This window comes from Scyliorhinus torazame, chromosome 5, assembly GCF_047496885.1.
Source record: "Scyliorhinus torazame isolate Kashiwa2021f chromosome 5, sScyTor2.1, whole genome shotgun sequence".
Taxonomy (NCBI): Eukaryota; Metazoa; Chordata; class Chondrichthyes; order Carcharhiniformes; family Scyliorhinidae; genus Scyliorhinus; species Scyliorhinus torazame.
The window spans coordinates 210,014,136-210,458,804 of record NC_092711.1 but is presented as its reverse complement, the minus strand read 5'-3'; the positions used below and the strand labels follow the sequence as shown (position 1 = coordinate 210,458,804).

Sequence of the window (444,669 nt, the reverse complement as noted above, 5' to 3'; positions counted from 1 at the left end):
CCCAATGCACCCGTAGCCTTTGGGGCTCCTCCAATCGCTATGCACTCCCTGGTATGTTGCTGACATCCCCTCCTGAAGCTCACTGCCATGTCTTAGCATTTGCACCAGCTCTGGGAGAACCTTCTCCGGAGGCTTGGCATCTGACTGGGCGCCAGCTGAGGCCCTGGAATCCAGTAGATCTCTGACTGCTGACTCCCTTCGTGTTCCTCCCTCCACTGATGTCACCAGCAACAGCATGATGGGGGTGGAGGTTGGGGGGGGGGGGGGGGGGGGGGGGGGGGTGGGGCGGGGGGAGGGGGTGATGACTCCAGATGGTCCTAGCCCCAATAGATGTAGATCCTGCGAGAGAATGGATAGATATGTGGTCATTGAGCGGGAAGGATCGCTTTGACTGACATGAAAGACACACTTGAGACAGATCAACTGGGTGAAGTGGCAGTGGATCCACACCTCCGAGGCGTAGGTCAACCTTGATGTCAGTGACTGCTCTCTCCTCCACCAACGCTGCGATCTCCAGGGCCCGTTCCTCATAAGAGAGTGAGGAATCAGATATCTGGTACTCTGCGCTCCCCCCCCCCCCCCCCCCCCCCCCCCCACCCCACCCCCGGCTTTTTCTCACTTATTATGGGCTATCTTATCCTGCAGGGTCAGAGAAAGGGATTTGTAAGCCATGCGCTTGATGGGTCAGAGGGTCATAGAAGGTGGCATGTGTGCTGCCAGAGGGTTCTGAGGAACAAGCACAAAGATTGGATGTAGGGAGAGTGTGATGTCTCAGCCGGTGATTTTGAGTGGGGGATTTTGAGGGGTGGCAGCGGTACTGATGCTAAAAGAGTGATGGGCAATTACTCTTCCAGCAGTGGAGATCATTGGTCTTCTTCTGACATTGGGCACTGGTCCTCCTGGTCATGTTGCCCGGACAGACAGACACTGCCAATGTGGCATTGGTGACCCTACTGCTGGTCCTCCAACCCCCCCCGGGGGAACACGATGTTGCACCTCGCATCCACAGAGTCGATAAACCTTTGGCAGATCGACATCCACAAAGCGAAGAGCAGGTCTGCGCACTGCCATGCTTGTGTGTTGACTGGAGTGGGCGGTGAGAGAGCATTTAAAAGCAACTCCTCCTTGTTAGCGGCGAGATGCTGAGGTGCAAGTCTGGCGAATAAGACGGCGAGACAGCCAGTAATGGTGAGATACTCCAAAAGGGCATAGGTTTAAGGTGAGAGTGGAGAGATACAAAAGAGACCAGAGGGGATATTTCTCCACACAGAGGGTGGTGAGCACCTGGAACGGGCTGCCAGTGGCAGTGGTAGAGGCGGGTACGGTTTTAAAAAGCAGTTGGACAGTTACATGGGCAGTGTGGATAGAAAGGGATATGGGCCAAATGAAGGCAAGTGGGACTAGTTTAGTGATAGAAACTGGGCGACATGGAGAAGCTGGGCCGAAGGGCCTGATTCCATGCTATAAACATCTATGACTCGTGGGAAATCACTTTTGGCACTAAGTGCCGTTAAATACGGGCCGCGATCTCGCCAACCCGGCCTTCGAGAAACACCCCTGTCAATCGCGCCCAAAACGGCACTTAGAAATATGTCCGCTAAATCGTGCCCAATGTTTCCACTTGTTTGGTGTTGATGATCAATAAGAATCAGTCAGAAATCATTAAATGTTTCATTTTGATCTTATTTTCGCAGAAAATTTCTGTCGCTTGCACATCAGCTCCTGATTGGGGTCCATACTTGGAAGAACACAGAGGGGAAAGATATGAAAATAAGCCTGATTCTACAGAAGGCCCTAGCTGTATGAAACTTCTGGTCGCTCATGAGATGTGAAAATTTGAAATTAAATTTTTTGTTCAATTGGTAACCAATGGCTTGAAAATCCAGTGCAATTCTAGTCATGCATCGCTAATTGCTGTCGGAATTCTCCAGAACAGTCAGTAACTCGGCCAGGACCCAGATAGAATAATGTTGTCTGAAGTTTCCTCTGTCCTCGGCAAACATGGGCATCAATTTGGGGTAGGGTGGGGCGAGTTAGAATTACTGAGTATCAGCGTTCCTGCATTGTGAACCTTCAGTCATTCTCCTGCTTGAGTCCTGGTGTTAATACAGAGGATTCCAGTCATTGTATGTTGTGGACAAGTTTTCCTGCACTCACAATAACTCCCACCTACGGTTTGCACTGGCTGGTTTCCCCTCCCGTTAACTACAGGATTGGCACAGAGGGCTTGATCCTGACTGCACTTTGACACCAACTGTTGGCCAATTGGGACGGATTTTCATGACAGAGACGGGAATTGGGAGATGGGCCTAATGCAGCTGGGGCCATCCTGCCACTTTCTGGAGACTGCTGGCAGGCGAGATCGGCTGGGCATTCAAAGGGCTGTTATGGGCCAGAGTTTATCATGGAGTTCACCTGACCCACAACTTTTAATAGATTGTGATATGGGGAGCACACAGCCCACTCTACAGGTGTGCTACAGCAGAAATGGAAAAGTGTTTTTTAAAGCAAAACAAAGTTGATTCTATTAACTCAAGTTAACCTTTTTAAAACAAACAAGAACAAAGGACAAAAGAACAAAGAAATGTACGGCACAGGAACAGGCCCTTCGGCCCTCCAAGCCCGTGCTGACCATGCTGCCACACTAAACTACAATCTCCGACACTTCCTGGGTCCGTATCCCTCTATTCCCATCCTATTCATGTATTTGTCAAGATGCCCCTTAAATGTCCCTATCGTCCCTGCTTCCACCACCTCGTCCGGCAGTGAGTTCCAGGCACCCACTACCCTCTGTGTAAAAAACTTGCCTCGTACATCTACTCTAAACCTTGCCCCTCTCACCTTAAACCTATGCCCCCTAGTAATTGACCCCTCTATCCCGGGGAAGAGCCTCTGACTATCCACTCTGTCTATGCCCCTCATAATTTTGTAGACCTCTATCAGGTCGTCCCTCAACCTCCTTCGTTCCAGTGAGAACAAATGAAGTTTATTCAACCGTTCCTCATAGCTGATGCCCCCCATACCAGACAACATCCTGGTAAATCTCTTTTGCACCCTCTCTAAAGCCTTCACATCCTTCTGGTAGTGTGGTTACCAGAATTGAACATACACCCTGCAGCAAACAGCCTAAAATGAAAGTAAAAAGCTGACAGATAGCCCAGCTCCACCCACTCTCTGACATCACTGCAGCAATATGAGCAGCCAAACATTTATTAAAATGACATTCTCATGACAGGGCTAACCCTGCCTCAATGAGAAGAGTAGTAGAAGATGTACCTCAAAATGAGGAGGCAACCTGGTGAAGCTACAATATAGGACTGTGAACAGCAGCATGTGATATTCAGAGCTAAGTGATCCCAACACTAATGGATAAGATTTAAGCTCTTGCAGTCCTGTCACTTCCTGCCATGAATGGTAGTCGGCAGATTAAACAACAAACTAGAGGAAGAGGCTCCCCAAATATCTCCATCCTCAATGATGGGCAACAAGGACTCATACGTCAGTCTCCTATTCATTGACTACAGCTCCGCCTACAACACCATCATTCCAGCCAAGCTTATATCACAGCTCCAAAACCTAGGACTTGACTCCTCCCTCTGCAACTGGATCCTCGACTTCTTAACACAAAGACCAGAATCAGTAAGGAGAGACAACAACACCTCCTCCACAATAGAACTCAATACCAGGGCGCCGCAAGGCTGCATACTTAGCCCCCTATTTTACTCCCTGTACACACACGCTGTGTGGCAAAATTTGGCTCCAACAGCATCTCCACGTTTGCTGATGACACGACCATAGTGGGTCGGATCTCAAAGAAGGATGAGTCAGAGTACAGGAGAGAGATAGAGAACCTAGTGGAGTGGTGTAACAACAACAATCTCTCCCTCAATGTCAGCAAAACTAAAGGGCTGGTCATTGACTTCAGGAAGCAAAGTATTGTACACACCCCTATCTGCATCAATGTTGCCGAGGTGGTGATGGTTGAGAGCTTCAAATTCCTAGGTGTGCACATCACCAGCAATCTGTCCTGGTCCACCCACGTCGATGCTACCACCAAGAAAGCACAACAGCGTCTATACTTTCTCAGGAAACTAAGGAAATTCGGCATGTCCACATTGAATCTTGCTAACGTTTACAGATACACCATAGAAATCATCATTTCTGGCTGTATCACAGCCTGGTATGGCAACTGCTCAGCCCAAGATCAGAAGAAACTACAGAGAGTCGTGAACACAGTCCACTCCATCACGCAACCCTGCCTCCCATCCATTGACTCTGTCTACACCTCCCGCTGCCTGGGGAAAGTGGGCAGCATAATCAAAAACCCCTCCCACGTAGGGTGATTCACTCTTCCAATGTCTTCTATCCGGCAGGAGACACAAATGTCTGAGAACACCCTCTGACAGGTTCAAAAACAGCTTCTTACCCGCTGTAACCACACTCCTGAATGACCCTCTTATGGACTGATCAGGGGCGGGATTCTCCGAACCGCCGCCGGACCGGAGAATCGCCGGGGGGGGGGCCCAAATCTCGCCCCGACGCAGCTGCTGGATTCTCCGGCGCCGGTTTTTCGGTGGGGACGGGAATCGTGTTGCGCTGGTCGGGGGCCGTCACCACTGGCCCCCCCCGGCAATCCTCTGCCCCATGATTGAAAGTGATCACAGATTATATTGAAACATATTATAGGCTATCTGCTCACAGCGATAATGTCATAAGAACGTCTTCAACAATTAAATAATGGTCTGGATTTTCTGTTTGGGAGAGTATGCTGTCCTGCCAGGGATGAATTGACTCTGATTTGCGTTCACGCTGGCAGTGGTAATCCAGAGGCGATTCAGCGTCACCAACCATGCAAATTTATACATAGCGGTAATTGCAAATGATTCCCTCACGAGTCCCGGTCTCAGGCCACCATTCCGAGCGGGCAGCCCAATAGCGATCTCCGGCTTCTGGCCCCCTTCTCCCCCACAACACAATTCGGCTTCCCCCGACAAATTATTTGCTGGGTCACCCCCTCCCCCACAGTATAAGGATGACCCGAACCAACTCACGGACCCCCCTATTCCAGAACCCCATCAAAGACCCTCCCATTAGAGAATCGCCCCCAAAGATGCCCCTTGAAAGAGACCCCTCCCCCAGAGTTCCCCCGTGATAGCGACCCCCCTCCCATGAATGCTCCCTGCCTGGAAGCTAGACAGCAGTCAGACAGTGATAGTGAAAAAAGCCACTGCTCTGGAACTCACCTCTGCCCTGCCCTACACCTGCTGGCTCGGCAGTGAATGCAGCTCCTTTAAATTACGGGAAAGGGAAAACCACATCAGCTAGGTTTAACCCCCCCCTTCAGATATTTGATCAACAAGCTTTTCCTTCATATCAATGGGAAATTGACTTTACTAAGATATGAGTGACAGCTCCTTGACCACATCAAAGGCAGGTAAGTGCTCTCACTTCCTCTTTTTCTCTCCCGATAGCACCTAATAATAATAATAACCTTTTATTATCACAAGTACGAAGTTACTGTGACTAGTCCCTAGTCGCCACATTCCGCCCCCTGTTCGGGTAAGCTGGCACAGGAATTGAATCCGCGCTGCTGGCCTTTTTCTGCATCACAAACCAGCTGTCCAGCCCACTGAGCTAAACCAGTCCTTTAAACTGCCTATCATGTGGTCCAGGATCTGTCTCAGAGAACAGTCAAGAGTTTCTCCTTCTCATGGAATCCCTACAATGCAGAAGGAGGCCATTTAATAACCATAATAATCACTTATTACCACAAGTAGGCTGAAATGAAGTTACTGTGAAAAGTCCCTAGTCGTCACATTCCGGCGCCTGTTCAGGGGGGCCGGTACGAGAATTGAACCCGCGCTGCTGCCTTGTTCTGCATTACAAGCTAGCTGTTTAGCCCACTGTGCTAAACCAGCCCAGCGAGTCTGCACAAACCGTTTGAAAAGCCATCTAAACTAGGCCCAGTCGAGTAAGTTACCTTATCCCTGTAACCCGACCCTACGTTTGGACATTTAGGGACAATTTTGCATGACCAATCCGCCTAACATGCACATCTTTTGACTGTGAGAGGAAAGCCCGGAGGAAACCCATGCAGACATGGGGAGAATGTGCAAACCCCACGCAGACAGTAACCTGAGATGGGAATCAAACCCGTGTCCCTGGCGCTGTGAGGCAGCAGTGCTAACCACGGTACCGCCCATGATTTAAGATTTGTATTGGCCATGAAATGGGCTTCCACCACTTAATATCAAGACTCTCTCATAAATGACCACCGAGTCAACGTAACTTTTAAGTGGTAAGGTCAGTGGTGAGCATCTCAATTTGCATTCCACAATCTACTTAATCTCTATCATTATAAATATTGTGATCTATATTCTGAATACACGTACAGTAATATTATTATTGCATATTATTAGGGGGCCCAACCCTGTATTCTCCTGGGCCTCGCGATTCTCCTCCTCCGATGGGCCGAGTTCCCAATGGCGTAGTTCACTTGTGCTTTTAAAAATCGTGAAACCGGCGTCGTGGTGGCTGAGGGAGAGAGATGGGGTACGGAATGTTTCCAACATCACCATATATATATATATCACTATATACTTCACCAACATCATTAGCTGACAGTTGTGCCGCTGACCGGGGGCTTCTGCCAGGGCCGGGGGGAGTAGCGGGGGTGGCCAGGAGATAGGCAGTGGAGTGGGAGTGGAAGGTCACGGAACACCATTGCTGCAGCCGGCAAGGCAGCGGTGCAGCTGCGCATACTGCTAACAGCCCACTATGAACTTAGTGCCATGGGTCGTATAGGTGTCCCCCCAGGGACCCCCCCCTCTAAGTGCCCTCTAGCCCCAGCCGACCCATCATGCGAGTGCCACCTTTTTTTCAATATAAATTTAGAATACCCATCCAATTATGGGGAAATTCAGCGTGGCTAATCCACCTAACCTACACATTTTTGGGTAGTGGGGGTGAAACCCACGCAGACACGGGAAGAATGTGCAAAATCCACACAGGCAGTGACCTGGGGCCGGGATTGAACCCAGGTCCTCAGCGCCAGAGGCAACAGTGCTAACCATTGTGCCACCAGGCCACCCACAATGAGTGTCATCTTGTTCGCTGGGATGGTATGTGTGGGGATCGTAATGTGTATATGCGGCTACAGCTTGTCAGCCTCCCGAGTGACCATCACGAACCTGGTGAATCCCGCACTGTTTTTCATTGGAATCAATTGTGTTCCACCGGTGTCAGTGCCAGCCCCTCCACAGTGCCGGAATCGGTCCAGGTGTAGTGCCAGTTTTGCTGTTGTGAAAGTTGACGAACTCTGCGTTGGCATCAATGCATAGTCTCAGGAACGGAGTATCCCGCCCAACGCGATGTGGACATGCAACGGTAATTACTAGCTGAGGCCCATTTAGACCTGAACCGTGCGGTGCAGATAGCCATCTTCAGAGAAAGTGCCGAACAAGGGGTACAGGAACTCTAGGGACTGGTGGCGCTCAGTCTGGGAAGCAAAAGTGAGTGCCAGTCATACTCGATTAGAACTGAGGAAGCCAGTCACCGGCAGTGGTACAGCTACTCCGGGTAGTTGGGCACTGGGTATGCTGGTGCCCTGCACTCCCGCTGGGGTCTGGGTACCTTGGCACTGCCATCCTGATACCATGGCACTGCTGCCTGGGCACCCAGACAGTGCTGCTCTGGCACTGCAAGTGTGCTCTGGTGATACTGCCAGGCTGGCAGGGGCACTGGCAAGGTGATAGGCTGGCAGTGCTAAGGTGCCAGGTTGACACTGTCAGGAATCAAGCACGGAGATGTCCTGCTGTTATATGGTGGTGTGGATTAATTGGGAAGGGGGGTGCTCGGGGACCCCCAGCAGGTAAGTTGGAGTGCTGGAGGTGCCTTGTAGAAGCTAGCTATTTTCTATAGGTAGAAGATAGCTATTTAACATCTAGCCCCTAATCTATTAAATACCATTTTAAAACTCACTCATAACCTCAGGTCATTTCAAAACACACATTCAGCATTTCAAAACAACGCTTCAACAGAACACGGAAACAGATAGATTAAAACAGCATTCTTATTCAGCTAACAAATTCATTTGCAAGATAAAGTGACCAAGGACAGGGCAGTCTCCGTGACAACAGGGCAGGAACATAAAGGCGCTATTGTCCTCAGAAGAATCCAGTTCAAGCAGCTTGCGATAAGGAAGCCGAATTGCATTCCATAAGCTCATACAAGAATACATTTTAGGTTAATATTGCCTATTATTGAGTGACAACTAACCCTCAAATCAAACTCATTTGATGTTAATCCAAACCAATTAGAATTACATTGGGGTGTAGATAGATGGCTAAAGTCTGTTATGATTTGGGATAACCGTGATGGATTTTCGGCCGTCTCTCTCTCTCTTTCATGAATCATCTATACTTTGACTTCTATTCCCTATCTTCCTGTCTTTCATATTTCATTTTCAGACTTTGACTTTTAACATTATTGCGAGATGTTTGCCTCAGCAAGAAAATCATTTCTGTGATTGTTTGAAAGTTCAATTGTCTACAAATTGCCTCTCTGTGAGTCCAACTTATTAGAGAGTAAGACTTTTCAATGACTCTCAATTGTATTCAATAGAGGCAAATAAAACAGATTCTTATTTGCACCTGAGAGTTTTAACTTAAATTTCTCCTGAGTTTTAGTAATCGCAAAGTGCTGCTAAAACCGCATGGTAGATCTAACAACTGGCGTAGTCTTGGCAGGAGGGGAGGAGCTCTAAGACGGCATCGGAGAGGTTCGGGAACCTTCGGGAATAATTGGAGGAGGCCCAGGTGGACAGAAGATTCAAGGACAATCGGCTAGGCTCGGGTAAGAAATATCTTTTTCACCCATTAATGGTCTTAAAAACCGCATCAATCAGTGCTTCGAGCCCTGGAAAAGACATTTTTATAGACTGTGTTAAATAAAACTAGTGCTGGTCGTTGAGACTAACATAAAACGTGACTGAATGAATAGTCACGGCAGTGTACAGAGATTACACACAGTTAGCGACCAAGAAAGGTTGAATTTATGGCTGAAACAGATACTAAGATAAATTCAGAGCCTTTAGATGGCAGAAAACTACTCCCCACGACGTCCAAGGGAGGTAGTGGTTTACCAGGTGTCTCTATTGATGATATATTGGGTGATTTTGGGTCTTTCATTTGTAGACAATTTGATCTATGTGAAATCTCAAGAAAAATCGAAACAAAATATGATATCCCCAGAGTCCCTCGATAATATCAAGAGGGCATGGGGAAAATACACACGATTACACGGTGCAGAACATGCAAAATGGTCCCTGGTAATTATGGGACAAATGCGCAGACAGCAAGAAATAACTATTAAAAATAAGTCTACTAAAGATCAACTAATTGCAGTTGTTGAGGAATTACAAGATGCAAAATCCAAACTTGGGGGAATTATGATGAAATTAGAACAGGATTGGAAAACGAAACCTTTAAAGTCCAGCAGCTATCTTTTCAAATTGAGGAATTGCAACATAAAGTGCTTGAAATGGAGTCAAAATACCAATAGTTGCAGTCAAAAACTGAGTGAATTGAAATTGAAAATTGCAGGTTAATCAAAGAAAGATGTTTTAGAAGGCGAAATGAACAAAATCCTGACAGATAGTCTTGCAACTCATAATTTAAACCAAAGTTCAGCTCAGATTCGACAAGCAGCTGAACAAACAGCTCAAATTCAGCAAACAGCCCCAGTGGCACAATCGGCGATTGCACAGCCGAGATCGAGTGTAAGGACTAAATTAAAATCTAAAGTTCCTTTGCCAGTTGAATCAGATGAAGATAGTGATGCAACAAGCTTTCCTACAATGCAAAATACTAAATTAATTAGACTAACCCCTTTAAAATGCAAACAGATTAGAGTTGAAAGCAAGAAAGTAGAAGAGGAAGGTGAAACTGTCACTAAAAACATATTTGACCACCATTGGATTCATGAACCAGCAGACCCTGAAAAATTGACAGTTAGTCCAAAGATCTTCAACACCCTAAAGAGGGTGGTATGACCACATGGAGTCAACTTCACAGATTACAATCCGTTTATCATCTCCACCCATTTGATGGGGTATAAATTCTGACGATTGTAGTAGGCATTCGTGCCAGTGCAACTCTTGGAATAGAGGTAGAAATTGCCCTCAGAGAGGATTTGCAAAATTTAGAAGCTGGTTGGCTGGCGATCAAAAATTGGCTTGTAAAATTTCGCCCCTCCAGAATTAATTGGTCCAAGATCACATCTTGCATTCAAAAATATAATGAAGATATTCAGGATTTCGAAGAAAGATTTTTACATACTTGGATAGAACACTCAGGAATGACACTTGCACGTGAAACTGACACATGGCACACAAGCACTTTAAGTCCATTTCAAACGGCTTTTATAGCCGGTGTTAAACCTGAAGTTTCTGCTGCCTTGAATTTGGTTTTACCGGCTTGGGCCACAGCTGGTAGATATCGGGACATAGTTGACCGATGCATTCAGATAGACCGTGGTTTGCACAACCAGGCAATCTTTAACACTGCAGCTGCTCAAATGCAGCCCATGGTACCTTTTGCTCAAATTCAGCCTATGTTACCCTTTGCTCAATTTCAGCCAATGTTACCTGCTGCTCCAGAAGCAGATGTTGCTCTACCCGCTGCACCAGTGGCGGCTGTTGCAGCGCCTGCAGGAATATCAGCCGTAACTACAATTTCACCACAAGCATCAGGGCAAACATGTACCCTTGCTCCATTAAAATCTCGTAAGAAAATACCACAATGTCTTTTCTGAGATAGAGTAGGACAGTGGATGGCAACATGCAATCATAAACAATGGATGGATTGGAGAGATGATAATGAAGTAGACAATGTTCATTACAATACGTTTCCACTTTGTGGTCAATCACGTAATGCGCACAAACAAGACGCACCTAGGGTTACATCCCAACAAGACACCCAGACTTGTGTCCAGGGATTCTAGACCCTCCCAGCCATTTCAACGTAGGGAGGAGCCTTTCCCACATAGGGACGAGCCGTACCCACGTAGGGACGTACACGGTGACGATAGTGCTATGAATGAACTGTTGAAAAGCTGTCCTCCAGCTCAAAGACGTTCTCTGTATGATAATTCAAAAAACTACTAGACCCCATTCTTGATTATTCTCTCCATTTTTCTCTACATGCACTTTTGGAACAGAAAAATGATGGACTATATATTTCACTAAGAGTGGGAGGTATTCATATTGATTTCTTAGTTGACGTTGGAGCTGAACTTACCTGTGTTACTGAACAGAATGCTGCTTTCTTTCCCCTAACTGCAGGAAAAATTAACGCTTTTGCTGCAGGAGGAGGTTCTATTACTCTTCGGCAGACTAAACCACTGCTTTTAGAATTTGGACCACATAAACTGATGGCATCAATATGGGTAGGTCTGGTAACACAAGCACTTCTAGGTATGGACATCTTATCACAACTAAATTCTTCGCTCAATTTCAATAATGGAAAAATCACCTGGTCCATTAGACACAGGGGCTGTTTAGCACAGGGCTAAATCGCTGGCTTTGAAAGCTGACCAAGGCAGGCTAGCAGCACCGTTCGATTCCGAACAGGTGCCGGAATGTGGCGACTAGGGGCTTTCCACAGTAACTTCATTTGAAGCCGACTTGTGACAGTAAGCATTTCACATCAAAAAAGATGAAATACATAATCATCCAATTTGTGCAAAAGATAAAAATGATTGTGGTCTTTTTAAATGGAACCAGTCACTTTCACGGGATCCGCTCCACCTTGTACCAAACAATACCCTATTAATTGAACTTCAATTCAAGGCATTCTACCTATAATAGAACAACTTGAAGAAAGGGGTATTTTGGTGCGCATTCACAGTTCATCAAACAGCCCTGTATGGCCTGTAAAAAAGGCTAATGGCACATGGTGCCTTACTGTTGACTACAGGAAAGCAAATTAATTCATTGTCAGAAAAGCCCCTTTAGTGGCAGATCCGTCTACAATCTTTAACTCTTTAACTCCTGACCTTCAACGGTTTTCAGTCATTGATATGACAAATGGCTTCTGGTCAGTACCACTAGCTAAGCACGTACAACCATGGTTTGCTCTTACTGTTAATCAACAACAGTACACATGGACTAGACTACCGCAAGGTTTTCACAATAGCCCAACTGTTTACCACATGGCTCTGCAGAATCATTTCAGGCAACTGCCTGATCTGCCTTCCACCATTATCCAGTATGTAGATGATGTTCTGATAGCCTCCATCAATAAAGATGATCATGAGAAAGATCTGCAGGTGGTTTTGGACCACCTCAGTAGTAATGGCCACAAAACTAGCTTTGCCAAAGCACAAATTGCCCAGGAAGAAGTTGTTTACTTGGGTCAGAAAATTTCCAAAGGCAAAAGGGAACTTACTCAGGACAGAACAGCTGCCATCATTAGGCAAGAATTAGGGAGCATAAGATGGGAACAGAAACTGTCAGGGAAAGGCACAAATGAAAAGTGGAGCTTATTCAAGGAACAAATACCGCGTGTCCTTGATAGGTGTGTCCCTGTCAGGCAGGGAGGCAATGACCGTGTGAGGGAACCATGGTTCACAAAAGAGGTTGAATGTCTTGTCAAGAGGAAAAAGGAAGCGTATGTAAGGATGAGAAAACAAGGTTCAGTTGGGTCGCTTGAGGATTACAAGGTAGCAAGGAATAAGCTAAAATAAAGGGCTTAAGAGAGCTAGGAGGGGGCATGAGAAGTCCTTGGCGGGTCGGATCAAGGAAAACCCCAAGGCTTTTTACTCTTATGTGAGAAATAAAAGAATGACCAGGGTGAGGTTAGGGCCAGTCAAGGACAGTAGTGGGAACTTGTGCATGGAGTCAGAAGAGATAGGAGAGGCGTTGAATGAATGCTTCAGTGTTCACCAAGGGGAGGGGCCATGTTTTTGAGGATGAGAGTGTGATACAGGCGGGTAGGCTGGAGGAGGCAGATGTTCTGAGGGAGGATGTATGAGCAATTTTGAAAAACCTTAGGGTCGACAAGTCCCCTGGGGCAGATGGGATATATCCTAGGATTCTTTGGGAGGCAAGGGATGAGATTTCAGAGCCTTTGGCTTTGATCTTTGGGCCCTCACTGTCCATGGGGATAGTGCCAGAGGACTTGAGAGTGGCGAATGTTGTTCCTCTGTTTAAGAAAGGGAAAAGGAATGACCCTGGTAATTATAGGCCGGTTAGTCTTACTTCGGTGGTCGGTAAGTTAATGGAAAAGGTTCTGAAGGTTAGGATTTATGACCATTTGGAAAGATGCAGCTTAATCCGGGATAGTCAACACGAATTCGTGAAGGGGAAGTCTTGCCTCACAAATTTGATTGAAGTCTTTGAGGAGGTAACTAAGTGTGTAGATGAAGGTAGAGCAGTTGATGTCATATACATGGATTTCCGTAAGACGTTTGATAAGGTTCCCATGGTCGGCTCATGAAGAAAGTAAGGTGTGGGATAGAGGGAAATTTGGCCAATTGGATAAGTAACTGGCTATCACATAGAAGACAGAGGGTGGTGGTGGACTGGAAAATTTTCAGACTGGAGACCAGTTGCCAACTGTGTATCACAGGGAGCAGTGCTGGGTTCTCTGCTATTTGTGATTTTTATCAATGACTTGGAGGAGGGGGCTGAAGGGTGGGTCAGTAAATTTGCTGATGACACCAAGATTGGTGGAGTAGTGGATGGAGTGGAGGAGGGCTGTTGTAGGCTGCAAAGAGACATTGATAGGATGCACAGCTGGGCCTAAAAATGGCAGATGGAGTTTAACCCTGATAAGTGCGAGGTGATTCATTTTGATAGGATAAATTTGAATGCGGATTACAGGGTCGACGGCAGGGTTCTGAGGAATGTGGAGGAACAGAGAGATCTTGAGGTTCATGTCCACAGATCTCTGAAGGTTGTCACTCAAGTGGATAGAGCCGTGAAGAAGGCTTATAGTGTGTTAGCGTTTATTAACAGGGGGCTTGAGTTTAAGAGCCATGGGGTTATGCTGCAACTGTATATGACCCTGGTGAGACCACATTTGGAATATTGTGTGCAGTTCTGGTCACCACACTATAGGAAGGATGTGGAAGCATCGGGAAGCGTGCAAAGGAGATTTACCAGGATGCTGCCTGGTTTGGAGGGTAGGTTTATGAGGAAAGGTTGAGGGAGCTAGGGCTTTTCTCTTTGGAGCAGAGGAGGATGAGAGGCAATTTAATAGAGGTTTATAAGATGATGCGGGGGAGAGATAGAGTGGACATTCAGAGACTACTTCCTCGGGTTGATGTAGCTGTTACAAGGGGGCATAACTATAAGGTTCATGTGGGAGATATAGGAGGGATGTCCGAGGTAGGTTCTTTACTCAGAGAGTGGTTAGGGTGTGGAATGGACTGCCTGCTGTGATAGTGGAGTCGGACACTTTAGGAACTTTCAAGCGGTTATTGGATAGGTACATGGAGCACACCAGAATGACAGGGAGTGGGATAGCTTGATCTTGGTTTCGGACAAAGCTCGGCACAACATCGAGGGCCGAAGGACCTGTTCTGTGCTGTACTGTTCTATGTTTTATCAAAGCAGCTAAAGAACCCTCAACTGTACAGGAAGTAAATCCTTTTGGGGACTCTGTAATTTTAACAGAAATTGGATTGATTCTTACACTCAGTTATCCCAACCATTGAATGATCTTTTAAAAGGAAACAGAAAATCAAAGTATCTCAATTTAGAACAGAAGCAATCATTTCTAAATTGGAAAAAGGTCCTGTGTTCAGCACCAGCCTTAGGTATTCCAAACAACGGAAAACCTTTTGCCATGTTTGTTCATGAAAAAGATGGTTACATGACTGCAGTATTAGCTCAGGAACATGGTGATCTGTTAAGACCGGTTGGATACTATTCCCTGAAACTTGACAATGTGGCACTAGCATTTGGCAGATGTTTACGAGCCTTGGAAGCCACATGTTGAGCTGTAATGGCAACATCAGGGCTTGTCCTAGACCAAAAGTTAACCATTAAATGTCCACACTCAGTCCATTCTCTACTATCCATGAACAGAGTGTCACAAGTTACATCAGCTAGATGGACTAAGATGGACAGCAGTTTTGGAAGCTCTCAACCTATATTTTCACAGAGCCAGTCCTGTAAACCCGTCATCTTTGCTCTCGCTTCCCAAGGAACAAAGGCAGGGGTGGGAGAAGGGCATGACTGAGTGTAAATAATAGAGGAAATGGAAGAAGTACGCTTAGTCGAAGAAAAGCCACTACAGAACCCAGATTTCATCCTATTCACTGATGGTTCCTCTTTTATTGACAAGGATATTAGAAAAGCTGGGGCAGTCACAAGCCCATACCAAGTATTAGCTGAAGGAAGTTTGCCCCCAGATACATCAGCTCAGCAGGCCGAATTAAAGGCACTAACAGAAGCATGTCATATGACAAGAGATAAAACTGCTAACATCTATACTGACTCCAGATATGGTTTTGGAGTAGCACATTGTGGTAGTATGCATTAGGGGTCATGTGGGACTGTGAAGCCGTGATGCCATTGGCTGACAGATCCCGGGTCCTGGTTGGCTGTTGATCTCTAGCTCCGCCCTGAAGGCGGAGTATAAGAACCAGGAGTTCTCCCCGCAGCTCCAGTCTGTTGCTGAACTGCGGGGAACAAGTCACGCTTAATAAAGCCTCATCGACTTCATCTCTATTCGTCTCTCGTAAGTCATTGTGCGCTACAATTTATTAAGCATGCTTAAAGGACTATGGAGCTCAGGATCGCCCCAGAATGCCTGCGGATCAGCCCCCACGCAGTGAACTCAGCAGCAGTTTTTAAACACTGGCAGACTTGTTTCGAAGGCTACCTCCGAACGGCCCCCGGCCGGATCACAGAAGACCAGAAACTGCAGGTCCTGCATTCGAGGGTAAGCCCGGAAATTTACCCTCTCATAGAAGACGCAGAGGATTTCCAGACGGCGTTCGCAGCACTAAAGAGCGTCTACGTTCGCCCAGTAAACCAGGTCTACGCACGCTACCAACTCGCAACGAGACAGCAAAGTCCCGGAGAATCGCTAGACGAATTCTACGCCGCGCTGCTAATTTTGGGACGGGCCTGCAGCTGCCCGCCGGTAAACACGGCTGAACACACGGACATGTTAATTCGCGATGCGTTTGTGGCAGGTATGAACTCTCCCCAAATCCGCCAAAGACTGTTAGAAAAAGAGTCGCTAGGACTCTCAGAGGCACGGGCCCTTGCAGCTTCCCTAGATGTGGCCGCGCAAAACGCCCGCGCATACGGCCCCGATCGCGCGGCAGCCCCTTGGGCTCCGTGGACCCCCGTCGCGACAAACCCCCCCCTCACAGGCTTGCGCGGTTCAGACGCCAGGTCATCCCGGGGGGGCCCGCTGCTATTTCTGCGGGCAGGCGAAACACCCCCGGCAGCACTGCCCGGCCCGCGCACCGATTTGCAAGAGCTGCGGCAAAAAGGGCCATTTCGCGGCTGTATGCCGGTCCCGGGGGGTCGCCGCTGTCCCCGGAGAAGAAAGAGTCCAGCGCATCCCAAACGCTCCCCAACCCCCCCAGCGCCCCATGTGCGACCCGCAGGCGCCGCCATTTTGGGTCCCGGCCACCACGAGGGGAGGATGGGCGCTGCAATCTTGTGACCCCCCAGCCATGTACGATGCATGGGGCGGCCATTTTGTCCACCGGTGCCGCCATCTTGGGACCCCCCCAGCCATGTGCGATGCATGGGGGCGGCCATTTTGTCCACCCCGCCGCCATCTTGGACGGACCCCAGCATCGACGGCTCCACGGGGTTCGAAGAAGACGCTGAGACACTGCGACCACATCTGGCCTCGGTGACGCTGGACCAAGCACGGCCCCGGACGCTCCAGACGACGACAACAACGGTGCTGATCAACGGACACGAGACACCGTGCCTGACCGACTCCGGGAGCACCGAAAGTTTCATCCACCCCGACACGGTAAGACGCTGTTTCTTGACCATCCGCCCAAGTCTGCAAAAGATTTCCCAAGCTGCAGGATCCCACTCCGTACAGATCAAAGGGTTCTGCATAGTGACCCTAACGGTGCAAGGGAGGGAGTTTAAAAACTACAGGCTCTACGTCCTTCCCCAACTCTGCGCGCCCACATTACTGGGATTAGACTTCCAGTGCAACCTGCAGAGCCTAACATTCCAATTCGGTGGCCCAATACCCCCACTCACTATCTGCGGCCTCGCAACCCTCAAAGTTGAACCCCCATCCTTGTTTGCAAACGTCACCCCGGATTGCAAACCCGTCGCCACTAGGAGCAGACGGTACAGCGCCCAGGACCGGACATTTATTCGGTCCGAAGTCCAGCGGTTGCTGAAGGAAGGCATAAGCCAGGCCAGCAATAGTCCCTGGAGAGCACAGGTGGTAGTAGTAAAGACAGGGGAGAAGCAAAGGATGGTCATAGACTATAGCCAGACCATCAACAGGTACACACAGCTAGATGCGTACCCTCTCCCCCGCATATCCGACATGGTCAATCGGATTGCCCAATATAAGGTCTTCTCCACCGTGGACCTCAAGTCCGCCTACCACCAGCTCCCTATCCGCCCAAGTGACCGCAAGTACACAGCCTTCGAGGCAGATGGGCGACTATACCACTTCCTAAGGGTCCCATTTGGTGTCACAAACGGGGTCTCGGTCTTCCAACGGGAGATGGACCGAATGGTTCATCAACACGGGTTGCAGGCCACGTTCCCGTATCTCGACAACGTAACCATCTGCGGCCACGATCAGCAGGACCACGATGCCAACCTCCAAAAATTCCTCCAGACCGCTAAAGCCTTGAACCTCACATACAACGAGGACAAGTGAGTGTTTAGCACAAACCGGCTAGCCATCTTGGGATGTGAAGTGCGCAATGGGATAATAGGCCCCGACCCCGAACGCATGCGCCCCCTCATGGAATTTCCGCTCCCCCACTGCTCCAAAGCCCTGAAACGCTGCCTGGGGTTCTTTTCATATTATGCCCAGTGGGTCCCCCAGTACGCAGACAAGGCCCGCCCCCTAATACAGACCACTACCTTCCCCCTGTCGACAGAGGCTCGCCAGGCCTTCAGCCGCATCAAAGCGGATATCGCAAAGGCCACGATGCGCGCCATCGACGAGTCCCTCCCCTTCCAAGTCGAGAGCGACGCCTCCGACGTAGCTCTGGCGGCCACCCTTAACCAAGCGGGCAGACCCGTGGCCTTTTTCTCCCAAACCCTCCACGCCTCAGAAATCCGCCACTCCTCAGTGGAAAAGGAAGCCCAAGCCATAGTGGAAGCTGTGCGACATTGGAGGCATTACCTGGCCGGCAGGAGATTCACTCTCCTCACTGACCAACGGTTGGTAGCTTTCATGTTCGATAATGCACAGCGGGGCAAAATTAAAAATGACAAGATCTTAAGGTGGAGGATCGAGCTCTCCACCTTCAACTACGAGATCTTGTACCGTCCCGGAAAACTGAACGAGCCGTCCGATGCCCTATCCCGCGGCACATGTGCCAACGCACAAACAGACCGTCTCCAAACCCTCCACGAGGACCTCTGCCACCCGGGGGTCACTTGGTTCTACCATTTTATAAAGTCCCGCAACCTCCCCTACTCCGTGGAGGAGGTCCGTACAGTCACCAGGTACTGCCACATCTGCGCAGAGTGCAAACCGCACTTTTTTAGGCCGGATAGAGCGCACCTGATCAAGGCTTCCCGTCCCTTTGAACGCCTCGGTCTGGATTTCAAAGGGCCCCTCCCCTCCACCGACCGCAACACATACTTCCTGAACGTGGTGGACGAGTACTCTCGTTTCCCTTTCGCCATCCCCTGCCCCGACATGACAGCGGCCACAGTTATTAAAGCCCTTAGCACCATATTCACACTGTTCGGTTGCCCCGCATATATCCATAGCGACAGGGGGTCCTCCTTCATGAGTGACGAGCTGCGCCAGTTCCTGCTCAGCAAGGGTATAGCCTCGAGCAGGACGACCAGCTACAACCCCCGGGGGAACGGGCAAGTAGAGAGGGAGAACGGCACGGTCTGGAAGACCGTCCTACTGGCCCTACGGTACAGGGACCTCCCAGTTTCACGGTGGCAGGAGGTCCTCCCGGACGCTCTCCACTCCATCCGGTCGCTGCTGTGTACCACCACTAATCAAACGCCTCATGAGCGCCTCCTTGTCTTCCCCAGGAAGTCCTCCGGAACGTCGCTGCCGACCTGGCTGGCGGTCCCAGGACCCGTTGGTCGAGAGGGTTCACCTCCTCCACGCGAACCCGCAGTACGCCTACGTGGCGTACCCCGACGGCCGACAGGACACGGTCTCCCTGCGAGACCTGGCGCCCGCCGGCAACACACACACCCCCCCGACACCGATCACCCCCTCCCTGCCACCGGCGCACCCCGCGACCGCCCCCTTCCCGGGAGGATCGGTCCTCCTCCCATGTCCGACCAGGAGGGAAGCAGAAGCAGACACCGTAAAGCTCCCGGAGACGACAACGCTGGAACAAGCACCTGCACCACCACCGGGGCTGAGGCGATCGACAAGGAAGACCAGACCGACCGCTCGACTCGTGGCATCGGTGTAACACAAGAATGTTGTGGGACTATAACGAGAAGGTTCTGTTCCTCTTACGAATATTGTAAATAGTTCACAAACCCTGTACATAGCCCAGTGTAGGGCAAAGTGTAGGGCACTGTTATGACATGCAAAAAGTTTTTTTCCTCCCAGGACCAGCCTTGTAAACCCCTACCACCATGCGAAGCACCACCCCGCCGGGTTCATTTTTAACAAGGGGTGAATGTGGTAGTATGCATTAGGGGTCATGTGGGACTGTGAAGCTGTGATGCCATTGGCTGACAGATCCCGGGTCCTGGTTGGCTGTTGATCTCTAGCTCCGCCCTGAAGGCGGAGTATAAGAACCAGGAGTTCTCCCCGCAGCTCCAGTCTGTTGCTGAACTGCGGGGAACAAGTCACGCTTAATAAAGCCTCATCGACTTCATCTCTATTCGTCTCTCGTAAGTCATTGTGCGCTACACACATGATTTTGGCCATCTGTGTGGAAAAAGAAGATTTTTCACAATAGCAGGTACACCTATCCGAAATGGAAAGGAAGTACGGGATCTTCTAGAAGCTATGGCCTTACTAAAAGAAGTATCAGTTCTAAAATGTAAAGCCCATACTCATGAGGACACTATGGAAGCAAGAGGAAATGCTCTTGCGGACCAAGCAGCAAGGGAAGCTGCCTCCCTTTGTGCCTCTCAATGGCATCAGGAATCGAGTAACATTTACAAATTGGGAATAACCACCTTATTACATGATTTACGTGAAATGCAGGATGTTTGTACAATGGAAGAAAAATGGACATGGTTAAAATCAGGTATTCAACCGTATGAGTTCTCCCAGTGAGACAGAGAAGACAGCCAGAGTGAGACAGCAAAGAGTGAGTTTGGGAATTTGAATCGAGGTGGGAATTGAATTGAATTAAATTGAATCAGTAAGGCAGCTCCTTTTAAATTTCAGGAGTTTAAATTAATTTATATTAAGCTAGTATTGGGCATTGGTCAGTGTAGGTTAACAAGGGCTGCCCCACCCACTCACATAACTGGTTGGCAGTTAAGTGTCAGTCACTTTAATCTACTTTGATCTGAAAGCAGGTGGGGGAGGGGAGTCAATTCAGGACAGTTTAAAAAGAGCCACTTGCAAACTCACTCCCAGTGAGTTCTCCCAGTGAGACAGAGAAGACACAGCCAGAGTGAGACAGCAAAGAGTGAGTTTGGGAATTTGAATCGAGGTGGGAATTCGAAGCTGGGTGGGGAGGAAGTGTTTTTTTTATCCCTGGTAAGTGACTGGTAAGTAGTGTTTCTGTTTTTCTGTTTCTTTTCATTGGTATATATGTATTTTTTTTTTCTTCATTGTTTATTTATTTAGTTAAATTTTGGGGGGGGAAATTGAAATTGTTCAAGTTAACCGAAGGTTTAAGACATGGCAGGAGATCTCAGACCCGTGTCATGCTCCTCGTGTGCGATGTGGGAGCTCAGGGACACGTCCACTGTCCCTGACTCCTTCACGTGCAAGAAGTGTGTCCAGTTGCAGCTCCTGTTAGACCGCTTGACGGCTCTGGAGCTGCGGATGGACTCACTTTGGAGCGTCCGCGATGCTGAGGACGTCGTGGATAGCACGTTTAGCGAGTTGGTCACATCGCAGGTGAAATGTACTGAGGGAGATAGTAAATGGGTGACCAAAAGACAGAGCAAGAGTAGGAAGGCAGTGCAGGTGTCCTCTGCGGTCATCTCCCTGCAAAACAGATATACCGCTTTGGATACTGTTGAGGGAGATGGCTCACCAGGGGAAGGCGGCAGCAGCCAGGTTCATGGCACCGTGGCTGGCTCTGCTGCGCAGCTGGGCAGGAAGAAGAATGGCAGGGCTATAGTGATAGGGGACTCAATTGTAAGGGGAATAGACAGGCGGTTCCGCGGACGAAATCGAGACTCCAGGATGGTATGTTGCCTCCCTGGTGCAAGGGTCAAGGATGTCTCGGAGCGGCTGCAGGACATTCTGGGGGGGGAGGGTGAACAGCCAGCTGTCGTGGTGCAAGTAGGCACCAACGATATAGGTAAAAAACGGGACGAAGTCCTACAAGCTGAATTTAGGGAGCTAGGAGTTAAACTAAAAAGTAGGACCTCAAAGGTAGTAATCTCAGGATTGCTACCAGTGCCACGAGCTAGTCAGAGTAGGAATGTCAGGATAGAGAGGATGAATACATGGCTCGCGAGATGGTGCAAGAGGGAGGGATTTAAATTCCTGGGACATTGGAACCGGTTCTGGGGGAGGTGGGACAAGTACAAACCGGACGGTCTGCACCTGGGCAGGACTGGAACCGATGTCCTAGGGGGGGTGTTTGCTAGAGCTGTTGGGGAGAGTTTAAACTAATGTGGCAGGGGGATGGGAACCGATGCAGGAAGTTGGAAGGGAGTAAAACAGGGACAAAAATAAAAGGCAGTAAGGGGGAAAGTGTAAGGCAGAGAAGCCATAGTCAAAAATCAAAAAGGGCGACAGTACAAGGTACAGTGACTGAGGGGAGCTCAGTGAATAGGACCAGGAATACTAAAAGAAATAAAACGGGAAGTGAAAACATTAATGGTAAGCGATGCGGCAGGTTGTTACAGGAAGATGTGGGTTCGACGACAAGGAAAATTAGGAGAAAGGTTAAGATGAAATACAACTTAGGAGAGGTTACTGATCGAGTTGTTAAGATTAAGAACAGAGGTAAAAAAGCCAACATAAGTGTACTTTACCTGAATGCTCGTAGTATTCGGAATAAGGTAAATGAGTTGATGGCGCAAATCATCGTGAATGACTATGATTTAGTGGCCATTACTGAAACAAGGTTAAAGGATGGTCACGACTGGGAGTTAAATATCCGAGGGTATCAAACTTTTCGGAAGGACAGAGTGGATGGTAAGGGAGGTGGTGTAGCTCTGTTATTTAAGGATGACATCCGGGCAACAGTAAGGGATGACATCGGTGCTATGGAGGATAAGGTTGAATCCATTTGGGTGGAAATCAGGAATAGTAAGGCGAAAAAGTCACTGATAGGAGTAATCTATAGGCCACCAAATAGTAACATTATGGTGGGGCAGGCTATAAACAAAGAAATAACAGATGCATGTAGAAATGGTACAGCAGTTATCATGGGGGATTTTAATCTACATGTTGATTGGTTTAACCAGGTCGGTCAAGGCAGCCTTGAGGAGGAGTTTATAGAATGTATCCGCGATAGTTTCTTCGAACAGTATGTAATGGAACCTACGAGGGAACAAGCGGTCCTAGATCTGGTCCTGTGTAATGAGACAGGATTGATTCAGGATCTCATAGTTAGGGATCCTCTCGGAAGGAGCAATCACAATATGGTGGAATTTAAAATACAGATGGAGGGTGAGAAGGTAAAATCAAGCACTAGTGTTTTGTGCTTAAACAAAGGAGATTACAATGGGATGAGAGAAGAACTAGCTAAGGTAGACTGGGAGCAAAGACTTTATGGTGAAACAGTTGAGGAACAGTGGAGAATCTTCGAAGTGATTTTTCACAGTGCCCAGCAAAGGTTTATACCAACAAAAAGGAAGGACGGTAAAAAGAGGGAAAATCGACCGTGGATATCTAAGGAAATAAGGGAGAGTATCAAATTGAAGGAAAAAACATACAAAGTAGCAAAGATCAGTGGGAGACTAGAGGACTGGGAAATCTTTAGGGGGCAACAGAAAGCTACTAAAAAAGCTATAAAGAAGAGTAAGATAGATTATGAGAGTAAACTTGCTCAGAATATAAAAACAGATAGTAAAAGTTTCTACAAATACATAAAACAAAAAAGAGTGGCTAAGGTAAATATTGGTCCTTTAGAGGATGAGAAGGGAGATTTAATAATGGGAGATGAGGAAATGGCTGAGGAACTGAACAGGTTTTTTGGGTCGGTCTTCACAGTGGAAGACACAAATAACATGCCAGTGACTGATGGAAATGAGGCTATGACAGGTGAGGACCTTGAGAGGATTGTTATCACCAAGGAGGTAGTGATGGGCAAGCTAATGGGGCTAAAGGTAGACAAGCCTCCTGGCCCTGATGGAATGCATCCCAGTGTGCTAAAAGAGATGGCTAGGGAAATTGCAAATGCACTAGTGATAATTTACCAAAATTCACTAGACTCTGGGGTGGTCCTGGCGGATTGGAAATTAGCAAACGTGACACCACTGTTTAAAAAAGGAGGTAGACAGAAAGTGGGTAATTATAGGCCAGTGAGCTTAACTTCGGTAGTAGGGAAGATGCTGGAATCTATCATCAAGGAAGAAATAGCGAGGCATCTGGATGGAAATTGTCCCATTGGACAGACGCAGCATGGGTTCATAAAGGGCAGGTCGTGCCTAACTAATTTAGTGGAATTTTTTGAGGACATTACCAGTGCGGTAGATAACGGGGAGCCAATGGATGTGGTATATCTGGATTTCCAGAAAGCCTTTGACAAGGTGCCACACAAAAGGTTGTTGCATAAGATAAAGATGCATGGCATTAAGGGGAAAGTAGGAGCATGGATAGAGGATTGGTTAATTAATAGAAAGCAAAGAGTGGGGATTAATGGGTGTTTCTCTAGTTGGCAATCAGTAGCTAGTGGTGTCCCTCAGGGATCAGTGTTGGGCCCACAACTGTTCACAATTTATATAGATGATTTGGAGTTGGGGACCAAGGGCAATGTGTCCAAGTTTGCAGACGACACTAAGATAAGTGGTAAAGCAAAAAGTGCAGAGGATACTGGAAGTCTGCAGAGGGATTTGGACAGGCTAAGTGAATGGGCTAGGGTCTGGCAGATGGAATACAATGTTGACAAATGTGAGGTTATCCATTTTGGTAAGAATAACGGCAAAAGGGATTATTATTTAAATGATAAAATATTAAAACATGCTGCTGTGCAGAGAGACCTGGGTGTGCTCGTGCATGAGTCGCAGAAAGTTGGTTTTCAGGTGCAACAGGTGATTAAGAAGGCAAATGGAATTTTGTCCTTCATTGCTAGAGGGATGGAGTTTAAGACTAGGGAGGTTATGCTGCAATTGTGTAAGGTGTTAGTGAGGCCACACCTGGAGTATTGTGTTCAGTTTTGGTCTCCTTACTTGAGAAAGGACGTACTGGCACTGGAGGGTGTGCAGAGGAGATTCACTAGGTTAATCCCAGAGCTGAAGGGGTTGGATTACGAGGAGAGGTTGAGTAGACTGGGACTGTACTCGTTGGAATTTAGAAGGATGAGGGGGGTCTTATAGAAACATATAAATTTATGAAGGAAATCGATAGGATCGATGCGGGCAGGTTGTTTCCACTGCCGGGTGAAAGCAGAACTAGGGGGCACAGCCTCAAAATAAGGGGAAGTAGATTTAGGACTGAGTTTAGGAGGAACTTCTTCACCCAAAGGGTTGTGAATCTATGGAATTCCTTGCCCAGTGAAGCAGTAGAGGCTCCTTCATTAAATGTTTTTAAGATAAAGATAGATAGTTTTTTGAAGAATAAAGGGATTAAGGGTTATGGTGTTCGGGCCGGAAAGTGGAGCTGAGTCCACAAAAGATCAGCCATGATCTCATTGAATGGCGGAGCAGGCTCGAGGGGCCAGATGGCCTACTCCTGCTCCTAGTTCTTATGTTCTTATGTTCTTATGATGATGGAATTTGGAGAGAAGTTCAAACTTGTAAACCCCAGAACAAACCGTTATCTTACCCTGAGACCGACCACGAAATGCTGCTGTCCCTGATCCAAAAGCTTCTCATGGCAGTTTTAATAGTCTGCGAGATTTCTAAACAAGAAAAGTCTGTTCAGTTAAGCGACGAGCCTATTGGCAAACAAAGTGTAATACAACTTAACCCATTAAGCACCAAACAGCTTGGAGTTGCTTTTGTCACTGTTTTAAAAACAGAACTGTCTGCAGCTTTAAACTTGATCCTACCCACACCTCAGTCCGAAACCTCAACTGCTAACAAAGGCACGTTAATCGTTGCCTCTCCTCCTCCGGTAACGACAAATCCAACCCTTGCACTCACTTAAAAAAAAAAAATTCCAGAAGATTCCTTTCTCGTGTTGAGGGTGGCCATTTTGCGAGTTTCAGATTTCATGGTTGCAGACTGGTCTACGATGAAGGCCAGCTTCCTGGCTACAGGGAGAAGCCCTAAGTCACGTATTGCTAAAAAGGTGCCAAGAACTGTTAGCTTGAGAAAACTGTCATTATTTTGAATGTTGCTTTATTAATTTTAAGTAATTAACATATCTTGTTAGCTGTGCTTCCTTTAGCAGCCGGCGAATTTATTTACAGAAAACCACGATTCAGCGCAAGATTAGTTCAGTCATATATTCAAAAAGTTATTGTGTTTGATATTTTAAAATAAATGTTTAAAGTTAGCCTGGTAATTAAAACTTCAGACAATGTGGAAGCTATTTAAAAAAAAACACACAACTCTGATTAAAAGCAAATCTATATTCCAAGAGAACACATCGTTCTAAGACATTTGATAATGGGAATTTGGCAGCAATCCAACTTTTACTCCCAGTCCATTTGAGTAACATATATGAAAAACGCTTAGAGATGCAAATGGCATCATTCCAAGTTATCCACCCACCATACGCCTTTTTTGTCTCTGCAGTAAAATTAACCCTTTCAACAAGCTTTTGTGTATAATCCAGAAGATGTCAAAGACTTAGCAATTCACATCCAATACAAAGTTTAAAAAAAACTTGACCAACCCTTTGATTACACTTATTGGGGTTGACTTTCCAATTGGTTAGGTGGCACAGGAATTAACATCATTAAGGGACTTTTCCTCTTTTGCATATTTGGACTTATCATTTACGTACTAATGCTGCTGATCCGATACTTTCGCTAATGCATGCCTACCCATAGTGCCCCATCAATCCACATGGTTCATATTTATTCATGTGCACCACTGGCCAATAACATCAAAATGGAAAGGTTTTGTTGAACTATTATTTACTGCATTATTATTCAATTATTAGTGAATTATTGTTAATAATTTATTACTAAATCACATAATCAACTTTGATAATCACTTTAACATTTATTACCAAATCATATACTCAATGTTTTACTGTCTAATCATTTTATTTGTATACTTGAAATTATTATTTGACTGTATTATTAACATATTGTATAATGTATTAATACTGAATCAATAGTATCACATTTGATTAATTTATTAATTGTTATTCTTTGAGAATTATAATAATTGTTGCTGAAATGCTTGTAATGCAATGCTTATCCATTCTATTGTTTAAAACTGCAATGACAATATGAATGAGTTATTCTTTGCGCGTTTACCTATCCTATTGCATGAATAATGTCTTTTATCTTATTGTGATAATATCTCACTTATTCTTTCGATTTATCAAAAGGGCCGACTGTAGAAGCCAGCTATTTTCTATTGGTAAAAGATAGCTATTTAGCATTAAGCCCCTAATCTATTTAAATACCATTTTAAAACTCACTCATAACCTCAGGTAATTTCAAAACACACATTCAGCATTTCAAAACATAGCTTCAACAGAACACGGAAACAGATAGATTAAAAGAGCATTCTTATTCAGCTAACAAATACATTTGCAAGATAAAGGGACCAAGGACAGGGCAGACTCCGTGACAACAGGGCAGGAACCTAAAGGCACTATTGTCCTCAGCAAGAATCCAGTTCAGGCAGCTTGCGATAAGGAGGCTGAATTGCATTCCATAAGCTCATACAAGAATACATTTTAGGTTAATGGTGCCTATTATTGAGTGACAACTAACCCTCAAATCAAACTCATTTGATGTTAATCCAAACCAATTAGAATTACATTGGGGTGTAGATAGATGGCTAAAGTCTGATATGATTTGGGATAACCGTGCTGGATTTTCGACCATCTCTCTCTCTCTTTCATGAATCATCTATACTTTGACTTCTATTCGCTATCTTCCTGTCTTTCATATTTCATTTTCAGATTTTGACTTTTAACATTATTGCGAGATGTTTGCCTAAGCAAGAAAATCATTTCTGTGATTGTTTGAAAGTTCAATTGCCTACAAATTGCCTTTCTGTGAGTCCTATGCTGGCTGGACATATTAGAGAATAAGACTTTTCAATGACTCTCAATTGTATTCAACAGAGGCAAATAAAATAGATTTTATTTGCACCTGAGAAGTTTTAACTTGAATTTTTACTGAGTTTTAGTGATCGCAAAGTGTTGCTAAGACCGGATGGTAGATCTAACAGGTTTGGAGGCCCTACAAGTTTGTGCACATCAGAATAACAATAGGATTTTGTTCCATTATTTACAAAAAACATCAACTAATGCTTTCACATCCCAGGAGGGGCCAGAAGTTGCAAACGGTTAGGAGCATCTGTACAATCAGGTTTCTTTCTGTATCTTTCCCCTTTGTGTTGTTCCAAGTATGGGCCCCAATCCGGAGCTGACGTACAAGCGGCAGAAATTTTCTGTTGGAAGAAAAATGAAATATTTAAAATTACTGTTAGATTTTTACTTGCTTTTAAATTCCAAATAGACACTTCCGGTGGTGGCCATGAGCTGAGCAGTCGTACAAAATGTGGCTCTCGTATGAAATCCTCAATTGTGACCTTTTAACTCCAGCAGACGGACACCAAACATATCCACAACCCCCCCCCAGCCTATTACCCACCAACCACATTGACAAGACATAGGAAAGAAAGAGCCAACCGCCCAGCAGGAAAGCCAGCAAGGATGAGGGGAGTGAAGCCTCAGCCTCCGAGGCAGCAGCCACGCGAGGCAGCATGAAACCGGGAAGGGCCGGCCCCACAGAGTTCTTGGCGCAAACCTAAGGGCTGATGGACAAACACATGGTTTCATCACCTCTGAGTGAGCTCCAAAGGCACAGGGAGGAGCTGAAGGAAGACTTTGTGGCAGCAGAACACAGAACATACAGTGCAGAAGGAGGCCATTCGGCCCATCGAGTCTGCACTGACCCACTTAAGCCCTCACTTCCACCCTATCCCCGTAACCCAATAACCCCTCCTAACTTTTTTGGACACTAAGGGCAATTTATCATGGCCAATGAACCTAACCTGCACGTATTTGGACTGCGGGAGGAAACCGGAGCACCCGGAGGAAACCCACGCAGGCACGAGGAAAACGTGCAGACTCCGCACAGACAGTGACCCAGCGGGGAATCGAACCTGGGACCCTGGCACTGTGAAGCCACAGTGCTATCCACTTGTGCTACTATGCTGCCCGTAATGGTGTTCGCTCATTATCACACATTGAGCAATGGGAAAAGACTCACAGCCAACAATTTGTCACCACTGAGGTGTCACAACTGTGACAGCCACGTCATCCAAACACATTGCAACACTCATGGACACTCTTCTCATTCACTCTCAGGACAGAGGAGTGAAGAACTGAGGCAGAAGGAACTAATCAGCAAGGAACAGGCATTTCTCAACACCTAACCATAATGGAGGAGACAATGCGGCCATCTTGAGGACAGCCTTTGCTGAGCCAATAAATGAGGGTGGGAATGACAACATTGATAGTGACGGTGTCCTCATACCTAATCCCCCTTCTCACATCCCACTTCGTCCTCATCTCACAGTCTCTTCTGATTTACAAGCTGCAGATGGTGTAAGCATGCATCTCCTGCTTCCCCACACCCCTCAACACAACCTTATCCTGTGGTTTCCCTCCTTTAAATAGCCAAAAGCTGCCTCCTGGCCAGGCCGTGATAGAACAGCATGAAGGGAATGAAGTCAGAGCCACCATGTTCTCAATTTCACACTCAGCCACCAGCTGTAATCCTGATGTTTGTGTGTAGATTAGAGGAGGCAACTCCACCTGGTGAGTCACTGGGCACAAGTGTACTGCACAGGCAGGGTGCAGGGATAACATAGAAACAGACTCACTGGGAAGTGAGGTCACACATGGGTTCTGCTCCATAGAATGAGCACTTAAATGGGACACTCGATAAAATAACCCTGATGACTATACACAAGGAAATACTTTGTGCATTGGGAAGCCCAGCAAAATCTCCGTGGTCAAAGTAAAGGAGTACAGAGGAGTCCAGCACCAGTTTAACACAGAACTTTGCACAGATTTGGAGCCCATTCTTTCCACATGGAACTGATGGCCAAATCTGTTTTCACACTTGTGGACACAACGCTGATGCAGAATCCCATTACAGCCCATACAGTTTCCCCCAAAATTAGATTGCAGTCATGTTCGGTTAGCCTGCTGTGACACCAGTTCAGATTGCTGCCGTCATGGCTACAGGGACCAGTGGTCAAAGTAGTTTCCAGGTCTCACAGCAGTCCGGTAATCTATCCTCCAGCAGAATACAAGGATTGCTGAGGGGCCTCCCTGTTTCAGTGGCAGTAGCTTCATGAAGCACAAGCCTCTCTCAGGATGAGAGTATTTGTGTTCCCATCTCTGCCACTTTGCCAGTGCTCCTGCTGTCACCTGTCACCAGACAATTCAGACTGCTGCTACACATGTCAATGTGGGTCTGTCCAAATATGGACCCTCAATGTCTAGAACTGCTTGTGGTCACCATCCAAGACCATCTGCAATCTTCCCTAGTGAATGTCAGCAGCCATGTTGCAGATACTGGGCGAACACTGTGTAGGAGACAAAGTCAGGTAAAGACACCCTCAAGCCAGGCACTGAGGGAATGTACAAAGGTGATTATTTCATTTCTGTTTGCATAATTTGATTAGCTATCGGAGAGAGATTTTCATGAAATTGTTTGATGGATGGCTTTAATTGTAATAAGGGGCAAAATTCTCCGGTATCGGCACGATGTCCACCGACCGGCGCCAAAAACGGCGCAAATCAGTCCGGCATCACGCCGCCCCAAAGGTGCGGAATCCTCCGCCCCTTGACCGGCCGAGTCCTAACCTTGAGGGGCTAGGCCCGCGCCGGACTGATTTTCGCCCCGCCAGCTGGCGGAAGTGCCCTGCCAGCTGGCGAGGAAATGACATTGCCGGGCGGTGCATGCGCGGGAGCGTTAGCGGCCGCTCACGGCATCACCACGCATGCGCTGTGGAGGGAGTCTCTTCCGCCTCTGCCATGGTGGAGACCGTGGCGAAGGCAGAAGGAAAAGAGTGCCCCCACGGCACAGGCCCGCCCGCGGATCGGTGGGCCCCGATCGTGGGCCAGGCCACCGTGGGGGCAACCCCCGGGGCCAGATTGCCCCGCGCCCCCCCCAGGACCCCGGAGCCCGCCCGCGCCGCTTTGTCCTGCCGGTAAGGGAGGTGGTTTAATCCACGCCGGTGGGACAGGCATTCTAGCAGCAGGACTTCGGCCCATCTGGGCCGGAGAATCGCGGGGGGGGAGCCCGCCAACCAGCGCGGTGCCATTCCCGCCCCCGCCGAATCTCCGGTGCCGGAGAATTCGGCAACCGGCGGGGGCGGGATTCACGCCAGCCCCCGGCGATTCTCCGACCCGGCGGGGGCTCGGAGAATCTCGCCCCATGTCACCAAGTGATACTGGGATACTGAGATTGAGGGGAGGGGGCAGTGGGGGGGGGGGGGGGCGGTCTCAGTAACAGTGGATCCATGGTGGTAAAGCAAAGTAAAGCAAAGCAAAAAAAATGCAGAGTGCTTTGAGGAAGGAACAAGGAGGGTAGACAAAGGAGAGCCAGTGGACGTGATTTATTTAGATTTACAGAAGGCCTTTGACAAGGTGTCACAAAGGAGATTGTTAAATAAGTTAAGAGCCCATGGTGTTAAGGGTAAGATCCTGGCATGGATAGAGGATTAGCTGACTGGTAGAAGGCAGAGTGGGGATAAAGGGGTCTTTTTCAGAATGGCAGCCGGTGACTAGTGGTGTGCCTCAGGGGTCAGTGCTGGGACAACAACATTTCACAGTATACATTAACGACCTAGAAGAAGGAACTGAAGGCACTGTTGCTACGTTTGCAGATGATACAAAGATATGTAGAGGGACAGGTAGTATTGAGAAAGCAGGGGGATGCAGAAGGACTTGGGCAGACTAGGAGAGTGGGCAAAGAAGTGGCAGATGGAATACAATGTGGAAAAATGTGAGATGATGCACTTTGGAGGGAGGAATGGAGGCACAGACTATTTTCTAAATGGGGAAATGCTTAGGAAATCAGAAGCACAAAGGGATTTGAGAGTCCTTGTTCAAGATTGTCTTAAGGTTAACGTGCAGGTTCAGTCGGCAGTTAGGATGGCAATGTTAGCATTCATGTCGAGAGGGCTAAAATACAAGAGCAGGGATGTACTTCTGAGACTATATAAAGCTCTGGTCAGACCTTATTTGGAATATTGTGAGCAGTTTTGGGACTGTATCGAAGGAAGGATGTGCTGGGCTTGGAAAGAGTCCAGAGGAGGTTCACAAGAATGATCCCTGGAATGAAGAGCTTGTCATATGAGGAACGGTTGAGGACTCTGCGTCTGAACTCGTTGGTGTTTAGAAGGATGAAGGGGATCTTATTGAAATTTACAGAATACCGCGCGGCCTGGATAGAGTGGACGTGGAGAGGACTTTTCCCCTTGTAGGAAAAACTAGAACCATAGGACACAATCTCAGACTAAAGGGATGATTCTTTAAAACAGAGATGAGGAGGAATTTCTTCAGCCAGAGGCTGGTGAATCTGTGGAACTCTTTGCCGCAGAAAGCTGCGGAGGCCAAATCACTGAGTGTCTTAAAAACAGACATACATAGGTTCTTCATAAATAAGGGGATCACGGGTTATGGGGAGAAGGTAGGAGAATGGGGATGAAGAAAATATCAGCCATGATTGAATGGCGGAGCAGATTCGATGGGCCGAGTGCCCTAATTCTGATCTTATCTCCTACTCCTCCTCAGGAAGCTTCTGCATTCTTGTTAGTAATGACTGTTCCCTCATGATAATGATATGGATGGTCCAGCAGATCACTTTGAGCTTGGACAATTGCTCCAATGTATATTTTTGAATTTCACCCAGAGAGTTCCAGGCATCAAAAGTGTTACTTAATAACATGTGGACACTTCCACGGTGTTTCTGGGGGTTCCACAGCTCACAGTATAAACACAACATCCTGGTATTGTTGCCCTCAGCAGTGTGCTGGGAGAGTGTTCATGATCCATATGTACGTGGGTTAACCTTTGTCTCCGAGGGTTGTCCTCTGTGCCCAAAGACAGTGTAAACAACTGACTGACTCAGAATGAAGGCATCATGGCTGCTGCCAGGGTAATGGGCATTCACCATGAGGATTCTGTGTGCCTGGTTACGTGATGGTAGCCTATGTGGTTTCTGTCCCTCTTCTCCTTGACATAGGTAGGCTTGTATTTGATGGTGCCGTGCGCCATCTCGACTCCTAGTGCCCTGGCAAAGCCAGATGTGCTCTAACCCTGCCTCTCTGCTGAGGAAGGGAACAAGGCATGACATGGCCTCCAACACCTTCCAGAGCATTGATGGATATGCACTGGGACATTTGGAAATGTTGACCACTTCTGCGGGGAAAGATCCAAACCCATAAAACTCTAATGTGACCTGTATGGACAGTGGCAGTGTCATCCTCACCCTAGTCTCAGATTCTGGGCTGGATTGTCGGAGGTGGCACAGCTCTGTAATATACTCGTTGTTGAACCAGTGTCACCTCAGATAATATTCTTGTGTCGTGTGGATGTAGAAATGGATTTGAAAAATTGGTATTGGGTCTTCTGTGTAGAACCCAACTTCTTCTCCTCCTCCCTCTTTGGATAGTTTCCCGTCTCTGTAACCTTCACTCCATTTGCTGGTCATGTTTCAGACCCAGAAACACCACAGCCAGAACCCCAAACCTCTTGCAGAATTGCGTCACTAAATTGTGTTGCTTCCCTGAAAATATCCAGCACACTCACTAAGACACCTCCAACCATGATCCTCAGGATGTCCAGCACCTTCACCTGAACAGAAGTGAGTCAAAAGCATCTCAGTGCAAGTTGGTACCTAAATAATACTAATGGAGGTGCCTTGTTCAGTGATGACTAATTATTGCAGTATAATATTGTGGCATGTAAAGGATTAACATGGGACTGAGTACAGTACTGGCCACACAGTGCTGTCAGAGAACACATGACCCACAGCTATGTGTCAATTTAGTGTTGGACAGAAACAAGCATGGAGACAGTTCCAAGTCTCGACTTTTACTGTACCTATGTATCTTGTTTCGAATCATTAATAAATACTACTGAATTATCTGAGACTGTGAATATCTTAAAAAGACCTACAAATTAAACTCAACATCTAGCACTGGGGTTCAGTTCACATGAGCCGAGAAAGTTAGTGAAATGAGGGTTGAATCATTCAGACTGACTGCTTAACATCATAAGAGGTCCTCTTTTAATACTGTGGCACACACATGGCACACACTTCACAGCAAGGGGTACCCTGCATCCACATTGGAAATAACCAACACACAACAGCATAATTTTAGGCCTTTGAGGTTTCTGTAACACTTGGGTGGAATTCTCCCCAAATCTTCTAACTTTGGTCTCCGGTGGGAAACGAGGTGCAATTTCCGCCTGGTGGATCAGTGCAATTCTGATCGCAATGCACCGGCGCTTAGAATTTTTTTTTTGAACGCGGAGTGATTCAAGCCTCAGAGGTCAGGTTGGCATTTTTAAAGGATGTCCAAAGCTCAGAATAACCCATCGGACACCTGCCCCCCCCTTCTCACTGGCATGATTCCCACCTTAATAGCTGGTAAGTGCCCTCCAATCGCTGGCAAGGCCTCCCCCCAAATTGAGCAACACCCCACTATGGGTGTGCCAAAGGCTTCCCTGCTTCAAGGCCCCCATTCAGGCCCCTCCCTCCTTCAGATCCCCATTCCCCCTTCAGGCCCAACCCCTTGGCACTGCTAGGTTGACACTGCCAGAGTGCCAAGAGAAGTGCCACCGGATGTCAGGGAGAAGCACTCAGACAAAGCACCTGACCTTTCTAGGAAGGACATCAGAACAGAGGAAACACCAGCTGAAAAAAAGCGGTCAGATGGAACACTTGCTCTTTCTCGGAAGCAATTTAGAGCAAATAAACAGCCTCTTCAAAATTTGTGGTTAGAAACAACACCTGCACAAAAGAAGAAGCACTTCAGAGTTAATGCACCATGAAGAGCGATAAAATAAATTATGCTTTCCCCCCTTTACAATAGCCTGCACCTATCAATTTGCAATTTGGCAGCTTGCAAAACGAAATTGACCTTGAAATTGAATGTAAGCAATGTAGTTCAAAGCTTTTAGGCTTCTCAGCAAGCCCAGTGGCTTTAAATAGTTAAAAGGTAATGACATTGTTATGTGGGGTGTTCTTTCAAAGGGCAGCTGCAGACTCGATGGGCCATATGGCCTCCTTCTGCACTGTAAATTCTATGATTCTACCTCCTAGGATTTCTGATTGACATTATTTTAATAACATTATTAAATTCAGATTCAATTAACAGCAGCATGAAAGGTTTATTCAAAAATCAGCATGAAGTCCAATATGTAATGTTTCCAATATTCTGAGAACTGGAAGATATTGACCGGAATTCTCTGACCGGGCCCCCGGTTGGGATTTGTCGGTCTCGCTGCAGTGAATGGAGTTTTGACTGAGTGCCAACTTCTCTGTTCTCACTGGCAGCAGTGGCGAGCGAGCGAGGTTGGAGAATCTCGACCATAGTGAAAATTGTGAGATCTTCAGGTATTCTGCTCCATATCTTTAAAAAATTTCCGTACCTGACACAAGGTGGAGCCCTCAGCTTGGACAACTCTCGCCATGGCGACAATGGGGATCCACATAATACAGAAAATGATCATGCACCAGCCAAGTGCTATTGCCCAGCCTGGGTACTCAACAGATCCATATGTTGGTGGAGTGAATGCTGTTATTGACCATGCCCAAATTGCCTGTTTAAAATGATTTCACAAAAGAAGACAAGAAACAGAATGAGATCGATTTTCTCCAACTTGATTATTTCCCGTTTCAGTCACTAAAAGGTTACAATTACATAGAATGACCGACACAAAAACTGACCATTCAATCCAACAACTCTTTGCTGATCTTTAAGCTCCAATTGCTCTTAATCTACCCTCTCAGCAATCGGAAATCGGAAGTCTTAGTTCATTTTGACCCTAATTTTAAAATACAACTTGCAGCCATCTCTCATATAATGCCAAATGGAGATGAAAGACCAGTAGCTTTCGCTTCGAGAACATTGACACGCGCTGAACAGAATTATGCTCATTTGGAAAAGGAAACATTGAGTATAGATTTTGAAATCAAACAATTTCATTGTCGTGATATGCATCACTGTATATACACAAGGGGTGAATGTAAATACACTACAACTAAGTAACCACTAGAGGGAGCACCAGAGGTGTCATGACATGCAGACACGCAACCAATGGGTCATTAGACCAGAACACAACCAATGGGTAATCAGGACACCCAGAGGTGGTATTACCACAAGAGGGCACTACATGACCCATATAAAAAGGACAGGGCACAAAGGCTCTGCCTCTTCCACTGGCAGAAACCAAGAGAGCAAGACAGGGTTGATTATCAGCAACATCACACCCTAGCACAGGGTCAAGAGCAAGCTTGTATAGTTAGCAGAATAGACTGAGTTACTGGAGGCAGATTAGTGGCATGTCAAACTCATTTAAGTGCATTGTTAATCGTTCAATAAATACGTTAAACTTATCTCCGAGTCTGGAGCATCTTTCAGCAGAGCCTACATCAAGTGGCAGCTTATGTTACTAGCAATTTCAGTTCTTCTAATTTTCTTATCAAGCTTCTCCTTAAACATATTGTGGGAAACCATTGTAGTATATAATATGTGTATTGTGGTAAACGGCTACTGTATTACATGTAATGTGGTAAACCACTGCCCAATGGCTCCGCCTCCCCTCGGTATAAAGGTGGCTGGTCTCCGTTCTCCTTCTCATCAGGGACGCCCCCTCGTATACGGAGGCGATAATGCTGCTGAAGGGACAATATGTAAAGTCTGTAAACGAGGTGTATGTTAGGCACCTTCTTGCCACGAGGCGACAACGCCCTGGGGAATCACTCGCCGAATTCCTGCGTGCCTTGCGGATACTCGGCCGGAACTGTGCTTGCCAGGCGGTATCGGCTACCCAACACGGAGCTGTTGATCAGAGATGCCTATGTCGCAGGCATGAAATCGAACAACATCGGCCAGCGCTTGCTAGAAGGGGGTACGCTCGCCCTCCCAGGGACAGTGCAGATCTCAAATTCGCTGGAGATGGCCTTCCAGAACATGGAGGCCTACACCTCCGACCACGCGGCACCCTCGTGAACCTCGTGGGTGCCGCCATCAACCGACTCGGGTGCGGCACAAGCCTGTGCCGCGCAGCAGCCCACCAACGCCGGAAGCCCGAAGTGCTACTTTTGCGGCCAGGGTAAGCATCCCAGACAACGCTGCCCTGCACGGAACGCGACTTGCAACAGGTGTGGGAGGAAGGGCCACTATGCGAAAGCCTGCCAGGCCCGATCTCTCCCTAAAAGCCCTAGGCCCAGCAGCGCTGCCTGCTACCTGTCGGGGCCGCCCCCAGCTGCCGCGCCACCCGACATGTGCGACCCGTGGATGCCACCATCTTCGTCGCCATCTTCGATTTCGCCCGCCATGCGCAACCCATGGGGGCCGCCATCTTTGACGCCATCATGTACTCCACCCACCACGCGCGACCCATGGGGACCCCATCTCCGATGCCACCTGCCACGCACGACCCATGGGGTCCGCCATCTTGGGGCCACTCCGCAGCCTCCCGGGAGCCCTGCTCACCCGGTAGTACGCTGGCCGCCGCCACCTCCGACCAGCCTACCCATCACCTTCCGAAGCTCGCCTCCATCACGCCCGGCCTCATCACCTCACAAAACCTACGATGACCGTCCGGATCAATTGGCACGAGACGGCCTGGCTTTTAGACTCCCGGAGCACAGACAGCTTCATACACCCAGATACGGTAAGGCGCTGCTCCTTCCCAATTTTACCCTCGACCCAAAAAATCTCCCTGGCTTCCGGATCACATTCAGTAGAAATCCGGGGGTACTGTGTCACGACCCTTACTGTACAAGGCATAGAGTACACTAACTTTAATCTCTACGTCCTGCCCCATCTCTGCGCTGCCCTATTACTGGGGCTCGACTTCCAGTGCCAGCTCCAAAGCCTCACTTTTAAGTTCGGTGGACCCCTGCCCCCCCCTCACCATCTGTAGCCTCACGACCCTGAAGGTCGCCCCACTCTCGCTTTTCGCTAACCTCACCCCGGACTGTAAGCCCGTCGCTACTAGGAGCAGATGATATAGTGGCCGGGACAGGGCCTTTATCAGGTCGGAGGTCCAGCGACTCCTACGAGAGGGGGTCATTGAGGCTAGTACCAGCCCCTGGAGAGCTCAAGTGGTGGTCGACAAGACTGGGGAGAAGCACCGGATGGTCATCGACTACAGTCAGACCATCAACCGGTGCATGCAGCTCGATGAGTACCCCCTCCCCTGCATATCTGACATGGTCAACCAGATTGTGCAGTATCGACTCTTCTCCACAGTTGACTTGAAGTCCGCGTACCACCAGCTCCCGGAGGTCCACCAATACACTGCCTTCGGGGCAGATGGCCGCCTCTACCACTTCCTCAGGGTTCCCTTCGGTGTCACCAATGGGGTCTCGGTCTTCCAATGAGAAATGGACCGAATTACTTCCGGTTGCGGCTATGCGGAGCTAAGTCGCACATTTGGCGGCTCCCGCAAAAACGGACTTTTGGGCTCTTTTCAGGGCCCCCAACGGCACTTTTTCGACGTTTCCCGGTGTGGGAAGGAGTCTACAACAACTCCCTGTCAGTATATGGCTTCAACTAGGGGCGAGGCGACAAAAATGGTGGTGGTGGACCCGAAAAAGGTGCGAGGGAAGAAGCTCAAAATGGCGGCGGGAGGATGCAGTGGGCGGAAGAGCAGCAGGAGGGTATCCAGCGCTGCTTCAGAGAGATTAAAACAGACCTGCTAGAGCCGATGAAGGCGTCTATTGTTAAGCTGCTGGAGACACAGACGGCCCAGGGAGTGGCGATCCGCGAGGCTCGACAAAAGAGCTCTGACAATGAGGACGAGATCTTAGGCCTGGCGGTAAAGGTGGAGGCGCACAAGGCGCTCCACAAGAAATGGCAGGAGCGGTTCGAGGAGATAGCGATTCGGTCGAGGCGGAAGAATCTGCGGAGGGTTTGGAGAGGCCGGACGCGGGGGCCTATGTGGTCACCATGTTGAACTCGCTGATGGGAGCGGGGTCCTTCCAGGGGCCCCTGGAGCTGGAAGGGGCCTATAGAGTGCTGGCGAGGAGGCCCAAGGCTAACGAGCCTCCGCGGGCGGTGCTGGTGAGGTTCCATCGGTTCATCAATCGGGAGTGTGTGCTCAGGTGGGCCAAGAAGGAGAGGAGCAGCAGGTGGGAGAACGTGGAGGTTCGGATATAACAGGACTGGAGTGCGGAGGTGGCGAAGAGGAGGGCCGGGTACAATCGAGCGAAGGCGGTGCTGCACAGGAAGGGGGTGAATTTTGGCATGGTGCAGCCGGCGCGACTGTGGGTTACCTACAAGGACCGGCACCATTATTTTGAGTCTCCGGTGGAGCTGTGGGCCTTTATTCAGGCCGAGAAGTTGGACACAGACTGAGGGTCGGGATGGGCGATTGGGGACTGCGGTTGATACGCTGTGTTTATTTTCGTTTCGAGGGGGGGGGGCCTTTGTATTGCTCCGGGTTTCTTTTTCTTTGTGTTTTTTCTCTTTTGGGTCGGTGAGGGTGGCTGGGGCGGGTTGGGCACTGTTTTGGTTGGGTTGGTCGGGGGGTGGCTGTTGGAGGTGAGATGGGGCCCCACGCGGGAGGGGGAGGCCTGAGTCAGGGGTGAGGGGACCGGGTCTGTAAAAGGAGCTGCGTCAGAGGTGGTGGGGCCTGGTCGGTGGAAAGCGCGGGCTTTTTCCCACGCTGAAGACTGGAGGGGGTGGGGCCGGGGCGGGGAAGCGAGGGTTGTTTCCCGTGCTTAGAACAGAAGGGGGAGGGGGAGAGCCTATGGATGGGGATGGGAGAGGAGGGTGTGCCACACAATGGGAGGAGTCGAAGGAGAGGAGGGCGTGGCCGGGGTCAGCAGGAGTCAGCTGACTTGCGGAAGTGCAATGGGGGGAGTAAATCAGCTAGGTTGGGTCCTAGCCGAGGGGGGGGAATCGAGTTGCTGCTGCTATGGTCAAGGAGGAGCTGGAGCGAGTGGGGGGGGGGGGGGGGTCGTGACGGGGGTATGCCGCTGTGGAGAACGGGCCGGGTGTGGGCCGAGGAGGGGTAAAGGCCAGTCGGCAGGGGAGGGGGGCGGGTAGCCCCCAGTTCCGGCTGATAACCTGGAATGTAAGGGGACTGAATGGGCCGGTTAAGCGGGCCCACGTGTTCGCGCACCTGAAGGGGCTCAATGCGGATGTGGTTATGCTTCAGGAGACACACCTGAAGGTGGCAGACCAGGTAAGACTGAGGAAAGGGTGGGTACGTCAGGTGTTTCACTCGGGGCTGGATGCCAAAGATCGAGGGGTGGCGATCTTGGTGGGAAAGAAGGTGTCGTTTGAGGCGTCGAGCATTGTGGCAGATAATGGTGGCAGGTACATAATGGTAAGTGGTAAGTTGCAGGAAGAGAGGGTGGTACTGGTCAATGTGTATGCTCCGAACTGGGACGATGTGGGTTTCATGCGGCGGATGTTGGGTCGGATCCCAGACTTGGAAGTGGGGGCCTGATTAATGGGGGGAGACTTTAACAAGGTGCTGGATCCGGCACTGGATTGCTCCAGGTCTAGGACAGGTCGGAAGCCGGCGGCGGCTAGAGTGCTGAGGGGGTTTATGAACCAGATAGGAGGGGTAGACCCTTGGAGATTTGCAAGGCCAGGGGCTAGGGAATTTTCATTCTTCTCACATGTCCATAAGGCTTATTACCAAATCGACTTTTTCATCTTGAGTAGGGCGTTGATAGCGAGAGTAGAGGATACTGAGTATTCGGAAATAGCCATTTCGGACCACGCCCCGCATTGGGTGGACTTGGAGATGGGGGAGGAGAGGGACCAGCGCCCGCTGTGGCGCTTGGAGGTGGGGCTGTTGGCGGACGAGGATGTGAGTGAGCGGGTCCGAGGAAGTATAGAGAGGTACATGGAGACCAAAGACAACGGGGAGGTCCGAGTGGGGATGATATGGGAGGCACTGAAGGCGGTGGTGAGGGGAGAGCTGATCTCCATTAGTGCCCACAAGGAGCGGAGGGAGCGGGGGGGGGGAGAGGGAGAGGCTGGTGGGGGAGATGGTGAGGGTAGTCAGGAGGTTTGCGGAGGAGCCCGAGGAAGGATTGTTGAGGAAGAGGCGTAGCCTCCAGGCCGAATTTGGCCTGGTGACCACCAGGAAGGCGGAGGTGCAGTGGAGCATGGCCCAGGGGGCGATTTACGACTATGGAGAAAAGGCAAGCCGGATGCTGGCGCATCAGCTTCGGAAGCGGGACACAGCTAGGGAGATCGGGGAGTTAAGGACAGGGGAGGGAGTGTGGTGCGGAGTGGAGCTGGCATCAATGGGGTCTTCCGGGACTTCTATGAGGAATTGTACCGATTCAAGCCCCCACGGGAGGAGGGAGGGATGGGCCGCTTCCTGGACCAGTTGAGGTATCCAAAGATGGAAGGGGGACTGGTGGTGGGATTGGGGGCCCCGATTGGGCTGGAGGAGCTGATCAAAGGGATAGGAAGCATGCAGGCGGGGAAGGCACCGGGGCCGGACAGTTTCCCGGTCGAATTCTATAAAAAATATATGGGCCAGTTGGGCCCGCTGTTAGTTAGGACCTTCAATGAGGCAAGGGAGGGGGGGCCTTGCCCCCGACGATGTCCCGGGCACTGATCTCCTTGATCCTGAAGCGGGACAAGGATCCCCTGCAGTGTGGGTCTTACAGGCCGATTTCCTTGCTAAATGTAGATGCCGAGGTGTTGGCGAAGGTCTTAGCCACGAGGATTGAGGATTGTGTGCCGCAGATCCTTTCCTCCATAGTCGTAAACAGGAGGAGGTCCGAGTATGTTCGGTTGCACCGAGGGACGAGGCAGGGGTGTCCCTTATCCCCCCTGCTCTTCGCACTGGCGATTGAACCCCTGGCTATGGCACTGAGGGAGTCAAGGAACTGGAGGGGGTTGGTGCGGGGTGGGGAGGAGCATAGGGTGTCACCTTATGCGGACGACCTCCTGCTGTATGTGGCGGACCCGGTGGGAGAAATGCCGGAGGTAATGAGGATTCTTAGGGAATTCGGGGACTTTTCGGGGTCCAAGCTCAACATGGGGAAGAGCGAGCTGTTCGTAGTTCATCCAGGGGACCAGGAGAGGCGGATTGGCGATCTCCCACTCAAAAAGGCGGAGAGGAGCTTCAGGTATCTGGGAGTCCAGGTGGCCAGGAACTGGGGGGCCCTGCATAGGCTTAATTTTACAAGGCTGGTGGAGCAAATGGAGGAGGAGTTCAAGAGGTGGAACTTGTTGCCGCTGTCCTTGGCGGGTAGGGTGCAGTCAATCAAAATGACGGTGCTCCCAAGGTTTTTGTTCCTGTTCCAGTGCCTCCCCGAAGGCTTTTTTCAGGCGGGGTAACAGGAGTATAATGGGGTTTGTGTGGGCGCGAGGGACTCCGAGGGTGAGATGGGTGTTACTGGAGTGGAGTAGAGATAGGGGGGGACTGGCGCTGCCCAACCTCTGTGGATACTACTGGGCTGCCAATGCGACGATGGTGGGCAAGTGGGTGATGGAGGGGGAGGGGCTGCATGGAAGAGGCTGGAGATGGCGTCTTGTGTGGGTACGAGTCTGGGGGCGCTGGCAACGGCGCCGCTGCCACTCCCTCCAAGGAGGTATACCACGAGCTGCCCTCAAACTTTGGGGGCAGTGGAGGCTGCACAGGGGGGAAGTGGGGGCCTCGGCAGGAACCCCATTAGGGGGAACCACCGGTTCGTCCCAGGAAGAACAGGTGGAGGGTTTGCGGGGTGGCACAGGGCAGGGATACGAAAGTTGGGGGACCTGTTTGTGGACGGGAAGTTTGCGAGCCTAGGTGAGCTGGAGGAGAAGTACGGGCTCCCCCCCGGGAACACCTTCAGGTACTTACAGGTAAGGGCATTCGCCAGACGGCAGGTGGTGGAATTCCTGCGGCTACGGCCACACACAGTACAGGACAGGGTGCTCTAGGGGGTGTGGGTGGGAGTGGGGAAGATCTCGGAAACTTACCAGGTGATGCAGGAGGAGGAGGAGGCCTCGGTGGTGGAGGTAAAAGGTAAGTGGGAGGAGGAGTTGGGAGAGGAAATTGACCAGTACGGGCTGCGGGCCACGTTCCCGTACTTAGATAATGTCACCATCTGCGCCCATGACCAGCAGGACCATGACGAAAACCTCCGGCACTTCCTCCACACTGCTAAACTGCTGAACCTCAGCTACAATAAGGAGAAATGCGTTTTCCGCACAACCCGCCTAGCCATCCTTGGCTACGTTGTGGAAAACAAAGTCCTAGGGCCCGACCCTGATCGTATGCGCCCCCCCTCCTGGAACCCCCCCCCCCCCCTCCCCCACTGCCCCAAGGCCCTGAAGAGATGTGTGGGGTTCTTCACTTACTATGCCCAGTGGATCCCCAATTATGCGGACAAGGCCCATCCACTTCTTAAATCCACAATTTTTCCCCTGACGGCTGAGGCCTGCCTGGCCTTCAACCGCATCTAGGCAGATATTGCCAAAGCCGCGGTGCATGCTGTGGACGAGCCCATTCTGTTCCAGGTGGTGAGCAATGCGGGGACTTTGCTCTGCGACATTGGACACCTGGCGGGCAGGCGATTCACTCTCCTCACTGACCAACGGTCGGTTGCCTTCATGTTTAACAATACACAGCGGGGCAAAATCAAGAACGAAAAGGGTCTGAGGTGGAGGATCGAGCTCTCCACCTACAATTACGATATCTTGTATCGACCTGGGAAGCTCAATGAGCCCCCAGATGCCCTATCCCACGGTACATGTGCCAGCGCACAAGTAGACCGACCAGGCCCTCCACAATGACCTCTGTCACCCGGGAGTTACCCATTTTTTTCACTTTATCAAGGCTCGCAACCTGCCTTACTCCATGACCAGGGACTGCCAGGTCTGCGCGGAGTGCAAACCACACTTCTATCGGCCAGACAGAGCGCACCTGGTAAAGGCCTCTCGCCCCTCTGAGCGCCTCAGCATCGACTTCAAAAGGCCCCCTCCACTGACCGTAACGTGCACTTCCTCAACATTGTTGACGAATACTCAAGATTCCCCTTTGCTATCCATGCCCTGACATGACATATCACCGTCATCAAGGCCCTGCACAGTCTTTTCACCTTGTTCAGGTTCCCCACCTACATCCATAGCGATCGGGGCTCCTCCTTCATGAGCGACGAGTTGCGTCAGTTCCTGCTTCGCAAGGGAATTGCCTCCAGCAGGACGACCAGCTACAACCCCCGGGGCAACGGACAGGTGGAGAGGGAGAACGCGGTGGTCTGCAAGGCCGTCCTCCTGGCCCTATGGTTTAGACGTTTCCCAGTCTCCCGCAGGAAGGAGGTCCTCTCCGATGCGCTCCACTCTATCTGGTCGCTCCTGCGCACTGCCACCAATGAGACCCCTCAGGAACGTATGTTTGCCTTCCCCAGGAGGTCCACCTTCGGGGTATCGCTCCTGTCCTGGCTGACAGTCCCAGGGCCCGTCCTCCTCCGGAAGCATGCGAGGAGTCATTAATCAGATCCCCTCGTCAAGAAGGTCCTGCTTCTCCATGCCAATCCACAATATGTCTATGTGGCACATCATCACGGGCGACAGAACTCAGTCTCCCTCCGGGATTTGGCACCTGCAGGTTCCCCAGCGACCATCACCACCACCCCCAACCCTACACCGTGTCCCAGCACCACTACCCAGCTACCTCAAGAACTGGCACCCGCAAGCCCACCAGCAACCATCACCACCACCCCCGCCCATACACCGCCGCTCCCTCCACCGACTCAACTACTGGGTGAAGAGGAGTACAACACATTCCCGGACGCGCAGGTCTCGACACCGGTGCCCACACCACAGTCGGAACTGAGGTGATCACGGCGGAAGGTCAAGGCCCGCCGACAGACTTGATCTTTAAGTCCACTTCACCCCCGCTGGATTCTTTTTGTAACAGGGGGTGAATGTGGTAAACCACTGTAGTATATAATATGTGTATTGTGGTAAACGGCTACTGTATTACATGTAATATGGTAAACCACTGCCCGATGGGTCCGCCTCCCCTCGGTATAAAGGTGGCTGGTCTCCACCTCTGACCCAGTTCGGGATCAGAGGCCAGGGGGCTTTCTGTTTAGTCTATTAAAGCCTCAGTTACGTTCACTACTCGTTTTGTGTTCATTGATGGTACATCACATACATTTCTAGTTTCTTTGCCTCAACTTCCCTCTGTAGCAGTTCCATGCTCTACTCATGCTCTGAGTGAAAAGGTTTTGCCTGAATTAATACTGAATTGATCGCAAAGCCCACACTCCATGACAGAATAAAAAAAGGACATACTGACTCTTCCAGAAATGCAATTGCAGAACAGAGGCAAAGAACTAAAAAGTTATAAGCAAATGTGTCCTCAGCTAAACTTGTCCCCTATGTATTCATTAGGTCCCAGTGACACTGGGATCGTAGCATAAGAACAGACTGTATTTCCTTAAAAGAATAGCCTCCTCTGGGGAATCACAGCGCCATGTGGGAAACCTGGGGACTGGTGATGGTTACTCCAGAATTTGGGAATACGATATGTTGGTCTCTTAGGTTGGAGCGGGTTCTCAAGGTATTCGGAGCCTGGGAATCAGGATACTCTACTGTCTGGCCCCATTAAGGGCGTTCAGCTGATGGGGGAACCAGGGTGGGGAGTTCACCCTCGCAAGCACGGCCTTTTGCCTCAGATTGATTCGGGACGTTGACTGGTAGCCACAAAGCTGCAAGATAATGGGCGGCATTCTCTGTTTCTGAAACCAAGTGTTGACGTCAATGCAGAATTCGTGGACTTTCACGACAGCAAAACTGGCGCCTCACCTGGACCGATTTTGCAACTGTTACGGGGCTAGCACCGGAGCCACGTGGAACAGTTTTGATTCTAATGAGAAACGGTGGCGGATTTGCCGGTTCCGCGATTGACACTCAGAAGGCTGACAAGTTGCAGCCGCATATTCACACTACACTCCCCACACACACCATGCCAACCAACAAAATGGCAACGAGGAGAGCAGCCTCGAAGTTTCCTGATGCTGAGCTGGAGACCCTTTTGGATCCAGTGGAGGAGAGAACAAAGAACAATGAACAAAGAAATGTATAGCACAGGAACAGGCCCTTCGGCCCTCCAAGCCTGTGCCGACCATGCTGTCCGTCTAACCTAAATTCTTCTACACTTCCTGGGTCCGTATCCCTCTTTCCCATCCTATTCATGTATTTGTCAAGATGCCCCTTAAATGTCACTATTGTCCCTGCTTCCACCACCTCCTCCGGCAGCGAGTTCCAGGCACCCACTACCCTCTGTGTAAAAAACCTGCCTCGTACATCTCCTCTAAACCTTGCCCCTCGCACCTTAAACCCATGCCCCCCCAGTAATTGACCCCTCTACCCTGGGAAAAAGCCTCTGACTATCCACTCTGTCTATGCCCCTCATAATTTTGTAGACCTCTATCAGGTCTCCCCTCACCCTCCGTCGTTCCAGTGAGACCAAACCGAGTTTATTCAACCGCTCCTCATAGCTAATGCCGTCCATACCAGGCAACATCCTGGTAAATCCCTTTCGCACCCTCTCTAAAGCCTCCACATCCTTCTGGTAGTGTGGCGACCAGAATTGAATACGAGACTCCAAGTGTTCTAACTAAGGTTCTATACAGCTGCAACATGACTTGCCAATTCTTATACTCAATGCCCCGACCAATGAAGGCAAGCATGCCGTATGCCTTCTTGACTACCTTCACTACCTGTGTTGCTCCTTTCAGTGACCTGTGGACATGTGCACCTAGATCTCTCTGACTGTCAACACTCTTGAGGGTTCTACCATTCACTGTCTATGAGAGGTGGATGACCCTGTACTCCGGCACGGGAAGGAGGCTGCCAGCTGCCGCCGTTCGTCATGCCTGGGCGCAGGTGGCAGAGGCCGTCAGCACCGTGGCCAACACTGTCCGGACCGGCCAGCAGTGCCGTAAAAAACGGCACAACCTCATCAGGTTGGCCGGTGTGAGTAGGCAGCACTGTGCCACTGGCAGTAACACGCATCCCACACGCCCATAACCCAACCCCCCCATCCACCCGGAGGGCAGCCATACAGAAACCCTGCACTATATGCCAGCACCCATACAGGCCGCCATGGCTGGGTGCCCTGGGTTGCATGCATCAGGCTGTCTAATGCTGTTGTTTTCTGTTTGCCCCACCGACTCCAGGAGAAGGCCCCGCACAACCACCGGGAGTGGGAGGAGACACCAGGGACACCGCCCCGGACCTGCGGCCCCTCACCATGACAGAGCAGAGGGCCATGGACGTGGTCGGTGGATCGGAGAAAGAAAGGTCCATGAGAGGAAGCTCGGCCGCGGACGAGGAAGTGAGACCCCCTACTTAGTTGTGGTTGCCCCCTCCCCCGCAACACCACCCTCACCCCCACTCTCACGCCGCTATCATTGTCACTCTCACATCACCATCACTCCCACCCCGCCCCCCCACCCCACCACCCCCGGCCTGCGGTCTAATCATCCTTCTTGCCTTGTGGCTTACAGGGTCCCTCTGGCGTCCCCCTCCGCCAGCCAGTTCTACGGGCGGAGCCCCCCCCATGACTCAAGCAGTGACGGGGATAGCAGCCTGGACACCACCCCTCCGCCCAAGACCCAGGAGACCCCGGAGCTCAAGTTGGAAGATGACACGGATTTCCCATCACAGCTATCTCCAACACCCTCCACCAATCAAAAGACACTCATCACGGTTGGTCACTTTAGTGAGGAGGCTCCTGTGACAATGTCTGGTGCGCACCACTCAGCTGATCCGGTAGAGCAGGCGGCGGTAGGTACGTCCGAGGAGGCGGACAGTCGGAGGGCAGACGGACCCGAGGAACTACCTGCCAGCCAGGTCTCGGGCTTCTGGAACAGACAGTCCCATCTATAGTGGAGATGCTGTCGCAGAGCCAGGGATTACAAGACGGGGTGTCAGTGAGCATCCAGTACCTGTAGGTGCAGGTGGAGGAGTCCAACCGCGTGCAACAGGAGGAGGTGGTGCCGACAATGCGTGCCACCCAGGCCAACTCTTCTGGGTGGCGTCCGCGGTGGAGACATTGGTTATGGCTGTGGATCAGCATGTCGAAGGGCTGGGGCATTCTGTGCAAGCGCTGGCAGAGGCCCAGGACAGGGTTGCCGATTCACACGCGACCACGTGCCAGAGCCACTTGGACATTGCGATGCCTCTTCTGACCGAGTCCCGGTCTCAGCATGCCATGGCTGGGAACTTTGGCAGCATTGCCCAGGGGCTGGCTGACGTGGCGCAGAAGCAGAGGGAGGTGACCCAGTCATTGGTTGATGTGACATAAACTCAAAAGAATGTGGCACAGTCGCAGAGTGATGTGGCGCAATCCCAGACGGAGACGGTCCATTCCATGTGCTCCATGGCCGCGAGCGTGCGGACCCTGGTCGAGACTAGAGAGGGCCTCCAGGACTGGCAGTGCCAGGTGGCGTGGGAGCCTTTGGGGATAGCTCCGTTCGCATCCACGGCACCATCGGGCATCAAGAGAGAGGAGGAGGTGATAGTGCCGTGCCGGTGACTCCCGCAGGGGGAGTCACCGGAATACCACAGCACCTCGGACTGTCCCCTTCCTGTCCCCGGTGCATCCGGAGGGGAGAGGGCAGAATGGGGCAGCACCACGACACCCAGGACACCCTGAGTAGTGTCATGTTATGAAAACATGCAGCTAATGAACACATAGAATAGGACAAGACCAATGAACAGTCAGGACACCAGGGGTGGTATCTCACTATAAAAGGAATGAGGCACTCACACCCTGCCTCTGTCCACAGACCAACATCTACAGAGTGAGACAGGGTGTATCCTCAGCATCACACCCCAGCACGTGGCCTAGAGCAAGGCTGGTTCCGTCAGACTGAGTTACTATATTTAGATTAGCAGAGAGTCAAACTCATTGAGAACTGTGCTAATAGTTCAATAAAACACATTGAACTCACTTCAAAGTCTGGAGCATCTTTTACTCAAAACTGCATCAAGTGGCAGCTTGTGTTATTCCAAATTACATAACACAACAAGTAGCAGCCAGGCCCATCAGTCCCAATCACTCCAGAAGATGCCTGCCAATGGGGACCCAGATCGCAGGGCGAGAATCACAGCAGGCCACCTCCACTCCTGCTGTACCGTCTGGGAACCACCGAGACGTAGCGATAGGGCTCATACGGCCAGAAAGTTAGGTTGGCATGGGTGCAGGTTAGTTATAGGGTTAGGGCACAAATCTGGAAATATTTGTTCACATTAAATACCTGTTACTACTGTTACAACCTGCCTCGGTGCTCTGTTTGATGGGTGTGAGGGGTGGGCTGGTCTGTGCTAGCCAGAGAGCGGGTGCGGGGGGAAGGGCGTAATGGGCATACATTGTGGGTGGACTGGACTCCCCACCTTTCCCCTGCCCCTGACAGTCCCCACCACTGCCACCCCGGGGACCGATGGGACCATTGATGGAATGGCCAGCACGCATGCAGGGATCACCCAGCTGGACGGTGGGCAGGAGTCAGACTTTGGCATATGATGCAGAGCACCAGAGCTCGCCGCAGAGCGGGTTGCCATCATCCTCCATCCCATGGACCAGACCGGTGTTACTGCCAATCCACGGGCCATACCCCATGATGCGGCAGAGGAAGTTGCAGGTTGGGGGGGGGGAAATGAGGGTCTGTGGGGTTCGGATGCGGTGTCCATGCCCCTAGCCACCGCCCCCCCCTCCACTCACCACCATCCCCCCTTCCCCCCAGGGGGTGAGCCTGCAGGCGAACAGAGTGTCCCATGCACGTTGGCCTTGGTGCATGCGCTGTACGACCTCTCGTGCATGCCTGGGCCGCATGTTCTGCCCTACTCACCTCCCCCCGCATCTTCCTCATCGGACGAGGCCTGGTGTTCATCCTCCTCCTCCAGCACGTCACCCCTCTGCTGCCCGATTTTGTGGAGGACGCAGCAGGCCACCACGATATGGGCGACCCTCCCAGCATCATGCTCCAGAGCGGTGTAGGCACTTGAACCACATCTTCAGAAGGCCGAACCACCGCTCGATCATGGTCCTGGTCATTGTATGGGTGTCGTTGGAATCGGTCTGTTGCCTCCAGATAGGTGTCATCTGCCACGACCGCAGTGGATAATCCCCCAGCCGGGGAGGGGGGGTCTTGAACATGCCTGTAATCGTCCAATGTGCCAGGATCAAGTCATTGTGCACACTGCCTGGGTATAGAGCACAGAGATGAATGATGCGTAGCTGATGATCACATATCAGCTGTACGGTCATCAAGTGGTACCCCTTTTGGTTTGTGTCGCCTATCACCTGCAGGTTCCCGGAGGGGGGCATGCATCCCATCGATCACCCCCTGGACCCGAGGCCTCTTGTCGATGGTGGTGAACCCCACCGCCCAGCATCCTGGTAGGCTCGGTCCACATTGAAATGGATGTATTGAGCCACCTGGGCATATAGGGCCTCCATGAATGCACGGCTGCACCTATGCACCGGGGTCTGTGAGATCCCGGACAGGCCCCCACTTAGCACCTGGAAGGAGCTTGTCGCATAAAAGTTCAAGGCAACCATCACCTCGGCGGCCACTGGGAGTGGGTGTCCTCCACCATACCCCCATGCTGCCATGTCTGCCATCATCTGGCAGATAGGTCGCACTGTCTCTCTGTTTAGCCAGAGTCTTCGACGGCATGCTCATTCGGGCAGGTCCTCTATAGCGTGTGTAGGTGGTGGCGGTACACACAAGGCCTCATGCGGCACCTCCTTGGTACCTCCTGCTCCTCGGCCTGTTGGGCGACTCGCTCTCCATCCTAGGCGACTGCCTTCTGTTCCTCAGCGGCATACTCTGCTGCTGCAGCTTCCTCCTCCTCAAGCAAGTCCAGTTGATAGAGCCGCAGGACATCCCGCAGGGCGACTAGCAGGACGGCCAGCATTGCTGGTTGAAACTCAATATCCATTGTCTGCAGATGGTCAAAGGCTGACATGTTAGCATGGTGCGTACCCCCCTGCCTAACCAGGTCCACTGAGATACAAGGTGGCCCTGGTAGGCACTGCGGGCTCTGCTTCTGTGTCCCCCCCCCCCCCCCCATCTCTGCACCCCTGGTCCCATCGGAGATCGGCACTGTGGGGGGCTCCAGCCTTTGCGCCCAACCCTGATGCCAGGGGCACTGTTGGCTGGCACTCCCCTCACCGCAGCCTCCATAGGGGCTACCGTGGGCATTGTTCTGGGTGGGCCGCTGGCGGGTGGCGGCCGATGGGGGGGGTGGTGTGTGGTGGAGGGTGGGGTGCGGGGTTGGGAGCGCCCATACGACTGGTGTTACTCTGCAGAACCAGGGATCAGTGTGGGTGGTCAGTGGCACACAGCAATCTGGCCACAGTAATGGCGGTCTGTTCCTGGACATCACCCCAGTCCCGCGGGTCACCCCAGCTGCTCGGCCTGTTCCACCCGTTACTCCTCCCTCCTCTCCCCTGGCAGGGACCCTCCCCATCCCAGCCAGCCGACCCAGTGTCCGGACCAGCAGGCCACGGTCGCTCCTCTCTGGGTCTTACCTCCTCTCTCTCCTTCATCAGCCACGACACCGGTTTCACGATGTTTAAAATCACAAATGAACCATTGGAAGAAGAGAATCACGGAGGCTCCGGAGAATACCGGGTCGGGCCCACTAATGATATGCAAATGGTGTTTACTGTACATGCATTCCAGTATGCATTGTCGCCGCTGTTGAGGTAACGAAGAATTGCGATTTTTATTTTTATTTATTTATTTATTTTTAAGAGTACTCAACTCTTTTTTCCAATTAAGGGACAATTTAGCGTGGCCAATCCACCTACCCTGCACATCTTTGGGTTGTGGGGGGGCGAAACCTACGCAAACACGGGGAGAATGTGCAAACTCCACATGGGACAGTGACCCAGAGCCGGGACCAAACCTGGGACTTTGACATTGTGGGCAATGCTACCCACTGTGTCACCGTGCTGCACTGAGAATTGTGATTTGGCATCAAATCGGTGCCCGCTACGATTTTGGTGTCAGAGCCAATTCTTCACCCAATCGCGTTTTGCGATTTCGGCATCGGCCAACAGAGAATCCTGCCCATTATGCTGGAAGTAAACATGAGTTGTTTCATAGCTAGCTGGTGAGCCAAGATTTTTACATTGGCGAAGAAGATAAAGCAGAGGGCATATGGTCCTAAAACTGTGAGCACAGAACTCATTGAGGTTGAAGTCAGATTGCAAAACTGAAGTGTGCTGCGTGAAAATCACCTCTATTCGGTCCATTAGATCACTTTGAGCCTCGATTGAGGATTGGACACAGTACATAAAATGTGAAGGTTATTATTTTATGGCCAATGGAATAGTGGTGGAGTGGAAGAGAAGGCAATTCTTTTAATCGCGTGTGGAACCCAGGCCTCCAGTCTAATCCACGGCTTTATAACCCCGAATGCAACCGAATTCTAGTTCATTCATGGAAATAGTGAATTTGGTGAAGGCACACTATCATCCAAAGCCCTCAGACATCCTGCAGTATTTTAAGTTGAAGCAAAGGCAAGTCACAGAGCACTGTGACTTTGGGGCCATCCTGAACGGTATGCTGAGAGATTGTCTAGTTTTTGTCATTGTGATGAACCACTGTAATCGGAGAACCATGCACTACAGGTTCGCCGGTAGCTCCTGCCGGCTGGCTCCGTCCACGGAGAACTGTATAAATATGCATGACCTCCAGTGCCCTGCCATTTCACCAGCTGCAGCAGGAGGCCACGCATCTGACTGTAATAAAGCCACAGTTGTACCCAACTTTAGTCTTTGTGCAATTGGTCATGCATCAATCATCCAAAGTAAGGCCATCCAGAGAAGGCTGTTAGTGGACGAAGACAGATATCAATTTTAAAAAGGTATTGGAGATAGCGGTGATGATGGTGAGTGCTGAGAAGGGCGCACAGGAGCTTCTGAATGAACAAAATGGTGGCACAGTTCATCAGTTAGGCGGGAAGCTGCAGTCAGTAATGGCTCCAAAAGTGAAGACATCAGCTTTAAATGGGAAGCCAAATGTAGCAGCTGAGGAGACTGAATGCAACACCAAGGATCAAAGCTGCGTGTTACCGGTGCGAGGGTAATCCCTCCCCAGAAGCTTGCAAATTTAAGGAAGTAGAATGCACTTCATGCCACAGGAAGGGGCACTTGCAGCACTGGCGTAAGAGTATGTCAAGCCTGCTCATCGATGAAGGCAGTAGCATATCGCGAGAACACGGTGTACTAGATTTCCCTACAAATTATTGCAATGTAGCCCTCATTACTGTGGTGGGAGCATCCATCACCGTGAAAGGGGAACAATAATTAATTGGTTCAGCTTTTGGGTTAAGGAGCACATCAACAAAACTGGCAGTCTGCATGGTAGAGCCATCAAGTTCATGGGTACTACCACCATACCAATGAGATATCAGCAGTCATCAGGCCAACTCACACTGATAGTTGCATTAGGTTGAGGACCAGGTTTACTGGGACATAACCAACTCAAATAAATTCAATTCAATTGGACATCAATTTTTCAAATAAAAGAAGAAGGCCTGTTTGAATGAAGAAGTACAGTGATCTAGTTTGTGATGAACCAGGGAAAATTAAGGGCCTGCAGGCGAAGATGCACATCGGCCCAAAGGCAGCCCTATGTGTTTTCAGGGCCAGATCCTTGCCCAAAGCCTGTTGGAAAAGATGGAGATAGAATTGAAAAGGTTAGAAGAACTAGGAATAATCTGGTCACTCCAGTTTGCAGAATAAGCAACTCCCATAGTCCCTGTGGCAAAACCAGACAAGGCCATCTGCATCGTTGAAAGTGATTCGGGTTGCTAAGCTAAACAAGACTTGTACACAAGCTGGCTGGAGGTCAGTCTGATACAAAGTTAGACATGATTCATGCCTATCAGCAGCTTGAGTTGGGCGATGCTTCCTGAAGTTATGTTACAATTGACACACACATACGAGTTTGTTTCAGTATATGCATCTGCCTTTTGATGTGTCGTCAGCTTGTGCCATATTCCCGAGAACGATGGAAAGTTTAATACAAGGATTGCCCCATATAATAGCATACCTGGATGATGTATTGATAACAGGATCGGTGGAAAACGCGCACCTAGCTAACTTGGAAGAGGTGAGAAGATATCAAGAGACTGGCGTTCACATAAAGAAGGAGAAGTGTACTTTTTAGGACACCAAAGTGGCTTACCTGGGTTACTGAATAGTTACTGGGTTGCACCCCATGGAAGACAAGGTTAGATCAATAAAAGAGGCACCGACCCCCAGAAACATATCTGAGCTTAAGTCCTTCGTTGGAATGGTGATTATTATGGCCGTTTTCAAGTCAACGTTGTTGGCCCCCAGACAATCTTGCCGCTTGTCAGAGGTGTGGTGATCCTCAGGTTAAATCACCACCAGTCAGCTCTCCCCCTCATAGGGGAAAGCAACCTATGGTCACCTGGGACAATGTGTGGTCCGAGTCTGAGGGATCTCCTTCAATGTTTCCTGTAGGTTGTCCCATCCTGTTGACCGACAGTCACACTCTCCACTTTCTGACTCAGTGCTTACCGATAAGATGTGACTGATTCTGGAGAAAACTATCTCAATATACTTGTTTTGCTGTTATATGTAAGGTTGTCTCCAACGTTCATAGCAGCTCAATAATTCTGAGCTGGAGCATCCCAAAGTGGAGACACATCCTGTCGATAATAATAAGCCTCACAGTTCCCAAACCCCACATATTGCAGCCCCAACACTGCCCTGGCTGTACTGATATTTCTAATATTTATCATTGAAAAAAAAGTTAGCAATAATCTATCGAGCAATTATGTAATATCTCCTTACTGCCAGCAAACATGGAGAGATATAAATCCAACAGGCTCTCCACCACAGCCAGAAGAGCCAACTCCTTTTGCCAATCATCATCTCAATGTCCTTGATGAATCTGTTTGCCCCTGTGAACAACAAGGAAGCAGAGAGACACAATCACTTGGTTTGTCCAGTCTTCAGGGCAGCTTGTTTACTGTAGAAGTTCATCTTGTGCTAAGTGTCACTAATGAACAGGTTAAATCAGAGAAGAGATTGCTCAGAATTTCAAACAGGGTGGGAAAATTAACAAAATTGTAAAACATCAGCATTTGTTGTCCAAACCTAATTGCCTCTGAAAAGGTAGTGGTGTGTCACCTCCTTTAACCGCTGCAATCCATGTGGTGCAGGTGCACCCACAGTGTGGTTAGGATTGTAGTTCTAGGAACAGTGATATAATTCTAAGTCAAGATGGTGTGTGGCATGGAGAGGAACTTATATGTGGTTGTGTTCCCATGTATCTGCTGCCCTTGTCCTCCCAGCTGGAGGACCAAATGTTTGCGAGCTGTTGTTGAACATGATTTGGTGATATGCAACAGGACATCTTACAGATGGCACACACACTGTATGCTGGTGGTGGTGGAATTGAATATTTAAACTGATAGATGGATGGATTGCTTTGTCTTGGATGGTGTTTAATATCTAGAATATTGTTGGAGCTGCACTGATTTACAAAATTGACCACATCAAAGAAAGCTAAGTGCATTCCAAGCGCTAAGTGCATTCCAATCACTCAAGTATGGGCTTTCACTGCACTTACCTTCCTTTTCTGCAGGGGGAGTGGTCTGTTGGGGGGGGGTCCCTTAGTCAGTGGGTCCAGGGAGGTCCTTTTAGTGGGGGGGGTCCACGGTGGGGGATCTGCTAGTCAGAGGGTCCCTGGGGGTCCCTTTTAGTCAGGGGGTGCCTGTGGGGAGACCCCCCAATCACAGGAGTCCCTGTGGGGATCCCCTATTACAGAGGTCCCTGTGAAGGGGTGGGTCGGTCACCCCCATACTTGTGGGTGGGGGGGGGCACTCAGACAATCCAGGGGTTTGGGGCTGATGTGCAGCATAGGGTGAGAGGGGGAAATACGGGCCCGATTTGTGGTGCGGGTGGGGGTTGAGCCACGGATGGGCTCGGATGGTCTCTATCATTGTGGCCCTGGCGTGGTGGCCCTCACAGGGACTGGAGAACCATGGGAGGGTGGAGCATAGGGTGCTGGGTTCACTGTATTAAAGGCAATGGGCCATTACACCCATTTACATTTATTTACATAATCCTGCTGGCCTGTGGCCTTGGGCTCATTCACACCGTCAGTCTGGGTTTGGAGCATGGCATTTGAGTCAGTGCCAGGCACTGATCCCAATTTTGTCCCAATGCCCTAATCACCGTCTCATCGTGGAATGAAATCCAGGCGGCCGGGGTCAGAGAATCCCACCCTTAGTCATTTCTTTGGGCCTTGGGGAGTTTCTCACTTGTCAATCCCTCACTTTGAAATCCACACTGCAATGGGGAATTAAACTCACCAGTCAGACCGGTACGCAGTTTTGAAAGTTTGCCCGGATCTCAAAGTGAGCTTGGTTCCTCCACTCCCTCCACCCATGGACAAGGCAAACTCCCCCGCAGACAAGGGCAACATCCCAAGGACCAACCCCTCTATCAATAAAATTTAGCATGAGCCCCACCCCACTACACAGGCATGAGGTTGACCTTGCCCCACACCCATCCATCCTTGTGGGCATCAGGACATCGCACAACCCCCAAAAGTGAGCATACCGCTATGGGGTGGCTGATGGCCCTCCCCTTTCAGGAGCACCCTTTTACGTCCCCCCCTCCCCCCCAACCTCCAACCTTCATTCTGTCCCTGCCTACCCGCACTCCAGGGCTTGGCCCCTTCAGGCGCGTACCATGGCAGTGCCAGCCTGGCACCTGGGCATTGCCCATGTTACCTTGTCAGTGCCAACCTGGTAACCTGGCAATGACAGGTTGGCATTGCCAGGGTTCCCCATTGCCAGGGACAGTGCCAGTGCACTGCTCTGCCCTGTCCCTGACCACCCGGGGGGCTCCAAGGCCTCCAAGACCACTGAGTGGCCATCATGTCAGATCTGCACTTGTGGAGACAAGTACTAATTATCGCCCAGTGAGGCCTCGCCGGTATGACCAATGACTCTTGGGGGCTGGGAGAATGCAGCCACAACTCAGCCGTGCATATTTAGTTGAGCCTAATAGCTCATTTAAAGATCTTTACCTGGATCATGCTAGTGATGGTCAGGTGACTCGCGCAGTTGTACGCCCCACATGAAGCCTGGTTTGGGCCTCTCCTGCAATGCTCTTGCCACAATGGTATCGACATTGGGCACTACATTATGGAAAAATCGCGTCCAGCGATTGTGGCAGAGTGAGACGTAGACACTATTGTTTGGAATTTGAATCAGGTGGAATTCGGTGCAATTCGGGGAGAAGGGGTGTGTCTTTTTCTACTTTTTTTCAGCCTCCAGTAGTTGGTAAGTTTTCTTCATTGACTCTAAACTGGGCAACTTTCTGTTATCTTAGCTGTGCAAATGTTAAACTCGTTGACTAATTAAATAAATGAGGTTGGACAGAAATGACAGGGCTGGTGGTGTGTCATGATATGGTCTGTGGGAATCTGTGGAATGCACTGCAATCAGGGACAACCATTTCTGAAATAGTGTCTGTGGCTGAGACAACTTCAACTCCACGATACTGAGCTGGAGTCTGAGTTTGTGGACACTGGGGGAAACAGTGAGGGGAAGATTTACCTGGCACTCACACCCCTTAGATAGACTGAATCTTAGAGCTGGTCAATGAGCAGGGACAGGAGGGTGTGAGTGTGAGTTCGTCAAGTATGGGAACCCAGCATGTAGTGATGGAGGAGCCCCATGTCGGACAGGTACGAGCTGCTTACTCCCTATGTGTGTCGATGAGGAGAAGATTGCAGTGTGGATGAGGGGACTGGTCATTACACCATGGTGAAGGATGCTATTCAATGGAGGTAGTGAATAGGAATGTGGTAGTGATTGGAGACAGGGAAATGGATACTGTTCTCTGCAGTCATGACTGGGATCTCCGAAGGTTGTGTTTTCTGCCTGGTGCCAGGGTTAAGGACATCGCCTCATGGCTGGAGAGGAATTTAGAGTGAAGGGAGGGATCCAGTTGCTGTGGTCCACTTGGGAACCAAAATGCATAGAACCAGGAATGATGTTGAGCGAAGCGAATTTGAGGGAGTTAGGGACCAAATTAAAACGCAGAATTTCTGGATTGTTACTTGATCCATGCATCAATTGGCAGGGGGCCAAGAAGATTAGAGAATAAAATAGATGTCTCAAAGAGTGAAGTGTGAAGAAAGGGTTTTGATTGATGGGGCACTGGCATCAGTACTAAAGAAAGAGTGAGCTATTCCATTGGGATGGACTCCACTTGAACTGGACGGGACCAGTATCCTGGCCAATCTTAACTTGGGCTGTGGATGGGCTTTAAACTAACAAAGAGCGGAGATTGCTCTGGTGAGGGCGATTCAGAAATCCAAAGATAAAATGTCACTGTATCAGGATAATATAGCAATGTGGCAAAGACAAGCAGAGTGGGTCAGGAACGGACAAATGAGCTCAACAGAAATTGGACATTGGTGAATAAGGATATTGCAAGGAATAGAAGTAAACATTTGAAATGCACAAAGTATCTGCAATAAGATAGATGAATTAGTGCCACAAATAGAGGCAAACAATTTAGATTTAATCATCTTCACAGGGACTTGGTTACAAAACGATCAAGGTTATGAAATAAATATTCCAGGATATATAATATTTTGGAAAGGTGAATGAACAAGGAGGAAAGCTAGCCCTGATAGTGCAAGATAACAGAAGGATATTATGAAGGGATCTGGCCTGAGAAGATCATGAAGTTGAATAAGTATGGGTAAAAATTAGGAACAGCAAGAGTTAGAAATCATTGATGGGAATAGATAAAAGGCCCCCTAGCAGTAGTTACACCATTGCACAACGCATTAAAAAAATAAATGTAAAATTGTTGGAGAATTTAATCTTCATATAGACTGTGATAATCAAATTGGCAAGATTGTTCTTAGAGATGAGTGAGTAGAATGTTTTTGTGACAGTTTCTTGAAGCAATACATTGTGGAACCAACTAGGAATAAAACTATTTTATTGTATTGCATAATGAAGTAGGGTAAATTAGTGACATTGCGGTAAAAAGATCCACTGGGCAATAGTGATCATAATGTAATTGAATTCCATGTCAAGTTTAAAAGTCATGATGTGGAGATGCCAGCATTGGACTGGGGTGAGCACAGTACGAAGCCTTACAACAGCAGGTTAAAGTCCAACAGGTTTGTTTCGATGTCACTAGCTTTCGGAGCGCTGCTCCTTCCTCAGGTGAATGAAGAGGTCTGTTCCAGAAACACATATATAGACAAATTCAAAGATGCCAAATAATGCTTGGAATGCGAGCATTAGCAGGTGATTAAATCTTTACAGATCCAGAGATGGGGTAACCCCAGGTTAAAGAGGTGTGAATTGAGGCTTGGTACAATTCACACCTCTTTAACCTGGGGTTACCCCATCTCTGGATCTGTAAAGATTTAATCACCTGCTAATGCTCGCATTCCAAGCATTGTTTGGCATCTTTGAATTTGTCTATATATGTGTTTCTGGAACAGACCTCTTTAGTCACCTGAGGAAGGAGCAGCGCTCCGAAAGCTAGTGACATCGAAACAAACCTGTTGGACTTTAACCTGGTGTTGTAAGTTCAAAAGTGACATTGTCCCATTGCAAACAAGAATCTTGAACTTCACAAAGCCAATTGCATCTGTGTGAGTGGAAAGTGGCTATGGTTCATTGTGTATAAAGACTAAAAAGGTATGGAACAGTGGAAAAGAGTGAAAGGAACAACTCAAAATCTTCAACCAAAATTTATCCCACTGAAAAGCAAAAACACAGCCAGAAAGACCCATCTGCGACTCATTCAGAAAATTCAGGATAGTGTGAGATTAAAAGAAGATGCTGCACAAAATTGTAGAAAGTCTGAGGATTGGAAATATTTTAGAAACCAGGCGAAACGTTTGTTAGAAATGGTAAAAATAGAATGTTAAACCAATCAGAAATATAAAATCAGATTATAAGAGCTTTTATAAATATACCAAGAGAAATTAATATCAGCAGAGAAAAGTACTGCTGAAACTCGAGAAAGTAAAATCCAACTACTCTCTGTGACCTGATGGCCTACACTTAGGTTTCTATAAGAGGTAGCCTGCGCGCGAGGTAACTCTATAGCTAAGATTTTCAAAATTCTTTAGATCTTGGAATAGTTCCATTAGATTGGAAACTGGAAAATGTCACACAATTTTCAAGAAAGGAGGGAGAAAGAAAAAAGGTTGCACAACCTAACATCAGTTGGTAGGGAAACACCTGAACCTGTTATTAAGGAAGACTTAACAACACACTTACAAAAACAGATTATGATTTTTTAAAATGTCAACGTGGTTTTAATCAAGGCAAATCCTGCTTGACAAACGTATTAATTTTTTTTGAAGCTGCAGCTATCAGGAGAGATAAAGGGGAACCACGAGATGTGTAATTCCCAAAAGGCATTCAATAAGATGCCATACAAAAGGTTAATGAGCAAGATCAGGGCTTACAGACTTTGGGGTAATACTTTGGCATGGATGCAGGATTGGCTCATAGATAGGAAGCAAAGAGTGAGGATAAATAGGTATTTTTGCCAAGTTAGCAGGCAGTGAATAGTGGAATGATGCAAGGATCAGTGCCTGGGGCCTCAGCTATTTACATTCTGTCCTCACTACTTAAGAGACAGAGTAATATTTCGATGTTTGCTGATGATACCATTGGATTGGATAGGATTGGATTTGTTTATTGTCACATGTACCGAGGTACAGTGAAAAGTACTTTTCTGCTACCATCTATTTTATTTAACTAAGAGCTGTTAAACATACTTGCACTGTGGGTCGACACTCTGTTAGATTGACTGAAGACCTATGCCTTACCTGACCAGCCTATACTGCGAGCACATGGTGGATGTTTGTGCTACTGACTGTGGGCTCTGTCTGTCTCAGAGGCTGCATCCCGAATGAGCGGGAAAACTAGTGCCCTCTGTCTTTATAGTGACCGTGCCCTAACTGGTGATTGGCTGCTGTGTTGTGTGTGTTGATTGGTCTTGCAGTGTGTCAGTCAGTGTGTGTCTCTGCACCATCATATACTGATGTGTATAATATGACAGTGGTCACTTTGGTTGGAGGAACAGAAAAGTAGAATATATTTCAAAATGTAGGAAACTTGTAAGCATTGATGTACAAAGAGATTTGGGTCTGCTTGTACAAGGAACACAAAGTTAGCATGCAGGTGGAGGAAGCAATCAAGAAGGCAAATGGCACATTGGCCTTTAATGCAAAGGGGATTGGAGTACAAGAGTAAAGAAATCTTGCTGCAAATTGTGCAGGGTTTTGCTGAGATCACATCTGGTATCTTGTTTCCAGTTTTGGTCTCCACATAGATGGGATGTAATGAGGCAGTACAGCCAAGGTTCAATTAATTGGTTCCTGTGATGACAGGGTTGTCCAATGATGGGAGGCAAAGTTAATTGGGCTGATATTATCTTGTGTTTTGAAGAACCAGAGGCATTCTCTTAAAATTGCTCACATTCTGAAGAGGCTTGAGAGTGTGGATGTTCTGCCCTCTGGTCAGGGACTCCCAGCGAAGCGACCCAGTCTCAGGACCAATCATTTAGAACTTAAATTAGGAGTAATTACTTCACTCAAAGTGTTGTCAATCCTTGAAATTCTCTACCCTAGAAGTTGTGGAGGCTCCATTGTTAAATACAGTTCAGGTTGGGATAGGCAGAGTTTTGCTCCCTGAGAGAATTGAGGGATATGGGGAGCGGGCGGGAAAATGGAGCTGATGGTCAAGATCAAGTCATGTTAAATTGCGGAACAGGCTCAAATGGGCCGAATGGTCTGCACCTGCTGCTATTTATTGTGTTTGTAGTTTCACTCTTGTTGGAGATGGTCTTTGCTTGGCACTTTTGTGAGGCAAATGTTGCTTGCAACTAATCAGCTCAAAGATGAATGTTGTCGTGGTTTGCTGCGTGCCGGGATGAATTGCTTCAGTATGTGAGGAGTGGTGAATGGTACTGAGCACTGAGCGGCAATCAGGGATCCGCCCCATTTCTTTTTTTTTTAAATTCAGTGTACCCAATTCATTGTTTTTTTCCAATTAAGGGGCAATTTAGCATGTTCAATCCACCCACCTTGCACATCTTTGGGTTGTGGGGGCGAAACCCACGCAAACACGGGGAGAATGTGCCAACTCCACACGGACAGTCACCCAGAGCCGGGATTGAACCTGGGACCTCGGCGCCGTGGCAGCAGTGCTAACCACTGAGCCACCGTGCTGCCCATCCTCCCCATTTCTGTTCTTATGATGGACAGATGCTCATTTATCAAACAGCTGAGGAAGTTAATGAGCTGAACTTTCCGACTGGTTCCAAGACCACATAGGAACAAATGAGGAGCTAAGCCTGCACTTATCAAGGAGAGGGCTGGCAGCTCTGAAGCCTTGACAACCCTAACTGGGAAGGTAGGTGGTGCTGAGGGAGGTTGGGGTCCATGGCATCAACTTTGCCAGAGTGGGGGGGCCTACTTCAGCTGATTCTACGACTCCTGCAGCAGGTTCTATTTGCCTGATGGCCAATTTGTGCCTTCAGAGCTCCTGTCTACTAAAAAGAAGAGGGACTGTCTCTAACTGGGAGCGATGGCCATTCCTGGGACTGTACCAGCAGAGAGATTGCCATCGGAGCAGGCCTCCCTCACTATTGGAAATAGAAATCTGGGTTTGCCAGAAATGATCAGGCAGTTCCTGGTTAGGGGTGGGGGGTTGGTGAGTGTGGGGATTTTACTCTGGGCTCTGACATTGCAGTTGTAGGTGGGGGTTGGGGTAGGGCGGGGTGGAAAACCTAAAGGATCATAGAGTACCCATTCAGGAGGAACGCCCAACAAAGTTACGGGGAGGGCACTAGCGTTTACCAGGGAGTCTTCCCAGGTGGTGGAGAGCTCATCCATTACTGAAAAAATGCCAGGGGCAGTGTTATTTGGCCCCTCATTCACTACTTAATTGACTTAATTGGCCTCTGGGTGAGAAGGCGTTTCTCCATTTTCCCTGCTTCTCGCAAATTGCCAAGGCAGCAGGGTGACAACCGGAATTTCACCCCCCCCATCCCCCACCATTTTACTGTCACACACACTTCTCAGCCTGTTCTGAAGGCACCTCAGCATGGTGCCACCCTTGGAGGTGGGGACGTAACATTAACGTTAATTAGACGGGATCAGGGGTGAGCTGGCAAGGTGGATACAGAACTGGCTAGGCCATAGAAGGCAGAGAGTAGCAATGGAAGGATGCTTTTCTAATTGGAGGGCTGTGACCAGTGGTGTTCCACAGGGATCAGTGCTGGGACCTTTGCTCTTTGTAGTATATATAAATGATTTGGAGGAAAATGTAACTGGTCTGATTAGTAAGTTTGCAGACGACACAAAGGTTGGTGGAATTGCGGATGGCGATGAGGACTGTCGGAGGATACAGCAGGATTTAGATTGTTTGGAGACTTGGGCGGAGAGATGGCAGATGGAGTTTAATCCGGACAAATGTGAGGTAATGCATTTTGGGAGGTCTAATGCAGGTAGGGAATATACGGTGAATGGTAGAACCCTCAAGAGTATTGAAAGTCAAAGAGATCTAGGAGTACAGGTCCACAGGTCATTGAAAGGGGCAACACAGGTGGAGAAGGTGGTCAAGAAGGCATACGGCATGCTTGCCTTCATTGGCCGGGGCATTGAGTATAAGAATTGGCAAGTCATGTTGCAGCTGTATAGAACCTTAGTTAGGCCACACTTGGAGTATAGTGTTCAATTCTGGTTGCCACACTACCAGAAGGATGTGGAGGCTTTAGAGAGGGTGCAGAAGAGATTTACCAGAATGTTGCCTGGTATGGAGGGCATTAGCTATGAGGAGCGGTTGAATAAACTCGGTTTGTTCTCACTGGAACGAAGGAGGTTGAGGGGAGACCTGATAGAGGTATACAAAATTATGAGGGGCATAGACAGAGTGGATAGTCAGAGGCTTTTCCCCAGGGTAGAGGGGTCAATTACTAGGGGGCATAGGTTTAAGGTGAGAGGGGCAAGGTTTAGAGTAGATGTACGAGGCAAGTTTTTTACGCAGAGGGTAGTGGGTGCCTGGAACTCGCTACCGGAGGAGGTGGTGGAAGCAGGGACGATAGTGACAGTTAAGGGGCATCTTGACAAATACATGAATAGGATGGGAATAGAGGGATACGGACCCAGGAAGTGTAGAAGATTGTAGTTTAGTCGGGCAGCATGGTCGGCACGGGCTTGGAGGGCCGAAGGGCCTGTTCCTGTGCTGTACATTTCTTTGTTCTTTGTTCTTTGTAGAGAAAACCCATCTTTCCCTCAAAGTATTAACGAAAACCCTCCAATCACATGTGTGGTCTATCCTATTGAGAGACCCCTCTTTTTGGCAGTATGGACATCAAGCCCCAATGGGCACACCAGTCGCACCCTGCTCCGGGCCTGCTTCTGGCAGACAGCCTCTGTGGAGATGACAGTCACAGCACATGTTCAGGGTCCATTCTGCCAGCAGCAATGTCCCAGCATCTGCAATATTCGGACCTAATTGGGTTCATAATCAGATTAATTAAATTCTCACCTCCGTGCGCTGGACAGGCAATCCTGGACCTCGCTCCCCTTCTGACAATAGAAAATCAGCCCTTTTGTTACTTTTCCCACCAATTTCACATTTCATTTGCTGAACACCTTACACCTCAAACCATTCCGAATTCTGCTGAAATGACATGTCAAGCTGAAATGTTAACCCTGTTTCTCTCTCTATGAACACTGCCAGGGGGTACCGCATATTTCTGGCAGTTTCTGTTTTTCCAAACAAGTATTTTAATTGAATTACTTCATTTGATTTCCGTTTTTTCCTGTAACACTCACCATAGATCCAGCTTAGACCAATCAGTTCCAACAGAGCAGCTGTAAGGATGCCCCATCCAGTACAGAAATAATCAATTAACATTAGCCAGTAAATCCCAGCCTAAAATTAAAACGGAAAATTAGAATGTGCATTGTTTAGGAATAGACCAGGACTCTGATCTCAAAATAAGGAATGCTGTGAGATGACAGATCTACAAATTTACATAAATACTATCATAACCAGATTGTATCCTCAGCATCTGTATTTAGGACCAGCAAAGGTCATAAAATCATAGAATCCCATAGTGCTGAAGGAGGCCATTTGGCCCATCAAGTCTGCACCATCTCTTTGAAAGCACACCCTAGCCTAGGCCCACTCTCCCCATTCTATCCCCATATTTCCACCTAACCTTTGGACAATAAGGGGCAATTTAGCGTGGCCAATCCACCTAAACTGTACCTCTTTGGACTGTGGGAGGAAACCGGAGCGCCCGGAGAAAACCAACGCAGACTCGGGGAGAACATGCAGACTCCACACAGACAGTCACCCCAGGCCAGAATTGAACCCGAGTCCCTGGTGCCATGAGGCAGCTTACTTAGTTCCGCATCATCACTGCATACCACTCAATAAAATGGAAAAGTAAAAGGACTAAAAATGTACTTAATCCTGTGAAAGTTCTGACTGTTAATTTGTAACCCACACGACTTGTCAAAATTATAGTAAATTATTAAAGCACAACATACCTGTGTCACATATACAAGGCCGAGGAAATAAAATAACAAGCAAGCAGCAGTTGTCATATAAAGACGCTTTGATCGGAGAACCTTGGGGAACTGGTCCAGCAGGGATGTTATAATTTTTTCTGATGATATAAAAATCAGTAATCAATGAATAGTTTGCACAGTCCCGGAGACACTCACCACAGGAGCGACCAAACCCCTGAAAATCAGAGGAGCAACAAGGACAGATTCCTCTATCCACGGGTCCACTCTCTGAGGAAACACAAAGGTTGGCTTGAATGTTCTGTTTGAGTGTTGGAAACCCTTTCCGACCCTGATCAGGCAAAAAAAACCTACCCACTCACCTTCCTCCGAGTTTCCAGGGCAGTCTTCCGATGGAGGAGCCTGCAGAACTCAGTCAGTGCAGGAAGCTTCGGAGCGAGCAGTGGAGAGAATCTGTACAGAAGCCTCTCCCCCTTATTATAGAATGATAGAAGGAGGCCATTCGGGCCTGGAAGTTTTGGGTAAGTAATGAGACGTCTTCCAGGAGGGCCTGGGCAGGATTGAGGGGACCTTGGCCAAGATATATGTGAATCCTGAGACCCAGCCAAAGTACGTCCATGCCCACCTGGTGGCCGATGCGCTGCTGGCGGAAGTCGAGGACGAACTCAACCAATTGGAAGGCCTTTATATTATCTACCCAAGTACACACCTCCTCCCTGTTCCCACACCTCCACCCTATCCCCAAACCTCAACCTAACCTTTTTTTGACACTATGGACAATATAGCATAGCCAATCCATCTAACCTGCACATCTTTGGACTGCGGGAGGAAACCGGAGCACCCGGAGGAAACACACGCAGACACGAGGAGAATGTGAATACTCCGCACAGACTGTGAGCCAAGCCGGGAATTGAACCTGGGACCCTAGCGCTGTAAAGCAACTGTGCTAACCACTGTGCTACCATGCTGCCCACAAATGAGCTGCCGTATTCTGGTAAGTAAAGAGTTTAAAAACCCCAAAGCTTCATTGAAAAGCTACAAGGAAAAGGTAAGTGGGTAAGGAGCAAGAGAGATAGGTGGGCAGGGTGGTGAGGTTGGTTCAGGTTGAGGGGGAGTCAGACGTTCAGGGAGTAGTGGGGTGGTGGGGCTACACAGATCAGGTCACCAGGGAGTAAAGAATTTGGGGTGGGGGGGAGGTTGGAAGGTCGAGGTGTAGCCGGGGTGTGTGGGGGGAGTCGTTCCGTGGGAGCTAGTCAGGTCAGTTGACAGGGAGCCAGGGGAATTGTGTGTGTGTGTGTATATATGTGTAGGGGGGGGGGGGGGAGGGGGTCATTTGGGGGGGGGGGGGGGGGGCGGGCATTGTAGTGGAGTCAGTTGGCAAGGGAATAAGGTCGGGGGTCAAGGAGGGAAGGTAGGGATGGGGGGGCAGGCAGATGTGGCTGGGAGAGGAAACAGTGTAAGCGCTTCCCAGTCAGTCTGTAGTTACCCAGGAGTTTGATTGGGTTTTTCCTTTGGCTAACATTTCCTGGGGTAGTAGTCATGGAGGAGCCCAGAAGGGAGAGTAAAACAATGGTTTATTTCCTAGAACAACATATTTACAAGTAATAGTCCCAGTCTGGACTACTCTGCAGCTCGGCTCCTAATCCTGCTTTCTCCCCAGAACCTTTGATCCCATTCACCCCAAGTGCTATATCTAGCCGTCTCTTGAATATATTCAATGTTTTAGCATCAACTACTTCCTGTGGTAATGAATTCCACAGGCTCAACACTCTTTGGATGAAGAAATGTCTCCTCATCTCTGTCCAAAATGGTTTAGCCTGAATCCTCAGGCTGTGATTCCCAGTTCTGGACACACGCACCATAGGGAACATCTTCCCTGCATCTGCCCTGTCTAGTTCTGTTAGAATTGTATAAGTCTCTATGAGATCCCCCCTCATTCTTCTGAATGCCAGCGAGAACAATCCCAACCTAGTCAATCTCTCCTCATATGTCAGTCCTACCATCCCTGGAATCAGTCTTGTAAACCTTCGCTGCACTCCCTCGAAAGCAAGAACATCCTTCCTCAGAGAGGGAGACCAAAACTGCACACAATATTCTAGGTGTGGCCTCACTAAGGCCCTGTATAATTGCAACAACACATCCCTGATCCTGTACTCGAAACCTCTTGCAATGAAGGCCAACATACCATTAGCCTTCTTTACCTCCTTCTGCATCTGCATGCTTACCTTCAGCTACTGGTGCATAATGATTCCCAGGTCCCGCTGCACACTCCCTCTTCCAATTTACAACTGTTCAGGTAGTCACCTGACTTCCTGTTTTTGCTTCCAAAGTAAATAACCTCACAGCAAATTATACTTCATCTACCAATGATTTGCCCACTCGCCCAACCTGTCCAGATCATGCTGTAGGATCTCTGCATCCTCGTCACAGTTCACCCTCCCACCAATTTGGTATCATCTGCAAACTTTGAGATATTACATTTTGTTCCCTCATCCAAATTATTAATACATATTGTGAATACCTGGGGTACCAGCACCGATCCCTGTGGCACCCCACTAGTTACTGCCTGCCAAATTGATTCCTACTCTTGGTTTCTTCTCTGCCAACCAGTTTTCTATCCACCTCAATACACTTCTCCCAACCCCAGTAGGTGTGGCTCGTGTCGATCTTGGAAAAGGAATGACCCTCAGCTAACATCTCATATAGGTTTTCTATCCGCAGCATTGGGTACCTGTCCAGATAAGAGACCTTGTTTACGGTCAACTTATCTTGCACAGGCGTACGGTTTTGTCAGGTTTTAGCAGCCAGGCTACCGGAGCTGCCCAATCAGCAAACCGCGTTGGTCAGATAATATAAAGGCCTTCCAATTGGTTGAGTTCATCCTCGACTTCCGCTAGCAGCGCATCGGGCACCAGGTGGGCATGGACGTACTTTAGCTGGGTCTCAGGATTCACATATATCTTGGCCAAGGTCCCCTCAATCCTGCCCAGGCCCTCCTGGAAGACGTCTCAGAACTTACCCAAAATTCATAGTCTTCTGGAGCCCATCTGGAAGAGCCGTTGCCTGTCCTGCCAGAGGCATTGTAGCCAGTCACGGCCCGGCAGACTCGGTCCAGGGCTGCGCACTATTATCAACAGCAGCCTTTGGATGGCTGGGACTTCCCGCATATAGGTCAATAGCCTTGCCTCAGCATCCCACAAACCCAACTGTGAACTCGAGCCCTGAGTGTGCTGCCAAGGTGTACCTCCCAACTACTGAGTTTGTGGCCCGGTGTCCAATTCCATCTTTAACCGGTGGCCATTCACCTGGACGGTAATCCTTATGGGAGCAACTCGTGGCACAGCAATACAATGCAATTGTATACACTCCTTATCACAGGTTGTTATAATCCCATTTCTGCTGTGTCGGGCTATTACTTATTCCGCACATAAGGCGATCCCATCGCATCTCAGGTAGTGATGGCCCACAGTTGCAAAACTCCGCCAATTGGTGCAACCATGGCAAAATATCGGTAATGGACTCCCCTGGGGTAATCTTGGCCATATTAAATTGATAGCTCTCCACGATAACAGTCGGCTTGGTGTCATAATGATTTGCCATGAGCGCCACTAACTCTTCGAGCGTCTTGGAGCCTGGGGCCATGGGATATATCAAGCTCTTTATGGCACTGAAAGTGGGGGCCCCACAGGCGGTCATAAGAATCATCATCCCCAGCGATAGTGTTCACCTTAAAAAAAATAGGGGATATGCTCTGCATGCTGAGTCCAGTCCTCTACACCCAATCAAATGCATCGAGTCTGCTAAAGAGTCGCATTTTCAAAATGGTGCAAACCTTATTCCTTTGTGAAGAGGCGAATGTCCATCAAGTGGTTAGCAGCATCGGCTATTTTATATTCATCGCCTATTTAGTAGTCATGGGGGAATCCGGAAAGGAGTCAAAAATGGTTTATTCCCAAAAGGAAAGGGTCGTCCCAGTCGGGACTACTCTGCAGCTTGACTCCGACCTGGGCCGGCTTTTATGGTACTGAGTTAACCTATTGCGCTGACGGGCCTGCACCCCTCAACAGATGAGCTCATAATCAGTGAGGCTCATGGGAAGAATAATCGGGTCGTCCCTGTGGGAGTTATAACATTGGTTAACTATCCACGTGAATATGTCGGAACTGTCCGATGTTTTGAATCCGACTCAGAGTCCACAAGGTAATGGAAGCAGGAGTGCAGGAGAACTGTTCGTCAGAAACCCAAGCTTCCTGGGAAATTCCGATGGAGTGATTGCTTTAGGCTTGTGGAAGGTCCTATCGCTTATCTTGGGGGATAGGGCCGGTCTCCGACCATTTGGGAACTGGTAGATCTGGGGCTGGATTCTCCGCCGGCGGGGTGCTCCGTTTTGACAGCATTCCAGGGGTTTCCCGACTGTGTGGGGCTGCCCCACAGTGGGAAACCGCATTGACCAGCCGGCGTATTGCAGCATCCCGCCGGCGGGGTGAAACAGAAATGTGGCTTGGCGGGGCCAGCTCCAGTCTATTGTGTTTTGAGGCAAACGATGGGGCAGTGTGAAATCACATCAGTGATTTATTTAACTAAGAAGAGCTATATACAGAACACAACAACGACTACACAGGTCAGATCCCCTCAACTTCCAAGCTAACTCTACCCATACCTCAACAGCCAGATCCACACCTAAACACCTGACAGGCTAACGTTGACGTGCTCTGTCCCCATAGGCTTTGTGAGGGGCCCGTGGCCCGTGAAGCGTCGCCCCTTAAAGGTGCCACACTGCCACATTATTCTCCCCCTTAAGTTCCCTGAAATACAAAAACAGAAAAACTCTTATTTACACTTACTTACAATCAAAGAGAGTTACAAAATGGGTGCTTAAAGCAAAGTTCATAAAGGTAAGTCTATCAGGTGACTTCCTAATTCTTGACGAACATCTCAATTTGGCCACTGGCTTTACCAGATTGGGGGCATCCACGTCTACAGCAAGGGAATGCAAATCTGTAGAGTCTGAAATAAGGGCAGTACTGACTATCTCTTCAACCCTTTCTGTGACCCCTGTCGATTTCCCTTGAGAGGATCTCAGTTCTAACACCACCAACTCAGCAAGTAGTAAACTGTAGCTGGGACGACAGTTTCTCTCCTTCTCAAATGAATGTTCAACATGATTTTTAGCCTCACGGCCCTCTAGATCTGTGACATAGGACACTGGCCCAGACCTGCCAACAACTCTCCCAGGTAACCATTCTGGTCCTCCACCAAAATTCTGCTAAATCTTCTGTTTGAAAAGACCTGTCCTTCTTGGCTGGCCTTCCTGTCAGGCTTACTTGACTCCACTTTTCCCGAAGAAGTTAGAAAAATAAGGTCAAGCGGTGTCCTTAGGCACCTACTGTTACTGATATTGTTGGGGGAGATGGCTCACCTGGGAAAGGCAGCAGTAGCCAAGTTCACGGCACATTGGCTGGCTCTGCTGTGCAGGAGGGCAGGAAAAAGACTGGTAGAGCTATATGATAGGGGATTTGATGGTAAGGGGAATAGACAGGCATTACTGCGGACGTAAGCAATACTCCAGGAAGGTATGTTGCCTCCCGGTGCAAGGGTCTTAGATGTCTCAGAGTGGCTGCAGGACATTCTAAAGGGGGAAGGTGAACAGCCAGCTGTCGTGGTGCATATAGGCACCAACAATATTAGTAAAAAACAGGATGAGGTCCTACATACTGAATTTAGGGAGTTAGATGATAAACTAAAAAATAGGACTTCAAAAGTAGTAATCTCGGGATTCCTACCAGTGCCACATGCTAGTCAGAGTAGGAATGGTAGGATAGACAGGATGAATGAGCGTCTTGAGAGATGGTGCGGGAGGGAAAGATTCAGATTTTTGGGATATTGGAATCGGTTCTGGGAGAGAAGGAACCATTACAAATCGGACAGTCTACACCTGGGCAGGACTGGAACCAATGTCCGAGGGAGGTTGTTTGCTAGTGCTGTTTTGGAGGGTTTAAACTAATGTGGCAGGGGGATGAGAACCAATACAGGAAGTCAGAGGGTAGTAAAAAGGGGACAGAAACAAAAGCTAGTAAGGAGGAAAGTGGAAAGCAGAGAAACAGATTGAACTGCCTAGTATGGCAGGGGGGAGGGAACCAGAACAGAAGGTCAGCGGGAGAAATAACTGAGGGAGAGCTATAGACTAAGGCCAGTAAGGTTAAGAGGAAGAACAGGCAGGGAATGGTTGGTCAATGCACCGGGGCTGGTGGGCTGAAGTGCATTAGTTTCAATGTGAGGAGTATTTCAGGTAAGACAGATGAACTTAGAGCTTGGATTAGTATGTGGAATTATGATGTTGCTATTACAGAAACTTGGTTGAAAGTGGGACAGGATTGTCAACTAAACATTCCAGGATTCAGATGCTTCAAGCAGGACAGAGGGGGATGCAAAAGGGAGAGTTGCATTATTAGTTAAGGAGAATATCACAGCTGTGCTGAGAGATAATACCTTGGAGGGTTCAGACTGCAAGGCAATATGGGTAAAGCTCAGGAATAGGAAGGGTGCTGTCACAATGCTGGGGGTTTACTGCAGACCTCCTAACGCCCAGTGGGAGATAGAGGAGCAGCTATGCAGACAGATCTTGGAAAGATGCATAAACAATTGGATTGTTGTGGTGGGTGATTTTAACTTTCCCTATATTGAGTGGGACAATATGACTCAGAGGCATGGATTGAGAAGAATTTATAAGGAGCATCCAGGAGGGTTTCTTGAAACAATATGTCAATAATGCAACTCAGGAAGGGACCATATTAGACCTGGTGCTGGGAATGAGCTCAGCCAGGTAATCGAAGTTTCAGTAGGAGATCATTTCGGGAACGGTGATCATAATTCTGTAAGTTTTAAGCTGCATATGGATAACAACAAGTTAAGGTCCTCAGATGAAGTTGTTAGACTGGGGGAAGGCTAATTACAACAGCATTAGGCAGGATCTCAAAAGTGTTGACTGGGCATGGCTGTTTGAGGGAAAATCAACATCCGGCATGAGGGAGACTTTCAAATGTCAGTTGATTAGAAATCAGAATCAGCATTTACCTGTGACGACGAAAGATAAGGGTGGTAAGTTTAGGGAATCCTCAGGCAGCATGGTGGCACAGTGGCTAGCACTGCAGTCTCACGGCATCGGGGTCCCAGGTTCGATCCCGGCTCCGGGTCACTGTCCGTGTGGAGTTTGCACATTCTCCCCGTGTTTCCGTGGGTTTCGCCCCCACAACACAAAAGTGTGCAAGGTAGGTGGATTGGAGTCTTGGGCGGAGAAATGGCAGGTGGAGTTTAATCCAGACAAGTGTGAGGTAATGCAATTTGGAAGGTCCAATGTATGTTGGAATTACACAATAAATGGTAGAACTCTTGCGAATATTGAGCTGGGTGTGCATGTCCACCGATCACTGGAAGTGGCAACGCATGTGGATAAGGTCGTCAAGAAGTCATATGGCTTGCTGGCCTTCATCGGTTGGGATATTGAATATAAAAATTGACAAGTCATGTTGCAGCTGTACAGGGCCGTAGTTAGGCCTCATTTGGAATATTGTGTACAATTCTGATCGCCACACTGCCATGGGCAGCACGGTAGCATTGTGGGCAGCACGGTAGCATTGTGGATAGCACAATTGCTTCACAGCTCCAGGGTCCCAGGTTCGATTCCGGCTTGGGTCACTGTCTGTGCGGAGTCTGCACATCCTCCCCGTGTGTGCGTGGGTTTCCTCCGGGTGCTCCGGTTTCCTCCCACAGTCCAAGGATGTGCGGGTTAGGTGGATTGGCCATGATAAATTGCCCTTAGTGTCCAAAATTGCCCTTAGTGTTAGGTGGGGTTACTGGGTTATGGGGATAGGGTGGAGGTATGGACCTTGGTAGGGTGTTCTTTCCAAGAGCCGGTGCAGACTCGATGGGCCGAATGGCCTCCTTCTGCACTGTAAATTCTATGATTCTATGATAAGAATGTGGAGGCTTTGGAGAGGGGACAGAAGCGGTTTACTAGGATGTTGCTTGGCATGGAAGTCATTAGCTATGAGGAGGGGTTAGATAAACTCGGTCTGTTCTCACTGGAACAACGGAGGTTGAGAGGCCACCTGATAGAGGTCTACCAGATTCTGAGTGGCATGACAGAGTGGATAGTCAGATGCTCTTTCCTACCGTAGGAGAGTCATGTACTAGGTGACATAGGTTTAAAGTGTGTGGCGTAAAGTTTAGAACAGATGTGCGAGGCAATCTTTTTACACAGAGGGTGGTAAATATATGGAACGCGTTGCCTGAGGAGGTGGTGCGAGAGGTACGATCGTGGCATTTAAGGGGTATCTAGAAAAATGTATGAATAGGGTGGGAATGCAAGGGTACGGACTCCGTAAGTGCATACGGTTTTAGTTTAGGCAGGTACCATGGTCAGTGCAGGCTTGGAGGGCCGAAGGACCGGTTCTTGTGCTGTATTGTTCTTTGTTTTTTGTTCTTTGTACTCGTTAACAACTCAACCGGCATGAGCCCAGTGGTGATATCTGGGGTTGTATTGTATGAGAGGAAGAAGTCTGCCGAATGAAGCGGTAGTGGCCGATTAACTTGTTTTTTCAATGAAGCTTTGAAAGTTTGGACAGCTCTTTTGGTCAGCCCGTTTGATGGGGGGCAGTAGAAAGCTGTCCTTACATGCTGGATCCGATTGGGTGTAATGTAGAATTGAGACTGTTTGGCTGTGAAGGCAGCACCATTGTCTGAGACAACCAGCTCAGGTAGGTTGCGAATTGCAAACACTTGGCACAGCTTGTCCACAATGGCGCTGCAGTGGTCGAATGCATAAGCTGAACATCCAGATACTTGAAGTGGGCGTCCGGTACAATCAAAAACATCATACCCAAAAAGGGACTTGCAAAGTCGATGTGGAGCCTTGTCCATGGACACCCCGGCCACTCTCAAGGTTGCAAACCTGCTGCAGACGGAAGGTTGTGTTGAGTCCGCTCGCATTGATTAACCATACTTCTGACCTCCTTGTCGATCCCTTGCCACCAAATGTAGCTCCTGGCCAGCACCTTGTTCTTGGACTGACCAGGATGACCGTGCTGTAATTCTTGGAGAAGAGGCAGCTGCCCTGGGGGTGGCAATATTACTCTGTAGTCCCACAGGAGAATTTCATCCTCACAAATGATTTTTTTCCCCCTATGTTGTACCTAGGGCCCAATCTGTTCCATCTTCTCAAAATGCCAGTCCCTGAGAACCACCCTTTTAACTCTTGACAATACATGGGACTGGATTCTCCGCAGCCCCGCGCCAAAATCGCGTTCGGTGCAGGGACGCAGAATCCAATTTCACGCCGAATTCGGGCCCTACTCCAGTCCGCCAATTCTCCGGGACCCGAGAATCGGCTTGATCGCGGAGTACTCTGCATGGCTGGGTGTCCATTGACAGAGGCCAACCCAGCGATCCTCCGCTCTCGGCCGACCAAGTTCCTGACAGCGTGGAACTAACCTGGTATTGCCAGACAGGATGCCGCCCTGGTGGGGGGCGGGGGGATTGGACACTAAGGGGGGGGGGAGCGAGGGGGGGCTTATAGACAGCCGGGGTTAAGATCCACGTGGTCAGATCCTCGGGCGCGTGGTCGATCGGGTGGTCTAATTTTTCAGTCTGCCTCCGCGGACCGAGTCAAACAGCTCGGATCGGCTACTGGAGGCCGTCGCTGTGCGCATGCGCGGTCTCAAAACCGGTAGTGCGGGGGCCCGTATCCGCAACTACTCCGGGTCCCTACTAGCCCCCTGCAGGGCATTGAATTAGCTGTACTCTTTTGCAGGAATCTCCAGAGTGAAACTCCAACATTTTCTTGTCGGCGTTGGGACATAGTCCTATTTTGGAAAAATCCAGCCCATGGTCTTTTTGCTCTATGTCTTAATGTGGCCAGATGAAATAGGTAGACTGTCAGCAAAAGTTAGAGGCAGAACAATCACATATGGAGTCGGAGATTCGGATATTGTTTATGGCAGTGGAAGCTCAAAACACCCACATTTGATATCTGGGCTCCCAGTCTGTGCTGAAAGATTTACGAACGTGAGGCCAAAAGCAGTGACCATCTTTGCACACGGGTCGATGCTATTGGCGGGATGGATTTATCTTCATGAAAAATGCCAAGTAATGATTTATGGTTCAAGACAATGGAGAAGTGATGGCCATAAACATACTGATGACATTTTGTAATGGCATAAGTGACCACCGGACTTTCTTTGTCAATCTGGGAATATTTCCTATCCACATCCGACAATGTTCTGGATGTGAAGGTGACAAGCCTTTCCACTCCATCTTCCATTTTGTGTGGGAGTAGCACACCAATGCCATAAGGTGATGCATTACACGTGACAAGGTCGATAATGGCAGGGCCTGTTTGACCTGATCAAACAATTTCTTCTTGGAATATTCCCACTTCTAACATTGGCGGGTTTTTTGCAGTTGATGTAGGGGTGCCAAAATGGTCGACAGGTTGGCCTGTAAAAGCGGCCGTAATAATTGACCATCACTAGAAAGGACTTCAATTCCAACGTACTCCTTGGTCTTGGACCCCTTTTATTGCTTTTATCTTATCGTCAAGTGGTGCAATCCCGTCACATCAACTCTGAAACCTAAATACGTGAACTCATCAGCCTGAAACGTAAACTTCTCGCTTTAACCGAATACCAGCTTCTTTAAGCCCCTTCAGGACATCTTGATCGTGCGCTCGAATATGGCACAGGCCGAAGGGCAACCTCGCATATTGGAACAAACCTTTGTGGATATTTATGGTAACAAACTTTCTTGACTCAGCTTCCAGATCCAGCTGCTGGAATGCATGGCTTAAATATAATTTAGTGCACTTGAGTCTTCCTGTCAACTGAGAACATAAATCTTATATCTTAGGGATAGGATATTTATCTACTTTAGCACCCTGTTCACCATCATCTTGTAATCACTACAGATTTGGACTGTGCAGTCCGGCTTCAACACGGGTACGATGGGTGCTGCCCATTCTGAAAACTGTACTGGAATAATTACCCCCAGGTCTCCCAGGATCTTCAACTCCACCTCCATATTTTGATGTAGAGCAGAAGGCACCAGTCTGGTGTGGTGACACTTTGGTGTTGCTTTTGGGTCTACATAAATCTTTGCTTTCACTCCTTTGATGCATCCTAACTCTCTCTGGAAGACCTCTGTAAAATCTCCATTGGTGATGCTGAATAGTTTTAGCCACCTTAACTTTATGTTTTTCAGCCAATCCCATCTTATGAGGCTTGGCCTTTGTCTCATTACTACAATTAGTCGCAGCTAGGCTGACTGCGGTTGGCACGATACTGGCATGGATGCCGCCCCCCATATATGTGCAGTGCCTCCCCAGTATAGGTGGCTAAGGTGACCGATGTACCTCTGAGATTCACAGGCTGCAGCCCTCCCTGCAGAGACTTAAGTATTTGCTCACCCACTAACGTGGCAGCCGCCATTGTATTGACCTCCATTTTAAGCAGACGGCCATTGATGACATGGGCAATCTGAATTGGGTGGTGGGGGGGAGGTTATTTTACTTAATCTCACCATGTTCAGAGTGTACACCAATTGTTCACTGGAATTTCAGAAATCTGGAGGGGGGGGGAAACTTGGAGTCGACTTTCTAATTCTGCATCTAGCTTGTCTTTCTTATTACATTGGAAACAGATGAATTCCTTACACTTGCATCTGTCTTGGAAATGCCCTTCCCCACAATTGTAATAAGCTTCAGACTCTTGTGTCTGCCGTCACTTTTCTTCTTTTCTGGCTCTACTGCTCACTTCGGGAATGTCAAGTGGCCACCAATTCCCACCATAACTATTCCACCTCGTTCTGCACACTTGTAATCAAAAGCACTTTGTTCAGCGCTTTCAGTCGCTTGGCCAACTCAACCACTTTGTCCGAGGATATCTTGGTTTCTACCGGCAACATCTTCTGAATATTCAAGTTGTTGATCCCACAGGCCAGCCTGTCACTCAGCATATCACTGAGAGAAGTACCAAATTCACATTGTTCTGGCATTTGTGGAAGTCTGGCTACACTAGCGGATACCGTTTCTCCAGGACCCTGGGATAGGAGCTATCTTCCACTAGGAGGATTATTCAAGAATAGAGAGACCAATCTGGTGCTTCTCCAAAAAAACTGAACAAACATCAGAAGCATTTTTCTGCAGTTGAAAAAGAAACGATTGGCTAATTACTAACTCAAACACTTGGAGATATACGTCGGAAATGGATACAGATATATGGATCACAAACCTTTAAACCCCTGATTCTATGCTGTACTTTTCTTTGTTCTTTAAGGTTTTGGGTTAGATGGGCAGCATAGTCGGTGCAGGCCTGGAGGGCCGAAGGGCCTGTTCTCTGCTGTTCCTTTCTTTTTTCTTTGTGGAGTAATGCAAAACTCAGAGCTATGCTCCGAAAGCTAGTGATTCCAAACAGACCTATTGGACTTTAACATGGTGTTGTAAGATTTCTTACTGTGCCCGCCCCAGTCCAACGCCGGCATCTCCACATTAAGGTTATTCCATTAAAATTTATATCTCCAACCATATTATCTAAAAATCACCCACATTGTAGGGAAGTCACATTTGATTGCGAATGCTTCATCCAGAATTTAAAGTGGCCCAGTTAGAACTGATGGATAATCCAGACCAAGGTTGAGAGAGTAAATGCAAGTGATTGTGTTTTCATGCCTTGTAATGAGGGAATAATGAATCTCTTTTTTTAGGGAGAGGGAAGTGGCATAAGACGATGCTCATTTATATTTGGAAATATGGACCCATAACCTCCGTACTCACCAGTGTCACATTTAGGGGGCATTTTGGAAGATTTTGATTGACAAGGGAGTGAATGGATGTGTGGGACGAGATGCAGGAAAGCAGAGATCAGCCATGATCTTATTGAATAGTGGAGCATGCTCGAAGGGCCTGGTGTAGTCCTGCTCCATTTCTTATGATGTTGTGTTCTTCCCGATTACGGTGTCAAACTGGATTCTCCGCCCCTGCAGGCCAGCCTGTCACTCAGGATGTCACTGAGAGAAGTACCAAATTCTTTGAACACAGTAAATTGCGCAAACTGGAGCAGAAAGTTGCAAGGAAATGTCAATAGATTAATTAAGTTAAGAAGCCACAGATGGATTCAAATGGAATAGCACAGTGACATAGTGGTGAGCACTGCTGCCTCACAGCGCCGGGTTCCCAGGTTCAATTCCGGCCTTGGGTGACTGTCTGTGTGGAGCTTGTACTTTCTCACCCTGTCTGCATGGGTTTCCTCTGGATACTCCGGTTTCCACCCACAGTTCAAAGATGCGCAGGTTAGGTGGATTGGCTGTACTAAATTGCATTATTATCTCATTACGAGGCATGAAAACACAATCACTTCCATTTACTCTCTCAACCTTGGTCTGGATTATCCATCAGTTCTAACTGGGCCTCTTTAAATTCTGGACGAAGCATTCACAATCAAATTGCCCTTTAGTGTCCAGGGACGTACAAGTTAGATGGGGTTGCGGGGATCGGGTGAGGGAATGGACCGAGGTAGGGTGCTCTTTGAGAGGGTCAATGCAGACTCGATGGGCTGCATGGTCTCCTTCAGCACTGTCGGGATTATGGGAAATCCACTTTAGATTTAAAATAGAGAAAGCAGAGCATTTTCTAAATTATGAGAAATCAGAGCAGCAGCAGCAGAAATCAGTTCAAGTTAATGGACAGGAGCAAAATACAATGAAAAATGCTAATGGATTATTAGTCTTCATTTAGGTGTGGTTGGAATTTAAGGGAAAGTTGAAGTTTTGCTCCAGTTGGATAAAGACCAGGGGCTTTGTTTCACTGCAGTCCGACGCCGTACTCGCGGCCGGCGCAGGGGCGGAGAATCCAGTTTGACACCGTAATCGGGACGGACACCGGTCCGGCTATTCTCCGGGCACTGAAAATCGGCGTTACCGGGGAGTATGCTGCACCTCTGGGGGCCGATTGCCAGAGGCCCGCTCAGTAATCCTCCGCTCCCAACCGGCCGAGTTACCAACGGCGTGGAAGTAACGACCTATTGCCTTTCGCGATGCCCGCATGGCGGCTGCTGCCCTGGTCTGGGGCGGGCGGATCGGAGACCAGGGGAGGCCTTATAGGCGGCCGTTAATTAAATGTGCGGGGATTGAAGCTCGAGCCCGTGGCCGATCGGGGGGTCTCTTTCTTCGGTATAGCTCCACCGTCGAGCATGACGTGGCCGCTGGAGGTTGCCGGCATGCGCATGCATGGGCGGCCTCTGACCGGGACCTGCGGGGGCCGGTATCTGCAGCAAAAGCTGCAAGATTTACTCCGGGTCCCTGCTAGCCCCTTGCAGGCTAAGAATTCGTTTAACTTTGTTCAAGGAATTTCGGGAGTAAAACCTCACCGTTTTTCCGCCAGCATGGGGACATAGTCTCATTGGGAGAATCCAGTCCTAGGTTATTCCAGCTCCAGAGTCATGGACACTGCTCATCAGGAAGGATGTTTAGGTCTTGATCAGAAAATACTGGACAATCTCAGCAGGTCTGTGGAGAGGAAAGGGAGCAAATTATTTGAGTCTGAATAATTCTTTGTCAAGGCTAGAGAGAACTGGAAATGGGGTCAGATTTATACTGTAGTGTGGGTGGGGCGGGGGGGGGGGCGGGCGGGGGCTGGAGCAGTTGGATGGACAGGGGGCCAGTGATAGGTGGAGCTTGTCAAAGATGACGAGGACAGAGACAAAAGGGATGTAAATGGGGGTGATTAAAGCTAGAGAAGATGCAGATAAACACACAGAAAGAGATTAGAATGTGTGATTGGCAGAACAAAGGTGAGCAGTGTGTCAAAGGGCAGCAAGGAACAGATGGCCCAAGTAGAGGTGGGGTGGGGAGGAACACAATGGCGAGTTAAAACAGATCAATGGAAGAAATTAAAATAAAAATAAATTGATAGAAATAAAAATGGAGTGAAGTTGGTGGAGAGAGTTCACAGTCCGGAAGGCTGTTATGTCCCTAATTGGCTGTTCCTCCAGTTTGCACTGGGCTTAGTTGTCAATCTCCACCTGTCGCTGGCCCCTTATCCAGCCCCACCATTCCACCCCCCCCCCCCAACTACAGTATAAATCTGACCCCATTTCCAGTTCTCTCGAGCTTTGACAAAGAGTCATCCAGTCATTGATACGTTAGCCCCCTTTTCTCTCCACAGATGCGGTCAGACCTGCTGAGATTGTCCAGTATTTTCTCTTTTTGTTTCAGATTCCAGCATCAGCAGTGATTTGCTTTTACGTTGATGTGGAAATGCCGGCGTTGGACTGGGGTGAGCACAGTAAGAAGTCTCACAACACCAGGTTAAGGTCCAACAGGTTTGTTTCAAAACACTAGCTTTCGGAGCACTGCTCCTTCCTCACCAGACTTTAACCTGGTGTTGTAAGTCTTCTTACTATGCTTTTATATTGATCTTGAAGTTGGTGCAGCGCTCACCACAATGATACTAGGGCAAAAACGATTCAGACACGAGGAAATGTTGTGTAAACTATGGCCAGGGTTTTCTGGACTCTCCCCCACAGTGAATCTTCCAATCCTGCGGAAGTCTATGAGAATCGACCGCTGTGGATTGGCTATGCTAAATCAGAGTCCCTGTGGCCTCACCTGAATACAATCTACCCAGACGAAGGGGCGGGTCTATCTCCCCTTTTACTAGGACTGCTGGGATATAAATACCCGGCCCTGGTATTGGCTGGGTACGGGAGCCTTTCAGGGTGTAGGAGGAGTGTAAAATAACCTGAATAAAGCCAATTCTTTCTACAGACATTGCTTCTGAATGGTCCCTTGCCTGAGACTATACATTTTGCAGGGACTTTCCAGGGGACAATGTACCGACTGATAGTAGATGCTCACTCCAAATGGATGGATGTACACCGGACGATGACACCTACATCATGTGCCACCACTGAATGGCTCCAACAGACTTTTAGCTTTCATGGACTCCCGGAGGTCCTTCTGTTGGACATTGGCAGTAGATCGGAGTGTGCAGATTTTTTAAAGCAAAATAGTGTCAGCATGTCCACATCGCGCCTTATCACCAGTCCAGAAATGGGTTGACAGAACATGCCGTGCAGCCATTCAAACTTGGGATCAGCAAAGAGACCATGGGCTCGCCAGAAACCCGACTCGCCTATTTTCTGTTCTACCACAGGACCACGCTGCACGCTACCACCGGGATGACGCCCACGGAGCTTTTGATGGATCATTTCTTGCACATGCAGTTGAGCTTAGTTTCCCCGAACATAGGGGATCGGACCGTGACCAGCAGGAACGGACCGAGGTGAAGCGAGCCAGGCCCATGAGAGAATTAGCTACTGGTGATTGCCTTTACATCCAGAATTTAACTGACGGGGATTATGGATTCCGGGAAGGGTCATAAAACACACCCGGCCGGTCTCATATATGGTGCAGGTGCAAGGGAAGGACTTGATTAGGCACGTGGACCATCCCCGGAGCCGAGTGGAACAGGTATCTGAAAACCGACCATGGATCGTGAGCCCGGTCATGCCCCTCCCTCCAGAGCAGTTGCAAATGCACCCAGCTAGGCAGCTGGACCCTGTAGTGATGTGCATCACTGTATGTACACAAGGGGTCAATGTAAATACACTACAACTAAGTAACCACTAGAGGGAACACCAGAGATGTCATGACATGCAGACATACAACCAATGGGCCATTAGAACAGGACACAATCAATGGGTAATCAGGACACCCAGAGGTGGCATTACCACAAGGGGGCACTTCACAACTCATATAAAAGGACAGGGCACACAGGCTCTGCCTCTTTCCACAGACAGACATCTAGAGAGTTAGACAGGGTTAATCAGCAGCATCACACCCCAGCATGTGGCTTAGAGCAAGCTGGTACAGTTAGACTGAGTTACTAGAGAGGTAGATTAGCAGAGTGTCAAACTCATTTAAGAACTGTGTTAATAGTTCAACAAACACGTTGAACTCATTTCATAGTTTGGAGCTTCCTTTAGTAGAGACTACAACAAGGAAGCAGCTTGTGTTATCCGAAGCAGCATAACACAACAGACCCAGTGACTCAGAAATGTGGGATATCGACCAGTCCGACGACGGGGTGGACATGGAGTTTTTGCCAATGGACATTGACGCAGATCCAGGACTGACCCCCAAACGTAAGGCAGCGAAACCTCCCAGATTTCAACCAGGAAGCGCTTCTCCCCAGTCCATTGCACCCTTCCGGGCCGGAAGCAGTGGGTGCTGGATAATCAGCCTTTGGCAAAGAGGGAAAAAGGTTTCCACTCTTCCATCGACATGGATGATGTATCGGACTTTGAGGGGAGGGGTGTTATAACCCTACACGGGGCCCAGGGACATGCAAAATCAGAGTACCTATGACCTTCCCTGAATACGATCTACCCAGATGAGGGGGTGGGGCTAACCCCATTTCCTAGAATTCTGGGATATACATTCCCCAGGCCAGGTGTGGGCCAGATCCAGAAGAATTTTTGGGAATAGGAGGAGTGTATAGTAACCTGAATAAAACCAAACTTTTCTGCAGACATCACTTCCGAGTGGTTGATTGCCTCATGCTTTACAATTTGCTGGTGACCCTACACTGTAAATGATCCTGAGGCCTGTGATCTAAAATGGACTTCACTCATTGAGCCTCCTTTCCTGGCAATGCCACATCCAGGCCTGCCAGCTCAATGATTATCATCGAATTTACAGTGCAGAAGGAGGCCATTCGGCCCATCGAGTCTGCACCGGCTCTTGGGAAGAGCACCCGACCCAAGGTCAACACCTCCACCCTCTCCCCATAACCCAGTAACCCCACCCAACACTAAGGGCAATTTTGGACACGAAGGGCAATTTATCATGGCCAATCCACCTAACCTGCCCATCTTTGGACTGTGGGAGGAAACCGGAGCACCCGGAGGAAACCCACGCACACACGGGGAGGATGTGCAGACTCCACACAGATAGCGACCCAAGCCGGAATCGAACCTAGGATCCTGGAGCTGTGAAGCAATTGTGCTATCCACAATGCTACCGTGCTGCCCAGTTGAACATGATGATCCAGTTGAATGTGTTGATACGGCCTCTGTGTTCCTGCTCACAATAATGGGGCTTTCTGCTGGTGTTTCCAGCATCTGTGACCAGCTACTAATTGGCTTTGACAACATGGCTAGTTTGGTGACTTTACTGGAGGTGTTTAGGCCTCATTTCCATTTTGTCTGCTGTTTAATTGTGAACATTGCTGATGTTTGATTGGATTAATACAGATCTGAAATTGAGCTACAGAGTAGTGAATCTGAACATAAGAATGTGTTGAGGTAGTGAGCAGATATACAAACACATTAAAAATTCATCCATCTTATAACCTTCTATAAAACTGGAAAAAGATAGGTTCAATTAAATAATGATGCTCTTACCAAAATCTGCAAACAGACTGTCTAGTCCCAGAGTGAGCAGCATGAGGAAAAATAAGGTGGACCATAAAGGTGCCCATGGCAACTGGGTAAGAGCCTCTGGGTAGGCAATGAAAACCAAATTGAAACCTAAATAATGAATAGAATTGAAAAGATATCAATCACCATGTTTAAGAGAGAACAACGATCAACTCAACAATGTCCTGGAGTCCCACCCTTAAAAGAGTTTGTACCGGTGCGACATTTTCCATTGGCCACACCACTCATTCTGAGCGACAGTGGCAATCCAGTGCCAGGTGGGCGCGATTTAATGGAAAAGATTCTAAGTGTGGTAGCGAGCTGGAATTGCCGCGGATTTCCCACATTCGACCTGGCATGGCCGTCACTGGTATAAAACTTTAATTGGTCCACTTAATGAGGCACCACGGGCTTTACGCCACAAATGATGATCCCACTGACTGATTCGCAGGGACTGCGCCCGCCATCTCCCTGCTAACAAGGGGAGCAGCACTTAAACTGATCCTGCAGAGTGAACCCCACACAGCTCGCAGCCATGTCACTGAGGAGACCAGCCCCACAATTCAAGGATGGGGCTGGTTTAGCACAGCAGGCTAAACAGCTGGCTTGTAATGCAGAACAAGGCCAGCAGTGCAGGTTCAATTCCCGTACCGGCCTCCCCGAACAGGCACCGGAATGTCGTGACTAGGGGCTTTTCACAGTAACTTCATTGAAGCCTACTTGTGACAATAAGCGATTATTATTATTATTATCATCTGGCCAGATTATTAGCTGCGATCAAGACCAGACGGGGTGTCCTATTCCCCCGAGGGGCACGGAATGGCAGACATATGGCAACCAGTGTCGCCTGCGATGAAAAATACTTTTCACTGTACCTCGGTACACGTGACAATAAACAAATCAAATCCAATCCAAGAGGCAGTGACCATCAGCTCGGGGAGCATCACCAGAAGGACCAGCACCCTGTGCCGTAAGAAGATCGACGACCTTCACCGGCATGGGTGGGCTGGCACTGGAACCCTGGCACTGCCCCACCTCCACTCCTGGCCTGTCCCCACGCGCATGCATCTGGTACCACCCCTGTCCAGCACCCTACTGTGCCCCGGCCCACCCATGTCCAGCAGTGCCACCCACACTGCCATACTCCCCATTCATCCATTCCCCGGGATACTCCTCCTCCCCTCCCACCCCGCACGATGAACAAAGTGTGTGGCTAACGAGGGGGGAAGAGGGGAGGGACAAGGGGAGGAGGTGTGAAGACGGACAGCGCCACATCGTAGTGAACTCCGGCCTTGCCAGAATTTGCCGTTGCCACCTGTCCTCCATCCTCTGACTGATCCTGCGTGTCCGACCCGGGCTTGTCCACCAAGCCCTCCTGGTCTGGCACCTCCTCCTCCTCCGAGGAGGAGGTGCCCACATCTTCCTCCCCCGCGCCCTCCAATACATTGCCCCGCTGCTGTGCCAAGTTGTGAAGGGCATAGCAGAACACCACAAAGTGGGCAACCCTCTGGGAGGGATACTGCAGTGCACCAACAAAGTGGTCAAGCCATCGGAACCGCAGATTGAGCAGTCCGATGCACCGCTCGCTGAGAGCCCGGGTGGCTGCATGGGCCTCATTGTACCCGGTCTCCACATCAGTCTGGTCATTCATGGAGTGAAATCCCTTCCCATTGATGTAAGTCACTACCTGACAACCCGGTGTGCGCAAGGAGATATACGTGTCATCTATTGCTCCCTGGACCTGAATCCTGCTTCCTGGGTATCCTGTTGGGCCTGGACCATGTCAAGGTTTATATAGTTCGCTGTCTATCAAACTGGGCATCCGTGACCTCGCGGATGTGGGCTGTAGATGGGAAATGCCACACATGTTCCCGCTGGAGCCCTGGACTGATCCTGAGACGTAAACGTTCAGGGCTGCGGTAGCCTTGACAGCCATCGGGAGCAGGTATGCTCCTCCTCCATGGGGTGTCAAGCCCACGAAGACATGGCACAGGTGCCACACCATCCACATGTTGAGGAGGAGCCTCCTGCGGCACACGGTGTCCGTCATCAGTTCGAAAGGACAGCGACGCGTGTACACCTTGGGCCTTCGCGGGCCTACCCCTCTGGGTCCCTCTCTGGCCTGATGGGCTGCCGGGCCCTCAGGATGTGGTGCGGACCACTGCACACAGGCCACCCTCTTAAGTCTCTTAACTCGCTTCTGCCGCTGCCTCAGGGGTCTAGCCACCTGGCCTGCCAGTAACACCTCGAGGGCAGCTTCTGCGGGGTCCAAGATATCATCCATCTCAAGTAATATTTGTAAAGAATTGGAGATTGTGAGACTGACAACCAGTGGTGTCCTCCACCCTGGGGCTCTCCATTGCCCCATTGCTTCCCCATCACTGCCCCCCCCCCAACATTCCCTTCCATCCAATATGCCAGCCACCCCTGCCCCACACGCTGTATCCCAGACATCCGCACATAACACTGGTCCCCTCCGCAGTGCACCCACAGACAGCCACTGGTGGTGGAGATGTCCCCTTTGCTGGGGCCCACTCCCTAGGTGTTTGGATGTTGGCAGCTGCGTCCGTGGTGTTGCTTCCTGCAGTGTTCAGGAATATGGCCTGATTGGAATGCTAGGCAATAACTCCCACACACAACATGATGCGTCCAGCCATGGGAATCCACTTGGGATTAGTGAAGTGCTCACGTAACTATGATTGCCAATTCACTATTAGCAATAGCCTTCAGCTATGTGGCCAGCGGCCTTCACAGTCAGTGGAACTGACAGGCAGGGACCCGTAATGGGTACACACGATCCAGGGTGTGGCATGGCAGACCCGTGGGCACTGAGCCACCCACCCTCCACCGATGGCGGCCCACCCTGACTGAGCTTGCCCCACTCGGGGCTCCCTCCACCCCCCACCGACCAAGGCTGGCCCATGGGGCTCCCTCCAGCCCCAAGCACTGGGACAGCAACCCCAATGTCCCTGAGCTCATTGCCTGGGAACAAAGATGGCTACCCACCTCTTTGGATCTCCACACCAGCCATTCTGCTTCACGTTTTTAAAAAGGTGTGCTAATCGATGCCTGTGTGACCGCTTGCTGGGGAGGCGGTTCGACCACAGAAAGCTGTTAGATAGCGAGCCTTTCCCATTGGATGGAGATTGGCCATAAGTGGTGATTATTGGTTACTCACTATAGCACGGCGGCTCCTGATTTCACCACCGGGAGTGGGCTGGTTTGATAGCAAACTGATCGGCGCCCGGCGCAGTTCTCGATTTTGGCTTCCCCTGTGATCTAACCGTCATGTCATGCTCTCACTCAAGCGTGCCATGGCCATTAAATGCACCCATAGTTTTAGAGAAGTCAACTGTTGATTAAATGGATTGTTTGGAAGGGTTACCATTAATTCTTTTCAGGACGAAAGCTAACACTTCGGGTGAACTCTGTGAAAAACAGATGTGGGAGCCACAGGACACGATTAACTCTCACCTATTGGCCAGCAGACAATGGGTTAAATTGGTGTAACATGCTCCTTTGTATCACATCCAGCCAGCGCTGCCTCTGATGTTAATTAACTGCACATAACAGGCAGGATTTTCTATTGGCCCATGCCGGAATCGCGAATCGTGAAACGCGACTGTGCGGAGAATCGATTCTGACGCCGAAATCGCGGAGGTTGTTGATTTCACGGCAAATCGCAATTCTCCATCGCTGCTGCAGCGGCATCAATACAGTCCATTCATGACCGTCTCGTGAGTGTAGGTGGACAGGGAATATGCGAGGGTGCCCACCGTGGAGGGATTGGCGAGCAGGAAAAAGTTGCAGGGGCAGTTTGACAGGCTGACAATGGGGAGGGCGGTAGGGCAACTACGTCGGACAAGGGTGGTGCAATATGAGTATGGGGGAAGGCGAGCTGCATGCTGGCGCACCAGCTGTGGAGGCAGGTTGCGTCCAGGGAAATATTGAAGATACGGACTGGGGCTGGCGATGTGGTGTCGGAGCCATGGAAGATAAAGAATGTATTTGGGGAGTACCACAGGGCCTTTATGAGGCGGAACCGGGGGGAGAGGAGGGGCAACATACAGTGGTTTCTGAATGAGCTGGAATTTCCCCAGGTGGAGGAAGCAAAGAGGCAGGTGTTGGAGGAGCCCCTGGGGCTGAGGGAGGTGCTGGATTGTATCAGGGGGATGAAGTTGGGGAAGGCCCCAGGGCCAGATGGATGCCCAGTGGAAGTTTATAAGGTATTTGCGACTGACCTGGCACCACTACTGTGGGCGTTTAATGAAGCACTGGAGAAGAGGGAGTTGCCAGAGACGATAACGCAGACAGTAATCACACTAATCCCGAGAAAGGGAAAGGACCCGGTGGAATGTGGTTCGTATCGGCCCATATCACTATTGAACACGGATGTGAATGTATTGGCTACGTTGTTGGCGGAGACGATGGAGGTTTGTGTCCCGGGGGTGGTTGTAAAAGCTCAAACAGGCTTTGTGAAAGGCAGACAGCTCACGAGTAACATAAGACGGCTGTTGAATGTGGTGATGAATCTGTCGGGGGCTCTGGTACCGATGGTGGTGGTGTTCATGGATGCGGAGAAGGCTTTTGATCGGGTGGAGTGGCGGTACTTGTTTGAGGTTTTGGGAAGGTTTGGGTCTGGGCCTAGATTTGTGGCATGGGTGCAATTGCTAGATATGGCACCAAGGGCGACGGTGAGAACGAATGATATGAGCTCACGAAGCTTTGACTTACACAGGGGTACGAGGCAGGGGTGCCTGCTGTCGCTGTTGCTGTTTGCGCTGGCCATGGAGCTGTTGGCGATGACTCTCAGGGGGTCGGCAGAGTGGCGGGGATTATGAGGGGACAGAGGGAGCATCGGGTGTCGCTCTATGCCGATGACCTCTTGCTGTATGTTTCGGATCGTTGAGAGTATGGAAAGGATTATGGGCCTACTGGGGAGGTTTGGAGGGTTCCCGGGGTACATGCTGAATGTAGAGAAAAGCGAGGTATTCCCGGTGAATGAGCTGGCACAGTGGGCTAATTTAGGGGGGATGCCATTTATGGTAGCGAGGGATAGGTTTAGGTATTTGGAGATTCAGAAAACGGGGCTCCTTAAGCGGAACTCAACAAAGATGGTGGAGGAAGCCAGGGAGGATCTTAAGAGGTGGGATGCGCTGCACTTAACGTTGGCAGGGAGGGTCCAAGTGGTGAAAATGAACATTTTGCCGAGGTTTTTGTTTATCTTTCAAGCTCTCCCGATCTTTATTCCGAAGGCTTTTTTTCAGATCATGGACACGATCATTTCTGACTTTGTATGGGCGGGGAAGGTGCCGAGGGTGGGGAGGACCCTGCGACAGTGGCAGAGACTGCAGGGGGGGGGCGTTGGCGTTGCCGAACTTGCTTCATTACTATTTGGCGACGAATGTGGACAAGGTGCGGCGGTGGTGGGAAGGAGAAGGAGTCGAGTGGATTAGGATGGAGGAGAAATCTTGTAAGGGGTCTAGTTTGAGGGCTATGGTGATGGCAGCAATGCCAATGGCTCCGAGTAGGTATTCAGGGAGCCTGGTGGTGCAGTCATGGTGAAGATATGGAATCAATTGACGAGGCATTTTAGGGTGCAAGGGAAGTCGGTGCTCACGCTGCTGTGCAAGAATCATGGGTTTGAGCCAGGGGGATGGATACAAGAAGTGGAGGGAAGTGGGACTGGTCAAAGTGAGGGATCTGTATTTGGAGGAAGGGTTCGCCAGTCTGAAGGAGCAAAGGGAGAGGGTAGAGCTTTCGAGGAGGAGTGAATTCAGATATCTGCAAGTTAGGGACTGCGCGAAAGGTCTGGAGGGGGTTCCCTAGGTTGCCGGGATACATCGTACTGCAGTGACTGCTGCTTCTGAATGTGGAAGGGGAGGGAAGAATTGCGGATACATACACAAGTGGCTGGGGAAGCAGGGAGCCATGCGGGTGGTGAAGATCAAGGAGAAATGGGAAGCGGAGTTGGAAGAGGAGATCAATTGGGGAGTATGGAGTGAGGCACTGCATGTGGTAAACGGGACCTCCTCAAGGATGAGTTTGATACAGTTTAAGGTGGTGCACAGGGTGCATATGACTCGGGCGAGAATGAGTGGGTTCTTTCAGGGGGGAGCAGATGAGTGTGAGAGGTGTGGGCAGGGGCCAGCGAATCACGCACACATGTTTTGGGGTTTCAAAAAATTGGGAAGATTCTGGACGAGAGGAAGGGGATAGTAGATTGTTGGGAAGTATGTTTCCCAGGGTGTTTATTCGCTGTAACCTGTTTTGGTACATGTTTGTAATGAAATATATATATTTTTTAAATCAATGTGGTCCGGAATGCAGGCACAGTAAACACTCTTCCCATGTCATTAGCGGGCCCGACCCGAGATTCTCCGAATTCCTGAAGGCGAGATTCACTTGTGCTTTTAAAAATCATGAAACCGACGTTGTGGCTGATAAGAGAGAGAGAGTGGGGAGGGAAAGTATCCAACATAGCCATAGTTTGTCGACAGTTGTGCCGCGGGCTTTTGCCAGGGCTGGGGAAGGAGTGGGGGGGGTGGCCAGGAGGTGGGCTGTGGGGTCAGGGTGGATGGGCATGGAGCAGCATTGCCGTGGCCTGAAAGGCAGCCATGCAGTTGCGTACACCGCTGACTGTCCATTGTGAACTTAGGGCCACAGGTCATATGGGTTTCCCCCCAGGGCACTTCCCAGGTGCCCTCTGATTTCAGCCGACCCATCAATGGGATGGGTGTGCTCCAGCACAACCAGTGCCATCTTGCTGGCTGGGATGAGTGTGTGTGGGGAGTAAAGGGTGTATATGCGGCTGCAGCTTGTTAGCCTCCCGAGTGTCAATCATGGACCCAGTGAAATAGCACGAGGAGAGCGGCGGAGACTCAGTGAAAGAGCGCGAGGAGAGCGGCGGAGACTCAGTGAAAGAGCGCGAGGAGAGCGGCGGAGACTCAGTGAAAAAGCACGAGGAGAGCGGCGGAGACTCAGTGAAAGAGCGCGAGGAGAGCGGCGGAGACTCAGTGAAAGAGCGCGAGGAGAGCGGCGGAGACTCAGTGAAAGAGCGCGAGGAGAGCGGCGGAGACTCAGTGAAAGAGCGCGAGGAGAGCGGCGGAGACTCAGTGAAAGAGCGCGAGGAGAGCGGCAGAGACTCAGTGAAAGAGCGCGAGGAGAGCGGCGGGGACTCAGGATAAAAGAGCGTGATGAGAGCAGTGGGGCCACAGTGAAAGAGCGCGCGGAGAGCGGCGGAGATTCAGTGAAAGAGCGCGAGGTGAGCGGCGGGGACTCAGGATAAAAAAGCGCGAGGAGAGCAGCGGGGACACAGTGAAAGAGCACGAGGAGAGCGGCGGGGACACAGTATAAATGAGCGCGAGGATAGCTGCAGGGACACAGGATAAAAGAGCGCGAGGAGAGCTGTGTGGACACAGGATAAAAGAGCATGAGGAGAACGGCGGGGACACAGCTGCCGGAGAAGCGGCCTTCAGATTTTCGGCGGGAGCAGTGGCCAGGGGTCTGTCGGGAAAGTAGGTTTTCCTCTTTAAAAACTTACCTTGAAGAGTGACATCACAGCAAAGCAGTGACCTGATTGGCTGGTAAGGAATGTGCTCCAATTAGCAGTAGCTGGGAGAAATTTTACTCTTCGTGTGTTGGTAAGTATTGTGATTGGTAAGTATAATCTTTGTTCCTTTCACATATTCATTATTTGATATTATATTTGTAATCAGTTATGGTAAAGTGTAAAAATGGCAGGAGATCCCAGATCCGTGTTATGCTCCTCGTGCTCAATGTGGGAGTTCAGGGACGCGGTCGATGCCCCTGACTCCTTCATGTGCGGGACGTGTGTCCAGCTGCAGCTCCTGTTAGACCGCATGACGGCTCTGGAGCTGCGGATGGACTCACTTTGGAGTATCCGCGATGCTGAGGAGGCCGTGGATAGCACGTTCAGTGAGCTAGTCACACCGCAGATTAGGATTGGTGAGGGAGACAGGGAATGGTTGACCAAAAGGCAGAGAAAGAGCAGGAAGGCAGTGCAGGTGTCCCCTGCGGTCATCTCCCTCCAAAACATGTATACCATTTTGGAAACTGTTGGGGGAGATGACTCACCAGGAGAAGGCAGTAGTAGCCAGGCTCATGGCACCATGGCTGGCTCTGCTGTATAGAAGGGTGGGACAAAGACTGGCAGGGCTATAGTCATAGGGGATTCAATCGTAAGGGGAGACATACTTTTCTGTGGTCGAAAACGAGACACCCGAATGGTATGTTGCCTCCTGGGTGCACGGGTCAGGGATGTCTCAGATTGGCTGCAGGACATACTGAAGAGGGAGGGTGAACAGCCAGTTGTCGTGGTGCATATAGGCACCAACGATATAGGTAAAAAACGGGATGAGGTCCTACAATCAGAATTTAGGGAGTTAGGAGATAAGTTAAAAAGTAGGACCTCAAAGGTAGTATCTCAGGATTGCTACCAGTGCCACGAGACAGTCAGAGTAGAAATTCAAGAATAGTCAAAATGAATTTGTGGCTTGAGAGATGGAGCAGGAGGGAGGGGGACATGACGGATGTTGAGGCTAGGGATGGATGTTTAAATACTCCAGGTCAAGTCGACAGAAGGAAGGGGGAAGTTTTGGGTATTCTAAAAGGCATTAAGGTGGACAAGTCCCCAGGTCCGGATGGGATCTATCCCAGATTACTGAGGGAAGCGAGGGACGAAATAGCTGGGGCCTTAACAGATATCTTTGCAGAATCCTTGAGCATGGGTGAGATCCCGGAGGACTAGAGAATTGCTAATGTTGTCCCTTTGTTTAAGAAGGGTAGCAGGGATAATCCAGGGAATTATAATCCTGTGAGCTTGACGTCAGTGGTAGGCAAACTGTTGGAGAAGATACTGAGGGATAGGATCTATTCACATTTGAATGAAAATGGACTTTTCAGTGATAGGCAGCATGGTTTTATGCAGGGAAGGTCATGTCTTACAAACATAATAGAATTCTTTGAGGAAGTGACAAAGTTAATTGATGAGGGAAGGACTGTAGATGTCATACACATGGACTTCAGTAAGGCATTTGATAAAGTTTCCCATGGCAGGTTAATGGAAAAAGTGAAGTTGTATGGGGTTCAGGGTGTACTAGCTAGATGGATAAAGAACAGGTTGGGCAACAGGAGACTGAGAGTAGTGGTGGAAGGGAGTGTCTCAAAATGGAATAAGTTGACTAGTGGTGTTCCACAGGGATCTGTGCTCGAATGTATATCACTGTTGTTTGTGATATACAGAAATGATCTGGACGATAGTTTTGGTGGTCTGATTAGCAAGTTTGCAGATGATACTAAGATTGGTGGAGTTGAAGATAGCGAGAAGGACTGTCAGAGAATACAGCAAAATATAGATAGATTGTAGAGTTGGGCAGAGAAATGACAGATGGAGTTCAATCCAGGCAAATGCGAGGTGATGCATTTTGGAAGATCTAATTCAAGAGCGGACTATACGGTCAATGGAAGAGTCCTGGGGAAAATTGATGTACAGAGAGATCGGGGAGTTCAGGTCCATTGTACCCTGAAGGTGGCAACGCAGGTCGATAGAGTGGTCAAGAAGGCATACAGCATGCTTGCCTTCATCGGACGGGGTATTGAGTACAAGAGTCGGCAGGTAATGTTACAGTTGTCTAGGACTTTGGTTAGGCCACATTTGGAATACTGCGTGCAGTTCTGATCGCCACATTACCAGAAGGGTATGGATGCTTTAGAGAGGGTGCAGAGGAGGTTCACCAGGATGTTGCCTGGTATGGAGGGTGCTAGCTATGAAGAAAGATTGAGTAGATTAGGATTGTTTTCGTTGGAAAGACGGAGGTTGAGGGGGGACCTGATTGAGGTCTACAAAATTATGAGAGGTATGGACAGGGTGGATAGCAACAAGCTTTTTCCAAGCGTGGGGGTGTCAATTACAAGGGGTCGCGATTTCAAGGTGTGAGGGGGAAAGTTTAAGGGAGATGTGCGTGGAAGGTTTTTTACGCAGAGGGTGATGGGTGCCTGGAACGCTTTGCCAGCGGAGGTGGTAGAGGCGGGCACGATAGCATTATTTAAGATGCATCTAGACAGGTATATGAACGGGGTGGGGGGGGGGGCAGAGGGAAGTAGATCCTTGGAAAATAGAAGACAGGTTTAGATAAATGATCTGGATCGGCGCAGGCTGGGAGGGCCGAAGGGCCTGTTCCTGTGCTGTAATTTTCTTTGTTCTTTGGTCTTTGTTCAGTGAATTCCACAGTGTTTTCCATTGGAATCGATTGTGTTCCACGTGGCGCCAGTGCTCGCCCTTCCACAGTTACTGAATCGGTCCAGGTTCGGAGCCAGATTTGCTGTCGTGAAAGTCCACGAATCCTGTGCCAGCGTCAACACTTAGCCTTCGGAACGGAAAATCCAGCCCAACTGGTGGAGACCTGTTAATATGAATGGTGAGTGTTACTTAAAGGTAGCCTCTAAAAAGAGGTGCAAGGGGATGTGAATGTAGGTGCTGATATCTTGAGCAATGGCTGAAGGTCAGAAAGCGAGCACCAAGATTTCACACCATGCACTGCCAGGAATCACAGAAGAGCTGTGCAGCTCCAGTTCAGGATATCTGGTGTCCAATGGCTCATTAATGAGCCAGATTGACATCCCACTACAGGATTCCAACATCATGTCCTTCCCAGACCCCAACCTTATTGGATGAATTTTGTTTACCAGGGGGGCATTTTTCCCAATACCAGGAATCCACTGAAGTTCCTTCCAACCAATTTTCCTTGATCACATGCCTCCTACCTGAATCCTGGCTACTACAATCAGCTTAATTAAACTGCACCCCTTAACTCTGTTTCTCACTCTGCAGACCTTCTGAACTTTTCCAGCATTCCCTGTGTGGCCTACATCATGATGGTGCCTGAAGAGGTAGGTTTAGATATATAACCTATATACCAGGTTCAAATAAAACCTAAGGGCTCACATGAGCTCCTGCTTGCAGAAACTAGTAACTTTCCACAGACAGATAGTAGCAAGTGATTGCTATGGCAACAGATGAAACTTCCATGGAAGTTGCAGTATGGATGCCGACACACAGAAAATTAATTGAACATGCAGCTACTGCTCACATGATCACCATAGAACACAGGACAATGAGGTGGGAGTCTGGGGGCTATAGCTCAGGCGTATACTTAATCTAATCAATGTCTAAAAACTTGTAAATAAGTAGAGGCACCTATGTGCCTGCCGATATAATAATACTATGTGATGCACGATCGATGTTTCCCCCAGCAGCTCAGGTACAGAATGAAGGCTGCTGAGGCGGCACATGTTCTTATACCCCGCCTAGCAGGGCGGAGCTATCATACATTCTAACCAATAGAAAGCATACAGTTTCCACCAATGGTGCTTTAGCCTATCAGGTACCGTAATACCTATAATACCAGATTCACCCCATTAAAAAAGAGTCTGGCGGGGGTAGTGGCCTGAAACTACAAAACATGGCAACGTGGTTGTAGCGCACAAAGACTCCATGAGACGAATAGAGTGAAGTCGATGAGACTTTATTAAGCGTGTCTGTTCCCCCGCAGCTCGATAGTAAACTGGCCTGCGGGGGAAGACTCCGGCTTCTTATACTTCGCCTTCAGGGCGGAGCTTGAGGTCAACGGCCAACCAGGACCCGGGATCTGTCAGCCAATGACATTAGGGCTTCCAGTCCCACATGACCCCCAATACATACTACCACATTCACCCCTTGTCAAAAATGAACCCGGCGGGGTGATGCTTCGTATGGTGGTAAGGGTTTACAGGGCTGGTCCTGGGAGGACAAAACATTCACATGGCAATACAGTATTGGGCAATTTCGTCCTGTTGCAACTATATACAGAGGGTATAGGAAGAAAAGCAAAATGTTCTTGTGAACAGTCCATATTTGTTTTACATCGACGCCACGAGTCGGTCGGGCGGTCTGGTCGTCCGTGTCGATCGCCTCGGCCCCGGCGGTGGTGGTTGTGCTTGTACCAGTGTTGTCGCCTCCAGGAGCCGTAGGGTTTCAGCTCGGGCTTGACTCTTGGTCGGTGCTGAGGGGAGGGGGACCGATCCTCCTGGGAAGGGGGCGGTTGCGGGGTGCGGCGGTGGCAGGAAGGGGGGGGGTTGGGTTGATGGTGTCGGGGGGGTGTGCGTGTTGCCGGCAGGCGCCAGATCCCGTAGGGAGACCGTGTCCTGTCGGCCGTCGGGGTACTCCACGTAGGCGTACTGGGGGTTCGCGTGGAGGAGGTGAACCCTTTCGACCAACGGGTCCGCCTTATGTGCCCGCACATGCTTTCGGAGCAGGATGGGACTTTGGGCCGCTAGCCAGGTCGGCAGCGACGTTCCAGAGGAGGACCTCCTAGGGAAGACAAGGAGACGCTCATGTGGCGTTTGATTAGTGCTCGTACATAATAACGACCGGATGGAATGGAGAGCGTCCGGGAGGACCTCCTGCCACCGTGAAACTGGGAGGTCCCTGGACCGTAGGGCCAGTAGGACGGCCTTCCAGACCGTGCCGTTCTCCCTTTCTACTTGCCCGTTCCCCCGGGGGGTGTAGCTGGTCGTCCTGCTTGAGGCTATGCCCTTGCTGAGCAGGAACTGGCGCAGCTCGTCACTCATGAAAGAGGACCCCCTGTCGCTGTGGATGTATGCGGGGTAACCGAACAGTGTGAATATGCTGTTCAGGGCTCTAATGACTGTGGCCGCGGTCATGTCAGAACAGGGAATGGCAAAAGGGAAGCCGGAGTATTCGTCCACTACATTAAGAAAATATGCGTTGCGGTCGGTGGAGGGGAGGAGCCCTTTGAAATCGAGACTGAGGCGTTCAAAGGGGCGGGAAGCCTTAATCAGGTGCGCTCCACCTGGCTTGAAAAAATGCGGCTTGCATTCCGCGCAGATGTGGCAGTCCCTTGTGACTGTACGGACCTCCTCTAAAGAGTATGGGAGATTGCGGGACTTGATGAAGTGGTAAAACCGAGTGACCCCTGGGTGGCAGAGGTCCTCGTGGAGGGTTTGGAGGCGGTTAATTTGTGCGTTGGCACATGTGCCGCGGGATAGGGCATTGGACGGCTCGTTCAGCTTTCCGGGACGATACAAAATCTCATAGTTGAAGGTGGAGAGCTCGATCCTCCACCTTAAGATCTTGTCGTTTTTGATTTTGCCCCGCTGTGCATTATCGAACATGAAGGCTACCGACCGTTGGTCCGTGAGGAGAGTGAATCTCCTGCCGGCCAGGTAATGCCTCCAATGTCGCACAGCTTCCACTATGGCTTGGGCTTCCTTTTCTACTGAAGAGTGGCGGATTTCTGAGGCGTGGAGGGTCCGGGAGAAAAAGGCCATGGGTCTGCCCGCTTGGTTAAGGGTGGCCGCTAGAGCTACATCGGAGGCGTCGCTCTCGACCTGGAAGGGGAGGCACTCGTCGATGGCGCGCATCGTGGCCTTTGCGATATCCGCTTTGTTGCGGCTGAAGGCCTGGCAAGCCTCTGTCGACAGAGGGAAGGTCGTGGTCTGTATTAGGGGGCGGGCCTTGTCTGCGTACTGGGGCACCCACTGGGCGTAGTATGAAAAGAACCCCAAGCAGCGTTTCAGGGCTTTTGGGCAGTGTGGGAGGGGAAATTCCATGAGTGCGCGCATACGTTCGGGGTCGGGGCCTATTATCCCATTGCGCACTACGTGGCCCAGAATGGCTAGCCGGTCGGTGCTAAAAGCGCACTTGTCCTCGTTGTACGTGAGGTTCAAGGCTTTGGCGGTCTGGAGGAATTTTTGGAGGTTGGCGTCGTGGTCCTGCTGATCGTGGCCGCAGATGGTTACATTGTCGAGATACGGGAATGTGGCCCGCAACCCATGTTGATCAACCATTCGGTCCATCTCCCGTTGGAAGACCGAGACCCCGTTTGTGACGCCAAAAGGGACCCGTAGGAAATGGTATAATCGCCCGTCTGCCTCGAAGGCTGTGTACTTGCGGTCACTTGGGCGGATGGGGAGCTGATGGTAGTCAGACTTGAGGTCCACGGTGGAGAAGACTTTATACTGGGCAATCCGATTGACCATGTCGGATATGCGGGAGAGAGGGTACGCGTCTAGTTGTGTGTACCTGTTGATGGTCTGGCTATAGTCAATGACCATCCTTTGTTTCTCCCCTGTCTTCACTACTACCACCTGCGCTCTCCAGGGACTATTGCTGGTCTGGATTATGCCCTCCTTTAGTAGCCGCTGGACTTCGGACCGAATGAAGGTCCGGTCCTGGGCGCTGTACCGTCTGCTCCTAGTGGCGACGGGTTTGCAATCCGGGGTGAGGTTCGCAAACAAGGACGGGGGTTGCACCTTGAGGATAGCGAGGCCGCAGATAGTTAGTGGGGGTATGGGGCCGCCGAATTTGAACGTAAGGCTCTGTAGATTGCATTGGAAATCTAATCCCAGCAAGGTGGGGGCACAGAGTTGGGGAAGGACGTTTAGTTTGTAGTTTTTGAACTCCCTCCCCTGCACCATTAGGTTAACTATGCAGAATCCCTGGATCTGTACGGAGTGGGATCCTGCAGCTAGGCAAATCTTTTGTGCGCTGGGATAGGTGGTTAAGGAACAGCGTCTTACCGTGTCGGGGTGTATAAAGCTTTCCGTGCTCCCGGAGTCGACTAGGCATGGCGTCTCGAGGCCGTTTATTAGTACCGTTGTCGTCGTCGTCTGGAGGTCCGGGGCCGAGCTTGGTCGAGCGTAATCGAAGCGAGCCGTGGTTGTAGTAGTGGAGTGGGGTCCGTTGTTGCCGCCCAAGATGGCCGCCCCCATATATCGCACATGGCTGGGGGGTCACAAGATGGCGGCGGGGGTGGACAAAATGGCCGCCCCCACGTGTCGTACAGGTCTGGGGCGGTCCAAGATGGTGGCGCCCCTCCTCCCCTCGTGGTGGCCGGGACCCAAAATGGCGGCGTCTGCGGGTCGCACATCGGCGCCCCTCCTCCCCTCGTGGTGGCCGGGACACAAAATGGCGGCGTCTGCGGGTCGCACATGGTGTGCTGGGGGGGCTGGGGAGCGCTAGGACCGCGAGCACTAGGACCGCGCGGAGCTCCCTCACCGCGAGCGCTAGGACCGCGAGCGCTAGGACCGCTCGGAGCTCCCTCACCGGGGACAGCGGTGGTCGGGGCCCAAGTCGGCGGCGCCGGCGGGTCAGGCGTGGGGCCGCGAGCGCTGGGACCGCGCGGAGCTCCCTCACCGGGGACAGCGGTGGTCGGGGCCCAAGTCGGCGGCGCCGGCGGGTCAGTCGTGGGGCCGCGAGCGCTGGGACCGCGCGGAGCTCCCTCACCGGGGACAGCGGTGGTCGGGGCCCAAGTAGGTGGCGCCGGCGGGTCAGTCGTGGGGCCGCGAGCGCTGGGACCGCGCGGAGCTCCCTCACCGGGGACAGCGGTGGTCGGGGCCCAAGTAGGTGGCGCCGGCGGGTCAGGCGTGGGGCGCGCGATGGGGGTTAGGGTGGCGTTAGGGACGCGGAAAACTCCCTCCTCTCCGTGGAGAGTGTTGGCCGGGACCCAAAGTGGTAGCGCTGGCGGCGGGTCATACATGGGCTGCGGGGAGGGGGGTTGGGGGGCGTAGGCGGCGTGCAGAGCCCCCAGTTCTCCCGGGACCGCGGTGGTCGGGACCCAGAGCGGCTGCGCCTGCGGATCGCACATGGCGTGCTGGGGGGGTTGGGGCGCGTAGACTGCTTGCAGGGCTCCCTGTTCTCCCGGGACAGCGGCGACCTCGCGGGACCGGCACACAACCGCATAATGGCCCTTTTTCCCGCAGCTTTTGCAGATTGCTGCGCGGGCCGGGCAGCGCTGCTGGGGGTGTTTTGCCTGGCCGCAGAAATAACAGCGGGCGCCCCCGGTGCGACTCGGCGTTTGGACCGCGCAAGCCTGTGGGAGGGGGGTAGGGGTTTGGCGCGACGGGTATTACGCGCGGCCACGTCTAGGGAGGCTGCTAGGGCCCGTGCCTCTGAGAGTCCTAGCGACTCTTTTTCTAGAAGTCTTTGGCGGATTTGGGAGGATTGCATACCTGCCACAAAAGCGTCGCGCATTAACATGTCCGTGTGTTCGTTTGCGTTTACAGACGGGCAGCTGCAGGCTCGTCCCAAAATCAGCAGCGCGGCGTAAAACTCGTCCATCGATTCTCCGGGAGCTTGCCGTCTCGTCGCGAGCTGGTAGCGAGCGTAGATTTGGTTAACTGGGCGAACGTAGAGACTTTTCAGTGATGCGAAGGCCGTCTGGAAATCGTCCGAGTCTTCGATGAGGGAGAAAATCTCCGTGCTCACCCTCGAGTGCAGGACCTGCAGTTTTTGGTCTTCTGAGACTCGGCCGGTGGTCGTTCTGAGGTAGGCCTCGAAGCAAGTCTGCCAGTGCTTGAAGGCTGCTGCCGCGTTCACTGCGTGGGGGCTGATCCTCAGGCATTCCGGAATGATCCTGAGCTCCATAGTCCTTTTTTTTAGGCACGCTTAATAAATTGTAGCGCACAAAGACTCCATGAGACGAATAGAGTGAAGTCGATGAGGCTTTATTAAGCGTGTCTGTTCCCCCGCAGCTCGATAGTAAACTGACCTGCGGGGGAAGACTCCGGCTTCTTATACTTCGCCTTCAGGGCGGAGCTTGAGGTCAACGGCCAACCAGGACCCGGGATCTGTCAGCCAATGACATGAGGGCTTCCAGTCCCACATGACCCCCAATACATACTACCACAGTGGTATAATTAGTTATGGAGGTACCGTAATACCTCCGTACAGTGTTTAGTAACTATTTGCATTCTGATAGCGATGTACATTTGATGGATTTTCTTTACAGTTTACAATTAAAATGGAGCAATTAGATTACAGTTTACAGTCTACCATTTAAAATGAAGCAATCAGTCGATCGGGGGCCCTGGTCGTCCTCTCTGATCGTCGGAGCTTTGGCGGTGACTCCGGTGGAGGCTCGGCCATCTGTGACTCCGGGAGCGTGGCTTCGATTTCCATGGCAGCTTCGGCACCCCTAGACGGCGCTGGTGGGGAAAATGGTTGACCTGGAAAGGGAGCGCCTGCGGGGGGCATCGGTGGGTGGAGGGACCTAGACGGGGCCGGTGGAAGGACCGATCCTCCTGTAAGGTGCTGCGGTGGAGGGGAGGGTGGGACTGGTGGCTGGGATGTGCGTGGAGTTCCGGCGGGCGCCAGGTCCGGTAGGGAGACCGTATCTTGTCAGCCATCGGGGTATGCCACATAGGCATACTGGGGGTTAGTATGGAGCAGATGGATCCTCTCGACCAATGGGTCCGTCTTGTGCGCCCGCACGTGTTTTCGGAGCAGGATGGGTCCGGGTGCTGCTAGCCAGGTCGGGAGCGAGGTCCCAGAGGAGGACTTCCTAGGGAAGACAAGGAGATGTTCGTGGGGTGTCTGATTGGTGGTCGTACAAAGCAGTGGCCGGATGGAGTGGAGGGCATCCGGGAGGACTTCTTGCCAGCGGGACACTGGGAGGTTCCTGGACCGTAGGGCCAGTAGGATGGTCTTCCAGACCGTTCCATTCTCCCTCTCTACCTGTCCGTTACCCCGGGGGTTGTAACTGGTCGTCCTGCTCAGGCGATGCCCTTGATGAGCAGGAATTGATGCAGTTCGTTGCTCATAAAGGAGGACCCCTATCACTGTGTATGTAAGTGGGGAACCCAAACAGTGCAAAGATGCTATGGAGGGCCTTGATGACGGTGGTTGCGGTCATGTCGGGGCAGGGGATGCCGAATGGGAACCGGGAGTACTCGTCAATCACGTTCAGGAAGTACGTGTTGCGGTCAGTGGAGGGGAGGGGCCTTTGAAGTCCATGCTGAGGCGTTCAAAGGGACGGGAAGCCTTTATCAGGTGCGCTTTCTTGGGTCGGTAGAAGTGCGGTTTGCACTCCGCGCAGATTTGGCAGTCTCTGGTGGCTGTCCTGACCTCCTCCATGGAGTAGGGCAGGTTGCGGGTCTTGACAAAATGGAAAAAGCGAGTGACCCCCGGGTGGCAGAGGTCCTCGTGGAGGGCTCGGAGGTGGTCCACTTGTGCTGTGTCACATGTGCCATGGAACAGGGCGTCAGGAGGCTCGTTTAGCTTCCCGGGACGATACAAGATAGTTGTAGGTGGAGAGTTCGATCCTCCACCGCAAGATCTTGTCGTTTTTTATCTTGCCCCGCTGTGCATTATCAAACATGAAAGTAACGGACCGTTGGTCCGTGAGGAGAGTGTATCTCCTGCCGGCCAGGTAATGCCTCCAACACCGCACAGCTTCCACTGTGGCTCGGGCCTCCTTTTCGACTGAGGAGTAGCGGATTTCGGAAGCATGGAGGGTACGAGAGAAGAAAGCCACGGGCCTGCCCACTTGGTTGAGGGTGGCTGCCAGAGCTACGCCGGACACGTCGCTCTTGACCTGGAAGGGGAGGGATTCATCGATGGCGTGCATCGTGGCTTTTGCAATGTCTGCTTTGATGCGGCTGAAGGCCTGGCGGGCCTCTATCGACAGGAGAAAAACTGTGGCTTGGATCAGGGGACGGGCCTTGTCCGCGTAGTTGGGGATCCACTGGGCGTAGTAGCCAAAATACCCTAGGATGCGCGGGCCGGGCAGCACTGGCGGGGGTGCTTGGCCTGCCCACAAAAGTAGCAGCGGGGCCCCCCGGGGTTGCCAGGCCGCTTTGCAGCGCAGGCCTGTGGGGGAGTGGGGGAAGTCTCGGGCTCGGCCGCGGCAGGGTTCCACGCTGCCCAGGGGGCTGCCGCACGGTCGGGAATGTAAGCGCGAGCGTTCCTGGAGGCCATGTCCAGGGAGCCTGCAAGGGCCCGTGCCTCCCTGAGACCCAGAGTGTCCTTTTCTAACAGACGCTGGCGGATTTGTGAAGATAGCATACCTGCCACGAAAGCGTACCGGACTAAGAGTTCCATGTGCTCGCTCGCCGAAACTTGCGGGCAGCTGCAGCTTCTTCCCAATACTTGGAGTGCACAGTAGAATTCCTCCAAACCAGGGGTTTGTCGCCTTGTTGCAAGCAGTTGCCGGGCGTAGACCTGGTTTACCGGGCGAATATAGTGTCCTTTTAGCAGCTCTATTGCTGCATCGAAGTCTTCCGCTTCCTCGATGAGGGTGTAAATCTCCGGGCTCACCCTTGAGTGCAGGACTTGCAGTTTCTGCTCTCCTGTGGGTGCGTTTTTGGCCGTCCCGAGATACCTTTTGAAGCACGGCAGCCAGTGCTTGAAGATTGCCGCTGAGTTCGCCGCGTGGGGGTTAAGTTGCAGACACTCCGGCTTGATTCGGAGCTCCATCCTTTCTTCTTAAAAAACTAGCTTATTAAATTTATGCACAATCAATGACCACTAAAGCAAGGTTGTAGTCCAACTGAAGGTTTTAATAAGCTAGATGTTTCCCCCAGCATCTCAGGTACAGAATGAAGGCTGCTGAGGCGGCACGGGTTCTTATACCCCGCCTAGCAGAGTGAAGCTATCATACGTTCTAACCAATAGAAAGCATACAGTTTCCACCAATGGTGCTTTAGCCTATCAGATACCGTAATACCTATAATACCACACTATGTAAGTGCTTAGCTTATGATTTGGTAACTATCCTCATATGTAATGCATTACGCAATACTAATTATCAGTTGTGAATAGACATAGATAGCGTTTGAATAAATGTATTCTTTTGATTGCTGTATGTTAATTACTTGTTATAACACACAAAGTATAATTTCTCAATTATCTCTGTGATTGGGAGCAGGCAAGCCATCTCCTGGTAACGTAGCTCCCCTGTCAGCATGTAATAAAATTCTGAACTAAAACTCAACTCTAAGTATTGTCCGATCAATTGGGGAGTGAAGTACGCCGTAGTTGAATAACTACGGTGAAGCTCCTGCAACAGTGCCCATCAGAATGTGTGGCCATGGAGAGCATGGCCAAGCGTAAATTCAGCAGGACCTGCTGGACCAGGTCCAACCTGGTGGTCGCCAACCTTCCTATGGTGGCCTCAAGGCCCTCGCAGGTTGGAGCCATGACACCAGACCGAATGTGGAGGGAGTTCCTCCATTGTGTGATCTACCCCGACGAGTGACTGTTGAATCTCTGCCTGACATTCTGCTGCCTCTCTTTGCATCTCCTTCATTGAGCTGGCAGCCACTGCCAGAGGCTCATCACCTGGGACTGAGTGGGTGGCTAGTCTCCCTCAGCCCTCTTGAGTGTCGGATGACTGGGCTTTCCTTGCCTCGGACCTCTGCGGGGATGTGGCTGTGAGGTACTTCCCAGAAAGTGACCCCGAGTCTAACCTTGAACTATGCCCCACCGATGTGTCTCTGCGCTGGTGGAGGGTGCAGGTGAGCGCTGTCTCTGTTCTTCCTGAGCTCCCTTGTCCTCAGATGTACTTTGGATACTCAGGAAGCTACTGGACTGACAAGCTGGAACCTACAAAAGACAAAAGGACTGTTTTAGTGCATGTGCTGAAGCTAATTCAGAGTATACTGCAATCAGTGAGTTACGGGATTGATTGAAGTGAGGGGATTGAAATCAATACTAAGTTGTTGCGAGAGGCCAAGCTCTGTGTTTCCAGAGGAGCGATCCCACTCCTCGTCAATGAGCTCTGCATCAGGTGAGGGTGAGTATCTCTGCCATCCCTCCCCCTGGCCTGGGCTCACTCTCGCTTGCTGTGATCAAGTTTGACCTGTATGGAGACAAAGGAAAAGAGATGTAATCAGATGGGTTGGAGCAGAGTTTGGGTGAAATGCCTGTCCCCTGTGTGTGATTTTCCCTGCTCAGAAAGGACAGAGGTTGTAGTGTGAGCAACAAGACAGATGGGATGGTGGTGATGTGAAAGTATTGTTTAATGTGCCCTCCATGCCTGAATGTGTGTGATCTGTGAAGCCAGTAGGGTTTGAATACATGATGCCATGCTGAGAGTTGCATAGTGGAGGGAGCTGTGAGAGGACTTACTGTGGCGGAGTGGATGAGATCATTCATCCGCTTCCCTCAATGGATGGCTCTTTGTGGATGGATGGCAACCGTGCTGACCTTCTGGGCAACAGCCTCCCAGGCTGGAGAGATGGAGTTGGTGTGATTCTTTGAAACCCCCAGGTGAGGGCTTTGAGAGCCCTGGCGTTGATAACTGGTTCGGCCTTCTTCTCGAGGCCATTTGCCTTTTGCTTCTAGTTTGCTCTCATCCTGCACGGCCTGGTGAAGACGGGTGGCCTGGAGAGAGGGCTCCTATGGACTGGTGTTTAAATATGACACTGGAAACCCACCAGCTTACACTGGATGAATGAATCGCTGCCGGTTGCCAGGTGATTCAGAGGGGACACAGCTGTGCATATTTAATGAGGTTCCAAATGCAGAATCTGGAGCGGAATCTCGCCATTACCGAGAAAGGTACCGTCGGATCCGCCCGTTACCACACTTAGTCTCAACAAGGGAGAACTCCACCATCTAAGTCTGTCCAAATCATCTTCCTCACAACACACATTTCCACTTTGCCTTGTGCCATTGACAAATGTTTGGGCTCCACATCCAAATTATTGACATATATTATGAACAGATAAGGCCTGTGGTAGTCACCACTAGCTGTATTATGCGTAGTACGGTGAGACACATATATTAGAGGTACATGGGTAAATCCCTGCCTGCTGGCTCCGCCCAGTAGGTGGTGTATACATGTGTGTGCTCGCCAGTGCTGCAGCCATTCTGGTCCAGCTACAGGAGGCACGGCATCTTTGCTCAATAAAGCCTCGATTATTCCACTACTCTTGTCTGTGTGGAAACTGATAGTGCATCAGTTTATTGAGCAAAGATTTTTAAAACGATGGATCTCCGCATCAAGCCTGATCGCCTGCAGCTGAGCTCTCAAGCAGCCAATGCTACATCCGCTTTTGACAACTGGCTAGCCTGCTTCGAAAGCTACCTCCGAACATCCGCTGAGGAATCCTCGGAAGCGCAGAAGCTCCAAGTCCTTTATTCACGGGTGAGCCCTGATATTTTTCCTCTCATCCGGGATGCGCCCACTTACTCCGAAGCAATGGAGCTCCTGAAGAGACATTACGTTCGGCCAGTCAATCAACTATCATAGAATTCACAGTGCAGAAGGAGGCCATTCGGCCCATCGAGTCCGCACCGGCTCTTGGAAAGAGCACCCTACCCAAGGTCAACATCTCCACCCTATCCCCATAACCCAGCAACCCCACCCAACACGAAGGGCAATTTTGGACACTAAGGGCAATTTATCATGGCCAATCCACCTAACCTGCACATCTTTGGACTGTGGGAGGAAACCGGAGCAACCGGAGGAAACCCACGCACACACGGGGAGGATGTGCAGACTCCGCACAGACAATGACCCAAGCCGGAATCGAACCTGGGAACCTGGAGCTGCGAAGCAATTGTGCTATCCACAATGCTACCGTGCTGCCCCTATACGCCAACTATACGGCAGGCACCTCCTGTCCATGAGACAGCAACTCCCCGGTGAGTCCCTAGACGATTTCTGGCGTGCCCTGCACATCCTGGGGAGGAACTGTTACTTCCAGACAGTTTCGACAGTCCAGCACACAGAACTTTTAATCCGAGACGCCTTCGTTACTGGCATGAGGTCTGCGTATGTCCGCCAGCGCCTATTGGAAAGGGGTACGCTTGATCTTGCGGGAACCAGGCAGCTCGCGAACTCGTTACCAGTGGCCTCCTGTAACGTCCAGTCGTACGTCCCCGAAAGCACGGTACCCTCATGGGCATCGTGGGCCCCACCAGCTACCGACTCTAGCTCACCACATGCCTGTGCCGCGCGGCAGCCAGCCAACCCTGGGGGGGTCCAAATGCTATATTTGCGGGCAGAATAAACACCCCAGGCAGCGCTACCCGGCGCAGAGCATAACCTGCAACGGATGCGGAAAGAAGGGACACTTTGTTTCTGTGTGCCAGGCCCGGTCGGTCGCCACAGTTTCTCGGCCCAGCATTCCTACACCCCCCACGTGCGACCCAGGAGCGCCGCCATTTTCCTCCTTGCAAGCCACGTGCGGCCCGTGGGTGCGGCCCGTGGGTGCCGCCATCTTTAATGCTGCCCGCCATGTGTGCCCCGTGGGCGCCGCCATCTTCGGCACCATTTTGGTCAGCGCCTCAGGACCCCTGCTTGTCTGGAAGCTCACCTGGCCGTTCATCGCCTGCCGCTACCTCCACCACTGCTGACCAGCCCGGGGCCTCCCAGCATCTGCTGCAGATCGCCTCGATCACCCTGGATCAGTCCCGGCCCCGCAACCTCGCGACCGCAACGACAACGGTGAAAATCGGTGGGCACAAGCCGTCCTGCCCTTTTGACTCCGGGAGCACAGAGAGCTTCATCCACCTCACTACGGTAAGGTGCTGCTCCCTCGCGGTACACCCCGTTACCCAGAAAATCTCCCTGGCTTCCGGATCCCATTCCGTGGAAATCTGGGGGTACTGAGTCACGACCCTCACTGTCCAAGGCGTAGAGTTTAGCAACTTCCGGCTCCACGTCCTCCCCCACCTCTGCGCTGCCCTGTTACTCGGCCTGGACTTCCAGTGCAACGTCCAAAGCTTAATCTTAAAATTCAGCGGACACCTACCCCCCCTCACCGTATGCGACTTCACGACCCTTAAGGTCGATCCACCTTTCCTGTTTGCGAACCTCACCACGGATTGCAAAGCCGTTGCCACCAGGAGCAGACGGTACAGTGGCCAGGCCAGGACCTTCATCAGGTCAGAAGTCCAACGGCTCCTGCGGGAAGGCATCATTGAGGACGGCAACAGCCCCTGGAGAGCCCAAGTGGTAGTAGTAAACACTGGGAGAAGCACAGGGGCAGCACGGTAGCCTTGTGGATAGCACAATTGCTTCACAGCTCCAGGGTCCCAGGTTCGATTCTGGCTTGGGTCACTGTCTGTGCGGAGTCTGCACATCCTCCCGGTGTGTGCGTGGGTTTCCTCCGGGTGCTCTGGTTTCCTCCCACAGTCCAAAGATGTGCAGGTTAGGTGGATTGGCCATGATAAATTGCCCTTAGTGTCCAGAATTGCCCTTAGTGTTGGGTGGGGTTACTGGGTTATGGGGATAGGGTGGCGGTGTTGACCTTGGGTAGGGTGCTCTTTCCAAGAGCCGGTGCAGACTCGATGGGCCGAATGGCCTCCTTCTGCACTGTAAATTCTATGAAGGATGGTCATTGACTACAGTCAGACCATCAATCGGTACATGCAGCTCGACGCGTACCCCCTCCCACGCATATCTGACATGGTCAATCAGATTGCGCAGTATTGGGTCTTTTCCACAGTGGACCTGAAGTCCGCCTACCACCAGCTCCCCATCCGCCCGGAGGACCGCCAATACACTGCGTTCGAAGCAGATGGCCGCCTCTATCATATCCTTAGGGTTCCCTTCGGTGTCACGAATGTGGTTTCGGTCTTCCAACGTGAGATGGACCGAATGGTTGACCGGTATGGATTGCATGCCACCTTCCCGTACCTAGACAACGTCACCATCTGCGGCCACGATCAGTAGGACCATGACGCTAGCCTCCTAAAATTTCTCCAGACCGCCAAGCTCCTTAATCTCACGTACAATAAGGAGAAATGCGTGTTCCGCACCAACCGCTTAGCCATCCTTGGCTATGTTGTGGAAAATGGAGTTCTAGGACTCGACCCCGACCGTTTGCAGGGAACTCCCCCTCCCCCACTGACCCAAGGTTCCGAAACGATGCCTGGGGTTTTTCTCCTACTGTGCCCAGTGGGTCCCTAACTATGCGGACAAGGCCCGCCCACTCATTTAGTCCACAGTTTTTCCAATGATGGCTGAGGCCCACCAGGCCTTCAACCGCATCAAGGCAGACATCGTCAAGGTCACGATGCACGCGGTCGATGAGTACCCACCCTTCCAGGTCGAGAGCGATGCATTGGACGTAGCTCTGGCCACCACCCTCAACTCGGCAGGCAGACCCGTGGCATTCTTTTCCCGCACCCTCCATGCCTCCGAAATTCGGCACTCCTCTGTTGAAAAGGAGGCCCAAGCCATTGTGGAAGTTGTGTGGCATTGGAGGCATTACCTGGCCGGCAGGAGATTCACTCTCCTCAATGACCAACGGTCGGTTGCCTTCATGTTCAATAATACACAGTGGGGCAAGATCGAAAACGATAAGATCTTGAGGTGGAGGATTGAGCTCTCCACCTATAATTATGAAATTTTGTATCACCCCAGGAAGCTCAATGAGCCCCCTGACGCCCTCTCCCGCGGTACATGTGCCAGCACACAAGTGGGCCGACTCCGGGCTCTCCACGATGGACTCTGCCACCCGGGGGTCACCCGGTTCTTCCACTTCATCAAGGCCCGCAACCTGCCCGACTCCATTGAGGAGGTCAGGACTGTCACCAGAGACTGCCAGGTCTGCGCAGAGTGCAAGCCGCACTTCTACCGGCCAGATCGAGTGCACCTGGTGAAGGCCTCCCACCCCTTTGGGCGTCTCAGCATGGACTTCAAAGGGCCCCTCCCCTCCACCGAACGCAACACGTACTTTCTGAATGTGGTCGATGAGTACTCCCGGTTCCCATTCGCCATCCCATGCCCCAATATGACTTCTGCCACGGTCATTAAAGCCCGCCACAGTATCTTCACTCTGTTCGGTTTCCCCACCTACATCCACAGCGATCGGGGATCCTCCTTTATGATAGATGAGCTGTGTCAGTTCCTGCTCAGCAAGGGCATTGCCTCGAGCAGAACGACCAGCTACAACCCCGGGGAAACGGGCAGGTGGAGAGGGAGAACGGAATGGTCTGGAAGGCCGTCCTGCTGGCCCTGCGCTCTAAAAATCTCCCGGTCTCCTGCTGGCAGGAGGTCCTCCCCGACGCGCTCCACTCCATCCGATCGCTCTTCTGCACCGCGACGAACGAAACCCCCCATGAACGTCTTTTTGCCTTCCCCCGGAAGTCCACCTCCGGGGTCTCGCTCCCAACATGGCTGACAGCTCCTGGACCCGTCCTCCTTCGGAAGCATGTGCGGACCCATAAGTCGGACCCTTTGGTTGAAAGGGTCCACCTCCGACACGCAAACCTGCAGTACGCCTACGTGGCGCACTCCGACGGGCGCCAGGACACAGTCTCCCTCTTGGACCTGGCACCTGCTGGATCCCCACCTACGGCCCCTGACCCGACACCCCCCTCAACCCCCATCTCCGGTTGCCTCAATCACCCCTGCGCCACTCAGCCTCCCCCCAGCGAACCTCACCGCAGCCTCCACCCCAGAAGGATCCGTCCTCCCATTGGTTCCACTCGGGGTGACGAAGACGAGGACAACATGCTCCCGGAGTCGCCGGTGACCAAGATGGCACCCATATCACCACTAGGACTGAGGCGATCACAGAGGCGGACCAAGGCCCCCAACTGACTGAACTTGTAAAAAAAAATTTTACATCACCCCTGCCGGACTCTTTTTTAACAGGGGGTGAATGTGGTAGTCACCACTAGCTGTATTATATGTATTACGGTAAGACACATATAGTAGAGGTACATGGGTAAATCCCTGCCTGGTGGCTCCGCCCAGTAGGCGGTGTTTTAATGTGTGTGCTCGCCTGTACTGCAGCCATTCTGGTTCCAGCTACAGGAGGCACAACATCTTTGATCAATAAAGCCTCGATTTTTCCACTACTCTCGTCTTTGTGGTAATTGATAGTGCATCAAGGCCCATGTACTGATTTCCCTGTGTTGCCCCACTAGTACCCCACAGTCTGCCGACACATGAATGACCTCCTGAATATCCAAGTATACCACTTCCACCAACTCCCCTTTATCAATTTTGTCAGTAACACGCTCAAAATACTCCCAACATGATTTCCCATTCATGTTGACTTTTTCCCATCAGATTATTCAAATCAACGTGTCCATTTAACGCACTTTATAACAGATTCTACCTTCCAATCTGCAGGAACCATTCCAGAATCTACAGATGGAGATCCACTATCACCATGGTTACCTCTTTCAACACATCTGGGTTGCAGAACATCAGGTCCCAGGGACTTGTCAAACTTCAGATTAATTAATTTCCCCTCACAAACCTCTTACCAATACAAATATCCTTAATTTTCTTCTTGTCCCGAGCTCCTCGGATGTATGGTTCTGGGAGATTTGTTGCAACTTCCTCAGTGAAGACAGACACAAAGTAATCATTTATCTTTTCTGCCAGTTCTCTTTCCCATTATAAATTCTCCTGTAAAGGAACTGCATTTGTCTTAGCCAAAAGCTTCGTTTTAATTACCTGTAGAAGCTTATACATCCTGTTTTTATGATTTTTGCTCATTTATGTTCATATTCCATACTCCTTTTCTTGATCAGCTTCTTGGCCTTCTTTTGCTGTATTCGAAAATCTTCCCAATTCTCAGGTTTACGACTAGTTCAGGCAACGATATAAGCCTTTTCTTTTGATCAACACAATCCTGAACTTCCTTTGTTAGTCATGCTTGTCTGATGTTCTTTTTGGGGGAAGGAATGTACAGTTGCTGTGAACTATGCAATAATTTTTTTAAGACTGTTCATTGCTTATGTACGATCACACCTTTTAATAGATTTCCTCAGTCCATCTCAGGGGTGTCTCGGTAACAGTTGTTGTGGATTTGTTGTCTGTAGCGCACAAAGACTCCGAGAGACGAATAGAGTGAAGTCGATGAGGCTTTATTAAGCGTGACTGTTCCCCCGCAGTTCAGTAGTAGACTGCCTGCGGGGGAGGACTCCTGGTTCTTATACTCCACCTTCAGGGCGGAGCTAGAGGTCAACGGCCAACCAGGACCCGGGATCTGTCAGCCAATGACATCACGGCTTCACAGTCCCACATGACCCCTAATGCATACTACCACATTCACCCCTTGTTAAAAATGAACCCGGCGGGGTGATGCTTCGCATGGTGGTAAAGGTTTACAAGGCTGGTCCTGGGAGGAAAACGTTTGCATGTTATTACAGTATGTACAAGGTTTTTTTTCGTTTCGAACTATTTACAGTAATCGTCAGGAGAAAAAGACAAAATGTTCTCGTTAAAAGTCCACATATTGTAGTGTTAGATCGACGCCACGAGTCGGTTGGGCGGTCTGGTCATCCGTGTCGATCACCTCGGCCCCGGTGGTGGTGGTGGTGCTTGTTCCGGTGTTGTCGTCTCCGCAGAGCCTTACGGTTTCAGCTTGGGCTTCACTCCTGGTCGGGCCTGGGAGGAGGACCGATCCTCCTGGGAAGGGGGCGGTCGCGGGGTGCGGCGGTGGCAGGAAGGGGGTGATTGGTGTCGGGGGGGTGTGTGTGTTACCGGCGGGCGCCAGATCTCGCAGGGAGACAGTGTCCTGTCGGACGTCGGGGTACTCCACGTAAGCGTACTGCGGGTTCGCGTGAAGGAAGTGAACCCTTTCGACCAACGGGTCCGACTTGTGCGCCCGCACATGTTTTCTGAGCAAGATGGGTCCTGGGGCCGCCAGCCAGGTCGGCAGCGACGTTCCAGAGGAGGACATCCTGGGGAAGACAAGGAGGCGCTCATGAGGCGTTTGGTTAGTGCGAGTACACAGTAGTGACCGGATGGAGTGGAGGGCGTCCGGGAGGACCTCCTGCCACCGTGAAACCGGGAGGTCCCTGGACCGTAGGGCCAGTAGGACGGTCTTCCAGACCGTGCCGTTCTCCCTCTCTACTTGCCCGTTCCCCCGGGGGTTGTAGCTGGTCGTCCTGCTCGAGGCTATACCGTTGCTGAGCAGGAACTGGCGCAGCTCGTCACTCATGAAGGAGGACCCCCTGTCGCTGTGGACGTATGCGGGGCAACCGAACAGTGTGAATATGGTGTTCAGGGCTTTAATGACTGTGGCCGCGGTCATGTCAGGGCAGGGGATGGCGAATGGGAAGCGGGAGTACTCGTCCACCACATTAAGGAAGTATGTGTTGCGGTCGGTGAAGGGGAGGGGTCCTTTGAAATCCAGACTAAGGCATTCAAAGGGGGGTGAAGCCTTAATCAGGTGCGCACCATCCGGCCTGAAAAAATGCGGTTTGCACTCTGCGCAGATGTGGCAGTTCCTTGTGACTGTACGGATCTCCTCCAAAGAGTATGGGAGGTTGCGGGACTTAATAAAGTGGTAAAACCGAGTGACCCCCGGGTGGCAGAGGTCCTCGTGGAGGGTTTGGAGACGGTTAATTTGTGCGTTGGCACATGTGCCGCGGGATAGGGCATCGGACGGCTCGTTCAGCTTTCCGGGACGATACAAGATCTCGTAGTTGAAGGTGGAGAGCTCGATCCTCCACCTTAAGATCTTGTCGTTTTTGATTTTGCCCCGCTGTGCATTATCGAACATGAAGGCTACCGACCGTTGGTCCGTGAGGAGAGTGAATCTCCTGCCGGCCAGGTAATGCCTCCAATGTCGCACCGCTTCCACTATGGCTTGGGCTTCCTTTTCCACTGAGGAGTGGCGGATTTCTGAAGCGTGGAGGGTTCGGGAGAAAAAGGCCACGGGTCTGCCCGCTTGGTTAAGGGTGGCCGCTAGAGCTACGTCGGAGGCGTCGCTCTCGACCTGGAAGGGGAGGGACTCGTCGATAGCGCGCATCGTGGCCTTTGCGATATCCGCTTTGATGCGGCTGAAGGCCTGGCAAGCCTCTGTCGACAGAGGGAAGGTCGTGGTCTGTATTAGAGGGCGGGCCTTGTCTGCATACTGGGGGACCCACTGGGCGTAGTATGAAAAGAACCCCAGGCAGCGTTTTAGGGCTTTTGAGCAGTGCGGGAGGGGAAATTCCATGAGGGAGCGCATACGTTCGGGGTCGGGGCCTATTATCCCATTGCGCACTACGTAGCCCAGGATGGCTAGCCGGTTGGTGCTAAAAACGCACTTGTCCTCGTTGTACGTGAGGTTCAAGGCTTTAGCGGTCTGGAGGAATTTTTGGAGGTTGGCGACCTGCTGATCATGGCCGCAGACGGTTACATTGTCGAGATACGGGAACGTGGCCCGCAACCTGTGTTGATCAACCATTCGGTCCATCTCTCGTTGGAAGACCGAGACCCCGTTTGTGACGCCAAATGGGACCCTTAGGAAATGGTATAATCGCCCGTCTGCCTCAAAGGCTGTGTACTTGCGGTCACTTGGGCGGATGGGGAGCTGATGGTAGGCGGACTTGAGGTCCACGGTGGAGAAGACCTTATATTGGGCAATCCGAATGACCATGTCGGATATGCGGGGGAGAGGGTACGCGTCTAGTTGTGTGTACCTGTTGATGGTCTGGCTATAGTCTATGACCATCCTTTGCTTCTCCCCTGTCTTTACTACTACCACCTGTGCTCTCCAGGGACTATTGCTGGCCTGGATTATGCCTTCCTTCAGTATCCGCTGGACTTCGGACCGAATGAAGGTCCGGTCCTGGGCGCTGTACCGTCTGCTCCTAGTGGCGACGGGTTTGCAATCCGGGGTGAGGTTTGCAAACAAGGATGGGGGCTGAACCTTGAGGGTTGCGAGGCTGCAGATAGTGAGTGGGGGTATTGGGCCACCGAATTTGAAGGTTAGGCTCTGTAGATTGCACTGGAAGTCTAATCCCAGTAATGTGGGGGCGCAGAGTTGGGGAAGGACGTAGAGCCTGTAGTTTTTGAACTCCCTCCCTTGCACCGTTAGGGTAACTATGCAGAAGCCTTTGATCTGTACGGAGTGGGATCCTGCATCTAGGGAAATCTTTTGTGCACTGGGACGGATGGTCAAAGAACAGTGTCTTACCGTGTCGGGGTGGATAAAGCTCTCCGTGCTCCCGGAGTCGACCAGGCATGGTGTCTCGTGCCCGTTTATCAGCACCGTTGTCGTCGTCGCCTGGAGCGTCCGGGGCCGTGCTTGGTCCAGCGTCATTGAAGCCAGCCGTGGTTGTAATGGTTGAGCGTCTTCTTCGAACCCCGTGGAGCCGTCGACGCTGGGGTCCGTTGTTGCTGTCCAAGATGGCGTCGGGGTGAACAAGATGGCTGCCCCCATGCATCGCACATGGCTGGGGGGTCACAAGATGGCGGCGGGGTTGGACAAAATGGCCGCCCCCATGCGTCATACAGGTCTGGGGTGGTCCAAGATGGCGGCGCCCCTCCTCCCCTCGTGGTGGCCGGGACCCAAAATGGCGGCGCCTGCGGGTCGCACATGGGGCGCTGGGGGGGTTGGGGAGCGTTAGGAACACGCAGGACTCCCTCTTCTCTGGGGACAGCGGTGGCCGGGACCCAAAGTGGTAGCGCCGGCGGGTCATACATGGGGCGCGGGGGGGTGGGTTGAGGAGCGTAAAAGGCGTGCAGGGCTCCCTGTTCTCCGGGGAGAGCGGTGGTCGGGACCCAAGGTGGTTGCGCCTGCGGGTCGTACATGGGGCGCTGGGGGGATTGGGGAGCGTAAAAGGCGTGCAGGGCTCCCTGTTCTCCTGGGACCGCGGCGACCTCCCGGGACCGGCACACAGCCGTGAAATGGCCCTTTTTCCCGCAGCTCTTACAGATTGCTGTGCGGGCCGGGCAGCGCTGCTGGGGGTGTTTCGCCTGGCCGCAGAAATAGCAGTGGGCTCGCCCGGTGCGACTTGGCGTTTGAACCGCGCAAGCCTGTGGAGTGTCTGGGGGGGGTGGGTTTGTCGCGACGGGTGCATACGGAGCCCAATGGGCTGCCGCGCGGTCGGGGCCGTAGGCGCGGGTGTTTCGAGCGGCCACGTCTAGGGAGGCTGCTAGGGCCCGTGCCTCTGAGTGTCCTAGCGACTCTTTTTCTAAAAGTCTTTGGCGGATTTGGGAGGAGTTCATACCTGCCACAAAAGCATCGCGCATTAACATGTCCGTGTGTTCATTTGCGTTCACCGGCGGACAGCTGCAGGCCCGTCCCAAAATTAGTAGCGCGTCGTAGAATTCATCTATCGATTCTCCGGGACTTTGCCGTCTCGTTGCGAGTTGATAGCGAGCGTAGATCTGGTTTACTGGGCGAACATAGAGACTTTTTAGTGCTGCGAACGCCGTCTGGAACTCCTCTGCGTCTTCGATGAGAGAGAAAATCTCCGTGCTTAACCTCGAGTGCAGGACCTGTAGTTTTTGGTCTTCTGTGACCCGGCCGGGGGCCGTTCTGAGGTAGGCCTCGAAACAAGTCTGCCAGTGCTTGAAAGCTGCTGCTGCGTTCACTGCGTGGGGGCTGATCCTCAGGCATTCCGGGATGATCCTGAGCTCCATAGTCCTTTAGTCACGCTTAATAAATTGTAGCGCACAAAGACTCCGAGAGACGAATAGAGTGAAGTCGATGAGGCTTTATTAAGCGTGACTGTACCCCCGCAGTTCAGTAGTAGACTGCCTGCGGGGGAGGACTCCTGGTTCTTATACTCCGCCTTCAGGGCGGAGCTAGAGGTCAACGGCCAACCAGGACCCGGGATCTGTCAGCCAATGACATCACGGCTTCACAGTCCCACATGACCCCTAATGCATACTACCACATTGTCGGATGACAATATTTAAAGAAGCCTAATGAATCATTTAAATATTATTATCTGGATCACACACAGTTCGGGTGTGATCCTGGTCGCACAGGGTGCCAGGCGCTGCGAGTCAAGTAATTTGTGTAAAGTTTTGTGCCCAGCAGGGAGCTCGAACTGGGCCTCTCCCGATTCACCCAGAGCTGGGCGTGACACGCTGGGAAAATCACGCTCAATGCAAAATTTGATCACATTATGGACTGTACATCTCTTCATTTAATTTACCTAACTAATTTAAGACTGTCCTTTTATTCACTGCAATATTGTCCATCTCACACTGAATGACGTTAGGATCCACCTTCTCTATTTAGTAAAGAGAGTTATTTCCGGCTCCAAATGATTGGATCCAGATTTTACCAACAGAATGGAAAGCCTGAGATTGTGATACCCGAAAGATTTTCTCGCAGCTTCAGAAACATTTTAACAGAAGACAGTGAATTTATCTCTGCATTTACCTGACTGTGCAACCTCTGAAACGGTCTTGTGTTGTACATGAGCCATGTGTCCAAGGACGGAGAAGATAACAAATCCGGCAAACACACTCGTAGCACAGTTAACAACGCAGACAATGATGGTGTCTTGGTAACAGTTGTTGTGGAATTTGTTGTAGGATGACAATGTGATGATGTTGCCCCAACCCACTGAGAGAGAAAAGAAAACTTGTACTGCCGCATCTCTCCAGACCTGGTGAATAAAATGGAGAATCCATCAGCACGGGTAGATTTCACTTCAACTCATTCTATTGATAGAAAGAGAGGGGATCTCATAGAAACATATAAAATCCTGTTGGGACTGGACAGGCTCGGTGTGGGAAGAATGTTCCCGATGTTGGGGATGTCCAGAACTCAGGGTCACAGCCTAAAAATAAGGGGTAAGCCATTCAGGACTGAGGGGAAGAAGCATTTCTTCTCTCAGAGTGTTGTGAACTTGTGCAATTGTCCACAACAGAAAGCCAATGGGACCAGTTCATTGGATATATTCAAGAGGGAGCTGGACATGGCCCCCTTGTAGCTAAAGAGATTAAGGGGTTATGGAGAGAAAGCGTGAGTGGGATACTGAATGTGCACGATCAGCCATGATCACATTGAATGGTGGTGGAGGCTCGATGGGCCGAATGGCCTACTCCTGCACCTATTTTTTACGTTTCTATGTTAAAACTACCGGGGTGACTCTGAGCCCATTCTAGCCATGCGCATAATCGGTGGCATGGGTGCAAAATCGTGAGACAATCGGAAAGCATGAATCTCCCCGGTGAGAATATGATTCCCGATTCTCAACCCTGCATGGGGGTGGAGAGACATGAAACACACCGCAGGATACTGGGAAACTCATTTTAATATATTAGCACGCGCACTCACTCCGGGACAACCTTCCTCATTGAATATTCAGCAGGTCCTGGTGTGATGTCGTGTCTGCACCATTTGATTCTTTTTCGAAATTTAGCGTACCCAATTCATTTCTTCCAATTAAGGGGCTAATCCACGTCTTTTGGGTTGTGGGGGTAAAACCCACACAAGCACGGGGAGAATGTGCAAACTCCAAACAAACAGTGACCCAGAGCCAGGACCGAACCTGGGACTTCAGCGCCGTGAGGCAGCAGTGCTAACCACTGTGCCACCATGCTGCCCTGTGTCAGCGGCATTTCGAACAGCATTCTATAAACGTGAACCTGGCAGCCCCATCTCCGAAAGAGATTTCGGAAGTGAGCAGATTTCGGAAGGGAGCGCTCAGTCAGCCATCATCCTCCAGGGCGTTGAAAGCTCTGGGGGTATCAGAGAGACACTGATAAATTCAACTCGAGGCCGGGTTCGGGTTTCAGTATCGCAAACCCGGGGTCAGGGGTCACTCGCAGGTCTTAACTACCTTCATGTTGGGATGTCCCTTGCTTTAAGGGGGTCTGAAGACTGGCATGTCGGCAATGCTTCCGGTGTGCTCCTTGCTGGGCCTGTGACCAAATTGTCACTGAAGGAGTGTCTTTCCATGGTGGGAGCTGGAAAGTGGGTGAAGGAGGTGAATACAAAGGGTCAGCAGTGGGGTGCGACAGTGTAGTTCCATGAGCGGCCAGGTTGGAAGGAAAAAGTGGGGGACTCTGGAACGAGCTGCATCTCCGCTTCAGAAGGCATGAAGTCCCTCTCACTGGAGGGAGGATGACTGCAGTGTGAGTTGAACCCTACACTCAGGCAGCACTGTGAGGACAAAGGGGTTTCGCTGCATGAAGTTCAAAATCGCTTGTCAGGGAAGTTTGACTGTCAGGAATTAGTGTTGGTGTTTGAGATACCCTCAATTACAACTCGAGAGAAATGGTTGGTAATATAAAGGCTTTAATTAGCAGAGAACCAGTCAGCTACCGAGAAGTGTGCTCACTGCACACTGCCCACTGGACATTACCTTATATATGGCTCCCTGGGGGGTGGAGCCGGAGGCGGAGTCCCCCTGGGTTCCAAATCCGGTCTTAAAGGGATCATTATATTAAAGGTGCAGTAACCATTCCTCACAGGGTTAATGATTGTGGCTGATGGAAGGCTTGTAAACTCTGCAGCCTTTGTGACTTGGGAGAATGAGGGTATCTTCTAGGAATGTTCTTGTCATGCTATTTTCAGGTTTCACTGGAATCAGCCTTGCCTGCCACAAAAGGCAGACATTTGCCTGAAATGCGACTGATCCTTCCTTAACTTGTTCCAATGAAATTAAAAGTCAGTGCCACTGATTGAAAGCAGGTTCTGAGCCCCGTTTTAGTTGTTTGAAAGACACTTTGTTACAGTTTTGTTTGCACTTAAGCCCCACTTTCCTGATCAACGGGCATCCGGTCCAGAGAGGGGCAGGGGAGAAGGAGGATGACCTTGTTAATCTAATAATAATAATAATAATCTTTATTGTCACAAATAGGCTGACATGAACACTGCAATGAAGTTACTATGAAAAGACCCGGGTCGCCACATTCCGTGCCTGTTCAGGTACACAGAGGGAGAATTCAGAATGCTCAAATTACTAAATCACATGTCTTTCGGGACTTGTGGGATGAAACCAGAGCACTCGGAGGAAACCCACGCAGATACGGGAGAATGTGCAGACTCCGCACAGACAGCGTCCCAAGCCGGGAATCGAACCTGGGACCCTGGAGCTGTGAAGCAACAGTGTTACCAACTGTGCTACCGTACCGTCCATATCTGCTCCTGGGCTTATGCAAACTTTCAATCAACAGGTCCAGGCAGCGGGCGACTGAGGGTTGGTCCAACCCGAATGCTTGACCCTCTACTATAGCTACATTCACAGCCGGGTGTTCCCGGAGTGGGGAGCATGCAGTGTCCACGGTACCATTGAGGCTTTCTGTGCATTGTGGCCTGTGGGGTCTGGGATCCTTTATTGGCCTTTTTAATCAGAATTCAATTTGATGTTCAGTTTTATTTGCGATTTGTTTTTGTTTCAGGCAGTGTCCCTTTAAGGGGCTGCCCCTTTAATTTGCCCCTCAGTTATTTTAGTGTGGTTTACTTGGTTTTCACACAAAATAGTTGGAGTCAAGTTCTGAATCCTTTAATGGTTCGAGTGTGGAGCTAATAATGCCAAGTTGTGGGTTTGATCCCCATACACGCCAAAGAGAGCCACCTTTTCTAATGTGCTACGTTCAGCTGCAGTATCTTTGCCATCAGTAAGGTACCTCAGGGTCGCAGAATCCATTTAAACTGAAATATTTGGAAACATTGAGCCATGGAGCTGCTGCTGTTAAACTGTCTTTTTGTCAAGGTTTGGAAGATGGAAGCTCTCGGAGTTTCTTCTGGATTTTCTTTTGTTACAAAGGTTATGAAAAGAGTAATCTTTATTTTTTTCTTTGGAAAGTGGGAAAATAAAAACCAATTGTTGGAGAGAGATTGTTCCAGACGGTCTGCGAGCAGCCTGCGCGACAGGGCCCAGTAATGTGATTGTATCCACTTGGAGCAGGAGACCAGTGCTGCCTCTGCTGCTGGACAAACTTCTTGGGTGGTGTTCAAAACCTGGGGCCTGATGCTTCAAGAGGCTTGCAAGCAATGCTTGATCCCCAGCCCAGAAGGAGGAACAACAGACTTCGGAAGGTTGGTGCTGAAGTTTAAGGCGGCAGTTTCTTTTTCCCGCCTGTTATTTACCTGTGCCGAGTCAAGGGGGAGAGAAGATAACCTCCCCTGTTCCCGCAATATCAGAAGAACCCAGCCAATCAGCACCATCTCCACCCTCCTCTCCACCTGACCTGGGACACATGTTCATCTTGCACCCCAGCGTCATCTTCCCTCCTGTGCTTCCCTCTCTCCCTTTCCTCTTGTTATGGGAGAGGTGTTTTCAGAACCCCAAAATGTATCATGAAGTTCAACGAACCCCCACCCTTTAATGGATTGTTGCTTTTGAAGCACACGGCTTATTCCCCTGGTGTAGTATTTACAATTATGGACACGTGGTTTTTAAAACAAAACAATGTTTCTTCCATTAACTCAACTTAACCTTTTAAATAAATATTGGATCTCTTAACACCCCTTACTTCAAAGATAACCCCGAAAATAATACAACACTACCCAATCCTGCAAACTGATCCTTGAAACGTCCAAAAGACTTCAACCCTTCAAAGATAGGAGCACAACAGGTTACATTCAATATATTTATATTCTTTGGATTTGCAGAAATCACCAGACGAGCTCTTTTCCTTCCTGCAGCTCTCAGCAAAACACACAGACACTCCCAGCTGCTCTCTCAAACTGAAACTAAAAACTCAGAACTAACCTCAAAATGGCCGAACTGAGCTCAGCTCCACCCACTCTCTGACATCACTATTTTCTTAAAGGTACATTGCTTAAACATCCATTTCTTAAAGGTACTCTCACATGACCCCTCCCCCCCAAAAAAAACCCATCAACTTCAAGATGGTTTCATTTTTCACTTTTGCACCATCCACTAAGAAATGCACACAGTAAATATACATTTTCGTTTTAAAAAAACACACACGCAAACAGGCCTAAGAATAAAGTCCATCTTTCCCGGTTTACTTCCTCCAACCAAAAACCTTCTCGATTGACAGTCTCTTTGAACAAGAAAGTCTCTGCACGATCCATTCATTCCTCTACTCCTCAGCATTTCTCTTCAAATTAGATACTTTTGTTCAATCTGACCACAGAGTCCCTTGCAATTCTCCAATACTGGAGCATTGGTGATCACAGCTTTCAGGCAGTCAAATGCCTGTTGGAAGTCCACTATCCATTGACATTTTTGACGTTTCATCAGCAAGTCCAGCAGTGGAGCAATCACGCCACAAAACATTTGCACAAATGTTTGATCAAATCCACTCATGCTAAGAAATCGCATTATTTCCCTTCGTCTTCAGTTTATCGGAAACTCCGCAAGGAAAGTGATTCGGGATTCTCCAAATTCACTTTCGGCTAGGTTCATCAACAAACCCGCCACCTGAAGTCGATCGAAGAACTCCATACGATGTTTTAAATGTTCTGTCCATGTCTGGAAGTTGGAAATAAAAGCAGATTGTGCTACTTTCTCAATGCAATCCTTCAAAAGGATAAGAGTCCGTTCTTGTAACTGCATTCACCTTTCGATAGTCCACACACAACCATTGGGTACTGTTATAACCTGCCTACTTACCATTGGCTGGGGACTAATGACTATCCCACAATCGTGTGGGAGTATGAGCTTCCCCAATGAGGGGGGTGGAGAAACCACTAGTAAACTCCTAGTATAAATAAAGCTGGCCAGTTCAGGAACCAACAGGAAGGAGTATGTAGCAAGGGAAGTTACTGCTACTGTTATGTATATATGTTATAGTAAATAAATGTTATTACTTTGTATCCTTAAAACTCGTGCTGGATTCTTCGTGGCCCTTACAAAACTGGCGACGAATGTTAAAGTGAATAGCTGTCTACACTGCTGAAGCCACCTCCCTGGATTTTTGTTGGATACAGGTTGGAAATTGTTTTCTATTATACCATGCCTCTGTACGGACGTTTGGATGTTTTTGATGCTGCGCTGGAAAGCTGGAACCAGTACACACAACGGATGCGTTACTATTTCCGGGCAAACAATATCACCGAAAACAAGCGCCAGGTGGTCATATTGCTCACTGCCTGCGGCCCGCATACGTTTGGGGTGATTAGGAGCCTTACGTACCCAGCTGCGCCGGACACCAAAACGTTTGATGAACTTGTGAATATAGTGGGGCAACATTTTAATCCAACCCCGTCCACGATAGTCCAGCGTTGCCGGTTTAATACCGCTGAGAGGACCCCTGGAAAATCCCTTGCTGACTTTCTACCCAGGCTACGCAGGATTACGGAGTACTGTGACTATGGTGAGACCTTGTCAGAAATGTTACGTGACCGTTTGGTTTGCGGTATTAGCAATGCGGCCACCCAGAGAAAGTTGTTAGCGGAGCCAACATTGACTTTTCAACAGGCCATTCAAATAGTATTGTCCCGAGAGAGTGCAGAGCGAGGAGTACAGGAGCTACAGGGAATGGAAGTGCATGCCTTGGGGCGCAACCCCTTCCGTCCGAAAACGTCCCCCCGCACTCCTGCGGTACCTTGGGCGAGCCAGCGTCTGGACTGACGCCAGTGGCTGTCGGACATTCCTCCCCGAAGGGAGCCTTCTCCAGAGCCAATGGATGAGGAGCCATGTCCGTGTCAGACTTGTCGGCGCCGACCCCGTCGCGGACGGCGGTCCTGGGGCGCCAGAGGGCCGTCGTTCCGACCGAAACCGGGACCAGCCCAGGGGCCGTAACTGGGACCAGCCCAGATGCCGTACCTTCCATGTGGATGAACCTGCGGCGACTACTCCTGACGACGTGGAGACGGAGGACGACTGCCTGCAGCTGCATTGTGTGGCAGCTCCCCGTGTGGCCCCCATTAAGGTGACAGTACGGGTCAATGGCCACCTGCTTGAGATGGAGTTGGATACTGGCGCAGCGGTCTCCGTGATTGCCCAGAGGACATTCGACCGCATCAAGCAGGGTATACAGACCCTTACATTAACCGACTCACAGGCCAGGTTGGCCACCTACACGGGGAACCACTGGACATTGCAGGAACTACAATGACCCCTGTTGTCTATGGACGCCAGGAGGGGCGTTTCCCACTTGTCGTGGTGCGCGGCCATGGGCCCAGCCTGTTGGGTCGGGACTGGTTGCGCCATTTGCGGTTGCAATGGCAGAACATCCTCCAAACAGTTTCTGAAGGGTTGTCTGAGGTGCTAGGACGATACCCAGATGTATTCCAGCCTAGTTTGGGGAAAATAAAAGGGCCGTAGCCCGTATCCAAGTTGAACCAGGAGCCACGCCGCACTATTTCCGGGCGCGTCCAGTGCCTTACACCTTGCTCGAGAAGGTAGAAGGGGAGCTCACTCGTTTGGAGAGTTTGGGTATTATCAGGCCCGTCCGTTTTGCTGACTGGGCAGCACCAATTGTACCTGTAATGAAGCCAGATGCCACAGTTCGCTTGTGTGGTGACTATAAACTTACAGTGAATACGGTTTCCCGACTCGACCGATATCTAATGCCTTGCATAGAGGATCTCTACGCGAAACTTGCAGGTGGACTCTTGATCACAAAATTAGATATGAGTCACGCCTACCTGCAGTTGGATCTGGACCCTGCCTCCCGACCATATGTAACGATTAATACACACCGGGGCCTGTATGAATATACATGGTTGCCCTTTGGAGTATCCTCTGCCTGCACGTGTGGCTGTCTACCCAGATGACGTTTTGATTACAGGGACGTCGGAGCAGGAACATTTGGAAAATCTGGAGGCTGTCCTTAGTCGCCTTTCGGAGGCTGGAGTCCGTTTACGTCGCACAAAGTGCGTATTTCAGGCAAAGGAAGTAGTCTACCTAGGTTATCGGGTGGACCGCGAAGGTCTGAACCCCGTCGCAGAGAGGGTGCGTGCAATTCAACAGGCCCCCGCCCCGACTGACACTTCGCATCTTCGTTCTTTTCTCGGTCTCGTAAACTATTACGGGAAGTTCCTCCCCAATCTGGCAACTACGCTGGCCCCTTTGCACCTTCTGCTAAAGAAAAATCACACCTGGGTTTGGGGTCAGCCGCAAGAAACCGCTTTCCGGCGGGTAAAGCAACAATTGTCGTCGTCTGGGTTACTAACCCACTCTGATCCTGGAAAGCCTTTGCTCGTCACATTTGATGCATCCCCGTATGGTATTGGGGCCGTCCTGTCCCACAAGATGGAGAACGGGGCCAAACGACCGATAGCTTTCGCCTCCCGCACATTGACTGCAGCGGAGAAAAAGTACGCGCAGATCGAGAAGGAGGGCCTGGCAGTGGTTTTTGCGGTGAAACGCTTCGACCAGTACGTGTACGGCCGCCATTTCACTATCGTGACTGATCATAAGCCCCTGCTGGGACTTTTCAGAGAGGTTAAGCCAATACCGCCCATTGCTTCTGCACGGATCCAGCGCTGGGCTTTGTTGCTTGCTGCATATGAGTATTCTCTGGAGCACAAACCAGGTACGCAGATAGCAAATGCCGACGCACTGAGCCGATTGCCTTTATCGACCGGCCCCATGTCGACCCCCACGACCGGTGAGGTGGTTGCAACCCTAAATTTTATGGACACCTTGCCTGTCACGGCATCACAGATCCGTGAGTGGACCCAGACGGAGCCAGTCCTGTCAAAGGTTCGGCACATAGTCCTGTATGGTGGGCAGCATAGACAGCTCCCAGGCGAATTGTGGGCATTTTCCTCCAAGCTGTCAGAATTCAGTGTAGAAGACGGCATCCTCTTGTGGGGGACGCGTGTGATTGTCCCGGAAAAAGGCCAGGAGCTGGTACTAACAGACTTGCACAATGGGCATCCAGGCGTGACCAAAATGAAAATGTTGGCCCGGAGTTATGTCTGGTGGCCAGGCCTCGACACCGACAATGAGAAGGTGGCCCAAAACTGCTCCTTTTGCCAGGAGCATCAGAAGCTTCCGCCGGCCGCGTCCCTACATCACCGGGAATGGCCAGGGCGGCCTTGGGCACGCTTGCATGCAGATTTCGCAGGCCCTTTTCAGGGATCAATGTTCCTTCTACTAATTGACGCCCAGTCCAAATGGCTAGAGGTGCATCAGATGCAGGGGACAACGTCCTGCGCAACAATTGAAAAGATGCGTTTATCGTTTAGTACGCATGGCCTCCCCGAGGTGCTGGTCACGGATAACGGCACTCCATTCACGAGTGAGGAGTTTGCGAGGTTCACGAAGATTAACGGCATCCGCCATATCCGCACTGCCCCTTACCACCCGGCTTCAAATGGGTTGGCAGAGCGCGCAGTGCAGACATTCAAAAGAGGCCTAAAGAAGCAGTCTTCCGGATCAATGGACACGAGACTGGCTCGCTTTTTGTTTACGTACAGGACCACCCCCCATGCAGTGACTGGGGTAGCTCCCGCAGAACTCCTAATGGGCCGGAGACTTCGTACTCGCCTTAGTATGGTTTTCCCAGACATTGGCGCAAAAGTACGCCGCACACAAGAACGGCAGGGACAGGGATTTTCTCGGCATCGGCCGATTCGGCAGTTTGCGCCCGGTGACCCAGTGTTAGTTCGGAATTTTGCCGGTGGTGCCCAATGGGTTCCTGGTGTAATCTTTCGCCAAACAGGCCCGATATCTTACCAAGTGCAAGCCCAGGGTCGTCTCCAGCGAAAACATGTAGACCACGTTCGGTCCAGAAGACCATCCCCTCAAAAGATTCCCCGCCCCCGGAGCTCATTTCAACAGCCGCAGAGACCAGAGACAAGGGAAGGTAGTCCTCACAATCTTCCACTGGTGCCTCACTCGAAGCCTGCGCAGGTCGTTACGGGACCGAATGGAGACAGAGACACTGACATGACGGAGGCAGCAGACTCTGACTCCGAGATGGAGACACAGGATGCATCAGAGGGGGAATCCTCGGGTCCACGGGCCGTGGATGTACAACCGTTGCGCCGTCCATCATGGAAGCGCCGGTCTCCGTCTCGTTACACGCCGCCTGATCCAGCGCCGCGTGCAAATGGTGACCGGCCTGCGGCCAAACGAGTCCGACGCCCTCCTTCGCCAGGGTCTTCGGTGGATTCCTTGGACTTTGGGGGGAAGGGATGTTATAACCTGCCTACTTACCATTGGCTGTCCCACAATCCTGTGGGGGTATGAGCTTCCCCAATGAGGGGGGCGGAGAAACCACTCGTAATCTCCGAGTATAAATAAAGCTGGCCAGTTCAGGAACCAGCAGGAAGGAGTATGTAGCAAGGGAAGTTACTGCTACTGTTATGTATATATGTTGTAGTAAATAAATGTTATTACTTTGTATCCTTTAAACTCGTGCTGGATTCTTCATTGCCCTTTCAAAAGGTACCGTCTGGTTTAGGTACCATCATTATGGGTGAGCTCCATTGGCTGCAACCCACTTCAATTATGACATTTTTAAGCATACTCTCAATCTCTTTGTTAACCTGTGCCAATTTTAAAGGGTTAAGTCTATATGGATGTTGTTTGATCGGAACAGCATTTCCCACATCTACATCATGTATAGCCATTTTAGTACTTCCCAATTTATCTCTACAAACTTGCCCATGTGATATCAATAACTCTTTCAGGTCAGTTAATTTTCCCTCTGGAAGGTAACTTAACAATTCATTCCAATTTTTAAGAACATCCTCATTTTCCAGTTTAATTTGTGGTTTGTCAAATTCACAGTCATCTGGATTTGGTTCATCACTTTGAGTTAGAATCATTAAAACCTCCTTTTTCTCTCCTTCCCTTTCAAAGTACCTTTTAAGCATATTCACATGATACACTCGATGAGTCTTCCTTCTATCTGGTGTTTTTACCACATAATTCATCTCACTTAATTTCCTTTTAATCTGATACGGTCCACAAAACCTAGCTTTTATTCCTAAGCTATCCATAACTTCTTTGAATAACTTTGAAGTAAAATTCGATCCTTGATCCGATTGAATTTCTGTGGGTAGTCCATATCTAGTAAAGAATTTAAGTAACTCCTCCACAATCCTTTTAGCTGTAATATTACATACTGGAATGGCCTCTGGAAACCTAGTAGACACATCCATTATAGTAAAAAGATATTGATTCCCACTTTTGGTTTTTGGAAGCAGTCCTACACAGTCAATTAGGACCCTCGTAAAAGGTTCCTCAAATGCTGGAATGGGTATTAAGGGTGCTGGTTTTATCACTGCTTGAGGTATCCCTATCAGTTGATATGTGTGACATGATTGACAAAATTTAACTACATTTTTATAGTCCAGGCCAAGAAAAATGTTTCTGGATTTTAGCTTGAGTTGTCCTTATTTCCAAATGACCTCCCACTGGTACCTCATGTGCAACTTGCAACACCTCCTTTCTACACCCTAACGGCAATACCACTTGATGAACTTCTACCCACTTTTCATCCGCCTGCATGTGTACAGGTCTCCATTTTCTCATCAAGACATCACTTTTATGGTAATAACACTCTGGTATACTCTCAGATTCCTCTTCCGTATATGCTTTCTGATATATCCGTTTTATTTCTCCACATTTCTGTTGTAACTCCGCCAATTTTCCTGAACTAAAAATATCTGCCTCATCCTCCACCTATTCTTGTTCTTTTTCAACCATCTGATCAAAAATTGTTTCTGATAATTGCACTTCAACTTCATCTTCACTCTTTGATTTCTCCTCTTGTCTTAACCTGTGACTTTGCGACCTTGTTACGACACAATCTGGAAAAGTCCCAGGATATTCGTCCTTCAACGCTTCAGTTGTCTGATTTTCCACTGACTTATCAACCACATTAGGCATTACTCCCACCTGCGATCCAGCTATATCATTACCCAAGATAAACTGTATTCCTGGACAAGATAGTTTATCTATTACTCCTACTGCCACTTCACCACTCTTCACTGGACTTTCCAACCTTACCTTATATAATGGAATGCTACTCCTCTTATCCTGAATTCCACATATCACCACCTTTTCTGGCAACATTCTTCCCAAACTACATAATTCCTCATCTCTTACCATTAAAGATTGACGAGCCCCGTATCTCTTAAAATTGTGACTTCTTTACCTGCTCCTCCTGATACACGAGTAAACCTTACCCACACAAGTAAATTCTTTAAAGACATCTGGCATCTTCCTAACAATTACTTCTTGAACAGGCTGTACAATTGTTTGCACCTCCTTCGCTTCCCTTGGGCTTTCCTTCACCACTCTAACAAATCCAACTGTCTTGTCCTGTTTTACCACATCAGCTTTTCCAGTGCTTTTCTTCAACCACCAGCACTGTGACTTTACAGGGCCTAGTTTATTACAGTGAACCCATTTGAAACTTTCTTTTCCAGCCTCCTGGATTTCTTTTTTAATCTGAGGTACACTCTCTTTATTGTCTTCCATCAGATCACCTTTATCTTTACCACTTGAGTATTTCTCATGTCCCCAGTTTCTGTCCCTCACCGGCTGTATCTGATTTCGGAAACCAATCTTTGAATTATGAACTAATTCATAATCATCTGCAATTTCTGCTGCTAATCGCGCAGTTTTAACCCTCTGTTCTTCCACATGAGTTCTCACTACTTCAGGAATTGAATTTTTAAACTCCTCCAAAAGCATAATTTCTCTGAGAGCTTCATACGTTTGGTCTATTTTCAAAGCCCTTATCCATCTATCAAAATTACTCTGTTTGAGCCTTTCAAACTCCATGTATGTTTGACCAAATTCTTTCCTTAAATTTCTAAACCTTTGTCTGTAAGCTTCAGGCACTAGTTCATATGGTCGTGATGCAAACACTTCACAAGCTCTACCTACCAGCTTTGTCTGAATCAGTAATACCCACATGTCCTGTGGCAATTTCATTTGTTTAGCTACCTTCTCAAATGAAATGAAAAAAGCTTCCACTTCCTTCTCGTCAAACCTTGGCAATGCTTGGACATATTTAAATAGATTCCCACCAAGCCTTCGACTATGACGCTCGTTCTCACTATCCTCATCACTATCAGCCAACTGTACGTTTCCCTTTACGTCTGCCAATTTTAACAGACTGTCATGTTTCATGGCCATTTTCTGAAGTTCAAACTCCCTCTCTTTATCTTTTTCCCTGATCTGTATCTCCCTTTCTTTTTCTTTTTGTTCTGCTTGGGCTATTCTTTCTTTTCTCCTTTCTTCTCTCTCCTTTTCTTTTTTCTCTCTCTCTCTTTCTCTTTCTTTGTCCTCTCTCTCTCTTTTGTATTCAAGCTGCTTTAATTCTTTCTCATGTTCCATTTGTTTAATTTGCAACTGAATTTTTGCCATTTCCAATGAGTCAAACGGTATCTCAGGCAACTTTAAATGCTTAACCACCGCCATAATTACCTCACCTTTTCGCATTTTGTCAGGTAATGTTAACTGCAATATTTTTGCCAAATCTAACAGTCTGCTTTTAGTCTCTGACGGTAAGGTACTGCGTGTGACAGTCTCCACCCGCAAAAACTTCTGAGTCTCTGAAAGAGCCATTGTCCACAACACACTCCCCACTTAAACTAAAATACCGCACCGGATAAGTTCACAAAAGTCAATCCAATAGATAGACTTTTATCCCCCTCGAGCTCCCAATTGTTGTGGGAGAGGTGTTTTCAGAACCCCAAAATGTATCATGAAGTTCAACCAACCCCCACCCTTTAATGTATTGTTGCTTTTGAAGCACACGGCTTGTTCCCCAGGTGTAGTATTTACAATTATGGACACGTGGTTTTTAAAACAAAACAATGTTTCTTCCATGAACTCAACTTAACCTTTTAAATAAACATTGGATCGCTTAACACCCCTTACTTCAAAGATAACACCAAAAATAATACAACATTACCTAATCCTGCAAACTGTTCCTTGAAACATCCAAAAGAATTCAGCCCTTCAAAGATAGGAGCACAACAGGTTACATTCAATATATTTATATTCTTTGGATTTGCAGAAATCACCAGACCAGCTCTTTTCCTTCCTGCAGCTCTCAGCAAAACACACAGACACTCCCAGCTGCTCTCTCAAACTGAAACTAAAAACTCAGGACTAACCTCAAAATGACCGAACTGAGCTCAGCTCCACCCTCTCTGACATCACTATTTTCTTAAAGGTATATTGCTTAAACATCCATTTCTTAAAGGTACTTTCACATGACACTCTCTTCCTCCCCTTTTTCTCAAAACGTTCCAAAGTTCCAACACTTGGGGAAGAGTGCCTTCAACAACTTTATCTCCACACTCCCCACCTCTCCCTCTGTTCCTTCACCATAAGGACAATATTAATCATTTGGGTTGAGTGCAGCGTGTAGCACCACCTACATGGCGTCCATATGATCGACTGTGGCAGGGCCCTCCAGGGCCACCCATGTGGGAATGGTGGCTTCCCTGGTCCCATGGCACCTTCACAATTCAAATTACTGACAAAACAACTAGGGGGGGAAAGCTACACCCACCTCAACCACCGTGACCATCGAGGCGTCTGTCCGGGCAATGACCGAGGAGCCAACAATCCCAGTCGTTCCTCGAACGGATGTTTCGATGATCATGGCCTGATTTGTAGCCCCCTCAGCCGTAAGTTGTAGCCCCTAAAATATGCAGGAAGGTTGTATTCTTCCTCACGACTGAGCGGGCGGTCCATCTTACCCTGGAAAAGAGACTCATGGTGGGTGGGACCTTCTTGGCAGTGGACCCAGTGGAGGCCACCACTCAGAGATTAATACTATCCAATATGCTCCCCTTCATCATTATTGAGCTCCACTCCCACCCATCCATTGGGGATGGTCCGTACCAAGGGGACGCTGTTCCTGCTCGGAGTCAAATCTCCAATATATCTATTCCTCCTGACCTCAGGTCTTTGTGCGCCTGTCCCGGGAGCAGTTTTAGAGGGGGGTGGCTTTTATTTCCCCTATGAGGGGACCACCTCTGGGTTTTCTGGTCCTCAGATGGCGTGCAGTGGCCTGCCTGTCCACAAGAACTGCCCCATCTCCAAAGCCACAGACTTTCCTCGTCCAACACTCCAACTGCAGCCCACACTGGCAGCAACCATCAACTTGGCTACCGGCGAGGAAGGGGGGAGAAGAGCATCCATGCAGCCGGAAGCACAAAGACGTTAAAGCAGGGGGTGGTCCCATAACCCCAAATCCCTGAAAACCAGATACCCCAACCACTGGTCAGGGTGAAACAAAACCTCCGGGCTTGGCATCACTTCACTGTGTAAAACCCGGCCTGTTGCCACCTCAGCATCATGTGCTGGGCTGAGCACCTTCCCTGCCTCGATGCCCGGGTTTAGCAATAGTGAGGCGCGCATTCTTGAAGCAGTGGTTATCTTAGAAGGGGTTGCGAAGTGTTGAATGGCTTCCTCGTCAGGCTCCTGCGTGAGTTGAAGGGTAGATCTGCCTCCCCTCCCTCCGTGAGTTAAAGTGGTGATGCAAGCACAATACTTTTGACATGACGGTGTCCATAGCCAACCTGAAAATCAACGGCAGCAGAGAGGAACTCTACAGTTTACAGAAATTCTTGGTCCTCCGTAATGGGAAGTGTGCAGCGTCCTTCCTGCACGAAATCCACACCACTCTGGGAGACAAAGCCACATCTGTTGAGTTGGAGAAGGAGGTGCTCGACCTGGAATCACATCTTGGTCAGCCCGATGAGGATCCGGCCCTGCAGCTGGTGTACAGAGAGAGGAACGGTGCACTGCGGGACCTGCAACTCGTCCCGCAACGAGATCTGGATTGGGCTCCCCCTTCTTCAACTCGCTGGAAAAAAAACATGGTCCGTCAGCAGCTCCTTACGCTGCTGGCTGACTATGGATCCCTTGTCTCGGATCCAGAGGGCATCAGGTCCCACGCCTGGAACTTCAACACTGCCCTCTTCTGTCCGGATTCATCCAGCGAGGATGTTTACAGAGATTTGTAGGAGGACCTGACACAGGTGGTCCGGAGGGTGCCGTGAATCTTGATGACCCTATCAGCCAGGGGAGTTGACCAATACCCTCAACAGACTCTCCAGGGGCAAGTCCCAGAGCTGACTGGGCTAATTGTGGAGTTCTTCAGGACATTCTGGGACATCCTATGGAGCGACTAGCATGGTCCACGGGAAAGTATAATAACTGGGGAGATGCCTCTTTCTTGGCATAGGCTGTAATCACCTTGCTGCCCAAGAAAGAAGATCTCGGCTTGCTAAAGAACTGGCGCCCGGTCTCCCTCCTCGGAACTGACTACAAAATCTTCACCAAGGCAATGTCTTCTCGCCTCGGCACCGCCTGGACCACATAATGCACCCTGACCAGTCCTACACGGTCCCGGGTCGAATAATACACGATAATATCCACCTCGTTCGGGATCTGATCCATCATTCCCAGAGGGCTGGTCTGTCAAGCACCTTCCTGTCTCTTGAACATGAAAAAGTGTTCAACAGGGTGGATCACGTATAATGCGGAACTCAGCAGTCATTCGGGTTTGGGACACTCTTTGTCGCCTGGATCTAACATCTGTATGCTACCGCAGATTGTCTCATTGAGGTTAATGGGCCTGGCAGTGCCCCTTCGCTTTGGAAAAGCATGTGTCGGGACTGCCGCTTGTATGGCCAACTATATTCTATCTTTGTGAAGCCTTTTCTGTAACTCTTGCGAAGAAGGTTGTCAGGACTCTGCGTAGGCCCAGGATTGAGGTAGTCCTTTCAACCTATGCTGATGTCGCGTTCATCATCTTCACGGACTGTGCTACCTGCAGAAGATGGGCGAATGCAAGGCTATGTACTCCGCCACATCCTCTGCTAGGATCAACTCGGCCAAGTGTACCGGACGTCTGTACCATCTTTGCCTGGCTAATGAATCTTGGTCAGCGAACTGGTAGGGGCTGGAGGCCAAGGTCACCACTCGCTTGAGGTGCTGGCCAGGACTGCTCTGAGTTCTGGTCATCAACTAGGTGATTGCCTCCATGTTGTGGTACCAGCTGGTCACTTTGACCCATCTCTCTGATTTTGTCACAAACATCCAGAGAAGAATTATACAGTTCTTCTGGAACAATAGATTGTGTGGTGAATGTATAGTGCTAATAATTCACCAGTGCATTTGTATCATGTTCTGCTGTTGTGTTATGTTGTTAACCCTGTGGGTTCCACCTATGGGCCATTGTGTGGCTTCACCCACAGGGGGATATGTTGGGGCATGTATAGGCTCCGCCTATGGCTCCTCCCCTTAAGAGGAAGTATAAAGAGCAGCTGACCTGCAGGCAGTTCCCAGTATTGTACCAGTCGCAGGCAGGCACTGTTCTAAGCTGATTAAAACCACGGTTTACTTCTCCTCATGTCTTTGAGTGAATTGATGGTCGCATCAATTTAATCAGCTTAAATACAACTATGGAATCTGCCCTCAAACCCGACAGACTGGAACTCGATCCGCAGGCCGCAGAGGCGAAATAAATCTTTTCGCACTGGCTTCGATGCTTCAAGGCCTACCTCACCGCGTCGTCCACGCCATCCGTCACAGATGAACAGAAACTGAGCCTCCTCCACGCATGGGTGAGCCATCGCATTTCTGTCCAGTTCGACGAGGCCGCCTCCTATACAGATGCCCTCGCGCTGCTCGAATGCCTCTATGTGCGGCCTGTGAACGAGGTCTACGCGCGACACGTCTTCAACACTCACCGCCAGCGCCCCGGGGAGTCGCTAGATGATTACCTACGTGACCTCAAAGCCCTCGCACGCAACTGTAATTACCAGGCCGGTACGGCCACTCAGCACATGGAGCTCGCCATCAGAGACGTCTACGTGGCGGGAGTCCGGTCGAATTATGTGAGACAGCGCCTGCTCGCAATAGGGGCCCAGGACCTGGACGACACGGTAAAGTTAGCCACCTCTCTGGAGGTTGCTATTTAGAGCCTTACTGCGTTCCCGGCTGACCACGCAACCCCCTCATGGACCCCCGAACACAGACTACCCCAGGCCTGTGCCGTGCGGCCGCCCGCCCATCATGGGGGGGCTACCCTGCTATTTCTGCGGCCAGTCTCAACACCCCCGGCAGCACTGCTTGGCCCGCAACGTAAACTGCAGCAGCTGGGGGCGAAAAGGACACTTCGCCAAAGTCTGCCTGGCCAGGTCTAAGAACTGTAACTCACAGACCCGATTCCTCAGACTCACAGGCCCGCAGACCCCGCAATGTGGCAGCGTGTCTGCCGACTCCGCCCCCTCACAACACGTGCGATTCATGGGAGCCGCCATCTTGGCCATCCTCCCCCACATGACCAGCCACGTGCGATCCATGGGGGCCGCCATCTTGGATGCCATCTTCCCCACCGCCCACCACGCTCGACCAACAGGGGCCGCCAACTTGGCCGCCATCTGCTAAGCCGCTCGACGCGTATGATCTACATGGACAGTCATCGCGGGGCCGCCCCAGCACCCCCGATAACGCCGCCAGCCACCCGCAACTCAGCGTGGTCACCCTGGACCAGTCGCGACCCAAGCACCTCCGGAGCTCCATGATGGCCGTCCGGGTTAACGGGCACGTGACGCCCTGCCTTTTCGACTCCGGGAGCACAGAGAGCTTCATTCGCCCGGACATGGTAAGACGCTGCTCGCTCCCAATTTTTCTGACGCAACAAACCATCTCCCTCACCTATGGGTCGCACTCGGTGCAAATCCAAGGGTGCACTACTGCAACCCTAGCGGTACAGGGCACTGAGTATGCTAATTTTAAACTATATGTGCTCCCAGACCTCTGCGCTCCTCTCCTATTGGGGCGCGACTTCCAATGTAACCTCAGGAGCCTTACTCTTAAGTTCGGGGGGCCCCTACCCCCACTCACCATATGCAGCCTCGCGACCCTAAAAGTCGACCCTCCCCCTCTCTTCGCAAACCTCACCACCGATTGCAAGCCAGTCGCCACCAGAAGCAGGCGGTATAACATGCAGGACAGGACGTTCATTAGGTCCGAGGTCCAGCGTCTCTTGCGGGAGGGGGTCATAGAGGCCAGTAATAGCCCCTGGATAGATCAGGTGGTGGTCGTCAAGACTGGGGAAAAGATCCGGCTGGTAATTGATTACAGCCAGACCATTAACCGGTACACGCAACTCGATGTGTACCCCCTTCCCCGGATTGCAGACATGGTAAACCAGATCGCACACTACCACGTGTTCTCCACGGTGGATCTGAAATCTGCATACCACCAGCTCCCAAACCGCCCGGAGGACCAGCACTATGTGGCTTTTGAGGCAGACGGCCGCCTTTTCCATTTTCTCCGGGTCCCCTTTGGCGTCACGAATGGGGTTTCGGTGTTCCAAAGAGCAATGGACCGAATGGTGGACCAGTACGGGCTGCGGGCCACATTTCCGTACTCGGACAGGACAATGTCACCATCTGCAGCCATGATCAGCAGGACCACGACGCCAATCTCCACCGATTTCTCCAAACCGCCCAAAAACTCAACCTCAACTACAACAAGGAGAAATGCGTTTTCCGCACAACCAGACTAGCCATCCTCGGTTACGTCGTGGAGAACGGGGTCCTAGGGCCCGACCCTGATCGTATGCGCCCCCTCCTGCAACTCCCTCTCCCTCACTGTCCAAAGGCCCTGAAGAGGTGCCTTGGATTCTTCTCCTATTACGCCCAGTGGGTCGCCCAGTGTGCGGACAAAGCCCGCCCACTAATTAAGGCCACCATTTTTCCACTGGCAATTGAGGCCCGCCAAGCCTTCAGCTGCATCAAGGTGAACATCGCCAAAGCCGCGATGCGGCTTCCAGGTGGAGAGAGGCGCATCGGAGGTCGCTCTCGTCGCCACCCTCAACCAAGCAGGCAGACCTGTAGCGTTCTTTTCACGCACCCTCACCACCTCTGAAATTCAACACTCCTCGTTCGAAAAAGAAGCCCAAGCCATCGTGGAAGACGTGCGGCACTGGAGGCACTACCTCGCTGGTAGGAGGTTTACCCTCGTCACTGACCAACGATCGGTAGCCTTCATGTTCGACAATACGCAGCGGGGCAAAATCAAGAACGATAAGATCTTGAGGTGGAGGATTGAACTCTCCACCTATTACTACGATATAGTATATTGCCCTGGGAAGCTCAACGAGCTCCCAGATGCCCTGTCCCGCGGCACATGTGCCAGCGCGCAAGATGACCGACTACGGGCTATCCACGATGACCTCTGCCACCCAGGGGTCACCCGGCTCGCCCATTATATCAAGGACCGCAACCTGCCCTACTCCACCAAGGAGGTCAGAGCCATGACCAGGGACTGCCAAACCTGTGCCGAGTGTAAACCGCACTTCCATCGACCGGATAAGGCCCACCTGGTAAAGGCTTCCCGGCCCTTTGAACGCCTCAGTATCGATTTCAAAGGGCCCCTCCCCTCCAATAACCGCAATACATGCTTTCTCAACATCATAGATGAGTTCTCCCACTTCCCATTTGCCACCCCCTGCCCTGATATGACCACCCCCACTGTCATTAAAGCCCTGCATAGTGTCTTCACCCTGTTTGGTTTCCCCAGTTATGTCCACAGTGACCGGGGCTCGTCGTTCATGAGCGACGAACTGCGTCAGTACCTGCTCAGTGAGGGCATTGCCTCGAGCAGGAGGACCAGTTATAACCCCAGGGAAAACGAACAGGTGGAGAGGGAGAACGCGACGGTCTGGAAGACCGTCCTACTGACCCTGCGGTCCAGGAATCTTCCAGCTTCTCACTGGCAGGAGGTCCTCCCCGACGCGCTCCACTCTATCACGTCCCTCCTTTGCACGGCCACAAACCAGACTCCTCATGACCGCTTGGTTGTTTTCCCTAGGGGAGCTACCCCAGGGGCCTCGCTTCCGTCCTGGCTGAAGGCACTGGGTCCAGTCCTCCTCCGAAAACACATTCGGAGCCATAAGACCGACCCCCTGGTAGAGAGGGTCCAGCTCCTACACTCCAACCCACAATATGCTTATGTCGAACACCCCGATGGCCGACAAGATACCGTCTCTCTCCGGGACCTGGCGCCCGCAGACTCCACCACCACCACCATCACGACCACCGCAGCCCCCACACTATATCCCGTCCAACCTACCATGTCCAGCGGCCCCGCCCCATATGGGTCCCGCGCTCCCTCCCACCCGCCGCACCGGTCCACAGGAATGAAGCTCCAGAGGAGCCGCTCCCGGAGTCCACGCCTGTGCCCGCACCGGACCCACTTCCACAGCCACCCGGACCAGCTGCAACACCAGTGCTTCGGCACCGTCACCCCCTCCGGACTTCATTTTTTAACAGGGGGTGAATGTGGTGAATGTATAGTGCTAATAATTCACCAGTGCATTTGTATCTTGTTCTGCTGTTGTGTTAATTTGTTAACCCTGTGGGATCCACCTGTGGACCATTGTGTGGCTTCACCCACAGGCGGATATGTTGGGACATGTATAGGCTCCGCCCATGGCTCCTCCCCTTAAGGGGAAATATAAAGAGCAGCTGACCTGCAGGCAGTCCCCAGTATTGCCCCAGTATTGCAGGCACTGTTCTAAGCTGATTAAAACCACGGTTTACTTCTCCTCGTGTCTTTGAGTGAATTGATGGTCGCATCAGATTGCACTGAGTCACTGAGTTCTGAATTCTCACGCTTAAGGGGGGCAGTCAGACGCTGGTGCATCTTGACACCCTGGTGCCAACCTTTCGCCTTCAGATCCTGCAGTGATATCTCTACATCGAACCCCTGTGTCCCCTGACGACATATTTCTTCTGCCAGGTGCACGGCCTAAACAATGACATGCAGCTCCTGTTCATAGACCTGCTCCTTACAAGTGTTGCCTGTCTTTTACCAGGACATACTCAAAGTCTGGAACATGGTCACCTCGCACTGCAGCTCCCCCCTGTCTGGCGTTGCGGCTATCCTCAGGAAGCCGCTGCTCAGGAACCCACACCTCCACCAATACCATTTTCGAGTGGCTGGTGGAGGGATGGGTTGTGGCTGCTGGGGTGACCAGGATCGAGAACTTGCACATTGTACAGAGGGGTTTCCTGTATGCCCTGCTGCTGCACAGCCTCCGCTCCCTTGTCCTCACCTATCGCCCGGACATGCTTTGGCGAGCCTAGTTTCCGTCCGGTGGCAGAAGTTCTCCACGAGAGGTCCTTCTACAAAGGAGTCCTCCCCTTATCATCAGATCTTGCATTTAGCAGTCCCATACAGCCATAGATTGTATTGGTTTATGGACTCCCAATATGTCTGCCCTTTTGGAATCTGTGGATCATGTGTATATAATTTGTTTAAGGCTGCTCTCCCTCTTCAGTTATTTAAAACAAAAAACTTGTTGAGTTTTGTTTATACTTCAGCCCCAAGCTCCTGACCTATGGGCACCCGATGCGGACAGGAGCAAGAAAGGAGGAAGACCCCCTCGTGAATCTGTTCCTGGGTCTGGCCAAATCCGCTATCAACATGTTCAGGTAGTAGGTGACAAATGGGGTCATCGTCTTGACTGTCTGCCCCTTTTCGGTGGCTACATTCATGGCCAGATGTCCTCGGCGAGGGAGAACACTGCACGCGGCCAGGACCAGCGCCATGCAGAGGTGGAGGAGAGAGAGGCTGGGCCCACAGCTGTTCTGGGAGCAGTATCACAAATGCTGAGCCCTGTAGAAGGTATTACTGGCAAACTGTCTTCCGACATTGAACATCGTACCTGCAGATGTCGGAGCTTCAGTGCGGGGAAGACTGTCAGTCCCGAGGGATAGTGGACCACATGTGTCAGGTTCTGCAAGAGCTGGCACCACATGAAAAGGAGGACACCCACTCCCTGTAGCCCCTAAAGTTACCGCCGCTGTGAAATTATATGTAAGTGACTCATTCCACTCCCTCGTGTCCAACCCGTTTGTGACCACACAATGCGAATAATGTAGTTTTGTGCCCATTTCCGGTGAGCATCCATAGTAGTTACTAAAGTGTTGGGTGCTCTGAGATACAGACGAACCAACACGGTTGCGATTGGTACAACGCAGTTTTATTCCTTTAAACTATTTATATAACAAACTTGGTACTCAGCACGTGATGACTGTGTGAGTGTCTGGCTTTGAGGTCCTTGCCCTGTGCCGTCTCCTGGTGGACTGCCCAGGAAGTGTCGTGTTTCTTGTTTTGTACTGTGTATGCTCTTGTTTGTGATTGGCTGTCGTCTTAACATAGAACCTAGAACATAGAACATACAGTGCAGAAGGAGGCCATTCGGCCCATCAAGTCTGCACCGACCCACTTAAACCCTCACTTCCACCCTATCCCCAGAACCCAATAGCCCCTCCTAACCTTTTTGGACACTAAGGGCAATTTACCATGGCCAATCCACGCTTCAGTGCATGTGCTGGTCGAGCAGGCGATTGGACTCCTGAAGATGCGGTTCGGGTGACTGGACCGGTGTGAGGGTGCCCTCCAATATAGCCCCCAGTGGGTGTTCCACATTATTGGTGGTCTGCTGCGCTCTCAAGAACTTGGCGCTGCAGATGAGCCCAGCTTGACCCTGCTGGAACAGGAGGAGGTGCGGTGGCAGCATCGCGTCTCCTCGGGTGAGAAGGAGGGTGACGAGAGCCAACCCAGGAAGGGAGAGGAGGAAGGACCTTGGGCCATGGTCAAGGTCCACTTGAGCCAAAGAAATAGAGACGCAGTGAGTGAGCAACTCTCACACTGTGGCGTGTGCCATCTCATCATAACTGTGGTGCCAGCGGTAGGATTTCCTGATGGTGCCCAGGTTCATGGTTAGGCCACAAAACTTAATTGCCTGACTCTGCAGGAGAATGATGCTGAATTGTTTTGACTTGTTTAAAGGACAGACTGTTTCTCTTCCCATCCTCAGCAATATGTCACAGTCCTGCCTAACAGAGACCGGAACGGATTCTCTCAAATGAATGAGCTTATCATGGAGTCAATTTATTTTCATTTACGGGATGTGGGCGTCGCTTGTTAGGCCAGCAATTATTGCACATCCCTCGTTGCCTTTATGAAAGTTGGTGGTGAGTTGCCATTTTGAATTGCTGCAGTCCTTGAGGTGTAGGTACACCCAATGTGCTGTTAGGGAGGGTGTTGCAGGATGTTGCCCCAATGACGTGAATGAACACTGATATCTTTCCAATTCAGGGTGGTGAGTGAATTGGAGGGGAACCTCCAGGTGGTGGGGTTCCCAAGTATCTGCTGCTCTTGTCCTTCGAAATGGTAGTGGTTGTGGGTTTGGAAGGTGCTGTCTGAGGAACATTGGTTAGTTGCTGCAGTGCACCTTGTAGATGGCACACACGGCTGCCACTGTTCTTCGGTGGAGGAGGGTTTGAATGTTTGTGGAATGAGGAGCAATCAAGCGGGCTGCTTTGTTCTGGGCGGAATCGAGCTTCTTGAGTGTTGTTGGAGCGGCATTCATCCAGCCAAGTGAGGAGTATTCCATCACACTCCTGACTTGTGCCTTGTACATGGAGAACAGGCTTTGGGGAAGGTAAGGAGGTGAGTTACTCGCCGTAGGATTCCTCATCTTTCACCTGCCCTGGTAGCCACAGTATTAATATGGCTAGTACAGTTCAGTTTCTGATCAATGGTAACCCCCTGGATGTTGATTGTTGTGGTATTCAACAATGGTAATGCCATTGAATGTCAAGGTGGTTAGATCCTCTCTTATAGGAGATGGTCATTGCCTGGCATTTGCGTGGCGCGAATGTAACTTGCCACTTGTCGGCCCAAGCCTGGATATTCTCCAGGTCTTGCTGCATTTGGACAATGACTGCTTCATTATCTGAGGAGTCACTAATGGTGCTGAATATTGTGCAATTACCCGCAAACATCCCTACTTCTGACCTTATGATGGAAGGGAGGTCATTGATGAAGCAGCTGATGATGGTTGCACCTCAGACACTACCCTGAGCAACTCCTGCAGTGATATCCTGGAGTTGAGATGATTGACCTCCATCCACCAGAACCATCTTCCTTTGTGTCAGGTATGACTCCAATCAGCAGAATGTTTTCTCCCTAATTCCCATTGACTCCAGTTTAGCTAGGGCTCCTTGATCCTGCACTCGGTCAAATACTGCCTTGATGTCAAGCGCAATCTCTCTCACCTCACTTCTGGCATTCAGCTCTTTTGTCCATGTTTAAACCAAGGCTGTAATGAAGTCAGGAGCTGAGTGACCCTGGCGGAACGCAAACTGAGCACCCGTGAGCAGGTTGTTGCTGTATGTGCTGCTTGATAGCACTGTTGATGACTCCTTCCATCACTTTGTTGATGATGGAGAATAGACTGATAGAACAGTTATTGGCTGGGTTGGACGTGTCCACTTTCTTGTGTACAGGACACACCTGGGCAATTTTCCAAATTGCCGGGTAGATGCCAGTGTTGTAGCTGTACTGGAACAACTTGGCTAGGGGTGCGGCAAATTCTGGAGCACAAGATTTAGTACTATTGCCGGAATATTATCAGGACCCATCGCCTTTGCAGAATCCAGTGCCTTCAACCGATTCTTGATATCCCGTGGAGTGAATCATATTGGCTGAAGACTGACATCCGTGATGCTGGGGTCTTCTGGAGGAGACCAACATGGATCAGCACTTCTGGCTGAAGATTGGTGCGAATGCCTCAGCCTTGTCTTTTGCACATATGAGCTGGGCTCCTCCATCATTGTGGATGGAGATATTTGTGGAGCCTCCTCCTCCAGTGAGTTTTTTAATAGTTCATCACCATTCACAGCTGGATGTGGCAGGACTGCAGAGCTTAGATCTGATGCGTTGGCTGTGGAATCGCTTAGTCTGGCTATTACTTGCTGCTTATACTGTTTGGCACACAAGTAGCCCCGTGTTGTAGCTTCACCAGGTTGGCATCACATTTTTTGGTATGCCTGGTGTTGCTCCTGGCATGCTCTCCTGCACGCTTCACTGAACCAGGGTTGATCCCCTGGTAGAGTGGGGGATATGCCTGGCCATGAGGTTGCAGATTGTGGTTGAATACAATTCTGCTGCTGCTAATAGGCCACAGCGCCTCATGGATGCCCAGTCTTGAATTGCTCGATCTGTTCGAAGTCTATCCCGCTTAGCACGGTGGTAGTGCCACACAACATGATGGAAGGTATCCTCAATGTGAAGACAGGACTTTGTCTCCACCAGGACTGCTGCGTGTGTGGTGTTGCCTCCCGCAGTATTCAGGCACAGTGTCCAGGCACCGTGGTCTGATTGGGATGCTAGGCCATGACTCCCACATGCTACATGGCCTGCCCACTTGGCAGGTGGGAAGTGCTCACTTAACCACGATTGCCAATGCCCCAGAGGTATAGCCTTCAGCTCAATGGCGAGAGGCCTCGGCAGTCAGTGGGGTTATAGGTGGTCGTGGGGCAGACAGGCAGGGAAACGGGTTGCCCCCAGAACGGGTACACATGATCCAAGAGTTGGTTTGGTGGTGCAGCGAGCAGTTGCCCCCCTGGTGGCCTACTCCTGCAGCGGATCCCCCCTGCCACGCCGAGGATCCTCCACCCTGCATCGAGCACAGGATCAGCAAGCCCAGCTTTGTCTATGAGCAAAGATGGCTACTCGCCTCCTCAGCTCCCCACAGAAGCCCTTCCGCCAGGTTCATGTTTTTAAAAAGGAGTACTAATCGGCGCCAGCGTGAGCACTTGCTGGGGAGGCCACTGAATGACAGGAGGCCATTGGACAAGGGGTGGCTCTCGTTAACTGTCTGGAAATAGGACCCAAGTGATGATAATTGGTTTCTCGCCACGCTACGGTGAGATCCCGATTTCACCTAGGGGAGCGGGCCAGTTGCATTGCAAATTGTTTGGCGCCTGGAGTGGATCTAGTTATTGGCCTCTCCCGATATTCACAGGCCTCGTTTCGCTTGAGTGCGAGTGTAACGAGGACGGAAAATCGCCCTAAATGTAATAGCTCCAAATTTGCAGATGACACAAAGTTGTGTGGGGAAGCTGCAGAAATCCTGCAGGGTGATTTGGACAAGTTGAGGGAGTGGGCAAATGAATGACTGATACAGTGTAATTGGGTAAATGGGAGGTTATCCTTTTTGGGAGCAAAAGCGGGAAGGCAAATTTTTAACTGAACACCATAAATTAGGAGATATGAATGTGCAGCGAGGGAGGTGGCGGCGTAATTGTATTGTCACTGGATTAGTAAACCAGAGACCCAGAGTAATGCTCTGGGGATCCAGGTTCAAATCCCACCACTGCAGATGGTGAAGTTTTAATTCAATAGAAATTTGAATTAAATGTCTAACGATGACCATAACCGTGAAACCCATTGTCGATTGTCATAAAAACCCATCTGGTTCACTAATGTCCTTTAGGGAAGGAAATCTTCCGTCCTTACCCGGTCTGGCCAACATCTTAACTGCCCTCTCAAGGGCAATTAGGGATGGACAACAAATGCTGGCACAGCCTGAAACTCCCACGTACCATGAACGAATAAAAAAAAAACCCAAAAAGCATGGGTGTCTTTGTTCACCAGTCACTGAAGGTAAGCAGGTAGATGCAACAGGCAGTAAAGAAGGCAAATGGTATGTTGGCTTTGATAGCGAGAGGATTTGAGTGCAGGAGCAAGGATACCTTGCTGCAATTATACAGGGTCTTGGTGAGACCACACCTGGAATGTTATGTGCAGATTTGATCTCCTTATCTGAGGAAGGATGTTCTTACTCTAGAGGGAGTGTAGAGAAGGTTTAGCAGACGGATTCCTGGGATGGCAGGAGAGATTGAGTTGGTTAGGATTGTATTCACAGGAGTTCAAAAGAATAAAGGGGGATGTCATGAAAACCTAAGAATTTCTAACAGGACTTGACAGGGAAGCTGCAGGAAGGATGTTCCCCATGATCCAGAACCAGGCATCACAGTCTGAGGATACAGTGTAGACCATTTAGGAAAGAGACGAGGAGAAACCTCTTCACCCAAAGAATGGTCGGCCTGAGGAATTTGCTAACACCGAAAGTAGCTAAAGTCAAAATATTGTAGGTGGGCCACATAAATTAATGGCTGGGAGGTGTTCGCGAACGGAGCGGCTGCAACAAAGAGGCTCCCGCAGATCCACGTAATCGTGGATTTTTTCAGGGTTTTCCCGGTGGGTTTTTAAAAAAAATTAAAGCCTGACGAAATCGGCCCCGCCTCCCTCGCCCTGCCCAGGCGCCAAAGGGAAGCTCCATGGAGCTGAAGGGGAAAAAAAGAGGAGAGACTGGTCATGCTGAGCTGCACGTGGAGGAGGAGTGGGGAATCGCAACAAAAAACTGCCTGAAAGTCGGATCACGGAGAGGATAAGACAAAGGAAAAAAAAAAATTTTTTTTGATTCAACATTTTTTTCCCCCTCTTGAAAATTTAAAAAACTTTTTTCCCAAAAAAAACTTTCTAAAAAAAAATCGTTTTTAAAAGGAGAAAAAACCCTTGGGGTTTTTTTCTTTGGGGGGGAAAAATAAGAATTTCTTTTTCGCACCAAAACCCAGGGAAAAAAAAAGAGAAAGGCACATAACAGAAATATGCCTGCAAATAATAATAAATCGAGGGGACAGCGAAATGTAAGACGGAGCAGCAGCGAAGGTGAAGGAAAAAAGCAGGAGCTGCGGCCGCGCAGGCAGACGGCCCCACGGGGCGAGGCGGAGGTTCAGGCGAACCAAGAAGCGGAAAAGCTGGCGAGCCAAGCAGCGGAGCAGGAACAGGACGCGGCGAACATCCCCCCCCCCCCCCCCGCCCCCCCCCCCCCCCCCCCCCCACCTCCCGCACGGGGAGGAATGGAGAAGCGTGCTGAAAACGGAAATAAAAGCCATTACGGAGGAGCCGTAAACGCCATGAGGGAGGCACTCAGGACGGAGCTCCACACAATGATGAAGGAGATGCTGGCGGAGACAACGGACAAAATATTGCAAACCATCGATGGCCTGGAAAGGAAGGTGGAGGCGCAGGAGAAAACGATTCAGGTGTTGGAGAGAACCACCTCGGACCAGAGCGACAGGATGGTAACTCAGGAAAGCGAGGTGAAAAGGCTGGTAACGACCCAGGGGAGTCTAAGAGGGAAAGTGGAGGACCAGGAAAATATGTCCAGATGGCAGAATGTTAAAATAGTCGGTCTGCCAGAGGAGATGGAGGGCAGAGACCCAACAGGCTAGGTCACCCAAATGCTGGGCAAGCTCGTGGGAAGGGAGAAATTTCCAAACCCCCCAGAAATCGACAGGGCGCACAGGTCGCTCCGACCCAGGCCCAAAGCCGGGGAGCAGCCCAGAGCGATTATCGTGCAGCTGCACAGGTTCCAAGACAGGGAAAAAATCCTAAAGTGGGCCCGGCAGACAAAATCGAGCACGTGGGAAGGGAAGACCATAAGGGTGGACCAGGACATTCGGGCGAACCTGGCCAAAAGAAGGACTGAACTCAACAGGGCCAAATCAGCACTCTACAAAAGTAATGTGAAATTTGGGATGTTGCTCCCGGCCAAACTCTGGGTAACATTTGAGGGGAAGGAGCTGTTTTTTAACACTCCAGCGGCAGCGGAGGAGTCCGTTAGAGCAAACAAACTGGGGGAGGGACAACCGCAACGGCCATCATGAAAGCGACGGGGATGGAAAAGAAAGGAAGAATCGGAACAAAGAGCAGCGGACAGACAGCAAACAGAGACAATACGATCACAAACTGTACACACGTGTTTGGTGCACTGCGCGGGACTGTGGCCCTGGGGCCTGACCTCGTGGCGAGAGCGGCGACTGTGGCCATTTTGGACGGCCTCCTCATGAAGGGAAACCCCGGAGTGCAGGGGCGCATCCACTAGGTAAGTATGGGTGATTCCGCAGGACCAGGGGATTCGAAAACCTCCCACAAGGATTGTTACCTTGAACGTAAGGGGACTCAACGGCCCGGTGAAAAGATCCAGAGTCTTCACCCACCTAAAAAGCCTAGAAGCAGACATAATCTACCTACAAGAGACGCACCTGAGGGAGAAGGACCGACTGCTGGTAAGAAAGGGCTGGGTGGGACAGACATACCACTCATGCTACAGGACGAGGGCTAGTGGAGTAGCAATATTAATTCGCAAGAGGACGAGGTTTACGGAAACCAAGACAGTTACGGACTCAGGGGGACGGTATGTCATGGTCAGCGATGTCCTGGAAGGGGCACCGGTCGTACTGGTAAATGTGTACGCTCCCAACTGGGTCGACACAGAATTCATAAAGAAGACCATGGCAGAAATCCCCGACCTTGACACACACCGACTGATCATGGGGGGCGACTTCAACTGTGTACAGGACCCACTGACCGACTGATCAAACTCCAGAGCAGTGAAAAAGACTGGCATGGCTAGGGAACGAGGAGCATTTATGGAACAGATGGGGGCGGTGGACCCATGGAGGTTCCTGCACCCGGGAGAGAAGGAATTTTTATCCTTCTCACAAGTACGCAAGGTAAACACCCGTATCGACTTCTTTGCAGTGGGGAAATCGGAGCTTCCAGGGATCACGGGAACTGAGTACTTTGCGATTGTTATCTCTGACCACGCTCCACACCATATGGATGTGAGGTTGGAGACAGGCCGGGCCCAGCGCCTCACATGGAGGCTGAACTCGGACCTCCTGGCCAACAAGGCCTTCTGTCAGAAAACATCGCGGGCCATAGGCGACTACATTAGTAACAACCAAAACGGGGAGGTCCACGTTCTGGGAGGCACTGAAGGTCGTGATTAGAGGAGAGATCATAGCCTACAAGACAAGCAGAGATAGGGAAGAGAGGGTGGCCAGGCAACTCTGGAGGACTCCATCCTGGAAGTCGACAGAAAATACTCCGAGACCCCAACCGTAAAACTGCTGGCGGAGAGAAAAAAGTTGCAAATAGACTTTAACCTGCTATCCACCGGGAAAGCAGTGTAACAACTCCGTCAGACACGGGGGACCTTCTACAAACACGGAGACAAGGCTGGCCGCCTATTGGCTCACCAGCTGAGAAAGCAGGCAGCCACAAGGGAAATAGCGCAGGTAAAGGATAGCAGAGGCAGACTGGTAACAGAACCAAAGGAGGTCAATCGGGCATTTGAGACCTTCGACTGGGGACTGTACACCTCTTAGCCTCCCAACGGGGGCACGGGGATGAAACAGTTCCTAGACGGACTGGAACTACCAGTTGTGGGGGGGGGGGGGGAGTCAGACGGGGTGAGCTGGAAGCACCAATCGACCTGGGAGAAATCATGGATAGCATCAGCTCCATGCAGGCGGGGAAGGCACTGGGACCCGACTTGTTCCCGGCGGACTTCTACAAAACATTCGCACCAGTCCTGGCCCCACACTTAAGGGACATGATCGCGGACTCACTGGCAAAGGGCACCCTGCCCCCCACGCTAGCGCAGGCCACAATTTCACCGATACCCAAAAAAGATAAAGACCTGACGGAATGCGGATCACACAGACCCATTTCACTGCTGAACGTGGATGCGAAAATACTCGCAAAGGTCCTGGCCAAAAAGCTGTAGGGCTGCGTACCAGAGGTGGTCACAGAGGACCAAACCGGCTTTGTCAAGGGTAGGCAGCTCACAGCGAACATCGGGCGGCTGCTGAACGTAATAATGACCCCCTCTGGGGAGAGAACACCAGAGGTGACCATCTCCCTGGACACCGAAAAGGCCTCCGACAGAGTCGAATGGAAATACCTCCTCGAGGTACTGGAACGGTTTGGACTAGGAGTGGGGTTCACCACGTGGGTGAGGCTTCTGTACAACACTCCCAAAGCGAGCGTCCAAATTAACACCACCAGCTCTGAATACTTCCAGCTGCATAAAGGAACAAAACAGGGCTGCCCCCTGTCTCCACTCTTGTTCGCGCTAGCGATCGAACCCCTGACGATAGCCCTGCGGGACATGAAAAGCTAGAAGGGAATCCGGAGCGGAGACAGAGAGCACAGAGTCTCACTCTATGCAGATGACCTGCTCCTCTATGTCTGGAAATCACAGGAGGGACTGAAAGCAATACTACAAATACTGAAAGAGTTTGGAACCTTCTTGGGCTACAAACTTAACTTGGGCAAAATTGAGGCATTCCCAGTGAACCATACGGGGGAGGGAGAGAGCTGGAGGGGCTCCCGTTCAAAACAGCCCAGAACAGATTGCGCGACCTGGGGATCCAGATAGCCAGAGACTGGACACAGATCCACAAGTGGAACCTGACCAGCCTGGTGAACGAAGTAAGAAGAGACCTTCAATGGTGGGGCTCACTCCCACTCTCCCTGGTGGGGAGAGTGCAGACAATCAATATGAACGTACTGCCAAGGTTCCTCTTCCTGTTTAGATCCATTCCGATCTTCATCCCCAAGGCCTTTTTCCAAAAGGTAGACAGTCTAATCATGGCGTTTGTGTGGGGGGATAAGAACCCGAGAATTCCCAAACAGACACTGCAAAGAAGGAAAATTAAAGGGGGTTTGGCCTTACCAAACCTACAATACTACCACTGGGCAGCAACGGCAGAAAGAGTGAGGGAATGGGTACAAGAACCCGACACAGATTGGGTACAAATAGCGGAGGCATCCTGTAAAGGAATGACCCTCTGGGCCCTGGCTACAGCAGCACTCCCGTCCCCCTCAACAAGATACACAACAAGCCCAGTGGTAGTGGCCACGCTGAGAACATGGATCCAGCCCAGACAACACTTCGGGATAGCCAAAATGTCCCCCATGGCGCCCATATGCGGTAATCACAGATTCCCACCAGTCATGCTGGATACCACCTTCAAAAGATGGAGGCGGGACAGGGGCACATTGACAGTCGGGGACTATGTAGGGTACATACTGGCGACACTGGACGAACTGACGAGGAAGTGGAGGCTAGCAAAAGGACAGGAAATGAGACACCTCCAAATAAAACACTTCCTCCACAAGGAGACAGTAGGGCCCCAGAAACCACACTAGTAGAGGACCCGATAGGCACAAGCAACGAGAAGGGGGGGCTATGTGGGAAAATGTACGGACAGCTACTGGACAGAGCCCAGACTCCACTTGACGAAACCAGACAAAAATGGGAGGAAGAACTGGGGACAGAGGTAGGATGGGGACTCTGGAGCGAAACACTGAACAGGGTGAACTCCACCTCCTCCTGCACAAGGCTAAGCCTAATGCAGCTCAAAGTGGCGCACGGAGCGCACCTGACCAGAACCCGAATGAGCAGGTTCTTCCCAGAGGTGGAGGACAAATGTGAACGGTGCCAGAGGGGCCTGGCCAACCATACCCACATATTTTGAGCTCGCCCCAAGCTTGCTGGGTTCTGGACAGCCTTCCTCGAGGCAATGTCCAGGGTTGTGAGGGTGAAGCCATGTCCAAGTGTGGCAATCTTTGGGGTATTGGAGCAGTCAGAGTTACACATGGGGAAGGGGGCCAACGCCCTCGCTTTTGCTTCCCTAATCGCACGCCAGAGAATCCTGCTCGGCTGGCGATCGGCAGCACCACCTACAGCTGCAGACTGGCTCGCTGACCTCTCGGAATTTCTCCACCTGGAGAAGATTAGGCACGCCACCCGAGGGACAGAGGAAGGCTTCCTGGACACTTGAGGGCAGTTTGTCGGTCTGTTCCAAAACCTGTTCGGGGTAAGCAACGAGGAGTAACCTAATAAGAATTTTTTTTAAACCACCAAGATAGGTGAGGTACCAAAAGACTGCGCAACCCGGGGTGGGGGCGGGGGGGGGGGGTGGCTGGCAGAAGGAAGGTGGGAAAACCACGAGAGATGAGGGGGGGGCTACTCCCCCCTTTTTCTTTTCTCCACTCTGTCCGGAAAAGAAAAGAAAAGCACAGCCGATGCCGGGGGGGGGGGGGGGGGGGGGGGGGTGGAGGGAGGGACAACAACGGGGAAGGGGGAGGAACCATAGACCGATCCAGAAGGCAACAAAGTGCACATAGGGTCAGTTAAACGAAGGACAAACTAAGCCTCTCTGTATAATAAAGGAAATTAGCGCGGGCGAGAAAAATATGATGTGTATGTATACAACTGCTTATAAATATGGGAAACGCCAATAAAAAGATTTTTAAAAATAAATAAATAAAATATTGGAGGTGAGATTCTCGGTCCCGGGAGGCCGGAATGCGTTGTGCACCGGGGGCAAATCCCGCTAATACGCCGAGCCCCCCTGGTGGCGTGAATGAGCTCCATGATGCATATCAATGGGGAGATGTAAATAAATGCAATAAGTCTTAATGGCCTATTTGCATCTATCTAGAGGGCCCGTGCACTGTGCTCCTGCCATCCATGATTCTCCGGTTCCTGCGGCCAGGAATCGCTGTGGGTGCGGATCACTTGTAGTCTCTAACAGCATGGCCATCTCAGCCCTTTCCAGGGTCACCAATTACCCCCACCCCTTCCCCAACAATGCACTTCCTTCCCATGTCTCCTCTACCAGACCAGCCGCTCCAAAACTCCCTCCCCCCCCCCCCCCCCCCCCCCCAGGGAACCCTGTAACGGGGATCCCCCCAGTGACCATTGTATTAGGAAGACCTCCACAGGGGCCCGTGTAATATGAGGATCTCCCCAAGGGAACCCTGTATTACGGTTTTAGGGTATTGGGGTCTCCCCCCCCCCCCACCCACCAGGGGTGCCTGTAATAGGGGTACCTCCACAGGGATCCCTATAAAGACCCCCACAGGGACCCCTATAATAGGAGGCCCCTCCGCAGGGACCTACAATAGCACCCCCCCCCCCACCCAAGGATGCCTGTAATAGGGGGATGCCCCTCAGGGATCCCTGTCAAAAGAGAGGTAAGTGGGTTCCAAATACTCAGTGGATTCCAATGACTCAAGCATGAGGTTTCACTGCACTTATTTGTCTTTGATGTAGGCAATGTTTACAAACAATGGGGCTTCAGCACTTAGGCCACTGAACCGTGAAGGGAGATGAATGAATCAAAGCTGCCGATAGTTTGTACAAGCTGTCAATCGCAGGCCACTGCTAGAAAGCTAGGAATGGCTTGCAGCTAATGGTTCTGTGGTAACCAGATGCAGGCCACAGTTGTTCTTCCAGGAATGAACACGTGGATCTCCAAGCTAAGTGTTACAACTGTAAATCCTCTCACAGCCCGGTCTGGACTGCACTCGAGCTTCCAGACAAGGGGATGGGGGGGGGGCGGGGCAGGTTCTGTGTGGAAGATTCTGTGGGGGAGGACCCTTTAAGCAGGGGGTCCCTTTGGGGTGTCCCCCTTTTATAGTGATCCCTATGCGGGGTCCCTCCATTACAGGGGTCTCTGGAGGGGAGTCTCCTTTTTTGGGGGTCCCTGGGGGTCTCCCTATTCCAGGGTTCGCTGTGGAGAGTCCCCTATTACAGGGGTCACTGTGGGGGATCTACCTATTAGGGATCCCTGGCGGGGGCAGGTCGAGTGAGCTGCATATTTGGGGGTGGGGAGGGGCACACATGCAATCCTGGGGTGGGGGGGAGGCTGCTGTGCAGTGCAGTGCAGTGCAGGTGGGGGTGCAATTTTGGGGCTGATTTTCAGAGTGGGGGCAGTTCGTGACTGATATGTGGTGCAGGGGATGGCCAGCTGCGGGACTTCGCTATTGGGCCGTCCACTCAAGATGGCAGTCCAATAGCGGGATTCCCTGGGAACCCCTCTTATTCCACGCCATGTATACATTTGCATGGCAAGGAATGCTGAATTGCTATTTGGTTTGTGCTCCCAGGGTGATCATAAATCAGTTGCAATTCAGCTCCAGAGGGAGGACATAGTCTCCGAAATGACAAATCCCATCCTGCATGTTTAGAAGAAGCAGTTAGATGAAGCACTTGAGGCGTAGGGGATCAAAGGATATGGGGTGAAGTCAAGATCAGGTTGTTGAGTGGGTTGATCTGCCATGATCATAATGAATCGCGGAGCAGGCCCGGTTTGCTAAATGGCTTCCTACTGCTCTTATCTTCTATGTTTCTCGGAAGGTGAGGGAGTATGATACAGGTTTAGAGATGACAATACATTAACATCCTCCAAACAGGTGGTCCTCCCTTATAAGATCACAGCATCAACCTGTTATCAGTGCTGGTGTGGTTTCCAGCGAGATCCTGTTATTAGTATGACGCTGGATATGAAACATGTTTGAGCTACAGTGCTTTGAAAATGTGTGGATCTGCATTTTACTCTCTCATGACTGTTTGCCACAAAGAAAGCCAGAGGTTTCTCATTAGCAAATTCATGACATTTGGTAACCACTGGGAATAAGAATAAGATAATTTTGAAATTACAGTTTGCCACAGAAACTGAAGACTCTACTTTGAGATGCAGGAATGCAAGAGAAAAGATATAAAGAGGTTACTGAATAAATCACTGCTGAATGCAAAACGTGCATTAAATATCGCAAGGTGCTGCCATGTCCTATTGTGAGCTTACCATTAGCCAGGGGGCTTAACAATAGGCGGGATTCTCAGGCCGCATTCTCCCGGCAACCAGAGAATCCCGGCGGAGGTCAATGGATGTTTCCATTCTACGCGTCTCGTCTGTGGCGTTCTTGCGGCGGGCGGGCCCTTCCAGAGCCTGGATGCCTTCCCATCCGACCACACGGCATCCTCGGGGACGTCGGAGGCGCAGACATCACCCGGCCCAGGCGTGCCTCATTCCTGCGCCACGTGGCAGCCGTCCAGCTCCGGAGGACCATGCTGTTACTTCTGCGGTCAGGGCCAGCACCCCAGGCAGCGTTGTCCGGCTCGCAACTCCACGTGTAACGGGTGTGGCAAGAAGGAGCACTACGTTAAAGTATGCCTAGCTAAGCCTGAAAATCAAAATCAAAAAACAGGAGCCTGTCAAGCCCAGTCTGAGACTCACAGACTCCGCAGCATGGCATCGTGCCTGCCCGGAGCGCCCTCTGCTGACGCGTCACTCGCCGTGTGCAATCCATGGGGGCAGCCATCTTGTCTGACGTCATCGATGTCGAACGCCGCGTGCAATCCATGGGGGCAGCCATTTTGGCCGACTTCGTTGATGCCGCCATTTTGCGACCAGAACGACACTCACCAACTCAGCTCCATTCAACTTGACCAGTCCCGGCCTTGCCATCTTCAAAGCTCGATGATTGCCATCAGCCGCAACGGGCAGGAGACATCCTGCCTCTTCGACTCCGGGAGCATGGAGAGCTTTGTCCACCCGGACATGGTAAGGCGCTGTTCCCTCCGGGTCCTCCCCGTCACACAAGTCATATCCTTAGCTTCCGGATCACACTCCGTGCAGATCCGGGGGTACTGCACCGCTAAGCTGGCAATACAGGGCGTCGAATACGCCAATTTCAAACTCTATGTCTGCCCCCATCTCTGCGCCCCTCTCCTACTGGGTTTAAACTTTCAGTGCAACCTCCGTAGTCTAACCCTGAAGTTCGGGGGACCCCTGCCCCCTTTCACTATCTGTAGCCTCGCGGCCCTGAAGATCGCCCCTCCCTTGACTGGAAGCCCGTCGCCACCCGGAGCAGACGGTACAGGGCTCATGACAAGGCCTTCGTCAGGTCAGAGGTCCAGCGACTCCTGAGGGAAGGGATCATTGAGGCCAGTAATAGCCCCTGGAGAGCACAAGTGGTGGTCATCAGGACCGGGGAGAAACACCTGATGGTCATCGACTTCAGTCAGACAATCAACTGGTACATGCAGCTCGATGCGTACCCACTCCCGCGCATATCTGGCATGGTCAATCAGATTGCGCAGTATCGAGTCTTCTCTACGGTAGACTTGAAGTCTGCGTACCACCAGCTCCCTATCCGGCGGGAGGACCGCCAATACACTGCCTTGGCTGTCTCTTCCATTTCTTCAGGGTCCCCTTCGGCGTCTTCCAATGAACGATGGACCGAATGGTCGACCAGTACGGGCTGCGGGCCACATTCCCGTACTTGGATAACGTTCCCATCTGCAGCCACGACCTGGAGGATCACGATGCCAATGTTCACAAATTCCTCCACACAGCCTGACTCCTTAATTTGCCATATAATAAGGAGAAATGCGTTTTCCGCACAACCCGGCTCGCCATCCTCGGCTATGTCGTGGAAAACGGAGTCCTAGGGCCTGACCTCAAATGCATGCGCCCCCTCCTGTAACTCCCCCTCCCCCACTGCCCCAAGACCCTGAAAAGGTGCTTGGGGTTCTTCTCCTACTATGCCCAGTGGGTCCCCAACTACACAAACAAAGCCCGCCCACTCATTAAGTCCACCACTTTTCCCCTGACGACTGAGGCCCGACTGGCCTTCAACCGCATCAGATCCGAAATTGCCAAAGCCACGATGCACGCCGTGGACAAATCCATCACGTTCCAGGTGGAAAGCGATGCATCTGACTTTGCCCTGGCAGCCACTCTTAACCAGGCAGGGAGGCCTGTCGCCTTTTTTTCCCGTACCCTGCAAGCTTCCGAAATTCAACACTTCTCTGTTGAAAAGGAGGAGCAAGCCATTGTGGAAGCTGTGTGGCACTGAACAAAGAACAAAGAACAAAGAAAAGTACAGCACATAGAACATAGAACATAGAAAATACAGCACAGAACAGGCCCTTCGGCCCACGATGTTGTGCCGAACCTTTGTCCTAGATTAATCATAGATTATCATTGAATCTACAGTGCAGAAGGAGGCCATTCGGCCCCCTGAGTCTGCACCAGCTCTTGGAAAGAGCACCCTACCCAAACTCAACACCTCCACCCAACACCAAGGGCAATTTGGACATTAAGGGCAATTTATCATTGGCCAATTCACCTAACCCGCACATCTTTGGACTGTGGGAGGAAACCGGAGCACCCGGAGGAAACCCACGCAGACACGGGGAGGACGTGCAGACTCCGCACAGACAATGACCCAAGCCGAAATCGAACCTGGGACCATGGATCTGTGAAGCAATTGTGCTATCCACAATGCTACCGTGCTGCCCTTAAGAACAAATAAATCTACACTATATCATTTTCCCGTAATCCATGTACCTATCCAACAGCTGCTTGAAGGTCACTAATGTTTCCGACTCAACTACTTCCACAGGCAGTGCATTCCATGCCCCCACTACTCTCTGGGTAAAGAACCTACCTCTGATATCCCTCCTATATCTTCCACCTTTCACCTTAAATTTATGTCCCCTTGTAATGGTGTGTTCCACCTGGGGAAAAAGTCTCTGACTGTCTACTCTATCTATTCCCCTGATCATCTTATAAACCTCTATCAAGTCGCCCCTCATCCTTCTCCGCTCTAATGAGAAAAGGCCTAGCACCCTCAACCTTTCCTCGTAAGACCTACTCTCCATTCCAGGCAACATCCTGGTAAATCTTCTTTGCACCTTTTCCAGAGCTTCCACATCCTTCCTAAAATGAGGCGACCAGAACTGTACACAGTACTCCAAATGTGGCCTTACCAAAGTTTTGTACAGCTGCATCATCACCTCACGGCTCTTAAATTCAATCCCTCTGTTAATGAACGCGAGCACACCATAGGCCTTCTTCACAGCTCTATCCACTTGAGTGGCAACTTTCAAAGATGTATGAACATAGACCCCAAGGTCTCTCTGCTCCTCCACAATGCCAAGAACTCTACCGTAAACCCTGTATTCCGCATTCAGATTTGTCCTTCCAAAATGGACAACCTCACACTTTTCAGGGTTAAACTCCATCTGCCACTTCTCAGCCCAGCTCTGCATCCTATCTATGTCTCTTTGCAGCCGACAACAGCCCTCCTTACTATCCACAACTCCACCAATCTTCGTATCGTCTGCAAATTTACTGACCCACCCTTCAACTCCCTCATCCAAGTCATTAATGAAAATCACAAACAGCAGAGGACCCAGAACTGATCCCTGCGGTACACCACTGGTAACTGGGATCCAGGCTGAATATTTGCCATCCACCACCACTCTCTGACTTCTATCGGTTAGCCAGTTCGTTATCCAACTGGCCAAATTTCCCACTATCCCATGCCTCCTTACTTTGTGCAGAAGCCTACCATGGGGAACTTTATCAAATGCCTTACTAAAATCCATGTACACTACATCCACTGCTTTACCTTCATCCACATGCTTGGTCACCTCCTCAAAGAATTCAATAAGATTTGTAAGGCAAGACCTACCCCTCACAAATCCGTGCTGACTATCCCTAATCAAGCAGTGTCTTTCCAGATGCTCAGAAATCCTATCCTTCAGTACCCTTTCCATTACTTTGCCTACCACCGAAGTAAGACTAACTGGCCTGTAATTCCCAGGGTTATCTCTAGTTCCTTTTTTGAACAGGGGCACGACATTCGCCACTCTCCAATCCCCTGGTACCACCCCTGTTGACAGTGAGGACGAAAAGATAATTGCCAACGGCTCTGCAATTTCATCTCTTGCTTCCCATAGAATCCTTGGATATATCCCGTCAGGCCCGGGGGACTTGTCTATCCTCAGGTTTTTCAAAATGCCCAACACATCTTCCTTCCTAACAAGTATTTCCTCGAGCTTACCAATCTGTTTCACACTGTCCTCTCCAACAATATCGCCCCTCTCATTTGTAAATACAGAAGAAAAGTACTCATTCAAGACCTCGCCTATCTCTTCACAGGAACAGGCCCTTCGGCCCTCCAAGCCCGTGCCGACCATGCTGAACGACTAAACTACAATCTTCTTCACTTCCTGGGTCCGTATCCCTCTATTCCCATCCTATTCATGTATTTGTCAAGATGCCCCTTAAATGTCACGATCGTCCCTGCTTCCACCACCTCCTCCGGTAGCGCGTTGCAGGCACCCACTACCGTCTGTGTAAAAAACTTGCCTTGTACATCTACTCTAAACCTTGCCCACTGGAGGCATTACCTGGCCGGCAGGAGATTTACTCTCCTCACAGACCAATGGTCGGTTGCCTTTATGTTCAATAACATGCAGCAGGGCAAAATTCAGAACGACAAGGTTTTGCGGTGGAGGATCGAGCTCTCCACCTATAACTATGACATCTTGTATCATCCTGGGAAGCTCAATGAGCCCACAGATGCCCTGTCCCATGGCACCAGCGCCAACGCGCAGGCTGACCAGTTATGGGCTATCCACAACGACCTCTGTCACCCGGGGGTCACCCAGCTTCTCCACTTTGTCAAGGCCCGCAACCTGCCCTACTCGACAGAGGTGTCAAGGCCATGACCAGGGCCTGCCAAGTCTGTGCGGAGTGCAAGACGCATTTCTATCGGCCAGACAAGGCCCACCTGGTGAAGGCCTCCCGCCCTTTTGAATGCCTCAGTATGGATTTCAAAGAGTCACTCCCCTCCACTGATCGTAACGTGTACTTTCTCAACGTTGTTGATGAGTACTCACGTTTTCCTTTCGCCTTCCCATGCCCTGACAAAAGAACATAAGAACTAGAAGCAGGAGTAGGCCATCTGGCCCCTCGAGCCTGCATTCAATGAGATCATGGCAGATCTTTTGTGGACTCAGCTCCAATTTCCGGCCCGAACACCATAACCCTTAATCCCTTTATTCTTCAAAAAACTATCTATCTTTATCTTAAAAACATTTAATGAAGGAGCCTCTACTGCTTCACTGGGCAGGGAATTCCATAGATTCACAACCCTAAACTCAGTCCTAAATCTACTTCCCCTTATTTTGAGGCTATGCCCCTTAGTTCTGCTTTCACCCACCAGTGGAAACAACCTGCCCGCATCTATCCTATCTATTCCATTCATAATTTTATATGTTTCTATAAGATCCCCCCTCATCCTTCTAAATTCCAACGAGTACAGTCCCACTCTACTCAACCTCTCCTCATACTCCAACCCCTTCAGCTCTGGGATTAACCTCGTGAATCTCCTCTGCACACCCTCCAGTGCCAGTACGTCCTTTCCCAAGTAAGGAGACCAAAACTGAACACAATACTCCAGGTGTGGCCTCACTAACACCTTATACAATTGCAGCATAACCTCCCTGGTCTTAAACTCCATCCCTCTAGCAATGAAGGACAACATTCCATTTGCCTTCTTAATCGCCTGTTGCACCTGTAAACCAACTTTCTGCGACTCATGCACTAGCACACCTAGGTCTCTCTGCACAGCAGCATGTTTTAATATTTTATCATTTAAATAATAATCCCTTTTGCTGTGATTCCTACCAAAATGGATAACCTCACATTTCTCAACATTGTATTCCATCTGCCAGACCCTAGCCTAGACTGTACTCGTTGGAATTTAGAAGGATGAGGGGGGATCTTATAGAAACATATAAGATTATGAAGGGAATAGATAGGATAGATGCGGGCAGGTTGCTCCACTGGCGGGTGAAAGCAGAACTAGGGGGCATAGCCTCAAAATAAGGGGAAGTAGATTTAGGACTGAGTTTAGGAGGAACTTCTTCACCCAAAGGGTTGTGAATCTATGGAATTCCCTGCCCAGTGAAGCAGTAGAGGCTCCTTCATTAAATGTTTTTCAGATAAAGATAGATTCACTTCGCCTATCCAAATCCCTTTGCAGACTTCCAGTATCCTCTGCACTTTTTGCTTTACCACTTATTTTAGTGTCGTCTACAAACCTGGACACATTGCCCTTGGTCCCCAACTCCAAATCATCTCTGTAAATTGTGAACAGTTGTGGGCCCAACACTGATCCCTGAGGGACACGACTAGCTACTGATTGCCAACCAGAGAAACATCCATAAATCCCCACTCTTTGCTTTCTATTAATTAACCAATCCTCTATCCATGCTACTACTTTCCCCTTAATGCCATGCATCTTTATCTTATGAAGCAACCTTTTGTGTGGCTACCTTGTCAAAGGTTTTCTGGAAACCCAGATATACCACATCCATTGGTTCCCCGTTATCTACCGCACTGGTAATGTCCTCAAAAAATTCCACTAAATTAGTTAGGCACGACCTGCCCTTTATGAACCCATGCTGCGTCTGCCCAATGGGACAATTTCCATCCAGATGCCTCGCTATTTCTTCCTTGATGTTAGATTCCAGCATCTTCCCTACTACCGAAGTTAAGCTCACTGGCCTGTAATTATCCGCTTTCTGCCTACCTCCTTTTTTAAACAGTGGTGTCACGTTTGCTCATTTCCAATCCGCCGGGACCACCCCAGAGTTTAGTGAATTTTGGTAAATTATCACTAGTCCAGTTACAATTTCCCTAGCCATCTCTTTTAGTACTCTGGGATGCATTCCATCAGGGCCAGGAGACTTGTCTACCTTTAGCCCCATTAGCTTGCCCATCACTACCTCCTTGGTGATACCAATCCTCTCAAGGTCCTCACCTGTCATAGCCTCATTTCCATCAGTCACTGGAATGTTATTTGTGTCTTCCACTGTGAAGACCGACCCAAAAAACCTGTTCAGTTCCTCAGCCATTTCCTCATCTCCCATTATTAAATCTCCCTTCTCATCCTCTAAAGGACTAATATTTACCTTAGCCACTCTTTTTTGTTTTATGTATTTGTAGAAACTTTTACTATCTGTTTTTATATTCTGAGCAAGTTTCCTCTCATAATCTATCTTACTCACCTTTATAGCTTTTTTAGTCGCTTTCTGTTGCCCCCTAAAGATTTCCCAGTCCTCTAGTCTCCCACTAATCTTTGCAACTTTGTATGCTTTTTCCTTCAATTTGATACTCTCGCTTATTTCCTTAGATATCCACGGTCGATTTTCCCTCTTTCTACCGTCCTTCCTTTTTGTTGGTAGAGACCTTTGCTGAGCACTGTGAAAAATCGCTTTGAAGGTTCTCCACTGTTCCTCAACTGTTTCACCATAAAGTCTTTGCTCCCAGTCTACCTGAGCTAGTTCTTCTCTCATCCCATTGTAATCTCCTTTGTTTAAGCACAAAACACTAGTGCTTGATTTTACCTTCTCACCCTCCATCTGTATTTTAAATTCCACCATATTGTGATCGCTCCTTCAGAGACGATCCCTAACTATGAGATCATGAATCAATCCTGTCTCATTACACAGGACCAGATCTAGGACCGCTTGTTCCCTCGTAGGTTCCATTACATACTGTTCGAGGAAACTATCGCGGAGACATTCTATAAACTCCTCCTCAAGGCTGCCTTGACCGACCTGGTTAAACCAACCGACATGTAGATTAAAATCCCCCATGATAACTGCTGTACCATTTCGACATGCATCAGTTATTTCTTTGTTTATTGCCTGCCCCACCATAATGTTACTATTTGGTGGCCTATAGATTACTCCTATCAGTGACTTTTTCACCTTACTATTCCTGATTTCGACCCAAATGGATTCAACCTTATCCTCCATAGCACCGATGTCATCCCTTACTGTTGCCCGGATGTCATCCCGAAATAACAGAGCTACACCACCTCCCTTACCATCCACTCTGTCCTTCCGAATAGTTTGATACCCTCGGATATTTAACTCCCATTCGTGACCATCCTTTAACCATGTTTTAGTAATGGCCACTAAATCATAATCATTCACGATGATTTGCGACATCAACTCATTTACCTTATTCCGAATACTACGAGCATTCAGGTAAAGTACACTTATGTTGGCTTTTTTACCTGTTCTGAATCTTAACACCTCGATCAGTAACCTCTCCCAAGTTGTATTTCCTCTTAACCTTTCTCCTAATTTTCCTTGTCGTTGAACCCATATTTTCATGTAACAACCTGCCGCGTCGCATACCATTGATGTTTTCACTTCCCGTTTTATTCCTTTTAGTATTCCTGGTCCTATTCACTGAGCTCCCCTCAGTCACTGTACCTTGTACTGCCACCCTTTTTGATTTTTGACTGTGACTTCTCTGCCTTACACTTTCCCCCTTACTGCCTTTTGTTTCTGTCCCTGTTTTACTACCTTCCAACTTCCTGCATCGGTTCCCATCCCCCTGCCACATTAGTTTAAACTCTCCCCAACTGCTCTAGTAAACATGACCTCTGCCACAGTCACCAAGGCCCTGTGTAGCATCTTCACCCTGTTCGGTTTCCCCACTTATATTCACAGCGATTGGGGATACTCATTCATGAGCGATGAGCTGCGTCAGCACCTGCTCAGTAAAGGCATCGCCTCGAGCAGCACTACCAGCTACAACCCCAGGGAAACGGGCAGGTGGAGAGGGAGAATGCTACGGTCTGGAAGGCCATCCTTCTGGCCCTACGGTCTAGACGTCTCCCAGTCACCCGCTGGCAGGAAGTCCTTCCTGACACGCTCGACTCCATCCAGTCACTGTTGTGTACTGCCACTGACGAAACCCCTCACGACTGTCTATTTGTCTTTCCTAGGACGTCGATCTCCGGGGTCTCGCTTCCGACTTGGCTCGTGACTCCAGGGCCGGTACTCCTCCGGAAGCACGTGAGGAGCCATAAGGCCGACCCCTTGGTCGAGAGTGTTCACCTCCTACATGCGAACCCTCAGTACGCATACTTGACACACTGCGACGGCGGCAGGACACAGTCTCCCTCAGGAACCTGGCCCCCGCAGGTATCCCTGCGCCCACCATCACCTCACTGCTTCCTGTTACCTCCCCATTTACCCCATCAACTCATCCGGGGTCCATTAGCACTGCCCCTGCGCCGTCACCCTGTCCGGGACCCTGTTGTGAGGACAACGTGCTCGCGGAGTCGAAGGTCTCGACGCCAGCACCTACACTGCGACATTCACAGCGGACATTACACCCTCCTGTGAGACTGAACCTGTGAACTCACCCCTGCCGGACTTTTTTTAACAGGGAGTGAATGTGGTGAGCCACGTATGGCTGTTGTAAATATTATTGCATTTACCCACTGTTACTGTTGTTGTGTTGATGTTGTTGTTGGCTCCGCCTGTGGCTCCGCCCCTCTGAGAAGGTATATAACCCATCGATCCGGGACAGCCTCTCAGTGCGGGAGGAGCTACTGGTGGGCACATTCTAGCTGATTAAAACCACAGTTCTTGTTAACTACCGTTTCGACTGGATTGATTGGTATCACTGTGGATGGAGGAAATGAATCCACCTGGAGGCTGGACCGGGCCTTCTCCGAAGCCCAACCCCAGGAGTGCCCATGGAGGGAACAGAATACAGCACCCAGCCCAACCAGCCTCAGGAAGCCCCTGCCTGTGACCTAAGACCTCTGAAACGAATACCCCGCGCGAGTACTTGAGCGCGCCGCAAGGTATTTCCGTACAGAAAATGCCGGGACCCGACTGGATCATAAACTTGCCCCCCCCCCCGGCAACCCCAATACCGCAACCAGTGCCCGGGACCCTGACAGGCGCGACCCTGGAAATGTAACTAGCGCCCCGGCCCCCTCCAGACGCAACCACCTACCTTCCACAAAGTCATACTTCTCTTATCAAATCCCGCGACCATCCAGCCGCAGCCGCCGACTGAGGAAGTGAAGGAAACACGGAGGTCAGCAGGTGAGACTGAAGCAATGCGGTTTCAAGACTCCTCTTCCCAGCATACTCCCGTCAAACGTCCAAGCAATCGAAAACAAGCTGGAAGAACTTAATGCGAGTCTCACCTCGAGGGAAGTAAGAGAATTCTGTGCTCTGTTTCACAGAGACATGGCACACCCCTGTCTCACCAGACCGTGCCATAAATCCTGGAGGCTTCTCAATTCACTGGGCAGACCGCACTGCGTCATCAGGCAAAGCAAAAGGTGGAGGGGTTTGCCTCCTCATCAACTCCTCCTTGTGCTTGGATATGGTGACCCTGGCGACCCACTGCCCCCCGGACCTGGAATATCTGACTGCGAACTGCCGCCTATACTACCTTCCACATGAGTCACTTCAGACATTATCACAGTGGTCTACATCTCACCCCAGGCAGAAGTGAAGAAGGTGCTGGACAAACTGTGCACAATTATAAACAACTACGAAACAGAACACCCCGAGGCCTTGTTCATCGTGGCCAGGGACTTCAACAAGGCCGACCTCTGTGAAGAGCTTCTATGTGACTGCGTGGAGACAGTGGACTGGTCCATATTTAAGAACTCAGCGACCAACCTAAATGAGTATGCCACCACTTCATCAACAAATATGTGGACAACTGCATGCCAAATAAAGCAGTACGTATGTTCCCCAACCGGAAACCATGGCTAAATCGGGAGATTGCCTCCCTGCTGAAGGCCAGGTCTGAGACCTTCAAGTCAGACGACCCTGACCTATACAAGAAATCCAGGTACGACCTCCACAAAGCCATCCGGGATGCCAAGAGAGAATATCAGACCAAACAAGAGTCACAGATTCGCGTTACAGACTCTCGTTGGTTGAGGCAAGGCCTAAACAACATAACGGGCTACAAAGCGAAGTCGAGCAGTATCTCCACTCAGAGCCTGCGCGGACCAGCTGGCAGATGTGTTCGCGGACATCTTTAACTTGTCCCAACTATGTTCCTGCTTCAAGAAGACCACCATCATATCTCAATGACTACTGTCCAGTGTCTTTGACATCAATCGTAATGAAGTGCTTTGAGAAGTTGGTCATGAAGCGTATCAACTCCATACTCCCAGAATGCCTAGATCCACTTCAATTCGCATACCACCGCAACCGGTCCACAGCAGACGCCATCTCCCTGGCCCTACACTCATCCCTAGAGCATCTCGACAACAAGGGCTTCTGCATCAGACTCCTATTTATGGACTACAGCTCCGCCTTCAACACCATAATCTTAGCCAAGCTCATATCAAAGCTCCAAAACCTAGGACTTGGCTTCTCACTCTGCAACTAGATCCTCGACTTTCTGACCCACAGGCCACAATCAGTAAGAATAAACAACAACATCTCCTCCACAATAGTCCTCAAAACTGGGGCATCGCAAGGCTGTGTATTTAGCCCACTACTATACTCCCTCTACACACACGACTGCGTGAAATAATTTAGTTCCAACTCCATCTCTATGTTTGCCGATGACACCACCATAGTGGGTCGGATCTTGAATAACGAGAAGTCAGAATACAGGAGGGAGATAGAGAACCTAGTGGAGTGGTGCAAGGACAATAATCTATTCCTCAATGCCAGCAAAACTAAAGAGCTGGTCATTGACTTTAGGAAGTAAAGCACTGTACACACCCCTGTCAGCATCAAAGGGGCCGAGGTGGAGATGGTTAACAGCTTCAAATTCCGAGGGATGTACATCACCAACAATCTGTCCTGGTCCACCCACGTCGTGCTACGACCAAGAAAGCACAACAGCGCCTATACTTCCTCAGGAAACTAAGGAAATTCGGCATGTCCACAATGACTCTTACCAACTTTACAGATGCACCATAGAAAGCATCCTATCTGACTGCATAACAGCCTGGTATGGCAACTGCTCGGCCCAAGACTGCAAGAAACTTCAGAGTCGTGAACACAACCCAGTCCATCACATGAACCTGCCTCCCATCCATTGACTCCATCTACACCTCCCGCTGTCTGGGGAAAGCAGGCAGCATAATCAAAGACCCCTCCCACCCGGCTTCCTCACCCTTCCAACTTTTTTCATCTGGCAGGAGATACAAAGCCTGAGAACATGCACAAAGACTCAAAAACAGCTCTTCCCCACTGTTACCATCTCCTAAATTACCCTCTTATGGACCAGCCTGATTAATACTACACTGATCACCCAATGCCAGTGTCTACGTATTTACATTGTGTACCTTGTGTTCCCCTATTATATATTTTCTTTTTCTTTTATTTTCTTTTCATGTATTAAATGATCTGTTTGAGCTGCTCGCAGAAAAATACTTTCACTGTACCTCAGTACACGTGACAATAACAAATCTAATCCAATCCCTTCCAACCTTTTCAAATGTCAACATCAAAATTTTAAAAGTTACAAACAAATTTAATCATAGTTGATCACAAGCTTTCAATGAAAACTTTGTCTCGCTGTTTCAGATTTATTTTACTCTTGTTTGAACAATTCTTAAAACGAACATCTTAAGTATGCAGGAATACAGAATGAAGCACAAAATAGTTTGACTGCAAATTACAGCTGCGATTGTATGGATTGTTCTGGTGTGTTTACCTCAGCTTGAGCCAGTTTGGAGAAGTCCGACTGGCTTCCAAAGTAGAATTCAATTCCTTTATTGGCTCCCTCCAGGGTAAGACCTCGGATCAGGAGTATGGTCAGGACCACATAAGGGAACGTCGCAGTGAAATAAACCACCTGACCATGGAGAGGAGCTTGTTAGATTTCCCTGTATTACTGGTACAACATTTAGAGCATTGAATGGTAAACTGCAGAGAATAAATCAGAAAACATTGGAGGATTGATAACTACATGAAAACTACATTTAACACTGATCTGCACATTGCATCTAAATGAAAATAGTATAACGTTGTTCAAATTTATTTGTATCACACCCAAGGATCAGAACATAGATACATAGAAGATAGGAGCAGGTGGAGGCCTTTTGGCCCTTCAAGCCTGCTCCGCCATTTATCACAATCATGGCTGGTCATCCAACTCAATAGCCTAATCCTGCTTTCTCCCCACAACTTTTGATCCCATTCGCCCCAAAGCTATATCTAGCTGCCACTTGAATACATTCGATGTTTTAGCATGAACTACTTCTTGTGGTAATGAATTCCACAGGCTCATCATTCTTTGGGTGAGGAAATGTCTCCTCATCTCTGTCCGAAATGGTGTACCCTGAATACTCAGACTGTGACCCCTGGTTTGAACACATCCACCATATGGAACATCATCCCTGCATCTACCCTGTCTAGTCCTGTTAGAATTTTATAAGTCTCTGTGAGATCCCCCCTCATTTTTTTGAACTCCAGCGAGAACAATCCTAACCTACCTAGTCAATCTCTCCTCATTTGACAGTCCTGCCATCCCTGGAATCAGAACAGTACAGCACTGAAGGCCATTCGAACCATCAATTCTGCACCAGCTCTTTCCAAGAGAATTCCAGTTCATCCCAAACCCTTGCCCTTTCTGCACATTGCTGTAACATTTTCTCAAATATTTCTCCAATAAATCAATGACCCTAATCTCTTGTCCAGCGTTCCAGAGCAATTGAAAATTCACCCAAAATCCCTGAATCAGTAACTGAAACCCTTCGAATAAGGGGCACATTTCAGAGGTTTGGTGGAATTGCTGTTGTTCTTTCACTCAGGAGAAAGATCTCACTGGGCCTAAAGTGCTCATGAATTATAATCTCCCACTCCAAAGAGTCACTGTTAAAATCACCTGTGAGATAAACTAGCCCACCTCACAAATGATTCAGAAATTCTCATTTTATTGTTGCAGAATTCTGTACTTTGTCAATAGTTAGTTGTCTTACCTTTCCTGAAGATTTGATTCCTTTTGATAACGCTGCCCCAGCAATCAGCCAGGCCAGAAGCAGACAGAGGGCTAAATACCAGACTATCTCCCCAGTCTCATCCATTGAACTGGTACGGCGTAAAACCCCTTTACTGAATAAAATGATAACCAAAACTGCATCAGAGAAGTAAATTTTTCATCTTAAATAGTCACTATTAGATAGAATATACAATAGTATTTAGTCAAATATGCAGGAATTTGAAAGATATCCAAGTTAGCGAATCAGTTTTGTTTTATTAAGTTTACACAGCATGTATTAAATAGAAACCATCTGTTCAGCAAAACTGGACTGTGCTAATATTTATACTTCATACAAACCTCCCCGAATGACAAAATGCAACAATAGTATCAATGTTGTCTGTTTTCTACAGCCTCCCAGTGAATTCCACTTTCTCACCAGTCTCTGATGGAATTACTTTATAATTATCTTCAATCTGTTCCTGACTCTACCATTTGTCTGTCCCTTGTTTTCAATACATCTACAAGTGGAAACAATTCCTCTAGACTTACGCTATAAAGCATCTTCCTGAATTTAAAAATCTGTCTCCTTGTTCGTTTTCCCTGGTAGTTGCTTTTATTTGATTCTGTTAATATTTTCAAAAAATTATGCTGCACTTTCTCCAGTGTTTCAATGAAAATGGAAATTATATTTGAAAACTCTTGGTTTTTCTGTTTATTTTGTTGTTTTCTTTCCAAATATAATTTTTCTGGTTGAACAATGAGTTCCAATTGTGGTGTTCTTTATGATTCTTATAATCAGGATGGATGTCGTAGTGTGCAACAAAGACCAAAGAAGCTAAATCAATAACAAAGCTAACATTTATTACACTACTTATTAAAGCTCAACCACCTACTCCTAAAGCAAGCAATACTCTAGTAATCTACAATCTACACTCTACTAACACTAGTCTCTACACTCTGGGCGTCATTCTCCGACCCCCCGCCAGGTCGGAGAATGGCCGTTGGCCGCCGTGAATCCCGCCCCCGCCGAAGTCTCCGGTACCGGAGATTGGGCGGGGGCGGGAATCGGGCCACGCCGGTTGGCGGGACCCCCCGCTGGATTCTCCGGCCCGGATGGGTAGAAGTCCCGCCCAGAAATTGCCTGTCCCGCCGACGTAAATCAAACCTGGTATTTACCGGCGGGACCAGGCGGCGTGGGTGGGCTCCGGGGTCCTGGGGGGGCACGGGGCGATCTGACCCCGGGGGGTGCCCCCACGTTGGCCTGGCCCGCGATCGGGGCCCACCGATCCGCGGGCGGGCCTGTGCCGTGGGGGCACTCTTTCCCTTCCGCCTCCGCCACGGCCTCCACCATGGCGGAGGCGGAAGAGACTCTCCCCACTGCGCATGCACGGGAAACTGACAGCGGCCGCTGACGCTCCCGCGCATGCGCCGCATTTCCGCGCCAGCTGGCGGGGCAACAAACGCCATTTCCGCCAGCTGGCGGGGCGGAAATCCCTCCGGCGTCGGCCTAGCCCCTCAATGTTGGGGCTAGGCCGCCAAAGATGCGGAGCATTCCGCACCTTTGGGCTGGCGCGATGCCCGTCTGATTGGCGCCGTCTTTGGCGCCAGTCGGCGGACATCCCGCCGTTGGGGGAGAATTTCGCCCTCTATCTCTAATTGTACTCTGCACTCTCCAGCCCTCTCCTCTGCATTCTCTCCAGCCCTCTCTCAGAAGCCTGAGAGTCAGTGCTTTATACAGTTCTGCAATTAGCTCAATTATGATATTACATTAACCCTTTATATTCTCGGCATTTTCCATAATGTCACACTAATAAAATTCCTTGGAGACCTGGTTTGGTTTGAAGGATTTCCTGACAGAGCTTCACTGACTGTCTTACATTGCACTGTTAAAACTACCTGGGTCAGTCTCTGCCTCACAATGAATTAAGCTCCTTCAGTTTGAAAGCTGTTAAGTAATGAAAGGACCCCAGTTGTGATGTTATTTTGTTACAGGTGTATGATGTAAATAGTGCGGTGATATGCCTGTGGACCATATCACAGTTAAATGGTGTGACACCTCCAACCAGCAGGTGGCTGTACAGACACACCATGCAGTATCAAGACCAAGGTCATGTGACCTGCATATAAAGGGAGGCGCATCGACCATCTAGAAAACAAGAGATACAGGGTAATAATCTTACATGTAATTGATCAGCAGAAGGTGTAAGTTCCAGAGGAGTAGCAAGACTCCATGGTAACTTGCTCTGTACCAATAATAATACTCTTTTATTGCCACAAGTATGAAGTTACTGTGAAAAGCCCCTAGTCACCACATTCCGGCGCCTGTTCGAGTCAGCTGATACAGGAATTGAACCCATGCTGCTGGCTCTGTTCTGCATTACAAACCAGCTGTCTAGCCCACACAGCTAAATCAGCCCTTCAGATTGTCATCTTACCACACAAGACACAATAAAAGGATCTTGGTTTGGACAGATCAAAGTGTTTGGTGAATCCATCATAAAGTACAAGGACCAAACACAACGGCCAGGCTTCTCCTCCGGCATGATTCTCCATTATGCCGGCGCCCAGGGGTTTCCCGACGGCACGGGGCTGCCCCACAATGGGAAACCCCATTGACCGGCTGGCATAACGGAGAATCCCGCTGACCATTCGGGGCAGAAATGTGGCACAGCTGGGCGGAGAATCCCGCCCAACAAGTAGTACCTCGATCTAAATCAAACACCTTTTCACTCACTAAACAGGGCCTTCACCCAACAAACCTCCCCAAAAGGAAGTTGCTGTTACAGACTGTGCAGGTTATAGATGCAGCTATCTGTAGTCATTTACTTACTCCCAGTATTGCTCACTTGGACCCTGGTGAGGAACGTAGATTTCTGATCCATTCGGACAAGTTTCATTGTTTACATACAGCCATGTTGTATTCACAATTTCAGAATATCCATTATCCAGAGTGAGATTGCAGAGTGGATCTAGAAAATGAGGAATGTGTTTTAGTATTACATTTCATGAATAATTCAAAATAATCAAATCTTGGTGCGCATCATTGGCAGGGCAGGTATTTATTATCAATCTTAGCTCAGTGGCTCTTCCGGCCTCTTTAGGTGGTAGTTAAGTGTGGTAGTGTGACCCTTTTAAGGGGGGAGTTCGAACTCCACTGACCACACGACCAGCTTAAGGCCAACGGCTCGGGATTCGACGATCTCTTGCCAATGGGGAGTTTGCGGTGGTCCCTGGAAGCAGGACCCTGGCAGTGTGAACCAGGGAGCTGAAGAGTAAAGACCTGGGGCTGGATTCTCCATCCCTCCGTGCCACATTTCTATTTCACCCCGGCCGGATGCTCCGTTAAGCCGGCTTCTCAATGGGGTTTCTCATTGTGGGGCAGCCCCACGCCGTCAGGAAACCCCCCGTGGTGCTGGCAAAATGGAACATCCTGCCGGTGGAGAATCCAGTCCCTGTTGTATAGTTTTATGTGCTTGTTATCTAACTGTCTTTGCTTTTCATTCATAAACCCCATTCATTTACCGATGGAAGCCTCCAGTATCTGCCTCGATCCACCACAATAAGAATCAGTTATGTTGCCGTGCGACTGTCGTATCCCCGTCCAGATTCGGTAAAAACACCAGTGAACAGTTTGGGTTTGTCCAACAATCCTACAGTTCTTTGCCTGTCTAGCCTTTAGCCCTCTGCGCACCACAGCATTTCTCCAGCTCCTGATTTGCTCAACCACATCCTCACTTCCATCTTTGATTTGTTAGTCCCCAATAGAACCATTGATTACTCACAGTGGTCATTTCCCCTTACACAGCTCTAATCTCCACTGCTGTCAATTCAAATTCACAAAATTAAACTGTTGGAACTAGAAGACTACTGGTTTCACCATTCAGCTGGTTGGACCACATTCCAGTACAGCCACAATACTGATATCTATCTGATCATGTGAGGCATATCCTGTCCTCAAAATGCAGAACAAATCCAAACTGCCCAATTATTGCCCCAGCAGCTCACAACAAGATCATCAGCAAAGTGCTGCAAGGTGCCGTTAACAATGCTTCCAAACAGCACTTACTCACCAATAACCAACTCACCAAGACTCAATTTGGGTTCCACCAGCACCACTGAAATCCAGACCTCATATCCTTATCCAAATATACATAAAAATAGCATATTAAAATCTCCACTGGTTAGAGTGATAGTAAGCTGAGAGGAAGATGCTTCTGATTTCATAGATTTCATAGAATTTACAGTGCAGAAGGAGGCCATTCGGCCCATCAAGTCTGCACCGGCTCTTTGAAACAGCACCCTACCCAAGGTCAACACCGCCACCCTATCCCCATAACTCAGTAACCCCACCCTACACTAAGGGCAATTTTGGACACTAAGGGCAATTTATCATGGCCAATCCACCTAACATGCACACCTTTGGACTGTGGGAGGAAACCGGAGCACCCGGAGGAAACCCACGCACACACAGGGAGGATGTGCAGACTCCGCACAGACAGTGACCCAAGCCAGAATCGAACCTGGGACCCTGGAGCTGTGAAGCAATTGTGCTATCCACAAGGCTACCGCGCTGCCCGAAGGTAGTTGGAATCCAATCATCACAGCAGGACATCACAACAGGAGTTCATCATGGTATCAGAGATTTGGAATGTTGTTGGTTACATAATACGTCTGTCAAAGCAGTCTTTGCAGTTTTCTATCTGTTAACACCAATCCTTTATCAACTGCTTTTTGGCAAAGCACTGTGTTCTTATATTAAGGGTTGTACGGTAGAACCTGCACTACAGGTTCACCTAGGCCCCTGCATGCTAGCTCCGCCCAGGAGCCGGGTTATAAATATGCATGGCCTCCAGCTCGCAGCCATTTCGTGCCACACACCTGATACTAATAAAGCCTCAGTTTGAATTCAACTTTGTCTCCAGTCAAATTGATCGTGCCTCAATTTATTAGTCTAAGATTCAGAAGATGGACCTCTGGATGAAACCAGATCGCCTGCAGCTGGATCCACACGCAAGCAACGCCAGAAAGAACTTTCAGCACTGGCTAGCTTGTTTTGAAGCGTATATCAACGCGGCGCCGACCCCTGTTCCAGAGGCTCAGAAGATTCAAATATTGTACTCCAGACTCACCTCCAAAGTATTCCCGCTGATCCAGGATGCGCCCAATTACGCTAATGCCATGACTCGACTCAAAGAAAATTATGAACGGAAGACGAACACGCTCTTCGCCAGACACGCACTCGCAACGCGTACTCAACTACCTGGTGAGTCAATCGAGGACTTCTGGAGGGCCCCGATCCCACTAGTGCGGGACTGTGACTGCCAGGACGTTACAGCTAAGGAGCACTCAGATCTCCTTATACGGGACGCTTTTGTAACTGGGATTGGGTCCGATGTTATTAGGCAGCGGCTCCTAGAATGGGCCATGCGTGACCTCGCAGAGACTAAAACACGAGCGCTTTCCATGACGGTCGCCCTGCGCAATGTCCAGTCCTATGCCCCCAACCGTGCGGCCCACTCATCCTACGTTTCATGGGCCCCACAGGCAGCTGCCCCAGCGGGGGGCGCTACCCACCCAGTACGCCTGCGCTACGCGCCAGCCAGTGATCTCAGGGGGGCCCGATGCTATTTTTGCGGCCAGCAAAGACACCACTGCCAACACTGCCCGGCCCGCGCTGCCCTTTGTAAGGCCTGCAGAAGAAGGGCCACTACGCAGCGGTGTGCCAGGCCCGCTCGGCGGCAGCGGTCCCCCCCCACCCACCCCGGTCACGGAAAATGGGCACCGCTATCCTCTCCTCCTCCCCAGGCCATGTGCGAGCAATGGGCGCTGCCATCGTCTCCCCCGCACAGCACGTGCATTTCATGGGCGCCGCCATCTTGCTCCACCCCCGCAATGTGCGTTCCATGGTGTGATGAACGGTTACTGCCTTATCATCATGTAAGGTGATGTCCCCTTTAAGACCAGGCTTGGAACCCTGGGGACTCCACCTCTGGCTCCGCCCATCTGGGAGTCATACATAAAGGCCTGCCTCATGGTCTGTATAGCAGTCAGCTCTCGTCCAAATCTGTAGCATAGTTATTAACCTGATAAAGCCTTCTTTACAGTTTAATCTCTAAGCATCATTATTGAGGGTACCTCAATTTATTAGGCTAAACTAGATTCAGGATGGACGCAGGCCTAAAACCAGAGAAGCTCAATCAGGAAGCACGAACGCCGGAGGCAAAGGAAATTTTTAAATACTGGCTGCGGTGCTTCGAGGCCTACCTGGACTCCGCAGAGATTCCCATCCTAGGGCCACGCAAGCTGCGTCTACTCCACGCCCGGGTGAGTCACAGAATCTCCGCCACGCTCGAAAAGGCGACGAGTTATGAGGAAGCGATTGAGTTGCTCCGCAAGCGGTTTGTCAAACCCGTCAATGAGGTGCACGCCCGGCATCTGCTCTCTACCTGCCGGCAGCGCTCGGGGGAATCGCTCGACGAGTTTGTTGAGAAACTCACCGCGCTGGCCAGGGACTGTGACCATCAGGATGTGACAGGGGAAGTCCATATGAACCTGCACATCAGAGATTCTTTCGTGTCCGGCATCCGCTCGACCTACATCCGGCAGCGACTGCTCGAAAACGGGGCAAAAGACCTCCAGGAGTCGCTAACGCTCGCCTCCTCGCTGGAGGTGGCCCGACACAACTTGGGTACGTACCCCGCGGACTCTGCCAGCCCCCCCCCGGACTTCCTCAGACTCGCCCGTATTACAGGCCTGTGCCACGCGGCGACCCGCTCACCATGGGGTACACCTTGCTACTTCTGCGGGCAGGGCCAGCACCCACGCCCACGCTGCCCAGCCCGCTCCGCGATCTGCAGCGACTGCGGGAAGAAAGGGCACTTTGCGAGGGTCTGCCTGGCCAGACCCAGGGGCCAGAAAAACAAAGAACAGCCGGCCCAAAAATCGGGCTCCCAGGCCCGCAGGCCTCGCAATGCTGCTGCGCACCGACCCGACACGTCCTCTTCTGACGCGTCATCAGCCTCGTGCGAATCATGGGAGCGGCCATCTTCTCGACCCGACACGTGCGACCAACGGCAGCGGCCATTTTACGACTCCGACTACCCGCGACTGGGTGCGATCACCCTCGATCAAACTCGGCCAAAACACCTGCAGGACTCCATGATGCAGGTCCAGGTCAACGGGCACGACACTGCATGCCTCTTCGACTCCGGGAGCACGGAGAGCTTTATCCACCCTGAAACGGTAAGGCGCTGCTCCCTATGCACCCATCCCACATCCCAAACCATAGCCCTCGCATCTGGGTCCCACTCGGTACAAATCACGGGGTACTGTATTGCGGATCTCTCGATCCAGGGTGCCAAATACACCCGTTTCAAATTTTATATCCTCCTTCACCTCTGTGCCCCCCTGCTGCTCGGACTGGATTTCCAGTGCAGCCACCGAAGCCTGGCACTGAAGTTCGGCGGACCCTTGCCCCCCCCTCACGGTGTGCTGCCTTGCGACACTGAAAGTCGCACCCCCCTCGCTATTCGCTAACCTCACTCCCGACTGTAAGCCCGTCGCCACCAGGAGCCCGCGCTACAGTGCTCAAGATATGGCTTTTATCAAGTCAGAGGTACAGCGTTTACTGGGAGAGGGGGTCATCGAGGCTAGCAACAGCCCTTGGAGAGCGCAAGTGGTGGTAGTCCGGTCCGGGGAGAAGAAACGGATGGTCGTGGATTATAGCCAGACCATAAACCGATTCACACAGCTTGATGCGTACCCCCTTCCTCGCATCGCGGAAATGGTAAATCGGATCGCCCAATACCGAGTCTTTTCCACGGTCGACCTCAAATCTGCCTACCACCAGCTCCCCATCCGACCAAAAGACTGCCCCTATACTGCCTTCGAAGCAGCCGGCCGGCTCTTCCACTTCCTCAGGGTCCCCTTTGGTGTCACGAATGGGGTCTCCGTCTTTCAAAGGGCGATGGACCAAATGGTGGACCAGTACGGTTTGCGGGCTACATACCCGTACTTGGACAATGTCACCATCTGCGGCCATGATCAGCAGGACCATGACGCTAACCTCAAAAAGTTCCTCCAGACCGACCGAGCCCTTAACCTGACCTATAACGAGGGCAAATGCGTTTTCCACACCACCCGGCTGGCCATCCTCGGCTATGTCGTGGAAGACGGGGTCCTAGGTCCCGACCCCGACCGCATGCGCCCCCTTAAGCAACTCCCTCTCCCCCGCAGCCTCAAGGCCCTCAAACGGTGCTTGGGGCTTTTCTCCTATTACGCCCAGTGGGTCCCAAGTATGCGGACAAAGCCCGCCCACTCCTAAAGACCACCACTCTTCCCCTCTCGGCTGAGGCCCAATTGGCCTTCAACCGCATCAAGGCCGACATCATCAAGGCCGTCATGCACGCGGTGGACGAAACCATCCCTTTCCAGGTAGAGAGCGATGCATCAGACATCGCCCTGGCTGCTACCCTCAATCAAGGAGGCAGACCAGTAGCGTTCTTCTCCCGAACCCTCACCGCCTCCGAGATTCGACACTCTGCAGTCGAAAAGGAGGCACAAGCCATTGTGGAGGCTGTGCGGCGCTGGAGACACTACCTAGCCGGTAGGAGGTTTACCCTCGTCACCGACAAACGGTCGGTCGCCTATATGTTCGATAACACGCAACGGGGCAAAATAAAAAACGATAAAATTTTGAGGTGGAGGATCGAACTCTCCACCTACTCGTACGATATCAAGTATCGTCCAGGGGAGCTCAACGAGCCCCCAGATGCCCTGTCCCGCGGCACATGCACCAACGCGCAGGAGGACCGCCTGCAAGCCATCCACAATGACCTCTGCCACCCGGGGGTTACCCGGCTCGTCCATTTCATTAAGTCCCGCAACCTACCTTACTCAACCAAGGAGGTCAAGGCCATGGTCAGGGCCTGCCAGGTCTGTGCGGAGTGCAAACCGCACTTCTATCGGCCAGACAAGGTTCGGCTGGTGAAGGCCTCGGGCCCCTTTGAGCGACTGAGCGTGGACTTCAAGGGGCCCCTCCCGTCCACCAACCGTTATGCCTATTTCCTCACCGTGATCGATGAGTTCTCCCGTTTCCCATTCGCCATTCCCTGCACCGGCATGACCTCAGCCACGGTGATTAAGGCACTGCACAGCATCTTCACCCTGTTCGGTTTCCCTGCTTATATCCACAGCGACCGGGGTACATCGTTCATGAGCGATGAACTGCGTCAGTATCTGCTCAGCAAAGGCATCGCCTCTAGCAGAACAACAAGCTATAACCCACGGGGAAACGGGCAGGTGGAGAGGGAGAACGCGACCGTGTGGAAGGCAGTCCTTCTGGCCCTGCGGTCGAGAAATCTCCCAACCACCCGCTGGCAGGAGGTCCTACCCGATGCCCTACACTCCATTAGGTCACTCCTCTGCACGGCCACAAATGAGACCCCTCATGAGCGATTGTTCCGCTTCCCCAGGAAGTCTACCTCCGGGGTCTCGCTTCCACCTTGGCTGACGGCTCCGGGACCTGTTTTTCTCCGGAGGCACGCGAGGAGCCATAAAACGGACCCCCGAATTGAAAAGGTCCGACTGCTCCACGCCAACCCCAGTTACGCCTACGTGGAGTACTCCGACGGCAGGCAAGATACGGTTTCCCTCCGGGATCTGGCGCCCGCTGGATCCTCCACCACAGACGCCCCTTCCCGCGCCGCTCCCCTGCAGGACCCGTCGCCCCCTACAACACACCCCCTTCCGGCCCTACCACCCGTTGGTGAGCTCCTACCGTGCGCCCCCCCTTGCGCCCCCCTTTACACACCCCGCCGGCGCCGGCTCTGCTACCCCCGGCCCTACCTAGTTCCTCTGCCCCAGCTCCACTACCCCCGGCCCTGCCTAGTTCCTCTGCCTCGACCCGGACCGAAGCTCCGACCGCTGTGCTCCCGGATGTGCCCTCAACCGGGACGTCCGTGCCCGCCGCCCCACCGCCCGAACTGAGGAGATCGAGGAGGATGATCCGGCCGCCGAGACGGATGGACCTATGATGGCACTTCACCCCCGCCGGACTCCTTTTTAAACAGGGGGTGAATGTCATGAACGGTTACTGCCTTATCATCATGTAAGGTGATGTCCCCTTTAAGACCAGGCTTGGAACCCTGGGGACTCCGCCTCTGGCTCCGCCCATCTGGGAGCCATACATAAAGGCCTGCCAAATGGTCTGTATAGCAGTCAGCTCTCGTCCAAATCTGTAGCATAGTTATGAGCCGAATAAAGCCTTCTTTACAGTTTAATCTCTAAGCATCATTATTGAGGGTACCTCACGTGGGCACCGCCATTTTGTGATCCCCAGGACCTCCGGGCGCCGCCATCTTGTCCACCCCGCAGCACATGGATATCAACGGCGTTTCAGGACCCCAACTCAACGGCTGCCTCACTACCCGACGATCAACCACGACTCGCATCCATGGCAATCGACCAGTCCCGACCACATATTCTGACCAACGCATCCACCAGCGTGAAAGTCAACGGCCATGTGACCTCCTGCCTACTGGACTCCGGGAGCACCGAGAGCTTTGTACACCCGAATACGGTAAGGCGTTGCTCCCTTAAGGTACACCCTACCAATCAAAGTATCTCCCTGGCCTCCAGATCCCATTGCGTAGCGATCCGGGGGTACTGCACGGTCACGCTCACAGTCCAAGGCGTAGAGTTCCACGGTTTTCGCCCCTGCATCCTCCCTAACCTCTGCGCTGCACTTATCCTCGGCCTGGATATTCAGTGCAACCTCCAGAGTCTGACCCTTAAATTCGGCGGACCCTTACTGTGGTGTTGGGTGCTCTGGTGCACAGATGAGCCAACACAGTTGTATGTGGTACAACTCTATTTTATTTTAACTCTTATAATACAGTTCGTTCTGGATACTCTGCACGTGCTGTCTCCCTGAGTGTGTCGTGTAGTAGGTCTGTCCTGGTCCTCCTCTGCAGCTAATACTGACCACCGGGGGTCGTGTCTGTGCTTTTATATCTTTCTGTCATTGGTTGTGGTGTTGTGTGTTCCGATTTGTCTGTTGGTGTGTCTATCATGATGTGTGTGTTTGAATATCATGACATCCCCCCTTTTTACAAAGATATGTGCCTACGTGGTCATAAATATAATTGTGTCGTGAGTGCATCTAAGAGTGTGTGTGTGTTGTGTACAGCGTGTGTATATGACATAACTATTTACATGGGGCGATGTCGGGTGCGTCACACTAACAAGGTTGTACCATAACAAAACATGGATGCGAGAGAAAAAAAAAACTTGAACAGTGGTCCGGTCAGACGATATCTGGAACAATAAACAACAACAGGTTATAATACAGAAGTGTTTGACTTTTTGAACGTATGAACAGCGTTATAAGTCCAGTCTAATGGGTGACCGCCTCACGAATGGGCTGGTCCTCAAGCCGGTTCAGCTGTGGAGATTTGGGGTCACACTGGTTCACCTTGGACTGTTGGAGGTGATGCTGTTGCCGAAGTCTCTACTTTACCATTTGTTGTACTTCGTGCAGTGCTTGGTTTTTCATTCGTGCAAATATAACATTCAACATCTTTGTTAGTGTTGCCTTGGCTGTGGTTTGGTTCTGGTGGCGATGGAAGGGGCATGATCCGTGGCATCTCCACAAAGTCATCCTTGGGAACCAGTGGAGGATCCGGCGTGTGCGTACGGTTCAGTTGCGAGCGTGGAAGGCGGCGCAAAGCTCGCTGATTGCGCCTACGCACCAATCCATCCGCCCTGCATGCCAGGAACAAGGTGGAGTCTTTTTTCTTTTTATGTTTGTGGTGGACGGCATCTTGTAGCCGATGGGTCGTTGCCATCGAAGTAGCACCATCACTAATATCATGCAAGGCGATGACTGTGCCAGATGTGGGAGTTGGCCGAGACCGTGCACGCTGGTTCCGGCCACCTGCTGTGCCGGAAGGGCGACTCCGCAGAGAAACGTCGAAGCATGTCGCCTTGGAGAGAGAATTGTTGCTCGCATCAATGTCTGGCGATGGCGCGAATTGGTGTGTCCATCTTGGACCGCCGGTGCTGGTTGCCACTGCCGACCCAGTGGGACTGCCACGCGATCCATTCCCTGTCGCCGTGGCATCCGCCGTCACCCTGAGCGTGCCATCACCGAGGCCGCGACACCGCCCGTCCGGAGCAAGGTCTGGCGTGCGCGAATCAGAGTCGGCGCTTGGCTGCTCCCCATCTGGAGTCTGGTCTGCCTTCCGTCGATGCCCCCCGTCCGGAGTCCCAACAGGTTCACTGGAGGCAGCCGAGATTCCCTGAAGCTGCACTTCTGGAGTCGGAACATGCAGGAATGCACCAACCAGTGGAGAGGGTCGAGCCATCGAGGGTGGAAGCGGTGCGCTGCCACCGCAGTCGTCAGTGGTCCCACCGTGATCGTCGAGTGCCTCGGTACGCACTAGGCGAGGTCTGTCACCTTGCACCTTTTGCATGGGAAGTGGGATGCTGTCGTCACTCGTCTCACATCCCGTGGATAGATCCTCATTAGCAGCTTGCTGTTCACTAGGGTTGGGTAAATTGTCAGAGTTTTCATCTGGTGGTGCACACCATGTCGGTGGACTGTCATTGTCTTGCCGTTGTCCTTCATTTGGGCTTTTCTTCTTTGGAATTTTAAATCTTCCCCCAGACATTGCAGAACCTTGTTTATTACCCCCAAATTCTCCCATATGTATGGTCTCGAATATAGGATCCAATGTTTCTATCGACATTGTACTATTTTCCAAAGAACATTCCGTTTCACTTTTCTTCTCAGGTACCTCATATGTATCTTTGTCTAATGTACATGCCTTCATGGTCTCTGGGTCTGATTTTGCTGGGACTGGCATGGTCACAGTCTCTCTTTTACTGTTCTCAATTGCCCACATTATACTCCCCATACATAACTGCTTAATCACTGGGGTTAGTGTGGTACAATGGATAATCGGGTCGACCTTATCTGCATCTTCACCATTAGTGGAAAGCACACTTGGTTCACTTGAAACTGCTGTGGGTTTTAAATTCGTTATCTGGCTACTCGATGTCGGTGTCCTCAGGATTCTTGCTCTAATGTTCTGCTCATTTATCAGTGGAGTGTGTATAGGTTCAATGCAATTAATGTTCCCCTCAAGGTGTGAAGAGTCATTACTGACTAACTGCTGGTCTCCGAAGTTGGGACTTTGCGGCGTTGTGTTGAAGGGAGACATTCGTCCCTGCTGTAGATATGATTCAGGTTGTGTTATTTCCATTACCTGAGGATCAATGTCTTGTCCATTTTTTCGATCCGTACTAAAACACTGGCAATTCTCAGTCTGCTCCTTGCAAGTTAAACATTCAATTAATTTCTTTAGCAAATCCTCAGCATCCTTCTGTGGCCGTGCAGCATTATTAATCTCTGTTCGGCTATAATGATCCTGAAGGTCAGCGCATAAACCTTTTTTCTTCGGGCTTGGACGAGGCGATTCCTTTGGCTTGTCTTCAGTTGGGCTTGAACAGTCTTCAGCGCTGTGCCCTTCATTGTAGCATGAGAGACCGTCATGGTCATGCTGCTGTGTAGTGGAGCATGGTAGCCTTCTTGCTGTTCACGTGAGCATGGCAGACTTGCATCGTCTGCCGCTGGTTGGTCAGGAGAGGTTGCTAGACCCTCATGGTCTTGTTCCTGCAAGGACTGCACATTGGAGTCTTGCGTTGCTTCTATCGTGGAGGCTGTCCACGAGCTCCCTGTGGAGGCTTGTGACTCTGGAGTCACTTCTTGTTCATGCAAGGACTGCGCTCTGGAGTCTTGCGTTTCTGCAATTGTGGAGTCTGTCCACGAGCTTGCTGTGGAGGCTTGTGACACTGGAGTCACTTCTGGTTCATGCGAGGACTGCGCTCTGGAGTCTTGCATGTCTTCTTTCATAGAGTCGGGAACGTTGAGCGGGACGTGGACCACGCTCTGTGTGGCAGCAGGGCGCTCTCCGTGTGCTTGCAGCGCTCCCTGTCTGTTAATGTCAGGCTGCAGCATCATCCGGTACTGATAAGTTGGGACGTCATATCTGCTGGATTGAGATCCTCAAATCCGAAAAATGAATCCTCATCTGCGTCGGATTCAATGTGGGGGCCGCCAATGTGCAACACGAAAGGTTCGGCCGAGTCATAGTCGTATAGGACCACGGAGCTATCATTGGGCTCGCGAGGTCCAGAAACACTGTAAAGATCGTCATCGAAGTATTCGAGGTCGGAATCATCGGCTTGTGCGTAGGTAACTGCTTTTCGGAGGGTTCTTCGGAGGTAAATTCATCTCCTGGGTCAATTTGCGGCAATGTGCTGTCATTCCAGGTGAGGGAAGGTTGTTTTACAGCTTTAACAGATTTTTGTTTTTTTGATTTGGGACGTTTCCCTTTTAAATTGGATTTGGGACGTTTCCCCTTTAAATTGGTGCAGTCTGGGGCCTCTGACATCCTGACGCTCGGTATGTAGCACGTAGGAAGCGACTGCGCATGCTCAGATCGCTGTTCCTTTACCGATGGCCGTTTTCTTGACTGCACATGCGCAGCATCTCGCGCATGCGCAAACGAAACTTCCGGTTCTGCGCACTGCTCGCGCAACTGTGCTAGCGTGATACCTTTAGCAAGATGGCCGCCGACCTCGACCCAGCCCTCTCTCAGGCCCTGGATTTCGGCCTCTGGGAATTCGGGCTCCGGGATCCCAGCCACGAGGTGAGTACTGCAGCTTTTCTTACCTTTACTTGCCGATTGGATTGCGTTTTCTTCACAGTACTTGGAGAATTTGTCCAGGACTGCCTGGTAATCGTACCTTTGCTGCCTCCTGAAGAACCTGAACCTTGTGAATATTTCTCTTGCCCTTGCACCGGCGATGGTGAGGAGAAATTCAATTTTTTCGCTATCATCCAGGTCTTGGAGTTCAGCTGCCACCAGGAACAATTCGAACATTTGCCGGAATCGCCGCCAGTTTTCGCGGAGATCGCCGTAGTACTGGAGCGGCTGCGGAACTGGGAGCTCTATCATTTTGCCTGGGCACTGCTGGTTGTCTGTGTACACTGAGGTATGCCGCCAGGTATCGATCCACTCCTGTACCATGTGGTGTTGGGTGCTCTGGTGCACAGATGAGCCAACACAGTTGTATGTGGTACAACTCTATTTTATTTTAACTCTTATAATACAGTTCGTTCTGGATACTCTGCACGTGCTGTCTCCCTGAGTGTGTCGTGTTGTAGGTCTGTCCTGGTCCTCCTCTGCAGCTAATACTGACCACCGGGGGTCGTGTCTGTGCTTTTATATCTTTCTGTCATTGGTTGTGGTGTTGTGTGTTCTGATTTGTCTGTTGGTGTGTCTATCATGATGTGTGTGTTTGAATATCATGACACTTACCACCCCTCACTGTGTGCAGCCTCGCGACCCTATAGGTAGATCCTCCTTCCCTCTTTGTCAATCTAACTCCAGATTGCAAACCTGTCGCCACCAGGAGCAGACGGTAGAGCACCCAGGATAAGGCCTTCATCAGGTCCGAGGTCGAGCGGTTGCTTCGGGAGGGAGTCATCGAGGCCAGCAACAGCCCCTGGAGAGCTCAAGTGGTAGTGGTTAAGTCTGGAGAGAAAAACTGAATGGTCGTGGACTACAGCCAGACCATCAACAGGTACACGCAGCTCGACGTGTACCCCCTCCCACGCATATCTGACATGATTAATCAGATTGCACAGTACCGGGTCTTCTCAACGTTTACCACCAGCTCCCAATCCGTAAATCGGACCGGCCATACACCGCCTTCGAGGCAGACGGCCGGCTATATCACTTCCTTAGGGTCCCCTTCGGTGTCACCAATGGGGTTTTGGTCTGCCAAAGGGAGATGGACCGAATGATCGACCGGTATGGCTTGCAAGCCACGTTTCCGTACTTAGATAATGTCACCATCTGCGGCCATGACCAGCAGGACCACGATGCCAACCTCGATAAATTCCTCCGCACTGCCACTCTTCTCAACCTGACCTAGAACAAGGAGAGGTGTGTGTCCCGTACAAACCACTTAGCCATCCTCGGCTACGTAGTCCAGAACGGAGTTCTGGGGCCCGATCCCGACCGCATGCGCCCCCACATGGAGCTCCCCCTCCCCCACTGCCCCAAGGCCCTCAAACGCTGCCTTGGGTTCTTCTCGTATTACGCACAGTGGGTCCCAAACTATGCGGACAAGGCCCGCCCACTCATACAGTCCACTCATTTCCCCCTGACGGACGAGGCCCAACAGGCTTTCGCCCAGATCAGAGCTGATATTGCCAAAGCTGGAATGCACGCTGTAGACGAAACACTCCCTTTCCAAGTAGAAAGCAACACATTGGACGTCGCCCCTGCCGTCACCCTCAACCAGGCAGGCAGGCCCGTGGCATTCTTTTCCCGCACTCTCCATGCCTCAGAAATTCGGCACTCATCCGTCAAAAAGGAGGCCCAGGCTATCATTGAGGCTGTGCGAGATTGGAGGCATTACCTGGCCGGCAGGAGATTCACTCTCCTCACTGACCAACGGTCGGTAGCCTTCATGTTCAACAACACACAGCGGGGCAAGATCAAAAATGATAAAATCTTGCGGTGGAAAATCGAGCTCTCCACCTATAATTACGAGATTAAGTATTGCCCTGGCAAACTCAACGAGCCCCCAGATCCCCTATCCCGAGGTACATGTGCCAGTGCACAGGTAAACCGACTCCGGGCCCTGCACGACAGCCTTTGTCACCCAGGGGTCACTCGGTTGTACCACTTCATTAAGGCATAAAATTTGCCCTACTCCGTCGAGGAAGTAAAGACGATCACCAAGGACTGCCAGGTCTGTGTGGAGTGCAAGCTGCACTTCTACCGGCCGGACCGTGTGCACCTGGTGAAGGCCTCCCACCCCTTTGAACGCCTCAGCGTGGATTTCAAAGGCGTCCTCCCCTCCTCCGATCGACACACATATTTGCTCAGTGTGATCGATGAATACTCCCGGTTTCCCGTCGCCATCCCATGCCCCGACATGACATCTGCCACCGTCATTAAAGCCCTTAATTCTATCTTCACTCTGTTCTGCTTCCCCGCCTACATCCACAGTGACAGGGGATCCTCATTCATGAGTGACGAGCTACGTCAGTTCCTGCTCAGCAGGGGTATCGCCTCCAGCAGAACGACGAGCTACAACCCCCGGGGAAACGGACAGGTAGAAAGGGGAAATGTGACGGTATGGAGGGCCGTCCAGCTGGCCCTACGGTCCAGAAATCTCCCGGCCTCCCGCTGGCAAGAGGTCCTCCCTGATGCACTACATTCCATTCGCTCATTACTCTGCACTGCTACTAACAGTACACCGCATGAACGTATTTTTGCCTTCCCCAGGATGTCCACATCCGGGGTATCGCTCCCAACTTGGCTCACAGCTCCGGGAACCGTGCTTCTCCGTAAACATGTGCGGCTCCACAAGGCGGATCCGTTGGTGGAAAGGGTGCTCCTGCTCCACGCAAACCCACAGTACGCCTACGTGGCATTCCCTGATGGCCGCCAGGATACCGTCTCCCTCAGGGACCTGGCACCAGCAGGTTCCACCCCCACACCACTCCCATTGCCCCCGGTGCCACACTCCCCTTCCCCGCCGCCCCCATCACACCCCCAGGACCGTCTGTCCTCCCCCTGTCCAGCCCCATTGACGAAGAGGATTTCGGCATGCTCCCGGAGTCAACTTCGACCACGACAGTGCCAACATCGCCGGCTCCACTTCGTCAATCTCAAAGGACCATCAAGGCACCGGACTGGCTGAACCTCTGACTGGCCCGCCGGATGACCAGAGACATTTTTTTTTACTGCTCTGTAAATATTAAGGATTGCTAATTGTATATAGTTATCTACCACCCCCGCCGTACTCAATTTTAACAGGGGGTGAATGTTGTAAAGTACTGTGTTCTTATATTAAGGGTTGTATTGTAGAACCTGCACTACAGGTTCATCTGGGCCCCTGCATGCTAACTCTGCCCAGGAGGCGGGTTATAAATATGCATGGCCTCCAGCTCGCAGCCATTTCGTCAGCTGCTGTGGGAGGCCACACATCTGATAATAATAAAGCCTCAGTTTGAATTCAACTTCATCTCCAGTCAAATTGATCGTGCCTAACTATCTACAGTAAAAGATGCAGGCATGGAGCTACCTCCATTCGAGATCTTCATTTATCTCTGGCCAATAGCACACTGACCCTTGGTCTAGGTCATGTGCCTCTTACATCACTGTGTGGGCGGTACTGTACTCAGTCCCACATTAACCCTGTTGTGTGCCACACCCTAATACAAATCCCCTCCTCCCCAAGTCTTTATCCCTTTGATACAGAGTTATTTTGGTTTATTTCAAGTTTTACATTGTTATAAGTCTTTTGCATTTAACCTTATTGCTATTCCAATGTTATTGCTCTTACAGTATTAGCATCAGCAACATATCGCAGTATACCATCTTTCTCCTTGAAGTTAGAGGTTTTAGCAGTCTGGAGACCTTGGGCGAAATTCTCCGGTATCGGCGCGATGTCCGCAGACCGGCGCCAAAAGCGGCGCAAATCGTTCGGGCATCGCGCCGCCCCAAAGGTGCGGAATTCTCCGCATCTTGGGGGGCCAAACCCTAACCTTGAGGGGCTAGGCCCGCGCCGGACTGATTTCCGCCCCGCCAGCTGGCGGAAGTGCCCCGCCAGCTGGCGCGGAAATGAAATTGCCGGGCAGCGCATGCGCGGGAGCGTTAGCGGCCGCTCACGGCATCCCCGCACATGCGCTGTGGAGGGAGTCTCTTCCGCCTCCACCATGGTGGAGACCGTGGCGAAGGCGGACGGAAAAGGGTGCCCCCATGGCACAGGCCCGCCCGCGGATCGGTGGGCCCCGATCGTGGGCCAGGCCACCGTGGGGGCACCCTCCGGGGCCAGATCGCCCTGCGCCCCCCCCCAGGACCCCGGAGCCCGCCCGCGCCGCCTTGTCCCGCCGGTAAGGTAGGTGGTTTAATCCACGCCGGCGGGCTAGGCATTCTAGCAGCGGGACTTCGGCCCATCCAGGCCGGAGAATCGCGGGGGGGGGGGCCGCCAACCGGCGCGGCGCGATTCCCGCCCCCGCCGAATCTCCGGTGCCGGAGAATTCGGCAACCGGCGGGGGCGGGATTCACGCCAGCCCCCGGCGATTCTCCGACCCGGCGGGGGGTCGGAGACTCTCACCCCTTATAACTCCTCCACATCTCATTCACAGTTCTGTCGGCTGACTGTTGGTTCTGGTTGGTTTGGAGGTTGGAATGACATCTGTGAATGCTCTTATTCTTTTCTTCCATTGCTTAATGTTGCCCCATGGCTGGTTGGTTTGGCTGTTGTGTCAAGTCCGAACACACCCTCATTTCCAAGCATTCAGGACTGTGCTGTTTTTACTGACTAACGACAGATGACATGCATCAGCTCAAAGATCTGTTTGTTGCCATTCATCAACCATTCCAAGATCATGCTGATCACGAGGAATTCCCCCCTGCTCCGTAAAGTGGAGTGCCTATTGTGCAAAGTCAGTGGTCTTTGAGCCATAGTTCCTTGTCTGACAGGACTGTGACACTAGCAGCTGATTCTAATTTAAGATTTGTTCGATGACCATTTACCAGGATGTCAGCTTCTCAAAATGAAGAATCACACGCTTTTGATCTCACTGAGGAAAGATTGCTGTGTGGCTTTTCAGTCTCGACCTCGTGGATTATCTTTGGGCTCTCTGCAAGGTGCTGGGGTCTTGACTTGCACAGTTTGTCCAAGTCTGTTGCAGTGTAAACATTGGGCTGCCACATCTGACTGAATTAGTGAAAGGGTTTCTCAGCATCATAAGACCATAAGACATAGGAGCAGAATTAGGCCACTTGGCCCATCGAGTCTGCTCCGCAATTCAATCATGGCTGATATTTTCTCATCCTCATTCTCCTGCCTTCTCCCCATAACTCCTGATCCCCTTATTAATGAAGAACCGATCTAATTCTGTCTTAAAGACACTCAGTGATTTGGCCTCCACAGCCTTCCGCGGCAAAGAGTTCCACAGATTCGCCATCCTCTGGCTGAAGAAATTCCTCCTCATCTCTGTTTTAAAGGATCGTCCCTTTAGTCTGAGATGGTGTCCTTTGGTTCTAGTTTTTCCAACAAGTGGAAACATCCTCTCCACGTCCACTCTATCCAGACCTCGCAGTATCCTGTAAGTTTCAATAAGATCCCCCCTCATCCTTCTAAACTCCAACGAGTACAGACCCAGAGTTCTCAACCGTTCCTCATACGACAAGTTTTTCATTCCAGAGTTAAACCGGCCCCCCCAGCTTAAGGCACAGTGAACACACAATAGGTTTGCACAAGTGGTTGTTTTTCTTTGTACAGGTTGCACGCGTTTATGAGTTCTTCTTTAAAGTTCTCTGTTATTTTCACTGAAATGTCACAAAGAAAAATAAATTATTTCCGCACTTGCCGAGTGTCAATGTACCAGCAAGTGCATATATCTTAATGGAATAACAATTCTTTCGTATATAAAAAACAAAGTAGAAAACTGCAACATTAAACAGTAACAGGTAAAATAGAGCAAGGTCACCAGCATTTCTCCATTACGAAAGAAAAACAGACCAAACCTGGTCCATGAACATTTCGCGTAGCACAAGAACCGTAAATCCATAAGGATACGGCATTGAGCCATGCATGGAGTTTCCATACGCTACAATATGGCTGTACAAACATATAATCACAATGTAGTGATCTCTATGTGCATGTACATAATGTGTAATCAGTAGCACCAGATGATCACTAGAGGGCCGGACGACTAGGGGTATAACAGCAACCGCATTGTGCCTCTCTCTCTCTCTTTCGGGTGTACTGTGACCAGGATAGGAGTACAAGATTAGCTCAGAGGTTACTATAGTTAAGCATAGTTACTGTAGTTAGATCTTGTTGACCTTATCACCAGCATTAATATTAAGTAGTGGGTGCCTAGAACTCGCTGCCGGAGGAGGTGGTGGAAGCAGAGACGATAGTGATATTTAAGGGGTATCTTGACAAATACATGAACAGGATGGGAATCGAGGGATAGGGACCCCAGAAGTGTAAAAGATTTTAGTTTAGACAGGCAGCATGGCCTGGAGGGCCGAAGGGCCTGTTCCTATGCTGTACTTTTCTTTGTTCTTTGTTCTAAATTAAAGAACTCACGCTATTATTGTCATAGTTACTCAATGAACCTTTTGTTATTACTGGATGAGTGCGAGTCTTCTTCATCGAGATTCAGAAAACCTCATCAGCAACCAAGGTTTGAGTAACACATATTACACTCAGTGGTCTATCAAAACATACAAAGAAGTGTTCTAAAAGACACAACATTACACTTACACGAGGGAACCAAATGCAGAATAACCAAATACACAGTGAACAGGGCCCTCACACTGGGTAGGCCCTCGCACTCGGGTCCATGCACTCGGATCAACACACACCCATTATACAATTACCAAACAGAAAATACAGGAAAGTAGCAATATAACAATGTAAACCAACAGTAACAATCCATGCAACTCCTTAACTGTGACCAGCGTATAGCCACAAACACAGGAGTTCAGCAGTTGGTCAAGAGACATCCTAATATGACCTCTGAGTTACACCGTCAATCGGGCCGCTGTCCTTCCTTTCCTACAGTACCGGCATCTGGTCTCCCAATGCCATCCAGTTCAAAGACTGCAAAATCGAGCTCCCCTCCACCTTCAGCCCGGCAGCAGGCCAACCTGAATCTGCCCTTTACTTCACTCCAAGTCCAATAAGCAAAAAGTCAGCCATGTGCAGATACACAGCCCCAGGCAGGTGCTGCCTTGTTAGCGACTTCCAGAAGCAGGATCTCTTTCCCTTCATCAGGCTGTCATAATATGCACTCATATACATCATTAGGTAAAAACAGGCAGTGACAGTCACCCCGGTTAGCCAATCAACATACAGGACAGAACACAACCAATCACCAGACATAACTTCTAACTATAAAACACACGAGGCATCAGCACTCTGCCTCTTTCCACTGGTGACAACTGTAGTGACAGTCAGAGTGTATATATCAGTCAGCACCTTCTACACGTGGACCAGATCTAGCCTGGTCTAGTAAGTTAGAGTACACTTAGAGTAGTAGAGAGTCAACCCACAGCCAGCTGTGTGCATTGTTACAGAAGTTCAATCGTATTGAACCAACGCCTACGTTTGGTGTATGCTTTATCGTTCATCTGCTGTTTCAGTCCGTGTTACCCCATGATACCATTAGTTTACTTCATCTAAGTAATTTACCTTGAATAATTCAGTGACGACCAGCAAGTGCCTTCCAGCGGCATGGAGAAGATCCAGGCCCCTCCACAGCTCCAGATCTCCGGCAATCTTGGCGCCAACTGGCGGGTCTTCAAGCAGAAATTCAGTCTATACATTGAGGCCTTGGGCCTTGAGGATGCGTCCGATGCCAGAAAAATTGCACTGCTCTATCGACTGCGGGGGACCAGGCCATCCAAAAATTCAATTCGCTCACTTTTGCTGACGGCGAGGACAAGGCCAAGTTCCAGACCGTGTTTGCCAAATTCGACAGTCACTGTGAAGTCAAAACGAACAGGAGCTTTGAGCGCTATGTCTTCCAGCAACGCCTTCAAGGTAACTCATCTCCGCATATTGGCGCAATCCTGCAACTACGGTGGCACCGCTGATTCCCTCATCAGGGATCAGATCACGCTTGGGGTCCACTCCGACGCCCTGCGGGAGCAGCTCCTAAAAATAAAAAACATGACCCTGCCAGTAGCCATCGAGACGTGTAAAGTGCATGAACAGGCGAAAAGTCGACACTCCCGCCTTAAATTGGCAGAACAGGGCCAACTTGCCTCCCACGAGGCAGAGAGTGTACAGACCATCGCCCGAATGCGGCGCCTTAGCATCGATGAAGGCGGCCATTTTGCGCACTTTTCCCGGGGTCCCATGCATGCGCACCACGGGCGGGAGAATGAAGCGGACGAAGACCACACTGCGCAGGTACGAGCGGCGGCTGACCGCACTGCGCATGTGCGACGACGCACGGAGATTTACGACGTCAACATCATGACGTGCCCGAACTGCGGCAGTGCCCACTTAAAGTGGCAATGCCCTGCAAGAGGCAGGCGATGTTTAAATTGTGAGAAGCCTGGCCATTATGCAGCCTTGTGCAGGTCTGCACCTCCGATCGTGGGCCAGCGATCCCAGTTCCAACGCAAACGAGTTCAAAGTGTGCAGCAAGAGCTGCTGGATTCGGAACCTAGTAACACCACGGATCCAGAGGACGACTGCCTTGAGTCCCCATATCGTGTGGGAATCATTACCACGTATGACAAGGCCTCCTCAAATTCAGCAACACGCCTACTCATCCTCAACGTGGATTCTGCGGACGAATGGCGTGCTTTCGTACAAGTCAACCAATGCAGTATCCAGTTCAAGCTGGGCACTGGTGCTTCAGCCAATCTCATATCTCAAGCAGATCTTGCTCGCATCCAAAGGCAGCCAAAAATTCTTCCGCTGGCCAGCCAGCTGCTTGATTATCATGGCAATGCCATTACTGCGTTAGGGTCTTGTCACCTACATGTCTCCAACAAGGCCATCAAAGCCACACTTCGATTCGACATCGCCAAGCCTGACAAGGCTTCCCTGCTTGGTGCCCATGCATACAAGCTACTCAATCTTGTCCAGCGCGTACATGCCATGTCCTCTGCCAATACGAATCTTCAGGCTGACATTGACAAAATTCTATGACAATACCCGGATGTGTTCAGTGGGATGGGCACGCTGATGTACCGTTACAAAATCTTACTCAGGCCTGATGCTATGCCTGTGATCCATGCACCACACCGGGTGCCGGCTCCTCTGAAGGACAGTTAAAAGGCGCAGCTGCAGGAACTCCAAGACCAAGGTATAATCGCTAAAGTGAGGGAACCGACTGAATGGGTCAGCTCGATGGTCTATGTGAAGAAGCCCTCTGGAGAACTCCGCATATGTATAGATCCCAAGGATCTTAACCAAAACATAATGCGGGAACACTACCTGATCCCGAAGCGGGAGGAGCTAACCAGTGAGATGGCACATACCAAAATCTTCACGAAGCTAGATGCATCGCGTGGCTTCTGGCAGATACAACTGGACGAGTCCAGCAGGAAGCTCTGCACGTTTAATACACCTTTCGGAAGGTACTGTTACAACCGCATGCCGTTTGGTGTTTCAACCTCTGAAATCTTTCACAGGATCATGGAACAGATGCTGGAGAGCATTGAGGGTGTGCGAGTTTATGTTGATGACGTCGTTATATGGTCCACGACCCCAGAGGAGCACATATCTTGTCTCCAACAAGTCTTTAGACGCATACATGCCAACGGCCTCAAGTTGAACAAGGCCAAATGCTCCTTTGGCATGTCATCAATCAAGTTTTTGGGTGATCAAATATCCCAGCAGGGTGTGCAACCGGACTCGGACAAAGTCAAGGCCATCAGCACCACGAAGACCCCGGAAGACAAAAAGGCGGTACTCCGCTTCCTCGGTATGGTTAACCTCTTGGGAAAGTTCATTCCCAACCTGGCATCACACACCATGGCTCTCAGGCATCTGGTGAAGAAGTCCACTGTCTTTCAGTGGCTACCCACACATCAAGCAGAGTGGCTCGAGTTAAAGGCAAAGCTCACCACTGCTCCGGTACTTTTGACCCAGAGCGTGAGACATAAATCTCCACGGACGCCAGCCAGGACGGTATTGGTGCGGTGCTCCTCCAGAAGGATGACTCCTCGTCCTGGGCTCCAGTGGCCTATGCGTCCAGGGCCATGACTCCCACTGAGCAGAGGTATGCTCAGATAGAGAAAGAGTGCCTGGGCCTCCTCACTGGTATTGTAAAGTTCCATGATTACGTCTACGGTCTACCAACCTTCACAGACTGACCACAGACCTTTCGTCCATATCATTCACAAGGACTTGAATGATATGACGCCCAGGCTTCAACGCATTCTCCTTCGACTCCGCAGGTATGATTTCAAATTGGTTTACACACCGGGCAAGGAGCTAATCATTGCGGATGCCCTGTCTTGCCCATCACCTTGCCCTGTGAACAGGTCGACTTCATCCGTCAAATTGAGGCACAGGGTGCAACTGTGTGCCAGCAACCTCCCGGCATCAGACGAGCGAGTCACCAACATTCAAGAAGAGACTGTCAAGGACCCACTTCTGCAGCGGGTCATACATCACCTTGCAAATGGTTGGCAGAAAGGGCAATGCCCCCACTTCTTTAATGTCAAGGATGACCTAGCTGTTGTTGAGGGGATCCTCCTCAAGCTGGATCGTATCATTTTTCCTCGCATCCTCCAGAGCTTAGTGCTCAAACAGATCCATGAGGGACACCTCGGTATCGAGAAATGCAGGCGCGGGGCCCGGCAGGCTGTCTATTGGCCTGGCATCAATGAGGACATATCAAATATCGTCCTCAATTGTGCGACTTGCCAGCGTTTCTAGCCTGCTCAGCGCAAAGAAACACTCCAGCAACACGAGATCGGGACCTCTCCATGGTCTCAGGTGGGAATCGACCTTTTTCACACCAATCGGCGTGACTACGTGCTCATAATTGACCACTTCTCGAGTTACCCTGAAGTGGTGAAACTGTATGACCTCATATCAAGGACTGTCATCAAGGCCTGCAAGGAGACATTTGTCAGGCATGGTATTCTGCTCACGGTCATGAACGACAACGGTCCCTGCTTCTACAGCCAAGAGTGGCCCAACTTCGTGAAGCTATACCAGGTCAAGCACATTACCTCGAGCCCACATTACCCGCAATCTAACGGGAAGGTCGAAAAAGGGGTCCAAATCGTGAAGCAATCGCTCTGCAAGGCTGCGGACTTAGCTTCTGACTTTAACCTTGCTCTCCTGGCGTACAGGGTGTGGTGGTATGTATTAGGGGTAATACGGTACAACATGAATGCTGAGGAGCTATTGGAGGACAGATGCTGGGTCCCAATTGGATCTGCCGCCTACTGGGCTCCACCCAAATAGGCTGGGTATAAGAACCCGGTTTACTCCCTGTAGCTGCATTCTGTGACTGAGCTGCTGGGGAACAAGTCTGAACAAGTCTGCTCAATAAAGCCTCGATTGAAGTTCTTTACGTCTCGCCTCGTGTGTGATCGATGGTGCTACAATTTATTGAGCAGACTTAAAAAGAAATATGGAGCTCCGGATCGCCCCGGAGTGTCTGCGAATCGGCCCCCAAGCAGCTAACGCAACATCGGCGTTTAAGAACTGGCTGGCGTGCTTTGAGGGATACCTCCGAACGGCCCCCAGCAGACCAACAGAAGACCAGAAGATGCAGGTCCTGCATTCCAGGGTGAGTCCCGAAATCTACTCACTCATCGAGGGCGCGGAAGAATTCCCAGCGGCAATCAGGCCCGTCAACCAGGTCGACGCACGCTACCAGCTCGCAACGAGACGACAAATCCCCGGGGAATCGCTAGACAAATTCTTCAATGCTCTAACGATCCTGGGACGAAACTGCAACTGCCCAGCGGTTACGGCAAACGAACATACGGTCCTCCTGATCAGAGACGCTTACGTAGCAGGTTTGGCATCGTCGCAAATTCGGCAGAGACGTTGAGAGAAAGACTCTCTTGGACTTACAGAGGTACGGGCCCTTGTAGCCTCCCTCGATGTGGCCTCCCAAAACTCCCGCGCCTATGCCCCCAACCGTGCTGCAGCCCCTTGGGCTCCGTGGACCCCCGCCGCGACCGACCCCCCGGCAACCCCCACCCCTCCGCAAGCGTGCACAGCCAGAATCCCAGACCACCCGGGGGGGCCCCACTGCTATTTTTGCAGGCAGCCAAAACACCCCCGCCAACGCTGCCCGGCCCGCTCGGCCAACTGCAAAAGCTGCGGTAAAAAGGGGCACTACGCAGCGGTGTGCCAGTCCCGTGGGGTCGCCGCTATCTCCGGGGAACAAACGGGACCACGGACTCAACCGCCCCAGCGACCCACGGGCGGCCAACGGGCGCCACCATTTTGGGCCCCGGACACAAGGAGGGGGGGACGGGCGCCGCCATCTTACTACCCACGGGCCGCGTGCGATCCATGGGAGCGGCCATTTTGTCCACCCCCGGCCACGTGCGACCCATGGGAGCGGCCATTTTGTCCACCCCCGACTGCATGCAATCCATGGACGCCGCCATCTTGGCTGACAGGCAAGGACCCCAGCGTGGACGGCTCCACACTGCCTGAAGACAACGATCTGATGCACCAACCACGTTTGGCATCGGTGACCCTCGACCAGTCGCGGCCCCGGACACTCCAGACGACAACGACATAGGTGCTGGTGAACGGGCACGAGACGCCGTGTTTGATCGACTCGGGGAGCACGGAGAGTTTTATTCACCCAGACATGGTAAGAGGCTGTTCCCTTGTAATTCGGCCAAGCACCCAAAAATTTTTCCTGGCGGCGGGGTCCCACTCCGTTGCAATCAAAGGGTTCTGGATCGCAAACCTAACGGTGCAGGGGAGAGAGTTCAAAAATTACCGGCTGTATGTCCTTCTCCACCTCTGCTCTCCCACCCTCCTGGGGTTGGACTTCCAATGCAACCTCCAGAGCTTAACATTCAAATTTGGAGGCCCTATACCCCCACTGACTATCTGCGGCCTCGCGACACTCAAGGTCGAACCGCCCTCCTTGTTTGCGAACCTCACCCTGGATTTGCAGGCAGCCAAAACACCCCCGCCAACGCTGCCCGGCCCGCTCGGCCAACTGCAAAAGCTGCGGTAAAAAGGGGCACTACGCAGCGGTGTGCCAGTCCCTTGGGGTCGCCGCTATCTCCGGGGAACAAACGGGACCAGTCGCCACTAGGAGCAGACGGTACAGCGCCCAGGATCGAACGTTTATCAGGTCCAAAGTCCAGCGGCTGCTGAAGGAAGGCATAATCCAGGCCAGCAATAGTCCCTGGAGAGCCCAGGTGGTAGTAGTGAAGACAGGGGAGAAGCAAAGGATGGTCGTAGACTACAGTCAGACCATCAACAGGTACACGCAGCTAGATGCGTACCCTCTTCCCCGCATATCCGACATGGTCAATCGGATTGCACAGTACAAGGTCTTCTCCACCGTGGACCTTAGGTCCGCCTACCACCAGCTCCCCATTCGCCCCGGTGACCGCAAGTACACTGCCTTCGAAGCAGACGGGCGGCTATGCCACTTCTTAAGGGTTCCATTCGGCGTCACGAACGGAGTCTCGGTCTTCCAACGGGAGATGGACCGAACGGTTTACGGGCCATGTTCCCGTACCTTGACAACGTCACCATCTGCGGCCACGACCAGCAGGACCACGACGCCAACCTCCGCAAATTCCTCCAGACCGCAAACGCCCCCAACCTCACCTACAACGAGGAAAAATGCATGTATAGCACCGACCGTCTAGCCATCCTTGGCTACGTAGTGTGTAATGGAGTGATAGGCCTCTACCCCGAACGCATGCGCCCCCTCATGGAGTTCCCTCTCCCCCACTGTGCCAAAGCCCTGAAACATTGCCTGGGCTTCTTTTCTTATTACGCCCAGGGGGTTCCTCAATACGCAGACAAGGCCCGCCCACTAATCCAGTCCACTACTTTTCCCCTGTCGACAGAGACCCGCCAGGCCTTCAGCCGCATCAAAGCGGATATCGCAAAGGCCACGATGCGCGCCATCGACGAGTCCCTCCCCTTCCAAGTCGAGAGCGACGTGTCCAATGTAGCTCTGGCGGCCACGCTCAACCAAGCGGGCAGACCCGTGGCTTTTTTCTCCCAGACCCTCCACGCTTCAGAAATTCGCCACTTCTCAGTAGAAAAGGAGGCCCAAGCCATAGTGGAAGCTGTGCGACATTGGAGGCATTACCTGGCCGGTAGGAGATTCACTTTCCTCACTGACCAACGGTCGGTAGCCTTCATGTTCGATAATGCACAGCGGGGCAAGATAAAAAACGACAAGATCCTGCGGTGGAGGATCGAACTCTCCACCTACAATTATGAGATCCCGGAAAGCTGAACGAGCCGTCCGATGCCCTATCTCGCGGCACTTGTGCCAACACTCAAGTGGACCGTCTCCAAGCCCTCCACGAGGACCTCTGCCACCCGGGGTCAGTCGTTTCTACCACTTCCTCAAGGCCCGCAACCTCCCGTACTCCGTCGAGGACGTCCGTACAGTCACCAGGAACTGCCAAATCTGCGCAGAATGCAAACCGCATTTTTTCAGGCCAGATAGAGCGCACCTGATAATGGCTTCCCGTCCCTTTGCACGCCTCAGTTTGGACTTCAAAGGCCCCCTCCCCTCCACCGATCGCAACACGTACTTTCTTAACGTCGTTGACGAATACTCCCGTTGCCCCTTCGCCATCCCCTGCCCTGACATGACCGCAGCCACGGTCATTAAAGCCCTATGCACCATCTTTACACTGTTCGGTTTCCCCGCCTACATCCATAGCGATAGGGGGTCCTCCTTCATGAGTGACGAGCAGCGTCAATTCCTGCTCAGTAAGGGCATAGCCTCGAGCAGGACGACCAGCTACAACCCCCGGGGGAACGGGCAGGTAGAGAGGGAGACTGGAACAGTCTGGAAGACCGTCCTACTGGCCCTACGGTCTAGGAGTCTCCCAACTTCCCGCTGGCAGGAAGTACTCCCGGATGTCCTTCATTCTATCCGGTCCCTGCTGTGCACCACCACGAACCAAATGCCGCACGAGCGTTTCCTTGTCTTCCCTAGGAAGTCCTCCTCTGGAAAGCCACTTCCGACCTGGCTGGCAGCCCCGGTACCCATTCTGCTCCGGAAACATGTGCGGGCGCACAAATCAGACCCACTGGTGGAAAAGGTACATCTACTCCACGCCAACCCGCAGTACGCCTACTGCGTACCCAGACAGCCGACAGGACACGGTCTCTCTGTGGGACCTGGCGCCCGCCGGAGCTTCCCACAGCCCCCCAACACCAATCACCTCCCCCTCACTCCCGCCGGTGCACCCCACAGCCACCCCCTTCCCGGGGGGATCGGTTCTCCTCCAAGGCCCGTCCAGGAGTAAGGAAACAGATGGGGACAGCGCGATGCTCCCAGAGTCGACCGGACCCGAGCCAGCACCACCACCACCACCACCACCACCACACGGGCTGCGACGATCGGAAAGGGCGACCAGAGCACCACCTCGACTCATCGAATCGACTTAAGATGTATATAATTCAGTGGCCCAGTAAAGCGGCATTGTTGTAAATAGTTAACGCCGCTAATCGGGTAAAATGTGAATAATTCAGTGGCCCAGTAAAAGCGGCATGATTGTATATAGTTTAATGGTTAAGGCACCGACCCTGTAAACCCCTACCACCATACCACCCACCACCCCGCCGGGTTCTTTTTTAACAAGGGGAGAATGTGGTGGTATGTATTAAGGGTAATACGGTACACCATGAATGCCGAGGAGCTATTGGAGGACAGATGCTGGGTCCCGATTGGATCTGCCGCCTACTGGGCTCCACCCAGATAGGCGGGGTATAAGAACCTGTTTTACTCCCCGCAGCTGCATTCTGTGACTGAGCTGCTGGGGAACAAGTCTGAACAAGTCTGCTCAATAAAGCCACGATTGAAGTTCTTTACGTCTCGCCTCGTGTGTGATCAATGGTGCTACACAGGGCAACCCCTCTGTCCACCGGTATGTCTCCGGCACAACTCCTTATGAATCGTGACCTGCGGACGACTGTTCCAGCCATTCATTTACCAGACCTGGACCACGTCCCAGTGCTGCAAAAGGTGCAGCAACTCAGGAATCGGCAAAAGCTGACATACGATGCTCATACTGCTGACTTGCCTGTGCTCTCTCCGGAAGATGCTGTTCGCATCAAGTTGCCTGGTGGAGGCTGGTCAGCTTCAGCTGTTGTTGTTCGACAGGCTGCTCCCAGGTCGTTCGTGGTTCGCATGGCTGATGGATCCATTGTCAGGCGCAACAGAAGGGCACTACACAAACTTGCCTGCCCGCCCCCGGATATCACGTTCCCAGCTGTCGTTATGCCTTTTCCAGACACCTCGCACCACGAGGCCACCAATCTGGCTGCGATCTCGCCTGTCAAGGCTCCGTCGTCCCCACCTCCACCTCTCAGGTGGTCGATAAGGATCCGATGCCAGCCCCAGAGATTGGTCTTATAAATATTTCCTTTGTACATAATGTTCTGTATCTGCACGCTAGACACCTTACATGTACATATGCATTCACTCGTCATTCGCTGTAAATGGTTATATGTCTAAATATGTTGTATATGCTCTAAGCAACCAACATCATGAGGTAAAAACAGGCAGTGACAGACACCCAGGTTAGCCAATCAACATACAGGACAGAACACAACCAATCACCAGACCGAACACCAGAGGGGGTCATCCAACTATAAAACACGAGGCATCAGCACTCAGCCACTTTCCACTGGTGACAATTGTAGTGACAGTCATGGTGTGTATATCAGTCAGCACCTTCTACACGTGGATCAGAGCTAGCCTGGCCTAGTAAGTTAGAGTTAGTAAACTTAGAGCAGTAGAGTGTCAACCCACAGCCAGCTGTGTGCATTGTTACAGAAGTTCAATAAATCGTATCGAACCAACGCCTACGTTTGGTGTCTGCTTTACCCTTCATCTGCATCCTGTTGCAATTTGTGTTACCCCAGGGTAAATAACACGACACAGGCCTGTTCTTGCTTGCCTCAGTCTAGGCTGCAAGGTCAGAAAGAGACAGCCAGCATACAAAACACCCTGTCTGGAAACAGAGTTACAGCCAAAACAGCAGGAGCTCAGAGAAACACAACCTCCAGATATTTTAGCTTATTAACAATTCCACAATACAAAATAACACAGCTGAATACAAAACAATTATCAATCCACTAAAAATATCTAAAATACAGCAAAAGCGAGAAAACAAAACCACCAGCTTTCAAGCCAGCATCTGCCCACACACCCTCCCACCCCCGCCCCGAGAGAGAGAGAGAGAGAAAAGAAACAGTTCCATTGCACAGCAGGCCAACCACAATCCGCCCCTTTCTTCACTCCAAGTCCAACAAGCGAAAAGGCAGCCAGAAGCAGTTATGGCAGCAACAGGCACGTAGGTTCGCTCCTCTCTCCTCTGCTAGCAACGTCCAACGGCAGGCTCCTCTTCCCCTTCATCAAACCGGAAGCAGGCTGGTTCGCCCTTGCCTCAGTCCAGGCTGCAAAGTCCGAAAAAGGCAGGCGGCATACAAAACACCAGGCCCGGAAACCAGGTTACAGGCAAAACAGCAGGAACTCAGAGAAACACGACCTCCAGCCAGCAACAAGGGCAGGCTCTGGCAAATTACATTTTTAATCTCATTGCCTTATTGAACTTAGGTCATGATTGTTGACACAACTGGAACGGATGTTGTGGGGATACCATAAGGGCCTTTGCTGAGCAGAGCAAACTTGCTGAATCTAAAAGACAAGCTGCTGTCTTATTCCCACCATATGTTTAACACTTGATATTAACATGGTATCAGAAGATGAACATCAAGCTTTGGTGATTTGTTGCTGAAAAGAAAGATTTTTGCCTTCTCCTCTGAAGGAAAACAAGTTTATTGTTGTTGCTGACAAATTTAAGTTACAAGATGGCTTTGACTATCCATCAATTTTCTCAGAATTGGAGCCATATGAGCAATGGAGACTAAAGTTGAAACGTGGACAGACTTAATTACCAAAATGAAGTCTAGCACCGTCAATATGACGCGAGGCAGGTTGAGGTAATGTCAATTGAAGGCTTTATTAAGCAGAACTTTATCCCCAGCAGCGTGGTTACAGAATACAACTGCTGAGGGAAATGGAGGGGAAAACTGGGTTCTTATACCGGCATTTCTGGTGGAGTCCAGTAGGTGGCAGATCCTATCAGGACCTGGCATCCCTCCACCAATAGCCTGTCGACACGTGGTGTACCGTATTACCCCTAATACATACCAGCACATTAAGCAAGGCGTGACTTTGGTTTTATCACTACTTCTACTTTGAGTCTATTGGTAAACTGTTTTCAGAGTGCAATGTAAATGATTTGGGTAATGCAAAGGGATTGGGCCTTCTGTTACAGTTTTTGATAAATTCTATAAAAAGGATGACTTACTGAAAGCAAATAAAGCAAATAGTCAGCATGTGATAGATCTGAGAAAACAGGTGAACAATCCATGCAGGGAAGAGGCTGAAGAAATCTGAGCTTGCCATCCCGGAGTCGGTATTGGCATTCAGGTTACTTGATTGTGCATTTCTCGTGCATTTCCCATATCGATAAACTTTTATTATTGACGGGGGTTCAATTCCGAAGGAAAGACTCTCTTTCAGACGAAATAACTGCTGCCCTAATATAATCTCCAGGCAGACAGTCATTTCCAGCCACTTTCCTATTCAATACAGCAAAAGATGGAGGATTTAACGGTGATCAAGTTTAGAGATTGACAAAGTGTGAGGCGTGTGCCGACATTGTCCATTTGAGAGACTGTGGGCTGGATTCTCCGATTTTGAGAGGCTGGTGTGGAAACTGGCGTTTTACGGCAAAGAAATGACACAACTGCTGCACCGATTTACATACGGCAGTCGCACTTAAACGATCCCCCCCCCCCCTCCCCCAATGGCTCAATCAACAAGTTGGTGCCACGATTCAGGGACGCCAAGATGGACACCCTCATGGACACCGTGGAGGAGAGAAGAATGATCCTGTACCCCGGCCTGGGAGGAAGGCAGCCAGGCGTCGCCGCGCATCATACCTGGTCGCAGGTGACAAAGGCCGTCAGCGCCGTGGGCAACTTCACCCGAACTGGCATGCAGTGCCCGATGGAACTGCATGACCGCCTCAGGGCACCCAGAGTGAGTAGGCAGCACTGTGCCCCAGCACTAACACCACCCCCCAAACACCCGTCACCTAGCTTCTCCCCCCCCCCCCCCCGCCCCCCCCCCCCAGGGGACGGCCGAACCCCACCCAGCCCCACATGCCAGCACCCATGCCACCCGCCATGGCTGGGTGCCCTGGCCACTGAGGCCACCATCTACCAAACCCCTGGGCTGCATGTGTCAGAACGTGTTTCCACCCCCAGCATAAGGCCATGTACAACCGCCGGGAGCGGGAGAAGACTGGAGCCCCTCACCATGCCCGAGCAGAGGGCGCTGGACGTGGTCGACGGCCCGGAGGAAAGGGAGGTCGTTGAGGCGGTGTTCGGCGGCGGGCGAGGAAGTGAGTCCCTAATTGTGCGGATCCCCATGACACATGTGAGCATTGGGAGTGACAAGGCCTGGGGCATTCTGTTCAGGTGGTGGTCAAGGCCCGGGACAGGGCTGCCCTCTCACAGGCAGCCATGTGCCAGAGCCACAAGGATATTGCAGCGGCGCTCCTTAGCAGGGCCCAGTCACAGCGGGCCATGGCTGGGGAGGTCGGCAGCATTGCCCAGGTGCTGGTCGGCGTGGTGTAGACACTGGGCAGGGTGGCCTCGTCCCAGAGGGAGATGGCCCAGTCCCAGAGGGAGGCGGCCCAGACCCAGAGCGAGGTGGCCCAGACCCAGAGCGAGGTGGCCCAGACCCAGAGGGAGGTGCCCAGTCACTGGCTGATATGGTACAGACCCACAGGGTGGTATCTGAACACTGTAGCACCTCAGACACCCCCCTCATGTCCCTGGTGCATCTGGCGTGCAGAGGGCAGAAAAGGGTGGCACCACGCCACCCGGGACACCTGAGCAGCAGCCACAGGAGACGTGCGCCAACGGGGACCCTTGTCGCAGGCCAGTAGTCACAGCAGGCTGCCTCCACTATTGTTATACCATGTGAGGAAACACCTAGGCGTAGTGCTAGGGCCCGTAAGGCCAGAACGTTAGGCACCAGTTAGGTTAGCATGGGTGTAGGGCATAGTCCAGCCATAGGGGCTCGGGCACACACTGTACATATTTCTTCACAAGAAACACCTGTTAACATCGTTAAATCCTCCCTCGGTGCTCTGTCTGATGGATGTGGGGGTGGACCGTGCTCCCCCCCCCCCCCCCCCCCCCCCCCCCCCCCCCACTACCCTGCCCGACCGTCCCCAGCACCCTCTGTTCATGGATTCGACGGAGCCGTGTGATGGCCTGGCCAGTTCGCATGCAAGAAACACCCAGGTGGAAGTTGCTACTGTGGGAATGAGTCAGACTTTGTCAGACGATGTGGAGCACCAGAGCTCATCGCAGAGCGGGTTGTCATCACCCCATGGATCAGACCCGCTGTCACTGCCAACCCAGGTCCCCAAGCTCGTAGCGCCACAGGAATGAATAATGGAGGGGTGTGCAAATGGACGGTTTGCTGGTGTGGGAATTGAGGGGGGGTGGGTCTTGATGTGGTGTCCATGCCCCTGGCCAGCATCCCCCCTCGCCAACCCCCACCTCCTAGTCGTAGAACCTGGAGGCGATGAGAGTCCCATGCGGCCTCCCCTACCTGACCGGGCCCCATGCCCTGCTCATCGTCCCCCTCCCCCGCATTCTCCCCGTCGCACGAGGTCTGCCCTTCCGCCTCCTCCAGCACATCAACCCTCTGCTGCGCGATGTCATGGAGGATACAGCAGGCCACCACGATGCGGGCAACCCTCTCAGCCTCGTACGGAGGGCTCCTCCAGAGTGGTACAGGCACCTGAAGCGCATTTTCAGATGCGGAAGCACCGCTCGATCACACTCCTGGTCGCTGTATGGGCGTCGTTGTAGCGAGTGTCCGCGTTGGACTGTGGCCTCCGGATATGTGTAATCAGCCACAGCCTCTGCAGGTAACCCCTGTTGCCCAGGAGCCAACTCCTAAGCCGGTGGGGGGTGAGGGGTGGTGGTGCACGTTGAACATGTCAGCAATCACCGAATGTGCCAGGATGAAGGAGTCATGCACACTGCCCGGGTATCCGGTGCAGAGGTGCACGATGCGCAACTGATGGTCACAGACCAGCTGGATGTTCATTGAGTGGTACCCACTTTGGTTAGTGCAGAGCAGCCTGTTATCCGCAGGTCGACATGTATCCCGTCTATCGCCCCCCCCCCTGGAGATGGGGCACCCCAGCAATGAACAAACAAAGAACAAAGAAATGTACGGCACAGGAACAGGCCCTTCGGCCCTCCAAGCCCGTGCCGACCATGCTGCCCGACTAAACTACAATCTTCTACACTTCCTGGGTCCGTATCCCTCTATTCCCATCCTATTCATGTATTTGTCAAGATGCCCCTTAAATGTCACTATCGTCCCTGCTTCCACCACCTCCTCCGGTAGCGAGTTCCAGGCACCCACTACCCTCTGCGTAAAAAACATGCCTCGTACATCTACTCTAAACCTTGCCCCTCTCACCTTAAACCTATGCCCCCGAGTAATTGACCACTCTACCCTGGGGAAAAGCCTCTGACTATCCACTCTGTCTATGCCCCTCATAATTTTGTAGACCTCTATCAGGTCTCCCCTCAACCTCCTTCGTTCCAGTGAGAACAAACCGAGTTTATTCAACCGCTCCTCATAGCTAATGCCCTCCATACCAGGCAACATTCTGGTAAATCTCTTCTGCACCCTCTCTAAAGCCTCCACATCCTTCTGGTAGTGTGGCGACCAGAATTGAACACTATACTCCAAGTGTGGCCTAACTAAGGTTCTATACAGCTGCAACATGACTTGCCAATTCTTATACTCAATGCCCCGGTCAATGAAGGCAAGCATGCCGTATGCCTTCTTGACTACCTTCTCCACCTGTGTTGCCCCTTTCAATGACCTGTGGACCTGTACTCCTAGATCTCTTTGACTTTCAATACTCTTGAGGGTTCTACCATTCACTGTATATTCCCTACCTGCATTAGACCCTCCAAAATGCATTACCTCACATTTGTCCAGATTAAACTCCATCTGCCATCTCTCCGCCCAAGTCTCCAAACAATCTAAATCCTGCTGTATCCTCTGACAGTCCTCATCACTATCCGCAATTCCACCAACCTTTGTGTCGTCTGCAAACTTACTAATCAGACCAGTTACATTTTCCTCCAAATCATTTATATATACTACAAAGAGCAAAGGTCCCAGCACTGATCCCTGTGGAACACCACTGGTCACAGCCCTCCAATTAGAAAAGCATCCTTCCATTGCTACTCTCTGCCTTCTATGACCTAGCCAGTTCTGTATCCACCTTGCCAGCTCCCCCCTGATCCCGTGTGACTTCACCTTTTGTACTAGTCTACCATGAGGGACCTTGTCAAAGGTCTTACTGAAGTCCATATAGACAACATCCACTGCCCTACCTGCATCCATCATCTTAGTGACCTCCTCGAAAAACTCTATCAAGTTAGTGAGACACGACCTCCCCTTCACAAAACCATGCTGCCTCTCACTAATATGTCCATTTGCTTCCAAATGGGAGTAAATCCTGTCTCGAAGAATTCTCTCCAGTAATTTCCCTACCACTGAAGTAAGGCTCACCGGCCTGTAGTTCCCGGGATTATCCTTGCTACCCTTCTTAAACAGAGGAACAACATTGGCTATTCTCCAGTCCTCCGGGACATCCCCTGAAGACAGTGAGGATCCAAAGATTTCTGTCAAGACCTCAGCAATTTCCTCTCCAGCCTCCTTCAGTATTCTGGGGTAGATCCCATCAGGCCCTGGGGACTTATCTACCTTAATATTTTTTAAGACACCCAACACCTCGTCTTTTTGGATCTCAATGTGACCCAGGCTATCTACACACCCTTCTCCAGACTCAACATCTACCAATTTCTTCTCTTTGGTGAATACTGATGCAAAGTATTCATTTAGTACCTCGCCCATTTCCTCTGGCTCCACACATAGATTCCCTTGCCTATCCTTCAGTGGGCCAACCCTTTCCCTGCCTACCCTCTTGCTTTTTATGTACGTGTAAAAAGCCTTGGGATTTTCCTTAACCCTATTTGCCAATGGCATTTCGTGACCCCTTCTAGCCCTCCTGACTCCTTGCTTAAGTTCCTTCCTACTTTCCTTATATTCCACGCAGGCTTCGTCTGTTCCCAGCCTTTTAGCCCTGACAAATGCCTCCTTTTTCTTTTTGACGAGGCCTACAATATCTCTCGTTATCCAAGGTTCCCGAAAATTGCCGTATTTATCCTTCTTCCTCACAGGAACATGCCGGTCCTGAATTCCTTTCAACTGATACTTGAAAGCCTCCCACATGTCAGATGTTGATTTGCCCTCAAACACCCGCCCCCAATCTATGTTCTTCAGTTCCCGCCTAATATTGTTATAATTAGCCTTCCCCCAATTTAGCACATTCATCCTAGAACCACTCTTATCCTTGTCCACCAGCACTTTAAAACTTACTGAATTGTGGTCACTGTTACCGAAATGCTCCCCTACTGAAACATCTACCACCTGGCCGGGCTCATTCCCCAATACCAGGTCCAGTACCGCCCCTTCCCTAGTTGGACAGTCTACATATTGTTTTAAGAAGCCCTCCTGGATGCTCCTTACAAACTCCGCCCTGTCTAAGCCCCTGGCACTAAGTGAGTCCCAGTCAATATTGGGGAAGTTGAAGTCTCCCATCACCACAACCCTGTTGTTTTTACTCTTTTCCAAAATCTGTCTACCTATCTGCTCCTCTGTCTCCCGCTGGCTGTTGGGAGGCCTGTAGTAAACCCCCAACATTGTGACTGCACCCTTCTTATTCCTGGTCTCTACCCATATAGCCTCACTGCCCTCTGAGGTGTCCTCCCGCAGTACAGCTGTGATATTCTCCCGAACCAGTAGCGCAACTCCGCCTCTTTTACATCCCCCTCTATCCCGCCTGAAACATCTAAATCCTGGAACGTTTAGCTGCCAATCCTGCCCTTCCCTCAACCAGGTCTCTGTAATGGCAACAACATCATAGTTCCAAATACTAATCCAAGCTCTAAGTTCATCTGCCTTACGCGTAATACTTCTTGCATTAAAACATATGCACTTTAGGCCACCAGACCCGCTGTGTTCAGCAACTTCTCCCTGTCTGCTCTGCCTCAGAGCCCCACTGTCCCTATTCCCTAGTTCTCCCTCAATGCTCTCACCTTCTGACTTATTGCTCCCGTGTCCACCCCCCTGCCATACTCGTTTAAACGCTCCCGTGTGACTCTAGCAAACCTCGTGGCCAGGATATTTATGCCTCTCCGGTTTAGATGCAACCCGTCCTTCTTATATAGGTCACACCTGCCCCGGAAGAGCTCCCAGTGGTCCAGATAACGGAAACCCTCCCTCCTACACCAGCTGTTTAGCCACGTGTTTAGCTGCTCTATCTTCCTATTTCTAGCCTCACTGGCACGTGGCACAGGGAGTAATCCCGAGATTACAACCCTAGAGGTCCTGTCTTTTAACTTTCTGCCTAGCTCCCTGAACTCCTGCTGCAGGACCTCATGCCCCTTCCTGCCTATGTCGTCAGTACCAATATGTACAACGACCTCTGCCTGTTTGCCCTCCCCGTTCAGGATGCCCTCTACCCGTTCGGAGACATCCTGGACCCTGGCACCAGGGAGGCAACATACCATCCTGGAGTCTCTTTCACGTCCACAGAAGCGCCTATCTGTGCCCCTGACTATAGAGTCCCCTATTACTATTGCTCTTTTGCGCTTTGACCCTCCCTTCTGAACATCAGAGCCAGCCGTGGTGCCACTGCTCTGGCTGCTGCTGTTTTCCCCTGATAGGCTATCCCCCCCGACAGTATCCAAAGGGGTATACCTGTTCGAGAGGGGGACAACCACAGGGGATTCCTGCACTGACTGCCTGCCCTTTCTGGCGGTCACCCATTTCTCTGCCTGCACCTTGGGTGTGACCACATTTACATAACTGCGATATATGACGCTTTCCGCCACCTGCATGCTCTTAAGTGCATCCAATTGCTGCTCCAACCGAACCATGCGGTCTGTGAGGAGCTCCAGTTGGGTGCACTTTCTGCAGATGAAGCGATCCGGGATGCTGGAAGCCTCCCGGACCTGCCACATCTCACAGTCAGAGCACTGCCCCCCTCTAATTGACATTGCGTCAATTAATTAAACATTTTTTAAAAATTACACTTACCTCCCAGAAATCACTTGCCCACCGCTCCCGCTGAAATCGACTGGCCTGCTCCTGTGAAGGTAAGAGTTTTTAAAGGAGACACTTACCTCCCAGAAATCACTTGCCCACCGCTCCCGCTGAAATCGACTGGCCTGTTCCTGTGAAGGTAAGAGTTTTTAAAGGATACACTTACCTCCCAGAAATCACTTGCCCACCGCTCCCGCTGAAATCGACTGGCCTGTTCCTGTGAAGGTAAGAGTTTTTAAAGGATACACTTAACTCCCAGAAATCACTTGCCCACCGTTCCCGCAGAAATCGACTGGCCTGCTCCTGTGAAGGTAAGAGTGAATGGTGGCGAACCCCACTCCCCGGGCATCCTGGTAGGCTCGATCCACGTGGAAAAAAGGAAAATCCCCTAAAGACCCCTCCCACAGACCCCCTAAATAAAGAGAACCTACTAAATGAGGACTTTCTAATAACTTCCGTTCATACTTGAGTGACGTGGTCAGCTGGAAATTGACAGCACTTAACACTGGTTGAAGTGGTCCAGGACCTGTCAATCAATGTTTGATATTGATAAACATTGTGGTGAGAGCACTGGATTTACTCAATCATGCAGCAATTTGAATGGATCAAAGCTGACAGCTGTGTGTGTTTGGAAGCTGTCATTCATAGTCTAGTAGGGGAAATGAATGAATGGCTTGAAGTTCAAGGATCTGAAGGGGTTTACACACAGCTGACTGGTTCTCTATTTGCAGGAATTGGCATGTGGTGCTCCCTGTGCCTGAGCCAGGAGGTGTATTGCCCAGGTGAGTACTACAACAGTAATTATTTTCACTGCGTCTGTCTGGACTGCTCTCTAACTTCCTGACAGGAATCTTTTTTATAAAGAGGGTCTCTAGGGGGCATTCTCTTTATTTAGGGGGTCTCAGGGGCATGGTGAGGGTGGGGTGGGCAGGTTTTGCATTGTGAGGGTTGGGGGTGGCCCTTGGATGGACTTTGGGGGCAGGGACCCCATTGGCCCAACATGAGGTCCATCACGTCAGGGCCATGACTCTCCATTCCAGTAGTAATTCTCCCCATATGATTGCTAGCCCAGAGGACCAGAGAATCACGCGGACCCGAAGAATATGGCGCTTGGCCCGCTCAGTGGATGTAAATGGGTCTTAATGACCCACTACAAGCTCCCGCTGGTACGTGGGTGTGAACCTCGATCCCAATGCCACCGGAGGGACGGAGCATTACACATGGATGGCTGTGTTTTCTCTCTGATGCTGGATTCTCCACCTCACCAGGAACTCCACTACCGGCGGCACAAGGCAGACAATTTTGCTCATTGATTTCAGTACAAAGTTGGATCTATTGATAGGCTGTCTGAAGATGCCCATACTTTTAACCAATTTGAGATAAAAAGCGGGTCTGGGTTTGTGACCGCAGACTCTTAAACCCAAGGAATACGCAGGGAATGTTGAATTGATGTTATCAGTGTGATTCCGAGTATCATTTGCAATGCATTGCCCACAGCAACAGAATCAAGTTTTTAAAATTCCGCATTCCGGGGCTAAAAATGATGATGGGGACGGCCACGAAGGACTTGCGTTGGTCAATGAGAGTTTGAATCCGGTGATGAGTATTTTGTTGGCTGATTCATCTCAACTGCACAGTTTTAGATAGCGGTTGGACTTCCACTCGCGTGTGGGGTGTATTGATTTAACTGCTCTCTGGATTCGCTTGATGAAGCAGATCGGCGGGAGATCAACGTGTATGAAAGCTCTACGTGTTTCAGGTTTGAAGATGATCACACGCTAACGCAGTGGTGGGCAACTTAATGCCCAGGAGCCACATGCGGCCCATCCCGTTCCTGAGTGCAGCCGATGAGACATTTTGTTGACTGTTCCCCATGTGCAGGGTTGCCACATTCCACTGGGCATAGTTTTTTTCCAACTGGTATGACTGAAGTGATCCGCACACAAAGCAAGGGAAAGTGAAGTAAGGTGCATGCTGATTGCACACACATGGATGGTGAGGGCTGTGCACTCCTTTTTGTCCAAGGTGTAAATATTTATTTGGTTATTAACCATTTGAAGTTGATGATATATCTATGAATATCATAGAATCATAGAATTCTGACAGTGCAGACAGAGGCTTTTCGGCCTATCGAGTCTGCATTGACCCTCTGAAAGAGTACCCTACCTAGACACACTCCTCCTCCTGTTGCTAACTTTTCGGTTGGTTCAATTGCTCTGTTTTATTACCTTTGCTCTCGAGTCGCCAGGTATCTTTATGATACCGCCACAAGGTTCAAGTCCAAGTAATGATCAATAACTCAATACACTGATTAGTAAGATTCAAATCAAAGCACATTTATTATACACAGTAATCGCTACTCATGCACAAATTCTACGTCTAAGCTACTTCTACAACTAACATGCCTATACTTAACTTCGGACTGGCCCACCAGGTCAGGGGAACAAATGGCCTTTCGTTCGGGTTCTGAGCCTGCGGGATTCGAAGTTGGTACGGATTGATAGCTAGGAGCGCCTATCTCGTAGCGAGCGTTGAATTAAGACTTACGGTCTTTCGGCGGTCACTGCACCGTTAACGGTCAAGGTTGGTTTGCGTTGCTGGGTGACCCGGGCAGGAAGAAGAGAGCGAGTTGAACTTGGGGGCTTAACTTTATAGTCCCAAGGGGCTTCCCGCCTTTCGGGCGGACCCCGTACCTGGTCCCAAGTGATTGGACTTTGTCCCAGTCGCTTGGTTCGATTTCTCCAATACTGGAGCAGTTCCCTGATCGATGGGCGGTCTTGAGGTGTCCGTTAACCTCTTTTGTGTTGGCTCCTGCTGGCGCCGGAGAGTCTGGCTTTGCTTTGTTTATCCAAAATGTTTCAATTGAACCCGGGGATTGCGCATTAGTATGTAGATGGCTGCTACATTATTATGTTGATGGTCGCTGGTATTGATGCTGTCTGGGCTTTTGCAGAGTTTAATACACAGCAAACCTGCACCTGCAGGTTTATGCCTGTGTTGGCTGAATTTCCCTTCAGCCTTTGCCGTTCGCCATTTTAAATCGGGAGTTGGCCAACTTAGGTGGCTACACTCCCTATCCCTGTATTCTCATAACCCCACCTCACCCGCACATCTTTGGACTGTGGGAGGAAACGGGAGCACCCAAAGGGAACCCATGAAACACTGGGAGAAAGTAGAAACGTCAAAGAGTCATCCAAGACCATAATTGAGCCCAGGTCCCTGGTGCTGAGAGGCAGCAGTGCTAACCACTGTGCCATCATGCTGCCAATTTGAGATAAAATATATGAATATAGGAATGATTAAGAATTTTTTATAAACCTGATTTCAATCTTGCGACCCACTGAGATGAAGGAGGTCCACTCATGTGGTCCACTCACTGGTATAAGTTGTCCATCACTATGTTAATGACATCCAGAAGGGTAGTCCTCCCTTGCCGGATAGCTGGCATCAGCTTTTTCATCAATACAGATGTGGTTTCCAGTGAAATACCTCTCCTGTTAAGCCTTAGATGAAGAAAGTATACATGAAACCAGACATGAAAAATGACAGTGATGATGTTCGGGAAGACTGTGGATCTACATTTTACTAGATCAGCCCATTAAGGAAGCCAGAAATTTCACAAAGAATTCATGAAAACTTGTTAACTTCTGGGAAGAAGAATCTGGCAGCCAAAAAAAGATCATTTGGAAGTTGCCTCGATAGTTTTCACATCAGGGCCCACATAAACTGCAGGCTTTACTGTGAGATGCTGTGAGTGTTTGATAAAGAATATGACAACGCTAATGAACAAATTACAGCTCAGTTTGAAATTTGTATAAAATATCAGATGTTCCTCCTGCTCCAGAAGGATTGAGCAATAGTTCTATTTTCTCTGTTGATCTGAATGTGTTGCAGGCAGGCAGAAAGGCTTTCATTAAAGCTAATGGGGCAAGTGCCTCTGTGTCCTCCTGCTCCAGTGGCTCCCCTCCTGGAGAGAGCACAACAGAGCAGAGTAGACAATGATGACGAGCGACACTTGCTCTGGCACATATTACAGGTCAACCTGGGAGAGATCCAGGTATCGAAATATCATTTTCAGCAGACCTATGGTCATCTCCATCACTGCCCTTGTGGAGATATGGCAGCGATTGTATCTCTCCTCTGCCTCTTTCCTCGGGTGCTTGAGTACTGTCATCGGCCATCTTTTCACGGCATACCCCTTGTCACCCAACAACCACCCGTCAAAGTGAGTTGGAGCTGCGAACAGTCTTGGCACTTGTGAGTGGCGCAGTATGTAGGCATCATGGGAGCTGCCAGGGTACCTCACACAGACCTGTCGAATCTTTCACACGTTGTTCACCAAGGGTGAATTTTTATTTCACAAGCAACTACTTTTAAAGGTTTTACCATAGTCAATCATGATTGATTACTGATTATTCTGCAATCCCAGTGACATAATTGCTGCTGCTGATTTCTATCCCAGCTGTGTGATCACAATGAAGATGATCCTGAAACTATTGTCCATTTTTCTCTCCCATTCAGTCTGACAGTCTGAAGAATGAACAGTCGGCCTCTATACTTTACCCGATAGACGTTCAGACAGTACCTTTGGGAGTCCTGCTGCATGTTTCATCTGCGCCCCACCAGCTGAAGCAGTCTGCCCACGGCAGGGGGGATTGGAAAGAGGCGAACAAGTAGTGCAGGCTGTAGGCGATGATGCAGGTATATAAGCTGACCTCAATTACACTGCCAAGGATCCAAGTTACCCCCACACCTGAATATGGAAAGAGGAATAAGATCTTAGATTGGAGACGATATATTCAAAATAAATTATTTCAGCTGATCATAAAAATGTCCTTATTGCAAACCAGCATTGTAATTTTTGATGTTATTTGTGGGTCCATGATTGTATAGAACTATTTATAGATTCAAAGAGGTTTAAAAAAAAAAAAAATCTCCAATTTACTGTAAAATAATTTATATTTCAATTGCATAAAAAGCATTATCCATCCTACTGTGTGTGTGTATATCTAATGAAAAGGTAATATCTAATGGGAATCTTCAGAAACATAATATATAAAGCAGAGAAGAAGGCATTTCCAGCTGCTTTCGCTGGCCATTCACAAGTCAGGCATTTAAAATAGCAGCAAATCCACACAGAAACAATTGCTCTCTCAGTGACCGCAGAATGTGCCATGTGTATGTTTTTAGTCATTATATCCTTATAGGTTAAGTTAAACACAGTGCTGCAAGGGAAGCAGAATGATACATTGAGAGTTGCAAGGTGTAATGCCTCTAGGCAGGAATTTCCGGTCCCCTTGAGGTGACGCCCGAAGGCTGGTTCCCCAGTAGTGGGCGGGCAATCTATGCAAAATGTCACAGACCTCAGCGAGACCTGAAGATCCCACCAGTATCCAATAGCAAGCGGCTTCCACAAGCGGAAGACACGCCGCGGGGGGACGGGGTGGGGGGAGGGGGGGGGAGGTCTGGAAGACCTTGCTCTCTGTTTTTATGAACATCTTTATGTCCGTACGATAATCTGACTCGCTGTGCAATTCCATGGGAATGTGCTGGTGAAAACAAATACACACCATGGTGATCATTTTCAATTCTGGGAATAAATGAAACAAAATGGAATTCGATAAATTACAGGTTGAGTGCTAACTGCTCCCATATTTTCCTGAAGCCTTCACTCATTCTGGGGTTTGATCACTTTCTGCTCTCCTGTCCAAGTGGAAGTTCTTCACCAGTTACCATGTCCAAGCATCTCAGAGCCTCCTATTAGGATGGATTGAGGATTTGTGAAAGGAAAGAAAACAGAGAGTCGGTGTAAATGTGCCCTCGGCACAATGTTTTCAGATGCTTCAACAGTTACCTTCCATCTATGATTGTACAATATTCAGCACCATTGCTGCAGATACTGGAAGCAGTCCATGTCCAAATGCAGGAAGACCAGGACAATGTCCAGTTTTGGGCTGACAAGTGGCAAGTAACATTCGCGCGCACAAATGCTGGGCAAAGACCATGGGCTGGATTCTCTGTTCTTGGGCTGAGTATCCTCACGCTGTCGTAAAAACTGGCCTTCCACAACAGACAAACTGGCGTGAAAGGGCCACACATTTAAGGACCTGCAGAGGGTTAGCAGGGATCTGACTTGAAATTAGCAGCTTTTGCTGCAGATACGGGCCACCGCACATCCGGGTCGCAGGCCGCGAGTGCGCATGGCGGCTTGCTCCAGTGGGCCGCGTCGAGCTCTATGGCAGACTCAGACTGCGGAGCTGGACCCTCCAAATAGTGCCCCCGATCAGCCATGCACCCGACCCGGACAGCTCGCCCAGAATTTGTCCGGTGCCGTATGAGTCTGCAGCCGACACGCTAGTGTCCCGACCAGCAGGACCACATTCGATACACACCGTTGGGACTTCGGCCAGTCGGGGTCGGAGAATGGCGGGGCCGGCCTCCAGCAATGGCCACAGGTAGGCGATATGTGGTGTGGCACTTTGGCATCGGGGTAGGGAGAATCCAGCCCCATGTCAAAAAATGGCATGACCATCATTGAATCGCCCACTATCAAAATCCTGGGGTTCCATTGACCAGAAACTGAACTGCTTCTTGTGTGTGAGTCCAGAACTAGGGAGCACTGTTTTATAATTAGAGGTCATCCTTATGGGACAGAGGCGAGAAGAATGGAACTCTCTGCTTCAGAAGGTGGTGGAAGCGGGGTCACTGACTTTTTTAAGGTAGAGTTAAATAGATATTTGTCAGACAAGAAAATCAAAGGTTATCGGGGGGAGATCTCATTGAATGGTGGAGCAGGCTCGAGTGGCCGAAGTTCTGCTCCTAATTCTGATGTTCGTATACCCATATGCACTGTTGGGGGCCTGTAGACCACCCCACGAGTGACTTCTTTCCTCTACTATTCCTCATCTCCACCCAAACCAAATCCACATCCTGATATCTGGAACCAAGGTCACCTCTAATGTTTGCATCAATGCCATCCTTGATCAAGCAGCACGGTGGCATTGTGGATAGCTCAAGTGCTTCACAGCTCCAGGGTCCCAGGTTCGATTCCGGCTTGGGTCACTGTCAGTGCGGAGTCTGCACATTCTCCCCGTGTGTGCGTGGGTTTCCTCCGGGTGCTCCGGTTTCCTCCCACAGTCCAAATGTGTGCAGGTTAGGTGGATTGGCCATGATAAACTGCCCTTAGTGCCCAAAATTGCCCTTAGTGTTGGGTGGGGTTACTGGGTTATGGGGATAGGGTGGAGGTGTTGACCTTGGGTAGGGTGCTCTTTCCAAGAGCCGGTGCAGACTCGATGGGCCGAATGGCCTCCTTCTGCACTGTAAATTCTATGATAATCTATGAAGCTTTACTAAGCTCCATTTTCTTCTTGAATGTCATATGCCCCTCAATATTCAGAGCCCAATCTTTGCCCTCCTGGAAAATGCCAACCTTTGTGTTCTTGAACAGTAAGCACCCATGTGTCCGTTATTGCTTCTGCATCATATTCCCACAAAGCGATTTGTGCTGGTAACTCACCAAATATATTCATCACATCTGTTTGATTCACAGACAAACATACTAATCTTGCTTTTATATTCCTAACGCTTTCTAGTCTCCTCACTGTATCTTTCTCCAGCAATATCTAACACTCTAAAGTTATGCCTATTTTCTACTTCAATATTCTGCTGCCCAGAGCTTAAATACTCTCCAGCTACATTAATACACCTCTCCGTGAGGACTTTGTGTCACAACCTGTTGAAATACAACCTGTCCCTTTGGAATAAGCACTTCCTGCACTAGAACTGGCCCCAACAAGAATCTGCAGCCCTCTTTCCTGCACCTTACATCAAGACAAACATTGATCCTCCTTGTCTTCCTATTTCTACTTTAGTTCAGAGCAATCTGGAGATTAGTGCATTCATCATAGAAGCATAGAATCCCTAGAGTGCAACAGGAGGCCATTCAACCTACCAAATCAGCACCGACCCTCTGAAAGAGCACTCCACCCAAACCCATTCCCCACCCGATCACAATAACCCTTTAACCTAATCTACAAATCTCTGGACACGAAGGGTCAATTTGTCATGGCCAATCAACCTAACTTCTACATATTTGGACTGTCGGAGGAAATCAGAGCACGCGGAAGAAACCCACGCAGACACTGGTAGAGAGTGCAAACTCCACACAGACAGTCACCCAAGGCTAAAATTGAACCCGGGTCCTTGGCACTTTGAGGCAGCAGTGCTGACCACTGTCGCCCAGTCGAGGTCCTACTTTTTAATTTCCTCACAAGTTCTTGAAAATCTGACCACATGTTCTCAATAGCTGCTCTCTCTCTGATGTTGTTGCTGCACAACAACCTCTGACTTCTCCCTTTCTCTTGGAGGATATCCTGCATCCACTTCATAATCTCTTCTACCCTGGAATGAAGCTCACAATGGCAGTGACAGAAATACCTGTCTGTCCTCATGCGATATGGCATGGTACGCTTGCTGTACCTGAAGTAAGGAAGGCTGATGCTTCATCCTGATCTATTTTCTGGGCAGTTTTTCTCAGTGCCTTCCACTCTCAGCAGCAGGACAGGAGACTACGTCAGCTGGAACAGGAATTGTACCAGTGTCATTAGCATTATTCTGAACCATACACTAGCCATCTGGCCAAATGAGTTAATGAGCCATCAAAATATCCTGCAGCAACTGCATGCCTAGCCTTTGTTGCCCCGCCGTAAGTCCTTTGCCCTTTGGTGCCATGGTCTAGATTGCTCGACTTTACGGTGTCATCACTTCCAGCAACCTCCAATTCTGAGTTTCTCTTTACGAGCTGCACACAGCCCAAAGGCTCCTGTAATCCCTGTCTCTGCCTTCCTCTTCCTGCTTTGCCATGCAGTGACCTGCCTGCGATGTTGAACTCTCACTGCCTCCTGAAATCACAATCCAGGAAACTCTCAATCTCCTTAATGCTCCTCAGTGACTCCAGCTGCCCCACAAGCTTGAGCTCAAACAGCTGGAGGCATTTCCCACACACCTGGTTCCGCGAGGAACACAAAATCCCCCAAAGTATCCGAATGGCTCAAGGCTCACAGTAGAACCTAGAAAACCGAAGTCTCTGGCACCGGATATTCGGCGGGGGCGGGAATCGCGCCGCGCCGGTTGGCGGGCCCCCCCGCGCGATTCTCCGGCTCGGATGGGCCGAAGTCCCGCCGCTAAAATGCCTGTCCCGCCGGCGTAGATTAAACCACCTACCTTACCGGCGGGACAAGGCGGCGCGGGCGGGCTCCGGGGTCCTGGGGGGAGCGTGGGGCGATCTGGCCCCGGGGGGTGCCCCCACGGTGGTCTGGCCCGCGATCGGGGCCCACCGATCCGCGGGCGGGCCTGTGCCGTGGGGGCACTCTTTTCCTTCCGCCTTCGCCACGATCTCCACCATGGCGGAGGCGGAAGAGACTCCCGCCAATGCGCATGTGCGGGAATGCCGTCAGCGGCCGCTAACGCTCCCGGGCATGCGCCGCCCGGAGATGTCATTTCCGCGCCAGCTGGCGGGGCACCAAAGGCCTTTTCCGCCAGCTGGCAGGGCAGAAATTTGTCCGGCGCCGACCTAGCCCCTTAAGGTTTGGGCTCGGCCCCCAAAGATGCGGAGTATTCCGCACCTTTGGGGCGGCGCGATGCCCGACTGATTTGCGCCGTTTTGGGTGCCAGTCGGCGGAAATCGCGCCGTTTCCGGAGAATTTCGCCCCTGATTTCAGTTCAGAAAAATGTGACATCATGGACCTTAGTCCTGAAAAGGATAGAACAGGGGGCGGGATTCTCCCCCCCCCCCCCCCTCCCCCACATCCCCACCCCCCATCGCCGGGTCAGAGAATTGGCGGGGCGCTGTGCGAATCATGGCAGACGGCCCCGACCCCCGCATGGGATTCTCCCACCCCCCCGGAAACCAGCGGCGTGCGAATCGCGCCGGGCCGCTCGGAGAATCGCCGCAAACGGCGAGCGGCGATTCTCCGGCCCAGATGGGCCGAGCGGCCGCACGTAAACGGCCTATTCCTGCCGGTGCCATCAACACCTGGTCGCCGCCGGCGGGTACTCATCACGAAGGCTTCGGGGGGGGGGGGGGTGGCCTGAGCGGGGAGGGGGGCTCCGTTCCCGGGCGGGGCCTCCGACGGGGCCTGGCCCGCGATCGGGGCTCACCGATCGGTGCGCCAGCCTCTCCCCCCTCAGGCCTACTTCCTTGCGCGACCAGCCCCAGAGCCCCGCCGCCATGTTGGTGAGGGGCCGGAGCGCTCTGCGAGGTTACCGCGCGTGCGTCGGTTGGCACCGGCGCCACTGCGCATGTCATCGTTGGCGCCGGCACGACTGCGCATGCGCGGATCCCGCGGCGCCCAGTTCGCGCCGGGATCTGCGGCTGGACTGTCGCAAACCACTCCGGCGCCGTGCTGGCCCCCTGTAGGGGCCAGAATTTGACGTGGGAGCGACCTGTTCATGCCGTCGTAAAACGCGACGGCGTTTGCAACAGCGTGGACACTCTGCCTCCATTTCAGAGAATCCCGTCCACCGTTTCTAAATGTTGTAAAGCCAGAAACAGGGATGATTCAATGACCTGGGATACAGGTATGGAGATCATTAAAACTGTTGTGAGAATGTGTGTTGTGTCATGAAGAGGTTTGGAGGCTTGTGTGTTGGAACATTAACTGTTTTTAGTAATACCATATACATAGTCTGAGGTGACCATTAGCTGCTTTCCTCTTTTTTTTTAATATAGAGCACCCAATTTTCCAGTTAAGGAGCAATTTAGTGTGGCCAATCCAACTAATCTGCACATCTTTGGATTTGTGAGGGTGAAACCCACGCAGACGCTGGAAGAATGTGCAAACTCCACACGGACAGTGACCCTGGGCCGGGATTCGAAGCCGGGTCCTCAGCACCGCAGTCCCAGTGCTAACGACTGTGCCATGTGCCGCCCCTGTTGCTTTCATCTTTGAGGGGAGAGCTGACTATTGGTGACTTAACCTGAGGATCACTGCACCTCAGGCAAAGTTAAGAAGGCAGAGCCTTCATGATTAACCTCAGCCAGTCCGGGAATTGAACACAATCTGTTGGCCTTGCTCTGCATCACAAACCAGCTTTCTAGCCTGCTGAGCTAAACCAGCATATATACATATACACCGATTAGGTCCAGAATCATCCTCTCCTGCCAATATTGGTGTTCATGGTGTGTGGGATCAGACAATGATGCATGTCAGCTAAAGCTGTAATGAAGGAGTCATAAAAGAGTAAGATAATCACTGGGAATGGCAGACTGCCGCTGGGCCCGGGTTCACGCTGACTTCGCTGGTCCCTTCATAGTTCCATGTTACTTTTACTGGTGGACGCCCATTCAAATTGGTTAGAGGTCCACCAGTTAACGACAATCTCCTCTCGTGTTACCTCGACAGATTGCGTCACTCTTTTTCCACACTGGTTAAGTGAATGGGCTAGGGTCTGGCAGATTGAATACAATGATGACAAATGTGAGGTTATTCATTTTGGTAGGAATAACAGCAAAAGGGATTATTATTTAAATGATAAAATATTAAAACATGCTGCTGTGCAGAGAGACCTGGATGTGCTCGTGCATGTGTGGCAAAAAGTTGGGTTGCAGGTGCAACAGGTGATTAAGAAGGCAAATGGAGTTTTGTCCTTCATTGCTAGAGGGATGGAATTTAAGATGAGGTATGGTATGCTGCAATTGTATAAGGTGTTAGAGAGGCCACACCTGGAGTACTGTGTTCAGTTTTGGTCTCCTTACCTGAGAAAGGACGTACTGGCGCTGGAGGGTGTGCAGAGGAGATTCACTAGGTTAACCTCAGAGCTGAAGGGGTTGGATTATGAGGAGAGGTTGAGTAGACTGGGACTGTACCCATTGGAATTTAGAAGGATGCAGGGGGATCTTACAGTAACATGTAAAATTATAAAGGGAATAGATAGGACAGATGCGGGCAGGTTGTTTCCACTGGTGGGTGAAAGCAGAACTAGGGGGCACAGCCTCAAAATAACGGGGAGTAGATTTAAGGCTGAGCTTAGGAGGAACTTCTTCACCCAAAGGGTTGTGAATCTATGGAATTCCTTGCCCAGTGAAGCAGTTGAGGCTCCTTCATTAACTGTTTTTAAAATAAAGATAGATAGTTTTTTGAAGAATAAAGGGATGAAGGTCCTGGTGTTCGGGCCGGAAAGTGGAGCTGAGTCCACAAAAGATCAGCCATGATCTCATTGAATGGCGGAGCAGGCTCGAGGGGCCAGATGGCCTACTCCTGCTCCTAGTTCTTATGTTCTCATGTACATGGTATCCTGAAGTCGTCATTATGGACAAAGGGGCTTCCTTCATCATTGAGGAACTTGTGGAGTTTGTTAAAGCCAATGGAATTTGACATGTAAAAATGGCTCCTGACCACCAGAGTTCTAATGGTTTGGCCGCCCAAATGCTTAAGCAGATGTTTGGCTCAACAGACTGGCTCAGTTTTTGTTGCCTACCGGACCATGCAGTCCCATTATCGGGAGTGACCCTGGCAGAGTTGTGCATGGGCCGGTAGCTCCTTACCCGCCTGAGTTTAATGTTACCAAATGTCAGGGCAAAAGTATGCCAAGCTCAGGGACAACAGTGATGCTCCACGTCCTCCGCCCAAACGGTTTTCTCCAGGATACATGATCTTTGTCTGGAATATTGCCATTGGTGCCTGCTGGCTCTCGGTGACTGATCTTCACCAGACTGGTTCAGTCTCGTACAGGGTTCAGTTCGGATGCCTGCAACTACAGCACCATTTGGATCACCTTTGGTCATGCAGACCCCTCCTTGGTTCCTGGCGTATTCCCCCTCCGGGTGGATTTGGTCCCCCAGTCTGACAGGCCCACTGTGGCACTGCGTGCCAGCCTTGCTACTGTCTTCTGATTCTGTCATGGACACGCAGCCCTCCGTGGCCTCGAGTTGAATTCCGCTGCACACCCGCCTCCTCCTTCTGTCCTACCGCAACTTCCAATAGAAAACGTCATTCCCCGGCATGGTATTTGCCAGTGCCTCAGGCAAATGATGTTTCTCCTCCTCGTCCGCGTCTACCCAGTAGAGGGTCCTTCGGACGGAGTGGGGGGTGGAGAAACGGATGACATAACTTGTATTCACAGTATACTTACGGCGTTGGGGGTTTTGTATTCGTAGAATCCTTGAGGGAATATGCGCTCCCCCACTAAGGGGGCAGGGTAACTAACGTATTTCCGGTATATAGCTGGCCAGTCAGTGACCGACTGGCACTCACTTGATTGGGTAGCGCCGAGTGCCATGTATCCAGGGCTTTAGAGTGAATCGTTGTTGTTTCACTCAACTCAGTGTGGACTTCCATTTCTTGCAAATACAAAGGAAACACATATAGATACCGGGAGAACATGCAAACTCCACACAGTCACCCGAGATCGGAATCAAACCCGAATCCCTGGTGCTGTGAGGCAGCAGTGTTAACCACTGTGCCACCCCTTCTTGTCTCCATCTGCACTGTAACCATTCTGTGATTCAAATTATCAGTCCCTCACCAACTGATCATCTGTCCCACCAGCGGGAGTTCAGACTGGTCTGAAACACGATCGGACCAATGTGACGGCACTTGTTAAACTTGCTGGGATGGCACGTTGGAGCAGGTGTAAAGTGTGCGGCAACCAGGGTGGGGGGAGAGGCCAGATGGAACATAGGGAGGGGAGGAACGGGCAGACATCGGTGGAGCAGGTGAGGACATCAGTGATGAAGACTCAGCGGGGCGTTAGCATGTTTCCTTGCAGGTTTGTTATTTTAGGGTGGTGGGGGAAGGGGCGCGATGGGGGATTCTGGGACAGCAAGAGAACATGAGGGGGCATACAGCACGTGACCGCAAGGGGGAGAAGAGTGCAGAGGGAGATGTTAGTGGTGTTAATTGCAGAATTATGGCAACTCCCTCCCGACTGTATACCACTGCGCTTCCACCTCTGCTGGGTCTGTCCTTCAGGTGGGACAGCACATACACGGGGCTAGTGATACAGTTGTCTCATACTTTATGTGTCAGGTATAATTCCATGAGCATGACTATGTCCAGCTGTTGCTTGAGAAGTCTGTGAGGCAGCTCTCCCAATTTTGAAACAAAGAACAAAGAACAAATAACAAAGAAAAATACAGCACAGGAACAGGCCCTTCGGCCCTCCAAGCCTGTGCCGATCATGCCGCCCGTCTAAACTACAATCTTCTACACTTCCAGGGTCCGTATCCCTCTATTCCCATCCTATTCATGTATTTGTCAAGATGCCCCTTAAATGTCACTATCGTCCCTGCTTCCACCACCTCCTCTGGCAGTGAGTTCCAGGCACCCACTACACTCTGTGTAAAAGACTTGCCTCGTACATCACCTCTAAACCTTGCCCCTCGCACCTTAAGCCTATGCCCCCTAGTAATTGACCCCTATACACTGTGAAAAAGCCTCTGACTATCCACTCTGTCTATGCCCCATATAATTTTGTATACCTCTATCAGGTCTCCCCTCCACCTCCATCGTTCCAGTGAGAACAAACCGAGTTTATTCAACCCTCCATACCAGAGAACATCCTGGTAAATCTCTTCTGCACCCTCTCTAAAGCCTCCACATCCTTCTGGTAGTGTGGTGACCAGAATTGAACATTATACTCCAAGTGTGGCCTAACTAAGGTTCTATACAGCTGCAACATGACTTGCCAATTTTCATACTCAGTGCCCCGGCCAATCAAGGCAAGCATGCTGTATACCTTCTTGACTACCTTCTCCACCTGTGTTGCCCCTTTCAGTGACCTGTGAACCTGTACTCCTAGATCTCTCTGACTGTCAATACTCTTGAGGGTTCTACCATTCACTGTATATTCCCTACCTGCATTAGACCTTCCAAAATGCATTACCTCACATTTGTCCGGATTAAACTCCATCTGCCATCTCTCCGCCCAAGTCTCCAAATGATCTAAATCCTGCTGTATCGTTTGACAGTCCTCACAAGTCCCCAGATTTTACCAAGGAGGACTTTGCAGGGTCAGCAGGGTTGCGTTTGCTATTGTCGTTTTCATTGCATAGGTCGATGCCGGGTGGTTCATCCGGTGTTTTTCCTTTTCGGCTTTGCAGTGGTTTTGATGCAACTGAGTGGCTTGCTAGGCCATTTCCAAGGGCATTTAAGAGTCAACTGCTTTGCTGTGGATCTGGAGTCATGCCAGATAAGGATGGCAGATTTCCTTCCCTTAGTGAACCATTTTCCGACAATCGACAATGGTTGAATGGTCATCATTGGAGTTTTAATTCCGTATATTTATTTAGTTCAATTTCCTCCATCTGCTATAATGGAGTTCAAGTCCAGGTTCCCTTGGGTCTCTGGATCACCAGTCCATTGACAAAACCACTACACCACTTCCGAGGTTTGGATATTCACCCTCTGTGACAGCCTTTTGACTCTGTATCACATTACAGTTTCACTTTAAGCATTTTATTAAGTTTAAGTTTTCTTACTTTCTTAATACAGTTCACATAACAAAACAGAACGTTCTGGAAAAACCTAACAGGAGTAGCCTGGCAGCATATGTGGAAAGAGGAAAAAAGTTAATGTTTTGAGTTTGTGTGACCCTTTTTCGGAACTGGTCAGGTTGAGAACAGGATTTCAGCAGGATAAGCTGAAACCACCTGAGGTGGAAATATAATCAATACATTAATTTAAATACTCATTATTACTCATTAAACTGTTTCCATGCTTGTTCTACTGAACAAACACTTACCTTGCAACATTGGCACGGCTTTCCACACTCCAACAGGTCCGAGGCTGGCAAACTGCCCAAAGGAAGATTCCAGAAAATACATTGGTATCCCAACGAGACCCAGCATGAGAGTGTAGGGAATAAGAAATGCACCTGGAATATATAGTAAAGGAGAATGAATTAGAGTGACCAGATTTAGAGTTTTGGAATAGTTGTTAAGCAATTAAACAGACACTTACAATTGAATTCCTGTGTTAATATGAAAGTTTCACTTTAAGCATTTTATTAAGTTTAAGTTTTCTTACTTTCTTCATATAATATAAAACAGCCATAGTGAACATTCAGTCTTTTATCCCAGTTCTTAAATGAAACCTGACACAAACTTCAAACTCTCCACTTTAGCACAGTTAAGTAGTTTACAGGGAATTCATTGTGGGCCCATTGCTGAAGATAAAAATTCCATCTGTGATTCCTGCATGGAATCTGGTACTGATTTTTTCACCAGGATTGGCGGATCTGTCAGAGCTGCGAATTTCCTCATTTTCTTTTAAACATCAAGTCACAGTGACCTTATTGAACCTCTTCCAGGAGCTGAATTCGCATCAGTTTTCCACCCATTTCACCCCCAGTGAAATCACTGATGGAAGTCCAGACCAGTGCTTCCTGTACCTGTACCTTTAACAGGTTCGGAAAACAACGGGACAGCAACAGGATAAGAAATGAATCCAGATTCCCATCAGTTCCGCCCCATTACACCCTGTCTAATAGAATAGACGTATGAATCAGGCTTTGTGGATCATCAGTATCAACTGATGCTAGAGGACACTTGGTTGAAGACCTGGAGGTTCAACTGCTTCAACGATTTACTAAATTACAGATATATTAAACTGCTTTATTTTTCCCAGAGAGATGTGGGGGTCCAGTGAGGGGTCCTCTGTTGATCCACAAATTTCACATCCCTATCACAGTACAGGATATAAACTTACATCCTGGGTTTTCCACTGGGAAGTCCTTTTTTATGGTGATGCGCAATCAATTGCACAAAGACGCAGATTGGGTACAACTGTGCCTTTATTGCAGTCAGATGCGTGGCCTCCTGCTGCAGCTGGCGAAATGGCAGGGCAATGGAGGTCACGCATATTTATACAGATCTTAGTGGACGGAGCCAGCCGGCAGGGGCTACCGGCGAACCTGTAGTGCAGGTCCTACCTGACATCCCATAATACAGTGGTTCAACACATTTGGTAGAGGAGGAAGAATGCCAGAAAGTATCAAAGGAGAATGTGACATAATGTGTGAAGACCCAATATGTTCCTGTACAGTACACCCAAAACTCACATGAGGTCATCTAACCAGCTCTGAGCTCACATCTTCCTCTCGTTCCTCTTCTATCTCCCCTCGTGGTCTCGCTGGACTGACCGTATCCGTGAAACCCACCTCCTCCACCTCAATCCTATTCCAATTCACGACAGATCACCCGTTTTCCCCCCCTCCCCCTCGCCTTGTTCACTGAAATTGTTCACCAATCTTGCAAACCGCCAACCCATCTCCAACCCCTCTTTTCTCTCACAAAGTCCTTGAATGTAATGTAATCTCCCAAACCCGTTCTTATCTTTCTTGGAACTCCCTGTTTGAATCGCGGCAAACCTGTAAAACGGGACAGGTGCAAAAAGAACTGGTCTGGACTTTCACCAGTAATTTCACTGGGAACAAAACATTAGAATGAGAGTGGAACTCATCCCGAAAATCAGCTCCAGCGAAAAGTCCGACATGGACATTATGTTTTATCTGAAGATAGTGAAGAATGTTAGGGCTGTGACCAATCCGCCATTTCCACTCTATCAAAGTCACCAATGACATCCCATATGATTGCGACAAAGGTAAACTATCCCTCCTCATCTCCCTTGTACTATCTGCAGCAATCGACCATCCTGCTTCAACACCTCTCCACTGTTGTCCAGCTCAGTGGCACTGCTCTCACCTGGTTCCATTCTCACCTATCTAACCATAACATATACTGGCAAGGAACAGGGGTAGGCTATTCAGCCACACGAGCATGCTCTGCCATTAATAAGACCATGGCTAATCTGAGAGTATCAAATCTGTATCCCACCTACCCCCAATAACCTATTACCGCCTTGTTAATCAAGAATCTATCCACCTCTTCCTTAATAATATTCAAAGACTGCTTCAACCACCTTTTCCATAGAACCATTGAATTCCGACGGTGCAACAGGAAGCCATACGGCCCATTGAGTCTACACCGATTCTCTGAAAGGGCACCATTGGCCCATCCCCTCTGCACTATCCCTGTTACCCCATCTAACCTACACATCTTTGGACACTAAGCGTTAATTTTAGCATGGCCAATCCACCTAACCTGCACATCTTTGGACTGTGGCAGAAAACCGGAGGACCTGGAGGAAGCCCATGCAGACATGGGGAGTCTCTGCCAGGGAGAGAACCTGAGAACATCTAAGACACTCAGAGGGTAAGAAGGGAAGTAAGTGATTTTTACTCATTTTTACATTTATACCTTTTTCAAATTGTGTGTGTCGGGGGGAAACTGAAGTGACATCACAGAAAAGCTGTGGCCTGAGTGGCTGGTTGGGAATCTACACTAAATTTAAAAAATTAAGCATTGGTAACTAATTAAACATAATTACTTAATTATAATTTAGAGGGATATCTAAGCCAGAGATCGGAGAGTACTATATTTAGCTTTCACATTTCTATTAGAAATCTAGTGCTAGGAAACAGATAGTTAACAGTAACTTTGAAATTTTTTTTTAAAATATAAAAAAAAAAATTATTTTTAATTTTAATTTTAATTAATTGACGCAATGTCAGTTAGAGGGGTGCAGTGCTCTGACTGTGAGATGTGGCAGGTCCGGGAGGCTTCCAGCGTCCCGGATGGCTTCATCTGCAGAAAGTGCACCCAACTGGAGCTCCTCACAGACCGCATGGTTCGGTTGGAGCAGCAATTGGATGCACTTAGGAGCATGCAGGTGGCGGAAAGCATCATAGATCGCAGTTATGTAAATGTGGTCACACCCAAGGTGCAGGCAGAGAAATGGGTGACCACCAGAAAGGGCAGGCAGTCAGTGCAGGAATCCCCTGTGGTTGTCCCCCTCTCGAACAGGTATACCCCTTTGGATACTGTCGGGGGGGATAGCCTATCAGGGGAAAACAGCAGCAGCCAGAGCAGTGGCACCACGGCTGGCTCTGATGTTCAGAAGGGAGGGTCAAAGCGCAGGAGAATAATAGTAATAGGGGACTCTATAGTCAGGGGCACAGATAGGCGCTTCTGTGGACGTGAAAGAGACTCCAGGATGGTATGTTGCCTCCCTGGTGCCAGGGTCCAGGATGTCTCCGAACGGGTAGAGGGCATCCTGAAGGGGGAGGGCAAACAGGCAGATGTCGTTGTACATATTGGTACTAACGACATAGGCAGGAAGGGGCATGTGGTCCTGCAGAAGGAGTTCAGGGAGCTAGGCAGAAAATTAATAGACAGGACCTTGAGGGTTGTAATCTCGGGATTACTCCCTGTGCCACGTGCCAGTGAGGCTAGAAATAGGAAGATAGAGCAGCTAAAAACGTGGCTAAACAGCTGGTGTAGGAGGGAGGGTTTCCGTTATCTGGACCACTGGGAGCTCTTCCGGGGCAGGTGTGACCTGTATAAGAAGGACGGGTTGCATCTAAACCGGAGAGGCATAAATATCCTGGCCGCGAGGTTTGCTAGTGTCACACGGGAGGGTTTAAACTAGTATGGCAGGGGGGTGGGCACGGGAGCAATAGGTCAGAAGGTGAGAGCATTGAGGGAGAACTAGGGAATAGGGACAGTGTGGCTCTGAGGCAGAGCAGACAGGGAGAAGTTGCTGAACACAGCGGGTCTGGTGGCCTGAAGTGCATATGTTTTAATGCAAGAAGTATTACGGGTAAGGCAGATGAACTTGGAGCTTGGATTAGGACTTGGAACTATGATGTTGTTGCCAGGACAGAGACCTGGTTGAGGGAAGGGCAGGATTGGCAGCTAAACGTTCCAGGATTTAGATGTTTCAGGCGGGATAGAGGGGGATGTAAAAGGGGAGGCGGAGTTGCGCTACTGGTTCGGGAGAATATCACAGCTGTACTGTGGGAGGACACCTCAGAGGGCAGTGAGGCTATATGGGTAGAGATCAGGAATAAGAAGGGTGCAGTCACAATGTTGGGGGTTTACTACAGGCCTCCCAACAGCCAGCGAGAGATAGAGGAGCAGATAGGTAGACAGATTTTGGAAAAGAGTAAAAACAACAGGGTTGTGGTGATGGGAGACTTCAACTTCCCCAATATTGACTGGGACTCACTTAGTGACAGGGGCTTAGACGGGGCGGAGTTTGTAAGGAGTGTGGCGCACAAAGACTCCGTGAGACAAACAGAGTGAAGTCGATGAGGCTTTATTAAGCGTGTCTGTTCCCCAGCAGCCCGATAGTAAACTGGCATGCGGGGGAAGGCACCGGCTTCTTATACTTCGCCTTCAGGGCGGAGTATGAGGTCAACGGCCAACCAGGACCCGGGATCTGTCAGCCAATGACATTAGGGCTTCCAGTCCCACATGACCCCCAATACATACTACCACATTCACCCCTTGTCAAAAATGAACCCGGCGGGGTGATGCTTCGTATGGTGGTAAGGGTTTACAGTACTGGTCCTGGGAGGAGAGAACAGTTACATGGTAGGACCGTATTGGACAGTATCGTCCTGTTACAACTATTTACAGAGGATATATGAAAACAAAATGTTCATTGGACAGTCCATCTTTGTTTTACATCGACGCTACGAGTCGGTCGGGCGGTCTGGTCGTCCGTGTCGATCGCCTCGGCCCCGGCGGTGGTGGTGGTGCTTGTACCAGCGTTGTCGCCTCCGGGAACCGCACGGTTTTAGCTGTCGGTGCAAAGGGGAGGGGGACTGATCCTCCTGGGAAGGGGGCGGTCGCGGGGTGCGGCGGTGGCAGGAAGGGGGGCGGTTGGGTTGATGGTGCCGGGGGGGTGTGCGTGGTGCCGGCGGGCGCCAGATCCCGCAGGGAGACCGTGTCCTGTCGGCCGTCGGGGTACTCCACGTAGGCGTACTGGGGGTTTGCGTGGAGGAGGTGAACCCTTTCGACCAACGGGTCCGCCTTATGTGCCCGCACGTGCTTTCGGAGCAGGATGGGTCCTGGGGCCGCCAGCCAGGTCGGCAGCGACGTTCCAGAGGAGGACCTCCTTGGGAAGACAAGGAGACGCTCGTGAGGCGTTTGATTAGTGCTCGTACATAATAACGACCGGATGGAATGGAGAGCGTCCGGGAGGACCTCCTGCCACCGTGAAACTGGGAGATCCCTGGACCGTAGAGCCAGTAGGACGGCCTTCCAGACCGTGCCGTTCTCCCTTTCTACTTGCCCGTTCCCCCGGGGGTTGTAGCTGGTCGTCCTGCTTGAAGCTATACCCTTGCTGAGCAGGAACTGGCGCAGCTCGTCACTCATGAAAGAGGACCCCCTGTCGCTGTGGACGTATGCGGGGTAACCGAACAGTGTGAATATGCTGTTCAGGGCTTTAATGACTGTGGCGGCGGTCATGTCGGAGCAGGGAATGGCAAAAGGGAAGCGGGAGTATTCGTCCACTACATTAAGGAAATACGCGTTGCGGTCGGTGGAGGGGAGGGGCCCTTTGAAATCGAGACTGAGGCGTTCAAAGGGACGAGAAGCCTTAATCAGGTGCGCTCCATCTGGCCTGAAAAAATGCGGTTTGCATTCTGCGCAGATGTGGCAGTCTCTTGTGACTGTACGGACCTCCTCTAAGGAGTAGGGGAGATTGCGGGACTTGATGAAGTGGTAAAACCGAGTGACCCCCGGGTGGCAGAGGTCCTCGTGGAGGGCTTGGAGGCGGTCAATTTGTGCGTTGGCACATGTCCCGCGGGATAGGGCATCAGACGGCTCGTTCAGCTTTCCGGGCCGGTACAAGATCTCATAGTTGAAGGTGGAGAGTTCGATCCTCCACCGCAGGATCTTGTCGTTCTTGATCTTGCCCCGCTGTGCATTATCGAACATGAAGGCAACCGACCGTTGGTCAGTGAGGAGAGTGAATCTCCTGCCGGCCAGGTAATGCCTCCAATGTCGCACAGCCTCCACTATGGCTTGGGCTTCCTTTTCCACTGAGGAGTGGCGGATTTCTGAGGCGTGGAGGGTTCGGGAGAAAAAGGCCACGGGTCTGCCCGCTTGGTTAAGGGTAGCCGCGAGAGCTACGTCAGAGGCGTCGCTCTCGACCTGGAAGGGGAGGGACTCGTCGATGGCGCGCATCGTGGCCTTTGCGATGTCCGCTTTGATGCGGCTGAAAGCCTGGCAAGCCTCTGTCGACAGCGGGAAAGCCGTGGTCTGTATTAGGGGGCGGGCCTTGTCTGCGTACTGGGGGACCCACTGGGCGTAGTATGAAAAGAACCCCAAGCAGCGTTTCAGGGCTTTTGGGCAGTGCGGGAGGGGAAATTCCATGAGTGCGCGCATACGTTCGGGGTCGGGGCCTATTATCCCATTGCGCACTATGTAGCCCAGAATGGCTAGCCGATCGGTGCTAAAAACGCACTTGTCCTCATTGTACGTGAGGTTCAAGGCTTTGGCAGTCTGGAGGAATTTTTGGAGGTTGGCGTCGTGGTCCTGCTGATCGTGGCCGCAGATGGTTACATTGTCGAGGTACGGGAACGTGGCCCGTAACCCATGTTGATCAACCATTCGGTCCATTTCCCGTTGGAAGACCGAGACGCCGTTTGTGACGCCAAAAGGGACCCTTAGGAAGTGGTATAATCGCCCGTCTGCCTCGAAGGCTGTGTACTTGCGGTCACTTGGGCGGATGGGGAGCTGATGGTAGGCGGACTTGAGGTCCACGGTGGAGAAGACTTTATACTGGGCAATCCGATTGACCATGTCGGATATGCGGGGGAGAGGGTACGCGTCTAGTTGTGTGTACCTGTTGATGGTCTGGCTATAGTCAATGACCATCCTTTGCTTCTCCCCTGTCTTCACTACTACCACCTGCGCTCTCCAGGGACTATTGCTGGCCTGGATTATGCCCTCCTTTAGTAGCCGCTGGACTTCGGAGCGAATGAAGGTCCGGTCCTGGGCGCTGTACCGTCTGCTCCTAGTGGCGACGGGTTTGCAATCCGGGGTGAGGTTCGCAAACAAGGACGGGGGTTGCACCTTGAGGGTGGCGAGGCCGCAGATAGTGAGTGGGGGTATGGGGCCGCCGAATTTAAACGTAAGGCTCTGTAGGTTACATTGAAAATCTAAGCCCAGCAAGGTGGGGGCACAGAGTTGGGGAAGGACGTTAAGTTTGTAGTTTTTGAATTCCCTCCCCTGTACCGTTAGGGTAACTATGCAGAATCCCTGGATCTGTACGGAGTGGGATCCTGCGGCTAGGCAAATCTTTTGTGCGCTGGGGTAGGTAGTTAAGGAACAGCGTCTTACCGTGTCGGGATGTATAAAACTTTCCGTGCTCCCGGAGTCGACTAGGCATGGCGTCTCGTGGCCGTTAATTAGGACCGTTGTCGTCGTCGTCTGGAGAGTCCGGGGCCGAGCCTGATCGAGCGTAACCGAAGCGAGCCGTGGTTGTAGTAGTGGGGTGGGGTCCGTTGTTGCCGTCCAAGAGGACGTCGGGGATGGATAAAATGGCCGCCCCCATACCTCGCCCGTAGATGAGGGGTCACAAGATGGCGTCGGGGGTGGGCAAAATGGCCGCCCCCATGCGTCGTACAGGTCGGGGGCGGTCCAAGATGGCGGGGCCCCTCCTCCCCTCGTGGTGGTCGGGACCCAAAATGGCGGCGTCTGCGGGTCGTACATTGAGTGCTGGGGGGTCTGGGGGGCGCTAGGACCGCGCGGAGTTTCCGGGCCGCGGGCGCTAGGACCGCGCGGAGTTCCTTTGGTGCGAGCTCCAGGGCCGCGGGCGCTAGGACCGCGCGGAGCTCCCTCGCTGGGGACCGGCAGGTCAGTAGTGCGAGCGCTGGGACAGTGAGGAGGTCCCTCGCCGGGGACGGAGGTCGGGGTCCAGGTGAGTTGTATTGCCGGCGGGTCAGGCGTGGGGCGCGGGACGGGGGTGAGGGACCAGGTCGGCGGGTCGGGCGTGGGGCGCGGGACGGGGGTGAGGGACCAGGTCGGCGGGTCGGGCGTGGGGCGCGGGACGGGGGTGAGGGACCAGGTCGGCGGGTCGGGCGTGGGGCGCGGGACGGGGGCGAGGGCCCAGGTCGGCGGCTCCGGCGGGTCAGGCGTGGGGCGCGGGACGGGGGCGAGGGCCCAGGTCGGCGGGTCAGTCGTGGGGCCGCGAGCGCTGGCACCGCGCGGAGCTCCCTCACCGGGGACAGCGGTGGTCGGGGTCAAGGTAGGTGGCGCCGGCGGGTCAGGCGTGGGGCGCGGGACGGGGGTGAGGGTGGCGTTCGGGATACGGAAAACCCCTTCCTCTCCGTGGAGAGTGTTGGCTGGCACCCAAATCGGGAGCGCCGGCGGCGGGTCATACGTGGGCTGCGGGGAGGGGGGTTGGGGAGCGTAGGCGGCGTGCAGGGCTCCCAGTTCTCCCGGGGCCGCGGTGGTTGGGACCCAAAATGGCGGCGCCTGGGGGTCGCACATGGCGTGCTGGGGGGGTTGGGAGGCATAGACTGCCTGTAGGGCTCCCTGTTCTCCCGGGACGGCGGCGACCACGCGGGACCGGCACACCACCGCATAGTGGCCCTTTTTCCCGCAGCTTTTGCAGATGGCTGCGCGGGCCGGACAGCGTTGTCGGGGGTGCTTCGCCTGGCCGCAGAAATAACAGCGGGCGCCCCCGGTGCGACTCGGCGTTTGGACTGCGCAAGCCTGTGGGGTGTCCGGGGGGGGGGGGTAGGGGGTTTGCCGCGGCGGGTACGTACGGGGCCCAATGGCCTGCCGCGCGGTCGGGGCCGTAGGCGCGGGTATTACGCGCGGCTACGTCCAGCGAGGCTGCCAGGGCCCGTGCCTCTGAGAGTCCGAGTGACTCTTTTTCTAGAAGTCTTTGGCGGATTTGGGAGGATTGTATACCTGCAACAAAAGCATCGCGCATTAACATGTCCGTGTGTTCATTCGCGTTCACAGACGGGCAGCTGCAGGCTCGTCCCAAAATCAGCAGCGCGGCGTAGAACTCGTCCATCGATTCTCCGGGAGCTTGCCGTCTCGTCGCGAGCTGATAGCGAGCGTAGATTTGGTTAACTGGGCGAACGTAGAGACTTCTCAGTGCTGCGAACGCCGTCTGGAAATCGCGGGTGTCTTCAATGAGGGTGAAAATCTCCGTGCTCACCCTCGAGTGCAGGACCTGCAGTTTTTGTTCATCTGAGACTCTGCCTGTGGTCGATGTGATGTAGGCCTCAAAGCAAGTCTGCCAGTGTTTGAAGGCTGCTGCTGCATTCACTGCGTGGGGGCTGATCCTCAGGCATTCTGGAATGATCCTGAGCTCCATAGTCCTTTTTAGGCACGCTTAATAAATTGTGGCGCACAAAGACTCCGTGAGACAAACAGAGTGAAGTCGATGAGGCTTTATTAAGCGTGTCTGTTCCCCAGCAGCCCGATAGTAAACTGGCATGCGGGGGAAGGCACCGGCTTCTTATACTTCGCCTTCAGGGCGGAGTATGAGGTCAACGGCCAACCAGGACCCGGGATCTGTCAGCCAATGACATTAGGGCTTCCAGTCCCACATGACCCCCAATACATACTACCACAAGGAGCATCCAGGAAGGCTTCTTAAAACAATATGTAGACAGTCCAACTATGGAAGGGGCGGTACTGGACCTGGTATTGGGGAATGAGCCCGGCCAGGTGGTAGATGTTTCAGTAGGGGAGCATTACGTGAACATAACAGGGTAACAGTGACCATAATTCAGTAAGTTTTAAAGTACTGGTGGACAAGGATAAGAGTGGTCCTCGGATGAATCTGCTAAATTGGGGGAAGGCTAATTATAACAATATTAGGCGGGAACAGAAGAACATTGGGGGCGGATGTTTGAGGGCAAATCAACATCTGACATGTGGGAGGCTTTCAAGTGGCAGTTGAAAGGAATTCAGGACAGGCATGTTCCTGTGAGGAAGAAGGATAAATACGGCAATTTTCGGGAACCTTGGATGACGAGAGATATTGTAGGCCTCGTCAAAAAGAAAAAGGAAGCATTTGTCAGGGCTAAAAGGCTGGGAACAGACGAAGCCTGCGTGGAATATAAGGAAAGTAGGAAGGAACTTAAGCAAGGAGTCAGGAGGGCTAGAAGGGGTCACGAAAAGTCATTGGCAAATAGGGTTAAGGAAAATCCCAAGGCTTTTTACATGTACATAAAAAGCAAGAGGGTAGCCAGGGAAATGGTTGGCCCACTGAAGGATAGGCAAGGGAATCTATGTGTGGAGCCAGAGGAAATGGGCGAGGTACTAAATGAATACTTTGCATCAGTATTCACCAAAGAGAAGAAATTGGTAGATGTTGAGTCTGGAGAAGGGTGTGTAGATAGCTTGGGTCACATTGAGATCCAAAAAGACGAGGTGCTGGGTGTCTTAAAAAAAATATTAAGGTAGATAAGTCCCCAGGGCCTGGTGGTATCTACCCCAGAATACTGAAGGAGGCTGGAGAGGAAATTGCTGAGGCCTTGACAGAAATCTTTGGATCCTCACTGTCTTCAGGGGATGTCCCGGAGGACTGGAGAATAGCCAATGTTGTTCCTCTGTTTAAGAAGGGTAGCAAGGATAATCCCGGGAACTACAGGCCGGTGAGCCTTACTTCAGTGGTAGGGAAATTACTGGAGAGAATTCTTCGAGACAGGATCTACTCCCATTTGGAAGCAAATGGACGTATTAGTGAGAGGCAGCACGGTTTTGTGAAGGGAAGGTCGTGTCTTACTAACTTGATAGAGTTTTTCGAGGAGGTCACTAAGATGATTGATGCAGGTAGGGCAGTGGATGTTGTCTATATGGACTTCAGTAAGGCCTGTGACAAGGTCCCTCATGGTAGACTAGCACAAAAGGTGAAGTCACACAGGATCAGGGGTGAGCTGGCAAGGTGGATCCAGAACTGGCTAGGCCATAGAAGGCAGAGAGTAGCAATGGAAGGATGCTTTTCTAATTGGAGGGCTGTGACCAGTGGTGTTCCACAGGGATCAGTGCTGGGACCTTTGCTCTTTGTAGTATATATAAATGATTTGGAGGAAAATGTAACTGGTCTGATTAGTAAGTTTGCAGACGACACAAAGGTTGGTGGAATTGCGGATAGCGATGAGGACTGTCGGAGGATACAGCAGGATTTAGATTGTTTGGAGACTTGGGCGGAGAGATGGCAGATGGAGTTTAATCCGGACAAATGTGAGGTAATGCATTTTGGAAGGGCTAATGCAGGTAGGGAATATACAGTGAATGGTAGAACCCTCAAGAGTATTGAAAGTCAAAGAGATCTAGGAGTACAGGTCCACAGGTCATTGAAAGGGGCAACACAGGTGGAGAAGGTAGTCAAGAAGGCATACGGCATGCTTGCCTTCATTGGCCGGGGCATTGAGTATAAGAATTGGCAAGTCATGTTCCAGCTGTCTAGAACCTTAGTTAGGCCACACTTGGAGTATAGTGTTCAATTCTGGTCGCCACACTACCAGAAGGATGTGGAGGCTTTAGAGAGGGTGCAGAAGAGATTTACCAGAATGTTGCCTGGTATGGAGGGCATTAGCTATGAGGAGCGGTTGAATAAACTCGGTTTGTTCTCACTGGAACGCAGGAGGTTGAGGGGAGACCTGATAGAGGTATACAAAATTATGAGGGGCATAGACAGAGTGGATAGTCAGAGGCTTTTCCCCAGGGTAGAGGGGTCAATTACTAGGGGGCATAGGTTTAAGGTGAGAGGGGCAAGGTTTAGAGTAGATGTACGAGGCAAGTTTTTTACGCAGAGGGTAGTGGGTGCCTGGAACTCGCTGCCAGAGGAGGTGGTGGAAGCAGGGACGATAGTGACATTTAAGGGGCATCTTGACAAACACATGAATAGGATGGGAATAGAGGGATACGGACCCAGGAAGTGTAGAAGATTGTAGTTTAGTCGGGCAGCATGGTCGGCACGGGTTTGGAGGGCCGAAGGGCCTGTTCCTGTGCTGTGCATTTCTTTGTTCTTTGTTCTTTGTTCCATTTTAAATCGGCAACCCCTTATTTTGAAGCAGTGTCCCCCAATTCTAGATTCCCTCTGAAGAGGAAACATCCTCTCCTCATACACACTGTCAAGACCCATAAAGATCTTTCAAGTCACCTCTTTCTCTTCGAAACTGCAATCGATGCAAACCTAATCTGTCCAACCTTTCCTCATAAGATAACACACCCATTCCTGGTATTTGTCTGGTTAATCTTCTCTGAACTGTTTCCAACATATTTACATCCTTCCTTAAATAATGTGATCAACACAGAGTTCACAGTACTCCAAATGTGGTCTCACTATACAACTGAAGCGTAACCTCCCTACTTTTGTATTCAATTCCTCTTGCAATAAAGTATTATATTCTATCAGTTACTTAGTTACTTGCATATGAGCCTTTTGTGATTCATGCACTAGGACATCCAGATCCCTCTGCACCACAGAGCTATGCAATCACAATGGCTGCCCATCTTACTCCTGCACTGCTAATTCTGGTAGCCCCCAAGATCTATCCTTGGCCCCCTCTCATTTCCTATCTCCATGCTGCCTCTCAGTGATACCTTTTGAATGTACAGCATTTTACATCTACTTTACTGACACCTTGCTCTACCTCACCATCATGTCTCTCGACTCCTCCATTTTTGCTCAGTTATTAGATGGCTTGTAGGTCCTCGAGTAATGAACACAGCATACAAGCTTTTGCTACCTCAAAACCTATCCCATTGCATTCATGGTTGGTGTTTCTCATTCTATCCTCTGTTAAGTTGAGGTTACCCAAAGATCTGCTGTCTTATCTAACTCAGAGCAAACCTTGTTCCCCGATCACCCCCCATTCTTGCTGACTTACATTACCTCCCAGTCAAGCAATATCGCCCAGTCAAGCAATGTCTTGATTTAAAAATTCTCATCCTGGTTTTCATCCCTACACGGTTTTGCCTATTGCTATCTCTGTAATACCTTCTAGCCACACAAACCACCAAGATATCAGAACGCCTCTAATTCCGGCCTCAATAGCATCCTCAATTTTACTCGTTGCAATGAAGGTCATGTGTCCAGGCCTCAAGCTGTGGAATTCACTCGCAACAGCTCTTTCTCTCTATCTTGCTTTCTTCCTTCAAGAAACTCCTTAAAACTTAACCCTTTGACAAAACATTTGATCACCTGCCTTAATATCTCCTTCTGTGGAGTGATGTCATATGTTGTTTTGTAAGGCTCCTGTGATACACCTTGTGACCTTTTATTATTTTAAAGACATTGTATAAATAAAAGTTGTCTTGTCACTTTGAAGTTAGTTTTGTCTCTGGAGACTTTGATCCACAAATAAAGCCTTGAAAATCTCACAATTACTCCTGGACTCATATCAAAAGCTCAATCAACTGTCTGAACAGATGTGTCAGTGGCAGTCAAAGTGAACCCGACTCTCAGCTTTTGGGCCACATTTCCCATCTCGGCTGCAAAGGAGGATCTGCATTGGAGAGGACAAAACTCAGGCCGATATTCAGGTGACAGATGCACTCTCTGGGAAAGATGGCAAGATCATGCATTGTGATGGGACACCCAAGGCAACAAATGAGTGGACTTTACAACTTCTTTAAACTAAAGAGGCAATTAGACAGAACAGGGTATTCATGAATCAACATCTCTAATGAGTGAATCTGAGGATAATTCCAAATCACTCACAGCGACTGATCACTGCGTCCCCACCCACCACTCCGCCTCTAGGTGTCAAGGCATTCTTACCTCTAACGTAGTTCAGAACTTCTCCTGGGAATCTCCTGAGGGTTAGAATCATACAATCTCTGAAAGGCAGGAGGAGGCCTTTCAGTCCATCGAGTTTGCACCAATCCTCTGAAAGAGCAACTTATCTAGGCTCACTCGTCTGCATTATCCCGGTGACCATGCCTCACCTAACCTGCACATCTTTGGGCACTAAGGGACAATTTTAGCATGGCCAATCCACCTAACCTGCATATCTTTGACACCAAGGGGCAATTTTGACATGGCCAGTCACCTAATCTGCACATCTTCTGACTCATGAGAGGCAATTGGCTGCAGTCAAAGACCAAGATCTCTTGTCCTATGAGATCTAAGTCCTGAAATTCCAAATGGGATGGCACAGTGGTTAGCACTGCTACATCACAGTGCCAGGGACACAGCTCCGATTCTGACATCGGTTACGGTCTTGGTGGAATTTAGAATTTTTATAGAATTTAGAATTTACAGTGCAGAAGGAGGCCATTCGGCCCATCGAGTCTGCACCGGCTCTTGGAAAGAGCACCCCACCCAAGGTCAACACCTCCACCCTATCCCCATAACCCAGTAACCCCACCCAACACTAAGGGCAATTTTGGACACTAAGGGCAATTTTGGACACTAAGGGCAATTTATCATGGCCAATCCACCTAACCTGCACATCTTTGGACTGTGGGAGGAAACCGGAGCACCCGGAGGAAACCCACGCACACACGGGGAGGATGTGCAGACTCCGCACAGACAGTGACCCAAGCCGGAATCGAACCTGGGACCCTGGAGCTGTGAAGCAATTGTGCTATCCACAAGGCTACCGGAGTTTGTACATTCTTTCCATGTCTACGTGGGTTTCCTCCGGGTGCTCAGGTTTCCTCCCACAGTCCAAAGATGTGTAGGTTAGGTGGATTGGCCATGCTAAATTGCTCCTTTGAGTGGAGTTGTAGGTATAGGGTGGGGGATTGGGTCTAGGTAGAGTGGTCTTTCGAAGGGTCGTTGCAGACTCAATGGATCAAATGGCCTGCTTCTGCACTGTAGGGATTCTATGATTATATTTCCTGTGACAGAACATACCGTAAGTCACCACTGGCTGTGGTACAGAGTCCAAGTTCAAACAGTAGGGTTCCCCTCCAACAATCTGGAGAGAGGAAAGATCAATGGAGTGGGGATGGAAAGTGAAGACATCTCTGCTACAGAGAGACAGAGGCAATCGAATGGGGATGCTGGTGGTGCTGTCTCTGAATACGGGGAGGAAGAGAGTCTATGTTCAGAAGTTTTCATTAACTGCAGGGGTAGGACATCTGCTCCTGCTGGCCCACAAGTAGAGCTGAGAAAAGCACTTACAATGTGGAGTCAACAGCTCTCGAGTAGATGATTGTAAGCCAGCTTGAGGAAAACTAAATGACTTCTTCGGCAATTTCAGAGGATAGTTAACAAAGAACAGAGAACAACAAAAAGTACAGCACAGGAACAGACACTTCAGCCCTCCAAGCCTGTGCCGACCGTGCTGCCGTCTAAATTAAAATCTTCAACACTTCCGGGGTCCGTATCCCTCTATTCCCATCCTATTCATGTATTTGTCAAGATGCCCCTTAAACATCACTATCGTCCCTGCTTCCACCACCTCCTCCGGCATCGAGTTCCAGGCACCCACTACCCTCTGTGGAAAAACTTGCCTCGTACATCTCCTCTGAACATTGCCCCTTGCACTTTAAACCTATGCCCGCTAGTAATTGACCCCTCTATCCTGGGAAAAAGTCTCTGACTATACACCCTGTCTGTGCCTCTCATAAATTTGTAGACCTCTATCAGGTTGCCCCTCAACCTCCGTCGCTGCAGTGAGAACAAACCGAGTTTATTCAACCTCTCCTCACAGCTAATGCCCTCCATATCAGGCAGCATCCTGGTAAATCTCTTCTGCACCCTCTCTAAAGCCCCCACATCCTTCTGGTAGTGTGGCAACCAGAATTGAACACTATGCTCCAAGTGTGGCCGAACTAAGGTTCTATACAGCTGCAACATGACTTGCCAATTTTTATACTCAATGCCCCGGCCAATGAAAGCAAGCATGCCGTATGATTTCTTGACTACTTTCACCACCTGTGTTGCCCCTTGCAGTGACCTGTGGACCTGTACACCTAGATCTGTCAATGCTCTTGAGGGTTCTACCATTCACTGTATATTCCCTACCTGCATTAGACCTTCCAAAATGCATTACCCCACATTTGTCCGGATTAAACTCCATTGTCATCTCTCCGCCCAAGTCTCCAAACGATCTAAATCCTGCTGTATCCTCTGACAGTCCTCATCGTTATCTGCAATTCCACCAACCTTTGTGTCATCCGCAAACTTACTAATCAGACCAGTTACATTTTCCTCCAAATCATTGATATATACTACGAACAACAAAGGTCCCCAGCACTGATCCCTATGGAACACCACAAGTCACAGCCCTCCAATCAGAAAAGCACCCTTCCATTGCTACTCTCTGCCTTCTATGACCTGGCCAGTTCTGTGTCCATCTTGCCAGCTCACCTCTGATCCCGTGTGATGTGACCTTTTGTACCAGTCTGCCATGAGGGACCTTGTCAAAGGCCTTACAGAAGTCCATATGGACAGCATCTACTGCCCTACCTGCATCAATCATCTTTGTGACCTCCTCGAAAAGCTCTATCAGGTCAGTGAGACACGACTTCCCCTTCAGAAAACCGTGCTGCCTGTCGCTAATATGTCCATTTGCATCCAAATGGGAGTAGATCCTGTCTCAAAAAATTCTCTCCAGTAATTTTCCTACCACTGACGTAAGGCTCACCGGATTATCACCCTGGATTATCCTTGCTACCCTTCTTAAACAAAGGAACAACATTGGCTATTCTCCAGTCCTCTGGGACATCACCTGAAGCCAGTGAGGATCCAAACATTTCTGTTAAGGCCTCAGCAATTTCCTTTCTAGCCTCCTTCAGTATTCTGGGGTAGGTCCCATCAGGCCCTGGGGACTTCTCGACCTTAATATTTTTCAAGACGCCCAACACCTCGTCTTTTTGGATCTCAATGTGACCCAGGATATCTACACACCCTTCTCCAGACTCAACATCCACCAATCCCTTCTCTTTGGTGAATACTGATGCAAAGTATTCATTTAATACCTCACCCATTTCCCCTGGCTCCACACATAGATTCGCTCCCCTGTCCTTCAGTGGGACAACCCTTTCCCTTGCTACCCTCTTGCTTTTTATATATGTGTAAAAAAACCTTGGGATTTTCCTTAACCCTATTTGCCAATGACTTTGCCCTTCTAGCCCTCCTGACTCCTTGCTTAAGTTCCTTCCTACTTTCCTTATATTCCACACAGGCGTCCTCTGTTCCCAGCCTTCTCGCCCTGACAAATGACTCCTTTTTCTTTTTGACGAGACCTGCAATATCTCTCGTTATCCAAGGTTCCCCAAATTTGCCATATTTGTCCTTCTTCCTCACAGGAACATGCCGGTCCTGAATTCTTTTCAACTCATTTGAAAGCCTCCCACATGTCAGATGTTGGTTTACCCTCAAACACCCGCCTCCAATTTAGGTTCCTCAGTTCCCGCCTAATAGTGTTATAATTAGCCTTCCACCAATTTAGCCCATTCACCCTAGGACCACTCTTATCCTTGTCCACCAGCACTTGAAAACTTGCTGAATTGTGGTCACTGTTCCCAAAATGCTCCCCTACTGAAACCTCTACGACCTGGCCAGGCTCATTCCACAATACCAGGTCCAGTACAGCCCCTTCCCCAGTTGGGCTATCTACATATTGTTTTAAGACGCCCTCCTGGATGCTTCTTGCAAACTCTGCCCTGTCCAATCCCCTAGCACTAAGTGAGTCCCAGTCAATATTGGGGAATTTAAGGACCTGGCTCTACTGGCGGCCAGCAGTGTGTTACGGGCCAGGGTTTAGAGAACCCTAAAGTGTATCATGGAGTTCCCCTGACCCACAACGTTTAATAGATTGTGGTAGGGGGAGCACACGGCCCACTCTACAGGTGTGGCTGAGCAGAAAAGGAAAAGTATTTTTTAAAAGCAAAACAATGTTTATTCTATGAACTTAAGTTAACCTTTTTAAAATATACAGCGAACATCTTAGCAACATTAATTCAAATACAACCCCCAAAGAATACAACACTATGTAATCCTTTAAGCTTTCCTTTTAACATCCATAAGACTTAAAACACCTTTCAACAGAAGCACATTAGGTTTACCTTCACTACTGAGAACATTTATAATTCTGAATTCACCAAATGATCAAGAGATAGTCTTTTGATGGCAGAGAGGACAGCAGTACACCTGCTTGGTCTGGCTTCAGCTCCAACACTGAAAATGAAACTAAAACACACCCTGCAGGCTGCTCAAAAACAAAAGTAAAAAGCTGACAGACAGCCTAGCTCCACCCACTCTCTGACATCACTGCAGTAGTAAACACCCACTTGTTAAAGGTACTCTCAATACAGATATTTATATATGCACACATTTATAAACACCCATTTCTTAAAGGTACTCTCACATGACAAGAGTCACTCTTTCCCTCCGCGCCGGCTGCTGTCAACCTTCGCCATGGCTGGCGCGGAGAACCCCCCTGCGCATGCACTGGGATGACGCCAACACACGCTGGCACTCCCGCACATGCGCAACTCACGCCGGCTGGTGGAGGCCCTTTGGCACATGTTGGCGCGGCGCCAAGCCCTTCCACGCCGGCTGCCTTGGCGCCAACCCCGCCAGTGCCGGCCTAGCCCCTAAAGGTGCGGAGGATTCCGCCCCATCCGGGCGGCCCGACGCCGGAGTGGTTCACCACTCCTCGGCGCCGGTATGGCCCGCCCCGCCGGTTAGGGGAGTTTCCCGCCCCAGTTGTTCCAACCTCAGTTGGAAGCAAACCCAAAATATACAGGTGCCTGCTGTGGTAACTATTGCTCGATTTTGCCAGAAGTTTTAAAACTGATGGGATGTGGTTTTGGGAGTTATAACTCTGAAGTTAGAAAAAGTGAGATTTGGAACTGGGGATATTTAAAGAAACTGTACCTAGCCATTAAGTTTTCACTGTATACTAATACATGTGACAATAATAAATCAAATGAAATCAAATCAAGGTAGTTAATTGCATTCATAGTTAACTTTCTTGTGTGCTTCATTGTTTAATAAAAAATGTTTTCGTTTTAAAATCATCACAGATCAGTGGTTAGGAATCCTGTGGTGATTCGCTGACCCCCTGACTCCTCAAAGCCTGTGCACCATTTTTAAGGGGTGGAATAACATCCACCGACCTGGATGAATGCAGCTCCAACAACACTCAAGAAGCTTGATACAATCAAGACAAAACAACCCACTTGATCAGCACCACATAAAAAAAAACAAGGGGCGTGATCTTCCGACCTCATTACACTTGCGCTCAAACATAACGAGGCCGGTGAATAGCGGGAGAGGCGAAAATCGGGAACCGTGCCAAACAGTTTGCGATGCAACCGGCCTGCTCCCGTAGGTGAAATCAGGATCTCGGCGTAGCATGGCGAGAATCCAACTATCACCACTTAAGCCCCGTTTCCATACAATTATCGAGAGATGCCCATCATCCAATGGCCTCCTGTCATTCACCGGCCTCCCCAGCAAGTGCTCGTGCTAGTGCTGATTAGTACTCCTTTTGAATAACATGAAACCGGTGGAAGGACTTCTGTGGGGATCCGAGGAGGTGAGTAGTCATCTTTGTTCACAGGCAAAGAGCCCGGGGATTCTGGGCTTGCTCGGTTGGGAATGGGGGGCACTCGGCTGGGGGTGGGGGGGGGGGAACCTTCCGCAACGGTGGGCCGCCATGGGAGGGTGGGGCTGGAGGGTGGGGGGCAACCGGGTGGGGTTGGGGGACAACCGCTCGCTGCACCATCATGCCTACCCCAGAATCATCATCCCAACCCCAGCGATATGTCCACGGCCGGAGGGTGGGTGACTGCCAAGGGGAGGGGGCCAGCGCCCGAGCCGGGTGATGTTGTGAGCGGGTGTCCACGGTACAGGGTCTGGGACCCGATGAGAGGCGTCTGCTGCTTCCTGTGGTACATGGGGAGGGGATCCGGGTAGGGTGGTAGGGGGGGAAAGTCAGTGCTTGAATGGAGGGCTCCGACGTGGCAGCCACTGCTGTTTGTCGGTCTAACACCCTCTCCCAATACTTTACAGATACTGAACGCGATGGCAGAGATGTTGGACGTAGAGATTGCGCTAATGGTTCTGGTGCGAGGCGATGCAGCCAGACGCCGGAGGAGGCGGCAGCAGCAGCAACGTCTGCAGATGCTCGAGGCAGCGTCCCACGTGCCAGACCCTGCCCTACACCCCGAGGACCTGGCCACCCATCAGACCAGGGAGGGACCGTCCCACGACGGCCAGGGTGTATCGGCGCCGCTGGTCATTCGAACAAATGACAGAAAGCAGGTGTTGCAGGAGGCTCCGCCTCAACAACGAGATGGTGCGGCACCTGGGACATTTCCTCATGGACTTGGTACCATATGGAGGAGGAGGATACCCACTCCCGGTGGCCGTCAAGGTCACTGCAGCCCTGAACCTTTATGCCAGGGCACAAGCTGGGACCTGTGTAGTATCTTACACGCCACAGACACAGGTGCATCCGGCAGATCACGAATGGAGTATGTGCCCGGGTGGAAGACAACATCGTTTTTGACATGGACCACGGCCAACAGGATGCCGGGTACAGGTTTCACCACCATCGTCGGGATGCCCCAGTTCCAGAGAATCATCGATGCCACACATGTTGCCCTGCACTCACCGGGCCACCTGGCTCTATGCTAACCAAAACGGGGTTCACTCCCTGAACATACAGCTAGTGTCCGACCACCAGATGAAGATAATCCCGGGGAGTGTGCACGAACGACATCTACGTCCTGGGGAAGTCAGTCATCCGTACCCATTTCGAGGAATACCCCAGGATGGGCGGTTTGCTCCTGGTGGATAAGGGATATCCGCTGAGGGGAAAGAGTGCTAATAGTCACAGATACCAAGAGAAAAGAGTGCTAATGGCAGTCCCCGGAGAGAATAAAAGGTGTGAAAGGCGATTGCATAGGAAGATGCCATGGGAGATGGGAGAGGTGTTGGGTACGGTAGAGGAGTGGACTAGATTATCACGCTGGAGTTGGCGAAAATGGCCGAGGATTATGCTTTGAATATGGCGGGGTGAAATGAGGGGGAATCTTGTTCTGGGAAGGGCAAGGGTAGTGGCGTGGGAGAAGGACCGCATGCTATTGAGTGCCCTGTCAACAACTGAACATCTTTGACAAAGGGTCATTTGGATTCGAAACGTTAGCTCTTTTCTCTTCCTCCAGGTGCTGTCGGACCTGGAGATTCTCCAACATTTTCATTTTTGGTTTCAAATTCCAGTATCCGCAGTAATTTGCTTATATCCTCTGAGTAACTGGCTAATGACACCAGTACATAGGCCGAGACTGAAGCGGAGACCCGAAACATTGAGGCCCATGCAGCCATGGTGACTGTCATTGAGTGGTGCATAGGACTCCTCAATTCAATCATGGTTAACGTGGGCCTCAACACCAATTTCCCGCCCATTCCCCATAACCCTAGGTCCAATGAGAGACCAAAAATCTGTCCATTGCAGATTTTAAAAGATTCAACGATGGAGCATCCGCAACCTCCTGGGGTAAAGAATTCCAAAGGTATAAAACCTTTTGCGAGCAGCATGGTGGCACAGTGGTTAGCACTGCTGCTTCACAGCGCCAGGGACCCCGGTTCAATTCCGGCCTTCGGTGTCTGTGTGGAGTTTGTACATTCTCCCCATGTCTGAGTAGGTTTCCTCCGGATGCTCCGCTTTCCTCCCACAGTCCAAAGATGTGCAGGTTTGGTGGATGGACATGATAAAATTGACCCTTATTGTCCAGGGTTGTGTAGGTCATGTGGAGTTATGGGGTGACAGGAGAGGGTGGAGGAGCTGGCCTAATTAGGGTGCTCTTTCAGAGGGTGGGTGCAGACTTGATGGTTGTTCTATGGTTCCATGGAAGACTTTTCCCCTCATCTCAATCCTAAATGATCAACGCCTTATCCTGAAACTGTGCTCCCCTGTTCTAGATTTCCAGTTAATTGGAAAACCTCAGTGTCTCTCCTTTTAAACCCATTGAGAATATTGTATTTTTCAGTGAGATCACCTCATTTTTCTAAACCATGATTGAATTGAATGTCACAGGAAACTCAATTGACCAGAGTCCATTTCATAACAAATCATGTTCTAAGTGACAGAAAGTTGTTTGAATAAATCGGAAAACCTCAGCTGAGAATTAGAACCAATAAAAGTAATTAAAGGGATAAACCAGAGATAAGGGATTCCTTTAAGAATATGATCCATACGGCTGATTAGAAAGAAGAATTGTTAGCCTTCCAAGATTCTTGAAGCATTCGTGAAAATTACTTTTAAAAATGCCTTTTGTTGAATGACTTTAATTTGCAAATCCAGGGCAGCATGGTAGCGCAGTGGTTAGCACTACTACCTCACGGCCCCGATTCGGTCAAGGTCCCAGGTTCGACCCCGGCCCTGGGTCACTGGCCGTGTGGAGTTTGAACATTCTCCCAGTGTTTGCGTGGGTTTCGGCCCCACAACCCAAAGATGTGCATGGCAGGTGAGTTGGCCACGCTGAATTGCCCCTTAAAATTGTAAATCTGGAGTATCTTGAAGCTTTTTGCTTTCACTTTTCAGTATCTCAAGGACATTTTCAATGTACTCTCAAAAGTTTTCGATTTAGTTTTGCGCAAATGTACCAAGTGAATCATTGAAAATAAAAAAAAGTGTTCTATATACCTCTTCAACCCGACTGAGTAAGAGATAAGGGGACTTGTCATTTTGCAGACTGGGATCTTTAAAAACACGACTGCAGTAGTCACACACACACTTTTTTTTAAACATTTACTGCAATAAATACATATGATTCGCAATAGAAAAATGGCGGAGCTTTTCAGGTCTGTGGAAGCCAGGTATTTTGAATACAACTAGTATAGGGAAAAGATAGCTGTTTAAGCATAAATATTATCCCCAGTTTTAAATACTCATTTAAACATGAGAATTCCAGCACCCATAAATTCAGGTCTTCAATAGATACATGAAACAGCATAAAATTCCATCATAGATTAAAACAGCACAGTTGCAAGACAATTTGACACTGCTTGTACTATTATCAAGGACAAGGGCTGAGTTCCATGGCAACGAGGTGGCAGGAGTCCAGGACAGTTTGTAAGAGCATTGAATCAAATATATATTTGATTCAGCTTTCTCGATATGAAGTCTCCATTGTTACATTAGCCAAGCTAGCTTAAAACCAGTTTATTGCTGGTAAAGATGAGCAGAATATCACATTCCATAACATGCAGACATGAAACAATTAAAAGCTAATGTTGCACATTGAAGATGGACGGCTTGCCATCAAATCAAATGTGTTTGAGTCTAACCCAAACCAATTAGGATTATATTGGGGGGTGATTAGATGATTTAAGACAGATATGAAAGTGTGTAACTGAAAAGCTTCCGCCCGCCATTTTAGTCTTTTTCGGAGTATTAGTCTGTGTCAGTGATGGAGTCTGTCAGAGTGTTAGTCTGTCTGTCTGTCTGTTAGTCAGTCTGTCCTTAATTGCTGTCTTTAATTCTCTTAGTCTGTATGTTTAGTAAGTCTGTCCTTAATAGTCTGTCTGTCTGTTTTGGTTTCTTTAATTTTGGAGGTTCTGTCTTTGATTCTGTCAGTCTGTCAGTCTGTTAGTCTGTTTAGTACTTTGAGTTTGAGTTTAGCTGAAGATTAGCTCTCTCTCTCTCTTCATGTTTCATTTCCAGACTTTGACCTTTTAAAAGTTACCTTCGAGCTGTCTGCCTAAGCAAGAAGATAACGTCTGTAATTCTCTGAAAGCTTCAAATTGTCTATGAATTGCCTTTTAAATGACTTTCAAACTGTAATCAATAGAAGACAAATAAAATAATTCCTTTTGGCACCTGAGAAGTTTTAACTGCACATTTCTGCTGAGTCCCAGTAATCGCAAAGTGCTACTGGTAACCGAATAGTAGAAATAATATAAATTCCTTCAACTTTACACAGTCGAATAATACTAGGAATCCATCAACTTGGCGTAGTCCAAAAATATCGTAGATCTTTCAACTTGTCGTAGTGCGCCAGACTTTGATTTATCAACTAAACTCCCCCCAACTTGGCGTAGTTCGGCAGGTTAAGATCCTTCAATTAAAGATTCCAACACTTGGCGTAGTCGGCAGGATTTTGATTCATCAACTAAGCTTACCCCAACTTGACGAAGTTCGGCAGGTTAAGATCCTTTCAAATTAAAGATTCTAACACTTGGCGTAGTTGGCAGCTGGGGGGAGTTTTGAGGATGACCTTCAGAGGCCCAGGTGATGATGGAAAGCTTTGAAGATAATCGGAGGAGGTCCGGAACCTTCGGGAAGCTTCGGAGATAATCGGAGGAGGCCCAGAAGACAGCCGGAACCCACGGCTACACTAGGGTAAGAAATATCTTTTTCACCCATTAACAGTCTTAAAGCCACATCAATCAGTACTTCGGCCCTTGAAAAGAACATTTTTATACACTATGTTAAATCAATCAGGTGCCGGTTGTTGAAACTAAAATAAAACGGGACTGAAAAAATAGTCACGGCAGTCAGCGATCAAGGAAAATTTGTGGCTGATCCAAATCACAGTGTAGATTCAGAGCCTTTAGCAGGCAGAAAATTACTCCCCACTACATCCAAGGGGGGTGCTGGAATACCAGATGTTTCTGTTGAAGATATGTTGGGGGATTGTAGATCTTTCACTCGTAGACAATTTGACCTATGTGAAACCTCAAAAAAAATTGAATCAAAGTATGATATCCCCAGAGGACTGCGGTCCTTCAATAATATCAAGAGAGCATGGGGAAAATGCACACGATTACATGGTGCAGAACGTGTAAAATGGTCCCTAGTAATTACGGGACAGATACTCAGTCAGCAAGAGATCATTGTTAAAAATAAAAGTGATCATCAGCTTCAGTCCACTAAAGACCAACTAAGTGCAGTTGTTGAAGAACTGCGAGATGCAAAATCCAAACTTGAGCATTATGATGAAATTAAAACAGATTTGCAAGTTGCAAAATCCAAACTTGAGCATTATGATGAAATTAGAACAGATTTTCAAAATAAAACCTCTGAACTCCAGCAGTTATCTGTTCAAATCGCAGAATTCCAAATTCAAGTTTTTAAAGTGGAGTCAGAATTCCAAAATCAAGTTTTTGAAGTGGAGTCAAAATACCAACAGTTGCAATTAAATACTGAGCGAAGTGATGATGAGTATAGGTCCACTAAAAACCAACTAATTGCAGTTGTTGAAGAATTGCAAGATGCAAAATCCAAACTTGAGCATTATGATGAAATTAAAACAGAATTGCGAGTTGCAAAATCCAAATTTGAGCATTATGATGAAATTAAAACAGAATTGCGAGTTGCAAAGTCCAAACTTGAGCATTATGATGAAATTAAAACAGATTTGCAAAACAAAACCTCTGAACTCCAGCAGTTATCTTTTCAAATAACAGAATTCCAAAATCAAGTTTTTGAAGTGGAGTCAAAATACCGACAATTGCAATTAAAAACTGAGCGAATTGAACTTGAAAATTGCAATTTAATCAAAGAAAGATGTGTTTTAGAAAGAGATATAAACAATGTAACTGAACACTGCAATTTTTTGACAAACAGGCTTTCTGTGCAGAAATTTGAACAAACTCAGAAAGCAGCCCAAGCACCCCACCTAATGGCACAGTCGGCAATTGCACATCCGAAATCAATTGTCAACAATAAATTAGTTCCATTGTCAGATGAATCAGATGAAGATAGTGTTCCTACAATGCAAAATACTAAAGTAATTCGACTAGCCCCTTTAAAACGCAAACGGGTTAGAGTTGGAAGCAAAAAAATAGGTGGTGAAACTATCACGAGAAACATATTTGACCACCAATGGGTTCATGAACAAATTGATCCTTCAAAAATTGACGAATGGTCCAAAGATCTTCCACACCCTAAAAAGGGTGGTATGACCACATGGGATGGAATTCACAGATTACAAGCCATTTACAGTCTCCACCCATTTGATGGAGTACAAATTCTGACTATCATGCTCGGTACTCGTGTAATTTCAACCCTTAGAAATGAAGTAGAAGTTGCCCTTGGAGACGATTTGCAAAATTTAGAAGCTGGTTGGCTAGCAGCCAAGAATTGGCTATTAAAATGTCGCCCCCCAAGGCCCAATTGGTCTAAGATCACATCTTGCATTCAAAAAAATAATGAAGATATTCAGGATTTTGAGGAAAGATTTTTACATACTTGGACGGAATATTCAGGGATGACACTCGACCAGGAAAATGACACATGGGCTGCAAGCACTTTAAGTCCATTAAAAACAGCTTTTATAGCCGGTGTTAAACCAGAAGTTTCTGCTGCCTTGAATTTGGTTTTACCAGCTTGGGCCACAGCTGGCACATACCGAGACATAGTTGACTGATGCATTCAGATAGATCGTGGTTTGCACAATCAAGCAACTTTTAACACTGCAGCTGCTCAAATGCAGCCTATTGCTCAAATCCACCCCATGTTACCTGCTGCTCCAGCGGCGGCTGTTGCAGCACCTGCAGGAATATCAGCAGTAACTACAATTTCACCACCAGTGCCAGAGCAAACATGTTCCCTTGCTCCATTAAAATCATGTAAGAAAATACCACAATGTATTTTCTGTGGTAGAGTAGGACACTGGATGGCAAAATGCTATCATAAACAACGGATGGATTCGAGAGATGATAATGAAGTAGACAATGTTCACTACAATACATTTCCACCTTGTGGTCAACCACGTAACACGTACCAACAAGACACACCCAGCATGGCTTCTGGTCAGCACCACTGGCTAAGCAACTACAACCATGGTTTGCTTTTACAGTTAATCAGCAACAGTATCACAATAGCCCAACTGTTTACCACATGGCTTTACAGAATCATCTCAGGCAACTGCCTGTTCGGCCTTCCACCATTATCCAATATGAAGAGGATGTTCTGATAACCTCCATCAATAAAGATGATCATGACAAAGACTTACGGGTGGTCTTGAACCACCTCAGTACTAATAGTCACAAAGCTAGCTTTCACAAAGCACAAATTGCCCAGAAAGAAGATGTTTACTTGGGACAGAAAATTTCCAAACGAAAAAGGGAACTTACTCAGAACAGAATGGCTGCCATCAAAGCAGCTAAAGAACCCTCAACGTATCGCTAAAAAGTTGCCAAGAACTGTCAACTTAAGAAAACTGTCATTATTCTGAATGTTGCTTTATTAATTTAAAGAAATTAACATATCTTGTTAGCTGTGTTTCCTTTAACAGAATCGACAAATTCATCTACAGAAAATCACGATACAGCACAAGATTGGTTCAGTTATATATTTAATAAGTTATTGTATTTGATATTTTAAAATAAATGTTTAAAATTAGCCTGGAAATTAAAACTTCAAACAATGTGGAAGCTGGTTTTTAAAAAACAAAAACAAAACAACTTTGATTAAAAGCAAATCTATATTCCAAAAGAACAGATCGTTCAAAGACATTTGATAACGGGAATTTGGCAGCAATCCAACTTTTACTCCCAGTCCATTTGAGTGACAAATATTTTAAAAAACAAAAAACGTTAAGAGATGCGAATGGCATCATTCCAAGCTATACGCCCCTTTTTGTCTCTGCAAGAAAATTAACCCTTTCAACAAGCTTTTGTGTACAAAATCGAATGGCACTTGTCTATGTGCTAGCCGAAAAAGGTGGCACCTGCGCCCTGATTGGTGCAGAGTGTTGCACTTTCATTCCCGATAACTTTAAAGAAGTTAAAGATTTGGCATTACGTATCCAAAAAGAAATCAAAAAACTTGATCCACCCCAATTTATCTCTCTCCGGGATAAAATTTGCGGGTGGCTTGGACACACTGGAATGTCCACAATAAGAATAATCCTATTCTCCTGTGTAGCCGTGTTCACCATTTACATAACATACCAATGCGCTAAGTGCATAAACAAACTATTCGCTAAACGCAGAGGACCAACTATCAGAATGATTCAAACTAACCCAACTGTACCCCCAATTGATGAACTTGAGCTGAAATACTATTATTGAAATGTTACTGATCAATCAACTGTATTATTAACATATTGTATAATTTATTAATACTGAATCAGTAGTATCAAATTTGATTAATTTATTAATTATAATAATTATTTTGAAATGCCTGTTGCAATGCTAAGTGTCCATTCTATTGTTTAAAACTGTACTGACAATATGAATGAGTTATTCTTTGCGCTTTTACCTATCCTATCGCATTAATGATGTATGTTATCTTTTCTGATATATCTCACTTAATTTTTCGATTTATCAAAGGGCCGACTGTAGAAGCCAGGTATTTCGAATACAACTAGTATAGGTAAAAGATAGCTGTTTAAGCATAAATATTAAGCCCCAGTTTTAAATACTCATTTAAAAATTAGAATTTCAGCACCCATAAATTCAGGTCTTCAATAGATACATGAAACAGCATAAAATTCCATCATAGATTAAAACAGCACAGTTGCAAGACAATTTGACACTGCTTGTACTGTTGTCAAGGACAAGGGCTGAGTTCCATGGCAACGAGGTGGCAGGAGTCCAGTGCAGTTTGTAAGAGCATTGAATCAAATATATATTTGATTCAGCTTTCTCGATATGAAGTCTCCATTGTTACATTAGCCAAGCTAGCTTAAAACCAGTTTATTGCTGGTAAAGATTAGCAGAATATCACATTCCATAACATGCAGACATGAAACAATTAAAAGCTAATGTTGCACATTGAAGATGGACGGCTTGCCATCAAATCAAATGTGTTTGAGTCTAACCCAAACCAATTAGGATTATATTGGGGTGTGATTAGATGATTTAAGACAGATATGAAAGTGTGTAACTGAAAAGCTTCCGCCCGCCATTTTAGTCTTTTTCGGAGTATTAGTCTGTGTCAGTGATGTAGTCTGTCAGAGTGTTAGTCTGTCTGTCTGTCTGTTAGTCAGTCTGTCCTTAATTGCTGTCTTTAATTCTCTTAGTCTGTCTGTTTAATAAGTCTGTCCTTAATAGTCTGTCTGTCCGTTTTGGTTTCTTTAATTTTGGAGGTTCTGTCTTTGATTCTGTCAGTCTGTCAGTCTGTTAGTCTGTTTAGTACTTTGAGATTGAGTTTAGCTGAAGATTAGCTCTCTCTTTCTCTTCATGTTTCATTTCCAGACTTTGACCTTTTAAAAGTTACTTTCGAGCTGTCTGCCTAAGCAAGAAGATAACGTCTGTAATTCTCTGAAAGCTTCAAATTGTCTACGAATTGCCTTTTAAATGACTTTCAAATTGTAATCAATAGAAGACAAATAAAATAATTCCTTTTGGCACCTGAGAAGTTTTAACTGCAAATTTCTGCTGAGTCCCAGTAATCGCAAAGTGCTACTGGTAACCGAATAGTAGAAATAATATAAATTCCTTCAACTTTACACAGTCGAACAATACTAGGAATCCATCAACTTGGCGTAGTCCAAAAATAATACAAATCTTTCAACTTGTCGTAGTGCGCCAGGATTTTGATTCATCAACTAAGTTTCCCCCAACTTGGCCTAGTTCGGCAGGTTAAGATCCTTTCAAATTAAAGATTCCAACACTGCACATCCTGTTTCAGATGATAACTCCAGGATGCTTTTCGGTGGTGTACCATAAAGGGTTAACAGCTGCAGTGCTAATAGTTAGTGTACAGCATAAGTAAAGTCAGAACACATGTATCTGGAACATGAAGGAATAAAGTTCTATTGTAGTCCTGCTAAAGTACGTCTCTGTCACCAATTTAATCAATCAATAAATGTTCACAAGTTCCCAAAAGCATGGTTTGGTATTGGTGCTCTCGATTGCAGATACACAGAAGCTAGTTGCGATAATAATACAAGTGGGGGTGTAAATTTTGGACCATGTGGCTATTTCTTACTGTCTTCAGAGCAGGGTAATATATATCAGCTTGTCACATCACCCACATCCCAAGTAAAAAATTAAATAAATATATGACAACTTTAGTTCAGTGATATTCAGTTCATTATTCTCTAATTCTCAAATGTTCAAACTTGTATTATTTATCTTGTACATTGAATTTAATACTCATCATAAATCAAGGAATTTATTTCTGTTTTTCCTCCGCAGGTTATATTTTTCTACATCACCTCCTCCATTTCTGTAAGCCAGGTAAGGGAATCTCCAGACATTGCCCAGACCTACTGCATAACCGATCGCTGAGAGCAAGTAGTCTGTCTTCGAGGACCAGTTACCTCGCTCCACATTCTCGTCATTTTCATCCACTTGTCCATTTGTGACAGCCTGGTGGAATGAGAGGAAATAGACAATTCAGAAATTAGACTTTCATAGACTGGAACTCAAACATAAAGTAGTTTCCACACACTACAGAAACACTGGCCTGAATTTAATGCTCGTGATTGACTGGTGGTACTGCAAGCGGCCCATGGCTTCTGCCATGAATGTTGGAGCAATGTGATTTAATGTTGGTTCGCACGGTAGCACAGTGGTTAGCACTGTTGCTTCACAGCACCAGGGTCTCGGGTTCGAGTCCCACTTGGGTCACTGTCTGTGCGGAGTCTGCACGTTCTCCCTGTATCTGCCTGGGTTATCTTTCGGGTGCTCCGGTTTCCTCGCACAAGTCCCGAAAGATGTGCTGTTAGGTGAATTGGACATACTGAATTTTCCCTCGGTGTGGCTAGAGGATTTCCACAGTAACTTCATTGCGGTGTTAATGCAAGCCTCCTTGTGACAATAATACAGATTATTATTATTATTATTAAGTGCCATCTGAGAGCGGTTTAGGTATTCCGGATCCGAAGAGACTATCTTACTAACCTATATCAGGCTGAGCCACCAAAAGAGGGAACTTTATTTCTCTGTTTAGACTCCAAATAGCTCTCATGAGGGGAGGTTACGTTTTTGTGTCTCAAACAGTTAAACAGAATTTCAGTTACTTTTTAATGGATGATGCTTGAATACGTCACTCATGACTAAACCCCCTACCCTATCTCTGTCGGTCGTGGATCCTTGTCATTTAAGACTTCCTAAATGAGTGCCTAGGATCTAAATCTTATTGAGTAAGACTACACAGTTTAATTTCTAATAGTATTTTATTACAAGATGCTCTCAATTGATACGTACAGAATCGCAGAGTTAAAAATATAATTGATTAACAATCCTTTGGTATCGGTTAAAAATATAAATCAGTTAACAGTCCTTTTGCTACCTGCGAACAAACTAACTTCTCTAAGAGAAGGATATATCTAAAGGTGGAAAATCCTAAAGTATGTCATGTCAATTTCTTATACATTTCTGAGAAGTTTAATGGAAACATACTTAGAAAAACCACGCTGGTCTTTGTTTGATGAAGCATGCAGAGGAATAGAATTTTGACTGCCCTCTAGCAGGAGAGAGAGAGTGAGTGCTGATTCTGCCAATCTGCTGGTCTTTTATGCATAATTCTTTCTATTCAGTGAATGGCATTTCCTGAGTCTTATTTCCCCTACTGGACAATTTCCCATAACCAAATGGCTAGGTTTGTGGCTTATCAACAATAATGTGGTTTAATGATCTTAGTGTCAGGTGTCTAAGATATATGGTCGACAGGGAGTTTGTTGAGACACATTTCTACTTCTGTCCATTTTCAATATGTCAAGATTCTTAAATATATAGATGTCCAGGTAGCCACTATTCCAAATGGCATTATCTTAAGTGTCAAAGTTTATATGTCTACGAAAGAAATTTGTTTAATTTATTTTAATTGCTATCTCTAATATACTTTACCACGCTCTAGTTAATGGTTATAATTGCAGGAAGATAATTTGAAGAATTTATGGCTGTCAATTCAAGGATCTTCCTTATCTCTGCATTTGTCTGGGATGGCTTAATGATCCGAGGAGTTAGCTAAAGTTTTTGCCGCTGGTACTGACTTTTGAAATACTTTTCTGCTGAAGTGGTTTTATTCTATTTTGAATTAAAGCACTTGGATGTATTAATTTCTGCTGCTTATACATGTCCTTAATCTAAACCAAATTCTGCGGACAGTGTGACCTCCATTACATGCCAGCGCAAAATGTGCCCAGACATTGGTGTCGAGGTTCCAGCGGGAGCCAGAACATGGTGGGCACCAGATGGAATGGTATCCTCAATGGGGTATAAACTGAGCCCAAGCAACTCCCTAAAGGCTGCCAGGAGTTGGGGAGGAACCTAACAGAGCAGTAGATAAAAGACTGGCACAAGTGATGACCTCTGCACTGGGTGGGCACGGCTGGCAGGTGGCCAATGCTGGTGGACACTCTGACTCACAATTCTGAAATGAAAATGAAATGAAATGAAATGAAATGAAAATCGCTTATTGTCACGAGTAGGCTTCAATGAAATTACTGTGAAAAGCCCCTAGTCGCCACATTCCGGCGCCTGTTCAGGGAGGCTGGTACGGGAATTGAACCGTGCTGCTGGCCTGCCTTGGTCTGCTTTAAAAGCCAGCGATTTAGCCCAGTGTGCTAAACCAGCCGCTCAGGTTCTCAGCAATTCACAGGTGCTGCACGCCCTACTGGAGGCAGTGAGTGCTCAGCATGATGGAATACCCAAACTGCAGGAAGCCAGGAGGAGGCCACTCCACCAGCTGAAAAAGCCTTGGCGGAGGTGACTGTCCAGGTGGGCGAGCATGTGATGGACTGCACCTCAATCCAGTTCCAGAAATGGTTAAATGACCCTCTGTGCTCCATAATGGTGACTAAATATTTCAGGAAACTGAGTATAGATGTCTTGGCTGACTTGTTAAAAGAAAAATTGTTAAGATAAAGAAATAATTAAGTTGTAAATGTTATACAAGTTTGTGTTAAGCAAATTGTAAATTTAGTTCTGAGTTGAGATCAGAGCTAAGCTTGCAAGTTGCAGTAATTCAATTTGAATTTTCAAACATTCTTAAGTTTAAAAAAAAAGAGAGCAAATAGAGAAAAGAAGGACACAGATCTTGAATGCGTTGAATAGCACATTTCAAAGGCCCATAAATCTTTCTGTTATCTTAGACCTAAAACCTAGGAAGATTGACGAGCCATAGGAATTTCTGGGGCGTTTTAATGAAATCTACCGGGGGCAGTCAGGCGATTTGCTGTATCAAAATGGTCAGAATTCCCCTCAATACTGTGCTATGTTAATGCATTGCCTACCACCTTCTGTGGTTACTGCTGTGAAATGTAATAACATGAATTGGACAGAGAACGACCCTTCCCAGATGGCAAGGGCAGTCAGATTTTACTGGAAGGAGGGTGTAGGCCAAGAAGGAGGCTCAGTTACAAAGGTTAAGACTGAGTATGTAATGAAAAAGGATGATCTGCGATCCCAACAAGCGGCAGAAATGGTAGTTTACCAGCAGGAGCTCCAATATAGTGACTTTGGGTGGGTGGATCAGCGAAGAGGAGGATGAGACAACAGTGCTATATTTCTATCACCCCCCAGTGGTGGACGTTAGACATTGAACAGTCACTGCATCACGTTACCCTGGCCTATGACAGAACTGGACGAAACAGGGAGTTGGAGGACAAATGCCGGCCATTACTTGAGACCGAATGGCCAGCCAAGGTTACAGCCACAGTCACGGGAAAAGAAGGTACAGCCGATTTTGTTACAATATCACCACATTTATGGCCACAGTCAGCTTCGGTAAGCCCTCATATTACACGTCAGGTCCATGACCAGTACCATGCCAGGGATATGGGGCGAATGGTCAGCATCTTACCGCAGCTCGTCAGAATAGGTATGAGATATACCTTTTGAACAATCCACGTCTGACATTTAAATACTGTACCACTATCAATCCAGCCTGTTTTCTTAGTGGTCCCCCTGTCCATGAAGACGCACCTGGCCACGACTGTTTAGCCTTGATTCAGGAAACTACCACAATAAGGGGCGATTTGAGTGACATTTCGTCAGAACAACCTGACATGATTATGTGTGGTCAAATATCCCACCGGGGTTTAGTTAATGACCTACTGCAGGCCCTCCTTCTGCCAGCGCAGATTTCCGTTATTAAATGCGCTGCCCACACGAATGGTACAACCCCAGTTGACGTTGGTAATGAACGAGCAGATTGTGCAGCGCGCACAGCCGCACAAATTCAGCAAGTGATGGTGCCTAAAATGTTAAGTCAGACTAAACGATCTACTATGAATGTGTCTGCTTCTGACAAGCCAATGCCAGACGTCATAAGGTTACAGGAGGACGCTCCTGAGAGTGATAAACAAATGTGGAAACGGTTAGGTTGTACATATGATTCTGTTTCCTCTTTATGGACCACGCCTGCACATCAGACTTGTATGTCTGATGTACTGGCTTTATGGGTCATCGAATGTGTACACTTTGCAACTCATTGTGGGGCTCGAGGGACTAGTGATTTGTTGCTGGACACTTGGTGGCACCCTAAAATGCAGGGGTTGGCCCAAAGTATCAGTAATCGGTGTTTGATTTGTCAGCAATATAACACCGGAAAAGGTATCCCTTGTGGGAAGGGGCAAACCCCGTTGCCCAGTGGTCCCTTTGAGACGCTCCAAATGGATTACATTGAGTTGGAAAGGTGTCAATGTTACAAATATGTTTTGGTCATTGTGGATGTGTTCAGCAGATGGGTCGAGGCGTATCCGACTATCTATAGTAAAGCTGCTACTGTGGTTAAAGTCTTGATGAGGGAAATCATTCCCCGGTACGGTATAACAGCTCAGTTAAGTTCTGATAATGGGCCTCATTTTATTGGACAAATTAACAAGGAGTTTTGCTCCCAGTTGGGCATACGCCAGCAGTTACACTGTGCTTACAGACCGCAGGCAGCCGGGGTGGTTGAGAGACACAATCAGACCCTCAAAACTAAATTGGCTAAATTAAGAGCAGACACGGGACTGACATGGCTTAAGTTGCTCCCCGTTGCCCTCTTCCAGCTGCGGGTTACACCTGCGGGACCAGCCCGGCTCTCTCCCGCCGAGATTCTTTATGGCAGGCCTCTTAGAACTCCTTGGAGCCTGCAGGTTCCCAGACGGGTTCAGTTTCATCAGATGACTGAAGAAATGACCACCTATGTTCTAGCCCTTACGCAAGTGCTCAAGGAACTCCATGGCCCAGTCCGTGTGGCTCACCAGCCATTGCCCCAGTACCTAGCTCACTTTCAGTCCAGCCCGGTAGTTATGTCATGGTCAAAAATTGGACTAGGAAGGGGTCGGAGCCGCGATGGGACGGGCCCTTCCAAGTTCTCCTTACCACCCCCACAGCAGTTAAAGTGGAGGGGCGAAGTGCTTGGGTCCACCTACATCACTGTAAATTGAGTCCATCTCCACTACTGTAAAAGGTCGGATACTAACCTGCCTCCCTTCTCCAGTGCTATTTTACAGGTGTGGAGCATGATGGAGTGGCTACGCATCGTCTGTCTGATATTTGGCCTCACTTCGCTTGGCGTGTTATTGGCGATGGACATGGAAAAGGGGAATATTATGTATCTGTGTAGCCCCAACCAATCTACAAGGATACATCACCTATGCAAAGGTGATGTTCTTCACTGCCCCCATATACGAGGACATGGTATCGACTCATGGAAGGTCATCAAAGTTAAGGAGAATGCGGGAGTCATGAAGCAGTTGCACCGGTCCCGGCGATGGGAAGGGAACATTATATGGACATTGCCTTGTTTTTGGAATACATGTAAATTTGATTTTGGATGTGTTAAAAGTGGTACAATAAAGGTAACATCAGGCTGTCAGAAGAGTGTAGGAAGAGACCATGAGAAAGAGAAAGGGACTAGAGAGAGGACGGGGCATGTGAGAAGGGAAGTACAGCTAGAACGTAGGTTACCGGGAGATGCACTTAAGTTAATTAAAGGCCAAACTGAGGAAAACCCGGGTAGTATGAATCTCTTCTACCAGATTTACCACCGTCTGTATGGCCAGGGACGGGTTGTCTGCTACCCAAACCCCGCAGCGGTGTCTAGGTTATTTTCTGTTTCACCGCTTTGGGGCACTCCCCAAACGGTGGTTTATTGTCAGCGTTCCGAGCCATTGCCCGAGCAAGTCACTCTTCCTTACGATCCGGATTCAGCACCACCGGCTATTTGCCTTCCCCTTCCTCGGGGTAATCCCCACTCACAGTACGATAGGCTGCGACGGTGGAGGGCGTACATACCTAGCCACTTCACTCCCAATAGGGATTCCCGGTCGTACGAGAATTGCTTCAGCCCCCTGCCCTTCGGCGTGGAACCTGCATAATCAGTTAGCACGCCGGGCAGTCTCTGCTGAATTTTGCGAGAACTGGAAAAAACCTCAGGTTCTTGCACCCAACCGGGGCCACTCAGCCGGGTGGGGCATTCTGAGCGTATTGACACTGGGAGGTGTGGGGGGTTCCTTGGCTGTTAGTGATCGGAATTATTTTATTTGCGGCCTTACCATCTTGGGAAATGAAACCTTGGGAGCCCTCGGGGCAATAACTAAGGAGTTGTCTCAGCTACGGTTGTTTGCAATGCAGAACCGGTATGCTCTTGACTATCTTCTGGCCCGTGAGGGTGGGGTATGCGCCATAGTACAGGGCAAGTGTATCATGGGTGTTCAGGACTTGACCGCTAACATTACTACATTTATGGATCGCATACGGGATCACTTGGACGGGATGCAGGATCCTGACTCTTGGGGTAACTGGGGATCTGGAGGATGGAAGGACTGGTTGATAAATATGGCCATGTATCTAGTGGTAGCTATCGGCTGCATCTTTGTGGGCCTGGCCATCCTTAAATGTGTGATGGGTAGAATGCGGGGTGCACTAGATCAGATCACCGCCCCAATCACCGAGAAAAAAAAATGTAACTGTTAAAATCCATGAGGGTGAAGCAGATGAAGGGGGGCTAAGACAGGAATTGGAAATGCAGCGACGGATCTTTTTAGATGAGGGACCGTAGCTATAGATTGGATAGTTCGGTTATCATGGAATGATAAAAGGAGGGAATGACGAATGTGATATAAAATAGTTACTTTAGAGTTACTAGTTAATGTAATGTAGAAATAAGCCACTTTGATTCTTGCAGTTAGGGACAAAGGAATTTGAGACCGCATGGAAAAAGCAGGAAGAGGTGTGTCTATGAGAGTGATGCTGCATTGATAGGGGCCAGAGAAAGGGATTGGAAGTGAGCCAATCAGAATAGATCGAACAGGTCAGGAGGGACATAGGCTGACCTATGTCCGTCGAGTATGTGAAACTTGATACCATTTGAATTGATTTTGCAGAGATCCCTTTGTCTTTTAGTTCAGTCATTATCTGGGATGTAAGAAGCTGGATGTCTCTTACATTTCTGTAAGATGATTCAAGCTTGCAAGCTAAATAAATAACTTCTGTTTACGTGCGAATCCGTCTCAACTTTTATTGAGGCCAGACTGACAGAGAAAGAAATTTGGAGATCTACATAATGGTGACTAAATATTTCAGGAAACTGAGTATAGATGTCTTGGCTGGCGGCCACTATTCATAATGTTCAGTGATATCAGATGCATAGTGCCAAATGACACATGTGTCTGTGCCTGCCAAGTGTGAGAGATGTTGCTGCACACCTTGCGTATTTAGAATGTGGAGCGATAATAAAGATATATGTCCATGAAGCATCCATGGATCAAAATGATAATAGCAAACGTAAAGAAATGTAAATAAGGGAAGCAACACGGAAGGACACTTGCATACCTCCCTTCCTAAAGGGAATGAAAAGTCAGGGCATAAACGCTTCATTACGCGGTATGCAAGATATAAATCACAAACACATTTCCATTCATCCATCCCCATTATACAAGTTCAATTCTCAGTCTCTATATTGGTAATTAGTCAGCGCTTAAACCCATGACAAAGCATCCACTATCACATTATCCATTCTGTCAATATATACAATTTTAACATTGAACTGTTGTAATAATAAACTCCAATGGAATAAAACTCCAATTAAATAATCTTGCTTTCCGTATTTTAAACTTTTCTATAAACACAAGCGGATTATAGTCCGTATAAACTAAGCTTTGTTTATTGTCATGCCGGACATATACTTCAAAGTACTAAATGGCGAATAGCAAGGCTAAAGCTTCCTTTTCAATGATTGAATACGTTCTTTGGCAGAGACCTAGTTTTTTTGAAAAATATCCCACTGGCCTTTCAATCCCATACCGGCCTCCCCGAACAGGTGCCGGAATGTGGCGACTAGGGGCTTTTCACAGTAACTTCATTTGAAGCCTACTTGTGACAATAAGCGATTATTAGTATTCCTGCATCACCGTGTAGTAGCACTGCCCCTACCTCCCAGGTCATTGGCATCTGTGATAATTTTACATGGTCTGGAAAAGTTTGAGGTGGCCACCACCGGTTCGTTAATCAAGATGGCCACTGTGTTCTTGCTTGTTTTCTCAAAATGTCCAACATGCAGTATTTCTAAATAAGCCAGTTTCCGTGGTTTTAATTGAGATGCATGTGGCTTTAGTGGGCCAGGGTTTCTTATACCTATGTCAAGATTAGGTCTCGTAGTGCGCTCTGGTGTTCTCCTACAAATCTGTCTGTAATCTTTCAGTATCTATGTCAGATCTTCTCTCTATTCTTCTTCTGGTTATAAGAATTCCTTCTAATATCTTCAACCAATGCCTTGTCTTAAGTTACAGCACAGAATGAGACCATTTGGCCCATCGTGTCCATTCCAGCCTGAGAACAGCCAGGTGCACTTTTAAATCCCACCTTCCTGCACCCTGTCCTTACAACACTTAAGGTGCAGATCCAGGTACTTCATTAAGAGATTAGCATCTCTGCCTTCATCACCAACTCGGGCAGTGAATTCAAGCCTCCAACTATCCTCTGCGCAAATACGTTTTTCCTCATCTCCCCTCTACAACTTCTGCCACTTATCTTGAATCCGTGTCCCCTGGTTCTCCAACTATCCACCAAGGGAATTCTGTCCATTCTATCTCTTCCCTTCAGAATTTTTTACACCTCAATTAAGTCATCCCTCAGCCTTCTTTGTTCTCAGGAAAATTACCCCAACCTATCCACTCTCTCCTCATAGTTGCATTTTTCTAGTCCTGGCAAAATTCTTGTAAACCTCCTCTGCACTCTCTCCAGGGCAATTACGTCCTCATTCTCATCTTCAAAAATCAATGACAACATGCTTCACTTTGCCAGGTTTTTGACTGTCCAAATTGGAGAGAGAGCCTCCTGAATGAGTTTCTTCTGCACATCTGTCTCATTCTGTCCCTTGTGTAATGCAGACAGTCTTTTCTGATTGTCTAATAAATGTTCATTAAAATTTCGAGGATCTTCTGCAGCCAAAATATAAGTAGTATTGTCAATGCTGAGCGAAATGTTTGGTTCATTTTTAGTCAATATACACTTTCCAACTCCTGAAATGAAATGGCAGATGTGTTGAATTGAGGAGACATTGTTACTTTAAATGGTCGTGGCCTGCAATTACTTTTCACATCATTATCAGAATCAGAGGATGGCACATTATTGGTTCCATGAGCTTGCTGTTTTTGATTAACAGATGTGGTTGCAGAATCACTGAATTGTTAGATAAATTAGTCAATAAGATATTCAATTGAAAGGTCATTACCTTCTTTTCCTGATCCACTTTCCTTTTCATTTTCACACGGAATTAATCACTAATTATTCATCGTGTTTGCTATTTGCTTACTTTTCCTTGAATAGGCACAGTGGACCTTTAAGAGGATGTGGGTTAATCAGCCATTTGCCGTCCTCCTGAATAGCTGATGCCATGCTATTACATATATTTTCCTTCAAGTCAGGCATACTCTTTGAAAATATTTGTACGTAAAGTGGAAGACAATGGTTTTACTGCAAGAGGCTGTGACACGTTACTTTTAGAAAAGTCCAATTCCCTTTCTTCTTCCAATTTCCTGTTTTCTTTCCTAGCTTTAATTTGATTTGTCTCATGTACCGAAGTACAGTGAAAAGTATTTTTCTGCAGCCAAGGGAACGTACACTGAGTAGACAAAAAAAGAATATATCCACAGAATACATTGACAAATGTACATCGACAAACAGTGGTTGGTTACAGTGCTGAACAAGGGCCAAACAAAGCAAATACATGAGCAAGAGCAGCATAGGGCGTCGTGAATAGTGTTCTTACAGGGAACAGATCATTCCGGAGGGGAGTCGTTGAGGAGTCCAGTAGCTGTGGGGAAGAAGCTGTTCCTAAGTCTGAATGTGCGGGTCTTCAGACTTCGGTCTGTTGGAAGGGTCTGGAAGAAAGCGAAGTCTGGGTGGGAGGGGTCTCTGATAATGCCGTCTGTCTTCCTGAGGCAGTAGGAGGTGTAGACAGAATCAATGTGGGGGTGGCAAGCTTGTGTGATGCGTTGAGCTGAGTTCACCACACTCTGCAGTTTCTTACGATCTTGGACTGAGCAGTTGCCATACCAAGCTGTGATGCAGCCAGATAGGATGCTTTCTATGGCACATCTGTAGAAGTTTGGAAGAATTACTTGCCATCTGTTCAAGATCAGTTAGTGACAGGCCTGTTCAGTAACAGCTATTTAATATTTCTTCATACTCAGAATCCAGATCGGATTTACGACTCTCTTTTGAATGTTCATCACTGTTATTACTATTAGATTCAGACTTTTTCTTAGGATCACCTTCAGCCTTGGGAGTTTACAGAATCTGTTTTTCTACCAGATTTTTATCTTCAATAGACTTCTGTGAGGAATCATTCTCGTGGAGATAATTTAATCAGTATCAGCACAATGAGATTCACCACCATTGTCATTTGATATGTGATTGATGTCTTTCAACATATCCCCCTCGGAGTCATTTAATATCCAATTAACTTTCCTAATTTCCACATGTCCTGCCATTGGTTTCTCATGTGGTATCCGCAATACTTCCTTCGGACCTTCTGTAATCATGGATGAACCTACAATCTTCAATCCTGCCAAATCAGTCCCCAAAACTAAGCCTACTTTATCCACTGGTAACTCCTTAATCACTCCAATAACTATTGGACTTGACTCTAAATCACACTTTGTACTTTATACAATAGAACTGGGATATAATCTCTACTCATCTCCTTCACTTCCCCTGCTCGACTTAAAGATATATGATCGCAACCCCTGCTAGCAGTGTTTTATTTAGCATGAAGAGATCTATCCTGGAGTATGCCTTATGTACATGGGAGTAGAATGAATATTCCCTGCTCCTTGGTCTCTCAAATCTCCACGAATGCGCTTCATGAACCCCCGCAGTTCCTTTGCCATTGCCGATAGCTTCCCGACCTAGCAGTCGACCGGTCCAGCCTCGGGTCCAGGACCGTATTAAAGTCACCCCCCATGATCAGCCGGTGCGAGTCAAGGTCTGAGATCTTCCCCAGCACCTTCTTGATAAACACAACATCATCCAAGTTTGGGGCATATATATTCACCAGCACCACTGCCATTCCCTCTAGCTTTCCGCTAACCATAATAAATCTGCCTCCCGGGTCTACCTCTATCCTCTCCACCTCAAATATCACCCTTTTATTAATCAGGATAGCCACACCCCTTTGTTTAAAGTCCAGTCCTGAGTGAAACACTTGCCCAACCCATCCCTTCTTTAACCTAATTTGGTCTCCCAGCTTCAAGTGTGTCTGCTGCAACATAGCCACGTCCGATTTTAACTGCCTGAGGTGTGCGAACACACAGGCTCTCTTAACCAGCCCGTTCAGTCCACAAACATTCCATGTAACCAGTCTGGTCAGGGGGTGGGGGGGCTTTTGCCCCCCTCCCCTGTCGGTCAACACCATTAAAAAAAAACGCTAAGGGCGAGAGCTGCTGAATGTGTGACCATTTACTCCATGGCTGCCACCGGATGTCTTTCCTATGGCTTTGAGACGTACAGGAACAGGTCGTCTGCATCGAGCAAAGCTATGTGCTCTCTCTCTCTCTCTCCTCTTTGGATGCCCTTCCAGTTTTTCGCACCCCATGGGGCCAGGGGTTCGATTGTTAATGCAAACAGGAGCGGAGACTGTGGGAATCCTTGCCTCGTGCCTCTTTGTAGTTGGAAGTATTCAAAGCTGGTGGTGTTAGTTCGAATGGTCGCCTTGGGAGTATTGTGCAGGAGTCTCACTCAGGTGGTGAATCCTGCTCCTAGCCCAAACCGTTCCAGTGCCTCCAGGAGGTCCTTCCATTCACCTCCGTCGAAGGCCTTTTCTGCATCCAGAGAGACCATCACCTCTGGTGTTCTCTCCCCGGGGGGCGGGGGAGGGGGAATCATTATTATGTTCATCAGCCACCTGATGTTCGCAGTGAGTTGCCTACCCTTGGCAAAGCCCGTCTGGTCTTCAGCAACCATGTCCGGTATGGCATTCTCCAGCCTTCTGGTCAGAACCTTTGCGAGTATTGTTGCATCCACATTCAGCAACGAAATGGGTCTATTTGATCCACATTCCATCGGCTCTTTGTCTTTTTTAGCTATCAGTGAAATTGTGACCTGCGCTAGCGTGGGAGGCAAAGTGCTCCTTGCTAGTGAGTCCGTGAACATGTCCCTTAGATGGGCAGCCAGGGCCGGTGCAAAGTTTTTGTAGAAGTCCGCCTGGAACCCATCAGGTCCCGGCACCTTCCCCGCCTGCATGGAACTGATGCTCTCCCATGATTTCTCCCAAATCTATCAGTGCTTCCAGCTTCCCCCATCTGTCCTCCCCCACAACCGGCATTTCCAGTCCACCGAGGAACTGTTTCATCCCCGTGTCCCCAGAATATTCTATTTTTAACTCTGATGATTGACTCAGGAAGTTCACATATTATTTGATGTTAAAAATATTTTTAGCTAATGCTATTAAACAATTAAGCCTGTAATGAGCCCTACATTCTATTTTACTATAAAATGAAGACATGTGCCCTGGTATTAACAGGGAATTATGGCGGGTATAGAGGAGGCCAAAAACCACCAATGAAACTAGATGTTCTGTCGATTACAATGCAAGGACCTCATTAATGTTTGACGATGCGTTTTCAGCCCAACACCAAGGAGAAAATATCAGCAGCTGGAAGTTCCAATCGGGAACTCTTGTGAAAGGTGCTGAGTGTAAGGTTTTCGGGCAATTCGGCCTTTTTGGAACTGCCCAAGAATAAAAACTCAGAGACTGTAAACTGACTTTTCAGCCAAGAGAACGGAACCAGTTTTCCCAGCAGGCCTGGTCCGCTGAGCTGAGTAGGGAACATAAGTATTTACAAACCCCCCCTAGGAGCTACAAGGAAGAAGGAGCCAGACAACGAGATAAGATCAAAACACAGACCAAGGGGCACGGGAATACACAGGGGGCCTGCCTGCAAGCAGGACAATGGGATGGTCATAGCCCCATGCAGATGTAAATGACCTGGCCTCCACCAGAGCAGAATCCAATCAACACCCCATCAACATAGCAGCTATCTCCGGAGCAGATGGAAGTCTTTGAAAATCTTCAAGGGAGCTCAACCTCGTTATCTCAAAAAAACAGACTGGAGGCGGACCTAGGGGAGGTACTCCCATCTCGACAGGTCTGACCGGCTCAAAGGGGGCGGGACCAGCGGGAACTTTAAATCTTACCTTTTTCAATGCAAAAGGGGCTGGCCGATCACAGGACAAAGCCAGGTAAAACAATATAAAAGGGGCTGTGTTTTCGATTGGGGGTCTCTTCGTTCTTGGCTCGACCTCTGCACCCCTGACTTGACCTCTGCAGCCTGTGACCGTAAGTACCCTGCAGCAGCTTACGAAACTCCCTTGACTTTAATAGTGGTTGAGGCTTTGGGGAAGGGAACTTGTTTTGTGCCTTGTGATATTGCTAAAAACTGTGTAATCATAAGAATTTTCGTTGTGTCCGCTGTATTACTTTTGAATAGACTTAGTTGTATTAGAGCATAAGATTTTATTGTGTTTCTTCTGTTGATGATTTTGACCTGGGTTTTGCAATAAACCTTGATTTGATGATAATTGGAGTCGTTTAAATTCTTCAATCTTTCACCAGCGATCTCTGACCAAGTCATTGTTAAAATACTCCTCACCTTAATTCCGGGTTCAAGAATCGAGGGTCATCTTGAGCGATTCACTCAGGACAGACTGCTGGTTAGGGAATAAACAGCAGTGTCCTATTCTCTCTCTTGGGAAAGCTACTCTAGTGGAGTAGGAACCGGGTGAGTGTTGCACCACCGGCAAGAGAGAGAATCACCTGGGTATTGGTAGGGGTCTGGAGATCTGTGTGATATAAGTCTCAGGCTGTCGGTTAGGAATAAACGGCAGGCTTGAATCAGTGCTCTCTTCAGTGGAAGTGTCCCAGTGCGACATCCCCTGGCCTCTGAAGTTTCAGTGCCAGCTGGAGAGAGACACACACAGATATTCAAACCCCAGATATCGGCCCAGTAGTGGAGTAGCGGAGATGGCACCCTCTACAATGGCGACCGCGGCAGGAGCCCGGTGGTTTGGAGTATGTGACTTGGCAGAGGGGGTGAGGGAACGAAGCAAAATGGAGGAGAGAATATCCTCATATTTGTGGCAAAAGGTCAACCTCACCAAACCTTGGGTCTCAGAATTGATCAATGCGGAGCAACCGGTAATGGCAGCGGCTGCATGGACAGAAAGCAAGGCGCACAAAAGGCACTTGGAGAAGGCAGTTTGGCTGGTTTGCCTGTCCGAGCAGGTAGTCAAGACAGAGGATAGGGTCGAAGAGTTAGAGCAGGAGTTGAGAGAAGTGAGGGCCAGCGCAGGGGACAGCGCTAGCGCAGCGGAACGACTGCGGGAAGAAATGGCAGAAATTAAACAGGACAGCGCGAGTGTAGCGGAACGACTGCGGGAAGAAATGGCAGAAATGAAACAGGAAAGCGAGTCTAACCGGTGTGAGAAGGACTATCTCCACTGCCAGATAGTGGAGGGTAAAGAAAAGGAACGGAGGCTCCAGGAACTCTATGCTCGGAGTACAGAGCAGTGTAGGAAGCTGGAGGGGAAGTTCCGGGACATCCAGGCAGCGTACCGAGTGGCTCGCGAGGAAGTAGGGGACTGTGCCCATGGGCCGTGCCAGGCACGAATAACGGAATTGGAGGAGACCTTGTCCAAGTTCAGGGGACAGATACACCTTGTAGGTCCAGGGGGGTTCCCTAGGGGCAAGGTGCTCCTCGCAGCGGATGATTCCCCAAAGGCCAAGGGGAATAGACCGCCTCCTGAGGCACCGGGATTGTGTCCGGGTCGGCAGGGGGGGATCGGACTGCACGTTCAGGAGCAAGTCCAAGGGGGGTCGGCAGGGTACCCCCAGCTGGCGGCGTGTCCGCCTGGTTTCGTATGTGGGTCCCCATGGGATGGGGACAGACCGCTGCCTGGGATGCCGGTGATGGGGCCGGGTCAGCAGGTAGGGTTTGGACCGCCCGGTCAGGGGCAGGTCCAAGGGGGGTCAGTGGTGTATCCCCAGATAGCGGCGTCTCCTATATGGGTAGTTAGCCCGGGGACAGGGGGGCTACCCAACGAGGCAGGAGAGCTGGACAGTGGGGAGGAGGAGCAGGAACCCCAGGTAGGGCAGATGTGCCCTGTCAGGCAAAGAAGGTATGGTCCCCCGGCGGGGATGGCAAACAGGGGACCGGTTGAGGGCGACATTATCGTTCCTCATGGGGCATCCGCGCTCAGGGGGATGGTGGCCCACGTTCCCAGACTAACTCCAAAGGGGGATCCGTCGCTGCATTTTATGGAGGTGGAACAGGCTGCCAACATCAATGACTGCGACGAAGGGGAGCAAATAAAGATGCTCCTGATAACCCTAGATGCCCAGCTATGCAGGACAGTGACTTCTGGGAATGGGGGAAGACCTGACACCTGGGCGGCAGCACAGACTGCTGTTCTGGAGGCAATGGGCTTGAATCTGGGGAGCCCTTTCATGAGGGTGGGGGAAACCAAGCAGCAACCAGGGGAATCTCCCACTATGTTCGCAGACAGGCTGTGGACTGTCTATGTGGAGGCGTGTGGGGCTCCCGCGGATAGGCAGAATTTAGATGAGAGAACAGCCCACTGGCTGAAGACCCTCGTAGCTAACTGTCTCCCTCACGTTAGGGCAAAGGCCGAACACTGGTTCGACCCGCAGAGTCCGGACCTTAATGAGGCAGAGGTCCTTAGGAAACTCACCCTTGCATATCGTAATGGGGAGAGGGGTGAGGACAAGCCCCTTAAGGGTAGGGTGCATGAAATCGCGCCAGCAGCCCCTAAGAGAGAGTGGAAGCATGAGGGCACCCGGACCTCCGACGAGAAACCGGTATGCTACGGGTGTGGGAAGGCCGGGCATTTCAAGAGGGAATGTAAAAACCCTAGCAAGCAGGAGAGGGCTCCCGCAGTAGAGAGTCAGACCCCGGCGGTAGGAGCAGCTGCCCCGGGAACCATCGAGATAAGTAAAATTTTAGCCCTTTTGCAAGGCTCAGGACAGGTGGCAATGGCAACGGGCCAGGGCCTGCCCGCACCCACACCACAAGAACCCGTATGACTACCCAGGGAGCAGCCTCAGGAAAAAGGGAGCGCAGGGGTAGTTCTAGCCCCAGACCCTGGTCCGGTCCAGGTGCAGGGTCCCATTCTGGAGGCTGCCTCAGGGGCTATTTGCAGTTTAAATCCCTTAAGGTGGGACCCATGCGAACGCCACATCAGTCAATTTAAATTGTTCCACCCCATAAGGACAAAAAAGAGCAAGGTGGGGGGAAGACGGGGGGTGGTAGTGGAGAAACCCCCCGTAGAATTAACGACGGTGGGGGAGGTCCCTGACTCCACGGTCACACAACCGGTGACAAGGTGCTGTCCCGAAGGGGCAGTCCCAAAGAGACCGACAGTGCTGCAAGCACCCAGCCCAGGGACAGTAACGATTCCCAAGCCCTTACCTGTGGGTCAGGTGGCCTGCCTTAGTATAGAGGCTAAGGAGGCGGAGGAAGTGGAGGTATCACCTTGGGTTTGGGAACCAGTCAGGGGACGAAGGAGCAATCGGGTCTCCAAGCCCCCTCTAAGATGGTCCCCATCACACCTCCCAATAACCCGGTCCCGCAGTAAGGGGGCCCGAGGGGAAGGGAGCGATGAGGGATCACCGAACCCTGTTGGGAAAGGAGAGGCAAGGGGCAGCCCGAACCCCCGGGAGGGGACGGTCTGGCCCGAGCCGTTGGACCAAACAGGTGAACTGCCCCAGTTTAGCGGGGCACAGTTTTAATTTGGCCACCCGGAGACGGGTGGCATTGTATATAGCATTCCCCCCCTGTTAGTTCTAATTAGTGTGTAGTTGTGTGTGAAGTATTGAGGATCGTGGGAACACAGAAGCGCCTGGTGCAATGGTAAAATGATGAAGCACCAGGCACTAGGACCCTGGGGAGCCGGGCTGTAAACACAGAATCACAGACAGGCTGCGGCAACTTCAAAGCGGGAGCTGCTGCTGCCGCTGGATAGAACCCATGCACTTTAAGGTAGGTAGGGCTATAGAGGCAAGGATGTGTTTTGTCTGTTTTACAGATGGGGCACCCGACGATGTGGAGCTTGCTGATGATCTTGGCGATGGTGGGACCGGGAGAACTCCGCAGAGGCGAGACAGAAGAGTCCTTCGACTGACCGGGTTAGGGTGACTGAGGGCAGGCGGGTGTGTTCAACCTGTGAGGGGGACCTTCCTTTGGGGAGACGGTGGTGGCCCAGGAAGCTGAGGCTGGACATGAGGGATCGGTCCTCGGACTGGGAACGGACTGGACAACACCTACCGGACCATCACGGGGTCACCGGGTAGGATCACCGTTTGCTGGGATAAGTAGTGGGCTTCTGACCAGGGCATTTATTTGTGTTCATGGGGATCTACCAAGGCATGTCCACAAGGGGCATTAATCACTTTTGTAAGGTGGTGGCAGAACCCAGGGAACGGGATGAATTGACCGCACTGGGGAGGGATGTGTAACGCCCAGGGAAGGGATGACTGTAGAAGCTACCGAACTGCTGGTTCAGGTAAAGCGACCCCTGCCCACAGCCCCACCGATCGACCCTCACAACTGTCCGATCACCACCAGGGGGGGGGCCTGAGAATGGTTTAGTGTTTGCCCCCACAAAGGAAATGTTGTACAGGGGGTACATTATGCTGTCGCCTCAGTTGGACTAAACCTCTCAGCTGCAGGTATCGACGATGGAGGATAAATGAAGAGCCTTCAACGGGAAGAAACGAAGTGCAGCCAAGAAAGGAGGATCCTTGGTGAAATAAAGAGATGCAATTGTAAATAGTTGTATGGATTCACGGGTTTCAGTTACTTGATTGTGATATATGTACAGGGACCCTTACGTTTGGGGTTCCGGTGAAATGTGTACTTGGTTGTGATATATGTACAGGGACCCTTACGTTTGGGGTTCCGGTGAAATGTGTATATGTTACTGTGTGTTTAAATTAGATATGGTCTTGTCTTTCCCTTTCATTGAAACCAGGGGTAGCCTAGATTAAGGGAACTGTCTTGGGAATTGTAATTTCGCATGTTGTTGGGGGGGGCCTACGGTCCACACAAGAGGAAATGATTGCCCTTCACCTGTGTCGATACGGTCCAAGCAGGTAGGGACGTATCGAAGGGGCATCTGTAAGGTTTTCGGGCAATTCGGCCTTTTTGGAACTGCCCAAGAATAAAAACTCAGAGACTGTAAACTGACTTTTCAGCCAAGAGAACGGAACCAGTTTTCCCAGCAGGCCTTTGTCCGCTGAGCTGAGTAGGGAACATAAGTATTTACAAACCCCCCCCTAGGAGCTACAAGGAAGAAGGAGCCAGACAACGAGATAAGATCAAAACACAGACCAAGGGGCACGGGAATACACAGGGGGCCTGCCTGCAAGCAGGACAATGGGATGGTCATAGCCCCATGCAGATGTAAATGACCTGGCCTCCACCAGAGCAGAATCCAATCAACACCCCATCAACATAGCAGCTATCTCCGGAGCAGATGGAAGTCTTTGAAAATCTTCAAGGGAGCTCAACCTCGTTATCTCAAAAAAACAGACTGGAGGCGGACCTAGGGGAGGTACTCCCATCTCGACAGGTCTGACCGGCTCAAAGGGGGCGGGACCAGCGGGAACTTTAAATCTTACCTTTTTCAATGCAAAAGGGGCTGGCCGATCACAGGACAAAGCCAGGTAAAACAATATAAAAGGGGCTGTGTTTTCGATTGGGGGTCTCTTCGTTCTTGGCTCGACCTCTGCACCCCTGACTTGACCTCTGCAGCCTGTGACCGTAAGTACCCTGCAGCAGCTTACGAAACTCCCTTGACTTTAATAGTGGTTGAGGCTTTGGGGAAGGGAACTTGTTTTGTGCCTTGTGATATTGCTAAAAACTGTGTAATCATAAGAATTTTCGTTGTGTCCGCTGTATTACTTTTGAATAGACTTAGTTGTATTAGAGCATAAGATTTTATTGTGTTTCTTCTGTTGATGATTTTGACCTGGGTTTTGCAATAAACCTTGATTTGATGATAATTGGAGTCGTTTAAATTCTTCAATCTTTCACCAGCGATCTCTGACCAAGTCATTGTTAAAATACTCCTCACCTTAATTCCGGGTTCAAGAATCGAGGGTCATCTTGAGCGATTCACTCAGGACAGACTGCTGGTTAGGGAATAAACAGCAGTGTCCTATTCTCTCTCTTGGGAAAGCTACTCTAGTGGAGTAGGAACCGGGTGAGTGTTGCACCACCGGCAAGAGAGAGAATCACCTGGGTATTGGTAGGGGTCTGGAGATCTGTGTGATATAAGTCTCAGGCTGTCGGTTAGGAATAAACGGCAGGCTTGAATCAGTGCTCTCTTCAGTGGAAGTGTCCCAGTGCGACATCCCCTGGCCTCTGAAGTTTCAGTGCCAGCTGGAGAGAGACACACACAGATATTCAAACCCCAGATATCGGCCCAGTAGTGGAGTAGCGGAGATGGCACCCTCTACATGAGACACTAGGAGAGGAGGAAAGTTTGGAAATTGAGACCATGGGGTAGGTGGTAGGAGGGCTGAGGAATTGGCCATTGGGGTGGGGAGGGAGTTCAGGGAGAGAAAAGTCATGGAGAGGGAGGCAGATCATTATTCCAAGGGATAGGAGGGAGAAAAGCAAAACCAGCAATCAGGGCTGGGGGATTGTGAAGGCTTCCTTGAAGGACAGCAGATCTTGCTGGCCCTCAAGGAGAGTTAAGAAAGGCACTTACCATGTTGAGCTGAGAGCAACCACCTCCCTTTCCCTGATGAGTTTCTAGGTGTCTGGGAATCTTGCACAGCAGCGGTGAGTTTTACATTGGGGTTGAGCCAATGCCCCACCTGCCTGATTTAACTATGACGATGAAGTCTCTCGACATCACGCCACCCAGATGACCTGATTCCGTAAATATGGTAAGTATTTGTGGTGGGATAGGCACACATTTGCTTTATTTAATTCACCCCTGACCCTTTACCTCAAACTGAAATGAATCTAAATAATATTTAGGGGTGCTACGTATAACAGTGGGGTAAAATTGCATATTCCCTGAAAACAGGCACACGGTTCGCAATACTTGACTGTGGGTTTCCTCCCACAAGTCCCGAAAGATGTGCTGTTAGATGAATTGGACATTCTGAATTCTCCCTCTGTGTACCCGAACAGGCGCCGTAGTGTGGCAATTAGAGGATTTTCACAGTAACTTCGCAGTGTCAGCCTACTTATGACTAATAAAGATTATTATTATTATAACCCGTGTTCCTGTATGGCTGGTAGGACATTCACTCCATCCTGCCAGCTCATTTCCATGGTTGCTGTATACAAACACATGAATTAGAAGCTGGAGTGCGTCATTCACCAGACAGTCAGCACGAGCAACCCTGTAGATTGGCTGGACACATCGGTGTGAGACCCAAAATCATAACTTGCTCGAGCCAATGAAAGAAAACCGCTCCGTCTTAAAGAGAGCTCGCACCTCTTAAAGATAGGCTGCACCACTTAAAGACAGGCTGCCCCTCTTAAAGAAAGCCTGTTCCTCTTAAAGACAGGCTGCACCTGTTTAAACGAAAGCCTGCTCCTCTTAATGAAAGCATTCTCCTCTTAATGATAGGCTGCACCTGTCTAAAGATAGTCTGCATCTTTGAAAGACAGAGTGCACCTGTCTAAATTTTGTTTGCACCTCTTAAATACAGGCTGCAACTGTCTGAAGATAGTTTGCTCCGCTGACAAACAGGCTGCACCATCCCCTAAATATAGCCTACACCACTTAAAGACAGGCTGCATCACTTAAAGACAGGCTGTGCCTGTCTAAAGATAGCCTGCTGTTCTTAAAGACAGGCTGCACCTGTCTGAAGAGAGCCTGCCTGCCTTAAAGCCAGACTGCACCTGTTTAAAGAAAGCCTGCTGGCCTTAAAGCCAGGCTGAACCTGTCTAAAGATAGTTTGCTCCTCTTATAGACAGGCTGCACCACCTAAATATAGCCTACAATACTTAAAGACAGGCTGTACCATTTAAAGACAGGCTTCACCTATCTCAAGAGGCTTTGCACCTCTTAAAGACAGGATGCACATAATAAATTTAGCCTGCACCTCTTAATGCAAGTCTGCACGTTGCAAAAGTTCACTTGGACTGTTGAAAATAGTCTCTTCTAATTAAAAGGGGTCACACTGTGACTAGAGCAGATAAGACAATTCTGAAAGAATTCAATCTGACCCAGCAAATAATGAAAAATTGTACAACACGGAGAGGGCAGAATTCATGGTTTTCCGACACTGTAGTTGTGTCCTTGGTGGTGGAGGTAGAAAGTAGAAGAGACGTCCTGTATCACTGGGTCCAGGCACAAGCTAAGAAGGCAATGGGAGCATATAACCATGAACAACGATCTGAGAAATTAAGCCCTGAGAAACTGGATAACATGCTACAAGAAGTTCAATGGCCTCACACAAATGATCAAGATCAGTTTCAAGTATCTTCAAATGCCTTATTCTGGCAGACCACTAAACGTAGACACTGTTGAAATAACTCATCATTCACATCCCCATAATCTGAAGACTCATGTCTACCATTCATTTGCTCTGTCTCACCCTCAGAAACTTTGCACTGTTGGAAATCCTGTGAACAAATCTCAGGTTTCACACCATCTGGAAAATGACTGGAACATTACCCAAACGCGGGGCACATTTCCCTTACACCTGCAGAACAAGTAAGAGCATAACCAAAGGCAGCTGGAACTGGATACATGGGTGCAGAAGCTTCTGCACATCCTAATCCCCGTGGAAGAAACAATGCTGACCATTAGGACGTCCACTGCTGAGTTTCTTTACACTTAATCCTCCTTCTCGCATTCCACATCTCTCATCTAATACTTCGCTGAATTAGATGTTGCAGATGGTGCAGATGTTCCGCCTCTGAATTCGCTCTTCCCTTTCCACTGAGGTGCTCGAGAATGTTCAGGTTTGCTACTTTCCCATTCAAAAACACCGTTTCCCACCTTCCTGACCTGTGAATAGGTTAATCAAGGAGCAAAATAGACCATTAACTGGGGTGAGCGTGTTTCCCAATCCATTCCACCCTCTCAATCCACCTTCCCATTGAAAATCAGACTCTGTTCTGGAGACATTGGGATCTAGGGATGGCGTCCTGGAGCAGGATTTTTAAATTGGGGCCATACTGTTCCTGATCCCGCTGACAATGAAAAATCTGGTCTCATATTTTGCATAAAAGATAAGGGGGATGTGAGAAGAACATTTTTACACAGTGAACAACAATAACCTGGAACTCGCTGAACACAAGGATGCCTCAAGTACCAGCATTTGAGGAAAGTTATAATGGGAGAACTGGGGAATGATGATGACTGGATTGCTCTACAGAGAGCTAGCATGTACTTAATAGGCTGAATGGCCTCCATTTGTGCCATTATGATTCTGCAACTTTATTGGACCAGATGTTGAACAGAAAGAACAGTTTTGACCCACAACAGAAGCATTATGTTGTTCTCCATTTAACAGCAATCAGCTGGTAGTTTGGAAACACCCTGACCCCCACAGAGAGACTCTGCGATCCACCAAAATCCCCAAATTATCAGCACCTCACAGAGTTTTACATCAGTTTATTGTCAAGTTTTGATAAAATTACTCACCGTGTCGTCTGGAGGATTTATTTGATGGTCACTCTGTGAGAACTCAGATAAAGTCAATTCTCCCTGGTCAATGTTTGGAAAATAATTAATAATTCTTCCACATGCTTACAGAGTGGATATAAATGCTGAAGAGAACACTTCTGTCCAAAAGTGTTTGGGCACTTATCTGGGTTTCTGGTTAATTAGGTTCTGATGCATTGGATGTTCTGGATCACATACAGGTCACCAACACTTGAAATAGTGCAACACTATTTTATTGAATGATTAACTACTTAAACATACTCAAACTGTGGGTTAATACGATATTAGCTTTAACCAAAGACCTTTGCCTTGTCCTAACCAGTCGATGCACTCAGCACATGGTGAATGTCTGTGTTGCAGGCTGTGAGCTCTGTGCTCCTAGCTAGCTGCTACTCGAATGAGCGGGAACTCTGATGCCCCCTGTCTTTATAGTGCGTGTGCTGTCACTGGTGATTGGCTGTGGTGTTGTGTATGTTGATTGGTCCCACTGTGTGTCCATCAGTGTGTGTCTGCACCATGATATACTGGTGTATATTATGACAGGTTCTCTTCAGATAATGACTGTCCCGCAGTCAGAAGCCAGTTCCTGTTTAAAAGGGGTAGAGGTCTGTCCCCTCAGGCTTGGGTGATATCCAAGGACACTGAGTATTTCTGTTGTTACTTGGTCAATTTTTGGACTCCATGTTCCCATTTCGGGTTATTTGCATTCGTTTCAGAATACTCAGTGTCAAATGCATCTCCAGGTTTGGACACAGCCGCAGGTTTAAAGGAGGCAGCACCAAGTAAATCCACACAAACCAGGAGCTCAGCAAAACAGAACTTTATAGGTGTTTGATTAAATATAAGACAGTCTGTTCTCAATCCGAAAACTCATGATGACCCATTCAAGGTTCTGGAGTTAATTTTACAAAGATGTAATATTCAGGTGAACCCAAGAGTTCATTTCATTTGCGATGGCAACACCAGCCAGACAAACAGAGCCAGAGGCTTTGCTCACCTTGCAGGACTCTTAAAAGTGCAAGGGGTCAACAATTTATTTTTTTCATTTACGAGACTTGAGGGCGGCAGATTGGCACAGTGGTTAGCACTGCTGCCTCACGGCACCGAGGACCTGGGTTCCATCCCGGTCACTGTCCGTGTGGAGTTTGCACATTCTCGCCGTGTCGGCGTGGGTCTCACCCCCACAATCCAAAACAATGCGCAGAGTAGGCGAATTGGCCACGCTAAATTGGCCCTTAATTGGAAAGAAAAATATTTGGGTACTCTAAATTTATTTTAAAAAAAATTTTTGTTGAAATTACGAGGTATGGGTGGGTTTATTACCCATCCCTAATCGCCCTTCAGAAGCTGGTGGTGAACTGCCTTCTTAAACATAGAAAATAGAAGCCTGCTCTGTCATTCATTATGATCATGGCTGATCAAGTTCAATACCCTGATCGCACCTTCCCCCCCTCGGGCTATAGTAAATTCCTTCTTGAAATTACACAACGTTTTGGCTTCAATTGCTTTCTGTGGTAGCGAATTCCACAGATTCACACTCTCCCCTCACATTTCTCCCCTGCTCAGTCCAAAAAGGTTTACCCCTTATCCTCAAGCTATGACCCCTGGTTCTGGACTCCCCCACCATGGGGAACATTCTTTCTGAACCGCTGCAGACCCTGTGGTGTGGATACGGACATTGTGTCGTTCCAGGATTTTGGCCCAGCGGCAGTAAAGAAACAGCAATATATTTCCAAGTCAGGATTCTGAGCGGCTTACAGAGAGCTTCCAGGTCCTGGAGTTCCCATTTGTCTGCTGACCTTGCCTTGTCAATGAAAGAGTTTGGAAGGTGCTGTCTCAGGAGCCTTGGTGAGTTCCTGCAGTGAATCTGTTAATGGTACACACTGCTTCCACTACTCGTCGATGGCGAAGTGAGTGATTGTTTGTGGAAAAGGGTGTTAATCAACCAGGCTGCTGTTTCCTGGATGGTAGATCCACTCTTGTTGAAAATTGTCATTACCTGGCACTTGTGTGGCACAATTGCTACTTGCCACTTGTCAGCCCAAGCCTTGATATTGTACAGGTCTTGTGTATTTGGACATAAGACCATAAGACATAGGAGCAGAATCAGGCCACTCGGCCCATCAAGTCTGCTCCACCATTCAGTCATGGCTGATACTTTTATCCTCCCCATTCTCCTGCCTTCTCCCCATAACCCCTGATCCCCTTATTAATCAAGAACTTATCTATCTCTGTCTTAAAGACACTCAGTGATTTGGCCTCCACAGCCTTCTGCGGCAAAAAGTTCCACAGATTCACCACCCTCCAGCTGAAGAAATTCCTCCTCATCTCTGTTTTAAAGGATCGTCCGTTAAGTCTGAGATTGTGTCCTCTGCTCTAGATTTTCCTGCAAGTGGAAATATTCTCTCCACATCCACTCTATTCAGGCCTCGCAGTATCCTGTAAGTTTCAACAAGATCCTTCTAAACTCCAAGTACAGACCCAGAGTCCTCAACCGTTCCTCATATGACAAGCTCTTCATTCCAGGGATTATTCTTGTGAACCTCCTCTGGACCCTATCCAAGGCCAGCACATCCTTCCTCTGATACGGGACCCAAAACTGCTCACAATACTTCAAATGGGGTCTGATCAGAGCCTTATATAGCCTTAGAAGTACATCTTTGGTCTTGTATTCTAGCCCTCTCGACATGAATGCTAACATTGCATTTGCCTCCCTAACTGCCGACTGAACCTGCACGTTAACCTTAAGAGAATTATGAACAAGAACTCCCAAGTCCCTTTGTGCTTCTGATTTCCTCAGCCTCTCCCCATTTAGAAAATAGTCTATGCCTCCATTTCTCCTTCCAAAGTGCATAACTTCACACTTTTCCACATTGTATTCCATCTGCCACTTCTTTGCCCACTCTCCTCACCTGTCCAAGTCTTTCTGCAGCCGCCTGCTTCCTCAATACTACCTGTCCCTCTACAGATCTTTATATTGTCTGTAGACTTAGCAACAGTGCCTTCAGTTCCTTCTCCGAGATCATTAATGTATATTGTGAAAAGTTGTGGTCCCAACACCGACCCCTGAGTCACATCACTAGTCACCAGCTGCCATCCTGTACAAGACCCCTGTATCCCCAATCAATGCCTTCTGCCAGTCAGCCAATCCTCTTTCCATGCTAGGATCTTACCCTTAACACCATGGGCTCTTAACTTATTTAACAGTCTCCTATGCGACACCTTGTCAAAGGCCTTCGGGAAATCTAAATAAATCACATCCACTGATTCTCCTTTGTCTAACTTCCTTGTTACTTCCTCAAAGAACTCTAACAGGTTTGGCAGACATGACCTCCCCTTGATGAAGCCGTGCTGACTCAGTCCTATTTTATCATGCATTTACAAGTACTCCGTGATTTCATCTTTAATAACAGACTCTAAAATCTTACCAATGACTGAAGTCAGGCTAACCAGCCTATAATTTCCTGTCTTCTGCCTCCCTCCCTCCTTAAACAGCGGTGTATTATTAGTCACTTTCCAGTCCTATGGGACCTTTGCTGCCTTAAGTGGTTCCTGAAAGATCTCCACCAATGCCTCCACAATCTCCTCAGCTATCTCTTTTAGAAACTGGGGTGTAGTCCATCCGGTCCAAGTGATTTATCCACCTTCAGACCTTTCAATTTCCCCAAAACCTTCTCCTTAGTAATGGTCACTGCACTCACCTCTGCCCCCTGATTCTCCTGGCGCTCTGGCTTCCCACTGGTGTTTTCCACTGTGAAGACTGATGCAAAGTAATTATTCAGTTCCTCTGCCATTTCTTTGTTTCCTATTATTACTTCTACAGCCACATTTACCAGTGGCCCAGTATCTATTTTTGCCTCTCTCTTACCGTTTATTTATTGAAAAAAGCTCTTCCTTTTTTCCTTTTTATTACTAGCTAGCTTGCACTCATATTTCATCTTCTCCCCCTTATTGCTTTTTTACTTGTCCTCTGCTCATTTTTAAAGGCTTCCCAATCCTCTGGCTTCCCACTAATCCTCACCACTTTGTATGCTTTTTCTTTTTCTTTTTTGCTGTCCTTGACTTCCTTCATCAGCCATGGATGCCTTGTCCTTCCCTTAGCAAGTTTCCTCCTCCTTGTGATGAATTTCTGGTGTGCCTCCCGAATAACCCCCCAAAACTCCTGCCATTGCTGTTCCACTGACTTCCCTGCTAGGTTTGTTTTCCAATCAATTCTGGCCAGTTCCTCCCTCATGTCTTTGGAGTTACCCTTTTTAATTGTAACACCGTTGCATCTGATTGCAGCTTCTCCCTCTCAAACTGCAGGGTAAATTCTATCATATTGTGGTCACTGCTCCCTAAGGGTTCCTTCATCTCAAGGTCCCTAATTAAGTCTGCCTCATTACACATCACCAAATCCAGAATTGCCTGTTGCCTCGTAGGCTCTGTCACAAGCTGCTCCAGAACAACATCTCTTAGACATTCCACAAATTCCTTTCCTTGGGATCCACTACCAACTTCACTTTCCCAGTCCACCTGCATATTAAAGGCCCCTATGATTATTGTAATTTTACTTTGTTTACATGCTTTTTCTATCTCCTGATTTATTTTCTGCCCCATATCCCTGATAACTGCTGGGGGGCCTGTACATAACCCCCATCCGGGTCTTTTTATCTTTGCGATTCCTCAACTCTACCCACAGAGATTCTATGCTTTCTGATCCTATATCACTCCTTTCTATCGATTTAACTTCATTCCTCACTAACAATGCAACCCTTTGCCCATCTGCCTGTACTTTCGATCGGGCATATATCCTTGGATATTTAGATCCCAGCCCTGATCCCCTTGCAGCCTCATCTCTGAGATGCCCACAACATCGTACCGGCCAATTTCAATGTGCACAACAAGCTCATTTACCTTGTTCCGTGTACTGCACACATTTAGGTACAACACCCTCAATCCTGCATTGACCACTTCCGTTCTCATACTTGTCATCTTTTTTGCTCTGCCTGAGAGCGATGTTGTTCTCTTATTTTGCTTCTCTATTTCCCCTTCAGTTATTACACCTTCTAAGCTAACATTCTGATTCCCACCCCCTGCCATACTAGTTTAAGTCCTCCCGATATGGATTACTTCAGTATCTGAGGAGGTGTGAATGGTGCTGAACCTTGTGGAGTAATCAGCAAATATCCTCACTTCTGACCTTACATTGGAAGGAAGGTCTTGAAGCAGTTGAGGATGATTAGGCCAAGGACACTACCTGAGGAACTCACGCACTGATGGCCTGGAACTGAGATGATTGGCTCCCATCACCCGTGGCCATCTTCCTTTGTGCCAGATGTGACATCAACCTGTGGAGGGTTTTCCCCCTGATTCACATTGACTCGCAATTTGCTCAGGCTTCTCAATGCTGCACTCGGTCAAATGCTGCCTTGATGTCAAAGGCAGTCAAACTCACCTCACCTCTGTAATCAGCTCTTTTGCTCATGTTTGAATCACGCTAAAATGAGGTCAGGAGCTGAGTGTCCCTGGCAGAACCCAATTGAGCATCAGTGAGCAGGTTATTGCGAAGCAAGTACCGCTTAATAGCACCATTGATGAGACCATCATTACTTTACTGATGACCGAGAGTAGACTTATGGGGCAGTAATTGGCCGGGTTGAATTTGTCCAGGGTTTTGTGTACAGGACATACCTGGACAATTTTCTACATTGCCGGCTAAATGCGAGCAATGAAACTTTACTGGAACAACTTGGATAGAGGCGCGACAAGTTCTGAAGCACAAATCTTCAGCATTATTGGCAGAATATTGTCAGGGCCCATAGCCTTTGCAGCATCCAATGCCTTCAGCTGTTTCTTAATATCATGTGGAGTGAATCAAATTGGGTGAAGGCTGAGATCTGTGAAAATGGGGATCTCCAGAGGAGGCACATCATGCTGAAGATTGTTACGAATACTTCAGCGTTGTCTTTTGCACTGATTTGCTCGGCTCCCCCATAATTGAGGATGGGGTAATTTTGTAGCCTTCTCCTCCAGTAAGTCATTTAATTGTCCACCACCATTCATGCCTAGATGTGGCTGGACTGCAGAGCTTAGATATTGGTGTGGACTTGCTTACCTCTGTCTGTTACTTGCTCCTTATGCTGTTTGTCATGCAAGTAGTCCTGTATTGTTGCTTCTGTCATGTGAGAGCACCTTTAAGAAATAGGGGTTTATAAAATAGCTGTAGTAAATGTACCTTTAAGAAATGGGTGTTTATCAGTGATGTCAGAGTGTGGGTGGAGCTGGGCTGTCTGTCTGCTTTTACTTTCACTTTGGGCTCGCAGCTACAGGGTGTGTTTAGTTTTGTTTTAGATTTGGAGAAGCTGCAGTCACAGCAAGATGTGTATGAATCTCTGCAAGCTTATGAATGTTCATTTGGTGATTTCAAAGTGGTAACTGTTCTCAGTAATGAAGTTAAACCTGATGTCTTTCTGTAAAAAGGGTTCTTTTTGTCTTGTGGATGTTGCAAGAAAAGATTAGGAGTTACTTAGAGAGTACTGTATTTTGGGTGGGATTTATTGGTGTTGATATTTGTTAAGATGTTTACTGTACGGTTATAAAGTGTTAACTGGTTTCATAAATAAACTTTGTTTTAATTTAAAAACACTGTAGATTTCTGTTGCATCACACCTATAAAGTAGGCCCGTGTGTTCCCCATAACCACAATCTATTCAAAGTTGTGGGTCAGGTGAACTCTATGATACACTTTGGGGCTCTCTAAACCCTGGCAAATAACAAATTGGGAGCTCGAGGGGGATAAAAGTCTGTCTATTGGATTGGCTTAGTGAACTTAAAGACATTGAGGGGTGAGCATGTTGTGTTTGCTTTTCAGGTGTGGTATTCCAGTTTAAGTAGGGAGTGTGTTGTGGGCAATGGCTCTTAGAGGCTCTGAAGTTTTTTTGGGTCGAAACGGTCACACGCAGTACCTTACGGACAGAGACTAAAAACAGGCTTTTGGATTTGGCAAAAACGTTGCAGTTAACATTATGTGATAAAATGCGAAAAGATGAGGTAATTATGGCGGTGGCTAAGCACTTAAAATTGCCTGAGATACAGTCTGACTCATTGCAAATGGCAAAAATTCCGTTACAAATTAAACAAATGCAACATGAGAAAGAATTAAAGCAGCTTGAATACGAAAAAGATAGAGAGGAAAAAGAAAAAGAGAGCGAAGAAAGGAAAACAGAAAGAATAGCCCTAGCAAAACAAAAAGAAAGAGAAAGGGAGATACAGATCAAGGAAAAAGAAAGAGAGAGGAGAGAGTGGAAAAAGAAAGAGAGTGAGAGTTTGAACTTCGGAAAATGGCCATGAAACATGCCAGTCAATTAAAATTGGCAGATGTAAAGGGAAATGTACAGTTTGAGGATAGTGATGAGGATAAAGAGAAAGAGCATCAAAGTGGAAGGCTTGGTGGGATCTATTTAAATATGTCCATGCAGTGCCAAGGTTTGATGAGAAGGAGGTAGAAGACTTTTTCATTTCATTTGAGAAGGTGGCTAAACAAATGAACTGGCCACAGGACATGTTGGTATTCCTGATTCAAACAAAGCTGGTGCGTAGGGCTAGTGAAGTGTTTGCATCACTACCGGAGGAGGTAGCTGAATCATATGAGGAGGTGAAAAAATTCATCTTAGGTGCATATAAACTAGTGCCTGAAGCCTACAGACAAAGGTTTAGAAATTTGAGGAAAGAATTTGGTCAAACATACATGGTGTTTGAAAGGATCAAACAGAGTAATTTTGATAGGTGGGTAAGGGCTTTGAAAATAGACCAAATGTATGAAGCTCTCAGAGAAATTATACTTTTGGAGGATTTTAAAAATTCAATTCCTGATGTAGTGAGAACTCATGTGGAAGAGCAGAGGGTTAAAAGTGTGAGGTGAGCAGCAGAAATGGCAGATGATTATGAATTAGTTCATAAACCAAAGTTTGGTTTCCGACATCGGTTTCAGCCTGTGAGTAGAAATTGGGAAATAGTGAAATATTCAAGTGGTAAAGGCAGCGCGGTAGCATTGTGGATAGCACAATTGCTTCACAGCTCCAGGGTCCCAGGTTCGATTCCGGCTTGGGTCACTGTCTTTGCGGAGTCTGCACATCCTCCCCGTGTGTGCGTGGGTTTCCTCCGGGTGCTCCGGTTTCCTCCCACAGTCCAAAGATGTGCAGGTTAGGTGGATTGGCCATGATAAATTGCCCTTAGTGTCCATAATTGCCCTTAGTGTTGGGTGGGGTTACTGGTTTATGGGGATAGGGTGGAGGTGTTGACCTTGGGTAGGGTGCTCTTTCAAAGAGCCGGTGCAGACTCGATGGGCTGAATGGCCTCCTTCTGCACTGTAAATTTATGAAAGGTGATCTGATGGGAGATAATAAGGAGAGTGTACCTCAGATTTAAAAATAAATCCAGGAGGGTGGAAAAGAAATGAAAAGTTTCAAATGTTTTCACTGTAATAAACTAGGCCATGTAAAGTCACAGTTTTGGTGGAAGAAAAGCACTGGGAAGGCTGATGTGGGAAAACAGGATAAGACAGTGGGTTTGTTTAAGTGGGAAAAGAAAGCCCAAGGGAAGCGAAGGAGGTGCAAACGATTGTACAGCCCGTTCAAGAGGTGATTGATAAGAAGGTGCCAGATGTCTTTAAAGAATTTACTTGTGTGGGTAAAGTTTACTCATGTGTACCAGAAGAAGCACGTAAGGAAGTCACAATTTTAAGAGCTACGGGAGCTAATCAATCTTTAATGGTAAGAGACGAGGAGTTATGTAGTTTGGGAAGAATGTTGCCAGAAAAGGTGGTAATATGTGGACTTCAGGGTGAGAAGAGTAGTGTTCCATTATATAAGGTAAGTTTGGAAAGTCCAGTAAAGAGTTGTGAAGTGGTAGTAGGAGTAATAGAGAAACTATCTTGTCCAGGAATACAGTTTATCTTGGGTAATGATATAACTGGATCGCAGGTGGGAGTGATGCCTACTTGGTGATAAGCCAGTGGAAAATCAGACAACTGAAGTATTGAAGGACAGGTGTCCTGGGATTTTTCCGGATTGTGTAGTAACAAGGTCACAAAGTCACAGGTTAAGACAAGAGGAGAAATCAAAGAGGTAAGGTGAAGCTGAAGTGCAATTATCAGAAAAATGTTTGATCAGATGGTTTAAAAAGAACAGTTGGAGGATGAGGCGGATATTTTTAGTTCAGGAAAATTGGTGGAGTTACAACAGAAAGATATAGAAATAAAACGGATGTATCAGAAAGCATACACGGAAGAGGAATCTGAGTGTATACCAGAATGTTATTACCGTAAAAATGATGTCTTGATGAGAAAATGGAGACCTTTACATATGCAGGCGGATGAAAAGTGGGCAAAAGCTCATCAAGTAGTATTGCCGGTAGGGCACAGAAAGGAGGTGTTGCGAATTGCACATGAGATACCAGTGGGAGGTCATTTGAGAATAAGGAAAACTCAAGCTAAAATCCCGAAACATTTAAAATGGCCTGGATTACATAAAGATGTAGTTATTAAATTTTGTCGATCATGCCACACATGTCAAGTGACAGGGGAACCTCAATCAGTGATAAAATCAGCGCCCTTAATACCCATTCCAGAATTCGAGGAACCTTTTACAATGATATTAATTGATTGCGTAGGATTGCTTCCTAAAATGAAAAGTGGGAATCAATATCTTTTGACAATAATGGATATATCTACCAGGTTTCCAGAGGCCATTCCAGTACATAATCTATTTTTTTTTAACAAACAATTTTTAATGAGGTATTTATGGCATAACAAACAACCACAGTGCAAAAACAATAGAGCACAAAGAACAGTAATCGAAAAGCAACCGCCGACATTCGTCCCTCCAAGGTCCGCCTATTTAACCCCCTACTCTATACAACCTTAACCCGCCCGCCCTCCCTCCCCCACCCACTGACGATTAATTATCCGCAAAGAAGTCAATGAATGGTTGCCACCTCCAGGCGAACCCTGACACTGACCCTCTCAAGGCGAACTTGATCTTTTCCAGGCTGAGAAAGCTCGCCATGTCGGTTAACCAGGCCTCTGACTTCGGGGGCCTAGACTCCCTCCAAGCCAGTAATATCCGTCGCTGGGCTACCAAGGAGGAAAAGGCCAGAACATCGGCCTCGCTCTCCTCCTGAACACCCGGGTCTTCCAACACCCCAAAGATCGCTACCCTGGACTCATTTCCACCCTCGTCTTCAATACCCTGAACATGACATCCGCGAACCCCTGCCAATATCCCCTAATTTTTGGGCATGCCCAGAACATGTGGATATGGTTCGCTGGTCCACCCGCACACCTGAATCACTTGTCTTCCACCGCAAAAAATCTATTCATCCGGGCCGCTGTCATGTGCGCCGGGTGCACCACCTTAAATTGGATCAAGCTGAGCCTTGCGCATGTAGTGGTCGCATTGACCCTGCTCAGCGCCTCCGCCCATAGGCCGTCTTCCATCTCACCTCCCAGTTCCTCCTTCGACTTACGCTTCAGCTCTTCTATATGCATCTCCTCTGCCCCCAGTAATTCTTTGTAGATGTCTGAGACGCTCCCCTCCCCCACCCATCTCCTAGACACTACCCTATCTTGAATCCCTCTTAGTGGCAGTAGTGGGAAGGATGATACCTGCCTACACAGAAAGTCCCTCACCTGAAGATATCTAAAATCATTCCCTGCTGTCAACCCGAACTTCCAGCTGGGGAAGCTCCCTTCCAGAAACAGGTCCCCATCTTCTCAATTCCCGCCCTTTGCCATGCCCGAAATCCACCATCTAGGCTCCCAGGAGCGAACCGATGGTTGTCACATATTGGGGACCAAACCGATGCATCCACTGCACCAATGTACTTCCTCCACTGACTCCAGATCCTCAGGGCCGCCACTACCACGGGACTGGTAGAATATCTCGCCGGCGGGAGCGGCAAAGGTGCCGTTATCAGCGCCCCCAAGCTGGTGCCCCTGCATGAGGCTGCCTCCATCCGCTCCCAAGCCGCCCCCGTCCCCACTATCCACTTCCTTATCATCGCAATATTGTCCGCCCAGTAATAATTATTAAAATTTGGCAGGGCAAGCCCCCCCCTCCCCCCGATTCCTCTCGAGCATCACCTTCTTCACCTGTGGGGACTTACTCGCCCAAACAAAGCCCAAAATAATTTTGTTGATCCTCTGAACAAGGACCGCGGGATGAAAATTGGGAGGCATTGGAACACAAATAAAAATCTCGGCAATATCGTCATCTTAACTGACTGCACCCTCTCCGCCAGTGACAGCGGGAGCGCATCCCATCTCCGAAACACACCCCTCATCTGCTCAACCAGCCGGGACAAGTTCAACTTGTGTAACTGGCCCCAGTCGCGCGCCAATAGTATCCCCAGATATCTAAAATTGTCTCCCACTAACCTGAACGGTAACTCCCCCAGCTGACCATCCTGACCTCTTGCCTGGATTACAAACATTTCACCCTTCGTCATATTCAATTTGTATCCCAAAAACCGGCCGAATTCCCCCAGAATCGCCATAATCTCCCTCATCCCTGCCCCTGGATCTGCTACATATAGGAGTAAGTCATCTGCATACAGTGATACCCTATGCTCCACCCGCCCCCCTAACCAGCCCTTTCCAGCCCCTAGAAGCTCTCAGAGCAATTGTCAGCGGCTCTATGGCTAACGCAAACAGCAGTGGGGAGAGGGGACATCCCTGTCTTGTCCCCCGGTGCAGCCTAAAATAGTCCGAGGTCGTCTTATTCGTCCTTACACTGGCTTCCGGGGCCTGGTACAACAGCCTGACCCAGTCGATAAAGCCCCTACCAAACCCAAACCGTCCCAGCACCTCCCATAGATAGTCCCACTCTACCCGGTCAAACGCCTTCTCAGCATCCATGGCCACAACTACCTCAACTTCCCTTCTCTCCGGGGGCATCATAATCACATTAAGCAGCCTTCTTGTATTGGCTACCAGCTGCCTAGCCTTGCCAAATCCGGTTTGGTCCTCCATAATCACCTCCAGCACACAATCTTCAATCCTGGAGGCCAACACCTTGGCCAGCAACTTAGCGTCCACATTAAGCAACGAGGTTGGCCTATAGGACCCACATAGCTCTGGGTTCTTGTCTTGCTTCATTATTAATGAGATGGTGGCCTGTGACATCATCGGGGGCAGCACCCCTCTATCCCTCGCCTCGTTAAAAACCTTAACCAGCAACGGCCCTAATATCCCCGAAAATTTCTTATAATATTCCACCGGGAACCCGTCTGGCCCCGAAGCTTACCTGACTGCATCGCTTTCAAGCCCTCAGATATTTCTTCGACCCCAACTCGCCCACCAGCTCCCTACCCACCCTTGGGAAAGTCAAACCGTCCAGAAAGCGTTTCATCTCCTCGGGGCCTGTAGGGGGGTTCCGAGCGATAGAGTCCGCTATAAATCCCTAAATGCCCTATTTTGACTAGCCGAGTCCCCTACCAGGTTCCCATCTCCGCCGAGCACCTGATCAATTCCCCTGGCAGCCTCCCTCTTCCTCAACTGCTGTGCCAACATTCTGCTGGCCTTCTCTCCATATTCATGCAACGTCCCCCTCGCCTTTCAAAGCTGCTCCACTGCCTTGCCCGTGGACAGTACGCCAAACTCAGCCTGCAGCCTCCGGCGCTCCCTTAACAGTTCCGCCCCTGGGGTCATCGCATACCTCCTGTCTACCCGTAGGATCTCCTTGATCAGTCGGTTCGTCTCTGCCCTGTCTGTCCTGTCCCTATGAACTCGGATTGAAATCAACTCCCCTCTCACCAATGCCTTCAGCGCCTCCCAGACCACCGCTGCTGAGACTTCCCCTGTGTCGTTGACCTGCAGGTAGTCCTGCATGCACTTCCCTACTCTCTCGCACACCGCCTCGTCCACTAACAAGCCCACGTCCAATCGCCACTGCGGGCGTTGCAAGCTCTCCTCACTGGCCTGCAGTTCCACCCAGTGTGGGGCATGGTCCGAAATAGTGATGGCCGAGTACCCCGTGTCCACCGCCCCCGCCAGCGGATCCCGACTCAAAATGAAAAAATCGATCTGGGAATACACTTTATGTAGATGCGAGTAGAAAGAAAACTCCCTAGCCGTCGGCTGCCTAAACCTCCATGGGTCAATCCCCCCCATCTGCTCCATGAACCCTATCGGCTCCTTTGCCATTGCTGGCACCCTCCCCGTTTTCAAGCACGACCGGTCCAGGCCGGGGTCGATGACTGTATTAAAATCCCGTCCCATCACCAGCTTGTGCGAGTCCAGATCCGGTATCTTCCCCAGCACCCTCTTGATGAATTCAACATCGTCCCAGTTCGGCCCATAGACATTAACCAACACCACCTTCCTCCATTCCAGCTTACCACTCACCATAACATAATGCCCACCCCCCCATCCGAAACTATACTGCTCGCCTGGAATTGCTCCTGCTTATTAATTAAAATCGCCACCCCTCTCGTCTTGGTATCCAGCCCCGAATGGAAGACCTGACTGACCCAGCTCTTCCTCAGTCTAACTTGATCTGCCACTCTCAGGTGTGTCTCCTGCAACATCACCACGTCTGCCTTCTCAGCCCTTAGGTGCGCGAATACATGGCCCGTTCAGCCCTATAGCGTTCCAGGTGATCAGCCTGGTTGGGGGGCACCGCACCTCCCCACCTGCCCCCCCCCACACCGATCAGCCATCCTCCTTTCTGGGCCCGCCCCCCGCCCATGCGCCGCGCCGCCATCTGTCCCCCTCCAGGTAGCCCTCACCCCCGACCTCAGTACGTAATCTTACAGCTAAAACGATTGTGGAGGAGTTACTTAAATTCTTTACTAGATATGGACTACCCACAAGCGGATGAAGGATCAAATTTTACCTCAAGGTTATTCAAAGAAGTTATAGATAGCTTAGGAATAAAATAATTTAAATCAACAGCGTACCATCCAGAATTGCAGGGAGCATTAGAAAGGTGGCATCAGACATTAAAGACAATGTTGAGGGCTTATTGTCACGATTATCCAGAGGATTGGGATAAAGTAATTCCATTCGTACTGTTTGTAATTAGGGATGCACCTAATGAGTCAACCAAATTCAGTCCTTTTGAACTAATGTTTGGTCATGAGGTAAGAGGACCACTTAAATTGATTCAGGAAAAATTGGTGAGTGAGAAATCGGAACTTACATTATTGGATTACTTGTCAAATTTTAGGGAACGATTAAATAGAGCAGGGGAATTGGCTAGACAACATTTAAAAGTTGCACAAAATGTGATGAAACGGGTAGCAGACAAGAAATCCAAAGTTCGTAGTTTTGCCAGTGGCGATAAAGTTTTAGTATTGTTACCAGTGGTAGGTGAACCTTTAAAAGCAAAGTTTTGTGGACCTTATCACGTTGAAAGGAAATTAAGTGAGGTGAATTATGTGGTAAAAACGCCAGATAGAAGGAAGACTCACCGAGTGTGTCATGTGAATATGTTTAAAAGGTCATTTGAAAGGGAAGGAAAGGAAAAGGAGGAGAATTTAATGATTCTCACTCAAAGTGACGAACCAAATCCAGATGACTTTGAATTTGACATACCTCAAATTAAATTGGAAAACGAGGATGTTCTTAAAAATTGGGATAAATTTTGTGTTACCTTCCAGAGGAAAAACAGACTGACCTGAAAGTGTTATTGTTATCACATGGGCAAGTTTGTGGAGATAAATGGGGAAGTACCAAAATGGCTATACATGATGTTGATGTGGGAAATGCTGTTCCAATTAAACAACATCCATACAGACTTAACCCTTTAAAATTGTCACAGGTTAACAAGGAGATTGAAAGGTTGCTTAGAAATGGCATAATTGAAGTGGGTTGCAGCCAATGGAGCTCACCCATAGTGATGGTACCAAAACCGGATGGCAGCCAATGATTGTGTGTGGACTATAAAAAGGTTAATGCAGTTACAAGAATGGACTCTTTTCCTATCCCACATTTGGAGGATTGTAGGCAGAAAGTGGGACAATCAGCTTTTATTTCCAAATTAGATTTACTTAAAGGTTACTGGCAGGTACCCAATTAAAAAAAAAACACAGCTAAACTCGTAAACTTAAATCAAACTAATGAATTAATTAGTGATGGCTGGTCAGGTGATGTACTTGAGCTGCTTGATGTGGGAGCTGGCAGATCCCATTGAGAGCTGCAGCGACCACATCTGCAGTAAGTGTTGGCTGCTCGAAGAGCTCCTCAGAGTTGATGAACTGGAGTCTGAGCGTCAAACACTGAGGCACATCCGGTGTGGGAGACTTACCTGGACACTGTGTTTCAGGCGGCAGTCACACCTATCAGAGTAAGTAGTTTAAATCCCGCCAGTGGCCAGGGACAGCAGGGTGTGACTGCAAGTCAGGCAGGTAAAGGGAACCAGCAGTCAGGAACTCAGGAGCCTCAGCCCTTGACCCGGTCCAACAGGTATGAGGCACTTGCTCCCTGTGTGGATGGCGAACAGGGCTGCAGGAAGGATGAGTCAGCTGACCAAGGCACCATGGTTCAGCAGGCCATTCAAGGGGAGGGAGTAAATAGGCAAGTTGTAGTTGTAGGGGATTCTATTATCAGGGGGATAGATAGTATCCTTTGTGAGCAGGATAAAGAGTCCCACATGGTATGTTGCCTGCCCGGTGCTAGGGTGCGGGACATCTCTGACCGGCTTGAAAGGATACTGGAGAGGGAGGGGGAGGATCCAGTTGTTGTGGTCCATGTCGGTACCAACAACATGGGCAAGTCTAGAAAAGAGGACCTGTTTCGAGATTATAAAGAGCTAGGATTCAAATTTAAAAACAGGTCCTCAAGGGTCATAATCTCCGGATTACTGCCCGGGCCACGTGCAAATTGGCATAGGGAGGCAAGAATAAGGGAAGTTAACACGTGGCTGAAAGAGTGGTGTGGGAAAGAAGGGTTCCTTTTCATGGGACACTGGCATCAGTTTTGGGACAGGGGGGACCTATACCGTTGGGATGGTCTCCACCTGAACCGAGCTGGGACCAGTGTTCTGGCGAAAAGAGTAAATAGGGTGGTCAATAGGACTTTAAACTAGAGCTGGGGGGGAAGGGAAAGTCAGGGAACCAAGAGGTGAAGTAATCAATGAGAAGCTGCTTAGGAATACAAAAAAGCACGAAAAGACAGAACTCAGGAGAGGTTACGATAGTCCCCATCCCACAAAATATGACACAGTGTATGGAAAGGCTCAGTAAACCAAGGTCCATCACACTAAGAAAACAAAAAGGGATGGTCAATAGAGAATTAAAGGTGCTATATTTAAATGCGCGCAGTGTACGGAACAAGGTAGATGAGCTTGTGGCCTAGATTGTGACTGGCAGGTATGATGTGGTAGGCATCACAGAGACGTGGTTGCAGGGGGTTCAGGACTGGCATTTAAACGTCCAGGGATTCACAACCTATCAAAAGACAGAGAGGTGGGCAGAGGGGACAGGGTTGCCTTGTTAATTAGGAATGAAATTAAATCAATAGCACTAAACGACATAGGGTCAGATGATGTGGAGTCTGTGTGGGTAGAGTGAGGAACCACAAATGCAAAAAAAACATAATGGGAGTTATGTACAGGCCTCCTAACAGTGGTCAGGACTAGGGGCACAAAATGCACCACGAAATAGAAAGTGCATGTCAGAAAGGCAAGGTCACAGTGATCATGGGGGACTTCAATATACAGGTGGACTGGGAAAATAATGCTGCCAGTGGACCCAAGGAAAGGGAATTCATTGATTGTTTACAGGAGGGCTTTTTGGAACAGCTTGTGATGGAGCCCACGAGGGGACAGGCCATTCTGGACTTAGTGTTATGTAATGAGCCAGGCTTGATTAAAGATCTTAAAGTAAGGGAATACTTAGGAGGCAGTGATCATAATGTGGTAGAATTCAATCTCCAATTTGAAAGAAAGAAGGTAGAATCAGATGTAAAGGTGTTACAGTTAAATAAAGGTAACTACAGGGGCATGAGGGAGGAACTGATGAAAATCGACTGGGAGCAGAGCCTAGTGGGAAAGACAGTAGAACAGTAATGGCAGGAGTTCCTGGGAGTAATTGAGGACACAGTACAAAGGTTCATCCCAAAGAAAAGAAAGGTTGTCAGAGGGGGGATTAGGCAGCCATGGCTGACAAAGGAAGTTAGGGAATACATCAAAGCAAAAGAGAAAGTATATAATGTGGCAAAGAGTAGTGGGAAGTCAGAAGATTGGGAAGGCTACAAAAACAAACAGAGGATAACAAAGAGAGAAGTAAGGAAAGAGAGGATCAATTATGAAGGTAGGCAAGCCAGTAACATTAGGAATGATAGTAAAAGTTTCTTTAAATACATTTAAAAAATAGTGGAGGCGTTAGTTATGATCTTTCAAAAGTCACTGGAGTCAGGGAAAGTCCCAGAGGATTGGAAAATCGCTGTTGTAACCCTCCTGTTCAAGAAGGGAACAAGGAAAAAGATGGAAAATTATAGGCTAATTAGCCTAACCTCGGTTGCTGGCAAGATTCTAGAATCCATTGTTAAGGATGAGATTTCTAAATTCTTGGAAGTGCAGGGTCGGATTAGGACAAGTCAACATGGATTTAGTAAGGGGAGGTCGTGCCTGACAAACCTGTTAGAGTTCTTTGAAGAGATAACAAATAGGTTAGACCAAGGAGAGCCAATGGATGTTATCTATCTTGACTTCCAAAAGGCCTTTGATAAGGTGCCTCACGGGAGACTGCTGAGTAAAATAAGGGCCCATGGTATTCGAGGCAAGGTACTAACATGGATTGACGATTGGCTGTCAGGCAGAAGGCAGAGAGTTGGGATAAAAGCTTCTTTTTCGGAAAGGCAACCAGTGACGAGTGGTGTCCCGCAGGATTCAGTGTTGGGGCCACAGCTGTTCTCTTTATATATTAACGATCTAGATGACGGGACTGGGGGCATTCTGGCTAAGTTTGCCGATGATACAAAGATAGGTGGAGGGGCAGGTAGTATGGAGGAGGTGGGGAGGCTGCAGAAAGATTTAGACAGTTTAGGAGAGTGGTCCAAGAAATGGCTGATGAAATTCAACGTGGGCATGTGAGAGGTCTTGCACTTTGGAAAAAAGAATAGAGGCATGGACTATTTTCTAAACGGTGACAAAATTCATAATGCTGAAGTGCAAAGGGACTTGGGAGTCCTAGTCCAGGATTCTCTAAAGGTAAACTTGCAGGTTGAGTCCGTAATTAAGAAAGCAAATGCAATGTTGTCATTTATCTCAAGAGGCTTGGAATATAAAAGCAGGGATGTACTTCTGAAGCTTTATAAAGCATTAGTTAGGCCCCATTTAGAATACTGTGAGCAATTTTGGGCCCCACACCTCAGGAAGGACATACTGGCACTGGAGCGGGTCCAGCGGAGATTCACACGGATGATCCCAGGAATGGTAGGCCTAACATACGATGAACGTCTGAGGATCCTGGGATTATATTCATTGGAGTTTCGGAGGTTAAGGGGAGATCTAATAGAAACTTACAAGATAATGAATGGCTTAGATAGGGTGGACGTAGGGAAGTTGTTTCCATTAGCTGGGGCGACTAGGACCCGGGGGCACAGCCTTAGAATAAAAGGGAGTCACTTTAGAACAGAGATGAGGCGAAATTTCTTCAGCCAGAGAGTGGTGGGTCTGTGGAATTCATTGCCACAGAGGGCGGTGGAGGCCGGGACGTTGAGTGTCTTTACGACAGAAGTTGATAAATTCTTGATTTCTCGAGGAATTAAGGGCTATGGAGAGAGAGCGGGTAAATGGAGTTGAAATCAGCCATGATTAAATGCTGGAGTGGACTGGATGGGCCGAATGGCCTTACGTCCGCTCCTATGTCTTATGGCCTTCTGGTCTTATGGTCTTTATCCGAAAGGGCGTAGGAGATTACAGCTTTTGTGACTCCAGATTGTATCTCCCAATTCAAAGTTATGCCATTTATCATGAAAAACACCCCAGCCACATTTCAACAGTTAACTAACAAAGTTGTTTCAGGACTACCCAATCGTGCGGTATACATCGACAATCTGGTAATTTTCAGCCAGACATGGAAAGAACATTTAAAACATCCGATGGAGTTATTCGATCGACTTCAGGAGGCGGGTTTGGTGGTAAACCTAGCCAAAAGTGAATTTGGAAAAGCCCAAGTCACTTTCCTTGGCAATACAATCGGACAGAGTCGAATGGTCCCACGGGATGTGCAAACAAAAGTTATTTGGGAGTTTCCAATACCCTCGACACGAAGGGAAATAATGCGATCTCTTGGCATGAGTGGAATTTACAGGAAATTTGTGCCAAATTTTGGTAGTGTGGTTGCTGCACTGACCGACGTGCTAAAGAAACATAGCAAGTTTAATTGGTCAGTGGAGTGTCAACAGGCATTTGACTGCCTGAAGACTGTGTTGGCCACTGCTCCTGTGTTAGCCATCCCAAATTATACCAAACCATTCAAAGTGGCTGTTGATACGAGTGATGTGGGCGTAGGTGCGGTGCTTCTACAAGACGATGTGAAGGATTAGAGAGACCTATTGGTTATTTTTCAAAGAAATTGAATTCTCACCAGAAAACGTATACAACGATTGAGAAGGAGACTTGTGTTTGGTGCTGGCTTTGCAACATTTTCACATTTATGTGACCAGCAATCCGTCTGACTCCATTGTATATATACTGATCATTATCCATTGACGTTTTTGGAGCAACTCCGGAATAACAATGCAAGACTGTTTTGATGGAGTTTATTGTTGCAGCCATTTCATTTAAAAATTAGTACATGTGGCAGGACAAGAAAACGTGTTAGCCGATGCTTTGTCACGAATGTGATGAACAGAAACAGGTTTGGTGGAGGAAGAAGAACTAAAATGGACTATGTTATTATAAATGTTTGCGTGTTTTGTTTTGTTAAAAAAGAAATGTATATTCACTGTCCATATTTCTTAAACGAAAGTGAAAAGGTGAAAAATGAAACCATCTTGAAGTTGATGGGGGTTTTTTTTCTTGGGGAGAGGTATCATGTGAGAGTACCTTTAAGAAATGGGGGGTTATAAAATAGCTGTAGTGGCTGTACCTTTAAGAAACGGGAGTTTATCAGTGATGTCAGAGTGTGGGTGGAGCTGGGCTGTCTGTCTGCTTTTACTTTCACTTTGGGCTCGCAGCTACAGGGTGTGTTTAGTTTTGTTTTAGATTTGGAGCAGCTGCAGCCACAACAAGATGTGTATGAATCTCTACAAGCTTATGAATGTTCATTTGGTGATTTCAAAGTGATAACTGTTCTCAGTAGTGAAGTTAAACCTGATGGCTTTCTGTAAAAAGGGTTATTTTTGTCTTATGGATGTTGCAAGGAAAGATTAAGAGTTACTTAGAGAGTACTGTATTTTGGGGGGGATTTATTGGTGTTGATAGTTGTTAAGATGTTTATTGTGGGTTTATAAAGTGTTAACTGGTTTCTTAAATAAACATTATTTTAATTTACAAGTACTGTAGATTTCTGTTGCATCACACCCAAGTATGTTCTTATGGTGTGTTCCCCATAACCTGTCGTCTTTTAAAATCTTTCCTACTCCAAGACTGTGAAGAAAACAACTTTACAACTCTGTTTCGAAATAAATAACTTAGTCTTTATTGACCAAAGTCTGCATGCAGATGGCTACAGGTTAGAGAGAGAGAGAGCTGTTAAGGTAAACCTGCTCATTATTTCTCAAGCTCGCAAAGACATGGAGAAAACGTTCAATATTTATACAAAAGCTGTATCATTTTACAAAAACAGACCTTGTTCAAAAATGTCAATACAGTCATAACTTCTGATCAAACATGTTGTCATGGAAAGACCCTGACTCGGCTTATTTGCAGTATTTTGTCTTTAGAGGATTTAAGACGTGGTCCTATTTTGTTTTTCACCTCTGCCCTCATGATGCCTTGACGCAGATGGACCTAGGTCATGAGGAGGTTGTGTTATTGGGACTTTGTTATCAGGTTTTACTAAGGTCAGGCACTATTTTCCCTCTTCTGGCCTTGTATGATACAATTATGTGGATTCTTAGCTTTGTCTAGTTTGTCAGCGTCTGATCTTGGCTCTTAGCTGACACAGCTGTCTTACACTTGGTTACATAAGTTGGCTATTTTTCCCATCATGCTATTGCTGAGTTTGTACACTTTCACAACCACAATCTATTAAAAGTTGTGAGTCAGGTGAACTCCATGATACACTTTGTGATTCTCTAAACCCTGACCCATAACACTTCACCAGGTTGACACATCATTTTTAGGTATGCTAGACATTGCTCCTGGCATGCTCTCTTGCACTCTTCATTTAACAGCAGTTGATCGCCTAGCTTGATGGTAATGATAGAATGGGGGATATGCCGGGCCATGAAGTTACATATTGTGGTTAAGTACAATTCTGCTGCTGCTGCTGATGGTCCACAGTGCCTCGTGGATGCCAGTCTTGAGTTGTCAAATCTGTTTTGAATCTATCCCATTTAGCATGGTGGTCGTGCCACACAGCACAGTGAAGGGATATTGACTGTGAAGATGGGACGTTGTCGCCACAAGGACTGTATAGTGGTCACTCACACCAATACTGTCATGGACAGATGTATTTGTGGCAGGCTGGTGAGGATGAGGTCAAGTCTGTTTTTCCCTCTTGTTGGTTCCATCACCACGTGTTTTAGACCCAGTCTAGCAGTTATGTCCTTTAGGACCTGGCCAGCTGGATCTATGCTTGTGGCCCTGTGCCACACCTGGTGATGGACATTGAAATCCCTGACTCAGAGTACATTCTGTGCCCTTGCCACCCTCAGTGCCTCTTCCAAGTTGTGTTCAACATGAAGGAGGACTGATTCATCACCATGGACAATACGGGGCAATCAACAGGAGGTTTCCTTTCCCATGTTTGACCTGGTGCCATGAGAGTTCCAAGGCTCCAGGGTCGATGTTGAGAACTCCCAGGGCAATTCCTTCTCAGCTGTAAACCACCGTGCCCACCACCTCTGCAGCATAGAATAAATGACCTGGTATGTCAGATATGATTCCATGAGTGTGACCAGTACGTGAGACAGCTTTACCAATTTTGACAGTGGTCCCCAGATGTTAATAAGGAGGACTTTGCAGGGGCAGGCTTTGCCATTGTCGTTTCGGGTGCCTCAATCAATGTCAGGTGGTCCATCCGCTTTCATTCCTTTTTATTGTCTTTCTTTGGAAACAACTGAGTGACTTGCTGGATCATTCTGTGATGTCTGCCGAAAGGAAGGGGTCCACACTGTGTTGCAAGATTAACAAAGAGGTTTATTTCCAAGTACAGGAGAGAGTCCAAGCAATTGCTTCCCGACTGAGTGAGTGTCGGCCGGTTCTAGGCCAGCCAGTTTTATACCTGAAGTTTGAGGTAGCTCTGCCCCATTAGCGGGGGACCGCGTATGCCCTAAGGATTCGGGGAAGACTAGATCACTGACTCCAGAGGCTTCGGCAGGGCCTATGTTATGATCTACCTCCGCAGCAAAGTCCGAAGGACCGTCCATTAACCGTCGACAAGGAGAGGCTGAGGGAGAGGAACCCACTTTGGTGCAGGTGGAACATCAGAATACAGGGGTGTCAGCCTTGGTAGAGTATACCTTGCTGGAGAACGTTGTTTTCGACTGGAACGTTGTGGCAGGACCGTGGCAGGTGCTTCTTCTGCGTCCAGCGCCCCAGCGGATACTTTAGGAGTTCCACTTCCATTTCGGAATCGGAAATGATCATTGCTTGCAGGCAGTCCGTGGAGCGGGCACGCGGTGGTCCTGCAGGACTGCTGGTCCTTGGGCCTGGATCCTCCAGAATGAGGCACACATGATGGGTTGTGGACATGAAGGTGATCGTGATGCCTGTAGGTGATCCAAATGCTGCCGTAAGCGCTCGTTTCCAACCAAAACCCATTGGACAACAGACCAGTCTCCCGAAGTACAGTCCTGGAGCGTCAACGGGCACCGAGGGCAGAAGTTTGAACAAATTTCATCACCGGGTTAAAACAAAGGGGCGGATAATGAGGAGCAGGTCTACACACCTGCTGATCCAGGGCACAGTGCATCTTTTCCTCACTATCCGGAAATAACAAATCCAAGGAAGTGCGGAGTCACCGGCCCATTAGCAACTCAGTAGGAGCAGCACCTGTTATGGTATGTGGTGAGGTCTTGTACATAGACAGTAATCTAGCCAAGGACATGTCCCATGCGTCTATCTCCTGCTTGCGGAGAGCTTCTTTTCAGGATTGGACGGCCTTCTCCGGCAACACATTGAACACCGGGTGATAGGGGTCTGTCCGCATGTGCCGGGTGTCATTGGTCTTAAGAAATATCGAAAAGGGCAACATTTCGGCGCAGTGGATTAGCCCTGCTGTCTCACAGCGCCGAGTTCCCAGGTTCAATCCTGGCTCTGGGTCACTGTCCATATGGCGTTTGCACATTCTTCCCGTGTTTACGTAGGTTTCGCCCCCAGAACCCAAAGATGTGCAGGCTAGGTGGATTGGCCACGCTAAGTTGCCCCTTAATTGGAAAAAATTAATTGGGTACTCTAAATATAAAGAAAAAGAAAAGTCAAAAAGTCTGTCCTCATGAAGGAAGCCCCATTGTTCTGACACAAGGACCTCAGTGGTGCCATGCGTGGAGAAAGAAAGATGCATCTTCTCCAACCTCGGTTATGGTCGCCCTCCGATGGACCTCTAACCATTTGGAATGGGTGTCCACTAACAGCAGAAACATTGTCCCCATGAATGGGCAGCGACATCCACGTGGACCCAAGCCCAGGGGTGGCCTGGTTATTCCCAAGGGTGGTGACGTGCAGCGGCAGGGAGCTGCTGTTGTTCCTGGCAGATGGGGCATTGATGAAGCAGATCCTCGATGTCTGCATCGACCCCTGGCCACCATACAGAGCTCCATGCTAACATCTTCACCTTCGTCACCCTGGGTGCAAGTCTAATAGCAAGAGTGATCATAGAATCCCTACAGTAGAGAAGAACGCCATTTGGCCCATCATGTCTGCACCGATACTTGGAAAGAGCACCCTACCTAAGCCCACACCTCCACCCTATCCTTGTAACCCAGTAATACCAGAAGCCAGATGGGGATAGCTGCCATTTGATACGGCAAAAAGCCGCCTCTTGGGCCGTACCTCAGAGCCAGTCCTGGTGTTTGTTCAAAAAGAGATGAAGAGGGGCAGTACCACCCCCAGGTTCGGGACGAGGGAGTTGGACCGATTGATGACTATAAACAACAGGGCTCCGCACCGTCCCCATGATCTACAACTGTTCCCCCGTATATGTAGCCAGATGAGCCAAAGTCATCAAAGTCGACATCCGAACACCCCGTTGAATTGTAAAGGAGTTAGGTTATTCCGGACCTGATAATACATTATTAATAACCTATGCTCTAGGTTATCCCACAAAAGAGGGAAATCTGTTTCTCTGCTGAGACTCAGAATAGATCTCACGAAGGGAGAATGCTTATCCGGGTCTCAGACAGTTAAACAGGATCTCAGTTACTTTTTATGGGGAAGTTCAGATACGTCACTCATAACTAAATCATTACCTCTATTGTCATGGGTCCTTAGTCATTTAAGACTTCCTAAATGAGTGTCGAGGAGTTTAGACTTTGAGAGTGAGTCTACACAGTATAATTTTAGTCAAAGTATTTTTATTATAAAAAATACTCCCAATAGATCCATACAGAATTGCAGAGTTAAAAATATAAATCGTTAACAGTCCTATGTTATCTGCTAACACACTAACTTCCCTCAATAGAATGAAACATGGAAAATCCTAAAGTATCTCCAATCAATTTCTCAATATATTTCGAAGAAGTTAAACAAAACCAGACTTACAAACCTGAGGTTTTGTCTGACGAGACAAGCTTTTCAGAATAGAACTGACTCTCACTCCCGAAGGGGGTCAGAAGTAATGTGCTTTTCTTCTAAAATGCCTCCTCTTTATATACATGGAAATTCCCTTATCGGTCAAGGAAGGCATCTGTTATCCTATCACTTATTGTTGGTTAATTACCTGTAGCCAAATGGCTAATTGGATATATTATCATTAATACATCTTTTAATTGCCGTAGGGTCTGTGTAAATGTCAGGTGTCCTAAGATATATTGGCAAGGGGGACTCGCTAGAGGCCTGTCTTTTTTCAGTGTTGTCATGTTCTTCAGATACCAAAACAGACACTTTTTTTGAGGGTATTATTCTAAGTGCCAAGAGGTATAGTTAGGGAAAGATGTGAGTATTTATTTATCTGGAGAATTCCCTGTCCTTCTTTGAATACTTATAGGTGCAGGGAGCAATCCCAAAGAATTTTATGGTCTGTCAAAAGAGCAGCCTTTATTTGTTGTATTAATGAGTCTTTGAAACCAGCTCGTGTTTCTCCCATCAGGTGGTAACCTCTACCTGACCTTTAGCTGAAGTGGTTTTATTCCACATTGAATTAAAATGCTGTTTGTATGAATGCCTTATTTTAAACCGAATTCTGTGGTGAACGTGATATCCATCACATCCCCCTCTTGATAGACCTAAATTCTTATTAATCACTGAGTTGCTCTTACTCAGGTCTGTCCTTTCATTTGCACAATTATTGACTTCTTCCTTCCCTACCAAAGGAAAACCTTTAGTCGGAAGGAACAGTATAATGTGCATTTGTTTGGCAGACTATCTTGTAATTCATTCTCAGTTCCATTCTATAATGGAAGATAATCACTTCTAAGGACATCCCCACATTCATTGAGGATTCCATGGATTCGATCCTTCAAACGTTGTTGGTCTATAAGGGGTAATGTTTCTGTTTTCTGTAGGAATGATTGTAACATTTGCTTCCCTGCCCATTTCAGAAATTTAACTTCTATAGTCCTAATCAATGTATTTTTTGTTCTGTCTCTCGCTGTAATAGCGGCAGTGATGGCATTTTGCATGAGGCCTAAGCCTTGTTTGAAGAGCTGTTTTTAAAGTTGCTAATTGTTTTATTTTTTCAGGATTTAGTTCAGTCTCTATTTCTTTTTCTGTTTGGTCAATTTCTTTTTGCATCAAGTTCATCAGATAATTACAAATTATTTCAAACTTCTCTGGATTATTGGAGTTTACTCTACTTTAACCAAGCTCCAGTGTTTTCTGGGTGTACTTGGTGATTACCCACTACCAATTCCCATAGGGTGGCCAGATTGTCCGAGTTCCATGTGGTACTCAGGGGAACCCAAGGACTTACTTGATCCCTTTCGATGGGAATGGCAGGAAAGTAGAAACCTCTACACAAGAATTCTATATTGCACTTATCATTTCTAAATTTCAACATGCAACGCAGGCATGGCTTTATTTCTCCCTGTCCATTCTCTTGGTGACAATTTAAACATTTGGTCTTCCCAAGAGGATGTACAGTATTATTACAAATAACAGCAAGAAAGTGAAGAGTGTCTTGATCATCACTTAACATATTATTTTCATGCTTGTGCCCTGAGGCTTGAATGGTAAGTGCCTCAAAGTAACCTGTTCTTAGTTCAGTTTTTAAGGCTTCGTATCGTTGTAATGCAATGCTTCCTCCATACGCAAGGACAAATCTTTCTTTATTATTTTCCCAAAATATAATTCGAAGTTTTCATACAAAAAACCCATATTCAAGATACTGGTAATAAATTGTCTCAATCCCTGGCGAAAGGGTTGAGATTTCTGGGTTTCCTTTAATTAAACGAACAGAAGGGATAATAACTGTTCCTGGTTCCTCATTGTTAATGGGAACAGATCTTCGATTAAGTACTGTTGGTTCCAATAATGTTGGGCTTCGGGATAGCTGGATGATGTTAGAATAAAAAGAGTTCTGATTGCTTCTAAACACTCCATTTGTCGATGAACTTGGTCGATACAGGAACAAAGCGTTCTCCATCTTTCCAATGAGGTTGGGATGAATGGTTTTATCACATGAAGATAATGTTATACAGGTTCTAGCATTGATTCAGGTATCAGTACTTAATCCAAGATATGTCTATGTATAAGTAATAGGATCATTATAATTACTTGTCAATTTCCAGGAGATGTTTGATGATGGAATCGATTGTGAAATTCTCGGGGTTTATATCAGTTTCAGATTCAGCGAGATATTCGATAAGTGAAGTGAGGGTCGCAGTTTCAGAATCTGTAAGATGCGTGGCAAATGAAGTGAGGGCTGTTACAGCATTGGTGACATCGGTGCCAGATCCCCCTCTATAAAGGCCGGGAATTTCAATATCATTGATGATCACTCTGGCATCTTTGTACGTAAGAGGTGCAAAATCTGAAGGTCTCGCCAATCCTCGATATGACGTTCAACTGTTGTGAGATCATCTGCGTGGCTGTGAAGCAATACAGATACGGATAGAGAAGATGAACCGGTGGCAGCGGGCTCACTTTCCGCATCCGACCTCATCTCCAGGTAAGGGAGTGAGGAATTTAACGATGATGTCAGAGATGGTCCTAGTATGGGGCCATTTTTATCATTAAGGCAGAAAGGAGTGATAACAATAGGTGGTCGTGGCGGGAAAGGACCGAAAAGATGATGATTTATGAATTGATCAGAAAAGGTGGGAGCCATAGCAGCTGCAAACTGATGTAGTCGCCAGGAAGCGTAGCTGCACGGACTGAGATCTGGTAGAAGATAACCGTGACACTAGTTGAGTCCCTTTGGGGATTGTATCATGGCAGCATACTGCCAATGACAGTATGTTCCTGGTCCATGAATGTTAAAAGGAGTACCATATCTCCTGGGTGTAGTAACAGTAGGACGTAAGAGACCTCGTCGATTACAACGAGGACACAGTACAATTGCCATAGAGGCGCAAAGGGATCCTTCTTCATGAAGGTTAACAATCCTAGAGGGATTTCGATCAATATGTTGATGAGGCATCATTTGAAAAAGGCCATAAGCTATAGGGGCTATACGAAAACGAAAGTACGGAAGGATTTCCGGGTTGGGAGAGTCGGTTGATTGACATTTCGTATACATATCCTCATGTCCAGAAAGAGATTATTAATAATGATAATAATAATAAGAAGAAGCAGAAGAAGAAGAATCTTCCATTGTCACAAGTATGAAGTTACTGTGAAAAGTCCCTAGTCGCCACATTCTGGCGCCTGTTCGGGTAAGCTGGTACAGGAATTGAACCTGCACTGCTGGCCTTGTTCTGTATTACAAGCCAGCTGTCGATCCAATTACTCAAAAAAAAAAAATGATTCTCATTGATGATCAGTGCCCCTTCCTGTACTAATAAGGAATTGCATGTGCTCGGCCCAATCCTGAAGGTGGACTGGAAATACTGAGGACATGGTGAGGGTCTATCTGCGGAGACAGGAAATGAGTAAAATCAAACAAATTGTGCCACCGATAGGCAGTGCGTAATGTAGAACATTACTAAAGGATCCAAAGAATCCTGAAAAATAGGAAATAACATCACCAGCAGTGTGAGTAATTCCTTGAAGGATGGAACCCATTTTGAGAAAAACATTTTCAGCGGCCAAATAATGGCACATATCCAGTCCGGGGCATGGACAGAATCGAAAATCTGAACTTGTGCTAATATGTGTTTGGCATGCCTAATATGCTCAGTTACGTCATAATTAGTGAAAGTGACTGTAAGGTGAGCATGATACATATGTGCTAGGAGAGCGGTCAATTTAGAAACCCTAATGGTGGATGGGAAGTGATTTCCTGGGGAAATGGAGACTGCTGCTGCGTGTCTGTGGTCTTTTTTAAGGCCATAGCCACAGCAAGTTACATTTTCATGCGGCGTCAACATCCATGTTCCTGGAGCAAGTTGACAGTCGTCACAATACTCAGGGGCATGTATCGCTACTGATCCATTGCCCAGAATGTGAATTCTAGATAGTTTTTCAAAGATAGGGGTTGCAACCACTGAACAGGGTGCATTCGTACAATCCATAAGACCATAAGACATAGGAGCGGAAGTAAGGCCATTCGGCCCATCGGGTTCACTCCACCATTCAATCATGGCTGATTTCAACTCCATTTACCCGCTCTCTCTCCATAGCCCTTAATTCCTCGAGAAATCAAGAATTTATCAACTTCTGTCTTAAAGACACTCAACGTCCCGTCCTCCACCAATGAATTCCACAGACCCACCACTTTCTGGCTGAAGAAATTTCTCCTCATCTCTGTTCTAAAGTGACTCCCTTTTATTCTAAGGCTGTGCCCCAGGGTCCTAGTCTCCCCTGCTAATGGAAACAACTTCCCTACGTCCACCCTATCTAAGCCATTCATTATCTTGTAAGTTTCTATTAGATCTCCCCTCAACCTCCTAAACTCCAATGAATATAATCCCAGGATCCTCAGACGTTCATCGTATGTTAGGCCTACCATTCCTGGGATCATCCGTGTGACTCTCCGCTGGACCCGCTCCAGTGCCAGTATGTCCTTCCTGAGGAGTGGGGCCCAAAATTGCTCACAGTATTCTAAATGGGGCCTAACTAATGCTTTATAAAGCTTCAGAAGTACATCCCTGCTTTTATATTCCAAGCCTCTTGAGATAAATGACAACATTGCATTTGCTTTCTTAATTACGGACTCAACCTGCAAGTTTACCTTTAGAGAATCCTGGACTAGGACTCCCAAGTCTCTTTGCACTTCAGCATTATGAATTTTGTCACCGTTTAGAAAATAGTCCATGCCTCTATTCTTTTTTCCAAAGTGCAAGACCTCGCACTTGCCCACGTTGAATTTCATCAGCCATTTCTTGGACCACTCTCCTAAACTGTCTAAATCTTTCTGCAGCCTCCCCACATCCTCCATACTACCTGCCCCTCCACCTATCTTTGTATCATCGGCAAACTTAGCCAGAATTCCCCCAGTCCCGTCATCTAGATCGTTAATATATAAAGATAACAGCTGTGGCCCCAACACTGAACCCTGTGGGACACCACTTGTCACCGGTTGCCATTCCGAAAAAGAACCTTTTATCCCAGCTCTCTGCCTTCTGCCTGACAGCCAATCTTCAATCCATGTTAGTACCTTGCTTCGAATACCATGGGCCCTTATTTTAGCAGCAGTCTCTCGTGAGGCACCTTATCAAAGGCCTTTTGGAAGTCAAGATAGATAACATCCATTGGCTCTCCTTGGTCTAACCTATTTTTTATCTCTTCAAAGAACTCTAACAGGTTTGTCAGGCACGACCTCCCCTTACTAAATCCATGCTGACTTGTCCTAATCCGACCCTGCACTTCCAAGAATTTAGAAATCTCATCCTTAACAATGGATTCTAGAATCTTGCCAACAACCGAGGTTAGGCTAATTGGCCTATAATTTTCCATCTTTTTCCTTGTTCCCTTCTTGAACAGGGGGGTTACAACAGCGATTTTCCAATCCTCTGGGACTTTCCCTGACTCCAATGACTTTTGAAAGATCATAACTAACGCCTCCACTATTTCTTCAGCTAGCTCCTTTAGAACTCTAGGATGTAGCCCATCTGGGCCCGGAGATTTATCAACTTTTAGACCTCTTATTTTCTCTGGCACTTTCTCCTTTGTGATGGCTACCATATTCAACTCTGCCCCCTGACTCTCCGGAATTGTTGGGATATTACTCATGTCTTCTACTGTGACGACTGACGCAAAGTACTTATTTAGTTTCTCAGCTATTTCCTTGTCTCCCATCACTAGATTACCAGCGTCATTTTGGAGCGGCCCAATGCCTCCCGTTTGTTTTTAATGTATTTAAAGAAACTTTTACTATCATTCCTAATGTTACTGGCTAGCCTACCTTCATAATTGATCCTCTCTTTCCTTCTTTCTCTCTTTGTTATCCTCTGTTTGTTTTTGTAGCCTTCCCAATCTTCTGACTTCCCACTACTCTTTGCCACATTATAGGCTTTCTCTTTTGCTTTGATACATTCCCTAACTTCCTTTGTCAGCCATGGCTGCCTAATCCCCCCTCTGATAACCTTTCTTTCCTTTGGGATGAACCTCTGTACTGTGTCCTCAACTACTCCCAGAAACTCCTGCCATTGCTGTTCTACTGTCTTTCCCACGAGGCTCTGCTCCCAGTCGGTTTTCGTCAGTTCCTCCCTCATGCCCCTGAAGTTACCTTTATTTAACTGTAACACCTTTACATCTGATTCTACCTTCTTTCTTTCAAATTGGAGATTGAATTCTACCATATTATGATCACTGCCTCCTAAGTGTTCCCTTACTTTAAGATCTTTAATCAAGTCTGGCTCATTACATAACACTCAGTCCAGAATGGTCTGTTCCCTCGTGGGCTCCATCACAAGCTGTTCCAAAAAGCCCTCCTGTAAACATTCAATGAATTCCCTTTCCTTGGGTCCACTGGCAGCATTATTTACCCAGTCCACCTGCATATTGAAGTCCCCCATGATCACTGTGACCTTGCCTTTCTGGCATGCACTTTCTATTTTGTGGTGCATTTTGTGTCCCCGGTCCTGAGCACTGTTAGGAGGCCTGTACATAACTCCCATTATGTTTTTTTTGCCTTTGTGGTTCCTCAACTCTACCCACACAGACTCCACATCATCTGACCCTATGTCGTTTAGTGCTATTGGTTTAATTTCATTCCTAATTAACAAGGCAATCCCGCCCCCTCTGCCCACCTCTCTGTCTTTTTGATAGGTTGTGAATCCCTGGATGTTTAAATGCCAGTCCTGAACCCCCTGCAACCACATCTCTGTGATGCCTACCTCATACCTGCCAGTCACAATCTGGGCCACAAGCTCATCTATCTTGTTCCGTACACTGCACGCATTTAAATATAGCACCTTTAATTCTCTCTTGACCGTCCCTTTTTGTTTTCTTAGTGTAATGGACCTTGGTTTACAGAGCCTTTCCATACACTGTGTCATATTTTGTGGGATGGGGACTTTCGTAACCTCTCCTGAGTTCTGTCCTTTCATGCTTTTTTGTATTCCTAAGCAGCTACGCTTCCCACTGATTACTTCACCTCTTGGTTCCCTGACTTTCCCTTCCCCCCAATCTCTAGTTTAAAGTTCTATTGACCACACTATTTACTCTTTTCGCCAGAACACTGGTCCCAGCTCGGTTCAGGTGGAGACCATCCCAACGGTATAGGTCCCCCCTGTCCCAAAACTGATGCCAGTGACCCATGAAAAGGAACCCCTCTTTCCCACACCACTCTTTCAGCCACGTGTTAACTTCCCTTATTCTTGCCTCCCTATGCCAATTTGCACGTGGCTCGGGCAGTGATCCGGAGATTATGACCCTTGAGGACCTGTTTTTTAATTTGAATCCTCGCTTTTTATAATCTCGAAACAGGTCCTCTTTTCTAGACTTGCCTATGTTGTTGGTACCGACATGGACCACAACAACTGGATCCTCCCCCTCCCTCTCCAGTATCCTTTCAAGCCGGTCAGAGATGTCCCGCACCCTAGCATCGGGCAGGCAACATACCATGCGGGACTCTTTATCCTGCTCACAAAGTATACCATCTATCCCCCTGATAATAGAATCCCCTACAACTACAACTTGCCTATTTACTCCCTCCCCTTGAATGGCCTGCTGAACCATGGTGCCTTGGTCAGTTGACTCATCCTTCCTGCAGCCCTGTTCGCCATCCACACAGGGAGCAAGTGCCTCATACCTGTTGGACAGGTCAAGGGCTGAGGCTCCTGAGTTCCTGACTGTTGGTTCCCTTTACCTGCCTGACTTGCAGTCACACCCTGCTGTCCCTGGCCACTGGCAGAATTTAAACTACTTACTCTGACAGGTGTGACTGCCTCCTGAAACACAGTGTCCAGGTAAGTCTCCCCCTCCCGGATGTGCCTCAGTGTTTGAAGCTCAGAGTCCAGCTCATCAACTCTGAGCTGGAGCTCTTCGAGCAGCCAACACTTATTGCAGATGTGGTTGCTGCAGCTCGCAATGGGATCTGCCAGCTCCCACATCAAGCAGCTCAAGCACATCACCTGACCAGCCATCACTAATTAATTAATTAGTTTAATTTAAGTTGACGAGTTTAGCTGTGTTTTTTTTTAAATTTGGGGCAGATTTGCTATCAACCAATCAGATCACAGCTTTCCTCTGACGTCACTTTTGAAAAAAAAAACTGGAAAACCAAGTTTCCGTTAGGTTTTTATACTCACAGAGACTGCTCCTCCTCCTCCGAACGGCTCCCAAAATTAGGCCCGAAGAAAGAGAGAGAAGAAAACAGTCGGGCAAAAGCACTTTCTCCCACTCTTCACCGAATTACCTCACTGCACCAAATTACCAAATTCTCACTCTGTCTGTGTCTCACTCACTCAGGCTGTGTTTCCTTGACCTATGCAATGCTTACTAAGTGCGCTTTCTGTCTGTCTTTTATACAGAATTTAGGATGACTCACGCTAAAACTTCAAAGAGAAGAATACAATGTGTACCTTTGTGCCCCTTAACAGGCCTCAGGTGACTGCCAGATAACTGCCTCTCAGCAATTAGGGTGGGGGCAGCTTCAGCCAATCAGTCACTAATCTACACTGCACTTTTAACTGAAAAACAGCAAAATTAGATTAACCACTTACCTTTCCTGGTTACCTCACTGCACCAAATTACCAAATTCTCACTCTGTCTATGTCTCACTCACTCAGGCTGTGTCTCCTTGACCTGCGCAATCATGGTGTTTTTGCCAATAAAAGCATAACCGTAGGGTGTCCCTATCCACATGTCAGCGGAAAAATATTCTAATGGCGGTAAGGAAGTTCTATTAAATCCAGCCTGGCCAATTAAAGTGTACGGAGTGGGATCTCGGACATGTGCTTTTAAATTTCCTGTGTGTGGTAGTCACCACTGTTGTATTATATTATACTGCACTGCATACGAGGGTATTACAGTAAGGCCCCTGTACTACAGGTACGGGGTTAGACCTCTGCCTGCTGGCACCACCCAGTAGGCGGAGTATAAATGTGTGTGCTCTCCGAACTGCAGCCATTTCGGTAGCAGCTTGTGGAGGCCACACATCTCTGTGTAATAAAGCCTCGATTACTCTCTACTCTCGTTTCATCTTAATTGATAGTGCATCAATTTATTACACAGAGATTTTACAAAGGGGGATCTCCGCATCAAGCCGAATCGCCTGCAGTTGCATCCTCAAGCAGACAACGCCAAAAAAGACTTTGCACATTAGCTAGCTTGCTTTGAAGCATACATCGGATCTGTGACAGACCCAATCCCAGAAGCACAGAAGCCCCAGATTCTGTACACGCGGCTGAGCTCCGATGTCTTTCCCCTCATCCAGGACGCGCCTACCTATGCAGAGACCATGGCGCTACTGAAGGACAACTACGCTCAGCAGACCAACAAGATCTACGCCAGGCACCTCCTGTCCATGCGGAACCAACTTCCTGGTGAGTCTGTGGAAGATTTCTGGCGTGCTCTGCTCGCCCTGGTAAGAGACTGTGACTGCCAGGCCGTTTCGGCCGCTGAACATTCTAATCTGCTAATGAGAGACGCGTTCATTACGGGCATAGGGTCGGCCTACATCCGCCATCGCTTCTTAGAAGGGGCTATGCTTGACCTCGCGGCGACCAAGAAACTAGTGCTCTCGCTCACAGTTGCATCTCGCAACGTACAGGCGTATGCCCCCGACCGCACGGCCCACTCCTCCTGGGCATCGTGGACCCCACCAGCGGCCACCTCATCGTGGACCCCATCAGCAACCGCCCGCAGCCACCCCCACACCTGCACCGCGTGGCAGCCAACCAACCCCGAGGGCAGCACGGTAGCATTGTGGATAGCATAATTGCTTCACAGCTCCAGGGTCCCAGGTTCGATTCCGGCTTGGGTCACTGTCTGTGCGGAGTCTGCACATCCTCCCTGTGTGTGCGTGGGTTTCCTCCGGGTGCTCCGGTTTCCTCCCACAGTCCAAAGATGTGCAGGTTAGGTGGATTGGCCATGATAAATTTCCCTTAGTGTCCAAAATTGCCTTTGGTGTTGGGTGGGGTTACTGGGTTATGGGGATAGGGTGGAGGTGTGGACCTTGGGTAGGGTGCTCTTTCCAAGAGCCGGTGCAGACTCGATGGGCCAAATGGCCTCCTTCTGCACTGTAAAATCTATGAAATCTATGGATCCAAGTGCTACTTCTGCGGACAGACAAAACACCCCCGGCAGCGCTGCCCAGCGCGGAACGCGATCTACAAGGCCTGCGGCAAGAAAGGACATTTCGCTGCAGTGTGCCAGGCCCGCTCAATCGCCGCTATAGTCCCTGCACCCCCCACGTGCGGCCAGTGGACGCCGCCATTTTCCTTGCCTCAGACCACGTGCGGCCCGTGGGTGCCGCCATCTTGCTCCCCTCACAACACGTGTGGCCCGTGGGCGCTGCCATCTTGCTTGCCTCATATCCAATGGGTGGAGCCATCTTGCCTGCCCCAGGACACGTGCGGCCCGAGGGCGCCACCATCCTGCCTGCCTCAGGATACATGTGGCCCGTGGGTGGGCGCCGCCATCTTCCCCGCCTCAGGACCCCTGCCTCTCGGGCACCTCATCGGGTCGCTCATCGCCTGCAACCGCCGATGACCAGCCACGTCTCGCCTCCACACGATAGACCGGTCCCGACCGCACAACCTCGCGACCGCATCGACAAAGATGAAGGTCGACGGGCCTGAAATATCCTGCCTTCTGGACTCCGGGAGCACTGAGAGCTTCATCCACCCCGAAACGGTAAGGTGCTGCTCCCTCGCGGTACACCCCATTAACCAAAGAATCTCCCTGCCTCCGGATCCCATTCCGTACTGCATCGCCACCCTCACCAACCAGGGCGTAGAGTTCAGCAGCTTACGGCTCTACATCCTCCCCAACCTCTGCGCTGCCTTGCTACTCGGCCTGGACTTCCAGTGCAACCTCCAGAGCCTAACCCTGAAATTTGGCGGGCCCCTACCACCCCTTACTGTATGCGGCCTCCCGACCCTTAAGGTCGACCCGCTTTCTCTGTTTGCAAACCTCACCCCGGATTGCAAACCCGTCGCCATAAGCAGCAGATGGTACAGCGCCCAGGACAGGACCTTCATCAGGTCTGAGGTCCAGCGGCTGCTTCGCGAAGGCATCATCGAGGCCAGCAACAGCCCCTGGAGAGCCCAAATGGTAGTGGTGAAAACGACGGAGGGAAACAGGATGGTCGTTGACCATCAATCGGTACACGCATCTCGACGCGTACCCCCTCCCATGCATATCTGATATGGTCAATCAGATTGCACCGGCGCGATTCTCCACCCCCACGCCAAAGTGGCCGCGCCGTCGTGAACGCCGTCGAGGTTCACGACGGCGCGGAACGGCCCCGGTCCCGACCGATTCAGGCCCTGACAATGGGCCAGTATCAGGGCCGCGTCATCTACCCGCGCCAGGCCTTGTCGCCCGCGTAAAAGCGGCGCCGAATAGATGACACGGCCGGCGCCGCATAACGGACGTCATCCGCACATGCGCGGGTTGGCCGACGCCAACCCGCGCATGCGTGGTTGCCGTCCTGTCCAAATCCGCCCCGCAAGAAGATGGGGGACGGATCTTGCGGGGCCGCGGAAGGAAGGAGGTCCTCCTTCAGAGAGGACGGCCCGACGATCGGTGGGCACCAGTCGCGTCCACCCCACATTCAAGGTGAAGCCTGGTGCAGGATCCCCCCTCGCCCCCCACAGGCCGCCCCCCCAGCGTTCACGCACCGCCCACGACTGTAGCGACCAGGTGTGGACGGCGCCGGGGGGAACACGCCGTTTTGGCCTGGCCGCTCGGCCCATCCGGGCCTCAGAATCGCGGGGGTGCCGGAGAATCGCCATTTTGGGTACCTCCGGCGATTCACCGGCCTGCGGCCCGCGAAACCCGACCGGGCCGTTCCCGCCGCTTGGGAGAATCACGGGAGGGCATCGGACCGGAGTCCCCGGAAATTTCGGCGGCCCAGGCGATTCTCCCAACCGGCGTGGGAGTGGAGGATCGTGCCCACAGGGTCTTCTCGACAGTGGACCTGAAATCTGCCTACCACCAGCTCCCAATTCGCAAGGCCCGTACACTGTATTTGAAGCGGACGGCCGCCTTTACCATTTCCTTAGGGTTCCCTTCGGCGTCACTAATGGGGTATCGGTCATCCAATGGGTGATGGACCGAATGGTTGACCGGTACGGACTGCGGGCCACTTTCCCGTACCTGGATAACGTCACCATCTGCGGCCACGACCAGCAGGACCACGACGCTAACCTTTCCAAATTTCTCCACACCGCCAAAATCTTCAACCTAACCTACAACAAGGAGAAGTGTGTGTTCAGCACGAACCGATTAGCCATCCTCGGCTATGTGGTTCAGAACGGAGTTCTAGGACCCGGCCCCGACTGCATGCGCCCCCTCATGGATCTCCCCCCTCCCCACTGCCCCAAGGCCCTCAAACGATGCCTGGGGTTCTTTTCGTACTACGCCCAGTGGGTCCCTAACTGTGCAGACAAAGCCCGCCCACTCATCCACTCCACCGGTTTTCCACTGGCGGCCGAGGCTCACCAGGCCTTCAACCGTATCTAGGCCACCATCGCCAAGGCCGCGATACTCGCGGCCGAAAAGACACTCCCCTTCCAAGTCGAGAGCGATGCATCAGACGTCGCTGTGGCCACTACCCTCAACTAGGCAGGCAGGCCCATGGCATTCTTTTCCCACACCCTCCATGCCTCTGAAATTCGGCACTCCTCCGTCTAAAAGGAGGCCCAAGCTATTGTTGAAGCTGTGCGGCACTGGAGGCATTACCTGGCCAGCAGGAGATTCACTCTCCTCACAGACCAGCAGTCAGTTGCCTTTATTTTTACCATCACACAGTGCAGTAAGATCAAAAATGATAAGATCTTGGGGTGGAGGATCGAGCTCTTCACCTTTAATTACAAGATTTTGTATCGCCCCGGGAAGCTCAACGAGCCCCCCTATGTCCTGTCCTGAGGTACATGTGCTCGTGCACAAATGGACGACTCCGGACCCTGCACGACGATCTCTGTCACCCAGAGGTCACCCGCTTTTATCACTTCATTAAGGTCCGCAATGTGCGCTACTCCATCAAGGAAGTCAGGGCAATCACCAGAGACTGCCAGGTCTGCATGGAGTGTAAACTGCACTTCTACCGGCCAGACCGTGCGCGCCTGGTGAAGGCCTCCCGCCCCTTTGAAAGCCTCAGCATGGACTTCAAATGGCCCCTCCCCTCCCCCGACCGCAACACGTATTTTCTCAATGTGGTCGACGAATATTCCCGATTCCCCTTCGCCATCCCTTGCCCCGATATGATGTCTGCCACCGTCATCAAAGCCCTCAGCACCATCTTCGTTCTGTTCAGTTTCCCCGCCTATGTCCACAGCGACTGGGGATCCTCATTTATGATCGATGAGCTGCTCCAATACCTGCTCAACAGGGGCATTGCCTCGAGTAGGACGACCAGCTACAACCCCCAGGGAAACGGGCAGGTGGAGCGGGAGAATGGGATGGTCTGGAAGGCCGTTCAGCTGACCCTACGGTCCAGAAATCTCCCGGCCTCCCGCTGGCAGGAGGTCCTCCCCGACGCACTTCATTCCATTCGGTCGCTCATGTGCACGGCGACTAACAAAACCCCCCATGAACGTCTCTTGGCCTTCCCCAGGAAGTCCACCTTTGGGGTTTCGCTCCCAACGTGGCTGGCAGCGCCAGGACCCGTTCTACTCCGCAAGCACGTGTGGCTCCACAAGGCGGACCCGTTGGTTGAGAGTGTACAGCTACTCCATGCAAAGCCATAGTACACCGACGTAGCGTACCCCGGCGGCCGCCAAGACACAGTCTCCCTCAGGGACCTGGCACACACCCCCACCTCTGCCCTGGCGCCACCCTCCCTTCCCCCAGTGCAACCCACCACAGACCACGCTCCAGCACAATCCGTCCTCCCCTTGGTTCCACCCGGAGATGAAGAGGATGTTGACACGCTCCCGGAGTCACCGACGACCGAGCCGACGTCTGACTCGCCACCAGCACTGCGGCGCTCTCAACGATGGATCAAGGCGCCCGACCGTCTAAAATTGTAACCTTCTCTGAAATTTTAATGACAGCCTGTATTTAAATAGTTTTCCACCACCCCCGCTGGACTCATTTTTATCAGGGGGTGAATGTGGTATTCACCACTGTTGTATTATATTGTATATACTGCACTGCAAACGAGGGTATTACGGTAAGGCCCCTGTACTACAGGTACGGGGATATATCCCTGCCTGCTGGCTCTGCCCAGTAGGCGGAGTATAAATGTGTGTGCTCTCCGAACTACAGCCATTTCGGCAGCAGCTGTAGGAGGCCATACATCTCTATGTAATAAAACCTTGATTACTCTCTACTCTCATCTCATCGTAATTGATAGTGCATCACTGTGGAAGCAATTTGTCCGAGTTGGACACGGTTATGAATCTGAAAATATCATTTGTCCGGTTGTATACTTGGCACGGACTCTATTTAAGAAATTCTCCATACTCTATATTTAAACCACCACAGAGTATCAACTCTGTTAGGTTTATGCTGTTCAATTTCGCTCACTCTGAGTAACATGACTCTAGAAGTGGATTTCTGCAATGCCTTCAACTGATGAATAGTTGAGAGATATTTAAGTACGGCGGAAACAAAAGGATCTGGAAGCTCTCCTCTAACTATTTGATGTAGGGTATTTTTGATTGCTTCGGCCATATAGTTAGCCTTAACGAGATCATTATTTGCCAATGTTTGATTCCGAAGTACTACCAGTGAGTCTGTAGTCAGACTCGCCATTATAGTGACATATGAAGATATGATTTTTAGATTCGAAGTGGTCTCACTTAACCACTGCGAGAAAATTCCTAAGGCTTGTACGACTGAAGAGGTAGCTGAGGTTAGAAGTTTCGTGTTTTTTAACTGTACACTCATCAGCCTCCGTCTTTGATGGACGGAGCGTGGTACCAAATACGGTGTTTTTGGTTTCTTCGATTTAGGGGTGGCAAAATTCTGCCAAGTGTCATTTCTCATTATGACCCTAAAAGGTGGTGGAGCCTCAAATAGAGAAATCAGAGAAGATTCCTGCTTATTATTGATTGGTGAGGTACTATTTCCACAGTTAGGATAGTTAGTAAGCATCCTCGCAGTCTATCAGTATAATTCACTTTACAATTTTGATGGATTAGCTCAGGGGGTAATACAAGAAGATTTTTAAATAAATCAGTACTTCTGACTGAGGGATTCTGTCTAAAATACCATCATATGGAGTAGACGGCCTGAATGGTGTGACTAGAATGATCAGCTGGTTTCCAATCATAAATGGAGAAGTTATTAGATACCCATGCCATACGTCGAGCATCTTCGCTGGTCAGCCATCCAGGTTTGTCACAGTGACATTTCTGGAGTGTGCCTCGATAGTGTGGTTTACAAAATACTGAATATCGATTAGAGGGTCCAGTCAGGTCAGAATCATTACTGTAGCAATGACTCTCATCAATGGTTTTGTTTACTCCAAATACTATATCATATGAGGCACATGTCTGTTTTGGTCCCAAGATGCGGAACAGAGACATGAGGTCGGTTTCATCCTGCTGATTGCTGTGATTACTATTCTTTTGACGCATCTCAACTGCATCTGTGAGCCAGGAGGAATAACATTCTCTTTTAAGTTTTCCCATAAAATTAGTGTCATTTGTTTTATGACCACTTTGATCTAGGCATTGTGAAATTTTTTCTTCCCATTTTTTATCTGGGTCTCCCGATTGATAGTACCAGCTTTCATATAGTAAAGATGAACAAACTATAGTGACGTGGCCAGGATTTTCGAGTACATTTGGTTTTTTAAATTTAAATTCTGAAGGTGTTACTCCAAACATTACCTGATTCCAGGCTGGGATTGACCAATCATATACTATGTTGTGATAATAGAGATTGATGGGGTAATCATGTCCTATGACATAGCCTTTATAATCACCTAGTACAATGAGGTGTACAATGAGAGAATTTAAAATGGGAGCCGAGAGATGGCTCTATCTTTTTGATTCCTGCCCATTCTATGAAATAGCAATGTCTATACTGATTCAAAAGGTGCTCCTGGAGATCTGTGAGAGATGGATCTATCATATCATAGGATATTTCTGGAGAAGATTCTTTTAGAAACTTCATGGTTTCCTCTAATTCTTTCATCAGGAAAATCTGGCCATCATGGGAAATTATTTGGTGATTATCTATCAATTTTCCCAAATTGACAATTATGTTTAGCGGAATGAGAATCTTTCCTGGTGAAAGACAGGTTGGTTCCAAGACAGGTGTCCATATACTTCCATCGGGAATGGAAAATTTTGTGTAGTCCAATTTATGAGGTGCGGATCGCGCAACTCGTTGAATAGTTTGGTCCGAAGTTAACTGTGTCGGGGCCTGGGGTTCCTTACCTAGAAAAGCTGTTTGTTGGAGGGTTTCATTCACTATCACGATTACTACTGTCCATACAATTAAAGCTATGGTAAACAGTTTAAAAAGTAATATTAGTGTGTACAATGTCGACAAAAATTTTGACCACCTTCCGAGGGTGCGGCATGTTTTGTGCCTCTCATCAGGTGCTGCTGATGGATTTAAATTGTCAAGAATCATATCCACAGAAGTATGTTCTGTGATCGCTGAGCTATCAGCCTGCCGTGGGGGCGGGCTGGCTACAGCTGTACTGGCTGCCTGTAAGGGTTGATCTTTAACCTGGTGAATGGTTACAGGCTTGTGAGTCATCTTTTTGAGAATGACTTTAGATTGTTTAATTTATTTTAATTCAGCATTAATTTGGGGAGGAGTTCATCCGATAGGAGGTCCATACAGACCTAAATATGGATTGTCATGATCCATATCTTTTAAGGTTCAAAGTACCTGGGTGCTGGCTTTAAATTCTCCACAGGTACTGTTCTCTGAATGGTTCGGTCCCCTCTTCCTGCTTCAATCACCACAGTTCTCTCGTTGAGCACCTGCGTGATGACACAAGGGGGTTTCCATTTAACTCTTAAGCCTGATTTGTTGGACTGTTTTTTCTCCTGGACTCACTCACCTACTTGGGGCATCCAAGTGTCTGGTGAGGGAATTGTCACTTCAGGAGTTACAGAAATTAGCGATCTCAGTTCCTTAGTGAGCTCTGGCTCAGGCTCCGGAAGGGGTATCGGAGCATATTGGGATAAAGGGGTATTCATGTGTATCCCATACATTAAACGGTAGAGTGTAATACTTCGATGCACACCAAACTTAGCTAAAGGCATGTTATTAAGACACATTTGCACCTCAGGTATCAGGTTAGCCCACTTTGATCCCCTGATCATCATCAGTTTTGCCAGGCCTCTCTTTACTTCTTGATTCCTACGCGCCACTCTCCCACTAGCTCTGGGATGGTAAGGAGTACTGAATTCCAATTGTATACCTGACCATTCACACATGTCTCTGAAACCCTTACCAATGAAGGCTGAGCCTCAGTCGGCATGTATGCATGTTGGTAATCCAGTAACAGGGAACAGCAAAGGCGTGAGCACGGTGGTCGTTGCGAGTTCTGAACAGCGGGCGGTTGGGACTAACCAGGTAAATGCGGTACAACAATCTACCACTTCCAAGATGGATTGGTTCTTTTGCCCACAAGGGTTTTTACCCACAGAAGGCGTAAATGGTCCAATAAAATCAATTTGCCATTTTACCATTGGCTTGTCTGGTTTGGCAGGCCGAATCAAAGGTGGCCTCGTGACTGCTCCTTTATTATGGAGGAGACACGGTTTGCAATTTGCAACAAATCGTTTACAATCAGTTATCATGTATGGCCACCAATAGTGCATTCCTAATTGTGCACATGTGGCTTGGGCATCTCCATGGAGATGACCTTAACCTTGGTGCGCTTCCCTTATTAATTCCAATCGTTTTGTTTTAGGAGGGATCACTCGGTCTGATTTTTTGGGCCGTGATACCAACACCTTCCCTTCTTGATTTATTTGATAGAGATGCTTTGAAGGATATCCAGGCGGGCTTTCTTTACATGGGTCTAGCAGTATTTGTAATTCATCATCTTGACTTTCTGCTATTTGCTGTCTTGTTATGACATTGACCCTGGCCTCCCTAACCTCAGTTAGGTCCATCCCTACAGCTTGTTTTGCTTGCTCGTCTGCTAAGTTATTTCCGTAGCTGTGCTGCTGGTCCTTGGTGTGTCCGGGGATGTGTAATACCTGTATGTTTGGCTTGTCTGTTCTCAACATAGCTACTATTTGCCATATGGATTTATGATTAATAATCTTGGGCGAAATTCTCCGTTATCGGCGGAAAGTCCGCCGATCGGCGCAAAAAACGGCGCAAATCCGACTTGCGTCACGTCGGAAAAATGGGTCGATAGTCTCCAGCCCGAAATGGGCTAGCAGCGACGTAATGGGATCCGCGCTTGCGCAGCGTTCACGCCGTGCAGCGTCATACGCGCCGCACGGCGTGATGGCTCATAAGGCCGCGCTGCTCCCCCCACCCGACCGGAACACCCGACCGCAACACCCGACTGGATGGCTGGCCGCCGCTCAGCCCCGAGGTTCGAGTCACGCGATGTGGAGGCGGTCCTGGACGCGGTGGAGCAGAGGAGGGACGTCCTGTATCCCGGGCACGGCCGCAGAGTTGCCCCACACCACAGCCGGCGTCTGTGGAGGGAATTGGCAGAGGCTGCCACCGCTGTGGCCCTGACACCACGGACAGGCACCCAGTGCCACAAGAAGGTGAACGACCTCGTCAGAGCAAACAGGGTGAGCCTCCCCCATATCCCCCCTCCCCCATATCCCCCCTCCCCCATATCCCCCCTCCCCCATATCCCCCGTATCCCCCCTCCCCCATATCCCCCTCCCCCATAACCCCCACCCCCATATCCCCCCTCCCCCATATCCCCCCTCCCCCATATCCCCCCTCCCCCATATCCCCCCTCCCCATATCCCACCTCCCCCATATCCCCCCTCCCCATATCCCCCTTCCCCCATATCCCCCCCCCCCATATCCCCCATATCCCCCCTCCCCCATATCCCCCATATCCCCCCTCCCCCATATCCCCCCTCCCCCATATCTCCCCTCCCCCATATCCCCCCTCCCCCATATTCCCCCCTCCCCATATCTCCCATATCCCCAAGTGAATCCAGCCCTAACCTTAACCTCTGCAATGCATGCGCAACCGATGGCGTGCATTCATATACCTGCCTAACAGTGTTGCCTTTTACCCCTGCCACCCACCCCCCCACAGGAGAAGCGCGAACACAACAATAGGGAGCATGTGAGGACTGGAGGAGGCCCCGCTGATGAGAGGCCACTGACCGAACACCAGGAAAGGGCCCTGGAACTGGCTGGCGGACCTGAGGACCGGGAGGTTGCTGATGCAGAGGTCGGGGGTGTACTAGCAAGTGAGCCACCGATAGCCCGTCCCCATATCCCCCCTCCCCTATAACCCCCTCCCCCGTATCACCTGATCACTGCCTGATGTCTAACCATGCATGCTTCATTGTGTATCGCAGGACCAAACGTCCAGGCACCCATCCTCGCAGATGCAGACCGCCCGCAGGATGCCCCTCGGAGACCACGGGAGACGGAGAGACCCGCACCCTCCAGCATGCGACGCCCGCAGGATGCCCCTCGGAGACCACGGGAGATGGAGAGACCCGCATCCTCCAGCATGCGACGCCCGCAGGATGCCCCTCGCACACCACGGGAGACGGAGAGACCTGGAGCAACAGGGAGACGACACCCCGTCATGTGCGGGAGCGACCACCCAGCGACGAGGGGGGCAGCCACAGGCCCCCGTCACATCCGAGCCAGGACACCACTACCCGGGACACCACTACCCAGGACACCACTACCCAGGACACCACTACCCAGGACACCACTACCCAGGACACCACTACCCAGGACACCACTACCCGGGACACCACTACCCAGGACACCACTACCCAGGACACCACTACCCGGGACAGCAGTACCCGGGACAGCACTACCCAGGAAGACGAAATACCGGACAGTGACTCAGAGTGGATGGGTGGAGACGAACCCCCACCCCAAAGTGCCATGGACTCAGAGTGGGATGAAGAGCACGACACAACGCCACTGCTGTCACCAACACCCTCCACCATCGCAAAAACACTCACCACGGTTGGGCACTTTAGTGATGAGGCGTCTGGTACACTCACTGGTGCGCACAACACAGACGTCCCGGTACAGCAGGTGGAGGTAGGAGCAGCAGAGGGGCCGGGCGGTCGGAGGGCAGCCCAGCCCAAGCGAACATCTGCTGCCCAGATGGATCCCGGGTTCCTGGAGTTACCACACCCACACATAGATCCGATGCAACCACCGACCCGGAGACGTGCGAAGAGGGTGACGGGCGGCTTGCAGCGGCTGCGGTCGCAGGTGGAGGAGTCCACCCGCGTCTAGGAGCTGGGAGTGGTGCTGGTCATGCGTGCCACCCAGGCCGACACCGCACGGGTGGCGCCCGCGGTGGAGGCAATGGGTTCGACGGTGTCAGACATGGGGAACGGTTTGCGAGGCCTGGGGCTTTCCGTGCCGGCGGCGTCTGTGGCCCAGGAAATGGCTGCCCTCTCACAGGAGGCCAGTGCCAGCGCCAGATGGTAGAGGCGCTCAACGCCATAGCCCAGTCTCAGCAGGCCATGGCCCAGTCTCAGCAGGCCATGGCCCAGTCTCTGCAGGCCATGGCCCAGTCTCAGCAGGCCATGGCCCAGTCTCTGCAGGCCATCGCTGAGGGCATCGGCGCCAGTGGCCATGTGCGAGCCGGCGTCGCACTGTCACAGACAGGGTTTGCCAACCCCCTGGGCTCCATGGCTGCAAACCTGCAGACCCCTGTCGATACCAGCACGGGCCTCCAGGACTGGCAGCGCCAGATGTCGGGGGGGCATCGGATGGCCAGTCCGTTCGCATCCCCCACCCATGTAGAGGCCTGGGGGCCATCGGGCACCCCGAGGGAGGAGGAGGTGGTGTGGTCCGTCCCGACTCCCTCTGTAGGGGAGGTCCCGGTACACCGCGACACCTCGAACTCCCCCCCTTCCGTCCCAGGTGCATCGGGTGGGCAACGTGCAGGACAGGCTGGCAGCTCGCCATCCCAGTCGCCCGGGCCGCAGCCTGGCCCATCTAGGCCAGGACGCCCCAGGAAACGGCCGCCAAAGGGATCCAGTGTCAGAGGGCAGGAATCACAGGAGTCCACCTCCAGTTCTGCTGTACCGTCTGCGGAACCACGTAGACGTAGTCAAAGGGCCCGTAAGGCCAAACAATTAGACACTGAGTAAGTTGGCACGGTTGCAGGGCACAGATGAGTTTTAGGGGCTAGGGCACGTGCATGAACTCCTTTGGTTATTAAAGTCAATGTTACACCTTCAGAAGCTGCCTTTGTGCTCTGTCCAAAGCGTGCGGGGGTGTCATGTACGTTGAGCGCAAGTGTGTGTGTGAGGGGTGGTCTTACCTCAGCCCCAGGTGAGTCTGCCCCCTTCCCCCTGGGCCGCCATCAACATCCCCCGGGCAGAGGACGGGACCGTGCGCTGCAGTGTCACAGCCGCATGCAGGGATGGTCCGGGTGGATGGTGGTACTGTGGCCATGGGTCAGACATAGTCAAACGATGTAGAGCCAGGAGCTCACCGCAGGGCGGGTTGTCATCATCCTCCATGGCCTGCGATAGACACGTGTCCACCCGCAACTGTGTGAGCCCGGCCCGTTGTGTCGCAGGTGGATCGGCAATGGGGGGGGGGGTGGTGTGCATGCGGGTGGGGTGGGTGGGGTTGGAAAGGGGGGTGAGGGTGCTGGGTGGGTGGATGGGTGGGGGGTGTGAGTGGTCGGCTGTTGCCATGGTGTGCGGTCTGTGGCCATACTACCCGATTCCCACGCCCATCTAGTCAGTGAAGCGGGCGTCTATCAGTCTGTCCCGTGCCCGCTGGGCCAGCCGGTAACGGTGGACAGCCACCCGCCTGTGTCTACCCCATCTGCCCTGACCATTACCCCCATCCCCCTCATCTGGGGAGGACTGCGCCTCTTCCTGCTGCTCCACCACTCCGCCCTCCTCTGCCTGCGGCACATCGCCCCTCTGTTGGGCTATGTTGTGCAGGGCGCAGCACACCACAATGATGCGGCCGACACTATCTGACCGATACTGGAGGGCGCCCCCAGAGAGGTCCAGGCACCTGAAACTCATCTTCAGCACGCCAAAGCACCTCTCTATCACTCCCCTTGTCGCTACATGGGCATCATTGTAGCGGTTCTCCGCCTCATTGCGTGGCCTCCGTATAGGCGTCATCAGCCACGATCGCAATGGGTAGGCCCTGTCGCCCAGCAACCAGCCCCTCAGCCGGGGATGGCGTCCCTCGTACATGCCGGGGATGGATGACCGGGACAACACAAATGAGTCGTGTACACTGCCTGGGTGACGGGCGCAGACGTGCAGGATCATCATGCGGTGGTCGCAGACCACCTGTACGTTCATCGAATAGGTCCCCTTCCTATTGGTGAACACGGCCCTGTTATCTGCAGGTGGCCGCACGGCGACGTGCATCCCATTGATCGCGCCCTGGACCATGGGGAACCCGGCCACGGCAGAGAGGCCCACGGCCCGGGCATCTTGGCTGGCCCGGTCCACGGGGAAGCGGATGTAGCGGTGCGCCATGGCATACAGGGCATCTGTCACTGCCCGGATGCACCGGTGCACCGATGTCTGCGATATGCCGGACAGGTCCCCACTCAGTGCCTGGAATGACCCCGTTGCATAAATGTTCAGGGCCACCGTAACCTTGACGGACACGGGGAGAGGGTGTCCCCTGCCTGTGCCACGCGGTGACAGGTGTGCCAGCAGGTGGCAGATGTGTGCCACAGTTTCCCGGCTCATCCGGAGTCTCCTCCTGAATTCCCGGTCCGTGAGGTCCTGGTATGACTGCCTGGGCCGGTACACACGGGGCGCCCTCGGGTGCCTCCATTGCCGTGGGGCCGCGACGTCCTCCTCCCCCTCCTCGTCCTGTCGGTCAGGTGTCCCTCCAGCCAGGGCGGCTGCTGTCTGCCCCTCTGCAGCAGCCTGCGCCGCCTCTCTGGCACGCTCCTCATCCTCCTACTCATCCAGGGCAACATAGACATGAGCGGCTGCCGCCACGGCGGCCAACATCGCTGGATGATCTGAAAACATGACGGCCTGGTGGGGGGAGGGGAACGACGACATGTCATCATTGCCCATATCCCCTCCTCCCTCCAGCCAGGTGGCATGGACCGCATGGGTCCAACTGTTGGAGGCTGGCACCTGGCCAGGTGGACCAACTCACTTGCCCTCCCATCCCCCTCCCCGGCACGGACCCCAGCCCCCCCATACCCATCCCCGGCACGGACCCCCCCCCAACCTCCACCCTGGCACGGACCCCCCCATCCCCCTCCCCAGCACGGACCCCCCATCCCCTCCCCGGCACGGACACCCCCCCATCCCCCTCCCCGGCACGGACCCCCCCCATCCCCCTCCCCGGCACGGACCCCCCCCAACCTCCACCCCAGCACGGACCCCCCCATCCCCCTCCCCAGCACGGACCCCCCCCCAACCTCCACCCCGGCACGGACCCCCTCATCCCCCTCCCCAGCACGGACCCCCCGTCCACCTCCCCGGCACGGACCCCCCCCCAATCCCCCTCCCCGGCACGGACCCCCGCCCAACCTCCACCCCGGCACGGACCCCCCCCCAACCTCCACCCCGGCACGGCCCCCCCCCAACCTCCACCCCGCCACGGACACCCCCCATCCCCCTCCCCGGCATGGACCCCCCCATCCCCCTCCCCGGCACGGACCGCCCCCCAACCTCCACCCTGGCACGGAACCCCCCACCCCCCTCCCCAGCACGGACCCCCCCCAACCTCCATCCTGGCACGGACCCCCCATCCCCCTCCCCAGCACGGACACCCCCATCCCCCTCCCCGGCACGGACCCCCCCCATCCCCCTCCCTGGCACGGACCCCCCCCCCAACCTCCACCCCGGCACGGACCCCCCCCAACCTCCATCCCGGCACGGACCCCCCATCCCCCTCCCCAGCACGGACCCCCCCCCATCCCCCTCCCCGGCACGGACCCCAACACCATCCCCCTCCCCGGCACGGACCCCCCCCCCAACCTCCACCCCGGCACGGACCCCCCCCCAACCTCCACCCCGGCACGGACCCCCCCCCCAACATCCACCCCGGCACGGACCCCCCCCCCAAACCTCCACCCCGGCACGGACCCCCCATCTCCCTCCCCGGCACGGACCCCCTCCCGGCACTCCTCGGAGCCCAGCCTACTCTAACCACCACCACCCCCCGCCGCACACACACACTCACAACCCGAGACACACCTCTCCTCACGCATTCAGACTGCGGCCACACCATTGCTTGCCCAGAGCCAACCCCCCAGGCCGTCACTCACCTCCACGCTGGTCGGCGTGAACCTGGAGCACAGGCTCACGCCGATGAAAAGGAGGTTTAATTTACGTCGACGTGAACGGTCATCACGTCGACAGGACTTAGGCCCATCCGGAAGGGAGAATATCGGCAGGCCGAAAATCGGCTGCCTTGCGCAGAGCCGTGACATTCTCCACGGCAGCGTCGACATTAACGCCCCGCCAACTTTTCTCCCTTCGGAGACTTCGGCAACCGGCGGGGGCGGGATTCACGGCGGCCAACGGCCATTCTCCGACCCGCTGGGGGATCGGAGAATGACGCCCCTTATTTCCATTTGTCTCCTATTTAGTTCTTTCCTATATGGAAAGGTGTCTCTCATATGCATTTCTTGCATATGCTGAATCGATACATATTAGTACTGCATTTTTAGAATCTGCCCGTTGCATTGCTTCTTTTAATGCAATTGCTACTGCAGTGTGGGGTCCCAAAGGGATTTCAATGGTTTGTTCTGGGATATATCTGGACTCCATGGGCGAAATTCTCCCCCAACGGCGCGATGTCCGCCGACTGGCGCCAAACACGCCGCCAATCAGACGGGCATCGCGCCGGCCCAAAGGTGCGGAATGCTGGGGCTAGGCCGACGCCGGAGGGATTTCCGCCCCGCCATCTGGCGGAAATGGCGTTTGTTTCCCCGCCAGCTGGCGCGGAAATGCGGCGCATGCGCGGTTGCGTCAGCGGCCGCTGACAGTTTCCCGGCGCATGCGCGGGAGCGTCAGCGGCCGCTGTCAGTTTCCCGCGCATGCGCAGTGGGGAGAGTCTCTTCCGCCTCTGCCATGGTGGAGGCCGTAGGGAAAGAGTGCCCCCACGGCACAGGCCCGCCCGCGGATCGGTGGGCCCCGATCGCGGGCTAGGCCACCGTGGCTGCACCCCCCGGGGTCAGATCGCCCCGCGCCCCCCCCCAGGACCCCGGAGCCCGCCTGCGCCACCTTGTCCCGCCGGTAAATACCAGGTTTGATTTACGCCGGCGGGACAGGCAATTTCTGGGCGGGACTTCGGCCCATCCGGGTCGGAGAATCCAGCGGGGGGTCCCGCCAACCGGCGCGGCCCGATTCCCGCCCCCGCCCAATCTCCGGTACCGGAGACTTCGGCGGGGGCGGGATTCACGGCGGCCTACGGCCATTCTCCGACCCGGCGGGGGGTCGGAGAATGACGCCCCTGAAATTGCCCTTTGATTAGTCCTATCCCTGCAAAGGATTTCATTAATCCACCTGGTTGAAGTATTTTCATTGAAGAGCCACTACAATACCAGATTTCTTTGTATTCTGTGAGATTGTGTTGGGGTTTATTTTCTCTCTCTCCCTCTGGGTCCCCATCCTCCATTTGAGGAAGGGATTGTAAATCAAATTTTTCAGGAATGACTTCCCACTCAAGTGTGGGGTCTTGAAGTAATGTTAACAATTTGCCATATCAAATTGTTGTTGCTTTTCTTTCATTCTCTGGCAGCCTGTTTAAATCTTCCAAGACATGACAAGCAGTCTGTATCAGAATTAGCTTCTCTCCTTGCCAAGGCCTGACTTTAATTAAAACTTGTAAAATAAAGGTTAGAGTCCATTCAGTAGCATTATATCACTGTTCAGTAGCAGTAAAATTGTAGGAATAAAAGGCTACTGGGATAATTTCACCCTTGTTGTAGGCGATCGCTATCCCTGTCTTTGATCCGATTTAAATTCGAAGGATCAATTGAAAAAGGCTGTTTCTGGTATTTAAACCAATTGCTTTTTGCACGTCATCCGTTAGTTTCCCGAGGGATTGACAATCCTCATGGGTGAAAATGAATGGATTGTTTTTTGGTGAACATCTGTCATAAAGAGGTTCAGCTAATGCAGAATAATTTGGGATGAATGCCTTCGCATAATTTAGTAATCCTAAAATTGACTGAAGTTATTTGAGTTTAGTGGGCATTTGTATGCATGAGACTTCCTCCCTAAAGTCATTTGTCAGCCCCCTGCCAGTATCTATGACACTCAGGCCAAGGAAGTTGACTGTCTGTCTGCAAAGTTGAGATTTTTAAAGATTGATTAAATAGCCATTGTCAGTGAGTCGTTTAAAAACTTCATTCAAAAGTTCAAAGTGTTTGTCTAAATCGTCTGTTTTTAGGTAGATGTTATCTACATAACTAGTTACTTGTGGTAAGTCTGACAATATTTTCATTACTCTAGCTGAAAAGATTTGTGGGGTATTTCTAAAACCCTGGGTAAGGCGAGTCCACACGTATTGATAACCATTAGGTGCTGTGAAGGCAGTATATTATTGATCGGTTTCTTTAATGGGATGAGACCAGACCCCGTTTGTCAAGTCTACGCAAGACTTGTACTTCTTTCTAACTAACTGGCTTACCAGCTGTTGGGCATTTGCCTACTGAGTTGAGTCTGGCTCAGCGTATTTGCTTAATTTTGTAAAATCAAACACAAGACGCCATTTGTTGTTGGCTTTAGCAACACCGAACATTGGGGAGTTGAACCGTGAGGGCTTTTTAATTAAAACTCCTTGTTGTTCAAGTGAGTCAATCGTTTTAATGAGACTGGCCCTTCCACTGGGCTCTGGAATGTGCCACTGCTTTTGGGCAGGGAATAGGCGAACCCCTAGTGGGGTAGACTCAATTTGCAACTTGCCGCAGTGGTTTGCATGCTGCTGCAGGGATTCCAGTGGCGATTTAAAAGGTGTTTTAGTTTCGCCCGCACTTTGCTGTCTGTGTGACATTCTAGCTGTTTTGCAACATGCTCAGCTCTTTCATCCACGTCAGAATTAACGGGAAATGTATTAAACCACAGTCCTGAATCTTTAGCTCCAATTAGTAACAAAACCTTTTGACCAGAAGGTGTTGTTTGCTTGATGTCTATCATTGCAGTTTTCAAATTGTGCTGAATGCCATTTGATTCTACTGGGCAGTCAAAAACCTGAGTTGACTGTGATTGTCCTGTTATCCCTACAATTTCTATTTCATTTAGGGGGCCTTTTAGCTGACACTTGGAATTTACTTGAGGATCTACAATTGAAATGTCTGACCCTGTATCAATTAATGCTGTTCCAAATAAATCCCAGATTTTAATGTCTACGTAAGGATAATGATTTCTGTGCCTAGGGCTGGGTGAGTCCGTTTTTTGTTGTTGAATCTGATGCTGGGAGTTCCCTGGTTGTTTAATTTTTACCATATTAGTCCGGGCATGTGTTGGGGTCTGCTGGACTTTGGGTGTTTGATTTTGGTGATTTCCATTTCCTCCCTGTCTTTTGGGTGTGCCTGTCCTTGATTTTCCCATTGGCTACCATAATATCTTGAATTTGGAATTCTATTTCTAGGGGGCAGCTGTCTCTGTGGTTGTTGTCGAGGAGAATCTCCTGAGAATAATTGTCGTCTATGGGATTGAGGTCTCTGTGACTTATTGTTATCACTTTTAGGAGATTGTCTTTTAAATCGTTTGCTGCTATGAGTCCACCATCTTTATCTCTCTTATTATTTATTTATTTATCTATTTATAACCAATGACAATTTTTTGTTACTCAGCAAAGTTTGAAAAAAGTTTTAACAGTTTTCTTTTAAAACTTAAAGGGCGGGATTCTCCGACCCCCCTGCCAGGTCGGAGAATCGGCGGGGCGCGGCGTGAATCCCGCCCCCGCCAAATTCTCCGGCACCGGAGACTCGGTGGGGGCGGGAATCACGCCGCACCGGTCAGTGCTCCCCCCCGGCGATTCTCTGGCCCGCGATGGGCCGAAGTCCTGCTGTTTCTGTGCCAGTCCCGCCAGCGTAAATTGAACCAGGTGCCTTACCCGCGGGACCTGGAGGCGCGGGCGGGCTCCGTGGTCCTGGGGGGTGGGCATGGGGCGATCTGGCCCCAGGTGGTGCCCCCATGGTTGCCTGGCCCGCGATCGGGGCCCACCGATCCGTGGGCGGGGCTGTGCCATGGGGCACTCTTTTCCTATGCGCCGACCATCAGCCTCCGCCATGGCCAACGCTTAGGTGACCCCCCCCTGCGCATGCGCGGGGATGATATCAGCAGCCGCTGATGCTCCCGCGCATGCACAAACTGAAGCCGGCCGGCCGAGTCCCTCCGGCCCAGGCTGGCGTGGCGCCAAAGGCCTTACATGCCAGCCGGCGGGGCGCCAACCACTCCGGGGCAGGCCTCGTCCCTAAAGGTGCGGGCCTAGCCTCTAAAGGTGCAGAGGATTCCGCACCTTTGGGGCGGCCCGACACCGGAGTGGTTCACGCCACTCCGTCCCGCCGGGTAGGGGAGAATCCCACCCAAAATGTTTGAAAATTCAATTGAATTACTGGCAAACTGCAAGCTTAGTTCTGATCTTAATTCAGAACTGAATTTAAGATTTGCTGAACAAGAGCTTGTATAACGTTTACAACTTAATTCATTCTTTGTCTTAACAATTTTTCTTACATTCAGAAAAATGTTGGCTGCTTTTGGGAGGAAGCAGTTAGCTGCGGTGCCGTAGTAACGTCAACTGTCATCTCCAGATTTACACTTTTTTTTTTAACTGGTGTCATTAAGTTTCTACCAATCCACAAACAAATTGAAATGAACATTATTTCAAGTAGTTCAAACTTAAGAGTCTAGCAATTCTAATCAATTGCTTGCTAAAATAATTAACTTTAATCAAAGAAGTGGAGAACTCATCAACCCACTGGTTTCCTTTATGGAATTTGAAATTTAACTTCGCTGGAATTTCTCTGACTTGAAAGAAAGGTATCGGATTACAGCACAGGCTGCTGGAGTTGTTATCTCAAAGCCTGTCTGATAAGCACTGATCTGGGGCGAAATTCTCCGGTGTCGGCGCGATGTCCGCAGGCCGGCGCCAAAAACGGCGCATATCAGTCGGGCATCGCGCCGCCCCAAAGATGCGGAATCCTCCGCATCTTGGGGGGCCCAGCCCTAACCTTGAGGGGCTAGGTCCGCGCCGGACTGATTTCCGCCCCGCCAGCTGGCGGAAAAGGCCTTTGGTGCCCCGCCAGTTGGCGCGGAAATGACATTGCCGGCGGCGCATGCGCGGGAGCGTTAGCGGCCACTCACGGCATCCCCGCGCGTGCGCTGTGGAGAGAGTCTCTTCCACCTCCGCCATGGTGGAGACCGTGGCGAAGGCGGAAGGAAAAGTGTGCCCCCACGGCACAGGCCCGCCCGCGGATCGGTGGGCCCCGATCGCGGGCCAGGCCACCGTGGGGGCACCCCCCGGGGCCAGATCGCCCGCGCCCCCCCCCCCCAGGACCCTGGAGCCCGCCCGCGCCGGCTTGTCCTGCCGGTAAGAGACGTGGTTTAATCCACGCCGGTGGGACAGGCATCCTAGCAGCGGGACTTCGGCCCATCCGGTGGGGGCCCGCCAACCAGTGCGGCGCGATTCCCGCCCCGCCGAATCTCCGGTGCCGGAGAATTCGGCAACCGGCGGGGGCGGATTTCACGCCAGCCCCCGGCGATTCTCCGACCCGGCGGGGGGTCGGAGAATCTCGCCCCTGTAGTCTAAAACTTTTGGCTGCTGTTAACCCTCTGAGAGACTTCTGCTTTAACTACCATTAATTGTCTGCAACTTGAACTAGTGCAGTTCCATTTATTAGTTCATTTATTCCTTGGGCACCTCGATATATTCTCCCTGCATTTGGAGCATTTGCCATGTTTACAGGTTCGAAAGTACTTTCTATTTTAGGGATCACACCGTTTTTTCTCTGCTTTTATTTATTTTTAAAAAATTATTTTTTAATATTTAATATTTTTATGAGGATATTAATATTGCCTCACGTATGGCCACCAACTGTGAATGATTTAGGTTATTCCGGACCTGATAATACATTGTTAATAACCTATGCTGTAGGTTAACCCACCAAAAGAGGGAAACCTGTTTCTCTGCTGAGACTCAAAATAGATCTCACGAAGGGAGAATGCTTTTCCGCGACTCAGACAGTTAAACAGGATCTCAGTTACTTTTTATGGGGAAGTTCAGATATGTCACTCATAACTAAATCGTTACCTCTATCGTCGTGGGTCCTTAGTCATTTAAGACTTCCTAAATGAGTGTCTAGGAGTTTAGACTTTGAGAGTGAGTCGATTATTATAAAAAATACTCCCAAAAGATACATACAGAATTGCAGAGTGAAAAATATAAATCGTTAAAAGTCCTATGTTATCTGCTAACACTCTAACTTCTCTCAATAGCATGAGATATCTGAAACATGCAAAATCCTAAAGTATCTCCTATCAATTTCTTTTTTTTAAAAATATTTTTTAAATTAAAGTTTTGCAAAGTATTTAATAATAAATAGCAATAATCCTAACACAGCAAAATAGAGTGAACATTAACATAGTGCAAAAAGAGAATATACAATAGCAATTGACTAGACGTGACCCCACGCGCCTCAGTCTTCCCACACCCTGCCAACGGAGCACTCACCCCCACTCCCCTATGGGCTGCTGCTGCTGCTGATGTTATAATTTTCCCTGAGAAGCTATCGGACGGTATTATGCCCCCGCTCGACAGCAGCAGCTCTGTACACTTGGCAAAATTATTTACCCACATAAGTAGGCATCTGTTTGTGGTGTTGTCGTCCCTTGCTTCTCCAAGATGGAGTTCGCTGCCATTGTCGTCTCATTCCGCTTTTGCGCACTTCCGCCTCTGCGGCCCTCCCGTCTTCCCCGTTTTCTCTGTTCCTGTGGACGTTAAGTTTGTTAACGTTTCCCTGCCTCCCCCCTCCCCCTCCCTGGCTCTCCTCTATTGTTCCGTCTCTTCCCTCTACCCCTCCTCTCCCCGCTCCTGCCCCCCCCCCCCACTCCCCCCCTGTGGCTCTCCTTTCCTTCCTCTTAGATTTAGCTGTCCCCCTCCCTCCACCTCTCCCGGTCCATCTCTCCCTCTCGTGCTTTGGCTACTCTCCCCTGTTTCTTGGCTACCTGGCTATTCTTCTGCTTGTTTGGTCTCGGAACAATTGGGTGAATGGTTCCCACGTTCTGTCGAAGCTGTCATCTGACCCTCGGATGGTGAATTTGATTTTCTCCATTTGGAGAGATTCCGAGAGGTCGGACAGCCAGTCTGCAGCTTTGGGTGGTGCTGCTGGCCGCCAGCCAAACAGGATTCTACGGCGGGCGATCAGGGAGACAAAGGCAAGGGCGTCAGCCCTCCTCGCCAGGAATAGATCTGGCTGGTCTGAAACCCCGAAGGCTGCCACTTTCGGGCATGGCTCCACCCTCATCCCCACCACTTTGGACATTGCCTCGAAGAAGGCTGTCCAGTGCCCCACAAGTCTGGGGCAGGACCAGAACATGTGGGCGTGGTTGGCTGGGCCTCCATGGCACCGCTCACATCTATCCTCCACCTCCGGGAAGAACCAACTGTGGTAGTATGCATTAGGGGTCATGTGGGACTGTGAAGCCGTGATGTCATTGGCTGCCAGATCCCGGGTCCTGGTTGGCTGTTGATCTCTAGCTCCGCCCTGTAGAGGGTGCCATCTCCGCTACTCCACTACTGGGCCGATATCTGGGGTTTGAATATCTGTGTGTGTCTCTCTCCAGCTGGCACTGAAACTTCAGAGGCCAGGGGATGTCGCGCTGGGACACTTCCACTGAAGAGAGCACTGATTCAAGCCTGCCGTTTATTCCTAACCGACAGCCTGAGACTTATATCACACAGATCTCCAGACCCCTACCAATACCCAGGTGATTCTCTCTCTTGCCGGTGGTGCAACAGCCACCCGGTTCCTACTCCACTAGAGTAGCTTTCCCAAGAGAGAGAATAGGACACTGCTGTTTATTTCCTAACCAGCAGTCTGTCCTGAGTGAACCGCTCAAGATGACCCTCGATTCCTGAACCCGGAATTAAGGTGAGGAGTATTTTTAACAATGACTTGGTCAGAGATCGCTGGTGAAGGATTGAAGAATTTAAACGACTCCAATTAGCATCAAATCAAGATTTATTGTAAAACCCAGGTCAAAATCATCAACAGAAGAAACACAATAAAATCTTATGCTCTAATACAACTAAGTCTATTCAAAAGGTAATATAGCGGACACAACGAAAATTCTTACGGTTACACAGGTTTTAGCAAAATCACAAGGCACAAAACAAGTTCCCTTCCCCAAAGCCTCAACCACTATTAAAATCAAGGGAGTTTCGTAAGCTGCTGCGGAGTACTTACGGTCACAGGCTGCAGAGCTCAAGTCAGGGGTGCAGAGGTCGAGCCACGAACGAACAGACCCTACTCGAAAACACAGCCCCTTTTATATAGTTATACCTGGCTTTGTTCTGTGATCGGCCAGCCCCTTTTGCATTGAAAAGGTAAGTTTTTAAAGTTCCCGCTGGTCCCGCCCCCTTTGCCGGTCAGACCTGTCGAGATGGGAGTACCTCCCCTAGGTCCGCCTCCAGTCTGTTTTTTGAGATAACGAGGTTGAGCTCCCTTGAAGATTTTCAAAGACTTCCATCTGCTCCGGAGATGCTGCTATGTTGATGGGGTGTTGATTGGATTCTGCTCTGGTGGAGGCCAGGTCATTTACATTTGCATGGGGCTATGACCATCCCATTGTCCTGCTTGCATGCAAGCCTCCTGTGTATTCCCGTGCCCCTTTGTCTGTGTCTTGATGTTATCTTGTTGTCTGGCTCCTTCTTCCTTGTAGCTCCTAGGGGGGTGTTTGTAAATATTTATGTGCTTATGTCCCCACTCAGCTCAGCGGGCCAAGCCTGCTGGGAAAACTGGTTCTGTTCCCTTGGCTGGAAAGTCAGTTTACAGTCTCTGAGTTTCTCCAAAAGGGCCGAATTGCCCGAAAACCTTACAGATGCCCCTTCGATACGTCCCTACCTGCTTGGACCGTATCGACACAGGTGAAGGGCAATTGTGTGCCTTTGTGTGGACCGTAGGTCCCCCCCTCAGCAACATGCGAAATTACAATTCCCAAGACAGTTCCCTTAATCTAGGCTACCCCTGGTTTCAATGAAAGGGAAAGACAAGACCATACTTAATTCAAGCAGACAGTAACATATACACATTTCACCGGAACCCCAAACGTAAGGGTCCCTGTACATATATCACACTCAAGTACACATTTCACCGGAACCCCAAACGTAAGGGTCCCTGTACATATATCCCAGTCAAGTAACTGGGACCCGCGAATCCATACAACTATTTACAATTGCATCTGTTTATTTCATCAAGGATCCTCCTTTCTTGGCTGCACTTCGCTTCTTCCCGTTGAGGGCTCTTCATTTATCCTCCATCGTCGATACCTGCAGCTGAAAGGTTTAGTCCAACTGAGGCGGCAGCATAATGTACCCCCTGTACAACATTTCCTTTGTGGGGGCAAACACTAAACCATTCTCAGGCTCCCCCCTGGTGGTGATCAGACAGTTGTGAGGGTCGATCGGTTGGGCTGTGGGCAGGGGTCGCTTTACCTGAACCAGCAGTTCGGTAGCTTCTACAGTCATCCCTTCCCTGGGCGTTACACATCCCTCCCCACTGCGGTCAATTTATCCCGTTCCCTGGGTTCTGCCACCACCTTACAAAAGTGATTAATGCCCCTTGTGGACATGCCTTGGTAGATCCCCATGAACACAAATAAATGCCCTGGTCAGAAGCCCGCCCCTTATCCCCGCAAACGGTGATCCTACCCGGTGACCCCGTGATGGTCCGTTAGGTGTTGTCCAGTCCGTTCCCAGTCCGAGGACCGATCCCTCATGTCCAGCCTCAGCTTCCTGGGCCACCACCGTCTCCCCAAAGGAACGTCCCCCTCACAGGTTGAACACACCCGCCTGCCCTCAGTCACCCTAACCCGGTCAGTCGAAGGACTCTTCTGTCTCGCCTCTGCGGAGTTCTCCCGGTCCCACCATCGCCGAGATCAGCAAACTCCACATCGTCGGGTGCCCCATCTGTAAAAACAAAACACATTCTTGCCTCTACAGCCCTACCTACCTTGAAGTGCATGGGTGCTATCCGGTGGCGGCAGCAGCTCCTGCTTTGAAGTTGCCGCAGCCTGTCTGGGGTTCTGTGTTTACAGCCCGGCTCCCCAGGGTCCTAGTGCCTGCCGCTATCCGGTGGCAGCAGCAGCTCCTGCTTTGAAGTTGCCGCAGCCTGTCTGGGGTTCTGTGTTTTACAGCCCGGCTGCACCAGGGTCCTAGTGCCTGGTGCTTCGTCATTTTACCCTTGCACCAGGCGCTTCTGTGTTCCCACGATCCTAAATACTTCACACACAACTACACACTAATTAGAACTAACAGGGGGGGAATGCTATATACAATGCCACCCGTCTCCGGGTGGCCAAATTAAAACTGTGCCCCGCTAAACTGGGGCAGTTCACCTGTTTGGTCCAATGGCTCGGGCCAGACCGTCCCCTCCCGGGGGTTCGGGCTGCCCCTTGCCTCTCCTTTCCCAACAGGGTTCGGTGATCCCTCATCGCTCCCTTCCACTCGGGCCCCCTTACTGCGGGACCGGGTGACAGGGAGGTGTGATGGGGACCATCTTACCGGGGGCTTGGAGACCCGATTGCTCCCTCGTCCCCCGACTGGTTCCCAAGCCCAAGGTGATACCTTCACTTCCTCCGCCTCCTTAGCCTCTATACTAAGGCAGGCTACCTGACCCACAGGTAAGGGCTTGGGAATCCTTACTGTCCCTGGGCTGGGTGCTTGCAGCACGGTCGGTTTCTTTGGGACTGCCCCTTCGGGACAGCACCTTGTCACCGGTTGTGTGACCGTGGAGTCAGGGACCTCCCCCACCGTCGTTAATTCTACGGGGGGTTTCTCCACTACCACCCCCCGTCTTCCCCCCACCCTGCTCTTTTTTGTCCTTATGGGGTGGAACAATTTAAATTGACTGATGTGGCGTTCGCATGGGTCCCACCTTAAGGGATTTAAACTGCAAATAGCCCCTGAGGCAGCCTCCAGAATGGGACCCTGCACCTGGACCGGACCAGGGTCTGGGGCTAGAACTACCCCTGCGCTCCCTTTTTCCTGAGGCTGCTCCCTGGGTAGTCATACGGGTTCTTGTGGTGTGGGTGCGGGCAGGCCCTGGCCCGTTGCCATTGCCACCTGTCCCGACCCAGCTGCTAGGCTCTGCAAAAAGGCTAAAAGTTTCTTTACCTCGAAGGTTTCCGGGGCAGCTGCTCCTGCCGCCGGGGTCTGACTCTCTACTGCGGGAGCCCTCTCCTGCTTGCTAGGGTTTTTACATTCCCTCTTGAAATGCCCGGCCTTCCCACACCCGTAGCATACCGGTTTCTCGTCGGAGGTCCGGGTGCCCTCATGCTTCCACTCTCTCTTAGGGGCTGCTGGCGCGATTTCATGCACCCTACCCTTAAGGGGCTTGTCCTCACCCCTCTCCCCATTACGATATGCGAGGGTAAGTTTCCTGAGGACCTCTTCCTCGTTAAGGGCCGGGGTCTGCGGGTCGAACCAGTGTTCGGCTTTTGCCCTAACGTTAGGGAGACAATTGGCAACTAGGGTCTTCAGCCAGTGGGCGGTTCTTTCCCTTAATTCCGTCTATCCGCTTGAATCCCGCATGCCTCCATATAGACAGTCCACAGTCTGTCTGCGAACATGGTGGGAGATTCCCCTGGTTGCTGCTTGGTTTCCCCCACCCTCATGAAAGGGCTCCCCAGATTCAAGCCCATTGCCTCCAGAACAGCAGTCTGTGCTGCCGCCCAGGTGTCAGGTCTTCCCCCATTCCCAGAGGTCACTGTCCTGCATAGCTGGGCATCTAGGGTTATCAGGAGCATCTTTATTTGCTCCCCTTCGTCGCAGTCATTGATGTTGGCAGCCTGTTCCACCTCCATAAAATGCAGCGACGGATCCCCCTTTGGAGTTAGTCTGGGAACGTGGGCCACCATCCCCCTGAGCGCGGATGCCCCATGAGGAACGATAATGTCGCCCTCAACCGGTCCCCTATTTGCCATCCCCGCCGGGGGACCATACCTCCTTTGCCTGACAGGGCACATCTGCCCTACCTGGGGTTCCTGCTCCTCCTCCCCACTGTCCAGCTCTCCTGCCTCGTTGGGTAGCCCCCCTGTCCCCGGGCTAGCTACCCATATAGGAGACGCCGCTATCTGGGGATACACCACTGACCCCCCTTGGACCTGCCCCTGACCGGGCGGTCCAAACCCTACCTGCTGACCCGGCCCCATCACCGGCATCCCAGGCAGCGGTCTGTCCCCATCCCATGGGGACCCACATACGAAACCAGGCGGACACGCCGCCAGCTGGGGGTACCCTGCCGACCCCCCTTGGACTTGCCCCTGAACGTGCAGTCCGTTCCCCGCCTGCCGACCCGAGCACGATCCCGGTGCCTCAGGAGGCGGTCTCTTCCCCTTGGCCTGTGGGGAATCATCCGCTGCGAGGAGCACCTTGCCCCTTGGGGACCCCCCTGGACCTACCAGGTGTATCTGTCCCCTGACCTTGGACAAGGCCTCCTCCAACTCCGTTATTCGTGCCTGGCACGGCCCATGGGCACAGTCCCCTACTTCCTCGCGAGCCACTCGGTACGCTGCCTGGATGTCCCGGAACTTCCCCTCCAGCTTCCTACACTGCTCTGTACTCCGAGCATAGAGTTCCTGGAGCCTCCGTTCCTTTTCTTTACCCTCCACTATCTGGCAGTGGAGATAGTCCTTCTCACACCGGTTAGACTCGCTTTCCTGTTTCATTTCTGCCATTTCTTCCCGCAGTCGTTCCGCTGCGCTAGCGCTGTCCCCTGCGCTGGCCCTCACTTCTCTCAACTCCTGCTCTAACTCTTCGACCCTATCCTCTGTCTTGACTACCTGCTCGGACAGGCAAACCAGCCAAACTGCCTTCTCCAAGTGCCTTTTGTGCGCCTTACTGTCTGTCCATGCAGCCGCTGCCATTACCGGTTGCTCCGCATTGATTAATTCTGAAACCCAAGGTTTGGTGAAGTTGACCTTTTGCCACAAATACGAGGATATTCTCTCCTCCATTTTGCTTTGTTCCCTCACCCCCTCTGCCAAGTCACATACTCCAAACCACCGGGCTCCTGCCCCGGTCGCCATTGTAGAGGGTGCCATCTCCGCTACTCCACTACTGGGCCGATATCTGGGGTTTGAATATCTGTGTGTGTCTCTCTCCAGCTGGCACTGAAACTTCAGAGGCCAGGGGATGTCGCGCTGGGACACTTCCACTGAAGAGAGCACTGATTCAAGCCTGCCGTTTATTCCTAACCGACAGCCTGAGACTTATATCACACAGATCTCCAGACCCCTACCAATACCCAGGTGATTCTCTCTCTTGCCGGTGGTGCAACAGCCACCCGGTTCCTACTCCACTAGAGTAGCTTTCCCAAGAGAGAGAATAGGACACTGCTGTTTATTTCCTAACCAGCAGTCTGTCCTGAGTGAACCGCTCAAGATGACCCTCGATTCCTGAACCCGGAATTAAGGTGAGGAGTATTTTTAACAATGACTTGGTCAGAGATCGCTGGTGAAGGATTGAAGAATTTAAACGACTCCAATTAGCATCAAATCAAGATTTATTGTAAAACCCAGGTCAAAATCATCAACAGAAGAAACACAATAAAATCTTATGCTCTAATACAACTAAGTCTATTCAAAAGGTAATATAGCGGACACAACGAAAATTCTTACGGTTACACAGGTTTTAGCAAAATCACAAGGCACAAAACAAGTTCCCTTCCCCAAAGCCTCAACCACTATTAAAATCAAGGGAGTTTCGTAAGCTGCTGCGGAGTACTTACGGTCACAGGCTGCAGAGCTCAAGTCAGGGGTGCAGAGGTCGAGCCACGAACGAACAGACCCTACTCGAAAACACAGCCCCTTTTATATAGTTATACCTGGCTTTGTTCTGTGATCGGCCAGCCCCTTTTGCATTGAAAAGGTAAGTTTTTAAAGTTCCCGCTGGTCCCGCCCCCTTTGCCGGTCAGACCTGTCGAGATGGGAGTACCTCCCCTAGGTCCGCCTCCAGTCTGTTTTTTGAGATAACGAGGTTGAGCTCCCTTGAAGATTTTCAAAGACTTCCATCTGCTCCGGAGATGCTGCTATGTTGATGGGGTGTTGATTGGATTCTGCTCTGGTGGAGGCCAGGTCATTTACATTTGCATGGGGCTATGACCATCCCATTGTCCTGCTTGCATGCAAGCCTCCTGTGTATTCCCGTGCCCCTTTGTCTGTGTCTTGATGTTATCTTGTTGTCTGGCTCCTTCTTCCTTGTAGCTCCTAGGGGGGTGTTTGTAAATATTTATGTGCTTATGTCCCCACTCAGCTCAGCGGGCCAAGCCTGCTGGGAAAACTGGTTCTGTTCCCTTGGCTGGAAAGTCAGTTTACAGTCTCTGAGTTTCTCCAAAAGGGCCGAATTGCCCGAAAACCTTACAGCCCTGAAGGCGGAGTATAAGAACCCGGAGTTCTCCCCCGCAGGCCAGTCTGTTGCTGAACTGCGGGGAGCAAATCACGCTTAATAAAGCCTCATCGACTTCATCTCTATTCGTCTCTCGTGAGTCTTTGTGCGCTACAATTTATTCAGCGTGCTTAAAGGACTATGGAGCTCAGGATCGTCCCGGAATGCCTGAGGATCAGACCCCATGCAGTGAACTCAGCAGCAGTTTTTAAACACTGGCAGACTTGTTTCGAGGCCTACCTCAGAACGGCCCCCGGCCGGGTCACAGAAGACCAGAAACTACAGGTCCTGCACTCAAGGGTAAGCCCGGAAATTTACCCTCTCATAGAAGACGCAGAGGATTTCCAGACGGCCTTCGCAGCACTAAAGAGCATCTATGTTCGCCCAGTGAACCAGATCTACGCACGCTACCAACTCGCAATGAGACGGCAAAGTCCCGGAGAATCGCTAGACGAATTCTACGCCGCGCTGCTAATTTTGGGACGGGCCTGCAGCTGCCCGCCGGTAAACGCGATTGAACACACGGACATGTTAATTCGCGAAGCTTTTGTGGCAGGTATGAACTCTCCCCAAATCCGCCCCCTAATACAGACCACGACCTTCCCCCTGTCGACAGAGGCTTGCCAGGCCTTCAGCCGCATCAAAGCGGATATCGCAAAGGCCACGATGCGCGCCATCGACGAGTCCCTCCCCTTCCAGGTCGAGAGCGACGCCTCCGACGTAGCTCTAGCGGCCACCCTTAACCAAACGGGCAGACCCGTGGCCTTTTTCTCCTGAACCCTCCACGCCTCAGAAATCCACCACTCCTCAGTGGAAAAGGAAGCCCAAGCCATAGTGGAAGCTGTGCGACATTGGAGGCATTACCTGGCCGGCAGGAGATTCACTCTCCTCACTGACCAGCGGTCAGTAGCCTTCATGTTCGATAATGCACAGCGGGGCAAAATCAAACACGACAAGATCTTAAGGTGGAGGATCGAGCTCTCCACCTTCAACTATGAGATTTTGTATCGTCCCGGAAAGCTGAACGAGCCGTCCGATGCCCTATCTCGCGGCACATGTGCCAACGCACAAATTAACCGTCTCCAAACCCCCCACGAGGACCTCTGCCACCCGGGGATCACTCGGTTCTACCATTTTATAAAGTCCCGCAACCTCCCCTACTCCGTGGAGGAGGTCCGTACAGTCACAAGGAACTGCCACATCTGCGCAGAGTGCAAACCGCATTTTTTCAGGCCGGATAGTGCGCACCTGATCAAGGCCTCCCGTCCCTTTGAACGCCTCAGTCTGGATTTCAAAGGGCCCCTCCCCTCCACCGACCGCAACACACACTTCCTGAATGTGGTGGACGAGTACTCCCGTTTCCCCTTCGCCATCCCCTGCCCTGACATGACAGCGGCCACAGTCATTAAAGCCCTTAACACCATATTCACACTGTTCGGTTGCCCCGCATACGTCCATAGCGACAGGGGGTCCTCCTTCATGAGTGACGAGCTGCGCCAGTTCCTGCTCAGCAAGGGTATAGCCTCGAGCAGGACGACCAGCTACAACCCCCGGGGGACCGGGCAAGTAGAGAGGGAGAACGGCACGGTCTGGAAGACCGTCCTACTGGCCCTACGGTCCAGGGATCTCCCAGTTTCACGGTGGCAGGAGGTCCTCCCGGACGCTCTCCACTCCATCCGGTCGCTGCTGTGTACCACCACTAACCAAACGCCCCATGAGCGCCTCCTTGTCTTCCCCAGGAAGTCCTCCTCTGGAACGTCGCTGCTGACCTGGCTGGCGGCCCCAGGACCCATCTTGCTCCGGAAACATGTGCGGGCGCACAAGTCGGACCCGTTGGTCGAGAGGGTTCACCTCCTCCACGCGAACTCGCAGTACGCCTACGTGGAGTACCCCGACGGCCGACAGGACACGGTCTCCCTGCGAGATCTGACGCCCGCCGGCAACACGCACACCCCCTTGACACCAATCACCCCCTCCCTGCCACCGGCGCACCCCGCGACCGCCCCCTTCCCGGGAGAATCGGCCCTCCTCCCAGGTCCGACCAGAAGTGAAGCTGAAGCAGAAACCGTAAAGCTCCCGGAGACGACAACACTGGAACAAGCACCACCACCACCGGGGCTGAGGCAATCGACAAGGACGACCAGACCGCCCGACCGACTCGTGGCATCGGTGTAACACTAGAATGTTGTGGACTTTAACGAGAATTTTTTTTCCTTTTTCCCTCTTACGAATACTGTAAATAGTTCAAAACAAAAAACCCTGTACATAGCCCAGTGTAGGGCACTGTGATGACATGCAAAAGTTTTTTTCCTCCCAGGACCAGCCTTGTAAACCCCTACCACCATGCGAAGCACCACCCCGCCGGGTTCATTTTTAACAAGGGGTGAATGTGGTAGTATGCATTAGGGGTCATGTGGGACTGTGAAGCCGTGATGTCATTGGCTGCCAGATCCCGGGTCCTGGTTGGCTGTTGATCTCTAGCTCCGCCCTGAAGGCGGAGTATAAGAACCAGGAGTTCTCCCCCGCAGGCCAGTCTGTTGCTGAACTGCGGGGAACAAGTCACGCTTAATAAAGCCTCATCGACTTCATCTCTATTCGTCTCTCGTGAGTCTTTGTGCGCTACACCGGGTTCTTGTTAAGTGGGCTCTATGTACCACTTTTAGTTGCGTCAGGCTGAGCCTTGAGCACGTGGAGGTTGAGTTGACCCGACGCAGTGCTTTGCTCCAGAGTCCCCACCCTATTTGATCCCCAGGTCCTCCTCCCACTTCATTCTTTTTGCGTCCAATACGGTGTCGGCCCCTTCTACCAGTCGGTCATACATGTCACTGCAGTTTCCTTTATCTAGTACGCTTGCGTCCAGTAACTCTTCCAGTAGTGTCTGTCGTGGTGGTTGTGGGTATGTCCCTGTCTCCTTTCGTAGGAAGTCTTTTAGTTGCAGGTACCTTAACTCGTTCCCCCTGGCTAGCTGGAATTTCTCTGTCAGTTTGTCCAGTGTTGCGATCCTGCCGTCCGTGTATAGGTCCCTGACTGTCAGTGTCCTTCTGTCCTGTCCCCACCTTTTGAAGGTGGTGTCAGTCAGCGCTGGTGTGAACCTATGGTTGTTGCAGATGGGAGCTTTACCCGACATTCTGGCCAGGCCAAATTGCTGCCGTAGCTGGTTCCAGGACTGGAGGGTGGCTATTACCACCGGGCTGCTGGAGTGTTTTTTGGGTGGGAATGGGAGCGCAGCCATGGCCAGGGCCCGGGGGGAGGTCCCCATGCAGGAGGCCTCTTCCACGCGCACACACTCGGCTTCTAGCTCCTTGATCCATCCCCTTATTCGCTCGGCCGTCGCCGCCCAGTGGTAAAGTTGTAGGTTTGGGAGGGCAAGCCCCCCCCTGGATTTTGGTTTTTCTAAGACCTTCTTTGGGATCCTAGCATTCTTCCCCCCTCCCCCCCCCCCCCCCCCCCCCATACGAACGCCATGATTAGTTTGTCTAGTGCTTTGAAAAAGGCCTTGGGGATGTAGATCGGGATGGATCTGAATAGGAAGAGGTACCTGGGCAGCACGTTCATTTTGATCGTCTGGACTTTCCCCGCGAGGGAGAGTGGGAGTGTGTTCCATCTTTGCAGGTCCTTTTTTACTTCCTCTGTCAGACTGGTGAGGATCCATTTGTGGATCCCTTTCCAGTCATGGGCTATTTGGATCCCCAGGTAGCGGAATTTGTGTCGGGCTTGTTTAAACGGCAGTCCCGTTAGTGCTGCCCCACCTACTTGTGGGTGTACTGGGACGATCTCGCTTTTGCTCATGTTGAGTTTGTAGCCCGAGAAGGTGCCAAATCCTTTCAGGAGCGCGATGATTCCGTCCATGCTGCTTTGTGGGTCCGAGATGTAGAGGAGCAGGTCATCTGCATAGAGTGAGACTCTGTGCTCTCTGCCTCCCCTTCGGATCCCCCTCCAGCTTTTTGCTGCTCTGAGCGCGATTGCTAGTGGTTCGCTCGCTAGAGCGAGCAGCAGCAGGGACAGCAGGGACAATGCCCCTGTGCAGCTGGAAGTATCGGGAGTTGTTGGTCTGTACGCTCGCCATGGGAGCGTTGTATAGGAGTTTTACCAGGAGGTGAATCCTGTTCCAAGCCCAAACCGCTCCGGTACCTCTATGAGGTATTTCCATTCGACTCTGTCGAAGGCCTTTTCTGCATCGAGGGAGACGATCACCTCTGGTGTTCTCTCCCCGGAAGGGGTCATTATCACGTTCAGCAGGCGCCTGATGTTCGAGATAAGCTGTCTGCTTTGACAAAGTCCGTCTAGTCCTCTGCGACCGCCTCAGGTACACAGTCTTCAAGCCTTTTGGCTAGGATTTTGGCCAGTATTTTGGTGTCTGCATTCAGCAGTGAGATGGGTCTGTATGACCCACATTCCGTTGGGTCTTTGTCTTTCTTAGGTATCAGCAAGATTGAGGCCTGTGCGAGCGTGGGTGGCAGTGTGCCCCTCGCTAGCGAGTCTGTGAATATCTCCAGCAGGTGCGGGGCCAGTGCTGTCGCAAATTGTTTGTAGAAATCTGCTGGGAACCCGCCTGGTCCCAGCGCCTTCCCCGCCTGCATGGAGCTAATGCTGTCCATGATCTCTCCCAGTGCTGATGGTGCTTCCAAGCCCCGTTTTTTGCCCTCCCCCACGACGGGAATGTCCAGTCCATCAAGGAACCGTTTCATCCCAGACTCCCCCATTGGGGCTCTGAGGTGTACAGCCCTTGGTAGAAGGCCTTGAAGGTTTTGTTGATCTTTTCTGGTTCTGTTTCTAGCGTGCCTCTGGTATCCCTGATTTGTGCAATTTCTCTGGTGGCTGCCTGCTTTCTCAGCTGGTGTGCCAACAGGCGGCTGGCTTTGTCTCCGTGTTCGTATAGGGTCCCACGTGCCTGACGGAGTTGGTGCACTGCTTTCCTGGTGGAGAGCAGGTCAAAGTTCCTTTGTAGCTCTTTCCTCTCCGCCAGGAGCTCTACGGTCGGGGCCTCAGAGTATTTACGGTCTACATCCAGTATTGAGTCGACAAGCTGCTGCTTCGCCACCCTTTCCTCCCTATCTCTTTGCGCTTTGAAAGCGATGATTTCCCCTCTTAGTACGGCCTTTAGTGCTTCCCAGAACGTGGAGGGTGAGACCTCCCCGTTCTGATTGTTCTCTGTGTACTCTGCAATGGCCCGTGATAACCTTTCATTTAAGGCCTTGTCCGCTAGTAGGGCAATGTCCAACCTCCATGTGGGGCATTAGGCCCTGCCCGTCTCCAGCTGCACGTCCATGTAGTGTGGAGCGTGGTCTGATATCACAATTGCGAAGTATTCCACCTTGTCTATCCCCGGAAGCACCGTTTTCCCGACCACAAAGAAGTCAATTCTGGTGTATACGTTGTGTCCTGGGGAGAAGAAGGAGAATTCCTTCTCCCCTGGGTGGGCGAACCTCCAGGGGTCCACCGCTCCCATCTGCTCCATAAAGTGATCGAGTTCCCTTGCCATGCTTGAGGTTTTCCCCGTTTTGGGGGTTGATCTGTCTGTCCTTGGGTCCTGTACACCTTGAAGTCCCCCCCCCCCCCCATGATTAGTCGATGCGTCTCTATGTCAGGGATTTCTGCCATGGTCTTCTTGATGAAGCTTGTGTCTTCCCAGTTGGGTGCGTACGCGTTAACTAGTACTACTGGTGCCCCATCCAGGGTCCTGCTAACCATGACATACCATCCCCCTGGGTCCGTAACCGTCTTTGTCGCCCTAAACACCGTCCTCTTGCCGATCAATATCGCCACCCCCCTGGCCCTTGTTCCATAGCAGGAATGGTAGGTTTGTCACACCCAGCCCTTTCTTACCCTTAGTCGGTCCTGCTCTCTCAGGTGTGTCTCTTGGAGGAAGAATATGTCGGCCCTCATATTTCATAGGTGGGTGAGGACTCTGGATCTCTTCACTAGGCCGTTGAGTCCCCTTACGTTCCAGGTGACTATCCTGGTGGGAGGCTTCTGCTCCCTTGCTCCTATGGGATTAACCATATTTACTTGGTGGACGCGCCCCTGCCCTCCGGGGTTTCCCTTTGTTAGGGGGCCGTCCAGGATGACCGCTGTCCCTGCTCCCTCCATGCAGTCGGGTCCTTGCACTCCAGGGTTTCCCTTTGTCCCGGGGGCGCCCAACATGGCCGCCCACATTGCGTCCGCCATGCGGGTAGTCCCCTGCACTCTGGGGTCTCCCTTCGCCCAGAGACCGAACTGGGTGGGTGCTTGCAGCGATTCCTTGTTTCGAGCCCTTGGTTGTGGCACTTTGTAGCCCAATTCCTTTTCTAGCCCTGTTTGTCCCTCCTTCCCTGTGTCGCCCCTTCCCGGTCTCTCCTTCCCAGTGTTCCCCCCCCCCTCCCGGTCTCTCTCCTTTCCCCCCTCTCCCTTGTACCCCTCCTTTATCCCTCTTTCCTCTGTTCCTGTCCCAGTTTGCTCTCCCGTCTCTGTTGAGTGATCCCCCCCACCTCCAGACTGGCGCCTTCCCCCCTGTTGGGGGCGCGCTGCAGCCCTGCTTTGTTGCATGTCCGGCGCTAGCTTTCCCGCTAGTACGGTGGCCCCCCTCTCGGGAGTTACTGTCTCGCTTCTCCCCTGCCCGGCCTCTGCGGTTTTCTGCCCACTCTTCCCCCATCCTACCCTGCCCTCCTCGCGCTTGCTCTCTCTTCTCCGCTACTCTCGTTCCCTCATGCTGGGGCCTGGCCTCCCACCTGAAACGGTCCCTTGGGCAGTGGTCTGTTCTTAGTTCAGGGTGCGCTCGCTGTGGCAGGGGGGGGTCTGGCGTTGCCTCACCTCCCCCACCCCCCGTCGGCGTGTTGTTGCCCCCTGCCAGGGGCCCCTCATTTCTACCTTCGCTGGTGGTTTTCCAGCCCGTGTTCCTCGACAAACTTGTTTGCTTCGGCAGGGGCTGTAAAGAAGTATTCTCTTTCTTGGTATGTGACCGAGAGTTTCGCTGGGTGCAGCATACCAAAACGCACGTTGCTCTTGTGAAGAGCTGCTTTCGCTCTATTAAACTCGGCCCGTCTCCTGGCTAGGTCTGCCCCAATGTCCTCGTAAATTCTAATGGCATGTCCTTCCCATTTTCAGGTTCTGTTTTGCCTGGCCCAGCGCAGGATTGTTTCCCTGTCTTGGTACCGGTGCAATTTAGCTATAACTGCTCTCGGGTGTTCCCCTGCCTTGGGCTTCGGGCGCAGCGACCGGTGTGCTCTGTCCATTTCTGGTGGGCTGGAAAAGGTTTTTTTCCCCACTAAGTTGCCCAGCATCTCGGCCACGTGTGCCTCAATCCCCTCTGGTAAGCCCACTATCCTGACATTTTGCCTCCTCGAGCAGTTTTCCTGGTCGTCCACTCTGCCCTTCAGGCTCCCCTGTGTTGTGCTCAGTCTCGCCAACTCCCTCTCCAGGGCTGTGATCCGGTCGCTCACGTCAGTCGCTGCTTTCTCCAGCTCCCTGATGGTTGCCTCTTGGGCTTCCAGTTTCTTCCCTTGGGCGTTCAATTTCTCCTCTGCTCTGCCCAGGGCCTGCTGCACCTCCGCCAGGGCCTTGGCCATTGCTGCCTGCACTGCGGCCTCTATGTCTGCACTAGCCTCTGCCTTGTTTACCTGCTGATGTTCCCTCACCGCATCGGCAAAGGCTGCCTTCCAGTTCCAGCTCCCCCCTGGCGCTGGGGGAGACTGCACCTGTCTGCCCAGCTCTTTTTGATGCGGCGATACTTCTGCTCTGCCACTTTGCTCGCTGATTGGCTCGTCTGATCTGGCTCGCCCATTGCCCCGTCTGCCTTTGGTGCCCCTTCTCCCTCTGCTTTGGCTCCCTTCTGGCATTTTTTCCCCCCTTTTTTTTCCTCCCTCCCATATTTATTTATTTATTTATTTATTTTCTCCCCCGCCCCTTCCCTTTTTCTTCTCCCCTCCCTTCTCTCCTTTCCTATCAATTTCTTAATACATTTCTAAGAAGTTAAACAAAACCATATTACAAACCTGAGGTTTTGTCTGACGAGTCAAGCTTTTCAGAACAGAACTGACTCTCACTCCTGAAGGGGGGGTCAGAAAGAATGTGTCTTTCTGCTAAAATGCCTCCTCTTTATATACATGAAAATTCCCTTATCGTTATCCTATCACTTATTGTTGGTTAATTACCAATAGCCAAATGGCTAATTGGATGTATTATCATTAATATGTCTTTTAATGGTCGTAGGGTCTGTGTAAATGTCAGGTGTCCTAAGATATATTGGCAAGGGGGACTTGCATAGAGGCCTGTCTTTATTCAGTGTTGTCATGTTCTTTAGATACCAAAACAGACACTTTTTGTGAGGGTATTATTCTAAGTGTCAAGAGGTATAGTTAGGGGAAGATTTGTGTATCTTTTTATCTGGAGAATTCCCTGTCCGTATATTTTGAATACTTATAGGTGCAGGGAGTAATCCCAAAGAATGTTATGGTCTGTCAAAAGAACAGCCTTTATTTGTTTGTATTAATGAGTCTTTGAAACCAGCTCGAGTTTCTCCCATCAGGTGGTAACCTCTACCTGACCTTTAGCGTATTAATGCCTTATTTGAAACCGAATTCTGTGGCGAACGTGATATCCATCACAGAATGCGGTCGAACGTTCTCTCGCACAATACCGACACTGCTGCCCCAGTGTCCAGTTCCATGCAAAGCCAGTGCCCATTTAGCTGCACAGGGATGCAGATGGGGACCACGTGGTATGCTGCCAGTCATTGGAACTGCATCTCTACCTCCTCTTCATCAATAGCGTCTAAGTGATAAATTACAGGCCCTGTCCCTGGGCTGTCGCCATCCTTGACCAGGGCACTAGAGCCGCGAGGGCCCACGCTGTTAGCTTCCACCCCGACACAATCAGCATCACATCGATAAAGGAGACACATCGCCTTCGGCAGTTTCAGGAAAAGGTTCTGGTTGCGGCTGGTGGTTCAGCGACCACTGGCCCGTCATCTGCCCGATCAGGTAAGGGGGCGGCATGCGAAGATCCATGTCCCAGGTCATTGAACTTCATTTCCTGGATCTCTTGAATACCATGCTTTCTCGAGACAGGGTGATCTGGAGCGCCTGCTGGAGCATTAAATTGGGCTCGCCCAGGAGCAGTGGTTGGGTCTCAGTGTCACCGATGCCACAGACAAGGCGATCCCGTAAGAGTTCTGAGAGGGAGGTCCTATATTCGGAAAACCCAGCAAACCGATGTAGTCTGGCTCTGTCATGGGCTCATCCGGGGCAGGTTCTGTTGTTTTAAGATGGGAGTGGGGTGGGGCACAGTGGTTAGGACTGCTGCCTCACAGCACCAGGGAATCGGCTTCAATTCCGACCTCAGGTGACTGTGTCAAGTTTGCACTTTCTCCTTGTGTCTGCGAGGGTTTCCCCTGGGTGCTCCGGTTTCCACCTACAGTCCAAAGATGTGCAAATTAGGTGGATTGGCCATGCTAAATTTTCCCTAAGGGTGGGAGTATAGAACTAGGACAGGAGATTGGACCTAGGTAGTGTGGTCTTTCAAAGGGTTGGTGCAAAGTCGATCGGCTGAATGGCCTCTTTATGCACTGTTGGGTTCGATGAAGACGGTATCTCTGGACAATCACAGAGGGTTGTGGGTTAAAATGTCGCCTGATAAGTTACCCAAGGTCGGCGAAGGTTTGGGTGTCCGGTGCATCCGGATATATGAGGTCCCAAATAACTCCTATGTCTGTGCCACACATGTCATCAGAAAGATCACTGTTTGCCATTCATCTTCCATGATATTATTGGAGTGAAAATAGTAGCGCATGCGCTCTGAATAGCGGGCCCATTCTTCAACCCTGACATCGAATGTGTCCAAGCGGCCAAACAGAGGGACGACAGGGCCTGACCTGCACCTGGAGTTCCAGAAGGTGGCTAAGCAGGAAGGTCTCAGCGTTGACAGGGGACCGGATTTGCTCCTTGCCACCGGTACTATGTCCGCAAAAAGGAGTCCACACTGAGTTGTGAAGTTAAACAGGAGGTTTATTTCAAGGTACAGCAGAGAGTCCACGCAAGAGCTGCCCAACCAAGTGAGTGCTGGCCGGTTCTATATTGGAATTTCAAGGCAGCTCCACCACTTTAATGGGGGGGAGCACATATTCCCCTAGGGATTCTGGGAAGACCAGACCCCCGACGTCGTAATCTTTGGCAGAGCCTCGGTTATGATACATTTGTCAGAGGGAATTTAAGAGTTAAACAGTTTGCTGTGGGTCTGGAGTCACATGTAGGCCAGAACAGTTAAGGACAGCAGCTTTCCCTCTTCAAAGGACATTAGTGAACCAGATGGGTTTATACAACAAATGACAATGGCTTCATGGTCATCATTAGACTTTTAATTCCAGATTTTTATTGGATTCAAATTCCACCGTCTGCTGGGTCCCCAGAGAATTATCCTGGGTCTCTGGATGACCAGTCCAGTGACAATACCACTGTGCTGCCACCACACATGGTAATGTAAGCACCAGCGGGGCAGCAAGGGCAGTCGTGAACAGAAACGACTTACAGTCTATCAATGTGCAGCTTATGTGTGATCACAGACAAAGGATATTGTTCGTACGAACACACTACCCTGACACATGCCTCCTTACTGAGACACTGCCAGATCGCAGAGATAGTCCGTGTAACGGAACCCTTGGATGGTTGGCTCCGGGCGACAAGGAATAGTCCCTGAAATCCAATAAAGTCCTTGTCACTCATATGATAATTAGTATCCTATGCCAGAGTTAGACGGAATTAAGAATAGATTATTTGATAATAAAGTTCATATCTAAACACCACATGAAGTAGACCAATTAGATCACAAAGGCCAGCTATTTTAGGATATTGAAGTTTTCCATCCCGCCATCTGAAGAGTCGATGGGGACACATCCCCATCAACACCATCTGACATGCAGCCATTTTAAGAATAAATGCAGCCTTTGAGAGTTACCGGCCAGTCATATTGACCGGCTAGTCCTGCAGCGCGTGAGGCCGCAGTGGTCAGGACTGGGACTGCATGTAGCATCCGGAGCAGAAGTCCTCGGATTTCAGGAAGAGGTACGATTTGGTGGCATCAAGGCGGAGAGGAAAGGGGAGGACTAAGTGGGCAGGACAATGGGTTTGGGGTATTCGGGGAGAGGCTGCTATGGGGGGGCCGGAAATGCACATTGGTGGTTGGGTTGTTGGAGGAGAGGCTGTTGCTGTGGCGGGGTGGGGGACGGACAGTGGAAATTTGGGATAATGGGGGAGAGGTTGTTGTGGGGGAGGGCCTATTTTGGAAAGGAATCGACCGGTTGCCAGACCTTATCCCAGGACACCTAAGGTCAGAAGGTAGCTGCTGATGCAGGCCACACCCCCCCATTCTCCTCTCCACCTCCACTCCCCCCCCCACCCCCCGCACCACCACCACCCCCCCTCCTCACCCAACCACCCCAACCTTCCCACTCAAAGCCTAAACCCGAGTATTTTTGAGCTTACCCCAGATGCGGGATATCCCTCAGGCCTAAAATCTGGGGCTGGCTGGGAAACGGTCTTACTTGGGGCAAAGATGGCCAGTTGGCTTAAAATTCTGCAGCTTAAAATTGCAGCGAGGTCGGGGGGGAGCGGGAACTCAGTGGGAAGCCCATCCGAAGAATTTTACCCCTCCCCCCACTGACAAACCCACTGGCAGAGGTGAGTAAAAAGTCAGACATAATGTGACCAATATGTTTGGAAACATTCACACCATAAAATTTTAACTTCCAGTATTTTTTCAAAGTGCACTGAGTGTATTGGTGAAGTGAAACGCAAATTTTAAAGAGTTATTTGAATGAGATGTTTATATTCAACCAGCTGCGAGAAAAACATTCCAAATGTAAATGTTCAACAGCGGCTCTTGACTTCAGGTTCTACAGGTAAATATTTCATGAATTCCAGACCATTCGTATTAAAAGCTCTTTGATCTGGGGTTTAAACATATTTTATACTCCAACTCCTGGGTTCATGACCCAAGTCCAAAATCCGTGTTCTGACTCAGAGAGGAGGTACAATGAGAGCTTCCACCAGGCCCATCATTACGCTTCAATGTTTGGATTGGTCAAGTGGTTCTCTTCAATACCCTCCTGCTCGAATGTCACTTATGGACGTGGTCTGCTGTATCTTAAACAACCTGCAGCTTCAGAGAGGGAAACCCTGGAAGAGGAGGATCAAATGGAGCGATTCCCATTCTCTGATGAGAATTCTGACGATGTGGCTGATTAGCGGGAGGATGAGTGATGTCAGCCAGCTGTGAAAGCTGGTGTTTTGGATGCAATAGATAGTGCGATATTGCTTCATAAAATATGGATTTAGTTAGAAATGTATAATTTGATATGAGATCAATTTGTGACCTAATAAAACTGAGCAATGTAGCCATCTGGAATGGCCGCTTACAAAGAAACATGGACATTTGCAAAGACTCAAGGGAAATATGGCCAATACAAGATTCAGGCAAGCTCAGAGCCTAAATGTATATTTGTAAGCAGAGAACTAGACAGCATCGAAACCCCCAGCCGATTTGCATTCTAATGACCCATTTCTCGAAGACAAAGGACTGGTACTCAGGTATCCGATACAATTCCAGTCACATCAGTGCCATTCCCTTTACTCATGAAGCATAAACAGCAAGGTCAATGACCCCTTAGGACACGCCCAGCCATCAAGGCACCCGCCCCTTTATTGGCTCAGATCGAAGGCAGTGATCGAAGTCTGCCAAATTATTGGGTCCAAACCTAAGGTCCGCCCAAAAGAGCGTGAAACCCCCCAAGGATAAAGAGAGACACTGCCATGTGTTCAATCTCTTTTGGACCTGGCGCTCCGGCTACGTCTACCTCCAACTGTAGCACCACGACCAGAAGCAAGTCCAAGTTCAACGCTCGCTGCCAAACGGATTAGCCTAGCTGAACCACAGTTACTTCTCCAGACCCAGTAGATCCAGATTCGAACAAAGCCCACTGTTCCTCTGACTTAAGCCGGGTGCCTGAAGTTAAGTACAGGTTGTCATAGTGTTAGGTGTAATTTAGCCCGTAGTGTTTATGGTGCATGTATAAGGTAATCTTGTGTGTAAATAAAGTATTATTGAACTTGAACTAACTAATTGGTTGTTGGGTCTTTGATCGATATCATGTTGAACCTTGTGGTGGTATCATTTGCTACCTGGCGACTCTGAAAGCAATATAATATCAATATCTAGACAAAAGAAGGGCAACCTTATTGATTGCCATATTTATAGCGAGTAAATATAGCAAAATTATTGGCAACCTCTGATGGGACTCGACCCAGATGTGATTTTGTCACTCCGAGAGAACCCACAAAACTTTTGAATTAGAAATCAGTTGGAAAAGTGAAAGAAACCACAACTGTATGACCAGTATCGGTCAAACCTCCAAGATTCGGAAGTGTGTCGTAATTTACATGCGTACTAACAGGGATATAAGGTAAACTCGTTAGATTTTGTTGCGTAAAACTTTCCGGAGTTATCTGAACCGGAAAATAGCTGAAGGCATACCTACTGTTTGCATCACCGCTTTATTCCCCCCTGTCCCAAATTCACGGTAGAGATACAGAGATTACGGTAGGAAAATACATAATCGTAGAAATGGCAATGAAGGCAATGGAACGCCTTATGTACCCACAGGAACCCGAGGTCACAGCGTCCAATAGAGCAGAGCAGTGTGCCATATGGGAAGGGGAAATTAGGAAAGGGGAAAGGCTAGCCCCTATGGTCTGAGTTTAGTGCAAATGAAGAGACAGGTCCTGGCAGTATAGGGCAAACTTGGTGGGATAACCTGACCGAGATCCATAAAAAGAGTTTAGGTAAAGTTTGTAAACCGATGGCAATCATGTCCTGTTTGGCACAATTGCGAGGCACAAGGGAGGTCGTGAGGATGCTCCGCAGACAGCTTGTAGAGAAAGAGAAGAGTAGTGAGGGAAACGTTAGTGAATGCGAAAAAGTAAATGAGCAACTCCAAGAGCAGCTAGCAGGACAAGGAGGTGGCTGATGTCAAACGGGCAAATCTTGTCTAGCTCACTTTCAGACACAATATGATAAGGCCTACCAAGACACGTAACGCTCAGTTTTGGGAAGGGAAGAAACGGAACACCAAGTAGAGCAATTAAAGAAGCAATGCGAGGACTTAAAGGCAGCCCTAGGAGCACTCCACAGTTCCACAACGGAACAAAGACAGAGTTCGGTAGACCACGCCAAATGCAGGCAGCAAATTTCACGGTTACAGTCACTGCTCTCAGTGCTAAATGTTTTCAGAGACACCTTTGGACCAAAATTAGACCAGGAAGATGGCCCTGATTGGCAGGAACTTAATGAAACTGCCCATCGATACGTAAACGGAACAGAGATTCAGAATAGAGCCCCCCAGGCCCCGAAAAAGAAAGCACCCACGCCACCGACTGCACAGGCAGCACCCAACCCTATGAATCCAGTCACCACGCAGCGCAGAGTACCGACAGAAGACCAACCCGATTTTGTGTACACCACCCCACTAACCATCACCCAGTTAAGGGATGCCCATGATAAAATAGAAACCTTTTAACCCACATCAGACCCACACCGTTTCTTTGAGCAAGTTAGACAACAGACAGTCATGTACGGTCTGGGCGAACAGGAGCAAGTGAAACTCATAGTAATGAACTTTGACCCATCTGTTAGTTCAACCCTTCCAGACTCACAAAATATAGGAGGAGGTAGCCTCCAGGATATGAAGACAGCTATCCTAGATGCAATTGGCTATAATAGAGGAGATCCCTTAGAAGGACTCAACCGATGTAGGCAGAAGAAAGGAGAACATCCAACAGCATTTGCAGGATGTCTCTGGATTCACTTCACAGCAGTATTTGGAGATTTAGCCCGCGCCCATCTAACTGCAGACAATATGGCCAAATGGACCCGTATTTTAGTCTCCCACGCCACAAATGCAGGACAAAAAGCATGTGCAAATTATGACCCCTCAGACGCCACACACAATGAAGTGTGGGTTCTGAAGAGACTCTCTAGAGCTTGGGAACAATCCCTACATAAAAAGGCAGAGCAGGAGAAGGTAGAAGCAAACATGAATCCAGTAAGGACACATCAAGACCCTGCATGGGTAAATGAAGGTAGAAATGACACACAGCACCGTGAAGCACAGGGATGCTATAATTGTGGACAGAAGGGACATTACGCCCGAGAATGCAATGCCCCCCAGAACCAGCAACGGAATCAGCACGCAAATGCCCCACATAGGAACAATGCCAGGCCTATCCACAGCGTTAGCGCCCATTCAGATAATTTGGCCATAAATGGCACCGATTGACGGTGTTCGGACTCTCCAACTTGGGTTTGCGACACACTTTGGGACAAGTCCGGAAGACCGGTAGTCACAGGCACAGTCCGGGGACACCCCGTAGAATTCCTTTGGGACACAGAAGGGTCCCGAACCACGTTAAACTCCTCCACGATGTACCAGTGAGATATATGGCCCACTACAGACACTATCACTCTTCGTATATTTACAGGACACCTCCAGCATGGACACATTACGACCCCTGTGGATATTCAGATCGGTAACATTAGAACCAAGCACTCAGTCATTTTAGTAGATTTACCCCAGACAGCAGAGCACATCTTGGGGATAGATTTCATGAGCTCACACAACTTTTCTTTTGACCCCGTGAATAAGTGTGTGTGGAAAATGGCTGGAGCAGCACGAGCCCCCGCCACGCTCACAGTAGGAGACTATGAACACAGGATTAGCTCAGTGGGAGATTACTGGTTTGATCCACAAGCCATTACCATGGACAAAACAATTAGGAAAGTCTTAAAGAAACACAAAGCATCTTTTGCCCAGCACAAGCACAATTGCGGTAAAATTCCAGGAATGGTCACCATTGCAGGTCCCGATCCTAAACCCCAGAAACAACACGGTTTTCCACAGCAAGCCGAGGGAGAAATAGGTAAGGTAATTCAAAGTTTATTGTTTCAAGGTGTAATTCAGCCTGTAGCCTCAACAAACAATTCCCCGATTTGGCTCATAAGAAATCCAGATGGTTCATGGAGACTGACCATTGACTATAGAGAACTCAATAAAGTAACTCTATTAGCAGCCCCACCGTTGCCACAAGTCCCGAGACAATGTTAAAGCAGGGACTTCATATAGTTTACGGTTCTGGACATTAGCAATTGCTTTTGGTCCATTCCATTGGATAAAAATTGCCAGTATAAATTTGCGTTCACCTTCCAGGGACAGCAATACACGTGGACATGCCTTCCACAAGGTTTCCAAAACTCCCCCTCCATTTTTCACAGACAATTGGCAAATGGGTTATTGAAATTTTCCCAACCCAAATGCCTCATTCAGTTTGTGGACGACTTGCTCCTACAGACTGACACAAAGGAAGAGCAGATTTCGCTTCTTTCCGAACTATTAGGTCTCCTAAAAGAAATTAGATGTAAAGTCAACCCCCAAAAAGCCTAAATTCTCCAAGAAAAGGTCATTTATTTAGGGACTGTTATAACGCATGGTAAACGTGAGATCGAGCATAAACGTATTGATTCAATTGTTAAATTGCCCTTGCCCCATAATTTTACAGCACTCCGGTCATTTTTAGGACTGGTTGGTTACTGCAGGAACCATATAGACGGTTTCGCCACAAAAGCAGCCCCACTTTCCGAGCTCCTTAAGAAACAGGCCCCATGGAAATGGCTTCCACAGCACACAGATGCCATCGATGCACTAACACGCGCCCTAGGTACAGCTCCCACTTTGCAGGCACCAGACCCACACTCCCCATACGCAATAGAGGTAGCGACCACCGACCGAACCCTTTCGGCCTTACTTCTCCAGGAAAGGCACGGTCGTTTAGGACCCGTAGCCGATGCCTCATGAGTTTTAGATCCCGTAGAGCAAGGATTTTCAGCCTACAAAAGGCACTTGCTCGCAGGTTTTTGGGCTGTTCAGTACTTCGCGTACACAACAGGACTCAACCCCGTGACCATTTTGACCGAGAACACCCCAACACAGCTACTGTTAGACGGTAGGCTGAAGGACGGTACAGTTAGCCAAATAAGAGCAACGCGCTGGACCCGACTCCTACAAGGACACGACATCACAGTGAAAAGAACAAAGACACACAAGTTTTTGGCAGATAATTGACAGTATGCAGGAACCCCACATGAGTGTGAAATCATTGCAGCCAGGCACAACAGGAACCTTTATTCTTAAATCATTACCGACAAAAGAAAGCATCAGACCACAGAGAACCCAGCCCACAGATAAATCTCTAAAAGTTTATGTAGCTGGCTCCTCCACCATTGATAATGGGAAAAGAATTACAGGATGTGGCATATTTGTAGAAGACGCGCAGGGACGCGCATTAGAGCAGGTATCATTAAAGTTACCAGGACATTTAGGTTCGCAGGCAGCCGAGTTAGCAGCCATCGCATCCATTGTGCAACATCCAAATTTGTTCCCGACCCCTGCAGATATATATTCGGACTGTCTATATGTCTGCAACAGTTTGACGGAATTCCTGCCCCAGTGGGAATCTAGAGGATTTATATCCGCCGACGGTAAACCCCTACCCTCAGCGCCATTACTAAAGCACATTCTCGAAGATTGCTAAAGACCACAAATATGGCATCATAAAGGTTAGAAGCCATCATCGTTCCTCCCCACCCAGTAACGTAAAAGCAGCCTTAGCAAAAGCTGGATCACGACACAGTCACTTTTGGCAACCCCCCGAGAGTGCCCCAGTACACGTAGTCCAGGTCTCACAGACCAATATTCTAGATTTAGCACAGGTGCAAAAAGCAGACGACGCGCTTAAGGAAATTTTAAAAGGTGATTACCCAGCACCCTATGACAAATTCAAAGACACTTTAATGATTCAGGACGGAATTATATTCAAGAATGGTATTTATATGGTCCCTACCCAGGACAGGAACCAGATTATTTGCCAATTTCATGATGGACACGGACATCCTTTTCCCATTAGAAACCACCCTTGCCCACCTAAGACCTCTCTGCTGGTGGCCTGATTTAAAAACAGATGTCACCCATTACATTGAAAACTGTTCAATGTGCGCTCAGAACAACCCAGATAGATACGCAAAGAAAGGTCAGCTGAGACACACCTGCCCTGTTAATGGCCCATGGAATAACTTACAACTAGATTGCATTGGTCCCCTTCCCGGCTGTAGAAATGGTTTTAAGTATGTGTTGGTAGTGATCGATACCTTCACAAAATGGGTGGAAGCATTTCCTTCCAGGACAAACTCGGCTAAAGCGACAACAAAAATTCTATCTCAACACATATTTTCAAGATGGGGACTCCCCCATAGTATTGAATGGGACCAAGGTTCGCATTTTACAGGAAGAGTGATGAAAAATGTTTAACAATTTTCAGCATTAAGTAAAAGTTTCATATTGCCTATCACCCACATTCCAGCGGCATTGTGGAACGCATGAACCGAACCCTAAAAACAACGATTAGGAAAATGGTGCAACAGCACAACACGACATGGGACACAGTTCTCCCATTTGCACTGATGTTTATTAGAAACACGGTGTCGAGTTACACAGGCTACACCCCCCCACTCCCTCATGACCGGACAACCCATGAAGGGTACCGAGTATTTATTTGGACTTGATTTGGCCAGCCCCACAGCCACCGTCCTTAGCCACGATAAAGCAGTCCAACAAGTAATGGAAAATATTAAAGCAGCACAGCTCGCTGCAGCTATTCAACTTGGCGCTAGGAAAAAGCAGAGTAAGGCTTCCTTTGATAAAACAGTACACCCGGTAGAATATACAGTCGGACAGCAGGTGATATTCTCCCTATACAATCCGAGTTCATTCCTCTCCCCCAAATTTGCAGGACCCTACTCGATTTCTGATAAAGTAAGCCCCTCAGTATATGATATTACGCATCCAAACTGAAAATCAGGATGGTTTCATAGAAACCAACTTAGGTTTATGGAACTCAGTGCAGCCACTCACACCACATTTCACTGGCAATATCAGACAACGACGACCCGCCAACTGGCAATCTAATCCAACCCTCCCCCAGTCAGGACAGCACGTCCACAGACACGATTTTGACTCAGCCCCCAGGGATGAGTTTCTACCTCGGACTTGATTCGGCTGATAGTTATAGCGACAGCACAACGGACTTACTTGAGATCCCCGACCAATGGCAAAACAGACCAGGCCCCAGTCACTACAGCCCCAGTAATACCGACCAAAATATGTTTGGCCTCTCAGATACCATTTATTTGCCTCAACCAGAACCAGACCCACCGCCCAACGATACAACTTCCCCCTTTGCCAAGAATCAATGACACCGCGATAACTCTTGTTGGTTGACAAGAAGTAATGAAATGGATCCCACGATGGCTCATGGGCCATGGCACTGAAACTCCAGTCACGAGTTTGGCAACCGGGAGATGGTGATGACTCAGAGTCGGACTCCCACCATGGTAACCCCTTTACGACCGTTTTCGGAATGGAACCCTGAGGTGTCCAGATGATGAGAGAAAGGAACCGATTGAGATTTACGGTGTCCTATTTTCTGATGGAGCCTGCCCACATTTCTTTCTTTAATTTGTTATTTTTAAATGTTGAATGTTTGTCTCTGGTTTGACTATTTGTGCTGACCTCTCACTCAATTTTTTGATACAGTTTCTTCTTTCGGTCTCATGCTAAATTTCTTGATGGACTCATAACTACTCTTGACGCCAAAATGGTAGTTAAAAGAACAAGTTTGTCGGAAGTCCATAGATATTCAGATTCTTTACGTTCTTGTAAGGTCACCCAGGTAGTGGAGTAATGGCACTAATCCCCGCCCTGCCTGAGGACCCCCTATGTATTTGATCAGCCAAGCTCGGGTAGTGGAGCAACGGCACTGATCACTGCCCTAACCGGGGATTCCACCCATTCTTGCCCATTCATACGCAACCCATGCCCCACTGATTTGGAAAGTTATTTTCAAAACTCTTTTAGCATTCTTTTAGGTGTGGTTTAAAGAATGCACTTTGCCACAGTTGTTTTTGCTTTCCGACAACCCTTCGGTCGCTACCCCCCACTGCTATTTACATATTCAACACACTTGGTTGAAACAAACTCTGCTGCTATGGAAAACTACCTCAACACTGGATAGAGAAATTGTCCGCCCACTCAACGCACCGCCCACAGGCTGCGAGATTGCTCGCACTGTGACAGAATTTTTTTTTTCTTGGATGTCTTGTCTCCAAAACGGTTCGTTTAAAAAAAAAAAATGAGGGAGCCACAGATGGTGACAATTCTAATGGGAAATTGATATTAAGGAGAAATGGACAGACAAACAAGATATTAAACAAAGGTAATAATAGATATTATGCTTGCACCCCCAGGAATATACGAGGATACAAAGAACAAAAGGCAAGATGAAGACAGAAATGATGACCTCCATCATGATCATTATTGGATCACTACAGTTGCGCGCATCGACGGCCCCTGTAACCCACACCATATTGGCCCCAAACACAACCATACCTCATGATACCCCTAGCCCGGACAATACACCTCACATGGAAATAAACATTGATACCCCCACATGCTGCGATAACATCATAAAATGGTACTCCCTCTCATACACGGTAGAAGCCCTATTAGTCATTGCAATACTATGCAATGTCGTTCAGACACTTAGACTTCGGAAATGGCGAAGGAGAGCCTTCCGCTCCCCAATATATACACTCAGAGCCCCTTTTCTCGGACTTCAACAGACCCCACACTCTTTTTGAACCCTTTTTCTGACTAATAAATTCCGCGGTTTTTAATAAAAGTTGCATTTTCTGCAAATGTGACAAGTTTAGGTAGAAATGTGAGGCTGCTATTGTTTATTTTGTTCTGTAATATAAGTTCTTTTGGTTATTATCTAGCAGCATAACTGCAGTTTAGGTAAGGACAGTTGGAGGTTCCCCTTTGTGTAAAGAAGTTAAATGAATGATTGAATGTTATAGTGCCCCCTTAGAAATTTTATAGATGTGAGATGTATTAAAAACTTAGGTAAATGTTCCAATCCATAGGACAGAGTAGTAGAGAACCTGTCCTTGATTAAGGGCACCCGGCACACCAAAGAACAGATGAAGATTCAGTAGTGTGATCCACCACGCTTCGCATTTAGGATCAAGAGGACGGACTGTAGCCATCTGGGATGGTCACTTTCAAAGAAACATGGACATTTGCAAAGACTCAAAGGAAATATGGCCAGTACAAGATTAAGGCAGGCTCAGAGCCTAAATGTATATTTGTAAGCAGAGAGCCAGACAGCATCTAAACCCGATTTGCATTCTAATGACCCATTTCCCTAAGACAAAGGACTGATACTCAGGTAACCGATACAATTCCAGACACATCGGGCCACTTCCTTTACTCAGGAAGCATAAACAGCAAGGTTAATAACCACTGAGGACACGCCCAGCCATCAAGGCACACGCCTCTTTATTGTCTCAGATCGAAGGCAGTGATCGAAGTCTGCCAAATTATTGGGTCCAATACTAAGGACCGCCCAAAAGAGCGCAAAATCCCCCCCAAGGATAAAGAGAGACACTGCCATGTGTTCAATCTCTTTTGGACCTGATGCTCCGGCTACGTCTACCTCCAACTATAGCACCACGACCAGATGCAAGTCCATGTTCAACGCTCTCTGCCAGACGGATGAGCCTAGCTGAACCGCAGTTACTTCTCCAGACCCAGTAGATCCAGATTCGAACAAAGGCCACTGTTCCTCTGACCTAAGCCGGGTGCCTGAAGTTAAGTACAGGTTGTCATAGTGTTAGGTGTAATTTAGCTCATAGGGCTTTTGTTGCATGTTTCAGTTAATCTTGTGTGTAAATAAAGTATTATTGAACTTGAACTAACTAACTGGTTGTTGGGTCTTTGATCGATATCCGGTTGAACCTTATGGATGTATCATTTGATACCTGGCGACTCTGAAAGCAATATAATACCAATATCTAGACAAAAGAAGGGCAACCTTATTGACTGCCATATTTATAGCAAGTAAATATAGCAACAGCAAACATCCTTGTAAACATACGTGTGACTAAGGAAGTGTATTCTGGCTGCTACAGTTTGCTGATCCTCACTCGCTGTCGACTCTGCTGGAGTCAAACCGCTCACCCTTGTTCCCCTTTAGCTTGACAGACATCTCTGTTAACCTGACACCATAAGGACACTGGCTTGGTGGAGATCAGAGACCGAGATGAATTGCTGGTCAGAACATGTACACAGTTTCATATCAGAGACCTGCTGGTTTTGGCCCTCCAGTTGCCAGTCCCTCAATGGAGGAAGGCCCACATTCTGAAGAGCGAGTGATCGCAGAGCTCATGTTCTGGATGGACTCCTCCACTGCCCTTGCCACATTTTATGTGGAACGTCTGCCACATCTCCCCTTCCCTCTGACCCAAAGGCTCCTGTCTCTACTCGTTATGTCATTGGCAGGCAACAACTTGGATACAGTTTCACTAAATATGAAACACCTTTATTACATCTCTATCAATAGGACCTGTTCAGGTAATGGGGGAGAGGTTGTTGTGGGGGAGGGCATATTTTGGAAAGGAATCGACCGGTTGCCAGACCTTATCCCGGGACACCTAACGTTAGAAGGTAGCTTCTGATGCAGGCCACACACCCCCACTCTCCCCTCCATCTCCACTCCCCCCCCTCCCCCTCCTCCCCCCCCACTCCCCCAACCGCCCCAACCTACATACTCAAAGCTTAAACCCGAGTATTTTTGGGCTTACCCCATATGCGGGATATCCCTCAGGCCTAAAATCTGAGGCTGGTTGGGAAACGGTCTTACTTGGGGCAAAGGCGGCCAGTTGACTTAAAATTCTGCAGCTTAAAATTGCAGCGAGGTCGGGGGAGCGGGAACTCAGTGGGAAGCCCATCCGAGGAATTTTACTCCCCCGCCCCCGCCTCCCCCCCCCCCCCACCCCCACCCCCACTGGCAGAGGTGAGTAAAAAGTCAGACATAATGTGACAATGTGATTGGAAATGATCACACCATAAAATGTTAACTTCCAGTATTTTTTCAAAGTGCACTGAGTGTATTGGTGAAGTGAAATTCAAATTTTAAAGAGTTATTTGAATGAGATGTTTATATTCAACCAGCTGCGAGAAAAACATTCCAAATGTAAATGTTCAACAGCGGCTCTTGACTTCAGGTTCTACAGGTAAATATTTCATGAATTCCAGACCATTCGTATTAAAAGCTCTTTGATCTGGGGTTTAAACATATTTTCTACTCCGACTACTGGGTTCATGACCCAAGTCCAAAATCCGTGTTCTGACTCAGAGAGGAGATACAATGAGAGCTTCCACCAGGCCCATCATTGGGCTTCAATGTTTGGATTGGTCAAGAGGTGCTCTTCAATACTCTCCTGCTCGAATGTCACTTATGGCCGTGGTCTGCTGTGTCTTAAACAACCTGCAGCTTCAGAGAGGGGAAGCCCTGGCAGAGGAGGATCAAATGGAGAGATTCCCATTCTCTGATGAGAATTCTGAGGATGTGTCTGAGTAGCGGGAGGATGAGTGATGTCAGACAGCTGTGCAAGCTGGATACAATAGATAGATGCAAAATAGACTAATAAGAACATAAGAACATAAGAACTAGGAGCAGGAGTAGGCCATCTGGCCCCTCGAGCCTGCTCCGCCATTCAATGAGATCATGGCTGATCTTTTGTGGACTCAGCTCCACTTTCCGGCCCGAACACCATAACCCTTAATCCCTTTATTCTTCAAAAAACTATCTATCTTTATCTTAAAAACATTTAATGAAGGAGCCTCTACTGCTTCACTGGGCAAGGAATTCCATAGATTCACAACCCTTTGGGTGAAGAAGTTCCTCCTAAACTCAGTCCTAAATCTACTTCCCCTTATTTTGAGGCTATGCCCCCTAGTTCTGCTTTCACCCGCCAGTGGAAACAACCTGCCCGCATCTATCCTATCTATTCCCTTCATAATCTTATATGTTTCTATAAGATCCCCCCTCATCCTTCTAAATTCCAACGAGTACAGTCCCAGTCTACTCAACCTCTCCTCGTAATCCAACCCCTTCAGCTCTGGGATTAACCTAGTGAATCTCCTCTGAACACCCTCCAGTGCCAGTACGTCCTTTCTCAAATAAGGAGACCAAAACTGAACACAATACTCCAGGTGTGGCCTCACTAACACCTTATACAATTGCAGCATAACCTCCCTAGTCTTAAACTCCATCCCTCTAGCAATGAAGGACAACATTCCATTTGCCTTCTTAATCACCTGTTGCACCTGAAAACCAACTTTCTGCGACTCATGCACTAGCACACCCAGATCTCTCTGCACAGCAGCATGTTTTAATTTTTTCTCATTTAAATAATAATCCCTTTTGCCGTTATTCTTACCAAAATGGATAACCTCACATTTGTCAACATTGTATTCCATCTGCCAGACCCTAGCCCATTCACTTAGCCTGTCCAAATCCCTCTGCAGACTTCCAGTATCCTCTGCACTTTTTGCTTTCCCACTTATCTTGGTGTCGTCTGCAAACTTGGACACATTGCCCTTGGTCCCCAACTCCAAATCATCTATGCAAATTGTGAACAGTTGTGGGCCCAACACTGATCCCTGAGGGACACCACTAGCTACTGATTGCCAACCAGAGAAACACCCATTAATCCCCACTCTTTGCTTTCTATTAATTAACCAATCCTCTATCCATGCTCCTACTTTCCCCTTAATGCCATGCATCTTTATCTTATGCAACAACCTTTTGTGTGGCACCTTGTCAAAGGCTTTCTGGAAATCCAGATATACCACATCCATTGGCTCCCCGTTATCTACCGCACTGTTAATGTCCTCAAAAAATTCCACTAAATTAGTTAGGCACGACCTGCCCTTTATGAACCCATGCTGCTCCTGTCCAATGGGACAATTTCCATCCAGATGCCTCGCTATTTCTTCCTTGATGATAGATTCCAGCATCTTCCCTACTACCGAAGTTAAGCTCACTGGACTATAATTACCCACTTTCTGCCTACCTCCTTTTTTAAACAGTGGTGTCACGTTTGCTAATTTCCAATCCGCCGGGAAATAAAACAAAGATTTAGTAAGAAACATATAATTTGATATAAGAGATCAGTTTCAGACCTAATAAAATTGAGCAAACATCCTTGAAAACATACATGTGACTAAGAAAGTGTTTTCCGTCTGCGACAGTTTGCTTATCCTCACTCGCTGTCGACTCTGCTGGAGGCAAACTGCTGTGAGTTTTGAATGTGTGCTCACAATCACTGACACTGAGGACAAAAATACTTGAAGCAAGTTAGAGTTTTATTTATCCTTATACAAGTCTGCAGAGTCGGGTGCCTCCTAGACAGGAGCACACCAAATAGCTTCTTTCGTCTGTTTATATACCCTTTATTCGTTTATCATTCTCCTGCCCTCTCCTCCTGATTGGATCAGGTTTCACTGAAGTTCACATTCTTCCTTGTACGCCTTCATCATACATTATATGTCAGTATTCACGCTTCATCATACATTATATGTTCACGTTTACGTACTTCTTCTGTCCAGTGGGTGGTTCCCTTGGACATTTGCGCAGCCTCAGTGGCTTATTTATGTCTTTAAGACTGTCCACTCATCTATTTTGCTAAGCCTTCCCCAATCTACCTTGCTCAATATTCAGACCTATTATTATCTCTTCTGTTAATGCTCTACCTACTTCTCCATTATTTCCACTTCCTCATGTGGCTCTGTTTCCTTATCCAAGCAGTACTTTTCCACAAGCCTGTGTTAGTCTTTTAGTCTGTTATTCATTTAATACATTTAATAATCCATATATTCTCTTTCTCTCAATCCACCCTTTTTCTTTTTATCATGTGTTAAATAAATAACCTCAAGTGCCGCGGTCAAGGCGCTGTAACATCAATTTAATCTGCCTCTTCTCGGTGAGAGCCGGGCGCAGGACCATGACCTGAGATGTTGGGGCCGATCCCTGTGCCGGGACTGCAACCATCCGGCTGTCCACACTCGTGATAAGTCGCTGGGAGCAGGGTATCAGGCAAGGTAGGACCATAAGACCCAACATGACACAGAGTACAATAAATGCCAAGGTCTTCCATCAAGTACCGTCAAAAATGTTGTTCCACCATGCCCCACCGAGAGGAGTCCAGCATTGGACCGGGACATGTGCAATCTTTCTTAACTCTTTGGCTATCGCCTGCACTGCCTCTCCGTTATTGTCAATGTTTAAACAGCAATTCGAGAGATTAAACTTCCCGCAGACCCCTCCTTCCTCCGCGAGGAGGTAATCGAGAGCTAATCGATTTTGATATATCGCCCCGCCCGCATCTGCGTCTGCTGTCGGGCCAAAAGATCCAAAGCATCGGCAGTTCGATTCGTGATAATCTCCAAGACCGCCTGCAGGTGGATGAGACGATTTAAAATATATATTGGGGTTCTATAGCCCCAGGAGCCATCCTCGGCCCATGTTGCTGGTCCGTAATAGGAGATGATACGCTCAGGAGGCCACTCATCATCCTTCCAATCACCTATCTGGAGGTTCCGCTTGGTGCGGGCCCCCATTGTTAAATTCGCAAGTACTCGGATCCCCAGGGTATCACCTCCATCTTTTGGGAGAAGGAAGAACCCCGGCTGGATGAAACCAAGGGAGCACGTCCCCCTCCACTTGAGAGGTAGTATGGAATAGCCCCTGTCACCGCAAATCCAGAATAGGCCTTCCGGTGCCGGCCCGCCAGTGCTGGCGTTACCCCAGTGTTTTAAGCCCGGTACGCCCACATACGGGTTCTCATTGTAGGCCAGACACTTCCACAGTCCTGGGCGAGTCTGGTTACAAAGAGGGGAGCGCGTATCATTCTCCTGATTCCAGTACGAGGCCGGGACACTGGGGTACCAGTCAGTGTTACCATCCTGGTCGAAAGTTTTAGTATACTCGCAGGGGCTTGTGCCTACAGGACGTACCGTTGGTCCGGTCGGATTATTTGAGACACAATGTCGTGCATAGGGCGTGTCCGTGAGCACCCAGGTCTGTGATCGGCGGACCATGCCGGTGGTTATACTCCAGTCAAATAAATCAGGGGCATCGACGGTAGCCCCTCGCCAGGGCCAACGTTCACTAGTGAGGGGTCTGCCGCAGACCCAGCAATTGGTAACCTTAAGGGTCTGTGTAATACGGAGCGCAAGGTCTACAAATAAGTTCCCCCCAGCCTTTGGCAACTGTATCTCCCCCTTGAGCTGCTCATAGCATGAAGAGTTTGGGGGTTGTTTTCCCTTCTTCTTCTGCCCTTTCTTTTTCCTCCTTTTTAGTATTCTCTCTCGCACCCTGTCTGTCTTAGATCCCCCTGTACCTGGCTGGCGTTTAACACAGAGCCAATCTTGTTGTGGACAGCCTGTCACCCTCGTATTTTTAAACATTACATACTGCACGCCGCCTTCTGTGTGTGGCACTTCTGTGGTACGACTGTATGCGAGGTGAAGAGCTCATTGATGAAGTATTGGGGCAGGCAGCAGGTGCCTGAGCGGAGTTCCGTGTAGCACTTAGTGCATGGAGGCACAGTGGCTGTGCAAATGCTGAGGAGGGCACATACGAGAGTGATGTACCTGATCATTGTGTCTTTCGGGTAAAAGTCAATGTCAGCGGGCGGTCTCCGGGTTGGACAGCCCACTCGGCTGGTAGTTGGTAGGATTTGATCCTGGCTTGATACAATTCACACCTCTTTAACCTGGGGTTACCCCATCTCTGGATCTGTAAGGATTTAATCACCCGCTAATGGTCGCATTCCTAGCATTGTTTGGCATCTTTGAATTTGTCTATATATGTGTTTCTGGAACAGACCTCTTCATTAACCTGAGGAAGGAGCAGCGCTCCGAAAGCTAGTGACATCGAAACAAACCTGTTGGACTTTAACCTGGTGTTGTAAGACTTTGTACTGTGCTCACCCCAGTCCAATGCCGGCATCTCCACATCATCAATATTATCATAGTCCCAAGAATTTCCGTATCTCCCGTGGGTTTCGGGGAAGCGGGAGGGAGGTAATACCCTCAATACGCTCAGGGTCGATCCGTCTTTTTCACTCACTCACCAGGTGTCCTAAATATTTTACTTCCCTCTCCACGAATTGTAACTTATTCTTAGAGACCCGTAGCCCCTTTCCTGCGAGGAAATTGAGTAGTTCTATTGTTCCCTTTGTTACCGCCGCCTTCTCTTGCCCTGATACGAGTAAATCATCTACATCTTGTAATAATTGCGTCTCTTGTCCTCCGTTATATTCCTCCAGTACTTGCTCCAAGATTTGTCCGAATAGGTTCGGTGATTCCGTGAACCCTTGCGGTAAAACTGTCCACCTGTACTGTTGTTTTCGCCTAGTATATGGGTTCGCCCACTCAAATGCAAAAATGTCTCGACTGCTCTTGTCTATCGGGCAACTCCAGAATGCATCCTTAAGGTCTATGACGCTAAACCACTTGCTACAATGGGGTATCTGCCCCATTATAGTGTATGGGTTGGGCACCACCGGGTAGTGCTTCTGCACAATCTTATTTATTTCCCTTAAATCCTGGACCATTCTATATGTTCCATCAGGCTTCTTAACTGGTAGAATGGGAGTGTTAAAGGGGGACATACAGGGTTCTATCACACCGTCCGTTTCTAGTAGGTCTATGACAGGCTGGAGTCCTTTTCGTCCTTACATTGATATCGGGTATTGTCTTACTCGCACGGGTTCACAGACTGTCTTTAGGCTGGTTTTCAATGGGGGTATAAGTAACCCTCCCCTATTTCCTTGACCTGCCCATACCGTGGGGTCTATTTCTTTTTCGTTTTCTGCCGTAATGTTATACATCTTTACTATCACTTTTCCATCCACTGGTGCGGTCCCTAGCCTCAATTGGACCTGTAGATCCCTTCCCATAAGATTCATTCCTGCCTGCGGGATCAGTATTAAGGTTTCCACAGCCTCTCTGGTCTGATACTTGACCAGTACGTCTTCTATTTCAGGGACTGTTATTGTTTTTCCTCCCACCCCTGCCACTTTTATTTCTTTCTTTCCCAGTTTTGTTCCCTTTGGTACCTCAGTCACACTTGATCTTTCCGCTCCTGAGTCTACCATAAATACCACTTCCTCTCCCCGGGGTCCCACTTTCAAGTTTACCAAGGGCTCCCTTCTATAGCCTTCTATCCCCAGGGAGTGGAGCCCCTGACTCCCCTATTCGTCTCCTTGCATCAAGGAGTACACTTTTGTTTCCTTCTGTCTTTTCGGGCAATCCCTCTTAAAATGTCCTTCCTCGTCACAGTAATAACATCTCAAGGGTCCTGTTTCCCAGTTTCCCATCCCAGCACCTCCTCGTCCTCGGCCTCTTCCTCGTCCCCTTCCTCTTCCTCTGTTCCCACTCCACTGGTTCATTTGTCCCCAGCCTCCTCTACCACTCCCGTCTCTACTTTCACTATTCCACTTCTTTTCCACAACTTGCTCTACCACCTGCATCATTATTTTAGCTTTTCCCTTTGTCTTTTCGTCCTCCCTTCTCACATACACCTTCTGTGCCTCCTTGAGTCACTCATTTATGGATTTGTCATTCCAGTCTTCTAATTTTTCCAGTTTCTTTTTAATGTCTGGCCATGATTTGGTGACAAAATTTGCCCGTAATACTTGTTGACTGGCATCTGGGGCGAAATTCTCCCCCAACGGCGCGATGTCCGCTGACTAGCGCCAAAAATGGCGCCAATCAGACGGGCATCGCGCCGGCCCAAAGGTGAGGAATGCTCCACATCTTTGGGGGCCGAGCCCCAACATTGAGGGGCTAGGCCGACGCCGGAGGGATTTCCGCCCCGCCAGCTGGCGGAAATGGCGTTTGTTGCCCCGCCAGCTGGCGGAAATGGCGTTTGTTGCCCCGCCAGCTGGCGCGGGAATGCGGCGCATGCGCGGGAGCATCAGCGGCCGCCGACAGTTTACCGCGCATGCGTAGTGGGGAGAGTCTCTTCCGCCTCCGCCATGGTGGAGGCCATGGCGGAGGCGGAAGGGAAAGAGTGCCCCCACGGCACAGGCCCGCCCGCGGATCGGTGGGCCCCGATCGCGGGCCAGGCCACCGTGGGGGCACCCCCCGGGGTCAGATCGCCCCGCGCCCCCCCAGGACCCCGGAACCCGCCCACACCGCCTGGTCCCGCCGGTAAATACCAGCTTTGATTTACGCCGGTGGGGCAGGAAATTTCTGGGCGGGACTTCGGCCCATTCGGGCCGGAGAATTGAGCGGGGGTTCCTGCCCTCACCCAATCTCTGGTACCGGAGACTTCGACGGGGGCGGGAGCAGGATTCACGACGGCCAACAGCCATTCTCCGACCCGGCGGGGGGTCGGAGAATGACGCCCCGGATTCTGGATCCATGCCAGAATACTGGGCGAAATTCTCCGTTATCGGCGGAAAGTCCGCCGATCGGCGCAAAAAACGGCACAAACCCCACTTGCGTCACGTCAGAAAAATGGGTCGATAGTCTCCGGCCCGAAATGGGCTAGCAGCGACGTAACGGGATCCGCGCTTGCGCAGTGGTTCACGCCGTGCAGCGTCATACGTGCTGCACGGCGTGACGGCTCATAAGGCCGCGCTGCTCCCCCCCACCCGACTGGAAGACCCGACCGCAACACCCGACTGGATGGCTGGCCGTCGCTCAGCCCCGAGGTTCGAGTCACGCGATGTGGAGGCGCTCCTGGACGCGGTGGAGCAGAGGAGGGATGCCCTGTAACCCGGGCACGGCCGCAGAGTTGCCCCACGCCACAGCCGGCGTCTGTGGAGGGAAGTGGCAGAGGCCGTCACGCTGTGGCCCTGACACCAGGGACAGGCACCCAGTGCCACAAGAAGGTGAACGACCTCGTCAGAGCAGGTAGGGTGAGCCTCTCCCATATCCCCCCTCCCATATATCCCCCCTCCCCCATATCCCCCTCCCCATATCCCCCCTCCCCCATATCCCCCCTCCCCATATCCCCCCCCCCATATCCCCCATATCCCCCCCTCCCCCATACCCCCCATATCCCCCCTCCCCCATATCCCCCCTCCCCATATCCCCCCTCCCCCATATCCCGCCTCCCCCATATCCCCCTCCCCCATATCCCCCATATCCCCCATATCCCCCCTCCCCCATATCCCCCATATCCACCCCTCCCCCATATCCCCCATATCCCCCCTCCCCCATATCCCCCCTCCCCATGTCCCCCCTCCCCCATATCCCCCCTCCCCCATATCCCCCATATCCCCCCCTCCCCCATATACCCCCTCCCCCATATCCCCCATATCCCCCCTCCCCCATATCCCCCCTCCCCCATATCCCCCCTCCCCCATATCCCCCCTCCCCCATATCCCCCCATCCCCCATATCCCCCCTCCCCCATATCCCCCCCTCCCCCATATCCCCCCTCCCCCATATCCCCCATATCCCCAAGTGAATCCCGCCCTAACCTTAACCTCTGCAATGCACGCGCAACCGATGGCGTGCATTCATATACCTGCCTAACACTGTTGCCTTTTACCCCTGCCACCACCCCCCCCCCCCACAGGAGAAGCGCGCACACAACAATAGGGAGCATGTGAGGACTGGAGGAGGGCCCGCTGATGAGAGGCCACTGACCGTACACGAGGAAAGGGCCCTGGAACTGGCTGGTGGACCTGAGGACCGGGAGGTTGCTGATGCAGAGGTCGGGGGCCCACCAGCAAGTGAGCCACCGACAGCCCGTCCCCATATCCCCCCTCCCCTATATCCCCCTCCCCGTATCACCTGATCACTGCCTGATGTCTAAGACGAAATACCGGACAGTGAGTCAGAGTGGATGGGTGGAGACGAACCCCCACCCCAAAGTGCCATGGACTCAGAGTGGGACGAAGAGCACGACACAACGCCACTGCTGTCACCAACACCCTCCACCATCGCAGAAACACTCACCACGGTTGGGCACTTTAGTGATGAGGCGTCTGGTACACTCACTGGTGCGCACAACACAGCCGTCCCGGTACAGCAGGTGGAGGTAGGAGCAGCGGTCGGAGGGCAGCCCAGCCCAAGCGAACATCTGCCGCCCAGATGGATCCCGGGTTCCTGGAGTTACCACACCCACACATAGATCCGATGCAACCACCGACCCGGAGACGAGCGAAGAGGGTGACGGCCGGCTTGCGGCGGCTGCGGTCGCAGGTGGAGGAGTCCACCCGCATCCAGGAGCTGGGAGTGGTGCCGGTCATGCGTGCCACCCAGGCCGACACCGCACGGGTGGCGTCCGCGGTGGAGGCAATGGTTGCGACGGTGTCAGACATGGGGAACGGGTTGCGAGGCCTGGGGCCTTCCGTGCAGGCGGCGTCTGTGGCCCAGGAAATGGCTGCCCTCTCACAGGAGGCCATGAGCCAGTGCCAGCGCCAGGTGGCAGAGGAGCTCAACGCCATAGCCCAGTCTCTGCAGGCCATGGCCCAGTCTCAGCAGGCCATGGCCCAGTCTCAGCAGGCCATGGCCCAGTCTCTGCAGGCCATGGCCCAGTCTCGCAGGCCATCGCTGAGGGCATCGGCGCCAGTGGCCATGTGCGAGCCGGCGTCGCACTGTCACAGACAGGGTTTACCAACCCCCTGGGCTCCATGGCTGCAAACCTGCAGACCCCTGTCGATACCAGCACGGGCCTCCAGGACTGGCAGCGCCAGATGTCGGGGGGGCGTCGGATGGCCAGTCCATTCGCATCCCCCACCCATGTAGAGGCCTGGGGGCCATCGGGCACACCGAGGGAAGAGGAGGTGGTGTGGTCCGTCCCGGCTCCCTCTGTAGGGGAGGTCCCGGTACACCGCGACACCTCGGACTCCCCCCCTTCCGTCCCAGGTGCATCGGGTGGGCAACGGGCAGGACAGGCTGGCAGCTCGCCATCCCAGTCGCCCGGGCCGCAGCCTGGCCCATCTAGGCCAGGACGCCCCAGGAAACGGCCGCCAAAGGGATCCAGTGTCAGAGGGCAGGAATCACAGGAGTCCACCTCCAGTTCTGCTGTACCGTCTGGGGAACCACGTAGACGTAGTCAAAGGGCCCGTAAGGCCAAACAATTAGACACTGAGTAAGTTGGCACGGGTGCAGGGCACAGATGAGTTTTAGGGGCTAGGGCACGTGCATGAACTCCTTTGGTTATTAACGTCAATGTTACACCTACCGAAGCTGCCTTTGTGCTCTGTCCAAAGTGTGCGGGCGTGTCATGTACGTTGAGCGCAAGTGTGTGTGTGAGGGGAGGTCTTACCTCAGCCCCAGGTGAGTCTGCCCCCTTCACCCTGGGCCGCCATCAACATCCCCCGGGCAGAGGACGGGACCGTGCGCTGCAGTGTCACAGCCGCATGCAGGGATGGTCCGGCTGGATGGTGGTACTGTGCCCATGGGTCAGACATAGTCCAACGATTTAGAGCCAGGAGCTCATCGCAGGGCGGGTTGTCATCATCCTCCATGGCCTGCGATAGACACGCGTCCACCCGCAACTCTGTGAGCCCGGCCCGTTGTGCCGCAGGTGGATCGGCAATGGCGGGGGGGGGGGGGGCGGGTGTGGTGTGCATGCGGGTGGGGTGGGTGGGGTTGGGGAGGGGGGTGAGGGTTCTGGGTGGGTGGATGGGTGGGGGGTGTGGGTGGTCGGCTGTTGCCATGGTGTGCGGTCTGTGGCCATACTACCCGATTCCCACGCCCATCTAGTCAGTGAAGCGGGCGTCTATCAGTCTGTCCCGTGCCCACTGGGCCAGCCGGTAACGGTGGACAGCCACCCGCCTGTGTCTACCCCGTCTGCCCTGACCATTGCCTCCATCCCCCTCATCTGGGGAGGACTACGCCTCTTCCTGCTGCTCCTCCACTCCGCCCTCCTCTGCCTGCGGCACATCGCCCCTCTGCTGGGCTATGTTGTGCAGGACGCAGCGCACCACAATGATGCGGCCGACCCTATCTGACCGATACTGGAGGGCGCCCCCAGAGAGGTCCAGGCACCTGAAACGCATCTTCAGCACGCCAAAGCACCTCTCTATCACTCCCCTTGTCGCTACATGGGCATCATTGTAGCGGTTCTCCGCCTCATTGCGTGGCCTCCGTATAGGCGTCATCAGCCACGATCGCAATGGGTAGCCCCTGTCGCCCAGCAACCAGCCCCTCAGCCGGGGATGGCGTCCCTCGTACATGCCGGGGATGGATGACTGCGACAACACGAATGAGTCGTGTACACTGCCTGGTTGACCGGCGCAGACGTGCAGGATCATCATGCGGTGGTCGCAGACCACCTGTACGTTCATCGAATAGGTCCCCTTCCTATTAGTGAACACGGCCCTGTTATCTGCAGGTGGCCGCACGGCAACGTGCATCCCATCGATCGCGCCCTGGACCATGGGGAACCCGGCCACGGCAGAGAAGCCCACGGCCCGGGCATCTTGGCTGGCCCGGTCCACGGGGAAGCGGATGTAGCGGTGCGCCATGGCATATAGGGCATCTGTCACTGCCCGGATGCACCGATGCACCGATGTCTGCGATATGCCGGACAGGTCCCCACTCGGTGCCTGGAATGACCCCGTTGCATAAAAGTTCAGGGCCACCGTAACCATGACGGTCACGGGGAGAGGGTGTCACCCGCCAGTGCAACGCGGTGACAGGTGTGCCAGCAGGTGGCAGATGTGTGCCACGGTTTCCCAGCTCATCCGGAGTCTCCTCCTGCATTCCCGGTCCGTGAGGTCCTGGTATGACTGCCGGGGCCGGTACACACGGGGCGCCCTCGGGTGCCTCCGTTGCCGTGGGGCCGCGACATCCTCCTCCCTCTCCTCGTCCTGTCGGTCAGGTGTCCCTCCAGCCTGGGCGGCTGCCGCCTGCCCCTCTGCGACAGCCTGCGCCGCCTCTCTGGCACGCTCCTCCTCCTCCTCCTCCTCCTCCTCATCCAGGGCAACATAGACATGAGCGGCTGCCACCACGGCGGCCAACATCGCTGGATGATCTGAAACCATGACGGCCTGGTGGGGTGGAGGGGAACGACGACATGTCATCATTGCCCATATCCCCTCCTCCCCCCAGCCAGGTGGCATGGACCGCATGGGTCCAACTGCTGGAGGCTGGCACCTGGCCAGGTGGACCAACTCACTTGCCCTCCCATCCCCCTCCTCGGCACGGACCCCCCCCCCCAACCTCCACCCCGGCACGGACCCCCCCAACCTCCACCCCAGCACGGACCCCCCTCCAACCCCCAACCTCCACCCCAGCACAGACCCCCCCCAACCTCCACCCCAGCACGGACCCCCCCCAACCCCCAACCTCCACCCCAGCACGGACCCCCCCCCAACCCCCAACCTCCACCCCAGCACGGACCCCCCCCGAACCTCCACCCCGGCACAGACCCCCCCCAACCTCCACCCCAGCACGGACCCCCCCCCCAACCCCCAACCTCCACCCCAGCACGGACCCCCCCCAACCTCTACCCCAGCACGGACACCCCCCCAACCCCCAACCTCCACCCCAGCACGGACACCCCCCCAACCCCCAACCTCCACCCCAGCACGGACCCCCCCCCAACCCCCAACCTCCACCCCAGCACGGACCCCCCCAACCCCCAACCTCCACCCCAGCACGGACCCCCCCAACCCCCAACCTCCACCCCAGCATGGACCCCCCCAACCCCCAACCTCCACCCCAGCACGGACCTCCCCCAACCCCCAACCTCCACCCCAGCACGGACCCCCCCCCCAACCTCCACCCCGGCACGGACCCCCCCCAACCTCCACCCCAGCACGGACCCCCCCCCCAACCCCCAACCTCCACCCCAGCACGGACCCCCCCCAACCTCCACCCCAGCACGGACACCCCCCCAACCCCCAACCTCCACCCCAGCACGGACCCCCCCCAACCCCCAACCTCCACCCCAGCACGGACCCCCCCCAACCCCCAACCTCCACCCCAGCACGGACCCCCCCAAACTCCACCCCAGCACGGACCCCCCTCCAACCCCCAACCTCCACCCCAGCACAGACCCCCCCCAACCTCCACCCCAGCACGGACCCCCCCCAACCCCCAACCTCCACCCCAGCACGGACCCCCCCCCAACCCCCAACCTCCACCCCAGCACGGACCCCCCCCCGAACCTCCACCCCGGCACAGACCCCCCCCAACCTCCACCCCAGCACGGACCCCCCCCCCCAACCCCCAACCTCCACCCCAGCACGGACCCCCCCCAACCGCTACCCCAGCACGGACACCCCCCCAACCCCCAACCTCCACCCCAGCACGGACACCCCCCCAACCCCCAACCTCCACCCCAGCACGGACCCCCCCCCAACCCCCAACCTCCACCCCAGCACGGACCCCCCCAACCCCCAACCTCCACCCCAGCACGGACCCCCCCCAACCCCCAACCTCCACCCCAGCATGGACCCCCCCCAACCCCCAACCTCCACCCCAGCACGGACCCCCCCCAACCCCCAACCTCCACCCCAGCACGGACCCCCCCCCAACCTCCACCCCGGCACGGACCCCCCCCAACCTCCACCCCAGCACGGACCCCCCCCCCAACCCCCAACCTCCACCCCAGCACGGACCCCCCCCAACCTCCACCCCAGCACGGACACCCTCCCAACCCCCAACCTCCACCCCAGCACGGACCCCCCCCAACCCCCAACCTCCACCCCAGCACGGACCCCCCCCAACCCCCAACCTCCACCCCAGCAGGGACCCCCCCCAACCCCCAACCTCCACCCCAGCACGGACCCCACCCCAACCCCCAAACTCCACCCCAGCATGGACCCCAACCCCCAACCTCCACCCCAGCACGGACCCCCCCCAACCCCCAACCTCCACCCCAGCACGGACCCCCCCCAACCCCCAACCTCCACCCCAGCAGGGACCCCCCCCAACCCCCAACCTCCACCCCAGCACGGACCCCACCCCAACCCCCAAACTCCACCCCAGCACGGACCCCCCCCCCAACCTCCACCCCGGCACGGACCCCCCCCCCATCCCCCTCCCCGGCACGGACCCCCCTCCCGGCACTCCCCCGGAGCCCAGCCTACTCTAACCACCCCCCCCCCCGCCGCACACACACACACACAACCCGAGACACACCTCTCCTCATGCAATCGGACTGCGGCCACGCCATTTCCTGCCCAGAGCCAACCCCCCAGGCCGTCACTCACCTCCACGCTGGTCGGCGTGACCCTGGTCACGCCGATGAAAAGGAGGTTTGATTCACGTCGACGTGAACGGTCATCACGTCGACGGGACTGCAGCCCATCCGGAAGGGAGAATATCGGCAGGCCGAAAATCGGCTGCCTTGCGCAGACCCGTGACATTCTCCGCGCCATTAACGCCCCGCCCGACTTCGGCGGGGGCGGGATTCACGGCGGCCAACGGGCATTCTCCGACCCTCTGGGGGGTCGGAGAATGACGCCCACTGTTGTATATTTCTCCTTAGCCTCTGCAAAAATATGGCAGGCGCCTCATCCTTCTCTTGTCTGTTTTCAAATGCTTTCTCAAAGTTCTGCCCCTTGGGTACCGATTCCCTTATTCCCTTGACTATTAATGGCAATATCTAATCATTTTCTCTTTTGATTTTCCTTTTGTACAGAAGGTATTCTCCCAATTTTCCAACATCCGCCCTAATGGACTATCTGGCGGGATTTCAGGACTGCCTTTTCCACTCTTTCCTCCGGGTGTTCCACCCCGCTCTTTACTTAGTTTTCCCCCCATCTCTCAATAGCACCATTTTTCACAGAGCCAGTGTCCCAGGCTTGATTCCAGGCTTGAGACATTGTCTGTGCGGAGTCTGTACGTTCTTCCCGTGTCTGCGTGGGTTTCCTCCGGGTGCTCCAGTTTCCTTCCGCAAGTTACAAAAGACGTGCTGTTAGGTAATTTGGACATTCTGAATTCTCCCTCTGTTTATCCAAATAGGCGCCGGAGTGTGGCAACTGTCAGGGCTACTGTGGCTGTTGCCCTTGTGTGGGGCGTGTGATGCCTTGCCAGCGAGTGGCGGCCAGGAGGTGGGCCTGGGGTCAGGGTGGACAGGCGGTGATGGTATGGTGGGGGCTGGGGTGGGGCATCCAAACAGCCAGTGTTACTCTGCAGAACACAGGCCAAGATGGGTGGTCAGTTTTGTGCGCAGCAATATGGCTGCCTTGCATGCTACGGCAATGGCCAATCCGTGCTTGGACACCCTGGTACCATGGAGGGTTACCCCAGCACCGCTTCCCATCCCCTGGTCGGCCCCCATCGCCCACTTCCCCATCGCCCCCCCCCCGCCCCCACAGCCAGCCCAACCATTGTCAGGACCGGCAGCCCACGGTCGCGCATCTGCATGTCCTACCCCCATTCTCTCTCTCTCATCAGCCACAGCACATATTTCCAGAGTTTTAAAAGCACAGGTGAACCTCGCCGTCAGGAATTTCCCTCCGGAGGCACCGGAGAATACCGGGTTAGGCCCGCTAATGATATGCAAACGCCGTTTACTGTACGTGTGGAGTGGAACGCATTGACACTGCTGCGAGGCACCGAAGAATTGTGATTTGGCGTGAACCGGCACCCGCCACAATTTTGGCTTCAAGAATGATTCTCCGCCCAATAGCTTTTCCTAATTTCGGCGATAGCCGATGGAGAACCTGACCAAAGTGTTGACGCCAGGACAGAATCGGTAGACATCTACGACAGCAAAATTGGTGCTGGTCCCGCAGCAATTCTGGAACTGCTAAAGGGCCAGCTCTGGCGCCACGTGGAACACAAGCGGTTTCAAAGAAAAACGGGGCGGGATTCTCCGACCCCCCGCTGGGCCGGAGAATCGCAGGGGGGGCGGCGTGAATCCCGCCCCAGCCGGCTTCCGAATTCTCCGGCATCGGGGTTTTGGCGGGGGCAGGAATCGCGCCGCGCCACCCGGTGATTCTGCGGCTCCCGATGGGCCGAGCAGCCGCCCGTTTTAGACCTGGTACTTACTGCCGAGACCTGGCTCTGCGGGCAGCCTCTGGAGTCCTCCGGGGGGGGGGGGGGGGGAGGGTGCGGAGGGATCTGGCCCCCGGGGGGTGCCCCTACGGTGGCCTGGCCCGGGGTCGGGGCCCACTAGTCCACGGGAGGGCCTGTGCTGTGGGGGCACCCTCTCCCTCCGCACCGGTTGCTATGGACCTCCGACATGGCCGGTGCAGAGATGAACCCTCCTGCACATGCATTGGCATGACAGCAGCACACGCTGGCGCACCCGCGCATTTGCCAACTCACGCCGGCCGGCGGAGGCCCTTCGTCGCCGGTTGGCCCGGCACTAAGCCACTTCCGCGCCAGTTGGCGCGGCGCCAACCCCGCCGGTGCCGGCCTAGCCCCTGAAGGTACGAAGGATTCCACACAGTCCGGGCGGCCTGACACCGGAGTGGTTCACGCCACTCTTCGGTGCCGGGACCGCCCCCTCGCCAGGTAGGGGATAATCCCGCCCATGGTGTCCGGTTCGCTGGAGTCGGGATTAGGACTTGAGAGGCTTACATGGTGCAGCTGCATATTAGCATCCCATTCCCAACACATACTCATTTCAGCCAACTAGATGTCAGTGCTTGCACTGGAGCAAGTCCATCCCGCTGATGGGTGGGCTGGAGCAGAGAATGCATAGGGGGATGGCCTGGGGGGGGGGGGGGGGACCCATATGACCAGCGGCACTGGGTTTACAGTGGGCCGTCAATGGTGTGTGCAGCCGCATGGCTGCCTTGGAGGCTGCGGCAATGGTGTTCCACGCCAGTCCGCCCCGACTCCAGAGCCCACCTCCTGCCACCCACCCCTGTTACTACCCCTGGCCCTGGCAGGCAGAGGCCCCCCCAGCCAGCAGCACAACTATAGCGTTGTTGGACACATTTCGTACCATAGCAGCCATGGCACCTGTTTCCTGATTTTTAGGACCACAAGTGAAACTTGTCATCGGTAATTCCTCCTGTCGGAGGCGGAGCATCTCGGGAGAATAACGGGTTGGGCCCGTTAATGATATGCCAATGGCTTTTACAGTAGAACACATTGACGCCGATGTCGAGGCACCGGAGCACGGAAATCTGTTGGCCACTGACCACGATTTCTGCCTCACGGGCGATTCTCGGCTGAGGCAGAATCCAGCCCACTGGATCGGGGGGGTGGTGCAGCATTGAGCATTTATTTGCATTTGTTTCAGATCACTCAGTATCAATTTGCAGTTATTTTGCACAGACAGGTTTGACAACAGTGACATTTTTAAAGGGATTATCGCCGAGGAAATCTGCATTAATCAGGAGTTCAGGCAAAGCTGAATCCTGTTAGTGTTTGGTTTCTGAACCTCGAGGCAATCCTGTGGAATGTTGCGTGGTTTTTAAACTTTCAAATTGCCCTCTGAATGTTTACTTTTGTTCCAGTTATGTCGAGATTATCTGCTCCAAAGTTTTAAATTAATTTGTGGGTATACGTCGCCACCAGCAAGACCAGAAATTGCTTCACAGAAACACAGAAAGATAGTCAATAGGAGCAGGTGTCGACCATTCAGCCCTTCGAACTGCCTCTGCTGTTCAATATTATCATGGTAAGAAGTCTTACAATACCAGGTTAAAGTCCAACAGGTTTGTTTCGATGTCACTAGCTTTCGGAGCGCTGCTCCTTCCTCAGATGAATTAAGAGGTATGTTCCAGAAACATATATGTCGACAGATTCAAAGATTCCAGACAATGCTTGGAATGCGACCATTAGCAGGTGATTAAATCTTTACAGATCCAGAGATGGGGTAACCCCAGGTTAAAGAGGTGTGAATTGTGTCAAGCCAGGACAGTTGGTAGGATTTCGCAGGCCAGATGGTGGGTGATGAATGTAATGCGACATGAATCCCAGGTCCCGGTTGAGGCCGCACTCATGTGTGCGGAACTTGGCTATAAGTTTCTGGTCGGTGATTCTGCGTTGTCGCGCGTCCTGAAGGCCGCCTTGGAGAACGTTTACCCGGAAATCAGAGGCTGAATGCCCTTGACTGCTGAAGTGTTCCCCGACTGGAAGGGAACATTCCTGCCTGGTGATTGTCGCGCGATGTCCATTCATTCGTTGTCGCAGCGTCTGCATGGTCTCGCCAATGTACCACGCTTCGGGACATCCTTTCCTGCAGCGTATGAGGTAGACAACGTTGGCCGAGTCGCACGAGTATGTACCGCGTACCTGGTGGGTGGTGTTCTCACGTGTAATGGTGGTATCCATGTCGATGATCTGGCACGTCTTGCAGAGATTGCCAATGCAGGGTTGTGTGGTGTCGTGGTCACTGTTCTGAAGGCTGGGTAGTTTGCTGCAAACAATGGTTTGTTTGAGGTTATGCGGTTGTTTGCATTCCAAGCATTGTCTCACATCTTTGAATCTGTCTATATATATGTTTCTGGAACATACCTCTTCATTCACCTGAGGAAGGTGCAGCGCTCCGAAAGCTAGTGACATCGAAACAAACCTGTTGGACTTTAACCTGGTGTTGTAAGACTTCTTACTGTGCTCACCCCAGTCCAACGCCGGCATCTCCACATCAATATTATCATGGCTAATACTCCATCTCCAAACCATGTTGCTGCACTTCCCCCATATCCCGTGACACCTTTAGAGTCTGGAAATCTATCTCTTCCTTTCTTAAATATATTCAGCGACTTAGACCCCACAGTTTAGTGTGGTAGAGAATTCTACAGGTTCATCACCTCCGACTGAAGAAGTTTTTCCTCATCTCAGTTCTAAAAGGCCTACCTGGTATCCTGAGGCTGTGACCCCTTGTTGTAGACGCTCACCTCGACCGGTGGAAACATCGGCCCGTACCTTCCGGCATGATTCGCGATTCAAGTCACTGGTGTGCCGCACATGCACGGCATGACGGCCCAGAAGTGCGGGCGTTCAGGCACGCGCGCTGGAAGGGCACGCCGTTTAAGTTTCCAGCTGTTTTTGTTCACAGTTTGAAACCCTGCGCTGTGCGGAGGCGGCTGAATGAAAAATGCAGCCACAGCCCAAACTAGGCCACTTACCCAGATTTAGGCTGGCACACTGGTTAGCACTGTTATCTCACCGCTCCAGGGACCCAGGTTCAATTCCGGCTTCGGGTGACTGTTTGATTGCACTTTCTCCCCATGTCTGCGTGGGTTTCTTCCGGGTGCTCCGGTTTCTTCCCACAGTCCAAAGATATGCAGGTTAGGTGGATTGACCATGCTAAATTGCCCCTTGGTGTCCAAAAGGGTAGGTGGGCTTACTGGGTTGTGGGATAGGGTGGGGTTGTGGGCTTAAGTAGGGTGCTCTTTCCAAGGGCTGGTGCAAACTCGATGGGCCCAAAGGACTCATTCTGAACTGCAAATTCTATGATTATGGTGAATTTTTACATCTTTTTATTTACACTGACTTTTTAAATTTAGCAGAGGCAGGCGGCATTGGAAAACATTTTTTGCTGGGGTAATGTTTTATATGTTTAGTGTTTAGCTTTTATAAATATGCTTAAAAGGTAACTAAATTAAAGAAAGATATATTTTTATATGTTTTTAACTTTGGTTTGTAATGAGACTGTTAATTCCATTAAAGGAACTAGAAAGGATGGAATGCGGTGATCACTTGCTAACGATTATTATTGTCCATCTAAGATACTCCGTGTTACTGGTCATGGGTTCTGTGGGTCCTTGCATGGTTCATTAGCCCGATCCTAGAGCCACATCTCAAATCACTCACTTGGCAGGAGTTTCCAAAAGATGGGATCGGTCCTTCAACTCCAGGTTGAGGGTATTCATTTCTCATGATCCTTTTCGGGAAACATCTTTTTATAATCTTTATTGTCACAAGTAGACTTACATATACACTGCAATGACATTACTGTGAAAAGCCCCTAGTCACCACATTGCGGCACCTGTTTGGATACACTGAGGGAGAGTTCAGAATGTCAAATTAACTGGGCAGCATGGTAGCATTGTGGATAGCACAATTGCTTCACAGCTCCAGGGTCCCAGGTTCCAGGGTCCCAGGTTCGTATCCGGCTTGGGTCACTGTCTGTGCGGAGTCTGCACATCCTCCTGGGTGCTCCGGTTTCCTCCCACAGTCCAAAGATGTGCAGGTAAGGTGGATTGGCCATGCTAAATTGCCCTTAAGTGTCCAAAATTGCCCTTAGCGTTGGGTGGGGTTACTGGGTTATGGGGATAGGGTGGAGGTGTGGACCTTGGGTAGGGTGTTATTTCCAAGAGCCGGTGCAGACTCGATGGGCTGAATGGCCTCCTTCTGCACTGTAAATTCTAAGATAGCCTAACAGCATGTATTTCGGGACTTGTGGGAGGGAACCGGAGCACCTGGAGGAAACCTAGGGTTTTCTCGAGGAATTGTGACCCTTCAATCAGGAGGCCTCTCCAAGTAAATCTCTTCTGAGGAAAAGTCTCCCTGGCATTGACAACTAGTTCCATTTCTTGAAATAAGCCTTCAAGTTTCCTTTGAAGTGCTTACTTTGTCCTCCTGTCATTCGGGATCCTTCCTTGAACTTGTCCTCCTTTTGTTCGGGATATTTCCTTGAGCTGGATGAAGAAGGTTTGCTTTGTTAGTCAGAACTCTGAGATTATATGGGCGGCCCAGCGGAGTTGACCTCAGATGATCATGGCCTCGATACTTGTGCTCTTGACTCTTTCAAGGACACTAATATAAACACTCCTGTCCCCCCAGCTGATTCAGAGCTAAAGGACATTTGGATTTTACAATCTGTTTCAAGCTAAGTTGTTTACTAGTCTCCCTGATGCAATGTTCATCTTTAGAAGCCTCAGTGATTACTTCAAATGCTTTCACAAAGTTTAATGCCTTAGTTGATATATGTAAGCCTCCTGTAAGGTTATGTGAACAATCTGTGGAGTTTCACAGCGAAGTACTTTCAGCACAATATGACTGATCTTTGGCCTTAGTTTTAAAAGCATCCTGTTTGAAATCCTGTCCACAAATCTGACCTTGCCCACAGGGTCACCACTGAGATTTTTTGATTATTGGGCTCATTTACAGGGCTGGGGGAAGGTCTAAAATTGATCCTGGATCTGTAGTGGCTCGAGGCAATATCAGGTAGACTTCAGTATAGGAACGAAAGCTTTATTGGCAATTAACAAGGGTAACTTACATACAGACACAGAGGGTGGGATTCTCCATTTCAGTGTTGATGCCGGGACAATATCGGTGGACTTTTACCACAGCAAAATTGACACCGCTGCTGGAGCAATTCATCAACCATTAACGGGCGAGCACCGGCTCCACTTGTAACATGAGTGATTCCAATGAAAAACATTGTCGGATTCGCCGGGTCGGGATTGACACTCGAGATGGTGACAAACTGCAGCCGCATATTTACACTCTGCCAGCACTCATCCCAGCAAACCAGATGGTAACATGGAGAGCAGCACCCCGGTTTGAGGAAGCGGATCAAGACCTTGCTGGCTGCCACGGAGGAGAGGCAGGCCACCCTGTATCCCGGGGTGGGGAGTAATTTCCATCCTCCGCCATACACTGGGCCTGGGTGCAGGTGGCAGACAGCTTGAGCATCATAGGCCCCACAGCCAGAACCGGCCAGCAATGCAGGAAGAAGCTGCATGGCCTCTTCAGGGCGGTGAGGCTAAGGAGGCAGCACTGTGTCCCTGGCACTAACCCCCATCCCGCACACCTGTAAACCCGCCCCCACTACCCAGAGGGCAACTGGGCAGTGTACCGCTCCCCACCCTGCACCACATGCCAGCACCCATGCCGCCCATCATGGCCGGATACCCTGGCCACGAAGGCCACCGGCTTCCCACCCTCTTGCTGCATGTGTCAAACACTGTGTGCTTTCTGTCTCCCCTCACAGGAGACGTTGGCGCACAGCCACCGGGAGAGAAAAAAGACCGGAGGAGGAATGCCGGACCTGCGGCACCTCACCACAGCGGACCTGAATGGTGGGCCCGGACAGAGGACAGTCGTCAAGGCGGAGGTCGGCATTGGGCGAGCAAGTGATCCCCTCTGAATTGTGGTTCCCACATCACACCTTCACCACCACCCACCCTCCTCACCGCCACTCCCGCACCACCACCCATCACACCTCACCATCGCTCACCAACTCCCAGCAGCATCCCCACAACTCCTCATCCCCACACCTCCCCCACACCGCCCCTCACCACCTCCTCACCAAACCAACGCCACCATCCAATCATGCAACGTGGTTAGCACAGTTGCTTCACAGCTCCAGGATCCCAGGTTCGATTCCCAGCTAAGGTCACTGTCTGTGCGGAGCCTGCACGTTCTTCCCGTGTGTGTGTTTGTGGGTTTCCTCCGGGTGCTCCGGTTTCCTCCCACAGTCCAAAGACGTGCGGGTTAGGTGGATTGGCCATGCTAAATTGCCCTTAGTGTCCAAAAGGTGGAGGTTACTGGGTTACGGGGATAGAGTAGAAACGTGGGCTTGAGCAGGGTGCTCTTTGTAAGAGCTGGTGCAGACTCGATGGGCTGAATGGCCTCCTTCTGCACTGTAAATTCTATGAAATTCTATGATTACCTGCCAATAAGGCAGGTCTTTCTGGTGTCCTCTGCCCCCCCCACCCCCAACCCCAATCCCCAGTGGATAGCAGCGAGGAAGAGAAATCTTTTAAAACTGGTTTAACAAATGTATATACAGATACAAGAACAGCAAGCATAGTAAGTACAAATAGTCCAAATCTACAAATTGAATCGATCAGGTTTTCTTCTGACTCTGGTTGATCTTCTCAAAGTTTGACCTTGCTGCTCAGAACTTGTAGATTCAATGTTCTCCATAACATTCTCATGCTCAGGAACTGCTGAACTATCTGACATTACAGCTGACGTTGATTCTGACGTAGATTCATCATCCATCACGTTGCTGTGTAAATCTTCTCTGTCTTTCAAAAACACGTGGCGATTTCTTCTTAAAACCAACCGTTCTCTGACTGTACATTGTAGGAACGAGGTGATATTTCTTGAAGTACCATTGCCTGGATTCTCCGTTTGCCGACACCAAAATCGGAAAACGCGGTTGGGCGGAGAATAGCTTCCAACGCCAAAATTGCGGTAGACGCCGGTTTGACGCCAAATCGGGGTGCTCCGGCCCCCCCAAAATGGTGTAAATGTAGCACTCGCCGCACGGCCTGAATGTACAGTCGGCATATCATTAGCGGGCTTGACTCCCAATGCTCCAGGGCCTCCACGTTTCAGCGCCTCCGATGGGCTGATTTCCCGATGGCGTGGTTCACTTGTGTTCTGACAAATTGTGAACCTGGCGACCTGGCTGCTGAGTGAGAAAGCGCCGGAAGCAAATGGCGGGGAGTGACTGCGGGCTGCCGGGCCGGACACCACCATGTTGGCTGCGGCAGGGGGGCCCCTGCCAGGGCCGGGGGGAGGGTGGGGGAGGGAGGCAGGCTGAGCAGCTGGGGTGCCCCCCCACAGGACTGGAGCAGTTCACAGGCACCGAACGCCATCTTGCTGAACACCCACTGACTGACCACCCACCCCGGAACCTGGTTCTACACATTTGGCACCAGCCGTTATGGGTGCCCCAATCCCCACGCCCCTCCGCCACAGTGCACCCTCTGCACCGAACACCCCGCCCAACTGGCAGCAACCCACCGGGGGACCAGCTGGGGCCACACCCACGGCAGCCCCCAGTGAGGACAATGTCAGCCAATGGTGCCCCTGGCAGCAGGGATGGGCGCCAGGACTGGGGGCACTGGCGGATAACATGCCGGGGGTGAGGAGGGTGAGGGGGGCAAGGGTGAGGGGTGAGGATGAGGGGAGTGGGCCTCCAAAATGGCCACCCGCACAGATCAATGGGAAATTGGCCAACACAGGGACACAGATAGGCTGCAGCTTGCAAACTTACAAGGGCTACAGCCCGGACCTAGCAGAAGCTAACACAGGAATAAGGCCGTTGAAAGGACATCATGGGCCAACGGGCCCCAGGTAGAAAGTAACAATATGTGGAAGGCTTGGTGGCATCCCTTTCCTTATTTGGGAAGGCCTACGTGCCTCGGACACGAACAACCATGGCCGACTGGGACCGTCCCCGCCGTCGAGGTGTCCACCACCAATTGGTTGAGATCGATCAGGGTGATTAAGCCCTGATCGATCTATTGATCAATTACCTGGGACTGCCCAAAAGCGCGCAAAACCTGGAATGGATGAAAGGTGCTGCACAGCCCATCACCCGCTCACTCGACCACCGACGACAACAACGGTGATACATGCACCAGCTAAGGAGGGAACATCCACATTATCCACAGAGGGACCAAAGCTGGGGGTATTATTGCATGCAGCATCTGTGGTAATTTGTCCATCGTATATGGGTTGGAGGCACACTGTGGTTCAGAAGGTACAAGAAACCTGGCGATCCTGGTGCGCACAGACCAAAGATGCTCAGCAAAGCTAATATCTGATGTGTTCGGCAGGTTGGTTCGATGCGGACTGCACTTGATGCAGGGAAGCTCGAAACAGACGTCCAACACTGGAGAAGATCCAACACTGTTTTATTCAACGATAGAACTGATATACATATTCAGCTGTGGGTCGACACTATACTGAACTGACTGGAGATCTTGTAGTAGCCTGACCAGACTTACTAGCTACCGCATGGTGTTTGCACTGGCTAGCTCGTGGACTTTGACTGTCTCAGCTGCTGGGTCCAGAGAGCGGGAAACCTAGTGCCCTCTGGCTTTATACTGGTCGTGTCCTGTCTGGTGATTGGCTGCACTGTGCTGTGTGCTTACCTGTCATCCTGTGTGTCAATCACTGCCTGTCTGCACCTCATTATATACATGAGTGGATATTATGACAATATCCACTACAAGCCCACTGACTCCCACAGCTATCTGGACTAGAGCGCTTTGCACCCTACACCCTGTAACGACTCCATCCCTTTCTCTCAACTCCTTTGCCTCCGTCGCATTTGTTCCGATGATGCCACTTTCCAAAATGGTGCTTCGAGAATATGTTCCATCTTCCTCAACCGTGATTTCCCAACTACAGTAGTTGACAGGGCCCTCAACAGTGTGCGGTCCATCTCCCGCGCCACGACCCTTGCCCCCTCCCCTCCCTCCCAGAACAAGGATAGGGCCCCCCTCATTCTCACATTTGATCCCACCAGCCTCCGTGTGCAAAGCATAATCCTCCGCCATTTTCGCCAACTCCAGAATGAAGCCACACCAAACACATCTTCCCTTCACTCCCTCTGTCAGCATTCCGCAGAGACCGTTCTCTCCGAGATAATTTAGTCCACTCCTCCACCATGCCCAATACGTCTTCCATCACCCATGGCACCTTCCCATGCAATCGCAGAAGGTGCAACATCTGCCCCTTTACCTCTTCCATGCTTAACATCCCAGGCCCAAAACACTCATTCCAGGTTAAGCAGCGTTTCACTTGCAACTCTTCCAGTTTGGTCTACTGCATTCGCTGCTCCCAATGTGGTCTCCTCTGTATCGGAGAGACCAAACGCAGGCTGGGTGATCGCTTTGCTGAGCATCTTCGGTCTGTGCGCATTCAGGACCCTGACCTTCCCGTTGCTTGCCATTTTAACAAAAGACCCTGCTCCCATGCCCACATGTCTGTTCTTGGCCTGCTGCAATATTCCAGTGAAGCTCAACGCAAACTGGAGGAACAACATCTCATCTTCCGGTTAGGCACGTTACAGCCTTCCGGTCTCAACATCGAATTCAACAACTTCAGATGATCAGCTCTACCCCACCTTGACCCATTTATTTTCATACCATTCCATTTTAACTGTCTTTTACCATTTCTTTCTTTCTTAATATATATTTACCCCTCCCCCCCCCCAATCCTATCCACCTTTCCTTAACCTTTCTCCTCTTTGCATCCCCCTTCCCCTCCCCCCACATCTAGAGTTCATCCTCTGATGTTAGTTTCTCTGCTGTTTGGCCTTTCACATCTCTTGTTCTCTCTGGGGACTGCCATTCGCACCCTTTCCCCTTGGTTTCTGCACCCAGTTTCCCTGGGTTTCTGTGGCTATGGCTCATCTTTCATTCTCACTCCACAGTATAAATATTTCCCACTTTCTCTGTCTATTAACTTTGACAAAGAGTCATCGGACTTGAAACGTTAGCTCTTTTCTCTCCCTACAGATGCTGCCAGACCTGCTGAGATTTTCCAGCATTTTCTCTTTTGTTTCTTATCACTGATGTACAATCAATTACTCGTGAGACAAGGAGAGTCATACTAATCGGCTTTAATCAGCTAGAACTGTACCCAGCAGCTTCGACACAGAAAGTGAAGGCTGCTGGGACGGTATTGGTTCTTATACCCCGCCTCTCAGGGCGGAGCTACGTATGTTGGCCAATGGTCGACTCCTAGGTCTAGCCAATGGGCATCCACCTCTCAGGTACTGCAATACCTGGTATTACCACAATCACTAACTTGATAGAGTTTTTCGAAGAGGTCGCAAAGATGATTGATACAGGTAGGGCAGTGGATGTTGTCTGTATGGACTTCGGTAAAGCCTTTGACAAGGTCCTTCATGGTAGACTGGTACAAAAGGTGAAGTCACACGGGATCAGGGGTGAGCTGGCAAGGTGGATACAGAACTGGCTAGGTCATAGAAGGCAGAGAGTAGCAATGGAAGGGTGCTTTTCTGATTGGAGGGCTGTGACTAGTGGTGTTCCGCAGGGATCAGTGCTGGGACCTTTGCTGTTCGTAGTGTATATAAATGATTTGGAGGAACATGTAACTGGTCTGATTAGTAAGTTTGCAGATGACACAAAGGTTGGTGGAATTGCAGATAGCGATGAGGACTGTCAGAGGATACAGCAGGATTTAGATTGTTTGGAGACTTGGGCGGAGAGATGGCAGATGGAGTTTAATCCGGACAAATGTGAGGTAATGCATTTTGGAAGGTGTAATGCAGGTAGGGAATATACAGTGAATGGTAGAACCCTCAAGAGTATTGAAAGTCAGAGAGATCTAGGTGTACAGGGCCACAGGTCACTGAAAGGGGCAACACCGGTGGAGAAGGTAATCAAGAAGGCATACGGCATGCTTGCCTTCATTGGCCGGGGCATTGATTAAAAAGAATTGGCAGGTCATGTTGCAGTTGAATGGAACCTTAGTTAGGCCACACTTGGAGAATAGTGTTCAATTCTAGTTGTCACACTACCAGAAGGATGTGGAGTCTTTAGAGAGGGTGCAGAAGAGATTTACCAGGATGTTGCCTAGTATAGAGGGCATCAGCTATGTGGAGCGGTTGAATAAACTCGGTTTGTTCTCACTGGAACGACGGAGGTTGAGGGGCGACCTGATAGAGGTCTACAAAATTATGAGGGGCATAGACAGAGTGGATAGTCAGACGCTTTTCCCCAGGGTAGAGGGGTCAATTACTAGGGGGCATAGGTTTAAGGTGCGAGGGGCAAGGTATAGAGTAGATGTACGAGGCAAGTTTTTTAAACAGAGGGTAGTGGGTGCCTGGAACTCGCTGCCGGACGAGGTGGTGGAAGCAGGGACGATAGTGACATTTAAGGGGCATCTTGACAAATACATGAATAGGTTGGGAATAGAGGGATATGGACCCAGGAAGTGTAGAAGATTGTAGTTTAGTCGGGCAGCATGGTCGGCACGGGTCTGTGCAGTACTTTTCTTTGTTCTTTGTTCTTTGTTTCAGATTCCAGCATCCGCAGTAATTTGCTTTGATCCTGGTGCTATTCAGCTGGGAGTTACAATTGTTGCTCCGAGATTCCCACAGGACAGTCTTGGAGATTCAGCCTGAGCCCGGCTTCGGTAGGCAATCGACCCACGTATCGGCCAGTATCCCAAGTTCATCAAAAAGGAATATAAAGGTCCCTATTCTTGAGGATTATTCACAGATCAAACATAAACCACAGGTGTGAACTCCGTATTGGACAAATCACTGGAATTCGGAAGTGTGTACTGACTGCAAAAATACCTAACAAGGGAGGATAGGGTCAACCCGGCAGATTTGCGTGCAGCCCCTGAGGGATTAGGGCCAGAACACAGCTACAAACTGTACCCGCTGTCTAATCGGCCCTCCATCCCCTTGTCCCCTAAAGTCAATGTGGCAGCTCGGACAATATGTAGGGATGTAGAGCCGCTGAAGCCAGGAGCAGAGAGGTGTCCCATATGGGAGAGAGTAGTACGAGGATACATCAAAGGGAGAGGGTGGCACATGTGGTCAGACCTTATCAGGCATCAAGACATGTCCTGGGGCGGCAGGGCACACTTGGTGGGAGGACGTAAGCACAGTTCACGGGAAACATCCGCCGAACTATCGGTAGCCACTGGCCGCGCCTACCGCATCATTGAGGTGAAGAGCCATCCCCGCACCCCCCACCTGGCAACTGCACGGCCGACGGCCTAGCCAGGGCCAGTGCCCGTAATGGACATCTGTGGCAGCCACCCGGAGGTGAGCCAATGAATGCGATTGACGTCTCCCAGACTAATGCAGCCTATCTAGCTCAGTCTCAACGCACAGACGATTCGCTAGGACAGATCTTGAACGGCGATTCCCGACCCCCAACGAAACATGGGCGGACAGGCTGACCATACAGGACGGATTTGTTTAAAGGGCGGGAATGATACGGTCCCCATGAGTCAGAGCAATTTTTATATTCACTACCCTATGTGCATGTGGTTCCAGCTTAGGCAGGTACCATGGTCAGTGCAGGCTTGGACGGCCGAAGGGCTTGTTCCTGTGCTGCATTGTTGTTTATACATGCACCCTACCCCCGAGAGTATTTCACTGGGGCCAACCCATTCACTCCCTGACCATATTCACTCCCTGACCATCTTCTCCCCTCCCCAGACATCAGACTCGGATCTTCACCGTTGCTGTGCGTGGGGATCACCCCACCTTCCACAGAATAGAGGGCGGTCCCTCACCAACCACACACCCTCGTCCTGTCATCAGTCCTTGGACACCCAATATATTGCCATATTTTATCCTGATGGTTCTGACCCACTGGTCTATCCAGACCTAGGAGGTAGTCCCTTCCTAGGGGTACACCCTCATCCTGTCATCAGTCCTTGGACACCCAACATATTGCCATATCTGTTGTTGCTGGTTCTGACCCACCAATCTATCCAGCCCTAGGGAGTAGCCCCTTCCTAGGAATACACACTCGGGTCGTGGAGTCACGGCATTTCTCCCCCCTACCCGGGTACCCACTGAACCATTCAAAATGCTCGGGGAGTGGAGTAACGGCATTTCCCTCCCCTACCTGGGGACCCCACACATTCTTCACCCGCCGCGGATCATACGCACCTCTCTCACCAATAACTCTTCCTTCCCTCCGACTCCACTATCTGGAATGGCTACTGACAGTACCAAACACTTGGGCAGTTCTCAGAACAGAACCGTCGCCCCACACCCCACCGTTTGGCTGTGGGACTAAAAATCTACTCAGTGACTCAAGTCACAACTCATCCTCTTCTTTACTCTTCTACATGGTCCCTTTGGACTGACCCCACATGTTATCTATACTTAGCAACCTTATGGTGATTGCTGCTGTGAAAGAATCGGGCTGCCCTACAACTCCCCCCCCCTCCTCCCCCCCCTCCTCCCCCCACACCCCTCATCATGTCAGACCTCTGTGCTCCTGGAGTGAAACTGTATACACCTGGCCACCCTGGAGTTCAGCTGGTTAAGCCAGATCACAACCAGTATATGGTTGCGTTAAGAAGTGGATGGTCGAATACAGATTCCGACCACTCCAAGTCTCAGCCAAGAGGAGGCTGTGTTGGGTTCGAACATGTTTAGATGAAATGGGGAAAGGGGGGTGGGGGGGCACAGATCGGGACAGTATGATAGAATGAATGCAGACATTAGGCGTGCGATAATAACAGAAACTATGCTTGGTCCCCCAGGATGCCTGGAGACAGCAAGCCCAGGATGTCACCCAGCATATGCAGAAGGCACAGCCTGAACTCAGTGGGATGATCCCTAGGATCGGGGCTCTGACCTTCGGCGATGTTTAAGTAATATATGTCGTTACCAACTGTGGATAATATTGAAAAACACTCGAGTCTTCGAAGTAAACTGAACGAATTTATTAAGTAACGATCGAACTAATAAATGAGTTTGACACTCCACTGAACTAACTCTAGCAATAAAGTAAGAATAAATAGCTGGACAAACTGTATCTAAGCTACGCATGGTGCCTGGCTGTGATCTTACTCTACTGCACTGCTGCTATCTGTTAACTCCTGCATGGAAAGAGAGCCAGAGCTTCTGGGAGCTCCATTATATAGTGGACCTAGTAATGCCCTCTAGTGGTAGTGTTACAGCTAGGTGTTGTGATTAACCCTTTAGCTACATGTCTGTCTCCATATCATTACATCCCCCCTTTTGTTTTACATTTCTTGCTTGGTAACAAGTAAAAATGGATCGTGAGACTAAAGAACATGATATGTACACAGCAAATATATTCAACAAATTATTCATAAATTCAGTCTTTTAGGTCATCTTCTTGTTCTCAATGACCTTCTTAGCAGTTGTGGTGGAGACGTGGAAATCATGACTAGTAGAGCTGTTGATTATTGTGTCCTGAAATATTTCTTCATTAAATGAAACTTGAGAGAAAAGCAATTGTGGGCGTGTGATTTTCTGAAGTGCCCTTCAATTTCTACGAATGATGTTGCCATCAGATGTTTTGACAATATAGGATCTGGGTGCAGTTTGTCTAATGATGACTGCTGGAGCAGACCAACCTCCATCTGGAATTTTGATTCTGACGGTATCTTCTGGAGATAGCGATTCTATAGTGGCTGCATGTCTGTTGTAGTTGTATGTTTGAGCATTACGAAGCTGTTTCATCGTCTCTCTCACCTGTAGGTGCTCTGGATTAGGTAGTTGCAGAGCCGGGAGTGTTATTCTCAGACCCCTGTTCATCAGAAATTGAGCTGGTAACATGCCAGTTGATAATGGAGTAGCACGATATGAGAGTCGTGCTAAGTGAATGTCGGATCCTGAATCTGAGGCTTTGTTGATCAGCTTTTTGACTATGTGAAACATTCCTTTTCAAATTGAACGTACCAAGTCTGTCGGTGCCATTGCACGTGATGCGTATGCTACTGGAACCCATGACGAGGTGCCATCTTTCTGGAACAACACTGCTCCAATACCATCCTAACTTGTGTCAGTCGAGGTCTTGGTTTCACGATCTGGATCAAAGAATGCTAAGACGGGTGCAGTTGTGAGTTTCACCTTGAACTCCGACCACTCTTTCCCGTTCCCGTCGTCCACTCAAATGAGGTTGATTTTTTGATGACATTTCTGAGAGATGTTGTGTGTGTCATGATATGCAGACATGCACATAATGAGATACAGACAGGCAGCTAATGAACACAGAGTACAGGACATAACCAATCAGCAGGCAGAACACTTGGGGGTGGTTTCCCACTATAAAAGGCACGAGGCACTCACACTCCGCCTCTTTCCACTGGGGACATCCACAGAGTGAGTCAGGGTGTATATATCACATAACACCTCTAGCACGTGGCTAAGACCTAGTCTGGTTCAGTCAGACAGAGTAATCACACTTAAGTTAGCAGAGAGTCGAACTCACAGAGAACTGTGCTGACTGTGTGACAGGTTCAATAAATCAGATTGAACTAACTTCAAGGTCTGGAGTATCTTTCAGTTAAAGCTGCATCCAGTTGCAGCCCGTGTTACTCAGTGTGCTTAACACGACATGGTATCAGAAGACTGCTATCCCTTGGTGGTTTACCTCAATCTGTTCCGTGACGACCAGCAAATGTATCCTGGCACCATGGAGAAGATCCAGGCTCCTCAACAGCTGCAGACCTCCGGCAATCTCAGTGCCAACTAGTGGACTTTCAAGCAAAGATTTCTGCTGTACATCGAAGCATCAGGCCTCGAGGGTGCGCCTGATACAAGAAAGATTGCGCTTCTCCTCGCAACTGCGGGGGGGATCAAGCCATCCAACTCTTCAACTCGTTTAACTTCACCGAAGGCCAGGCCAAGACAAAGTTTCAGACCATCCTGGACTAGTTCGATAGTCACTGTGAAGTGGCCACCAATGAAATCTTCGAGCGCTATATATTCAAACAACGTCTCCAAGGTAAATTTGAATCTTTCAACTCCTTCTTAACTAATCTCCGTCTAGTAGCGCAGTCCTGCAACTTTGGTGATATGGCTGACTCCATGATCAGAGACCAAATCATGTTCGGACTGCACTCTGATCCTCTGAGAGAGCAACTTAAAAAAAATCAAGCATACGACCCTGTCAGTCACGATTGAAACATGTACAGTGCATGAGCATGCCAAAAATCGGTTTTCCCAATACAAATTGGCTGAAAATGAGAAACTTGCCTCCCACAAGGCAGAGAGTGTGCAGGCCATCGCCCGGATGCAGCGCCTCAGCATTGATGAAAGTGGCCATTTCGCACCCTCTTCCCGGAGCCCCACGCATGCACGATGCGAATGGGATAACAAAGCGGCCGATCACCACACTGCGCAGGTGCGAACGTCTGCCGACGGCACTGCGCATGTGCGACGACGCACAGAGCGTAACGATGTCATGACGTGCCCGAACTGCGGCACCACCCACTTAAAGATACACCGCCCTGCAAGAGGCAGGCGATGTTTAAATTGAGGAAAGCCTGGACATTATGCAGCCTTGTGCAGGTCTGCACCACCAGGCAAGGGCCAATGCTCCCAATTCCAATGCAGGCGCGTTTGGAGTGTCCAACAAGGTTTACAGGATTCTGATCCTGGCAGTATAACGGATTCAGAGGACGATTACCTGGAGCCCCCTGCCATGTGGGCATTATTAGCACACCTGAACATGCCTCACCGACATCAGCACGGAGCTTGCCCACCCTCACTGTGGATTCTGCGGACGAATGGCGTGCGGTGATGCAAGTAAATCAGTGCTCTATCCAGCTCAACTGGACACAGGTGCTTCTGCCAATCTCCTTTCACAGGCAGATTTCAACTGCATCAAGAAGCCCCCAAGCTCCTTCCAGCAGCCTGCCAGCTCCTGGACTATAACGGCAATGCCATCACAGCACTGGGGTCCTGTCATCTGCTCGTCTCCAACAGGAGCATTCACGCAAGGCTAAGGTTTGAAATCATTAAGCCAGACATGGCCTCCCTGCTCGGCGCACATGCATGCAAGCAGCTAAACCTTGTGCAGCGGATCTACACAACGATCTCCCCCAATGTGGATCTTCATTGACGACATCCTCGCTCAGTATCCGGATGTGTTTGACGGGATGGGCACTCTGCCGTATCGGTACAAGATCCTGCTGCGGCCTGATGCCACGTCTGTGGTGCACGCACCACGCCGGGTCCCGGCTCCGCTGAAGGAGTGCCTGAAGGCACAGCTAAAGGATCTTCAGGACCAGGGCATCATTTCCAAAGTTACAGAACCGACTGACTGGGTCAGCTCAATGGTATGTGTAAAAAAGCCTTCGGGGGAGCTGCGCATCTGCATTGATCCCAAGGATCTCAACCAGAATATAATGCGGGAACACTACCCCATCCCGAAGCGAGAGGAACTCACAAGTGAGATGGCACATGCCCGGTTCTTCACAAAGTTAGATGCGTCACATGGATTCTGGCAAATCCAGCTGGATGTGTCCAGCAGAAGGCTCTGCACCTTCAACACACCGTTTGGCAGGTACTGCTATAATCGTATGCCATTCGGCATTGTCTTGGAGATCTTCCATAGAATCATGGAGCAGATGATGGAGAGCATTGAAGGGGTTTGTGTGTATGTGGAAAACGTTATCATATGGTCCACGACCCCCGAAGAGCACATTTCTCGTCTCCAGCAGGTATTCCGCCGTGTCCATGCCAATGGCCTCAAGCTGAACAGGGCCAAGTGTTGCTTTGGCATGTTGACACTTAAGTTCTTAGGTGACCGGATATCTCAGCAGGGTGTGCGCCCGGATGCAGACAAGGTCAAGGCCATCGAATTCTTGAAGACCGCTGAAGACAAGAAGGCGGTGCTGCATTTCCTAGGCATGGAAAACTTTTGGGGCAAGTTTATCCCAAACCTGGCCTCACACACCATGGCCCTCAGACACCTGGTGAAAAAGTCCACTGCCTTTGAGTGGCAGGCAGCTCATTAAGCAGAGTGGTTGGAGCTGAAAGCCAAGCTCACCACTGCACCTGCATTGGCATTTTTTGACCCTGACAGCGAAACAAAAATCTCGACAGATGTGAGCCAGGATGGCATCGGCGTGGTGATGCTCCAGCGCGATGACACCTCATCCTGGGCACCAGTTGCCTACGCATCACGGGCGATGACACCCACAGAGCAGCGGTACGCCCAAATTGTAAAGCAATGCCTGGGCCTTCTCACTGGAATTACCAAATTCCACGATTATGTCTACGGCCTGCTGACGTTCACCGTCGAGACCACAGGCCTCTGGTCCACGTTATCCACAAGGACCTGAACGACATGACGCCACGGCTGCAGCGCATCCTCCTCAGACTCAGAAGGTACGACTTTGAACTGGTGTACATGCCTGGCAAGGAGCTCATTATTGCAGATGCCTTGTCCCGCTCCATAACCTTGCCTGCTGACCCGCCGGCATTCATCCAACAGATCGAATCACAGGTACAACTGTGGGCCAGCAATCTCCCGGCGTCGGATGAAAAGGTGATTCGCATTCGCGACGAGACAGCCAAAGACCCTCTTCTGCAGCGTGTCATGCACCACCTCGCCAATGGCTGGCAACAAGGGAAGTGCCCTCAATTCTTCAATGTGAAGGACGACCTCACGGTGGTTGATGGCATCCTCCTCAAGCTGGACCACATTGTCATTCCACTGTCTCCAGAGGTTGGTGCTCCGGTAAATCCACGAGGGACATCTGGGTGTCGAGAAGTGCAGGCGCAGAGCCAGGCAAGCTGTCTACTGGCCTGGGATCAGTCAGGACATCTCAAATATGGTCCTACTGTCCGACCTGTCAATGCTTCCAGCCAGCACAGAGCAAGGAGACGCTTCAGCAGCACAAAATCGTGACCTCCCCGTGGTCCAAGGTAGGCATCGACCTCTTTCACGCCAATGGTCGTGATTATGTGTTGATCATTGATTATTTTCCAACTACCCAGAAGTCGTGAAGCTCTCGGACCTCACATCCAAGACCGTCATCAAGGCCTGTAAGGAGACGTTCTCCAGGCATGGTATCCCATTCACTGTCATGAGTGACAATGGCCCGTCCTTCAGCAGCCATGAGTGGTCATGATTTGCCCAGTCATATCAGTTTAACCACGTCACTTCCAGCCCGCATTACCCTCAGTCCAATGGGGAGGTTGAAAAAGGGGTGTACATAGTGAAGCAGCTCATCTTCAGGGCCGCGGATTCTGCTTCTAACGGCAACCTTGCGCTGCCTGCATCCAGGGCAACCCCTCTGTCCACCGGCATGTCACCGGCTCAACTCCTGATGAACAGGGACCTGCGGACGACTCTTCCAGCCGTACACTTGCCTGACCTGGATCACCTCCCGGTGCTGAAGAAGGTGCAGAAACTCAGGGACCGGCAAAAGCAGGGCTATGACGTTCATGCCACCGATTTCTCTGTGCTATCCCCGGCGGATCAAGCTACCTGATGGAGGCTGGTCAGCTCCAGCGGTTGTTCTTCGACAGGCTGCTCCTCGATGTATGTTGAGCGGCGAAACAGATGGGCACTGCGCACAGTTGCTCGCCCGCAACCACATTCTTCGTTGCTTCCATCTGTTATTGTACCACCTCCTGATACATCGAACCGTGAGGCCACCAGTCAGGCTTCAATCCCGCCCATCAAGGCGCTGTCGTCCCCACCACCACGCCTCCGGCGGTCGACCAGGATCAGACGCAAGCCACAGAGACTGGACTTATGAACATTTGTTTTGTTTGCTATGTTCTGTTTTCGCACATTAGACACCTGGGGCGGGATTCTCCGAAAACTGGCGCGATGTCCGGGACCCGGCGCCAAAAAGGGCGCGGATCACTCCGGCATCGGGCCCCCCCAAACAACGCAAATTCTCCGGCCCCGAATGGGCTAGCAGCGGCGTGACGCCATTCGGCATCTGACGTGGACAGCTCAAAAGACACGCCTCCCACCCCGGAAGACCCGACAAGATGGCCGCCCGCCGCGCAGCCCCAAGGTTCCCGGATCGCGACATCGAGGCACTCCTGGATGCAGTGGAGGAGAGGAGGGAGTTCCTGTAACCCGGACACGGCCGCAGGGTTGCCCCACGCCTCAGCCGGCGTCTGTGGAGGGAAGTGGCAGAGGCCGTCAGCGCTGTGGCTCTGACACCACGGACAGGCACCCAGTGCCACAAGAAGGTGAACGACCTCATCAGGGCAGCCAGGGTGAGTCCCCGCCCCCCAACCTGCCCGATGTGCGGAACACCCCCAGGTGAAACCAACCCTAACCCTAACCTCTGCACTATACGCGCAACCAAAGGCGTGCATTCATGTACCTGTCTAACACTGTTGCCCTTTACCCCTGCCACCCACCCGCCCCCCACAGGAGAAGCGCGCAAACAACAATAGGGAACATGAGAGGACTGGAGGGGGCCCAGCTGATGAGAGGCCACTAACCGTACATGAGGAAAGGGCCCTGGAACTGGCTGGTGGACCTGAGGACCGGGAGGTTGCCAATGCAGAGGTCGGTGGCCCATCATCAAGTGAGCCACCGACAGCCCGTCCCCATATCCCCCCCCCCATATCCTCCCTCCCCCATATCCCCCATATCTCCCCTCCCCCATATCCCCCCTCCCCCATATCACCTGATCACTGCCTGCGTGTCTAACCATGCATGCTTCATTGTGTATCGCAGGAGCATCCATCCCCGCAGATGCCGACCGTCCGCAGGATGCCCCAGGGCGACCACTGGAGACAGAGATAACAGGACCCTCTGGCACGTGACGCCCGCAGGATGCCCCAAGGCGACCACGGGATACGGAGAGACCCGGACCTCGGCACGCGATGCCCGCAGGATGCCCCAGTGTGACCATGGGATACGGAGAGACCCGGACCCTCTGGCACGCGACGCCCGCATGATGCCCCAGGGCGACTATGGGATACGGATAGACCGGTCCCTCTGGCACGCGACACCCGCAGGATGCCCCAGGGCGACCATGGGATACGGAGAGAGCCGGACCCTCTGGCACGCGACGCCCGCAGGATGCCCCACGGCGACCATGGGAGACGGAGAGACCTGGAGCAATAGGGAGACGACGCCCCCGTCTCGTGCGGGTGCGGCGACGCAGTCGTGTGCCACCCAGCGACGAGGGAGGCAGCCACAGTCCCCCGTCGCAGCCGAGCCACGAAACCACTACCCAGGACAGCCCTGCCCAGGACACCCCTACCCAGGACACCCTACCCAGGAAACTGAAATACCGGACAGTGACACAGAGTGGATGGGTGGAGATGAACCGCCGCCCCAAAGTACCATGGACTCAGAGTCGGACGATGCGCACGACACAATGCCACTGCTGTCTCGAACACCCTCCACCCTCGCAGAGACACTCACCTCGGTTGGGCACTTTAGTGATGAGGCGTCTGGTACACTCACTGGTGTGCACAACACAGCCGTCCCGGTACAGCAGGTGGAGGTAGGAGCAGCAGAGGGGCCGGGAGGTCAGAGGGCATCCTGGCGCAAGCGAACATCTGCCGCCCAGATGGATCCCGGGTTCCTGAAGCTACCACACCCACCCATAGCCCCGATGCAACCACCAAACCTGGGACGAGCGAAGAGGGTGACGGGCGGCTTGCGGCGGCTGCAGTCGCAGGTGGAGGAGTCCACCCGCGTCCAGGAGCTGGGAGTGGTGCCGGTAATGCGGGTGGCGTCCGCGGTGGAAGCAATGGGTGCGACGGTGTCAGACATGGGGAGCAGTATGCGAGGCCTGGGGCTTTCCGTGCAGGCGGCGTCTGTGGCCCAGGACATGGCTGCCCTCTCACAGGAGGCCATGAGCCAGCGCCAGCGGCAGATGGCAGAGGTGCTCAACGCTGTGACCCTGTCTCAGCAGGCCATGGCCCAGTCTCTGCAGGCCATGGCCCAGTCTCAGCAGGCCATCGCTGAGGGCATCGGCGCCATTGCCCATGTGCTAGCCGGCGTCGCACAGTCACAGACAGGGATGGCCAACTCCCTGAGTTCCATGGCTGCAAATCTGCAGACCCTTGTCGATACCAGCACGGGCCTCCAGGAATGGCAGTGCCAGGTGTCTGAGTGGCGTCGAATGGCCAGTCCGTTCGCACCCCCGACCCATGTAGAGGCCGTGGGGGCCATTGGGCACCCCGAGGGAGGAGTTGCTGGCGCCCGTCCTGGTCCCCCTGTAGGGGAGGTCCAGGAACACTGCAGCACCTCGGACTCCCCCCCTTCCGTCCCAGGTGCATCGGGTGGGCAACGGGCAGGACAGGATGGCAGCTCGCCATCCCAGTCGCCCGGGCCGCAGCCTGGACCATCTTGGCCAGGACGCCCCAGGAAACGGCCGCCAAAGGGATCCTGAGTCAGAGGGCAGGAATCGCAGGAGTCCACCTCCAGTTCTGCTGTTCCTTCTGGGGAACCACCTAGACGTAGTCAAAGGGCCCATATGGCCAAACAATTAGACACTGAGTAAGTTGGCATGGGTGCAGGGCACAGATTAGTTATAGGGGCTAGGGCACGTGTATGCACTGTTTGTTATTAAAATCACTTCAACACCTACAGAAGCTGCCTTTGTGCTCTGTCCGAAGCGTGCGGGGATGTCATGGACGTTGAGCGCCAGTGTGTGTGTGAGGGGTGGTCTTACGTCGGCCTCAGGTGAGTCTGCCCCCTTCCCCCTGGGCCGCTCTCACCATCCCCCCGGGCAGAGGACGGGACCGTGCGCTGCAGTGTCACAGCTGCATGCAGGAATGGTCCAGGTGAATGGTGGTACTGTGGCCATGGGTCAGACATTGTCCAACGATGTGGAGCCAGGAGCTCATCGCAGAACGGGTAGTCATCATCCTCCATGGCCTGCAATAGACACGCTTCCACCGGCGCCCGTTAGAGCCCGGCCGTCATGCTGCAGGTGGATCTGCAATGGATGGGCGGTGTGCATGCAGTTGTGGTGGGTGTGGTTGGGGGGGTGAAGGTGCTGGGTGGGTGGATGGGTAGGGGGGGGTGAGGGTGTTCGGGTGTTGCCATGGTGTGCTGTATGTGGCCATACTCGCCAATTCCCACGCCCCCTAGTCAGTGAACCGGGCGGCTATCTACCTGTCCCGTGCCCGCTGGCCCAGCCAGTAACGGTGGACAGCCATCCGCCCATGTCTAGCCCGTCTGCCCTGACCATTGCCCCGATCCCCCTCATCTAGGGAGGACTGCGCCTCTTCCTGCTGCTCCTCCACTCCGCCCTCCTCTGCCTGCGGAACATCAGCCCCTCTTCTGGGCTATGTTGTGCAGGACGCAGCACACCACTATGATGCGGCCGACCCTATCTGACCGATACTGGAGGGTGCCCCCAAAGAGGTCCAGGCACCTGAAACGTATTTTGAGCATGCCAAACCACCTCGCTATCACACCCCTTGTCGCTGCATGGGCATCATTGTAGCTGTTCTCCGCGTCATTCTGTCCCTGGCACTCACCACCCAGTCCCAGGCACTCACCGCCCTGTCCCAGGCACTCACTCCCCTGTCCCAGGCACTCACCCCCCCTGTCCCAGGCACTCACCCCCCCCATCCCAGGCACTCACCACCCCGTCCCAGGCACTCACCCCCCTGTCCCAGGCACTCACCCCCCATCCCAGGCACTCACCCCCCTGTTCCAGGCACTCACCCCCCCATCCCAGGCACTCACCACCCCGTCCCAGGCACTCACCCCCCTATCCCAGGCACTCACCCCCCCCATCCCAGGCACTCACCACCCCGTCCCAGGCACTCACCCCCCCATCCCAGGCACTCACCACCCCGTCCCAGGCACTCACCCCCCTGTCCCAGGCACTCACCCCCCATCCCAGGCACTCACCCCCCTGTTCCAGGCACTCACCCCCCTGTCCCAGGCACTCACCACCCCATCCTAGGCACTCACCACCCCTGTCCCAGGCACTCACCCCCCCATCCCAGGCACTCACCACCCCGTCCCAGGCACTCACCCCCCTGTCCCAGGCACTCACCCCCCATCCCAGGCACTCACCCCCCTGTTCCAGGCACTCACCCCCCCGTCCCAGGCACTCACCCCCCTGTCCCAGGCACTCACCCCCCCATCCCAGGCACTCACCACCCCTGTCCCAGGCACTCACCCCCCCATCCCAGGCACTCACCACCCCGTCCCAGGCACTCACCCCCCTGTCCCAGGCACTCACCCCCCATCCCAGGCACTCACCCCCCTGTTCCAGGCACTCACCCCCCCGTCCCAGGCACTCACCCCCCTGTCCCAGGCACTCACCCCCCTGTCCCAGGCACTCACCACCCCTGTCCCAGGCACTCACCCCCCCATCCCAGGCACTCACCACACCGTCCCAGGCACTCACCCCCCTGTCCCAGGCACTCACCCCCCATCCCAGGCACTCACCCCCCTGTTCCAGGCACTCACCCCCTCATCCCAGGCACTCACCCCCCTGTCCCAGGCACTCACCCCCCTGTCCCAGGCACTCACCCCCCCATCCCAGGCACTCACCACCCCGTCCCAGGCACTCACCCCCCCATCCCAGGCACTCACCACCCCGTCCCAGGCACTCACCCCCCTGTCCCAGGCACTCACCACCCCTGTCCCAGGCACTCACCCCCCCATCCCAGGCACTCACCACCCCGTCCCAGGCACTCACCCCCCTGTCCCAGGCACTCACCCCCCTGTCCCAGGCACTCACCCCCCCCATCCCAGGCACTCACCACCCCGTCCCAGGCACTCACCACCCCATCCCAGGCACTCACCACCCCGTCCCAGGCACTCACCCCCCTGTCCCAGGCACTCACCCCCCCATCCCAGGCACTCACCCCCCTGTTCCAGGCACTCACCCCCCTGTCGCAGGCACTCACCACCCCATCCCAGGCACTCACCCCCCTGTCCCAGGCACTCACCCCCCCATCCCAGGCACTCACCACCCCGTCCCAGGAACTCACCACCCCGTCCCAGGCACTCACCCCCCTGTCGCAGGCACTCACCCCCCTGTCCCAGGAACTCACCACCCCGTCCCAGGCACTCACCACCCCATCCCAGGCACTCACCACCCCGTCCCAGGCACTCACCCCCCTGTCCCAGGCACTCACCCCCCATCCCAGGCACTCACCCCCCTGTTCCAGGCACTCACCCCCCTGTCGCAGGCACTCACCACCCCATCCCAGGCACTCACCCCCCTGTCCCAGGCACTCACCCCCCCTGTCCCAGGCACTCACCACCCCGTCCCCGGCTTCCACCCCCCCCGGCACACACCCCCCTGTCCCCGGCACTCACCCCCCGCCACCTCCACCGTTCCCGTCCCCGGCACTCACCCACCCGTCCCAGGCACTCACCCGCCCGTCCCAGGCACTCACCCCCCCGTGCCAGGCCCTCACCCCCCCATCGCAGGCACTCACCGCACCGTACCCGGCACTCAACCCCCCCGTCCCCCGCACTCACCCCTCCCGTCCCCGGAACTCACCCACCCCCCCCCCGTCCCAGGCACTCATCCCCCGTCCCTGGCACTCACCCCCGCCGTCCCAGGCACTCACCCCCCCGTGCCCGGCACTCACCCCCCCGTCCCAGGCACTCATCCCCCGTCCCAGGCACTCACCCCCCCGTCCACGGCACTCACCCCCCCCCGTACCCGGCACTCACTCCCCCGTCCCCGGCACTCACCCCCCATCCCCGGCACTCACCCCCCATCCCCGGCACTCACCCTCCCCCCATCCCAGGCACTCACCCCCCCCCGTACCCGGCACTTACCCCCCCCCCAAGGCACTCACCACCCCGTACCCGGCACTCACCCCCCACGTCCCCGTCACTCACCTCCCCCCCCCGCCCGCCCGCCCCCCCCCCCCCCCCCCCCCCCCCGTCCCTGGCACTCACCCGCCCCCGTCCTCGGCTCTCACCCCCCCTGTCCCAGGCACTCACCACCCCGTCCCAGGCACTCACCACCCAGTCCCAGGCACTCACCCCCCTGTCCCAGGCACTCACCCCCCACGTCCCCGGCACTCACACCCCCCCGTCCCCGGCTTCCACCCCCCCCGGCTCTCACCCCCCCATCCCAGGCACTCACCACCCAGTCCCAGGCATTCACCACCCAGTCCCAGACACTCACCCCCCGGTCCCAGGCACTCACCCCCCCTGTCCCAGGCACTCACCCCCCGGTCACAGGCACTCACCCCCCCTGTCCCAGGCACTCACCACCCCGTTCCCGGCACTCACCCCCCCGATCCCAGGCACTCAACCCCCCTGTCCCAGGCACTCACCACCCCGTCCCCGGCACTCACCCCCCTGTACCCGGCACTCACCCCCCCATCCCCGGCACTCACCCCCCCGTCCCCGGCACTCACACCCCCCGTCCCCGGCACTCACCCCCCCCGTCCCCGGCTTCCACCCCCCCCGGCACTCACCCCCCTGTCCCCGGCACTCACCCCCCCGTACCCGACACTCACCCCCACGTCCCCGGCACTCACACCCCCCCCTGTCCCCGGCACTCACCCCCCCGTCCCCGGCACCCACCCCCCCGGCACTCACCCCCCTGTCCCCGGCACTCACGCCCCCGTACCCGACACTCACCCCCATTCCCCGGCACTCACCCCCCCGTCCCCGGCACTCACCCCCCCCCCCCCCTCACGCCCCCGGCTCCCACCCCCTCCTGTACCCGGCACTCACCCCCCCATCCCCGGCACTCACCCCCCCCCCCACACCCCCGGCTCCCACCCCCTCCGTACCCGGCACTCATCCCCCCGTCCCCGGCACTCACCCCCCCCCCCCCCACGCCCCCGGCTCCCACCCCCTCCGTACCCGGCACTCACCCCCCCCGTCCCCGGCACTCACCCCCCCCCCCACGCCCCCGGCTCCCACCCCCTCCGTACACGGCACTCATCCCCCCGTACCCGGCACCCTTCCCCCCGTCCCCGGCACTCACCCCTCCGTCCCCGGCACTCATCCCCCCCCGTACCCCCACTCACCCCCCCATCCCCAGCACTCACCCCACCGTACCCGGCACTCATCCCCCCATCCCCGGCACTCACCCCCCCCGTACCCGGCACTCATCCCCCGTCCCCGGCACTCACCCCCTCGTCCCCGTCATTCATCTCCCCCTCCCCGGCACTCACCCGCACCGTCCCCGGCACTCACCCCCCATCCCAGGCACTCACCACCCCATCCCAGGCACTCACCCCCCTGTCCCAGGCACTCACCCCCCCATCCCAGGCACTCACCCCCCCATCCCAGGCACTCACCACCCCATCCCAGGCACTCAAACCCCCCGTCACAGGCATTCACCACCCCGTCCCCGGCACTCACCCACCCCTCCGCGTCCCCGGCACTCACCCCCCCCCATCCCAGGCACTCACCGCCCCCCACCCCCCCCGGCCCCGGCACTCATCCACCCGTCCCAGGCACTCACCCGCCCGTCCCAGGCACTCACCCCCCCATCCCAGGCACTCACCCCCCCCATCCCAGGCACTCACCACCCCATCCCAGGCACTCACCCCCCCCATCCCAGGCACTCACCACCCCGTCCCCGGCACTTACCCACCCCCCCGCGTCCCCGGCACTCACCCCCCCATCCCCCCATCCCAGGCACTCACCCCCCCCCCGTACCCGGCACTCACCCCCCCGTCCCCCTTGCCGGCACCCACGTCCCACGTCCCCGGCACTCACCCCCCCGCCACCTCCACCGTTCCCGTCCCCGGCGCTCACCCGCCCCCGTCCCCGGCACTCACCCACCCGTCCCAGGCACTCACCCGCCCGTCCCAGGCACTCACCCCCCCATCCCAGGCCCTCACCCGCCCATCGCAGGCACTCACCGCACCATACCCGGCACTCAACCCCCCCGTCCCCCGCACTCACCCCTCCCGTCCCCGGAACTCACCCACCCCCCCTGTTCCAGGCACTCATCCCCCGTCCCAGGCACTCACCCCCCCGGCACCGGCACTCACCCCCCATCCCCGGCACTCACCCCCCCCATCCCAGGCACTCACCCCACCCGTACCCGGCACTTACACCCCCCCCCAAGGCACTCACCACCCCGTACCCGGCACTCACCTCCCCCCACCCCCCCGCCCGCCCGCCCCCCCCCGTCCCCGTCCCTGGCACTCACCCGCCCCCGTCCTCGGCTCTCACCCCCCTGTCCCAGGCACTCACCACCCAGTCCCAGGCACTCACCCCCCTGTCCCAGGCACTCACCCCCCCATCCCAGGCACTCACCCCCCCATCCCAGGCACTCACCCCCCCGTCCCAGGCACTCACCCCCCTGTCCCAGGCACTCACCCCCCCCAATCCCAGGCACTCACCACCCCGTACCCGGCACTCAACTCCCCCCCCCCCCCGCCCGCCCGCCCCCCCCCGTCCCCGTCCCTGGCACTCACCCGCCCCCGTCCTCGGCTCTCACCCCCCTGTCCCAGGCACTCACCACCCAGTCCCAGGCACTCACCCCCCTGTCCCAGGCACTCACCCCCCCATCCCAGGCACTCACCCCCCCATCCCAGGCACTCACCCCCCCATCCCAGGCACTCACCCCCCTGTCCCCGGCACTCACCCCCCCGTCCCCGGCACCCACCCCCCCGGCACTCACCCCCCTGTCCCCGGCACTCACGCCCCCGTACCCGACACTCACCTCCATTCCCCGGCACTCACCCCCCCTGTCCCAGGCACTCACCACCCCGTCCCAGGCACTCACCCCCCGGTCCCAGGCACACACCCCCCCCCATCCCAGGCACTCACCACCCCGTCCCAGGCACTCACCCGCCTGTCCCAGGCACTCACCCCCTTATCCCAGGAACTCACCACCCCGTCCCAGGCACTCACCCCCCACGTCCCCGGCACTCACACCCCCCGTCCCCGGCACTCACCCCCCTGTCCCCGGCACTCACCCCCCCGTACCCGACACTCACACCCCCCCCTGTCCCCGGCACTCACCCCCCCGTCCCTGGCACCCACCGCCCCGGCACTCACCCCCCTGTCCCCGGCACTCACGCCCCCGTACCCGACACTCACCCCCATTCCCCGGCACTCACCCCCCCGTCCCCGGCACTCACCACCCCCCCCCCCCACGCCCCCGGCTCCCACCCCCTCCTGTACCCGGCACTCACCCCCCCGTCCCCGGCACTCACCCCGCCCCCCCACGCCCCCGGCTCCCACCCCCTCCGTACCCGGCACTCATCCCCCCGTCCCCGGCACTCACCAACCCCCCCCCCCAGCCCCCGGCTCCCACCCCCTCCGTACCCGGCACTCACACCCCCGTCCCCGGCACTCACCCCCCCCCCCCCCCAACCACGCCCACGGCTCCCACCCCCTCCGTACACGGCACTCATCCCCCCGTACCCGGCACCCATCCCCCCGTCCCCGGCACTCACCCCCCCGTCCCCGGCACTCACCCCCCGTACCCGGCACTCACCCCCCCCATCCCCGGCATTCACCCCCCCGTACCCGGCACTCATCCCCCCATCCCCGGCACTCAACCCCCCCGTACCCGGCACTCATCCCCCCGTCCCCGGCACTCACCCCCTCGTCCCCGTCATTCATCTCCCCCTCTCCGGCACTCACCCCCACCGTCCCCGGCACTCACCCCCCCATCCCAGGCACTCACCACCCCATCCCAGGCACTCACCCCCCATCCCCGGCACTCACCCCCCCGTACCCGGCACTCATCCCCCCATCCCCGGCACTCAACCCCCCCGTACCCGGCACTCATCCCCCCGTCCCCGGCACTCACCCCCTCGTCCCCGTCATTCATCTCCCCCTCTCCGGCACTCACCCCCACCGTCCCCGGCACTCACCCCCCCATCCCAGGCACTCACCCCCCCATCCCAGGCACTCACCCCCCCATCCCAGGCACTCACCCCCCCATCCCAGGCACTCACCACCCCATCCCAGGCACTCAAACCCCCCGTCCCAGGCATTCACCACCCCGTCCCCGGCACTCACCCACCCCCCGCGTCCCCGGCACTCACCCCCCCCCCATCCCAGGCACTCACCCCCCTCCGTCCCCGGCACTCACCCACCCGTCCCAGGCACTCACCCGCCCGTCCCAGGCACTCACCCCCCCATCCCAGGCACTCACCCCCCCCATCCCAGGCACTCACCGCCCCATCCCAGGCACTCAAACCCCCCGTCCCAGGCATTCACCACCCCGTCCCCGGCACTTACCCACCCCCCCCGCGTCCCCGGCACTCACCCCCCCATTCAAGGCACTCACCCCCCCCCCGTATCCGGCACTCACCCCCCCGTCCCCCTTGCCGGCACCCACGTCCCACGTCCCCGGCACTCACCCCCCGCCACCTCCACCGTTCCCGTCCCCGGCACTCACCCGCCCCCGTCCCCGGCACTCACCCCCCTGTCCCCGGCACTCACCCCCCTGTCCCAGGCACTCACCCCCCCATCCCAGGCACTCACCACCCCGTCCCAGGCACTCACCCCCCTGTCCCAGGCACTCACCACCCCCGTCCCAGGCACTCACCACCCCGTCCCCGGCTTCTACTCCCCCCCCGGCACTCACCCCCCTGTCCCCGGTACTCACCCCCCGCCACCTCCACCGTTCTCGTCCCCGGCACTCACCCGCCCCCGTCCCCGGCACTCACCCACCCGTCCCAGGCACTCACCCGCCCGTCCCAGGCACTCACCCCCCCGTGCCAGGCCCTCACCCCCCCATCGCAGGCACTCACCGCACCGTACCCGGCACTCAACCCCCCCGTCCCCCGCACTCACCCCTCCCGTCCCCGGAACTCACCCACCCCCCCCGTCCCAGGCACTCATCCCCCGTCCCTGGCACTCACCCCCGCCGTCCCAGGCACTCACCCCCCCGTGCCCGGCACTCACCCCCCCATCCCAGGCACTCATCCCCCGTCCCAGGCACTCACCCCCCCCGTCCCCGGCACTCACACCCCCCCGTCCCTGGCACTCACCCCCCCGTCCCCGGCTTCCACCCCCCCGGCACTCACCCCCCCGTCCCCGGCACCCCCCCCCCCGGCACTCACCCCCCTGTCCCCGGCACTCACGCCCCCGTACCCGACACTCACCCCCATTCCCCGGCACTCACCCCCCCGTCCCCGGCTCTCACCCCCCCATCCCAGGCACTCACCACCCTGTCCCAGGCACTCACCACCCAGTCCCAGGCACTCACCCCCCTGTCCCAGGCACTCACCCCCCCTGTCCAAGGCACTCACCCCCCCATCCCAGGCACTCACCACCCCGTCCCAGGCACTCACCCCCCTGTCCCAGGCACTCACCCCCCATCCCAGGCACTCACCCCCCTGTTCCAGGCACTCACCCCCCCATCCCAGGCACTCACCCCCCTGTTCCAGGCACTCACCCCCCCATCCCAGGCACTCACCCCCCTGTCCCAGGCACTCACCACCCCATCCCATGCACTCACCCCCCTGTCCCAGGCACTCACCACCCCGTCCCAGGCACTCACCCCCCTGTCCCAGGCACTCACCCCCCCATCCCAGGCACTCACCACACCGTCCCAGGCACTCACCCCCCTGTCCCAGGCACTCACCCCCCATCCCAGGCACTCACCCCCCTGTTCCAGGCACTCAACCCCCCGTCCCAGGCACTCACCACCCCGTCCCAGGCACTCACCCCCCTGTCCCAGGCACTCACCCCCCATCCCAGGCACTCACCCCCCTGTCCCAGGCACTCACCACCCCGTCCCAGGCACTCACCCCCCTGTCCCAGGCACTCAACCCCCGTCCCAGGCACTCACCCCCCTGTCCCAGGCACTCACCACCCCGTCCCAGGCACTCACCCCCCTGTCCCCGGCACTCACCCCCCTGTCCCAGGCACTCACCCCCCTGTCCCAGGCACTCACCCCCCTGTCCCAGGCACTCACCACCCCGTCCCCGGCTTCCACCCCCCCCCGGCATTCACCCCCCTGTCCCCGGCACTCACCCCCCGCCACCTCCACCGTTCTCGTCCCCGGCACTCACCCGCCCCCGTCCCCGGCACTCACCCACCCTTCCCAGGCACTCACCCGCCCGTCCCAGGCACTCACCCCCCCGTGCCAGGCCCTCACCCCCCCATCGCAGGCACTCACCGCACCGTACCCGGCACTCAACCCCCCCGTCCCCCGCACTCACCCCTCCCGTCCCCGGAACTCACCCACCCCACCCGTCCCAGGCACTCATCCCCCGTCCCTGGCACTCACCCCCGCCGTCCCAGGCACTCACCCCCCCGTGCCCGGCACTCACCCCCCCGTCCCAGGCACTCATCCCCCGTCCCAGGCACTCACCCCCCCGTCCCCGGTACTCACCACCCATCCCCGGCACTCACCCCCCCCCATCCCAGGCACTCACCCCCCCCCGTACCCGGCACTTACCCCCCCCCCAAGGCACTCACCACCCCGTACCCGGCACTCACCCCCCACGTCCCCGTCACTCACCTCCCCCCCCCCGCCCGCCCGCCCCCCCCCCCCCCCCCCCCCCCCCCGTCCCTGGCACTCACCCGCCCCCGTCCTCGGCTCTCACCCCCCCTGTCCCAGGCACTCACCACCCAGTCCCAGGCACTCACGACCCAGTCCCAGACACTCACCCCCCGGTCCCAGGCACTCACCCCCCCTGTCCCAGGCACTCACCCCCCGGTCCCAGGCACTCACCCCCCCTGTCCCAGGCACTCACCACCCCGTCCCCGGCACTCACCCCCCCGTACCCGGCACTTACCCCCCCCCCAAGGCACTCACCACCCCGTACCCGGCACTCACCCCCCACGTCCCCGTCACTCACCTCCCCCCCCCGCCCGCCCGCCCCCCCCCCCCCCCCCCCCCCCCCCCCCCCGTCCCTGGCACTCACCCGCCCCCGTCCTCGGCTCTCACCCCCCCTGTCCCAGGCACTCACCACCCAGTCCCAGGCACTCACGACCCAGTCCCAGACACTCACCCCCCGGTCCCAGGCACTCACCCCCCCTGTCCCAGGCACTCACCCCCCGGTCCCAGGCACTCACCCCCCCTGTCCCAGGCACTCACCACCCCGTCCCCGGCACTCACCCCCCTGTACCCGGCACTCACCCCCACGTCCCCTGCACTCACACCCCCCATCCCCGGCACTCACCCCCCCGTCCCCGGCACCCACCCCCCCGGCACTCACCCCCCTGTCCCCGGCACTCACGCCCCCGTACCCGACACTCACCCCCATTCCCCGGCACTCACCCCCCCCCCCACGCCCCCGGCTCCCACCCCCTCCTGTACCCGGCACTCACCCCCCCATACCCGGCACTCACCCCCCCCCCCACGCCCCCGGCTCCCACCCCCTCCGTACCCGGCACTCACCCCCCCGTCCCCGGCACTCACCCCCCCCCCCCCCCCCCACGCCCCCGGCTCCCACCCCGTCCGTACACGGCACTCATCCCCCCGTACCCGGCACCCGTCACCCCGTCCCCGGCACTCACCCCCCCGTCCCCGGCACTCACCCCCCCGTACCCGGCACTCACCCCCCCATCCCCAGCACTCACCCCCCCGTACCCGGCACTCATCCCCCCATCCCCGGCACTCACCCCCCCCGTACCCGGCACTCATCCCCCGTCCCCGGCACCCAACCCCCTCGTCCCCGTCATTCATCTCCCCCTCCCCGGCACTCACCCCCACCGTCCCCGGCACTCACCCCCCCATCCCAGGCACTCACCACCCCATCCCAGGCACTCACCACCCCATCCCAGGCACTCACCCCCCTGTCCCAGGCACTCACCCCCCCATCCCAGGCACTCACCCCCCCATCCCAGGCACTCACCCCCCCATCCCAGGCACTCACCACCCCATCCCAGGCACTCAAACCCCCCGTCCCAGGCATTCACCACCCCGTCCCCGGCACTCACCCACCCCCCCCCGAGTCCACGGCACTCACCCCCCCCATCCCAGGCACTCACCGCCCCCCCCCCCCTCCGGCCCCGGCACTCACCCGCCCGTCCCAGGCACTCACCCCCCCATCCCAGGCACTCACCCCCCCCATCCCAGGCACTCACCACCCCATCCCAGGCACTCAAACCCCCCGTCCCAGGCATTCACCACCCCGTCCCCGGCACTTACCAACCCCCCCGCGTCCCCGGCACTCACCCCCCCATCCCCCCATCCTAGGCACTCACCCCCCCCCCCGTACCCGGCACTCACCCCCCCGTCCCCCTTGCCGGCACCCACGTCCCACGTCCCCGGCACTCACCCCCCGCCACCTCCAACGTTCCCGTCCCCGGCGCTCACCCGCCCCCGTCCCCGGCACTCACCCACCCGTCCCAGGCACTCACCCGCCCGTCCCAGGCACTCACCCCCCCGTCCCAGGCCCTCACCCGCCCATCGCAGGCACTCACCGCACCGTACCCGGCACTCAACCCCCCGGCCCCGGCACCCACCCCCCCGGCACTCACCCCCCTGTCCCCGGCACTCACGCCCCCGTACCCGACACTCACCCCCATTCCCCGGCACTCACCCCCCCCCCCACGCCCCCGGCTCCCACCCCCTCCTGTACCCGGCACTCACCCCCCCATACCCGGCACTCACCCCCCCCCCCACGCCCCCGGCTCCCACCCCCTCCGTACCCGGCACTCACCCCCCCCGTCCCCGGCACTCACCCCCCCCCCCCCCCCCCCACGCCCCCGGCTCCCACCCCGTCCGTACACGGCACTCATCCCCCCGTACCCGGCACCCGTCACCCCGTCCCCGGCACTCACCCCCCCGTCCCCGGCACTCACCCCCCCGTACCCGGCACTCACCCCCCCATCCCCAGCACTCACCCCCCCGTACCCGGCACTCATCCCCCCATCCCCGGCACTCACCCCCCCCGTACCCGGCACTCATCCCCCGTCCCCGGCACCCAACCCCCTCGTCCCCGTCATTCATCTCCCCCTCCCCGGCACTCACCCCCACCGTCCCCGGCACTCACCCCCCCATCCCAGGCACTCACCACCCCATCCCAGGCACTCACCACCCCATCCCAGGCACTCACCCCCCTGTCCCAGGCACTCACCCCCCCATCCCAGGCACTCACCCCCCCATCCCAGGCACTCACCCCCCCATCCCAGGCACTCACCACCCCATCCCAGGCACTCAAACCCCCCGTCCCAGGCATTCACCACCCCGTCCCCGGCACTCACCCACCCCCCCCCGAGTCCACGGCACTCACCCCCCCCATCCCAGGCACTCACCGCCCCCCCCCCCCCTCCGGCCCCGGCACTCACCCGCCCGTCCCAGGCACTCACCCCCCCATCCCAGGCACTCACCCCCCCCATCCCAGGCACTCACCACCCCATCCCAGGCACTCAAACCCCCCGTCCCAGGCATTCACCACCCCGTCCCCGGCACTTACCAACCCCCCCGCGTCCCCGGCACTCACCCCCCCATCCCCCCATCCTAGGCACTCACCCCCCCCCCCGTACCCGGCACTCACCCCCCCGTCCCCCTTGCCGGCACCCACGTCCCACGTCCCCGGCACTCACCCCCCGCCACCTCCAACGTTCCCGTCCCCGGCGCTCACCCGCCCCCGTCCCCGGCACTCACCCACCCGTCCCAGGCACTCACCCGCCCGTCCCAGGCACTCACCCCCCCGTCCCAGGCCCTCACCCGCCCATCGCAGGCACTCACCGCACCGTACCCGGCACTCAACCCCCCGGCCCCGGCACTCACCCCCCCATCCCCGGCACTCACCCACCCCATCCCAGGCACTCACCCCACCCGTACCCGGCACTTACACCCCCCCCCAAGGCACTCAACACCCCGTACCCGGCACTCACCCCCCACGTCCCCGTCACTCACCTCCCCCCCCCCCGCCCGCCCGCCCCCCCCCCCCCGTCCCCGTCCCTGGCACTCACCCGCCCCCGTCCTCGGCTCTCACCCCCCTGTCCCAGGCACTCACCCGCCCCCACGCCCCCGGCTCCCACCCCCTCCGTACACGGCACTCATCCCCCCGTACCCGGCATCCATCCCCCCCGTCCCCGGCACTCACCCCCCCGTCCCCGGCACTCACCCCCCCGTACCCGGCACTCATCCCCCCATCCCCGGCACTCAACCCCCCCCGTACCCGGCACTCATCCCCCCGTCCCCGGCACTCACCCCCTCGTCCCCGTCATTCATCTCCCCCTCCCTGGCACTCACCCCCCCATCCCAGGCACTCACCCCCACCGTCCCCGGCACTCAGCCCCCCATCCCAGGCACTCACCACCCCATCCCAGGCACTCACCACCCCATCCCAGGCACTCACCCCCCCTGTCCCAGGCACTCACCCCCCCATCCCAGGCACTCACCCCCCCATCCCAGGCACTCACCCCCCCATCCCAGGCACTCACCACCCCATCCCAGGCACTCAAACCCCCCGTCCCAGGCATTCACCACCCCGTCCCCGGCACTCACCCACCCCCCCGCGTCTCCGGCACCCACCCCCCCATCCCAGGCACTCACCCCCCCATCCCAGGCACTCACCACCCCATCCCAGGCACTCAAACCCCCCGTCCCAGGCATTCACCACCCCGTACCCGACACTCACCCCCATTCCCCGGCACTCACCCCCCTGTCCCCGGCACTCACCCCCTCTCCCAGGCACTCACCCCCCCATCCCAGGCATTCACCACCCCGTCCCGGGCACTCACCCACCCCCCCGCGTCCTCGGCACTCACCCCCCCCGTCCCCGGCACTCACCCCCCCGTCCCCGGCACTCACCCCCCCGTACCCGGCACTCATCCCCCCATCCCCGGCACTCAACCCCCCCCGTACCCGGCACTCATCCCCCCGTCCCCGGCACTCACCCCCTCGTCCCCGTCATTCATCTCCCCCTCCCTGGCACTCACCCCCCCATCCCAGGCACTCACCCCCACCGTCCCCGGCACTCACCCCCCCATCCCAGGCACTCACCACCCCATCCCAGGCACTCACCACCCCATCCCAGGCACTCACCCCCCCTGTCCCAGGCACTCACCCCCCCATCCCAGGCACTCACCCCCCCATCCCAGGCACTCACCCCCCCATCCCAGGCACTCACCACCCCATCCCAGGCACTCAAACCCCCCGTCCCAGGCATTCACCACCCCGTCCCCGGCACTCACACACCCCCCCGCGTCTCCGGCACCCACCCCCCCATCCCAGGCACTCACCCCCCCATCCCAGGCACTCACCACCCCATCCCAGGCACTCAAACCCCCCGTCCCAGGCATTCACCACCCCGTACCCGACACTCACCCCCATTCCCCGGCACTCACCCCCCTGTCCCCGGCACTCACCCCCTCTCCCAGGCACTCACCCCCCCATCCCAGGCACTCACCCCCCCATCCCAGGCACTCACCCCCCCATCCCAGGCACTCACCCCCCTGTCCCAGGCACTCACCCCCCTGTCCCAGGCACTCACCCCCCTGTTCCAGGCACTCACCCCCCCATCCCAGGCACTCACCACCCGTCCCAGGCACTCACCCACCCCCCCGCGTCTCCGGCACCCACCCCCCCATCCCAGGCACTCACCCCCCCCCATCCCAGGTACTCACCCCCCCGTACCCGGCACTTACTCCCCCCCAAGGCACTCACCATCCCGTACCCGGCACTCACCCCCCACGTCCCTGTCACTCACCACCCCCCCCCACCCGCCCGCCCCCCCCCCCCCCCCCCCTGGCACTCACCCGCCCCCGTCCTCGGCTCTCACCCCCCTGTCCCAGGCACTCAACCTTCCATCTCAGGCACTCACCACCCAGTCCCAGGCACTCACCCCCCTGTCCCAGGCACTCACCCCCCCATCCCAGGCACTCACCCCCCCATCCCAGGCACTCACCCCCCTGTCCCAGACACTCACCCCCCCGTCCCAGGCACTCACCCCCCTGTCCCAAGCACTCACCCCCCCCATCCCAGGCACTCACCACCCCATCCCAGGCACTCACCCCCCTGTTCCAGGCACTCACCCCCCCATCCCAGGCACTCACCACCCGTCCAGGGACTCACCCCCCTGTACCCGGCACTCACCCCCCCCCACCCCTCGCCAGAACTCACCCCCCACGTCCCCGGCACTCACACCCCCCCGTCCCCGGCACTCACCCCCCCGTCCCTGGCTTCCACCCCCTCCGTACCCGGCACTCATCCCCCCGTCCCCGGCACTCACCCCCCCCCCCCTCCACGCCCCCGGCTCCCACCCCCTCCGTACCCGGCACTCACCCCCCCGTCCCCGGCACTCACCACCCCCCCCCGCCCCCACGCCACCGGCTCCCACCCCCTCCGTACACGGCACTCATCCCCCCGTACCCGGCATCCATCCCCCCCGTCCCCGGCACTCACCCCCCCGTCCCCGGCACTCACCCCCCCGTACCCGGCACTCATCCCCCCATCCCCGGCACTCAAGCCCCCCCGTACCCGGCACTCATCCCCCCGTCCCCGGCACTCACCCCCTCGTCCCCGTCATTCATCTCCCCCTCCCCGGCACTCACCCCCCCATCCCAGGCACTCACCCCCACCGTCCCCGGCACTCACCCCCCCATCCCAGGCACTCACCACCCCATCCCAGGCACTCACCACCCCATCCCAGGCACTCACCCCCCCTGTCCCAGGCACTCACCCCCCCATCCCAGGCACTCACCCCCCCATCCCAGGCACTCACCCCCCCCATCCCAGGCACTCACCACCCCATCCCAGGCACTCAAACCCCCCGTCCCAGGCATTCACCACCCCGTCCCCGGCACTCACCCACCCCCCCGCGTCCCCGGCACTCACCCCCCCCCCCATCCCAGGCACTCACCCCCCCCCCCCCCCCCCGTCCCCGTCCCCGGCACTCACCCACCCATCCCAGGCACTCACCCCCCCATCCCAGGCACTCACCACCCCATCCCAGGCACTCAAACCCCGCGTCCCAGGCATTCACCACCCCGTCCCCGGCACTTACCCACCCCCCCGCGTCCCCGGCACACACCCCCCCATCCCAGGCACTCACCGCCACCCCCGTACCCGGCACTCACACCCCCGTCCCCCTTGCCGGCACCCACGTCCCACGTCCCCGGCACTCACCCCCCGCCACCTCCACCGTTCCCGTCCCCGGCACTCACCCACCCGTCCCAGGCACTCACCCGCCCGTCCCAGGCACTCACCCCCCCATCCCAGGCCCTCACCCCCCCATCGCAGGCACTCACCGCACCGTACCCGGCACTCAACCCCCCCGTCCCCCGCACTCACCCCTCCCGTCCCGGAACTCACCCCCCACCCCCATCCCAGGCACTCATCCCCCGTCCCAGGCACTCACCCCCCCGTCCCCGGCACTCACCCCCCATCCCCGGCACTCACCACCCCCATCCCAGGCACTCACCCCCCCCCGTACCCGGCACTTACACCCCTCCCCCAAGGCAATCACCACCCCGTACCCGGCACTCACCCCCCACGTCCCCGTCACTCACCTCCCCCCCCCCCCCGCCCGCCCGCCCCCCCCCCCCCCCCCCCCCCCCGTCCCTGGCACTCACCCGTCCTCGGCTCTCAGCCCCCTGTCCCAGGCACTCACCCCCCCATCCCAGGCACTCACCACCCAGTCCCAGGCACTCACCCCCCTGTCCCAGGCACTCACCCCCCTGTCCCAGGCACTTCACCCCCCCATCCCAAGCACTCACCCCCCTGTCCCAGGCTCTCACCCCCCTGTCCCAGGCACTCACCCCCCTGTCCCAGGCACTCACCCCCCCATCCCAGGCACTCACCCTCCTGTCCCAGGCACTCACCCCCCCCCCATCCAGGGCACTCACCACCCCGTCCCAGGCACTCACCCCCCCGTCCCAGGCACTCACCCCCCTGTACCCGGCACTCACCCCCACCCACCCCTCGCCAGAAGTCACCCCCCACGTCCCCGGCACTCACACATCCCCATCCCAGACACTCACCCTCCTGTCCCAGGCACTCACCCCCCCCCATCCAGGGCACTCACCCCCCCATATCAGGCACTCACCCCCCTGTCCCCGGCACTCACCCGCCCCCGTCCCCGGCACTCACCCCCCTGTCCCCGGCACTCACCCCCCCGTACCCGACACTCACCCCCACGTCCCCGGCACTCACACCACCCCTGTCCCCGGCACTCACCCCCCCGTCCCCGGCACCCACCCCCCCCGGCACTCACCCCCCTGTCCCCGGCACTCACGCCCCCGTACCCGACACTCACCCCCATTCCCCGGCACTCACCCCCCCCGTCCCCGGCACTCACCCCCCCCCCCACGCCCCCGGCTCCCACCCCCTCCTGTATACGGCACTCACCCCCCCCGTCCCCGGCACTCACCCCCCCCCCACGCCCCCGGCTCCCACCCCCTCCGTACCCGGCACTCACCCCCCCGTCCCCGGCACTCACCCCCCCCCCCCCCCCACGCCCCCGGCTCCCACCCCCTCCGTACACGGCACTCATCCCCCCGTACCCGGCACCCATCCCCCCGTCCCCGGCACTCACCCCCCCGTCCCCGGCACTCACCCCCCCGTACCCGGCACTCACCCCCCCATCCCCGGCACTCACCCCCCCGTACCCGGCACTCATCCCCCCATCCTCGGCACTCACCCCCCCCGTACCCGGCACTCATCCCCCCGTCCCCGGCACTCACCCCCCCATCCCAGGCACTCACCCCCACCGTCCCCGGCACTCACCGCCCCGTCCCCGGCACTCACCCCCCCATCCCAGGCACTCACCACCCCATCCCAGGCACTCACCCCCCTGTCCCAGGCACTCACCCCCCCATCCCAGGCACTCACCCCCCCATCCCAGGCACTCACCCCCCCATCCCAGGCACTCACCACCCCGTCCCAGGCACTCACCCCCCTGTACCCGGCACTCACAACCCCCCACCCCTCGCCGGAACTCACCCCCCACGTTCCCGGCACTCACACACCCCCCGTCCCCGGCACTCACCACCCCGTCCCCGGCACCCACCCCCCACCCCGGCACTCACCCCCCTGTCCCCGGCACTCACCCCCACGTACCCGACACTCACCCCCTCGTCCCCGGCACTCACCACCCCGTCCCCGGCACTCACCCCCCCCCCCCCCCCCACGGCCCCGGCTCCCACCCCCTCCTGTACCCGGGACTCATCCCCCCGTCACCGGCACTCATCCTCCCGTCACCGGCACTCACCCCTCTGTACCCAGCACCCATCCCCCCGTACCCGGCACAACTCCCCGTCCCAGGCACTCACCCCCACCCGCCCCCGGCACTCACCCCCACCGTCCCCGGCACTCACCGCCCCGTCCCCGGCTCTCACCCCCCCATCTCCGGCACTCACCCCCTCGTCCCCGGCACTCACCCCCCCCCACCCCCCCGTCACTCATTCCCCCGTGCCCAGCACTCATCCCCCCATCCCCGGCATTCACTACCCGTCCCCGGCACTCAGCCCCCCCGTCCCGGCACTCACCCCCACCGACCCCGGCAGTCATCCCACCTGTACCCAGCACTCATCCCCCACCGTCCCCCTCACCGGCACTCACCCCCCCCCCCCGGCACTCACCCCCCGTCCCCGGCGCTCACCCCCCCCCATCCCCGTAACTCACCCCCCCCCCACCAGTCCCCAGCACTTACCCCGTGTACCCGGCACTCACACCCCCATCCCCGGCACTTACCCCCACCCCGTCCCGGGCACTCACACCCCACAATCCCCGGCACTTACCCCCGTACCCGCCACTGAACCCACCCCCCGGCACTCGCCCCCCCCATCCCCGGCACTTACCCCGTCCCCGGCACTCACCCCCCCCGCCCCCGTCCCCGGCACTCACCCCCCCGTCCACGGCACTCACCCCCCCATCCCAGGCACTCACCACCCCATCCCAGGCACTCACCCCCCTGTCCCAGGCACTCAGCCCCCTGTCCCAGGCACTCAGCCCCCCATCCCAGGCACTCACCACCCCATCCCAGGCACTCACCCCCCTGTCCCAGGCACTCACCCCCCTGTCCCAGGCACTCACCCCCCCATCCCAGGCACTCACCCCCCCATCCCAGGCACTCACCCTCCTGTCCCAGGCACTCACACCCCCCCATCCAGGGCACTCACCACCCCGTCCCAGGCACTCACCCCCCTGTCCCAGGCACTCACCCCCCCATCCCAGGCACACACCACCCGTCCCAGGCACTCACCCCCCCGTCCCAGGCACTCACCCCCCTGTACCCGGCACTCACCCCCACCCACACCTCGCCAGAAGTCACCCCCCACGTCCCCGGCACTCACACCCCCCCATCCCAGGCACTCACCCTCCTGTCCCAGGCACTCACCCCCCCCCCATCCAGGGCACTCACCCCCCCATCCCAGGCACTCACCCCCCTGTCCCCGGCACTCACCCGCCCCCGTCCCCGGCACTCACCCCCCTGTCCCCGGCACTCACCCCCCCGTACCCGACACTCACCCCCACGTCCCCGGCACTCACACCCCCCCTGTCCCCGGCACTCATCCCCCCGTCCCGGCACCCACCCCCCCCGGCACTCACCCCCCTGTCCCCGGCACTCACGCCCCCGTACCCGACACTCACCCCCATTCCCCGGCACTCACCCCCCCGTCCCCGGCACTCACCCCACCCCCCCCCCCACGCCCCCGGCTCCCACCCCCTCCTGTACCCGGCACCCCCCCCCGTCCCCGGCACTCACTCACCCCCCCCACGCCCCCGGCTCCCACCCCCTCCGTACACGGCGCTCATCCCCCCGTACCCGGCACCCATCCCCCGTCCCCGGCACTCACCCCCCCGTCCCCGGCACTCACCCCCACCGTACCCGGCACTCACCCCCCCAACCCGGCACTCACCCCCCCGTACCCGGCACTCATCCCCCCATCCTCGCACTCACCCCCCCGTACCCGGCACTCATCCCCCCGTCCCCGGCACTCACCCCCTCGTCCCCGTCATTCATCTCCCCATCCCCGGCACTCACCCCCCCATCCCATGCACTCACCACCCCATCCAGGCACTCACCCCCCTGTCCCAGGCACTCACCCCCCCATCCCAGGCACTCACCCCCCCATCCCAGGCACTCACCCCCCCATCCCAGGCACTCACTCCCCCATCCCAGGCACTCACCACCCCGTCCCAGGCACTCACCCCCCTGTACCCGGCACTCACACCCCCCCACCCCTCGCCGGAACTCACCCCCCACGTCCCAGGCACTCACACACCCCCCATTCCCCGGCACTCACCACCCCGTCCCCGGCACCCACCCCCCACCCCGTTACTCACCCCCCTGTCCCCGGCACTCACCCCCACGTACCCGACACTCACCCCCTCGTCCCCGGCACTCACCCCCCGTCCCCGGCACTCCCCCCCCCCCCCACGCCCCCGGCTCCCACCCCCTCATGTACCCGGCACTCATCCCCCCGTCACCGGCACTCATCCTCCCGTCACCGGCACTCACCCCTCTGTACCCAGCACCCATCCCCCCGTACCCGGCACAACCCCCCGTCCCAGGCACTCACCCGCCCCCGGCACTCACCCCCACCGTTCCCGGCACTCACCGCCCCGTCCCCGGCTCTCACCCCCCCCATCTCCGGCACTCACCCCCTCGTCCCCGGCACTCACCCCTCCTACGCCCCCCCCGTCCCCGTCACTCATTCCCCCGTGCCCAGCACTCATCCCCCCATCCCCGGCACTCACCACCCGTCCCCGGCACTCATCCCCCCGTCCCCGGCACTCACCCCCACCGTCCCCGGCACTCACCCCCACCGACCCCGGCAGTCATCCCACCTATACCCGGCACTCATCCCCCACCGTCCCCCTCACCGGCACTCACCCCCCCCCCGGCACTCACCCCCCGTCCCCGGCACTCACCCCCCCCCCCCCCCCCCACCAGTCCCCAGCACTTACCCCGTGTACCCGGCACTCACACCCCCATCCCCGGCACTTACCCCCCACCCCGTCCCGGGCACTCACACCCCACAATCCCCGGCACTTACCCCCGTACCCGCCACTGAACCCACCCCCCGGCACTCGCCCCCCCCCCCCCCCCATCCCCGGCACTTACCCCGTCCCCGGCACTCACCCCCCCCGCCCCCGTCCCCGGGACTCACCCGCCCGTCCACGGCACTCACCCCCCCATCCCAGGCACTCACCACCCCATCCCAGGCACTCACCCCCCTGTCCCAGGCACTCAGCCCCCCATCCCAGGCACTCACCACCCTGTCCCAGGCACTCACCACCCTGTCCCAGGCACTCACCCCCCCATCCCAGGCACTCACCACCCTGTCCCAGGCACTCACCCCCCCCATCCCAGGCACTCACCACCCTGTCCCAGGCACTCACCACCCTGTCCCAGGCACTCACCCCCCCATCCCAGGCACTCACCACCCCGTCCCAGCACTTACCCCCCTGTACCCGGCACTCACACCCCCCACCGCTCGCCGGAACTCACCCCCCACGTCCCCGGCACTAACAAACCCCCCGTCCCCGGCACTCAGCCCCCCCCCGTCCCCGGCACCTACCCCCCACCCCGGCACTCACCCCCCTGTCCCCGGCACTCACCCCCACGTACCCGACACTCACCCCCTCGTCCCCGGCACTCACCCCCCCGTCCCCGGCACTCACCCCCCCCCCCCCACGCCCCCGGCTCCCACCCCCTCCTGTACCCAGCACTCATCCCCCCGTCACCGGCACTCACCCCTCCGTACCCGGCACTCATCCCCCCGTACCTGGCATCCATCCCCCCGTACCCGGCACAACCCCCCGTCCAGGCACTCACCCCCACTCGCCCCCGGCACTCACCCCCACCGTCCCCGGCACTCACCGCCCCGTCCCCGGCTCTCACCCCCTCATCCCCGGCACTCACCCCCTCGTCCCCGGCACTCACCCCCCCCCCCCGTCACTCATTCCCCCGTGCCCGGCACTCATCCCCCCGTACCCGACACTCATCCCCCCGTCCCAGGCACTCATCTCCCCGTCCCCGGCACTCACCCCCCCCGTCCCCGGCACTCACCCCCACCGACCCCGGCAGTCATCCCACCTATACCCGGCACTCATTCCCCCCCCATCCCCCTCACCGGCACTCACCTCCACCGTCCCCGGCACTCACACCCATCCCCGGCGCTCACCCCACCCATCCCCGTAACTCATCCCCCCACCCATCCCCAGCACTCCCCGTGTACCCGGCACTCATCCCCCCATCCCCAGCACTTACCTCCCAGTCCCCGGCACTCACCCCCCCCCCCCCCCCCCCCCCACACCCCCGGCTCCCACCCCCTCCTGTACCCGGCACTCATCCCCCCGTAACCGGCAATCACCCCTCCGTACACGGCACTCATCCACCCATCCCCGGCACTCACCCCCCCCGTACCCGGCACTCACCCCCCCGTACCCGGCACTCACCCCCCCATCCCCGGCACTCACCCCCCCGTACCCGGCACTCATACCCCCGTCCCCGGCACTCACCCCCCTCGTCCCCGGCACTCACCCCCCGTCCCCGTCACTCATCTCCCCGTCCCCGGCACTCACCCCCCCGTCCCCGGCACTCACCCCCCCGTACCCGGCACTCACCCCCCCATCCCCGGCACTCACCCCCCCATCCCCGGCACTCACCCCCCGTACCCGGCACTCACCACCCCGTCCCCGTCACTCATCTCCCCGTCCCCGGCACTCACCCCCCCGTCCCCGGCACTCACCCCCACTGACCCCGGCAGTCATCCCACCTCTACCCAGCAGTCATCCCCCCCGTCCCCCTCACCGGCACTCACCCCCCCCCCGGCACTCACCCCCACCGTCCCCGGCACTCACCCCCCGTCCCCGGCGCTCACCCCCCCATCCCCGTAACTCATCCCCCCCCCACCAGTCCTCAGCACTTACCCCGTGTACCCGGCACTCACCCCCCCAGCCCCGGCACTTACCCCCCACCCCGTCCCGAGCACTCACACCCCACAATCCCCGGCACTTACCCCCGTACCCGCCACTGAACCCACCCCCCCGGCACTCCCCCCCCCCCCCCCCCGGCACTTACCCCGTCCCCGGCACTCACCCCCCCGCCCCCCTCCCCGGCACTCACCCCCCGTCCACAGCACTCACCCCCCATACCCGGCACTCATCCGCCTCGTCACTCTCGCCGGCACTCACCCCCCCATCCCAGGCACTCACCCCCCCATCCCAGGCACTCACCCCCCTGTCCCAGGCACTCACCCCCCCATCCCAGGCACTCACCCCCCCATCCCAGGCACTCACCCCCCCATCCCAGGCACTCACCCCCCTGTCCCAGGCACTCACCCCCCTGTCCCAGGCACTCACCACCCCATCCCAGGCACTCACCACCCCGTCCCAGGCACTCACCCCCCTGTACCCGGCACTCACATTCCCCCACCCCTCGCCGGCACTCACACACTCCCCGTCCCCGGCTCTCACCCCCCTGTCCCAGGCACTCACCCCCCCATCCCAGGCACTCACCACCCCATCCCAGGCACTCACCCCCCTGTCCCAGGCACTCACCCCCCCATCCCAGGCACTCACCACCCTGTCCCAGGCACTCACCCCCCCATCCCAGGCACTCACCCCCCCATCCCAGGCACTCACCCCCCCATCCCAGGCACTCACCCTCCTGTCCCAGGCACTCACACCCCCCCATCCAGGGCACTCACCACCCCGTCCCAGGCACTCACCCCCCTGTCCCAGGCACTCACCCCCCCATCCCAGGCACACACCACCCCGTCCCAGGCACTCACCCCCCCGTCCCAGGCACTCACCCCCCTGTACCCGGCACTCACCCCCACCCACACCTCGCCAGAAGTCACCCCCCACGTCCCCGGCACTCACACCCCCCCATCCCAGGCACTCACCCTCCTGTCCCAGGCACTCACCCCCCCCCATCCAGGGCACTCACCCCCCCATCCCAGGCACTCACCCCCCTGTCCCCGGCACTCACCCGCCCCCGTCCCCGGCACTCACCCCCCTGTCCCCGGCACTCACCCCCCCGTACCCGACACTCACCCCCACGTCCCCGGCACTCACACCCCCCCTGTCCCCGGCACTCATCCCCCCGTCCCCGGCACCCACCCCCCCCGGCACTCACCCCCCTGTCCCCGGCACTCACGCCCCCGTACCCGACACTCACCCCCATTCCCCGGCACTCACCCCCCCGTCCCCGGCACTCACCCCACCCCCCCCCCCACGCCCCCGGCTCCCACCCCCTCCTGTACCCGGCACCCCCCCCCGTCCCCGGCACTCACTCACCCCCCCCACGCCCCCGGCTCCCACCCCCTCCGTACACGGCGCTCATCCCCCCGTACCCGGCACCCATCCCCCCGTCCCCGGCACTCACCCCCCCGTCCCCGGCACTCACCCCACCGTACCCGGCACTCACCCCCCCAACCCGGCACTCACCCCCCCGTACCCGGCACTCATCCCCCCATCCTCGGCACTCACCCCCCCGTACCCGGCACTCATCCCCCCGTCCCCGGCACTCACCCCCTCGTCCCCGTCATTCATCTCCCCATCCCCGGCACTCACCCCCCCATCCCATGCACTCACCACCCCATCCCAGGCACTCACCCCCCTGTCCCAGGCACTCACCCCCCCATCCCAGGCACTCACCCCCCCATCCCAGGCACTCACCCCCCCATCCCAGGCACTCACTCCCCCATCCCAGGCACTCACCACCCCGTCCCAGGCACTCACCCCCCTGTACCCGGCACTCACACCCCCCCACCCCTCGCCGGAACTCACCCCCCACGTCCCAGGCACTCACACACCCCCCATTCCCCGGCACTCACCACCCCGTCCCCGGCACCCACCCCCCACCCCGTTACTCACCCCCCTGTCCCCGGCACTCACCCCCACGTACCCGACACTCACCCCCTCGTCCCCGGCACTCACCCCCCGTCCCCGGCACTCCCCCCCCCCCCCACGCCCCCGGCTCCCACCCCCTCATGTACCCGGCACTCATCCCCCCGTCACCGGCACTCATCCTCCCGTCACCGGCACTCACCCCTCTGTACCCAGCACCCATCCCCCCGTACCCGGCACAACCCCCCGTCCCAGGCACTCACCCCCACCCGCCCCCGGCACTCACCCCCACCGTTCCCGGCACTCACCGCCCCGTCCCCGGCTCTCACCCCCCCCATCTCCGGCACTCACCCCCTCGTCCCCGGCACTCACCCCTCCTACGCCCCCCCCGTCCCCGTCACTCATTCCCCCGTGCCCAGCACTCATCCCCCCATCCCCGGCACTCACCACCCGTCCCCGGCACTCATCCCCCCGTCCCCGGCACTCACCCCCACCGTCCCCGGCACTCACCCCCACCGACCCCGGCAGTCATCCCACCTATACCCGGCACTCATCCCCCACCGTCCCCCTCACCGGCACTCACCCCCCCCCCGGCACTCACCCCCCGTCCCCGGCACTCACCCCCCCCCCCCCCCCCCACCAGTCCCCAGCACTTACCCCGTGTACCCGGCACTCACACCCCCATCCCCGGCACTTACCCCCCACCCCGTCCCGGGCACTCACACCCCACAATCCCCGGCACTTACCCCCGTACCCGCCACTGAACCCACCCCCCGGCACTCGCCCCCCCCCCCCCCCCATCCCCGGCACTTACCCCGTCCCCGGCACTCACCCCCCCCGCCCCCGTCCCCGGGACTCACCCGCCCGTCCACGGCACTCACCCCCCCATCCCAGGCACTCACCACCCCATCCCAGGCACTCACCCCCCTGTCCCAGGCACTCAGCCCCCCATCCCAGGCACTCACCACCCTGTCCCAGGCACTCACCACCCTGTCCCAGGCACTCACCCCCCCATCCCAGGCACTCACCACCCTGTCCCAGGCACTCACCCCCCCATCCCAGGCACTCACCACCCTGTCCCAGGCACTCACCACCCTGTCCCAGGCACTCACCCCCCCATCCCAGGCACTCACCACCCCGTCCCAGCACTTACCCCCCTGTACCCGGCACTCACACCCCCCACCGCTCGCCGGAACTCACCCCCCACGTCCCCGGCACTAACAAACCCCCCGTCCCCGGCACTCAGCCCCCCCCCGTCCCCGGCACCTACCCCCCACCCCGGCACTCACCCCCCTGTCCCCGGCACTCACCCCCACGTACCCGACACTCACCCCCTCGTCCCCGGCACTCACCCCCCCGTCCCCGGCACTCACCCCCCCCCCCCACGCCCCCGGCTCCCACCCCCTCCTGTACCCAGCACTCATCCCCCCGTCACCGGCACTCACCCCTCCGTACCCGGCACTCATCCCCCCGTACCTGGCATCCATCCCCCCGTACCCGGCACAACCCCCCGTCCCAGGCACTCACCCCCACTCGCCCCCGGCACTCACCCCCACCGTCCCCGGCACTCACCGCCCCGTCCCCGGCTCTCACCCCCTCATCCCCGGCACTCACCCCCTCGTCCCCGGCACTCACCCCCCCCCCCCGTCACTCATTCCCCCGTGCCCGGCACTCATCCCCCCGTACCCGACACTCATCCCCCCGTCCCAGGCACTCATCTCCCCGTCCCCGGCACTCACCCCCCCCGTCCCCGGCACTCACCCCCACCGACCCCGGCAGTCATCCCACCTATACCCGGCACTCATTCCCCCCCCATCCCCCTCACCGGCACTCACCTCCACCGTCCCCGGCACTCACACCCATCCCCGGCGCTCACCCCACCCATCCCCGTAACTCATCCCCCCACCCATCCCCAGCACTTACCCCGTGTACCCGGCACTCATCCCCCCATCCCCAGCACTTACCTCCCAGTCCCCGGCACTCACCCCCCCCCCCCCCCCCCCCACACCCCCGGCTCCCACCCCCTCCTGTACCCGGCACTCATCCCCCCGTAACCGGCAATCACCCCTCCGTACACGGCACTCATCCACCCATCCCCGGCACTCACCCCCCCCGTACCCGGCACTCACCCCCCCGTACCCGGCACTCACCCCCCCATCCCCGGCACTCACCCCCCCGTACCCGGCACTCATACCCCCGTCCCCGGCACTCACCCCCTCGTCCCCGGCACTCACCCCCCGTCCCCGTCACTCATCTCCCCGTCCCCGGCACTCACCCCCCCGTCCCCGGCACTCACCCCCCCGTACCCGGCACTCACCCCCCCATCCCCGGCACTCACCCCCCCATCCCCGGCACTCACCCCCCGTACCCGGCACTCACCACCCCGTCCCCGTCACTCATCTCCCCGTCCCCGGCACTCACCCCCCCGTCCCCGGCACTCACCCCCACTGACCCCGGCAGTCATCCCACCTCTACCCAGCAGTCATCCCCCCCGTCCCCCTCACCGGCACTCACCCCCCCCCCGGCACTCACCCCCACCGTCCCCGGCACTCACCCCCCGTCCCCGGCGCTCACCCCCCCATCCCCGTAACTCATCCCCCCCCCACCAGTCCTCAGCACTTACCCCGTGTACCCGGCACTCACCCCCCCAGCCCCGGCACTTACCCCCCACCCCGTCCCGAGCACTCACACCCCACAATCCCCGGCACTTACCCCCGTACCCGCCACTGAACCCACCCCCCCGGCACTCCCCCCCCCCCCCCCCCGGCACTTACCCCGTCCCCGGCACTCACCCCCCCGCCCCCCTCCCCGGCACTCACCCCCCGTCCACAGCACTCACCCCCCATACCCGGCACTCATCCGCCTCGTCACTCTCGCCGGCACTCACCCCCCCATCCCAGGCACTCACCCCCCCATCCCAGGCACTCACCCCCCTGTCCCAGGCACTCACCCCCCCATCCCAGGCACTCACCCCCCCATCCCAGGCACTCACCCCCCCATCCCAGGCACTCACCCCCCTGTCCCAGGCACTCACCCCCCTGTCCCAGGCACTCACCACCCCATCCCAGGCACTCACCACCCCGTCCCAGGCACTCACCCCCCTGTACCCGGCACTCACATTCCCCCACCCCTCGCCGGCACTCACACACTCCCCGTCCCCGGCTCTCACCCCCCTGTCCCAGGCACTCACCCCCCCATCCCAGGCACTCACCACCCCATCCCAGGCACTCACCCCCCTGTCCCAGGCACTCACCCCCCCATCCCAGGCACTCACCACCCTGTCCCAGGCACTCACCCCCCCATCCCAGGCACTCACTACCCCGTCCCAGGCACTCACCCCCCTGTACCCGGCACTCACACCAGCCCACCCCTCGCCAGAACTCACCCCCCACGTCCCCGGCACTCACACCCCCCCATCCCAGGCACTCACCACCCCGTCCCAGGCACTCACCCCCCTGTACCCGGCACTCACACCCCCCCACCCCTCGCCGGAACTCACCCCCCACGTCCCCGGCACTCACACACCCCCCGTCCCCGGCACTCACCCCCCGTCCCCGGCACCCACCCCCCACCCCGGCACTCACCCCCCTGTCCCTGGCACTCACCCCCCACCCCGGCATTCACCCCCCTGTCCCCGGCACTCACCCCCACGTACCCGGCACTCACCCCCCCGTCCCCGGCACCCACCCCCCACCCCGGCACTCACCCCCTCGTCCCCGGCACTCACCCCCCCGTCCCCGGCACTAACCCCCCCGTCCCCGGCACTCAACCCCCTCCCCCCCCACGCCCCCGGCTCCCACCCCCTCCTGTACCCGGCACCCATCCCCCCGTACCCGGCACAACCCCCCGTCCCAGGCACTCACCCGCCCCCGGCACTCACCGCCCCGTCCCCGGCACTCACCCCCTCGTCCCAGGCACTCACCCCCACCCGTCCCCGGCACTCACCCCCTCATCCCCGGCACTCACCCCCACCGACCCCGGCAGTCATCCCACCTATACCCGGCACTCACCCCCCCCCCCCGGCACTCACTCCCCGTCCCCGGCGCTCACACCCCATCCCCGTAACTCACCCCCCCCCATCCCCGTAACTCACCCCCCCCCCCCACCAGTCCCCAGCACTTACCCCGTGTACCCGGCACTCACACCCCCATCCCCGGCACTTACCCCCCACCCCGTCCCCGGCACTCACACCCCACAATCCCCGGCACTTACCCCCGTACCCGCCACTGAACCCACCCCCCCGGCACTCGCCCCCCCCCCATCCCCGGCACTTGCCCCCCCCCCACCCCCCATCCCCGGCACTTACACCGTCCCCGGCACTCACCCCCCCCCGCCCCCGTCCCCGGCACTCACCCCCCCGTCCACGGCACTCACCCCCCCATCCCAGGCACTCACCACCCCATCCCAGGCACTCACCCCCCTGTCCCAGGTACTCAGCCCCCCATCCCAGGCACTCACCACCCTGTCCCAGGCACTCACCACCCTGTCCCAGGCACTCACCCCCCCATCCCAGGCACTCACCACCCCGTTCCCGGCACTCACCCCCCTGTCCCAGGCACTCACCCCCCCCATCCCAGGCACTCACCACCCTGTCCCAGGCACTGACCCCCCCATCCCAGGCACTCACCACCCCGTCCCAGGCACTCACCCCCCTGTACCCGGCACTCACACCCCCCACCACTCGCCGGAACTCACCCCCCACGTCCCCGGCACTCACACACCCCCCGTCCCCGGCACTCACCCCCACCGTCCCCGGCACTCACCCCCCCATACCCGGCACTCATCCCCCCATCCCCGACACTCACCACCTCGTCCCCGGCACTCACCCCCCCGTCCCCGGCACTCACACCCCCCCCGTCCCCGGCACTCACCCCCACCGTCCCCGGCACTCACCGCCCCATCCCCGGCTCTCACCCCCCCCGTCCCCGGCACTCACCCCCCCCATACCCGGCACTCATCCCACCATCCCGGACACTCACCCCCTCGTCCCCGGCACTCACCCCCCCGTCCCCGTCACTCATCCCCCGCGCCCGGCACTCATCCCCCCGTACCCGACACTCACCCCCACCGACCCCGGCAGTCATCCCATCTGTACCCGGCACTCATCCCCCCCGTCCCCCTCACCGGCACCCCCCCCCCCCCGGCACTCACCCCCACCGTCCCCGGCACTCACCCCCCGTCCCCGCCACTCACCCCCCATCCCCCCCCCCTCCTGCGGCCACCCCCCATGCCGTGACCTACCTCCATGCTGGACGGCGTCAACCATCAGCACTGGTTGTCGCCGTTAAAAAGGTGTTTGGATTTACGCCGACGTGGCCCGTGGGACTTCAGCCCATCCTGCTTGGAGAATATGGACAGCACCCGGAGTACATTGTCTCGCGCCCGCCCCTGCCATTCTCCGAGGCGGGCGGCGCGATTGACGCATCGCCGACTTTTCACCCTTCAGAGAATTCGGCGGGCGGCGGCGGCGGGATTTACGCCGCCCCCAGCGATTCTCCGACCCGGCGGGGGGTCGGAGAATCCCGCCCCTGTTTTCACATGCACATACGTTCCCATTTGCCATAGCATGTAAATAAGTTAGTTTTTCGGCCTACACATATAAATACTTTCACATATGCTACAGAAAAACATTTCAAAAGGGGAGATGTCATGATTTGCAGACATGCACATAACCAGATACAGACAGGCAGCTAATGAGCTCAGAGAACAGGACATTACCAATCAGCAGGCAGAATACTTGGGGTGGTCTCCCACTATAAAAGGCATGAGGCACTTTCCACTGGGGACATCTACAGAGTAAGTCCGGTGTATATATCACATAACACCTCCACACGTGGCTAAGAGCTAATCTGGTTCAGTCAGACAGAGTAATCACACTTAGGTTAGCAGAGAGTCGAACTCACAGAGAACTGTGCGAACTGTGTGACAGGTTCAATAAATCAGATTGAACTAACTTCCAAGGTCTGGAGTATCTTTCAGTTAAAGCTGCATTCAGTTGCACCCTGTGCGGTCTCAGTGTGCTTAACACGACAGTGTGGTTGGCCAAATTTGGGATAAATTTGCCGAAAAAATTCACCACCTTGGAAGCGAAGAACTGCTTTCTTGTCCTTAGGGACTTTCATGGCTTCAATGGCTTTTATCTTGTCCTTGTCCGGTCGTACAGCGTGTTCCGATATCTAGTCACCCAGAAACTTGAGCGTGGACGTTTCAAAGCTGCATTTGGATTTGTTGAGCTTGAGGCCATGGTCGTGTATGCATCTGAAGACTCTCATGTTCCTCTGTAGTCGAAGACCAGATGATTATATCATCCACGTAGACGCAAACTCCATCTATTCCTTCCTGTTCTATGATGCAGTGGAATATTTCAGACACCGAAATAATTCCAAATGGCATTCGATTGTAACAAAATCTGCCAAAAGGTGGACTGATGGTGCAGAGCTTTCTGCTGGATTCTTCCAGTTGTATTTGCCAGAATCCTTGAGATGCATCCAGATTGGTGAAGAGGCGTGCATATGCCATTTCGCTTGTAATCGCTTCCCTTTTTGGGATCGGGTAGTGTCCCTGCATTATTTTCTTGCTTAGGTCCTTAGGGTCTATGAAGATTCTTAAATCACCCAAAGGCTTTTTGACATACACCATTGAACTGACCCATTCAGTCAGTTCAGTGACTTTGGAGATGATGACTTTTTCTGTAAACTTGCTCGCTCTGATTTTAACCGTTCACTCAGTGGAAACAAGGACTGTTGTCATTCAGGATGACTTGAGGAATTCCATGTCTCACAAAAATTGACTTGATACGCAGTATTACATTGCTTGCCGTTATGCTTGACAGTGGAGCAATTTCAGGATAGTTTGAAAAATAGCATATGCTAATGAAATAATTTTTCCCTCGTAGGTGAAAGAAGTCCATCGCTACTTTCTGCCATGGTGCATTCGGTAAATCGGATATTTGCATAGGTTCTCTTGTTTGCTTGCAACGATACACCTGGCATGTGTCACAACTGACCATCCTGTCAATATCCTGGTTTATACCTGGCCAGTAAACAGAATCAAGTGCTCTCCGTTTACACTTCTCAATCCCGAGATGTCCTTCATATGTCCTCTTAAGTACATCCTTGCGAAGAAAGTGAGGTATAACTATCGTATTCAAACGAAGTACCATGCGATGAGAGCTTGTCACCTAGGAATGTGACCTCAGTTACTCCAAATTGGCACTTTTGCTTGTTGCGCTTCAGCCCATTTCTCTTGACGCTCGTTAGAACTTTAAGCAACCTCGTATTGTGCTCTTCTATGGTTGAGCCCCAAATGATGATAGCATCCACGAACACACATACACCTTCGATGCCTTTGATTATGTGGTCCATGGCACGGTGAAAAATTTCAAATTCCGAAATTATGCTCAAAATGCAATATCGTCCAAACGGCTGTATTATAAGTGCAGTACTTTGTGCTTTGTTCCTCTGGCGTCAGCTGCCAGAAACCTTGCATTACGCCAAGTTTCAGAAAGAATTGTGCGCCAGCCATCTCAGATCTGATTTCCTCTCGCTTTGGTATTTGGTAGTGTTCTCTTTTGACATTCTCGTTGAGATCTTTGGGATCCATACATATGCGAATATTGCCATTCTATTTCTTTACACATAACATGTAATTTACCCAGTCGGTAGGTTCTTCTATCTTTCTGATTACTTTAAATTTTGTCATTCTGTCCAGCTCCTTTTTCAGGCAATCCCGAAGAGGTGCCGGTACTCTTTTTGGTGCATGTATGCCAGGTTTTGCATCTTCTTTGAGTTGAATCTTGTAGGTGAATGGTGGTGCACCAAAACCTGTGAACACATCATTGAATTTGCTGATAATGTTCTCAGAATCATTGGCGTGTTGATCCTTTGGCGGTGCTCTATGCGAATTGCACTGGACCTAATTCTTTACAGGGCTGATCACCTAAGAATGACTCCAAGCCCTCGGATACAATACAGAATGGGGCAGAATAAACTGTGTTCTTCTCCACCACACTCAGGTCACAAGCACCATAACATTTAATGCTTGAACCATTATAATCTTGCAGAGATATTTTGTGATTTCTTCTTACCGGCTGAATTTTTTGATTTTTGAAATCAGCTATGCTGATTAAATTGGCTTTGGCACTTCAATTGGACCACTGAAATGGTCACTTCTAGTGGTAGCAGCCATTTGTCCTCAACAACCGCATTTATTTTAAATGGATCATCAGCTTGCATTTTTTTAATTGCTGGAGAATTTTTTGATGTCTCTAAAAATTATTCTTCTGTTATTACTCCAACAAACAACAATGTTTCATCACTTGAGACTGTGTCTTCCACTGTGCTGACTGATCTGGCGTTGAGTTTAGATTAACAATTCTGAGCAACGTGATTGTTTTCCTTTGCATCTGGAACAAAACCTGTTGAACGCTGGACACTGCATTAAGTTGTGCCTTTGACGATATAGTTGACACAGAAACACTTTGTCCTGATCTTTAACCTGTTTGCTGGTGTACGAGGAGCTGCAGGAACTTTCCTGCCGTTTTTCAAAAGTTTCCTGCCTTTTTGGAAAAAGGGTTAGCATCAGAATGCTTTCCAAGAAGACGCCGCCGTTACTGAGAAACATTTTAGAATGCTGTGCTGAAAGCTTGTGAGCCTGACATAGAATATGATAGCACAGTCAAGGGGTGATCTGGCACAGTGCCAGAAGGAGGTGGCCCACTCCCTTTGCTCCATGGCTGTGAGCATTGAGACCCTAGTCGAGATGAAAGCGGGCAGCGCCAGATGGCGGGGCAGCCTCATAGATTAGCTCCGCTTGCACCCCTGTCCCAAGGAGTAGCCTGGGGGCCATCGGGCACCCCGAGGGAAGAGGATGTGACGGGTACCATGCCAGTGACTCCCACAGGGGAGGTACTGGAACACCACTGCGCCTTGGACTCCTTCCCCCACCCCCCACCATCCCTGGTGCATCTGATGGGCAGCGGGCAGAACAGGGAGGCACCATGCCCCTTGGGACACCCGAGCGGCAGCTGGGCCCATCCAGGCCCAGTCACTCCAGAAGATGGCCATCACAGGGTGGGAACTGCAGCAGGCCATCTCCACTTCTGATGTACCGCCTCGGGATCCACCTAGACTTAGCGTTATGGCCCGTAAGACCATAAAGGCAGACATTAGCTACTTTGGCACGGGTGCATTGCATAGTATAGCGTTACAGGTGAGGGCACACTCCTTTCAGGTCAAGTAGTAATAAACTTTCACCTTCTTCAAAGTGGTTTTACTGTATTCGCTGCTCACAATGTGGTGTCCTCCACATTAGGGAGATTAAACACAGACCAGGTGACTGCTTGGCAGAATATCTTCATTCAATCTGCAAGCATGACCCTGGCCTGTCACTTGCCATTTCAATTCACTGCCTGGCTACCATGCCCACATTTCTGTTTTTGGCCTGCTGCAATGTTCCAGTCGGACTGAAACTGGAGGAATAGCACCTCATCTTCCGATTAGGCACTTTACAGCCTCTGGAGTTAACACTGAGTTCAACAACATCAGACCATTAATTCTGTCTACCATTTTGAATATTTTTCCTCAACCCCTCACCCACAGGGTCAGTCTGTAACTTGTTCTTCTATTTTTCGTTCCAACTCTTATTCTTCTATAAACACATTCTGTAATCCGACCTTTAAGCTGCTATGTGCAGGATTTTTAGTCTTTAACACTACCATTAACATACCCTTTGTCTTGTGTCCAAGACACCTTTGTCAAATCTATCCTGTGCTCCCACCTATCCCTCACCTTCTATTCTGCTCCACCTCCTCTCTTCAACCATATAAAACCCATATCATCTTCTGATGTGTTGGGTGTTCTGGATCACGTACAGGTCACCAACACTTGAAGTAGTGCAACACTATTTATTAAAAGGTTAACTATTTAAACATACTTGAACTGTTTGTAAATACGATACCAGCTTTAACTAAAGACCTTTACCTTGTCCTAACCAGTTGATGCACTCAGCACATTGTGAATGTCTGTGTTGCAGGCTGTGAGCTCTGTGCTCCTAGCTAGCTGCTACTCGAATGAGCGGGATCTCTGATGTCCTCTGTCTTTATAGTGCGTGTGCTCTCACTGGTGATTGGCTGCGGTGTTGTGTATGTTGATTGGTCCCACTGTGTGTCCATCAGTGTGTGTCTGCACCATGATATACTGGTGTATATTATGACATCCCCTGTTTTATATTTAAAAAATGTACCTGCGTGACAATAAATAGTGTGTGGTGAATGTTCCTGACTATGTGTGTGCGAAATATTTACAGGACTATGTACATAAAACTAAGCTATTTACATGGGAAGGAGCCTGGTGCAGAAAAAAACAGTGTGACATACAAATAACGAGATGAACACTATATACAAACCACTTGAACGATTAAATGGAAGAACAGAACAGACCAGAGAGTCCATTAGTGCAAAGTTCACAAATTAAGTCTCTGAGGTGGGCGACAAATTCTGGTTGACTGCCTCAAGGGTGGGTCAGGAGCTACCAGCTGAGGAGCGGGCTGGACTGCGTCAGAGTGAGGAGGGTGCAGAGTAACCGGAATCTCTGCATAGTCCAGCTCAGGGACAACAGGAGGGCGTGGCACTGACGTAGTGAGCGCGGAATGAGACGAAGGGCACGCCGATTACGGCGCAGAATGGAACCATCCGGTAGACGAACCAGGAACGAGCGGGGAGCCACCTGCCGAAGAACCACAGCAGTTGCAGACCAGCCACTGTCGTGTTGGGTGTTCTGATGTACAAACGATCCAACACGGCTGGAGATGGTGTAACTCAATTTTATTAACTGGTTAACTGTAACAGCACACTGCTAACTTGGGTCCGTGCATTACCAGCTAATCTGTGGACCCTGTCCTATCGCTTTCTGGGTGAGGCACTCAGCACATGGTGAATGTCTGAGTGGCAGGCCCGGTGCTCTGAGCTGGCTGCTGCTGGAATGAGCGGGAACTGTAGTGTCCCCTGTTTTTATAGTGCGTGTGCTCTCACTGGTGATTGGCTGCGATGTTGTGTGTGTGTTGTTGGTCCTACTGCATGCCCATCAGTGTGTGTGTGATTGCACCATGATATGCTGATCTAAATATCATGACATCCCCCCATTCGCAAAGAATATGTGCCTACATGATAATAAATAAAGAAGTGTAGTGAGTGCATCTAATCATGTATGTGCAATATTTACAACAATATGTACATGTGGCTATACTATATACACAGGAAGGAGCCAGGTGCAGAAACTAACTATGTTACACCAAGAACGAAACCAATGTCATTAACAAACAATAACAAAATCTTAAACAGTATGGCAAAAAGTCTGAAACCTTGGGCGGAATTCTCCGCAATCCGCGCGATGTCCGCCGACCGGCGCCAAAAATGGTGCGAATCAGTCCGGCATCGTGCCTCCCCAAAGGTGCAGAATTCTCCGCATCTTGAGGGGCCGAGCCCTCACCTTGAGGGGCTAGGCCCACGCCGGACTGATTCCGCCCCGCCAGCTGGTGGGAAAGGCCTTTCGTGCCCCTCCAGCTGGTGCGGAAATGACTTTGCCGTGCGGCGCATGCGTGGGAGCGTCAGTGGCCGCTCACGGCATCCCCGCGCATGCGCAGTGGAGTGGTTCTCTTCCGCCTCCGCCATAGTGGAGACCATGGCGAAGGCGGAAGGAAAAGGGTGCCCCCACGGCACAGGCCCGCCCGCGGATCGGTGGGCCCCGATCGCGGGCCAGGCCACCATGGGGGCACCCCCTGGGGCCAGATCGCTCCGCGCCCCCCCCCAGGACCCTGGAGCCCGCCCGCGCCGCCTTGTCCCGCCGGTAAGAGAGGTGGTTTGATTCTCGCCGGCGGGACAGGCATTCCAGCAGCGGGACTTCGGCCCATCGCGGGCCGGAGAATCGCCGGGGGGGGGGCCCGCCAACCGGCGCGGCGCGATTCCCACCCCCGCCGAATATCCGGTGCCGGAGAATTCGGCAACCAGCGGGGGCGGGATTCACGCCAGCCCCCGGCGATTCTCCGACCCAGCGGGGGGTCAGAGAATCCCGCCCTGTATGTCAGAACAAGTCAGTGAGTCCAATATCAAAAGGTTCATAAATTAAGTCTCTCAGGTGGGCGATGAATTTGGGTTGACCGCCTCACGGGTGCGTCAGGATCCACCGGCTGAGGAACGGGCCGGGCCACGGTCAAGTGAGGAGAATGCAGAGTGTCCGGAAGGTCAACAAAGTCCATTGCAGGGACAACAGGAGGATGTGGCACCGGTGCAGAATCACGTGGTGAGAACCAGACGAAGGGCACGCCGATTGCAGCGGCGAATAGAGCCATCAGGCAGCCGAACCAGGAACGAGCGGGGAGTTAAAGATGTGGATGGCGTGTTGCCCCGCCGTGGAGAGAAGAAGGGCAATCTTCCTGGTGTCCGATGCATTCTCCCTGTCTGTGGCCTCGAGGAAAAGCTGGAAGCGCTGCTTGAACAGTTTCCAATTGACCCTGAGATTGCCAGCGATTCGGAGCGGCGGCGGCGGGTTGATGTTCTCCACGGTGCAGGACAGCGGATTGCTGATACGTTGCAGGTAGGTCTCACAGGCGCGGGTTTGCGTCCACTTCTGGTATCATGTCGTGTTGGGTGTTCTGATGTACAAACGATCCAACACGGCTGGAGATGGTGTAATTCAATTTTATTACCTACTCAACTGTAACAGCACACTGCTAACTTGGGTACGTGCATTACCAGCTAATCTGTGGACCCTGTCCTATTACTATCTGGGTGAGGCACTCAGCACATGGCGAATGTCTGAGTGGCAGGCTCAGAGCTTGGTGCTCTGACCTGGCTGCTGCTGGAAGAGCGGGAACTGTAGTGTCCCCTGTTTTTATAGTGCGAGTGCTCTCACTGGTGATTGTCTGTGATGTTGTGTGTGTGTTGGTTGGTCCTACTGCATGTCCATCAGTGTGTGTGTGATTGCACCATGATATGCTGATCTAAATATCATGACAGCCACCATCCGGAAGATGGATGCAGACGTTGTCATCTGGAGCCAGAGCAGGGAGAGCAGCTGCACAGGCGTTATGAGCCGCCTTGTGCTGTGCACGAGACAGTTGCATTCGTTGAAGGACCGGAACGTGGTCGAGGTCTGGGAGGTGATTGGACGGCACCGTTGTCCTCAGGGTGCGACCCATGAGCAGATTGGCTGGCATCGGTCAAAATTTTTATCTCTTTCGCTGGATCAAAAAAGGCCAATACCGGGGCCGTGGTAAGTTTGGTTTTAAGTTCTGTCCATTCGCTCCCGTGGGCAGGGAGCCATTGGAAGTCTGTCGTCTTCCTGACCAGGTTCCTGAGAGCTGTGGTATGAGAGGCGAGGTTAGGGATGAACATTCCTAGGAAGTTGACCATGCCCAGAAATCGGAGGACCGCCTTCTTGTCCTCTGGCTTTTTCATGGCTGTGATGGCAGCCACCTTGTCCGCAACCGGCCGCACACCCAACTGGGAGATGTGGTCCCCGAGGAACTTGAGTTCCGTCTGGCCGAAGGAGCATTTCGGTCTGGTGAGGCATAGGCCCTGCTCCCGTATGCGTTTGAACACGCGCTGGAGGCTGATGTGTTGGGTGTTCTGGATCACAAACAGGTCACCAACACTGGAAGTGGTGCAACTCTATTTTATTATAAAGTTAACTATATTAACATACTTGAACTGTGGGTAAATGCAATACCAGCTTTAACTGTTGACCCTTGCCTAGTCCTAACCAGGTGATGCAGTCAGCACATGGTGAATGTCTGTGTTGCAGGCTGTTAGCATTGTGCTCCGAGCTGGCTGCTACTAGAATGAGCGGGAACTCTCCTGTCCCCTGTCTTTATAGTGCATGTGCTCTCACTGGTGATTGGCTGCGGTGTTGTGTATGCTGATTGGTCCAACTGCATGTCCATCAGTGTGTGTGTATGTGTCTGCACCATAATATACTGGTGTATATTATGACATCCCCCCTTTTATAGAAAGAACATGTGCCTGCGTGACAATAAATATCGTGTAGTGAATGTACCTGACTATGTGTGTGCGTGTTATTTACATGACAATGTACATGAGGCTAATCTATTTACACGGGAAGGTGCCTGGTGCAGAGAATTCGGGTGTCACACCAACAACGAAATGAACATTATATACAAACTACTGGAACGATGAAACAGGATCACAGAAAAGATCAAAGAGTCCAACATTGTAAAACTCATAAGTCAAGTCTCTGAGGTGGGCGACGAATTCTGGCTGACCGCCTCAAGGGTGGGTCAGGAACCACCGTCTGAGGAACGGGCTGGGCCACGGCAGAGTGAGGAGGATGCAGAGTATTCTGAATCTCCACGTAGTCCAGGTTGGGGACAACAGGAGGGCGTGGCACCGGTGGAGGATCACGTAGCGAGCGTGGAACGAGACGAAGGGCACGCCGATTGCGGCGGCGAATGGAATCATCTGGCAGACGAACCAGGAACGAGCAGGGAGATCAGTCACCCGAGCGTCATGCGCCGCCTTGTGTTGTGCACGAGACTGTTGCATCCGCTGAAGGATCGGAACGTGGTTGGACGGGGTCCTGAGGGTGCGACCCATGAGCAGCTGGGCTGGCGATAGGCCCGTGGAGAGTGGGGCCGAACGATAGGACAGCAAGGTGAGGTACAAGTCGGATCCTGCATCGGCAGCCTTGCAGAGGAGCCGTTTGACGATGTGGACGCCCTTTTACGCTTTGCCATTGGATTGGGGGTGCAGGGGACTGGATGTCACATGCACAAAGTTGTACCTGCTGGTAAAGTTGGACCATTCCTGGCTCGCGAAGCAGGGGCCATTGTCCGACATCGGTGAGTGGGATGCCGTGACGAGCAAAGGTCTCCTTGCAGGCACGGATGACCGCCGATGATGTGATGTCGTGCAGGCGTACGACCTCCGGGTAGTTCGAAAAATAGTCTACAATCAGAACATAGTCCCTGTCGTGCGCATGGAACAGGTCAACGCCTTCCTTAGACCAAGGGGACGTGACCAACTCATGGGGACGTAGGGTCTCACGTGGTTGGGACGGCTGGAACCGCTGACAGGTGGGGCAGTTGAGCACTGTGTTGGCAATGTCCTCATTGATGCCGGGCCAGTACACTGGCTCTCGGGCCCGTCGGCGGCACTTCTCCATGCCAAGGTGGCAATCGTGTAGCTGTTCCAAAACGAGCTGGCGCATGCTGTGCGGGATCATGATGCGGTCCAGCTTCAGGAGGACACCATTGACTACTGCCAGATTGTCTCTGATATTGTAGAGCTGCGAGCATTGGCCCTTGAGCCACCCGTCCGTCATGTGGTGCATGACACGCTGTAGTAGGGGGTCAACCGCAGTCTCGCGGCGAATGTGGATAAGGCGTTCATCCGTGGCCGGCAAATTGGAGGCCATGAAGGCCACATGGGCGTCAACCTGGCAGACGAACCCTTCTGGGTCACACGAGGAGTTGACTGCCCTGGACTGAGCGTCGGCTATGATCAGGTCCTTGCCCGGGGTGTATAGGAGCTGGAAATTGTACCGCCGGAGTTTAAGCAGAATGCGCTGGAGGCGAGGGGTCATATCATTCAGGTCTTTTTGTATAATGTTGACCAGCGGGCGATGGTCGGTCTCGACAGTGAATTGGGGGAGGCCGCACACGTAACCATGAAATTTGTCGACCCCCGTCAACAGACCCAGGCACTCCTTTTCGATCTGCGCGTAGCGCTGTTCCGTGGGGGTCATGGCACGTGACGCATATGCAACGGGGGCCCATGATGAGGCCTCATCGTGTTGCAGGAGCACCGCCCCAATGCCGGATTGGCTGGCATCCGTTGAAATTTTTGTTTCCTTCGTGGGATCAAAAAATGCCAATACCGGGGCCGTAGTAAGCTTGGTCTTAAGCTCCTCGCATTTGCGCTCGTGGGCGGGAAGCCATTGGAAGTCTGTCATCTTCCTGACCAGGTTCCGGAGAGCTGTGGTATGGGAGGCGAGGTTGGGGATGAACTTCCCCAGGACGTTGACCATACCCAGAAACCGGAGGACCACCTTCTTATCCGCTGGCTTCTGCATGGCCGTGATGGTTGCCACCTTGTCCGCATCTGGACACCCAACCGGGAGATGTAGTCCCCTAGAAACATGAGTTCCATCTGGCCGAAGGAACATTTGGCTCTGTTGAGGCGAAGGCCTTGGTCCCGTATTCGTTTGAAAACGCACTGAAGGCGACTGATATGGACCAAATGATGATGTCGTCAACATAGACGCGCACACCCTCAATGCCATCCATCATTTGCTCCATGATCCGGTGGAATACTTCTGATGCCGATATAATCCCAAACGGCATCCTGTTGTAGCAGTATCTGCCAAACGGGGTATTAAAGGTACACAGCTTTCTGCTGGACCTGTCTAGTTGAATTTGCCAGAATGCTTTCGAGGCGTCAAGTTTGGTGAAGATGTTGGGCCGAGCCATCTCGCACGTGATCTCCTCGCGCTTGGGGATAGGGTAATGCTCCCTCATTATGTTGCGATTCAGATCCTTTGGGTCAATGCAGATCCGAAGCTCGCTGGAGGGCTTCTTTACGCACACCGTGGAACTGAACCAGTCGGTTGGTTCCGTCACTCTGGAGAGCACTCCTTGGTCCTGGAGGTCTTGCAGCTGCTGCTTGAGGCGGTCCTTGAGGGGTGCTGGGACTCTGCGAGGTGCATGAACCACAGGCTTGTTTGAGCAGGATCTTGTAAGCGTATGGAAGCGTGCCCATGCCTTCGAAAATTTCACTGTGCTGGTCGATGATGGCATTGAGTTGCGCGCTGAAGTCCGCATCCTGGAAGGCAGACGTGTCCTCTGGAGAGAGAGAGTTTACTCGTTGAACGAGGTCTAGGAGTTTGCATGACTGTGCGCCTAGCAGAGAGTCCTTCGAGGAGCCCACGATCTCGAAGGGAAGGATGGCTTTTCGCGAGTTGTGCGTCACTTCGAGTTGGCATGAACCGGTAGCAGGAATGACGTTGCCATTTTAGTCCACTAGTTGGCAGGTCGACAGAAGAATGATTGGTTTAACCCCAAAGGTCTGAAAGTCTGACCACGCTAGGAGATTAGAGGAAGCACCAATGTCCAGGCGGAATCGTATCTGGGATCGGTTGACCGTCAGGGTGGCACACCACTCGTCGTCTGGATCAATGCTGTGCACCGACAGCGGCTGGTGGTTTTGATTCAGGGACAGCCTGTTCTTTGTTATAACAGCGACTCGAAAAGGCTTCCTCGGGTCCTCGGTGTCACTGATCTGCAGGAAGTCGGAATCGGACTTGGTGAACGTGGGTTGAATTGCCCGAACGTTCCTGCGAGGCTGGCTGAAGCGATGCGAATTGGCAGGCTGAGCTGCTCGACAGCAGGCAGCATAGTGGCCAAGTCTGCCACATCGTAGGCATTGTCACAATTTTGCAGGACATTGCCACTTTAAATGGGCGGAGCCACAGTTGCCGCACGTCGTGACGTCAGTATGCTCGTTGCGCCACCGCGCATGCGTGGTGCGGTCCTGCATGGTGCGCGCCTGCGCATCACGTTCCTCCACGTCACCGTCCCCTCGTTTGGCGCATACAAGCGCGGGAGGCCGCGAAAAGCGCGTGAAATGGCCGCCCTCATCCAGGCTGCAGCCTTGGAGGTGTTCAATTGTTTGGACCCGTTCCGCCTCGTGGGGACCTTGCCGTGCCGTTTCAGCCGCCTGTCTGTGGGAGTACCGGCTGGTGGCATTTTCATGCAGGACACAGGTCTCGATGGCAGTCGCTAGGGTGAGTTGCTTAATTTTGAGGAGCTGCTGACGCAGGGGGTCCGACAGAACACCAAATACGATCTGGTCGCATTTCATGGAGGGAGGTGGGCCCGTAGCCGCAGGACTGTGCAAGAATGCGGAGGTGTGTTAAAAAGGATTGGAAAGGCTCGTCCTTACCCTGCAAGCGCTGCTGGAACAGGTATCTTTTGAAGCTTTCATTGACCTCTATGCTGAAGTGGGTATCGAATTTGAGGAGAACCGTCTTGTACTTTGTCTTGTCCTCGTCGTCTGCGAATGTGAGGGTGTTGAAGATGTGGATGGCGTGTTGCCCGGCCGTGGAGAGGAGCAGAGCAATCTTCCTGGTGTCCAAGGCGTTCTCTCTGTCCGTGGCTTCGAGGAAGAGCTGGAAGCGCTGTTTAAAAATCTTGACCCCGAGATTGCCGGCGATGCGGAGCGGCGGCGGCGGGTTGATGTTCTCCATACTTCAGGATGCCGGAATGCTGATTAGTTGCAGGTGGGTCTCAGAAGTGCTAGTATGCAACCACTCCTTGTACCATGATGTGTTGGGTGTTCTGGATCACAAACAGGTCACCAACACTGGAAGTGGTGCAACTCTATTTTATTATAAGGTTAACTATATTAACATACTTGAACTGTGGGTAAATGCAATACCAGCTTTAACTGTTGACCCGTGCCTAGTCCTAACCAGGTGATGCACTCAGCACATGGTGAATGTCTGTGTTGCAGGCTGTGAGCTCTGTGCTCCGAGCTGGCTGCTACTAGAAAGAGCGGGAACTCTCCTGTCCCCTGTCTTTATAGTGCGTGTGCTCTCACTGGTGATTGGCTGCGGTGTTGTGTATGCTGATTGGTCCCACTGCATGTCCATCAGTGTGTGTGTGTGTGTGTCTGCACCATAATGTACTGGTGTATATTATGACAGAGGCGACTGATATGCTCCTGCTGGACCAAATGATTATGTCGTCAACATAGACGCGAACACCTTCAATGCCTTCTATCATTTGTTCCATGATCCTTTGGAATACTTCTGACGCCGATATGATCCCAAACGGCATCCTGTTGTAACAATATCTGCCAAAAGGGGTGTTAAAGGTACACAGTTTCCTGCTGGATCATCCTGTGGAATTTGCCAGTCCCCTTTCGAGGCGTCTAGTTTGGTGAAGAGCTTGGCCCGAGCCATCTCGCTTGTGATCTCTTT

The 444,669-nt window shown here is 51.8% G+C and overlaps 1 protein-coding gene across 1 annotated transcript; it reads right to left on the bottom strand.

Annotated features, from left to right (window-relative positions):
- Nucleotides 1-26,826: 26,826 nt before the first annotated feature.
- Nucleotides 26,827-298,216, bottom strand: LOC140418105 (sodium- and chloride-dependent neutral and basic amino acid transporter B(0+)-like). The gene is made up of 15 exons (XM_072501524.1): nucleotides 297,916-298,216; nucleotides 261,384-261,604; nucleotides 252,362-252,515; nucleotides 222,196-222,327; nucleotides 211,040-211,207; nucleotides 169,222-169,360; nucleotides 166,390-166,522; nucleotides 165,123-165,263; nucleotides 116,802-117,030; nucleotides 83,901-84,026; nucleotides 65,470-65,588; nucleotides 64,747-64,846; nucleotides 54,690-54,799; nucleotides 35,292-35,462; nucleotides 26,827-28,060 (listed from the first exon to the last, which is right to left on the bottom strand). The coding sequence occupies exons 1-15, from the start codon at nucleotides 298,214-298,216 to the stop codon at nucleotides 27,923-27,925; spliced, it is 2,382 nt and encodes a 793-aa protein (XP_072357625.1). The 3' UTR covers nucleotides 26,827-27,922.
- Nucleotides 298,217-444,669: the final 146,453 nt, after the last annotated feature.

What these genes read in the sequence shown, in the direction of transcription:
- LOC140418105 (XM_072501524.1), bottom strand. Translation starts at nt 298,216, where the DNA reads ATGGGTTTTGGTTGGAAACGAGCGCTTACGGCAGCATTTGGATCACCT. An exon ending in GGCTTACAGAAATGGAGGAG is followed by an intron (nt 222,328 to 252,361) that starts GTGATGTAGAAA and finishes TATATATTCCAG; the next exon opens with GTGCATTTCTTATTCCCTAC. An exon ending in CCAAACTGGCTCAAGCTGAG is followed by an intron (nt 117,031 to 165,122) that starts GTAAACACACCA and finishes TTTATTCACCAG; the next exon opens with GTCTGGAGAGATGCGGCAGT.